This window comes from Carettochelys insculpta, chromosome 4 (assembly GCF_033958435.1).
Source record: "Carettochelys insculpta isolate YL-2023 chromosome 4, ASM3395843v1, whole genome shotgun sequence".
NCBI lineage: Eukaryota > Metazoa > Chordata > Testudines > Carettochelyidae > Carettochelys > Carettochelys insculpta.
The window spans coordinates 29,258,947-29,835,445 of record NC_134140.1 but is presented as its reverse complement, the minus strand read 5'-3'; the positions used below and the strand labels follow the sequence as shown (position 1 = coordinate 29,835,445).

General features: G+C 42.8%; 7 protein-coding genes and 2 long non-coding RNA genes across 24 annotated transcripts; 6 read left to right on the top strand and 3 right to left on the bottom strand.

Moving 5' to 3' along the window:
- Nucleotides 1–59,396: 59,396 nt before the first annotated feature.
- PROM1 (prominin 1) lies at nucleotides 59,397–137,219 on the top strand. Of its 5 annotated transcripts, XM_074991742.1 has the most exons (28): nucleotides 59,397–59,421; nucleotides 69,889–70,305; nucleotides 89,807–89,865; nucleotides 97,183–97,388; nucleotides 104,420–104,540; nucleotides 107,198–107,261; nucleotides 109,731–109,820; nucleotides 111,467–111,684; nucleotides 112,173–112,247; nucleotides 114,092–114,155; nucleotides 115,553–115,712; nucleotides 116,716–116,868; nucleotides 118,194–118,317; nucleotides 119,196–119,299; nucleotides 119,716–119,800; nucleotides 121,666–121,812; nucleotides 122,114–122,185; nucleotides 127,054–127,146; nucleotides 128,523–128,576; nucleotides 130,680–130,781; nucleotides 131,140–131,220; nucleotides 131,318–131,386; nucleotides 131,926–132,018; nucleotides 133,522–133,637; nucleotides 134,277–134,300; nucleotides 134,644–134,712; nucleotides 135,572–135,611; nucleotides 135,883–137,219. In XM_074991742.1, the coding sequence occupies exons 2-27, from the start codon at nucleotides 70,089–70,091 to the stop codon at nucleotides 135,588–135,590; spliced, it is 2,679 nt and encodes an 892-aa protein (XP_074847843.1). In that variant the 5' UTR covers nucleotides 59,397–59,421; nucleotides 69,889–70,088; the 3' UTR covers nucleotides 135,591–135,611; nucleotides 135,883–137,219. The 5 variants fall into 5 exon arrangements, with proteins under 5 accessions (XP_074847843.1, XP_074847845.1, XP_074847844.1 ...); XM_074991744.1 differs by lacking the exon at nucleotides 130,680–130,781; XM_074991743.1 differs by lacking the exons at nucleotides 134,277–134,300; nucleotides 134,644–134,712.
- A 571-nt stretch (nucleotides 137,220–137,790) lies between these two features.
- On the top strand, nucleotides 137,791–139,716 carry FGFBP2 (fibroblast growth factor binding protein 2). Its single transcript, XM_074991741.1, has 2 exons — nucleotides 137,791–138,830; nucleotides 139,672–139,716. Exon 1 carries the CDS (start codon nucleotides 138,153–138,155, stop codon nucleotides 138,816–138,818), a length of 666 nt encoding a protein of 221 aa, XP_074847842.1. The 5' UTR covers nucleotides 137,791–138,152; the 3' UTR covers nucleotides 138,819–138,830; nucleotides 139,672–139,716.
- Nucleotides 139,717–158,776: 19,060 nt separating this feature from the next.
- Nucleotides 158,777–159,833, top strand: FGFBP1 (fibroblast growth factor binding protein 1). The gene has a single exon (XM_074991740.1). It carries the CDS (start codon nucleotides 158,777–158,779, stop codon nucleotides 159,491–159,493), a length of 717 nt encoding a protein of 238 aa, XP_074847841.1. The 3' UTR covers nucleotides 159,494–159,833.
- Nucleotides 159,834–182,874: 23,041 nt separating this feature from the next.
- LOC142011987 (ADP-ribosyl cyclase/cyclic ADP-ribose hydrolase 1-like) lies at nucleotides 182,875–224,363 on the bottom strand. 2 transcript variants are annotated; one of them, XM_074991737.1, is made up of 10 exons: nucleotides 222,250–222,289; nucleotides 220,195–220,279; nucleotides 216,211–216,426; nucleotides 195,950–196,079; nucleotides 195,119–195,254; nucleotides 194,479–194,561; nucleotides 191,788–191,861; nucleotides 191,012–191,104; nucleotides 187,926–188,012; nucleotides 182,875–184,790 (listed from the first exon to the last, which is right to left on the bottom strand). In XM_074991737.1, exons 2-10 carry the CDS (start codon nucleotides 220,215–220,217, stop codon nucleotides 184,715–184,717), a joined length of 918 nt encoding a protein of 305 aa, XP_074847838.1. In that variant the 5' UTR covers nucleotides 220,218–220,279; nucleotides 222,250–222,289; the 3' UTR covers nucleotides 182,875–184,714. The 2 variants fall into 2 exon arrangements, with proteins under 2 accessions (XP_074847838.1, XP_074847839.1); XM_074991738.1 differs by lacking the exons at nucleotides 220,195–220,279; nucleotides 222,250–222,289 and adding an exon at nucleotides 224,281–224,363.
- A 22,610-nt stretch (nucleotides 224,364–246,973) lies between these two features.
- FBXL5 (F-box and leucine rich repeat protein 5) lies at nucleotides 246,974–303,472 on the top strand. Of its 2 annotated transcripts, XM_074992515.1 has the most exons (11): nucleotides 246,974–247,132; nucleotides 260,198–260,413; nucleotides 266,001–266,096; nucleotides 267,958–268,123; nucleotides 271,002–271,184; nucleotides 272,545–272,670; nucleotides 278,033–278,181; nucleotides 278,979–279,061; nucleotides 290,625–291,344; nucleotides 295,299–295,447; nucleotides 302,607–303,472. In XM_074992515.1, the coding sequence occupies exons 1-11, from the start codon at nucleotides 247,049–247,051 to the stop codon at nucleotides 302,681–302,683; spliced, it is 2,049 nt and encodes a 682-aa protein (XP_074848616.1). In that variant the 5' UTR covers nucleotides 246,974–247,048; the 3' UTR covers nucleotides 302,684–303,472. The 2 variants fall into 2 exon arrangements, with proteins under 2 accessions (XP_074848616.1, XP_074848617.1); XM_074992516.1 differs by lacking the exon at nucleotides 271,002–271,184.
- A 1,945-nt stretch (nucleotides 303,473–305,417) lies between these two features.
- Nucleotides 305,418–445,477, bottom strand: CC2D2A (coiled-coil and C2 domain containing 2A). 5 transcript variants are annotated; one of them, XM_074992510.1, is made up of 37 exons: nucleotides 445,322–445,457; nucleotides 443,450–443,510; nucleotides 441,747–441,812; nucleotides 441,360–441,435; nucleotides 427,966–428,054; nucleotides 427,403–427,504; nucleotides 422,285–422,386; nucleotides 421,085–421,264; nucleotides 419,067–419,220; nucleotides 417,271–417,407; nucleotides 415,246–415,377; nucleotides 413,852–414,061; nucleotides 412,089–412,192; nucleotides 404,683–404,823; nucleotides 403,339–403,495; nucleotides 398,809–399,044; nucleotides 395,850–396,027; nucleotides 394,447–394,603; nucleotides 393,018–393,165; nucleotides 384,515–384,653; nucleotides 371,290–371,493; nucleotides 368,260–368,352; nucleotides 366,738–366,829; nucleotides 363,299–363,466; nucleotides 355,009–355,114; nucleotides 349,146–349,255; nucleotides 348,899–348,995; nucleotides 345,109–345,207; nucleotides 333,968–334,144; nucleotides 321,519–321,722; nucleotides 318,379–318,468; nucleotides 312,050–312,163; nucleotides 309,790–309,924; nucleotides 308,273–308,395; nucleotides 307,310–307,368; nucleotides 306,644–306,821; nucleotides 305,418–305,747 (listed from the first exon to the last, which is right to left on the bottom strand). In XM_074992510.1, the coding sequence occupies exons 2-37, from the start codon at nucleotides 443,486–443,488 to the stop codon at nucleotides 305,559–305,561; spliced, it is 4,785 nt and encodes a 1,594-aa protein (XP_074848611.1). In that variant the 5' UTR covers nucleotides 443,489–443,510; nucleotides 445,322–445,457; the 3' UTR covers nucleotides 305,418–305,558. The 5 variants fall into 5 exon arrangements, with proteins under 5 accessions (XP_074848611.1, XP_074848612.1, XP_074848613.1 ...); XM_074992513.1 differs by lacking the exons at nucleotides 305,418–305,747; nucleotides 307,310–307,368 and having other exon boundaries at nucleotides 306,704–306,821; nucleotides 445,322–445,477; XM_074992511.1 differs by lacking the exons at nucleotides 441,360–441,435; nucleotides 441,747–441,812; nucleotides 443,450–443,510; nucleotides 445,322–445,457 and adding an exon at nucleotides 434,207–434,224.
- LOC142012411 (uncharacterized) lies at nucleotides 340,080–343,512 on the top strand. The gene is made up of 3 exons (XR_012645341.1): nucleotides 340,080–340,097; nucleotides 341,311–341,520; nucleotides 343,429–343,512. It is a non-coding gene; the product is annotated as an uncharacterized LOC142012411 (long non-coding RNA).
- Nucleotides 350,522–366,060, top strand: LOC142012410 (uncharacterized). The gene is made up of 4 exons (XR_012645340.1): nucleotides 350,522–354,212; nucleotides 354,340–354,518; nucleotides 365,305–365,465; nucleotides 366,032–366,060. It is a non-coding gene; the product is annotated as an uncharacterized LOC142012410 (long non-coding RNA).
- Nucleotides 445,478–453,990: 8,513 nt separating the features above from the next.
- On the bottom strand, nucleotides 453,991–534,795 carry C1QTNF7 (C1q and TNF related 7). Of its 6 annotated transcripts, none has more exons than XM_074992519.1 (4): nucleotides 534,658–534,745; nucleotides 475,616–475,798; nucleotides 457,732–457,977; nucleotides 453,991–455,003 (listed from the first exon to the last, which is right to left on the bottom strand). In XM_074992519.1, exons 3-4 carry the CDS (start codon nucleotides 457,967–457,969, stop codon nucleotides 454,372–454,374), a joined length of 870 nt encoding a protein of 289 aa, XP_074848620.1. In that variant the 5' UTR covers nucleotides 457,970–457,977; nucleotides 475,616–475,798; nucleotides 534,658–534,745; the 3' UTR covers nucleotides 453,991–454,371. The 6 variants fall into 6 exon arrangements, with proteins under 6 accessions (XP_074848620.1, XP_074848622.1, XP_074848621.1 ...); XM_074992521.1 differs by lacking the exon at nucleotides 534,658–534,745 and adding an exon at nucleotides 488,899–489,102; XM_074992520.1 differs by lacking the exon at nucleotides 534,658–534,745 and adding an exon at nucleotides 486,604–486,624.
- Nucleotides 534,796–576,499: the final 41,704 nt, after the last annotated feature.

The window sequence follows — 576,499 nt, the reverse complement described above, 5'->3', positions numbered from 1 at the left end:
AGTTTTATTCTTGTCATCCTAGTTTGCACTGAACATTGTCTGTCCACATTAAACTTTTTATAGAGGTGTCTGCTAATTAGGACGAGTGCAAATGCAAATCTGGTTAATGGGAACTGGGCAATCCAGACTTTGACTGACTGGGGTAGGCTGCGAGCTCGTGCTCAAACTATACATTTATGTCAGACTTCATCCCACAACAGGGTTGCTGCATTTCTGTTCTCCCACAGGTTGGGCTTTCCCTATCCCTTTCAAGCATTAAAGAAACCTAGAAAACTAGTGAACAGAAAACATCGTTGCAGAGACTTCAGGTTGCCACACATAACACTTAACAAATCTCCACACAAAAGCAAGGAAACGAAAAGTAAATATTCATGCCTACCTGAGCAGAGCCTCTATTCTATCTGCTGCAGCACACATCACTATCACTGTACACTTCAGACCAAGTACTGCAAATTTCACAGCCCGCTACAACCAGCAGCCTTCCCTCACCCAGCTAACTGCCCTTCTGTTCACAATTCTTTATTAGATTAACATCTTCAGCCATGAATGACTACTGCATCAAACTTTGTTAGTGTTGGGGAATATATAATATGTCAAAGTAGCATGTACAAAAGGGTGAAGAAGGGGGCAGTTAAAGTTGTAATGTGCAGTCTGTGGGCCTTACTTGGTTTTAACATTGCTTTAATTCTGAATATGCCTGTCCATGTTGGATTTAAAGCAGTTTGGCCAAGCTGTACTACAGTGTAGACATGCAGCTGGTGAGGGAGAGATGACGCGTCTTTGTAGCTACCTAGCAAATATTTTCCTTTAAGCAAAGCTGAGAAGGTCTTTAAGGGTACACAGCAAAGCTTCTTCAAAATAACGGACGCTATTTTGAAATAACTTTGAGCGTGTACACAAAGCAGTAGCAGTTGGTTTATTTCAAAATAGATAAACCTTATTCCACAAGAAATAGCTTCTATTTTAAAATAGGTATGTTGAAATGGGGGCTGTGTAGACAGGGCAAAGTGGCTATTTCAAAATAAACTATTCTGAAGTAACTTATTTTGAAATAAATCTGCTGTATAGACCTATTATTTTGGATTAGATCCCTTGGAAGCAGTACTCTAAGTCCAAAATAGGCTCTATTATATATGGACACTATTTCAGACTAAGTTTTGCTTATTTTGGGACTTTCCTGTCACGTAGATTGATTAATTCTGGAATAGTTTTTTGGAATAACAACTCCAGAATAAGCTATTCCAGAATGACTGTAGTGTAGACATACCCTAATAGAGTTCTGAGCCATAATACTTCATGGGCATCTGTTATAGAACAATGAACCAATCAGTTGTTTTAGTGGATGCCAACATCTCCATTTTGTCAGAAGTTTTTTGTTCTTGTAGTTTTTACAGCATTAAGGGCGAGTCTACACTTGGAGCTAACTTTGCAGTTAGGCAGTGCTTCGAAGTAGCCAGCAGAGTCTAAAGACATTTTCCCTTATTTCAAAATAGGGATCCCAACTTTGAAGTCCTTACTCCATTCCCGGGAATGGAGTAGTGCCCTACTTCGAGTAGTGTAGAGACAGCCTAAGTGTTCTAATGGGCACCTGGTTACCTTCTGAAATGTAGCATCTGCCATTGCATGACTTGAGAGAGAGAATGAACGAGACATTATTTAAATAGAACAGTATGAAGTAGTTACAGAATTATTACAAAGCACACACAGATGCCTTATAATACATTGAATGTCTTCCTGCCTAGTTGTTGGTGGTAGTCAGAGTACTGTTTGTGCATTTCTAAGATGTACTCAGTACTCATGGAACTTCATACCATTTACGAGGTGAGCAGGAAACTATGTAGATCAGCTTGAGCTTATAAAATGAAGTGCCTGTATCTCCTTAACTTGCGTACAACTGAACAATGTTAGCAGATGATACATGAAATTTGTGTCCAAATGTGACTACCAAAAATGGATAGTCATGGCCATCTCTTTATTGATGCAGGTGCGTGTTTGTGACCTGCTTAACATAATCAGTAACATGAATCTGATGTATTAAAAAGAACCCTTTGTTCCTGTGAAGCTTTATTACAAAGGGGAATAAATTAAGATAACCCTGTAAATAGTAACTGAGAGCATATATACCAAACAAAGATTGGAAATGAGCAAGAACTTGTAAACTCATTACAAATATAGGCTTACCCTATGGCTAATCTATTAGTCAGATTTTATTTAGCTGAATTATATCTTTGGGTATGAATTTTAGTTTTCAATAAGCTAGCACCTCTAAACTGTCTCATTAGCTACCTTTGGAAACAAGGGTTTTACAAGGTTGCCATCTTGTACGTATTGTATTAGAAATAAGTAAAATGTTAGAGGGGTAATATTTTAACTCAGCTTCTACAAGCTAATATCTGTAGATTTTGAGAGAAATTAAAAGGTAATTAGCAGTTTGGCTTCAGCAATAGTAAAATCTGATTCTTTTTTTAAAGCTGGGGTGAGGGAGTGGGATGTTACAAAAGTCTGCAGTGTGAATGCAAGTCAGATAACTGGTGACAGTGACAGGAACTATCAAAAGATGCTTACCTGACCTTCAGTGCAGCAAAGTAGTAAATTGTGTATGATTTCAGCATATGAGAAATCAAATTACTTCAGTGGGACTACTCACTCATTCAGGCTTTGTGTGCACTTGCCACATTAAAGCCCTCTGTTGGCAGCACTTTAACAGGACATTGTGGTCACGCCACCATGCTGGGAGAGAGCTGTCCCGGCACTCTAGGAAAACCGTCTCCATGAGGAGGAGCCTGTCTGCGCTGGCAAGTTACTGCACTGAAACTTTTTCAAGCCCTCAGTTACAAACATGATTAAGTGCTTTGCTGCATCAGAATGTTGCAAAGGTGTGTTTGAGAAAGGGTTGGTAGTCAAAGGGTAATTGTATGCATGAAAACTTTTCATTGGACTGTTTGAATATCTGGCATTCTAGGCACCCAATTGGGATGCAAAGTACATTGTTTCCAATTGCATCAAGCTCTCTTAAATTGATAGTTCACTGGCTGCACACTTAATATTGATTCTCTGCGTATTTAGTCTGCACCTTGAAGGTGCAGCCTTTGTAACCTTTGTCTGGTTACCATCTGCCATCTTTTGTATGTAAAACCTCAAAAGTAATTTGCTGAAGTCAAGAGAAGCAAAGTGGCAAATGCATACGAGGCCCAACTATACACCATGTATCACCATTCGTTTACATTTTTGTGGATTTCATTCTCTTTGCTTGCAAATTTCAGTCATCCTAACTTTATTTCAGGTGATTGAGAACTGAATCTAAAGAATGAATAAATGTGGAATCCATGTATCCCCCAAAATAATTGAAACCAGATTTTTCACAATGCCAGATGAATTTTTAAAGCACACACAGAAAACTAATAGTGCATGCACACAAGATGCATTTTGTTAGGCTTTAACTAGCAACCTATTCCCATAAGAATATTTTATTAAGCGCTGGAAGGTTTATGCAGCCAATCAAATGTTCATCAGACAAGCAGGATTTCCCCTCGAGCCAAAGTGGTTTTATAATCATGAGTGTTCTGGTAGTGTATTTAATTCAATCCTAATTTAAAGCTTACGTATTGTGTAAATTTCTCATTTTCAGTGATTTGGTTTTGTTAAGTTTGCTTTATTGTACATATGTATATTTTTTCTGTTTAGTTTCAATAAAGCAGCTTTGTTTTTGTTAGCCAGTAAATCCCATCTTCATGAAATAAGTACTCACTTTATTACCGCAAACTTCAAATGTTAATTCACAACTGTTCAGTCTTATAAATAGGAAATTTGAATTTATTTGCGGGCGGGAGTAGGGAATAGAAGTTATATAGATGTCTTTCATAACTAATGCACCTCAGCGTATCACACATCTAAAAATTACAGTAAAAGCATTTTTGTCTGGCATATAAGAGAATGGAGGATGCTGGTAAGTGGAAAAATTGCAGTTAAAATGGAGGGTGTTTGAATGCAGAGTTGGAGGTTGGAGCGTAGAAGGGATATGGTGTGCAGGCTCTGGGAGGGAGGTTGGCTGTGGGAGGCTAAAATGAGGCACAGGAGGGGTTTCAGGTAAGATTGTCAACTTCCTAATCACGCGCAACTGAATACCTCTGCCCCAGCCCTTCTCCAAAGCCCCAACCCCTGTTCAGTATATTCCCTCATCACCTTCTGTTGCTCACTCTTCCCCAGCCTCAGATTTACCACCCTGGGGTAGTGGTTGGGGTGTGAGAGGAAGTATGGACTCTGGGCTGGGAATGAAGGCCCCTACTGAGGCCAAACCTGAGGGGGTTAAGGATGCAGGTGTGGGCTTCATTTTGGGGCAGAGGATGGTTGTGGGGAGCACTTCAGCTGGCAGTGCAGGCTTGGGTGGGGCCAGGGTGAGAAGCTTGGGGTGCAGGAGTGCGGTGTGGAAAGCAAAGCCAGAGCTCAGGGCAGGGTGGGTGGGACCAGTGCACAGTGTAGTAAGATGCAGGCCAAAGCCTGTGCAGCACAGGCCTGGTTTGAGGCCTGAGGACTAGCTAACAATGGACAAAACATGGCTCAAAGTTAAACTGTGAGCAAGGGGCTGGGCTCTACTAACGGATCTTGGAACAGACAGGGCTGAGAGTACAAAAGACTAATTGGTAACTGGTCCAGAGACAGAATGATAATGGGTACGGGTCATAAGTGGAAATCACAAGGTCACCAGCTCATTAAAAATGGCCTTGGTACCTACTCACAGATACAAACTCAGGGTCAGGAAAGGGTTTTTACAAAGACAGCATGATGGGTAAGAAATGACCTAACCAAACTACAAGGTACAGGGAGATGGGTGGCAACCTGATATGTCAGCAGTGAAGTTTGCTTTGTTTGTACCTGTATATAACATCATATCTTGGGGACTGTCTTTGTCTGACCTAAGGGGGCAGTGGAATTTCCACTGGCTGTCAGTCCATCACTGCAGGTACACCAGTGCAATGTATCAGTACAGTATATTATACTTGCTAACAGTCATTTGTACCTTGCTTGGTCATAAACCCTGGCAAGGCGCCTTCATCCTTATCCAATCTGTGGTCTTTGGGGAACTTCGCAGGGTCTGCTGAGATTAATGGCCCTATATAATTGAACATGCATGCAAGCAGACTTCTGGTTATCATCAATGGAGCCAGAGACCCCAGAGCAGACAACTGCAGTAAATCTGATCAACTACACTGGTGACCCCAAACTGGTAAGCAAGCAAGCCATCCTCTGTAGGATTCCTGATCTGACATGACTGAAGCCAGGAGCTGAGGAACCCTCTCCCTTCAAATCCCCACAGAGTTTGATGAAACATGGACCCACTGGATTACCAATAAAGGAGGTCCATTTGAATTTGAAAAGAAAGTGGGGAAGCGAACTGGTATTTGTAATGCCATGATGGAAAATGAAGCTTTAAAGAACAGTAGCAAAAGCAAAAAATCCAGAACTTTGCAAGTAATGGCAATGGCTGTAAGATGGCACTCACATATGGGAGAAAGATAGAGAAACAGAAGAGGTAACACCAGTCACTTGAACGCTGGAAGGCCCAAGCCCAGCTAGCAGGGTAACAAACAGTCCAGACGCATGATATGGTTGAGCAGTTAAAAGAGGAAAATAAAAGATTGGAAACAGCAATTGAAAAACTGCAAAACAAAAAACGTACTGTGCCCGGTTAGTGAGAAAAAAACTTCAGGTGCTTTTTTAGTGCCTGAAGGATGGGGACAGAAAAGGAAACAGGTGCCCTTAACCAAACAAAAAGATGGAATATGGGACATGTGGAATGGATGCTGCACTGGGGACGTATTGAATGACCCAGATGTACCATCCTCTGTAAACCCATGGTCATGGACTACTGCTCCAAAACCACCACCCTTACGCTGAGTACCAGGTTTCGAAAACATCTTTGCCAAAACCTAGATCAATTCCTGTTAAAATTGCGAAGTACACCTGCAGAAGGAGGGAGGCAGCACGCTGGCCAAGAGGAACCTGACTCCTCCCAATTACCATCCCACCTCACTCCTGCTGTCTTCCCCATAAATAGACTGTTAAATGATGTACAACATAGAGCCCAGGAGAAAGGGGATGTCTTTAAAGAGCCTTGGTTAAAAGGGGGAAATATAGCAACAGTGTGTAGGAAATAAGCCAAGGGCACTTTGAGCCAGGGTTGACAGGCAGCCTCAATGCTTTTAAAAATTAATGAATTAACAGATTTAGTGGGGTGGGGGCATTAGTTCTCCTCCCTCTGAGAATTTTAATGAGTTTTTGGCATGGTTGCATAAGTGTGCACAACTATGAGAGGCAGTAGGAATTAATATTGCCCACAAACCAGTGTTACTACAAACTATTGGGACCATTAAGCAACCATACTCTGGCTTTGTCTACACTTCCTCCCTACTTCGAAGGGAGGATGGTAAGTAGGATGTGGGGAGTTTATTAATGAAGTGCTGTGCTGCATATGCAGCACTTCAGTAAGCTAATTCCCCAACCCCTGCAGCAACTTGGAAGTTTTAAACTTTGAAGTGCTGGCTCGCGTCTAGCCGCGGCTCACCCGCCAGTACTTCGAAGTGCCCAGGGTACTTCCAAAGTCCCTTTACTCATCAAAATTTTGCCACTGGAGTTCAAGTGGATATGTTGACCTCTGGATTGAATGATCCTGCTGTGAGTGATCCAGTGACATAGGACAACCCACTCCATAGCTTAGAGGGCATTTTCCAACAAATAGATGTCTGGGGATGGCCTCGTTTGAGCATCCGGAGCAGGGATGAGCTTATAGATTTTTTTTTTTTTATTGGACGACACAAGGGGTGGAATCTCTATAGTAAAAGATACATTTGATGCTTATACAGTTGCAGATTCTGTACAAATACAGGGCATATCAGGAAATAAACAAATCGATGATGTTAAAATGCTGCTCCTCCAGCTTGGTGCATGCACCATTCAGAAGTGTGCTGTTGCAGGGAAAGAAAACTTCATCGGAGCAGAAACTATAAAATGATTGGGAATAATTTTTGATTTTCCAGATGTGTATTAGACAAAGTCTTACTGCAACAGAGGAAATTGATGTGAGACTGATCCCATGGGACTTGCTACTCAGACTGTAAAAGCAATAAACTGAAACAACCACCTCCTGCACCAGATGTCTGGGAGGATTGGTGGATTGAGGTACATACTATCTGAGCAGTAGATTCCCTAGATACAGGAAAGGTGCAGACCTCGGTAACATTTGGTGGGGGTTATACCCCATATATTAAACAACACCCCATGCCCCAGGAACCTAAAGAGTCATTGAGACAAGTCATTGAGGAATTGAAAAAGCGAGTGGTAACAAAGTAAGTTCCCCTTGGATCCAGCACTTGAGCCTGGTGTGAGCACAAAAATGTAGCTCTGCATCTAATCCACTTCCACCCTCCAAGCCACAATCTGGATTTTACTTCCACACAACATCTGGAGGGGGAGGGAACTCAGACCAGTGAGGAGGGGACAGCAGGAAATCAGGGAGTGGAGGTAGGTAATAGGCAGCAGGGACCAGGACTCCACAGGTCTGTGCTCAGCAGGTGCAGGGAGGGCAAATCCAGTACTCGTCCCCTCCTTCAGGGAGATTTAGGATGCAACTTCTTGTGGCCTTTCTCCTCTGGCAGTGCAGGGGGCTTCCCTGGTGCCCCTTCCCCACTTTGTGGGTGAAGCAGATAGTGGAGCAGATACCTGTGTAGGGCTACCTGTGGATGTGGATATCCACAAATATGAAGCGGATAGCTGTGGATATGCAGGGCTTTATCTGGCACCCAGAAATCCCTCCTGTGCCCCAGCCCACTGACCCAAGCCTCCTCTGATCTCCAAACTCCCTTCCACAGCTCACTCCCCACTCCCAACCCACACCTCCCACACCCTGAACCCCTTGTGGCCATTCCTCCATGTGGGAGCAGCAGGGACAGGTTGCCACTTCTGGGGAGCCGTGCAGAGCCAGCCAGTGTGCCCACTGGCATTGAAAGTGGGTTTATAGAGCTTTCCAGTTGGCACAGGGCCAGATAACAGCTTTTACCGCATAACTGAAATTTTTCTGCCTCATGAATATTACTAAAATTGAGTATGCCAGCATGACTTACTTCTGTCCTGTACACCAGGACACACACCAATTTAAGTGAACAAACTCCTTTCAAGTACACTATTAATCAGGTGACAAAATTCTGCCTTTGTGTTGGAATTGTCTTTTCCCCAGATACTGAATGGACTGCTCTTCCCTCTACTGTAATGTCCTTTTAAATAGCTGCTGTTTGTCTAGTAGAGAGCTGGACTCTGCTCAATCTATTGACTTCAAGAAACAAATTACCTCATGTGACGTCTAAGCAGCCATCTGAAATCTACCTTCACTGCAAGAACCCTAAGTGGTAACTCTGCATATTAGAATCTGATTCAAAGCTGGGCCATGGAAAAGTAAAGCAGTTTGTCACATGCAAATGGTGAGGAGATTCCCTAATGATGCTAAAGGGATTGTTTCTATTTATCTCTATCATAGCAACACACTTATCCACCTTATAAATTTGAGCTTGTTAATTCTTTGTTTCTTGGTAACGTTATGTTTTCCCCATCACAAACCACAGGGTCTGCAGCGGGAGAGGAGCTAAACTTGAGTTGCTTGAATACGTAAGAGGAAACTGAAGAGCTTTCAGGTTGATAAACTTGGGCCAGGTCTAATGATGGAGATACTGGTAAACCCAAAGATGGTAAGAGCTGGGTTGGTAGGGTTCAACAGTGGGCTCATTTTCATTTTTGTAACAATGTGAAAAATCAATTCCTAAGTTGTTTGGGCTTTGGTTTCCAGCCACTGCACACCTCTAGAACAGTCCGTCAACTTGATGCCCACTAGGTCATCTCTGTCATTTAGTATCACTTTTGATGGTGGGACTGTTGCTGCTGACTAAAATAGGTATATCTATACTGCTTTTTAAAACCTGCCACAGCTTGTCTGAGAGACCAGGTCTACAGACTCAGGTTCCTGGGGCTTGCACTAAGGTGCTTAGCAGGGTAACTGGTGTGACTCAAGCTAGAGATTGAGCTCTGAAGCCCAGATCCCTCCTGGCTATTTTTAGTGCTGTAGCATGTGCGAGAGTCTGTCGACTTGGGCTTTGAGACCAGATGTCATGGGGTTTTGAAATGCAGTGTAAACATACTTAAGGCCAGGGTTCCACTTCAAGTTCATTTTATTCATCTCCATACAAAGGAAAGCTCTGTTAAATAATTTCCAATACTCTGCTGACCTTCTGGTCCCCCAGGGCAGTTCATCTGTGTTTTGTTCATTTGAGCCCATGAGATACTGAGCACTGAAGGAAGTTGAAGACAAAACTTGCAGGGCTGACGTCTAAGACATCCTGTGTCGGCAGGATTCCACGGAGACACAGAGATTTGATGTGCAGGACTGACCCCTTAGATGGTAAATTCTGTTAGAGATGAGGAAGTAAAGCACCAAGCCAAAAGCGCAAAAGAGAAAATTAATCCCTACGTTTGTACAGGCCAACTTACCTTGTGGCATTACCTTATATCAACCACAAGCCTTAAATCTGCATATGCTATGACTGGCACATTTTTAAACAACAAACAATTATTGTCCAACTGTCTCGGACCAACTATGCTCGGATCATATGGCAGGACCTGGGATGGCAAGGTGTATCTTGCATCAAAGGAATTTACTAAACAAAGATTTTCTTTTTTGAAATGAAGCTATTTTGTTGCTCAGGAAAGGAGACACTACACAACTTCCGACAACTCAAGCCCTAATCCTGCCCATTTCTTTTCTTCCATGGCCATGGGATCTCCTGTGGTAGGAGCTAAAGTTGAAGTTTGAAAAATATCCTCCTTGCAAGGGCTCAAAATTTTACATCCATCCATGGGTGGTGGTGAAGTTCCTCAACTATGCTTACATTGGGCACCACTGAAGCCAGCTGTGAGTGTAATGACTAGATCCTGTGAGCTCCTCTGTGTCCTCAGTTCCCAGTGACCTTCCATGGGAGTTGAGGTGGCTCAACAAAATACAGAACTCTCTTTCCTAAGCACTCGGGTCGTGTTTAGAGACTGAATGGCTTTCTCCTCCACAGAAGTGGGACCTTCAGCTCACTGCTGAGAGGCCTTGGTGGGAGGGTAACATCAGGAACTTTATACAGCTCTTCTGTCCCAGCCCCATTACTGCAGCTGAATATTCATATCTGAAAATCAGACCATGCAGCTTCTGAGAGTTGGTGGCCAGGCACTAGAGGCAACTAGTACAAATAGGAATCCCACAGCTGAGGGCTAGACTGTTTGTTGTCCCACATCTGACTGAGCTGAAACTTCTCCAGGGACCTTTATCTGAACACAGCAACTCTAGTGACATAGCCAATAGGGGACTTCCCTGTGGCTTGAGCAGCAGGAGCTGAGCTATGCTTGTTTCTCATGAAAACTTCTCTCTGAATATCACTTCCAGACTTTCTCACCTCTAAGCAATGGACCTCTTGCCCAGGTGAGTTAACATCTTCCACCCTCTTGAACTCCCAAAACCAGCTGCTGAAATGAGACAAGGAGTTTTGCACTGGGACCTAATCTTGTATCTAGTTGATGCTGCAAATTTATTCTGAAAGCACAGGACCTGACTACTACCATGAGGCTGATCCACAACAACCTTCTGAGCTCTCCTTAGTCTCCAGAGTCAACAGTGTTTCATGTTGGCAAATTTGTCTTGGCACCTCATCTTAAACTGCATGGCAGAATTAGCAAGATAGGCCACTTCAATATAGGTATATTCTCTGCTTGTCTGGCATGTGTCTGATGCCACAAATCTATTGTGCCTGCCTGCACCAGGCTGCACATGGCAGGTGACAGAAAGTTCTTAGTGTTAATCCTCAGGCTTTCAAAATGGCCCAGCTCTTTCCAGCTGCAATGAAACTTAGAAATATTTCTAACAGGCAATTTCTTACAGTAGGTAACTGTGTCCAGCTGTACTTGCCTTTATTGGACTCTAAGTATACTATTTTACTGTCTTCCCCAATCCCAAAGGTTGTGCAGGGTAATTTCATCAAGAATTAAACCACCAGTATGTTTACTAAGCAGTCTGGGATTTGCAATAACGGGGTCATTTACCTCACTGTTAGGAGACAATAATGATTTAATTATCTCCTGTACAATAAAACCAAATATCATTAGGCTCCCCCAAAAAATTATTTACTAGCAAAAATAAACTTAGTTTGATAGCTGCAGAAAATAAGATATCACTGGTATGAAAAGAAGAGTCTGCAAACGTACAGCTTCATACACTGAATAGGGTAATATGTGTAGCCCGAATAAGGAGAAGCATTTCCAAAGAAAGACAGAGACACTGCATTGTTTAATCTGGTGGTAGTACTATGTAAAAGGAAACCTGTTTTGTTTTCATTCTGGGCACACACATATGAACTAGATATTGTGTCACTTGTCTCCTTTTAAACAATGGCCTGTACTGTTTTTGCACTGAAGTCGGTGGAGTTATGCCAGCAGAAAACTCAGCTGAATATCTGTTACTACATAAGAGTATCGGACAGCAGTAATGCAGTGTGTGTGACACTGATTTTTTTTACCAGCATTGCTTTAGGAAAGAGACCCCTTAATTGTCATTTGGAGAGCAGAGGAGGGCAGGACTATATTCAGTACATAATCTGGTAAGAAGAAACAAGTCCTACTATAGTCATCCCCTTCTGACTACTCAGCATCTTTTCATTGGCCTCTTTCCCCTCACCACAAGAAGATCCAAAATTAGGGCCATAAAATACATAGGAAAAGCCCATGCAGGGTCTAGGAAAATCTGTGAGTTTTCACATCATTGAAAGAGAAAGTGGGCTTTACTCCTGTTCCTTCGTGGAATGGGTAGGAGGTTAGGCCCCATGAGTAGAAGTGGAAAAGAACCCAAAAAGTTACTGGAATAAATTGCAGGGGTGTACTTCAGTATAAGTCACCAGTGTCCCTCTGGAAAAACTACTTGAGTAAAAGTACAGACAGGCATGCGCACGCACATGCATACACATCACACCTTGATTGTACGCAAGCATCCAGAAGTGAAAGCAGCTCCACTTTTACTCAAGTAACTTTTGAAGTACTTTTTCCACCTCTGCCCATTAGCGAAGGTACATCCCAACATTTGCAGAGTCAGCTGCCTCTACACAGGTGATCAATCACACCCCACTTTGGAAATGCTGCTCTATGGGCTACCTCACCCCCACAACGGAATAACAGCACCAACACATCAGATTGAATAGAAGTTAGCGCTGCTCGCAACGGCAGTTATTTCCTGTGACACTGGAACTCTTTGGTGCCAACTAGCAGAAGGTTCTTCACAAGAAACTTTTGTGCAAGACCTGACAAATTCTCTACATCTAATACACTGCTTTCATGGTATTCATGGGTGGCATGTGAGGGTTCTGCTGACAACTTGTAGCTTACTGATATTTATAGTCATGTGCCTGAGTATGATGTAAGGAACAAAGTGATTATGTTGAAAATTACGCCATTCTGGTCTTGAAGGGAAACCATGTCACTATGGGAAAAATAGGTCTCAGTAATGGCCAATTCAAGTGGGAGAGAACTGTCACCCTTCCCTGGCCTAGAGGATTAGATGTATTGCTCACTTGTCTACCTTTGCACCAGCCCAGCAATGTCAGTGGAAAACCAGAAAAGGCAAATATCAAAATTACTTGGAAGGAAAAGGAATGCTATGACGGTGAGGAGATCAACCTGGCTGGGACTGAAGACTGATTCAGTATATCATAGGGTGGAGAAAGACATTCTGAATCTATTAATTGAGGAACCTTGATGACTCTGGAACATGGATGACAGCTTCCTGAAGGGATCCTACCGATACAGTCTTTCGAGGCCAGCACATGCTGCAAAAGACTGAACTTTGGGGGGCAGACTCATCTTTATGGGACAGGAAGAGTACCAAGTGTAGGCCATAGTTCACACTTTATGATACCATTTTACAAGCAGCCATTTGTTTCCATCATTCACACTGTTTGTTTTACTCTCTAGGCTTCCTTAAATACATGTCCTGTTCTACCACAGCTGACCCCCAAGTATCATGTGATAGAATAATAGAACTGGAAGGAACACTGACAGATCATCAAGTCCAGTCTCCTGCATGCATGACAAGGACAAGCACCATCTAGACCAGTGTTTCCCAAAGTGTGGTATGTGTATCACTGATGCTATGTGAAAGGATTTCAAGGGGTATGAGGCAGAAAATGAATTACTAAAAGTCAGGAGATAAGCACCGGGATGGCCCTGGGAGAGGAGATATGCCAATAAGGCTGAAGTCCCACAAGGTATGCAAATGTTTTAAGTTTGGGAAGCACCTTCCTGGATGGGTTCTTGGCTAACTTGGTCTTAAAAATTTCTAATGATAGAAATTCCACAACCCTCATAGGCAATTTATTCCAGTGCTTAACATTCTGATAGTTAGGAAGTTTTTCCTAATGTTCAACTTAAACCTTTATTGCTGCAATTTAAGCCCATTGCTTATTGTTTTGACATCAGAAGTTAAGACTAATTTTCCCTTCCTTCTTGTATAACCATTTAGATACTTGAAAGCTGTTATCAGGACTCCATGAGTATTCTGCTTTGCATTTCATCAGGCCCTAACGACTTGATGACATCTGTGTCGTCTAAGTAATATTTAACTTGTTTTTTCCTATTTTAACTTCTGAACCTACCTTATTTTCACTGGCATTCACTATGTTGGACATCCAATCACCACTGACCTTCTTGGTGATAACTGAAACAAAGAATTCATTAAGCACTTCTGCCATTTCCACATTTTCTTTTGTTTTTCCCTCTTCCTGGAATAACAGGCTTCCTTGAGTAATACAGGGGCAGTGGGCTTAAGATAAAACTGGAAAATTCAATCTTTCTTTGAGAATGGCGGTGCAAAGGGGCATTGAATGGACTGAGGAGTGAGGTACATCTGTTATTAACTGGTAGCCACAGGAATAGTGCTTGAGTGGCTGATTGATTGGTGGTTGTGTTGGGGCCCTAACACTCAGTGCCCACAGACAAGACTCCCTCACTCTGAAGCTAGGTAGCAACAAGATGGCTTCTGCCATCCTTGATCCATGCAGACCTCTCAGATGGTGTGTACCTGTGAGGAAGATTTCTTATGACTGAGCTCATATGGAGCAGCCGATGATCCTCACTCACTCCCAGTCCCTATTTCACCTCTTAGCTGATTTTGGCTTGGTTTAGTTTCCCTCCGCTCATGAACATCAGGGTGAGAAATGGCCCCAAATAAACAGGAACGAACTCTAAATGTAGATTGGGCACAGAGCAGCAAACAGAAAGTGGCCGCCCTCAAAATGCTTTTTGTAATTATAAATAATGAACCTTTGTATTCTAGCACAAAAGTGTCCTATTCACTTGCTCTTGTGTTGTGCAAAATAAGAGGTCCAGTTACATCCAGAGACTCATGTCAGAGAATGTTCCATCATGTCTCATGCCAGTGAGTGAAAGTCCTGCTCATTTCCTGTGATAACGATGCTTTTTGATGACAGGAAAAGAAAGAAGCTAGTCTCAGATATTCCACTGATTCTTTTTTGAATGGGATGGAGTGTGGGAAACTTCTATACAAAACTATGAGCTACTGAAGAACTGCACTGCTCTAAGTCCCATTATAAAACCAAATATTGAGGTTTTTCAAGATTTTCCTACAAGTAAGCAAACCTTTAACCCTTGCACCACTGGAGCTTTCTGGACTACCTGGCTAATGAATAGAGATGACATAAAGTAAGTGCATAGGTCATATCCCCAGCACAGCTCATCTTTGTTTCTTGGCTGGCGACAGAACTGCAACTTGAGGAACATAGTGTGATAGAGAGGCCGGCTCTGTAGCTGCGGCCACAGAAACAGTGAAGAAAATTTGGCTCTTAAGTATGTCTGTGTGTATTTTTTAAAACAACAGATTAAATCCACTTCTAAACTGTACTGATGTAGAAATGAATCACTTTCCATTCAGCCTGGGTTGGCATGTACTAATCGCTGCTAGATAAACAATGGGGTAATAGGTTTTAGCTGAGCTCAGCCACAATCCTACCTGGTTGAATTCTTCTACTGCCCAGTCAGTGAGGGAAGACCCCAGAACTGGAGCTTGTGTCAGGGTATAGGGTGGTTTAATTCCATCCCCGCGAAACCATGGATGAGATCCATTAGTCATGTCTCATCATGCAGTCGGTAAATATATAATTTTGTCGTGCAATGAGGAGGTAAGTGAAAAGAGCATTTAAACAAGAATAATTCCCTAGGGCTGATTCTGGACATTCAAGATTGGGAAATGGACAAATGTGTCCATTACAGTACAAATGTCTGTAACAGGAAGATAGAGGTTCTAAGACTTAAAAGGTACATGGGGTATGTGAAATGGAAGCAGCAAGAGTAGGCTACACTAAAGGTTCACAACTATTTTGGGTAACTGTGGCAGTTTGTAAACTCTGTCTCAGCTGTAGGGTCAGTGTCTGATGTGTCACATTTAGGTACGTATCCTAACCACAATGGAACGGTATATAGTCTGGGCCAAATTTTTAAGGGTATTTAGGTTAATTCCAAATTATTTGAATGGGAGACAGACACCTAAAAAAAAATCTTTGACAGCCCCATAATACAGAGTGCCAAATTTTCAGTTTTCCTTTAAGATCATAGCCAGAAATGTAACTTAATTGTTCTGTTTTGATACACTTAGATCTTTTCTATAGACAACTCCCCTTTGCTGGATGAGATCTGGAACATGCAATTAAAATGCAATAGCGACTCCACTCCCAATCTTACAATCTTGATGCTGTGAAAGAGAAAAGGAAGCTACACACTTTGCCTGCTATACTTTTCCCTTGACGCTTTATGCATTTTAATTTCCAGCTATATAGGAGTTTTATCCCCAGATGGAAGTGAAAATGAAATACTTCAGGCACCAGCTGTGAAACCATGGGTGCTCATTCACAGGCAGCAGGAAATGGAACCATCCCTTTGCTCCAACAACCATATGAAATTAGCTGCTACAATGAGAAGCAAAGAACATGTTTATGAATTGGTCTACTGTGGGTGCCCGTCCCTCTGATTATTGGCTCCTTAAGAAAAGTACCACATCAGTATGTCCTAGTGAGAGAACCATAAGGCTATCTGCTTTTTTAGCCTTCTTGCCCTGTACCTCCTTTTCAAGTAAAACAATAGATTTCCAGAGTAAAATATTTCACAAGATCCTTTCATTGTTACATGGCTTAAAACAATTCTTCAGGTCAAGAGGATTCCTCCTGAGTAAAACAAATTCAATTACCAATGCCCAGGAGAAGGTAGGCAAAGTAATACATTTTACTGGATCAGGTCCTGTTGGGGAGAGAAGAAGCTTTTGAGCAAAAAAGAGCTCATCTTCAGATATTTTTCAAGAGCTCCATGTAAGGCCAGGTTCGTGCTATATATTTACAGCGGTATAAATATATTGTGTAAGGCTGTGACAAAAATCCACACCCCCGAGTAATGCATTTATATGGACCTACCCCCTATATTGACAGCACCGTGTGGATGGGAGGGCTTCTCCCATTAGCTACTGCCTATCATGGAGGTTAACAGCTGTGCTGACAGAAGCAGCTCTTCTGTTTGTATGGGAGCATCTTCACTTAGGTGCCAAGTGGTGCACTGATGCAGTGTTGTAAGTGTGCACCTGTTCTAAACTCAAACACTTGCTCTCACCACCAGAACTGGCACAGTAAAAGATATGATCTTATCCACCTTGTCTCTGTGGTAGCCTGGGACTAATATGACTACAGCAACAGTTCAATGCCATGGTATTGTGGATGTTAAGTTGAAAGCACCAGTATAGTCTGCCTTCCTTACAGTAAAGATCCCTTGAATCTGAGGTAATTAATTATGCAGTATACCATAGCTCCCTCCAGGCAATTCCCCTAGCAAACTATTGGCACTAATTAAAAGTCTGTATCTCTCTTCATAAGCAATATTCATAACAGACAATAAAATGCATGCATCAAAATCCGTAATTGCTTTCACTTAAGTCACAATAATTTCTGCCCTTTGGTGCATGAATACAATCCAGGCACTAAAACAATACTATGCATTCATCAGAGCACCTTTCAGGCAGCAATCTCAAAGCAATTTAGAAACCTCAGTTAAATTTCACAAGAACCCCGGCTCCCACAGCAGAGTATACACGACTATTTCCTTGTAACACATTGATGTACTGAAGCACAGAAAATCTAATTCACTTGCTCAGAAATCAGCCAGTAGGTCAGTCCCATAGTAGGGGAATAAGACCAGTAGGACTGTATTATCAGGTTCTGCTTCTACTTGAGAAGCAACATCCACCCTTGGTCTTTCTGGGCACAGAGGAATAAATAACGTTGATTCATGCATTTATCATCTTTGTGCTGGATTTTGAATATTTTGTGGCTGTTCTGTGTGTCTCTAGACTTGAGGCATGAACAAGAAGTTTGGTGCACACTTATTTACATTACCGCCAGCGTCCAATGCCATGACTTTAGAAGCTGTGAATCAGCCCCCACCCCCCGCCAATAAATATGTCATGAGACTGAGTTAAAAAACATGAATTTTTTTTAAAGATACACTTTGGGTTCTGTTTATTTGTCTTCTGGTGTTTGTCTTTGGATTGCACATTTTCACGCTGCTCTAAATATGAAAGCTACAACTAATTTTTATTTTTCAGTAGGAACAAAAGTTCTCATGTGACCAAAGGCCTCCAGTAACTGAGCCCTTACAAACCGGGTGAGCGTTGATAAAAATGTTCTGATCAAAAAGTCAATTTGCCCCGCCCCACCCAGTGCCATCTACCCATGGAGTGAAATCCACTATAGAACAGAGGGCTCAGGTAAGAGTTTACTGATATAAAATACTATACAATTGCGAAAGTTAATTAAGACCAGTCATGATACTGTAACTGAAGAACTCTTGGGTCCCAACCCTGTAGGTGGTATACTAGTGAATGTCACCTGTAGCACAGATGTACACTTTCATTTCAAATGCACAATTTAGTAGTACAAATGTTTGAGCAAGTGCATCTTATTTAATTTTACAAAGCATGTAGAATAGATTTGTTTTTCCATTAAAATTTATCTAAACTTTTTACACGTGAAAAACATTCCACAAATGCATGGGAATTTGTGGAAAATGCATGGTGGGGCTTTTTCATAAATCTGGCAATGTGTTGGTCCAGCTGTACTGTAATGAAATTTCATGTACTCAGTGACAATCTTTCTTTTTATTTAAAAAATGCTCTTTCCTTCCCAGTTTGATGCTTACCATGAAGAAACCTCTGGCCACTGCACTAGCAAGGAATGCAGAAAAAAACAAAACTTGTCAATACATCTGCAAATGCCGGATGGCAGTGCAAAAACTATAAGCAACGCAGCACTTGGAATGCAAAATGGTAGAAAGTGACCAAGCAGTGCAAGTGTAATGCCCATCTATAGGTGGAATCAAACCTGGAACTTAGTACACAAGCTAAAAGCCACCTGCTTGGGGTAGCTAAGGCTGTAGAGCAGACTCATTATTCTCTGTGTGGTCCCGATGCCACTTGTGATAGTAGACCTCACCCAGAAGGCATACGGGTTGCACAAGCATCACATTAGCTGCTTTTGTACTTTATCATTTTCAGTGATTCTACCCATCCTAATGACCTCAGCGTTATAAGACAGCATCTGAAACCTTCCTTGATATTAAGTATCGGAGGGGTAGCCGTGTTAGTCTGGATCTATAACAGCAACGAAGGGTCCTGTGGCAAGAGTGGGGATAACAAGGTTAGCTCAGTCAGCAAGGTTGAGGCTTACTACCAGCAGTTGATCTGGAGGTGTACAAACTGGACAGTCTCTATGTAAAAGAATAAACGCACACAAATCAGATATCAGAAATGGCAATATACAAAAACCCGTAGGCGAGCACTTCAATCTCCCAGGCCACACAGTAGCAGACTTAAAAGTAGCTATCCTACAGCAAAGAAATTTCAGGACCAGACTCCAAAGAGAAATTTCTGAGCTACAATTCATCTGCAAATTCTGTGCCCTCAGCTCAGGCTTAAACAAAGACTGAGAATGGCTGGCTAAATACAGAAGCAGCTTCCCCTCCCTTGGTGTTCACACCTCCAGATCAACTGCTGGTAGTAAGCCTCACCCTTGCTGACTGAGCTAACCTTGTTATCCCCACCCTTGCTCTGGCTTATTTATACCTGGCCCTGCAGATTTCCAAGACCAGCATCTGATGAAGTGAGTCTGTGCTCACGAAAGCTCATGCTCAAAACTTTTCTGTTAGTCTATAAGGTGCCACAGGACCCTTCATTGCTGCTTCCTTGATATTGTCACTGGCAGGCCCTTCTCAAGTGTACGTCTGAGAGACTGGCTATGGTTATTTTGAGCAAGTACAAATTTGCAAATTATTATGTGTTCTGTTCTGTAATTGAAATTAATACTTTTGAAAATGTAAAAAAATCCAAAAATATTTACAATAAATGTCAATGTATTTGTTATTGCTTAACAGTGTGATTAAAACCACAGTTAACAACAATTAATATTTAATCAAGTTATTTTGTTAGGATGAAAAGGATGAGCTTGGATCACTGGCGCTTGATTAAATACATCATAGAGCACTCAAGGGGTACAACTACACTAGGAAACAACTTCAAAGTTAACTTTGAAGTTAGGCAGTACATCAAAGTAGCCAGCAGAGTCTACACACGTTTTCCCTTACTTCAAAGTAAGGAGCCCAGCTTCAAAGTCCTTACTCCATTCCTGGGAGTGGAGTAGTGTCCTACTTTGAAATTTAACTTCAAAGTAAAGTGTGTGTAGATGCTCTACTTCAAAGTTGCTTACTTGGAAGTTGTACTTCGAAGTAAGCAACCTCAAAGTTATTTTTGTAGTAAGGACACAGCCAAGGATGTGATTAAGGAGATATGAGAGTTTCCTGACTGGCTTGAAAAAGTCATGGAAGATGGGAGAGAGAGTCCAGAGTACTGGAAAAAGACAAATATTATGCCAATCTAAAAAAGAAAATAAGGACAACATGGGGAATTACAGATCAGTCAGCTTAACTTCAGCACCTGGAAAGATAATGAAGCAAATCATTAAGCAGTCAATTTGTCGAGGAAAAATAATGCCGCCTATGGCCATCTTATAAACAACAGGGAAATAAAATCTAGATGGATCTACTATAAGGCAGGTGCATAACTGATTGGCTAACCATTCCTGGCGTGTCATTATCAAAAGTTTAGAGCCAGACTGAAGGACATAGCACGTGGGGTCCCACAGGCATCAGTTCTGGGCTTGGTTCTGTTCAATATCTTCAACAATGATTTAGAGTGACATAAAGAGTACACTTATCAAGTCTGTATACTCTACTAATCTTGGAGGGGCTGCAAGTGCTTTGGAGGATAGAATTAAAACTCAAAATGATGTGAACAAACTGGAGAAATGGTGGAAGTAAAAAGGACAAAAATTCAATAACGTCAAATGCAAAATACTTCACTTAGGAAGGACCAATCAGTTTCCATCATACAAAGTGGGAAATTACTTCCTCTGAAGGAGGATTTCAGAAATGGACCTGGGGTCATAATGGATCACAAGCTAAATGTGAGTCAAAGGGATAACAGTTGCATAAAAGGCAAGCATCAGTCTGGGATGTATTAACAGGAGTGTTGTATGCAGGACATGAGAAGAAATTCTTCTGTTCTACATTGTACTGATTATACCTCAGCTCCAGTACTGTGTCCAATTTCATGTGCCCCTTTTCAGGAAAGATGTGGACAAATTAGAGAGTCCCCAAAGAGCAACAAATTATTAAGGATCTGGAAAACATAATCCATGAGGGAAGACTGGGAGCTAAAAAAAAAAGGTTTGTTTAGTCCAGAAGAGAGAAGACTAGAAGGAGCATGATAACAATTTTCAAGCATATCAAAGATTGTTACAAAGTGGAGGTAGAAAAATGGTTCTCTTTAGCCTTTGAGGGTAAGAAAAATAGGCTTAAGTTGCAGCAAGGATGGTTTATGTTGTCTCCTGTTGGGATGGTTAAGCAGTGGAAAAAATTGCCCAGGGAGGTTGTGGAATCTCCATCATCAGAGATTTTTAAGAGCAGGTTCAACAGACACCTGCAGGGATGGTCTAGCTAATACTTACTCCTGCGGTGAGTGCAGGGCCTGCACTAGCTGGCTTCTCAAGGTCCCTTCCAGTCCTCTGATTTCTATGACCTTGATTAATGATATAATAGCTTTGTATTTGAACTCAATCAGTGTACTTCTTATGTTTATCTTTTCACTAGTGCTCTGTGTGGGATGTGTTTTGTCACAACTGGTGAAAGGTAGTATTTTGTGGAAGTGTCAGAATTAAGGTTATGGTGAAATATGCATTTCATTACAACTGAAGATAATATTGCCATACTCCAAATTAAAATCCCATTGAGATTGACAGATGTGAATTCACCCATCTTTTAACATATCTGTATCCTAAACCCTCATTTAAGGCCAAAGTTGTGTGTGATCCTTGTGACCATGAGCTTTTGTGTGACACTGGGGTTGTGGGGGGGGTTGGCAGAAGAAAGAGAGAGAACACAGAAACAAAATAGACAGGAAAACAGAGAGAGGGCAGGGGCAAAAAGACAGAAAGCCAAGCAGTAGCCTAAGAACATGGTCTACCTCTGTAAAAAGCCAGAAAGAACACTTTTGGATATCTTGACTGAAGAGGCATGAGGCTGTAAGCAAAGAAAATTCTGTTTTGTTCATGATTCCTCTTGCATTTGTGAATGGAGGACTTTGTACAGTCTTTGTAAATAACATTGTGTTAAAGAAAATGCCAGTTTCCATTTCTGATTCTCAGCTGGAACATCCTCAGGTCCTTGAAAACTCACTATCCTCTCTGGTCAAAAAGGAACAAAAATGTGACCAGCAAGCACAATGCTGTCGCATAGCCACTTTAGCAAGGTTTAGAAATGAAGGTTTTTGTGTTTGAACTAACAAAATCACAGTCATTTCTAAAGGTGAAGAACTAGAGTCAGAAGCTGGTTTTTGTAATACACTAGTAGTAGTAGTAGTAGGCATCCTTCAGTCTGCATAGACTATGGATCACGCCCTTTAAAGTTTCAGTTGAGGACTTCATCTATAGCGTCTGTTGTGACTATGAAGACCCACACGAGAGTGACAGTCCTTGCTGCATCTCTTGCAGATGTAGTGGGTGTCTGGCAAGTCCTTATTGTGCTTTCTGTGCGCTCGCTTCTCCTCTGCTAGCTGTCAGATCCTCATCTCGCCCTTCTGAAGGCCCTTGTGTAACCCCTGCCTCCATCTGCTGCGGTCGTCTGCTAGTTCTTCCCAGTTGTCCAGCTCAATGTCTACCTCTCTGAGGTCTCTCTTGCAGACATCTTTGTAATGCAACTGGGGGCGTCCGGGAGGTCTTTTGCCAGAGGCTAGCTCACCATACAGGATGTCTTTTGGAATCCTTCCATCATTCATCCTGTGGACGTGGCCAAGCCAGCAGAGTTGACGCTGCCTGAGGAGGGTGTGCATGGTTGGGATTCCAGCTTGCTCGAGGACGGCGGTGTTGGTCACTCTGTCCTTCCATGATATTCCAAGGATGCGCCTGAGGCAGCACAAGTGGAAGACGTTCAGCCTCTTTTCCTGGCAGGCATACAGGGTCCAAGTCTCGCTGCCATAAAGGAGGGTGCTGAGGATGCAGGCTCTGTAGACTTGCATAGTGGTGTGAGTGTACAGCTTGTTGTTATTCCACACTCTCTTGCTGAGTCTGGACAGAGTTGTGGCCGCTTTTCCAATCCTCCTATTTAGCTAAGTGTCCAACGACAGCGTGTCAGTGATGGTGGACCCTAAGTAAACGAACTCGTGGACAACCTCTAACGTATAGTTGTCAATGCTGATTGATGGGGATCGACACCCACGCTCGAAGCACTGGCATCAACTAGATGTGGTCATCACTAGGCGTAATAACCTCAAAAACGTCCTTCTGACACACAGCTATCATAGTGCTGACTGTAATACAGATCACTCGCTAGTTTGCTCCAAGCTCAAGCTGAGACCCAAGAAGCTGTACCGCTCTAAACCTGCTGGAAGGCCCTGCATTGACGCCAGAAAGACGGCAAACTCGGAGAAAGCTGAAAAGTTCAGAGAGACCCTCCAGGAAAATCTGCGCAGTGGCCCTGGGGGGCGTCGATGCAACATCCAAATGGCAACATCTGAGGGATACAGTTTACAACACGGCCTTGTCGGTGTTTGGAAGAACAGCTAGAAACACGAATGACTGGTTCGAAGCTAACTCTGATGAGATGATTCCAGTCATTGAAAAGAAGCGCGCTGCACTCCTGGAGTACAAACGCTCACCGAGCCAGAGTACCCAGCAAGCACTTAGAGAGGCCAGAAGAACAATACAGCAGACAGCCAGGCACTGTGCCAACAACCACTGGCTCCAGCTATGCAGCAGCATTCAGACCTGTGCCGACTTTTGTAATCTCAGAGGAATGTATGAGGGTATGAAGAAGGTATTAGGACCCACCCAGAACAAGATGGCACCTCTGAAATCCAAATCTGGTGAAGTCATCGCTGACAAAGCCAAACAGATGGAGCGCTGGGTTGAGCACTACTCCGAGCTGTACTCACGCGAGAATGTTGTGGTTGACGCAGCCCTCGATGCCGTCGAGCTCCTACCAGTAATGGACGAACTGGACCAAGAGCCGACTGTGGATGAACTGAATACACTAGTACTGCCTGAAAAGAACCTCTTCACATTTTCTTTAAATGACTTCATTCTTTGTCTTTCTGTCTTCCTTCCTGTCTTTGTCTTTGTTGTACTACACTGAGAGGTGAGATGACATTTCTACCCCCAGGTCCCACTTCTGCTTCCCTTGTACCAGATGGAGTGTTACGCTTTGGCTGCTCTGCACCTCTCAGTGGTGTGCATCGGCAGAGCATACCCACGTACACCAGGAATCTCACTGACGTGAGGGGAAGACCTTCACTAGTGCGCATGTCGATAAGCATGGCAAAACCAGGTCAGTAATCCTTCTTTTCACTGTTACAATCACGTCAAATCATCTGAGCTGATATTTCTCATGTTCAGCCATAGCCCAGAGGAGCCAGTACTCAGCCATCTCCTTACCCCTGCCCCTTCAGCCAATCCTGTGGCTGGGGCTGCTGAGGTGCCAGTACTCACTACTAGCTTGTGGTGAAGCTTCACACAGTAGCCCTCAACTGTGCCACCTCCTCCTAATCTACAACCCCTTCCCACTGGCAGTCATTAAATTTAACATTGCATTCCTTGTCTTAAGGCCCCAGGGACTATGTGGTGAATATGTTTCACTTACCCCGTGGCTCACTCTGTGGGCACTGTATGGCCGTTTCTAATAAACGGTCAGAAATATGCTAATGAGGCATGGATGCAAATTCCCCGGGCAAATTCCTCATGCCTCATTAACATAAGGTCTTGTGATTTGGAGCCTGGAAGATGTTCTTCTGTACTCCAAAACGCCATTTAGAAGTGCGGCCCCTGGTGGGGGTCTTCCGGAAGGAAGTCCTTCTTCCGGAGGCCCCTTTTTCCTGAAAATTTTTGGGAAGAAGGGGCGTCTGGAAGAATGACTTCCTTCCGGAAGACCACCCCCCCAAAGGGCTGCACTTCTAAATGGCATTTTGAAGTCTGGAAGAACGTCTGCCAGACTCCAAATCATGTGATCTTATGCTAATGAGGCACTGGGAATTTGTATCTGTGCCTCATTAGCATATTTCGGGCCATTTAAGTGGCATGTGCAGAAACGTCCTATGAGACGCTCAATCTGTTGGCTAGTGCACAAGTATAGGTGGGCTATATTTCCAAAGCAAACTACCATATCACTGATAAGGGTGAAGAGGTGCACCCAGAGGCTGAGCCAGATGCAGACATGACGCAAGCAGGATCACTGAATGTCTCCAATGCCCCATCACATAGACCCCTTTTTCCAGAATACCTGATTTCACTAATACAAATAATCCCTCCCTTTTCAGTCTTTCTGGGTTTCGTTACTAATTTCCCCTGCACATAGCTAGTGCTAATGGCGTGTGCGCTTTTATGGCTACCATATGTCAAAAACTTGAGTTCTGCTGGGAAGACCAGTGAAAAGTGCACAAGCTGCTGCGGAGTGATGCCAGCTGCTGGACTTTTGCCAAAGAAAGAGATTTGGAGCCAAACCTGGTGTTTTCCTAGATTTGTTTCCTTGGTCAATCTTTAAGCTGATACGTATCTGAGACAGATGGCAGTTGTTTGAGAACACATGCAAGACAGGAGGTCACGTAGTCCCCAGGGACAATCACCAGCTAGGAGAAAAATGGCATTGGAAGCAGTTCAGAAAAGGGCAACAAAAATGATCAGGGGTTTGAAACGGGTGCCATATGAAGAGGTATTAAAAAGACTGGGACATTTCAGGCTTTAGAAAAGAGGAGGCTGGCAGTGTGGGGGAGGAAAGTATGACAGAGGTCTATAAAATCATGACTAGTGTGGAGAAAGTAAATAAAGAAAAAGTTATTTACTTGTTCCTATAATACAAAAATAAAGAGGGCACCAAATCAAATTAATAGGTAGGCGATTTGAAATAGACAAAAGGAAGTATTTCTTCATGCAACACACAGTCAACCCATGGAACTCCTTGCTGGAGGATGTTGTGAAGGACATCACTTAGACAGTGTTAAAAAAAATCTAGATAATTTCATGGAGAATAAGCTCCATAGGAGCTCAGCAGGGGTGATTTTGTTACGTGGGGGTTTATGAGGCTTGTGCACCTGCCCACAGGGTCTGGTGGGGGGCAGTGGCTCCCTCTCTTCCTTCCTTCTCCAGTTGGCCACTCAGTCTCCTAGGCTATATCTATACTACAGAGATCTTTTGAAAGATGCCCTTCCGGAAGATCTCTTCTGAAAGACTGCAACCAACAGGGGAGGGATCACTCGGTGGTGTGGGTGTTGGCTTGCTAAGCCCAGGCTTGTGAGTTCAATCCTTGAGGGGGCCTTTTAGAGATCTGGGGCAAATAGATTTAAAAAAACCACAGTCAGGGATGGTGCTTCCAGTTCTGTGAGATAGGTACATCTACATCTTAGCAGCTATTAGCCAGGGCAAACAGGAATGGTGTCCCTAGCCTGTGTTTGTCAGAAGCTGGGAAAGGGCAAAAGCAGATGGATCACCTATTGTGTTCATTACCGCTGGGGCCACTTGGCATTGGCCCCTGTCAGATGACAGGATACTGTGTTAGATGGATCTTTGGTCTGACCCAGTAAGGTTGTTCTTATGTAAATGGAGACCAACTATCCATATGGAATTCCTGAGATAAATCTTCAGTCATTATGTGCTGTTCTATCAAGCTGTTGTTCAAAGCCCTCCTGAGGAGTAAGGATAAATAGCTTCTGCCAGCACAAGCCCTTTTTGATATTCTCTGAAAGTTATTTCTGGCAGAAACATTATTTTCTCCAAGGTTTTTGCTAACAATAGTCAGGCAAATGCCAACAACCCAGGAAATATTCGAACATGAAGTGACCCGAAGGCCACCAGGTTCCAAATTACTCTTCAAAATCCCTCCCTAATTTAAAGCCTTAGTGAATCCATTGTCCTGAGCAATTCGGATGCCATTTGGTCAGGCAGTGCGGACAGGATTAGGTCCTGGGTAGGACAAGTTTAAATTACATCATGTAGCCTGCATCTGTAGAATACTACTGTCAGGTGGTCAGGAGACTTTCTTCCTGAATGCCTATGAAACATTGAATGGTGAAAACCTGAACTACTACGTGTGTGTAATGGAGATGTAAGACAACGACCTAGCCTAGAGGTCTGCAACTTGTAGCTCCTGAGCTGCATGCAGCTCTTTAAGGACTCCTTTGTGATGCCTGATGCTATAATTGCAAAATAAAAAAAACCTTCCTGATTATTTTTGATAAATGATGACTGTCTAAAAGCCCAGAAGTGAACAACTCATATCTAAATAGCAAACGCTATGTGATCTCGAAATGTTGGCATCCTCCAGAAGGAAGAAGGTTCAGGAGTGAAAGTCAGGAAGAGTTTGCTTACAAACACACACGTAAAGTGTGAGGTAATAGAATATGCAAAAAGTTTGTGAACGTCCTGCAGTAAACTTGTATCACATTACAAATCGTTGTATGTGGGCTGGTCTTAAAATAGGAGTTACAAAAAGTATGTTTGACTTTATTTATTAAGGACAGTCTTGTAGTCACACGCACTGCAGCTCTTGAATTACTGAGTGTTTTTATTGAACCGGAAAAAATGGCTCTTGTTATTTTGGTTGCTGGCCCCTGACCTATACTCTGCAGAAGTACTTAAATCTTTAAAGTATTTGTTGGTTATCAATGTCTTTCTGGTAAGCATGCCTTATGATCTACTATATCTTTTAAAGACTTAATCTAGAAGCCCTTCCTCAAATGGACTGTGCCCTTCTTGCACAATGTGTAATCAGCTTTAATGTAGTCCATTTGGTCAGTGGGACGTCCAGCTATTAAGAGTTCCCCCCAGTGTGATTTACCAGACATTTCTTTATCTGGCACAAAGGATCTTGCCTGCCATGATGCAGGAAGCTGGCAGCTTGTGTCCTAGGCAAAGATATTCATAAGGTTCTTTTATCTTTTAGGTAAATTGCCTTTCCTGTAGTCACTCAGCCTCTCTTCCGAGCAGAGAGAGAGTCAACAAGAAGTGGAGTGGCCCAAATCAGCACGTAAATCGGAGGAGAGTCCTTCCCTCAGGGACAGAGGCCGCCCTAGAGCACGGTGGGAATGGAAACACACACTGATGGTTAGGCCACTTATCAAACTGCAGAATACTTAGCACCTCGACTTTTCTAGAAATCCCTCACTGGAGGGAGGAGGTTAAAACCCATGCTGGCTTGTTAGCCTCCACAGATGGAGCCCTTGAGAACAGGTTACAGAGGTGTTTTAGCAATCTGTTTCACTAGCGGGTACAACAAGGCCTTTCCTTTCATTTCCTGGCTGACCCTTGCAACTGACTACAACAAACCTCAGGTAACATGACTAGCTTGTTACTAAAGAACAGCAGCCAATGAGAGGAGGACATGACACCTGGCAACTAAAGCAACGTGGCAATTGCCGTGTTCCTTGCTGGTGGTTTACCTTACCAGAGAGACACTCCATGCTCTTTCAGCCTGCCTCCATGGTGCAGCTTGTGCAAAGGGGGCTCCGGGGGTGGTGGGGAGGTAAGGAAGATGACAACAGCCCTGTCTCCATCTGAACCGGCCCATGGTGGGCTGGGTGCAGTAAGCAGAAATGACAGCACTACACTTAAATCATGACCTAGTTTATGCGCTGCCCTTGTATAGTAGGGAGCTTAAAGAGGGATTAAGCCTCATTTTCTGAGCTCCCCTGTGGCGGGGAAGACCTCACATTGTGCTCTATGCGGGACGGTACCTGAAAGGCATGATCTAGCCCTGTTCCTTCTTTTTAGCTATGACCATGCTCTTTTCCCCTTCAGTTGTTTCACATTAGGAATTATGTCCATTTGAAACTGAGTCCTATTAAAATTGCATAATGCATGAAATATGCCTAATGAATAATATATATTTGCAGGGTGAGCTAGATGTAAATTACTAAATGAAAAGAGAATTTCTGTGTTGGAGACCTCTGCACAATGAGTGGATTTGATTTGTAGGAAGAGCTATGTAGTATACAGAAATTTAGTTTGCTAGAGAGTGCCCAGAATGTTGGTGGTTTCTATGAGCAGACGATGGAAATTAAACAGAATTTGTATGTAAACAATGCACAAACATTTAATGACTTTTACTCATTACTTCTAGACAGAAGAGAACATGACCGCAAGAACAGTCTCATGGTGCCATTTCAAAATAAGTCTCTAAGCTGCCTGACTGTAGCTACTTCTTGGCTTTCATTAAAAAGAAAGACAAACTAGGATTCTTATTTTGAAAGACAACGATTTCCCCCCCCTCACCCTTCATGAATTTTTAGGTGGCTGCATGGATGGGAGCTTCTGATGCATGAATTTTTTATGTATTGAACCTCAAGGGGTAGCTGCATAAAGTAGAAACTGTGCTTTGTTGTGTGTGTACAAATGAAAATAAGTGTGTACACATTCTAATTTGTGTATAAAAATCTCTGAAAAACAGGCATCTTCTACGTATGAATCTAAAAAAACAGCTGGCTAAAATAGCATCCTGCATGTTGGAAGTGCTAATTAACTTTTTTCTGAAGGCTATATCTCATTTTCTAATTCACCCCAGGACTAGAAAGAGGAAGAAAGAAATTCACAGCAAGGATAGCAGAGATTGTAGGCTGATGAAGTCTCCCCTAGAAAACACCATAAATGTACACTGATCAGTTCCTCTGTTTTAGTGTTTATAAATGTCACTTTGCAGCAGATCAAAATATTTGTATTTGGGGAAAAATATTTCAGTCACAAGTAGAAAAACAAAGAATTATGCCCCATTCAAGTTATTGTTTTTTCCTTTCACAGATACACTCCGTTAAAGTCAAAATCTGATGTTTTACTCCGAGTTCTTCCATTGATTTCCAGGAGGTTACCAGTATAGGAGGCTATTCACTGGAACTACCACCATGAGGAAGAATCCGGCCTTTACAGAGCACAGAGTAAAATCCTGCAATCCTTTCTCAGGCTCCCACCTGTGAAAATGAGAATAGAAATCCCCTGAATGAATCATTTCAGAGAAGCAGATGTGTTCTCCTGCCTGCCACCTTGACCTCCACTGATCAAATGAAGCATTCTACTCCAAGCACGTTCAGATTCTCCAGGCTGCAGTAAGCTACCTCGGGAGCTTCTTGATGTGCTGTGTCACCCCTCCCCACTCCCACCACTGGGTGCCAACCAGAACTGGGGTACAGCTGAACCCTCTGTCTTAACCATCTGGGTTCCCTCTTGCACGTTGACATTGTGGACAAACTGCGGAGCCCTCCAAGCTTGTAGTCACACCAACCTCCACACGCAAGGACTGCACCTGGCTATGTTCATGAATGCTGTGGCCAGTCACTCCATCACCCATCAAAAGAGAGACTTCAGCCAAAATACTGCCCCTGCTCCTTAGTCTAGAAGCCCAGATCTGTACCACCCAGCCTTGGTCACAAGCCCACCTGTAATGATTAGTACAAGTATCTACTTCACCCCTCCTTTGAAATGAAGAATATTCACAAAATCTTTGTGAGCCTTTTTTATATACAAAAACTTCATTCAAATCCCATTCGTTTAGGTAAACAAAACCTAATAATAATTAATTTAATCTAACAATATCTAATAAGGGGTCAGCAACCTTTCCAAGGCAGTGTCAAAATTTGACCTTTTGACTTTTATGTACGGTCAGAGTGCAAAGATACTTTTTGAAGTCACTAATATTCCTAATTACAGCAGCTTCATTAATAAATAAACTAAGCTGCACAGTTTTAACAGTTAGGTGGTGGTTGATAGCTTCCACCTCACATGCCAATGAAAACTGGCTCACTTGCCACTCATGGCACCTATCCTGGGAGTTGCTGACACTGATCTAACAGATTTAGTAACTACAGAAAAATAGATTTCAAGTGATTATAGCCGTGTCTACACGTGCACGCTACTTCGAAGTAGCGGCACTAACTTCGAAATAGCACCCGTCATGGCTACACGTGTTGGGCGCTATTTCGATGTTAACATCAACGTTAGGTGGCGAGACGTCGAAGCCGCTAACCCCATGAGGGGATGGGAATAGTGCCCTACTTCGAAGTTGAACATCGAAGTAGGGCACATGTAGCCGATCCGCGTCCCGCAACATCGAAATAGCGGGGTCCGCCATGGCGGCCATCAGCTGAGGGGTTGAGAAACGCTCTCTCTCCAGCCCCTGTGGGGCTCTATGGTCTCCATGTGCAGCAGCCCTTAGCCCAGGGCTTCTGGCTGCTGCTGCTGCAGCTGGGGATCCATGCTGCATGCACAGGGTCTGCAACCAGTTGTCGGCTCTGTGGATCTTGTGCTGTTTAGTGCAAGTGTGTCTGGAAGGGGCCCTTTAAGGGAGCGGCTTGCTGTTGGGTCCGCCCTGTAACCCTGTCTGCAGCTGTGCCTGGCACCCTTATTTCGATGTGTGCTACTTTGGCGTGTAGACGTTCCCTCGCAGTGCCTATTTTGATGTGGTGCTGCGCAACGTCGATGTTGAACGTCGACGTTGCCAGCCCTGGAGGACGTGTAGATGTTATGCATCGAAATAGCCTATTTTGATGTCGCTACATCGAAATAAGCTACTTCGATGTAGGCTTCACGTGTAGACGTAGCCTATAAGTGATAGCAAACAGATCAAAGCTGAGAACATAAAAACTAAACAAAAATGCAAGCTAAGCCTAATATACACAGGATTTTAATCAAGCTGTGACCTCTGTGCTTTATATATTGAGTCTGTTCTGGTATGGCTATGATCTGAAGAAGTGGGTCTGTCCCACGAAGGCTCATCACCTAATAAATTATTTTGTTAGTCTTTCAAGTGCTACATGACTGCTTTTTTGTCTCATCCTTTTATAGTATAAGCATCCTGTAGATGTTTCATACACAGGCAGAGTTTCTTTCTTTCCTGCATGAGACCAACACTTTCCCCATTCATAGTCTTTGTTTTTCCAGAGGTATTTCCAGGTGCTGAGTTGTAGTGAATGAGACCACTGATGATGTCCTTTTCCCCTTCCATAGATTCTTCACACGATCCTTTTTTTTCAAGCCAAGTTCCCAGCCTATCCTCTGGGGAGAATACAGGTACCTAAATGTAGTTCATTATCTTGTGATCAAGTCACAGACACCCCTACACACACACACACACACACATACACACACACACACACCCCTTGCCTGCTTTCATGAGTGAAGACGACCATTATCCACAGGCTGACTGAATCATTCACAAGAAGGCCCATGAGATGAGGATAAGGATTTTCACGTGGCACATTGTTTTAGCTGATGAGCTATTTGCACTGTCTGGCTCCTTCACTGCTGCATGGGAGAAGCTAGCTGCGGATGTTGTCAGCTTCACCTCCAGTAATACACACACACTTAAGAAAACTTCCATAACACCTCATAGAATGACAGCACGTACACTCCCACAGCTAGGAAAGTTCAATAGATCAAGACACCTCACAAGGCATACAAAACAGAACTATACAATAGTGGTGAATATGGGGGTGTGAGGTGTGAATGTGGGATACAGAGTGTCACAGTTGGGTCTGCCTATCTGCATGCCACTGTCCCCAGCAGAGCAAGACTGTTGCCGTGTTGCCAAAGTCTCCCCTAACTACTGGTTACCCCCTGGAATCGCTCTTACTGGGATGGTGCATTCCAAACCAGAGTGTGCAGTGACACACGCAGCTATAATTTATCTTGCCTCAGGGTTCTGTAGAAAGAAAATATGGCAAAGCTCTTTTCCCTTATACTCTTCAAGCTGACGCTCAAGGATCTCAAGTAGGTTTTCTTCCCACAAACTATCTTATATGGGAGCAATATATACAGACATCTTTTCACATCACTGCAATCAAAGCTCTGCCCCTCTCTGAAGATCTGTATAATGTACCAACCGCCGCTACCAAAATGAGTTCTCACATCTGTGTAAGAAGCCAGAAGTGTAGTGCATAGGAAACGGCAATCTGTCATGTCTCCACTGCATTCAGGCTGGATTCAGTAGCTGTCAAATACAGCTTTAATAGAGCAAATAAGAGTACATAGGAGACCAAATAAAGACCAACGTGTATGTATTATTTACAGCTGTACAATAACATACCGATCATCTATGACATCATAGCTGCCAATTATATTTTAAATATAACAGCCCTGTTTCTACAGAAAGGAAGACTCATGAGCCTGTGGAGACTTCAACCCTGAGCATGTATGGATGCAAACTGAAGTTGGATCATTATCCAGGAGGGATATTGGCCTCGATTTGTAGCTAAGGTACTGCTACTTCATGATCCTTTACCAAACTTTTCCTGCATCCAGGGGAAAATGTAGCTAAAAGTGTAAAACAGTAGCACTGTACACATTTGCTTTCTTTTGACTGACATCAGTAAGATAGTCTCAGGGGGCAGCATTGTTAAACTGTATCTTTGCAAAACAAAGCAAGCAGTCCTGTAGTACCTTAAAGACTAGCAATATTATTTATTAGGTAATGAGCTTTCATGGCAAAGACCAACATCAGTTCTGCTCCAGAATCTGAAGAAATGGATCTTTCCCACAAAAGCTCATTATCTAATAAATAACATTATTAGTCTTTGAGGTGCTACAGTCCTGCTTGATCGGTAAGATAGTTCTACTCGAGACAGCGCCTGGCTGGAAATACACTGTCTCTAAAAGATTACAAGAAGTAAAAGGTCCCAAGAACAGTGATGTTTTTAATAATTTCTAATGTGTATTCTAGCTTCTGAAACAAAAGTTTGCAGCTGCATATTGCCCTAAAATGATACAGATGGGGCAGCTTATGATTATCATAAACAAGCATCCAGGAACTGCTCAGTCCTTGCAAGCAGCTCTCTCAAGCGATTACCTTCCTTGGTACCTCACCGTCAGCACTGTAAGTGCAAGACTCGCTGATCTAGGTTTAGTCATGCATGCCTGAGTCACAGTCTGGTGTTGCTTAACTTAGTGTTATCCATGAAGTATTTTTACCTCTGTATTACCGTCAGGACAGGAAAACTAATCAAGTGATACTTAGGGAGTCTTTACACACCAAAGGACTCTGAGCTAATCATTTACAATTAAACTTTCATATAACTTGTGACTGTGGAAATGCTTAGGGGTCAAATTTTGCCCTTGGATACACATGCACAATTGTTACTGTCTTCAGCTGTGTAACAGTGAGCATGATTGTGGGCATATAGCCAAAAGCAATATTTGGTCTTAAAACTGTGTTTACGCAGATGCTGGTCTTTTAAAGGTAAGGTAGAGATCATCTGCATGAGAGCCAGAGCAGTTCGGCAGAAACCTTTGAATCTACAACCCTGTCTGAACTGGGAATATTAGTACACAAATGTAACAAAGCCCTATGGAGATTACACTGATGTAAAACAGGGCTTATCCCAATGTGGATACCCTGCATTATACATGTTGCAGAGATTGCTGGATGGAGCTCTGCCATGTAGCTATTCTGGTACAACTATCCCTGCTATAGACAAACACTAAAAATAAAATACAGCAAAATCATTCATTTAAAAATGTTCATCTATTTACCCTCCTTACTATTCATACCGTTAACCATGGTCAGAACAAAATAAATTGATGCCACTTAAATATTTATCAGATGCCTCATTGCATCTTTAAATAGCAAACAAACAGCCAGACACAAACATCAACATTTGTTACCATCATTTCTTTTGGGGTGGCTCTTTAGGTCTTCAGTTTTCCCTTTCCATCAGTCTCAAAGGCACAACACCACCACGATTCTCAGCTAAGCCTAGTGGAAGATGCATGGTACTGCGGCTTCTGACAGGCTAAGCAGAAGAGATCCCTGTGGGGGTGGAATACACCATTGCAGCAGTGAGCCCTGGTCTCTGCCAGTAAGGGAAGCTGGATCAGAACTCGGGGTCAAAATGCAAATCACCTGGGTAGCAGCATGTTGTGCTTTCACCTGTCTGCTGGGCTGGCCCTCATTAAAGCCATTTCAAACTGTTATCAGCTTATTTTCAAAAGGCTGAAGCAAGTATTTCAGCCACACTTTCATTTTGAAGAGACGTTTTCCTCTACAAAGCAAAATCTAGCTATCCCTGAAAAACATTATAATATTATAGCCTTTTAACTATAAATAGCTTTAAAAGAATTTGACTTTCCCAGGGAAGTTAAAAGAAAACAAATGGAGACAACAGCTATTTTGGTGTGACTTGAGTAAACTCTGCAAAAACCATTAGCAAGTACCCAACCTACTGCCAGAAGGGCAGGGGACTGTACTCTATGCCCTCCAGAGGTCCCTTCCAGTTCTATGAGAGGTGTATTTCCATGTGTATCTCTATTCCCATTGTATAGAGACAACTGGATTACGCCAGTGTGCTTCCATGATGAGGAGAATAATTCTTTGTTTCTATCAGTCCCTGCCACATTGCCGGAAACGTGGAATCACAAAATACAACTAAAACAAAAGACACATGAAGCTACAGACAATAAAATACAGGAGAAGATTCTGATCTCGGCCAAATTGCTATAAATCTGCAATGATTCAACTGAATTGCATGGAATTACTTTGCATTTAAATTAGTGTAAATGATACCTTTGCAATAACTGCCTCTGTTGGGATCATATATGAGGTGACCATCTGTCCCATATTGAGTGGGACAGTACCATATTGCGGGTGCTGAAAAGGCATCCCTACTTATTTTTAAAAAGCGGCTAATTGTTCCATTCTCTGCACACCCCCGTCTCGCCAGCTGACCTTTTCCCTCACCAGCTGCGCAGGTGCAGCTGCTAGAAGGAGAGCACGTACTGTACATGAATATGTGCGCTCCAACCATGCATACAGTACGTCCTCTCCAGCCATAGGAAGAGAGGGCCAGCAGGGGGCCCTAGGAAAATTGGAGCTCTTTCTCACCTCCCAGAGGCTCGGGGAAGCTGGCAGGAGCCTGGGCATCGCGGCCACCTCCTTCCCAGCTCCATGAGGTGCGGGGAGCAGGGAGCCCACCCGTGTGGTGGCCGCCCAGTTCCTGGCTTCCCACACCTTGGGGGGAGCTGGGAGGAGCACAGGCACTGCTGCTGCTTCCTTCCTGGCTCTTCGAGGCATGGGGCAGCTGGAGAGCTCAGCCAGGGCAGTCCTTGGCAGCCACAGCCAGGGAACCTTGGCCCCCTCCCATCTCCCTGACCTGTATTTAGGATAGGGAGATATGGTCACCTTAATCATCTGTATCCCACCCAAGAGGCTGTTCTGGTGAAATCAGATAAAGATTCAGACTGGCTTGTTCAGCGATGAACTCCCTTAAGAAAGTATGGGGAAACCGTGGCATCTCAAACTGTGCAAAGGTGCAGCTGATGAAATGATGAACTTGTTCCATAGGGATTTATGGGTGAAAAAGAAAATGGAAGCTTTTAAGCTATAGTGCTGGTGAAACTCTTGTGTACCTCCTCGACATGCAGTTGTTGTCTCCTCTAGATTAGAAGTATTACTGAAGTGAACAGAAATCAACAGACTCAACTTTCTGTGTGCTTTGGTCACACTGCGCATAGTAATGGAAACAGCCCTGAGAAAGCAATCACAGTGAAAGGTTCATTCTTGCAGGGGATGATCAGCAAAGAGATGGATAGCTGATGTGCACAAAATCACTAGGTGGGTCAGCTTCTGTTGGCTTAAAGTTAGTGATGGATCAAGCAGCCTTCTGAAAATCTGCTATGATGTCACCATTATTCAGACCTAAACAAATGGCTTTATTAATAACCTGTGTGATACCAGGAGCAGACCTACCTTCCCTCCTTGCTTATGTTAGTGGCATCAGTATGGCCCTGTTTAGTAGGTTAGCCTCATTATCCCTATTTTGTAGAGGAGGTAACTGAGGCACCAAGACTTAATTTACACAAGTCTCACAGGAAGTTTATGGCAAACAAGAATAAAATCCACATCATTCCACACCATGTGCCGTAACCGCAAAACCATTTATCCTCCCTTCTTGTTACCCAATAAAGGAGAATTCTTAAAATTCTGTGAGCATCTTTATCTAATGTATTACAGGAGTCTCAGTTCCAACATCATAAAACCCTGACACAATAAAATAATCTTTTCTGACTGGCACTTCCTCTCTGGTTCAGCATTCAGTCATGAAGAGTGAGTTTTGCTCAACTACTGAAGTGACTTAGTTGATGACCCATAAATTGCTCCTGAGAAATTATTTTTTGGTCACAAATTCGCTCAAACTTACTGTATAACACCATGATCAAAGCATAGTTAAATCTGGAATACGCTCTTTTCTGCCCAATGAGAAAGACTGACATTCTGCAAACGTGACATACACCAACTGAAGCAGCCTGGATAGAAAGGTTAACCTAGACAGATTAATATGAGCTCCCATAAACCTCTTAACGCTGTGCCAAATGCTAATAGTGAGTGACATTACAGGGTTTCCTGAAACTGATTTAGGAAGATGAGACAGACTTGCAGGAAAAATGCTCTTTAGCTAATATGAAAAGCAAAGAGTCCTTCCTCCATTTGCAGCCAATGTAGTTGCTTTTATAATTTCCTTCATTAAACATATATTTCCCACACAGTGCATATGCATAGTGCAGCTTCCAAGTATGATAACATCTGTTTTTCTGAGTTGTAGGAAGGATAGAGGAGCATTGGGGGGGGGTCAGCGGAAGCGATAAAAGGACATGCTGAAGGCACACATGAAAAAGTGCAACATCAGTGTTGACACTTTGGAGAGCCTTGCACAAAACCATCCCCAGCGGATAACTGTAATCCACGAGAGGGTGACGCAATGTGAGAGCTCCCACCCCAGTGCAGATGAGGAGAGGCGAAAAAGAAGAAACGAGCATCAGAAACTGCCCCATGCCCCTCCAACAGCTCCCAACATCTGCCACTTCTCTGGTAAGATCTGCAGCTCCAGAATCGGGCTGATCAGCCATCAATGGACTCACAAATAGGAAGGTGATATGAAGACGTCCTATTCGTTATTAAGTGACCACTATGAGTGTGTATTTTAGAGCACTTTTCAGATAAGGATCTGTAAAAGCACATCACAAATTTTAAATTGTGTTCACAAACACACTATAGGTGGGCATATATAGATTAGCAAACTGCATCATAGAAAGTAAATTGCTTTTCCCAGGATTGTCCAGAGAGACAGAAGCAGAGCAAGGTTTAGATTTATGGGCTACGACTCTCAGTGCTGTACAAGCTATCAGAGACAGTCATTGGCTAAGTGGTGGGTGTTACATACATGTATTGAGATGACACAAGGCCTCATCCAGTTTCTCTTTCTGCTTCATGAAATACCTGTATATGAGATTGTCACATATTTGGCAAAAGGGCCCAAGACTTTTAAGAGCCTTAGGGAGCTGAGCTGTTTTGATGAGAGTAATATTAGCTTGCAATGATAACGGCAATCCCTGGTAGTATTTCACAGCTCACTTTGACAGCAGAAATGTGGTAGGGGATTCTTCTCTCTTTAATGAGGCTATAACAGTGGTGAAAAAATACAGATTTAAAACTTGTAAGCACTCATTTATACAAATGTTCTCTGACTCTCTCCTCCTGACTCCATCCGCCCCAAGGGAGCTTCAGTATAAGCTAAGATTAGGTTTCACAGTCAAAACTTAGTAGATGAAACATTTTGCCCATGTGTGCTGTGTTTCAGACACCAGACTTGAGCAACTGAAAATAAGTATGTACTCAACTAGTTCTGACATGCGAAATTGAGCACTGAAAACTTGGATAGAAGGTCATAAAATGTATGCTATTAACTATGATATAAATGATGAACTATCAACATTTTCAGCACATGAGAAGCCAGATTTGGTGCTCAGATATATAGGTATCTCCTGCTGATTTCAACATGAACTGCATGTCCTAGGACTGACAACATTCCCTAGTGTTTGGTGACTTTCAAAGGTTTCTTTTGGGAATGGATTTTTTTGTCACACATTTTCCCCTCTCTTAGTCCTTACATGGAACTGATTTGCATGGCTTTTCATTATGTTTTGTCAGTTTTTCTGATGTATGGAGATATTCTGCAAGCTGTGGAACCCCAGTTATAAAACAGATCACAACGGGTACCTTTGGTAATATGAAATATATTTCAAATATATTGCAAGGCTTTTTAAAAAAATACGTACTTTATCATGGGATGCTTTCATTTTATCTGCCTTTACAATAATACACAGGAGCACGCTATCACATATCACTGCTGTTTACAGTGGAGGATATTTTGTGGGAAATTAGCTGTATGCTTAAGGTCTGATATATGAATTTATATTTCACTACTTTCCAGAGAAAATTGCAGGGTGTAAATAGTAAGGTGCAACAGGAACTTCTTATTGCACTAAAAGGCATATAATAGTAACAGGATTAAACTGAAACACTGAGCACTATTAATCTATAGAACAGTCTCTGAAAAACAGGGTTAAACCCCCATCATTTGGGTATTTAAAATTAGAATAGAAAAAACACTAAAAGATACATTATCAGAAATAATCCTGCTAGCTGATAAATAGATGTGTGACCTGATAGCTTTTTTCCCATCTCTGACTCCTATGATTATTTTTACAGCTAGCTAAAGTGCAGGCAAACAGGAATTACATAGATTGCCCGAGGACCCATAGGGAGTCAGTGGCAGAATCTGGGACTCACCTCCCCCACCCCCAGCAATTTTGGCTCTCTCCTTTAAACTACACAATTTCTGTAGTTCAGCCCACTCATAATTAAAGAGCAAAAGGGTTGCCCAGATTAGAATTTAAGGAACAAACTACAGGAATAAGAAAATAAACAATAGCTTTAAGAACATCTCTCCTTTGTCAACACAAGAGAAAGGCACAAGACTTGCAGATTTCACATGCTGAATAGCATTCAGTGACTAATATTTTAGTTAGAATTCTTATAGCACATTAATAACAATACTCTCTTTCCACCAACCTTTCTGTCTTGTCTGTAAACTCTTTAAAGCAGAGGTTGCCTCTGAGTTTGGCATGTGTTTGTACAGTGCTTTACAAAGAGGCCCCAATATCAGTTGGGCTTCTAGGTGCTACTGAAACACAATACACACACAATGACAATTATGCTATTGGCCACTGATACATATTCTTCCTTATCCAAGAGGATTAATAACAGAGCACCACTTGTCATCACCTCTAGCCCTCAACTCAAACCCCTCCAGCACATTATTGACAATCAACAGCCTATACTGGAACATGATCCTTCACTCTCACAGGCTCTAGGTGACAGGCCTGTTCTTTCCTACAACCACCTAACCTCAAGAAAATTCTCACTAGCAGCTACATGCCACACCACGGAAAAAACAACTCTGGAGCCTTTCCTTGCAACAAACCCCGTTGCCAGCTCTGTCTACACATTTACACTGGAGACACCATCACTAGATCTAACCACATCAGTCTCACGATGCAGGGCTCATATTCCTGCACTTCCACTAATGTGATATCTGCCATTATGTGTCAGCAATGCCCCTCTGCCATGTGCATTGAACAAACTGGACAATCCCTTCACCAAAGAGTGAATGGACACAAATCAGACGTTAGGAATCTTACGCATAAATCAGCACTTTAACTTGGCAGGGCACACTATTGACAACTTAATGGTCTGTGTATTAAAAGAAAGAGATTTTAACATCAGATTACAAAGGGAGACATCTGAATTGGAATTCATTTTCAAGTTTGATCTGTAACAACATGGATTCAACAAAGGTCTCCTTATCTTATGCATTCCAAGGACAATATCCACATCTTTGATATTCGCAGTGATAGCAGCCATCCCACTTAATGACACTTCAGAGAGGGTTTTTTTTCTCTTCCTGCCCCACATTTAGCTGATTCATTGGGGGGGCGGGGTTCCTCTTTTTCTTTTCCTCTCAGTATTTTTTTTCACTTAGTTCTTTTTCTCTCAGTAATTCTCCAGAGCTTCAGAAGTTGGTCTTGCCCAGCAAAGCTCATCACGGAGGGTATGTCTACACTTACTAAAAACTTCAAAATGGCTGTGTTAATGGCCAAATCGAAGAATACTAATGAGGTGCTGAAACGCATATTCAGCGCCTCATTAGCATGCCGCCAGCCACGGCACTTTCATGGTTCGCTCACCCACGGCTCGTCTACATGGGGGTCCTTTTCAAAAGGACCCCGCCAACATCCAAATCCCCTTACTCCTATGAGCTCATTTCGACGTTGGTGGAGTCCTGTAGAAAAGGACCCCAGTGTAGACAAGCCACGGGCGAGCAAAATGCAGCACTTTCAAAGTGCCACAGCCAGCGGCATGCTAATGAGGCGCTGAATATGCATGTCAGTTCCTCATTAGTATTCTTCGATTTGGCCATTAGTATGGCCATTTTGAAGTTTTTCGTAAGTGTAGACATGGCCCTAATGAATAATACTGTGTCTTTAAGGTGCTACAGGGCTGCTTTCTTTCCTTACCTCTGTTAAGGAGGTAATTTTAACGTGTTAGAGTAACATGCCTTTCTCAAAAAAGAAAGGAAGGGATGGCTATTTTCTGAGTATGAGGTTCCTCTGCAAGGACAGTCTTACAGTCTAGCTTCAGTATGTTAAAGGAAAAGATTTTGGAGTCCTGGCAGATAACCAGTTGAATATGAGTTCCCAGAGTGATGCTATAGCTAAGAGGACATACACATTTTTTGGATGCATAAGTAGAGGAATATCAGGTAGAAGCAGAGAGGTGGTATTACAGCTGTAGAAGACATTAGTGAGACCATTAATGGAATATTGTGTCCAGTTATGCTGTCCGCAGTACAACAAGAATGCTGACAAATCAGGAAGATTTGAGATTTGGAAAACATGTATCATAATAAAAGATGTAAGGTGCAGAATCTATTTAGTTTATCCAACAGAATGTTAACAGTTGATGATTATAGCCTGAACATACTTATATGGAGAAAACAAAGCAAGCAGTTCTGTAGCACCTTAAAGACCAGCAGTCTTATTTATTAGGTAATGAGCTTCTGTGGGAAAGATTTCTGAGAGGATACAGCTCTTCAGTATAGAAGGAAAAAGATAAATCAAGTGCTCATGGTTGGAAGCTGGACAAACTGATTCAAAGTAAGGTGCAAATATTTAAGAGTAAATACAGTTAACCACTTAGACAACTAACATAAGGATGTGTTTGACAGTATGCAGACCTGTAGCACTGCTATGACAGAGCCACCAAGTTGAAAAGCAGTCAGAATTAGGACAGGTACAGATGCATAGTTAAGGACTGAATTCTGTGTGCTTTGCACACTGTTACTGTGGAGGTTTTCCCAATTCTTAATCTCCGTATTCTAACAGTGTTGGAGTTCAAATGCAGAAAATAATTAAGAGTCTGTTTCTTAAAAGAAATCATTGGACAATGCCTGGCTAGTCCAGCCCATAACTCATTGGTAATTTACCTGCCCTTCTCAGGAAAAAGTGTTGCTGTTATTTGTCATTAAGAATGCTGAAAGGAAAATGTAGTTCAAAGTTGGAAGCACTTTCCCATCCTCACCGGAACTTTTTCTTGTTCGGTAGGCATCATGCACATTCCTGTGCTGAACCTGACAAGAGGAAGGAGAGAGCTGTGAGGCAGCAGAGCAGATAAACTGTGCTTCTGCTTTGTACCTCTGAAGCTTACTGCTTCTTTGCAGATTTCCTTTACCTCAGCACATGAGGGTGCAGAAATCCATTGCTTATAGTAATGTAACACAGGGAGAAACAGTGAGAGGGGAATTCAAAGTCTAAACCACAATGCAGACATTTTGCAGTAGCGATGATACCCTGCTCATTCCCAGGTATTAGAACTTCAGCAGTCAGGGTCCCCAGTGGGAGAGCAAGTGGAGGGAACATGTTTTGTGAGGAGTGTTTCAGAACCCAGCTCTCCTGTGCTCGCCTAGACTGCAAATTTTCAGCTAGCTGCATTCTGATCTGTATTACACATAAGCATCTCTCCTGCAGCAGCTCATTTGGGGAGAATGAGACGGCTCTTACAGTTAATCATAGAAACTGGAGCAGAGGGGGCCTGTCAGGTTAATCCCATGATGAGTGGGGGGGGTGTGCTCCCTATGGAATTTTCACAGGTGGCACTATCATTCTCCCTGAAAATACACCAAAAGAATTAATCTCATTGCTTGTTTTGCTGAATATTGTCCATATCCATATTTTAAAAAAAAACTCCCATCTGACTCTGTCATCTTTATTCACATGAGGCATAATTCACTGTAAGGCAGACAGCGAACTGAAGGTCTTTGTGACTGTTAATCCTATAAAGTAGGATGAGATTGCGTGTAGGGCATAGGATGGTCACTCTAAATCTGAGTGAATTTCACGTACGGTAAGCAAGAGGCTAAGATCACAAACAGTGATAGGAATTGACCCCTTTTCCCAAAGAGATGGTTGGCAATGCAAGGCTCTGAATAGCCTCTGTACTAGCTTCTTGCATGTGGCTGCCCAGGCATTTGATTTGAATGGGTCTTCCCTGTTTTGTATGTTTTTAAAAGTATTTTACCCTTCATTTTTATTATTTGATGTTTAGGTACCCTGTTAAATGAATTAAGGATGTAAAATGCATGATAGAGTCTCTCCTCAGGGTGTTGCATTATAACTCACTTTCTGAAGTGCTAAATCAATTGGAGGGTAGTTAAAACATTAATTGTCAACAGATATTTAGTGGTGATGAGCATATTAGCCCTAATCCACAGGTGTACCCAGGGATGGGCAATAAATGGCCAACGGGCCAGATGTGGTTTGCCAGGATTAGCCCCTGGTGGGCTGCCAGACGCTCCCAGCTCCTGTCGGCCATGGTTCGCTTTTCCTGACCAATGGGAGCTGCAGGAAGGGGTCGCCTGGCCACACTTTTGCCTCAACTAATTCAGTAGCCTGAAGGGGCAGGACTAGTTTAATGGACATCTGAACTTTATCAAAGGGTTGAGAGCTCATGCATGGGGGGTGGGAGAGATGTGGCTGCAGATGGGTATGGGGACCTAGTCCTTAATATCAGAGCAGACAAGGAGGTGAGAAAGACCAGGGAAAGCCAATCTGGGGGACTCCTGTTTCACACCAGAGCAGGAAAAAGACTGACAAAGCATATCACTGGGGATCAGAAACAGGGCCTATCCAGCAGGTAAAGGAAAGGGCAGAGGATTCTTATTGTTTGAGATTTTTTTCCAGCTGGGCTCAAGTCTATGGCTTCTGCCACCCTAGAAGGTTTTGAGTTTATCGATTAGCTAGATGGTTAAGCCCATCTCCAAAATAGATGGGTGCATTGAAAGCCAAGGAGATCAGTCCTTGGAGGGATATTGCCACGTACAGAGGAAACAGTCACTTGCCAGCAACAACCTCTAAGGTCTTGAAAGCTGTTACTAGGTCCCCGCTCAGTCTTCCCTTTTCCAGACTAAACGATCCTAAGTCTTTCAATCTTCCCTCGTAGGTATGTTTTCTAGCCCTTGAATCATTTTTGTTGCTCTTCTCTGGATTTTCTCCAATTTGTCCCCACCTTTTCTGAATTGTGGAGCCCAGAACTGGACACAATATTCCAGGTGAGACACAATCAGTGAAAGGTAGAGAAGAATTACTTCTTATGTCTTGCTTATGACACATCTGTTAATCCATCCCAGACTGATGTTTGCCTTTTTCTTAACAAAGTCACACTGTTGATTCAGTTAGCATTCATATGGCCCTTTTTTGCCCCCCACCCAGTCTTGGGATTGGATGAAAGCTAATTTCGGGTGCTGGTGTAATTTACAGGAGCTTTTAAGGCTTTTCTAGATTATGCTGGCTGGTATTAGTCCCCTAGAAGCTCTAGCCATGCTCTATTGATCCCTGAATGCTCTCTAATTTTTGTCCCTAGCTCTGCACCACTAAGAGATTCACCTATATTGTGCCTACTCCAGAATAGCTTGCCAGCCACTTTCTGTTGTCAGAATGGCAGAAAGGGAATAAGTGCTGCGATCTGGTTTAATATGAACTCATCACCATTATTCCTGTCTCCCACCAAATCCAATCACAACTGATGGAAGAAACTCACTCTCCTCCCATTTTGATGCCAAAGTATATGATCTTGCTGTTTTAATTTCTACATGCTTAATGTCCTAATTTGCTAGAATCTCGCATGTTGCATGCTACCTCTTCCTGTAGCTCCCATGGGCCATCTCACATCTGCTTGGGGGCAGATGTAACACAAAGATTACAGAAAATATTATGGGAGAGATCACTAGGAAAACTACTAGCACAGAGTGTGTGCCTCATGTAATCCCTTGTCATTTTGCATGTTGGTTAGCTGTGAAATCTCCTGTACAAACTAGTAGTAGCTTTCTCAGATAAAAGAAGATGAATGTCATTGTAAGTTTCCTTGATGAGTTGACACGTAGATTTATCACAGCTGTGACAGAGGCACAGTTCAGTATACCAGCAAGACATGTAGATGACAAAAAAGTCTCCCTGAAAAAACTAAGTGATCTGTAGCTGAATAAATCCTAAATTCAAACAAAGGCAATCCTTACTGAACTGATGCTGTAATCTGGCACAAATCAGTTGTTTACAGCTAAACATCATGATAGTTTCTAAATCTGGGGAATGAGTGGAAATAAAATCATCCCCTCTATGATAGCTTGTCATTTTTCTCCTCGGGGTAAGGCAGTAACTAGTCATTCCCAGAGCAGTCATTGTATGATAATACATTGCACTGTATAGCATACAATGACCACACTTGAAATTCTGTACCGTTTTGAAAGCTCCTACCACTTCTGTCAGAATTCCCCATCATAGGTATAGAGAATATAGCTGGAAATTGTAGGTTTCCAAATAACAGAATATTTTGAATGTGCCACTCTATTTCTGTTAATACGTGTTTAGCTCCAGTTACTGGTGAGAGCTACTTAAAAATCAATGGCTCAGTATGACCATTTTAGTCTAAATTACATCTATCATAATACTCTGATTTTCTTTTGGAATAAAACAGAAACATTGATATATGTCTAAATTTTCAAGCGCTGAGCACCAACAAGTGGGGACAGATCCTCAACTGTGCACTTCATCAAGCAGATCCTATTATTGTAATGCTTATCAACAGATTTCAAAAGAACACACATCAATTTTTTGAGGTTTTTTGTTTGTTTGTTTGTTTGTTTTAAAGTTCAGCCATTTGTTTAGGTGCATAAATGGGATTTTAGCTGCTGTTTTGAAAATGTTGCCCAAATGAGGGAGCTGAGCTCTTTTGAAAATTCTGGCCATGGCATTTATAAACTGTTGCCTGTGCTTAGCTTATAGTATATGATTTTGGTAGATATTAAGAAGCCACGATAGTATAGCTAACTAGGCCTAAAAGGATCTATACTTGTTTTCTTTCCTGTCAACAGAAACACAAGGGGCCTGCCCAGTAAGTAGGGCATGAGGGGCGAAAAGCATGGGCAAATTATCTTTCCATAATTAGGAAAGGTTAGTAATGGTGTGCCATTTCAGTCTGTGCCATCTAAAATATGTCTCAAATATTAAAATACGCCCAAATCTTTTCTCACTTACGGGAAAGAACAAAAGGTCATCCGATATATTCAGGTAAAAGGGCTAAGTCGGGAATTTCCCTTTAAGGTCTTTTTCGAGAAAAACACTCGATGAATAGAACTAGATCATCATACACACAGGGGTCTCCATAGGTATTCAAGATTCGATTAGGTCAGACCCTAATTTAGTCAACATGAGGGAAAAGGATATAAAATAAACCTTTGGGAGAACAGAAGGGTGCGTAACGAACACCCAACACGACACGTGTGAAGCTGTGCCAGATGGATCCGCACCAATGGGGTACCTGTCACCCCAACTCTATCTCTTTCTCTCTCTCTCTTCTTGTTATATTCTACTCTTGTTATTTCTTAGAACTTTTAGTTAACTTCCCCTTTTTCTGAACCACTGCAATAACTCTCTTTGACAGGTGGAAGCGAGCTGGTCTCTGCTTCTAAAGAGTTCAAAGAAGTCAGTGAGTATCGCATCCTGTTTGCTAAACATAGGATAAAACCATAAGAGTAATCAGTAAAACAACAGGTATTGCTTAGTAACATTGTTAAGTAAGATCTCTTATTGTAATCGAAGCGCTAACCGCGATACATTTCTATTGTAGTATCTTGGCTAAGTGCTGCTTATGTATCATTGTATTATTAAATAAAGCATAGGTATTGTTAAGATCATTGTCTGTGTTCTGACTGGGAATCCTGAAACTCACCTCCGGCTTTGGCCTGAGGCTTTGCCTCAGATTTCACCGTTAAGTCAGGGGAGGTGCGAACCTATAATCTTCAACTTTAAGTCAGCTTGGCGAGCTTTCCCAAATTTATACACCTACATATCTTGCTACCTTTTGCCCAGGTCAACAAAACATAATATTTGTTTTGATTGATTTAAGTCAGATTGAACCAAAAGCCCCAACTAATACAAGATTGTGTGATCACTGGAGAACATGTTCTGATTTTTATGACCCTGTTAATATTCCTTTCATAATAACTGAAGAACTTGTTCATTTTTAGTAACATCGCTCATGCTGGTCTAAAACCAGATCAGCTAGAGCAGCATGCAAAAGACGGAACAGGCTGGCGTGCTGTTGTACGACACACGTATGACAACTTTGAAGAGCAGCAACACACATGCTGCATTGATGCTCATGAGAGGAAGAAAGCAACAGCAGCAACTGCACCAACAAAGCCAGGACAATTCCCTTGCCCCCACTGTGGACGCCCATGCCTTTCAAAGCTTGGACTCCTCAGCTGCATGCGAGTCCACAACCAATGAGCCTGTGCAAGCTCAAGACATCATCGTCAGACATGACAGATTACCTACAAAAAAAAATGTGGTTGCACTTATTTTTGTGCACGCAAATCACATGATTATGCGATTATGCTTGCAATATACAATCTACATGCCCAAATGTTGCATAGGCAAATGTACGAACAGTAACAAAGAGGCAGCCATATTAGTCTGTATCCTAACAAAACAAAAAAGCAGTCATGTTGCACTTTAAAGCCTAACAAGCTAATTTATTAGGTGATGAGCTTTCGTAGGGCAGACCCACTTCTTCAGAGTTGAGGATAGTGCTTAAGAATTGGTCTACCCCACAAAAGCTCATCACCTAATAAATTATTTTGTTAGTTTTTAAAGAGCTACATGACTGCTTTTTTGTTGTGTTAGGCAAGTGTATGTTTATGCACACGCATTTTGGATGGCCCATCCACTAAAACAATTACTGTTTGCTTTTCAGTCATAGTAAGGAAGATATCCACATAAAACACAAGGGCCATGTCTACACTAGCCCCAAACTTCGAAATGGCCATATAAATGGCCATTTCAAAGTTTACTAATGAAGCGCTGAAATACATATTCAGTGCCTCATTTGCATGTGGGTGGCCGTGGCACTTCGAAATTGACGTGGCTCGTCCAGACGGGGCTCCTTTTCGAAAGGACCCTGCCTACTTTGAAGTCCCCTTACTCCCATCTGCTCATAGGAATAAGGGGACTTTGAAGTAGGTGGGGTCCTTTCCAAAAGGAGCCCCATTGGGACAAGCTGTGCGGCGGCGAGCCACGTCAATTTCAAAATGCCGCAGCCACCCGCATGCTAATGAGGCGCTGAATATGTATTTCAGTGCTTCATTAGTAAACTTCGAAATGGCCATTTACATGGCCATTTCGAAGTTTGGGGCTAGTGTAGACATAGCCAAAGAATGCAAGCTACAGAGCAATCAGTTCATTCACCTCGTCTTTATAATGTGCATTTTACAACATATCACAGAACTTCTGTCCCCTAATATCAGCCTTTATCTTGAATGTAAAGATGTGCTTTGTGTATGGAATGGTACAACAGAGATTTCCGATAGAACATTGCTCCTTCTGGGAATATTACAGCCACCTTGTTCACCATGGAACACTTTTCAATGCCTTGTATTGTGGCTTAGTTTGAAGATTAGTTCATCTGACTTAGTCAAACATTAGCTGCATTTGATATGTGAGGGTTGTCAACTGACTTTTGGTTTATTTCAGTGACATTCATTAACAACAGGTGAGAAAGGTTGGGGGCCCATAACAAAGGTCAGCAGGTTTTGTATTTTTTTTTTCCACATAGAAAAGTGACTATCTATAATGACTCCTCCTCACTGATCACAATTGCTCCTTGTTGGTTCCCTGTCTTATGTGCTGGCTTTAGTGGCAAAAATAAGTAGTGACTGTTCTTACTCTTGTTAGCTCTACAGAGCCAATATTCCTGAGAGGGTGGATGGGTATAAGCAACAGGAGTGACTGGAACTTAGCAAACATTTACATTGGAATAAGCCTCTTGAAGACAATCTGCTTGCACAAGTGTCATTGCGGGCATAATCTGAAGAATATGGAGTTCCACTTGTGTAAACTGAATTTGAAATTGATCTTTGGTTGCTGGTGGCGATGTACAAGATGGAAATAACCAAAATGGCTGTCAGAGGCCAGGCTAAGTTCACAAAACCAGTAGGAAAAAATACCGTTACTTGCAAAGTGACCACACTGGAGAATGAAAATAAATATGGAACCTCACAACGCTAGGGTTGCAAAGTCATTTTTCAGACCGGATCAGCACTTCAAAACCTGAACAAATATTTCAAATAAGTGAAGAAATAACGTTTATTGAAGTATTGGTAGTGTGTGGAGCACTGGAAAATGTTATTTAAGCCATCAGCCTGAGAACACTTTATGAAGATGCGTGGATGCCATTATCTTGGCTTTTAATTGTACGAACAGGAACAGAGAGACTAAGTGAATTGCCCAAGGTCGCAAAAAATGCCTGTGGCAAAGATAAGAATAGCACTGATGATTTTCTGACTCCTAGTAACATGTCCTAATCATCTAATCTTGATTATCTGATAGAGGTGGAGCTTGCAGTGACCTGTAGCATTAAGGCTGACTGACACTTTCTATAATAAGTCCCTGTGTGGTGTTTATAATTTTGCTGTGTTGGAGTTTTTCATGCCAAGTGTCTGCCTCAGGGTGATTTTTTATTAACTTTGAACAAAAAATGCTTCATACGTGGCACAGACCAAGGGTAAAGGGAAATGCATATTTTTTTTCAAAGTTAAAAATCTTACCTCTTTGTTTTGAAGGACAGCTTGAAATTTGTCAGGGGAGTCTGAGACCTGCCTTCTTCTTATCCTTGTTATAACTCTTTCAAATTTCTTGGCTCTGTAAGCCTCTGAAAATCATCACTTGCGTGTTCTCAGAGCCGGTTTGCTAGACACAGGCAACAAATGTCAGCAAAAATTCCATCAGCCCTGATGCACTTCAGCTCCGCTCTAAGAACCTTCCCTGAGATTTTCCTTCTGGTTTGCTGGGGGCCAATGTGGAACTGGAACACAGGTAGCGTGGACAATGAGAAAATCACTTGACTTGAACCCAATTACAAGAAGAATCAAACAGGGTCAGTCAGGAGCATAGGCGACTCATGCCAGTGGAAATGGGAACATTCTAGATAGGGGATGTGCAGCAGGGTCTGTAACCAATCAACCTCACCCTCACCACAACTTGGAATAGACTAATATGAGCCAGAATATTCCTCTGTGGTGTAGCAAATAGCTGTGAAGCCCACTGGGAATGTATATGTTTAATCCCTGTCTACTAGGTGGTAGCTTTCTACGGCTTCTAGTGACTGTTTTATACTGGGAAGCTTTTTTTAAAAAATTAAGAAATTATTTCCTAATAAACACATTAGGTCTCTGAGAGAATGAAAAAACTAGTTATCAGAGAATTATAGTGTGAATCAGGGTTAATTCGAAAGACATGATGATGGAACAAGACAGAGAGGTCAAAGCCTAACTTCACCTGGCTTGAAGATTAATAGTGGTATTCAAGAGAGAACTAGGCACCCAGGCATCAACCTGAGCCAACAGTGCGCATATACAGAGACAGGCACAGGCCTGGTCTTTGGTCCAGTGATATGGGGGCCAAAAGGGGAAGCTGCCCAGGGGCCTGGTTATTTAGAAGGGCATAGGGCTTCCAGCCACCTCTGCCACTACCACAAGAGGCATAGTGCTTGATTAGACAGCCACAGGTCAACTTGCGTATAGTGCCGACACTGTGTTCTGAGGTATCCCACTGTGCTCTGAGGTGACCCTGCACTTTCAATTAAGCCAAGTACACAGGAAACAGCCACCTGTCTGTTAAAACCCTGCCCTGACTCCTGCATCCCTCCACACACACCTAAACCTGCTGCCCTGAGCCGTTCACATACCCTTACCCTGACTCCTGTACCCCCCACAGCCCACTCCCTGCTCTAAGACCCCAACCCCCTGCCCTGAGCACCCCACATTTCCCCAACCCACGTTTCTTACAGATACTTTCCTACTGCAAACTCCCCAACTCTCTGCCCTGAGGCCCCACCCAAGGGAGGAATGTCATACGACAGTACCTGTAAGAAATTTTAGTTACTTTCACCCCTGCCTCACCAAGATTGCGCAGAGCACAGGGGAGAAGTGCTAGACCAGGGACACCCAACGGTGCCACATGAAAATAAAGGAGCTTTGGCAAGCACACCAGAAGAAAACGGAGGTGAACCTTTGTTCTGGTTCTGTCCACCACACATGCCGCTTTTAGAGGAGCTGCATCCAGTTCTCGGTATTGACCCCATCACCACCCCAAAATGCTCCGTGGAGACCAGTGAGGAGCCTCAGGCTGTCTCAAGCAGCAACAAGGAGGACGTTGTTGATGAGGAAGAGAGAAAGTGAGACAGGCAAGTGGAGGATCCATTCTTCCTATCAGCCATGAACAGTTATTAATACTGGACACATCCCTTCACAGGGACAGTTGGCGGCAGAGCAAGATGCTGAAGAAGGAACCTCTGGTGAGTACATATTTCCAATCAAACTGTAGGGGTTACTTGGCATTCTTTTATATGTTTCATGTGAGCAGAAAAGAGTAGGCATAGTGGGTATTGGTAGCCATTCCACTGACATGGAGCGTGTTCTCAGAAAAAAGACTGCTAATGTGCAAGGAGATGGCCTATGAACTACCCATGGAGATCTTTCAGCAGCTCTCATGGAGGTACTCTACAATCCTTTACAGAAGCATTACAAAAAGGGCTGCCTTATTTCATTTGTAGGACACTTTCCTAGGTCCCTGTAGTGTTAATTCTGCCAGCATCATTGCAGCACACAGCACTGCAGCATAAGGACCAGCTCTGCACCCAGACGCTTGCAGCATCAGTTTCCTTGCCATGTCTGTTATCCTCAGGAGGGTGATATTACATGAGGTCTTTAGGAGAAATGGAGGGTGAGTTTTCAATGCTAATCCTTAAACCACAAACAATCTGGGTCATAAAAGCATATTTTCCCCAAGCATAGCATGGTTATGATTGGAAGGAATCACCTTGTATTGCAAACAACATTGAAAAAGAAAGGAGGGAGGGAGCTCCTCTTTGCCTTCCTGCCTCCTTCAACGTAGTGCCACCTTTTTTTTTTTTTAAACAAATCAGCTGTTCTGGGAAGCTAGACACTAGTGCCTGTCCTCAAGCACCATCCAGATTGCCAGGGGAAAGGGGCTTTCTCATGGGCGGTGGGTATCATAGACAAGGGAAGGCATTGCCTTCCTAAAATTGCCTACAATCCCCACCTCACAAGGCTGGGGCCATGGTATGGCTGCCTGGCTCCCCAGCTGCTAGGGAAAGCTTGGGCTGTGGTATGGCAGTCCCAGTCTTCCAGGTGGCCAATAATGATTGGGCTGGAATGAGGGTTACGTGGCTCAATGGGGGCAGGGCCTCAGAGGTGGAAGAGGTGGGGCCTTGTGTGGAAGGGGTGGGGTTGGGATTGCCATCCCCAGCTGGGCAGTTTCTTCCTGCCTGTAGGCATCCTCAAGTTCCAACCTATGATCCCGAGGATGTCTTCTGAAAAACAGTGGCACAAGACCACTCCCACCCTGCCTTATGGCCTTACTCACCATGGCTGGAGCATGAAATTGATTCTTGCAATAGTTAGTGGGTGTGATTACATAGTGATTACATTGTGGCTTGCAGTGAAGTGTATTGAAGGGTGATTGTTTCTAGTGTAAGGTTAATTTTTTTAATACAAACAATGAGTGCACTGTTAATGCTTCCTTATGCTTAGCATTCCTTGGAGCTGAAAACTTGTCCATCAGCACATCCTCCACTTTCAGACAAAGACTCGAGATGATGCGTTCAGTAAGTTAACCCATGCCTCCAAAAGAGACAAGATGGAGCTCAGATCATGGAGAATCATACTATGGCTACATCTACACTAGGGAAAAACTTCGAAATGGCCATGCTTATGGCCAAATCGGAGAATACTAAAAAGGCACTGAAGTTAATATTCAGTGCTTCGTTGGCATGCTACTGGTCATGGCACTTTGAAAGTGCCAAGTTTTGTTCGCACACAGCTCATCTACATGGGGTTCCTTTTTGATAAGAATAAGGGGATTTTGATGGTTGCGGGGTCCTTTCAAAAAGGAACCACAAGTAGATGAGCCATGCGCGAGCGAAACGCGGCACTTTTGAAGTGCCACAGCCAGCAGCATGCTGATGAGGCACTGAATATTCATTTCAGCACCTCATTAGTATTCTCTGATTTGGCCATTAGCATGGCCATTTCAAAGTTTTCCCCAAATGTAGACATAGCCTATCTGAGAACCTAGACATGGACAGGGAGGACACGAATGAATACGTGGAACAAGAGCATGTCATGCGGGAAGATATGCTGTGGCTTACGAAGGAACAAACAGATATGTTGAGGTGTCTGGCTGAGGTTCAAAAAAGGCAGCTGGATGCTATGCAGATTGTGCTGAACCTGCTGCTATCATCACCCAGTTCTAAATCTTCCTGCCCTCCAAATGTCCAAAGAGGTGGTGGGGTGGGTATGGAGTTCTGTGTCCCTTGCAGTCAAGACCAGGGAGAGTTCCAGGACCAGCAGGTGCCATGCCCACATCTTTGATTGTTAGTGCAGTGCATCTGTAAGTAAACTTTCTTTTTTCTCTCCCACAGTGTTATCAGTCCTTTTATCCCAGGTTATTTTGCCTCTTTTTACTGTCTCTGTTTGTGTGCATAATAAAACTTACTGGCTTGTGAAAAAAACTATCTTTATTCACTCAACACACAGTGATTGGTGGATTTGGAGTTCACAGGGAAACAAATGCAGTGGAGGAGACAGTCTGGTAAGGAACAACACAGAAAAGTGTCTTATTACTCTGGCTTATTGCTGCAACTGGTTATCAGAGCCACAGCGATGCAGAGTCCCTTGATGGTCTCTTCTTATTGCCCTTGTCTGGCTGCTCAAAAACAGCTGCCAGACAATCTGCATCAACCCTCTCACCCTGGCAGAAACTTTTCTTAGTTGCACAGATGCTATGGAGCACTCACCAGGCAGCAATAACAATGGAGATATTGCTTTCACTAATGTCTAACCTAGTAAGCAAGCAATGCCAGTATCCTCTTAAGTGTCCAAAGGCACACTCCCACCATCATTCTGTATTTGCTTGGCCTATGGTTGAACTGATCTTTACTGCTGCGTCCGGCTTCATGAGCTATGGGAGCAAGAGGTAGGCTGTCTCCCAGGATCACAACTGGCATTTCAAAATCACCAATGTTTATTGTTTAGTCTGGAAAGAAAGTCCCTGCTTGCAGCTTTCTGAAGACTGATGTTCCTAAAGAGGTGTCTGTCATGCGCCTTTCTCAGCCATTCCACACTGATGTTGGTGAAACAGCCCTTGTGATCCACCAGTACTTGCAACACTACTGAGAAGTACTCCTGGTGGTTTATGTACTTCTTGGCAATGTGGTCTGGTGCCAAGATGAGGATATGCATTCTGCAGTTAGGGAACCCCACCATGGCAAAATGATGTCCTGCATGTTGCACAGATCATTACACTTAGCAGAAATCTGTTAAAGGCCCTGCAAAGGTGGATCACAACAGCTCCTGTGGTACATTTATGCACACTAGATTGATGCTCCCCTGACTAATATCAGTCTGGCATTGCAAGCTTCTACAGAGCTATCACCCCACACTTCTCCACTGTCAGAGCAACTCTCGTTTTAGTATTGCTGAGCTTCAGGAATGGGAAGGCTCTTCACACAATTCCTGGAAAGTGGCCTTACTAATCTGAAAGCATTGCACCCAGTGCTCTCATCCCATAGCAGTACAACAGTGAAGTCCCACCAGTCATTGCTTGTTTCCTGGGACCAGAAAAAGCACTCAGCCACTGTATGGTAATTCATGACTATCACCAGCAACTGGAAATTGCACTGAACTTTCTTCCAGAAGCGCTACTTGCATGGCATCACTTTGATCCATGCAGCAGCTCCTGTTTCAGCTTTGTAAGTGCTGTATGCTAAGTCACGAGGTGTTTGTAATGCTCAAAACACGAGTGAACAGCTGTACGAGCTCCATGCTTACTGCGCTATAGCATCCAAGCGGACAACTGAAGCTTATGAAAGGGCATGAAAAAGTTTTAGTTTATTATCTATTTAGGGAGGGAGATAAGTGCATTTTAAGGGCTAACACTATGTTCCCATAACTAGTACATCAATATTTTGGTCCCATTAGGCCTTTCAAGCCCAACCCAACATTCTACTTGGCTATGTGCACTGTTGGGTAGCTACTCACAGTGCAGTGCTCCTTGTGTCCAAACAAGCCTTGCTGGTGAGGATGCACTCCACCAACACAATGACTAGTGTGGACACACAAGATTGACTTGTTTAAATCAGAGGCTCAGTGTCAACTTTCAAAAAGTCAACAAATTTGTAGTGTAGACATGGCCATATGGGCGCTGTGGCCTAAGGAATTTAGTGAATTTTTAGGTGCTGAAGGACTTTAGGTGCCTCCAGAGTTGGGTAGCAGTGGAGCAGCAGTTCTGAGGATTGCAGTGCTGCCTTCATATTGGGATTAGGTGCCTAACACAGGCAGTCCTTTTCTGGATCTGGGCCTTGACGAACATTTTCTGCTGCAATAATGGTCGCTCTTGTCTTTTAGTTCCCAGCTTTCTTCTCTTTTCTCCTCTGTTCTGGGTTGCACTTGTGGAGTTCTAGGACAAAGAGCCATCACTTGCTACTTGTTTCTGTAGGCTCAGGTAGAACCAATGGAGCTCCCATCCTGCTATCCCTCATCCAACGGGAACAGAACAATCAAAATTGTTTTCTTCTCCCTCCCCTGAGGTGCAGCGGCAATCAGTAGGGAAACTGCAGAGCAGCTGTAGCAGGGAGAGGTCAGCAGTTGTTCAGAGTGCACTTGGATCACAACAGAGCTTCTGCTGGAGTTGCTGGGAAAGCAGTAGGAGGTAGGTGGTGAGGTCAGGGCCCCATCTATCATCTCACGGTGATAAGGCTAATACAAAACATTTCCATTTGAAATCAGTGGGTCACTCAGCAAGCACATTTTCAATCTATAGTCCATTATAAATTATCTTAACAATCGGTTTCAAGTGGCTCCCAGCTGGACACCTGTAGTATAAGGAAACTCAAACATAACTGAAAAGTTGTACCTTTCATTTACCACCCTATACATGAAAAGTTTGGAAAGATATTATGCATTACTCATTTTGAACAGACAACATAGACTTGTCAAACACCAGCAAAATAGTTTCATTAACAAATTTCTTTTTGCAAGAACAAACTTTTGGGAAAATAAACTTATTTTATAATTCCATTTAACTAGCTCAGAAAAAGCCCACCCTCAGAGATACGCAAACTACTGTTGTTTTTCACAGAACGGTATAGTGGTAGCTCACCATTGATGGGCCAAATGAAAACCTGAATTTCTTCCAGCAAAGCAGAGCTAGATTTACTTCTATATCAGAATACTCGTGTCACCCTTTTTATACATAACCTCTTCCAAATTTTTGACTGCTCTCCTAGCCATCCCTCCAGTTATTCATCTCTGTAGCTGTAAATTACTTAGTTCTGTAGCCTCTAGGCAGACAAAGTGATACTCAGATTTTGCCTTTCCATTTTATATTTATAGGGGGCAAAGGCATCAAATTCAGCAAGTAGTTTGAAGAAAAGCTTTGGCTGCTCATGATCTGCATCTGCTATTTGGAACCAATTTTTACGCAATCATCTGTCCCTATTTTAGATGATGATCTATTGACTCTGAATTCCTCATTCCCTAGTTCATTCTTCAGTGCTCCCAATTTGGCTGCTACACCTTTGTTTTCCCTGAGGTTCTTTTACAGCTGTAGGTCATGTCCTTTGAGATTAGCTGCCATAGCAGAGTCCTTCATTTCTTTCCATCTCTGTCAGTTATTTCTATTTGCAAGCAGGGTAAAAGAGAAATAAAAATCTTATACATGTCAGTGTTTTAGTGATATCTAGGGCAGCATCCTGATCTCATTTCAACAGTGTAAATGCTTACTGTGCCTAGGGTGGTCATATTAAAGGGAAAATGGGACAGTCCACCGGGCTAGCCCACGTGCCTTCCCATTCCCTGCTGTCTGCCTCCTATCCAAGCAGGCCACCCCAAGGCACCACACTCTTCTTCTCATGTGTGAGACCCCCCGCACGCTGCTTGACAACCTGTGGGGCCAGCCTGCGGTTCCTCCACCACCTATCTGCAGGGCTGCCCCAGTCCCAGCTGTTCTCCCAAGCCCTCTATACCCTGCAAGGCTGGCATCGCCCCTCGTCCCCGTTCCCCTTCTGCACATTGCTCCACATCCCACATGGTTGACAAAACTGTGTGTGTTTCTTCCATTTGCACTTGCCAACTAATGATCAGTTTGTGAGAGCAACAGGGAAAAAATGCCGAGCTTTGCCAAAAAAAAAGTCAGGGTGGCTGGGACAGGGCTTTAAAAAAGGGAGGGTCCTAGCCAAAACCTTACGCTTGGTCACCATAAATGTGCCATGAGTAGTAGCACAGAAAAGTGAGACTGACTCTATGGGAAGTGCACAAGAATGATTCCTACCAGTTACATTTTGATATTCCAGTCAGGAAAACCCATTTAGAGGAGGGTTATTTACCCCCTTCACATAGACTGTGAGTCAACTGATGAAATGAATAGGCAAAAGATTTAACAGAAACATAAGGACTACGTCTATACTTAGGAAAAACTTTGAAATGGCCATGCTAATGGACAAATCAAAGAATACTAATGGTGCATTGAAATGAATATTCAGCACCTCATTAGCATGCACATGGCCAAAACGAAGAATACTAATGAGGCATTGAAATGAATATTCAGTGCCTCATTAGCATGCTGCCAGCCATGGCACTTCGAAAATGCTGCATTTTGCTCACGCACAGCTCATCTACATGGGGATCTTTTTCGATAGCTGATAGGAATAAAGGGATTTCTATGTTTGCAGGGTCCTTTCGAAAAGCATCCTTGTGTAGGCAAGCTGCACATGAGCGAAACGTGGCACTTTCGAAGCGCCATGGCTGGCAGCATGCTAATGAGGTGCTGAATATTCATTTCAATGCCACATTAGTATTCTTCATTTTGCCCAGTAGTATAGCCATTTCAAAGTTTTTCCTACGTGTAGACACAGCCAAGAAAGTACTTGTTTACACAGTTCAGAGTCAGCCTGTGGAACTCATTGCCATGTGCTGTCAAGGCCCAAAATATAACCAAGCTCAAAAAAGGAATCAGATACATTTCTGTAAGAGAGGTCCATCAATGGCTATCAGCCAAGATGATTGGAGATGCAACTCTGATGCACAAGGGTGTCCCAGAACAGCCAACTGCCAGAAAGCTGGAACTGGACAACATGATAAATCAGTAGATAAATGCCCTGTTCTGTTCATTCCCTCTGAACATCCAGCAGCAGCCACTTTTAGCAGTACCCAAATACTGGACTACTACTGGTGTGACTTGGATTCAAGACAAGGTTGCCACAGCCACACTGCAGAGGACAAACCACTGTATGATCACAGCAAGCTATAGGAGGCCTGGCAGCAGGCTTTTCTGGAAGACAAAATGTTGGGCTAAGCGGCCCATTAATCTGCTCTAGTATGGCCATTCTTTTGTTCTGGACACCAAGCTGAAATCTCGAAGATGGGAATCAAACAATACATAGTGCAACAAGAAATGCCCACATGCAGTCCCTGAGACTGGCTCTCTGTCCTACTGATAAATTCCTGATCTCATTCAGAAGGCAAAGGAGCCATTTAGAAACAGGGCCAGGAGTCTTGGGAGTTTAAAAGTACAATCTGGTCAGGAAATCGGGGCAACCTCAGAAAGATTAAATAAGACATTGTTCCAAATGCTAAAGATAGAAGCAGCTTTTAATCGTGTAATTTAGCGGAGAAGCAGAGCTGGGACTGCTGAGGCGCACTGAGTGCAGCTGTCTGAGTCCCGGGAACGGGCCAGGGCAGAAGCACAGTCCCCGATCCCGGGTGGAACACGAGAACCCGGCAGCAGCTGGCAGAGCTCGAGGCTCGTTTCCCCAGGGATTTCGGAGGCGTTCAGAGGTCGGGGCCAGCTCCGAGCCTGAGCGCTTTTGCGCCCCTGCGTGTAGACAGACGCGACGACCTGTGACCGGTGGGGCCGGGTTAACCCCAGCTGGGAAGGGCTAGGAAGTCTCGCGCTCGGCGGGGGGAGGGTCCGAGCCGATCTCGGGATCTGCTCTCTTTCCCCCAACTCCCGCCCGGCGCCGCGAGGGCTGAGCGTGGCGCCGTCCGCCACAACTTCAGCCTCGCGCGCCCGGCTAGCCGCCCCAGCTGCGACGCCTTCCCAGGCGGGGCGTGGGGCGCCGCTGATTGGTGCGAGCGGCGGGGGTGGGGCCAGGCGGCGGCTCAGTCTGCACGCGGAGCTGCGGGAGGAAGACGGAGCTGGGGCGCTCGAGGTGAGTGCTCGGCTGGCTGGGGGTGGTTCCGAGGGGCCCCGCGCTGCCCTGGTGGGTTGTACGTAGGCTGCCGTGCAGAGTGCTCGGGTCTTGCCCCTGCCCCGCGCGGGGGACGCCCCGGGAGCATCCGTTATCTGGGGTAGCAGAGTCGTGGCTGCGGTGAGGCAAATTCCGGGGCGCGCGGAGAGAGAGAGAACCATTCCGGCCAGCCCTGTAGCGCGGACACTGGCTCGCCGTGCAAAGGGTTGCCGCAAAGGCAGGGCTAGCCCGGGGTGGGGGCGCCCGGATCTCTCGCCCACCCCCCCCAAATACTAATTGCGTTCTTTGCACAAACCCCAGACCGTGCCAGTCTGCTGCGTATTCGTGCACGTGCTAAAAAGCCCGCGTTCCATCCTCTGAGATCTGCACTGAGAGCAGTACTGAATCGGCCCCCTGGGGGCTCCGTGGGGCCCTGATTGATCAGTCTGCTCGTGCCCCATTTGTTGTTTGGGGGGGTGAGAGTAGAGATTTTCTGTCATGGAAGGGAATGGGACCTTACCGCAGAAAACAGCGGAGGGGGGGTGCAGAAGGACACCCCTCCCATAGCAAACATTGAGGGGAGTGAGGATCCTTCTGTAGAGCACATGATGAAGGGTGAGATGCATGTGTGTGAGGGAGGGACAGCCTCTCTGTTACAGAAAGCACTGTAGATACCATTCCTTTTGCGCTGCAGCTGCGTTGACCCAGTAAGGTTGAGTTGGTATGAATTTTGCTGGGAAGGGTGGGTAATGTGCATTGGAGTCCTTGGTCCTTCCAAAGGAAGTGGAGTCAAGACCTGATCTCTGTGTGAAGGTTTGGATGTGAGACAAGCACAAGTATTGTGGGAGGAAAAATGATGACAAGGAGCTGCAGGGAGATTAACTAATATATATGCTGACCAGGAGCCAACATGTGTATGGGCCAATGTCAAAGTTGCTGTATTCTTTGTAACTAACTAGCTGGAGATGATGGGGCTGTTATACAAATCACTTCATATAACGGGTTCCAGAAGTACTGTTGTAATAAGTAAAATGATGCTGCTGTATCTGCAGTCAACTCTTTGAGTCCAACCTTGAAGCTATACCCACCTCATGGAGTTGTATATGTTACAAAGTTTTATTGGGCTCGAACATGTGTGAAGAGCAAGTAAGGCAACTGGTCTGATGAAATGGGTCTGTCCCCCAAAAGCTGATCACCAAACAAATTATTTTGTTGCTTTTTAAAGTGCTACATTTCTGCTGTTTTGCTTCATGAGTGTGAAGAGTTGTTAGCCTAACAAATACTGACCCCTAGTTTGTGTGATTCAGGACAAATCCAATCAAGAGGTCAAGAATGATTACGTTCTGGTCCCAGCAGGGCAAACTCAATTAAGACAATTAAGGTGTTTGTTTTGTGGGATGGGTGGGAGGAGTTGTAGTTAATATCACGGGCTGTCTGATTCCCAGGGAGGAATTTAAGAAAGAAGCCATAAAATCAGTTCTGTAAATCCAACAAAGGCAGAGTTTAACTATAAACTTGTGATCTGTTATTTTTAGGAATAGGATTGATTGATTGGTGGGTGTCAAGGGAAGAAATTCTCAGCAGTTCAGTCATAATTGGAAAGAAGGGGTGAGGATCTTCTCCAGTTGGATGATTGAGATATTGTGCATGCAATTATCTATTTTCTTCTGTTTAAGATTAGACCCTTCTCAGCACACCCCACCAGTCCTGAAATGTCAGACTTGCTTTTTATGGGCTGGTTTCACAATGTTTAATGTTTGTTATTGGTCGATAGTGTCCTCAGGGCATGCTTTATAAATATTATCAGAGCAAGCTAATTTTTTTTCCCCATTCCACTTAAGGAAACTATAAGCATTTGGTCAGCTGGCTAAAAGATAAACCAGTTGCCAACTCTTTATTTCTTGGGGAATGGAAACTGCCTCCCTTGGAATTAATTGTAAGACCATTATTAAGAATATCACCATCTGATATCGGGTTTTAATGAAACACAACCCAATTTTTTAAATTTCCTTTTTTGTAAATCTTTGATTTCTGAATGAAAATGCCACGCTCTGTTTAGCGTATCTAGTTGCTTTGATCCAGCATTTTCCCCATTTTATTCTGTTTTGAATTCACAATGTATGTTTGATGGAAATTGACTATCCAGTATTTTGTTGGTTTTCCTAGTGTATTCTGGAGTTGCTGATATTTAGAAAGCTTGCATGCTCCCTGCTCCTCCTATGGCAACAAGTTTCAGTCATAAATTACAGGCCTACGAGAAGTATTGTAACCAAAAATTGCTCTTTTTGTGACTTCCTCTTGACTAATATGGCTATCATTTTATGTAATCTAAATGTGAAGATCTGTAGTTTGCGTGTGGACTAAAAAGTTGTTATGCAGTGGGACTACATCTACACTAGAGAGATGTGTTAACGAAAGTGGGGTTTTGTCAACAAAACTCAGGGAGCATCTAAACACAATGTGTCTTGTTGACAGAAACTGCCAACAAAGTAGCTGTGTAGGTGCCCTGGGGACCCTTTTGTTGACAGAGCAGATCAATAAAAAGATCAGTCTGCTTCTAAATGTAGAGAGGATCTGTTGATAGAAGTTTTGTCTCTTCAAACAGTAACTTCCATAGACAGATGCTTCTAGTGTAGACAAAGCCTGTAGGTAACTGTCAGTTGTGGGAGTGACCTCATGATTTTCATTGCCCTTGTAGTTTCAGTGGAATCTTGCAAGGAAATTTATAAACTGACTTTTCAAATGGTTAATTTAAGTATATAATAATGCATGTAGTGGAGTCCTTGATCTGTGTCCAACATGGACATGTGCCCCAGTTTCCTTCCTTGCCAGATTGCTCCCATGTCCTGCTCTATGAGTTTGGTTGCTGATTGATTGGATCTGAGTACACAATAAATTGAAGTCACATCACTGGATTGCAATATTATGTTTGCATGAATTGCAGTCTTAAAGGGAAGTAGTGCAGATTAATTGTTAAAATAGAAAACTAGAAGTTGGAGAGCCTGTGTGGTGTTTTTGTTGGGGGGGGGTGGGGAGCATGAGCTGGAGTCATATGGGGGGGGGCGGGTTTGAGCCTGGTGGGGAAAGAGGGCTGCTGGGGGGATAAAACCCTTCTCCCTACCTTGCCAACAGTGGCACCACTCTGGATTGAAAACAGTGCTGCTCTGGGAAGTGGGTTTTAGCCTGACTGGCTGCCCACAGCAGTAGACAGCTAGGTGAGCTAAAAGCCTTCCCACTACCTTCCCAGAGGGGTGCCTAGGCACTTTTGGGAAGGCATGGGGAAGGGGATCTTAGCCTGCCTAGCTGCCCGTTGCAGGCTAACAGCCCAGCAGCTTGACATTGTGTGAAACTCACATTAAAGTGAGTTTTGCACACTGTGAAGACATGTAAAGTGGGGGTTGACTGTATATGTGAAATTAGTATTAAAGCATACTTTGTACAAAAGTTTGGTATGCTCTAGAGCAATGTTTCTTAAACTCTTTGAGACATGGAACACCAAACAATGATGTTTTTATGGGACCACTTAAGAAAATTTTCTTCACCCCAAAGCAAACAGCAACCTATCCAGCAAAAACAAAAGGAAGTAATTTAGTCAGGTATCATAGCAATGAAGAAGTAACATTGTACTGGGTTTTAATAAGACCTATAACATCAGTGTATGATATCAAGAAAGTGTCAGATGCTCGTGGCATACTTGCAAGTTGTTTATGGAGCACCAGTGTTCTGAGGAACACAGTTGAAGAAACATTGCTTTACTGGGTTGGATGTGTAGTTTTCTATACACAGAAAAGTATGAGAAGGGCTTTAAGGTATGGGGGAGCCAAAATGTAGTGTGTGTGTGTGTGTGGTGTGTCTTTTTTTTTTTTTAAGATGAAAGTTAATACCATTGCAACTTAGAGCAACAAATCAACTAACTTTTATGCTGAACATAAGGTTTTCATTGAAAAACAAGTACATTAAAATGAATGTCTGGTAAACTTGCAAGTTAGTTAAAATATTTCAAAATATTACACAATTCTTTTTTTTTTTTTTTCCCCTCCCCCCCCCACTCCTTTGTACCGAATATGAAGAATCCGTGTTATGGGCTGTGCAGGTAGCTCACAAGTTGCAAGGATGGAGTGTAATGTACTTTGTTTCTCATGATACAAAGGTCTCACGTTATGGTGTTAGGTGCCATAGAAATAAGCTTTGGTATATGTTGCAGCATTTTTGTCACTCTTGCATTTTTGCTTTGAGGATTGGTAATTCAGGTTGAACATCTCTAGTCTGGCGCTTTCATACCAGATTATGGATGTTGCTGGATGAGATTTTAGTTAGCTGGATGTCCACTTGTCATAGATGTGGTCAAGTTTTCCATGGTCCCATAACATTTACCTGTCCTGGCCCTCAGTGTTCTACTGCGTACTGGACTGTTAGAGCTAAATAGTAGTACAGAAGTGGTGATAATGCTGCTCAACAATATTGATCTGCTGTGGTCTGACAAATTCTCTCATCTGGCATTGGTCAAGTCCCCAGGTTGCTGGACTAGATAGGTTCAACCTGTATTTTTATTGATTGGTATCTCTTTCCAGTGCTGTCAATCTAATGTGAGTTATCCAAAAACTTCAGCAAACTTTTTCTTTTGCATAGCAAAGTAAGGAAAATGGAAGGATCCTGTTCATAGTCCACATGCCTTTTGAGTAGGGCATTGTTTCCTGCATAGTGTTCTGGGGAACCCTGGGGTTCCCCAAAGTGAAAGTAGGGTTTCAGTGAGAGAATTTCTCTGCAGCTCCCTACTGCCACTGAAACACTAAACTAAATTTGGTTGATTTAATGCCAACAGGGAAGTGGGAGGAATTCGGCTGCTAAACCAACTAAATTTAGTTCAGTTATTTCAGTGGTGGCAGGGAGCCACAGAGAGCCCCTAACTCACTCTGCTACCTGAGTGGCTCGGCTCATCCTCACCAGCAGAACACCTGTACACCAGTCTGCCTTCCACTGGGCACAGGTGGCCACCCGGTGTCAGCTTCCCAGCCAGCACCACAGATGGGTTATTCCTGGGGGCCGGTTTGGGGCTGAGGTGCATTAATCCTGAGGATGCAGGAGCAGGTTTGGGCCTGAGGGTGTTAACTTTGGGGATGGGGAGGTGGGCTTGGGGACTGGGGAGACGAGGGGTAGAGCCTGGGGAAGGGGTTCTGCAAAATTCTTTTGAGTTTAAAAGTATTTCTTGGCCAAATAAAATTGGGAAACACTGAAGTAAGGGAACTGTCTTTCAACAAATTTAATTTCAGATATGTTGGCATTTTGAGCCATAGGATTGGTAACATTTCTGCAAGCTCCTGGTTCTTGTTATTGAAGTAGCACCCATAGGCCATGTCTACACTAGCCAAAAACTTCAGAATGGCCATGCAATTGGCCATTTTGAAGTTTACTAATGAAGCGCTGACATACATATTCAGCGCCTCATTAGCATGCGGGCGGCTGCGGCACTTCGAAATTGACGCGGCTCGTCCAGACGGGGCTCCTTTTCGGAAGGACCCCGGCTACTTCGAAGTCCCCTTATTCCCATCTGGCCATGGGAATAAGGGGACTTCGAAGTAGCCGGGGTCCTTCCGAAAAGGAGCCCCGTCTGGACGAGCCGAGTCACTTTCGAAGTGCTGCAGCCGCCCGCATGCTAATGAGGCGCTGAATATGTATGTCAGCGCTTCATTAGTAAACTTCAGAATGGCCATTTGCATGGCAACTTCAAAGTCTTTGGCTAGTGTAGACATAGCCATAATGAGCTGGTGTTTATACACAGCATTGGTGGTATTTCTTCTCTTTTTTTAAAAAAAAGAGAGAGTGTAAATTCTCTTCAAGGCCAATCAGAGGTAGGATGCAGGCCCCAGTGAGGATTTGGGGATTTGTTCGATTCCTGAGATGCCAGGGGAGCAAAAGATACTGTTTCTAAAATAAGGTTAGAAATTTTTTTAAAATGGCACTTGGAAACTTCATTGGCCTCTGTAGAATTGAGGAACATTTATGTTCATAGCCTCATGGCAGGGTGCCATTCATGTCCTGGAATTGGATCTTGCTTTTTCAATAAGATTCTTCTGTTTTGTCTTCAAATCTTTTGAAGTTGTTAGGCATGACCTAATATTTTTATTAGTCACACCGATAATAGTTATTTTCCTCCATCAAGAAGGCGCCTTCGTTGTGCTTTACTGCTTTAAGCACGATCTGTTGATATTACACGTACTAAAGTTTGAGAATTGAGGGCTCAAATTATCACCCATTGAAGTTGATTGGACACTTTCATTGACTTCACAAACCATTGAATTGGAGCTTAATTTGTTAGAACTCAGAAACTAAATTGATGGACTTGAAAATATCAGATTCATATTTCACTGTGTTCAAAATTTTCTGCACCTGTACTGTTTCATACAAAACAGAGATTGAACTCCTGCATTGTGTGAAATAGAAACTAATCTTAACTATACTAAGATTACCATTCCATAATTATAGGCACTCTAAGCAATTTACAGCACATGCTGCCTGTTGCATTTAATCATAGGGTAATATACAAAGGGATGAAATGTCAATCCATGATGAAAAATCTTGAAGACAAAGTGAAATAAACAAGCTGAGGGAAAATACCCAGTGGGCCTATATCTGTTGCAAAGCATATGCTATGAATCAAAACAATCAGATATTGCTGGGAAAACATTAAAATAATTGAATTTTATATGTGTAGCTTTTAGACTGCTGCACTGAGCATCATGCTTCAGGGTAGCTGGAAAGACCACCTTTTTGAATAAGACATAGGTGGTTGTTATTTAGAGTACTGTTTAGTTGCTCTTTCTCTAGAAAAGATAAGCCAGTTATTTAGAGGAAATAAAGCTGAACACCATGAACGGGAGGAATAGACCAGGTGTGTCCAACCCATGGGCTGCATGCGGCCCTGGACAGCTAGTAATGCGGCCCCACAAGATTGTAAACTTTTAGCATTATTATGTGATTTATATACATTAACTATATTGAATATTTTATATGCGGCCCAAGACAATTCCTCTTCACTCAATGCGGCCCAGGCAAGCTAAAAGGTTGGACACCCATGGAATAGACTTTGTTCAAGGTTCTGGTGTTGGATTCTTTTTTCTCATAGCACTCCTAGCTTTTGACTGGTATTTTGAATAAAGCCCATTTTGCACCGTTTGCAAGAATTAATAGACCATCTGTGGAGTAGTTCCATGTAGTCCACACTGATAAACTGCATTTCTCCTTAGGATAGTTGCTCAGTGGAGTTTAGCTGGGGCTTTGAAGGATGAGAGAGTTCTTCGATTTCTCCATAGCTGTGACGTACTCCTGAAAGCTTGTCACCACCGCCATGTAGTTTCTTGTCTTTGTGGTTCATCAGACTCAGATGCACCATGGAGATCTGGTAGCAGCTGGGGGGTTGTTTGATACTAAAGCATGTGCAGCATTTGTATTTCTTCACCATTTGTTCTGCAAGTGTATGGCTCTCTTCTTCCAGGGCATTCTAGAAACTCTCTTGGTTCAGGATGAGCTAATCTGGGTAGTTCACCTCTTGCTTGGTAAAGTTGTGAACTCTGCTGGGAGAAAGTACTGTTATACCATGAAAGCAGTCAATGATTTTATGCCTTATTTCCACTCATAGGCTAAAGTTCAGCCTAGCATATAGGTTCAGGCTAAATTAAGAAGAAATTCGTGGTTGCCATGCATGATGAGGTATCTGTTATAGGTGTACTGATGTTCTGAAGGGCAAGGATTTTACAGTAGTCCAGAAGAGTGCTAGACTACCTTGGATGGCCTCTCTAAGAAGTTTATCGTCTCAGCTGAGGCCTGTATGCCAGCGGGAGTCCTGGAGCTTGGCTGTGTTTGGATTTGCCTAACAGATGGATGCACTTGAAGGATTTAGCCTTTAAGACAGCATTTTTTGGTATGTGAAGTCAAAGGGGACCAGAACTGCTGCTTCTGCCCTCTTTTGTGGTGTCTTTCTACTTATGTTGTATGAAATAAGCAATACAAGCCAAGTGGCCTAGGACTGACTTGGTGGAGTTGTGTAACTAGGTCTCAGTGACAGAGGCAAATTCACGTGTTTCATTTGAAATGAACAGCTCTGGCTTTTTCACCATAAACTTCTGCAGAAACATGAGTGAAATTGATGTGACTCGGGTTGTTTACTGCAGCTCACAGGTTTCTTTATGAAAGTGACCAAAGTCTTGCTAATTTCACTCTGTTTTGACAAGCTACAACCAGCTGCAAAATCATTAGTTGATCGCACTTCTTCAAGAAGGCTGAGCTGCATTAATCTTATGTTTACATTCAAAAAACACAGATGAGGCACAGATTGTGGGTAAAATGAAATGGAGATGGTATCAACCAGCAGATTTGCTGAGACCTTTGTTTTTTGTAGCTCTCATAAGAAAGAGTTCTGAAAAGGTATTGAGTTGGTTTAGTAAAGTTTATGGAGGACTACTCTCAACCATAGTGTGGCAGATCAAACAATTGCCACTGTTCTAACATTTTAATGTGATGGAGGATGATGTGGGCCTATTGTGTGTGAGAGTGAACTTTTCAGTGCTGAATGAGAGCTGATAGGTAGCATGGCCATTAGTCAATAAGAAAAGTGCTGTTTGACATGATAGAAGTGAGCCATTGATGGATGCAAAGAGATGATGTGGCCACAGCAATGGATTAGGAAAGCATTGAAGCAGTACTCTGAATGGATATCAGTGGGTGATGGTTCAGTTTAAGGCCAGGGGGAGAGAGGTTGGAGTACTTGTGATATGAGAACCTAGCTGAGGACCAAAGGAGAGGTCCCAACTGAAGAGGACATTGAGGTCACAGGCCTGAGTAATAGGTAGGATAGGTGATGGTTTCCACAGTGATTGAGTATTTGTCAGGTGAGAGGGCTGAGGAGCTTGTTTGTGATGTTGAGCTTGTGGAGATAGCCAGATGTCCATAAAAAGGTGTCTGAGACACGCCATGTTTTTAGTTTGGACTGGAGACAGGCCTTTAGGAAACAGGTAGATCTGAGAGCGGCACACAGATGGCAATTGAATTTGTGTTTGTAGGTGAGAACTCTTTTTACAAAGAGGAGAGAGAAATCAAGGAGAGAGTCCTGTGGAAAGCCATGAAGTTGGTGGAAATTTGTCTGATTCATTCATGCTTTACAGGGAAAGCGTCCTATCTACTGGCAGCAGATGTGTTTCTTGAATCTAGGACATCAATGTCAGTGAAACGATTTAGCTTTCTTTTGGTTACAAATGGAAGGCAAAAGATAACTTTACATTACATTTATTTTCTCTGAAAGGGGCATATAATACTAAACGTGGGTGGATTGTTTGGGAGATGTTTTTGAGGGAATGAAGTATTACTATTTAGTAATAGAAAATACATGCAGTTAATGTTTTTTGATCCTTATTTTCTTATTAAAGTCCACATATTCTGTGTGATCTTAGTGTTTTGTTCCAGAAAAAATTATTTTCCCTTGGCCATATATTATTGACACAGTAAAATGAACTGGAAGCTTAAATCCTCCTTTGAACATATGTCTCCTCAGTTAACAAATAATGCCACAAGAGTAATATACCACTTTTAAGCTGTAAGAAAAGTTGCATCTTTGTGTATTTAAATTCATAGGCTGTCTACGCTACAGCGATCTGTAGACAGAAGTTATTGTAGGAAGGTACCTTCTGACGATGACTTCTGCTGACTGATTACAGCCAGACAGAAAAGCAAATTGAAAAAGTAATACACTGTGAGAGAGCAGCTGGACTGGCTGGCCGCGTTCTCGACAGAGCGGCCAGTTGGAAGCACAGTACACAGGGCTGCCCGGTGACCTGGAAGCCCTGTCTGTCAATGGAGCCGCTGCCGCAACCCCAACCTCAACCCCAAGTGCTTTTTTTGATTGGGGGATTCTGTCGAGAAGGGTGTTCTGCCTCATTCAGGAGAGGCAGAAGGATGTGACAAGTCAACTAAATGTATCTTTTAGCATGGGCGCTCCACAAGTTTTGTCAACAAAACTCTTGAGTGTAGCGGTCGTTATTATATATATCAGTCTTTGTATGGCTGTCTATAGGCATTTAGATTTGCATGTTAAAACATTAATAAAACGGATTCTGATTATTTTTGACTAAATACAATAACTTAGTTACAACTCTTAGTTACAAAGATGTTCCTTTTATTTCATTTGCTCATTATGCTGAAGTCCTTCCACTAAGATTTTTGTTTTGTTTTAAAGGCTCAGTCAAAACTGCTTAATCATAGTAGTTGTGAATCATTTTCCTAACACATGGGAACACGTTGGTCTGTTCTGTCATATTTAGCTTGCTGGTCCAATCGTGTTTGCGTTGATCATTTTCCATGTATAATCACTTTCCACAGGAGATTGCTGGCTTCTCACATTTTCGTATCCTTATGGAGTGAGGGTACTCATTAAGCAGCTGTTTTCTGTCTTTGCCACAGATGGTGCACTGCCTCAGCTCTTCAAAGAGCTTCCACGCTATTCTGAAGTTGGTGTACATTGTCCGAGACTAAACAAAGCACTGAACACCTCAGCTTTTTCCTGGTGACCCATTGCCTCTAATGAAGAGCTTTATAATGTGTTGAAGATTTTTGTGCGGGGAAGAAAAAAAATCTCTTCCTCCCTTTTTTTGTGAATAGCCATGGCTGTGGAACTTTTACTCCTGCTGTTGCTTTGTGGAAGTACTGTTTCAGAGGTGCAGCCTTCACACAAATCATCTCCTGGAACTTTGGATTTTGGGTTTGTGCCTGCAAAGGCATATGATACGTATGCATATCATGAACCTGGAGCAATTGGAATTGTATTTAAACTAGTCCATGGTTTCCTTTATTTAGTGCAACCAAATTCTTTTCCACAAGGTACGTATTTTAAAATTATAGCCCATTCTAATTACCTATTCACTTTCATAATAAATAGTGATACCACTGCTTAAACATAGATATGTATATGTTCTTTACCAGCAAGCAGTGGAGTTATGGATCTGTAAAAATCACTGGTGCTTGTGAGTGTTTTGAAATCTGGCAATGCAATTTTTTGGTATATAATTTCATTCTTTGGGTATTTGAATTTATTTTTTTTCATCTGAAATTTGTTCCCAACTCCCCTGTCAGACATGGTGGATTGAGAGAAGTATAAACTGCCTTAGGTTTTAATTTGGGATAAAAAATTATTCTCATTGGCACTGTTTGTCAGAATCTGACTACTTTTTTTTTTTTTTTTTTAAAAAAAACTATAATTACAAAGTTTTGTCTTACAGATTTTTCTGCAAAAGGAATGTCAGTAGCAAAATAAATTCCTTTTTTTAATATATGCTGCTTTATTGAACTCAGTCAGTTGCATTGTATAGGTACAGCTAACTTGTGACTTTTTTTATTAAACTCTCTCTCACCCACCCACCCACCCACCCACCCACCACCTTTTATTTACCCCATTTTGATTCCAAAATCTGGTAAAGAAAATACACAAGAGAATTGTATGTTCAGGATTCCGTCATTGTTCATGAAAGACTCTTAGAGCTAGTTTTCTTCCTGCTTGGTTTTTTAAGTCATATTTGCACCCTCCAGGTCAGGTGTTAACAGAATGTTAATAGTGTTTATATAAACTTGGTATTAAAACTCACAACAGACTGAAATTTTAGTCTATAAAATCTGAGCAATACTTTTATTTTGTATGCTTAGATTTTTCACAAAATTACTGCTTTTTAGCTATAGGTGGTGCAAATACAGACCTTTACTAATTTTAAATACTACGTGGATTGTATTTAAGAAACTCTTCAGTTCAAATAATTGGGGTTTTGAAAGATATTTAGTTTATATATCAGTCCAAAATGCACTTCTCAGTATAATGCAGTACAGCTTTCATAATTGGCTACTACTGTGTATAGTTTTTTCCATAATTTCTAGCTTCTGTATACAAATATAAAGCTGACACCGACATCAGTAGCTATGGAAAGAAAAGGTCAGAACAAATGTGAATGAGTCTGTTATATTCATACCAAAACTTAAATATGCTAATTCTTCATTCTACTACTTTTATTACAAGTTAACATAAATACTGTACTGGATCTTGCCAGCCTTTCTCATCTTAATTATTCAGTTAAATTTAGTAAAATTACTCTTGTGAATAAGGGTAACAAGAGTGGGTCCTGTAAACATAGAGGCAAACTTTAATTTTATGGGGCTCAAGCACTCAGTTTATTACAACTTTGGTAATCATATGGGTCTGCTTACAGTAGAAACATTCTACACCTAGTAGCAGGTGTTTACAAGTTAAGGTCCATGGGGAGCAAGTGGATACCTAAACACAAGTTGTTTTGTTCTAATTTTAACACATGCTTTCCACTCCCACCAACACTTTTAAAAATGCAGTGCAAACATTAGAAACTGAGGGGCTTTTTTTTCCTCCCACATGTACTTCTCAATATTTAGAACTGAAGGATGATGTACATTTGAGTCATTGTATAATTGGTTTAATCCTGTAATCTGTTGTACCATATGCTGTTCCATTTCATATCTAATGTATTAACTATGTGGTTGCTCTTTAACTGTTTGTATTCAACTCTGGATTGGACTAAACTCTACTATGTCCTTTTTGAAACAGGTCACTTTTAGGTTTGCATAAGCCTTTATACAACCACTTCCAGAATGTTTAACTGAAAACTTAGTTTCTAATTAGACAGAGGCTTCAGAAGAGTTTAATCTTAATTTGTGTTTAGCCTAGATTTCCCTTAACCCTTCATGTTAATGTCTTGTTGCTTGATAGCCCTGAATCAGAGGATAAAGGCAATTTAATAATGGTACTGATAATTAAGATTGCAAAGAGAGTGACTGTTCAAATGGAGCTGAGAAAGAGGAATTGCTAAAATGGACTCTACGTCTACCTTTAACCTTTCTTTGTTCACCTGTAGTGCCTGGCCTGCTAATTTTCCTTGTAAGAGCTAGGTTGTGGGTTCTTCAAAGGTACTGTTTTAAGGCATGTCATCTTAATGTGTAAATTACATGCATATATTCTTATTGTGCTTAAGCCATTTGTTCTAGAAATATTCATATAAAGTGGAATGTTTCAAGGCTAGCCCATCCAGATGTAACATGCTTTCAAGTAACAGTAAACAGTTAATAAGGAAATTACTGTTCATGGCAAATGGTGCAGTTCAGTGTTGATATGTTTAGTCCTAGGTAATACAGTATTTTTTTTAGTTGGGCTAATATGTTGGTGATAGACAAAAGCTTTTGAGTCTACAAAGAGCCTTTCTTTCAGCCTATGAAGTAAACTGGCTTCCTATGGATGCTCGGTTGGAGAAAATTTTTAAAGGTAATGCAAACATTAGAAGTTACAGATTTTGCATTCCAGATAATGGTGAGTTTAAAGTGGGGAGAGAATGACAAACAATCATTTTGATTTCCAGAAAAAAAAACTAATACATATTTTAAAAACCTGATGTGTTTAATGAAAGTTACTGTAGTTGAGATCAGAATAAAAATAGAAAAGAGAAATCATAGTTTAGGTTGCTGTGAAAAGGTGGGTAAGATATGTGCAGCAAAGTACTGAGTAAATTGTTTTGTGTGGGTGTATGGCAGTACTCCAGTCACTTTTGCATCGGTTTTGAGCAGTTCAGTGTAATTGACCTGTAGCATAAGTGAAGGAGTTTGTCTCTGAGTAAAGAATATCAGAATGATGTGTGTAAGTAATAAAAATAATGTTCCAAGTGGTAACCTCAAAATATGGATGCAATCATGTCAAATATCTGTTCTGTTCACTCCTTCTGGGGCATCTTGCATTGGTCACTGTTGGAAGACAGGATACTGGGCCTGATGGACCTTTGGGTTATGGGCATTCTCATTGTTATCACTAGTTCTCAAAATTTTGCTCAATTTGTATTGCAAATGTAAATGTTACCTTCATTTATTTTAAATTACTGCATAGTTTATTTTCAGTTACCACTTAGTTTCATGGCCATAAATCTAACTTTTAAAACCATAAGTTTATATAATAGGAAACTAACTATGTGACATCATGAATGCCTTAATTCTTATACACACTGACAGAATTAGGACAGGGAATTGTAGCATCTCTCAGGACACCAACAGGCTAAGTTGCTGGTTTTTAAAAGGGTGAAGTTAATTTGGCAACACAGAGAAATTAGTCCTCATTTTATAAAAATTGTGCGTTTTGGTATTTGATAGGACTGTAGCAAGTATAAATAATTGAGAGCTATTGTCTATTTTCAGTCCCACACACTTAATCCTGTTGACTTCAATGAGTGCAGAATTTGTCCTTAAGCACAATACCATCTCCTCACAGACTATTTTGTGTGGCCTACTGTAGTGTTTCCCAATTTTATTTGGCCATGGAACCCTTTTAAACTCAAGAATTTTGTGGAAACCCTGTTAAGTCTTACATGTGGCTTCTCGGCCCCAAAGCTTCCTGACACCCCGCCCCGCAGGATTAACCTGCCTCAACTTGAACCAGTCCCTGGGACTAACCTATCCACCCAAAGAGGCCCCAAGTTTAACCCCGCCTAAAACTCGGCTCAAGTAGCTCCTTCTGTGACCTCATCCAACATGGTGCATGACCCTACCTGAGCCACAGCTTCTCAGACTGTAGTCCTGTGGGACCAATATTTTTTTCATTGGTCACCCTAGGGCAATGCGAAAGGCCAGTTGTAGGAACTGCAAGACCCCTCTGGCTCCCCTTCCAGATGGCCATTGGCTCCCCCATTGTGCACATGCTGGCAACTTCACAAGTGAGTGGCACTCTGGGGATTCCTTCCCTTCTACCACTGAAATAATCAAACTAAATTTCGGTTGGTTTAATGGCTAGATCCTTCCTGATTCTGTGTTGGCCGTTAAACCAATTAAATTTAGTTCTACTGTTTCCTCTATGGCTTCCTGCCCTGCCCATCACTGAGTTGGCAGTGGCAATGCCTGGAGCTGCAAATGACTCCTTCATTTGCATAATCTTGCCCAATCACCTTTTTGGAAGAAATTTCTAAAAGAATAGGCAGTGTAGACAGGGTGTTCTGGGGGGAAGGGGAGTCCCTTTTTCAAAAGAACCTTTATTCCTGGAAAAAATGAGGTTTACAGGGTTCTTTTGGAAGGCTTCCCCCCCACCCCCCAAAAAACCCTGTCTACACTTTTTTTTTTTTTTTTTGGGGGGGGGGGGGAACAGCTCTTCCAAAAAGGCGATTGGGTGAGATTATGCAAATGAATTGTGAGATTTGTAAATTGGCACTTCATTTGCATTTTTGACTTTCTTCATTTACATTTCTCTTTGGAAAGAAGAATATAGTATAGACATAGCCAATGAGTATTAGCTCTGTTGTCTAGTAGTGTGAGCTCAAGGCTGATATCTGAGCTTGTGAATTTCAGTGCTAGCTCTGTCATTCAGTCCCCTTGTAATGTTGGGTAGGACCGTTCTGACCTGATTTTTTTTCAAGTCATTGGGAGTTGCAAGTGGCAGTGCTCACCCTTGTAACCTTTCTGCTAGATTTTCTCCATTTGTGAAACTTCCATCTCTCTAAGATGATACATTGATTAAATACATCTAACATCTTTTGATAATTGCTACATTAGTAGAATTTACTGTTACTGAATAGCACTTACTGTATCAATTGTAAGCAGGCTAATAAAGCCTAGATACAATGTACTGAACCTATTAGTGGAGGGTGACAAATTATATCAATTATTTGATTCTGAAAACTGCAACCCTGTAAGTTCAAAAGGCATTTGATGTGGTATTAGGTGTATGGCATTAGAACAGAATCTCTTTTCCGGTCTTAACTCAAATATTTAAGGTGAATCAATATAATAGACTAAAATGATAACTTTTATGGACCTGCAACATTAATTTCTTTGCTTCCCTTGTTGAGTTAACCAGCTAACAGAGCAAAATTCCATTAATTGGAAATGGACAACTAGACCTACTCTGTAGGAAGGCAAGTCTGTGTAAGAATGACTATATCAGGTCAATTTAGTGGTTCATCTAACACAGTATCTTGTTGTCCAAGAGTGGCCAATGCTTCAAAGGGCATGACTACAACAGGGAAATTACCAAGTGATAGATGCTAGTATTGGATGACAGGGGAATCGGGCAGTCAGAACCTTAAACATCCACAGCATAAGGCTGCATCCCTGATCATGTTGGCTAATAGCCACTGATAACCCTATCCTCCTGGAAGCTACCTGATTCTGCCACAAAACTGGATGTTTGAGCAACAAAATGGCAGATAGCATTCATTGTTGGGTGTAAAGTAATACATGTTGAGAAAATTGGTTTTCCTGGTGCTGAAGTTAGGCTTACTGGCCTGTAATTTCCAGGATCACCCCGGAGCCTTCTTAGCTAATGTAACATCCATTCTTATTTCACAGTCATCTGATACAGGGGCTGATTTGAACAATAGGTTACAAATCATGGGAAAGTAGTAGGAATTCTAATCCTGTATGGTCATTGAGTTTGTGCATACCAGATACGCATTTCTTTGTGCCAAAGTATGGGCAAAGATGTTGATCTTTACAAATAAGGAGAGCTTATTAAACTACAGACATTCCAGTGATATCCAAGGAGATGAGTGACTGGTGGAAAAGTATAAGCCAGTTGAATAGATCTGAAAACTTGTTTTTTGCCTTAGACTTGAAATGTCTGTGGCTCATTTCCACAGAAAACTTAGACCCGTGGAGTTGGTCAATGACTGACTGTTCCATTTATTTTGTCTCAGTTCAGATCAAAGAAACTGTCTGTAAATTGTCACAGACAGGTGCATAAACTCCACAACCCCTTTAAGTACACCATATGATCTGTCTTCATCTTCTCCAGTATTGTGGATGGAATTATGATGTAAATCCTGATTAGTGTCTTATTTTACCCTCCTAACTCCATCTAGATTGCTGAGAATTGTTGGCAGAAGATATACAAATGCTTTGTGCAATTTACGTATCTCCTGCTGATGCTTCTGTTGGGAGAGGCTTTCCTGACATTCGGCCCATCCACATAGGGCCAAATATCAGGAAAACCTGCCCTGCCAACACCCTCACTTCTTCCTTGTGGAATAAACATGACCGGGCTGTTTGGTAGAAGGCTTGCAGAGCAGCAGACTTCAGCCAGGAGACCTGTGGGCTCCCAACAGAAGCCTGCAGTCTAGACATAGCTTCAGAGATTCTCATACTAAGTGTTCCTGCATTTGTATTTCAGGAGCTGATCTGTTCTGGTTTTACTACTGTTAAATATAGCAGCTTGTTCCAAAACTTCGCCTATTGACACCTCGGTCTTGGACAGTTTCTCAGATTCTTCAGCTGAGAAGGATGACTCCAGTGTTGAATCTTTCCAATCCTCTGCAGTGAAGACAAATGCAAGAAATTAATTTAACTACCTCCAGAATGATCCTTTCTTCCTTGGTGTTTCTTTAGCACCTCAGTCACGTACTGGGCCTTTCGCGCACTCATCCTGCTGAATGTTTGGCCAGCTTCCTGCTTCTAATATATTTTTTGTCTCTTGCCAATTGCTCTCGAAATTCTTTTTTGGCCTGCCTAATTATATTTGACTTGTCTGAGCTTACGCTCCTTTCTATTTTCCTCAATAGGATTTCCCTTCCAATATTTAGACTGTCATGTACTTCACAATCCTTTTAGCTATTCAGGTCCAAATCAGAAAATGCTACAATATTCCTAACATTTAATAAAATGAGTGTTTTAACGAGCATGGCAATATCCCTGACACAGACGTAACTTTCTACATTTTGTGCTTTCCCTGATAGGCAACAATAATCACTGTTCTTCGTTTGCCTTATCACTGAGAGAACTTTTGGAAAGTAGTAGTTCACTATTTGTAATGGGGGGGATAAATCAAATATTCCCCACTTCATCTGCTCTTGAACTCAAATATTTAAAATAGGTCCCACATTGTGGAAGAATAAGTGCGTGCCATAAATAACTTCCAGGGATAGTTTGAAGATGTAGCCATTTGTAAGTTGCTCCCATTTACCCGTTTGTGTGGTTTAATTGGAATCAGCACTGGTAAAACTACAATGTATTCACTTCAATTTCTCTTCATTCACTGCTTACATTTAGCAGGATTCTTGAAAGTAATATAGTTTTCTTACTGGTGCTATAGTATTGGTAGGGGGAAGCCAAGTTCAGGACCAAGCTTGATGTGGTGGGGGATTGTGGAGTGTGGGAGGGCTCAGGGTTGCTTTGTTGTAGAGGGAGCTCAAGACTGGGAGTGCAGCCGTCATGCTGCCCCACTGCAGGAGCCTCGGGCCTGAAGCCTGGGTGTGCTCTGGCCACACAGACCAGGGTGCCGGCAGCATCCAAAGCCTCACCCCTAGCTGGCCAGTCTTACTGGAGCATCACATAATAACGGAGAGGTGTCTGTGCTCCAACAAACAAAGCAGCAGAAATGTAGCACTTTAAGACTAACAATGATTGATTCGGTGATGAGCTTTCATGGAACAGACCCACTTCTGATCTGTTTTGTTGGTGCATCACACTAAGGCTTACCAGCTTATTTCCACCTTTGTATGTAAGCAGGCAGCGATGCATATTTCAGCAAACAGAGGTAGTCAAAACTCAGTTCCTTCAGGTAAACAGTTCTGGATTTCACAGCATTTGGTGCTATCTTAGAATGAGAGAGGGGGCAGGTTTTAAATGGTTAAAATTCGAAGTGTCAAAAATAGCTATTGGCTTTCCTTTGCAGTAATGTTTCTATGGCCCCATCAAAGCTGGTGGGCTAGCAAAACAGCCAACATTCTCTAGCATAGAACTCCAGGAAACTCCAACAATCTCTGATTAACATAAGTCGAATCCAGTTAATCATTCCTACTTCACCCTGTAACAGGAATCCTGGGGGGAAAAAAATTATGCTGGAGGGGTTTTCCTTTTCTTTTAAAAGTCTCAGCTAAGCCTCTTGTAAACCTCCCTGACTTTCAAACTTTACTGCCATAATTATCTGTTGCAGATTGATCTGTACCTCATTAAACAAGTTATACTGAAACATCTCCCCACTTGCTTCTGTACATTCTTCAGATTGCAAAAGAAAAAAGAGGATGTCGCTCTTAATTGGGTTTGGAGCAGGGGATGCAGGAAGAAGGTACAGGATAGTTGAGGTGGTAGTTAAAAATCTTAAACAGATTTCACTTGTGCTCAGTCTGGGATGTATACTACTTTCACAACCATGCCATTATTTCTGAATTAAGGTTTGTATTGAGCGTAATGTCCTTTGCAGAGAGAGAACACATACAGAAAGGGAGTTATGAGATCATAAAGTGTGTGTCTAAAAGCCAGTTGAAGTAATTAAAAACTAAGAACATAAGAATGGCCATACTGGGTCAGACCAAAGGTCCATCGAGCCCAGCATCCCATCTGCCGACGGTGGCCAATGCCAGGTGCCCCAGAGAAGGAGAACAGAAGACAATGATCAAGTGATTTATCTCCTGCCATCCATCTCCTGCCCTTGTTCTGAAGGCTAGGGCACTATACTTTATCCCTGGCTAATAGCCATTTATGGACCTAACCTGCAAAAATTTATCAAGCTCTTTTTTAAACCCTAATAGAGTCCTGGCCTTCACAGCCTCCTCGGGCAAGGAGTTCCACAGGTTGACTGTGCGCTGTGTGAAGAAAAATTTCCTTTTATTAGTTTTGAACCTACTACCCATCAATTTCATTTGGTGTCCCCTAGTTCTTGTATTATGGGAAAAGGTAAATAATTTTTCTATATTCACTTTCTCCACACCATTCATGATTTTATACCTCTATCATATCGCCCCTCAATCGCCTTTTTTCCAAACTGAAAAGTCCCAGTCTCTCTAGCCTCTCCCCATATGGGACCCTTTCCAAGCCCCTAATCATCTTAGTCGCCCTTTTCTGAACCTTTTCTAATGCCAATATATCTTTTTTGAGGTGAGGAGACCACATCTGCATGCAGTACTCGAGATGTGGGCGTACCATAGTTTTATATAGGGGAAGTATGATATCTTTTGTCTTATTATCGATCCCTTTTTTAATAATTCCTAACATCCTATTAGCCTTACTAACTGCCGCTGCACACTGCGTGGATGTCTTCAGAGAACTATCCACTATAACTCCAAGATCCCTTTCCTGATCTGTCGTAGCTAAATTTGATCCCATCATGTAGTACGCGTAATTTGGGTTATTTTTTCCAACATGCATTACCTTACACTTACCCACATTAAATTTCATTTGCCATTTTGCTGCCCAATCACTCAGTTTGCTGAGATCTTTTTGTAGTTCTTCACAATCCCTTTTGCTTTTGACTGTCCTGAACAACTTGGTGTCATCTGCAAACTTTGCCACCTCACTGCTTACCTCATTTTCTAGATCATTGATGAACAAGTTGAACAGGATCGGTCCCAGGACTGACCCCTGGGGAACACCACTAGTTACCCTCCTCCATTGTGAAAATGTACCATTTATTCCCACCCTTTGTTTTCTGTCTTTTAACCAATTCCCGATCCATGAAAGGACCTTTCCTCCTATCCCATGACCACCTAATTTACATAAAAGCCTTTGGTGTGGGACCGTGTCAAAAGCTTTCTGGAAATCTAGGTATATTATGTCCACTGGGTGCCCCTTGTCCGCATGTTTATTAACCCCTTCAAAGAATTCTAATAGATTAGTTAGACACGACTTCCCTCTGCAGAAACCATGCTGACTTTTGCCCAACAATTCATGCTCTTCTATGTGCCTTGCAATTTTACTCTTTACTAGTGTTTCTACTAATTTGCCTGGTACTGATGTTAAACTTATCGGTCTATAATTGCCAGGATGTCCTCTAGAGCCTTTTTTAAATATTGGTGTTATATTGGCCGTCTTCCAGTCATTTGGTACCAAAGTGGATTTAAAGGATAGGTTACAAACCACTGTTAATAACTCCGCAATTTCACATTTGAGTTCTTTCAGAACCCTTGGGTGAATGCCGTCTGGTCCTGGAGACTTGTTACTATTCAGCTTATCAATTAATTCCAAAACCTCCTCTAATGTCACTTCTTCAATCTGAGTGAGTTCCTCAGATTTGTCACCTAAAAAGGCTGGCTCAGATTTAGGAACCTCTGTAACATCTTCAGCCGTGAAGACTGAAGCAAAGAAATCATTTAATCGCTCCGCAATGGCACTGTCTTCCTTGATCACTCCTTTTATATCTTTATCATCCATGGGCCCCACTGCTTTTTTAGCAGGCTTCCTGCTTCTAATGTGTTTAAAAAACATTTTACTATCGTTTTTTGAATTTTTGGCTAGCTGTTCCTCAAACTCTTTTTTGGCTTTTCTTACTACATTATGACACTTAATTTGGGAGTGTTTATGTTCCTTTCTATTATCCTCACTAGGATTTGACTTCCACTTTTTAAAAGCTGCCCTTTTCTCTCTCACTGCCTTTTTAACATGGCTGTTTAGCCATGGTGGTTCTTTGTTAGGTCTCTTACTGTGTTTTTTTTATTTGGGGTATACATTTAAGTTGGGCCTCTAGTATGGTGTCTTTAAACTGTTTCCATGCAGCTTCCAGGGATTTTAGTTTAATTACTCTACCTTTTAGTTTCCGTTTAACTAGCTTCCTCATTTTAGTGTAATTCCCCTTTTTGAAATTAAATGCCAGAGTGTTTGACCGCTGCGGTGTTCTTCCCAACACAGGAATATTAAAAGTTATTATATTGTGGTCACTATTTCCAAGCGGTCCAGTAACAGTTACCTCTTGGACCAGCTCCTGCGTTCCAGTCAAGACTAGATCTAGAACTAATATCGGTAGGGCTCTGCTGTGTCACTTCCAATTATCTGCATTCAGGTTGCCATAGTACAAGTTGGAGTGGGAAGAAAAAACAGAATTCTCTCCTATTCAGTTTTAATTTACAATGTTCTGGAACATTTCTGAGAGAAGAGGGAATGGGCTGGTAATCTGAACATTAAGGTAAAACAGCCTTTGTTGGATAACTGTTTTAAAACAACCTTCTTGGATGTTTTAAAGCCCACTCCAGTGCACCTAGGACGTGTGAACTACAAAATACCTACATGATGATCAGTGTCTGCAGGGGGTTAAAACCGGCAATCCTTACCACACCTTGAGCCAAACCCTTGCCCTTAATCTATGATAAATCCTTAACAGATGGTGGCCTAAAGAGCTTCATATAACCACTACAGACACAATATATGTTGGGTAATTCTAGTGCTATAAACAATGTGGTTTGTTTTAAAATTCTTACTAAAAATGACTGAATATAAGTTCTGCATGGAATACTCTTTCTAGTTCGTCCCATTTGACATTGTTTGTATTATGTATGCAGATTTCTGAGCAAAGATTTTTCTGAAGTCAATTTCTTTTGGTTCTTGTTGCAAGTTTGCAACAAATTCTGTGTATCTGTAAAATCATGTCCCTCAGAAGGCTATTTTTGAAGTGCAAAACCTATTCTGTCTTGACAATCAACAGCTTAACTTCCATTTTTTTTCTCTGTTTGAATTACTTGCTTTCTGGCTATATCTTTTTTAAAAAAAAAAAAAATAAATTGTGGATTACTGTGTATAATGCAAGTGTGAGAGGGGAGTATGCCTTAGGCTTGGCAGAAGTCAGACTTAACACCTTTTGAGGGAGAATCCATGTTTAAATTGCTTAGTTCTGCTTTTGGGTTAATAACAGACTTTGAGGCCATTCTGTTAATACAGTAAACTTTTGTATCTGGTGGACTTGGGACCAGGAGGTTGCCAGATGCTCAAATATTCTGGATAATAGAGAGCAATACCTAGCAATGCATAATACCAAAGAAAAATGTCAGAGAGGTAGTCGAGTTAGTCTGCATCTTCAAAAACAGCAAGAAGTCCTGTTAGTGTCTAAGGTGCCACAGGACTGAAAAAAAAAAAAAAAAAAGATTAGGTGTTAAAGTACTGTGCATACACTTTTGTTTGTATTTTTTTTTTTATTCACCCACCTCAGTAGTATTTGCTGTATTTATTTGCATTGACTTCCACTTTACTGTACTTATGGAAAACATAAGTAACACTTACTTAAGGTTAAAATTCTTGTTGAAAGGTCGGCTGATAAAACAGCAGATATGAAAGTTTACTGTTAACACCATGCTTCCATCTATGGCTTGTGAAAATAAGGGGCCCTCATGCAAGAGTTAAATGTTCATTGAACAGTAGGTCTTTTGACTAATTTATTTTTTCAGGGGCACAGTGGGATTTGCTACAGAGAAGATGGGCATATTAAATTTGGATGTCTCCATCATTGCTTCCCGTTCACCAAGTTACTTTTTGCAGTCTCACACCTCAACATTCCTATGAATTGTGTTGCTGCTTGTATCAAAAGTGTGTAGCACACATCTGGAGTCCGATAGTTCTCCCACTGAATAGCATTCACACAGTTCGCGGTCTCTCACTCACATGCTGTTCTTCTTATCTCCTGTTCCACACTGCATGTCAACCCCATTTCCCTGCAATCCCAGCTGTGATTGTTTTAGAGCATGGCTTTCCAAACTGGGGGACATGAAAAAATTCTGGGGGGTGGGGTGACTCAGCCCCCTCATTCCCCCACACCCAAAGAAAGACCTAGCTTTGAGCTGCATATGGAAACAAGGCAGGCAGAGAGCTTGGCTGAAAATGACACTGGACCAGAGCCCAAATACAGCTGCTTGGTGGGCTGTATTTTGCCTGCCCCACTTTAACTGACAACAGGCTGAATTTCCGTGATCTCTTCTAAGCAATCACACCTTTTTGGTATGTCCAGTGATAAGCATGAAACATGCTGTGCCTTGACTAACTTGACAGTTTGTGTTAAAACACAGGGCAGCCCCTCACAAGTCCATGTTTTAAAGAAAAAAAGTTTGAAGTAGCAATAATACCTAACTTCACAACTCTTAAAAAATGTACCCATTAGCCTGAAATGAATGTATTTTGACATTAGGTATATGCGCATGGACACCAGTCCAGAAAGGCATGTAAGCAGGTGACTAACTTTGAGTTATACCGTGCCACGCCAAGACATGTTGAGTGAGAGTATGGACATTATTGAAGTGGTGAACAACTTTATCATGATGTAGTTTTACTTCATTATTTTAGGCCCAGAAAAGCTGCTTACACATTTAAGTAGTCCTAGTGAAGTCCTAGGAGCTGCCTGCTTAAAATAAAGGCATGTGCTTAATTAATTTTCAGAATCAGAGCCTAATATGCCATATTAAGCACAACAGGGCTTTACTGAAGGTCTGAATTTGGCCCAAAGGAAGTAATTATTTAAAAAGTAGTGTGTGTTGTTTGTGTTTGTTTTTTTTTTTGTAATTCTAAGATCAAAAATAGTTATGGAGCCACCAAATTTGCTGATGTGAAAATTGTCCTAGATTATGAGGTAGGGTCCCCCACCTGAAATCTGGTCTCTGGGCAGCCAGCCCTGAAAGCATAGCAGAGAGGTGGTAATCTATCAACCTCACAAGGAAGCTTGCACAAACTCAGACATCATCTTTCGCTCCAAATGCAAACGAATGGACATCATACCAAATGGACTAAAGGTGAAAAATCCTTTGCAATCTACATACTGCACAGATTACAGTGAGAGAAGATGCCATATGCTCTAAGAAACTGAGGAACCACCTAATCAGCATCCTCTACAACAAACAGGAGAACATCAAAAAAGAGCTCTCAAATCTGGAGTCTTTCATAAAAAAACAACCTTCAACACAAACTTCCACACCGCTGAACTTTACTAAAATAAGACAGGAAATTTACATTAGACACTTCACTACTCTACAGAGGAAAAAGGATGGCAAGCTGTCTAAACTCCTGCCTGCCACACAGAACCACAGCAGTGGTACCACTAATTCAGCCAGCAATATCATCAGTCTGTCCGGCTACACGCTCAGCAGAAGTCTGCTCTTTCTCGGGGACTCTTTTTTTTTTTTTTTCTCCCATCATCTGCACAAACATAATACAGTTCTGCGGTGATCTGGAAGCCTACTTTCACTATCTCAGACTCAAAGAATACTTTCAACACAACACTGACCAGCACACCGTGACACAGACACCCTCCCAGCAGCACAAGAAGAACAACTCCATGTGGACCCCTCCTGAGGGTAACAGCCTGGACCTATACATAGAATGCGTCCACCGACACGCACAGGCAGAAATTGTGGAGAAACAGCATCGTTTGCCTCACAACCTCAGTCGTGTGGAACGCAATGCCATCCACAGCCTCAGAAACAACTCTGACATTATAATCAAAGAGGCAGATAAAGGAGGAGCTACTTTCATGATGAACAGGTCTGAGTACCAGAAGGAGGCTTGCAGACAACTTTCCAATACCAGATTTTACAGGTGCTTTCCTCAAATCCCACTGAGGAATACACTAAGAAAATGCACCATCTGCTCAGGACACTACCTGCACAAGAACAGATTTATACCAACACACCTCTAGAGCCCTGTCCAGGGCTATTCTGCCTACTACGCAAGATCCACAAACCTGGAAATCCTGGACGCCCCATCTCAGGCATTGGCACTCTCACTGAAGGACAGTCTGGTTATGTGGACTCTCTCTCCTCAGACCCTATGCCACCAGCACTCCCAGCTATCTCCGAGACACCACTGACTTCCTGAGAACTGCAGTACATCAATGACCTACCAGAAAACACTATCCTAGCCACCATGGATGTAGAGGCTCTCTATCAGCATCCCACACAAAGATGGAATAAATGCTGTGAGGAACAGTATCCCTGATGATGCTACAGCACATCTGATGGCTGAGCTCTAACTTTATCCTCACGCACAACTATTTCAGATTTGGCGACTATATATAGCTTCAAATCCAGCGGCACAGCTATGGTACCTGCATGGCCCCTCCAATATGCCAATATTTTCATGGCTGACCTGGAACAGCGCTTCCTTAGCTCTCGTCCATTAACACCCTCTCTCTCCTTATGCTACATTGATGACATCTTCATCTGGACCCATGGGAAGGAGACTCTGGAGGAATTCCACCGGGACTTCAACAACTTTCACCCCAATATCAACTTCAGCCTGGAACGGTCTACACAGGAGATCCTGGACACCACGGTGCTAATACACGATGGCGACATCGATACCACCCTGTACCGTAAACCCACTGCACATACCTTCATGCCTCCAGCTTCCATCCCAGACACACCACACGATCCATTATCTACAGCCAATCACTAAGATATAACCGCATTTGCTCCAACCCCTCTGACAGAGACAAGCACCTACAGGATCTCTACCAAGCATTCTTGAAACTGCAATACCCACCTGAGGAGGTGAAAAAACAGATCAACAGAGCCACACGTGTGCCACAAAGCCTCTTACTACAGGACAAGCCCAAGAGAGAAACCAACAGAACGCCACTAGCCATCACCTACAGTCCTCAGCTAAAACCTCTACAGTGCATCATCAGAGATTTACAACCCCTCCTGGACAACGATCCCCCACTTTCACAGGCCTTGGGAGGCAGACCAGTCCTTGCCCACAGACAACCTGCCAACCTGAAGCAAATCCTAACCAGCAACAAGACACCGCACCACAGTCACTCTAACTCAGGGACCCATCCATGCAACAAACCTCATTGCCAGCTCTGCCCACATATCTACACCAGCAGCACCATTACAGGACCTAACCAGATCAGCCCTACCATCGTGGGTTCATTCAGCTGCACATCTACCAATATAATTTGTCATGTGCCAGCAATGCCCCTCTGCTATATACATCGGACAAACTGGATAGTCTCTATGGAAAAGAATAACCGCACACAAATCGGATATCAGAAATGGCAATATACAAAAACCCGTAGGAGAGCACTTCAATCTCCTAGGCCACACAGTAGCAGACTTAAAAGTAGCTATCCTCCAGCAAATAAATTTCAGGACCAGACTCCAAAGAGAAATTGCTGAGTTTCAATTCACCTGCAAATTCGACACCCTCAGCTCAGGCTTAAACAAAGACTGCAAATGTCTGGCTAAATACAAAAGCAGCTTCCCCTGCTTTGGTGTTCACACCTCCAGATCAACTGCTGGTAGTAAGCCTCACCCCTCCTGACTGAGCTAACCTTGTTTTCCCCACCCTTGCTCTGGCTTATTTATACCTGGCCCTGCAGACTTCCATGACCAGCATCTGATGAAGTGAGTCTGTGCTCACGAAAGCTCATGCTCAAAACTTTTCTGTTAGTCTGTAAGGTGCCACAGGACCCTTCGTTGCTGTTAGAGTGGCAGTTGTTTGACACACCCTTATTTCTGTTCTGTAGTATTGCCAACCTTCCTTCTGTGCTGCTGCTCCTGATGACAACACTGCCTGTATAGCTGGGCATCTGGGCAGCAGCCACTGCTCTTCTGACACCTAGATTTTATGCAGTGACATTGACAGCAGCAGAGAAGAAAATGTGGCAATATGTGATCTAAGAAGCTTGAGGACCCCTTTTTTTGGCCAGGGGCTCATAGCTTGAGAAATGCTGCAGAGAATTTGCACGCTTTTTCCATGGGTTGCTCACAGCATAAATACCAAACTTCACATACATGAAACTTGTGCTCTGACCAAGCTGAGGGGGTGGGGGAAAAAAAAGATTTCTCTGATTTTCAAATAGACCTGTCTCCCCACCAACTATATTGTCCTGACTGTTGTGTTTTTTCTGTAATTTCATCCTGTAAAACTTCCCTTGGTGTGGGAATTGTTCCAGTTTGTTTTAGCATTAGACAGTTATCGTGACACATAATAATGTGTCTATTTTCTTTCTGTTTTTAGTGCCAAGAAATGAGCTTTATGATGTGAGTGTTTTAACACCTGAATAGATTCGAGGTACAACACTTAGAATAAATGCATAAGAGTACTTGTATGAAGCATTTTGCAAGAAGTTGCTGCTATCAGCTGGTGGTATAATAAGTCAATTCAGTCTATTAGGGCAGATGGTGTCTTGTTTGTGCACGGGAAGCAGGAAGGGGACTGAGTAAAGCATTAACATAATTAGTATTGTAAGTGAGCCTTATAAAGTAAAGCTCTTTAACCTCATTGATAAAATGTATTCTGTGTTAAAGACTTGGATTACTGGTCATATGAAACAATGCATACATCTGCTCACTCATACTTAAAAGCTAATGCAGTTAATTTGCTTTTCACAAAGCCTTCCTCAATTTTTTTAAATAAGAATTGGACTCCATGCATGTGTTCAAATTGTGGCATCCTCCTTTATTTTTTTTTTTTCCTTCCCCCCCCCCCCCCCCCCCCATGGAGTAGCGTAACCTGTAAGGATAAGATTTGTCCCCTGAAAGGAGACAGACGTACGTTGTCAAACTTGAACCACTGATGCTATTACGTATGAATCCATGTAAAATGTGGAAAGCCATTAAACATTTTATTAAATCTCCATTGAGTTCATTATGACTGTTACTAAAGTTGGTATCAAAGAACATCTAAAATGTTGTTGATGGTTTTGTTGATTATTGTGGTTATGTTGGGCACATAATATTAATGACACAAGGGGGTTGAGGTAAAGTCTTCTGTTGGACCAATTTTTATTGGTGGAAGAAAAGGTTTTGAGATATGAAGAGCTGTCTGTAGCTCGAAACCTTGTCTCCGTCATCAGCAGAAATTTGGTCCAATAGAGGATATTTTCTTACCCTCTCAGAAAAATTTCCCACCATAAATCAGATCGGTAAAAATTTCTCTGCCTTTAGATGTTCTTATTTTTTAAAGCCAGTAAAGGTTTGGGTTTCTGTCCTTCTCCGCCTCCTTCCACCTCCCCCAGTATCATGCGCATCGCATGACCTTTGTGTGTGTTTGTGTGTTTTTTTTGTTGAAAAGTGCTGGATTAAGTGTTCTGGAAACTGCAGCCCTCAGAACTCTTAATCCTCTGAATAGAGGCAACACAGACAATGCACGCTTGCTTTTATATCTGCCAGTGAGATATCTATTACCTGGAGGGATCAACAGTAAGGGTGAGAATGAGTTTCCAAAAACCCTTGGTATTCCAAATGTGCCACAATCAATATACTGCCATGTGTTCACTAGGAAGTGGATTGACTCTTCCCACTGCAGACCCCCCTCTTCAAATCCTCCCCCTCCCACTCATGCATCTGATGAAGTGGGTCTTTGCCCACAAAAGCTTATGCTCTAAAATATCTTGGTCTGTAAGGTGCCACAGGACTTCTTGTTTTTCATCCAGCTCTGTTGCACATAAATTATTAAATGGCCATCAGTTAACTATAATTAGCCATTGCCATCTGCCCAGATTTAAATTGTTAGTTTAGGGAGGCAAGGGCTTTTTTACAGACATAGTATCTTGGGCTGCCTTGACTTTCTTTTTAATAGAGGAAAAAATTAACAAATTGTGGTGTAACGCTAAAAATTCCATTATTGTTTTATTTGGATTGAAACAGTACCTAGAAGACTCCACATGGTGGGATTTATATGGACACATAACAGAAGGGTACCTGTCCTGAAGAGCTTACAGCTGAAGTAATATTTTACAGAATATCAGTTTAAAATTAAATTGTCAGCATCTGTTGAGTGAAAATATAGTGTGGTGAACTTCTGTTTTATTTTTTGGCTGTTGCTGTATAATGGATATCTCAAATTCAACTGGAAATGAACATGTTGGCCTAAGTTAGTATTATGGCACAACATGGGCACTGTGGTAATACAGGTAGTAAGCAATGAAACTTAGTGGATGATGAGTCTGAGAATCCCAGTTAATCTTTGACTCCAGAAGTTAGGAAAGTTCCAGAGTCAATTCTGGTATGCCATCTGATGGCTTCAGATGGGGCCTGGTTTGCCTGAGATGTGGAGATCTTGCAGCAAAATTGCAAGTGCAGTACAGTAGTTCCTTGCCTATGCCATATCCTTGCCTCCCCTGCGCCCGCCCCCCCCCCCCCCCCAAAAAAAAAAAAAAAGCTACATTAGCTATTCACACAGGTATATCTGAACAAAGATTTACATAGTTCTATTGTGAGGGGGGGTAATCCTTACAGGTTTTATAGGATTGTGAAACTTAATTTCTGCATAGGTGGTTTTTTCAAGCAAAGATATGGTTGACCTGGCATAAACGAGGTGCATTAAAATAACCCAAATCAATATACTTGGATAGTAGCTAACCTAGTATCCAGTATCACTTTATTGGCCTCTACAGTGCATAGGATCAATTTTAAATTAAAAAAACAAACTTACTGCTTCTCAGTATGAGCTCATTAACCTGTTCATATTTTATCATATCCTAAAATGCATAGGTGGCTTTGAAAATGTAGTCTGCTGTCATAATTAGAGAAACTTGGCTATGGTTGTCTGTCATCTTTGACTTGCTTTTTAGTTTTAGCCCACCTAACTGCAATGTAATTTACTAACATTTTCTACTTATCTAAAACTCTGGAATGTTCTTGCTTATTTTCAGATCTCGTCAAAAAGCTAGCACAGCAGAAGTTTGGAAATGTGCAGGGTGATTATCAAAAGGTAATTTGTCTACACATAGTAATGGAATTATGTGTATTCCTAATAGAGTTGAAACATTAAGACTCTAAACAGAGAATAGTTTAAACTCAAGTGGACATATGACTGACATACTATTTTCATGTGTTCAAATAGATTACCATTTAAAAAGATTTTTTTACAAGGTTATTGTAAGAAAGTATTCAGGAAATTGATCAAGTCTTTCATGCAGAACTAATATTTAAAGCCCAAAGGGCTAGAAACAATAAGACTGTTTTTGGTTTTTATTTACTGGATACAAACAAGGAATTCCTGCTGGTCTTCAGTGCTAAAATCATTAAAACCCTCTAATATTTAAGTTTTCACAGTGAATACATGTAAATATTTATTGTAAAATTCATGTTTTGTCTTTATTATATTTTTGATGTCATGGAAGGTCCAAAATCTCTCTCTGAAAAATTTTCTTTAAAATAGAATTACTCAGGCAATATCAGCAGGGGTTGTCACTAGCATTCCAGCTATAAAAATGTTTGTATCTGTCACACACAAACTAACTCCATTTTTTGCATTAAGCAAAAATATTTGCTTTTATCCAAAAGTGTCTAAACATGGGGGAAAAAAACATAATTGTTCAGTTCTTAGGTTGGTTCCAGTTACTGTCTCGGACGAGTTTCCACATTCCACTGATAAAATAGTTTTAAACTGATTATAGAAACATGTTTTTCCGTGTCTCCGTATGTCATGGTTTACCCTAGAGTAGTGTACACTTCCAAGATACTCAACAATAGGGAATACAATCCAATTTGGGCATGCTGTTCTTTTCATTTCCTTGAGCCATATTGAAACACAGTGGCCATGTCTCAAGCAGTGTGGTGGGTTGAACTCCTGCAGTAAGGACCTTAACTGGGCCCAAATTGGTGGTGTGATACTTTGTACCATCTGCTAAGTTATAAATTCCTGGAGTATGCTGTGGGATGTACTATATGTATGCAAGAAGGTGAATTAGTCTGTTTACCTGAGGCCTTTCTGGGAAGCCTTGCTCTTATTGAGTCCCTTTGCATAATATCCAGATGTTTGGAACTTATCCTAAGATAGGGTTTTGCTTCATGGCCATGCCAACTACTTTGCATGCCTATAAGGAAGCTTGCAGGTTGGGTTTTGTGACCTGATTGTGACCCTTTGAACAAAGCCTTTAGATTGTCAGGGACATCCTTTTATATCCTGCTACTTCAGAAACTGGGGTAGAATTCACAGTAAACTGGAAACCACCATCAGCTGTGATCCTGCATACTTAGCCTGCCTAACCAACTCATTTTTAAAGTTAGTCATCTGAGTCATTGGGCCAGCACTGTCTGTGGTTACCTCAGGTATTTAAGAATATAAACCACCCCTGCCAGGAGAAACCAAAAATTGGCTGGAACCATACTGATGTCTCCACAGATACACAACTGATCATGCTGCCATGGTTGTAGGAGTTCTGGTGAGACAGGTGAACTTGCTTTTGATTGTCTAAATCAGAAATTGTTGATATTCATTTACAAGGGAGAATATCATTTGTTTTTATGAGAAATATAGCCAATGTCATTACCAGCTTAGATACATTTAGCTAAATTTGATATTTCCAATAACAGTACATGGAGTTTCTGGAGGTACATAAAATTAATATCCATCTCTGTTGGGATAGATGGGTGTCTCGGTGTCCTGGTGAGAAACAGGTTTCTCATCCCATAAAGCTTCTTGAAATTTTGAAAATTTTCCTGTTCAACAGTGGGACAAAACTGAGATGACTGCAGTTTTTTCCATGAAAACCAGAGAGAGACTTGCCGAAAGGGTGAATATAAATTGATTAGGGAGCTCAGGTCAGATGTAGGAGAATGTCAAGGTAGGGATGAGGACAGGCAGGTGATTTTTAAAAAAGTGATTGATCATGTTGCTAAAAAAATAAACTTATTTTTAGCTTTTTCTACACTTTCAAATATATTCAGTTACACAATACCAAAAGCTTTTCAGTTCACCTAATACAAGTACAGTAGTGCAGTATTTTTATCATGAAAGTTAATATTACAAATATGGTATTATGTACCAAAACCCCTGCATTTGAAAAACAAAACGATGTAAAACTTCAGCGCCTACATTCAGTCCTATTTCATGTGCATCCAAGCTTTAGGACAAGCCAGTTTGTTTAGATTTGCAGGGGATAGTGCTGCCTGCTTCTTGTTTGTCATCTGAAAGCGAGAACTGGTATTCACATGGTACTCTTGTAGCTGCTGTGGCGATGTATATCAGATACACTAGGGATTCTTGTGTCCCTTCATGCTTCAACCATCATTTGAGAGGGCATACATCCATATTGTTCACAGGTTCTGCTTGATAGTGATCCTGAACAGTGCAGATCAGTGCATATTAATTTTCATCATCTGAGACACCACCAGCCAAAGGTTGATTTTCCTTTTTTTGGTGATTTGGGCTGTGTGGTTTCCACAGGTCTGTTGCTCTTTTAAGATGTCTGACTGCATGTTCCACACCTCCTCCCCCTCAGATTTTGAAAGGCATTTCAGATGCTTAAGACGCTTGAGAAGCTCATCCTTGAAGCCCTTTTTGCTGATGACTGTGTGCACTTACAGCACACAAGGAATCTGATCTCCAGCTCATCAAGTTTACTGACGCTGCTTGCCTCTTTGGTTTGACTATCAGCCTAGGAAAGACCAAGGTACTGTTCTCCCCGCTTCAATCTTTATTAAAGGAACAGAGTTAAAAACAGTAGAGGAGTTAAAGTACGTTGGCAGCGTGATAGCCAATGATGGCTCCCTTCACAAAGAAATCAATGCCAGAATCTGCCAGGCCAGATGGGCAACAGGATGTCTGAAACACAAGTGTTGAATCTGCACACTGACAGTCCACTAAACTGACAGTGTGCAAGGCTGTAGTCCTGACCAGTCTCCTGTATGGCTGTGAAACCTGGACCTTGTACAGAAAACATATGAAACTGCTGGAGCACTTCCACACACACACATCCTGAGGTCAATACTGCACATTCGAGGGCAGGACAGAGTTACAAACCTGGAAGTCCTGGACTGAGCAGGAACCATGAGTACTGAAGCCATGATTCTGAAATCCCAGCTTCGTGGGACAGGGCATGTCAAGAATCTCTAAGTGACTCCTCTATGGTGAACTCTCCCAGGGCAAAAGGAATCAAGGTAGACCTCGCAACAGATATAAAGACTGCATGAAGGCCAACATTGCTCATGCTGGTTTAAAACCACATCAGCTAGAGCAGCATGCAAAAGACGGAACAGGCTGGTGTGCTCTCATACGACACACGTATGACAACTTTGAAGAGCAGTGACGCGTATGCCTCATTGATGCTCCTGAAAGGAAGAAAGCAACAACAGGAGCCAGGACAATTTCCTTGCTCCCACTGTGAATGCCCATGCTGTTCAAAGCGTGGACGACTCAGCCACATGCAAGTCGTCAACCAGTGAGCCTGTGCAAGCTCAAGACGTCATCATCGCACACGACGGACTACCTACAGGTGCTTAAGGCTTGGGTTGGAAGCCGTTTTTAGAAATCTCACGTGGGTGTTAAATCTGCAGTGAGAGTGTTAATGAACAACTCTGGCTGGGTCAATTCTCCCTACAGGACTACAGTCACGTTTAGTTGCCCTTTTTTTAATGGGCATTATCAGCATGGAGGCAAGTCCTTTGAAATGGTGATAGGAGTGTGAAGGAGCATATGATTTAACATATCTGGCATGTACATAGTTTGCGATGCCTACTGCAAAAGTGCTTATTTTAATAGCTGGATGAACAAGAAGGGGGACTGAATGAATGTGCAAGCTCTATTATTTTACATTGATTTGTTTTTGAGTGCAATTATGTTAAACTGTTTGTTTGCAAATTGCACTCCCAGTAAGAGATTTCACCTCATAAAAAGTATTACAGTGCATAGAGAAGTACCATTTATCACTTTCACAGCACAACTTTGTAATAAAAAAGTACAAAGTGAGCACTGTATTGAGTGAGTAACTGTATTGTTACTGAAATCAGTCCATTTAAAAATACACGAACATACTAAAATATTTTATAAATTTCGGTTGGTATTCTATTGAACAGTATGATCAAAACTGTGATTAATTGCACTTTTGAATTTATTTTGTGAGTTAATCAACTTCAACAGATAGCCCTCATAGGAATTCGATCTGGGGTCTTCCACATCTGTGTGCCCTAAACATTCATTTGTTGCATTCTGGGGTAGGTGTGTGTCTCACCCTGAGAAATCTGTCATCAAATCTCAGCCACTCTGCATTGTTTGTTTCAATTAATTGGCATTTCAAAGCGCTCGGTTTGGAGGTGTTTTCAGTAACTTTTGCGCTTTCTGTATTGCAACTTGCAATCTTATTTCGTAACATGGGTGTTTCCACTTATCTGGTATAAATTGCCATATGAAGATGAAGAAAAAACAATTGAGAAATTTTTGTTTAATCTGTACAGAAAAGAGGGAAGAGTTGCTTTTAAACACTTGACTGATTTTTCTCCTTTCCCCCCCCCCTCACCCGTTTCACACAACCCCCTCCCCAAAAAAAAAGGCAAAAGGGGGAAACAGAAATGCTTATGACCTTACTAAATTAAATTTTCCCCCTCCACCTCTTACTTTTTTGCACTCTCTTGTTGGCTTTTAGTTTCCTACAAACTTTTAAATTGAAGATGAATTTCCTGAATAATGTGCCAAGGCACAAAAACTTCTTCTGGAACTGCTTCTCCTAATGCCAAAACAATTAGGAACTTCAGAGTGCGAAAGTTTAAAGGAACACCTCCGACAGCTGCAATTCTTTGAGAAATTGCAAACTAATAGTCTCGGAAGGGCAGCTGTGTTACTCTGTAGCTTTACAAATAACAGGCAGTCCTCTGGCACCTTAGAAACTAACACATTTATTAGCTCATGAGCTTTTGTGGGTGGAACCCACTTTACCCACAAAAACTCATGAGCTAATAAATGTGCTAGTTTCTAAGGTGCCAGAGGACTGCTGCTTGTTTGTCAGACTAATAAAATATCTGACCCTCCTCTTCTCTGAAATGTTTAGGAAATGTAACCATTGATCCATTCAAAAATAACTGGTCAGTTTTCACTTTAAGACTGAGAGCTGTTTATGGTGGATTAAGAAAACTTGACTTATTTTAACTTACCAAGGCAATCAGAAATAATATATTTTCTTTAAATAATTAATTTGACTTAATTATTCAGTGGCTCTATGCATTTTTAGTTTGGTGGCTTATTTTTTGTTAATTATTCATTCCTCACATGATTTGTTTTTGTGCATGCTGCCTGTGCATTGTACACATTCTCCATCTGCTTTGACTTCCACAGCCAGAAAATGTTGTCCTGACTCTTCAGGTAATAATGCCTTCCATTCTATTTGGTAGATGTGTTCAATGTCTTCCTTTTTAATTGAAAGGAAGGGAGGGGGAAAAAAAAAAACCTAGCAGTGATGCCATTCACTACTCCTGTCAAAACATGCGTTACTCTTTTTGTCATTTCATTCTGACTGGAGACATTGGTGTCTTGTTTTTTTGTTTAAACCAATTTTGATATGGCTGTGTTGCGGGTTCAGGTAATCTACTAAAACATATTTGTTCGTTTTTAGTTACTTTGTAATCTTTAACAAACTTTGGCTTGTAAAATCAACCAAATTTATCCTTTCACAAAACAAGGGTAGCAATTCTGAACCATCACTGATCTCCTAGAGTTTATTCTATGATTGGAAATTAGGTCAGAGATTACAACCTTGTTATGAGTAATGGATTACTGTTGTCACACTGCATTTAGAGGTTTTTTCCCCTGTCTCTCCAAGGATAGATAGTGAACAGTTCTGACTTATAACTTGTATTGGGTGAAAACACCTGAACATGTATTCCATTTTGTTAATGACAAGGTATTCCTTACAAATTATATAGACAGAGGTTTAGCCTGAGTAGTAAGTATAATAATGATAGTGCTCCTAAAGTTAACATAGATTTTAATAGGGCAGGGCTTCTCAGCCCATGGGTCAGGAAACTCAATGGTGGGTTGCCAGAATATTTCATAGGTCATGCGGTAGCTTGTGTCTCTCCAGGCTCTCTGGGCTTCCCTTTCTACTCTAAGCCTCATGAACTCGGGAGGTGGGGGAGGACTTTCAGCACCCATTGAGTCTGGGTAGGCCAAATGTGAGTGGCACTGCAATGCCATGAGCCAGGTCACAATTCCACGCTCAAAAATTTGGTCCGGGCAGCGCTTAACCCAAGTGGCTCTTCCACCTTGATGGTTCCAACTCCCAAGACAGAGAACCAAGTCCGACAAGCCTCACAGTACAGGAGCTGTTGCTGTGTGGTGAATGGCGGGCAGGAACTGACCAAAACCACCCCAGAGCCTTTACCTCCAAACTATTTATGGGTTTGCAACAGGCTATAAATATTTACAAATAGATCTTGAACCCCAAAAGGTTAAAAATCACTGTTTAGGGCATGACTGTGCAGCATAGAAAAACCTGCAGAGGGTCCCACGAACAAGCCTGTGTCCCAGTAGTCTGCACAAGAATGGAAGAATCTGAGGAGACTGGCATGAGCCGGCTGCAGATTTTCCTTTGCTGTGTAGATATATCTTCAGCTGGCAGCTTACAAAGAACAGTTAACATTTCACTTTGCTAAGCGGTTGCATTCCTAGCAGTGCATTCTGTGCTTTTGGAAAAAAAACTCCTCTTCTGTAGTGTGTTTATTACCAACTGAGCATAGCAGTGTACATGACAAACAGATTGAGTCTCCGTCCCACAGAGCATAAAATCTATCCCTGGATATATTTTGCCTGTTAGTTTTCCATTTTGTTTTGATGAAGGTTCTGTCCTTCATAATTCAGAATTTCTCTTCAGATTTCCTAAACAGGCCTTCCGGTCATAACAAATCTGTTTTTTTAGGAAGGAAAAACAAATTTCCCACTGTACTGTGTATTGGTATTTTTAGAGTTTCTGATAATCTCAACTAGGTTTTTGAAACAGATGAGAGATGGCCAATCAAATTGTGGGCCTAGCAGTTGTGTGCCCGTTTTAATCTATTATAAAGCAAGTCACATCAATAATTGCAGACTTTTTTGTTTAAAAACACAGTTTATACTACTACTTGATAAGTTAGTTGTCAATATATATGTTATCTGCTTGAGCAAGGCATTTTGTATGATATATATATATTGATGATTTAGAGAATGTTAGTCCAAAGGGAGTGGCTCTTGTGGCTTTAGTTTAGTTTTTAACTGGTGGTTGTGTATGAATCTTAACTATGTAATATCTGCTGTGAGTTATTTTTATCTGAATTGCAGGCAATCTACTATGAAATCGGCTTTATAGTGGCTGCCGCTTTGGGATTGCTGTTTGTTTTGTTACTGCCTCTTGTGGGACTGTTCTTCTGTATGTGTCGTTGCTGTGACAACTGTGGAGGGGAAATGCATCAAAGACAAAAGAAAAATGCTGACTGTCGGAGGGGCTGCTTTGCAACATTTCTTTTTGTTGCTTCTTTAATAATCAGGCAAGTATAATAAAGAGCACGATACTAATTTTTATACAGCACTAATCTTGCATTGTTCAGTAAGGAATATTAAGTCGCTCATCTATAGAAATGGAAACTATTTTATTAGGCTGAAAATATCTCCTTTTTTTTCCCCTCAGATGTTTTACAGCTGCATCACAGTAGTGCTAATACGTGTATTGTCAGTGTTAGTGAGCCCACTTGAATGGTTTAAGGTGTCAAGCACCATTATGTTAGACTTGACTTCTGAAACTCTTTCTTGAGATCCCTTTTTTGTTTTTGTAACATTATGGAAATGACCATTTAAAACATGTCTTATGCTCAGATGCCATCATGTGGAGAAGGTGTTAGGGTGCAACACATTTTAATAGTGAAGTGATGGTCAGATGTTTGTCCTTCAAATTTTCTTAAGTCAAAACAAGAATTTTTTTTCCATGTCCACCTGTAGTTTCCCGCTAGCTTTTTGATATTCCAGATTCATCCATAAACCTTCTTTTATGAACTAATCACAGTTAAATGGAAAGATTTTATGGAAAGCTAAATGTGCAAAGCTTCAAAAAGAAGAAAAAATCTACAGATGTAAGAATATACCACACTTTACAACTACCTCCTCAACAAGGTAGCTGTGTCTACACGAGCCCCTTCATTTTCAGAAGGGGCATGTTACTGAGTGAATTCAGAATATGCTAATGAATATGCAGCACCTCATTAGCATAATGGTGGCTGCAGCGATTCAAAAGTGCAGCTTTAGAATCGCATGCTGCCCATGGAGACGAGGACCTTTCGAAAGGATGCCCACAGTCTTCGAAAGCCCTTCTTTCTATGTGGTGTTCAGAAGAAGGGGCTTTCAAAGACTGGGGGGTTCTTTCAAAAGGTCCCCATCTCCATGGGCGGCACGTGATTCAAAAGCCGAACTTTCAAATCGCCACAGCTGCTATTATGCTAATGAGGCACTGCCATTGCTAATGAGGTGCTGCGTATTCATGGCAGTGCCTTATTAGCATCTTTCAAACTTGCTTATTAACATGCCCCTTCCAAAAGGCAGGGGCTCACGTAGACACAGCAGGTGTCTGCAGTGTTTCACACAAATATGCTTTTACTCAGGTTAATAATTTTCACATTAGTCTCTTGGGGACATACTGGATTTTTCTAGTACATATGAAATATTTTGTATTTTGAAAATGGTGGGAGAAAATATAAAAAGCCAGAAATGTCCTTCTACATTACTGTTTGGGCATGGGGGATGTTCACCCAAAACACATTTGAAGATCCATGGATTCTTTACATCACTGTGACATGGGGTATGTTTCCTACAATCCATTAAATGCCCTTGTAACAACTATGTGGGTGAACCCAGTCCATCACTAAGCTCCCAAGTGAATGATGACAGGAAAATAAGATGCAGCTTCTCAGCTTTGTGCAACCACTTTTTCACAAAGTGATGATGGTATCTGACCTATAAGTTCTTATTCTCCAAAGGTAACTTACACAGCACTTTCAAAGACAAGCCTGGGAACTTAAATTCATTATTCTGCTAGAAACAAAAAATCATGGACTGAACAGAGATGGGATTTATGGTTTATTATAACAATCTGTAAACGACTAACCTGCTCTCTTACAACAGCAGAGGTGTTAACAGACCCGCCTACTGTGAGTGGTCCCTTAAGAGTCATCCTGTCCATAGGATGGACTGGAGCAACTGCCAAGGCCTGGTGCTTTGGTGGCCCCGTGCTCTAGGGGGATGTAGCTGGCCTTACTCCACCCTGCTCTGCTCTGCTTTGCTGGCTCCTAGAGAGGGGGAATGAAAGCCAGAAAGGGGCACAGAGCAGAGAGTTGGTAGAATGGGGTTGGAGGTTGGGAAGAGGCAGGGTGGGGGTAAGGTCTGGGGTGGAGGGAGTATTATCCTGGGCCCCACACTTCCCTGGGATGATATGGGGTCACTTGCAGTTAATGTAACTATGCTAAACAATCTGTTCCACCTTGCGTTTTTCTGTGATGCTGGAAGTACCTTTTCCAAACATCAAGGAAAGCTTCACCTTCTCTCACCAACAGAGGTTGGTCCAATAAAATCTCTCTTCAGCCTCCCTGTGTATCTGGCTGTATTTTTACTAGCTACAAGTTGGGGTGCGTGAATATTATGGTTATGGACCAGGACCTATTGTTAATATGTGGATGTACCTTTTGAATATGAGCATATTTTCTTAATCTTTCTGCTATGTATCAGATATTAGCTGCGTATGTGGAGTTTTTTAATGCTTATACTAAAATTAATTCTATTTACAAAAAGGTCTTCCCATTTTTTTGTGGGGAAAACCACGACTGTTTTTGTTTGTTTTGTTTTTTTTTGTCATGTGTTTAAATGGTGGATGTTATTACTAAGTCCTATTCAGAAATGTAGGTACTAAAGTGTATCAGCTATATGAATTGTGTGGCTAAATGCCTTATTGAAGGAGCAGCAGTTTCTGTCTTCATGTAATTGGAAATGCATGTTCAACATTAGTCGGAAGAATTGGCAGATTCATAAAGTAAACTGATACATTTTTGTTTTTCTATTAATGGGAGGATAATTTTTTCCTTAATCTATTTAATGTTAGCGTTGTGCTTGCAAAAAGGTTCAGATCACACAAAACTAGGAAATATTGCCCTGCCCCAACTGGACTGTGTTTACATCAGTTCTATGAAACCTCACAGGAAATTGGAATTAAAACATCTGCCTATCACTGTTTAACTCGTCTCTTCCAGTCTGTTGTGGGAAGGGCAAGTCTTGCGTCATCTCTTGGTGGTTGACAGGAGAAGCTCACCAATTGACTTCCCTTGTACTTCTCATTCTGGTGGAGTACTGGAGTCAACAGGCACGTGATCAGTGGTTGATTTTTAACCACGTTGTTACTGGACAGCTAAATTGACATGCTCCCTCCATGCTCTGGGGTAACTTCCGCTCTGCTATATCTTCATTAGTTCACTGTTGTCAGCATTAACTACATTAGCTAGAATGGCTGTGCTTACCCCACACTAAAATTACACCTCAGCCTTCAGTGTAGGCTCACTTGCCATCCGTGTCTCTCTTGAGAAGGCTGGATTCTAGCCTCTTTTAAAGAAGCAATTCTTAAATTTTGGATTAAGAAATTCTTGACGTTGAACTAGCCAGTTTTCATCCTGTCCCAAACCCTTCTTTGTGTGGTGGTGAATATTAGTGATGCAATTATAATAGAAAAACTGTAGCGGCATGTAGCGTATTTACGTCTTGTGATACAGTAATAAACATCTCCAAAATCTGACCTCTTCTCAGTGCCCATGCAGATAATATTCTTATCCATTACTACTTATTCTTACGTTCAAACACTGTCCCAATTTACCCCTGCTCTGTTACGTTCACCACAAGGTTGACTCCTATATTCAACAGCACCGGCCTTAATTCTCTAATTCTTCACATCTCTTGACAAGCAACTTGCAGATTTTTCCCTTGCCATGCCTTCTATAGGGGAGAGAACCTATCGTTAAATTACATAAAGCTGCTGTCCAATCAAGAGTGCTGGAACAGTTTTTTTTTATAGTAGGGGTGCTGAGAGCCTTTGAATCCATCTGGAAACTACCCCCGTACCTCTAGTTACAGCACCTACATGTTCAGTACACCCTCTGTCTTCCAAAGTGAACTCAGATGGAGCAAATACAGAAAACTGCAACTTCATAATGGCAATTGGGGTAAGTTGTGTTCCTGATTTTGCTAGTACAACATGCACAATTCTTATTTTGTTACCCTTTGGCCCCACCAGATGTGCTTGTCTCATCCCCTGGATGTATCATGTCTTCCCTAAGTCTTGATTTCTGGAGTCAGAAGAACTTATTTACCATGCACCTAACACAACATGGGCTTCAACATGACCAGTTCCTATTATTATTATTATTATTATTATTCCTACAGTAGTTCCTAGGCACTACTGTAAAATAAATGTTAAATAATACAATGTGCTCAGGACACTTGGACCCCAGTTGAAGGTTTTGATGTAACACAGAGCCAGTATCATTTGTGGAAGTGATCTCCTAGCATGGTGATCCCATTCCATGGTACTCTTCTTATATTTTTCAGCTCCCTTTTATGTTGCTATTCTTGAGCTGGTTTATTGCAATGTGCATGAGGGTCCAAGCACGTCAAACTCAAAGCCTACTGAGGGTGGCACAAATGAAGTGATAGCTCTGGACCACTATAGAAAATGTACCTCTAACAGTCATAATTATTATGATTGTTTTAGATGTAACTTTTCAGATCTTGTTTGAATATAATGTAATTTTAATTAACCACTTTTATTAACAGTTCATAAAATTTGATGCGCACAATTATTTGTGCATATAATTTATATAAATTTAAGGTACGGTCTAATTATTTTTGATGTATAACTTGTTTTGTTGAAATAAAAACAATTAAATAGTGATTAATCAAAAAGAACAGGCTTCTCTGAAAATTTGTTGTACTTGTAAGGTTGAGATTTTTCATAAACATAATTGTCACAAAACAAAAAAGCAGTCCTGTAGCATGTTAAAGACGAGCAAAATAATGTATTAGGTGATGAGCTTTCATGTGACAGACCCACTTCAGATCTGGAAAATTCTGGACTATTCCAGATTTGAAGAAGTGGGTCTGTCACATGAAAGCTCATCACCTGATACATTATTTTGTTTGTCTTTAACATGCTAGAGGACTGCTTTTTGTATTGTGAAGATTAACATGGCTCTCTGGCTATATAATTATTCGTGTGCTTGCAAAAAAGGACATTTATTGGTGTTTTTTTTTTTTTTTTTTTAATTTGGGAATGCACAAAATAAATCGTTATTTTATTCAGCATTGAGAAACAAACACAACAGTAGCATAGGAATAAAATATGAAAATTTCAAAATAAAACCTGCAGCACTTCAGTCCCAAATATTCTTTCCAGAGCTGCAAGTGGCCATTCCTAGCCGGAGTCACTTTTGTGATACAGGTTGCGCTTCCCTTACCCAGTATGCTTGGGACTTGACTGGTCCCAGGCAAGAGAATTTGCTGGATGAGGAAAGGTGTAGGGCTTCTGCAGGCAGAAAACACTGTGAGCAGGGGCTGCCACAGAGCAGAAGGGGCACAGTAGGCAGGGTCACTCTGCACCTGCTATACCTGCTCGACATCCGACGCGGTGTCTCAAGGGGAGGGCACTTTGCTGAAGCACCAGCTCCCCTGTGGGGGAGGTAGGGTCTGAACTCAGGCTAGGAATGGCTACGTGGGGCCTGGCACGGCTGGGTGGAAGGGGATCGTGCTGGCACCACAAAGATGCAGCTGCTCAGACACTGCTGTGGGCAGCCCGGGTGCGTCAGCCACGGAGCCAAGCCCCCACCAGGAGCATCTGAGGGAGGTGTGGGCAGGTGACTGTGCAAGTCACCATGCTGCAGCAGCACCACCCACTGTCCCTGTCTCCGCATGGAACTGGTTGCCTCCTCGTGGCTCAGCCATCACCCACTGCCACCAGCATGGCCTGAATCCTCACAAGAACCAACTGGTCTTCACTGCTCTTGTGAGAGCCAATTAGCACTTACCTGCAGAGTACAGTGACTGACACCATCAGCCTACAGCTGGTGTGCGGGACCTGACTGGGGGATAGTTGTGGCAGCAAGACAAACGGGTGAGCGTCTGGGAAGGTGTGGACAGGCTAAGCCCTGCTATGCCCCACCCCCACCAGGAGGAGTTGTGGGGGCTGCTCGAGGCTGTCAATCTGTGGTGCTGGGCATGGACTCCACACCCGTATTCCGCCTGGGTAGGGGCTGTACTGAGTGGTGCAAGTGTCACCAGCCTGGGGTCCAGTGACCAGGTAGTTGCAAGCCACGAAAAAAATAAGATCAGGCTGCTTGCAGCCCACTGCATGTTCGACATGCTTGGGTTGCACCTTAAGACCATCCAGAAACTGCAGGCAGGGCTGAAGGTAACTGCCTACCTACTTAAGCAATGTTTCCTATAGGGAGGTATGTTACACCTGTGATTTGATCATGGTCAGATGTCAGATGGTGACATCTGTCCTGAAGTTTGGGGTTTTAATTTTTAACTTGCAAAGTGGGTTTGTTTCCCCGCCTGCTATAGAGATGGTCTCTTGACACCACTGTGTTCCCTTGTGCATTGGAGTGTGGCTCCTAGCCTAAAAGAGCAGCAATCCAGTCTTAAGAGGAGCAGAATAGGGGTTAAATAATTACAGGGATTTTTTAAGTTTCACTTTGGCAACTGGTAAACCTAGTTAATGAAAAATTGAATATTTTTATAATCTGAGAACTCATAAGCTTGTTGTGGACTTCTAGTTACCATATTTTACAATATTTACAGATTCATGTGGTTGAAATTAGAGTTGTGTAATCATAATGGCCAAACTGTGATTTGAAACTCTCCTGCCACCCATCTTTCATATTTTTATAGTTTTTTCCCTATGGCCCAAGGTCTGCAAACTCTGTGGGCATCCTTTTAATTTTAAGCACATGACTAACTCCATTGCAGTTAGTTAGAATTTTTGCTGTCAAGTATATGTAACTATTTGGAAGATTGCAACTATAGTGGAAAAATTAGTGTTAAGTAATTCTAATTTAAAACCATGTTTCATGTATAATTCCTTGTAGTAGTTTTTCCAACTGTGTTCTTGTAGATGTCAGGACTAATGTTTAATATTGAAAATGTTAGCCTTCATAAATATTAGGTTTTTTGAAAATATACTAAAACCTATTGTTGGCTATATTGTATAAATTGTGTGGGTCTTTTTAACAACTGCAGTGCTGTAAATATATCTTTTGAAGACTTCTGGGTTCATGTTGTTTCTGTATTAAACATAGAAAATTAGTAGTGTATCAAATCTTAGTTAATTCCCCACTGCCACCTAGTGATTGAAAAAGAGAATTTATATTAAAAGGAAATATTTGTCTGCAGGAATTCCCCTGTCCAGCTAAATGTTTCTTTTTTCCCCCCTCACTTAATTGGCTGGTTTTTGGTAGTTGCAATAGGAAAGTAATATCTCTTACCTTTCTGTTTATAGTGTTGGTGTCCTTTGTGCTTATGGTGCAAACCAGCATTTGACAAGTCAAGTCCGGGGAGCAAAGAAGCTGGTGCACAGTAATTTTAAAGACCTAAGAATTTTCCTCAATGACACTCCAGGGGTAAAGAGATTCTTTCTTTTTCTTTCTTTATATAGGGGGTTGTATGTGTAAGACAAGTATTCTGAAAGTGTTTCTTCTTATTTGGTATTTAATGAAGCATGCAACAAACCATATTTCCCTTATGGGTGCCCATCATTGCTCTGGTTCGCAATTGCACAAAATATAGTGCACCAGACAAGATAAAGGATTTATCGTACGTTAATAAATATCTAGCAGTTAGTGTTGTGAATCAACCTTTGAACAAATAAGGTGCCGTATAGTAATGTGAAACTCCTTTTGCCTTTTTTCTGTTGCTGCATTGTGTGTTGCCAAGGAGAGAATTTTTTTTTTTTTTTTTTTAAGGGAAATATCCTGCTTTTTGGCAATTCTTATAAAGGTATGCATGGGCAACTGTGCCATACATACATCACTTTTTTTCTATATCCCATTATCCTCTAATGACCTGTAGTCTTTTTTTTTTTGTTGAACACCTTTTATTGAGTATATGGAGGCATACCAAACATGAATTTATAGTATCCATAATGGCATCACAGTTCCTTGGCAAGTTAAACAGAGTCCTCCAAATGCTTCTCTGTATGACTTTCTCTGAGAGATGACTTCCTGTTAGAGAACTTGATATGGTAGCTTTTCCCTTGTGTGGAGCCTGATTCATTGCAAGTTGAAAAATCAATTTTTGTTTTAAAAAACAAACAAACAAAGCCATGTGGAAAGCAAACAGATATCCCACTTCTTACAGGTAGCTAACGTTTTGACAGAGCCAGTCAAGATAACACTGTCTTACATAACACTATCTCAGCTGTGGCTGAAGTGACCACCTTCAGGATTGGTCATAGAGCATGAACTGCTTTTCTGTTGACTGAGAGCTTTGTGGTAAGGTGAGAGATTGGAGATTCAGGAAAACACCTCCAACATTCCAGCCTTGTCCTGGACTATGTGGTGTGAATGGAAATCTCCATCTACCACTTAATTCGTTCCATACCTGGGTATGTTATTCACTTTTTGCCCCTAAAATGTATGTATGTAAGTACAATGTTGTGCCAGAGCACTTGGGGTAGATACAGGAAAGGAAAGATGAGGTTGAATAGTGAAACTTTGGTTTATGCCATGGAGTTACTTTCCAAAGCCTACCATAATTTTGAGTTGAAACTGACATAGGTGTCTGTGACCTTGTTACACCTAGAACTCTTCCACTTCCCACTTTCATCCATCACAATTGGCTGGGTGCTCACTGGAGGAAATCAGAGTATAAAATCTGTCCTGTTTCCTAAGGTGTACGTGAAATATCTACACAATTAATGACAGCTAAAGTACTGTTTCACTAAATATTAATGGCAGAATGCTCATGAAAGCTGCAGAAATTCCTCAAAGCTTCAGTTGCATGTGTTTTACCTAATATTTAGTTTCCTCTGCATAACTAAATGCTATCCATTGTCTTTTCGAGACTTTTCTTAATATGTTGCTTTGTAGTGCCAGACACCTTTTACATCCTAACCCTACCCTTACCGACTGCTAATCCCAGAAATTGTTTAGTATAATAGTAAGACTCTCGAGTGTGTTGCCAGTAATATAGAATCCATTTGATTGCAGACTTGAGATTGTATATAACTTAACATGTCCAATCAGCAGTAAGTGCATAGCATATAGAATATTTGATAAAGATGTCAAGTCCTCAGATGTTGTCATAAATGGTTTGCAGACAATATAATTATTGCACTGTCAACATCCCATTTCAGTGCAGCTAACATTTTGTCTGCTAATGACATCAACTCATACCCTTATCCCCTAGAATATTTTATACTTGTTTTGCTAGTCATATAAATGCCACTTTGGCTTGTGATGTTTTGGAATCCATAGCTTTCCTGTCAAGGGCTGTTTAAATTAGCCTCTTCTGCAGACTTCAGAGCCTAGAAAACCAGGGTATGTTGTTAAAAGAGGAAGAACCATAATCTTGAGCAGGCACAAATCATTTCATGTATTGCATGTTGATTTTGGCCAGTTAGTCACTACTACTTTTGTGACATATTTACCATACTGAATATTTGAAGGTATAAGCCAAGAGAGATGCAAACAACAACAAAAAGAAATGTAAAAAGACCTTATCAGAATAACGCTGCTGTCTGGGGTAACGCAGAACCCAAATTGTCACTGGGCAGAACCATGTAATTGGTGAAGAGCACAGTCTGTGATTGGAAGAGGGCAGCCACTTCCCTTCCAATGGACAACAATAGAAGTGCTTGCAAATAGTGTAGCATGTGAAGGACAAGCAGTGTTTGAAGCCGTTCATACACATTGTGCCTATATCACAGTGAAGGAAGTAGGAAACATTTAGATAACCAAAAGGGTAGAACTAGCATGAAAAAGAGATGCACAAGACCCTGGATATACTAAATTATTTGAAGGAATTCTGAGGAAGCAGTAATTGCTGCTTTTAATTATCATTGAGGTTTAAATCTGCTCCCTAGGAGACTTCCCAATTAAGCATCACGCTATTAAAGAGAATTGTACTTTAGAAGGATTAAATATATTTGGTTAGCAGCTTAAAATATTTATGGCAGGATTTAAGAGTTTTGGGGTATTACAGCTAAATATGTATGTATGTATGTATGTGGATGGTCACTGTTTGTTTGTTCACTAAAAATATTTTTTTAACCTTTCAGCAAATTGACTATTTGGTGAGCCAGTACAACACTACCAAGAACAAAGCACTCTCTGACCTTAATAGTAAGCACTACCATTTTTATTAGCTAAGTCTGTTATGTATTTGGCATAGAGTTCACTGAACAGCTCACAAATGGCTTTTAACACAAAAGTCATGTTGTTTTTAACCAGAATCCCAGATTAATAAGACTAAAATATTCTTCAGGAAGAATGTCATAGGTGTGGTATGACATTCATTTTTCTAAACAGTAAAGTACATTATTTATTAAATAACTTTCATTTTAAGTCAGAATGCTGACCTCAAAGGCAAAAATTATTAATTACTAATACTGGATGGTTTCAGAGAGAGCTTTTCTTTAGGATAAGGTGCCAAGCAACATGGCTCCAGGCTGCAGTTCAGGTTATGTTGGCGCTTAGTCAAGTCAGGTTCTATGTTCAGTGTTCTTGGCATTCTAATAGTACCCATCATATAGACACGGTGAGAGATACTTATTGACATTTTATAAAACTTTCTGATATTTGTTGGAGCAAGAGAATTAGTTTATAACTGTTGCTTGAAAAGCACAGATCATGAAACTTAAAAGTAGTGGCTGTTTTCCCTTTTTCTTTGCAATACAGTTGTCACCTGGTGACCTTTCTGTACCTTTTAATTGAAAAAATATGGCTTTTTATTCAAGCCTTTTACTTCAGTGCCTCCAATTAAAGAGAGGCTAGCTATGTGCAGTACAAAAGAGCAGTCCTGTAGCACTTTAAAGACCTAACAAAATAATTTATTAGGTGATGAGCTTTATGGGACAGGCCCACTTCTTCAGAGCTGAAAAATTGTGATTTAAATAATAACCAAGAAAGAGAGGATTTAACAGAAATATTTAAAAAAAAAAAAACTAATGAATCAGCAAGATGAGGGGAGGAAAGAAAAATACTTAGTGTTTTTCTCCCCCCACCATCCCCTGCTTCTGTCCTATCTAGCTGATTCATCAGTTTTTCCACATTTTTCTTACTGTTAAATCCTCTTCATCTCAGTCATTTATCAGAATTTTCCAGATCTGAAGTGGGTCTGTCCCACGAAAGCTCATCCTCTAATAAATTTTGTGAATCTTTAAAGTGCTAAAGGACTGCTGTTTTGTTTTGTGAAGAAACACACAGCTACCTTTCTGTAAATAGCTACATACAGATCTTCTCTAGTGACAGAATGATAGTGTTAGAGGTGGTTGTACATGGGAAGATATCTTTTGGAAGATAATTTAAAAGTGCTGTCTGCATGTTCAGCACTCATCTATGGCTTTCTGTGCTCTTGAGGTTGCAGAGACTAAACTGAGTGTCTACTTCCATTGTGAGTTTAAGGCCCAGGTCTTTATTTTCAGAAAAGTCAGCAGGTCAGGCTCCAGTTACGTAAGAGACCACATCTCCATCTGCAAGCCACCAAGAAAGTTGTACTTCTCTTGGGCAATGGTGAAAAGCCAGAACAAAGTGTGTGGGGAGCTGCTGATGAGGACCACAGTGGTGGAATGACATTTCAGAGGACTGTAGACAAATCCAGCTTCTGACTGCTTTCAGGAAACAGTGAAAACTTAATGAAGCCTTTCAACCTTAAAATTGACATGGTTAACTAACTTGGATATGCCCATGCCATATACCCCTGACATGGCCTGCCAAACCTACCCCCCACCTCCAAAGGAAAAAAAGAAAACCTTCCCTCAGAGCTTTCTATCTCCAGGATATGGAGAAAAGCCAGACTCCATGAAGTTCACTAGGGACATCACTAGAGCCCATCTATTTTTTGTGGAAAATAGTTACTGCAATGATCAGCAGAAGTACAAAATCTAAGATTGAGCGAAAATTTGAAAAATCTTTGGGAATCATAGAGTCATGGGGCTGGACTAGATGACCTCCTGAGGTCCCTTCCAGCCCTTGCTTCAAGCAGGATCAACCACAACTAAGCCATCCCAGCTGGGATTTGTCAAGCTGGGAATGTCTTCTAAGAACACAGGTGGAGCTTTTGGGGGAAAGGAGGGAGAGAAGGATCCAAAGAATCAATTTCCCTATTTCTCAGTCACTATGAAATTTAGTTCCTAGTAAAGGTTGTCCCATATTCACTGTGAAATGCTGGACTTTTCTTAGTGTGTTCTGATTTTTTTAACTAAAGTTAAGTGGCTGTGATAACAAAAAGCAATACTGGAGCATGCATTTCTGGCTTATTGTTGCATTGCTAGAGTGCCTTCACTTTCCCACATCAGGCACTAATAAGTAGACCTCATTCCCTTTTTGATATATTTCTTAATCCCGTAAGTCCTAGAGGTAAGTGTTGCCTAAGATGATGTGAGCAGTGGGGTCCTCTTGCACTGAACTTTGATTTTTTTTTTTGTTTTTTTTTGTTTTGCGTGCGAATTTTATTGTAATTGGTAAAAAAAAAAAAAAAAACAACAACAACAAAAAAAAAACAAAAAAAAAAAAACCGATACAAGATACTTGTTCCCATAGGCAGTGATACATGAGTGCATTACTATGTTTTTTCACTTTCTTGTACCACAGACGTTGGGCCATTGCTTGGCAGCAGAGTTCATGAGCGGTTTGGGAAAGAAGTGCGTCCTGCACTCGATTCAGTTCTAACAATGGCAGGAGGTAAATGCATATCTCTGCTTTTATTTGTTAACCTGCTATTTCATTGTTCAGACAGATGCCCTCTCCCCATTTCACAAGTTTATATATTTTTGTAATCAGTCTACAGGTGGAGTTCTTTTCTGGGCAGTGACTCTTATCAAGTGAACTGAGAGTTTTTTGTGCATGCCTGGGGGCGGGAGGGAAAGGCGTGGTCCCATTACAGAAGAAAGAGCACTATTCTGCTGGCAGCAGCTGTCATTCTTTTTCTCAGAATATGCATCCTAGTACCTTTCTGTTTTATAAAGAGATTTATCTGTGAACTTTCACACTGAAGGATGCAAAACCTTCTGGGTATTTATAAGCCTCTTTGAATCCTAGTTTTTGCTAGGTAAAGTCCTATCTTTACCTCTTTTAGTAGTACCAGTGGTTTATGGAAGTTAGTGGTAGTGAGTTCAGACAGCAGAGTTAGACAGTGGATTGATCCATTGTATGCAAGGTTTTGAGCTTATTCAGCTGGCTCTTTGCAATGAATTTCTCATCATTTGAAAATGTATTTTGTTGCCAGATGTACTCTTCTTGTGGGAAAAGTCTGATTAGGAAACATACAAATGTGTTGTGAATTGTAACTGAGTAGTAGTTTCTGGTTCTCAGACAGGTCATACTCTGTTCCTTTGTCGTAGATGCGTGGCTGCTCTTTGCATGGACTAGCATCATTAAGTTAAAATATTTGCCTAGGGTATTGTCAAGATGGCAGCAACTAACATTTCTTGATTTACATATGCTTTGGGAATTAGTAACACTTGATTCGGTGACTTGTCCATTATAAGGATGATTTGAACAGTTTTTGTTCTGTGCAGGATTGCTAATTCAGGACTTTAAGTGGTGCAGTTGTACATACAAAAGTAAAAATGAACTTCATCACTTTATTTTTTTTTACTCTACCATGCACATGAAACTGTTTGCACACATCACCGGACCCCTTTCTCATCACCCATTATCATTCTCCTTTCTTTGCTTTATTTTTCTGTTTGGCTTGAAGTCAAAGTGGAAAGGGCTATCAAAGGTAAAAGACTTGACAAAATCTTGTGTGTTGTGTGAAGTGTGGTTCATTCTGTGCACTTTCGTGTGCATTTTTAGCTGTATCTGTTTGTCTATTACTCTTCTGTTCAGCACTTCATTGGTATGGAATGACTGGGCTGAGATCTAGAAGCAGAAAATGTTGAACCAGCACTAGTATTGGCTGATACAACATGTTCTGTTTGTTTGAAACTCCTAGTTCAGTGATGTGCCGCAGGTGTATGGTAGTAATAGAAATTCAGAACATAGCGTACTAAACTTGCAAAAAAAGGGGTCTGCGTTTTTTGCTAACGATTTGACCTACTTGTACTGGCATATGATGTTGAAACAGTGGTCTTGTATTTCGTTGTGTTGCAATCCACCAAAACTAGTGAACGAAACAGAGCACAAGGGATATATTTTGGGTGGGTGGAATCCTGGTAAAAATTACGTACTTTTGGCCTGTGCTAGAACAATATGCCATACTTTTATTTGCAGTATGTCTTCTGGTGCAATAGATTTGGTTTTTATAGTTAAACATATGAATCTTGCGAAGTAACTAGACTGTCTTCTAAATAAAACTTGCTTTTAAAATCTTTGTATTATGACAGCAATCAAAGAAACAAAGGAGGCATTGGAAAATGTGAGTGTCTCTCTGGAGATTTTGCAGGAAGGTACTGAGAGGCTGCATGCTAACCTGACTGATGTTAAAATACACCTGACCAACACACTCAATGACTCTGCATGCTCTGCTGCTCAAGCTGCTTCAACTTGCAATGTTATCAGAAATTCGTTACATCAATTGAATATCAATGCAAACTTCAGTGGGGTAAGGAAATATTTTTCAATGTTTTGTAGTGTAATTTATTGGATTAGCTCAACTAATAATCTTCTGATTCAGCTCAATTTGTGGAAAAAATTGTGTGGCAAAATGTGTCTATTTCTGCATTGCTTCATCGACACAGTTTCAATCGCTGCTTTCAAGTTGCATGCATTAGAAAGGAAGGTAGAGACGTCAGACGGGGGTGAAATTTCCTAAGTGGGGGCACAGCATGATCAGCTGTTTGGGTCTCAGGCTCTTCCATCTCATTAAAAATGTTACTGTTGTGTATTTACATTTATATACTGATTAAGTGTTTACATTCAGCATACTTTCTTACAAGTGCTAAAAGGGTGTCTTTTTCATCTGAACATAACCAATGTATCAGTCAGTTTTGTATTATATTAGGATTTGGATTGTATGTTATGTAAGAAGTTTGCTCATCCCTTGTCAGTATATGTGGTGGTCTAATTCAACTCATATTTTTTCCATCCTAGTTGCCAGGTGTGAGCACACAGCTTGCCAGAGTCAATGACGTCCTTAAAATAGACCTTTCCAGTCTGGTTCAAAAGGTACATTTCTTGGCACATTCAGTGGTAGGATAGGGTGATGGAACATGACCTTTGTCCTTGGCTTTCCCAAGCAGGAATATCTCTGTCTTACCATTTCTTGGCAGGTTTCTCTCTTAGCTGTCCCAGTATTGGGTCACATTTTAATATTTATGTGTAATACTTACTTAATTAAGGCTTTACATCTTCAGAACACTGTGCATCCATAATTAACGTCATCTACTAAAAAGTATTCTCTAAAAACAGAGACAGAAACCTGGTCAGCTGACATGTTATAGCTTTTCAAATGTTAAAGCCTAGGAACCTTTGCATCAGGGCTCCTGATACAAAATAGAAAAAGCAGTTCTCCAGTCTCATTGAATGAGAGTTAATCCAGACTCCTGCTTGTGACATGGATGGTCAGAGTGAGGAGGAGCAGAGTGAAAGGTGCTTTTCCCTTCCCATCTGGTTAAAATGCTTCAAAGTTCACTGAAAATTGGCACCAACTATTTTGAGCAACTTTGGGGAGCAGAGGGTTTGTAATCCTTTGTTACCCTAACATAAAGGCCTGAGGGAAAAGTACTGAAATTCTAGCATAAGTGTCAGTGTTGTTTCTCTTTCTTGGCTGGTGGTTCTGCTCACCAGTCTCAACACTTTGCCGGGGAGTGTTCTGAGAGGGAGTAGACTCTGCAGGTGTTCAGCATTTCAGCATTGTTTACTGACAATATATGCTTGCGTCCTAAAGGCATGTCTACGCTACAAAATTAGGTCAATTTTCTTTAATTTGACTTTTGAGCATCTGATTTAATGTGCAATTTTTTTTCTTTTTTAATATATACCCACTAGGTGACTGCTCAACAGAGCATGCCCTCACTGCCAAGGGTTGCATTGACTCAGTGATATGTTATGGGTAGCTGTCCCTGCAGCAGATTGAAATTCTGGGCTACAGTCCCAATGCCTCATGGGATTAAAACATTGTTGTGGGTGGTTATGGGCGTGTGTTGTCAGCCTCAAGTCTGTGGTTTAGAACCAGCCTTGTCCAGTGATACACTTGTCTAAGCTCTCTTTTCACATGGCATTGCTGTGTCTCCCTAGTGTAGCCCTTATTCACCACTGTGTGATTTTGTTCATAGGTACCAGTGTTTCTTTTGCTACTTTGGATCTTTGCCTACACACCCCCAGACACTGCCCTCCAAGCAGCAATCAGATCCACTGTCTCCTCTATGCTCCATGCTGGAGGAGTTTGTGACCTGGACATGCATGCTAAGCTTAGCTGGTGAGCTCTCCACGCCGCTCCAGTGCACGTCAGAAGTTCCCCAGGGCTTTTCCTGCTCACTTGGCTGAAGTATATTGGAGTTCAGAGTGCTTGCCAGAGCATTCACAGTGGTAAACCCTGGATCATCACCTGGAGGCCAGTAAATGAAAATTATAATCCAGTGTTTACTCTGCCCTTAATCTGAGGTAACAGAGAGGCAGCTGCATTAGTCTGTACTCCAGCAAAACAAAGCAGCAGAAATGTGGCACTTTAAAGACTAACAAAATGATCTATTCGGTGATGAGCTTTCATGGGACAGACCTACTTCTTCAGATCAATTTCATTTCCAATACAGACTTAATTTGAAGTGTGACTGTCACCTCAGGCTTTACTCCACTCATTCAGGTGGAGTACTTGGATTGATTTTAAAAGCCTTTCAGGTAGATACACTCATTCAGCTTTCCTGTAGTATTTTGCTCTTTCAATGAGCGACACACTTGTTTGACCTACCAGATGAGATGTGATGTGTATAATATTAGCTCTTTTATCCTAGGAAAAACAGATGTGAGCAATTCGGCTTTGAGATTCTTTTAACACTTGGCATTTATTTTAGGGTTATGGCGCCTTTAATGATACTCCAGATTTGGTGGTGAACCAAACCAAGAACATCCTATCAGGTAGAACTGATATATTTTCTATTTTGTTTGTCTTCTAGAGCATAACATTAATATCGCTCCTTTCCTAGTGTTACATTTTTGTATCCTATTTATTGGTGATGTCTCAGAAAATGCTATCAAAGTTTAACTATAAAATTAGTTCACATTTCTATAGACAGACTACCGTTGGCAGTGGTATTGGCTCATAATTAAATCTAAGAATAAAACATGTAATGTGTGCATTGTTTCATAGACAACTACTGGCTTGCAAGTGAAATCTTGACATTTAAATGGCACATGGGGTATTCTAATCTAGATGAAATCTTAGTGGGTAAACACATGCCTTACATATATTTTAACACTATCTTTTTAAGTACCCAAACTCTGAAGTTAAATTGACTTACATTTTAAAGAGTAACGTGTAGTACATTTATTATATGAATGTGTATACTAATCCTATTTTAATTTTTGTTCTTGCACTGGGGACCTGTTCTGCCAATATTAACAGCTGTTCCTTGTAAGTTTGTCAATCAAGACACAGTATGTATTTAAACTTGGCATACTGTGTGACCCATGTCTAAAAAGAGTCAAAGTTTTCTAAGATTTTTTTCATTGAGGAACTCTAAATGCAAAAATACCCCTTTGGAGAAGTTGTGAATTTGCATAAAACCAGGGAGTCTTTCGTTATTTTAGTGGGTTGGTGTTTCTTAGGATAACTGAGTAAAAGGGTACAAATCAAGCTAAAATAGAGGCGAAAAATTGTAATAGAATAACACATTTTAGGATCTTTGTGCGTCTAAATATAATTGTTTAAATTAGGCCTACAGAGTGGCATGTTCCCTCATAAATTGAGAAGACCAAAATACTATTTCATTAAACACTTTTTTTTGAAGAATGCTGCTGATTAATTGGACGGGCTTTATATCTAACACACATATTTCCTAAAGATGGGGATTCTAACTTTTAGCTCTGCCTGTTTGTAATTTTTCACCTTGTTTGTCAGAGGAAACAATGTTTAAACAGTATCTTAAACTTCTTACTAATCATCATTCATAAATGTAGGATCCAATTGCCTTATTTGCTATATTACCAAAAATCGGAAGATTTATGCTAGTTGAATTTTAAAAAGACACAATCATTCTAAAATGAATCAGCAGAGAAAACTTTGACTTCAACATCCTTCATTGTTTTATGTTGAATGTTAAAACTATGGTATGTGTTTCTTAAAATGCCATTATCTTCTGTTGAGAGCTAATAGTCCTTGTGGTTTGCCTGTCCTGCTCAAGCAAGCCATGAAGACAAGTATTCTTCCATGCACATTCTGGCTGAAATGAATGAGCATTTTAACTTGGTGTGTGTAGAATGTAACTTTCTCTTTTTCTGGATTTGATGTATTCCCACGATGCTTCCTTTTCCAGATATCAAAAATTTGTTGGAATACATCGGTTCCAATATCACTAGCTTCACTAAAATGCTTCCTGTACAGAAGGTCCTATCTGATTTTACAATATATCTTACTGAGAGTGAGACCTATGTTCAGGATTATTTCCCAATAGTGGAACAGTATGATTTCTACAGGTAAGTACATATTACTTAAGGTAGGAGGGGGAAACCTTTCTAGGAGTGTTTTGAAATAATTTTTTTTTTTTTTTGTTTTTTGTTTTGGTGTCAGGACTGTGAAAGTGTGATGATTGAGCTATGGCATAGCCTTGATGCTATTGTGAAGTTGTAATTTTTTTTATTTGGTGGTGGGGACTCTGCTGTGATTGTGTTGGGCATTCCAAGACCGCAACTTTGTCTGTAAAGAGATTAGTCTATTTAGACAAGACAAAGGGTGGGAACAAGGAATGTAACACGCAAGCAGATTGATGGTTTGCAAATATGTTAATTCAACAGTGTTCTTTTGGTTAGCTGTGGAGTTTTGTTTTTAGAATATTTTGTGTTTCATATGCCTTCTAGGGCGAGAGAGAGAAGGGGAGATGAGAGGGAATTAACTGAAGGGGAGGGTGAGAGGAGAGCTAATTAGGAGTAAATGAAAGGAAGGCTGGAGAGTGGCATGAATAGTATTGTTGGGGAGTTGTGTTGGATAAATTCTACATATGTTTGAGCAGAGCTCTTCTGTGAGTAGAAAGGAAAGAATACTGCCTACCAAAGATGAACTAATCTTGCATGCTTCTGATTATATGCCATTAACTGTTATCTCTTGTAATTCCAGCAGTACAAAGTACAAACTGTGCATTCATTCCGTTCCTTCCCCAAAAATCTAAACAATCATTCTACAACATTCAGATATGTAATGAAATGAAATAACGTGTATTTTCAGACAAGTACACATTACAAGAGCAATTGGAAACACTATAACAAATCCATGTTCACAAATTTTCTGAAAAGCTATTAACACGTTAAAGATGGATCTCTTCTGAATTATTGCCCACCCACACATAATATTTTCACCCTCTTTGATATTTCTTCTGTAATACATGTGATTGGATTTTTTTTTTTTTTTTTTTTTTTTTTTTTTTTTTTTTTTTTGGGATTGTGATGTGCCATATTCTTGTAACTGCCTCTAATGATTCTTTAGATGGTTGGCTTGTCTAATTCTCTGCTGCATGGTGATTCTGATCCTGGTATTCTACTATCTTGGACTATTATGTGGTACCTGTGGTTACGATAAACATGCTTCTCCAACAACCAGAGGCTGTATTTCAAACACTGGAGGCAATTTCCTCATGGCGTGAGTGTGTTTTTTTTTTTTTTTTTTTATTTTTACCCAATATGAGTAAAATATTATGTAAACATTTCTTGCAGTTATATATTGTAATGTAGAAAGTTTATTTTCAAGAGCGGTGCCTTTGTTACCTTGGTAAATATATACGGTGGTCAACTGAGGAGAGAAATTTATTTAAAGATAAAAATACAGGTTAAATGTTTGAAAATTAAGTGCCTGACTGTAAGTAAGTTCTGGCTTTGGGATACTTTTAAAAGATGAATTAGGTTGGCATTGATATACAGCAGTTTCTTTTGCTAGAGGATCACGTGGGAAGATCAAAACATGTTAAGCTGTTTTGAGAGCATCATAGCTAACAAACATCCATTTACACCAACTTGGGAATTGCAAAACTGGGACAAAGGTGAAGGTATTTAGACTACAAAGGGAATCTGTAGTTTTCCTCTAAAAATATGTATTGAGAGAGATTAGATTTTTATCAGAAGAATAGGGGAATGTGGACTCTTTCTATCTGATCTCTGTGGGTGGTAATTATCCTGACGAATCCTAATACTGTACTGGGTTTAATCCATCCTTCTTGATGAGGACAGCTGGAACTTGCACAGCTGTTCTTGAAGATCAGAGGCTTTGTTCAATTAATAAAAAAGGCAGTGCATTAACTCTTCAGAGGCAATGTGCTGTACTTCCAACCTAAGTAATGAGAGAGCCTGCTTGTGACCTCCAGGCTTTATTCTACTCCCATTTCAAAGTGGGTAAAATAAAATATGCACTTAGCAGAGACCACCCAGTAGCACTATAGTCCCCAAGCTAGTAGATTACACACACACACACACACACACACACACACACACACACACACACACACACACACACACACACAGAGCATGCTACAGACTAACTGTCCAGATTGGCAGTTTAGTGGTCTCTAAACATTTAAGGGTAATAACCCTACTTACCGCTTTCTATGCCCTTCCCAAACTGTTCCCTTGGGGCTGAGGCCAGGGCCAGGAGAAGGGGCATATGGAATGGGGCAAGAGGGCATAGGGTGGGTCTGGGAGCCTGGCCAGGAGTGTAGCTGTGGCCAGGAAGGTGGGTGAGGTAGAGCCAGGGGGATTTGGGGCAGGGTGATGCCCTTCCTGGCCCTCCACTGGAGGTTAGCTAGGATGCCACACTGTGCCTGCTGAACATTTCTTCATGCATCTCATAAGTTAGCTGGATTCAGCACTACTGGGAACAGTCTTTGCATCACCTTGCTGCAGTTACTGAATTTTGGCTTAGCTATTGCCTGCATGTCAATGTTGTTAAACTCACTAGACATTTTTCTTTTTCAGGGGAGTGGGATTCAGTTTCCTTTTCTCCTGGGTGCTGATGATCGTAGTGGTTATCACCTTTATTACAGGTGGAAATGTAGAAAAACTGGTCTGTGAACCCTTTGAAGACAGGACTTTGTTCAAGGTGAAGTTGTTTGCTAAAAATATTAAACAAAACATCCAACCAAAAAACAACCCAAACCTACACCAAACTCTCAGGTCTTTAGGTGGTTTGTAATTTTTGTGCTGATACGGCATTCTCCCCCCCCCCCCCCCCCCCACACACACACACACACACACACACACACACACACACACACACACACACACACACACACACACACACACACACACACACACACACACACACACACACACACACACACACACACACACACACACACACACACACCCCAGTAATGATGTGAGCTTCCTGGTGCTTATTCAGGCAGAGGCTGGTCATCTTCCTGGTTGAATCTGCAGTTGAGGCTTGATCTGCACTAATGTGGAAAGTTGATTTCTGATATGCAGCTCCTAGTTGTGCCATTAGCATAGCTAGAATTGACTTTTTTTATCCCTAGTGTAGATTGGAGCTCATCAGGCTCGCACCAATGTCTTCTCTCTTCCCCACCCCCCCCCACCGAGTCAAAGGCCAAGCCCACAGAGATCGATTTTTGCAGCATCTTAATATAAGCAGCAATGTCGAACTTGGTGAGCTCAACCGCAGCACGGTCGATAGTCAGGTATGTGTAGGTCCATCCTGAGAATGGCAATGCAAATACAGTCTGCCTGCCCTTAAGATAAATCTGCCCACAGCACAGCAGCTTCTGATAACATGTTGTTGTAATTTCTGCTCCTAAGAGATCATTGGGTCTTGTGTGTCTGCTTCTTTCTCCAGCCAGCAGATGATGATAAACTGAGGGCAAGGTGTTCATGTATATGGAAGGCTTGTATAAACAAATGCATGTCAGAATTTAGAAGTGTAGAATTATGATAAATAATTCCAATGCACTTTTGTTCTAGGTGTTGGATACTCCCTACTTACTGAATCAGCAGTGGCGAAACTACCTTTCTGGCATCGTGCTTAAAAATCCAGATATTAATTTAACCTTTGAGAAAGTTTACAGGTATTTTAAAAACAAAAAAAAAAATTGGCCAGGATTTAGTGCTGTCGGCATGCATTCCTTTTTGTGATTCCTGGTGTGTTCCTTACCTATAAGGCAATCCCCAATGTACTAGTGAATCACTAGCAAATGTGAAATGAACCACATTAAGCCAGTTGTTGCAGGTACTTAATGCAATACAATTTGAAGAAAGGCAGCTGTGCTAGTGACAATCTGTTTTGTGTATTTTGCAGTGTCAAGAATCTTGAAAACTAATGAGTATTATCAAATACTGCTCTTCCTATTTCGTGACATCCAAAAGATACAGCTAGGAATTTTTAAAAATTGACCAGCCTAAAATGTGTTGGCATTGTTAATCATTTAAAAACTAGCACCAACAGTGGCTTTAAAACTGATATAGGCATCATCTATTTTCACAGTGACTGCAAAGAAAACAAAGGAATTTATACCACACTTCACCTAGAAAATCTCTTCAATATCAGTGAGTTTCTGAACATTAGCATGGTAAGTAAAGGAAGCTTGTGATTGTGATCCTAATTTTGGAGAGAGTGGAGGGAGATTCTAAAAAATTAGCTGACAGCTGCAGTGTCCTGAATGCAAAACAGTACTTGAGATGTGTTGGGAAAGAGGGAGGAGTTGACCCTTCCTGTGAAATCTAACATTCAACCCTGGTTAATATGAAGAAAGCATCTTATTTTTATAAGTACCTTGGTAGAACTCTTCCATTCAGGGTTATGGAGAGCTCTGTCTTTATTTATAACATAACATTGCTGGAGGTGGGCTGTAGCAGGGGATGTGTTCGTGGCTTGTGAGATATGGATGCAGGATTAGATGATCTGATAGTCCCCCTCTGGCCTTAAGATCTGACACTCTATTTTATTTTACATACAAGCAGACCTCGAAGTTTATCATTCTCCAGGAGATGCTGAGAACTCTCTTAAGAGTTACAGACAACATGCCATCTCACTCATCATATTGCAAGCCCCTATCCTGACATAGTTCAGTTTGATAGGAAACCAGACTTGAAGCTGACTAAAGAGACAAATTGCTGTTCTATATGGTCCCCACAAACTGTCAGAACATATATAATTTGAGAAGGAAAAGATGAGTTCTTTCAACTTGTTTTTTGGAAGTGGCCAAAGCTAGTTAGATGACAGTACTTGTAATCAGCAGTACTTATTTGTATTGCAATAGCTTCTAGAAGCCCTGGCTAATGGATTAATGCTCCATTATGATAGGCATTGTGCCTACACATAGCAAGAGGCCATCCCCTGGTGTCTTCATTGCCAGCAGTTTCCATATGCTAGATTTCTAGTACCCAAACTTTCATATATACTGTGTGAGGTGACCCCCAGAATCCTAGTGAACCACTAGCAAAAGTGAGAACCACACACAAACCAGTTGTCATATGTAGTCTTTAAGTGTCTATCATACAATTGAACAAAGACAGCTGCACTTGGGCAAAGCTGCACTGTATATTTTACAACATCAGAGTATCTACAACTAAGCAGCATTGTCAAATACTGTCCGTCCTATTGCCTGTCATCCAAAAGATATGGCTAGGTCTCTTTAAAATTGACTAACCTAAAATACGTCTAGAAAGATCATATGAGCAATACATGAGGCAGAGGGGAAATGAAGACATAAAAACCTGAAATGACTGGCCCAAGGTCTCATGTCAATCCAGGGGCAAACTTGGAAGAGAACTCCTGATTTCCTGAATCGCAATTCAGTGCCCCATCTGCCCGTTAGCACAAATCTGTTTAGTGGTTGTCTTTTGTTGTGTAACAGGCTGGGGCCTTTCTGTTACATTTTAAAATGTGGTACAGGACTTTTTCAGGTCAATTGGTGATCCCTTTGCATTTGGCCAATTATGATACAGAATTTGTCAGGGCAGATGATAAAAATTTTAGAGCTCTGTGCTCTCTAGATCTGTCATATGGTCCATGGCATAGCCTGTCCATTTTAAGACCACTGTATCTGAAAAATCTTTTATTTCCTGTATTTAATCCCTGTGTCTGTGCTGGATAGAAATTGGACCCTCCTGAGGAAAGCACTTTTTTTAAATAAGTCATGGAAATGGAGTAATCTATAGAGGAGCCAAAAGGATGCAGACACAGGTTAGGATATTGCCAGGTGGAAGTGTGGGGTTGTGCAGGGAAAGGAGGAATCAAGCCCTACTATCTGTCCCATTAATTGGGCCCCACAGTGGTATATCTGGGAACAGAATTAAGCCACTAAATTTTTTGTGTTTTTTAAATATGTACATCAACAGGAGCCAAGTGCTTTCAAGTAGAAAATGCCTTATCACAGGAAGAATATGGACTTGGTGTGAACCAATTGTCTTTTTTTATATTCCTCTGTACCAGTATACAGAAGATGTATCACTGAAAATTGAACACATTAATGTAAATCTTAGCAGTGTAGTTTTGCTGGATGACATTGGAAAGCAGAGCCTTCTGAATTTCAGTTCATCAGGAATAGATGGAATAAACTTTGCAGCGTATTTGACAGAGGTAAGAATGGAAACTTCAGATCTGGGAGGTCTCGGTGATCTGTTTGTTTTACTGGGCAAATTAGATGAAAGGGTGGTTCCATACATGTGGGCTTTTAAAGAGCCCAATATATTGAACAAAAACATTTGGATTAGGTCTATAAGTAACTCATTATTTAGTTATAGTTACAAAACACGGCTCAGTCTCTGTTAATGTTCATTATTTAGGGAAAGAGTTAAGTTTCTGTAATAGTGCCATTATTTTAAAGTAAATGGAAATACAGTAGTAATGAAAATAAAAATGTTCCTTGTGCCTTGTTTAGGTTAACAAAGGTGTTACCAAAGTGGATCTCTTGTCATTTGCTAATGATTTGGAAGCAAAAGCAGACCAGCTGGTGAGTTTTATTTGAGCTAGGCATTCTAGGGCATGTTGCAGTAATTTCCATACACTTTTTTTTTTTGTTTAGTTTAATCAGCATTTTGTCACTGTAAATATTCACCTGACTAAACTTTGTATGTGAACAAAGTCTTTACTACACTTACACAGACATGCACATATCCCGCAGTGAGGTATGCGGAGGTACAGATGCAATTTTCATGAAGTGTTTCATGCTACCCCTTTAATATTACTCAGTCTTTCCTCTGTGTTGCAACATACGCATCATTTCTGCCTCTGTTGCATTGGATTTTCATTACTTTTGGGGGTGGGGGTGTGTGTGAGAGAGAGAAAGAGAGACATTGGCATGTTCTGCAAACTCCATTATAGTGTCTCAGATAAGCACTGCTTATATTTTTGTCATCTCAACTTTAATGAGAACAGATTCAAATCACGATGAGGTAAGGTTAGTTGAATTCATTGTCCAGTTATGTAGTCAGTGGTGTGCTTAGTCTGAATAAATTGCATTAACATCTAAAAGCCCTATCTGGGGCTGAAAGTGGGTTGTGCTAAACACTGTAGAAATACACACAAGAGATGGTAACCCTTGCTAAAGATGCTGGGCCCAGTTCAGGCATACCGGTAGATCTCAGGTTGGGTTTATATGGTGCAGATTTCCTGGCAGATCCATGCTAATGAGCCACCTCAGAATTGCAAGTGGCTGCTCATTAGCATGGTCCTGCAGCTCCTTAGCATAGCAGCGCAAGAGCTTGGCCTCAGCAGAGGGGAGTGCTGGCAGTAAAGAGGCCGTGTGGATGTGCCCCTGCTGGCAAAAAGCCCCTCTGAATTTTTTTCAGGCAATGAGGGTCTGGCAACATAGGGACTTTTTGCCAGTTAGGGGCACATCCACATGGCCTCTTTACTGCCAGCACTCCCCTCTGCTGAGACCCAGCTCTTGTGCAGCTATGCTAATGAGCCATGGAACCATGCTAATGAGCGGCCATTTGCAATTTTGAGGCTGCTCATTAGCATGGACCTGCCAGGAAAGCTGTGCCATGCTGACCCAGCTTCAGTGTCTGCTTACACGCCAGGGTGCTGGGTGTTGGAGTTAACACCCTATTAAGATGCATAGTGCAGGTCAAACCTTTCATAGCCATTGATTCAGGCTGTCTGCCAACTCAGGCAGATAGCAGTAGTCTGTTTTTCAGCTTTTCTTTGTAATCGGGCGATCAAGAGACCTTGTTAAATGAAAGCAGGGATTCGTCTGTTATTGCATGACTTCAGGAACTAGTGCCATATACACAAGTCTGTATTGCCTTATGCAGCCCTGGTACCAGTTAAGATTTATTTTGTGTTTTGGTCATGGCGTGATCAAGTTAGAACAAGAGAGAGCACAAGTTCAAGAGTTGATGGGAATGGCTTCACGATGAGCGTGAACTTACAGACTCTGATTACTTGACAGTAATGTGATTCTTCATCGTACTCTTGATTGTTCATTGACTTAAGTGACCTTTTAGCTCTCATTGTTACTTTTTATTTGCTTTCTCTTTAAAATGATGTTGCCTTAATGGAACCTTTTTTATGCAGAATTTAGGAAATTAATTTCCCCAGAGGACTTTGCATAGAAACAACTAAAATATGTTGTCTCCGTTTGTAGAGCTTCTGTAAGCATAAGGCCACTGAATTTATCTTCATTGAGTCTATGACAGTGCATTCGCTATCCATTTAAGTTCCAAAGAATTGCATTCTAACCAAAAAACTAGAGTTTTCTGTGAGCTGAAATGGGACCTCTTCAAGTTCCAGCATACTCTCAAGTCCTCTTTGAAAGCCTTCAAAGACACGTGATAAGGAGTTGCTAAAGATAACTCTTTAATGGTAGATTCTGCTACATCCATAAAATGAGATGGGGGGGAAAAGGTCAATAATTTAAAGTGTGCCATAATTAATTGTCTGTCTTATTGAAAAGTGTTTTTCCTCTCTGTGTATTTAGTATTTCTTGGTAATGCTGATCAGTATAATGGATGAGATCCTTAATGGAACAGCACGATATGTTAGAGTCAATGCAGGGATGCTAGATTGCTTTGAGATTGACACACTCTTGTCTCACGATGTTGTGTATGATCTCATACTGTTTCAGATAGCTCTGGATATCTGGGTGAAGTTTAGAAGAAGGCAAGCAACACAGTTTTGTAGATTTTATGTATGGGGACTTATCTGGGCAACTATATACAGGCACTGAACAAGCTACATTTGCTAAGGTCTCTAAATTGCCAACCGAAGTTTGCAAATTAATCTTAAGACTACAGAATGCTTTCTGGCTGCTTGGCAGAACAGATGGAGCAGGAGTGGGCTGACACCACAGCAATTTAGTCTCTGTTATTGCATGGTCTTCTGTTTCTTCACCTCCCTATGCCACCTTCCCCAGAATGGTTGGGTTGGTTTTACATGCGTCTGGGGATTCACTCTGTCCACAGTTAGCTATCCCACCGGGGATCCTGGAGTGTCTCACCCAGTTTAGCTGAGATCTAGGAGTATTGACAGGTCTGGCTTCTGGTATTTCTGCTGAATATCTTGTTCTCTACCACAGTCAGGAATCTTTGACTGTTGCTTTTCCTTATGTCCCTAGGTAGCCCAGATTCTGGAGATGTCTATTAAAAAAAGAGTAGCTGCCAGTGGGTATCAGCTGAATTGGCACCACACAGTTTTCTTGTCTATGCTTCATTGTTCATGTTCGGCACTGCTTTTGCTTCACGTATTGTGAACATCTGTTTTCAACAATGGTTCTTGTCCGTGATGTGGACAACATTTTAGATGCACAGGAAGTGGATTTGTGTACGTGTGAGAGGAAAGCAAGCTTTTGTTGTAGTCGTCTTCATTCTAATAGAAGGACTGAGGTTTGGTTGGGCCAGAAAGGGAGACTTACTGAATTTAGTTTTACTCTGATAAAACACCCATGGCATCAAATCTCAGGGTGTGAGGCTATGAAATTTCAATGTAGGTGTTCGTGCACGTGATTAAACCTAGTCTGAGAGCCACATGATATTATGACTGGCCAGAGTTCTGCTTAGTTCCAAGAAAAATTACTTGAATAGGAGCTACATAATTTTTCCAGTTTTCTAGAATGAGATTGACAGTTAATAAGCTAGTGCCCCTCTTATTGGTGCTGCCCTAGACACTGAAATAGTTAAGGTGAGTCATACCACCATTTCATTTAAGTGGGCAGGCCTTAATGAATAAAACATCCAGAACATTTTGTTGACCTTAAGATAAGTGAGGGTAAATATTTGAAGTGACACTGTTACACTGGAAAATGCCCCATGATGGGTGTTAGTATGCAGTATTGGGGAACACCTGCGGATATCCTTCATATCAGTGGGCTTTGTAATTGTGGCAAGTAACTCTACAGTTGTACTAATCACGTTGGTTTGGAAAACTAGGATCTTGGCTAGGCAGTAGGGGAAAAGATATGTATTAAATATAAGCTTTAGTTAAGACTTAACAAAGGATTTCGTAGCTTCACAAAGGGAAGCATTGGGAACAAAGGCATGTGTAGGTGTGACAGAAGCCTGCTGTGGATTGAAGAGTCTGTTCTGAACATATTTAACATCATAAGCACAAAAGGGGCTGTGTAGGTATAAAATTGCAAAGTAATCATGTTTGTGAGAAGTTAAAAAAGGGATGGATAAACTGGAAACCACTGGTTTGACCTTAAACTAAACCGTACAGACAAGGGAGGAGAGTTCTCATGCAAATGAGAAGCTAACACATTAGGTATGGGAGGGGGGAGGACCAAAAGTTACAAGTTTCTGAAATAAATGGAGGTTAAAGTTTCAATGTCTAGTGCTGGAGATAACTCTGACAATAGTTTTAACCTTCCCTCTTGTAAGTAATTCATTATTACTTGCTTTAGTGTTTTGCCTTAATAAATAGTTAATAGGTCCATCTGTTTAAGTGAACCTTAATCTAACTCCCTCTTGCTTTATCTGAGTCTGGCCTATACTATTTTATAGCACTGCAGCCCAGCAAGCTGACCTAGGCCAGCTGCAATTGTTCTGTGGGTCTCTTATGAAAAGAAATTAACTGGGAGAAAAAAATCTTTTTTTTTTTTTTTCCTGATTTCCCACCCCCTGCCCTGACATAGAGGAGCCACAAAACACACAAAGCACAGGTGCAAATGTACCTTTCTCATACTAATATCACTCAAAGATGGTAATACTTCTGAATAGAAATACCTGAAATTGACTCTTTGAAGTTGTACATAGTTCAAAAGACTAGATGGACCAATCCTGCATCTTGATATTTTGTTTTATTTTATATAGGAAAATTGTAATCCCAGTGGAGGGCGCCATTGCACCTTGAGACACGATAATCTAAGTGATCCTGCGGCACTTTCTAGATTGACAGTTTGGAGCATAAGCTTTCATGGGGTGTCACAGGTCGTCCTTGTTCTCGAAGATAGACTAACATAGCTACCTCTCTGATACAATCTAAGTGCTGCATTTCCTCAATAAAGTCAGTCATTCTGAGCCTGGTTTAAAAAAAAAAAAATAAAATAAAAAGTGCGATTATCCTGTGTTTGATATAGAGGAGAAAATGTGCATGAGGCAAAAATTCATTCTGTTGAATTTGTATAGGTGTTCTAATATTTCTTACTCTATTAGAACTGCATATTTAAATTACTGAGATTTCTGCTGTTTTCTAGGGTGTCTTCCTTGTGTTGTAGCATGTCTAATGCAATATGTTGCTTATTTAGTTTTGCTTTGGAAACTGAGCAGAATGTGCACATTGTCATTGATTGCCAATGCACATTTCCTTATTTTGTTTGAAAGAGTCTTGATGCTTTTGAAAAATTACAAATCAGCAAACCAAATTGTTTTCTATTTGCAGCCCAAAGGAGCTCTGGAAAATGCATTAAAAGGACATGCAAACAGTATTCGGATGATTCATAACCAACAAGTTGTTCCACTGGAGCAATCCATGGTAAAAGGGTTATATTATGAAAATAGTTATGTTAGAAATATAGGTATTTTACAAATACTAGTGATCAGAAAATCAGCAATTAACTGTGCAGCTAAGAACTTTTCTTTTGTGCAAATTCCATATATTAAGTATTATTTTTCCAAAATATCCATTGCATTATATATGTAAATGAGGCTTATTTTTAAAAATATATAAAAATTAATATAAAAAATAAAAGCATAGTTAGATACATTTTAAACACGCGAATTTCATTAGTACAATGGTATTGCATAATATTATGAAAACCAAACTTTTCTTTATCCTTTTATTTTCTAGATATACATATGAGTTTTTATTAAAATGAGTAGGATAGGCAGAACTAAAAATCCACATTCTAACATCCATATTTTCGTTTTTCGCATTTCATTCATGCTGGGCAAAGAAAACAGTTGTAATTTTCACATTTATTTAATTGTTTTACTTTCTGGGTTTGGTACTATTAGAAATCCTGCAGTACATTTTATAGCTAAAAAAGAATCTTCCTGATCTTTCAGAATATGAGCCTGTTTCCTCTAACAGGCTTTGCTAGGCACTTTTTTTATTTTAAAGAATAGCAAGCTCAAACCACATCTCTTCCAGTTTTTCTCTGTATAAGTTTTTCAGCTTGTATTATTTTAGCCTCTAAGGACCCAGTTCTGTTAGGTGGTGATCATTTCCTGGAAAGCCCTGAGAAACTGTCTGAAATCACTGGCAAATGGGGAGCTCAACATCTTCCAAGGGGCTTTCAGTACCTCCCAGGACTGGGCCTTAATTTAGCAATTCATACATGTTCTGTATAGATATGTATTTCTATCCCTGTTTTCCTCTGGTAGAGAATTCTTGGGTCCTATGTTGGTCTGCTGATCCTTCACTTTTATCTCTTCTAATTAATCCTTAATTATTTTCATCTTTTCTCTTTTTCCAAAACTGACTGTCAAGAAATATGTAAAAGCTAGAGTAAGTGATTTTTCCTTTACAAAATTATAAAATATACTGTGCACAATGAACTTTAATTTTACCTGTTCTCCCTTATCCCCAGATAAGATACCCAGCCTTATTGCTACAAACATTAGTTGTATTTCAAGTCATCTAGCACACCTGTGCAGCTGTTCTGTACTTTAAGAAAAATATTGATTCCTTCCAAGAGTCTCTATTACACGTACTGGCTGCTATGTCCATTGGTTAGGCAATCATTTCTTAGCAAGTGCAAGTAATAAATCTATTAATATTATGCATATTAAGTGTTGTTGGTTCTGATTATCTAGATTTGTTCTTCTAGAAATACATTTTAGTAAAGCAAGAAGATTCTGACTAGTATCTTTTTTTTTTTTTTTTTTTTTTTTTTTTTTTTAAACCAGAGCACTTTAAATCAGAGCATTAGATTACTTCAGAGGACATCCTCTAACTTGACAGTAAGTTATAGTTTCTGGCAGTAAGTACATATTTTACTGTTGACTTTAAATCAACCCTGTCACAAGCATACAGGATATAACTTTGCAACATTTCTATTCTGACAGCTTTTCGGGGCAGGAAGACTGTGTAATACTTGGGAGTCCATCCCTAGTCCCTATCTAAGTCCCATTTTTTTAGGCAGCACTGTGATCTCTCAAACTGCTAGATCGTTGATGCCCAGCCCTGTAGCGACTTAAACTCATAGCCCCCAGATCTTTACCTCTGGGCATGTTCAGTGAAGCCTCACTGCAGGTATGGGGGTGCGTATCTCCCACTTAAGCCTCAGAGCAGCTCTCAGGCCTGGAAAAAATAGGCATTAGGCTGCCTATGTTATGTGTAAGGCCCAATCAGTTAAGTAGGCTTAGAGGTCCCTCTGGTGAATACACGCAAAACAATGCTGGGGAGGAGAGACGTTGTTACTGGAGTAGGTGTAGAAGCTTGTGGGAAGGATGGTCAGGTCTGGGTTGAGCAGGTGGATCAAGCATCCCACAGCTAGACAGGAACTCTGTGCCTGTTTGGAGAAAAAGGGGAGAACCACCCACACAACATTTAACACAGTGGTTAGGGAACTCCCTGGAGTATGGGAGATCCCCATGTTGTTTAAAGTCTTCTCCCCCCACCCCCTTCTCAAAGGGGAGAAGGAATGTGAACTGAGATCTTCCGTATCTCAGGGAGTGCCCTCCTCACTGGTCTGTTTGTATGGTGCAGCTCCCACAGTCTCTCCGATTAAAGTTGTTCTGCTTTTTCATTAAACAACCGAATAATTAAATCTTACTAGAGCAGTAAAGAAGCTGTTTTTGTTTTGGGTCCCACATACAACTTCGGCACCAAAACACTTATATTCCTGTTTCACTGGGTGCCAGCAGAGAGATGTACTGAGCTTAGGACTCGTCCCACTGAAGGCTAGCTTAGTTAATATCCCTACTAAGTGCATTTACTTTGTGGATCACAGTCTAATGCACCCCTGCCTCTCTATTCGTTGTTAGGGAGCCAAGGGATCTAACTCGGGGCAGGTATATACAAGGGGAGAAAATCTAAGATACACAACTCCAGCTGTTCCCACCACCCCCAGCAGGAGACTGACAGGAGAAACTCTCTGATTGACTTTCCTTACTCCTTGTGATAGCGAGGAGAGCCAGGGTCCACAGGTATGCCCCAAAACTTTGACACTCAGAAGCTCTAAATAGATTGGACTCTGGAAGATTGAGCGAAGCAGCTGACAAACCCTCAGGCTTTGTGTGTTACCAGTGTTCTTGTGAATTTTTTTCTCTAGGCACCCAAGTGTTGGACATTGCAAATGTGAGCATTACAATGCCCAAGTCCTTTTGCAGGTCTGAGCCAAAGAATCTCACAGCCTTGAACTCTAGTCTAGAGAGTACTAGATGCCTTTGTTTCCCCACTTCTTTGATTTCCCTCTGTAAAACGCTTGATGTGCAAAGTTTCATTGTTTTATTGGCAAGCAAGGTAGTTGGTGCCCAGGAGGCAGCTACAAAGCAAAAGATACTTGCGTGGCTGTTTTTAAACATGCAACTGCAGAGTTTTAATTCTCACTTATGAAAACCACATCATGTAAAATTGTTCTGAAATTATTTTGCTGTTACTCTGCTTTTGCTCTTAGTCATTGAGGTAGGGTTGCCTGCCTTCTCTATACATCAAAGATAAAACAAAATTAGCCCATTCATGTGCTTAATAAAAGATCTGCTGTCTTGTTATGCTGGACACCTCTTCCCCTGGCACAAGTGCACCTAACTTATCCACTTCCTCTTGCAATCTCTGCCAAACTGCAGGAAGCTTGAGCTTGACAGGGCTTCCCTAAAGCAGCCCACCTGCTTCCCTTCTCCATAGCCACTGGTAGTTGACAGCCCAGGGAGCAGCTGCCTTTGTGCTCTGCTAATCTCACAAGAATCAGAAAAAGGGGTAGAGAGTGTCCTCCTGGGAGGCATTTTACCACCAACCTGACATGGCTCCTGTGGTGACAGTCCAACCCCAGCCATGCTGGAGCAGTTATGTAGCCCTGATTGTTTATCTGCTTTTCTCACCATTTTCACACCCGTGCACAGCAGCTGAGCAGCTGCACAAAATTCATTCAGAACTTGAAAGTCCTGGACCTGGATGGACAGGGAAGAGAAGCTGGTGATTGTGAGGTTGTGGGGAAGAGACAGAAGGTTAGAAGCTCTTCTTAAATTCACCTATAGTGTAAGGCTGAGAGGACATCCTCCTTTTTGCATGTTGGGGATCTGTCAGGTTTTTTGTTATGAAAAGCTGTGTGGCTTTATAAAGCAAAAGAAGCGATGGGGTAGGGAGGAATGTGGGAAGGAACCAAAATGTTTTAATATTAACCAGTCTACAGGAGTAGTCCACGGCTGAGATACTGTTTGGCCCTGTTCTCCTTTTCACATCAGCTGTCAGTCTTCCGGGTGAGTATAGACACAGCCTATGAACTAGGGTACAAGAAAGACAATGGTAGCAGTATTATAACTACTTTGAAAGGGCTTAGCTATCTTGTGGACATTCTTTTTGCAGGTAAAAGTAAAAAATGTGATAAGTGCTGTTGATGCTGCTCAGCTTCTCATAAACAACGATGCTTCACTGGTTATTGTCCAGGTAAATGTTCTTACATTCTGACAGGTTGAATGAATGAATGGTGTAGTGAAGGCTCTATATGAGGGGGGTTGTTTATTTTATCTATTTGTTTTTTTAGGAAACTAAAAAGTACATGGATATGATAATAGGCTACTTCGAACAGTATGTTGAATGGATCAAGGAGTCGGTAAGGTGCATTTACTACTTTAAGAGAACTGTGGCAAAGCATGTAAAAAATCTAAAATTGAAAGATGTACTCTGTTTTAAAGTTTGTCTTTTACCATTTGTGTTCAGAATTGGGGGCGGGGGAGTACAAATTATTACTGTATTTACAATAATTGGAGTTTCACTATAATTGCAGTAGAATGGAAGCAGTTCCTTGTTTTTGTGCATTGCCGTGTGCAAAATGCAGCTGTAATTAGTGATGGTTTTCTAGGGGGCAAGAGGAAGAGATCCTGTTTGTACGTTTTATCTCACTGAAATATTTCATGTTTTTGTTCCCCTTTTGAGGAAAGAAAAAAAATGCACAATTCTACCGTGCACAGAAAGTTAATTCTTCAAGGCATGACTTGTGCTCTGGGGATGGAATATATTTCAGGAATTTGCTTAAGGAGGCGGGGGTGGGGGCAGGCATGCCTTCAGTAAATGACACACACAGCTTGTTCCAGGTGTGGCAGGGTTTTTCATAATGAATTACTTGAACATGGTATTTTCAATCTGTTGTAGATTACCATGGATGTAGCAGCATGCAAGCCTATTGCCAACGTGATAGACACTGCAGTAGATATCTTTTTATGCAGCTATGTAATTGATTCTGTGGTAAGAAATATTTCCCATTCTTCAGAACCAGGGCCTTTAAATGTGCAATTCTTGCTTGTATTTACAGCAGACTGTGACCGTAAACCTCCGTATTTCATGCTTTGACTAAATTGTTCTGATGAGGGAGCTTCTCAGAATCTGAGATTAGCCAAGGAGGAGGTGTTTTGAGCTGGATTAAATTTAGTTTCAGGTCTAATCTGAGTCTGAAACCACTCCAAGGCTGGAGTTTTAATACATTCCCATGAAACTTGTCACAATAGCAGAAATCCTGCAAAATCCGCTGTTCTTGGGGAAACTCGAATATGGCAAGATCAGAGTTCTCATTCTGGCAGTGAACTTGAATTAAAACTGTTTTGGGAGGACATCCTGCTTTGGGGACTTGAATCTGAACTCCTTTGAAATTCAGAGAGGGTTGGATCTGACCCATTCCATCTTTGACCCATCTCCACTCTGAAAATATAAGAGTAAGGAAAGTATTGAAGAAAAAGATTTCCACAAACATCTTAGCTGAAATCTTGAAAATGTGAGTGAGGAAACGGAGCTCTTTTCAGAAAGCCTGTAGAAAATAAGTCTTGATTCATTCATGTATGTGGGTATGTCTGAGGTGGTTTTTTTTTTTTTTCCTCATCTCCCAGAGGAGAGGATGTGTATGGTAAAGGAAACCACACATCTGTATACTGCCTAAAAGTTCTCCCCACCAATTCTTTTTTCCCCTCAACCCGTCTGAAGCAAGAAGCTGTATATAAGAACCACATCTACTTTTTTGAAGTAGCCAGAAGTGCTCTAATTCTGCTAATGTTAAACTCTGGACCTTGCTGTCCTCCCAGAACCAAATCTGAATCACTTACTGACGTGCACAAACTGCAGAGCTTTCTTCTGTCTTGCAGAAACCAAGTAGGGAAAAAATCCCTCACTAAATCAGTTAACTGTGGAGGAGTCAATCTTTCATGATGAAAGATCCCAGCTGGACCCACATACAAGTCAAAGCAGCCTCCAGTTCATAGGAATTGGGTTTAATACATCATTTTTAATGGCTGGGGCCAGACTCATTTTTGAATTGAGGCAGTCAAGTCAAACCTAATGTGCTGAAAACTCAGCTTGCCATGGGGAACATGAATAAGGCCACTACTGTTAAATATCCAAGCAGGGAAAAAACCAGGACTGGTGGGTTTCTCTCTAGGGACTCAAAATGTCTCCAGAGTTGGTTGGTTGAGTAATACTGTTCTGCAGATGGCCCAACAAATGATACTTCATGACAGCCTCTCATTATAGGGTCCAGCCATGGACCATGCTAATGACTTCTGCTGTATGCTTCAAGAAACCACGTAATTGGCAATCAAAAAGTAATAAGGGTGGTAATTTTAGCTGCTAAATAAAAGCTAAGTTAGTTAGAGATTGTACAAGGTGGGTGAGTCCTAAAAAAAAAAATGCGTGTGGGCTGGGGGAACAATCAGTGGCTTATAAAGTGTTTTATTGGGTGGTTTGTTTTTTGTCATCTTCTAGAATGCCTTCTGGTTTGGTTTGGGAGGCTGTTCAATATTTTTAATTCCTGCCATAATTTGTGCTGTAAAACTATCCAAATACTATCGTAGAATGGATACAGAGGATGTGTATGATGAGTAAGTATATGACATTAATACTTTCCTGCAAATCATAGTATTGTATGTAAAATAAGTGAAGCAGTATTTAAGCCTTCCCTTTTGACACAATGAGCACCACAGCGTTTTCTGAAAGATATGAGCTCTCATCCTGCAGTGTGATCAACACAAGCGGACGTTGATTCAGTAAGGGCCCTGTATGGCTATGGCAGGATCTGCCTGTGCAAAGTTCATTGTGGGTTCAGGGTTTCACACCTTATTTAAAAATATTCCCAGATCATCTTTGCTCAGCTGTAGCATTTAGGTAACTTATACCTGCTTTCTAGTTTCCTTGTGTTGAATTTTCTTTTTTTGCTCAAAATCCTGATTGTCCCTAACCAGTATTTCCTTTTCACTTGCAGTTCTTCTGTCTCAGGGACTTGGCATTTCACTTTATGATAACTGTTTTTACTTATTTTCACTTTACTATTTATCCTGTTCTTTATTTTAGCTATTGTTCAGTAAATCTCTACTCTTCATTTTTTTCAGATCATTTTATTTCACATTGCTCAATTTACATTGTACATTCACTACTGAATACAGCAGCAAGATATGCACTGCTATTGCAAATAATCACATGCTAGTATGTTGAAGTTGATTTCTCATTTTTTTTTTTTTTAGTGTTGACACTATACCCATGAAAAAGTAAGACACTTTTTTACTGGTATTTGTTTAAAATTATTTTACTAAGGTGTGAGGGTTAATATTCAGAATGTATTTCTTCATTATAAAAAGTAGCTTCTTTTGGTTGATTGTTTTGTAATATTGGGATACAACTGAACATAATTATCTCCATTAAATTCAACATTTAGAACATGCATTTTATCGCATTATTTGATATTTAGTACCAGTAAGGTTGCAAATTAAAGACTGTCTAGTGAACAAACAACATATTTTTACTACATTAGTCATTCATTTACATGTCTTTGTAGCCATTTTGTGCATACTGCATTTTATAGTTTTTTTGGTGTATTTATTTTTGTTACAGTATGGAAAATGGTAATAACAGTTATCATAAAGAACATTTATATGGTATACACAACCCTGTTATGACAAGGTAAACCAAGTCTGGGATCTGCATGCCTTCATGTTTCCTTGCTTTGCGTACTTTGCTAATGAGCTGTCCAGTTTTCTGCATGCTTTAAAGTGACTTTCATTTTGTTTGTGGTTGGGTTTTTTGTTTTTTTTGTTTGCATGGTACTTACTATAACAAGTGGTGATGCTGAATTCTTTGAATATGCCTACATAGCATAGATATTGTAATAGTATCCAGTCATTTAACTATTGAGCTCCTAAGTTTAAAGGACCCAAAATACTTCTATGACATGGTGGCCCTGAAACGGTAGTTATTAAAATACTCTGTATAGAAATTAAAAGGCTGTGGGGTACAAGTTCACTTTTTCCTTCTTTTTTTCATACCCAAGTCTGTAGGTCTGACTATAAATTGATGCCCAGTACATGTCACTATCATGTGAGATGTTAATAAATTATTCCTTTTTAATTTCTTGAGGTTTTAGATCTTTTTCATATGTATAGAAGTAGGCTAAGTAGAACAAGCTGGACTAGAGAATTGCAAGATGAAGAGGAAATGCTTGTGTGAGGGGAAAAACAGAAGGGTGGGGTTAAGACGTTCTCCCTAAGTCAGATCTATAGTGTTGAACTGATTTATCTTAGTATTTCCTTTTACCCCAAAACAAGCCTTTAGAATAAGACTGCGCTATAATGAAACTAAACCCATTTTCTCTAATTTAAAAACTTCACTAAGTACTTCTTTGTAGAGCACATGTATGTTTCAGACATGGGCATGATTGGTGGTCATACTAATGACAGCTGACAGTATCATGACAGTCATTCTGAAGACAGTATGTTTAGTCCTTTTGTTAGAACAGAAAAATATATTTCTGTGTTCTCTTTAGCTCGGTGGAACAGTGGTAGCAGTTATCGGGAACACCAGGAGTAAGTAATGAACCTTTTAAAAATTTATTTCAACATCTGTCCAGCGCTTCCTCCATTTTTAAAAAAAAAAAAAAAAAAAAAAGAAAAAGCTCCTACACTTATAGCAGCATGATTATTGGTAGGGTAAAAAAGTTTATCTGACATATCTGTGACCCTTAAAAGCCATGTATGTATATAGCATTATATCTGAATTATATTGTAATGCTACCTCAATGTATTTTTTACTGATTTTTTTTTTTTTTTTTTTTTTTCTTGCGACTTTTATTTTCAGCCTATAAATGAGGCATAAGAGTCTTCAAGAAGAAAGCACGAAATTCTTGCAGCCATACTGGGAGCTGACTTCACCATCCAAATCCCACGCTACTTGTTCTGTGTGGCTTGTACAGGAAATCAGTCTTGAATCAAGAAAACCATATTTCATGTTATGCCATTAACGATGTACAAAATGCCCAAGCGCTTCCTCTTGTTTGTTACTGTTCAAGACTTGAACTAAAGTGGTTTGGTTTTTTACTTTTTACACTGGGATTTCTATTGCACATCACTGTAGATATGTTAATGTGACTTACATAAATTTTGCTTAAAGTTAACCACCCTACCATGATTACTCAAGTACTTAATTTACCATTTTGTTGGGGATTTGTTAAATACAGTATATACACATTTGCATAAAACACATTTTGTATAATCTTTTGTATATACATTTTCTTAAAATTGTTTTAGCTAAATTTTTGATATTGTATAATGTACCTCACAGATGAAATTATCAGCATGATCATTGTTGACTTCTGGTGCTCTTGGACAACTACTTTGGAATGAACTTAAATGTCTGGGATATGCATTCTCTCCTGTCTCTGAAAATTAATTTATTTGCAGCTTTTTCTCCCTCTGAGTTATTTAATGTGATGACTTTTAAATAGAGCTAAAAGGGCATTTGCAGAGAGACTCATTTAAAACTACAATTTTTTTGTGTATGGAACTGCTTCGAGTTTGAGTAATACTCTAATTAGAGCATAAGAGATGCCATAAAGTTGGTAATATTTAGAATGCTTCATTTCCAACTCAAGTTGCAAATAAGCAGACAGCAATCTTATTTTTGCTAACTTTAAATTTAAACTTTCTGCATAGGAATTTGCACACTTCTAGGAGATTGTTTGTTTTTATATCTCAGTAGTTCAGAGCATTGCCTTGAATTTAGACATGGGACTAGTGTTGCTCGGTTATATGACACAAATCCACTTAAACGGCTGTAAATGTCTACCCTACAAAAATAAAGCACGGGGATATAAAAGATGGAAGAACTGGTTATCTTGAACTGAAGAGCAAACTGATTATATTACAATATTCTTAATTATGTTTCCAGAAAAGTTAATTCCCTAAAAATCAGGGAGATCCCCAAGAACATAAAACTGATATCATTTAGTTCTGTTTTTATCTGGAATAACTTAGTTTTTTCACTCTTTGGTCAGAGATGGAAATATTTCTATGTGAATATGTAGTGTGTACACGCAGAGACAGATACATAAATGTATATGTTCAGAATTGTAGAATTTAAAAAGTTTATTTTTAATTTGAGAGAGTATTCCAAATCCACTTAAATAAAAAGAACTTGTTTAACTAATGTGTGGTTCATATATAACTATTTTAGTCTGAGCATGTTTGAGGACTGTTGGAAGTGTTAAGATGAGGCTGAGATCACACTGGGCCGCACATTTGTGGGGAAGTCATTAAACTTGCCCCATGTCATACTGAGCATGTCTAAACAACAAAGAAAAACGTATGGCTCGCCTATGCCAGGTGACTCTGGCATGGGCTGCAGGACTGCTTCATTGCTCTGCAGGCTTCTGGGCTCAGGCTGAAGCACGGGCTCTGGGATCCTGCAGGGTGAGAGGGACCCAGAACTCTGGTTACAACCACGTTCCAGAAGTTGCCACAGCAAGGAAGTAACCTGAATCCCATGAGCCAGAGTGTCCTAAACACTTTCCTTTGTTAAGGAACGTGCAGTTGATTTTCCACAGAATTTCTGTTTTCAGTATTGGCACAATCAAGTACAAAAGCCACATACCTGCCAGTGCTAATTCCATTTTAAAAAAAAAAAATCGGGGTGTACCAAAAATCCATTTTAGTAACTGAATAACGTTTAATCTTTGGGACTAAACCTCATGGACTTGATTTGCTTGAGCTTCTGGCTTTTTGTGGCCCAAACATATAGCTGTAAAATAGCTGGAGAGTGGAAAATATCTAACATGAAATGTGACGTGTGCATTTTGGGTAGGAATGTGCTTTTCAGTTATACAACTGTCTTGCTCTGTATAGCTGCAGGATGTCTTGCTACCTTCTTGGGAGTTCACAGGTTATTTGGCATTCCCTTAAGCTATAAATTATGGGCATGTGCTTACACTAGGGTGGTTTCTTAAAAAAAATACAGCCCACCTTAAGAGAGACTTCTTTGTGTATCAAACCTTTAAATTGTGAGCAGACAGTTACTTGTTTCTTTTGCTTTTTTGAACTGGGCTGCATCCAGATCTTAGTCTGTGATTCACCATGAAGACTGTCAGTCTTCTTCTCATGATGTTTTGTTGCATGGGAGGATTGGGACAGAAACAGGCACAAAAGAAAAGGAACAACGGTGAAGAAATCCATTTTCAGACTAAAGTCAAAGATGCTTGCACAATGAATATGAGTGGTAATGGGGAAACGAAACTCAGAATTGAATGCAAAAACCAAGGCAAGTCTTACTGGTGTGAATATACTGGCAAACCGTCTATTTGTCGTCCTTTCAATAACAATCCAAAGGTTTACTGGAACCAGATTGTCCTTGAACTTAGAAAACTCCCAAATGCTTGCCAGTCTGCCCTAGTGCTGAAACCCACCATGTGCCAAAAAGCATCCACTGATGCTCACATGAAACAAGTAGCTACCAGCCTGAAGCCAAACCAGAATCCTAACTGGCAAACAGATACAGCCAAGCAGAGGAAATCAGCCCAGAAACCCTTCACTTCTCAGAAGCAAGTCAAAGAGATCCAAGCAGGGAAAAGCTCTGCCAAAAAAGCAGGGAGACCTAAACCATCCATGCCACCTCTTGTGAAGCCAACACAGCAGGGACAAGGCTCTGAAAATGACACAGAATCAATGAAGCTGGCACGAGAACATTGCTGGGAATCGCTGCATACTTTCTGCTCCTACATCATCAGCATCTTCAGAGGTTAAGAATTGCTTCAGGTAAAGCTCACTCTTCTATACCATACAACCATAACAATCTCTCCCAAGTAGTTTTTCTTAATTTAAGCTCAGGCTCTTTATAGGATATGAATAGGGATAGTATGCTGCGTAATGAGTTCAGAAACTCTATCTTATAGGAAGAATTTATTCACATTGTAGAGTTAAGCTTTTTTACTGTTAGGTGACCTAGGGCCTGATTTCAGGTGTTGAAAAGCATAATATCCCATTTGCAGTCAGCAGGAGTTGTGGGTCCCTCAAGGCTTAAAATGAGTGCCTGCTCTAAGTTATTTCCTAATACACAACTCTGTGATACAATTCTTAACCAGCAACCTTAACCTAGCAAACTAGGTTTCCCCCAAAGGCAAGATGCTTTGATTTTAAAGTAATGAATTGGCATAATTTTTCTATATATTGCATGTATCTAAAAGCACAACTTACAGGACATTCAGGTTCTGAGAACATAAGGGCTGTTTACTGAAACTACTTAATATTTAACTTTTTTAATCAATTTTATGGAGTTTAGAATAGTTACTTTAACAACACACAAACCAAAACTGATGGCAATTGAATATTTCTTGTGGAAATAAGAAATCACTTGCTAAACCTTTGCTGTTCTTAGTTTCGGCTTAAAGACAAAACTTTCCCAGAAGCAACTGGAGTTGTGCCCCCTTATGTTTTACCTCACACTATCAACAACTGGCTAAAAACCTGCCAGTTTCCACAAAAGGAAACTTACAGCATGAGCTAGAATATTAGTTAATTTTAGGTATGTTTTAGACTGAAGATCCTAAATGCGCTTAAGGCAAATTGCTATGTGACTAATTTTTATTTTCTTTTGCAGAGCAAATTTCTTACAGCTGAAGAGTGTTTTCTCCCACTGGAGTTTGATGCTATTTTTTACGTTAAGTTTTTGTTTCAAAATGGGACCATTGCTACAAATCTTGTAGCTACTTTTTTTTCCTTTGCACTTTTGAAATTGAATGGTTTTTGACGAGTTTAAGACAATCGCCAAAAATGTTTTTAAATTGGGAGGATTGTGCTAAAAGTATTAAACTCTTCTGTGTAAATTCTTTGATTCTTCTAGTTATTAATTCTATTGCTAGGAACATGACTCCATATGTATTCTGAGATTCCAGGTCGATTTTTGAAGCGCTTTACTTTGCTACTTCATACTGTTGGTACAACTTGATTTTAATGAGCATTTATAAATATGAAAGCTGTAAATAATGCTCCAGTTTGTGCAACCAATAAAAAAAACGATTTTTGAAGATATCTTTGTGTTCTGCTGCAGTCTTAGAAGGATCTGTGTCTAAACAGTTAATGACGTAGAGCTATTTTCTTCGGGACTGGGGTAGCATGTCAGGCGAGGAGGGAAACCACAGATCTCTGAGGTGGCAAGCACTTGCTTAGGCTGAGTCTTCAATTTCAAAAAACTGAATGGAGAAATTAAAGTATAAATATGCAGTCTTAAATAGAGTATAAAACAGGCAGCTCACAGAATGATGCTTTTTAAAAAAAAAAAAAAAAAAAAAAAGAGAGAAAAAAAAAACCACTGTCATGAACATGAAGTGAATAATCTTCATTTGTTCTTGACTCCAAATGCTGGCTTTGCAGAAAGGATTTGGAAAGGGATAACAGAACATTCAGATACTCACAAATCTCCATATCTGTGCACTTGTAAAATTACACATGATTTCCACACAGTCATCAGTGTCAGAAGCCCCAGCAAATTCTTAATAGATTACCTGTCTTTGATTTACTTCATAAAATACTTTTCCTACAAGCTGCATTTATTTTAATGCCAGGCTTGTTAATTCTTTATATGCTGAATCTGCAAATATTTAGTCCTGTCTGCAACTTTCCTCTCAAGCACTTCCACAGAAGTTTCTTATACTACAATGCCACCTAGTATTTGAGGACTTTAGAAGAATGAAATTAAGTGGGTGAATAACAAGCAATAAAATCTGACACTATTGTCAATAGTACAAGATTAGTACAGTAGCAATATGGAGAAGGGAGGGAAATGTTTGCCAAATAGTTGAGTCTAAACTCTGATCAAACAGGTGATCGAGGAAGCCTAAATTTCATGTCAGGTATAAAAGTAACATTGTAACTATTCATCTGTGGAAATATGGTTTTATGTCCAGTTCTTAAAACTGTTATGCCTATTACTGCGGTGTTTGCACACTTTGCAGAGCAATCTCTTAGGGGATGGGGTTTAAAATATTTAAGTGGGCTCGGGTGAGAGACAGATTTTTGTGTTTAAAGAATTGGGCTGGAGGATGTCTGGTGGTGTTTATCATATATTAAAATCTCTCTTTGGAGATTGTACATGGTAACTAGAAGGCAAGAATTATCTATGCGTTCTTGAATACCTTCAGTTTCTTCAAGTCATGGCAGAACTAGTCCAGGAATATTTGACTCTTCCAATAAGCAAATTGTTTGACATGAGTGATTCTATACATGAATTTTTGCAAATACAATACAAGGGGGCGTGGAAAGATTGAGGCCCAGGAGGAAGAACAGAAGAACCTGAATGAAGTGGAAGTTGTCTGTTCTAAATAGGGGGATGTCAAGAAACCATTGCGCTGAAACGAATGGCAGTCTGGGAACACTCACGCTTTCCGTAAGTGGTTTTTCAAAATGCGTGCATATGTATGTATTTTATTGCTTTGCAACACGAATTATGCCCCTCTGTCCTCAAGTTCTTGCTACCTGCAAAATAAACTTCAGTGTGTTTTCTTTGGCAAGGCAGGCATCCTTTTTGTGCAGAGTAAAACTTCACTGGAGTTTGTAGACTTAGTGGCCTCGGGCACATTACACAGAAAGAAAGCGTTTGGAGAAATATGACACTAACCAACTACAGAGCTGAAGTGTTCATATGCAGGCCAATAAAGATGGGTGGCTGTCTAGCTCAAAAAAGAGCATTGGCCGCTATCCTGAGCAGGTCAGCTGAGCAAGCACGTCTTGGCAGAGGCTTAGATGCCATCATGATGCTTACATGTGAGTTAAGGGAAATAGGAAGAGGGAAATTGTGGTTTCATATCCCAGTCAGCCAAAATAGGGAAGACCCTATATCACTGAATGATAGAAGAGTCCAAATAAAAATTGAGCTTTGAAATCAATTAAAAAAAGGAAAAACAAGAACTGGCAGCACCATGCAACTTCAGTGTGGGGCTAGAATTACAATTTTTGACAGAGTATGAAACCTGTGGCTTCCTAAAATTTTCCCCGTTGCTCCCATGATGGAGATGATCACCTGAAGCTTCAAATCAGCAGTGGAATAGAGCTGTGATCCAGCTACTTCCAAGTTCAGGCTGCTACCACCTAAAGCTGCAGGACACTCTCTATTAGCTGCTGTAGAATAGAATTTGTGTTACTCCTGTGGAGCTTTCCAGACAACTGTATTAAAACCACCAACTTCTAACAATCAATGAAGCAAATTAACATGACAGGACCCATCTACTGAAAAATGTTTTGTAGTAACTCCCCTTCCCACAAACATCAAGAAGTCTGTGCAAAACCAAATGAGTGTTCAAAGGGTGTCTTGAAGGTCAACAAACCTAGCTTCTGTTGAAGTAAAGAGGCAAAATGAGCTCAGGAGCCCTTTGCAAAGAATGCACCATTGCCAGCGTGCTCCCAATTAAGTAAGGAGGCTGGTGGCTGGAATACCTCTGTTTAGTCTAGCTCCTCTGCCATCATGCTCTGAGGGCCTGCTTGGAAGTGCCAAGGAACTTCAACAGCTTTTGGATCTGAGCTTGGGAGTTGGGGCAGTCCTTCAAGGAGCTAGGAGACCGAACTACATAGCTCTTGATAGGTCAAACCAAACTGCATCCAGAAACCAGTTCACAGCCAGTGCAGCTCATAAGTGTGTTTTGCTTGTGTGGGAAATGCTGCTTATTAAGCAGCCTGGCAAATGCCATGCTGCCTGCAGTTTCCAGTTGGCCTGAAGATATAACCACATGTAGGTCACACTGCAGCCATCTAGCCTTCAAGAGTGGGACACAAATAGAGCTCTAGGTCCTTGCGGTGGCAAACCTTGCAATGCAATTTGTTCTGGCAAGTACAGATGACTAAGGACTTTTGGGAATTGTAGCTACCCTCTAATTCAGGAGGTGGATGCCTCTGAGGCTGCAAGCCTTGTAAGGAGATGCAGAAGAAAAAAATTTTGGGGGTACAGGCACGTTTTTTTTCTTGCTCTCTCCTTATAGGCAATATCTCCAGCACTTTTGGGTGGCATGTTAGCCAGGCAGACTTCATTCAACCTCCTAATGTTCATGAAAACATTCCATTACTCAGGTTAGGAAGAGAGTTAACCATCAGCAGCTTACCGAAGAAGACATCAGTGTTAAGCCTTCTTGCCCTCTATGTACATTGAACAGGAGGAAGACAAGATAGGCCCCTACCAATGTTCTGTGAGATGTAAACAGCACAGGGCCTGTGACACATTGAACGCCTTACTCTGAAAAGCAGAGGGAATTGTGGTATCAGTGGTAGACACCTTCAATTTGGTGGTTGCATTAGACAATAATGCATGTAAACAGCAGTCAATTACTGTAATCTTGCTTTCGAACATTATAAAAAGTTGGTCATGTTCCATTCTATTATAATAGCACAATTGTATCAGTTAAATTTCTATTTAATTACTTGTGCTTAAAACTGCAAATGCACAGTTTTGAAACAACCTACCATTTTGGTACAAAAGTGCCATTCATTCATGAAAGGAGCAATTCAGAACCATTCACTATAAATTCAGTGCAGCTTGCAAGTACTCTGACTGAATGAACCCTCTTCTGCTTTAGGTAACCTGCTGGTCCCCACACTACACAGAGAAATCTACACATATGGAGACATAGTGTCTCTGCTTTTGGATAAAGAACAGAAGTCCATGCTGGGAACCAGGAAGACCTGCATTTCAGACCTAGCTTTGCCACTGGCTGAGTTGTCAAGCAAGCCATGTGACCTTTGTATGTATCTTTCTGTAAAATAAGGTTGAAAGGGTAAAACAATCCACAAAAGCCAAGTATTTTAAAAAATGCACAATAAAATACTCCAAAAGGATATGTGCATTACACCCCTAGTGGAAAGTGAAGAGGAAATATGAATGTTTAATGATTCCACTTACTAAATATTGAATTTCTCTGTCGATCTGTATATATTCAGAAAGAGCTGCTGTTAAATCAGCTGTTTTATCCTGAATAGAGTATGGGAGAGATTTGCCTCAATTTCACTTCTTGGGGATTCCTTGCTGTTCAGTTCTATGGACTCACTCATGTAATCGCTGATGTTTTAATACCTGTTTACAAAAGTCTCCTACTTTTGGATGCTTCCACTTTTGGTACCTCCTTTGACACAACCAGGGCCTAATATTAAGAGGTACTGAGCACTCTCACATCCTAGTGAAGTCAGCAGGACTTTCAGGGTGCTGAGCACCTCCTGAAATCAGGTCTTGGACCATTAAATTGGGCACTCAAAAAACCAAGGCAATCTGCTTACGAACTAGGGCTTCATACTAAAATGTAGCTCAAGTGTATGTCTAGATAACCTGTGATTGCTTCAAGATGCTGTTTCATTAAGAAGCCGTTAAATTAGTTTGTCTGTGCAATAGAGCACTGGTGACTTTTCCAAAGGATGTTTATGTTCTCTGTCATGGCCGTTTTCTGCTGATTAGGTTACAAGCTTGTCTTGTATTTCTAATTTTTTTCAGCTGATGATGTTTCCTTTTTTCCCAGACACAAAACATCAAACCAAGTGTGAGAAGTGTGTTGGGCAAGGTGTTCCTGTCTGTCTCTAGTTACTGCTGCTCTATTTTCTTTACCATTGGTCTAGACTGGCCTACACAGGCTGTGTCACTAGTTTAGTATAGTTAGGTACAGTGGCCAGTATAGATGCAATGTTTACGCAAACCTAAGGAGTCTTTCTGCTTGTATAGTAGCACTATCTCGCTGAATAATAGCCATGCTAACAATGCTTCTGTGAGCAGGGCTGCACCTACGCTGGAAGTTTTGCTGCTATAGCTAAGTAAGCTAATGAATGCGGGGAGGGTGGAATTCATACCCTGATGAACTTAGATATAATAAGTTGATTTTTTTTCACTTATCTTTGCATTTGGTAGGATATTGTCTGAGACATTTTAACTCCCTTCTATTATTTATTACCCCACCCCATAATGCATATAGATCAGTTCTTTTTCAGACATCAATACATTTTCACAGTGGTACTTGCATACTGTGTGTGCTGAATTACTCATGGTGCTAGGGACAAGGCAGAGATGAGTCAATAGGTATCATGAAACAGCTCCCTTGTCTAGTGAACAGGTATTTGTTGTGCTGAGAGTATAGTTTCAAACTTTTTGCCCCTTGCACCTACGAAGTTTATTGGGTATTAGGCAGGAGTCTAGTTACAGACTTCGGATCAGTTATCCTACTATATATTTAAAGCAGCTCGGAAATGGGGCTGATGCTTGAATTACGAAACCAAGAGATTTTTGTCAAAATATAGTATAAAACAGTGTGCTTAAAAACTGCTCGCAATATGTAGTCAAGCTATAGTAAGTTTCCAGTTCCTTTAGAACTACAATGATTATAGTCAAGAAAAAGAACAAAGAAGCCTTTTGGGGACCAGCTGCCTTGCAGACTAAGCTAGTCAACTCCGTTATGATTTTGAAGGCTGCATGAAAATTCCTGTGACTGCTGCTCCAAGTAAATCTTAACATGTAAATTGTCTTGCTTTATGCATGTAATAATATTGGAGTAAAGTGACCATCCATCCTATATTAGGTGGGATGGCCTCATATTTGGGATGCCAATAAGGCATCCCAACTTATTTTTTCAAAAGGGACTAATTGTCCCATATTTGGGCCCTCCGCCCCCCCACTGACCTTTTTCTCCAACAGCTGCTGACCAGAGAGCATGTAGGTCACTTCCCTGAGCCACAGGGGAGCATGGGCAGCTCCTGCATCCCTTCTGCTTCCCTGGGGCTCCCAGGGAGGTCCAGCAGCTGCTGCTTGCTCTGGGGGAGGGACAGTGGCTGCCACCTCCTTCCCAGCTCCCTGATGGAGCTGGGAGGAACTGCCTTTCTCTCCATACTTGGGACAGGGAGATATGGTCACCCTATATTGGAGTTGTCTCTATGCTGTTGCACACGGATCCCTTCTTTTGTCTTATCTTAAACCCATCTTCCTTATTCAGATGTGATCTTTTATGTTCATTCCCACCTATGAATCAAGAGACACCAGGATGGCCAGAGTGACAGATGAGGTTTAACATCCAGATGCTGCCATAAATGGGTTTCCTGGTTGTGTGCACAGAAGACTGTCCATGGACAAAATAGCATAGGATTGCTCTTCTGAACTTGGAACCATTTCCAACATGAGATACAAAGCACTGTGGTGGTATCTTCTGGAGCTACAGTCTCTCTTTGAGTGAAACAGAAAGCCCATCTCTAAAGGAGAATCCTCTCCTCACAGTTCAGCCATAAATTTCTGCCTGTGCATGAGGCGTTCACTTGAAATATCCCGGTGCTCAGGGAAATAAGGTCAAGGTTAGAGAGGCTTCAGAACATTTGTTTCCAAAAGAGAAAATTGGTCATGCTAAGACTTCCAGGCTTGTATGGAAGGAAGTGCATCATGGCATGACTCAAACATGCAACATACCTATAGAGGCACAAAAAGCTGACATGTAAATCCTGGAAGTGATATACAACTTCTGTTTCCCAGAGTAGCCTGTCTCCACAGGGCAACCAACATAAGTGACACTTCGTACGTACCCAGTGTGGTCTGTCAATCTATTTCTGAAGCAAGAAGTTTCCAGCTGGTAATCAGTGACCTGGATTACTTCCAAGCAGATCTGTTCACAGCCTCTCAACATGTGAAAACGTTACTTCTGTAGCAGGGAAGCAGACCCAGAAATCAATGGGAATGGATGCTCTGGCTCAGAGAGGGGTCAAAATAGCCTCTCCAGGTTTTCTTCTCTGTTCTGTTACTCTGCAGAGCGATTTCAGAAGGTCAAAAAGGAGGAAGACGCGATCATTCTTGTCAGCCACAGCCATTTTCATTTAGGGTGTCAGAGCTGCCAGAGTCCTCCAGTTCATCTTCCCATCTGGCAAAATGCTTCAGCATTCCAACCCTGTATATTATCTGGATCTGATAGTTTGGCTAGTGTCAAGTCCAAAGATATGGGCTACTTCTCCAAAGTCAGATTCCTTTATCTTCCTGTGGTTCTAAAAGTATTCGCAGAGAGACCAAACATTTAATAATGGGATTTTCAGCCTTGCGGAGAAGGGTACAACATGATCTAATGGCTGGAAGCTGTAGCTAGTCAAATTCAGGTTGGAAATAAGGCATACATTTTTGACACAGAATAATTTACCATTGGAACAGGTCATGGTGGGGTCTCTATTACCAACCATTTTAAAATCAAGATTGGATATTTTTCTAAAAGAGCTAATCTAAGAATTATTTTGGGGAACATCCCTGACAGGAAGGGGGCCAGGACTACAGGATCTGGGCAGGAGGGAGGGTGCAGGAGCAGACTGGGAATTGGCTGGTGTGGGTGGGAGGAAGGGTGCAGGAGCAGGCTGGAGGCATGTGATCTGAGCTGGAGGGAGGTGCAGGAATGAGCTTGTGAGGGGGGTGGATCTGGATGGGAGGGGAGCGTAGGATGGGTGGTGGGATATGAGGGCTGGGGTGTGGAGTCTTGGGGGGGATGGGCAGGGGGAGTATGAGGGCTGGGGTATGGGTATGGGTCTGGGAGGGAGGAAGGGTTTGGGGTGCCAAGTCCGGCAGGGAAGGATCACGGGGGGTTGGTGGGACTGGGAAGGAGGGAGGGGGCAGAAGCAAGGTGTGGGTGGGGGGGGGGGGGAGGGAGCAGAAAGGAGGTGGGAGTGAGGATCTGGATGGAAGGGGCACAGGAGCAGTCTAGAGGAATTCTGGCTGATCAGAGCAGCGGAATGAAGCCTCTGGGTAGCACTGCCAAGGCTGCTGCCACTTCCCTGCACCATCACCCAGCTGGGGGAGCAGCAGTAGCAGCACTGTGCCAAGCTGCTTCCTGCTTTCCCCTCCTCTGGTAGAGCCTGCGGTCGGGATCTGGCTTGCGAGGCTCAGGACTCTGCTTCCCCCCGCCCCACACACACACACACACTGCAGGCTGGTGCCATGGAGAGGGGAGCCCTGAGCCTCCGGGGTCTGGACATAGACCAGCCACAGTCCAGATTCAGACCACGGGCCAGGGGTTCCCCACCTCTGAGGGTAATAATCAATGGATTGTGCAGCTTAGAAAGACGAGAGGAATTCTGCACTGTAAGCTCTGTTTTTCTTCAGCTCCTGCTGCCTATAAATTTTTTTTAAAGTGTAAGCATGGGTTCATCTGTATGCAGTTCTCTCTCTCTCCCTCTCTCTTCCCATCTCATTAGAGCTTTCTTCCTCTAGTAAATCTGTCATGGTGCAGAGCAAAGCCGGATATATACAGTATGCCAAATGAATACAAACTCCTCTGTGTTCTAGCATGGAGATTACTGGAATTCATGTACCTGAAAGCAACAGTGTTTTCTTAGGTTAATAGTGTATATACTTAAACTATTTACCTTTTGAGCCTGATCTTCTAGTCTCCTTCATTACTTTAGATGGGTTGCCATATAAAAGCAATCTGATAAGGCTTGGATATAAGTAATATAACTGAAGACCTACTTTGAGTTTTATACTTTCAAGCCGTTGTACAAACAGTGAGGAGTTAGTACGTCTGGGGTGGTTAGAGAAGCAACACATTCATCAGCTGACAGAATAGAGCTGTGAGGAGTTCTGAGAAACAATACTTGATTGGATAACATGCACCTAAATGGACACGATGATGTCAGGAGCAGGATCAACGGGTTAAATCTCTTACCCTCCACAGTATTTCTTGTTTGTATCAAGAACATTTCAGACAAAAGAGTATTTAGAAATATTTCGAGACACCACTAAGTAATTTGCTGATCTTTAGAACCCTTTTTACTTCTCCAAGCCTGGGACATGTCTGGGCATTAGTGTGATCTCTGGAGTAAATTAGAGCAATCACAAGGGCATTGTTGGACTGTGAGATGTTCCAGCTACACCTCACCACATGACTAGAGCAGTGGGGGAGATGTAGAATCAGTAATTGCTGCAGTCGTCCAGTGGCCAGCTCCTCTGATTTAGACTCTTAGCATAATGGAAAAGCGGCAAAACACACAAGGATTAGGATCTGCACCCAGGGAACTCATCATCTGTCCTTTGAAGTTCCAAAATACTAGTTTAGAAAAAAACAAACTTGGAAAAACTTGAAGACACATGGAAGCAAGATGGGAGCAGGAAGAATTAATTTGGTCACTGTCCATAGGTGTGCTGAGTTCTGGCTCAAGTAGATGTGCATGCAGTGGAAGGAAGAGGGAACCTTTGGAAATTTCTTAAGAGGTAAGGAGTAGTCGCCCCATCAGCACTTAGCTTCATATGTATCCTTTCCTATCAGCAGGTAGGTGTAAACTATTACACGATTCTTGACATTCTACTGATATCTCATACACAAGCAGATTAGCCTTTTTTAATTAAGACACTAATAGTGCCTCCACATATTATAATGGTGCCCATATTGTAAGGACAGTGTTTTTTGTGTGCCTCAAATAGAAGTTAGATTTATTTACTTAAGAAAAAATCTTGACCTTAACATTAGACAGCTGCTTAATGTAATTCCTTCAGGCAGTCCAACACATTTTAAAGACACGCTAAGATTCATTGTACAGTTCTGAATGTCATGCCTTCATCTGGTCACTCAACAAATTTTAGGACACTCCAGGATTTATTGTATATTTTAAAGTGATGTGTTGGAGATACTTGTATATGTGCATTTCCATTTTCTCTTAACAAGATTTGGGTACGTAACTCCTGTGCATTACTGTAAAATATATCAACTCAGGTGCCAACGCCTTCAAGTAAACCTAATACAAACTGTTAAACTAAAAGGGAAGCATTGTAGTAGACAGACTGTTTCCAAAGCTGCCCCTGGGGCCCTGTTGGAGTAAAAACTTCCTTTTACATCCTTGAAACAGATACCTTCTGTGGTGACTAACTCTTACACAGACCATATTGTGCCATCATTAGAGCTACTCAAAAGCTGCAAGACTGTATTTGTGGATATTCATTTAAATTCCAAACAGCTGTTCTGTTCATTCATGTTTGTGTCCTTTTTAATGTGCTTTTTCTGAACATTTGCATGAATGGAAAAGCAGGTTCAACATAAATGATTGGTGAATAGCTGTTGCTGATATAAATATTTGCATGTGATAAAAGGAATTGATAATTCTAAAACAAAATCATCACTCATTTTCTATTCCTTATTTTTTGTTCTCATGATTAAAAACTTACACATTTGTGAGCAGGAACAATGTCACATCAGGTAGGTTACCCCACATGTAATTAAGAAATAATCAAAGTGCATAGTTTGCTGACAACCCGTAAGATTCAATTAAAAAATTTCAAATAATGAATACTTAAGCCTTTTTCATTGCTCGCATACGATCTTCATATACTTGTTTTTGCTAATCATATAAACTGTCACAGATCAGAAAAAATCCCAAATTAAAAAAATCTGAGTGTTTATTCAAAAATAAAAAAAAAAATTGCTAACTAAATTATTTTAATTCTAATGGCAATAAAATAATTCATTGGATTTCACAAATTTGTCAAAAAAGGCAACAGGAAGACTGCTGGACCTAGATTATGAGGCCAAGATAATCATGGGAACATGGTCATGAGTTTTAACAATTTGAATAGCTGTTGTATGTTGACTTCTTCCAAAGTTTAATTTTAAAAATTAACATGCCTATGCATGGGAAAGGAAAAAATATAAATTAATTGGAGTTAGTCTGTAACAAGTTTACATTTACCAGCATGTGCTAATTATATCTATTTAGTAAATAAAGATACTGATCTTGGTATAATCTCAGAGTATAATCCTGCTATAATGAAGAAAAAATAATCAATATGACTGATCAGATTCACAGGCTAGTTGCAGCAAAAGCAAAGTTGTTGTGTACAAGGACAGGCACTGTTTGTAGGATAAACAAAGAACAGGCTCTAGTCATCTTTAAACAAAAAACATAATTTGGGGGAAAGTAGTATTAGGACAATGAAATCAGAAACCAGCAGGCAATCCAAGGACTCAAGTTCAGAGTGCCAAATGTATCTGGGCACCTAAAGTGCCTACAAAAGCTTATGCTCCAAAATATGTTAGTCTATAAGGTGCAACAGGACTTCTTGTTCTCGAAGCTACAGACTAACACAGCTACCTCTCTGATATTAGGCACCAGTGATCTCATCAGAGCACAGCAGCAGATCAGTTGCCTCACTCCCATTAATTTCAAACACATCCCACGAAATGCCTACCCGCAGCTATGTTTGAAAATCTAGCCCTGAATAACTAACTAAGGTAAATGGCTACGCTCTGACTAGCTCCAAGTGGTAATGCGATACTATGAATCCTGGGTGATGAATCTCTTCATCTCAAAAAGCCTGGTCTACCCCAGATTTTGTACAGTAAACTATTTCAGGTAGGGTGTGGACACGCAAGAAGATGAATAAGCTATTCAGCAACACTACACTCCCATATTTCATGGAAATATGTTTGAATGTGCATAACTCAAATGTTTTGTGCAAAATGTGGCATGTAACCTCTTGTTGAAAAGCTTGTAAGATGCTGAAGTGTATATTCTAATTGTGTGCATGTAGCATTTTTGTGTTTGCAGTTAGAAAAATAAAGTGAAAACCCGTAATCTGGGTCTTCTAGTGAAAGCCATTAGTACTTGAATCAGAGCGCAAGTAGCTGAAACTTAATGGCCTGACATTCAAGACAGTGATTTGTTAGAGTCCAACAAAAACATGCCGCCTTTGGTGGTTTTCCACTGGGATTGGGAGACTGGAATAAACACTTCCTTAAGGAAATTCTGTTTAAGGAAGGGAAAGCAAAAATTGCCTTCAGGTTTCAGAGACAGGGACACGTGAAGAGACCTGGAAGCTAAGAAACCTAATGGGGAGGGGAGAGAGAAGCAGCTGGGTCCAGGTCTGAAAGATCATCAGCTCTGGCCTGAAGGACTTTACCTGAAATAAGAACTAGGGTGAGAAATTGATATATGAATTTTTCTCTCAGGTGTACACTTCTGCTGTCCTCAAGTATGCAATGCAGTTGTCAGCTTCAGTTTAATGTTTGCAATGGTACACTTCAATACATCTTAAAATAAAGAATGGGTAAGCATTCTGGCCCAGCCAGAGACTTAGGGGTAGGGGGTGGTAAAAAGGTGTACTGGGAAGGAGTCAGTGGCTGGTGGGGAAGGGGAATAAGACAAAGGGAAGGAGTCAGTGACTGGGCAGAAGGAAGGGGGCATGCAGACCTGTGCCATTCATTGGATGAATTGGGGCAACTGCTGTAGCCCTGCATTTTGGAGGCCCCACACTTTAGGGGGCTTTGAGATGCAGGGTGGCCTGTGCAGTTTGTGGGCCTGATACTGACAGCAGCGAGTGACCAGGCCCCAGCCCTCCCTATACCACCCGACTGGCTTCCAGTGTTGCTCAGGGTAAGGTAGGAAGCTAGAAAGGGGTGGAATGAAAGGTGGGTGGAGAACAGAAGCTAAGGGGGAAGGATGGAGTGGGAGTGGGGTAGAGCAGGAGTGGGGATTTGGGGAAAGTTTTTGGAATGGGGACAGGGTCTGCAATGGTCGGGGCGGGGTGTATTGTCCAAGAAATTATGTTCAGCTATGTATCTGATCATTCTATTCTTTACTATCATTTCAACCAATTGACCTTGCACTAAAGTGGGCTTTCTGGTGTATAATTGCCAGGATCGCCTGTGGACCCTTTTTTAAAAATTGGTTACATATTTGTAGACCTCAATCATCTGGTATGGAATCTGCTTGACATGTTGGATTACAATGATAAGTTACAAAGAGTAGCTCAGCGATTTCATATTTGAGGTCCTTTAGAGTCCTTGAGTAAGCATCCTTTGTTACTGCAGATTTACTCATGTTTAATTTCTCAGTTTATTCAAAGATCATCTCTACTGACACTTCAGTCTGGAACTTTTCCTTAGATCTTTCACCTTAAAAGGAACAGTTTTAATTTCAGAATCTCCTTCACATTCTCCTTAGTGAAGATCAATGCTAAGAATTCATTAAGCTTCTCCTCAACGTCCTTAACTTCTTTGAGTGCTCCTTTTAGTACATTCACCATCCAGTGGTGCCACTGATTCACTGGCAGAGTTTTAAATAAAAAACTGAGTTCTTGAGTCTTCTGCTAGTTGCTCTTCAGATTGGTTTTTGGCCAGTCTAATTATACTTTACACTTGACTTTCCAGAATTTATGCTGATTTTCATTTTCCTCAGTAGGGTTAGCTTCTATTTCTAAAATGATGTCCTTTTGCCTCTAACTGCCTTTACTTTGTTTAGCTGTGGTGGTATATTTTTGGTCCTCTTATGGCTTATTTTTAATTTGAGCCTGTATTGTGCTGTTTTTAAACAAGTGTTCTTGCTGCCAGCAAACATCTTTTAATTTCAGTTTAACTAACTTCATTTTTGTATAGTCCCCTTTTATGAAGTTAAATGCTACTGTAATGGGCTTCTTTGGTATTTTACTTTTTTACACACACACACGCGCACGCGCGCGTGCACATGCGCACACACACGTGTTACATTTAATTACATCATAGCCACTCTTACCAAGTGGTTCAGCAACATTCATCATTTGCACTGGACCCTGTGATTCTTGCCTCTTCTCTTTGGAGTTCCAAGATTAGCTGCTCCAGAAAGCAGTTATCTGGACTAAAAGCACAAGCCTAATAGTCATGAGGTAGAACCAAGTATAAAAATGTGGGAGAACCCACAAAAGGCACAGTGTGTGGAAGGAAAAGGGCTTGCCAGAGTGAACCTCCATGAAGATTTGAATAAATAGACTCCTATCCTCTGTGAACGCATCCTTATATACCAATGCAGAATAAGGATCTCGGAGTTGAGATGATTTTTAGTGTGCACTTAAGTAACAGCTGTTGCTTGTATTAGAATTGTGGCCAAGGGTCTGACTCCAGATCAGGGGGCTGTTAGGAAGATGGTACAATCCCCACTCTAAGAAGCTCCTAATTGTAATGATTTCCCAGCTGGAGACCAGGTTCTTGTGCTCTGGTCCAAGCACAGTGACTAATGATTTTGCAAGTGAAAGTTGTCAAAATCAGCAAAGTGTTTGGGGGCTTCCTGTACAATCTGAATAACTCTTTACAAACCCCACTAATGAATCATCACTGCACATCTATGAGCAAAGTGGTGGTGTCTTCATTTTACAGATGAAAGAAATGTGCCTGAGGGCCTAAATTATTTGAGGAATGTCACAGAGGAAATTAGTGTCAGGGACAGGATTCAAATGCAGAATCTTTTGTTTTTAGTCCTGTGCTTAGCCCACTAGACTAGATCATGATGCTACATGTGTATCATTGAATTAGGGATACATGTGAATGTGTCCATAGCGATTGCAGGCCTTAAAGGTCAACTCTAGCAATGAGCTTAGTGTAAGACTATGGAGAATGACTGTTTTGAAAGGGTTCATATCTGCTGTGGAGATACGTATCTCAGAGCTGGAAGGGACCTCGGGAGGTCATCGAGTCCAGTCTCCTGCCTTCTTGGTAGGACCAAGTACCATCCCTTTTTTTAATCTATTTGCCCCAGATCCCTAAATGGCCCTCTCACAGATTATATAGCTTCTTTTATTGAGAAGTAGGTCAAATAAAATTCCCAAATAAAGCCTTGTGATTGCTTCTAATCTCTCATTTTAATGTTCTTCTGATTCCCAGCCTGATTTTACAATCTGAACTGTTTTGTGGTCTCTGCACTGCTTAACTTCACCTCATTTCATTAGCTGTTGGAGGGATTTCATCACTAACCACAAACATTTTGGATTACTTCATTTTCAGGGAAGCTAACCATAGCACTTACCTATTGCTTCATCAAACTCATAGGTGCAATGTGCAGCTGTGAAAGCTGAATGATGCCATTGAGGGCCAGTAGGGTGCTGGAACATTTCCTTCCCCTTGTCTTTTTTTTTTTTTTATGAGCTACGAAAAAATAAATTGAAGTCTCATGTGTCTTCCTTTTTCATGTCTCTGCCTTGGCTTTCTTGCTTTTTCATACAAAGTTCAAACATCTCCTTATCTTCAAAACCACTTTAGAGCTGCCTCTACTGATATCTGTCTTTTTCTCCTATTTCCCATTCCATTTGCACATGAAGGTGAGGAAGGAAAGCAGTCTTTTCCCAGTTCATCCCTTTACCCATGCTGCTTCTTGCCCTTGCAAATACCTGCCAACCACTGTATGTCAAAAACCCTTCTTGTACCCCTTCAGAAATAGCTCCCATGAAGCTTTCCAGCAATAGTGAACACTATCCACTTTCTGTTCTTTAGGATACAGTTGGGGTACCATTCCTAACTCTTAATTTACTTGTGCATTTGTCAGATACTCACAACTTTTATTTTCTTATTCTTTTGCAGATGAATGTAAATGGGAGATGTGGCCCATGCTGAAACTCCATATCAAACCAACAAAGATTTAGGTGAAAGTTTAGACTTGGACTTGGTAACTTCTTGCTGTCTGTCAAATAGGCTAATCCAAAGTCCCAGATTCATAATCTCTTGAATTTTAGAAGGCTGCTTGGATCTGGTTCTGAACTTTTTGACTTGGGACTATCTCAAAGATAGAGGATAATATCTACTCATTGTGTTGAAACATTTTCCTTTTATTTAATGTCTCTTGTAAACCATTGGTTTATAGATAAGAAAAGCTGTAACAAATAGTGTAGCAAACTGTCTACAATCACTTCAGCGTAGATGCAGCTATCTTTCCAAAGAAATTCTTCTGGAGGATCTCTTCTGAAAAATCTTCTTTCAAAGAGTATGTCCACACACAAAAAAAAGGATTGAAAAATCAATCCACTCTTTTAATAGAGAGCATCCACACAGCCCCCGCTCTTTCAAAAGAACGGGCCAGGGATTGAAAAATTGACTGCCATGAGGACTCCTCTTTCCTGTCCCCCCCGCCCCCCCCCCCCCAAAAAAGGGAACCTTGGAGGTCATGCTTTCTACACATGCTTTCTAAAGGCAGCTCTCTTTCTGATCCAGGAGCAGAAGAGGGCTTTTGAAAGAAGAGTCACGTTCTTTCAATTTCAGATTGAAAAAGCACATGTTGTGTGTGCAGACACTGTGTGTGCTTCTGAAAAAGGGCTGGATTTTCCGAAAGAACTGGCTAGTGTACATGTGGCTGGTAGGTTTGATCCTAAAGTGTGCTGAACACCCAGCTTCCATTGAACTCAGTAGCTGCGTCTACACGTGCACGCTACTTCGAAGTAGCGGCACCAACTTCGAAATAGCGCCCGTCGCGTCTACACGCGTCGGGCGCTATTTTGAAGTAGCGGCACCAACTTCGACGTTAGGCGGCGAGACGTCGAAGTCGCTAACCTCATGAGGAGATAGGAATAGCGCCCTACTTCGACGTTCAACGTCGAAGTAGGGACCGTGTAGACGATCCGCGTCCCACAACGTCGAAATTGCTGGGTCCTCCATGGCGGCCATCAGCTGGGGGGTTGAGAGATGCTCTCTCTCCAGCCCCTGCGGGGCTCTATGGTCACCGTGGGCAGCAGCCCTTAGCCCAGGGCTTCTGGCTGCTTCTGCGGCAGCTGGGGATCTATGCTGCAGGCACAGGGTCTGCAACCAGTTGTCAGCTCTGTGTATCTTGTGTTGTTTAGTGCAACTGTGTCTGGGAGGGGCCCTTTAAGGGAGCGGCTTGCTGTTGAGTCCGCCCTGTGACCCTGTCTGCAGCTGTGCCTGGCATCCCTATTTCGATGTGTGCTACTTTGACGTGTAGACATTCCCTCACTGCGCCTATTTCGATGTTGGGCTGAGCAACGTCGAAGTTGAACATCGACGTTGCCGGCCCTGGAGGACGTGTAGACGTTATTCATCGAAATAGACTATTTCGATGTTGGCTGCACGTGTAGACGTAGCCAGTGAGAGTTAAGTGTACTTATCCCATTGCAAGATCCCCCTCTTGCTGGTTAGGAAAAAGTTATTTAAAAGAATCCATGACTTAACAAAACTCTTATTACCATAACAGCAATGAAGGGTCCTGTGGCACCTTAGAGACAAACAGAAAAGTTTTGAGCATTAGCTTTCGTGAGCACAGACTCACTTCATCAGATGCTGGTCTTATTACCAAAACAAAAAGCAGTCAAGTAGCACTTTAAAGACTAGCAAAATAGTTTATTAGGTGAGCTTTCGTGGGACAGACCCCCAGAAGTGGGTCTGTCCCATGAAAGTTCACCTAATAAACTATTTTGCTAGTCTTTAAAGTGCTACTTGACTGCTTTTTGTTTTGATAGTGTATAGACTAGCACGGCTTCCTCTCTGTTACTGGCCTTATTACCATGTGAGAGAGGAGAAGAACTTGGCCAAGGTAACAGCTTCTTTACTCAACCACGCCTCTGTCACCCCACTGCAACTGATTTTTTTTTTTTTTTTTTTTTGTATAAGCGGTCACTGGCATCCTTTCAAGAAGGCGTGTTGAGTAAATGAATAAGTACCTGAAGCATTCAATTGTGTTGTAATAGCCTTGTTGGAAGGATGAAGGTGTGTCTCTAGCTTTATAAATAGCGTACTGCTTTACAACTTGGCATGACACATTTGAAAGAGCTGATATTCCACTTGAATTGCAATTGGCTAAATCTAACCACTGGGCAAGGTATGTTTTCTACTAATCTTACACTTTAACATTCTACTGCACATGTAATAGTGAATATCACATTATTTATACATGAGCTTTTTGGCTTTCAGTTCATTTTATTTACTTGTTAAGGAGTATTACAGCTGCGTTACTGTCCAATGTCTGCTATGGAGCTCTAGACACAGGTTTTCAAACCATGCTAAAAATAATTGTTATCTAGGCATGGGACAAAGAAAATATGTGCAAAAGTTTGGTTTTTTTTTTCCTCTCATAGTCTGGGGTCTTCACATTCAGGTGATTAAATCTACAGGATTAAATTTAAGTATTTACAGGTAAGTAAAGGATGAACTACCTTGCAGGATTGTCTTCCCAAAAATACATGGCTTGCTCACATGGTAACTTAGATGTTGGAGGGGGGTCTTCTACAACTCTATGGACTGTGCACCTAGGAATTTCATCCCCTGAAGACCAGATTATAAATTATCTATGCTAACTGTAAATTCCCTTTTTTCATTAGGTCCTGACCCAGCAAGCAGCTTAATATAGCTGGACCTCATTGAAATGAAAGTGCAGATACCAGGATTCCACTATACACAGCAGTTTGCAGGATATGGGTTTTCATTTTTAAATTGTTTGGCCCATCTTTAGCTGGCTGGACATATACATTTTAAAATTGAAGTTATGGATAATTTATATGTTCTAGATTTGCGTAATTCTAGATAGACTCCGTATACTGCAAACATCTTGAAAAGTGAAACAAGATCTATTTTTTATTCCAAAGTAAAGACCCAATGATTCAGTACATTCATGTGAGTTACCCTTACTCTGGTAATCTCACTGAAGTAAATAGGACTACTCCTTTGAGTATGAATTACAGGATGAGACTCTAATTTTCCAAGAAAGAATTTAAGGGTTTTTATGTGTAGCCCCATAAGAGAAATATAATTAAATGGTGTGAATGGGTACATCCCATACATAGTTCATAATGTATTTGAAAAAATAAGCTAACTTTGAGATTTCCATACAATTTTGTAGGTTTTAACAGTAATGTCATTTTACACCAGTCAATGAGCAATATGCTATCATTCCTAAAATAAAATTCTAAAAATGCAGCAACTGAATGAATTCTGACATAGCATGTGGATTTTTATTAATTGTTATTTTCAAAACAGGTTACCAGAAGAGCTGAAATCATGAAAATCAGAAGTTTTGCACTTTTTTGTATATTGATTCTGGTTTCTCAGATGCTACTAGTTGACAGTGAAGCACAGAAGGAAAGAAAAAAAGAGAGACAAAATGGTGGAAAAGGTAGAAAAAAACAAACTGGAACTAATCAAGAGAATGAGAAGGGACAGAAACCCAAGGGAGGTAAATCTTCCCTTAAAGGCAAGTTTACAACCAAAGATAATTTTGAGTGCACCTGGGCAGTGACTGAAGTAGACATTGTTACCCTAAAAGTAGAATGCAAGAAAGGTGAAAGCAGCTTCTGGTGTGATTTTTCAGGAAATCCTTCCACTTGTCCTCAGTTTGCTGCAAACCAGAAACCATACTGGAAACAAATCTCACGATCCCTAAAGAAACAGAAGAATATCTGTCAAGCCCCAAAAGGTACCCTAAAATCTAGAGTATGTAAGAAGGGGCCCCAAAGTGCCCATCTCGTCATGACCAGCTCAAGCCTGGTAACAACCCAAGACTCCATAAAAGATGAGACTGCTCACCATAGAAAAGAGAACTCTCAAACTTCAGCACCTGCTGTTACACCTGAAAATCAACCAGGGAAGAGTTCAAGTGACTGTGTTGAAGATACAGATTATGTCGATCAGTATAAGGTGGCTGAAGAATACTGTTCAGAAACATGGAGATCTTGGTGCAACTTTTTTATCTCAATGATACAGGATAAAAAATGCTGATAAGATAATAGAATTCTAAAGGATTGGTAAAATTCTTAGCTACTGTAAGTTTGGTCCTACCTATTTGTTCCATTCTACCATTCTACATTTGCCTCTGATGTTATATGGTGTATAGAACAGCAAAAGAGTATAACTATGCATTTGAAGATCTTTTCTAACTTGTATTTCATAGAACACTCTGTGTGTAGCTGGCCATGTTGTAACCCTTATTTGCATATAGATTGCTCTGCAAATGTTACCAATGGATGTTACATACTCTGTACAGTTGTATATAAAGCAGTCCTTTCATTGTTTCTCTTTGAGCTGTGTTAGCCAAAGTGGTGATTTCAGTGCTATGCACTTTTTCATAGAGTACAGTACTTTGAACTTTCAAATTGAAGATAATAAACTTCAAAATAGACTAAAAATTTGTTTTGTTTTTCTGTGTGTAAGAAAATTTCTCTTGAACTTTAGAAATAATTTATAGTAACAAAACTTGGTTTCTAGACAGTAGTTTTAATACTACTTTTGTAGCTTTGCAAAAATTGCACTTGTGCTCACAGCCAGTATAAACATTCTTAATGGGCAAGTAAGGTGACAAATCTGAGGAACTCACTCAGATTGAAGTGACATTAGAGGAGGTTTTGGAGTTAATTGATAAGCTGAATAGTAACAAGTCTCCAGGACCAGACGGTATTCACCCAAGGGTTCTGAAAGAACTCAAATGTGAAATTGCGGAGTTATTAACAGTGGTTTGTAACCTATCCTTTAAATCCACTTTGGTACCAAATGACTGGAAGACGGCCAATATAACGCCAATATTTAAAAAAGGCTCTAGAGGAGACCCTGGCAATTATAGACCGATAAGTTTAATATCAGTACCAGGCAAATTAGTAGAAACACTAGTAAAGAATAAAATTGCAAGGCACGTAGAAGAGCACGAATTGTTGGGCAAAAGTCAGCATGGTTTCTGCAGAGGGAAGTCGTGTCTAACTAATCTATTAGAATTCTTTGAAGGGGTTAATAAACATGCGGACAAGGGACACCCAGTGGACATAATATACCTAGATTTCCAGAAAGCCTTTGACACGGTCCCACACCAAAGGCTTTTATGTAAATTAGGTGGTCATGGGATAGGAGGAAAGATCCTTTCATGGATCGGGAATTGGTTAAAAGACAGAAAACCACAAAGGGTGGGAATAAATGGTAAATTTTCACAATGGAGGAGGGTAACTAGTGGTGTTCCCCAGGGGTCAGTCCTGGGACCGATCCTGTTCGACTTGTTCATCAATGATCTAGAAAATGAGGTAAGCCGTGAGGTGGCAAAGTTTGCAGATGACACCAAGTTGTTCAGGACAGTCAAAACCAAAACAGATTGTGAAGAACTACAAAAAGATCTCAGCAAACTGAATGATTGGGCAGCAAAATGGCAAATGAAATTTAATGTGGGTAAGTGTAAGGTAATGCATGTAGGAAAAAATAACCCAAATTACACGTACTACATGATGGGGTCAAATTTAGCTACGACAGATCAGGAAAGGGATCTTGGAGTTATAGTGGATAGTTCTCTGAAGACATCCACGCAGTGTGAAGCGGCAGTTAGTAAGGCTAATAGGATGTTAGGAATTATTAAAAAAGGGATCGATAATAAGACAAAAGATATCATACTTCCTCTATATAAAACTATGGTACGCCCACATCTTGAGTACTGTGTGCAGATGTGGTCTCCTCACCTCAAAAAAGATATATTGGCATTAGAAAAGGTTCAGAAAAGGGCGACTAAGATGATTAGGGGCTTGGAATGGGTCCCATATGGGGAGAGGCTAGAGAGACTGGGACTTTTCAGTTTGGAAAAGAGGCGATTGAGGGGCGATATGATAGAGGTATATAAAATCATGAATGGTGCGGAGAAAGTGAATATAGAAAAATTATTTACCTTTTCCCATAATACAAGAACTAGGGGACACCAAATGAAATTGATGGGTAGTAGGTTCAAAACTAATAAAAGGAAATTTTTCTTCACACAGCGCACAGTCAACCTGTGGAACTCCTTGCCCGAGGAGGCTGTGAAGGCCAGGACTCTATTAGGGTTTAAAAAAGAGCTTGATAAATTTTTGCAGGTTAGATCCATAAATGGCTATTAGCCAGGGATAAAGTATGGTGCCCTAGCCTTCAGAACAAGGGCAGGAGATGGATGGCAGGAGATAAATCACTTGATCATTGTCTTCTGTTCTCCTTCTCTGGGGCACCTGGCATTGGCCACTGTCGGCAGATGGGATGCTGGGCTGGATGGACCTTTGGTCTGACCCAGTATGGCCATTCTTATGTTCTTATGTTAAGATATTGTTTGTTCATGTTCCTCAAAGCAACAGGCGATGAAAATTTCATGCCTAGGCTGATACATTTTCATGGCAATTTTGCAAAGCTTTGCATTGTACTTTCATCCAAGGATCACGGAGCTAGTGCACATGTCAATATTATATGCATTTTTGATGGGTAAACTGCGATGGTGTCTTATCCAAGCTCACATAGTAAGTTAGTAGCAGAGCAAGAAATAGGCCCCAAGAGTTGAGAACTCATCTCCAGCTCTAGCAACAAGACCATTTATTCTGCAAATTGATTATATGTTCTTTCTGGACTTTAACAAAGTGTAGATGCCTTATCTATAACTATTCTATTTTGGCAAAAAATTAAGAAGTTCAATAAAGTGTGCATCACTTTCATTTCAGCTGGGTCTTACAGGTTTTATCTCTACTTTTTGACACTGTAGCCAAACTGTGGGAGAGCAGAACTCTTAGAAATTAACATTAAATTAATAATCATAATGACATAGTTATTGATACCCTTGGGGGGTAAAGAATCAACTAAATGTATGAATCACACATTTTCTGTGGGTTTTGGGTGGGAAGAATGCACCTGTAGCTGATTTCAGCTGTGCAATATGGGTATACTTGGAAACAGATGAGCATTTTAACAACCAGAGCTGCATTGAACATTTTTGGGTGGGTTGCAAGCCAGTTATGTCTACTTCTCTCTAAAACATAAGCAGTTCCCCTCCATTATAACCATAATGGCAGGCCTGTACACTGAGGCAGTTTGAGGAGTTCATTTACACACACACACACCCATGGGCCACTATGCCCTTTCCTTCCTCTGCCCACACCCTAACCCTTGGCCTCCTCCCTGACTAGCCTGGCTAGGGATTACCAGGGAAAGGGATGGGCAGACAGCAGCAGGGAATTGCCTCCCTTGCCCCTCTCCCTGCACTCACCATAATGCTGGGGAGTGGGGAGGCCCCATGTAATCCGGACCCTGCCCCCACATAATCCTTCCTTCCCAGGCTGAATGGGGGTGGGGTGTTTAAGGTCAGGGGGACTCTATGTGGGCCAAGAGGGGGATGTTGAGGCCTTGCTGGGGGTCAGTCTGAGCAGTGGAGGGGTGGTCCTTGGGCCAGTCTGAGGGGGACAGACCAGAGGTGGGTGGAGGGGAGTGTAGAGGGAGAAGTCAGCTGGAGAGATGGGGGTGGAGGAGAAGGGCAGAGCCTGCTGAGGGCAGGGTGTGGTGGTCCACATTTACAAAAAAGCTCGCACCCATACCCAACAAATTCCTGTGTATGTGCCTGAATGCTATCCTCAGGGCCAACCTAAAGATCTTTGGGGATGATCAGTTAGCTGATAAGTTAACTATTCCCCACAGTCAGCTGGGCATAGGGATCTCAACGTTCCCCCATGGTGTTTCTGCAACAGCAGAGCCCGGTGGCTTGTGCTTTTCAGCCTGTTATAACATCAGTTTTCATTTACATTAAAAATGACCAGATACGTTTCGTTCACTCCCCTCACCACCACTACCATGTTTTTCATATAAATGTCCTCAGTAAGATGATGTTTGGGAGAAAGACTAAATTATTTCCAAACAGCTTGTTTCCAAAGTTTGCTCTTTAAAGGCGACCACACTGGTTGAGACTTGGATGCGTTGTATCACGCTGGGCTGAGTTGCTTTTGGCAGAGCCTAGCAGAAAAGGAATGTGCTTCAACAGTCCCCAGATTTTTTTGGGTGGGGAAGTTATTTGTTGCCTTTACTCTGAGAGCTCACACGCAGATATGGTTTTGCATCTAATTCTATTCTATGCCACTTCTTATATCACTGCAGGCAAATGGATTCTTTATATAACAGAGGGACAAGGTATGATGTCACTAATGCAGTACAGTGTGCATGCAGGCATATGCACACACATGCTCTTACTATTTTATTTAATGGATGCAACGTTACTTACAAAGTCCATCTGACAAGAGAAGGCTTATCCTTAAGTATACTGCATTTGCCCTTGACCCTCATACCCAATGCAAAGCATCACTCTAGGCATTGGTGGGGCTCTGGATACTCTAGAGAAGAGAAGACTCTGCAAGAGAAGGCTGAGGGTACTTATACATTTTTTTTGAAAAAGGGGTACTTCTTTAAAAAAAAAAAAAAAAAAAGTTTAAGTACCCCTTTTTCAAAAAATGTATAATTACCCTCAGCCTTCTCTTGCAGACCCCCTCAGAGTACACACACCACTGGTGGAGAAATGTGGTCCTAAGGTAATCTGAGTTCTTGAAATAAGTGCCATTCAACCTTTCCATATTGTTGTACCCTTTTCAGAAGTCAGATTTGTTTTGCATATCACCAAGTTACACCTCACTTAAAAACTTACTTACAAAAACATGCAAAACTATCACAAGACTGCTGCTGAAAATTTACTGACTTTCTACATCATATTATCAGATAAATGAATTAGAATAGAAATACTGTACAGTAGTGTCTCAATATTCACAAACCTAATGTTCACAAATTCAATTATTTGTGAGCAGCTGGAGCGGCTGCTTCTCCTGGGCACAGAGTGCCAGCAGATGTTGCTTCCCCCAGGATCCTGGGCAGGGAGCACCAGCAGCCGCTGCTTCCCAACACAGAGCCCTTGTGAATGGTGAGACTCTACTGTACTTTATTTCCCAGCGTAAGGCATATGAAGCAGAGAAAACAAGTCATTGTCTGAATGAACTTTTAAACTGTACTGACTTTACTAGTGTTTTTATGTAGCCTGTTGTAAAACTAGGCAAATAGCTAGATGAGTTGATATAGCCCGTGGAAGAACTTGGTGTAACCACAAGGTTAAGAAACACTGCTCTACAGGCTGAGGAGACAGTACTTCTGGCTCCTTAGAAAATGGGGGAAGACTAATAATTAGTAATTAATTAGCCCAATCTCATGTGTAAAGATCTAAGATACATGCTATATCCTCACCCCTGGGTTTGGATTCTAGCGGTTAAACCCTTTTTTTTGCCAAAGACTACCTGCTATTAGGAGAAGAAAAGAAATCAAAAGCAAAGATAGTTTTAGCATTAGCATTTGGCTCAGGAAATCTTATCGGGATAACTAGAGTAGCCACAAGGTGAGCGAAATATCTTATTAGACCAACTTCTGTTGATGGGAGAGATGAGTTTTTTAACTACAAAAGCAGTGTAATCTGTCAGACTTGGAAAATTCATTCTAGTCTTAGAGATAGTAAAGGTTTGGGGATTGCCTTAAAATGGGAAACAATCACAGAACTGGTAGCCAGTCTGGCACATCAAAGAACTTCTTAACTATGCCCATTGTCTATTAAATGAAAAAAATAAGCAAACACCCACAACTAAGAACTCTCAAAGCTTTGTACAGGCTGAACCACTCTAATCCAGAACTCTCTCACCCAGCAATATCTGTAATCTGGCATGATTTTAGTTAGCCAGATGACCACTTATGAGTATGGCCAACTTTCCTGTGGTCCTATAAAGTTTGTTTGCAGCCACCAGTCCTGGCTGTCAGTAGTCTGTGCTGTTATTTAGCTGTAATTTACCCCTAAATGTCTCCTACAAGCCCACTAAGCAGTGAAAGTGTTGGTAATGTGCTAGACGATATTGACCTGTTCTCTGGCAAATTCCCTTGTTCAGCACCAAGGTCCCAAGGGTGCCGGATGAGAGAGGTTTGACCTGTAGTGAAATATAAAGTGGAATCAGTGCTTCATCCCATCCAATAATGTTGCATTGTTTAAAATGATTTCTATTCATTCTGACATACATCCTGATTTTAAGGGAGATTTTGGGACTGATTTTCAAAAACAGCCTCCAATTTTATGAAAAACACTTTTCACAATTTTCCACTTGCAATTCATACTGTGGCGTCAGATACTAGGCATCAAGGCACTGTGTCCACCAAGTTGTATTATGGGTGCCTGAATTCACTGTGGTACCGCATTGTAGGCCAGCGCTAAGGCTCCTCGAAATGTGAAGCCCTTTTAGCTTTAGTTCCTTTCTAGTTTATTTGTTTCAATGGGTTTTTTTTCACTCACTTTCACTACAGGCCGCCTTTTCTTTAATGCATTTCAATGCCTTTCATGGCCAACTTTACTCATTGCTCTATTTGGCAGCAGTACCAGTTATACACCTAATCTCTGAACACGTTGCCTAATTGCCCTCAAGAGAATAGAATGTGACTCATGCATCCTGCTGCCAACTCAACTCACCCTTCCCCTTGCCCAGAGGGAACCAATGAGTCCCTACCACCTGATATCAGCTCACCGGCATCCAGCCAGTCAGCAAGGCGAATCAAACTTCAGTCATGACACATTTTACACCGTTGCTGTCAGTTCATGTGGACATGACAGATCAGATAACGAACTCTCCCTTTTCTGTCTCTCCCTTCTGCTGACGCCCTAGATGGAGCAGCTCCATATTTGCTAGGGGCTGCTGTACCGCTCATGTTCTTGGCATTCTTTCCAGTCCATTGTCATACACTGTTTTCTTTGTTTCCTCCAGGCTATTTCCCAGGGTGGTAGTAATTTGGTTAGGAACTGAGGACCAGCTCAAACTCTGTATGAAAATGTTCCACTTCAAAAGGAGAGGAAACACCTCAAGCTTTAGCTCGCCGTCTCCTTGCAATCATAATATTGGGGTGGTGTCATTTTATTCACACCCTCCCATGGAGCATACTTGGGCCTTTGACCTTCACCTCCATGAATGGGCCAAGGAATCCTGTGGGTCTCGAGGCCCCAGCAGGGAGCCAGAGGTTCTGTGCAGAGGTCTACTGAGCCTGCATGGCTCCCTATGCTATTTCAGAATAGATTCCTGAGGAGCCAGGGGGACACTTCAACCCTACCTGCTACCCTCAGCCCCCAAAGGCGAAAGTAGAGTAGGAGAATTCTGAGGTCAGTGCTATCCTGCACTGGAAAATCCTTATGAGTTCAAGCAGGAATGATGCTGCAGAACGGCCAAGGCCCTTAGTATGCTCCCTCCAATGTCATGACTCTGTAGACTTGGGCGCTCAGGCTTCTGCTAATGTTAAGAAGTAACAAGAGGCCATAGCCCTCACCCCATCTGAGTTCTGTCCTGCTTAGCAAGCCACTGCAAGTGGGAAGAGAAGGGAGAATTGGAGCTCAATGTATTTAATTAACAAGGCTGCATATGCCATTGGTTTCTTTGGAAAGCTGCACTTGCCCTCCGTGAGAGATTTATTGGGCTTCTGTAGCTACTAGTATGCTTTCTCTAGTTTGCTTCCAAGCTTGCTTACCGAAGGCCATAGAAACAGCTAGTTATCAAGATAGAGAGGTGTTAAAGAGGTGGGGCAGATATGTGGGAAGACAGTCCAGAAAGTTGCTGCCACGTGGTTGGTTTTTAACCTGATCAGCCCTTGATCTTCTCTGTCACTGTGCAGTCATGATACATGTCATTAGTCTTGCATTCCCAGGCCACCAGGGAAATCACAAAGTGACTTACAGTTAGTGGACACCTCAGATAGACTAGGCTGCATACTGAGAAGCTGAAACATGCCAGCCTGTATGTTTGTATCACAATTCTGTGCTTGGTTTGTGAGAGTCAGGCTGGAAAAGATTTGCACCAGATATTAAATTAAAACCCAGAAATTTTCGATCAATTATCTTTTTCAAGCTGAGAGATTCCGTACTGCTATGGAATGCCAACAGCATGGGGCTAAAAGGAGATTATATTGAAAAACTAAGACCAGGGACTAAAGTACTTGAGGGCTTTTAAGGTAAAGTCAATGTATAAATTTTTTTTCTGCCTGGTCAGGCCCCCTGACAGGGTGAGGGGGAACAAAGGACAGGGCAGTTGCCCCCAGCCTTTCAAAGTAGCAGCGGTGACAGCTATAGCTCCAGGCCCCTTTGCATTTACATGGCAGTACAGCTCTGGCTGAGTGGGAGTGTCCGCAATGCAATCCCAGCAGCACTGAGAGCCAAATGCCATAGGCTATGCCCCTTCTGCCATTGGCTGGGCCCTCCTCCCACCTTGCCCCAGGGCCTGTGGTTGGTCTCAGCAGCACTGTGAGTGTGTGGTGCACCTGTAAATGTGAAAGGGCGAGGGAACACCATGATGTGAATCAAGAGGAAGGCTTTAACAGGCTACTTTCTTGTCATGGGGTATTCTGGTTGTTTTGGTCTTTGCTGTTTTTTGGTTCCATCTTCTCCCCTGCTCCTTGATCTTCAGTAATCTACCTGTATGGACAATCACATTTTGGCTGAGAATCTCTGCTTTGTCTCCAGGAGGGGCAGCCCAGGAGAGGAAAGGTACCTTTGTGCCTTTCCATCTGGCTTGCTACAAGGGTGGCATGCTCCTGGACAAGCCTAGGAATGCCTTTGGACTATTCTGCAGGGGCTGAGAATATCCACAGTTGCAGATGCTATTGGAAGTTCCTTCCTGCTCCCTGTCCAAAGACATTTGAGATGTCATCCTGTGCACATCCTGCACTGGAGTAGTCCTCTCTTTATAAGCTAAGAGATTTTGTATCGCTGCAGCAGTGTGAAATGGCTGCTGCAGGAGGGAGAATCCCATCCAACCTTTTTGCATGGAAAATACAGCAGTACACTCATTCCTCGCTATACAAGCACAATTGGTTCCCAAATTTCTTCTCATTGACAAAAACTCACAAGAGGGACACTAAATTCCCATTAAAATACATGTAAAAGTCTCTGATTCGTTCCAAGTACTTGTAAATCAGTGAGGGAGCGGCAGCAAGTGGTGCTGCTTTTGAAAGGTAAGTGAACCTTGGGTTTGGGGGGTGTGTTGGGGAGGGTTAAAGTCTGGGGACAGTTTGGGGCCATGAGCGGGAGGGAGGATTAAAACCTGGTGGTGGGTTGGGTCTGTGGGGAGGGGATGTTAAGGCTGCAGCAGGTTGGGTCTGAGGGTCTGGCAGGGTTTCAGGCTGTGGCAGGTTGGGTCTGCGGGGAGGGGGTAAGGCTCATGTTAGCAGGGGCAGTTCACTCATCTAGTGAACAAAGGTAGGTATATGTGTCCTTCGGTTTAGTGAGTACTCGTAAGTAAAGTACTCATTTAATGAGGGATGAGTGTATTAACCTACTGTACTGAGCTTTGAATTCACAGACTTTGCATTTAAACCCTGCACAAATGACACAGAAGTAAAATGACGACGACAAGGCCACTTCTGGCCAGGGGAACCAGAAGGCTGGCATTAGAATGTTGGACTCTGTTTTATATCAGAAGGAATGGTCTATTTTGAGCTGATACTGAAACAATTCTCTATCGTAGTGTTAGGTTGTGTCATACTGTGACCATAAATAAAGATGTGTCTTGTCGATGGAGTCTTTTAGATAATGACATATAAAAGCAAGTTTTTGATTAAACTGTGGTCATCAGATGCCTCATGTTGCTAGCTTTATAAATATAAAGAATTTATCTTATGATTTCCTGGCCAAAATCCAACTGAGAAATTGCATCCTGCTAACTAAATGCCCCTCAATGTTTCAGTTGCATTCTTCACTGCCTGTCCTGTTTTGTAGTGATGTTGTGCTCTGACTGGCATGTTTAGGCTCAGGTTAGGGTAATTTACATGGCCTCTAAAGCTGAGGGAAGGCCGCCTATTTAGAAAGAATGGAAGAAAACAATAAAAGAAAGATAGGTGCAAAAAGGACTAAAAGGAAAGGAAAAAAAAAAAACATGCGTTTACAAGACTAAATATGTGAGCTAACAATACTGTCAACTTTCTATTTGCTCTCAAGTCTTGTGATCTGTGGTGTTTCTCTAGAAGGCCCTACTTCTGCAGTGCACTGATGATGGGAGAATTTCCAAATTCAGTAAAATAAAATGAGATTTTAGCTTTTATGTTTTCAGAGAAAAGCTGGAAAAGGTGGCCAAATGCACCTTCTTCATTCAAAACCCAGAAGACAAATGAAAAAAAGCCCAAATCTATTAAATGGCTTAAAAATCATGCCATTTTACAAAAAATCTCTGGACACGTGGAATATGTCTGCACAACATGCTTATAGCTGCAACTCTCAAAAACTGACCATTTCAAAATTACCAGGTGAGGACTGCCTTTATCAGAGCCATACACAGCTTCAATGTCAGCTATGTATCCATGGCTCATGCTCCTCCCTGCTCTCCAAAGTTCAGGCCCTGGAGGCACTGCCAAGCTAGCAACTCAAGTATTGCCATCTCAGACTTCTCCAGAAGTGATTTGTTTCAAGTAGGAGGGAACGTATAGGGCAGAACCAGTGTCCTCCAGTACTAACAGGCTGCACGGTATTTTTAAGGTAAAGACACTTGTACAAATTAATGGACTGACCTAAAAAGCCATAGTGGACTCGGGTTGTGGTAAAAGAAGGCCTGTGAAAGAGGATGGGGGCAAGGGGGAGTTCCAAGATAAAACAATGACTTCTGTTTCTGGACAGTGGAGTGGAGAGATTTCTCTTAAAGTGACACTTCTTTAGCATCCAGTTCAGGTTGCAGTGAAGCAATAGCCCTCATGCTGGGACTGCTGGTTTATCACAGGCAGAAGCAGAGTTTCTTGTTTGTATCAGTATTCGGTTTGTTTCCACTAGACATGCCTAAACCAGTCTAAATACATAATTTTGGGATGGCAAACAGCAAGCAATTTTGTCCAATTGCAAGCTTTCACTGACCTGTTACAGTCACCTCACATTTCAGCCGCCAATTGCAGGAGCTCAAAAGAGAACAGTTTAATCTCCTGATTTTTAGAAACACCTTGTGACTGCAGTACTTGTTTGATGTATTGTTGCTCATATGTTTGGGGTGACATCCAATTCTATCATTGGAAAAAAGTGCTTTTATATTTTTATAGAGCCTGATTCAAAGTGCACATTGATGTCAATGAGCCTTTGAATCAGGCTGCTAGTGACTATAATGTTTAATGAGTTTCTGTAAAAACCTGATTCTTGAGCTCTCCGAGAGCCACATAAAAACTAAAGGGTATCCTTCTACAAGCCAGCGGATTTGATCTTGAACCCCCTGTTGGCGTAGAGTCGTCGTTTGAGTTCTGCCATTGTCTCTGAGAAAACTAGCAGTTCTTTGGAGCAAAGATATTCTACCTTGCAAGGTTTTACAGCACTAACCACACTGTTGGTGCTCAATGAACAAGAAATAGTGGGAAGCTTTTGAAAAGTGGGGTTTTGCACGCACAAAGCAGGAGGTTTCAGTGCTCAAGCTGGCAGTGTGAAAAATCAGTGCAGGCAGGTTATCCCTACACCACACTGGGAAAAATCTTACTAACACTTCCTCTCCAAGGTGCATTATTGCAATCAGGGTTCAAATTCAGAAAAGGGCATACGGAGCAGAGCTCTGGAAAATATTTTCAAACCCTTGGGAGTCCCAGCATGCCCCACAAAGCTGGAGTTCTGGGGCTCAGGGAAATATTTGGTGAGACTTTAAGCCTTGATTGCAAGCCTGATGCACCCCCTGTTGCCCACCTCCCACTCGTAGAGAAGGGAGGCACAGCAAGCTAGGAGCATGATGTGGGGCACAGCAGGCTGCCACTCCTGCCGCCCACATGGGGAGTGTAGGCGGGAGGGGTAACAATCATTCTTTCCTCTGCTGCCTAGCTCTCAGCCCCAGGTAGCACTCCATCCTTCCCATTCACAGGATGATTGGGGAGGCTGCTGCAGGGCCCCCCCAGAAGCCCAGGGTCTGGGGCGGCAGCTCCAGTTCATCCTATGGCTGGGATGTGGGATGGCTCTGGTAGTGGGAGTGTCCCCACTATCATGCTTTCAAGTTGTTCACAGATTGCTGCTGCCGCAACAGAGAGGATATGGTTGGCCTGGGTTCAGCTCTAAGACTATCAGACATAGCACAGTTCATGCGCTACTGAAAAACTTCTAATCAGAACCAATGGTGACAATAATGTGGTATCTGTTTCCTGTCTTGCACTTTTAGTGGCAGCCACTGTAAGCAGAAGTTGGTCTGATTAAGAATTCAACATCTAAACACCCAGCACTTTGGGGGAAGTTTCAATTCAAAGTCTTAAAATTGCAAATCTAGCTCATCTCAAATGACAAGGCAATGGTTTCTTTATAATTATTTATTATTTGTGGTATTGTACTGCTGAAGAGCCCTATTCCTGGACCAGAATCCTCAGCACAGTACAAATAGGTAGGTGCTGTAGTCTGAAGTTGGGATATACAAGGATGCATGGCAAACATACAGTGCACTGACATATTTATAGTCTCATCAGAATGCAGTGACTCAAATTCTCATCTAGTTCACGCCACTCACAGTTTGAATGAATGCTATTCTACAGTATGTTTGTCTGGGTGGAGTTTGTCTTCGTGCGTGTAGATATGAGAATGAAAAGTCCCAATTCCATTGTGTGACACACCCGTGAGAGACCAACGGAAGGGCTAGTCCAAAACACACATATTCTTTTGGCTTTATTGCTGATTTTATAGCCAGAAACACCCCAAGGAAGAACAATTTGTTTGATTTCTGTTGCTAGTGCAGACTGATGTTTCTTTTGCTAAGTGTGATGGCATTGCACCTATTACAGTGAAATAACATGGCCATAATAATGTAAGAGTTGTACATGCTTGCCAAGGAAGGATGCTGTTAAAACTAAGTCTTCTGCTAGTTGACTTCATTAAGGCACTCAAGTCAGATTTATCTTCTAGTATTTCACAAATATCTCCAAGAAGGTAAGAAATGCCAAACTGTTCCAAAACCACCAACCCCTGCTGATTTTATTGAATACAGCATAATCATTCATAACTGTGTTATTTCCAAGGCATGAGAGAGAGGGAAGCTGACTGGAGTAATATCTTTCACTGGACCAGCTTCTGCTGGTGAGAGAGACAAGCTGTGGTGCTGGGAACACCTTTCCCAGACCTCACACAGAGTTCTGTGTGCTTTGAATGTTTCGCTCTCTCACCATAGCAATTGGTCCTATAAAACATGTTAGTGCACTTATCTTGTCTCTCTACAGGCTTTGTTGGCAGTTTTGCCTAGGAAAGTTGTACATAACAAAGCTCTGCAAAGATTGTGCACATATAAACACGTTCTAATGCTGTGTGGATGACCTTACCTAGGCCCTCTAGGTCTTTATGGATATTGCCATTCCTAGTTTCCTACAATGGTATATAAAAATATATCAAAAGAAGGCTCAAAAGCCTGGTACAGATTGAATGAGAAAAATACAGTGCTGCTGCGTGTTATTCATTCACTGTTAATGTTGTAAACCACAACAGAGCACTTACGCTCTTCGCTGCTGGAAAATAAGGGCCAGATCCTCAGCTATGTTGCTGCACTATAGGAACCTTGTGCGGCCCATGGAGGAGTTCTCTGGCAAATCCAGGGTAGATCCTATTTTGTCTCGTCTCATTCCCTGGAGAATAGCACAGGTGCTGTAACCAGAGAAAAAGGGGTGTGATGAAAACTCTATTTCACCTGCTCTTGGTGCCAGCATTGCTGCTTGGAGTTGGCAGGGAGCATAAATTAGAACACACCAGGGACTAGACTGGTGCTTGGGAAGACCCCAGATTAAGGGCTCCAACATCTTGTCAGAGCTGTTCTAAGTGTGGTTTGGTCTAAGCTAAGAGTTTGGGCAGCGCAAAGGTGCTGCACCTGGCCTAGTAGCTGTAAGATGGTATACACCAATAGATCCAATATCCAAATTCATTTCACTATAGTTTGTTTATGTGTGTACTGCCTCAAGGCAAATTTATTATGGCCATGTCCTGCCCAAACAGCGGAGTATTGCTGGCTGCTCTCCTTGTCTCCTTCTTGATGCACTAGCACAGGTGAATGGGGTCCCTAGGGTGATGTCACAGGCATGAGCTCAGTAACAGCAGAACAGGCTGGAAAAGGGAACAGAGGCAGCTTGCCTCCTGATGCTGGTGACTCGGTAAATGTTTCCATTGCCCATGGCCAGGAAGCACCATTTCCCTACCCTTCCTCTCAGGTTACTTCTTCCGTCAGGGGTCTTCCAAAGCCATAGCCCTTTAAGGACTATCTGAGAACATGTGTCACGCACACAGCCATCATGGCATCTCAGTTACACTATCGCTTTGGCTGGAGCTCAGCCACAGCCATTTTGAGACAGCCAATATAGGATTTCTACTGTTACAAGTGTCATAGGACTTCATATCTGCCTTAGAAGCCTGAGACAAGAAGATGGCTTGTATGGCTGGATAACTGAACAGGGATATCTGAAGGCCTCTCAAGAGACACATGTAAATACTGGAGTGTTGGCACATGGACTTACCTAACATACTTGTATGTGGTGAGAGAACAGGCTAAGAAAGTAGCTGAAGAAATACCTGGATGATCTTTAACTTGCTTTAAGTAATATTCATTAAAACGTTTTCATTTGTAGCTAGAGAGATACATTGCTGCATGCGCTAATGTGAAACTATTGAGTTCATTCACCAACAAGCATTTCTGTTGTCAGCAATGAGTGATTATAATCATCATCATCTCCTGGGAAAGCAAGAACATTTTTTGTCATCATGCTGAGGTCACACTATAAGCAAACAAGAAACTTGCCTAGGGTGGCAGATTTCTGGGCAGCTGTCTCCTGGGTGGAAGTTTTGGCCCACCTGCCCTGCATCAGGTCAGAGTGGTGGCTGGGCCAAATTTCAGTGGCTTTATGACCCAGTACCCACCAGGTTCTAACACCATTCACTCATGATACCAGGGCAACCTGCCTAGGTCTCTGAGGGTAGGGAGGAAAGGGCAACACACTAAGATTTTCCCTTAGGTAGCAGACTGTTCTGAGCAGCTCTGTCTTCATGCTTCCACCTGCTTGAAATTTCATTGCAAATCATCAGCAGGTGAAAATGTTAATATTCTTAAAGATAAGTCATTTCTCCCATTTCTGACTCGCTGACTTAACATGACAGTGCAAAGACACATCCAGCTTTGCCTAAACTAGTTGCACATAATGCCAATTTTAAGAATGCAGTTTTCCTGATGCAGTGAGTAGCAATTAGAAACACTTACCTTGCAGACTTGACACATTTTGCAATGCTGTCCATCAGGGAATCAAATTCAACTAGCACCACTCAAAATAAAATGGCCATTAACTTTAAGTTAAGGTTGTTAGACTCCGTATGCCACATAAACCTGAAGAATAAAAAAGCTTGGGACTAAGTAATAAAATCCCCATCCACACTCCACTGATCCACTCAACAGCTCAATCTCAACTGCTTTTCACTACCCTCAGCTCACCCTAACACTACCCTGCCTGACCAATCTGATTAGCTTCTATGACGAGGTAACAAGCTCTGTGGACATGGGGAAGTCAGTGGATGTGATATACCTTGACTTCAGCAAGGCTTTTGATATGGTCTCCCACAACATTCTTGTCCATAAGTTAAGGAAATATGGATTGGATCCTTGGACTATAAGATGGATAGAAAGCCAGGTTGATGGTCGGGCCCAATGGGTAGTGGTCAATGGCTCAATATCTGGATGATGGTTTGTTTCAAGCGGTGTGCCACAAGGCTCGGTTCTGGGGCCAGTGTTATTCAACACCTTTATTAATGACCTGGATGAGGGACTGGATTGCACCCTCAGCAAGTTTGCAGATGACACAAAACTAGGAGGAGAGATAGATTCATTGGAAGGTAGAGAGAGAATCCAGAGGGACCTGGATAAATTGGAGGACTGGGCCAAAAGAAATCTGATGCGGTTCAACAAGGAGAAGAGTAGAGTCCTGCACCTGGGGAGGAAGAATCCCAAGCATTGTTACAGGCTAGGGACCGACTGGCTCAGCAGCAGTATGATGGAAAGGGATCTAGGGGTTATGGTGGATGAAAGGCTGGATATGAGTAAACAGTGTGCCCTTGTAGCCAAGAAGGCTAACGGCATACTAGAGTGTATTAAGAGGAGTATTTCGAGCAGATCTAGAGAAGTAGTTATTCCTCTTATTTGGCACTGGTGAGGCCACATCTGGAATGTTGTGTCCAGTTTTGGGCCCCCCAGTATAAAAAGGATATGGATTTGCTGGAGCAGGTTCAGTGAAGGGCAACAAAAATGATTAAGGGGCTGGAGCACAAGACCTACGAGGACAGGCTGAGGGATTTGGGCTTGTTTAGTTTACAGAAGAGAAGACTTAGAGGTGATTTAATAGCAGCCTTCAACTTCCTGAAGGGGAGTCTAAAAAGGAGAGTGAGAAACTGTTCTCAGTGGCATCAGATGGCAGAACAAGGAGTAATGGTCTGACGTTTAAGAGGAAGAGGTGTAGGTTAGATATTAGGAAAAACTACTTCACCAGGCGGGTGGTGAAGCATTGGAATGCGTTGCCTAGAGAGGTGGTGGATTCTCCATCCCTTGAGGTTTTCAAGTACTGGCTGGACAAGGTCCTGGCTGGGATGACTTAGTGGGAGTTGATCCTGCTTGAAGCAGGGAGCTGGACTAGATGACCTCCTGTGGTCCCTTCCAGCTCTGTGATTCTGTGATTATCTGCACTCCCACTTGGAACCCTTGATTGCCACACTTTGGGAGAGGGGAAACAGGATTGTGGTGGAAACAGGCAGAGTAACTGAGGCAAACTCCTCAGGCCATGTTCTGCCCTCTCTTACACCTTTGACATTCCTGTGAAATAAATATGACTGTGTAACTATTGCAACAAAAACCTCCCAAGCTGAAGCATGAGTCTCTAGAGATGGAGATAAAAGATTAAACTCCATATGCGATAGCTTTAGCAGAGTCTAAGCGGCTGAAGATCAGCAGCTTAGCAAAGGAAGCCTAGTACACACTGAACAATGGATTATAGTTACTGTGGTGAAACCAGTCTGGCCTCCTCTTCAGAGCTAAATTCTGTGATGGATGTATGTTATACAGGTGATGTGAATTGGCCAGAAAACAGGTGAACAGACCTGATGCTGATCCCATGGAAGACAAATACATATCCAGTTCAGTGTGAGGCTGTGTATGTATTGACAGAGTAAGAAGCCAGTGAGAGAGAGCTGCCAAAGGTTGGAGACAGAAGTGAATCACCAAAAGGACAGAATACTGTTAGGGAAAATCCTGATTTCTGTCTTGTCATGAAGTTTCTGCCACTTTGCAATTTATTACCAAAGATATGGACTTTTGATGGGCCCGGGACTGGGCTCTATCATAAATGCTGTAAGTGATAAAACAGACTAACTTGCCCCACTTTATAATATGAGGGAGGTAAAGAGCACTGCTAGAACATTCTGTCAATAAACTAACCATGTTACTCCTGGAGAATAGCTGTGCTCCAGGAGGTAGAGCAGAGTGTGCAGTCAGGAGCCCTGGGTGCTGTTGCCAGCTCTGTCACTGACTTGCAGCTGGGCCTTGGGCAAGGCATTTAATCACCTTGCTGCAGATTTCCTGTCTGCCAAACAGGATGCTCACCCTAAATGCTTACCAGAATTAGCAACGAGATTTGACAGGGTCTGCAGATGCAGAGTGTAATACAAACATAGCCCATCATCATTTGGAAGGTGTAAGAAGCAGGTTCCATGATAACCAGAATGGTAGTAGGTACACAGCTGTGTAGGAGACCTGGCCTGAAAGACCTCCAATTCACTGAAACAGCAGTGTGTAGAGACACATTTGGGTAACAGAGCCTCACTGTGCAGAGACATTAAGCTGCTCCAGCTTTGGTGCTTCAGCTTACCGGCACACAGAAACAGCAGGCAAATCAAGGGCTTCCTATGTAACTGCTGTGTGGATGCACAGGGAGCTAGGCCAACGGTGCTGTGGAGTGCTTGATTCATAAGTCCTCCCCTAACCCATGTCACCCACATGGTTTTGTTCCATCCTCTCTACAAAGCCCAATTGTCTACACATGCCTCATCCTGCACCAGTCTCCTCCTCATCGCCACAGAACTGTGGAACTCTACAACAGTGTATAACAATGCTCAGACAATGTAATAAGAAAGGACTCTCTGGCAGTACATTTAATCTGTATCCTAAAGCTGAAACCACCTTGTCATTAAGAAATGGCTTCTGAGTGTGGCATGATTTCATCCTCTCTTTGGCACAGTTTCCAGCAAAGATGGGGCTTGCTAATCTATCTTCTTACTCCCTCTGCTGGCCTTTTTTTGTTTTGAAAGGAAAATAAACTTCCTAGACCATTTTAATCCCCCCATTATCAGTTGGTCATCACTATCTGAAAATCTCATTTTGGGAAAGAAAGTATCTATATCTGGTCTCAGCCCAGTGGTGAATTCTTCTGAGTAACAGCTAGTAGTCAGTCATTAGCTGAATATAGATTATATATGTGTCATGGTCAGCCAGGCTTCATGAAAATGGGCTTATGAATTGAATGTACATAACTTGAAGATGCTATTAACACAATTCCTCCTTTAACATATCAATTTTAAAGTTGCAATCTGCTAAATGTTGTGGCAGACCACAGCCAACAGGCTGCAAAAGCCTGGAGGAAGGGAGGTATTCTGGGGACTGGATTAATGCCTTCCTGTTTCCCAACTAGATTTTCAGAGTGCAGCCCATCAGCTAGCTGAGGCAACTGTGGCTTGTTAAGGACTAGCCTGCAGGGAAGAGCCAGCTGAACACCTGTTGTGAGGGAAAGAGCTGTTGGCTGACTATATAAAGGCTTCCCCACAAGCCCCCACACCTAAGGTGGTACAGTAGATAGTTCTAAAGCATGGTTTCCCAAATTGGGGTGTGAAGAAATTCCAGGAATGTGTCTCTCACACCCTAACGAAAAGTAATCCCTTGTTGCCAGCTCTCAGCTCCTGCTATTTCGTGTGGCTGACCAGCTGTGGGGGCTATAAAAAGCAGGTAGTTAGTGAAGGCCTGCATGGAGCTAGCTACCTCCTGCAAAGGTGAGTGAGTGGGGTTGTGGGAAAGGAAGAAGATGGAGTTAAATGAGAGGCTCGTAATGCCTGGCTTTGGGGCTTGGCTTGGCTCAGGCAGGCAGCTGGGGTGGCTGGACTGTTGTAAAAGAGTGTGGGGGGCATGAGGGTTTCTCAAAAATCAAAAGGGGGTGTAATGCCAAAAAGTCTGGGAACCACTGTTCTAGGAGGAAATGGTGTGTGAAGTAGCCCAGGGAAAGATTGCTGTGTGGGGTAGGGGCAAAAACCCCTCTGGCTGCCTCTGTTCCAGTCCTTGGGCTGGAACCTATAGGAGTGGGTGGGTCTGGGCTCCAGCCACTCTTCCCCGGAGGGCTGTCCTACTAGACAGCTGAGAGCAACCTAAGGGCTGCTGAAGGGAGGTTGTTTGTTCCTTGCATAGAACTTGCCTGTGGTGAGCATAGCTTGGTGAGTTGGGGGTCCTTGTCTGTGGAAAGCCCCAAGGCAACAGAGGGGCCACTGTGAGTTTCTGAGGCACCCACAAGACTGCCAAGCAGGGCAGAAGCCTGTGGGGGGAGTGATAGCGACTGTGTCACAATTGCAGATTCTTGTGTGTGAAGTTAGAGATATGAAATAGAGGACTGTAGTTCTAAATGTGCTAATGAGGGCCATTACTGATGCTCTGGAAACTTAATATCTTGGTGATCAATCCAACAGCCTGTGAATGCTTTATTCTTGCTAAAAGCCCAAGCTGTGATTGGTCCTAGAAAGGCAAGTATCCAGGCCACCTGATGCTGAAACCTTTTTTTGAACTCCAAGGTGAGAGAAGCTTGAATAAGCACAAAGAATTCCTGCCTTGCGTATAAGAGGGGAATACCTACAATAGGGGTAGTTGCTAGATGCCAGGAGACACCCCCTCCCATTACCTAGTACTAAGATGCCTGTTGGAAGCCTCTAAGACTGAATGGGGGAAAAGGCTTGGGCCCAAGTGAAGAGGCTGCTTAGCTTGTGAAAGAGATGTTTAGGGTAACTGTCTGCATGAAATATTTCCTTGTGGATTAGGATTAGATGGTGTGTTCTCGTTTTTATTTTAGTAATTTGCTTTGAGCTGACTCACTTGCAACCACGCAAATCCAACTACCTATACTCTTATTATCAAGCCCTGTGTAAGTAATTGTTCCCTGAGTGTGGGGGGGTAACTGGTGGGGCAACCACTGTGCATCTCCTTCATTGATAGAGGGCAAACATGACTTGAGCAGCCTTCTCTGTGTAAAACAAACTTTACACTGGGTAAGAAGGATTTACTTAGGCTTTTTGCCTCTTTTGGGGCAGAGGGGGGTGGGTTGGTTACCTGGTTGCTGAGACCTTATAACGGATCCCTCCCAGAACTGAACTGGTTCAGTGATGTGTTGATCTGAGGAGGGGCAGTAATGCCAGCTCTGTGGCATGGCTGAGGGAAACCAGAGCTTCTGGCTGTGCAGGAGAAGGTGATGGGGAGCCCCAGTGGGCAGGAAGGAGGGCATCAGTGGTTTGATTAGTGCACTGTGAGACCATGCCAAGGAGACTTCTGTGATTTAACCTGTCATATGTATATGTACATTTTAATCAACTTCCCTATAAGTTTCTGCTTGTGTTAACTCAAAATAGGTGAGCTCTGACATGCCTGCTCTGTGCTTCAGCCTGCCTAGTTTTTTACCCTGTTGCCTTGGCAACACAGGTGTCATTGTAAATATCAGATGAGACATAAGTGACTAAACCAAAGCTCACTGTGCTTGATTTCCTTAGCTGCAAAACAGGGATAACAGCACTTCTGATTAGCTCAGGGGTTCTTGTGAGGACAAATACATTAGAGAAGAGATACTGAGTTACTTCAAAACAAAAGAGCAGTCCACTAGCACTCTAAAGACCTAACAAAATAACTTATTAGGTGAGCTTTCATGGGACAGATCCACTTCTTCAGACTACAGCCATAGCAGAACAGGCTCCCTATTTAAGGCATAGAGCACCAAAAACAGTAATCAAAGTTGACAAATGAGCAGGGGAAAAAAATTATCAAGGTGAGCAAATCAGAGAGCAGAGGGGTTGGGGGGGATGTCAAGAATTAAATTAAGCCAAGTATGCCAAAGAGCCCTTTTAATGTCCCAGATAACTTGCATCCTGGTTCAAACCACATGTTAATGTGTTGCATTTGAATATGAAAGTTCAGCAGCTTCTCTTTCTAAAGCAGACTGAAAATTCTTCATCAATAAGATGCAAACTCTTAAGTCATTAATGGAGTGGGCCATTCTGTTAAAATGTAGACTAACTGGTTTGTGGCTCAGGAATGTTTTGATGTCTGTTTTGTGCCCATTAACTCTGTCTGAGAGAGCTTGAAGTTGGTCCAATATACAAAGTATCTGGGCATTCATTGTTGACGTGTGATGGCATATATGATAATTGAGGAACATGAGAATGTGCCTGTGACTCTGTGAATAACCTGGTTAGGTCCAGTGATGGTATTGCCAGAATAGATATGTGGACAAAGCTGGCAGCAGGCTTTGTTGTAACTTTGAGTTACTTCAGTGTTAGGGGGGCTATATAAGTAGCCTTGATAGATTATATAGGCACCTGGAGGCTCAGGATGTATTATCTCTCAACTGCATGATCCTCATAGGGTTTTTGAGCAATGCCCCTATGGAAAAACTCTCCATGTGTTTTGTCTGAAACTTCCTGCCACAATCATTCTTTAATATAATCTGTCCACATTTATAGAAAGTAAGTTTCAATGCAAATTAAATGTGACTTACCTGCTCTGTTTGTTACAACAATTCATACATTCCATCCCACTTTTGAAATAAAATACCCTCAAAGAAACATTAATATAGTTCACCATGTACAAGAGATACTCCATTTTAATCAGCAAGATAAAATTCCTGAAATGTCTGCCAAGACTATAAACAAAAAATATTGCTGCTGGCACAATGTAATGTTCAACGGCTTTCATTAAAGTACAGTTGTCCATTTAATTGTTCAGTGTTGCCTTGAAATGTGTGTTTCCTGATGAGACCAAAACCAGTATGTGTTTAACAGGTTTTATTGTATAATCAGTGATAACCAGCGTAAATCTAAAAGCTAACTATTTAGTCAACATTGCTCAGGTGCCATTAAGGTTGGATCTCCACAATGCGCTTCATGTGGCTATGTCTACACTGAAGAGTTTGGTAGAGAAAACTGGGGTTTTGTTGACAACTTGCAGAGCATCTAAATGCAATGCATTTTGTTGACAGACTGTCTACAAAAAATCCTGTAGGTGCTCTGGAGGGCCCCTTTGTTAACAGAGAAGATCAAGAGATTGATCTGCTTTTATGTGTAGATGTAAGAGATGTTCTGACAAAACATCAACAGACCACAACAGTAACTCCTGTAGATGTACAACAGGAAGTCCTGTGGCACCTTATAGACTAACCAATAATGTAGATGTACACTCTGAGAACCAAGTGGCTGAGGCAGTGCATGCAACAGGTACAGAACTTAGCAGTAGGAGAGTTGTGGCCTATCCTCTAAATGCTTTTGTGTGTATAACTCTTAATATTTTGAGGTTGAGTGTTTCAGCACATTTAGTGCCGGAATGAGATGCCAGACAGATGGTGTTCAGGAATGGAATCCTCTGTCTCCAGAACAGGTATGTGGAAGTAACTTACCTGCACCCTCACCACTGACTCAACCATGTTTTAGAAGGCCCTATCCATAGGGTTAAGAAGGTAGTTCACTGTTTATGGCCCAATCAGTCCCTGGTTTCTTCATTGACACCGGTGAGTGCTGTATGTTAAAACAGCTCTTGTTCAAAAGTTCATTGGGTTAAAAACTCTTGACAGTGAAGTGAAATAATGGTGTTAAAAAAAAAAAAAAAAAAAAAAAGCCTTAACAGTCTATTATTGCTACCTTTTTGGAAATTCCTGTTCTTTAAAACGCTTATCTAGGATAAGTTATTCCAGTGGGAGGAATGTTACTCTAATTTAGTACAGTAGAATAGTACAGTAAAGATAGAAACTTGAGGGCCAAATTTCACTTAAAGGGGCAGCTACTAGGAAAGGTGACATGGTACAGAATGCTTCAGCCCCATAGAGACTCCTGGGGCTATGCCCTAGATTATGTAGCAGTGTGCAGGCAAAACTAAACAAACCGAAATCTGTTTGGAGTGGGGGGGATGCAGTTCTTGTCTCCTGATTTTTTTTTCCTTCGTCTTATTCTCATAATGCAAGTACACTTTCACAGAAAAATGCTTCTGAAATTATTCCACTCTTCTGACTATTCTAATCCATATGAAAATTTCTTAATCATGGACCACAACTAAAAATCAGCCATTTATTAACCAGTCAGTACAGAATTAGAAACATTTATAATCAGTAACTTTTACATGGATTTTACAGTCAGCATTTGCTGTTGTGAGAAGTACAAAAGCCCATATTAAATTCTCCAACTCTCTTGGCAGAAATAAATGACACTTGTTATCCAAGTATCAGTTAATGGCAGTAGCAAGAGGTCAGAGTGACTTTTAAAATTCTACTTAATGTAAACATGCCCAGCCTCAGAGCTGGCTGGGAATCACCAGCAGGTGCCATGAACTCCCTGTGCTTAAATAAGCAGCAATTTGCTGCTTATACTGGTGTTATACTATCTGTGGATCTGCATAAGTTGGGAAAGTCCCAGCTTTTGTATGGCAGCAGAGTAGTGCAAAGGGAATAGAGCCCAGGCCAGATCCTGGCTCTAAGTCTTTATTTTCATATAAATAGTGCAAAAAAGACTCTGGTACCAAAACCACAAGAGATGTGTGTTTGGAATTTGCATGCTACAAAAGTTCACCTTCCACCTCAGAAGCTAAGGTCAGCAAACTACTTAATTTGGCATCTCTGTCTACCTGGTTCAATGGTGTTCAAGCTGTGGCTTGGGCCAGCTGATAAACTTAGTGTTTGCTAGGAAGAAAACATATTTAATTTATTTGACTGAAAAATGTGAATTCCTGACCTGTGCTTGGTGATTGTTTGAAAGGAAAAGGTGGAATCAGTACTGCTGCCTTGGGAGTAGGTCCCATGTGGTCAGGAAGGCTTCTGGGGGCCTGCAGGAACTGCTATGCAGCTTCCCTTCTAGCCACCTACTAGGCTGGGTAGGGAACTGCAAATAGTTCAGACTTCTCACTTCTGGGCTTTGTTGCTTGACTCGAGCTCCTCTCTCTGGAGCTTTCACTGGCAGTGACAAAGCATAAGAGTGCCCAGAAAAGAGAGGCTGCCTTGCCCTCCCCTCCTTGCCCAACTAGACAAGACCACCTGAGAAGCAGAAAGCTGATAACTGCTGCTGACTAGGGTTTTCATTTTCTATTCCTACCCTGGTACAGTTCAGAGTAGCTTGTGGGCTGCTGGAACTTGCACCATTTGGCAATAGCCTTCTAAGGGTCTGGCTACACTAGCCCAGAAGATCAACCTGCTCAGGGTCTATCTTCCAGGGTTTGATTTCACTTGTCTAGTGGGGACATATGAAATCAACCTCTTGGAGGTCACAGTCAACCACTGCACTCCTCACGAGACACAAGGAGTAAAGGAGGCTGATGCAAGAGTCTGCTGTTGACCTTCCTCAGTAGGGACAAGCAAGTAAGCATGAGTGCAGATACATTGATTCTAGCTATGGCATCTGCAGTTGACTGACTTTGCCTTGTGTAGACATAGCCTAAGAACCACGTTTCTCCCTTGGGATAGCCAGAGCACAGCTGTCCCAGACCCTTCCCCTTTCTTCCTCCCACACTCCCCTATGTGCCAGGAAGGAAGGGAAGAAGTGGCTATGACACTTCCCTGTGTGTTCCCTACACCTGCGAATCCCCAGCAGGGACTCTTCCAGGTGGCTTCTGCTCCCTTTGCCCCACCTGTGCTGGGTAAAGAGTGGAGCAGGGCTCAGTCTTATCTGAAATAATGATTGTGGCTCTCTTGACCATTCTGAAACTATATGCTTGGCCTCCCAGGCTGAAGAGATTGGAAGTCAGTGTCAGCAGTAACTGTACCAAAAATAGCATTTTTCATTCATCTATTAATGCCACAATTTTTCTGGTAGTATAAATGTGTATAAAAGCATTGTTATCTAGTACTCTATACTATGTACATGTGCTCTTGTTGAGTAGCCTATGCAGTTGACGAATAATTTTAGCAACATGCAGGAGCATTTCACTGGATGCTGTTGGTGCAAAGTCTGCAGTCTGCATGATCAGGATCACTTGCACACTGAAGCAGCTGCACAGGCCTGTGACAAGACAAAGCAAACCCAAACATTAGTGGCTGTTTTGGCTGTTCAGTATCATACCACTGATCATAAAAAAGCCATTATCAAGCACCACGTGGAAGTCAAAGTACATGTTACATAGTCCTGAGTTCTTAAGACCATAAAAATTACTCCAGACACAGCTGGGAGGTGTGCTTTTCTTCAATCTTACACCAGTGGTGAGTTTTCTTCCAAACCCACAAGCCCATTTGAAAGGCATGCAGATGCATTACTAAAATTTCTTCACTGACTCAGTTTTGAGTTCTTACCAGACCATCACGTTGACTGCCTGACAAAAATAGGAAGCATCTATCCATTCTATAAGTTATGAAAAAGCCAAATGTACAGCTGACATAAATCAGCTGAGCTCAATTTACATTGGTTTCAGTGGAGCAATGCTACTTGCTGGCAGCTGAAGATCTGGCCTGAAGCATTTCGTAGTAAGTTGAAAATGCTGCTTGTCCCCATTTCATTTAAGTGGTGGGGGTTGAGTGTCAGCATGTTGCTTTTGAAAGCTTATTGTTGACTGAGTTTGTCTAAAATCCTCAACCAGTGTCTTCCACCCTGGGGTGCTCAATGGGGTACCACCCACCACCAAATGTTACAGATGCTCCTCTCCAAGGGCTATGAGTTGTGACAGATCCTTAGCCCTTCAGCTCCCTGCTTTATAGTTTCAGTCCCTAGTGTTGGCCAGGGTTACATTTGAGAACAAAGTGGATGCAAAAGACAAAGCCTGATCTGGCAGTATGATGCATCACATGAGTATAAATGACTCGACAAGGTGCAGGGTGCTCACAAATCTGGCCCAGTAAGGCATATTACAAAGAGGAAGAAATGGCTTTGCCTTCCAGAAGGCAAAATCTTAATATCAATGTTGCATTTGTCCAGTCATCCTCCTTTGCAAGCCAATTTGTCACTCAATTAAGTGACTAAAAGTTAATGTACAGGCTGAACCTCTCTTAGTTGGCAACATCTGTAATCAGGAATGAGTTTTAGCTTGCTGGATGATCACTTATGGGTGTGATCAAATTTCCTGTGGCCCCATAAAGCTTGTTCACAGCCACCAACCAGCTCTGGCTCATGTTTTGTGCTGTTTAGCTGTTTGGTAATGCTGCTAGACAATAGGTACCTCCTGGGATCTGGCAAATTCTCTTTGGTACTGGTCAGGTTCCCAGGTGCCAGAATAGAGATGTTTAACTCTTTATATGCTCAGGAAATATTCCTATCAGCATACCTTTCTATAAGGAAAGCTGTTCTCAATAAATATTCTTATTGATGGTTAACAACTTCAGTGACAGGACAGCAAAATCACTACCAAAACTAACTTCCTCCATTTAGATAACTCTTGGTCAGTGTTCCTTGTAAGACAAGTACTTGCAGGGTTGCCCTAGGGAGAGTCACTTGCCACCCAGCTCATTAGCAGAGCCCCATGCTGCTCATAGCCAGCAGCATTTTTCTATTGGTGGTACACCATGCCTTTGTGTGCATAACAAATTTCATTCTGCCTGTGGATGGAAAACGTTAGAGAACACTGCTCTGGATCACTGAAGTCTTATTCTCTTTGCCCCTCCATTGCCATGAGCCCTTGAAGATGATACCAGATCACATCTTGGCAACTGGAAACAATGCCCTATAAATACCACTCCTTGTCAGTAGCTGTGGTTGAGTCTTGCAAAAATTGCCTACAATTCTTCCTCAAACTCCTGACAGGCATGGGCCTGAGGTAGGTTTGCTAGCTGTCCAGAATTGCTCTGGCTTTTCCAGAAATATGATCTCAAATGTGAGAGTAATCTTATGATGCAGTGAAACCTCCAGGACTATGTCTAACCACAACTGGCAACTCTAATTGAAGAAGCCAAGTACAAGGAAGAAGAGAACTATAGGACCTCAAATGATTCCTAACCTAATATGCACACACTCCAACCATATGGTTTCCTGCAAGGGAACAGCTGTTCCTTGAAAATCTTCCCTGGCTTCCCTCAATACTTTCATATCATTGTTTGTGAGCACTACAATGTTCAGACAACAGCTGCTCTGAAGGCCAAATCTGAAGTACTGCCCTTGCACCCTCAGGATAGAAAGTATGTGGATGCACTGGAGAGGATCCAGTGGAGGGCAATTAAAATGGTTGGGGAGCACATCAGCCTTTCCTAGAGAGGTGGGGGATTTGGGCTTATTTAGTTTGCAGAAGAGTGAGGGGTGAGTTGATAGCAGCTTTCAACTTCTTGAAGCAGGGCTCTAAAGACAGAAAGAGCCTGTTATCAGTAATGATGGATGTCAGAGCAAGGGTCTAAAATTACAGTGGAGGAGGTCTAGGTTGGATATTAGGAAAAAAAATTCACTAGAAGAGTAGTGAAGCACTGGAATGCATTACCTAGGGAGGCGGTAGAATCTCTGTCAAGCCAGAACTTAAAAACCCTCTAGGAGCAAAGTCCTGGGTGGGATGATTGAGTTAGGGTTGATCCTGCTTTAGGCAGGTAATGGGACTTGATCTTCTGAGGTCCCTTCCAGCCCTAGAGTCTGCCCTCCCCTTTCACTTACTGAGAAGGCTGCTGCATGATGGAAGTGGGGAATCAATTATAGTTGAAAGTGCCAAGTACTATTACTACTACTATTTCTCAAGCAAGCCCTCACCCAATAGATCCCTGGCCCACCCAACAGAGATGGGCAGAACAGCAGATCTAGATGGTCAACCAGCAGTAAGGAAGCAAATTCCAGTGTGGGAGGCTAGCCATAGAAAATTTAGTGCCCACAGGTCCAGGCGCTATGACCTGTGGAAACACAGCTCTTGTTCTTGGCTGCCAGGGCAGAACAGTAGGATAGGGGCTGACTTTAGTGGCAAGGATTGAACTGCAGAGGACTTGAAAGATGAATACTAGCAACTTCAACTCTCCTAGAGGTAAACAGCAAACTAGGGCAGCCTTTGGAGCAGTGGTGTAATATTATGACATTGACCTTACACTACTGCTGTCCTTTTCACACTGGCCACTGATATGTAAGCATAATAAAACATGATCTGTTTCTTTCAAAAAAAAAAAAAAAAAATTCTGGCTGGAGAGAAACAGCCTCATTTTTATCTAAGTAAAGCTCTGCTTTAAACCCAAAGCAAATAATTACCTATAATTGTCCTCACAGGAGACACTCAAGTTTCGTTCCTCTAAGATGGTTTTTAAGCTTGTTATGGAGCGACCTGTGCAGGACTCCCTGAACAGAAAAAAAGTAGGTTAAGTCCTGCATGTATGTGAAGCTCACAATGGGCAGGTATGTAGGTTTTTTAACACTGTTGCCTTATGCTGCCTGACAACACATAGGGCTTGTCTACACTACCTCCCTACTTCGAAGGGAGGATGGTAAGTAGGGTGTTCATTAAGCAACCCCCGCCCCGCAGCAACTCTGAAGTGCTGCATATATACCACAGCACTCCATTAATAAACTCCCAACACCCTACTTACCATCCTCCCTTCGAAGTAGGGAGGTGGTACAGACAAGCACATAATGTTAAATGTACATGAAGGACAAAGACATGGTTCTCACACCTGCTGGCAAATCCATGCCAAGGCACCTAATGTCTCTGCACAGTTCAGTGGTTTCTAGGAACACAGAGTGGTGTTGGGGTCTGACTACATAGGCTGCAGCATTACTAAGTAGAATTCTAGGCTGGGGCATCACTCTGTCCTGAAAAGTTTTGCTGTGGGAGGGCTATCTGGGTTGTAAGATATAATTCAGTCTCTGATGCACCAGCAAGGCATGGAGATGGCAGAACTTTCCTGCCCCAGCTGCTTTCCAGACCATGTACCCTATGGCTTTGGGGGGCCTGATCTGAGGCTCCCTGAAGTCAATGGAAAGCAACTTGATCAGGTCTTTTGTGTGTACAGGGATGAAGGGAGACTGACAACATACTCATGCATGTAAGTCCCTAGCCTACAGTCCTCTCTGCGGTTGGCCATTCCATCTGCAGTTCCCCCTGTGTATCCCTCCAAAGAGCTTAAGTCAGGGGAAGGAGCTGGTGTTTGGTCCTCCCCCCCCTCAAGGGTTGTTTCTAACATAGGCCCCTTTCTTCAAAAGTGGCATGGTAATACATGGCCTGAAATATGCTAATGAGGTGCAGATGCAAACTCCCCATGCCTCATTAGCATGCAGTCACATGATTTGGAGTCAGAAGACCATTCTTTGGGACTCCAAAATCTCATTTAGAAGAGCAGCCCCCTTGGGGGGGGGGGGTGTGTCTCCCAGAAGGAAGTCCTTCTTCCAGAGGCCCCTTCCCAAAAATTTTCCAGAAGGGGCCTCCAGAAGGACTCCCTTCCGGAAGACACCCTCCCCCCAGGGGCCGCTCTTCTACATGGCGTTTGAGTCCAGAAGAATGGTCTTCTGGACTCCAAATCATGTGACCATATACTAATGAGGCACAGGGAATTTCCATCCTTGCCTCATTAGCATATTTCAGGCTGTGTATTACCATGCCACTTCCAAAGAAAGTGGCCTGTGTGGAAAGGGCCCAGGTGAATTGATCAGGACAAGTTCAAATTCCTAATGTGATGTATTCTGCACACATTAGTGCACATAACACAAGGCCAAACTGAAACAAAAGATAGGAGTTGGCCCACAAAATTAGGGTGACCATATTTTTTTCCCTATGTCAAATATGGGACACCTGGTAAAACTGCTCAGACTTCCATGAGGTCACTGGAAATCACTGTGCGGTACAGACACTCAAAGTAAAGTTGTTTGTTTGAGCACCCATTAAAAAGACTTCTAGTAGGTTAAAAAGTATACAAGTAAATGGTTAGTGCTCCTTAGGATGGCCTGTCTCATCTTCATCTTGCTGGCCTATGGCATGTGCTGCTTCTTGTAGACTGTACGTTACTGACCTGTTGTAATCCCTGTGTGCGTGCACCTCAGGTGGTGCAGTGCCTGGGGAAACTATCTAGATAGTGATGGGAATTTGGGGTATGACTCACTCACTGAGGCTGCCCCAGCATCCTCCCATGTAGCCACTAACTGATGTCCCATGCCCTTTCTAATCTGAGCAGGGAGGTGTGACACCTATTGGCCAGGAAAGGGAACAAATAGAGAGCAGCTTGTTTGGAGGCAGGGGGCAGGAAGGAACTCGACAAGGGTGGCTACTGAGCATGTGGGTCAGTACGGGGAGGGACCTAGCCCTGAGGGGGGCCCCCCTTGCTCTAAGGTGGATTGTATTGACTGTCCTTGAAGACCTGTCAGCCCAGGAACCTTTATGTTGTACCCTTGTCCAGAAATAAAACTTTCTGTTCTTTCTACTGGCTGAGAATCGCAGCTGACTGTGTGGATGGGTATGCAGGGCCCCATGCTGCCCTACACTCTGTGACGGTGTGAGTGGGGTTGAAGTGGGAGGAAGGGAACCTGTGTGTGAAATCACAGACCCCAGAGCGGGTGTGAGAGCAGCAGCAGATGTGGCTCAGTCCTGTACCATGCTCCATTTGCACACCCCCCCCCCAAAGGCTTACATAAACATTTGGGTTCCAGGCCCCTAGGAGGTTAATCTAGTTCTGACTCTCTGCCCCATGGGCTCCAGAGGCTTCTCCTCCACAGGGAGCATATGGGGAATGCAGGATTACACCCTGCCATTCCCAGCTGTTGCCCTGCAGTTGGGCACTAGACTGGGGGCTCCTGCCTTGCAGCAGTGGTCCTAGACATAGTGGCTGCAACTTCCTACAGGGGGCTGCAGACCCCAGGGATGAAGGGTTCAGCCTGTGGGGGCAGGGAGGTCCTCCCTGGCTGAGGGGTACAGGGGGAGAGCAGGTGCTACTGGCCATTAAACCAATTATATCCTGAAACAATAATTTAATCAAAATAGTCACATTTGTAACAATGAAAGCAACAGAACAAAAGAAAAAATGGCTAATGGTCAAACCCTGGAACACAGTTTGAATGTCTCAGTTGTCTGATGTGAATTCCTTCCAAAGCCTTAGGAATTAGGCCTCAAATGAAACTTGAAAGGCCATTTGCCACTTGTTGTGAGCTCAATCCTTGAGGGGGCCATTTAGGGGTCTGAGGCAAATAGATTTAAAAAAAAGGAGGGGGATGGTGCTTGGCCCTGCTAAGGGCAGGGGACTGGACTCAGCAACTTGCCAACGTCCCTTCCTGTTCTGTGAGATGTGTAAGTGCTATTTTATAGCTCCAGAAAATTGCAGTTTAAAATATAGAAATAAAGGGTCACATGTTACCTTTGAGGTCCACCGATGTTATACATCAGCCAAATGCGTACTGAAGAAACTTTGTGCGGGTTTAAGTTAAAGATCTCAACACTTCCAAACATGCTGTAAGAATAGGAGCATGAAAAAGCAACACACATCTTAGTGTTAAAAGGAGATGAACAAAGGATGTTTTCCAGTCACTACAACATATTAACATGAGTTATTTCCAGTGGCGAGAGCATGAACATCCCACAGGGAAAATTATATGGACTACTTAAGCAATTTGTGCTAAAAGACTTTCTCCCCATTTTCATTCAGCTATATTGAGAACCTTTAGAACTATTTATGCAATGAAACAGTATGAGGTTCTTTCATTCCTAATGACTTTTGGATCACTCATTTGGATTACCAGTGCCTGCTGCTACTAAAGAGGGTGAAAAATCTGCTTGTGCTAATCACTAGTTTTGTCATTCCTCAGAGTTAGAGGCAGAACCTCCTGTCAGGAGTCCATTTTGGCCTTGCTGCAAGAAATTCTGTGGATTATGGCAACTTTGAGGGGGGAAAAAAATCCAAATCAAATCAGAAAGTGCTAAGACTCCAGCTCTTGTATGCCAAAAGCAAGTATGAATGAGCATAGCTATATAGACATCAACACTAATTTAGCAAAGCTGAAAATCAAGCTCTCTATGGTGTGCTTTTCTAACCAAATAAAGCCCCAGTCTTGCACTGGGATTTATCATATCTTTCTGCACCAGTTAAATTAGTAGTAAAATAGATCCACAGGAGGTGATGGAGTAAATAGATACCTGTTATTGTTGAATGCTCCATCTATTGATCCATTGAGCATCACTTGAACTGTACCACATGCTGCTTCTGCAAACTAAACAAAGCAAACACACATTGTACTTTTGCATTACACACGCCTGGGTTGCTTAGCTAGAGTAAATAGGTATAATTATTTTTTCTTCAGTAATGCTGCACCACTTTTTACCAGCTCAGGATCTGGGTCCACTATTTTACCATATTAAATTTCATATAGTCTCTTACAGATGCAAAGTTATCCTAAAGCTACATTGACCTGCCACAAGTGAATAACCCCATGGAAGGTGTTGCTGTGATGGTGCAAATGTGGCTTAATAGCTTCTGTGCCACAGATCTCCTGGATGCTGGTGTAGACAAGGTGACCACCTGTCCCATATTTGGTGGGATGGTCTAGTATTTGGGACACCAAAAAACATTCCTACTTTTTTTTAAAAAGGACTAATTGCCCCATAATTGGGCCCTCTTGGGACTCTGGGGGAGAGTACTGGTGGCCGCCACTCCCTCAGGGCTTGGTGGAGCTGGGAGGAGCCAACCCTACCCTGCTGCCCTCTCTCTCCGTCCCGTATTTGGGACAAGGAGATATGGTCACCCTAGGTGTAAATGACATTACTGTGGCCTTCCTGTCTGCTGGTTCTACTGGCAGCACATGAAAGTTAAACAGCTTTCAGGCTGCTTTATTTATGCTGGGGTACTAGAAGTGACCCTAAGAGCCCCGAATGCCAAAGGGTTCAGTGATCTGTGGCAGCAACTTTTATCAGGCCTGACAGACTGACCTACACCCAACATGCTGCGTTTGTGATATTTATCCACAAAAGGTTGTGTGAGGTACCTAATAAAAGCTTATGTCCTACTGAACCACGTAACTGGAGAGATGTGTATATATGGATGTGTATGCAGTAGTGTATATGTACTGCACATATCTTTAGAGTCTGACAATTGGGTTTTGCTACACACCTGTCTGCTTAGATTCCCTAAGCTTATGCTCCAAAATATCTGTTAGCCTATAAGGTGCCACAGGACTACTTATTGTTTATGTAGAATAAGCAGTGTAAGTCAACACAATAGAAGCCTACTTTGCATATGGAGTCAATATTATAGAATTCTAGGGCTGGAAGTGAACTTAAGAGGTCATCTATTCCAGCCTCCTGCCTAAGGCAGGATCAACTCTAATGAATGTGCGAGGCCAACTTGGAGCCAGCATGCTAGGGAAGGAAGCATGGCGGCTCATTCTGACTCTGGCTAGGATCTGCCTTTCACAAATGCACATGGAACTACCCTTCTTGATCCCTCAAGGATACCAGTCTCCTTATATTTTCCTAATCTGCTTATTTGTCCCCAATGTTCTTGCTCGTCTTTTCCACCTGTGTGCGGAATAAGCCTTTGTGTACTGAAACGTGCAAGCGTGCATCACCAGTAGAAACAAAGAAACTAGCTGTGAGTGCTCTGCATTTGAATCTCTCCTGCGTGGCTGCACAACACTGATCTCAGCCATCTTAATTGGGGATGTTAGGTGATAGCCTATTCAGGATTGTTTCTTGCTGAAGGCAAAAATCCTTGTTTAATGTATTGTCCCTAAGAAGCATGCTATTCCTTTTTGTTTTATGCTCAGTCACTTCCATTTCCATTATCCTTTCTCAGTATCTCTCTTAAATCTTCAGTTTTGATAACAAATTTAAATTACCTTTTGATTTAGCCAGAAGAACCCTAACAGAAGAGTTAAATCAGCATTCTGTAAGGCCCTGATTCAGCAAGGTAATGAAGCACATACATAACTTTCACTTCAGTGAGACTTTATATGCTTAATAGGGTTACTCGTGGCCTTAAGTTAGGCACCTACCAGTATACGGTACAATTCCTTTAATCCACCCTCTGATGGTCCAGAAATCCTGATGGTCTGGCATCTTGCAAAAATAGTCCCATTTATGGAGATAATTGGACAAAATGTGATGGTCCAGCACACAAGTCCCCTGAGATACTCATACCTCTAAATTCACATAAGTTAGGGGCTTGGGTGGTGGGTTGGGGCTGTGGGAGGGGAGAAGGGGACTAAGCCTGGGGTGGGGTGGGTTGGGGCTGGAGGGTGGAGTTGAGCTGGGGTATATGGAGAGGAGGGTGAAACTGCAGAGAAGCATGGTGCTGAAGAAGCTGTGGACATGCTGGGTAGAGAAAGCTGGGGACGTGCAGGACTAGTGAACCGCAGCTGGATGTAGGGGTGGTAAGATGTGAGGTGGGGGGTGTTGAACTAGGGTGTGGGAGTTTTGGTGACATCCAATAGTCTGGAAAATGAAAATATTGTTTCAGGAGGTAATTGGTCATAATATAGGGAAAAAGTTTACTGGCCATTAACGTAAGGAGTTCAAGTTAAGGCCCTGATCTTGCAATAGGATCTGTGCAGGTAGACTTCTATGCCTGCTCAGAGTCCCATGAAGGCAATGAATCTTAAAGGCTTTGACCCCATAACCCTGCATTTTCTAGCCAATGGAACAGACATACCAAATTTGGATGTTCAGCATTGTTGCCTCAGGTTTTCATGGTCTGGCTGAAACCCTGTCCCCAGTTAGGTCCATGGGAGTTTTGCAATTGACTTGCCAGGTGCTAAGATTTTTCTCCTCTTTCAACATCTCCAAAGGGTACATTTCCAGCTCTGATCCTAACAGTTGCTATATAATCCTTACCATCTTGGATGCCATTTTCCAGTACACAGTATTAGGGTTGTTCTCACATTCACTCCACTTTGGACAAGATTCATAGTTAATGCCTAAAATAAATGAGGTAGAATAAAAAAGGTTAGAGAAGAATTTTAACTGCCTCAAGAGCTGAATAGAACAGCAAAAAGAAACACTGCAACTCATCAGCAACAGATTCAAGAGAGAAGTGTTTTAAGGAAGAATTTAACTTCAAGGTGTTTCAGGAAGGCGTTTATGGTCCCCTTACACAAATGATTGCACAACCATTATTTATGGTCCAGCTGAGCAGGGAGAATGTTTATTTGAGATGCTTACTGTTTGTTTCTTCACAGATGCTCACTTAGCAGTCTCAGAAGTGACTCTTCCCACCTAATTTTTAAATTTTGTTTTCTGTAAGTTTCCCTCAGATATGTGGACAGATTGTTGACATCTCTACTTATTCTTAAGCCCTAAACCTATGTAAGCAACCCCCTTATCTACATGTACATTTCTTACTTTTTCCATAATTCTGGCTGAGCACAAAGGATCAAGAGTTGGTTTGGGCTAGAAGTATAATTTCTGAATTTTTTTTTTGTAAATTTAGTGAGTGAAGGAAAACCTGGAGTTAGTGTTAAATTGAAATTCTTACCTGGACTAAAACGGCTCCCACACCATGAAACCCCATCAGCCACATAGCCCAGCAAGGTGTCCTCCAGAGTGAGGAAATTGTGATTAGTTTTTGTATAACGATGAACAAGGTCATTTGTCTTGCTCCAAAATAAAGACTGTTGGGGGGGGAAAAGGATGGCATGTAAGAAATGGCTTTGATATCAGAGCTGGTCAGGAAATGTGCGGGGTTTTTTATTTATATTGCTTAGCTTTTTGTCAGAAGCCCCAAGAGAAATTCCAGTATCTTTTTTAATGAAACACAAAAATATTCAGGGGGAAAAAAATCATTGGTTTGTTTGAAAAACATTTCCATGGGGGGGAGGGGACCTGAAGGAATCTTTTTAACCAGCTCTAATTGCTGTTACTCCTCCATTTCTGCATGCATTTCAACCACACATGGCCTAATAACAAGCTATAAATGCATGATTGCTCTTTTAAATACTAATGGAGGCCAAAACAATTTTCCCAGCATGGCCCAAAATATTGGCCCCAAAAGCAATGCCCTGTGTAACGATCTTCATTACTGATCTGTAATGAACAGAATTCCCAGGAGTCTCCTGTTCTAAAAGAAACAGCTCTGGGTGCATTGCTATCTCAAGTCTGAAGTGAGAGTTTCTGTAGGTATTCAGGGTCACTCATGTTTTCCATAGTCATCTTAATTGTTACCATAGTCCCCAGGAGCTTCATTTTGGACCAGACCCATTGCGCTAGGCACTTTACAAACAGAACAAAAACAGAGGCTCCACTGTGTTAGGCTTGTACAGACAAGGAGTCTCTACCCAGGTAGCTCATCACACACAAACATTGTTACCTTGTTACAGGGAACAGGATGACTCGCCAAATCCAGTAACGGCTGATAATCTTCTGTTGTAATATTACATGGGTTCTTGTAAACGAATGCGTTTTGCATTGTTGCCCATATTTTTTGGCAATCCTTGTCTCTGTCAAAAGATTAAAATATAGTTGGTGGGAGATAAACCGTTTAAGAAACAGGTAATCTCCAAAATTGCACTTCTGTTTCTCTGAGATGCTGACTGTGTTGTTACAAGGAGAAAATTAGTAGTGGGGTGGGGACTTATGAAAGGTTCCCTACCCTTGGTGCTGAATTTAGGCACTGTAGGCCAGGTTTTTCAAAGCTAGGGTGACTATATTTCCCAAGCCCAAATACAAGGCACCTGAGGGGTGAGGGTAAGGAGCCAACTTCCTGGCTGCCTGGCACCTCAGGGCCCCTGGAATGGAACTGCCACCCTTGCAGGGGCCTCCCCAGCTACCCCACACCTCAGGGCACCAGGACTGGGATGGCAGTGCACTCAACAACTCCCCATGGGGAGTTGTTGGAACCAGGCATCAGCCATGCTGGTGTGCTTCCAGCTCTCCCAAGGCATGGAGAGCTGGGAACTGAATGGCAGCCATGCCCTCTGCCCCAACATATCCCTGTGGCAGGGCTCCCTGATGGCTCCCTCTCTGGCCAGCAGCTGTGCCTGCATTTGTCAGGGGAGAAAGTCAGCTCAGCAGGGGCCTGGATATGGGACACTTAGCCCCTTTGTTAACGTATTGGGAAGCCTTCCTGACACCAAGATACAGAGCTGTCCTGGTCAAAACGGGATGGATGGTCACCCTAGCCAAAGCACTTAGCTCTTATTTAGGCCCCAAAATAAGTAGCCAGATTTTCAACAGTGAGAAGCGCCTTGGCATGTTGAGCATATACTGGCTGAGTAAACTGAAAATCAGACCTTTCTGTTTTGTGAGGGACTGTAGTGTAAAATCCTCAGTTACCAAGCACCTTCCTCGTTGAGGTGCCTCGGAGGGAGCAGACTGCTTTTGGAAATCTGGCCCCTTAGGTGCTGCACATGTCAACATTTGGTCCTGAGCTCTTTTGACTCCACACAGAGGGCAAGATTCTCCCCTCTTCACTCAGAATGCTGCTGTGTCCCCCACACTGTGGCCAGTTGGACTGGTCACAGTCAGTTACTGCTCCTCAAGAGCAGCAAGGGTGGCAGAATCTCGCCCAGAGATTCTACAGTTTGCAATAGGCAGGAAGTTGAATGGTATCAGCAGTGATGGTGTCGGGGGATAGCTCAGTGGTTTGAGCATGGGCCTGCAAAGCCCAGCGTTGAGCTCAATCCTTGAGGGGGGCCTTTTAGGGATCTGGGGCAAATAGATTTTTTTTTTTAAATGTGTTAGGGATGGTGATAGGTCCTGCTGCAAGTGCAGGCGACTGGACTCGATGACCTCTGAAGGTCCCTTCCAGCTCCAGGAGATAGGTATATCTCCATATATTCCTGTCCTGTCTCCATGCCCTCCCTTACCAGTAATGGGATCTGTCCACACTTCCCACCCATGTTTACTGCACAGTTGCCTCAGCAGAGGCTGTTAGGCTGAAGGTGAATCTGGGGCAGATGTGGGGATGGTGGAAGAGCTGCAGCTAGGGGCAGAGCTGCTATACAGCGGTGGGTTAATGGGGGCAGAGTGGAGCAAGGGGTGAGCACCATTGAACCAGACTGTTAACCCTGTATGTAATGGAAACCACTTTAAGCCAGGAAATGCAGCAGCACCCCACACACCGGTAGTTCCAGCACCTATGAGCAAAGCTGCAACTGGGGCTGAAGCAGAGGTGGGTGACACTCAGTCTCCATCCCCTAGGGGAGGTGACCTGGACCATGCCACAGGCCCCTTGCAAATGCTTCCCAGGCCTCCCAGATTGGGGAACAATGAGAGATGTAGATCTGCTGGTAATCTGAAAATTAGCCTGTGCTCCTTGACAAGAGGAGACTTCATAGCAGTAATTTTATCCAAAACAACAAAGATGAAACTGTATAAGTATTTAGAGCCTGATTCTGATAACACACCAGTTTTATGCCTATTGGCTTCAATGGAGTTACTTGATATCCAGCTTTTCAGTGTACTCCCACCTGCAGTACAGGGGTTCCTTGCTACTAAGTCATTTGGCATAAAAGTCGTTAATTCGGGAAAGCAGATTTATGTCATTTAGGGGCCAAGGGACCAAAAGCCAGGACTATAGATGAGCTTTGTGTGGCTGGGCAGCAGGCACTATAGTGCTGGGGCCCTGGAAGTGAGCCCTGAAGTCATGGGGGACCAGCAGGGAGCTGGGAGGAGTCAGGGTGGAGCTGACAGATCACTGGCTCCCCACAGCTTCCCCAGCTGGGAACTGGTGGGGGATGTGCAGGGAGCTGACAAGCTGCAGGGGACTGGTGGGAAGCAAGTAAGCTGTGAGGCGCCAGCAGGGAATTGCGGGGAGCTGGCTTATCTCTATCTAGTCCTCTATTTATTATTTTTGTTTTTTGTGGGTTATATGAACTACACACTTGTGAACGCTATGTGCTGGGAATATATCTCAAGCTAATTACATTATCCTAATGGATATTAATTCCCCTTTATAAGTTATTTCACCAGAAGTTGCATTATTTAGAAATGTAACCTGGACTCAGCACAAGGGGTCCTCTTTATGATCCTAGCCTCCATCGTTTGCACAGAAGTCACAAGTAATTTCACAGAAGTGAATGGAATTACACTGGTGGAAAACTGATGCAGGCAGGAGTGAGCACAGCCAAGTGATGTGTGTCTAATTTTTGTTATTTAAGGTGTCAACTGATCAGTTAAATCTTCAGTAGTGGAAAGACAGCAAGTGAGTGCTGACAAGTACTGACTTCATCCTGTATTGCTCAATGGAAACTTCTTGCACTGTGACACTGAAGTCACTTTTCAACCTGTAGGCTTGTAGTGAAACTTCTGAGACTTTTGCCAAGATCCAGTGAAATGCCCCATTTCTAAATCTCCACCATGTGAATCTTGTGGACGTTTTTGAGACTAGCTGACACCATCTGTTCTATTGTGTTTTGAGGTAAAGAATTAAGCTAACACTTGTGTACAAATATCAACTCACAATTGTCATCCACCTACTGGATAGACCTCCCTCTTCCTCTGCTCTGCCAAAACACCAGCCTCTTGTCATTTAAATGTCTTAAACTCACGTCATATGTTGTTCATAAATTAGTCAGTAATAGTCACAATGCTGTGGCCTTATGTTCTTTCGTTTTCTGCAAATTAAAGAACAGCAGAATTGACTTACCCTGAGGTGAGCATGTCTAAACTGAGCACCTGCATAACTGGAATGCTGTGAGCTTTCATTCTTGACTCATCCATATCTCAATAATTCCTCACCATCACCAGTGTGTCCCATGGAAAAACCCTTTGAAGAAGGAACTGAGTTTTTGAGATTTCTCCTTTGAAGTTGCTGATACTCCTTTAGGCAGTATAAAATAACGCCTGGTTAACTGGAACGGGTGGCATTTAGTTGCAGGAACTTGCACCACAGGCAGTTCTATGGCATTGTTACCAGAGGATATTGTGGGAACTATACAGTTTGATATTTGGTCATGGTGTGATTTGTTATACATCATCCTAAGTGGCCTAAGGAATATATTGCTATGATAATATTTTACACTTTCCATCCAAGGATTTCAAGTCACTTTACACACACAATTAAGCTAAAAAAGCAGTCCAGTAGGACTTTAAAGACTAACAAAATGTCTTATTGTGTTCATTTTTAAAGTCCTACTGGACTGCTTTTTCTCTGTTTTGATAGTATATAGACTAGCATGGCTTTCTCTGTTAATAGCTGCGTGATGTAGGGAAGTATTATCGCTCTCTGGGGTTTTTATGTGCTGGGCAAATGGAGATATGCAGTACTGATTTAATCAAAGACACACTACCTTCATTTCTGTGCTTTTTAGACAGCATGGTCTCCATACCATTGGAAAAATCAGTGTATAGTCTGTGTGTAGTAAATTGCACAATTCGGGGGGTAAAAACTATGGCCAACAAGAAGAGGTGAGAAATATACAATTCCATCCAAAGCCAATGATATTTTGGGAAAAATGCACTACAAGTTGAACCACTCTCATCTGGCACCCTAAGGATCTGACCAGTGCCAAATAAGAGAATTTGCTGGACCACAGGAGGCCAGTATTGTTTATAGCAGAGGTTCCCAAACTTTTCAGTGTCATGCGCCCCTTTTGATTTTTTGATTGAGAAACCCTCATGCCCCCTACCTGTTCTTTACCATCATCCACCCCCCCTTAACAAAAAAATCAATTTTTAATTTTAAAATAAAAACAAACTTTATTTAAAAATAAGCACAAACAGGTTTTTCTTCCCCTTTTGTGGATGCCCGGTGCAGCTCCTGCTGCCTGAGCCCCATGCCAGCCTCCTGCCCGCCTGAGACCTGTGCTGCCCGAGCCCTGCATTGCTGGGGCTGACCACCTGCCTGCTACTGCTAGGGCCAGCCACCCGCTGGCTGCCTGAGCTTCATGCTGCCAGGACCCACCCACCCACCAACTGCCCACCTCACCTGTGGGCCAGCTGCCTGAACTGCCCTCCCAAGCCCCACGATGCCAGAACCAACTGTATGTCCACCATCCTGAGCTGCCTGAGCCCAGCACTTCTGGGGCCAGCTGCCTGCCTAAACCCCATGCTGCTGGGGCCAGCCACCAGCCCAAGCTGCCTGATCCCCGCAATACTGGGGCCAGCCCCCCAAGCTCTGCAAGTCCTGCAACCTGGCTGGCTGCCTGAGACCTGTGAGCTGCCCACCCAAGCCCCTCCACTCCCACAAAGCCAGGCACCCCCAGCCCCCCCATCTAACCCCATCCTCCTCCAAGCCACACTCGCTCACCTTTGCAGGAGGCAGCTAACACCACATGGGTCTTTGCTAGCTGCCTGCTTTTTATAGCAGCTGCGCTGGGTTGCCCACAAAATGTCGGGCTGAGACACAGAAGCAGAGGACGGCTCTTTCTTCAGGTGGGGAGAATGATGGCGGGGGGGCGGGTTTGGATTGTTTCATGCCTTTGCTGGAATTTCTTCACATCCCCTCCCACAAGGGGACACCCCCCCGCCCCTCCATTTGGAAAACCATGGTCCTAGGAGCATTACCAACACTTCCACTGCTTGCTGGGCTCTTAGAAGGCCTTGAGGAGTAAATCAAAACTGAATAACATCACAGAACACTTCAGCCAGAATAGGTAGCTAATTATAAGTGGTCCTCCAGATAACTAAAATCATGATGGATGTTGCTAGACAAGAGTTCTGGATTAGAGAAGCTCACCCAGGAGTAAATTTTGGGAAAAGCACCAATAATTTTAAAATTTGCAGACTTCCACATGCTATACACTCTGCAGCAACCTTAGGAGAATACATTTCCCCCCATGTAAGCCACTTATGTTTCTCCACCTACAAAATCAAGATAATGCTTAGATACCTATCTCCAGATACTGCCTACCAGTTGTCCATCAATATAAAGTAAACCTGATGCAGAAATCAGATGGTTGTAGTATTGTAGCCATGCTGTTCTCTGGATATGAATGAGACGAGGTAGGTGAGAGGATCTCCTTGACTAGACCAATTGTGGTTGGTGGAAAGTGCAGGCTTTTGAGCTTCACAGGGTTGAAAGAAGAGATCTCAAACTCAAAAGCTGGCACATTGCACCCAGTTATTACTTCATCCTTTGTCTCTTCAGAGGAATTCATATTGAAATTGCTTCAAAGCTTGTATAACTGGAGGGTAACAACCTAAACAGTTTCCAGTTATGACTTTTTTCTGTGCGGAAGTGACCTTGTCTTTGTGAGCATGCAATGGTTTTCCCAAACAGAAAGGCATTCTGTTAAACATACCAGAAGAGAAAATCAGATGATTGTCTAAGTCAAGACCCTATTGGAAACTTGGCATGTTGCACAATCCATCATTGCAAATGCTGTTAACTAGACACCCCTGTTTTTGGCAAACAGCCACAAAGGCTAAGCCTTTTACTATTGCATTGTGGGAAAGATTAAGCTTTCTCCACACAGGACTGAGTGTTGCTCTCCAGTGGAGGGTCTAAGTGTGTTTGGACAAAGGATTTGTTCCTGATCTCTGAGAATTCAGTGGCAAATCTCACACTAACATTACACATGCTGAAATTTAATGAAGGCAGGGCAGATGTCCTATGCGAGGCCTTTTTCACTGCAAGCCGATAGAGTGCAAGGAGAACTTTCTTCCTCATTGCCAAAAGACGAGTTTGAGGCATGTTCTGAATAAGAAATTCATTCAGAAGACTTCACTGATTTTTGTCAGACTGAATAATACTGCATTTAAACACTGGGAGCATTAGCTGAGACTGCTGCACATCAAACTGCCACAAATAAGCTTTCCTCTTTTGAAGGAATAGGTGAAACCAGTTGCTCAGCATCGGAATGAGTTCTGACAACCATATGTCACATGGCAGCTGTCAGGAGCATGCAGGCCAGAGAAAATTGCCACTGGACTGGAGTGTTTCCAGTTACAGTAAACTCTCATATCCAGCAGCCCTGGGACCAGGAAGTTGCCAGATATTCAAATATTCTGGATAATAGAGAGGCATACCTAGCAATGCATAACACTAAAGAAAAAACAAGATGGCTTTGGCCACACTTGGCCAAAACTTCAAAATGGCCATGCAAATGGCCATTTCAAAGATTACTAATGAAGTGCTGAGTTGACTATTCAGCACCTCATTAGGATGCTTCCAGCCACGGCACTTCGAAAGCACTACTTTCGAAAGCACACGGCTTGGTGCGGCTACACGGGGGTCCTTTTCGAAAGGACCCTGCTCCTTTCGAAATCCCCTTATTCCTCTCAGTGGAGGGGAGTAAGAGGATTTCAAAAGGAGTGGGGTCCTTTCGAAAAGGACCCCCTTGTAGCCATGCCAAGCCGCACACTTTCGAAAGCAGTGCTTTTGAAGTGCTGTGGCTGGAAGCGTCCTAATGCTAATGAGGTGCTGAATGTTCATTTCAGTGCTTCATTAGTAATATTTGAAATGGCCATTTTGAAGTTTTGGCCAAGTGTGGCAACAGCCTATTCGATATTAAGAAACAAAAATGTGTATGCAGAGTGCTTTATTTGCCAACAGTACTACTGTATGCTGTAAATCTAGATGCTACATCTACACTATAGTTTTGTAGACAGAACTAGGAGTTTGTCTACAAAACTTGTGGAGCATCTACACATAGTTTGTTTTGTCAACAGAAACTGTCCACTAAAATGCTGTGTTGATGCTCCAGGGGGCCCTTTTCTTGACAGAGGATTGAAAGATCGACCTGCTTTTATGTGTGGATGCAATCTGCTGACAGAAGTTTTGTGGAAACTTCTCTTCAGACAACATCTGTAGACCGATGCTTCTAGTGTAGATATAACCATACTATATTTGCTGTACAGTAAGGGTGTGAAATGCTCAAACTATAAAACGCATTTTAATGTACCATTAGTCTTGCTACTTAGTGATAGATTTCAGGGTAGTTACATTCCACTCATGAACGTTTATACCCTAATAAAATCTTTAGCCTTAAAGGTGCCATCTTGTGGTCATATAGGGTCTTGTCTACGCAGTTACTACAGCTTTTTTGTATGCATTTTTAAATTTTTAATTTTCTTTCATCAAGCCTTCCCCCTTCAAACCTGTTCTGCCCTGCTATTACTCCAGAGCAGTCTCAAAACCCATCCTTGCTAGGTGTCTTTCCCATTTCAAAGGTTTAGCAATATTTAAAGCTGAATTTAAGGTGGACACTGCCACCTTGTGGGAGAAGTGAGAGAGCAGAAGGGCAGTGAAGTACAGAGACAATAAAGCTCTACTTGTGTGTGGGATGTCTTATCATCAGCGTCACTGAACCAGAAAAGTGCATAAAAGTACACACTCATTCATTCATTCTGCATGTGTCTAATGGTACCACCTAGAGGCCTCAATCAGGAGACGGATGTCCCTCCGCTAGGCCATCCAAATAGGTATGGAGAGCGGCCTGCTGATACTTTTATCACTGAATATACAAGGAAGTTTATAGCCTAGAAGGCAAGGGTTGGAAAAGACCTCAGAGGGTCATCTAGTCCAATCCCCTCCTTAAAAGCAGGACCAACCTTAACTAAATCATTTCAGCCAGGGCTTTATCAGTCCTAGCATTAAACCTGTAAGGATGGAGGTTCCACCACCTCCCTAGGTAACCTGTTCCAGTGCTTCACCCCCCATCTCGCCCAGGAATGGCCAGACTTTTACATTGGACCCTGCTTTTTGTCCCTGCAATTAGCAGGACCCAACCTGTTTATGTAATTCAAACAATGGAAATTTTGGTTAAGGTCACAAAAAAAAAAAAACAACAAGCCCTTGTCGGCATGTGTAAGAAAAGTCTGTAGAACATAAAAACTTCCTTAATTGGTATATAAATGTGAATACACAGACCTAAAACACTAACAATATCACAACATTTTTTTAGATGGATGAGCCTGAGACCAAGCAGCTGATCATTTCACCCATCCCTCCCACTTTGCACACCCCTGCTCTGGTGAAGTAGCTAATACCAGATGGATAGCACCCCCACAGCAACTTGAGACCATTGCTCCTTGTTCTGTCATCAGCTGCGAACTGAGAACAGCCTGGCTCCATTCTGCTAGGAACTCTTCCTTCAGGTAGTTGAAGGCTACTGTCAAATCCCCTCTCCTCTTGCCTTCTGCAGATTATGTAAGCCCAGTTACCTCAGCCTCTCCTCATAAATTGTGGGGCTGACACTGGAGCAAGGTGGGAGTGGAGGCCCAGTTCCATGCCTAGGGCAGTCAGCTTCTCACGCTGCTTAAATCCTAGTGCTGGGCCCTACTGCTTCCTGGACAGCTGAGCGGAGCAATGCAGCTGTGGCACTTCGAAGGGGCCAAGCAGTCTAGCCATTGGCACCTGACCCCTGCAGCCTGCACCTGCCCCAGCCCTCACAGGGTTACCATATTTAGCCTTTCAAAAATGAGGACATCCCTGAGAGGATAAAGGAGTAAAGGCACTTTGAAGTACCCGCACACATGCTGGCACTTTGAAGTTTGACACTTTGATGTTGTTGTGGGGGAGAATTAGCCTAATGAAGTGCTGCCTATTCACAGCAGCACTTCATTAGCAATCTCCCATCACCCTGGTTACCATTGCCCCCTTCGAATTTGGGGGCAAGTGCCGACAAGCCCTGAGAGAGTTTACCGTAGACTGATTTTTTTTCTTTTTTAAATGACTGACTGGAACTTGGACACAGTAGTTTGTGTAATAAATGGAGAGAGTTCATTGACACCTGAGGAGTAGGCCAGAGATCAGACTGTATGTCTACAATAGTTATGAACTAACTCCCTGGTTTTACTTGCAACATTGCAGTAAAAAGCAGAGACTGTGTGTGGTATCTGGCTGTTAATTCCTTGGAACAGTGGTTCCCAGTCTGGGGTCTGTAAGGTTATTGTAGGAGGTCCATGGAAAAAAACAAAACTTAAAAAGATCATAGAAAATAAATTGCAAAGTTACAATCCATATTTATTTTTAAATTAAATATCTTCCACTATGTTGTCTGAAAATCTGTGTTGTGGTTTCCTTGTTCATTCAATGAAGTGTGCATAATCGGTACAATTGGCTTTGATGGGGACCCAAGAACAGTTTGGGAAGGTACTGGGGGTGGGGTCCATGAATGGTTTTGGGGGCATAATTGGGGTTCTATACTTGTGAAAAGGCTGGAGACCACAGCGAGTAATATAGTATTGTGTTCTACTTCTTCAATATAGAAAGAGCAAACAATAACCAAACCACCCCCTCTTAGTGAAAGGGAACTGATCAAAGTTTTTAACAGAATTCTTGGATTTTTTCCCCCCACCCATCAGAGAGCTGAACAAGTGGCTACACCTAGCTGCCTACATACCCCATGAGCTATCACTGATATGCTTCTGATGCACTGTGACACCAGTTATTCCTCCCTGAATACTAATACTTAGGCTTTGGTCTACAGTCATGAATCTCTGGAGACGGAAACTAGCCAAACTTAAACCAGTAAGGGAGAGCAGCAAAACAATGAAACAAACACACCTACCATGAAGTATAGCAGAATGACTGGGAAAGAACACTGGTAAATTTCTGTGTCATACTGCAGTGGAAAGTAGTTATGTTGGGAGGCGTTTGGTGAAAGTAATGACAGCTGGGACATCTAATACATTTATAGTAGATTCACACACATGGAAGGTATGTCTACAATACACAGCTACTAGTGATGCTGGTCAACTAAGTTTGTTTCTATTGGTGGTACACATTTGCATAGGCCCTGGTGCCAATAAATTTTTTTCTGCATGTGACGTGCATCCCCCTACAAGTAGTAACTAGCACTTACAATGGCAATACTTTTGCTATTGGAGATGGCTGGGGGGTTAAGCACTCCTGAACAGCAAAAATGTTGTCTCTTATTTGCCAGTGTAGATAAATCCTGAGTGATCATCCCTCTGGTACCTAGGCTGATATGGAGCTGGAAGAGGGATTTAAATGATCATACAAGGATCTGGATAAATCCTTGAACTGTGGTACAGAGGGTAACGGAAGCATTAAAAATAACACAGTAAAAGCCAGATTATCCAGAATTTGGATAACTGGCAAGCTCGATTAACAGCAGGTGCCAGGTGCTACAGGACCAGAGCAGCCAGCTGCATGGCCACATCCTGTGGCTGCAGGGCCAGCTATTCAGCTGGCAGTAGCGGCTGGCTGCCCAGCAATGGCCACAGGGCTGCCTTTCTGGCCAGTGACTGGTCCCTCCAATATCTGGCACTTTTGATTATCCAGAATCCTGAGTTGCCCGGGGCTGCCAGATAATACAGCTTCTAGTGTACTTTGAATTTCTATAATGTGTCATCAGAGACTATCGAGGCATTTACCCAATTAACTTTCACCACCCTACCTTGAGAGAAGAGATTATTATACCCATTAGATAACTGAGGAATAAAATGGGTGCCAAAAAGTGAGGGCTAGATTCATTCTTCTTCAATCTCCATTCATGTCTGTGGGAGCTTCTCCATCAGTATTCCCTGTAAGCTGAGCGCGTGGGTGGCCACCCAGTTGATTAGCAGAGCACTCGCAGCTGGCAGCATGTGTTTCTACTGGTAGTGCAGTGTACACATGCCTTGATGCACATAAAATTTATTCCACACATTGATGGAAAAAATTAAAGGTGACATTGCCCTCAATTGAATTTTTGGGCTAGGGATCCTGGCTTTTATTTGTAAATTGGAATGGGGGATAAACTTAATCAAATATGCTCATGGTCCGTAGTTTGCCCACCCCTAATGACAACAAATATAAAACAGTCCAACAGAACATGCCTCCTAATAACGGTCTGCAAGCATAAGAACATCCCTTCTCAGTAAAGCTCAATAGTCCTACTTCCAAATCCTGTAGTACAGCAGTCAGTGTCAGTGTATTACAATCATCATTGTAACACTTCAATTACAGTAGTGCATATTTTCAGCAAAAAACAAAAGTGCAAAGGAAGAATATATAGATTTTTCTAAGCTTTGGGTTATAAAGTTTTCTTAGCTCACACACTCATTAACCAATCCAGAGCTGTCAGTCATTGCTCCGCACTTCCTTCAAACTGCATTGCAAGATTTGGCCTATGATTCTCTTCTTTACAAATATATATAAAAAAGTATAACTTTAAAAAAAAAGTCCTCTAAACACCCCAAATGATTTCAGTGGAGCTTGAATAAAGTTTTACATGACAGCAACTCTGGCCTTTTTTGGATTTGATGAAGTTGTGGGGAAGTCATGAAGCACAGAACTTAGTTATAACATGATGGGTCACTCGGCCACACTGTGCATGTGATCTTTACTAATCTTGTTTTTCATATTTAGCTTAATACTCTACTGCATGTCTGATTCACCCTGCTTCCTTTGAACTCAGTGATGAAACTCCTAGTTTCCTTGAATGAAGCAGCCGTCTCAGTGTGGGTATGGACTAGACTGGGACTTAGGAAACCCGGATTAAATTCCTGTGTCTGCCACTGCTTTGTATCTGTGGGCAAGTCCCATCCCTCCTCGTCTCCATATGTAGATTGCAGATGATATTGACCGCTTAAGTAAAGCACCTTGAAAACAATGGATGAAAAACACTAGATAAAAGCCATGCAATATTGCTAAACAGAAAGGTGATAATGCCATAAACTGAATTCACACAATAAATTAAACAGGATGTACCCACTAAATGCAACAGGACTGGCACCATGGTGTATAACATCATACATTGTAACGGAGAGGAAGCCGTGCTAATCTATACACTATCAAAACAAAAAGCAGTCAAGTAGCACTTTAAAGACTAGCAAAATAGTTTATTGGGTGACTTTTCGTGGAACAGACCCACTTCTTCAGACCATCTGTTCTGGTCTGGTTATGGTCTGAAGAAGTGGGTCTGTCCCACGAAAGCTCACCTGATAAACTATTTTGCTAGTCTTTAAAGTGCTACTTGACTGCTTTTTGTTCTGATCGTACATTGTGTGCATGTTGGATTTATTTCAGGAGCAACTGATGATGGTATTGAAGCACTGTGGTGATTTTGCTCTGCTGAAGCACAAATGGGTGATATGCAGTGCTCCAGAAAATAACTGAAGAGATGACTAATCGCAGCAAAGGTCAGCAGAAAGTCTCACAATACTCCAAGTCTGCCAAATGTCATACAACAAAGCAGACATAGGAGGACAAAGGGTTATTAGTCAAGAAGTTTTGACTCAAATTTCTGATTTTTGAGGTAAATGTGGACACTGAGAAAAATGAAGTCTTTTCAAAAAGGCTACATCTACACTACAGAGATCTTTCAAAAGATGCTCTTCCGAAACATCTCTTCCAAAGGAACTTCTTTCAAAAGAGTGCATCCACAAACAAAAAAGCAGATCAAAAGAGTGATCTGCTCTCTCAAAAGAGAGCGTCCACACAGCCCCCACTCTTTCAAAAGAACAGGCCAGGGATAAAAAATGAGGACTTTTCTTCCTAAAGAAGGGCCCTGCAGAGCATCTGCATGTGTTTTCTTTTGAAAGAAGCTTCGGAAGAGGGCCCTCTTCCTGAAACAGGAAAGGAAGAGCGATTTCAAAAGAAGCGCCACATTCTTTCGATTTACTTTTGAAAGAATGCTTTTTGTGTGTAGATCCTCCATGGGCTCTTTCGAAAGAGCCCCCTTCTTTTGAAAGATTTTTCCGAAGAACTTGCTAGTGTAGATGCAGCCAAACTGTGAGAACTTCACCTCAGGAACAGGAAGCTGTGGCTTAGCCAAGAGGCAAATGTTGAGATAAACAGAAGGATGTGTGAGAGAGGGTGCAAATATGTAGGGTTGGATATGGTTTGCAGAGAAGTTATGTCTGATTTAAAATGTTAATGATACCTAAAGAAGTCCTTTGATATTTGGAGTGCTCAGTAATAGAGATGGAAAGTCTGCATTATGTATGAAAGAACAATGTTTTAAGATATGATTCTACACAGTGAGACATGAGCTTTGTGATCAAAATGCTCAAAACCAATAGTGTGTGAGCACTTGTATTACAAACTACACTATCTGGTAGGATCAAGAGAAAATCCAGAATAAAAGATAAGAACAAATAGCTAATGCTCTTTGCCATCTTCTGCATCATCATTACAAACGTAGGCAGGTTAGTTGGTTCCTGCTTACCCCTCCCCCAATAATGTCCAGTATTTCAAATAGAAATTTCCCGTTCAAGGGTTTTAAAAAGGCTAATTGTTTAAGTTTTTTTCTTGATTTACCTGAAAATTCTTTTGTTAATAAGTAAGGGGTTTTTGTTTTTTTATAAACTTTTTTGAAAATCTAAGACTATCAGCATGACTTTAAAAAAATTGAAACATAAAATTCCTGATCAGATATTTGCATTACAGTAAACCCTCAATTTAATGGACTAATTGGGGAAGGGATGTCCGTTAATGCCGAAAGTCCATTAAATCTGAATGGTTGGTTTATATGGTGTTACGATGCACTGACTTTCTCAGCCCATCACTCACTCCTGTGTACAGCTGTACGCCAGAGAGACCGTAGTTACTGAGAGAGCCCTGAATGCCATCGAGCCTCTGCCCACCATGACTGAACTCGATGCTGAGCCCACCTTCGAAGAACTCAGTGACGCGCTAAAAGCCCTCTCTTCTGGAAAAGCCCCAGGGAAAGACGGTATTCCCTCAGAAATCCTCAAATGCGCCAACGGTACCCTAGTTTCAAAGCTGCATGGAATACTTTGCCAATGCTGGAGAAAAGGCAGCATACCACAAGATATGAGGGATGCTAACATCATTACTGTCTACAAGAACAAGGCTGACAAAAGTGATTGTAACAACTGTCACGGCATCTCCCTTCTCAGTACCGTGGGGAAGCTATTTGCACGTGCTCTGAAGAGGCTCAATGCTCTTGCGGAGAGAGTCTACCCTGAGTCTCAGTGTGGGTTCAGAGCTGAATATTCCACCATAGACATGGTGTTCTCTGTTAGGCAACTACCAGAAAAGTGCAGGGAGCAGAACAAACCTCTGCATATTACTTTCATTGACCTGACCAAGGCATTTGACCTCGTCAGCAGAAAAGGTCTGTTTGTGATTCTGGCTAAGATCGGCTGTCCCCCAGCTCTGCTCAGCATTATTAGGGCCTTCCATGAAGGCATGAAGGGAACCGTCGTATACGACAGATCCACATCCGAACCCTTTGAGATTCTCAGCGGAGTGAAGCAGGGGCGTTTGCTGGCTCCAACACCGTTTGGCATCTTCTTTGCAGTTTTGCTCAAATATGCCTTTGGAACTGCTACAGAGGGCATCTCTCTCCGCACAAGAATGGACAGCAACCTCTTCAAACTGTCGAGGCTTAGAGTGAAGACCAGGGTGCTTACGAAGAGTCTAAGGGAGTTCCTTTTTGCTGACGATGCAGCTATTGCTGCTCACACTCAGCAGGAACTGCAGTCACTCATAACTCGCTTTGCGGATGCATGTATGGAATTTGGCCTCACAATCAGCTTAAAGAAGACCCAGGTGATGGGCCAAAACGTGAGTAATGAGCCATCTATCAATGTGCTAGACTACGAACTGGAAGTCGTCCATGAGTTCGTGTACCTAGGCTTGGCGATCTCGGACAACTTGTCACTTGATAGCGAGATCAACAAGCGCATTGGAAAAGCCGCCACAACGTTCTCCACGCTGATGGAGAGTATGGGCTAACAATAAACTCACTGTACACACCAAGGTGCAGGTCTACACAGCCTGTGTTTTGAGCACACTGCTGTACGCCAGTGAAACATGGACTTTGCACTCAAAACAAGAGCAGCGGCTCAACACATTCCACATGCGCTGCCTTAGGCACATACTCGGTATCTCATGGCAGGACAAGGTCCTCAATAGCGCAGTGCTTGAGAGGGCAGGCACCGCCTCCATGTTCACCCTTCTCAAAAAAAGGTGTATGCGCTGGCTGGGCCATGTCTCATGCCTGATGGATGGCCGAATACCGAAGGACCTCCTCTTCGGCGAACTGGCGTCTGGAAAGAGGCCAAAAGGGTGACCTAAATTGTGCTACAAGGACACGTGCAAGCATGACCTCAGTGCTCTCTCTATCAGCGTGAACACCTGGCATTCACTCACCTCAGACAGGCATGCCTGGAAACAGGGAGTGAAAGAAGCTCTTGTTATGTATGAAACTACCTTGGTGAAGGAAGCGGAAGACAGGAGAGCCCTCAGGAAGATCTGTGCCCGTGACACCAGAGCGACATCTGCCTACTGCTGCTCGCAGTGCAGAAAGGACTGCCACTCCCGCATTGGATTGCACAGCCATAGAAGACGCTGCTCGAATCAGTCCAACTGGGGCGCAAACCCATGATCCCTCGGGATCAAAGGATGCCTACTACTACTCACTCCTGTCTTCTGCTCCCCTGTTCCCTTCTGCCCCATTCTTCCTCTCACACTTACATCTCCCAATAACTGGAAGAGAAGCTGCATGCCGGCCTAGCTCCTTCTACCTCATGCAGCTTTTGGTGCACTCAGTACTGCATCTCCTCCTGCCGTGACTGCCCCAGCCATGGTGGTGGCACCTGCTGCCCTGGTGGCCCCAGCTACAGCATTAGCTCCAGTCACAGCAGCTCCAGCAGCCCCCGTGGCTCTGGTGAGTCGCTGGCATTTACTTAGCGGGAGGGGGCTGGTGGAAAGTGTCCTTTTTTTCTGAAGCCCTTTAGATCAGGGTCTGTTAAATTGCGGGTTTACTGTATTGGTCTAGTGCAGTGGTTCTTAACCTGAGGTGCACGCACCCCCTGGGGGTGCGTGATGCCCTTTTTGGAGGTGCAAGACATGCCAGATTTTTTTTAGAAAGAAAGATCATTGAAAACACACAGTAAGCACAGGCACATAAGTATAACTACTTTGTTTCATCAAACCGATGTATGTATTAATATTATGTTTTTCAACAATTACTATAATACAAACGAAAACTTTTCAAGGTTTTAAGCTAATTGTAGTGAAATTCTTGCTACAAAATACAGCATACCACCACATTGTGGGGTATTTCTTGATGCATGTGTAGTACCCACAGGCACTGAGACCTCATCTGGGGTGAGTGAAGTCTCTGCTCTACAGCCTCACCTGAGAGCTGGCTGGCCTTTAGCTCATGTGGTAGAGTGCAGGGCTTTAGACCCTATGCTCACAGGTTCTATCTCTGGGGCTGGCAACCTGGGTCTGTCAGTGTTACCCATGTATGCATGATGATGTGGCAGCACCACAGCTTTGTTTGAATTCGGTTAGCTGCTAATTGTTAGTGTGTTGGTTACCATTTACTTCTACATCAAAACTGCCCAACATATCTGGGTAATACTTGTGGTTTTTTTGTATGCATACTGTATTATTTGTGGACAGTTAACAAAACTGTTTTACATATATTTAATATACATTTAAAAGTGTATAGGTTCCCACCATCTCCATTTTTGATTAGGGATGCAAGAACTTATTTTGGAACCAAAGGGGTGCAGGCTACAGTAAAGGTTAAGAACCACTAGTCTAGTGCATAAGAACCTGTATGTGAATTTGATTTAGAAACTTACTGTAAAATATAAAGTGAAAATAACTTAAAAGGTAAGTAAATAACTCACACATTGAAAAGAAAGTTGTGTTTTAAAAGTTATTCCAGTTTAATAATTGAATATATATTTTAATGATATTGTCAAGGAAACTTTTTTTATTGATGTGTCCTGATCCTGCAAACACTTTTGCACAAGCTTAATTTTATGCACATGAAAAGCTCCATTGACTTCAGCAGCACTACTCACATGCCTAAAATTGAGCTCATGCTTAAATTTTCACAGGATCAAGGCCAAAAGTTGTTTTTTCTTCTTCTTTTTGTTATGACAGTTTCCCTCCAAACACTACAGATCTAGGTTGTTTATTTAGTAGTCTCTACACTGGATAGTATAAGGCAAGACTTGCTGATTGCTAGACTCTAACTGGAAACCACTAGTTAATATTTCAATACATTTATCTTAGGTCAGTGCCAAAATGTTGACTCGATGAGCATAGGAGTGGAATTATACAGGTTGAACCTCTCTAATCTGGAACTCTTTCATCCAGCAGCATCCCTAATCCTGCATTATTTTAGTTAGCCAGACAACCACTTAATATGGGTCTGGCCAAGTTTCCTTCGGTCCCATAAAGTTTGTTTACAGCCTCCAGGCCTTGGTCTCTGTGTTCCATGCTGCTATTTAGCTGTAATTTGCTCCTAATGTCTTCCAAGAGCCTAGTAAGCAGTGGAAGTGTTAATAATGCTACTAGATAATATTGATTTCCCATAGTTTGGCAAATTCTCTCGTCCAGTACCAATCTGGTCCCAAGGGTGCCAGCCGAGAGAAGCTCAACCTGTATTGTAAAGAGTGATTGTCATGCCTGAATTCCAAGTTTGGAGGTTAAGGGGAGGAGAAAAGGATTTTGTAGAGACTGGGAAAAGGGAAGATGATGCTTCTGTTGCCAGACCTCCTCTTCAATAATGAATCTCTTGGTTTTAAACTTCTGTCTCCAAGGAGGAAGAGAAGATGAATCAAGATGTCCCCTCTGCACAGTTCTGTCCTGACCTACAGTCTCTGCTTTCATGCTTTCCTGTTCCACCTGATGCTGCAACAGCTCTTCCCAGCTGCTTCTCTAAATGCCATGTCTATAGCTCCTCTTACTTTTGTTTGTGCCCCTGTGGTGTGAGCCCTTTACACTTGAAACACCCTCTCTCTCCAGCATGCTTTAAGTAACCTTCATTCAAATCATAAGATCCTTTGGATTAGAACTCTTTTGTCATTTAGATAAGGTACAGCACACCAAACACATAGATTAGAGTTCAGTAAATACACGGATAGGACAGACTCTGCAGGTCATTTCCCACAGTATCAGTATGACCCATTGTAATCAGTTTTTCACACCAGTCTGAAAGACCCATGTGTTTACCCTGACCATAGGCAAGCCCTCAGACTCACATACCACAGTATCTGCTTTGCATAGTCTACAGCAGGGGTGGCCAGCCTTTTTGCATAGGGGGCCACTTGGCAATTTTTCACATGTTCTGGGGGCCAAACACAAAATAGCCCCAAATCTGCCCCTACCCACCATCCCCAGGATTAACCTGGCTCAGACAGTAAGCTCACAGTGCTGCTGCTGCTGCCCCACTGTGGATACCACCTCCCCCCTTCTCAGCAGGGCTGTACAGCTCCAGCAGGCACAGACTCTGCCATGCCCCCCAGCTCTCCCGCTCACTTCCCCCAGCTGCAGTGCCTGCAGATCCCTACCCTGCTGTGCTGAAATAATGGAACTAAATTAATTGGTTTAACAGCTGGATCTCTCCTGCTGGCCATTAAACCAATTAAATTTCATTCCAGTTAGGGTTGCCAGAGGTCCCACAAGGTACAGGACAGTCCTGAATTTCCATGATTTCAAATGTCCTGCAGTGACATTTTTGCATAAATGCAGGACTTGTCATGAAAATTCCCAGACCCAGACAGGTTTCCTGCAGCTGGGGCTGCCAGTGGGGCTCTGTGTGCCAGCTGGCTCCCAGCCACAGGAACCCTGGTAGGTGTGGATGGGGGGAAGCCTGGCAGCCCTGTGGCTGAGGTGCAGAGCCCTGCCAGCAGCCTGAGCAGCAGGAAGCTCAGCTGTGAGGATGTGGGAGCACCAGAAGCCCTGTGGCTAGGAGCTGGCTGGGGTGTGGGGTGCCCTAGCCAATAGGTAGCTTCCCAGCTGCCGGTTTTCCTCTTCCCCCTTCCCCCCAGATTTTTGGGGAGGGTTTGCAGGACAGGCAGCCCCAGCTGGGGATCCCAGCAACAGCAGCCTCTCAACTGTAGGACTGCTGGTTTCTCACCCAGCCACACACAACCCCCCCCAGCCCCCGCTGGGGATCCTGCAGCTGGGGATGCCTGTCCTGCAAGCCCTCCCCAAATATCTGGGGACCCTAGTTCTGTTATTTCAGCAGTGGCAGGGCAGAGAGCCTCCAGAGCAGTCAGCGGCAGTAGCGCCTGGAGTGGCGGCTCTTTAAGGAGTCACTTTCAGGATGCCAATCCCTGCCCCAGCCTGACTACATCCATGCCCCACACTCACTTTGGCCAGTGTGGGTAAAATGGAGTCATTGCCATGGGAAAAGGCTTCACAGGCCGGATTCTGGCCTGTGGGCCAAGTGCTGGCCACCCCTGTTCTAAAGGAATTTCTCAGTAGTGTTCTCATCCTTCTTGTTCCCAGAAGGTGGGGGGGGAAACAGCTGGATAATAGAAGTATCTGTCTTAAAAATGACTTCCCAGCCCCCTGTTGTCTCTTTCACAAACACATATTTGGTTAAGTGGGTGAAATGTTATATGCTACATACTTGTTCAGTTTCTTTCCAATTAACCTTCACTGCTGTTGTCGCATCAACACATTAACACTTGCTGGACTCTGTCCCAGCATTTAGATATTTGGCTCTAAGATTTCTGAAGGAGCTGCACATTTATATCTGTGAGCAGAAGTTGGTCCTAAATTACCGTTGTTTCACTCGGTCGCTATGCTGTTTTGTGCACTCCCAGTCCTTTCCAAAAAATTCAACAGGCTGTGGCCAGTTTTCAATCTAATATTTTTATATGTTTTGCTCCAAAACACTTGTAAGTTCTAATTCCTTGTTCATCTGATAATGCAGGGTATTGTTTCAGTGGAGTTAGTACCAAAGCTCTTTACCATTACTTTATATCACACTATGCATGACAGTAATTACTCACCTCAGCTCAGGCTTCACTGTAGTGATGTAGTTATAACACCGCCCAAGGAAGACTTCTTGCAAATTTTTAGTGGTCCCTCTGCCTTTCCACTGTAGCAGCTGCATGCTAGTCTCTTTCCTTCCATAGGCCAGCACAGCAGCCAGCACAATGATGATTGTCACTATCAGGACCATGGTGCATGCTAAAAGGATTGTACGCTGCCGGGTCCTGGAGGACCTGTTTGGAAAGGGCATTGTAAGTGAAGTATGGGAACAGCTGCAGCCACTGCTCTCCCAAAAAGCAGCTTTCTTCTCCTAATGTGCCAAACTGCACCTCCCCTTTTTCCCCCTCTGCCTTCACATGCTGACTCACAGAGACGCTAATGGTGATCTGCTGCTTGCTCGGCTGTAAAATGTCAAATAGAACCAGGAACTGCAGTACTGATTCAGACTGGAGCACGAAATGTATGCAAACCAGTGGGAAAGTTTATGCATGTTTGCAATCTTACTAGCAGCAGCATCTGTGCAATTAAAGGGTGTTGCAGGGATAGTAGCAGAGAGCCACTGGAGTTTCCATGCCTAAATAGATGAATGACTTGCTTTATGAAAGGCCCCATCTGACAGTAGCCTATCCTTAATGTTCAGAGGCAGATCATTCACCTCCCATCCCTTCTCTGCAACCTCCCTGCTCCTCACCGTATATGTGGGTAGACTGGAGGGAAAAAGAAGTAGAAATGATTTTGTGCCTTGAAGCAGGAGGATTTGCCAGTCTTCTAACTTTTTATCCTAGGTATTACAAAGTGACTGCAGCTAATTTTGATCTTCAGTGCTTAACCCCCTCTGACTCTTTAACGTCCTGTGGCAGTAAATTCCACAAGTTAATTGTAGAGTACCATACCCTGAATCACTCACTTGGGTAAAGCTCACAAAGAGTAGAAATTTGTCGAGACACAAAGTGAGTAATAAATAAGGGGAGGGGAGGAGGGAAACCCACGCACTGTGGCTTTTTTTTTAATTTTGGACAATCACTTCCTCAGTTTGTGTCCCTCTTACTCATGCAAATGTAAGCATGAGCACTTGCGTCCCTCGTACTGAGCCAATGATTATTTTATTCAAATATGCTAATAAGCATCAATACAAACATTGGCTTTTAGACAATTTTAACCAAACGCAAGAATTCTCCCATAGTGAGAAAAACAGAACTGCAAAGCCCATTTTGCTTCTCTCTTGCCTCTCCATAAAACCTCAGATTGATCATAAGCCATTTCTAACCAAAGCCCTGTTAATTCTAAAGTGCTACACCTGTGCTAGAAAAGCTAATGTGTATAAACTAGTCTCTGCAGTTGACATTGGTTTTTTATTCAAAGGCAAAAGTTTTTAAATGTTTAAAGAAAAATCAGTGACTTCTATTTTTAGAAATTATACCAAAAGGTGATTGCATTTCATTGACATTAATATTCATAATTAACTTCATTGATAATTTATGTATGCAGTTTAGTTTGAGCCCTGTCAGCCTCAGGACATTACAGAGACAAGGTTGCTGAAGTAATATCTTTTATTGGATCAACTTCCATTGGTACTCGAGACAAATTTTCCAGCTATATGGAGCTCCTCTTCTTATCTGGGAAGGAGCTCCCAGAGTCACTGCAAAATGCAGGCTGAAAGACTTTTTAGCATAGGTATTTAGCATATATTGTAGAGGGGCATTCAAGATTAACACCTCTGCAGTCCAAGGATAAAAAGGAGGGGGTTACTGAGTTATAGATTGTTGTAATAAGCCATAAATCCAGTGTCTGTTCAGTCCATGACTGTATTAACAGAGTAATGAATTTAAGCTTCCAGACTCATCTTTTAAGTGTTTGTGCAGATTTCCTGGATAAGAGCCATAAAGTCAGATTGATCATCCTGAAAGTGCCTGATAGGATGTTTTTCCTACCATTTTCCTACATGAGTTCATTTGAGAGCAATTGTCTGGTTTTGCCCATGTTTTTTTGTCATAATTTTAGTGCACAATGTTCAAAAATGAACTGTACGTGCTAACCATTTATTCTAAATAACTTTTTCCAGCTTGTATTTTTTTTCTGTGAGTGCTCTTCCCAGAGGTGAAGCAGAGTTCTGTGTAGCTGGAAAGCTTCTCTGTAACTGGCAGGAGATGGTCCAGTAAAAGATATATGATCTGGTCTGAAGAAGTAGGTCTGTCCCACGAAAGCTCATCTAATAAATAATTTTTAGTCTTTAAAGTGCTACACAACCCTGCTTTTTTCTTTTAACTCCTTAATTTGTCACAAATTTATATAGACAGTTAAAGGTCTACAATTAGCAACAAAGCAGCTGAGTATCACTTTTGGCTACTGTACACTGTTTACTACCAAAGAAGAGGCAAAATATTTTCAAGTATCAGAGAGGTAGCCTTGGTAGTCTGTATCTTCAGAAACAGCAACAAGTCCTGTGGCACCTTGTAGACTAACAGATGTTTTGGAGCATAAGCTTCCGTGGGCAAAGACCCTCTTCGTCAGATCTTCCATCTGACGAAGCGGGTTTGTGCCCACGAAAGCTTATGCTCCAAAACATGTTAGTCTATAGAGTGCCATAGGACTTCTTGTTGGTTTTTGAAAATATTTTCAGAATTTTGCCCAGAAATGACGCCGCATCTGTGGGAGTGACCCAAGAGGTACGTTGCACAAAAAACTAGTCAAAAGCCTATTTCTCTTCTCAAGTAATTATTAAAACATAATTAATTATGCATCTACATTATCATACAATTCAACCACATTTATTTTGGTGAAATTTCTAAAGAATTAATTTTCTGTTGATAAATGTTTGGAATTTTTTTTTGGCCTTTCAAATAGGGAACTGGGGACAGTAAAGAAGGAATCATATTCAGCCTCAATGGTAACTGCTAAGAGGAGAAACAAGGGGGCCACCAGTCACAGGAGGGCCCTGCCTCTTCCTTCTCCTGCCCCACCCTCATTTCACAACTTCCTCCAGACCTCCTTCCCATGAGCAATTCAGCCTACTGGGGTGGTCTGGCACTGGCAGCAGGGGTCACCCCCCTGCACTCATCAGTAGCAGAAGGCAAACTGATGTGGCTAGGAGCTGAGAAAGCAGAGCAGACTAGGTCAAATCACTACTTTTTTTTTTCCCCTGCCACCAGCGGTGACAGTGTTTTTCCTACTCCCCTCTCAACAACTGGCTTATGCCCCAAAGAATGAAGATAAGTCCTTTATTTTTATTTGATATAATCTAATGATCTCATTTACAGATTCATGTCTAATCTATTTTGTCTTTTTAGATAAGTTCGTAGCCATAATGATACACTGAGTAAATTTTACTGTTTCTGATCGTTTGTGAGGAGTTTTGGTTTTTGAGTATTCTTTATCAGCTTAAAATTGCTACATTTCAGTTTCTGTAAGGATAAGTGAACAACTCACAGAAGGTCACTTCCTGCATTTTCAAGTTTTACAGGCTTCCAGGGCAGGCCCTAGACCAAAGGAGTTAGTCTTTGGCACTCCTTCCTCCATTTAACTGAACTTTTGAATGGTTTTTTTTAGTGTGTTTGTAGGCAATTTCATGGCTCCCCATGATTCATCCCTGTCATAAGATGATAAATTTGCGTACTAGGATCTGTAAGCATGTATATTTTCATGCAATGCATAAGCAAATAAAATTGCTTCATTTAAGCTTATGGAAAGTTTTTAGTTTTAAGAATGAGTGAAACGTACTAGCATTAAGAAATTGAACTGTCCACTAACATTGGGTTTATCAGTAGTAAATAACGTTACAGCAGATATGAGCCTTAAATGTTCATCCCGTCCTTTTAGTTCAAAAGGACAATTCTCACTGTGGGTCTAGTGAGCTGAAATACAGTGTCAGAGTCACAGTTTACAATCTTTATGTCCTAAGCCACAAGTACGATTTCATAATAAAAATAAAGTTCACAATACCACGCTGAACTCTCACTTCACTCAAGTTAATGCTTTCTTTTCACTGACTGGTGATGTCCCACCTCTGGCGTATCCGTGATGGCATAATTGATGATACTCTCAGAGGCTCCAGGAAAATGTTTGAAATTCTGGATGTTTCAGGAGAGCCTATAAAGGTCAAGAGCATGTAGGGTATTCACATATGGTAACCTGAACCATGTTAATTGAAATAGTTTATTTTCCTTCTTGTTACTAACAATAAAACCAGCAACCTGAGCCTAGGTGCTGAATAAGTCCAGTACCACAGATACCAAATCTGGCCCTGCAATTGTAACCCATAGCCTCTCATGCTGTCAACAAAATAGCAAACTTTTCCTGCATTAGATGTTGACTAAATTTGTCTCCATTATGCTTATGTCTCCAAAGAGATCAAGAATAAGAATATGTGAGGGAATGAACAAAACAGTAATTTTGAGTAATCCATCCACTGTTGGAAGCTTAGGGATGCTCACATCATGAGATCTGTAGACAAAAAGCTGGTCTGGACATTCTGGTGGCCCTCCTGTCAACAGAAAGGGCTTCTGACACACTGGTCAACCCTGTCTGCTGTGCTTCTGGTTATCCATTTTGCTGATAGAGCAGCCAGGCACTTCGGCTGCTCTGTAGTGGCAGAGCAGAATGCTCTTTCGATTCACTTTGGTGGTCTGGCCACAGTCTGTGGACCTTTTTTGTTGCAAAATATCTTCTGACCTTTGGCGACCTGTTTAGTCTGTCTTTCATGGACCCCTTAAACATAGTCCATGGTGTCTCAAGGGTTTGTGGACCACAGACTGAGTGACTGTTGTAAGGCCATATTTAATGGCTTGTATTAAGACTCTTTGACTACACTAGAGAGCTTACAGTGGCACAGTTTCATTTTAAGGTGGTGGGAGAGCTGTCTCGTTTGTTTAATTAATCCGGTTCCTGTGAGTTAGCTGGTGAGCTTCCACACTAGGCATAAGTCATACTTGTTTATCATAGAAGCATCTCTTATTTTTTTTAAACTTCAGACTGGAACTCATTTGTGTCTCTATATGTTTATCTATGTTAATTTTGTCAAGAACTTGGTTTCTTTTTCTTCTATAGTAAATCTTTAAATTACCTATAAGCATTATCTCTGGTGTGAGACTTAAAGTGTGATTGACCTGTGATATTCAGCAGCATGTTGTACAGATATGAGACGCTGGGTGATAATGAAAGACTCAGAACTCCTCTCAAATGTCAATAATATTATAGAAAGATCCTGAGAATAGGATGGCTGTAGAAGGTCACCAGTGAGGTATTATATAGGATGATACAACCAAAAGAAAGAAGATACAGCTACTGCAAAAAGTTATAGAATGGAAGTTACAGCTATTTGGGCATATTTTTGGAATGAATAACAAATGAAAAATCAAGACTCTGGTATTTGGCATAATGGACAGCTCAAATAGGAGAGGCAGACCCCACAGAGAATGGGTAGATGATATAGTAGATGGAAGGAAATAGTGAGAGAGGCATCAGACACCCATCTTTCCCTGTCCAGAGCAGAGTGGCTTAGCTTCTGTAGACTAGCTTGGCACCAATGGGTGCTGAGCCCTTGGTTGTTGACAACAAGGAAGTGACTAGAGTACCCTGAATCTTTGGAAGAGACCCCCTCTCACAAAAGCAGACTTGGCCAGAGTATGCAAGGGGACTATCTGAGTCTCTGTTAAAGATGTTACTGTGCCTAAGGAAAAACAAAAAGCAGTCAAGTAGCACTTTAAAGACTAGCAAAATAGTTCATTAGGTGAGCTTTCGTGGGACAGACCCACCTGGTCTGAAGAAGTGGGTCTGTCCCACAAAAGTTCACCTAATAAATTATTTTGCTAGTCTTTAAAGTGCTACTTGACTGCTTTTTGTTTTGATAGTGTATAGACTAGCACGGCTTCCTCTCTGTGCCTTAGGAGTTTATGTCTTAATAACAAGATACTGAAACTCACAACCAGTTAGGGGTTTGTGCCTCGTTTCCCAAGAGTCTGGCCTGAAGCTGGTACCCACACTCTTGAGCTGCTACAGGACAGCTTGATGGGGTTCACATTAGGCATGTTAAATGGTTAACTGGTGAGCATGAGGCTTACCAGCAAAATGACTCTTTCCAGTAAACTCCAACAGCAGCCAACTGAGCTGTGGAGGGGTGAGCAGCCCAGGCAGTGAGACCCCAAAGCGGGACCTAAATTAAAAGGGTTAATCAGTGAGGTGCTATCAGTTAAGTTTTAACATCCCTAGTACGCATTTACTCTGAACCTCCATTCTGGTGGTGGTTTTAAATAGTCTCCATGCAACTTGCAGGCATTTCACCCTCAACTGTTCCTTTCAATTGCCATTTAAACTACCTTCCTCATGTTGTGTAGTTCTTTTTGAAGCAATGGGTTTCTTTGGAATTTGCCCCCTACAAAGATGGCAAGTTTAATTACCTTGTAGTCACTATTACCAAGCAAAACAAAAAGCAGTCAAGTAGCACTTTAAAGACTAGCAAAATGGTTTATTAGGTGAGCTTTCGTGGGACAGACCCACTTCTTCAGACCATAGCCTGTCTGTTCTGGTCTGGCTATGGTCTGAAGAAGTGGGTCTGTCCCACGAAAGCTCACCTCATAAACTATTTTGCTAGTCTTTAAAGTGCTACTTGACTGCTTTTTGTTTTGATAGTGTATAGACTAGCACGGCTTCCTCTTTGTTACTATTACCAAGCAGTTCAGCTATATTTATCTCTTGATATGATGATCAGCATTTAGAACTAAATCAAAAAATGCCTCTCCCCTTATGGGTTCCTGGGCAAACCAGATCCAAGAAGTAGTGATTTATGGCATTTAGAAATTCTTTCTACATTCTTCCTATAGTGCTACATGCCCTGTTAGAATGAGCATAGTTGAAAGGTGCTATAATTATTGGGTTTTCTGCATTTGTATCCCCTCTAATCTACCTGATACAGGATACATTTGTATCCCAAAATAGAAACCCCATGGCAAAACACAGTGCTTGAAGTAGCAGGGCTATTTTGAGGGAGGTATTTCATTCCCACTACCCCTTGTTGTGAGAGGGGTAGCAGGAACTTCAAAATAAGTCCTTATTTTGAACTTGGGTGCGCTGTAGTAAGCACTGAGTTTGAAATTGCATAAGTTACTTTGAGAGAGGGCTGCACTGTAGTCCTAGCCTCATTGTATAAGTAGGGAACTTCTATTCATAGGGAATCTAAAACACAGTTTGATTTATTTAAGAATTTCACTTTACCTCTGTTTTCTTCCAAATACAGTGTCTCTTCCACTGCCAGTGTGACCTACTCTGCCATTACTATATTTTGTATCCTGTTATTATCAGGTCCCATTTGACTATTCTCTTTTCATTAAGCATTGTTCTATCAATATCCTCATTTGATGCTAGACACTCTCATTAATGCATCTTAATTTTTAGATATCTAGCATGATTTGTACTTCTTGTTAATATTCAGTTCTTTACCTTCATGTGTTATATTTAAATAGGCTTCATTTACATTTGACTAGTCCTCATTAGCTCAGACCTGTACTTTGCCAACTTCTTACGTATCATCTTAGCAAGGATGTAAAGTTCCACTCTAATTCATCTCTAAGGATGTGTTCACCTGAACCATGTGCTCCTCCACACCTATCAGCTTTTCCCCAGCCCTTAGTTTAAAATCTTCTGTACCATCTTTTAGTTTTAAATACAAGCAATGTGGGTACATATTGGTGTAGGTAGAGCCTGTCCTTCCTGTATAGGGTCTTTTCCAAAAGGTCCCCCAGTTCTTACTAAACTTAATACTCTCCTTTCTACACCATTGCCTCTACATGCAGAGAGACCCTGCAGTTCTGACTTCTGGGCCCAGCACATGGAACTGGGAGCATTTCAGAAAATGCTACCATAGAGCGTGTGGACTTTAATTTCTGACTAGCAGCCTAAATTTGGCCTCATGCTTCTTTTTGGGTGTTTCCTGTCTCCAGGTATAACAACCCCTGGCACCTCCAGCAGCGGATATAAGTCTGCCTAGATGTCTTGTGAGGTCTGCTGCCTTCATACCATCAGACAACTTAACACATGGGTTCTCCTGGTTATTACAAATCCAAATACCTTTTTAAAATAATCAAATCCCCCATTACCGTCATCTGTTTCTTCCAAATAACTGGGGTTCTCCTTCCCACCAGGGGTCTCTTCAGTGCAAGAGAATACCACGGCAACGTCTGAAAGGAGAATCCCAACCATGGGCTGTGGGTGACCCCAGGGACTAGGGAGGAAATCCCCTCAGCCCTGCCCCTTCTATGTTTGCCATAGTCACCTCCCACCCTACTCTGGCTGCTGCTGGCCCTTGCCCCAGCTGACTCTGAGGAGGACAGCCCGTGAGCAGCATGGATGAAGGATGGACCTCTGCCCAGGATTTCCTCCTCCCCACTCACAGCCAAGTCACTAGCTGCATTGGACAGGCAAGTGGCTCAGCGCAGCCCCCAGCCTGCCTGCCTCTGTCTCTGGCACAGCAACAGCAGGCTGAGGGAGAGGTCCTGGGGGACTCCACTGGCACATGGGGGAGGCCAGGTGAGACAGTTTGGGAAAGCAGTGCCTTCCCCCCTAGAGTATGATACCCATCGCCCATGGTCCCAGCACTGGGGCTATTTTCAGCTTGACTTCTGCTGGGAGGCCATCATTTTTCTTAAAAAACATATTGGGGGTGGGACCACTCTGTGTTCACAAAACTCTCCTTCATGTACCTGTCTTCCTTAGCTCCTCCAGTTCTACCATTCTAGCGTCAAGAACCTGTGTCATCTTATCTGAGAGCCATGAGTTGTTTGCATCATGTGCACATATTCTCCACCTGTCCACAAATCAGCTAATCATACATGCTGCGTTTGGTGAAACGAACTAAATAGCCCCACTTTGCAGACAGGAGTCCAGCAGCATAATCTGTACTCTTGCAGGGTTTGTTTTTGATGTATTTTTCCAAAGTCCGTGGCTCTCTCTCATCCATTCCATCCCCCGCTCCCAGCTCCATTGTTTCTTTTGGAGGGACTTTTCTGGTACGTAGATTATAGTCACTTGGCTGCCTTCTCCCCCTGTCACTGAACTCCCCGTGCAGCCAAAATCCCCTAACCTTGTTTGCTCACTGGATCGTGGAGCTCCATGACAAACTGAAAGAGTACATCTGCTCAACAACTGGACCTGGAAGTAACGCCTCTCTCAAGCTCTCTCTAACCTCCCCTGTTTGCTGCTACTGGTCACATAGGAACTGGATTTTTCATACCCAGTTCTCCTGTAGTTAGCCAGGCCTTGCGTCAAGGGACCCCAAAAGGATTATAGATCAAGTGTAGCAAACTTGAGACAAGGTGAATGAGGTTAAACACTACTTCACAGCAAGAAGTTGGTCAAGTAAAGGATATGAATTCACTTACCTTGCGTCTCCAGTATCTTGGGAACAACACTGCTACAGCTACACTGCAAACAGAGAGACTTGCCTCAGGGCTCATGCAGTCTCTCCTGACTCCTCCTCTACCTGGAGAAAGTCCTTTATAAAACTGCCCTTTGTGCCTGTTCACTGAGGGATACTGGGTAATTCTGCAGTGCCCAGCATTGTGCTAGGTGCTTTTCGAAACAATTGATAAGACTTCCGCCCCCAAGAGTTTACATTAGATGTGACATATGTGGAAAGATAACAAAAAGGGGTGGTGGCAGAGGGTGCTAGAAGTATCAAAGGCATTCTGTGTTTAAGAATGAGATGATTCTGTTCTTGATTTAATTCACAGAGAGATAGCTGTGTTAGTCTGTATCTTCACAAAACCAAACAAAAGCAGTCCTGTACCACTTAAGACTAGCACAATTTATTAGGTGATGAGCTTTCTTGGGATAGACCCACACCTTCAGATCTGAAAGTAGCTGCTCCATGAAAGCTCATCACCTAATAAATTTTGCTAGTCTTTAAATTGCCACAGGACTGCTTTTTTATTTATTTTATTAAATACTTTTACTCTCACCCCTGCTTAAATGTAAGTGCTCTGGCAAGTGGGAATTTTAGGAGGGAACTGAATAAGGGGAGGTAGTGATTTGGGAAGCAGGGACAAGGGAAGGTGTTTTCTGGGCAGAAAAACCATGGATGGAAGCGCAGAGGTGGGGGTGGGAGGAAAAATTATGAAGAGGGGTTATTTGTGAATTTCCAAGGCTTGCAGTTGCTAGAATAACTTGCAGATATGTACACATTCACCACCCCTTTTTTAAACAAAAAATAAATTACCGGATACAGTCAAACAATTCAAACACAAGAGTAGAGTGGTGTATTTATCAAATTTCCATTTCCTGATAATAAAAGTGTGTGTAGGGCCTCTGAGAAGCTCAGCTGGTAGGAACAGAAAGAAACAACTGTAGCATTTAGAGCCATGGGGCAGCAAGGAGCTGAGACCCAGCCTGAGTTACTTGCAGCCTTAGCACTGTACAGGAGAGAGCCCCGGGCTACAATAAGGTCAGGGAGCTCCTTCCCACCCTTCATGTGAGCACAAGGAAGAGAGAAACTGTTGGGAAGCATCATCTAGAAACTCAGCCCTGAGAGGCAGCTGCAGCATGGACTGGGTGTGTTATCAGTGCCCCAGGGTGTTCTTTCCTTTCAACTTGCTTTTCCCACTTCGCCGGTAGTCTCTCCTTGTCAGTATCACATCACCTGCCTTCCACGTACCATTTTTCCTTCTTCTTGTTCCTAATTCCTCTGTTTAGCAACTCCACTCCTCATAAATGGCCCCATCTGTATAAGTTAAATGAAACCTGTGAAAAACTGTCAGGAAAATTGTTTGCCAACCACCACATAGCTCTCTCAATTCATTGTTGTATCCTTTCTCCCTACCCTGTTGTTTGCCTTATCTAGGTAGGTCATATCTACACTGCAAACATATGTCAGTTCAAATTACATCAGCATACAGCTACTGCAGTTAGTATGCATGCATACTTGTCTCCTTGTGTCAGCAGTAGGTATACATAATAGAAGTTCTTGCACTGATTGCAGAGGGCAGTGTAACTTTGAGCTGTATCCCATTGTGCAACCTGTTGTCATCCACAAGCATCATATACAAGCAAGAGCCAAAATGAGTTGTGTGGGGTGACTAGGAGTGTGAGGATCAACATCTTATGTTATCTGGATCCCATAATTTTCACGCCTTTTTGCAAAAGCCCATAAACCTGCGTGACCATCCTTGGTGTCCTGCGTCTTTGACAGAAGCAGGGAGACAGCACCGCTCTGTACTATTGTCATGAGTGTTGCCAGCACAAGAGCACATAATGTTGGAGTATCTGCAGAGCCGCAGTGAGAACTGAATGGGTGGGGCACATTATCCTTGGAGAAGAGATCACAGTAGGACACAAATGAGAACCAAATTAAAACTTACAAAGAGGAAGCCGTGCTAGTCCATACACTATCAAAACAAAAAAACAGTCAAGTACGAATTGTTAGTGGCATTCATGGAGCTAGCCCAGATGGGAGCACCTTTACTGGACCCAGGAAACCAGCAATGACTGACGGAATTGCATTGTAGGCTTGGCTCTGTGGTGACATGGGGGTGGCTGAAGAGATGGGGCTGGGTCCGGCCTTCCCTAGCTCGGCCTTCACTCACTGCCCATGCCAACACCAGTGTGGGCTGGTCAAGGAAGGTGCATGACACTAAGTGGTGTCTTCAAGTATAGTTTGAAAGCTTGTCTCTTTCACCAGCAGAAATTTGGTCCAATAAGAATTATAACCTCACCCACTTGGTCTTTGTGTTTTCATGGGCATTTTCAAAGGTCATTTTATATGAATATCTGTTCTGAAATTCAGATCAGATGGGGATGTACATGGACTTTGGTGTTGGTTTATGGTAAGAAACTATACACAGGCACTCTGGTTCATCTCTTACTGGGGTTTCAGCACAGTTTATGGATGTCATGTGCACCTTTAGGAATACTGTTGCCCAGTTTTTCTTGTTCTTTGTTATATGTGCAGGTAAGGATTGTGCACTTGTTATGGACATTGCAGTGGTATTTTACATACAAGTACTGCGATGACAAATATAAACATGCATTAGCTGATCATTTTCCTGACTTCTTATTTGTGGGTGTAACAAAGGCTGCAGGGCATGTGGCTAGCCAAATCTGATTACTAGAGGTACACCTCATTTGTCCACTAATCTGGCATTGTAGTGTTTCATCACTTTATGCCAGTGTGGCCAACCCACAGCTCTTTGATCAATGAAATATGTTTCTTTGCTCGGAGCCACATGCTTGGACTCCTCACTACCACTCTGCATGTGTGCCCCAGCACCTTGAGGGAGAATTGTATGGTGGTGGCTCTGGTGAGTCCCAGGCATTAGGTTAGAGTGTGGGGGGGCTGGGGATGCCTGGTTCTGGAAGAGGGGGTGGAGGGTGCATTAGGTCAGAGTAGGAGGGCTGCGGGTGTCTGGTCCTGGAGAAGCAGGAGGATTGTGTTAGAGCAGGGAGGCTGGGGGTGGGCTATTGGGACGCTTCATGGGTTTTGTTGACAAAACACCAGTTTTGTCAACAAAACTCTCTAGTCTAGATGTAGCCTATCTGGTTGGCCACCCATACTTTATGCCTTTGCCAAGTAACTTGTTTTATTTTTAATTTTTGAAAAACACACACAAACACTTTCTTTTCGTTTGATTGTACGTAGAAGCTGTTTTGAGTAATTGTAAATCTGGCCTTGCTATTTTGCCATGATCTGAATACTAATAAATGACACTGTTGTTATTGGCAACCAGCACGACAAAACAGTATTTGCTAAATCACATGCCAGGAATAGAAATTCACTCTGCTTCCTTTGCAGCTGATGCTGTTGAAACTGTGCCTTTACCTTAGAAACTTGACTTCAGCTTTTATTATGCTCTTTGGAGAGTAACTTGTTTTGTGTCTGATTTATATCAAGTTAATTATTCACAAAACAGTAGCTGCTAAAGTAGTTCAGGCTTTGTGAATGTTTACATTCTGTTTCTGAGTCACACTTAACTTACCATAACCATTACATTTCAGATGGAGCAGGAGGGGGTTTGGCCTATTCTTTAGAGTGCCTTATTGTGTAAAGTTTTGCAAAATCAGTTCAGCTGCACTTTTGGAGTTAGAGGAGGGGGCAAAATACAGTTTCCCATTCAAAAAAAAAAAAAGAAAAATCTGGGCCAGCACTACAAATGAAAGAGTGAGACGATTAAGCTATAAGTTCTATCAGAAACTTGATAAAATACAAGGCACTGGGTCCCAGCCTTTGGTACATATATCATTAATCTCTGATAATTTAATGCAAACTGCTACAAACCCCAGTCTTGAGACAGATTTGTTAGAAGACACGTCAGTGGTAAGGCATGAACTTAGCTTAGGTCTTAGGCTGTTATCTACTCTGCACCAGTACAGCATCGCTATGTCTCTGTAAGCTCTTAAAGTAGACACAAGCTATGGTGATGGAAGGGACTGTCCACTGCTGTAGGAACGCCACTTCCCTGAGTGACAGTGTCTACACTTAAAGCATAGGTCTGCATAGCTATGAAACTCAGGGGAGTGGATTTTTACTTCCTTAGCTCCATAGCTGGGGGGAGGGATTTCTTGGTGGTTTGAGAATTAGCCTTGTAAACGCAGGGATGTGAGTTCAGTTCTTGAGGAGGCCATTTAGGAGTCTGGGGCAACTAGATTAATAAATAAATAAATAAAAACAATTATGAGGGATGGTGTTTGGTCCTACCAAGAGGGCAGGGGACTGGACTCAATGGCTGCTGGCAGTCCCTTCCAGCTCTATGAGACATGTATTTATATCTCTAATTATTTTGGTGCAAGTTTTAAACCAAGCCTTATTCTGTCAAAGTATGTTCAGTAGGCTGCAATCACCAGGGGGCTGTGTCTACACTAAGACAAAACTTTGAAATGGCCATATTGAAGAATATCAATGAGGTGCTGAATTGAATATTCACTGCCTCATTAGCATTAGGATGCTTCCGGCCACCGCTTTTGAATGCGCGTGGCTTGGCACGACTACATGGGGGTCCTTTTCAAAAGGACCCTGCACATTTTTAAATCCCCTTATTCCATTCAGGTAAGTGGAATAAGGGGATTTTGAAATCTGCAGGTTCCTTTGAAAAATGACCCCCGTGTAGCCACGCATGTTCGAAAGCGGTGCTTTCAAAGCGCCACAGCTGGAAGCGCCTTAATGCTAATAAGCCGGTGAATATTCAGTTCAGCACCTCATTAGTATTCTTCAATATGGCCATTAGCATGGCCATTTCAAAGTTTTTTGTCTTAGTGTAGACACAGCTCCGATGTCTCAAATATAATATATTAAATTATCATCAAATAGTATATTAATTAAATATTTTTGGAATAAAGTCTGGATACTGTATGTGAAGCAACAAAGGTTTATTACAACCAGCTGGCAGAATGATTCTGAACTTTGAGTTTGAATGCACAAGCATCAAGTTATGAGTGGTTATATAGAGAGCTGATAGGCAGAGGAAAGAATAGAAGCAGACAGTAAGGAAATGAGCAATCCAGATGAATTAATGAACAACCTGGGAGTTACAAAGAGTTTCTGTGAGCAGTTTACAGAACATTTTATCTATAAACAAGTCCTTTTGAAGAGTGCAGTCCTCAACACCGATGTGTAAAGCAGCAATATCTCATCTGTAATACACTGACGTCTTGTCTGGCATCTTCACACAGATGTGACCATTTGTGTTATCTCTACAGAATCAGAGCAAGCAGGCAATGCAGGATCAAAGCAGAAGGTAGTCAAAGTATTTTGTCAATCGCCCTTAACTATAGTCCAATTCTCCTCCCCACAGGGTCCCTTCCTGGCATGTGGCTGCCTAGGGACTTATTTACACCAGCTGGGATGCCTTCCCCAGATGGCTGGGGTTGTGGGGGGCTTACCAGACTCCATTTTGGAACAGTACTTCTTCGCAAATATCATAGTCTACTTCAGAATTTTATCCTATAAATATAGTATAAAATGGCAGTGCAAACACATTATTTGCACTTCCCACAGTAATATAATATAATCCCATAATATTCTCCTCTAAGATATTTACACATTTTTCCCATTCATCCTGGTTCTTTCTGAGAAGCTTGACCCTCGATTTGAAAGCTGTACCTTCTAATTAGCACCCTGCTAGTGTTTTAGACAGAGTAGGTGGTTACAGAATGAAGACAAGCAAGAAGCCTGCCTCTTTTCAGTAAAATATTTTTTATGCATTCCGCTACATTGCAGGGAAAAGCTTGAAAGGAGACGAGAAAACTGATGCTATTTTCCCCTTTATGATGGCAGTGCCCTTTTCATTGTCCTGTATATATTCTTAGATGGGGAGAGTTGGGGCAGGGGGAGGGAGAAGAGAACCTAACCTAACTTCTTTCCTTAGCAAAACAAAAAGCAGTCAAGTAGCACTTTAAAGACTAGCAAAATAGTTTATTAGGTGAGCTTTCGTGGGACAGACCCACTTCTTCAGACCATAGCCAGACCAGAACAGACTCAATGGTATGAAGAAGTGGGTCTGTCCCACAAAAGCTCACCTAATAAACTATTTTGCTGGTCTTTAAAGTGCTGCTTGACTGCTTTTTGTTTTGATAGTGTGTAGACTAGCATGGCTTCCTCTCTGTTACTGTTCTTTCCTTAGAAGTGTCATGTAGGTGAACAAATGATTGAGAAAAGTAATCTGGATAAAGTCAATTAAAAAGAACAATGCTTCCATTGTGTAAAAAAATGCCAGCCATGAGTGTCCTGGGGGGCCTGGCTCTGTTTTCAGTATTGTTAGTTTTATACATTGGCTTTGAGGAAGCTACTCCTGAGTTACACGGATGCTTCCGAGAGCAGAATCTGCTCCTGAGGGTTTTTACATTCACAGTGTTTTTTGAATGTGTAATTGTTTGGAAAGGAAGATATTTTAAAATCTAAAAAAAAATTGTGTATGGACAAGAGAGCGGTGTATTAGAGAGTGGTGTATTTTTGCATTGCATATGGTACTATTACTATAATCCTTAGTCTGCCAAGAACACTCAGATGACCTTCTCAGGGTAAAAATGGGGAAAAGTCGGGACTTTTTAAGGGAAAGAAAAGTGTTTGTTGGATGAAGCTTGTCAGGAGAAAAGCAGAGTTTGGAATTATAGACAATGCAGTTCCACTAATGCAAGTTGTCTTCTATTCTATTGTCCAGTCTTCATTTCTGTGTACTCCGTTAGCAGCTTATGAAAGGAAAGGTCACTCCAAGTGATGTAATTAATTTGTACTGTTGTAGAGATCACTTTTATGCCAGTAAGGGGTTTTACCATTGTTTATCCTGTAATCTTGGATATCTTAATGCTAGGCTGTTGTGTTTCAAGTCTGTACACAAGAAACCAGCCTACATGCGGAAGGGTGTCACCCTGGTTACCATCAGCCTAGTTAATCCCTAGACTCCTAGAGGATGGCTGCCACTATTCTTCTGGTCCTGAGCCTCCCACACATACAGCTACTCTACGTTCTTAAATAACAGTCCAGAACTGGACACAATACTCTAGTTTTGCCTAATCAGCGTGGAGAGGAAGAATTACTTCTCGTATCTTGTGATGACACTCCTGTGAATGCATCCCAGAATATTTGCTTTTTCTCAACAGTGCTACACACTGTTGACTCGTATTTAGCTTTTGATCTGCTATGATCCTCAGATAATGTGGGCCAGATCCTCAGCCATTGTAACGTCACTGGAGCTATGCCAGTTTACAGTAGGGTTGTGGGGTGTCCAGTTTTTGACTGGAAACTTTGGTCTAAAAGTGACCCTGGTGACTCCAGTTGCTAGTGCTAGATGGTGGGGTTACATCTGAGACCCGCCATGAGGCTCCCAGAAGAGATGACATGTCTCTCTCTCTCTCCCCACCCCACCAAGGCAACAGCTGTGGGAGCTCCATGGGGTCCCTGTCCTGAGTACTGGCTCTGCGGCTATGATTAGCCAGGAACTGGGGGCAATAGGAGCTGCAGAAGTGGTCTGCAAGTGGAGGCAGTTTGCACTGTGCACAGCTACCTGGTTCTGCCTGAGTCTAGACACCAAGAGACACATTGCTACTTTTGGGGAGCCGCATGAGGTCACCTCCTCTCAGACCCTGCAGCCCACATTACTGCCCCACCCGAGCCCCATCGCACATCTAAATGCCTCCTGGAGCATGCCCTGCCCCACACAACCTCAAACACCTTCCTCCAGCTCAGACCTCATGCCTGCACTGTCCCACACACTTGCTAACCCAGAGCCCCCTCCTGAACCCTGAATCTCTCAGTTCTGGCCCTGCCCCATACCTCAACCCTCTGTCCAGCTGGATCACAGTGAGTGACTGAGGGTGAAGAAGAATGAGTGATGTGGGTGTGGTGGTGGAGTGAGTTGGGGGAAGTCTTCAGAGAAGGGGCAGGGCAAGAGTATTCAGTTACATGTGATTAGCAAGTTGGCAACTTTCTTTTATAGTAGATGAAATATAGTGGACAGAAGCAATACAAAAAGGATTTTCTTTAGTTATTTGTGCAGTGTTGTGAAGGATCCAAATTTTGGAATTCAGACGTTGTTTACTCAGGTGTTGCAGAACACAAAAGTAATTGCTCCTGTTGCAGTAGTCAAATGTTTTGGTTTATCAAAACAAAAAGCAGTCAAGTAGCACTCTAAAGACTAGCAAAATAGTTTATTAGGTGGTTCTGGAAAGGGAACCAGCCGAGCTGGCTTTTATATTCAAATTCGGCACATTAACACATGGTTTAAATCGTAATAGAGAGGAAGCCGTGCTAGTCTATACACTATCAAAACAAAAAGCAGTCAAGTAGCACTTTAAAGACTAGCAAAATAGTTTATTAGGTGAGCTTTCGTGGGAGAGACCAACTTCAAGAAGTGGGTCTGTCCCACGAAAGCTCACCTAATAAACTATTTTGCTAGTCTTTAAAGTGCTACTTGACTGCTTTTTGTTTTGATAGTGTATAGACTAGCATGGCTTCCTCTCTGTTTTGGTTTATGTGTGAAAATGCCTTCTCTTCTAACACAATCACAAGGGTGTGGTTTGGGTCTGGGGTACCTGTGAATGTGTGATAGGATTTTTAAGCAAATTCCTGGAGAAGCTTCTGAAGGTATGACTCAAGCACACAGGGTTGGAAATCTGACTACTTTGCCCTTAGGCATCTCATGGTGACATGGCTATAGAATTACAGCTTGTTGTCTGCTCCAAAGCAGTATTGTGTCTGGCAGAGATTTCTAAGGACATATCTCCAGAAGACTTCCATTCCCCAAAGGCTGTGGAAACACTGTTAGTAAAGAACAACTGGGAGATAGGTATCCACAGTATTTATTAAAAACACCAATCTCTATTTGACTATGATCATGCTGTCTGCACCATGATGCAAAGAACTGACACAGTTCTGGGCATGTTTTACAGGTCTGCAGGAAGCAAATTCAATTGTTACACATAGCCTACTCACTGGTGCTTAAATGACAATATAAGTGCCTCAGAGAGGTAACCATGTTTGTCTGCATCTCCACAAACAAAAAAGCAGTCCGGTAGCACCTTTAAAGACTAACAATATTGTTTATTACGTGATGAGCTTTCATGGGACAGACCTACCTCTTCAGATTTGGAGAATAACTCACCCCTGCAGCCCCAGCCATGGGAGGCAGGGAGCTGAGTAAGTAAGTACCAGCCCCTTTTTACAAAAAAGGCACTGCCTAGAGTGACCATCTGTCCCGTATGAGGTGGGATGGTCCTTTATTTAGGATGCCAAAAAGGCATCCCGACTTACTTTTTTTAAAAGGGACTCCTTGTTCCATATTTGCCTCTTTCCCCCTCCACCCCGGCTGACCTGTTCCACCAGCAGCTGGGCAGGTGCAGCTGCTGGCAGGACTCACTTCCCTGAGCCTCAGGGAAGAGGGGGGATGTGGGGGCTGCCATGTCCCTGCCACTTCCCCAAGAATTGGGGAGTGCCGGTGGCTGCAGCTTCCCCGGGGCTCCCAGCACACTTGGGGTTGGGGGCAGTGGCTGTTGCTGCTTTCCTGGGGCTCAGGGAGTGCTGACAGCTGTGGCTTCCCTGGAGCTGGGTAGGGGGCAGCAGGTGACGCTTCCCCAGGCCTCCTGGGGAGGGCCAGCGGCTTCCGCCACCTTCTCCTGTCCAGCTCCCCAAGGCTTGGTGAAGTCACCCCTCCCCCACATATCTCCCTGTCCTATATTTGAGACAAGGAGATATGGTCGTCCTAGCACTGCCTCATCCTATCCCTTCCACTGATTATTTCCTTTTCACCTATAATTTATACTCAACTTGGTCATTCTAAAAATAACTACAAATGCTTACATAAGTGCTTACATATCGTATATAAAATTCCAAGCAAGCTTATGCTCAGAGTACGCTGCTACTAAGCAACTGTTGCAAAACTATGTGCTTGGTCAACAGCTTTATGGCTGTGCCTGCTTTTGCTTATAAGTAAAAATTTACCAGTTCACGTCTGGTGCACCAAGCATGAGCATGCTGGACAATGCTCATGATGCGTGATTGTGCAACAGCATCCCTGCTTGGAGCCCGAGCCTTGCCTGCATGCCTATAGTGCATCAGGCTTAACACAGGCCTGAGTTTTGCTCTGTTAGAAAGCTGTATTTTGGTCAACACAGACATTATTATTGTGGTGATGTGAAGATGGGGTTGTCCAGACTCCTCTACAGCTAGGGCAACACAATTGGCAAATAGAGGCTCTGCATGCAAAGTCTGTTATTTAAATGCAGTATATTAAATATAACCTACTACCCGTTTTCCTTTCTGTAAAATTCCAGCTTTCACTAGGCTGCTGTAAATATGGAGGGAGGGATAGCTCAGTGGTTTGGGCATTGGTCTGCTAAACTCAGAGTTGTGAGTTCAATCCTTGAGGAGGCCAAATGGGGCAAAGAGGTATCAGGGATGGTGCTCGGCCCTGCCAAGAGGGCAGGGGACTGGCCTAGATGACCTTCTGAGGTCCCTTCCAGTCCTAGGAGATGTGTATCTCTAAGAATTGAGGCACTGGACAGACATTAATGGTATTACATCAGTGTAGAACTGATGTAAGAGGGGAAGCTGAATTGAGTGGGGTCTGTATTAAGGAACTGAGGAGGGTGGAATCTGACACGTCAGATTAGTCTGGTTGTTTGAAGAAAGGCCAGATTTAGGACTGAGAGTTTGTCTTAAAATGGGGCTGCACAAAAACTGGAATTAGGAAATACCTACAAACCAGAAACACTTGTGAACTGCTAGAATCACCCTGGAATCTGCCTACATGAAGATACAGAGCCCTTATTTCAGCTTGCACTATTTGTTACTATAGCAGAACAAATCTGAATTATTTTTGACAAGCCATCTCCATTAAAAATGGCTTTATTCAAACACTGCCTATCCTATCTCCTAGAGCTGGAAGGGAGCTTCAGAGGTCATTCAGTCCAGTCCCCTGCACTTGCAGCAGGACCAGATTTTTCTTTTTCTTAAATCCATTTGTCCCAGATCCTTAACTGAGCCCCCTCAAGGACTGAGCTCACAGCCTGGGGTTTAACAGGCCAGTGCTCAACGGTCAATAGCTCAAACCACTGAGCCATCCCTCCCTCCATCCTAGCCTTTCTCACTCAGCCAGGTCCACCAATGAGGTTGTGGAGGAGGGGTGGGGGCAAAGGGGGCAGTTGCCCCAGGGTCTGGCATTTCAATGGGCCTAGAGATCTGGCTGCTGCCACTGCCAAAATAGCAGTGGTAGCAGCTGGAGAGCTGGGCCCCTCTCATCGGCCAGGGCAGCGCTGTGCCACTGCTCTGCACAAAGCTCTGAGGGGGCAAGGAGGACTAACTACCCTAAGCACTGCTTCTTCTGCCCTTGGCTGGGCTCCTTCTGGGGTGGGCAGCCGGCCCCCTCCCACCTTGTCCGCAGGCTCATGGTGGCTGTTGGCCCCACTGGGCTCAGTTCAGCTGCAAGTTTCAGTGCGCTGGAAGTTGAGATGCTCCCATGTCACCTCCCTGACTATGTATCACTCCAAAGCCAGCATAACAAAAAGAAACTTCAGCTGCGTACACAGTGCAGGGAGCTTGACAAACTGTCCTTGCTTTTTGGCCCCCTTCTTGTGTGGTTTCCTCATCTCCTCAGTTAAACTTCACAAGAGACAGGAGTGTAAGTCATAGAAGAATCAGTTATGATTAAAGAGAGCAGAGTTCCACATTTGTTAAATCTGACAGTAGCAATTTTGTAACATATTAAATAGAAAAATATGTAGGATTAGGAGACAGGGAGACTGTATGTATTTCATTGTTAGAGATTAATATGGGGTGGAGATGGGAGACATGACAGAGCAGTGGGTATAACTAGAGAACTAAATCAACATCCTAGGGGAGCCCCCAGCTTATTCCTTGGATGACATTTCTGCTACAGGTTGAATCTCTCTCGTCTGGCACCCTCAGGACCTGAACAGTGCCAATGAGGGAATTTGCTGGACCATACAGGAGGTCAAAATTGTCTAGCTTAGCACAGTACCAACCCTTCCATTGCTCACTGGGCTCTTAGAAGACAGCTAAATAACAGCACAGGACACTGAGAACCAGGATTGGTGGCTGTAAACAAACTTTATGGGATCATGGGAAACTAAGAGCTCCGATATGAAGAGGAGGTATTAATAATGCTGCTAGACAATATTCAGAAGGGTAGCTATGTTAGTCTGTATCTCCAAAAACAACAAGTCCTGTGGCACCTTATAGACTAACAGATATTTTGGAGCATAAGCTTTTGTGGGCAAAGACCCACTTGTACGTATCTGACAAAGTGGGTTTTGCCCACAAAAACTTATGCTCCAAAATATCTGTTAATCTATAAGGTGCCACAGGACTTCTTATTGTTTCTAGACAATATTGACCTCCCGTGGTTCAGCACTGGTCAGCTCCAGAGGGTCCTGGACTAGAGAGGTTCAACCTGTAGTAAGAGACAGACCTTCATGCCCTTATTTTGGTCATCTGAGATGCGTCAAAGTTACACATGTGACTCTACTGGCTGTTGGTAGGGGGAGAGATGAGAGCAAGTGTGGGGAACCTAAAATCACAGCAGAGTAACAGGGAGACGTGGAGACGTATGCCCCGGGAAGCTGTGCATGTAAGCGACTCCCCATTGCCCTCACCCCGCTTTGTCCTGCCCAGATCTCCCACCTTCAGCCTGCTCCTGAAGTCTTTCCCTCCTAGATCCCTCGCTGCCACCTCTAAACCCCTCCTGTACCGTACTTCCTGCCCAGACCCAGCACTCCCACTCTCAGCCTGCTTCTGCACCCTCCTGTTCATACCTTGCAGCACCATTCTACTCCCCGATGCCCTCCTCCACCTGCCAAAGCCCTTATTTTGCCCCACCCCAGAGATGGGGGGGGCGGGCACAAAATCTACTAGCCCTGAAGAGTTAAACTGGCCTAGGGGAAGCCCTGAACTTCTGTCCTTCCTCCCCTCTCCCCAGGAGCTGGAGGAGGAGAGCATGGTATCTTGGTCAAGGAGATGGAGAAATCAGTGAGAACTGGGCTTTTTTTGTGTGTGAGATCCCCAACAGATTCTTCTGTGGGTCAGTGACCCCCAACCTCCCCAAAAAAAGGTTCCCCACCCTAGTTTACAGAAAAGCAACACAAATGAGAAGTGTGCAGTAGGTACATTTCAAAGGGCTAGCTAAGGTGGATGTGACAACCCAAATTTGCAAATGCGTGCATACATGCCTTTTACGGCTTACACTTTTGCAAGCACCTGAGTTACGTGCACAAAACCTTAATGCAGAAGCCCAAGCAAAGTATTTGAAAAATGAAGGCCGGCAAGGCTATAAATATTTGAAGTGTGTAAATACCAAGGCCTCTGATGGAATTGGCTTGATTACTACAAGAATCAAGATCAGAAAACTGAATTACAGTATAACAGGGCTTGCTATGGCATCACTCATGCACACCATACTGACAGAGTAGGAGAGTTAATATCAGAGTTGAAGGAAGGCAACTTCTTGCTAAGCTAAATGAGAATATAAACATTTCAATATCTCAGAATCATCTTCATTAATAAGAAGCATACATAGAAAGTAGTAGCGAATTTGCAAAAAAGATACTTGTGTAAAATTCTTTAGGGAAATATAAGTATTTTAATTGTCTTAGCTATATCCCTCATTGTACAACCTCAGACTGGAGAGTTCAAGGTTGGGAAAAGACAGACACTCAGAAGGTCTTCAGACTGTAGATGGAGCTGGCCTTAGCAGACAGTCAAGACCATCCTTGTTGTTTCCTCACTGAGTGAGAGTGGAAACAGCTCTCCTGTTCTGCAAATATTTTTGGTAATTGCAGAACAATTTCCCACCTCAAATTGGGACAAAATCCTCAAAATCTTGAAAATGTTAATTGAACAGAAGAGAAGAGGTTGGGATCAATTAAAGCATTACATTTAAATTTTGACCATTTTTATTTAATTTTTCCCTACACTCTTGCATTTCAAAACAAAATTAGTTTGAAATATAAAAATGGATGTTTTTCATGTCAGTTGAAAATGTCAAAACATTTAAACAACTTCCATTTTTTGCCAAAATATTTTCATGTGGAAAAATTTGTCAGAACTGACCATTTCCTTAAAAAACAAAATCAGTTTTGATGAGTCATTATTGTCTGATGAGAAAAGATTCACAAAGTTGCCAGCCAGTTTTACCTCTCACCCTGAATAGATTTCAAAGGAGCCTGAGTGAATCTTCCTAACCTGATAGGTGTGTGCCTCTGCAGGAGTTCAAGACAAGCTCTGCTAATGTGACAGGCCTTTGAGAGGTCAACAGCTGGTTGGTCATCCAAACAGCAGGAAGCAACTAGAGGGGAAACTCACAAATAGTGATGGCCGTACTGCTTGTGAAAACAATTAGCTCAATTCTCCATTGCCTTATTCCTTTTAATTTACGCATGTGCAAAGTGAGTTCAAAATGTTCCCTAGAACACTCACTCTCACAAGAGCTAGCAGTTTACATCCTCTCTGCACGCATTTTGCAGAGGTGCAGATGAGAGAACACAAGGTGCACAGCAGAGGAAAATGAGGCCCAAGAACATAAGGCAGAAGGAAGCCTTCTGAAAACAAGCAAGCCATTTTAAAATGACTCCAAGATATGTGAGGAGATAATGCAACAATATGTAAATAGGGGTGATATGGCTCTGCTGCTGAGATGTAAAGATAGGGGCTGTACCATTCATGGTGGGCTTCTGGAAAAATGGACTAGGTTGAAGCTATAGACATGGGAGTTACCCTAGTTAAGACAGAGAGCGGTAAAGACATGAATAAGGCTTCCAGGTGCAGAGAAATCAAAAGTAGTGTTACATAAATTGTAATAGGCAGACTTACAATGACAGGAATTAAGGGAGGAATTACATTCAGAGAAAGGATGTTGCCAGATTGGTATACAATAAAGGCAAATAGGACTGAATTATATAGGTGAATTTAGTGAGCTAACACATCTCAAAAACAAATGATACAAAAATTATATAAATGAGCCAGTTCCAACTGCTGCATATCTTGATATACAAGACCTCTGTGTTGAAGGTGAAGAGCTAAAGAAAAGAAAACAAACAGGACACCGAGTATAGATCCTTTGTAGCCAGAGATTAAGGCTGAAGTCAACTAATTAAGATAAAAATTCAGTTCCAGAAATCTTTTCACAGTGGCTCTTTAATATCACTTACAATGCTGTTCAGCTGTCAAGCTTTGACAAAAGGAATTCTGTGCACCAAATCCTGCAATAATTACACGTCCTTCTTTGCAGGCTGCATTGGGAATGTGTTCTGCTCACTTTGTATGCCATCTACTGGATATTCCCATCCTCTGCATGGTCTATTTAAATGCCAGGGTGTCACAGATAATGTGATTACAGGCCCGTGTCCCCACAAACCACACAGTTGAAGAGGAGTAAAAAGGACTGTATCCACTTTTGGGTTTCCAGGATCTGAGGTTCAGCATGCCCCCAACCCCCTAGTGTAAATTAGAATGGGGTGACACAGCAATCTCTGGTCACCGCCACTCCTGCTCTGACATAGCCACTTACCCTGGAATGCCGATATGACAGGGGTTAAAAGTGTAGAATAAAACCACCTACATGACTTTACCTGACCCATCCGCTGAGGTTGTTGCCTAGGCACCACTGTAAAAGAGGCTGCAATAGAGGCTGTAGAAAAGACCTGAATAGCTAATTACAATATTTATTCTTTAAGTGTAAAAATGTTAGTTGTGTTCTTGTCTGGAATGTATTTTTGACAGGGAAACAACAATTTCTGTAGAAGCTGTTTATCAATTAATTAAATCAGTGTTTTTCAACCACTTGTACTCTTGGGTATACACTGAGGTCTTCTGTAGGTTCATCAACTCATCTAGATATTTGCCTAGTTTTACAACAGGCTATATAACACTTAGTAAAGTCAGAACAATTTAAATGTTCATTCAGACAAGACTTGTTTCTATTGCTTCATATGCCTTATGCTAAAATGTAAGTACAGTATTTCTATTCCAATTCAAGTAGAACATCACCAAGTTTTCAGTAGTAGTCTTCTGTGACATTTTTGCATGTTTTTGTAAGTAAATAGTTAAGTAAGGTGATATACAAAACAACTCTGACCCTTGAAAAGGGTACAGTAATCTGGAAAGGTTGAATGACATTTGTTTCAAGACCTCAGATCACCTTAAGATCACATTTCTCAGCTGGTGGTAAAGGTATCTTTAGGGGTAAGTGAGAGAAGTCTGGAGATATTTTTTTTAAACTGCTACTTTATATAAGAAAAAGGTTGAGAAACACTGAATTAAATTATTAACATATTTAATGATTGGGATCCATACACAATACACCTCTTCTAAAAGGGGATAGTTGGGAGTTCACAGAGGGAAATGCAGACAGGGTCAGAATTTCAGGGTTTCTCTTAAAGAGCATCATCCCATGACTCCCACCTCTGTCCGCTAGACAGTCAACGAGAAGATTTGGTTGTATTCTCCTCTGCATATATCCTGACTTGTTTCAAATGGCAACCGGTGATCAACCTCCCTAAATACTTGTGAAACTAGTACTTGACCTTTCATGTGAGCATCTAATTGTAGACCTAGCTGGAAACTTGCCTTTTTTTTTTTTTTTTTTTTTTTTTTTTTAAAGAAAAGACAATAAAAGTACACTGATACTTTTCTCAGCTCTGAAGAAGAGCTCTGATTATTTAGCTCAGAACCTTGTATTTCAGCAGCAGAACTTGACCCAATAGAAGATGTTGCCTCAACCACTGCATTTATTTTTGTCTAAATTGAAATGTTTTAGAGCTGTAAAAGGACAAAGAACTTCTTCCCAAGGGATTGAGGGAAATGGGCCAAGCCATGTTGGTAATGTAGGGGTGAGGATAAGACCTGCTAGGTATTTTACTTTTTATTTCTTTTGTGCACATTTAACAAGTATAGATCTATGAACTAGAGTGCATGCTAGCTATTTGTAATCAAAGTATAAACCTTGTAACAATTGTAACCACAAGAGCTTAACTGGCTAGGTAACAAATAAAGCAACATTGTAACAGTAAGAGATTAACTTGTTAGGTAAATAAACAAAGTAATTGATTAAGTGGTAATCTGACTCCTCCTGTTACTGTGCTAACCCCAACACAAAAACATAAGAACCTAGCTGCTTTTCAGCGGCTCTTAGCCTGGTCACTGGTGAGCTCTGCTCTGGCAGTTAATATTTCATATTAATGCAAGGGCATAGTGGCATCTCACCTGACCATCGGCTAACAGCCACTTGCAGGGAGGCAGCTTTGCCTAAAGGTCTGAGCTCAAGATTAAGAGCCAGGAGCTAACAAGTTCAAAGTGCTGCTCTGACAGACTCCTCTCATGGCCCACATGGCATGGGGGCTGCAGAACAGCCCAGTCACTGGTCTACATTTGGCCCACCAGCCTGGAGCGATCAACTCCAGGATGCTTAAACATGGAGACCCCATGGTCCCACCGACAATGTTCCTGCAGAGCCCTGCCTTATTTCAGCCTCCATAATGGGACACCTTCCTGTGACAAGCCACCACTAAGTTGTATAGGGTCAGTGACCCACACAGCAGTGATGCTCATTACTCCGGGCTGCACTCAAGGCAGCAATTGCGCTGCAGGGGAGATGAATGTCGGGTGGGGAAACCTGCTGCAGAAAGGGAGTATGGCAGCGGAGGGAAACCCAGTGGCCCTCTCCCTGTCGAGCAGCATCTGCCGCTCACACACCTCTCTCCCAGCTCCCTCCCCTTCAGTGGGCATGGATAGGAGCCCTCTGTGGGGGATGCTGCAAGTGCTGGACCTGGGATGTGCAGGACTTGGGTGGAAGGTGAGGCCTGTCCTGGATGGCACATTCCCATGCCTACTCATACGCAGGCTGTGGATGTCCCAGTGCTCTCTGGGACATCCGTGTCCCTGCTGGACAGTGTCTAATATTTGAGTAACACATGGCCATGCTCGAAGCACATGAACAGCATTTGATGCAAGACCTTCATTGTTGGTTCAGGGATTGGGGCTGGGGGTCATTCATGGAGTCTCCCATGGTGACAGCCCTCATAACTTCTTTTCACAGCTGGACCAGCTACAAGTATGGTGTGTCCCTCATCTCCTACACCATCCATCTGCCTGTGTGGGATCCTCTGAAGAAAGTGCTACTGGGATGACTGCTTCTGGAGCATAGGGCCTGCCTTTGGACTGTCATGGAGGGCCTGGAGGAGGAACCGGCAGAGCTCCAAGTGGACCAAGCGCACTACAGGGCCACCTGGAACCACCTGATGTGGCAGCAGGACACCCTGGCTGTTACAGTGGAGTGCTTAGTCCTGGCCTTCTCCTAGTCTTCACGGGGGCCACTGGGGACCCAGAACACAGGACTGTGGGACCATACCCTCCAGACAGCCACAGCCTCCCTTGAGCCCCAATCCTGCATTCCAGGTTCCTGTCTGCTTCCCTCCTCTGGTGCATGTGCCCCTAATAAACACTCCAATTTGTTCCAGAAAGTGTCCTTTATTGTCTGTTCTGCAGGAGCAGGGAGGATGGTGGGAAGGGAGGGTAGGGGACTGGAGGGGTGGGAGATGAAAGGCACACATGAAAAAGTAACGGCTCCTTGAGGAGAGGCATATGGTGAGAGTCTCAGAAGTGGCCCTGCACAAAACTGTCATTCAAAGCCTCTCTGATGAGCACAGCCCCTTGATGTGCTCTGCATATGGAACTGGTGTCCAGCTGCTCAAAGATGCTGGCCAGACATTCTGCCTCAGTCCCCATGCTTGCAGGAAAGCCACCTCCTGGCTCTCTCACGAGTTGTGGAACACACGACAGGCGGCCATCACAAAGGGGATGTTGCATTCACTGTGGTTCAGGTAGTTGAGGAAACACAGGAACTTACCTTTGAGATGTCTGAAAGTGCATTCCACCAGCATGCAGCACCTGCTCACCCTGGCATTGAAGTCCTCCTTGCTGGTCCAGGCTGCCTATGTACGACTTCATGAACCAGGGGCGCAAGTGGTAGGCCATGTTGCCCAGAAGGACAATGGGTATGTCCACCTCCCTGACTCTGAGGGTGAGGTTGGGGAAGAAGGTTCCAGATAGCATCTTCCAAAAGAGGCAGGAGTTTTGGAAGATGCATGCATTGTGAGCATTTCCCACCCATCTATGTTTATATCTGTGAAGCAGCCCTTGTGGTCCATGAGGGCCTGCAGCACCAGGGAGAAGTAGCCCTTGTGGTTGACATAGTTTGTGTCTTGGAGGGCAGGGGCCAGCATAGCAATGTGTGTGCTATCTAGCCCCCTCCCTGCAAAGTTGGGGAAGCCTCTGGCAGCAGAGCCATCCGCAATGGTGTCCACATTTTCCAGAGTGACAAACGTGTGCAGCAGCAGTTGGTTGATGGCATGGACGACTTGCAGAAACACAACCCTGACAGTGGATTTCCTGATGGAGCAGTAGCTGGCTGGCATGGCCAGCTTCGACAGGGCAATGGTGACATGCTTCTGCCTGGGGATGGCAGGTCTCATACAGGTGTCCTGTCACCTGAGGGCAGGGTCAAGCAGCTAGCAGAGCCCTGGAAGGTGGCCGTTGTCATGTGGAAGTTCCGCAGCCATTGTTGATCATCCCTTTCCTTCAGGACAACGTGGTCCCACTACTCAGAGCTCATGCCGTGCCACCAAAAGTGGTACTCCACAGTATGCAGGGGATTGAGGGTAGTGTGCAGCAGCAGGAACACCAGGACCTGGGTGATGGGGTCCAGCTGGTCTTTGTAGTTGTCCTGTTGGAGGAACATGCGAGTGGCTTGGAGAAGGTGTACCATGAGATGCAGCACGAAGCCTGTGAGCCCAGCAGTGGTTTGCAGCCATTCCTTCTCCATGCTGTGAGTGCTGTGGTGTCTGTCACAGCAATCACAGCACAAGGCTGCCCATGCTGTGCGCCCCCTTTATGTCATGGGAGGCGGGGAGGCAGTGGTCGAGTGACTTGTGAGATGGCTGTTCCGAGCAGCTTCCCTGACCAAGTACCCCTGGGAAGTACCCACCCTGGTGCCCTCCCCAGAGTGACTCCAGGGCCTCTGATCTCAAATGAGCTGAATTGTGTGTGGATACGCTAATCTGGAGTAAGTTTTGCTTATTCTGGAGCTTCCCTTTAGCATGGATGGCTACGTTGTTCTGGAATAGCCGATTTTCAAATAATAACTGTGGAGTAAGCTATTATAGAATGACTTTGTAGTGTAGATATGCCCGTTATGTAGACGTGACCTATCCTTTTTAATTTCTCCACCATTCTTTGTGATGTTTAATTTTGCCAACAATTTTATATTTTTTCCGATTCATCAAATAAGATGATGACTAGGACTGGGACCCTACTTGCTGATGATTCCTGTTAGTTACTTTTTGAGATCTGCCAGATGCTTTCAATACATTTAATAAATGCTGCATTTATTTTGTGCAGTGTTATTTTTTAATTAATGCTGCAGATTACTACATCTTTATGGAAATCTACATCAACACAGTTCCTAAAGGATAAACTATTGCATCCGTATGTCTTCTCTTGGGTATTGAATAATATTCACCTTGCTTTGTCCAGTCTTATGTGGCACAGAAATACTGAAAAGCTGCCAAGTTGGGGATCTGCATCTGATCTTGCACTCCACTTTAGGAAAAAGAATTGTCACCTTCATCACACTAAGCACATACTCTCGTTTACATCAACCTCCTCTATACTTTACAAATTGGCAACCCTGTATCTACTCCAGCTGCAGGTTGAGTGAATTTTTAAATATTACACCTAATTCAGTAATGCAACTTCTAAGCTTTCAAGCAGTTGATGGACACTTTGCAGCATAAGGGCCTATCCCACTGATGAAAGAAGAGGCCTCAGACAGTATGAAAAGGAGAACTGGATTCTGCCAGGACCAGCTGCAACTCCCCCTGAGTAGGTCCCCCCCACTTCAGGCGTGAGCGTTTAATACGCTGGGCTCCTGCGCCTGATTCTGCCCAAAGTCAGGGGCGCATAAGCTCTGGACGGCAGCTGAGTTATCTGCGCTGCCCTCAAGGTCAGCCGCACCTATTAGCACACGCGGACTAGAGGGCCGGATGTTTCCCTTCGAAAGGCGCGCGGGGCCCTTCCCGGGCCTCGTGCACCGGCCGTGGGTCCAGGGCGGGCGACAGCCGCCGCAGCAAGGAGTGCGATGGAATGAAGACCAATGACGCGGGACCGCCTGCAACAAAATTGCAGGCGACAGATCGCGCATGCGCGTGGGCTGGACGGCGCTACCACCACCGTTGCGGCAAACCGCCGTTCAGTAGGCCCCTGTCACGTGACGGAGGGCAAGGGTTGCTCCCCGAGCGGCCTCGGCGGGTGGCGCGTGCGCAAAGCGGTTGTCGGTGGTGCGGAGCGCTCTGGGCACGGCGAGTCTCTATGGGGAGAACATGGCTCCCTTCCCCGACGAGGTGGATGTCTTCACGGCTCCGCACTGGCGGATGAAGCAGCTGGTCGGACTCTACTGCGACAAGGTAGCGGGCGGGATGAGCGGGAGCGGGGTGGGACCTACCCGCCCCCAGGGAAGGAATTACTGAGTGCGCAGTTGCCCCGCCCCTCCCCCCGGCACAGGGCAGGGACATGCGGCCCGCGCGGGCGGCCGAGCGTCTCGCTACGGCCCGGTGTTCGCACGGCAACTTCTGCTTGTCCCAGCCTAGAAGTAACTGCGTTTGTTTCCTGCCCGCCGTCCTTCTTCTCATGCCCCGGGCAGCCGGGGCGCCCGCGCACCGCCCCCCCCCCCCCAGCTCTCCTTCCTGGCAGCCAGGGCCGGGCCGTCCCGCCCACTGGAGGGCGGTGGCAGCAGCAGCAGCCGCCGCTTTCTCTCCCTAAAATAAAAACCGCAAGAAGTCCTGTGGCACCTTATAGACTAACAGATATTTTGGACCATAAGCTTTCGTAGGCAAAGACCCGAGGCCCACAAAAGCTTATGCTCCAAAATATTTGTTAGTCTATAAGGTGCCACAGGACTTCTTGTTTTTGCAGATACAGGCTAATACGGCTACTCCTCTGAGACGTCTCCCCAATACGCATCCCCTCCCGCCCCCCAAAACAGCAGTAGCAAAAATCTCCCGACAAGGCTCTGCTGATTTTTCCCAGCCAGGAAGAACATGCACTCTGATTTTATATGGTTGAAGCCGTATCCGTAGGTGGTTCCACTTTGGAATTGGAGCTGTATTGCCTCGGTGTGCTGTGCAGGTATTGATGTAGCATGCCGAAATCCCCAGCGGGATTGACATGTCTGTGAGGGGAATTTTATCAACATAAGAAGGCTCAATATTTACCTAGAAAAGCTTCCAGTTTAATAAATGCAAGGTCTGTGAACTTGTTCTGTCTGCCATGGCAGTGTGGTGGGTGGAGCAGCTGCTGACCTGGCTTGTGTCTGATGTTGACTTTACTCATTTGAAGTTGCAACACTGCATTGACGACTGCTTTACAAATAAGTTAAATAGTTTTAGTGTTACTTTTCTGTGTAAATAATTCCTGCAGTTTCCACAGCCATTTTATGTAGGCACAATTGATCTGCCTGTTGTGAGAGGCTAGATAGGGTGATCTGTACTGTTGCAGGTACAGGCAGTGTGGAGGGATCTGAAACAATCTATAATTGCTAAGAAAAAGTTTTAGAACTCTGTACTGTAAATCATAGGCTTTAATTACTGCTGTTTTTGGCATTAACACTTGTTTGTATTGGTCTTTGAATCCTCACACACTTTTATGGGTTTTTTTTAAGCATTTCCAGTTTTTGCCAAATTAGTCTGACAATCCTAAAGTAGGAGTTGCGAGATCGTGCTTGGGGTGGGAAGCAAAGCAAAGACTGTTGGCCCCCAGGCATGTGCAGTGCACAGAGATGTTAATGGCCCTAGCAGTCCGCTGCTTTGAGTGGTGTGTGGGTGGCGCAGCCAGGAGGGAGTGTGATCTTGGGGATCATAATGGCTCACAAGCTAAATGAGTCAATGTGATGTTGCATAAAAGCAAACATAATTCTGGGATGCATCAACAGGAGTATTCTAAGCAAGACACAAGATTTTTTTCCCATCTACTCTGCAGTAATTAGTTGGAGTACGGTTGCCAGTTCTGGGCACCACATTTCAGGAAGGCTGCGGAGAAATTGGAGAAAGTCCAGAGAAGAGCAACAAAAATGGTTTAAGGCCTAGAAAACATGACCTGTGAGGGATGATTTGAAAAACATGGGCTTGTTGAGTTTGGAAAAGAGAAGACTGAGAGGGGGCGTGATAACCTGATAGCTTTCAAGTATCTGACAGGGTATTAAAAAGAGGAGGGAGAGAAGTTGTTCTCTTAACCTTTGATGACAGGGACAAGAATCAATGGGCTTGAATTGCATCAACGGAGGTTGAGGCTGAACATTTGGAAAAACTTTGTAACTGTCAGGCCGTGTCTACACTAGCCCCAAACTTCGAAATGGCCATGCAAATGGCCATTTCCAAGTTTACTAATGAAGCGCTGACATATATATTCAGCGCCTCATTAGCATGCGGGCAGTCGTGGCACTTCGACATTGACGCGGCTCGCCGACGCGCAGCTCATCCAGACGGGGCTCCTTTTCGAAAGGACCCCACCTACTTCGAAGTCCCCTTATTCCTATGAGCAGATGGGAATAAGGGGACTTCGAAGTAGGCGGGATCCTTTCGAAAAGGAGCACCGTCTGGATGAGCCGCGCGTTGGCGAGCCCTGTCAATTTCGAAGTGCTGTGGCTGCCTGCATGCTAATGAGGCGCTGAATATGTATATCAGCACTTCATTAGTAAACTTGGAAATGGCCATTTGCATGGCCATTTCAAAGTTTGGGGCTAGTGTAGACATAGCCTCAGTGGTTTACTGCTGGAATAAATTGGCTAGGGAGATTGTGGAATCTCCATCATTGGAGCGATGTAAGAGCACATTAGATGGACATCTTTCAGGGAGGATCTGAAGGTGCTTGATCCTAGCTTGAGTGTGGGGAACTGGACTGGATAACCTTTTGAGATCTCTTCCAGTTCTAGTATTATATGACTGTCAGCATTGCCCTGACTCCAACTTGACCCCCACAACTGTAAAAATGCAGTTAGAAACAGGAAAAAGCTTAACTAAAGATTGTATAGAACTTACATAAAAATAATCAATATTAGAAAAAATAAAAATGAAGTTTGCTGAGACTAGTTTAAAATGCTATTCATAATTGCTTGTTAGTTGTATCCAATCTGTATCTGTCTATAATGACTATAATAAATGCTTACTGGTTTTGTTGAGCTTTTTTAAAATCATGCTAAGGTTTCTGAGCCAACAGACATAGCCAAAGCAGCTTAAAGCCATTCTTTCTCAATCATTGGCAATATAGTTATTTACTAAGGGTATGTCTACACTTTTCGGTGTTTATCGACAGGGCTGTGTCAGCACAGTTTTGTTGCTGAAAGTCAGTGTGTGAATTGTGTGAATGATGTTTGTTGGCACTTTTGTTGACAAATTACTTCCACCTCCAAGAAGGGGGTTTTGGTTTGACAGCAAAGCACTCCTGCGGACAGAGCAGCATTACACTTTCACATAAGCACCCATGAACAACAGCACTTTTGTTGCGCAAGTGCAAGTTTAGGTATACCCTCAGGCCATGTCTACATGAGCGGCTTTCCTGGCAAAACTGGACTTTTGTCGAAAAAACTCGTGGAATGTCTACACACAAAATGTGTGTTGTCAACAAAACCCAGTGCATCTACCCTTCAGGTATAACGGCTCTCTTGACAGTGTTGTGTTGACAAAACAGCCTTGTAGATGCTCTGGGGCCCTATTGCGGACAGACAGGGTTTCCAGTTCACTGGACAGCCATGTTTGCACAGTTTCCTGTCAGGCATTCTGTCAAGAGAGGGTGGTTCCGTCAAGAGAGGGCTGGGCACTCTGGCTGCTCTCTGTCGACACAGCAGGTTACTCGTTTCATCTGCTTTTGTGTGTAGACTCCCAATCTGTCAACCGAGGTCCTGTTGGGAAATCTCTTTCGACAGTGACATCTGTTGACAGAGGCTTCCTGTGTAGACGTAGCCTAAGGTTCAGTTACGGGGCTGGTCAGATGTACCAGTGCAAATCTACTGAGAGCAAATCTGTGGCACTCCATGAGTATTAATTGGGGCATAATTTGGTCTATTGATAGCTTTAAGATGGCATGTGAAAAGGAAGGAACCCAAACCTAAATTTCAAGTTCCAGGATGTTTGTGTATCATCTGGTTAGTTCAGATGCAAAAAGATTTTTCTTCTTAAAACTGCTTCATATGAAAATTAAGATTTAAAAAAAAAAAAAGAGTGTTTTTGTGATGCAATCTTTAGTCACTTTTCACAATTCAGCTTCAGTTCACAATTCTTTTCAGGAAAAAAAAAACTTATAGAAGAAATAAAGTAATCCCCTTTATACTGCCCCACTCTGTATTTTTACTGTTTTACCTCCTGAACTGATCAAATAAGTATCAGCAGATCACCTGTCTGTGCTCAGCACATTTATCACCTGATGGCCTGCTTCAGCACTCGTTATAATTTCATGGCACACCTAATATATGTAACCCGATATATATACCCTCCTCATCATTGAGGGTAAGTCCTGGAGAAACAGGCTTCCGGTAGTGCAGGGATGAGCAAACTTTTAACGTCTGGCCCCACTTTTTGTCCTTGCAAATAGCAGGGCCCCTCCAACTGTCTAACATGATCCAAACCGACTGAAATTTTGGTTATGTTCTTATGCAATAAAACCCATTATCCCTTTCAGGTATGTAGGATGTAGAATGTAAAAATATTAATTATTAATATAGCCACCACGCCTTTTGAGCACTTGAAAGGCTAAAGGTGTGCAATTTACAACAGTCCTAGCAAGATCAATAATTAGAATATATATAGAATATTACGTGTCAAGACAGTACAATTAAGAAAATAATTCTAATAGGATCTCTTGAAAAGTTACCATCTGGGACCGTGCTTGAAGCCACACAGCGTTAATTATTATTAATCGGTATATAAATGTGAGTGCAGACATAAAAACAGTAATATATTTCAACATTTTTAACAAGATGGATGAGCCTGAGACCCAGCAGCCAATCATGCTGCGCCACCCTTACGAAATTCCCCTCTCCCCGAAAGGGCTCACCCACCACTTTGCGCACCCATGTAGAAGTTGCTTATGTTATCTGATCTGACCTCTGTCTGTACATGTGAAAGGTCAGGTATTACGTGTAATTCCATCTTTGAAAAAAAAAATGGATATTTATTTGGCCTCCATCACTGTATCTGAATGCCTAGTAGATACTTACGTGGTCCTCATTATTCTCGTATCTTATTATATTCATTACCAGCTATAATGCTGTAGTGTCCAGTACGCTTCCCATTTGCCACATGTAGCGAATAGGAAACTGAAGTGTGGTGAATGGAGCGCCCTCCACCTGCTCCACGTTCTTGGTGGGACAAGCATGTGGCAGCACTGATGGAGGCAGCTCCTGTGGCTCGCTTCATGGCTCCAGGCACGGCCCCAGGTGGCAACTTTTCTTGAGATCCTGTTAGGATTATTTTCTTAATTATATTGTCTTGACATGTAACGTTCTATATATAGTCTCATTCTTGATCTTGCTAGGACTGTTTGTAAATTGCACCCCTTTCAAGTGCTAAAAAGGTGCAGTGGCTGTATCATAAGGAGAAACATATCAGTTTTCTTACAAAAGAAAGTTTGTGTGCAAAGGGTTTTCTTTTCTTCTGATTTTTAGTGTTTGGATTTTGCCTGTCTTTTTCCAACCTTATCCTGAGATTTTTGTCTTTGATATCTACATGAAGTAGATCTCTTTCTGTTGACTGGTCTGAAGAAACACAAAGTTTTCATAGGGGTTTTGTTTCTGTTGTGTATTATGTTTCTGAACTGAATAAACTGGGGGTATGTCCTAAATTCCCCCTCTGGAGCATGGCTGCATAGAAGGCCGATGAGCGCTGCACATCCTCCCATAGTGCCTCTGCCCCATTCCAGCTCCAGCCTGGACCTGTTGAAGCTGTGGAAGAAGTGCACCTCCCATGGCTCTAACCTGGCCTTGGCCCAGGCCTGCTGTGGCTATGGGAGATGCTCTCTGGACCTGCCAAGACCGTGGGAGAGGTGCCTCTCCCAAGACCAGCTGCTCTGTGAGGGGAGAGATTGCTGGGGGAAGTCTTCTCTTGTTGTTGCAGTCCCAGGGCAGTCTGCAGCCCAAGCCCCTCCTCCTGGCCCTGTCATAGAATCATAGGGCTGGAAGGGACCTCAGGAGGTCATCTAGTCCAGCCCCCTGCTTCAAGCAGGATCAACCCCCACTAAGTCATCCCAGCCAAGACAGAGAGGATCACTGGTGCGCGCGCGCGCGCGCACACACACACACACACACACACACACACACACACACACACACACACACACACACACACACACACACACACACACACACACACACACACACACACACACAAAAAACCCCACCCCAGTGAAAACACACATCTAAAGGACTAAAACTTAATCTAGCAAGATCCACGCTGTGCTCTTACGCATATCTCCTTCCCAGCTTTATTTCCCAAACCTTTGCCTCAGCCCTGAGCCCCCTTCCATATTGTGAACCCCTTGGCCTAACCCCCACCTCAAAAATTAATTCTGCACAATTAATTCATTTTTCCCCATTTTCTATGGGGAAAATTAGAGGGAGCATAGGCATAAGTTTACCAGCCAGGTAAATGGACTCATATGAGTGGACATGGAGGACCCTAAAAAATAGCAGTGTGAGGGTTGGGGCTGGAATCCAGGGACTCTGAGGCTCGGTGCTCTGAAGTCTTTGCAAAGGGCAAAAAGTAATATTGTATGTCTACCTCATGGCCATAGTAAAAAGTTCTGAGACTACCCTGGATTGAAATAAATACTGAAAGGGAAGGGGAGATGGATCCCTCTGTTTCCTAATCTCAGAATCATTCTAAAGAGAAGGGATTTTTAGGAGCTCACATCTCAGTTGTATTTGTATTTGGGGAGCCACCATGTAATAATATAGAATAAATTTGCATGTCTGTGGTATACGTATTTGTCCATAATGGGTGCATCTAAATTCTGCCTTTTAAAATGGTTAGGAGAAGAAGTTCAGTTTTATCATGTTGACTATTTCTGTTGAAGTTAGGTAAGCTTCTAGTAAGTGACAGAATTATTGCACTAATTTGGATAGTACAGCTTGTAACATATGGTAGGCTAGGCTGACCTGGAGTGGCATAACTGCTTAGTAGCAACTCAGTGTGTTTGCCAAGAAAGTGACGGTATGGCACAAAAACATAAGAATGGCCATACTGGGTCAGAACAAAGGTCCACTAGCCCAAAATCCTGTCACCTGACAGTGCCCATTGCCAGATGCCCCAGAGGGAGTGACCAGAACAGGTAATTATCAAGTGACAGAGGCTAGGGTCACCATTCCTGCCCATGCTGGCTAATAGCCACCGATGGGCCTATCTTCCATTAATGTACCTAGTTCTTTTTTGAGCCCTGTAAAGTCCTGGTGTTTACATCCTCTGTCAAGAAGTTCCACAGGCGTAGTATGTACCGTGTGAAGAAAAACTTCCTTTTGTTAGTTTTAAACCATTAATTTCATTTGGTGACCCCTAGTTCTTATGTTAAGGGAACTAATAAATAACTTTTCCTTCTTCACTTTTTTCACACGTCATGATTTTATAGATCTCTATCATCTCCCCCCTTAGTCTGCTCTTTTCTAAATTGAAAAGTCCTAGTCTCTTTAATCTCTCTTCATATGGCACCCATTCCAAACCCCTAATCATTTTTGTTGCTAACTCATATACCACTTTTATAGAATTTGAGTTGCCTTGTACATTAGGAAGATTGCATACATAAATAACTTAGTTTAGATATAGCAGTATCATTGTTGTTGTTATATGTGTAGGCTCACCTATTTCCATTTCTCATGATTAAGTAAATTAAAATATTTCTCCTTCCAAGTCTTGATCTGGCTCACGAGGCCTGGGGTTCCCCACCCACTGCTCTGAGTCTGCAGATCCAGACCTGGACATGGGGATTCTCCATCCCTGTCTTACGTGCTTCAGTTCCTTCCCTTTTCTCACGTACTAACTACTCAAGGCAGTAGCAGTTCTTTCTGAAGTAGGTTCAGAAGATGAGGCTGATGAATACTCATCAGTGAGATCTGGGACAAATGTTAGGTGAAAGGCATAGATGGGCTTCCTGGCTGATGGGTAAGAGAAGTGTGTACAGTAAGTATTTCTGCCAGAAATGCTAGCCCAGAGTCCTGGATTACATCATATATTGGCTTCTGGCTAATAGATGACTAATGTCCACACTAGCTATTTGAAGGCAAAAGAATTTTTGCGTATTTGTACACTTGCAAGTTTTTTTTTTTTTGGGCAAAAGTTATATCAGTTTTATTATAATGCTTCAACTGAGTGGTGTTGTGTGTCTGCACTAGTTTCTTGTGTTGCTGGAGCACATGCATACTAGCAACTCCTGCAATGATTAAGAGCAGAGCACTGTGGTAGTTATCCCACTATGCAACTGGCTGCAGGGCGCTTTGGGAAGCGCTTGCAATGCCTCATGGGGCAGGTAAAGTGTAGCATGATTCAGGTTTCTGAATTCCATTGAAAGCTACTTTTTGACTAAAGTGTGTGTGGGGAAGGTGCGATAGCAAGTGTTGCAGCGGGTGGGGAGACTGTGTTGTGGGAGACTAAGTGTGTGGGTATGTTGTCTTGTAAATTCAGAGAGTCCAGTAAGCAACCAGTCCTGAGATGAAAACAAAAAAGCAGTTCAGTAGTGCTACTTGACTGCTTTTTTGTTTTGATAGTATATAGACTAACACGGCTCTCTCTTTGTTACTAGTCCTGAGATGTAATGGAGGATCCCAACCTTAACCCTGCCCTCCCTCCCTGGCACTGTTGAGCAACCTCTTTTGCTATCGAGTGCGTATATCCACCCCCCACATCCCAGTCTGCCTGCTTCTGTTCTTATTGTGGGAGACAACAGGAACATTCCACATTCAATGATTTGTTTTGTGAAGGGAACTAAGTAGCACAGCATGTTTCCCGCTGTCAGAATGGCCCTTTGAAAGGACAGGGACACATGCCTGCGGGGCTAAGTCCAAAACAATTAGCAGAGTGGTTGCTGTCTCCAGACCTTGGGAGACACCTCCAGAGGCCGGTTACAGCAGGGGTGAGCAAACTTTTTGTCAGGCCCCACTTTTCATCCCTGCAATTAGCAGTACCTTCAACCTGTCTAATGTGATGAAAACCAACAAATCCCCACCCTTGCTCTGGCTTATTTATACCTGGCCCTGCAGATTTCCAAGACCAGCATCTGATGAAGTGAGTCTGTGCTCACGAAAGCTCATGCTCAGAACTTTTCTGTTAATCTATAAGGTGCCACAGGACCCTTCATTGCTGCAACAAAATTTCAGTTATGTTCATATGGAGGAGAAAACCCTTTCAGCATATGTAAGTAGGTATGCATGCATGCATCTGACGAAGCAGGTTTTTGCCGACGAAAGCTTATGCTCCAAATATCTGTTAGTCTATAAGATGCCACAGTACGACCTGTTGTTTATGTAGAATTTAAAAACATCATTAATAAGTATATAAATGTGAATACACATACATAAAACAGTAATATATTTTAACATTTTTAATGAGATGGATGAGCCTGTGACCCAGCAGCTGATAGTGCTGTGCCTCCATTATGAAATTTTATACCCCTCACTTTGCATATGCCTGAGTTACAGTGGTAAAAACCATTAAGGTGACTCTTGTAGGGGTGGTTTTATTATGGAATTGCAACAAGGAGTTTTGGCACATAGAGTTTGACTTTTCATTGTGAGTGATGACTCTGCGGTTTCATCAATAGAAATTGACTTTTGGTGAAAAAAAACTTGCCTGTGTTGTCTTCAGTTGCTTCAAGCGGTAGGTGGGCTTAGATACTCCTAGTCTTTCTTATGTCCTCCTGGCTGGTGGGCAGATCTACCCATTTGTCAGCTTTTATGTTTCTATGTGGAAAGTATCTCCCTTGAATAACGACATTGTCTCTGGAACTATTTGTAGTTTTTATTGGAAAGAGCACTGTGTGTGCATTGACAGTTTTTGTTGCTTCCTATGAGATTTTGAATAGTAGCAGTGATACAAGCCAGTCATGTAGTTTCACTGTGCAGTTGGGCAAAATTGAAAAAAACTTTTACAACATTTTACACTATTTTTTAAAACTAGAACATGCAGTTTTATTAAATGAAAACTTAAACTGAAAAAAGATGGATTAGTTTCCACAGTTTACTAGGGAAAGCTTTCTACTCACCACTGTCCTCCTCAGCTCCTCTCCTTTTTCTTATTTAGGATAACAGTTGTCTAAAAGAAATAAATGTATTTCTTGCATCCAGGATCTGGTGACATTAAACGTTAAAATAAAAATGAAAATGTCCTGAATTCTTTATAGTACCACTTTCATTAGAAGTAACAGAGAGATAGCCATGTTAGTCTATATACTATCAAAACAAAAAAGCAGTCCAGTAGCACTTTAAAGACTAAAAAATAATTTATTAGGTGATGAGCTTTCGTGGGACAGACCCACTTCTTTAAAGACTAACAAAATAATTTATTAGGTGACACTTCAAAGTGCTACTAGACTGTGGTTTTTTTTACATTAGAAGGTCTTTGTCAAAATTAGGAAGACTGTAAATGTTCATTTCCAGATTACACAGGATTTGTACTTTTTATTTTTCTTATTAAATATAATTTTGAATTTACTAGCTTTCTCTTTTGTTAAAACTAAAAATGGTTGGTTCAAGGGGATTTATCTATATTTATACTTATTCATATAAACAATTTTAAGGTGTTGAGGTAGAAATCTGAATTACTTAATATTGCATAATAAGAGTGCAGTGTGTGTGTGTGTCTGTCACAACATTAGATGCTTGCTTTCAGGCTGAGTACTCCTCATATTATTTCTGCAATATTAGTAGTTTAGTTTAATAATACAGCTTGTCATCAGAGGTTTGTAACCTTTCTAAATATGGGTTTAGATCGGGGTGGGGATCCTCCGGCCCATCACTTAATTTCAGTCAGCCTGCAGCCAGTTGTACTATGGGCTGAAAGCCCCTTCGTGTCCTTATAGGCCCTAGAACAGGGGAGATCCAGGAAGCTCACTGTGCTGCCCTGGTTTCCAGCGATGCCTTAGCAGCCTTCATTGGCTGGGAATTGTAGCCATTATTGGGAGCTGCAGGGTTGAAGTCTGTTGGTACAGGCAGAGCCACTTGGTCCCTCCATCTAGGGGCTGGAGATGGTGGCTGCTCCCAGGAGCAGCATTGGGCCAGGGCAGGTAGGGAGCCTGCCTTGGCCCTGCTGTATTGGTGGGCGCTACTTCAGGTAATTGCTACCTGGTTGGGGTGAAACTTCCACCCCAACCTTCTGCCCTGGTTGGAACCCTTTCCTACACCCCCCTCCCTCTTTTGACCCCATTCCTGTATTCCAAACACTTTGGCCCTATCCTGGAACCACCATTTGAGCCCTCACCCCCTCATGCACTCTAGTGCACCCTGAAACTTTCCTTTCTGACCCTATCCTGAGCCTTTCTCCCTCCTTGGCAGGGAGGAGGGCACAGAACAGGGTGGGCTTGGAGAAGGGTACACACACACCCCACTCCCCATAGGCTGCAGGGACTTGCATGCCGGACGCCATTCATGGGTGAGGGATTGTGGAAGTGCTTGGTCTGTAAATGGCCCAAGGACCTCAAGTTTGAAACACCAATCGTAAATTGAAGGTAAATGTAATAAACTTCCATAAGCGGCAGACCAGAGACCAGGAGGTTGCAGGATATTGAACTATTCTGGTGAATAAATAGGTATACCTAACAATGCATAAAACTAAAGAAAAACAAAATTAGATCATAAGAAACAAACAAATGTATGCAGAATACTTTATTTACCAGCAAAGGTAGTATTGTACACTGTAAATGCACACTGTATTTGCTGTTTTTAGTTGTATGTACTCTCACTATACTGTACTTATGGAAAATATAATTAACATTTACTTATGGTTAAAATTCTGGTTATTTGAGAGTTCTGGATAATAGAATGCCAGTTATGAAAGCGTTCACTGTATAGCAGTTAGCTAAGCTTTAAGATGTATCTGTTCTAAAATATAGTACCATATCAAGAACTCTATGTACAGTAAAATTCTTTTAAACTGGCATGTCCGGGACCAGACAAGAGCTGGATTACAAAATTTTCTGGATTATTGGATGTCACCACCCTGTGCTCCTGCAGCTTCACCACCCCCGAGCCCAGCTGCAGCTCACCACGTCCGCGCTGTTCCCACTTCGTAAAGTGACCAGCTGTCTCATATTGGGCAGGACAATCCTGTATTTGGGACGCCAAAAAGGCATCCCTGCTTATTTTTTAAAAGGGACGAATTGCCCCATATTTAGGCCCTCGGGCTGGAGCTCTGAATTGGGAGTGCCCATGGCTGCTGCTCCACTGGGGCTCCCGTGCGGGCATGTCTGCAGCTGTTGCTTTCCCAGAGCCTGGAGTGCCTGCTGCCGCCACCCCACCATCCCCCTGAAGCCCACTCACCCCAACCCGCCACCCAATCCCACCCCTGACTTACTTGGGTTTGGAGCCCTGTGCAGTGCTCCAGGTACCGGGAGCTGGAGCCCCACGTGTGTGTTGAAGCCAGAGCCCTGCATGTGGACGGGGGTTTGTGGGGGGAGTGAGCTGGGCCCATGGGGGGGGTGTTCAGCTGGGTAGGGGAGGGGTTGGATCCCCACATAGGCTGAGCCAGCTGCGAGGCAAGGGGTGAGCTGGGGCCACTTGGGGGTTGGGTCTGGGTCCACAGGGGTTGGGACTGAGGCATGCAGGAGGGGTTCGGGTGTGGGGCTTGGAGGGGAGCCCGAGGCATGCTCTGGGAAGCTGGGGGAAGGGCCTCTTGGCCTGCCTAACTGCTCACAGCTGGCAGGCTGACAGCCCAGCAGCTTCACATTGTGCGAAACTTGTGTTAAGGTGAGTGTTGCACAACGTGAAGTCATGTAAAGCGGGGGATCGCTGTATGCCTGACCTTTGCTGGATTATCTCTCTAAGTGGGACTATTTTTGCCAGATGCTGGACCATCAGGATTTCTGGATCATTGGTGACTGGTTTAAAGGAATTTAACTGTAATTGTTTCATAAATGCTTATCTTGAATCTGTGATTTACAAGTTGAGATTGAAGGATGGCATTTTCAGAAATGCTCAGCTTTGGCTTAACTTTGTTCTTATTGAATTCAGTAGTTGACTTCAGTGAAAGGAGATTTAGGCCAATAATGAGTGTTTTTGGTAATCCCAGACTTTTCTATGGAAAAAGGACTATGGTTCAGCTTCTTTAATTTAGGTGTATCGGTATCATATTATGTAATTGGTTATTTTCCCATTGAATTTAGAAAGACAGACTACATGAACGAGAAATGGGAGGCGTATACACTTGCTTTTGGATGTAACTTGACTTGAAAGAATTAAAAAAAAAAAAAATCCAGAGGGAAATTTTAGCCTTTTTTTCTTCTAGCTTTCCAAGACCAACTTCTCCAACAACAATGATTTTCGGGCTCTTCTGCAATCGCTGTATGCCACGTTCAAGGAATTTAAAATGCATGAGCAGATTGAAAATGAATACATCATTGGCTTACTTCAGCAGCGCAGTCGGACTGTGTATAATGTGCACTCAGACAACAAGCTCTCAGAGATGCTTAGTCTCTTTGAGAAAGGACTGAAGAATGTGAAGGTACGTTGTCCAAAAAAAAGGCTAAAAGGTACTTTTCTAGCCTTTAGTTGTGTAATAAGGGAAGCTTGCCAAAATTAGTCATAAGTCTACTTCTGCTTTTTCTTCATTTATTTGATGAGAAACTTCAAAAAAAAGGATTGGATTATACTTGGGCTGCCTTAGCATGTTACTGCAGGTTGAACCTCTCTAGTCCAGTACCCTCAGGATCTGACTGGTGCTGAGCGAGAGAATTTGACGGGTGACGGGACGTCCATATGGTCTAGCAGCATTACTAGCACTTTTAATGCTTACTGGGCTCTTAGAAGACATTTGGGAGCTAAATAACAGGACAGACCACTGAGAACCAAGCCTGGTGGCTGTTAATAGATTTTATGGGACCATAGGAAACTTAGTCACGCCTGTGATAAATGGTCGTCCGGCTAACTAAAATCATGCTGGACCCTGGAGGTTGCCAAACGAGAGTGCCAGTCCAGAGAGGTTCAACTTGTACAACAACTTCTTAGTCTCAGTAAGCAGAAGCTTCAGTGAAACTCTTATCATTAGCATACCTTGTAAATGAATCTTTTCTTTGTCTGTCTCTCTCTGATTTTTTCTGTCTATAACTTGAATATAAATTGTGAAGATTGTTAGAATTATAGAAGAAGATATCTATGTTTTAGAGAGAGAAGAGATTAAAATGCTACAAAGCAAAAAAAACTGCTATTGACACAATATTTTTATCAAGAGAGTAGTTATTCCAGCGGAAAGCCTAGAATAATCTCCAGCCTTTTTTAAGCATAAAATGACTTTTTGAATTTAAGTTCAATCTAGGATCTACCTCAGACTCAAATATTTTTGCCCCACTTCTTTTGCCCCTTCCCTGAATCCACACCCCCTGTTCCACCTCTTCTCTGAGGCTTCGTCCTGCTCACTCCACTCTCTCCCCACCCCTCTATCCTTATTCACTTTCACTAGGAGCAGGGTTTGAGGTGCACAGGGATAGGCTCTGATCTTGGGCTGTGTATTTTGGAGTGTGGGAGGGGGCTCTGTGATTATCTTGGAATATTGGGTTGGGATGTAGGATTGGTTCAGGCTGTGGGAGGGAGTTTGGATGCCAGGTGGCTCAGGGCTTGGGCAAGAGGCTGGGGTATATGATGGAGTTCAGGGGTGAGGAGAGTGGCTCAGGTTGTGGGCTCTAGCTGGGCAGTGCTTAACATCACACGGCTCCCGGATGGTGTCACAGTGGGTCTAAGGCAGGCACACTCTCACCCTGGCCCTGCACCACTCCTAAAAGTGGCCAGCATGTCTGGCAGCGGCTCCTGTCCAGGAGAGGCAGATGGCTCTGCACCCTGTCCCGAGTCCGCTGGCACCACCCCTACACCTCCCATTGGCTGTGGTTCCTTGTTCCCAGACAATGGGAACTGTGGTATTGGTGGCTATGAACAAGGGCAGCATGTGTGCACACTCTGACGCTGCCCCTGATGCCCCAAGAGCCAGAGGGACCTGCCAGCTGCTTGCAGGAGTTGTGCAGGACCAGGGAAGGGGCTTAGTTGGCCTTAGCCCTGTTGTGCTCCTAGACTGTTTCCCTCTGATTTCCTAATGAGGCTGCAGAAATCAAGCCCTATTCCAGGAGACTCCTAATCAGTGTTCCACACATGGATGAAAGGGATGGATTTTGTTCTGTGGACCAATATCTACATGATGTGCAGATGTACACTACCAGTGGAAACCAAGAACCCAGATATATTTATTTTTCAAAAACTACCAAAGGGGTAATTACTCCAACCACAATAGGTATGCATTTTAGAACTTATTACCCAAATAATTAAATTTAAGCAGAAGACTGAAATAAAAATTATGAAATGCTTAGGCCAGTCAAAAACCTAAAATAATGCACTTGAAAGAAGTAGCAACAGCAACCCAACTGTGTGTTGGGTTGGGAGGTTAATGTGAAAGGCAGCTCATGTGATGACAGAGACCCCCAGTGCGCGAGAATGACAGATGCTCATTGCCCTTTAAATGTACTGAACACGGTCAGACAGAGGAGCAGCTACCAGCAGGGGGTCTCAATTCTGGGCCCTGTGATGTGTCCCCCATCTCCCCCCACTGCCTTTTCTGGAGATCATGAAAAGGGGACACCCTGACATCAGCATTTCCTTCTCTCCTTCCCAGTCTGTTGGTTGGTGACTGCTGGCCTAGAAGATTGTTAGTAATTACATAGGGGATGTTTTGGAGACTTTCTTTCTAATCACACAAAATTTAAAACTGTGCATCTAAAATAAATAAATCTTAAGTTTTATATTAGATATATACTTATACACTTCAGTTTTTGCTTACTCAGGCCATAATTTTTTTCACAGTATGCCCCAAAAGCCTGAATAATCTTGTTTTTCAAGATATACACGCTTCTTGTACAGAGGTATTTACATTTGTTATGGTCTTTTATTTCATGGGCTTGGCCCTCTAATCCATTTTTCCCAGAACTGCTACTGACATCCTAGTGCTGAGTAGCTGTGCATGATTGCCATCTTTTTGGTTTGTTTTCAGATCGACTTTTGACAAAATATATATATATTTTTACCCCAAATATGATATTTACTCTCTTATGCCCTTCCCATTCTTCTCCTTCACCCTACCTCCCTCCCTTTTTTTGGAATGAAAACTTTTGTCTCCCTGGATCATTTGAAATCCTGTCTGAAACTTGCCAGAGGAGATACACTGAAGTTATGTAAGAAATGTTAACTTAGCAGTTCTATCATGGTTACTAAATGTGGGTCTGGAAAACTTGGGCTCAGCAAAAGAAGTCAAGTAGACTACATTTTCCTCTCCTTTTATGTTTTTGTTGCTGCAGTGTCAAATAGGTGAGACCTCTGGAAATCTAAACAGTATTTCTAAGAGTCTCATACTGGGGGAACTTCTTGTCTGGTCCACTTCACATTTTGTAGAAATGGTTTCCTTTGGCCCAGCATGTAACCTGCCAGTTAGAAGGCCAGTATGAAGCCAGGATTGGGGAGAGTAGAACTGAGCTGACAACGGAAACGTAGAGCAGCCTGTCCTAAGCAACCCTTGTTGCTTGATAACGCTGTTGAAACCTTGTTTAATTTAAGGCTGGATTATCTCTAACTTCTGAGCTTTGGCCAGATAGGAAGTTGTATCGAGACATATGTAACCAAGGTGTTTCATATTAATGACTAGAACGGGGTGGTGGTGGGAAAATTTATTTATTTGGATTACTGGCAGGGGTCAAACTGACAGGTAAAATTATTTCAGATGAACCCAAACTGACTTTTTTGAATTTTCAATTCATCAAAAAGTGGGAAGACTTAATTTTAATGTAAAACAAAATATTTCATCTAAAATGAAATATTTTGTTTAAATTTTGAGTTATTTTTGTCCATTTTTTGTAAAAGCAAATATAATGAATGGGTAGATTCAGAAAGCAGAAAGGGAACTAGCCTCATTAAATTCAGGAACCTGGTGGTTATGGCACTTATGTGGATGTGGGAGCAGTATGTTTGAAACCCTGCTCTGAGGTAAAGAACTAGAACCCAGGTCTTTCACATTTCAGGTGAATTCTCTATGCATCAGGCTATTTGCTTTTCTGTAGTCAGTTTCTCTTGTGAAAGCAGTTCCACTTCATATCAATAAGTATTCATGATTTAGTCCAGAAAAAGAGAGAGAGCGGAAAAAAGACTGTGTAACCTGGTGGTTAGGACACTCCTCCAGAAGGAGGGTGGGCGACACCCAGATTTCAGTCCCTGCAACAGTGAATGTTTGTTTGTACAGAGTGCAATGGTTTCAACAGGGGATATTGAGAGAGGCATATTCAGACTATACTGGTGGTAGCGTGGGATCTTACTCACCTGGTATCTTATAAACATGGCTTCAAGTCCCCGGTAAAGGAAGGGAATTAAATCTGGGTCTCCCACATCCCAGACACATGACTTGACCATTTGGTGCAAGAGCACCACCACAGTTCTGTGAATCTAGTCTGACGTTTCTGAAACAGTTTTCTGAAATTGATGTTGTAAAGGAAAATAACCATTTAATAACCAATCCCTATCTTCTTGCTTCTTGGATAATGCCGTCAGTTTTTACTGGCTTGTCATGTAGAAAGCTAAACTAAAAGGTATTGTTAACTTGAATAGCTACATTTTTTGTAGATATTTGTTTTTTAAAAAAGTATAAAAATTAAAATTTGAGCATGTTTACACTCCTGCATTAGGTGGTTGTGTTTTTTGCTCTCTTCCCTCCCCCACCCGGTATATGGCTCCATGGCTACATTACTGGTATGGGCTATAATACACAGTACTGGAAATTTCTGAGTCCAGTTATTGGGCAGTGTAGTTCGACAGAGCAAGTATATTAGTATTGAAGATTTCATTTTCAATAGAGGAACAAAACTCACCCAGCTGACAGGAAAAAAAAAAAAGTCTTGGTGATGCAAGGTTGGCTTACTGTTCCTTTCTTGTACTATTGCAAAATTCACTGTCAAGAATTTCCTTCTGTCAGAATCTGGACAGAATCCAGGGCCAGATTTTTGTTACTGGAATACAGGAAGAGTAACAACATTCATAGGTGAGAGAGGTCAGTTAGCAAATAAGCCACAGTGTTGACAGTAAAGTGATGTTTCAAAATAAGCTTATTCCACATGGAACATTTTGTAATAAATTACGGTACAACCTTAGTGTTCTGGCCTCCCAGGGGAATGGAGATTGCTGGATAATCACATCTTCTGATATGTTGAGCTCTGGCCCCACTGATGCCAGTAGGGCGGCTGGGATGCTGGCTCCGTTGCTTCTGGGAGGGCAGCCCTCCTTCAGCCACCAGCCAAGCGACCCCATGGGCCATGGTGCTGGATAACAGAACTTGCTGGTTAGCCAAGTGCTGAATAACACTGCTTTTACTATATTAAGTTGTGATTTAACTGGGCCATTAGGTTAATTCATGTAGAATTTATATAATTAAAATGTAGAGCTAAGCTAGTATAATTTGTACAGAATTTCCCATTGAACACTCATTTTTTCAATTCAATTTAATTTTTGATTACTTTGTACTTTTTGATGTAGCTGTTGTAGATTGATGCCTACAGATTAGTGTTAATACTCATGTAAGGCTTGACATTATAGTAGAAGTCAGATAAATCATATATGGTAAACTAATTTATAATTGCAATGTCATGTTAATTTGACAGAATGTGCTTCATAATGTTGACTAATATAGTTTGTTTTATTTGTGCTGCTTTGTAGTATAAAGTACTATGGTGTTTTTTTTTAAAGTAAAGGTCTTGTTAATGAGAATATACAGAATTTCAGAGAAATATTACAGGATCCCTTCTTTGGGGTTTGTATGTTTGTAATTAGCTAGGCTCTGCTGTTTCTGATTAATGATACAATCTAAAATATGCGAACAGAAAAAATACATTAAAAATGTTCTAGTGCAAAAAGTGTCTGCTATGGTAAGAAATATGCAGTTTTGTATGTTATAAAAATTAACTCAGCTATTCCAAAAGTGACTGTATGTTGAGAACCATGGGAGACATTGATATACATTTCAATTCTTAAACTGTATAGAGAGCTTTCTTGGTTAAATCCCATTTTCTTTTCAGAATGAATATGAACAGCTAAACTATGCTAAGCAGCTGAAAGAGAGGTTGGAAGCCTTCACCAGGGATTTCCTTCCTCATATGAAAGAGGAGGAGGAGGTGGGTAGAAGTGTCTCTTAAAGCTAAAACAGGTTTCATATCTGAGTGTTTGGAACTTCAAGAGGTCTGTGTAAGCTTGAAAGCTTGTCTTTTTTTACCCATAGAAGTTGGTCCGATAAAGATTATTACCTCACTAATTTTGCCTCTTTACTGTTCATTAAATAATTTAATATTCCAAGTATGGCAAAAGTCAAGTGGTTTTTGCATGAATAACCTTTTGATAAGAGGTACAAGTTGAACCTCTGTAGTCTGACATGCTCTCATGCAGCAAAATCCATAATCGGGCATGAATTTGTTAGTTAGCTGAATGACCACTTATCATGGGCGTGGCCAAGTTTCCTGTGGTCCCATAAAGTTTGTTTACAGCCACCCATCCTGGCTCTCAGTGTTCTGTGCTTCTGTTTTGCTTTAATTTCCCCCTAAACGTCTTCTAAGAGCCCAGTAAGCATTGGCATTTTGATAACACTGCTAGAAAACATTGACCTCCTGTGATCTGGCAAATTCTCTCATTCGGCACCAACCAGGTCCCAAGGGTACTGAACTAGAGCAATTCAACCTGTATTTATAGTAAGTGAATTGTACAGGATTTCACCCTAATTTTGAATCAGAAATAAAGAATACATAGTATTTACTATGGAAGCTCAAGGCACACTTTTTAATTACGGTTGTTTTAATGTACTGTACGCCTCTTAGCCTCATTAGTAAATGGAGCATGGAATTTTAATAACATTTGAATGTTTTTTTTCTATAATGTTAACCTGGTGTATAAAATTATGAGAATAGTGAGCAAAGTACACTATGGGTCATTTAAATTTGACAGTTTTGCTAGGTAATTCATAGTATAACTTTTATACTATTCTATAATCTTAGGAGTGCAGTTTTTCTGTATAGCTACTATTTTTTAAGGAATACCTCAAACATAATAAGAATATGATTTCACACAAAGTGTATTTTTTCTTAAATTGAAAATATACTGTCCCTTTATTTTACAATAGCTTTTCTAAAAGAAGATCCAGTAAAATTGTTCAAAGATCTATGAACATCTAAAAGCAAAACCAAAAATGTTTTATGCTATAAACCAGCGACCCATGAATTAAATCGCTTCTCACAAACTGCCACATACATATATTTGACACTTACAGACTGGTATTGCCAGTCTGATTCTGTTTTATGTGTATCCAGAATTGGGAAACATCCTTTGGAGAGAGTAAAGCATCCTAAGAGTGCTCAAGAGAGAAGACCTTCTATGTATTATTAGTAATAATACTTTAGTGTCCTCTGTGTTAGGATTTGAATAATAACTTCTGAGTTAAACATGTCTTTCTAGGTCCATTTAAAGGACAGGGAGATTGAAGAAGCAGGGTGGATCTACCATAGAAATTTAGGCCAACCCATCTGTGTCACTCAGGAATGTGAAAAGCCCACACTCTTGAGCAACGTAGTTAAGCCAACCTGAGTTCCCATGTAGACAACAAAAGGTCCACAGAAGAATTCTTCTATCAAGCTAGCTACTGCCTCTTGGGGAGGTAGATTATTTGCGCTGATGGGAGAGCTTCTGCTATGGAAGTAGGTGGTTGTCTACACTGAAGTGCTGCAGTGGCGCCAGTGTAGCATTTTAAAGGTAGACAAGGACGTAGTGATTTTACTTGCCCAAGACCATGCAACCATTTGTTTTCAGATTTAGGATTCAAATTTGGGAATTTCACATTCCCCACCTGGTATTCATTCCTATGCATCATGTTGCTCCTTTTGTAACTTAGGTTGTAAACATTGTTAGAAAAGTTGTATGTATCATTTTAAAAACCTTGGGGCAGCAGGGTTGTTTTGTTCGATTGTGGATAACTGCCACATATTGGTTTAGGTTTTTCAGCCCATGTTGATGGAATATTTTACTTATGAAGAATTGAAGGATATTAAGAAGAAGGTTATTGATCAGCACTGCTCACAGAAAGAAACTGAAGAACTTGTTAGAGGTCTTAGTCTTTGGAATCAGCTGAAGAGCTCTGTGGATGAGAAAACAGATCAAGGTGAACCATTTTTAATTAAACTGAAAGTAATTTTAACTTTGCATGTGTAATCCATTAAAATCACTCCAGTGAAGTGTAGTCACTGTGTATTTCTGGTTGTTGTGTTAGAAAATGGCATCTTTCTTCACTATCGCAGTGATATGTTGAGAAGAATATTGCTACTGTAGATTTTTAAAAGTTTTAAAGTGAGTATGTACTTGTGTATATCTCGTTCTTCCCTCTGTAGTGCTTTGTCTAAGTCATAGCAAATATGCACAGTCTGGTCCTTAACTTTTTTTAATTTCATGCTTCAATTTCAGATTATATTTCTGTTTCCATACCCGTCCTTCAGTGCAGGGTTGAAGGCGCGGTGTGGAGGTTTCTCAGTTGATATCCTCAACAGAGCAGAAGAATAAGTCAGCAGACATTGTCCCAAGTAACAGAACTCCCCCTTAGCCTTCTTTCTCCAAGGAGCCAGCTGGGAAGGAAAAGTGGGGAAGGAAAGGGTCAGAAAAATGTTTCTGCATGAAGAATGATTGAATAAAGTGAAATTTCATCCACTCTTTTAGGATGAAACACCCCAAAGAAAAACACATTCATTCTTGATCTGTATTGCATGAAATATATTCAAATAGTTGCTAAATGTTTGTAAGCCAACATCATGAATTGAGGGTACTATTTCTGTGCTTGCTTAATTAGAAATCTGGATGACAACCTGAGACTAAGCCTGCATCTGGTCTCTAGAAACAAGCCATCAACTGCTGGAAAAATCAGTTTGACATTTTCTTGTGTAACAAACTAGTTGTCTGTGTACCCATTATGGTAAGGTAGTTGAACTGTTTTTTAAACCTGGTCTATGAGAATTCACTCTCTTTACATTCTGGAAGCACTCATGCAAAAATGGACTCCATTATAACACATTTACCTTCAGAGAAAAATCTTATTATTTTGATGCAATGGGAGATAATAGCATGGCCTCTGTGAGGCTCGTGTCTGAAAGACCTGTTTAAGGTGAGTTATCAACTTCCCTTTCTGGCTGGAGCTAATGCTCTTAGGCTTGAGTAGAAGAAAATGAATAGACTAGAATATTTAGTTTTCGATCATCTGTATCACTTCTTGTGGTTTTTCTTTCTTTAAATGTTGATTTTTAAAATCTGATTCCTTACTGACTGAATTTTTCACAACACTTCTTTAAAAAAAATTCCACAGACCTTACCCAATAGAAATTATAGGTTGAACCTTTCTAGTCTGGCACAGTCTCGTCTGGCAACTTCCGTAATCTGGCATGATTTTAGTTAGCTGGACAATTTATCATGGGTGTGGCCAAGATTCCCGTGGTCCCATAAAGTTTGTTTACAGCCATATCTTCTGGTTTTCAGTGTTCTGTGATGTTGTTTAGCTCTGATTTACCACTAAATGTCTTTTAAGAGCCCAGTAAGCAGTGGAAGTATTGGTAGCGTTGCCAGACCAATATTCACTTCCTGTGGTCTGACAAATTCGTTCTTTGGACATTGGTCTGATCCCAACGATGCTAGAAAATATTGGACCCAAGGACCCAGATGAGAGAGTTTCAACCTGTATTTTTCTGTATGTTATTTTGTAACAGCTAATGGTCATCTACATGGTATTTTAAGCAATACTTTACATAGTCACCCATATGAGGTGTATTAAAGCTATTGCTTGTTTGCAGGACTAAAGGAATCTAAACCTGAAACATACCTAAGCTTCAGAGCAGTTTGTATGATACTTGCTTCGTTTTGTTAGTCCTGACCATTCAAAAGTTAAAAAGGTATTACCTACACTAGCAAATTACACCCAGAAGAGAGTGAGGAGCAAGTGCGAAGACCTGAGGCTTGAAGCATAGATGAGGTGCCCCAGTCAGGAAGGGTGAGTGGAAGGAGGTAACAAAAACATGATCCTTACTGAACAGGACTAGTTGCAGCTCCTTTGCAAACTGTGGACGAGAAAAGGCCCTGTGGCTTAGTACAAGGTTCTGAGGCTCCAAACTTTGGCTATTCTCAAATTTTGGCAGAGGCATACATACATTTTGGCAAAAGATGCAAATGCTGCTTCTGCACTTTTTTTGATAAGTTTTTTTGGTTCTTGGAAGTATTGCTTTCCATTCCACTAGGCTTGAGTAGCGTTCAGACCCTTTTTGTGGTTTTGTCAGGCTTTGGAAAGAAAATTAGTCTGTATAATCTGTAAAGGAAATGGTAAGTGTTAAACTGAGTTATTGTGATCTAATGATGCTTAAAAAATAAGATATCCCTCCATAGTTAGAACCCTGTGCACATACAAGTGTCTGTCCCTGGATGTGGCTATTTGTGTGTAGCCATCAGTATGCGCTTATCCATAGGGCTCCACTCTTAGGAGGTGCTGCACACAAAAGAGATGAGCTGGGTACCACCGCTCACAGGAGCCAGCTCCCTGTGCTGGCAGATTCTCTCAGCCATGTGCGTGTTCTGCTGCCAGCCTCACCCATACCTCCTGTCTGGGGAGGTGCAACCCAGCTGGCAGTGGGGTTGGGGGCAGTGCAGCCACACAGCTGGGAGGAGATGATAGGGTGGTGTGCTGTCTCCCGGAAGTGATGGCACCATGCTCGTCTCTGTTGACCATAGTGCCTCATGGAAGTGCAGCCCTGTGGATCAGCATATACTGATGTCTGTCCAGGGATAGCCACATCCGCGGGTAGATGTTTTAATTGACCAAGGCTCTATCCACAGTCGTTTCTGAACATTTCTGTGGAAGTATTTTTTCATCTCTTCTGTTACCAAACAAATTGAATGTTTTCTTGTCAGCTTTAATGCATTTTACCATTGCATCTCCTTAGGCCATTGTTACTTAACTGAAGAGTTATACACTTGTACCCCTTTATTAAAACACATGTATTATGTTTCAGAAACTGAAGTGACAGGGCATACTACAAATATTACCCATCTTCCTCCTGAAGTAATGCTGACCATCTTCAGTTACCTTAACCCTCAGGAGTTGTGTCAGTGTAGTCAAGTAAGCACTAAGTGGTCTCAGCTGGTTAAAACTGGATCTCTTTGGAAGCATCTTTACCCTGTTCATTGGGCCAGAGGTAGGTGATTGAATTTTTCATCTGTTTTCAAAAACATTTCAAGGGTCTGATTTTGGAGGTTGCAAAATATAATGCATTAGTATTTTGTTTAATTAATCAAAATTAACTGTGTGTAGGTGCTCCATTTGGTGATAGTGGCATTACACATCTTAATTTGACATGATAGGAATTGGTTTTGATAGAGCAACTATAAACTTAGCTTAATGTTTTATTTTTGTTGTTGTTCATGAAGAAACAGTATATGCAAAAATGGACTCAAGTCCAGTGAAACATGCTAATATGTGTGTTTACCCCATGCTAACCCTCAGATTTAATAGTTAATCTAACAGTTAATTGGCAATATGTATTAACGTCTGAACCCCTCTTGTACGGCACCCATGGGATCTGAGTTTGCTGGACCACAGGAGGTCAATATTGTCTGTGACTTGACCAACATTTCTACTGCTAACTGGCCTCTTAGAAGATGCTTAGGTGTAAATAACAGCACAGGCCACTGATAGCCAGGATTGATGGCTGTAAACAGATTTTATGGGGCTACAGGAAACTTGGTCACACCCATGATAAGCGATCGTCTGTCTAACTAAAATTGTGCCAGATTATGGATAGTGCCAGACAACAGAGTTCCGGATTAGAAGGGTTCAACCTGTAATAATTAGAAGTAAGGATAATATATAGGGGTCTCTCTCCCTTTGTTCTAAATGATACTGTATTTGCATGAATAGTCTTATTGCAATGAATTCAGAGATTGTGAAATATTTTACTTCCACTACATGTTTTTGTTTTGATGCAAGCTTGTCTGACACAGACTAAGCCTTAAGGACACTTTTTTCGTATTATAAGAAATCAATAAAGGGTACAAGCCACAGTGGCAACGAAACCCCTGTTCCTTTGCAGATAGCTAGTTGGCATTTCACTGCTTCCCCACAAGTTGCAAGAGACACCCCTTCCCCCATTAGTTTGTTAAATAGAGGGTTTACTGTATGCTTATTTTGTTACAGGAAATCAAAAGCACAGTTATTTCAGTCTTTTGCATTTCCATATCAGATCCTAGTGTGGAAATGTGGTAAAATAGAGTCCTTAGTGTGAATTATTAACAATAGTTAACAAAAATCAAGATATTGAAATTGTCTCAGAATTCTAAAAGCTTCTCAACGGTAATTTTTAGTATGTTGTAAACATCAGGAAGTGTGTATGAAATGGCTCATCCAACTTCTATTGAAGGAAATAGCCAGTTGGAAGGAAGTGGCCAATGCCATTGGATGAGACCCCAGTGTATACCAAATAATTATTAGTTTTCAGTTATAAAACTAAATGTTTCCTACAGTGTGTTTTCATTTATTTCCTTTTTTTGGCTGAGTAGGTGATTGGTACAATGGTCCTGCAGCTGACCTTGATACTGAACCTGATGAAGAGTGGGTGAAAAATAGAAAAGATGAAAGTCGTGCTTTTCAGGAATGGGATGAAGATGCTGACATTGATGAATCTGGTAGGCAAAATCTGATATAAAGTAAATTGTTAAGTGAAGTTCTTGTTCGGCTTTTCCTGATGATGATGCAACCCCAACCCTAGTAGATGTAATCATATAGCTATAATTTTGTAGCAGGAAATGTAGATAACTTCTTTTTAAAAACAGCTTTTTCGTAACTGAATGTAGTACATACATTACCAATAAGAATAAAGGAAGAATATTTTAATCTGGAATGTGCACTTTTACCGTGAGCTAACAGAAAATATTTTGAATCTGGGCCGTTTTTCAGCTAACACTGGTGTAGTGGCTCTTGAGATGTTACTTAATGTCATCTATGTACTACATGGACAGAAGATGTTTCCAAACATATTTTTTTGTGTTAGGCAACTACACATGCTTTTACTAAAGCAAAATATTGGCAAGCAGTCACCCTAAGCAATGTCTCATAATATTCAATTTCTGCGAAGTATACAAAACACAGCATACACAAACTTTCTTTGTCTGCCATTTAATGACAGCTGCATCACATTACCTTATTTGTTTTACTCAGGCTTAGATGAATTACGCTCCTGTTTCTGTTTGGCTGTCCACTTTCCAGTTCAGTGTTTGGTTCAGCTTCAGCTGAACACTGAAAAGGAGCAAGACCGTGACCTTTTTTTCCTAAATATCTGGTCTGTTTTTCAGAACTTCTCCATCTCAAAGATGTAATCAGTGCAGTGTATCTAATTGGTATGCAAGTTCCAAGATAAAACTGACTTTAGAGTATGTTGCAATTTCTGTTTTTTAATTTCCAAATTCTGCTAGATCTGAAGGTACTCTTCAATGCCCAGCTGATTTCAGTGAGACACAGTAATTCTTTTTTCTGCTGTTGGCCCAGTCAGCAAATTTATCTTTTTGAACATCTATGATTCTTGCCTTTGTAATTTGTAGCTGTTTTAGTCCAACATTTTTCTACACAGAATTACTAATGGAAAAAGTAATTGGATGCTTCAGCTAGTACAGAATGCTGTGTTGTTCAGTCCAAGTAAGACTCAGTATTTTGCATTTCACCAGTTTGTGTATGTGTACATTTTAGAGTTTTGGTATTGACCTGTAAAACCCTAATACTGCAGAATCTGAAAGTAACGTTGTTCTTTCCAAGAATTGTTTTGATAGCTTTCTGCTGAGTTGGTTCCTCTTGTTAGTTCCTGGGATTGATCTCTGTAGGACAGCTAGCAAGACAGACAAATAGAAAACCACACCTGGAACCTTTTTCCCAGGGTTTATTAAATTTTAAAGTGTACCTTTGAACATGTGTTTTGTTAAACTTTTCTCTTACCCCTCTGTATTTTTAGGTACAATATTTGTAAATGTTTAAAATGTTTGTTGTTCTTTGAGTAGTGTTCCTCTGGGTGCATCACTGCAGGAGTACTGTGTTCCTGTGCTGCTGATCAGAGAACTTCATAGTAGTGTCCTTTGGGCTTGCACTTGCACTTTCCCTTCTCATATTGCGTCACAAGGACAGCCAGCTTGTGTGAGCTAACTATATTCAGTTCTTTCTCAACTGCTCTGGCTAGAGATGAAGTTACCAGTCTATTAGATCTATAGTTCTTCTGTTTGCAGTTTGCATTTAGTTTTCCCCTACTCTAGTTATTTCTTTGTTCATTCTTCCTGCTGTTCAAAAAGCTAAAAATAAAACTCCCCAATTCCTGTTGTGTTTTTTTTCCTGCCTTTTTTCCTTCTTCAGGACTCTTCCCCTTTGCAGGGTAGGCCCTTCTTCCAGAGCCTCCGGAAGTATCACATTTGCAATGAGGTGATCCTGGTTGCAGCTAAGTGCAGTGTGTGCATTTGCTACCTTGGTGAAGACCGCACACAATAAAGCTCACCTTCAGCCAGCAGCTCTGTCTGAAATCTCCCAAGGACAGAGAGCTCCACCAGAAAATTATCTTAATGTTGACTCCTCTTTAACCTCAGTTTCCTAGTGGGCAAGAGGTTTCCCCAGAGACTTTGACTGCTAAGGAAGTGGTTTGAAAGGTACAAACTTGGCATTCCTCTTGTAAGTCTTGTTGCCTGACACTTGTACGCGTCCCACCACCAGTGGGAAGAGCGTGTTGCAGCTCCAGTGGCCATAGCATCTCTTCCAGGTGGCAGTTGTGGACCCTTGCTGCCACCTGCAGGAGGGCCATCAGCCACGGTGGCAGCCTTGCCACGTGCAGCGGGTCCCTCAGCAGGGGCGCGGCTTTTGTTTCTGTGCATAGCGGGACCCTTGCTGCCTCGCACAGTAGGGTCCCCAGCCGCAGCATGTCTTTTGATGCTGTGCACAGCAGGACCCTTGCTGCTTTGCACCGTGGGACCCCAAGCCACGGCATGGCTTTTGCTGCTGCACATGGTGGGATCCTTGCTGCTGCGCGACGCACAGCCCCCAGCCATGGCGGCACCCCCAGCAGCAGCACAGCTTTTGCTGCCACATGTGGCGGGGCCCCAGCAGCAGTGGTGGACTTGGGCAGTTCATCCTGTGGCGGTGAGTAGTGGGCATTTTTGGGGGTGGTGGTGGTGGGGCTGGTGGAGCCTCATGGGAGTGGGTCATAGTAAACCATCTGATTTAACAGACATCTGGGTTTAACAGACATCCCGTCCCCCATTAGTTTGTTAAATTGAGGGTTTACTGTATTGTGGCATTGAGCCTTTACCAGGCACAGGAGATATGCCTTCAGCCGTGCCATGCCCCTCCACTCTCTGGCCGCTGTCCAAATCTTTGCTAGATAAGGCGGTCCTGTTGTATTTCTTCCTAGCTCCTGATGAGAGATGCTGGCAGCAAGATCTGAGAATGTATCCGCAGATGGCTCTGCAACCTTCACCATCTTGGTAAGGCCATCCATGTGTTCCCCCACCAAGCAGTGTGCCGCAATGACCGAATTAGAACCCTTTAGTGGCACATTGATAGCCTGCCTCGCAAAAGAGGTTCAAGCCCTATCTCGGAACCCTCCAGGCATGCTCCCTCAGCAGCAGTATCCTGGGTCTCTAAACCACCTCAGGAGATGGAGGAGACATGAAAGACCACATCCACTTCTTCCATGGACCACGCCATCCCTTGCCCTCATCATCTATGGCAGATGACTTCTGCCTATTTCAGGAGCTGGTGAAGAGGATAGTGGACACCTTCCACTTACTGGAGGAGAGCAAGGACTACCATCATCAGCCCCTCAATATCCCCCTCTTCCTCCTCAAAGTTTGTCCTCCCAATTGTCAGTGCCATTTTAGACCTGTCCAAAACTGTGTGCCACACGCCGGCTTTAATGGCTCCAACTTGCAGGTGGATGGACAAAAAGTATTTTAATCGCTGCAAAGGAATCAAAGTTCCCTTTTTCCCCACTTACCACCAAATTCCATGTCCAGTATGCCTCCTGTTTGCCACACGTTTGAACAGGACATTGTATTGTGGCGAATGGAGTGCCCTCCACTCCACACATGTGCCCCACCACTTTGTGGGAGAAGTACGTGGTGGCGGCAGTGGCTGGTGCTGCTCTAGCAGTGTCCCAGAGCAGCTAGTGCCACTCCAGCTGCGGGGCTGGCAGCTCGGTGGGGAGGGGGATTGGCACAGTCTCCAGCTGTGGAGCCCAGCAGTTGAGGGGGAAGGGCGGCAGCAGCACGTGTGTCTGGCTGCAGAGGCTCTGGTTAGTCACCAGCAGTTGTGGCGGGGGCGGGGCTGGTACCTGGCTCGGCGGCGGGTGGGGAGGAAGGAGGCTGGTGCTGGGTTGTTTGGCAATCGAGAGGAATCCTATTGGATAACAAAGTCACTTTGTCTATGGTTTACCTCCTGGGCATGCAGAACATGATGCTGCACAGCCTCAGTTGCAAATTGCCACACAATCAGAAGTGGGAGATGTACCCATCAGCACTCCATGACTTGTACAATGTAGAACATCATCCACATACCTGTTCAGAACTTACCAGAATAAGAAGTGTTCTGCTACTCTAGGGCAGGGATGGAAAAGCACTCTGAGTGGTGATGTTTTCCCCCAGGACAAAAAATACTTCTTTACACCTTTTCTCTGTTTCCTCTTTCACTGAAGGAGCTGTTAAAAATAAAATTGAGAGGATCTCATGTCATCCTGATAGCTCCTACTTGACCAGGACAGACATGGTGCGTGACATGCCCGCTTATCTATCCTCGGATCATTTCACACTTCCTTTCATGGTCTGAAGGATGTGCTCTACATCACGATATGAGGATTCTCTGCCTCAAACCATGGTTTCTGCTTAGTTAGAAAGTTCGCAGTCAAGGTACAGGAGATTCAATTACATAGTTAAAAAGCCCCCTTCGTGACATATCTGCAGAAATAATTCAGGTTTCAGATATGGTGCACGACCCGTCAAATCTCTCAGACCTCCGCAGCTCTTCCAGGTGTTCTAGAATATGCTCTTATCCTTAAAATCTCAGGATTTTCTCTGAACTCTCTTTTGGGTCCATCTAGCAGTTATTACAGCATTATATCCAAAGAGGATAACCAGTATTATTGCACCCAACCACCAAAAGATTACTGAAGAGTATAATCAACATCTTCCCTCAACCTTGACTCCCCACAACTATGTGGGACCTAAACCTGGCCCTGAAAGGACTGACAAGGTCCTCCGTTGAACCTGTGGACACCTGGTTGCTAATATGCCTATTAGCGAAAACAGGTTTCCTGATATCAAGTATCTCAGCAAAAAGGATTGGAGAGAGAGCAGCTGAGATGGTGCTTCCCTCCTACACAGTGCTATCAAATTCATAAGGCGATTCACTCATTCCCAGAGACTTGATCTGTACACATTTCACAGGATATGTCTTCTCATCTGCCACCTTCTTCAAGAATTGCCCCATCTCAGAATTTTGCAGAGTGGTGGTGTGAGTGCTAGTCTATATTTTGCAGAATACTATGTAATCATTAGAGATTTGTCTTCAGTGCCATCCTTGGCTCCACCATATTATCATTTACAGGTGACTAGACTCTTTGATGTCCCAGCTCTCCATAGAGGGTACTACTTGGGAGTCAGCTACAGTACAGTACTATAGGGATCCTACTTGAAGAAGGAGGTATTTTGTGCAATAAAAATGGTTCTTCGGGATATTTGTCTTTGTGGCTGTACACAACCCACCCTCTTTCCCCTTACGGTGGAATTCTCATTTTACGACTCTGTAGCAGAGAAGGAACTGTGGGCAGTTTCCCCGCACATTATGGCTAGCCTTGTGGCACAGCATGAGTAGAAACAGTGCATATGCAGGCATAATGGTACTGAACAAAAATCTGCAATCAGCACAGGGATACAAACACACCTGGAGTGGTGCACCTATAGTGAGAGACATCTGGAAGAATTGTTATGGGGAGGCGAACTCTTAAATCTTTGGTTTATTTTACAGAAGACGCTGCAGAAGAATCCCTTGCAATTAACATAGCACAGATGGAGAAGCATCTACTCCACGGCTTAATTCATAATGTTCTCCCACATGTAGGCACTTCAGTGAAAACACTAGTATTAGCCTACAGCTCTGCAGTTTCTAACAAGATGGTATGTATTGTCAGTATTAATATGTTAACTATACATGTGTAGGCTATAATTAATAATCTACTAGATGTTTGATAGAGTCTGTTTGTATGGTCAAGAACTCCTCCTAAATGGCAAGAGCTAGGCAAACCAACTTCAGTATGTAGCGTCCTCCTATCATAACTTAAATCAGGTAGGGGTTTGGTTATGTCATGAAATTGGCTGTTTCTGGAATGTGATGGCTTCACACAAAACTGTGCAGAAAAGAGACAATCAACAGGCAGCTAAAAGGGGCTGCCTGCTCATCCCAAACTGTCCCCACCCCAATCCTCCCATCCCATAGGTGCCATGAAGCCATCTCTCATCCCTGATTCATATGGGAACATTGCTTGCTGTTCTCTTTTGGCAGGTAGTAAGGGGAAATTGCACAATTTGCTGCATTCCTTTGACTGAGGTGAATAGGAGGCATATGAATCTGGACCTGCCTCAGCTGATGGACATGTACCCCTCCCCCAGCCGTGCCGGCTGGAGCTTCAGCAGCCATGAGGAGCAGCGTCTCACCTGGCCCTAAGCTGCTGCAGTGACAGAGGACTGGGGTAGTACTCTCTCCACAGGGCAGCCTGTATACTAAATCTCTCAGCCCGGTCCCACCCCAAAGCAATGCTTTAAATAAAAAAAGAAATAAAAATTGATTTAAGGACTCAAGCAGTGCTGGGTAAATCTTCTAGTATAACACATAAATGGAGTGTGTCCATCTGTATTATCAGTGAAGTTGCTGTGAGACTTTTTAATTCTTAAGTTCTTTACATTTTCTTTACTAGGTTAGACAGTTTTTGGAACTTTGTCCTAACTTGGAACATCTGGATCTCACTCAAACTGATATTTCAGACTCTGCATTTGAAAGGTTAGTTTCGATCTGTAGATTTTTTTTTTTTTAGTAAAAAGCAAACCCAAATCCACAGCAATACAAAGACTAGCATGGTAATTATAGTTAGAATGTGCATTCAGCTGAGGCCAACAATCAAACTAAAGCAACATTTAATATTTTGCATATTATGGCAGGCGAAGCTTATACCTGAGGAGTCGTACATTTTGAAAAGGCTTAAAATGTTTTAATATAGCTCATCACGTCAGTGAGTTCCAATCTTTGCATGATTTTATAGCTGTAACATTAACAATAAGGCTGTCAAACCGTTAAAAAACAGCAATTTAATCGTAATGAATGGTAGTTTCTAATAGAACAGCATTTAAATATATTTGTATGTTTTCTGTGTTTCGGTTCCCACACTGTAAAGTGCTCACTTTTTGTTTTTGATTATAAATGCTTGCATTGTAAAAACCAAAGAGAGGATATTTCAGTGCACCTAAAACAAGGACTGTAGTGCAATCTCTCTCATGAATGTTCAACTTTCAAATGTAGAATTATGTACAAAAATTGCATTCAAAAGTAAAATAGTGTAAAACTATGGCACCTACAAGTCCATTCATTCATACATCTCCACTCAGGCAAAAGTCTGTTTATATTTGCAGGAGCTAATGCTGCTCGCTTCTTGTTTACATGGTCACCTTAAAGTGAAAACAGGCATTCACATGGCATTCTTGCAGCCAGCGCTGCAAAGTATTTAAGTGCCAGATGTATTAAGGATTCATGTGTCCTTACGTTACTGTACATGTTTCATGTTCTGCTCAGGAATGGTCCAGAGCAGAACAGACCCATACAAATTCATTTTCGTCATCTGTGTCAGATGCCACCCGCAGAAGGTCAAATTTTATGGTGGTAGAGGTTGTATAGTTTCCATATCAGTGTGTTGCTTCTGAGAGCATGTTCCCTCAGATTTTGGAAGGCACTTCAGATTCTTACACTTTGGATCAAGCGCTGTAGCTGTCTTTGGAAGTGTCATATTGGTACCACCTTTGAATTTTGTCAAATTTACAGTGAAAGTGTTCTTAGAATGAAAACCATGTGTCAGGTCATCATTCAAGACTTCTATAACATGAAATTTATGGCAGAATGCAGATAAGACACGGAGGAGATGTACAGTTCTCTCTCCTCCCTCCCCCACCGCCCCACAGAGCGTGGAAACATGTTCTCTGAAATGGTGGCCAAACCATAAAGGGGCATGCAAATGTTTGGCTTATCCGACAAGTAAATGCCTTTTAGTGCCTGCTACAAAAGTGTCATGGGGGGCATCTGTTCTCACTTTCAGGTGACATTGTAAATAAGAAGCAGGCAACCTTATCTCCCACACATATAAACAAGCTTATTTCTCTTAGCTATTGGCTGGACAAGAAATAGAACTGAGTGAACTTGTGGGTTTTAAGTTCTACATTGTTTGTTTCTGAGTACAGTTATGTAACAATCTACATTTGTAAGTTGCACTTTCATAATAAAGAGATCAGACTGAGCTAAATTGAGAAATACTCTTTTTAAAATCATTTTATAGTATAAATATTTGTGTAAAAAAAAAAAAAAAAAATACCGGTTGTACCTCCATAGTTTGGTACCCTTGGGGCCAGACCAGTCCTGGACCAAGGAAGGTCAGTACCAACCCCTCTGCTGCCACTGGCTGTAGGGCTTCACTCTGGCAGCAGCAGAAGGGGCCAGCACTGACCGAGGCAACACTGGGAGCAGTGAGCTCCGGGTAGGAGGTGGGGTGGCTGCAGAGCCACACAACCAAGGGCCAGGAGAGCAGCCCCAAAGGAGTGTCCCTGGCCCCATTGCCACTGGGGTGTGTTCCTGGCCTGTGCCACTGGCCATGGGTCACGACTCCTGGTCCGTGACTATGGGGCTCTGCAGCCACCCTGTTTCTTTCCCCAAGTGGTAGGAGACACTCTGCAGAGAAGTGTTTCCGCCTACAGAGTGATAAGCACAATTCTTCTTCGAGTGGTCCCCGTGGGTGCTCCACAATAGATGTCGGGCTTGCCCAGTGCCGCAGATCGGAAATCTTCCAGCAGTTTCTCCTGGATCGCGCATGCGTCGGCACGCGCCGCTTCCCTGTGCGTCCCCGGCCACGTGCGCGATCCGGTCCCCAACAGTTCCTTTTCAACCGCCATCGGCTGCAGATGGAATCCGCTCAGGCTACGGCCAGAGTCAGATTAGGTAGTGTGTTCTACGTGTAAATTGTTGTTTTTTTCCGGTTAAAAAAAAAAGAGGACAAAGAGAATATTAAAAATATATATAATACAATGAGAGAGAGGAGTGGAGAAGAGGAGTGGACGTAAGGCCAGTAGGCCGCCCGCTGCCCCGCAGGCCGGTGACCGCGATTCGGGTAAACGGGCACGGGCTAAGTGCTAAGTACCCTATTAACAGTAAAAGACTCACCGCGATGGCCTCTTCAGGTTTTAAAAAGTGTGAGTCCTGCCGTGAAGCTATGCCAGCCTCTGATGGACATAGTGAATGTATCCGATGCCTGGGGGAATCACATGTTACCCAGAAGTGTTCTCACTGTGCTAAGCTCACAGCCAGGGCCAGGAAAGACGGAGAAATGCGTCTTAAAATGCCCTTGTTTGACAAGGCCCTCCAGCCGGATTTGCCGGAGAGGCCTCACCCAGAAGGGCCCTCTGGGTTACACAAGAGGAAGGCAGCTTCTCTGACTCCCTCGGTGCAGAAACGGAGGAAACTCTCCCCAGCTCGATCCTTGCTGGTGGTTTCAGCGAGCGGGATGGGCGGAACACACAGCCCCCAGCCGCATACTCAGGCAAGCGGCAGCGCACGTGGCAGAGGCTGAGCCTCCGGTTACACAACAGCCGGCATGCGTGGCGCCTGGAGCGTCAGCCAGGCAAGCGCTGGAACAGGCGGCACCAACCCCCGTGGCACCAACAGTGCAGGGCCGTGAGGCACGGAGCCTGCAGGCACCTGAGGAAGTTACCCGCGCGGCACCGCAGCTGAGCGGGCCAAGCGCGGCGCCGACAGCGGGGCCGAGATCCCCGGCGTGGGAGGAGGTGGTGGCAGCCCCGCAAGGGAGGGGCAAGGCAAAATCAAAGGCCCGGCACCGCAGCCCTTCTCTGGACAGGGCTGCGCTGCTACTGGCAACAAGCCCTCCCCCTGTGCTACACACGCCGCCCAGAAGGCCTGAGCCTCTACCGGCCTATCCAGAACCACCTCCTCTGTTCCTCCAACCAATGTCACCATGGCTCGGGCCACCTTCACCTTTTCTGGGATTGGATCCCCTGGAGTACTATCACAAGCCAGTTTCACCGCTATCTGTGTCGTCGCGGAGGTCTCGCTCTCCCAGACATCGGGGGTATGCACCCCGGGAGTGGTCTAGGTCTCCATCCCCGGACCCTTGCCCGTGCTGCCATGGTCGTTCTTATCATGCTGGACACAGACACCCCAGGCCTACGCCCAGGGGCAGGTCCCCCTCGGCTGTTCAGTACCCCCGTGGACACTCCTGATCGGGGATGGAAACACAGTTATCTCAGGGGGAGTTAATTTTAGAACCCCGAGACTTTCCTTCACAATCCTCCAGCGAGCAAGTGTATCATCGGCCACAGGAGCCTGAGAGTTCGAGGGAGATTTACCCTAGTGGTTCCTCCTCATCCTCCCCAGATGAGGCCATGGCCCCCGGGGATGTCGCTCCCCCGGATGACCTTAAACAGTTTCAGGAGCTGTTTAAAAGGGTGGCTTTCACACAAGGCATTCAAACGGCAGAAGTGCAGGAGAAACATCACAAACTCCTGAAAAATTTGAGACCCCCGGCTTCATCCAAAATTGCTATTCCGCTGGACGAAGCCATTCTGGAGTCAGCCACTACCATATGGCAGACTCTGGCCTCCGTTCCGCCTATGAACAAGAGAGTGGATAAGAAGTACTTCGTCCCGGCAAAGGGCATGGAGTTCCTCTTCAGTCACCCACGACCAAACTCGTTGGTAGTCGAATCGTCCCAGCAGAGGTCAAAGACTTCTCAGTACAAATCAGGGGGATCGGATAAAGATGCCAAGAAGCTTGAGCTGTTTGGCAGGAAGGTATATTCCTCTTCTACCCTGCTATTGAGAATGGCGAATTATGCGGCACACCTAGCGAACCATAATTTTGATAATTACTCCAGGCTTACTTCTCTCATGGATTCACTTCTGGAAGATAAGCCAGTGTTAAAGGCAATTGTGCAAGAGGGCTACGCAGCATTGCGGACGGGAGTCCAGATTGCCCTGGATGTGGCAGATACGGCGGCACGCTCAACGGCTACAGCAGTGATCATGCGTAGAGAATCCTGGCTCCAGACATCGGGTATCCCGAGGGACCTACAGGCGAAGATCGTGGATCTTCCCTTTGACACGCAAAGGTTGTTTGCAGACTCAACCGACTCGGTCCTCCACTCCAGTAAGGACTCGAGAGCAACACTTAGAACCTTGCGTATTTATGCTCCTCCATATAGGAAGAAAAAATATTATCCTCAGCAAAGACGCTACCCGTACCAACCACAGCGTGCTCAGTATCAACGGGGCTACGAACAAGGGCGCCATCAACAGCAGCAACAGTACAGAACTCCCAGGCGACGTTCTCAGCAAAGCCGTACGCCCTCAGGACAGGCCCAAAGGCAGCAAGTTTGACGGGCATGTCGAGGGCTGCACTATCACTACCATCGCTCAATGCCACTCTCATTCCATGTTCCATCATCGCCTCAGACCGTTTCACCCCCAATGGCAAAAGATCACCAAAGACAAATGGATGCTGGAGATCATAGCCATGGGTTACGCGATCCCCTTCCAGTCGCTCCCACCGACGAAGCCTCCCTCCAGGCCTCACCTCAGGGACGCTGCCCACGAGGCAAGGCTCAAGCAGGAGGTGGACCACCTTATGTTCATAGGGGCGGTGGAAAGAGTGCCGGAACAATTCCAGGGGAAAGGTTTTTATTCACGCTACTTCCTCACAGAGAAGAAAACAGGAGGCTGGAGGCCTATCTTAGATCTTCGGGGCCTCAATCGCTACTTGCGCAAGCAACGTTTTCGGATGATTACAGTCGCCTTCATACTCACGGCACTGGACGATGGAGATTGGTTTGCAGCCCTCGACTTACAAGATGCTTACTTTCATATAACTATCCACCCGGCACACAGACGCTTCCTCCGCTTCACGGTTGGCGAGGAGCACTTCCAGTACAGGGTTCTTCCGTTCGGCCTTTCCTCGGCCCCCAGAGTCTTTACCAAAACCCTGGCAGTGGTGTCAGCCTACCTGCACAGACAGGGGGTGTTTATTTTCCCATACCTGGATGACTGCCTGCTGAAAGGGGCCTCGAAGGCAGAGGTCCTACGCATGATACGCGTCACAGCGGACACGTTTTCTTCGCTGGGCCTAGTCATCAACCTCGCGAAGTCAAAGGCCGATCCCACACAAGACATAGAGTTCATAGGGGCACGTATAAACTCTATCATAGCAAGGGTGTACCTACCCGACGCCCGCGTCTGTGCCATCAGTTCGCTGGTGCAGGTCATCACATACAGCCCCACGGTGCTGGTCTTAACGTGCTTACAGCTGCTGGGCCACATGGCAGCACCAACGTTTGTGGTACAGAATGCCAGATTGCACATGCGAAGTCTGTAGCATTGGCTGGCGAGCGTCTACAAACCGGCATCCCATAGTGTCCAGAGGGTGGTGTCGCCCACGACAGAGGTGCGCAGATCCCTGGCATGGTGGGAAAACCCCAAGAACCTGCTACCAGGGGTGCCCTTTCACCAACCACAAATTTCTATCTTTCTTACTACCGACGCCTCCCACATAGGATGGGGAGCGCACAGCGGCGACAAAGTGACGCAAGAGCTATGGTCCCCTGCGGAACAGGCACTGCACATAAACATACTGGAGCTCAGAGCAGTGTTCAATGCCTGCAAACATTTTCGAGACCACATACAAGGCAAAGTAGTTGGGATCAATACCGACAATACCTCCACTATGTTTTACATAAATCGACAAGGAGGAGCCCGATCCCATGCCCTATGTGCGGAAGCAGTCCGACTGTGGAACTGGTGCATCGCCAACAATATAACGTTGAAAGCCTCGTACTTGCCGGGCGCTCACAATGTGAAAGCAGATCAGCTGAGCAGGCGCTTCGCACTCACGCACGAATGGCAGATCCGCTCCGCTCTGCTACGGCCCATTTTTCATGCATGGGGGTTTCCCCAGATCGATCTGTTTGCCACCCAGCACAACAAGAAGTATCCCCAGTACTGCTCCAGGGCAGGAGTGGGGCAGGGGTTCCTGGGGGACGCATTCAAGATTTCATGGAGGGGCCTCCTACTTTATGCGTTCCCCCCCACAGCGCTCATCCACAAGGTCTTGCAGAAAGCCAGAAGGGAGAGAGCCTGCATGATACTCGTAGTGCCAACGTGGGATCAGCAGCAATGGTTTCCCTTGCTTCTGCGCATGTCAGACCACCCACCGCTCCCTCTACCAGTGGCGCCAGACCTACTCACGCAGGCTTAGGGGTCCATAGTGCACCCACACCCTCAGGGTCTGCGCCTACAAGCATGGCTAATCCATGGCTCAGCTCCTTAGAGAGCACATGTACGGAGGGAGTACAACAAGTCCTGGAATGTAGCCGAAGGACCTCCACCAGGAAGACTTACAAGCAGAAATGGACTCGATTCACAGCCTGGTGTTCTGCCAAGCAGTTAGCTCCCTTTGACGTTCCTATACCAATAATACTAGAATACTTATTGGACCTTAAGAGGGGTGGGCTTTCTTTATCCTCGCTAAAAGGCCACCTCACTGCTATATCAGCCTTTCGGCATACAGAGGAAGGGCCCACGGTATTCGCCCATCCTATCATTACCAGGTTCTTGAAGGGGCTGGTAAACCTGTACCCCCCTCGGAAACCGCTTCCACCATCGTGGAACTTGGACTTGGTGCTCAGCACGCTAACAGGTCCACCTTTTGAACCATTAGCCACAGTTCCCCTACGTCTCCTTACGATAAAAACAACCTTCCTCCTTGCAATTACATCAGCTCGCAGGGTGAGTGAGCTCGCAGCAGTGATGGCAACGCCGCCCTGCACAGTATTCTCAAAGGAGGCGGTAACGTTAAGGCTGCACCCAGCCTTTGTTCCAAAAGTTGCTTCAGATTTCCATCTTAACGAACCAATAGTTTTACCCTCGTTTTACCCAAAGCCTCACAGCTCCAGGAAGGAGGCACGCCTGCATCTCCGGGATGTGAGGAGGGCGTTGGCCTTCTACATAGACAGAACTAAGTCCTTCCGGAAAACGGACAGGCTTCTAGTGTCTCTTGCTCCCAGGTCAAAAGGGGAAGGCCTCTCTTCACAGAGAATTTCAAAGCACATTGTGTCCTGTATAAAAATGTGCTACGAGCTTCGAAAGACTCCTTTGCTGGCCCCGCCTAGGGCTCACTCCACCAGGGCGGTGGCGGCGTCAACAGCTTTCTTCAAGGGCATCGCGTTGAAAGACATTTGTAGAGCGGCGACCTGGTCATCCTATGACACCTTCGCCAAGCATTATGCCCTACATCGGGTATTGCAAGAGGATACCCATCTGTCGACAGCAGTCCTCTCGGGGGCAAGCTGCACATAAACCAATTACCCACCTCCTTTCTTGGGTTACTGCTGGGTAGTCACCTATTGTGGAGCACCCACGGGGACACTCGAAGAAGAAAGAGAAGTTACTCACCGTAGTAACGTTGGTTCTTCGAGATGTGTCCGTGTGGGTGCTCCACCACCCGCCCATCCTCCGCGCTTCGGATCTCTGTCTAGTGTTTTTCAGGAGCATTCGAGGCGGTTAGTCAAGGAACTGGTGGGGACCGGATCGCGCACGTGGCCGGGGATGTGTAGGGGGGTGGCGCACGCCAGCGCATGCGCGATCCAGGAGAAACTGCTGGACGATTTCCGATCTGCAGCGCCGGGCGAGCCCGACACCTATTGTGGAGCACCCACGGGGACACATCTCGAAGAACCACTGTTACTACGGTGAGTAACTTCTCTTTTAAAATCCTGAGGCATCAGTAATCCATGTAATCCTGGAGATTAGAAAAGAACAAATGCAAAGTATTACAGTAAATTTTCATATCCAGCAGCCCTGGGACTGGGAGGTTGCCGGATATTCAAATATTCTGGATAATAAAGAGGTATACCTAGCAATGCATAACACTAAAGAAAAACAAGATTAGGTATTAAGAAACTAACAAAAATGTGTGCAGAGTACTTTATTTACCAACAACAGTAATATTGAACACTAAATTTATATACTCTATTTGCTGTATTTTAATTGTATTCACTTTTACTTTACTGTACTTATTGAAAAATGTATCTAAAATTTATTTATGGTTAAAATGCTCATGATTTTAGAGTTCTGGATAATAGAATGCTGTACATGTAGGTAGGAATGGTCATTTCCCCACAAATGCAAAATATGAAATGTCTGTTTAAGAGTATTGTAGAAAAGGACCCAGGGAAGTGGGTTTAGATTATAGTGGATCACAAGCTAAAGATGGGTCAATGATACTTTTGCAAAAAAAAAAAAAAATCTTTCTGGGGTCTTTTATCAGGAATGTTGTAGCAGGAAAGGAGTCTTCAAGTATGTAACAAGTTGGTCTAAAGGGAGGTGATAAGTTCTTAATTACTGAGGACAAGGCAAGAAGTAGTGGCTTTTGCAGCAGGGAGAGATTTAGGTTAGAGATTAGTAATTACACACTGGAGCAAATTTACCTACGGAGGTTGTAAAGTCTGTCAGTGGAGGTCTTTAAGATCAGTTAGACAAACATCTGTTGTGGATTGGACAGTACTTAGTCCTACCTCAGTGCATATTACTGGTCTGGATGATGCATCAAGGCCCCTCCTAATCCTACATTTCTATGATGGTCACCACCTTGATGGTGATTACCTTTCCTGGAATAAGTGAGTTTGGAGCCATTCTGCTTAATCCTTTATGTATCGGCTTTCATAGAAATAAAGTATCTTTGAGGCTGCATCCCAAGTTCATCCCTTAATCACCTTTTGAATTTCTCCTCATTTTCTAGTGTTCTTATTCCAAGCTGCTACAAAGCACAGGTAACAGATCATTTCATACATTGGATAAATGCAGGATTCTAACCTTATCTTTGAATGGGACAAGACCCTTTCTGAAACCTCCAAGATAGTTCATCACTTTGATGAAAGAATTAAAGAACTTTTCTTTTACCCCAATATCTTCTAAGTAGATTTCAACCTTCAACCTCCTTTCTTACAGTTCTGTGGAAATTTTTCAACTTTAGATAGTCAAGAGCCACTCAGTTAAACCACATGTGGCTTTGATGGCTTCTCTACAGGGATTTAGTCTGTGGAAATATATAGAGTGGAATTATAACAGAGAAGAAACTGTGCTTGTCTATACAGTATGAAAACAAAAAGCAGTCAAGTAGCTCTTTAAAGTTTTTGAGAGTAGAATTAGTCTGGAGAAGGTTTCCAGTCACACTTATACCAAACATTATGCTCTTATTTAAGCTTTGGCTGAAAATATTTCCTTTGGTTCACTGATCCTGCAGTCTGTTGTGCACAATATTTCCTGCAACTGTCTTCCTCAAGGAGCACGTCTTGGGAATCACCCACAATGAAATCCATTGGCCCGAGCACAGAAGAAGGAAAGTTACAATATCTGGAGATGTGTGTTCCCTATTGATATTCATAACCTGCCCCTCCTTCCTTTCTGTGCTAATAGACCCTGCTACAGCAGAGGTGGGGGCACCTTTTTGTGTCAGTGGCCCCTGACCCACAGAAGAATCAGTCTGGGGCCACATGCAAGTGAGAAACAAAAAAGAGGCCTCATGGATGTAGTCCCCAGCTGATAAAACGGAGAAAAAGATGCTTACCTTATTCATGCAACTCTGGGCACCTGGTTTCCCCTCACATTCTAGCCCTGGGGAGGAGCAGGGGTGCCGAAACACGGAGCTTCCCCCAAGGCTGGATTAACTGTTCTGGGAGCCTAGGTTTGGTAGCTAGGCTCTTGGGTGGGCCCAAAATTTAGGGTGAGAGAGGGCTGCCAGCACGGGATGGACGTGTGGAGTGTGGCTAGGAGGTGGCAGAGGATTGGGACACTTACCTGTTGTGGCTCCCCAGGGAGCTACAAGTAGTTCTGTCTCTCTTGTTCTCCCATTTCCTGCGATTCCGGGATTGATGGACAGGATGTGTTGTGAAGCTAATGAAGGTAACAAGCTCTGAGAGTTATGCTGAGGGTTCATGTGACCTCTGAGCAAAAGATTCCTTAGCAAATTTAAAGACTCCTTCAATGTTGAGCTGGTGGCAGTTCTCTGTCACATGCTAAAAAATGTCATTGCTTCTTCAAGAGTCTATAGAGCTTCCATGAGAGATGCTGCTCCTCTGGAAGTTATGCACTTGCAGAGCTTTTAAGTCCTGTGAAATTTTGTCTGTCATCTGAGAAAAGTTACAATCCAAGTTACCAAGCAAGGTACTTGGAAGGTTTCAACTACCGTAACATTTTTTACCTTTCCTGATTTTTAATTAGTAAACTATATTTGGACCAGTCCTAAATTTGGTTTAATACTTCTAAATCAATTTGAGCTTTCATGGCAATTGTTTTTAATTATGGGTGGGCAAAAAAGGCATCTTTACTTCAAAAATGAAAAAAAAATTTTTTTAAAAGTCCATAATTTAAATATGACTTAGTCCATTAAAGTGAAAAACAAAGTCTCTTCCTTAAGACTAAATATGAGAAATTTCAAGCTAAAAGGCATGGGATTTTTTGTTTTCACGGTCAACAGACCAAATAATTTCCAGTACAAACAGTAAGCTTTTTAACCTCAGTTATGGAGTCATATTTGTGATACTAATATACTCCTATAATGTGTCAAATCCATTTGAATTGAAATGGAACAAGAGGGAGTTCAGAGGATAGACATTTAAGTACACTAATGCAAACAGCATCCTCACTTAAAAACTATTACAACGACTTAAAAGCAAGGACCAAATCTCATATTTTTGATGTCAGGGTGTATTTTCCAAGTTTGCTAGCTTGCGCGATCCTGGTGTCATCTTACAGCATTGATAATTTCCAGTATACTAAGCTAGCTCCTCTGGCAAGTATATATGTACAGTCAACAAGAAATACTTTTGAGAACTGGTCATCCATGCATTTCCAGTAGCTTCACTTTATCTGACAAATCATTTTGGAAATTATTAAACAGAAATTGTGGGATTCTGGTGGTTGAAATGTTTGTAGTATTGCCACCTGTAGTTAGTGTTTTCAATAATATTACTGAGCATGGTTTATTTAATATTTCTTTAGATATTCTTATTCATTTTAGGTGTTTATAAAGTACTTCTCACTATTGTATGAGCGCCAAATCATATTTTTAAATTTATTTTTGTCTTTTGTCTCTTCAGAGGTGAGGCACATGTAAACACTTACTGAATTTATATTTAATTTCCCTATGCAAGTCAGTAAATGACTTATTTTCTATGTTTGTTCATTAAGAGTCTTTGCAAACTTACATAGAACTGTATGTTCAGTTTATCCTTTTCTGATTTCAGTTGGTCGTGGGTTGGTTGTTGTCAGAGTCTTCGCCATCTTGATCTGTCGGGCTGTGAAAAAATCACAGATGTGGCCATGGAGAAGATTTCCAGAGCTTTGGGAATCCTGTCAGCTCACAACAACAAGAAAGTTCTGAAAGGTTGCAGAAACAGAAATGCAAAGACTGTGTGGAGAAATGAAGACACTAGCGTACAGTCCAATAGGAAGTACAGTTTGCATGATATAGCTAATGAAACTCTTATCAAGGAAGATAGAAATGAGCATTATTGGACTAAACCTGTCAGCTTGGAAAGCTTCACCTCTTCCTATGTCTGGATGCTAGATGCAGATGATCTGGCTGATATTGAAGATGCTGCGGGGCGACGCAGAAACATTGAGGGACTTTGTGTTGTGGAACCAGCACCCAGTCTTAGTTGTTCAGCATCCTGTTACAATAAAGACATTGTCGGACTAAGGACTAGCGTATGCTGGCAGCAGCATTGTGCATCTACTGCCTTTACTTACTGCAGTCACTCATTTTGTTGTGCTGGGACAGCACTAAGAACTATACAAGCACTTCCAGAGTCCTCTGCACTGTGTCAAAAAGCAACAAGGACTAGACAGTCAGAGGGAGAAGACTTTGCATACTCTGGGAGTGAAAAGTCAGACCAAGAGACTGCACGAGTTCTTCAGTTCCTCAGTCTGTCTGGATGTTATCAGATCACAGACCATGGTCTCAGGTAGGTAGTCATGTTTGAGGTGGTATAGTCACTACAGAGAAATTCCTAGCTTTTTTTCTTCCTTTGAAAACTATCAAATGTGTTGAGGAAGAGCCCTGTTTTACAAGATCGGGCTTGCCAGATGAGATCTTATGATTTTCTTGTTAACGTAAGAAACATTATGAAATGCGCTAAAGCAAAGTGCTCCCTGTTCAGCGAATTATAGTGATAGTTATGCGATGACTGAATTTTAATATCCTGACCTACATAATATTTTGCTGATTAGTGGTTGTGGGAGCGGTTTAAAGCTTGGCTTTTATATAGTTACTTTTTAGGTTTTATGGCTTAATATAATTAGGGCTTTGTGTCACATGAGCTAAACATTTGCTGCAGTAGTTTTTACCTACAAGAAAGAAATTTTGAATCTCCCAAAAAATAGGTAGCTTTACCTATTCTAAGGTGTAACATTTTATGGACAGCAGTTTTAAGTGGCTTTTGGAGTAAAGCCTTAGAATTACATACATCTTCAGCAGAAGATTTGACTGACTGGCTCTGTGCTATTGATGTTGATTTTTAAAATCTTAGTTTTTTTCCCTTGTGTATGTTCAAGTCTCAGCTGTAGCTGAGATGTCAGCAAGATCTGCATCTGTTGGTGGCTGTGGGACAGACGTGCCAGTTGGTCAGCAAAGTCCACGTCATCCACCTTGGTCCAGAGCATCCACTTTTTTTCTCTGCTGTTGTTATCTTCATGACCCAGTTGAACACCTGGAGAAAGAGGAATGGTGACAAGCAGCCTTGTCAGACTGTGATCTTCACTTCAAAGCTCCTTGTGAATTGTTCCCCATGGTAAACTTTGCAGGTCATTCCTTCATAAGAGTTCTTAAATGAGGCTGACTAACTTGGATGATGGGCTGTAATGCCGGAGCTAGTCATACTTGGCAGTAGGGTGCTGGAAGAAGCTGAGGTCTTCAAATACCAGGGCAGCATCACTGGTAAAGAGAGGGGCACAGATTCTGATGTGAGAGCATGGATTTGGAAAGCAAGAACAGCCTTTCTTCCCATGAAAAAAATCTGAAATTCTAAGCAGATCAGAACGCAGACTAAGATCAGTTTATTCAATTCCAGTGTCAAATCATTCTTACTGTATGGAGCAGAAACTTGAGAACAACAAAAAGGACTGTTAAAAAAACAAAAAACAAAAAAACAAACAAAAAACCCTAGACATTAATAACTGGCTCCGTAAAATCCTCCAGATCCACTGGCCATACGCCATCAATAACTAAGATCTGTGGCAACTGACTCACCAACTTCCTGAAGAAGAAATCAGGAAGAGAAGATGGTGATGGACTGGACATACCCTCAGAAAACCAATCACCATCACTACAAGGCAAGCCTTAAGTTGGAAACCACAGGAAAAAGGAAAATAGGGCACCCAAGAAGCACCTGGCATAGAGACTTTTAGGCAGATGTTAAAAAGATGGGATACACCTGATCAGAAATGGAAAAAATCTCCAAGGACAGGGGATGCTGATGAATGATTGTCAGTCGTCTGTGCTTCAAGATGTAGGAGAGGAAGAGGCTTTTACTGCTACTACTCAGTAGAACATTCATAGCTAGCTTTGGCTTACTGCATGAAAACCTGAAAAGCTAGAGTAGTGTCGCTTTAAAAACTGACCAGGTACAATATTGGGGCATAATTCTGTGTGCACACGAGCAGATTATGTGTGAGATGATACATATAGTGCAAATGAAACTTGATACGGGCATTAAGAACCTTGTGCCCATGGAATAGGCAAGATTTTAAAAATATTTTTGAGATTGTAGCATAGGAGTCTCCTAAGACTTCCAGTCAAAGAAGGCTTCCTCTGTGTGGCGGCATCACAATGTGTATTTCTAGATGCTTGAGCTGTTGCTGTCTCTGAGTAGAGGACAGAGCTCCTTTCCTTACTCTTTTCTGTTTTCATGAGGAACATCAGAACACGTAATAGAACTATTTAAACAATACAAACACTCATTGCTTTGAGAAGACAGAAGGCCAATGGTGTGGCTGAAGAGAGTAGATCAGTAGCATTGGTATAAGTTTTTTCTGCTGTTTTTAAGTCTGTCGCAATCATACTGCTCATTTAGAGATTTAATTTAAAGACGTGACTACAGATGCTATGATACAAACTCACCCATGTTTGAAAATTTTCCCATTGACCTGATTTTTCAGAATTGTGACCAACACATTTCTCTCACTGGCTTCAATTAATTTCCATATCCTTAAATACAGGCTTAGGAATCTAAATTTTAAAATTGGCCTTTAAAATTTACAGGCGCACATTAAGAAAATGATTAAACAGCATATCCTGAATGACTGTAGCATTAAGAATGCACAGTTTAACTTGTGTGACAGTTGGGGTTGCAATAACCATTTTAATTTAGTTTTTCCTATGTGCAGTTTTTTCTATTCTTGTTTAAACAGAAGTGTAAAATTGAAGTTTTTACCCAATTAAATTAAAAGGAGTGTCTGTCATTTGCTCTATCTACCTTTGCTCAGATTTTACCATAAATGTGTGTGTATTGAATGAAATATTTATAGGTGACACTGAATCGAAACTCTTGATCTCCATTGTACCTGGATTTAGGACAAGTTCAAATCTGGCCGTGAACTTTACAGTGTGGAATTAGTATCTGCTTTGTGCAGAAATTAGGTGACTGAATAGACAACGGCTGGTTTTGTGGTCCTTATTTTGGCAAGACATCCATTGAGTTCACTTTTTAAATGCCTGTCATTCATTAGCAAAATATAAAATAGCACAAAGATCAACTTTGTTATAAAATGTGGAATCACCTGTTCTTAAATGCAGAAGGTGTGTTTATCAGGGAGTACTGCCACACAGTGCAGTAAAAGCCGTGTTATCCAGCACCTGGATAACTGGCACATTCTATTAATGGGCCCTTGGGGCTGGTTGCTCTTCTTGGCTGGCTGCTGCAGGCCTGACTTCCTGGCTGAGGCCAGTAGAGTAGGGCTGGCTGCCACAGGGCACCCCGCTTTCTCTCCCTTCCCGGCCAGCAACAGCTGTCGCAGGGGGCCGGTGGCAGAGCAGAGATGGCTGTGCCACCATTTCTGGTGGCAGCAGGGTGCACCCGCAGCCCTTGGGAGCAGAGCTGCCCCTTCACCTTCCTCTTGCCAGGAGCCCTGCTCAAGTAACCAGAAAATTTGATTATCTGGCAACCCCTGTTCCCCAGGGATGCTTTATAATCAAGCCTTTGCTGTAGTATTAAAAACTGTACTTGAGTTCAGCTCAGGCTTGTGGCTTTAAAGTTGTATCTGTCTGTTTAAACTGAGAGACTACACCAATGGTAAATGAAGGTTCCATGTGCAATTCAGGGGTTCTGTAGAACTGCACCTTTCTCTTGTGCACCTAGAGGACCTGTCCAACTTAAACTTGTGGAGGTTTTCTGTAGATGAGTTGGGAACAATTCCACAAGTTGGAAAATTAAGCATCTCTGGCTTAAGTAATGTGTTTGGAGGCCATTATTTGTTACTGGGTTTGCTGGAAAAACTAAGATTATGGGACTCCTGCTAAGGCTCCAGCTGGGCAATTGAACACTTACTTTCTGGATTTCTGGTTGCTTTAAATAATTTTGCCTGAGCATATCTGCAGTAGGCATGCCTTGTAGTAAGTAGGGGAAAGCTCAGTTACTAATTTATTCATATGAATACTTAAGTAAAGTCTCCTAATTATTTAAAAAAAGAAAAACTGGCAAGTTCAAGGCTGACCACTGCATTAAGGGCTTGTTTTGTTGTTTTTATATAAAAAAAAAAATACTTGTGTTGACATAGGGCATCACTTTTCTTTGTGTCTGTGCTGGTGCTGCTTGATATTAGAAAATCCATGAACTTGGCAGCAGAGCTGAAGAATCTGCATTGACTACAACCCTGTTCTTTATTCTGTTTTAACATGTTTGATTTTTTTTCTTTGATGATAGGGCGTTGACTCTGGGAGGAGGACTGCCGCATTTGGAGCACCTTAATCTCTCTGGTTGTCTTACTATAACTGGTGCAGGCCTGCACGATTTGGTTGCTGCATGCCCTTCGCTAAACGATGAACACTTTTACTACTGTGACAACATTAACGGTAACGTCTTTTTATAAAGTACATGATACATTCGGGGGCTCAAAGTTTGATGTTTGGGAGTTTTTAAACTTTTTTGTAGTATATCAGGTTAGCTTTCACCTCAGTTTCTTCTGAATTTTGCACCAGATTTTTTTAAAATTTCAAATGATCATTTCTGTATTGACAAATGTTGCTTAAGGAAATCTGTTTATGAACGCTTGTGTCTTGCATCTAAATTTAGGTAGCAAAGGATGGAAACATTTCAGGTTTATCAGTTATCCTCACCCAATGAACAGGCCTCAGGGTTATTCCTTTCTTACGTTGATGGTTGTAGTCATGTGAGCCCATGAGGCTGAGGCTAAGTTCCAGTAGCAGAGAGGAGAGAGATCATGTTGATCAATGGGCAGAACAGTCCATGTTACTAGAGCACTGGCATATGCATGGTCACACTGGGCATCGCCTTCCCTTGTTGTCAGTGCTAAGGTTGCTGATGTTAAGATGTTTTTTATGTCTCACTTCCTCCTTTGTGGAGAATGTAGCAGTTGATTTGTGTTGGTTTTGCCCCTTACTAGCTCACAGTGGAGTCAAGAAAGAGAATTAGGCGTTGTACAAGAATTAGGTTCCAGTCTTACTTCAGAGAAACTTGTTGGCTGGTTTGTAAAAGTTTGAGTTTCTCTGAGGGGAATGTTTGACTTCCCCTTTTTTTGCTTTAGTTATCTTCCTTGCTTTTTCTTGGCACTGACTCCTCTCCACTGACTTCGGCACACTTTATGCTAACGAGGAGGCAAAGAAGGCACATTGCCTAGATGTAGGCTACCTTCAGTGACCCTGTATGTCTGCTTGAGTAGCATTGAGAGGTGCAGAGCCTAGGATGGGAGTGGGGAAGATTTTTCTGGGCTGAGAGCTGCTGACACACAGAACAGTCTTATTGGGAGCCACATAAAAGTGAGAAACGCAAAAAAAGCCCCCTCATTGATGTGGCCCCTGGCTGAGACACTTCACTCCCCTCACACTCCAGTCCCATAGGCAGTGGGTTAGAGAGGGGGGACTGAGGTTCAGGGCTTCCCCCAGGCCAGATTGTCTTCTGGGGATCTGAGGCAGGGCCAAAAATGAGGGGTTCATTGTGCAGGAGGGGGCTTCTAGGGAGCAGGCTGAGGGTGTGGGGTCTGGACAGGAGGAAAGGTACAAGAGTGGGCTGGAGGTTGGGTGAGTGGGGGTTGAGTGGGAAGGAACGAGCAGAAACAGGCTGAAGGTTGGCGGGTATGGGTGTTGAGCAAGGTGTAGGAATGGCCTGGGGATGCAGGGTAGGGGGTGGTCTGGAAAAGGTGGTACGTGTAGGAGCAGGCTGGAGATAGGGGATCTGGGCAGGAGAGAGGAATGGTGTGAGGGTGATGGGGGGCTCTTAACTGGCTCAGCTCTATGGGATCACATGTGGCTCTGCACCCCCTACCCCACCGTGTCACTCCCAGGCACCATCACCCACTCCTCCCATTGGCCATGATTGACTGATGTGAGTAGCAGGGGAAAAGCACTATCATTTCCCTGCTGGGAGAGGGGAACTTGCAGCACATGCAGTGCTTCCTCCTCCTCCAGCCAGGCAGCACCTGTGGGCCGGATCAGGCCCTGTGTTGCCTGGCTCTGGACCACAGTGCTTGGGACTGCAGCTGCTAAAATGATCTTCCTTGTCAGTTGATCTGATCATATCAGCCTTTCCCTTTTAAATTCAAGTGCTTTCCTGTTCAACACAAGGCCTTTTTCAAAGGCAAACCTGCCTATCCTACTACTCTGAGCGAGTTGCTTATGCCATTCCTCCATTCTGCCAGTGATGCCAGCCTCAAGGACCTGTTCATGTGCTTACCTATCATTGTTTCCATGTCTCCTTCCCCCCACACCTCCTAATGCATGAAACACCTTCTCAAATTTAGTCTATCAAGAAAGTCTCTTGAACTCCTGCTAACACATTAAATCTTTTGGATTTGTTTTTTTCATGAAACACATAATAGATGAGTCTTATTAAAACCAGACAAGCCCTCCAAAACCAGAAAGCAGTTCTGACTGTGGCACAGAGATGTACATGCTCAAACTTGAGTAGTTTTGCAATCCTGCTGCTCTAATGCTGGTCCTTACCCTCATTTATTGCATCATGTCTTAAATCAGATTATAAGATATTTAGGGCAGAGACTGACCTGTTTGCTCTGTGAAGCATGTTTTTGGATGCTGTGTAAAAAATGACTACATCATTTAGGGAGACAGTGTCATTTCTTCAGTTGCTCTTAGGAGAGATCTCAGATCCCTTTCTGGAGTCTGATTTGTTTTGTGTAAGATTCACTTAATTTAAAAACTGCTTGGCTTCGAAGTCCAATATTAGTGTACATGTTACAGCACTTTATTACTGAAAAAATTGTCTACTTTTTAATGTTTACCATATAATTATAAAATAAATGAATTTGAATGTAAATATTGCGTTCACATATATTATAAACAGGTAATTGTGTGAAATTTTAAATTGTATTGAGTTCGCTAGTGCTTTTCATGTAGCCTGTTGTAAAACTAGGCAAATATCTAGCTCAGTTGATGTACCCTGTTGAAGACCAGTGCATACGCTCAAGGCGTGCGTATTATCTCTGGTTGAGAACCACAGTCCTAAATGAGCATAATGAAGACCATAACCTTTTTACCCACTATAAGAGCTCATGACCATGATATCTTGGCAGCTTTCTTATTTGGGTAATACATCCTCTTTAATTAAATCTGGTAGGCAGTTTCAGTTAGATATTGTATTCAGTGCATATAGAAAACTGGTTAGCGGTGTTGCAGTGTATTATCCACTCCAAAGGGAGCTGCATTCTGTGATTGCATATCACTGTTTCCTCGAATAATTGTTGGAAAATTAATAATTGGCAATAAACTAAGCTGTTTAACGTCCCATCTGAATCATTTTAAATTTGTTTTAATTTAGTAATACTTTATGAATATGTAGTACTGTGTTTCTGAGTACTGCACAAAGATTAAATAAGATCTTTACATGTCTATGGCTGGTTAAATTATGAAATAATTGACCTATTGATCGTTGATCAGGGCTTTTGTGGGGGGGGAATGTGTTCTGGAATGATATTAGGAAAAATCCTCATTTTCTATCTATTTAACACAAAAATGGACCCTGAAGTGTGGTATTTAGCAAAGTGTGAATGATGCAGACTTCTCTTTGTCATTTGTGGCATTCAAAGGGCTTTACTTTCAACCACAACCTTTTCTCAGATCTTTTCAAAATTATTCTGCTTGTCCGCTGCAGGAGACTTCCACTCATTTCATCGGTGGCTCATTGTAAAGAGCTCAGTGGATCAGTTCTGTAGACATTTCTGGAGTTTCCAGATTCTCACTTTAAGGCCTGGTTCATGCACAAACTGTATATAGGTATATTTGCATCCATGCTTGCCCTGTGTGTTTATATCACTTAAGTTATACCGAGGGGGAGACGACGTGTGTGTTCAAGTGGCAAGATCTGAAACACTATTTAAGCTAAACAGAGAAAATGGAAATCCAGCCAAAATGAAGCCAATAGAAAGGAACATAAACTATGACAGATAAAATGTAAGATTGAAATTAGGAAGGTAAAGAGGGAATCTGAGCAAATAGCACATATAAACGGTACTCTGATACAGTAAATTTAGTAAAAGAAACAAACAACAAATTCTTTTAAGTATCTGAGAGCCAGGAAGGCCAGTATCTGTGGGTTTGCTGCTTATCAGGGGGCAAGAGAGTAAAGGGTTTTATTCATGAGCCTGTAAATTTGGACCCTCCTCTGGAACCCCAACTCATGCGTCTAATGAAGTGGGTCTTTGCCCATGAAAGCTTATGCTCCAAAATATCTGTTAGTCTATAAGGTGCCACAGAACTTCTTGTTGCTCTTGAAGATACAGACTAACTTGGCTACGCCTCTGATACTTGTGGAGAAGCTAGGTGACTGATTTGCACAAGGGCACTGGGGAGATTAAAGCAGCATTGAATTGTAGAACTTCTCTTCGTTTTACTGAAATTGAGCATGTCAACAAATATTCAGTGCAAGAGGGCCAGGTAAATGTAACTTAATTGCAATTTCAACTTGTTTCACTTTGTCAGAGTCCTTCAATAAGGTATGAAGTACTTCTAGTGTGAGAGGGAAAATGCTGTCATGGTTAGAAAATGGCTAAGCAATGGGACAAGAAAAAAATGTTAATTTAGAGCTTGCCCTAAGGTTAATATGGCACATCAAAGACCAGAGGCAGATTACTGTTTTTGGAGGTGCTGGGCCAAAACAAGGAGGGGCCCCTCACCATTTCTGCCTGCAGTCCGCCCCAGCGATCCTACCAGGCAAATGGGTGGGGTTTGGCCCATCTCTGACTGCTCTGCACCCCTGCCAGGGAGTGAGGGCTTTCTCTTTTACTTGGCAGGAGCTCTGGGTGGTATGCACGTTTTTCCGAGGGCTCTTAGGCACAGGCCCCATTGCCCCAAGGGCACATCTGCCACTCATGGTGCTAGTCTTGTTTTTACTATAGTTGCTCATGACTTGGAAGATACTGAGGTAGCAGAATTTTCAGATGACACAATTTAGGTTAGTTAAGGAGGAGGTTGTAAGGCACTTCAGAGGGACCTGGAAAAATTAGGAGAGTGAGGAGAGTTTAATGCCAGATGAAATAGTACGGACAAGAGAAAAACAATGTAGTTTGGAAAAAAAACATTTGAAATTACTCATATATTTGCTGGGTTGTAAATTAACTGTAACCACTCTGGGAACAAAGGCAAGCAATGTTAACATGCATGAAGGATAGGCTGGAAAACTATGTTGAAAGCATACTAATGGTGTTTTATAAACAAGAGCATGGTCTCATCTGGAATCCTGTGGTTCTACTCACATTGTCTCAAGAGCCAGCCGTAATGGAGGTGTTCAGAGATCCTCTAAAACAGTGGTGTCCAAGAGAAATTTAGCCAATTGCCACAAACCACCACCCCTGGCACCACCTCCCATCATGTGGTAGGGTGCGTGTGTGGAGCAGCTGGAGGGGTGCCCCACATGTGCAGCTCTCTAGAGCTGCATTTTGCCACGCTATGCTGCCCCATTCACCACATGTGGCAAACAGGGAGCATATTGGACACTGCAGATCTAAAATAAGCATGGCTTTGGAGTGGCCATAGTTTTTGTCTCAGGACAATGGGCAATACAGCAGTGTGTATGTATGTTAAAGGCATTGCTGCCCAGAGCATGTTGTCTTGTTCTGATGAATGGTGTCCAATGACACTGTTTCCCTCCTTCATTGCTAGAAAGTCCATTCAGTGGTTAAGACTCAAAGGTTGAAGTCTGGGACTCTATTATAAAGTTGATCAGCAACATTGCTGTAAAATGACACTTTGTCATTTTACCTTTTCAAGTCAATGTCTTTTTCCTCAGTGATTCCTGTTGCTTGATGAATACCAGTTTTTGTTTTCAGCACCGTGGAGCCGGTATCCTTCAGACATGACAGGTGTATTTTAATTCTGCTTTATGCATGAGCTAAGTTCTCTGTTCTAGATTTTTGCTTATTTATGGAGCAGAAAACAGATTTCCAAACACCTGGTATTGTTTTCAGTGCTGGACTCTACAGAAATCATTTTGCTTGGAAGCTCATTACTTTTGGTTTACATGATTGCTTGAGAACAAATGGGGCCAGACACACTCAAATGGAGTTATCAGTGCATAACTTTTCTGATTGTAATGACATTCTAAAATGCATTAAAAATACATCTTCATGTTTTCATTTGTATTTTCAGTGTACTGAGGGGAAGAGGTGGGTTGTTCTGATGAGCTTTTCACAATCTCTCACTATTTAAACTTAATGTGTGTAGTTATGTTGGAAGCCAGACTTAAGTGAATCTGAATGGAAAAAAAAGCATTGGTGGAGATCTTAAAATCCATTAAGATTCATGATATACCTGGTTGCGTTTTTTATTTTTTTAAAGTCTATGTTTTTTTTGTCTGACTTCATATGTTAGTTCAGTGGTTCCCAAACTTTTTCCGGTCATGGAACACTTGGATATCACGGCGCTGTCTGCGGAACACTTCATCTTTTTTACATCATACTAACTATAAGGAACATTACTAGTGGATAAAATTTCATAATATTAATTATAATTATTGTACGGTAAACATAACTCACCAAATAATAATAAAACCTAACATTAACAAAACAAATACAGCAGGGACAAGAGATAAAACATTGAGGTGGGGACAGGGGGTTAACCTGTGGGTGCATGGGGCTGGGAAGTTTGAGCTGGTGCCTGGGGGAACAGGGGGGGTTGAACCATGGCCATGTGGGGCCAGGGTGGGGGAAGGCTTGGGATTAAGCCTGGGGCTGGGGGGGTGTGCGGGGCGGGGGATGTTGAGCCAGGGCTGGAGAGGTTGAACTAGGGCGGGGCAGGGGAGGGAGAGAATGGGTTTGAACCACAGCTGCGCAAGGCCAGGGGGAGTGTGTGGCTGAACCAATGGAGTGGGAGGTTGAGCCACAGTTTACTGTAGATCTAAGTCAGTGGTTAGCAACACTATAAAATTAAGCAAATTGCATCCCAAAATTTAGTTTTTTTCCCTGAGAATGGGGAAGAGACTGCCAGTTTCCCTGGCAGAACACTTTGCAGTAGCTCACAGAACACCAGTGTTCTGCCAGAACATAGTTTGGGAACTGTGTTAGCTGAAAGGTGGTTTTACTTTCAAAATTTGGTGATTGTTACATATCAAGGTTTTTAAGTTGTTGAAGTTGACTACAGATACATTATCAATTTATTTTTGCATTTTAACAGCATCCTAGTTTTTTCTTTGATTGAAAAATGGGAGGTTAAATGTGCATTATGAAAATACCCCACTTCTATTTTCTTTTTTTTTGGCAGAATGGATATTATTAAATTTGCTGATCTGAAAATAATATACATTTCAGCTTGCAGTTTGTGAGCGCTGAATGTGGTGTTTGGGTTGGGACTATGGCACTAGCCAAATTATGGTGGAAAATCTTCACAAAATAAAAAACTTAAGTAATCAGCGAGTTGCATTTATATATATACCTACATTCCTTGATGCAAAATTAGCTAACTTGTATAAATAACTAGGTTGCCAGGACAGTCCTAATGATGACCAAAACTGTTTTCCTCTTTTCACATGTGTTCTGTTTTTATGCAGGTCCTCATGCTGAAACTGCCAGCGGATGCCAGAACTTGCAGTGTGGTTTTCGGGCCTGCTGCCGCTCTGGTGAATGACCCTTCTTCTGATCTTTCAGTTTACTTCATTTAGCTGAGCAGGCTTCCTTTCATGCACTTTACTTACAGTCCACATATTGTGTTAATGATCCTTTTTGGAGTGTGGTTTACTATACTAGCCCCACCCTCACCCCACAATTTAAAATCTTAATTCTGAGTAAACTGTACAGTGTTGTAACAATCTTTCAAGTTTCATTTCAGGTTAAAAGGTGTTGGGTTTTATTTTACTTAATGTATTGGGAATGGGGAAACGGTCAACAGAAATTTTTTCCACAATGCCACTTTTAATCAAAGTTTGGCACTTATATATCGTTCCTTGGATTATTTTGTGTTGAATGGGAGTTTTACTGTTATTTTTAAATCCACAAGTACAATATAAAGCTTTGCAAATAATTTGAAATGTTTTTTTTGTTTTGTTTTGCTGATATACACCTTTAGAAGTGTTGTTTCTCTTCCCATTTCCCAAAATCCTTCCTTTGTATTGCAAAAATAGCATTGTTTTTGTATCTGGGTTTGAAAAATATATTCAAATAAGACATTCCCATTGACACCACAATTTTACTTAGCATTTAAAATGTAATGACAATGTACGGTGTCAGGCCAATTAGCACTGCCTGCTTTGTGCAGTGGGCTCCACAAATCATTTGTATATGTACTGTATTTACAGAGCAGCCTCATCGTCCATTAGAAAACCTGCTAAAATGCTGAATTTTGAAAGGGATTTTCAAAAAAAAATTTAAAATTTTAATCATATGAACAAATATAAAATAAACAGAGCTTGGAGCACCTTGACAGTGATGAGCAATCTACTTTGATTGGAATGAAAGGAGTCCAGTTGCTGGCAAGTGTATATTGGAGTCAGGGTAGTAACCAAATCTTCTATTAAAAAGAAGATCTATACGTTTTTATTAGTGTATTACAGGAAAAGATAAAGAATTTAATAAATGCACTATGTTCTGTATTTACTTACTGTGTGTTACTAGTATCTAAGGCTTCAAGGAACTTGTCTTTCCATGGCGCCCTCCCCTATTCCAGCAACAAAGGTTGCTTTGTTTTTTCATTACAGCTGTATGTTAATTGTAGGTGGGTGGAATGATTTAAATGCCTTGGTGTTGGCAGGCAGTAATTCTAAAGGAGTTAGTGTGGTCTAGTGGTTTGAGCAATCATGTGATGCTCTGTATTGTGCAGCTGACTTAGGGTGGATTTGAGTAATTTATGGGCTCCCCATGTCTCCCCACCTGTTACTATAGGAGAAAGTTATCTACCTTTATAAAGGGCTATGGAAGCCTTTCATAAAGATCCTCAATAAGTTGAAATGTCCACCAGAATTTATCATTGCCAGATGATAAGGTTGGGGGAAGGGGGCTAGACCTGGGCAGAAGTCTTGTTCAGTTGCACTGATTATGAATGAATGAGGTTTTGAAGTCTTCTGCACACCTCTAACAACCAAAGAGGATTATTTGACTACATCATAGCATGCCCTTGTCTGGTGAAGGCTAACAGTGAGGCATTGGGTGCATTGTTGATTAAGATTTTCAGTATTTTCCGATAAGGGAGGGAAGCACAGGTTATACTGCAAAGTATTTGTTCTGTAAACCTACTCTAGACTGATACTTCTCTAATTATATTGTTTGTAACCCCTTGGATGGCCAAGCTGCAGATCCTTTGGGTGCTTTGGCACTGCAGACTGGTGTCTCCTTTTCACAGTCTGTGAAACTGGGGCAGGTGCTGTAGCATCCTGCACTGCCAAAGGTAGTGCTTAAAGTTCTTCACTTCTGCGCCATCTGCTACTGCCTCTGGGACCAACGGAGGAATGCTCTGTGCCATGGTTACCATTTCCAGAATTGGCACCACTTCCTCGTTTTGGGCAGTGGGTTAGCTCTACTGCTCACTTGCACCTGTTAGGCCTGGCTCCACCTTTATTCCCAGAAACTCAAGACTCCTTGATGCTAAGGTAGGGATTTTCTTTCTCCTGGCCCACATCTAGGACAATTCATGGAACACCATGCATCCAAGATTTGTACTTGTCTTGGGGTCTGGATGGGTGCTTCTGAACCAGTGCCTGCTGGCTACCAGTGCTCAATCCATATGCCCAGAATTAGTTTCTTCAGTTACTATTTTATATGGAAGTTGAAGTACAATAATATGGCGGCTACTCAGCAAATATTTCCCGTAATTCTACGGTTAGCTGCAGCATCTAACTACTACTAGAACATGGCAGTTTGCTAGTTTGAGATGATTCTTTGTGTGCCAAAATGTCCTGCTTCCTTCATAAACTGTGAATAAGTCCATTAAGTCAACGGAGTCATGGAAGAGTAAGGAGAAACGCAAGTCCAAAATGTTCACTATTCTCTTAACTGAAGTAATTTTGCTGGACAGAGTTTCAGAACCATCCCCATAGGATGCATACAGGTTAGTGTCAGCTGAAAGTGGGAGGCAGTTTCTCCTCTACTTCTTGTCTTAGCCAAGCTTGAGGCCTTGCCTGGATGGGAGGGAGGGGTGAAACTATGCCTACAGTTAACATTCCTAGGGGAAGTCTCCCACCCTAACAGCAGCTCTGAAAGTACCAGTGGTAGGCAGCCAAGAAGGTACAAGGCTGCCCTTGTCTACTGGTTTTACTCTCATAGCTGTGTACAAGCTGGAGAACTGCTCTGCCCACTATGTAATGTTTGAGTATACAGAGGCAGACACAAATGAAGGACAGAAATACTCAGCATAGCTATAAAACCAACAGCCAGAATACTCCTATGCTTTATTTCATTTTCATTGTTGGGGGTATGACCAATAGTCAATACAAACCCTTCACATACAATTGAATGTGATTTCTCTGACAGCAAGTTGCTGTCTCATTGAGTGCATTTATTCCAATATAGACTTATCTATTACGTACAAGTGAAGCAATGTAAATCCACACAGAGAGAACATTGCTAGGATAAGCATGGACATACACTGCTAGAGCAAATTCTGCATTTGAAACATCGATGTTATGGACTCCAGTACTATGTACAGCTTCTATCAAAGGTTTCACTTCAGAAAATGGCATATGAATAGGAAATCCAGAGACCTGGAGACAAGGGAAAACAATCATTAGCTAGCAGGGGTGGGAAATGACTGTTTTTCTTTCTTTGAGATACTGTATCAGACTACAAAGAGCATTATACCAGGTAGGGAAACTAAAAAAGGTACAGCAATTATCGCTACTATATGTAATTTCACTGTGGATGCAAATTCAGCTTTTCTTGGAAGAGCACTTATTACTGGATTGAGGCAGGATTATTACCTGCTGAATAACATGGCTACTTCACACACCCAGGCCCACATACAGACGCACAGACCCAGCCCCTCCCTGGTGAGTCTCAAGGCTGGTGAGAGGGTAGGAAGGAAGGAAGGCAGGGCCAGTTGGCAGGAAAGCACTGCTACTGACAGGAGCCACTTCCTGCTGCCTGACCTGAGGGTGGAAGGAGGCAGTAGCATCAGCTGAGTTTGGCTCTCAGTAGCACTTTCCAATGGCTTGGTGACAGTAGCAGCTCCCAGCTCTTCCCCTCACCCTTGGCCAGAAGCAGCCCTGCTCTTTCCTGACTTCCTTGACACCCATAGCAACCTCCCTGAAGTCTGCCCAGGTGGTAGACAGAGGCATTGGCGTGATGACATCATTTCTCCCCCTGGGGAGGGATTTTTTTTAATTTAGAAATTTTCCAGTGCAGTGGAGATGACTCCAGCTCAAGGAGTACAGACTTGCCCAAGTTCATTAGTGCTGATTGCTTTCTTTATTTTGCCTTGTAAACTATTCTATGTTGGCTGCTGGCCTTCTATCAAAGGCATAACCCCCTCTGATAGTTCTGATATTAAGTGACATTCAGTTAATAAGTAAATCAAATCTGAAGTTTAATGTCCTCACAGTCCCGTATTAGATCGACTATTTTCATTAGCCAAATACCACATATGAGTTCATGATCATACCCTGTAGTCTCCTAGCTGTTTTTGCAGTTCTGCCTGGTGGTCCTCTTCTATAGCTTTTCCTTGGAACTGTTCCAGGAGAGGCAGGAAATGACGAAGTGTGGAGGTGCAGTATCTGTTCCAACGAGTTAAATGCCTGGGCCTCCATTCCATAATCTTTTCTTTCAGTATCTTTTCAATCCTGCAGTGAAATAATAGTTATAATTGTCTTACTAGTTCCAGGTGTGATTCTGCTGGTTTCACAATTTTGGATGAGACCGAGAAAAGAGAACTCAACTTTATTTTTCTAGACATGCTACCCAGCTTGTAGAAATATTGAGGCTCTTAAAGTAGCTCAAAGATAAACACAACAGCAATAATGGCACAGTGTTCTGGTTTACAAGAAACCCTCGGAGGTCACATGCTGGAGGACTGACTTGTAAGATCTTGGTGTTGTATTTACTCTTAGTATTGAAACAATACATAGATTAAGCACCGGAAGAGACCATTTTGACTACAGGGATCAAAAAGCCACTGAGCATGCTTCAGAATAGTTAATTGCAGCTCTTTACAGTCCATACTGGCTGAGAGAAGTCACTGAATGTTGTATTCTTTGGTAGTGAAGCAGGCTCTATAGCTGCTGCTCATAGTGTTTAATGGGCGTTAACAGATTTATGGAGGCAAAGTTACCTGCCCTGCAGTTCTAATGCAGCAGCCTTGTCTGGATGCTGGTAAATTAATTCTTCAGGCTAATAAAAAATAAAGAATTGATTAAATTATCACTTGTAATGTAAGACTTCTTATGACAGCTGAAAACAGGACCTCATTTTCTTCGCATGTGGGTCGCACCAGTGTTGTTCTACTGGAGTTACACCTGCTTAACAAACGTATGAATGAGGGAAAAATCGTGCTCATACTGTTGCACCATACAGTACATGAGGTCAGAAAAACAAATTCCCGAAAAACAACATTTAGACTTTAACAAGCAGTCCTGGAGCACCTTAAAGACTAACATTTATTAGGTCGTGCGCTTTCATGGGTAAGACCCACTTCCTCAGATGAATGGCATAGAAACCTAGTTAAGCATATTATACACAAAACTTATTCTGTCCCTTTTGGCAGCAGGTTGTATGCTTGATTATCTAAAAGGTGAGCAGCTGGTGTCAGACATGAAGGGAACTTGTCATCGTCACATTTTAAAGGAAGGATTCAGCAGCTGAGCCCGGTACAGGGTATGAGCCACAGGCTGGGACAGCCACAGCCCAGTGATTTAACTCTCTGATGGCTGTTCCAGGTGCCTGAGAACACACATCCACCCTGAGGGGAGAGTGGTGTGTGATTTCTTGTAGCTTCCCTTTGCTTCCTCATAAAAAGTCAATTCTCTGTAAGAAAGCTAAGGGGGACCTGAATTCTGCATGTGCAAAATGGCCCAGCTTTGCCCCAGAGGTAAGTAGTTACTACAAAGGTGTGGTTAGCCTGCTGAACTAAACTCACAATGAGTTTAAAGTGCAAGATAAAGATGCTTTAAATGAGGGGGGGGGGGAAACCCGTGGCATGTAGCGAATGAAGATCTTTTGTCACATCTTTCGTCCCTTAAAATAGTCCAGTAATTGTTTTAAGCTACAAACACGTCTAAATAGGTACAATTAATACCTGAACACTGGAGAGGGCAGGATATGGCAAGCTTCGTGAAAAGAAAGGTTTCCATAATTTGGGTTTGCTGATGTCAAAATTTATCCTTACTGGGGACTCATACCGTTGGATATTAAACCAGATCTAAGAGAGAAGAACTTGGTTAAAAGCAAGAGCCATGCAATATATAGCACAGCTTTTCAATGCGAATGGGATTGACACAGGTAATAACTATATTCCAAAGCTCCAGTAGGAGTAACTCATAGCAATTAATATGAAATGAGAACCTTCCTGGATATGCATTCTCTCCTCAAGTCTCTGCATGGAGGTGGGTATTCTGTAGTACTCTCCTTTCCTTCTTTGCCCCATATTCCTGCACCTATGGCCACAGACAGCTCCTGGACAGTGGCCCAGTGAGGCTATGGCAGGCTCTCTGCCTGCCCCGGCCCCTGTGCCACTCCAGGAAGTGACCAACACACCCCTATGGCTGTGGGGGACACATGGCTGTGTGCTGCCCTTCTCTGACAGCACCACCCACTTCAGCTCCCATTAGCCATAGTTCCCAATGGGAACTGCAGAGAGGGGCAGCCATGGATTCTTATTTTTTGTTTGACCACAGCTGCACAACAAGCAGAGGTTTTCACTGTACTGGTCACGACAATGCCAAGCACCATGTAACCACTGCAGTTATTCCATCCAACCTGCACTACCTCACACATGTCAACACTGAATTTAATCAGCCAAACTGCAGCACAATGACCTACCTTAGCTAGGTCTTTCTGAAGTTCCTCAGCTTTCATCAGTCCTGACTAATTAAATCATTTTGTCTCCTTTGCCAATTTTGCCACCTCAGTGTTTGTGTTGACAAAAACCCCATGACTATGTTAAAGATTCCTATATAGAACCATTGCAGCCCATTGTTAACTTTCTGCACTGTTGAAGATTGACTAATTCTATTCTTTGTCAATATCTCAGCCAATTTAGTGATGAGGTAAAAGGGAAGAGCTGTAGTAGTCTCGCCAATAACTGTTAGTCACAGACTTTGTCAAAAGCTTTCTGAAGTTCAAATAAATTGATATTCTGTTGTTCATTATTTTGTTAAAATGTTTAATAGTTTCATAGCTTACGATTCATAATTTTGCTTTCCGAGTACACTGCTTATGCATTTAGCATACGCTACTCTTCCTGCCGTTTGACACAAAGCTAAGCAAATACAATCCGCAAGAGTAAGTAGAATAAATACTACAAAGCACAGCTGGTTGGATATTTTGCTTGTGTGTGCTATATATAGTCATTTTATAATTTATGAGCTATTTAAATTAGTAAAAATCTGTTTTAAGGAACAGTTAAAGCAGAACTTAAATAGCTTGAAACCTAATGGTAGAAAAGCATAAATTACTATTAGATAATATGACCCATTAATATAAAGTGTATTGGCACTGATACAGGCGAGGTTAAAGGAGGGGATGACAAAATGTGACACCATTTTCTATGTGTATGACAGGATGAGAAAGAAAGAGAAGATGGGAAATACATACATTATCAAAGCCAATCAAACAGCCCACACACTGCAATGGACAGAAAGTATCGAACTGTCCATAACAAAGTCCACTACTAGGATTCCAAATCACATACTGATTTTGCTCCCAACTTAATACGTATGCTGTTGGCCCCTAGGAAGAAAAAGATGATAAACTTTTACAAAAAATGCTTTTCAAAAGTAACATATTTTACAAGCTACTGTCCACTTTGCAGACAAACTGCACAACTGAACTATATTTCATTAGAGCAGTTTTCTTCCACCAGCAGTTCATCCATTTCAGTCCCCACAACCCATGCTCAAATAAATTGTAAGCCTCTGAAGTGGTGTTTAGTTTTCTTTTAGCTTACATCAGGATTGATTGGACAAATAACCTCTCATCTCCAGCACTTTAAAAATTAATTTTAAAAAAGACAGTTTCCTATAAATTTAGATGTAAATTAAGTATTGATTAAAATTGTCTTACTGAGAGTATAACAAACTGAATGGTGGGTTCTCAATTTATCCACACCAAAGGCATAGTTTTCCACACTGCCTAGTCAGTGGGGCTGATCCCTGTGCTGGATGTCTGAGACTGAGAAACTAATTAAGTCTTCATATCCACCTCAAGCTTCAATGTCCTTTCTAAGTTTAATTATTTCCCTAGCAATGGTTCTGAGACCACCAACTGATTCCACAAGGTTACTCATCAGCCTTCACATAGGTAATGTTTTTGGTAACTAGCAAGCTGGTTCCCATTGACTGAGTTTTACACAAACATACAGTGAAGTGCAGAGTTCAGACTCAAATTAGACTTTATAACACATATATACCCTCAGCACAACACAGTAATTTATCAGAGAGGGTCTGGCATTATTTTTAACAGACTGCTTGTAGTCCCTTTACAGAAAGTTTCAGGTAAGGATCAGTAAGCATCTTTCTATCATTTATGTGAAGAAAAATTGTTTCTCCAATATGTAAAAAAGTAGGTCTGTAAGAAAGACTAATGAACAGGGCAGCTATGCTGCATATAGCATGACACACATCTCTTCCTTGAGCCCTACTGGAAATGCATGCATTGCAGTGGAATTAAAGGGAATTATTTGTAAGACATCCACAGCCCCTCCCAGCAGGAGTGGAGGCCTTTTTATCTCTTCTTGCCCTGCTTCTGCTGGATCCAAGCCTGATGAACAGTTAGTGAGAATGGGAGGGGGTGCTGACAGCATCAACAAGATAAAGAGAAAGGGATGACAGGGTGAGAGCACTGGCATTACCAGTACCAGGTGCCCCCCTGCTTTACCACAAATCCCTTCTCCAGACATACACACACATCCATAGACAGCTGCTCAGACATGCCTCTCATATATACCAGCACCCACCTCTCTCTCATCACACAGCTTCCTGAAATAGCTTTTACTTACCCCAACAGCAATCCCTGATACACAGCTCCCTACCCAAGGCATTCTTTCACCTTCCCAAAGACCCACTACTTGGATTTTCTGCGGTTCAGGCCTTTTCCCTGGTAACTTGGGCAAAATGTCCTTTTGGGGCTGTCATCAACTTTTGACAAGATAAAATGTATTCTGAGTATTAGGATCTCTGCTTAATATTGCTATGTTTGCAAACAATCTCAAGGAGTGAAAGTCTGGGAATAGTATTCCCCAAGCTCAGTTTTGTGGCTTTACTTATGTTGAGGACCCATGTGCCTGAGGGTATAATGCCTGTAATACTCTTTCAGGGTGTCCTCTAGGGCAGTTACAGTTTGGCCAGGGGCCTGGAAACCTTTCAGAAGCCTGAAGGTCATGTGGGTTGCTTACAAATCTGAGCACTTCAGGGGGAGAAACGTGACCCATGCTACTAAAGGAATTTAACTGCTTTAGCATGATCAGGCCTGATTCTCAATGGCTTTAACCTCCTGTATTCATTTATGCCTCTACCAAGTGACCACTAGGAGGGATTTACAGATGGCACACAATGGAGAGTAAGGACTATCGTTCCAACTACTTACACATGGAAACATGAATCCAGGAGAGGGGGAAATCTCTTAAATTTATACTGAGCTAATAGAGAAATAAGATGGTAGAATGCCTGATACCAGAATAGGCTTCCAGCGGGACCAATTTTTGAACCCACACCATCATTACTTAAAAAATTACAGCAGTAGGAGAAATTTCAGTCCATCTCTTGGAACACAATCAGCTTTGTTTGTTTATGCTGTGTTAATGTGTGTATTTGAATACTATGTTCACATTCAAATAAAACAAAAACTACTGTCTTACCTCAGGAATAGCATTTCCAATTATAAGCCAAGCTTTTTTGCCCATAGCAAGAAAGTAATTACACAAAAGAACAGCATGCTCCTCCTCATCACCAGCCAGAAGATCAAGAAATTGCTGATTGAAAAACAAAAAATTGTAACTCTTTAAAATAAAATGGACACAGTCAGCAGTTCCTAGCCTGAAACACTTAAGAAGATTTACTAATACGCTGCAGCCAAAATTCTCCACTCAGATCACCATTGCTTCATATGCAAATAAGAGAAGACTGTATTGCAGAGATCTGCAATGTAGTTTAGGGAATTTCATTGTGAGCGTTAAAGTCTGTCACTGCAGCTTTCCAGAAAACATTCTGAGATACTCTCAATATACTGCATTACTAATCTATGAGTCCCCAGTATTCTATCCCTTCCACATCCATGTCTGTCTGTTATAGTGACTGCCCAATAGCAGTCAGGTTGGTTTTTAAAAAAATGGGTATTTGTGTAAAAGCTTCAGTCCTCTTTAATACTCTGATAATGTGCATCTTGAATATAAATTATTCTGGCCTTGAGACTTGCAATTACTCAGATGTATAGCCAGTAGGGAGTAGTCTATGTACATCTGTTAGTTAAAACCATCCATGGACACCACACAATGATAATACACATTTTCTGGAGAATTCTGGGTTCCTAAACCAATGAAGGTATTATGGTGACCAACCCATTTTCAACTGTTACAAACCTAATCATCCTCTAATAATTGTCATGCTAGTCCAAGGAAAAATAACCGTTGCTTTATATCCCAATGTGCAAGTCTGAATGATGTATGGGTGGATAGGCGTGGGCGTGTTTATAAACTATATCTAAACACTTTTTAAGGGTGAAGTTTATAATTAAACATGACTTTTAATAACAAGAGGACAATGGAACGTTTTACATTTCAAAGTTGCAATGTACCTGCCAGATATCCCCTCTCCCCTGCTCAACATTATGGGGTTGGGCTACTTGGAACGACAGGCAGTGCACCCAACAGGCCGCCTGTGTTACCATGCTGGGGTCCAGCCCTATGTTGCACATGGATGTGGAATGGTTGTTGGGACAGGAACCACCGTGTTATTCTTGTGTTCCTGTCCTTGTTGATGTATCCATTGCAGGAGCGCACGGTCTCTAATGGCAGCAAATAGTTGCCCAAGAAGGTAATATTCAGGTTCACCATGGCTCACTTCACCGCAAGCACTCTTTCTCCATGATGGAAGAAGCAAAGTGGGGGGTAAACCTCTAATAGTACCTCACTAGTCCCAGGAACACCTGAACCTGTTTTTTTCAGACTGGCCAAGGCCAATTCTGTACTGATGCCACCTTATTCAGCTGGGGCCTTACTATGCCGCCTCCCATGATATACCCCAAGTATTTGACTTGTGCAGGGTTTGCAGTGAGGCCAATTTTCTTCAAGATGTCCAATATTCCTCCACCTTTCTAGGCGTGTCCCCCAGTCTGGACTATGTATGATATCATCATTGAGATAAGCAGCTGCTTACACCAAGTGTGGCTGCATTAGCTTATCCATGAGCTGCCTGAATGTTGCTGGGGCTCCATGCAGCCTGAAAAGGAGGATATTGTACTGATACAAGCCCTCCAGTGTGAAAAGGCAGTCTTTTATCTGGCATCCCTGGCCAAGGGAATCTGCCAGTAGCCCTTGGTCAGGTTGGGGGTAGGTAGAAACAGTTTCTCCCAACAGATCAATCAGTTCATCTATTTGGGACATGGGATATGTATCAAACTTGGACACCTTGTTCACTTCTTGAAATCATTGCAGAATCGGATGCTACCATCGGGCTTAGGCACCAGGACGACTGGGCTGGACCATTGGCTGTGAGATTCTTCAATGACACCCAGCTCCAGCATTTCTCTCATTTCTTTTAGAAACTACTCCCATTGTGCTTTCAGAATCTGGTAGGGCCTCACATTCACCTTTACTTCAGGGTTCGTGATGTGATGTTCGACCTTGGTGGTCCTGCCGAGTTTTGTCAAGAACACATAAGAGTATCAGTCCATCATGTTAAAAACTTCCACTCGCTGGGCTGCACTGAATTTCATGCAGATTCCCACTTGCTTTTGTCAGATTTCTTTTGGTGTTGCCATCCTCAGGACTACCAGCTGCACTTCCTGGTCCTGCCAGGGTTTCAACAGATTAATGTGGCAGACTTGTTCTGGCTTCCTGCAGCCCAGTTGTCATACCTGATAATCTACCTCTCCTAAGACCTTGAAACCTCACCCTCCTAACCTGACAAGAAACTTATTTTCTGTTGTTGGGACCAACACCATCAACCAATCTCCCACTTGCAACATCCAGACCCTCGCCAAATGGTTGTAGTAGGTCTGCTGGGCTCCTTGCACCTCTTCCAGGTGCTCCCATAAGATGGAGTTAACCCGGGCGATTCAGTCCTTCATCTGAAGGACAAGTTCAATGATACTGTGTATGTCGTTCAGCTGCTCCTCCCAGGCTTCCTTGGTGAGTTCCAGGATGCCCCGAGGGTTACGCCTGTACAACAGTTCAAACAAGGAAAACCCAGTGGAGGCTTAAGGAACTTCTCGGATGACGAACAGCAAGTATGGTAGTAGGGTATGCTAGTCTTTCCTTTCCCGACCTCACCACATTCTGGATCATGTTCTTGAGGGTGCGGCTGAACCTCGCAATGAGACCATCCATCTGTGGATGGTAGATGGATGTCCTCAGGGCCTGTATGTGGAGCAGTACGTACAGGTCTTTAATCAGCTTTGAGAAAAAAGGGAGTACCTTGATCTGTTCAAATCCCTTGGGTATCCTCACCCTTGAAAAGATCTGGATTAACTTTCATACTATGGTCTTTGAGTGGGTGTTCCATAGGGGCGGCACCTCTGGGTATTGGGTGACATAATCCAGGACTACTAATATGCTCTGGTGATTCTAAGTTGGTTTCTCCAGTGGGCCAATCAAGTCCATAGCAAACTGCTCAAAGAGAAGCTCAGTGATAGGCAAGGCATCAGTGGGCTCTCGGATGCGGTTGAGGCCCATGTAGCTGGCACCTGGGGCAGGAGGTGCAATATCACCATAATTCCATGTACACCCCCAGGCCAATAGAACCTTCATAAGACTTGGTCCAGGGTCTTATCAACCCCTTGGTGGCCCCCAAACAAATGGCTGTGGGCCAGGTACTTCACGGTTCTCTGATGTTTCTATGGCACCAAGAGTTGTTCTACTACCTGGTCCTGGACTCTCCACACCCCACTACCAGCCAGCTCAGCCTCCCCGCAACAGCCAGGGTCTGTCTTAAGTTCTGGGCCAGTCGCTTGGTTGCCCTCCTCTCATGCCTGGACTTCTGGGGCTTCCCAGGCTCAGAGAACAGGTCCTGGTCAAGTTTATGGAAGACTGGGGGTAGCCTTTCTACTGTCACTCTGTCCATAGGGAGTAGATCACTAAACCTGGGGAAGTTCTGCCTGATCATGACCAGGTATGGGAGCCTCAGGACCACCCCCACTGCCACCCTTGCAACACTTCCCTGGATCTCTGCCTGTAGGGGGACAACAAGGTAGTACCTTATATCTCCATACACACAGGAGGTCCCTGTGCGCTTAGCATGGGAAAGCTGATCTTGCCCCATCAGCTGCTCTGAGACCACCAGTGCTGTGGTCTCTGTGCCATTCATCTTAACCGGTCAAGCACAGTGGGGTGGGGAAGGGAACTTCACTAAACCTTTGCAGATCCACGAGGTCACACTGCATGGGCTCTTCCACACTGGGGCACTGTGCTGCTATGTGTCTTACCTCCCTACAGGCATAGCACTAATATCCCACATGGGGCATCCCCCTATTCCTTGGCTACTGGGTCTTACCCCCATTCCTTCCCCAGTCCCCAAGTCCCTTCACGGCCTTTGACCGCTCTTCCATCTCCTTTCTCTCATGCCAAGCCCTGTCTGAGGGCTTAGGGATGTGGGCCCTTGGAAGCGGGGCAGGCCTCTTACCTTGCCAAACTTCTTACTCAAAAAGTTGAGAGAGACCCTTAGCAATTAACTGTCCCTCTAGAAGGGACACTATATTGTCGTATGTAGAGGGGTCATTCTGGCTCACTAACCCTCACAGGTCAGGCATATACTGGTCCAGGACAATGATTTCCATTATCTTCTCTGGACTTCAAGTCACAGGCTGAAGCCATTTTGGGGCCAGGTAGATCGGGTCAAATAGTTGGGACCATGGTGCTTTGCCTTCACCTCATGGAACTGCTGGGCTCTGATGGTGGTTGTTACTCCACACCTGGCTAGGATCTCTGCCTTCTGTTGGTAGTACTCAGTAGCTACCTCCTGAGGCATGTTGAAATAGGCCTTTTGGGTCTCACTGAACACAAACAAGGCCAGGATGCTGACCTATTGGGCTTAGGGGCAGCTTTCCTGTAGGGCTATCCTCTCAAAGGCCAGAAGGTATTCCTCCGTGTCATCTTCCCGTCATCTTCTGGAGGTAACTGCTGCCTTGCAGAAGTTGAGTCCCATCTTGGCTGTGCACCTGTGTGGTCAGAGCCTTCATCTGCATTATGATGTCCTGCAAGATGGCTCAGTCCTCAGTAGCCTGGCTTATCAGCTGGTTAGTTCCCTGATGTAGCTGCATGGACTTCTGCTGGGCAACCATCTGAACCCTGGTAGTTTCCTGCTGCACTGAGGTGGCCTGTACAAGCCTTCACAATGTCCTCCATCTTGTTTTTCCTCCTTCTTACAGAGGTGGCTTAATCTGCCTTAGGTGGGTCCACTGTGGTGCATTTCACAGTAACAGAAGATCCTGCTCCTAACACCATGTATGGCACGGTCAGTATCATTCCTGGGCCCCAGACCTGTGTTTGGTCTGCAGTCTCACCAAAGATTTGGCTTCAGCTTGTCCTTGCCAGGGTTCAGGCTTCTGTCCCTTGGCTTGAAGAGCAGCAGTAGGAGCCCTCTGGTCTGACTGGGCTGAGTAACCAGTCCTTCCCAGCCTCCAGCTGAACTCTGAGGTTACCAGGGGAAGAGAGCCCAAACACACTCTGTGCAAACTTCCCACCTCCCCGGTTGTCTCCGATACTGCTTGTGTTTTGCTTCGCTACTTCCCAGTTCTCTAACTCCTTATCTCTCTCCAACCTCCTCTTCCACCCTCTTTCTCCTCTTCTCCCTCCTGGGGGAAGGCTTTTTAAAAAGGGCCCATGACAGCCTCAAGTGGGATTAGCTGGCCCTAACTAATTTATAGCAGCCTCTTTGCTGCTCCACTCTGCCTAAGATAACACCTGATTTGCCTGTGCCATTTCTGCTTCTTGGAGCTGTCTCCCTCCCCTTGTAAGCTAACCCTCTGGCCTGACCCTGTCACAGTAAGTACTGGAATACATTTTCACAGTGCTTTTTTCCTAAAATTAAAGGTGCTGGTACTCACCCCTGGCCAGGGTATGGGGGAGGGCCCGCAGCCCCACAGCTAAAAGCTGGCACAAGAGCCTTGCCAGAAGCCCCAAGCCATGGGAACCCCAGCTGGGGAAACATTCACACAGAGGTGCTGGTATGCAATACCAGCACACACTGCCAGAAAAAAAAGCCCTGAATTTTTGAGAGAGATTGTGAAATCCCTGTCACTGGTACAGGTTTTAAAGGACAATTTAGAAAACAACATCTGTCATGGAGGTCAAGATATATTTGGTCCTGTCTCTGTGCAAAGGGCTGGGCTAGATGACCTCTCAAAGTCTCTTTCAGTTGTATACTTCTATGATATTAATGAATGGGTGTCAGCTAGCTTGTTGAATTGGATACTTTACTATAAAATATTGAGTAGGTAAGAGTGAAATTGTCACACAAAATTAAGAAAAGGTAATATTTGTAAATCAATTTTTTTTCTCTCCCAACACATTAGGAGAAGGTGTTTGAGTCTGAGTGTATAGCGGACATTATAGGTGAGGCCTTCTTCCACATTCAAGAATTCTAATGATCCCGCTGACGTACATGGAGATTGTTAAGAGGAGGATAGGTACACGTCATAGAAATGGTCTAGAAGGCACTTGGTCCTGTCAAGAGTGCACAAGACTTTCATCTTCCCCACCCCTAAATATGATATTTTCTTTCCTTAATCTCAGTGATCACTTTAGTGCCTTCTGAATGGAGAAACAGGAACTACTTATGGTGTTCTTAGGTCCAACAGCTGGCAGTCTACCAAGGTTAGAAACGCTTTGGCTGATAAACACAAATTATTTCAGAAGTTATTTTTTTAAACACTTCTCTTTAGATCCTTGACAAAGAAATATTTCATTATCTGACACCACTGAAAATGCTAATGACTAGAAAGAAGAACAAAAAATTCTAGGCCTGTACTTACATCTGATGTACTCCATAAGTCACAGATTCCAGAAAATGATACACTATCTGGCAAGAAAGGAATCAAAGCAACATATCGAGCCACCAATTCCTGCGAACAAAAATAAAGAGCACAGTCAGATTCTCATTTAATATAAGGGATGATGAAGAAGGTATCATTCTTATTAGTCCTAAGTACATTTGAAACTTCTTGCTGTTCCCACTCACGTCAATGGTAAAATACTCATTGACTTCTATGTAACAGGAGCAGATCCTTTTTGCAACTGTTATAAAGGCCTGAGATGACTTTTTGACTAGGGGTGCATCTACACTAGCCGGCTACTTCGAAGTAGCTGGCATAACGTCGAAATAGTACGTGTCATATCTACACACACCATGTGCTATTTTGACGTTGAAATCGACGTTAGGCGGCGAGACGTCAAAATTGCTATTCCTATCCAAAGATGGGAATCGCGCCCTACTTCGACGTTCAACATCGAAGTAGGGCATGTGTAGACAATCCGTGTCTTGCTACATCGAAATAGCGGGGTCCTCCATGGCGGCCATCAGCTGAAGGGTTGAGAGACACTCTGTCCAACCCCTGCGGGGCTCTATGGTCGCTGTGTGCAGCAGCCGTTAGCCCAGGGCTTCTGGCTGCTGCAGCTGGGGGTCCATGCTGCATGCACAGGGTCTGCAACCGGTTGTCGGCTCTGTGGATCTTGTGCTGTGCAGGCCGAGTGTGTCTGGGAGGGGCCCTTTAAGGGAGCAGCTTGGGGCTTTGCTGGCCCCTTATTTTGACGGGGAGCGCTTGTGTGTGTGTGGATGCTCCGCACTTCCTTCCGGGACGGCTCCTTTCGACATTCTCCATCGCTACTTCGACGTTGAACATCGATGGCACCAGCCCTGGAGGACGTGTAGACAATACGCGTCGAAGTAGCCTATTTCGATGTTCTTATGTTGGAATAGGCTACTTCGACATAGTGTGCTAGTGTAGACGTAGTCTAGGAGTCAGATGAAAATCATAAACCATATGCAAAAGATTTTTGTTTCCTTAAAGTGCAATGTCCATTTAAGTTTACCTAATAATTATTTGGATAACAAGCTAGTGAGCATTTAATAATTAGGTATGCTGACAGCAGTTCTTCTGAGGAATGAGCTACATTTACAGAGATCTAATAGCTGTTTATTATTTTGTAGTTACACCCTCTGTTGTCATTCATATTAATAGTTGCTGTTACACACTCAGTCACACATTCAAGGTTTCTAACACTGTAAACAACAATTTTGAAAAAACTGTTCTCTCAAGTTCCATGTCCACTATAGAATATGGATGTTATTAACACATTGGCTAACGTGTGAAAAGTACATCTTTTGACATAAGTTGCCACAGAGCTTAAATATGAAGCAGTCAGGCATTTGGCTCACTTTTGGCTGGCTCTACACGTGCCCCTTCCTTTCAAAAGGGGCATGTTAATGAGCGGGTTCGAAGATGCTAATGAGGTGCTGCAATGAATATGCAGCACCTCATTAGCATACCAGCAGCTGTGGTGATTTGAAAGGGCAGCTTTTCGAATTGTGTGCCACCCATGGAGAAGGGATGTTCTGAAAGGACCCCCCCCCCTCCCGTTTTTGAAAGCCCTTCTTCCTATCTGGTGATCGGAAGAAGGGCTTTCGAAAACTGGGGGGTCCTTTCAGAAGGTCCCATCTCCACGGGTGGTGCACGATTCGAAAAGCTGCACTTTTGAATTGCTGTGGCCGCCATTATGCTGCATATTCATTGCAGCACCTCATTACCATCTTTCGAACCTGCTCATTAACATGCCCCTTTTGAAAGGAAGGGGCATGTGTAGACACAGGGTTCATGATTAATAAAAATGTAAAGTTCCTGGAAGAGTACTAAATGCCAAGTCTTATTAAAATTCAAAAATAAAATAAAAGCCAAAGTTGTAATTTAATTCAGGCTATATTGGGCCTTGGTATTTAAGACTTTCACCACTATTTTAACTCAAGTTTGTAACTGAAGTATATTTGGCACCACCCCCAATACTAGACTGATTTCAGATTAATTTAAGAGTAAACGGTTACTTTTTCATAGAAATGGAAGGAATCTTGAGAGGTTATCACATCCAGTCCCTTGAACTCATGGTGGGACCAAGGACTATAATATCTGACTTAACAACTCCCCAGGTTTGCTAATGTCTGCCTTCTTGAAATCCATTGTTTATTTTTCTTTTCTCCCTCCTACCATTCCTTAGAATCATGAATTCTATTATTTCAAGATCATTTTCCCCACAAGATGCCTTCCACTTTCAAATTTTCAACCTGTTCCTCCCTAACTGTCAAAATTCTCTGGTTTCGAATAGTGTGGCTAATAATACATGTTTTTTGATTTAATCATTATGATGTCTTATTTATATCTATAGCACAGACTGTCACAGAGTTTTATAGTATATATCAAATACAACTGGACACATTGGATTAAGGAAATCTGGAATATACATATTTTGGAAAGATTAACAACTCAAAAGATCTTTGCTCTTCCCTTAAGCCAAAACAAAGTAATGAGTTCTATAGGACTTCTGACATTGTTAATGTTAAACACATGCTTAAGGACTATGCCAAATCACCACCTTAAACAAATGGCAAATTTATACGTCTATTACCTATTTCCCCCTTGTTACTAATATTGTTCAGTTTTTTCATCTGTCTGCTGACTTACTTTCCTATTCTTTGCAGAATTCTCACTGTTTAACTGTACATCCTCACTAATTCATCTATATTATACATGTAATATTTCTACTACAACTTTCTTACATGTTGTGTTTGTTAAAGATTGTGCTTTATTGGCCTCTTGTGGCTTTTCATACATTTTATTTTGCTTTTTTGCCTTTTAACTGTATTCAGTTTTTACACGCAAATTTACATCTGCCAGATTATGAAATAAGTTTTTATTTTCTCCTTTTTTCTAAGAGCTGCTGTTCAATATCTAATCATTTGTTCACTCTGTGCCATTCATATTCAATATTTCTTTACTTTGTATCCCCACATTTCTTCTCTTGCAGTCTAAGTTTTTGTACAAACATAAAAAACCATACATATACATAAAGTCTCTTAAGTTTATATCTTGAGAACTGAATTGCTTTTTCTAAATAAAGTACTTACTGCTGCTGCCTTAGAATTATTAGGGTGATCATTAAGAAGCTCCTGTGGTGGATTCAGAGGTTTGATATATCTGGTAATAAAAACTGTTTTCCCATTGATGTCAACCACAGTTGTCAGACATTGACGTCTTGGAAACTTTAGTGCACATTCAGCCTGATACTTCTCTGCTGCATGGAGCAACTTCTCATCTTCTTGGGTATCAAACTTCAAAAGATAATACAACTTGTGTAAAAATACTGTTTGAACCAGGTAGGTTGAACTTTTTTCTATACTACTTTGTAACCTATGCCGCTTATGTACACCTACACACAATGAATGCAAAGATGACATAAAATTCTGATCTTATATCATTTGAAAATCTTACCTCACACACTCTTTATATAGGTGTAAATTTAGTTGTAAGGTAGAGGAGAACCAGGCTTTTTGGGTTTACTTACAAATGCACTCACATACACATATATGTGGTACATACTAAGCATGGTTGTACCATCTTTATTGAGGAACTGAAAGTTAGTGAAAGTTTTGCTGTAGAAAGGATTGTTGGAATGGATACTTATCACCTAAGCATTCAAATGTGAGTACCTATGATCAGACACTTCAAATAACTAAATCTTATTTATGTTCACAAAGCAATAACTGCATTAGAACAAAAATAGGGGAAATTCTCAAAATGTCATATTTAAGATGTGCAACTCTCACTGACGCTACATGGGAGTCATATAGCTAAACCACTGTGCAGTGCTGATAACGGATACACAAATGGTCTAAGGCATATTTATAAAAACAATTTATCCTTATAATTTAGGCTTGTCTGGCAATGAAAGATCATAGGCGGCATTTTCAAAAGCCCAAACTGAAAGTTAATGGAACATGTGCTCCTAAATCCTTTTGGTAGTTTTGAAAAAATTCTACTCTTCATCTGCAACTGAAAATTATTGATTTTGTAGGGTTTTTGTAGGTACATAGAGTTTTTGGATATTTCCTGACTTTTTAAAACTAAAGCCATTTTACCCCACTCTGGCAGTGTAAAAGGGCCTTAAAGTGTGTATAAATATTTTACATTTTTAAGGCACCTGAATGTTCCTGAGAAATCAGACCATTAACTGAAAATAATATACAGTTTAAAAACATCCCCTTTGCTGTGTTATCCTGTTTCTGAACTCGCCTGAATTGGAATTGCCATGCACTGCTCAGTAACGAGCCATCCAAGCCAAGAAAGAAATCATCTTATATAATGATCCTTCTCAACCAGAAATGATGACGACAGTATGGAATTTGTGTAGTTATCTTTATAGTTTCAATTTAAAATGATAAAATACGCATTTCTTACAAAATATTATTACTTAAATGATATAATCAAATTATAAAACAACTTGCATGCTTTGTACAGTACATATATGGTTAAACACTGAGGAAGAACTAGTGCCATTAAAGGTAGTGGAAAAAGTTGCAGAGCAAAACCAAAATAAGTCCCAAATAGTAAACAACGTTATTTGATAACTAATTTTAAAAATTACATATATTGTACCTTCTTAAGCATTTCATTCATCTATAGAGAGATTTAGGAAGGCCAAAAAGAAAGAAAAAGATAATAAATAAAGTGGGAAAATGTATTTAAAAAATCAAATTGAGACTCAAAGCAATCTAATAGACATTTCAAGCAATTTAGCTATAGCAGGTAAGCTTAGAAGCATTAACAAAGGAGTGGAAATATTCAAGTACTTTTTCATTTTACATTGAAAAATGTCTACATTTAAAAAGTATGAAATAAACAAATGAGATGGAGATTTTTTACATCCAAATTTGTGTATTCCCAGAGCAGCTTTTATATAGCCACTGCTGAAAAAGGTAGGAAAGGAAATATGCATAGCGCTTCAGCTTAGAACTGAGGAGATTAAGGCAGCAATATGATAGATGCCTATAAAATCATGATCAGTATGAAGAAAGCAAATAAAGAAATTATTTACTTGTTCTCATAACACAAAAGAAATTAATAGGTAGCAAGCTGAAAACAAATAAAAGGAACTTTTCCTTCACATGGCACACAGTCAACCTGTGGAACTCCTTGCCAGAGGATGTTGTGAAGACCAGGACTTTCATTGGGGTTCATAAAAAGAACTAGATTAATTCATGGAGGTTAGGTTAATCAATAGTTATTAGCAAGGATGGTTAGAAATGGTGTCCCTAATCTCTGTTTGTCAGAGGCTTGAAATGGATAACAGGAGAGGAACCATTCAGTGTTTACCTGTTCTGTTCACTCCCTTTGGAGCATCTGGCATTGGCCACTGAAGGAAGACAGGACACTGGTCAAGATGGACCTTTGATCTGATGCAGAATCTAGCTGTTCTTATGTTCACTTTTGTAGAAGCAGATTATTTTCTTATACACTGTATTAGGTTTAATTTCCATAAAGCAATTTAGTATTTATGAGAAAAGTGTTGGCAACTAAGTCCTGAAGACTGACATCCCCCAAGTGATCCGCAAAAAAAAAAAAAAAAAAAAAATGGGAACAGCACAGGTTTCACAGCAAGTTTTCCCACACTGGCCCATGAATGAGTCTCATCTATGACCTGGAGGACCTTCTAAAGACTATTTTAGACTGGACCCTTCAATCTTTGCTCTTTCTGCTAAGATTTACAACTATGTTGTTGAAATGTGATGTTCACAAAGAACAGGACTCCATGTAATTAATACAGATCACCAAACAATTATTGGTATTTTTTTCCCCACCAGTGCTGAACTGAGCTGGACTTGTTATAATAGTTTCTAGAAGAGGACCCTATATCCACCAAAATCAATGAGCACTGTGGTCAGGTCCTGTACCACTTTTGCAATACTTTGAGCTATCTAGCCCTCCTAGATGCATATTCTGTGCATTAAACATTTGAAATGTAGAAATTACCCTACATTTTTGGAAGTCACTTTCAATATAAAATTCAATTGTAATTCTTTGATTTGGTTGAGAACACTAGAAGACCAAACTCATGAAAATTTATGAACCTGGCATATTGTTATACATAAAATTTAATATCAAAGGCTGTTTCTACACAGGCCACTTTCTTCAAAAATGGCATGATAATACATGGCCTGAAATATGCTAATGAGGCATGGATGCAAATTCCCTGTGCCTCATTAGCATACAGTCACATGATTTGGAGTCTGGAAGACCATTCTTCCGGACTCCAAAATGATGTTTAGAAGCACGGTCCCCGTGGGGTGTGTGTGTGTGTTCTGGAAGGAAGTCCTTCTGGAGGCCCCTTCTTCCCAAAAATTTTCAGGAAGAAGGGGCCTCCAGAAGAAGGACTTCCTTCCGGAAGACCCCCCGGGGCCGCGCTTCTACACGGCGTTTTGCAGTCTGGAAGAATAGTCTTCCGGACTCCAAATCACATGACTGTATGCTAATGAGGTGTGGGGAATTTGCATCCATGCCTCATTAGCATATTTTGGGCCATGTATTACCATGACACTTTCAAAGAAAGTGGCCTACGTAGAAATGGCCAAAATGTGCACTGCATGCTATAGCATAATCTAATCTTTAATTTGTTCCTTTCCTCCTGAGCCTCTTCCAACACTGTAGATTATTTTATTGTTTTCCATTTACTATCCCTCTCTTTTAAAATTGGATTATATGAAGCCACACAATTGTTTGTTACAGAATAGTCTATTTTGACTCAGTCTATGTTAAATAACAATGGAAATATAAAAGCCTTTGTTCACTACCTACTAATTAGAATATTTTAATGGTCTTAGATATTTAAATAGACTCAAAGGCAGATGCAGCTGGTTAACGTCTGGCCCTGCTGAAGTCAATGGTAAAACTCCTACTGACTTCAGTAAGGCCAGAACTTTACCTCATATACACAAGAAAAATCCTGGTGCAAGAAATTACTAAATCCCATTTGTCACAAATGTCCTCTGTTCTTCTGTTCTACTCAAGTCCTCAAATATTAGCAAATAGAAAATCTACACTGATAGTTTCCTTACCTCTGTAACACTTCTCTCTTCTAGTATTAGTTATAATACACTTTAGTGGTACTAAGAAATTATGCTACAATTCAGTTCTGACAACTACCAGTCTCTGACACTGACAAAAGGATTCTCACATTCTATCTTTGTCTATCTATTCGTTTCGCCTGACAAGGTCTTTGCTGCATCTTCACAGTGGATGATATTTCATTTCTTTTCTTGCTCTGACATCTGGAATTTTGACAAAGGCCAACTAGCTAAAACTATCTCTGGAATCAAAGAAAACAAATTAAGTCAGTGAGACCTAAAGGACTTATCAAATATGTAAACTTTTCTATTACATAAAATATGCAGTTTGGTCTGTTACAATGTTCTAAATATCGGGCCAACATTTCAGAATTTCATACATTACTATTACACTAATATGTAAAATTTTGGTAATTGGGCATGTAAATTAATATGCACACACATTTATAAAAATTGTCCATAATTTCTTTTAATAACAGAAATATCAACATTCATAATTATATAGTTTGTGATATTTAACAATGAACTCTGAATTTCATTTAGGAATATATTCAAGAAATATTTGTAGATAGAAATGCATTTGAATTGTAACAATTTTTCATTCTAAAAAAATTGGTGACAGGTCTTTTATATGTAAAATAAAAGGTCCATTTCCTTTTTTAAAGCTTACCACATTTCTCTCTGAATTTAATTATTGTACACAGAAGAGAACTGGGGAAGTGACCTGGTATATTAAGGCTCTTGTATAAATTTTTACAACTTTGGATAGTGTTCATCTGCCATCTTAGTAGGCTAATTAACCTTAAACTTACTCATGAAAGAACAAATTTACAAATCATGGTTTTCTCCTTTGTCTTCCATCATGCTATATTTCAACAATCCTTATAGCACACTGGACCAGTACTGGACTATGACCAGTACTGAACAAACAATGGCTACATCTACACTAAAGATTTATGACGACAAAACTGGGATTTTGTTGACAAAACTCACAGAGCATCTACACACAAAATATATTTTATTGGCAGTCTGTCAGCAAAACCCAGCACTTCTGACAGTGTTATGCCTTTCTATGATGAGGAAAGAGAAGTTACTCACCTGTAGTAATGATGGTTCTTCGAGATGTGTCCCCGTGGGTGCTCCACAATAGGTGTCGGGCTCGCCCGGCGCCACAGAGCGGAAATCTTCCAGCAGTTTCTCCTGGATTGCGCATGCGCCGGCGCGCGCCGCCCCCCTGCGTGCCCCCGGCCGCGTGCACGATCTGGTCCCCGCCAGTTCCTTGACCAACCGCCTCGGATGCTCCTGAAAAACACTAGACAGAGATCCGAAGCGGGGAGGATGGGCGGGTGGTAGAGCACCCATGGGGACACATCTTGAAGAACCATCGTTACTACAGGTGAGTAACTTCTCTTTCTTCTTCGAGTGGTCCCCGTGGGTGCTTCACAAAAGGTGACTACCCAGCAGTAACCCAAGTAAGGAGGTGGGTAATCGGTTTATGTGCAGCTTGCCCCCGAGAGGACTGCTGTCAACAGACGGGTATCCTCTTAGACTACCCGAGGCAGGGCATAATGCTTGGCGAAGGTGTCATAGGATGACCAGGTCGCCACTCTACAGATGTCTGTTAATGCAATGCCCTTGAAGAAGGCTGTTGACGCCGCCACCGCCCTGGTGGAGTGAGCCCTGGGCGGGGCCAGCAAAGGAGTCTTTCGAAGTTCGAAGCACATTTTTATACAGGACACTATGTGCTTTGAGATTCTCCGGGAAGAGAGACCTCCTCCTTTTGACCCGGGAGCAAGAGAGACTAGAAGCCTGTCCGTTTTCCAGAAGGACTTAGTTCTGTCTGTGTAGAAGGCCAACGCCCTCCTCACATCTAGGAGATGCAGGCATGCCTCCTTGCCGGAGCTGTGAGGCTTCGGGTAAAACGAGGGTAAAACTATTGGCTCGTTAAGATTGGACTCCAAAGAGACTTTTGGAACAAAGGCTGGCACAGCCTTAAGGTTACCTCCTCCTTTGAGGATACTGTGCAGTGCGGCGTTGCCATCACTGCCGTGAGCTCACTCACCCTGCAGGCTGACGTAGTTGCAAGGAGGAAGGTTGTTTTTATCATAAGGAGACGTATGGGAACTGTGGCTAATGGTTCAAAAGGTGGACCCGATAGCGTGCTGAGCACCAAGTCCAAATTCCACGATAGTGGAAGCGGTCTCCAAGGGGGGGTACAGGTTTACCAGCCCCTTCAAGAACCTGGTAACGATAGGATGGGTGAATACCGTGGGCCCTTCCTCTGTATGCCGAAAGGCTGATATAGCGGCGAGGTGGACCTTTAGCGAGGATAGAGAAAGCCCACCTCTCTTGAGGTCCAATAAGTATTCTAGTATTACAGGTATAGGAACGCCAAGGGGAGCTAACTGCTTGGCGGAACACCAGGCTGTGAACGGAGTCCATTTCTGCTTGCAAGTCCTCCTGGTGGAGGTCCTTCGGCTACATTCCAGGACTTGCTGTGCTCCCTCCGTGCATGCGCTCTTTAAGGAGCTGAGCCCTGGATTAGCCATGCTTGTAGGTGCAGACCCTGAGGGTGTGGGTGCACTATGGACCCTTGAGCCCGCATGAGTAAGTCCGGCGCCACCGGTAGAGGGAGCAGTGGGCGGTCCGACATGTGCAGAAGCAAGGGAAACCATTGCTGCTGATCCCAAGCGGGACTATGAGTATCATGCGAGCTCTCTCCCTTCTGGCTTTGTGCAAGACCTTGCGGATAAGCGCTGCAGGGGAAATGCGTAAAGTAGGGAGCCCTTCCATGAAAACATGAATGCGTCCCCCAGGGACTCCCGCCCCACTCCTGCCCTGGAGCAGTACTGGGGACACTTTTTTTTTTTTGTTGCACTGGGTGGCAAACAGATCAATCTGGGGAAAACCCCCATGTACGAAAAATGCGCTGTAGCAGATCGGAGCGGATCTGCCATTCGTGCGTGACTGCAAAGCGCCTGCTCAGCTGATCTGCATTCACGTTGTGAGTGCCCGGCAAGTACGAGGCTTTCAACGTTGTTGGCGATGCACCGATTCCACGATCGGAGTGCTTCTGCAGATAGGGCACGGGACCATGCTCCCCCTTGTTGATTGATGTAGAAACATAGTGGAGGTATTGTCGGTATTGAATCCCGACTACTTTGCCATGTAGGTAATCTCGAAAATGTTTGCAGGCGTTGAACACTGCTCTGAGCTCCAGTATGGATATGTGCAGTGTCTGTTCCGCAGGGGACCACAGCCCTTACGTTACCTTGTCGCCGATGTGCGCTCCCCATCCCATGTGGGAGGCGTCGGTAGTAAGAAAAATAGAAATTTGTGGTTGGTGAAAAGGCACCCCCACCAGCAGATTCTCAGGGTTTTCCCACCACGCCAGGGATCTGCGCACCTCTGTTGTGGGCAACACCCCCCTGTGGACAGTGTTGGATGCCAGTTTGTAAACGCTCGCCAGCCAATGCTACAGGCTTGACATGTGTGACCTGGCATTCTGTACCACAAACGTCGCTGCCGCCATGTGGCAGCTGTAGGCACATTAAAGACCAGCACCGTGGGGCTCTATGTAATGACTTGTACCAGCAAACTGATTGTGCGGAAGCGGGCGTCGGGTAGGTACACCCTTGCTGTGATAGAGTTTATGCGTGCCCCTATGAACTCTATATGTTGTGCGGGTTCCGACTTTGACTTTGCGAGGTTGATGACTAGGCCCCGCGAAGAAACGAGTCCGCTGTGACGCGTATCATGCGTGAGACCTCTGCCTTCGAGGTCCCTTTTAGCAGGCAGTCACTCAGATATGGGAAAAATAAACACCCCGTCTGTGCAGGTAGGCAGACACCACTGCCAGGGTTTTGGTAAAGACTCTGGGGGCCGAGGAGAGGCCAAACGGAAGAACCCTGTGCTGGAAGCGCTCCTGGCCGACCGTGAAGCGGAAGAAGCATCTGTGTGCTGGGTGGATTGTTATATGAAAGTAAGCATCTCGTAAGTTGAGTGCTGCAACCCAGTCTCCATCGTCCAGTGCCGTGAGTATCAAGGCAACTGTGATCATCTGAGACCGTTGCTTGCACAAGTAACGGTTGAGGCCCCGAGATCCAAGATGGGCCTCCAGTGTCCTGTTTTCTTCCCTGGTAGGAAGTAGCGTGAATAAAAACCTTCCCCTGGAATTATTCCGGCACTCTTTCCACCGCCCTTATGAACATAAGGTGAGTCACCTTCTGCTTGAGCCTCGCCTCATGGCAGCGTCCCTGAGGTGAGGCCTGGTGGGAGGCTTCGTCGGTGGAAGCGACTGGGAGGGGATCGCGTAACCCGTGGCTATGATCTCCAGCACCCATATGTCTGTGGTGATCTTTTGCCATTGGGAGTGGAACGGTCTGAGGCAATGATGGAACATGAGATGAGAGTGGCATTGAGCGAGGGTATTGATAGTGCAGCCCCCGACATACCCATCAAACTTGTTGCCTTTTGGGCCTGACCCGAGGGCGTACGGCTTTGTTGAGCACGTCGCCTAGGAGTTCTGTACTGTTGCCGCTATTGATAGCGCCCTTGGCCGTAGCCCCGTTGATATTGAGCACGCTGTGGTTGTAAGCATAGCGTCCTTGCTGAGGATAAAATTTTTCCCTCCTGTATGGGGGAGTATAAATGCCCGAGGTTCTAAGTGTAGCTCTTGAGTCCTTACTGGAGTGAGGGACCGAGTCGGTTGAGTCTGCAAACAGCTTTTGTGTATCAAAGGGAAGGTCCACGATCTTCGCCTGTAGGTCCCTCGAGATACCCGACGTCTGGGGCCAGGATTCTCTTCGCATGACCACTGCTGTAGCCGTTGAACGTGCCGCCATGTCCGCCACGTCCAGGGCAATCTGGACTCCCGTCCGCGATGCTGCGTAGCCCTCTTGAACAATTGCCTTTAACACTGGCTTTTTGTCTTCCGGAAGTGGATCCATGAGGGGAGTAAGCCTGGAGTAATTATCAAAATTATGGTTTGCTAGGTGTGCCCATAATTTGCCATTCTCAATAGCAGGATAGGAGAGGAATATACCTTCCTGCCAAACAGCTCTAGCTTCTTAGCATCTTTGTCCAATCCCCCGATTTGTACTGAGAAGCCTTTGACCTCTGCTGGGATGACCCAACCACCAAAGAATTTGGTTGTGGGTGACTGAAGAGGAACTCCATGCCCTTTGCTGGGACGAAATATTTCTTATCCGCTCTCTTGTTCATAGGCGGAACGGAGGCCGGAGTCTGCCATATGGTAGTGGCTGACTCCAGAATGGCTCCGTCCAGCGGAATAGCCATTTTGGATGAAGCCGGGGGTCTCAAATTTTTCAGGAGTTTGCGATGTTTCTCCTGCACCTCTGCCGTTTGAATGTCTTGCATGAAAGCCACCCTTTTAAACAGCTCCTGAAACTGTTTAAGGTCATCCGGGGGAGCGACATCCCCGTGGGCCATGGCCTCATCTGGGGAGGATGAGGAGGAACCACTAAGATAAACCTCCCTCGAACCCTCGGGTTCCTGCGGTCGATGATACACTTGCTCACTGGAGGATTGTGAAGGAAAGTGTCGGGGTTCTAAAATTAACTCCCCTTGAGACAGCTGTGTTTCTGTCCCCGACTGGGAGTGCCCATGGGGGTATTGAATGGTCGGGGGGGGAACTGCCCCTGGGTGTAGGCCTGTGGTTTGTCTGTGTCCAGCATGATAAGGACGACCATGGCAGCATGGGTGAAGGTGGCCCAAGCCATGGTGACATTGGTTGGAGGAACGGAGAAGGAGGTTTTTCTTTCTTTTTTTTTTTTTGCTGATATTCTCTTTGTCTTTGCTTTCTCTCTGTCTTTTTTGTGTGTGTGTGTGTGTGTGTGTGTGTGTGTGTGTGTGTGTGTGTGTGTGTGTGTGTGTGTGTGTGTGTGTGTGTGTGTGTGTGTGTGTGTGTGTGTGTGTGTGTATAATAACCGAAAACAACAAATTACATGTGGGAAAAAAAACCCACTAAGTAATCTGACTCTGGCCTTAGCCTGAGTGGATTCCGTCTGCAGCCGATGGTGGTTGAGAAGGAACTGGCGGGGACCGGATCATGCACGCGGCCGGGGGTGCGCAGGGGGGCGGCGCGCGCCGGCGCATGCGCGATCCAGGAGAAACTGCTGGAAGATTTCCGATCTGCGGCGCTGGGCGAGCCCGACACCTATTGTGGAGCACCCACGGGGACCACTCGAAGAAGAACAAACACCTTTGTCAACAGTTTCTGTGAACAAAAATGCCGTGTAGATGCTCTAGGGGCTCTCTATCAACAGACAGGGCTTCCGGTTCACCAGGCAGACCTGTTTGCTGAGCTTTCAGTTGACCATTCTCTCGAGAGCACGGCCAAGCAGTCTGTCAACAGAGCGGACTGCTCTTTCAATCCACTTTGGAGTGTGGATGGGATCTGTCAACAGAAGTTTTAATAGAAGATCTCTTCCAAGGATACCTTATGTTGACAGATCACCGTAGTGTAGATATAACCAGAACAAAATTATAAGTTACAAGACTATAATTACATCACAGGGAGAGCAAAGACGCTTTAGTTATTTATGCAATTATTGATGACCTAAAAAGATTAATTATATTTCCTGAGTTCAAATTTTACTGATTTCTAATTTTGCATAATAGAGAGATATGATTTTCTCTCTCCAACTCCTCTTTGTTTTCAAATAAATGGCTACTTGGGCAGTTAAGTCCAACGCAAAATATAAGCAGCAGCTGTTTGTGCAGAAGCAACATGGGTAAGTCCCAACTGACTGTATTCCAGACTATGGCTACATAGGAAAAGCTGTGCACAAAATAGTATACCAAAACTCGGTCCAATCCAGCTAATGTGCTTATAAGTACATTAAGTATGTAGTCACTCTGACGCTTGTCTATGCTTTCCTGACTGCTATTTTTATCCACACAAGCTGGATTTAAGTAACCTGAATATGTCTGGAGATGCTTTTGCTACGTAGACATACCCTCAGAATTTATTGCATAAGGGCAAAAGAGGTGACAAGAGATTTTATGGGAGGGGTTCCTCTTTTGAACACAAACTCTTTGTTGTAGCACAATCATGTCCTTTTAGTTTGGTGAACTCCTACTTTATAGCTCTTACTTAGAAATATTATCTTCAAGAGATTTACAGGATAAGAAATTACTTTAAGTACTGCATGCAAATAGCACAATATAACTAGTGAACAGTGAAAAATGCAAAACAAAAATTCCAACAATATTCATTCCAGGTTTTGAATTAATTGAATTAATTAATTTTGCATTCCTTTTGTACTCATTTTCCACAAATGCTTGTATGATCAAATTTTACTTTCAAGAATCCTTGTAGGAAACAAATGTTAAGCATGTTCAAATACTTATGGAACATTCAAATTCAACTTATTTTTAATGAGCATTCTAGTCAGAAACCTAGTAAGCATCATGCTTATCCAGATGAGGAAAACATACAAAAGCATCTGAATTATATGGTCAATCTTAAGAAAGCAAAGCAGCTCAAACTGTGATTAAGAAGCCAGATATTTTTTGCAACTGTAATAATGTAATTTAGTTATGAATAACAAATACATTTGTTAAACAGATGCTTGCAGTCTGTGAAGAGAAAAGAGCTTACATTTATTAAACAAATTATACATCTCACATTAGTTGCTCAGATCTGCTGAATAATACATCACCAAAATTTGTCTGTTTAAATATCCATTTAAAAACCATATTCTGTAAAATACAAATCAAACAGCAAAGATTTCATTCCAATTTAAAAACAAAATTATTTTAGCATTACTATTAAAATATAAAACTCACATGCAAGTGCTCAGAAACACTGTTTGGTGCTAGTCAATTAAAAAAATTACCAAATCAAGTTTAATTCTAGTTAAGGAAATTTAGCTGGACAGTAAGGCCGTTTCTACACAGGCCACTTAACAGGTAGTGAAAGATGCTAATGAGGCACGCATGAAAATTCCGCGTGCCTCATTAGTATAACGTCATGTGATTTGGAGTCTGGAAGATGTTCTTCCGGACTCCAAAATGCCATTTAGAAGCGCGGCCCTGAGGGGGCTTCTGGAAAGAAGTCTTCCTTCCGGAAGCCCCTTCTTCCCAAAAATTTTCGAGAAGAAGGGGCCTCTGGAAGAAGGACTTCCTTCCGGAAGTCCCCCCGGTGGCTACATTTCTACACAGTGTTTTGGAGTCCAGAAGAATGTCTTCCGGACTCCAAATCACGTGACGTTATGCTAATGAGGCACAGGGAATTTGCATCCGCACCTCATTAGCATCTTTCGCTCCCTGTATTAGCATGCCACTTCCAAAGGAAGTGGCCTGTGTAGAAACGGCTTATAAGTGAAAAAGTCAGGATTCATACCTATAGTATACACCATATTAACATTATTTGTTTACACTCACATCAAGAATCGTGCCACCAAAAGCAAAATTTCAAAGGTGTTAGTTACCTTTTCTCGAACTGGATCTCCAGGAATCAGTTGTGGTTCAATAGTAATAAACAGTGTTATATAGGAACCCTCACTCAGAATTCGGACAGAATCATAACCTCTCTCATTTCCTAGGTTCTTTTCTTTACTGTAGCCAAGAAGTACTGGAGGAATATCTACCTTAAAGGTACCATCAATCTATGAAACAGAGAAATATTAATCCATTGACATCAATCATTCACGACTAAAAATAATAATTTGCAAAATAAAAAACCCACAATGCTTCCTCAAGTTTTAGTAGTCGGGAAGGTCATGTCATCCATGCCAACACTGCTCCTGGCTCCTCCACCTGCATCCAGAGAGAGAACCCTACTTTGGATCCAAGATCCTGGTGTGGAGTGGTAGAAACTCTGCATTTCTCGGTTACAGAAAATAGAGACATGGAAACCACCCAGGGTGAAAGTTGCCTACTGGCAGAATCTCTCAGGAGCAGGGAAAGCTACAGGAGGAGGCTGTACCACGCACAGGGAAGATTTAGTTTAAAAAAATGTTTATAAGCACCGTTACGTTTGCAGGGGGGAAAATCTAGCTGGAAAGAACTGAGCTAGCATTTCCAGGAGAAGAATACACTGCTCCTTCAGAGGGAGGAAACTGGCTGCTTCTAATCCACAGTGGAGAGAGATACCAGTTTGTTGCCCTGGCAATAAGGCATGAGAAATCTTTCCCAAAAGGTGGAAGAAGAGAAGTCAGGAACCCCTAAGGCTGGAAGAATCACAGCCACCAATCTCAAGTAGAAGAATGGGGTGATGGTTGGTGATTCTCTTCTAACGGGTACGAAGGTACCCATCCTCCAGGTCTGACGTGGTATTCTGGGCAATGTGAAGCCTAACAGAAGCCAGTTATCCAAGACACTATAGAAGGACTGATGAGGATCATTTGCCCTCTACTCTGCGCTACTCCTCCATGTGGGCAACAGTGATGCTGCAAGGCATGATCTTGAACAGATGAAAAGTAGCTACAGGACTCTGGAAAAGTGAAGGAGTTTGGGACTCAGGTGGTAAAGAATAGGGCGCTGGCTGACAGATACATCCTGGAGGTAAATACATGGCTGAGTTAATTTTGTCACCATAAGGACATCAGCATGGGATCTTGATCCAAAAAGGACTGCTGAGTAGAGAAGGGCCCTGCCTATCACTGAAGGGGAAGCGTGTTGCACAGACTGTCTAACCTGTTGAAAGTCTTTGGGTAAGGATAAAAGGGGTGATGTATTTTGGGGGAGGACTTCTCTTTTCAACACAGACTCTTTTTGTTATTGTACAATCACGTCCTTCACTTTGATAAAGGAGATACAGTATGAAACCAGACCACAGACCACTTAACCAGAAAGAAGAAATGGATGAGGCTTCTTTAAACAACTAATAAAAACATTAAAAAAACCCAAAAACCAAACAAGATAGAGAAGTTACTCACCTGTGTAGTAACGATGGTTCTTCGAGATGTGTCCCCGTGGGTGCTCCACAGTAGGTGCTGGGCTCGCCCTGGCACCGCAGCTCAGAAATTCTTCAGCAGTCTCCGTTGGGTCGCACATGCACCAATGCGTGTCGGCTCTTCGCATGCTTATGTTCACATGCGCGATCCAGTCCCCGCCAGTTCCTGATCAACCGCTCCGGATGTCTCTGAAAAACACAAACAGAGCTCCGAAGTGGGGAGGAATGGGTGGGCAGTGGAGCACCCACGGGGACACATCTCGAAGAACCATCGTTACTACACAGGTGAGTAACTTCTCTTTCTTCTTCGAGTGGTCCCCGTGGGTGCTCCACAGTAGGTGACTACCCAGCAGTAACACCCCCCCCCCGAAATAGGAGGTGGGTACCCAATTTATGTGCAGCTTGCCCTTGAAAGGACTGCTGTCGACAGGCGTGTATCCTCATCAAGCATCCTGTGCATGGCATAGTGCTTGGCGAAGGTGTCATAGGAAGACCACGTCACCGCTCTGCAGATATCTCTCAGCGCGATTCCCTTGAAGAACGCCGTCGACACCGCCATCGCCCTAGTGGAGTGGGCCCTGGGCGGAACTGGCAGAGGAGTCTTGCAAAGCTCGTAACACAGTCTTATGCATGACACGATGTGATTTGAAATCCTCTGCAAAGATAGTGCTTCCCCTTTTGACCTGGATGCAATGGACACCAGGAGTCTGTCCATTATCCGGAAAGGCTTAGTTCTATCGATGTAGAAGGCCAGTGCCCTTCTTACGTCCAGTAAGTGCAACCGTGCCTCTTTGCTCGAGTTGTGAGGCTTAGGATAGAACGAGGGCAATACTATTGGTTCGTTGATATGAAAATCTGAAGAGACCTTTGGAACGAAGGCTGGGTGCAAACATAAGACCACCGCCTCCTTTGAGAATATCGTGCAGGGTGGTGTGGACATTATGGCTGCGAGCTCGCTCACCCTGCGAGCTGACATGATTGCCAGGCGGAAGGTCGTTTTAATGGTAAGTAGTCGAAGGGGAACCGTAGCCAATGGTTCAAAGGGCGGTCCCGAGAGCATGTGTAGAACTAAGTCTAAACTCCATGATGGCGGTATTGGTTTCCGAGGGGGGTACAGATTTACCAACCCCTTTAGGGAGCATGAGACAACAGGATGGGCAAATATGGTTGATCCATCCTCTTCATGCCGAAAAGCTGATATAGCCGCCACATGAACCTTTATAGAGGATAGAGTCCCTTTTGTTTGAGTTGTAGCAGGTAGTCCAGAATCATAGGTATAGTGGCGTCCCGGGGTGTCAGTTGCCTGGAAGAGCACCAATCGGAAAAACGCGACCATTTGTGTTGATAAGTCTTTCTGGTGGAAGTCCTCCGACTACGTTCAAGGACTTGCTGCACTCCCTCTGAGCATGTAGTCTCTAGGGCGCTGAGCCATGGATTAACCATGCTTGTAGCCGGCGTCTTTGCGGGTGCGGGTGCAGTATTGGCCCCCGAGCCTGTGTGAGAATGTCCGGCACTGTTGGTAGGGGAAACGGCCGATGCTGTGCCATGCATAGAAGCAATGGGAACCATTGTTGCCGGTCCCAGGTCAGGACTATGAGTATCATGCGTGCTCTCTCCCTTTTGGCTTTCTCCAAGACCATGTGTATGAGTGTTGTGGGAGGGAACGCATAAAGTAGAGGGCCCTTCCATGGGATCATGAAGGCGTCCCCCAAAGACCCCTGTCCCATGCCCGCACTGGAGCAGTATTGGGGACATTTCTTGTTGTCACAAGTGGTGAACAAGTTGATTTGGGGAAAACCCCATCTGCGGAACACTTGGTGAAGCAGGTCTGAACGGATCTGCCACTTGTGTGTGGGCGCAAAGTGTCTGCTGAGCTGGTCCGCCTTGACGTTGTGGACACCCGGTAATATGAAGGTTTTATGGTTATATTGTTGGCAATGCACCAGTTCCACAGTCGGACCGCCTCCGCACAGAGTGTATGAGACCTGGCCACCCCTGCCGGTTTATATAAAACATGGTGGTGGTGTTGTTGGTATTTACGCCAACTACTTTTCCGTGCAGATAATTCCGAAAATGCCTGCATGCATTCAACACTGCTCTGAGTTCTAATATGTTTATGTGCAGTGTCTTCTCTGCAGGGGACCATAAACCTTGAGTGGTTTTGTTGTCCATGTGTGCCCCCCATCCCGTGTGGGAGGCATCTCTTGTAATGAAAACAGTGATTTGTGGTTGGCGGAAGGGCACCCCTGTTAGTAGATTCTTGGGGTCTGCCCACCATGCTAGTGACCTTCGTGCCTCCGTTGTGAGTGACACCATCTTGTGAACAGTATGGATTGATGGTTTGTATATGGTTGCCAACCAATGCTGCAATCCTCGCATGTGCAGCCTGGCGTTTTGTACCGCAAACGTGGTGGTCGCCATATGCCCCAGTAGTTGTAAGCACATTAGGACTGAGACAGTGGGGCTGTATGTTATTAGTTGTACTAGAGACTCGATGGCGTGAAAACGGGCATTGGGCAAATATACCCTTGACATGACAGAGTCTATCCGAGCCCCTATAAATTCTATATTTTGCGTGGGGTCGGTCTTTGACTGTGAGAAGTTGATGATGAGGCCCAGTGAGGTAAATGTGTTTGTGGTGATGTGTATCCTCCGTAATACCTCTGCCTGGGAAGCTCCCTTTAGCACGCAATCGTCCAGGTATGGGAAGATGAAAATGCCCTGTCTGTGCAGGTATGCTGACACGACCGCTAGGGTCTTGGTGAAGACTCTGGGCGCTGAAGAGAGGCCAAATGGAAGGACTCTGTACTGAAAATTATCTGTGCTGACAATAAACCGGAGAAAGCGCCTGTGCACTGGATGAATTGCGATATGAAAATACGCATCCTGTAAGTTGAGGGCTGCAAACCAATCTCCGTCGTCTAGTGCCGTGATTATTGAAGCCATCGTAGTCATCTTGAAGCGCTGTTTGCGTAGATATTGGTTGAGTGCCCGTAGATCCAAAATGGGCCTTCACCCTCCTGTCTTCTTCTCTGTCAGGAAGTACCTGGAGTAGAAACCTTTGCCTTGAAATTGCTCTGGTACTCTCTCCACCGCCCCTATGAATAGGAGGTGGTCCACCTCCTGCCTTAATTCCGGTAGGCGAGAGGGGTCTCTGAGGAGGGGTGCGGTGGGAGGATTTGGTGGAGGTAATGACTGGAAGGGGATCGTGTATCCCGTGTTTACAATCTCCAATACCCACTTGTCCGAAGTGATGCTTTTCCATTGTGGGTAGAACGGCTTGAGTCGGTGATGGAACATGTACTGAGATTGGCACTGAGATACGGTCTTGGTTTCGCGACCCTCGACATGCCCGTCAAACCTGCTGTCTTATATTTTGCCCTGAGGAGGTGTTGCCTTGTTGAGGTCGACGTCTAGGGGCCTTGTAATGTAGTTGTTGATGACGTCCCTAATCATACCCCCGTTGAAAGTGGGTACGTTGCGGTTGGTAACCATAACGGCGTTGTTGAGGATAAAACTTTTTCCTTCTGTATGGTGGGGTGTATATCCCCAAAGTCCGAAGTGTCGCTCTGGAGTCTTTGCTAGAGTGTAAGACTGAGTCAGTTGATTCGGCAAATAATTTCATTTTGTCAAAGGGAACGTCTGCTATTTTTACTTGTAGCTCCTTGGGAATGCCGGAGGTGTGAAGTCACGACTCCCTGCGCATTACAACCGCAGTGGCTACGGCACGGGCCCCTGTGTCCGCTACATCTAATGCAATCTGGACGCCTGCTCGAGAAGCCGCATAGCCTTCTTGTACAATTGCCTTAAGGATCGGCTTCTTATCCTGCGGGAGGAAGTCCATGAGGGTGGTAAGTTTGGAGTAGTTGTTGAAATTGTGGTTCGACAAATGGGCAGCATAGTTAGCCATGCGAAGCAACAGGGTAGATGATGAGTAGGCCTTTCTACCGAGGAGATCCAGTTTCTTTATATCCTTGTCCAGTCCCCCAGATTTGTACTGGGATGTTTTGGATCTATGTTGAGAGGATTCGACTACTAGCGTATTTGGCTGTGGATGGCTAAACAAGAATTCCATACCTTTAGCAAGGACAAAATACTTTTTGTCTGCCCTTTTGTTGGTAGGAGGAGCGGAGGCCGGAGTTTGCCATATGTTAGTGGCTGCCTCCATAATTGCACCGTCCAATGGTATAGCTATTTTAGAAGACGACGGGGGCCTGAGGTTTTTAAGAAGCTTGTGGTGCTTCTCCTGTACTTCCGCCACCTGAATGTCCTGAGATTGAGCTACCCTTCTGAACAGCTCCTGGAATTGTTTTAGGTCATCTGGCGGGGGGGAAAATGTCCCCAGGAACCACTGCTTCGTCTGGAGAGGATGAGGAGGCATCACTGTGGTACCTCTCCTCCAGTTCCTTGGGATCCTGGCTGTATTGATATGGTTGCCCTTTTGAAGCTTCAAGGTGAGGCTCAAAATCTTTTGATCCAGCCTCTGATTGGGAAACTTGCGGTGTTCCCCCAGGTGGAAACTGTGCACTGTGGCGTTGACGAGGAGTTGACAGAGATCTATGATGAGATGCAGACCTCCTATGTTGATGTCCCGTATAATGGTGGTGGTCATAGCAACAGGGACAGGGGCCCAGTGATGGGGACCTGGACCACGACCCAAAGATGTAAGGGTGATGCAGAGAATGCCATGACCGTCGTGATGACACCGACATATGGGGAGAGCCTCTGTGAGAATACTCATAGGGGTCTCTGCTAGATGATGGTGAGAAGCGTGCAACTTCATGAGATGGACTTTGGAGAAAGGCAGATGGACGTCTGTGGCAGGCTGAAGGTCTTGCTGCTCGTTGAATCTCCGGTGGGGATCGCGGCGATAATTGCAGCGCAGCGATAATGGCAGCGCAATTACCTCAGGGGAGGGACTGCGGTGCCGGGTCTTTGCTTTAGCTTTTGCTCTGTCAGGCATCACTGGTGGTCTTATCGGTGCCGGAGGGCTCGGCACCATAGCAGGTGCCGTGCTAGGTTCCGCTGCCCCTGGTGCCATCGTTCTCGGTGCCGCTCGGGGTGCTTCGCTCAGCCCTGTAGGGCTTCATGCCGAGTGTTACTCTGGTGCTGTCGGAGCCGAAACGTTCGGTGCCGCAGTAGCCGGTGCCGGTCTGTCCAGTGCCTGCACGGCCCTTGATGCCGTTTCCTTAGGAACTGTAGGCCCCTGCGCAGGTACACGCGCCGTGGCTTTCTCAGCAGAAGAAGCCAGCGTGCCCGGGCCCTTTGTTTCGCTCGTCCCGCTCCCAGAGGTAACGGGCAGGGATCGAGCTGGAGAAGCTTTTCTCTTCTTCTGCACAGAGGAGGTCAAAGAGGCAGCCTTCCTCTTGTGCAATCCTGAAGAGCCCTCCTTATGGGGCTTCTCTGATGAGGCAGGTTGAAGTGCTTTGTCAAAGAGCAGCATCTTCAACCTCATCTCTCTATCTTTCCTAGCTCTATTCGTTAATTTGGAACAATGGGAGCACTTCTAGGGAACGTGGGTCTCCCCTAGGCATCGGATGCATCTGCTGTGGCCATCCGAAGCAGGCATGGCCTCCCGGCAAGATTCACACTTCTTAAAACCGGGGGACGACATTGTTAGAATTTAACTCTCCGAGTCCTTAAGTGCTAACAGCACACTTAACAGTCTATTTGCCAAACAATAGCAACTGTTGGCCTTTGAAGGCTTGACAAAACTAGTGGGCCCGCCTGGAGGCGGCCGCTCCAATCCTTAAAACAGTCTTGTACTTCTAAAACGAACTATAAACAGGGTAAACTAATACTATAATAACTATATAACTATTAATATTATAACTATTAACACGAATAAAATGAGTTTATCTGTCTCGGGCGTTGGAGCCGGAGAGGATTCCGTCTGCAGCCATTGGCGGTTGAGAAGGAACTAGTGGGGACCGGATCGCGCACGTGACTGTAAGCGCGCGAAGAGCCGACGCGCATCGGCGTATGCGCGACCTGACGGAGACTGCTGAAGAATTTCCGAGCTGCAGCGCCGGGGCGAGCCCGACACCTACTGTGGAGCACCCACAGGGACCGCTCGAAGAAGAACTGGTGATTATGGGGACTTCAATTACCTACACATCTGTTAGTAAAATAATACAGTGGGGCATAGATTTTCCATCAAGTACATGGAATTCACTGGACACAACTTTTTTATTGAAGGTAGAGAAGGGACTAGCAGAGAGACTATTTTGTATTTGATTCTGAGAAAAAGAAACTAGTTGATAATCTGAAAGTGGAAGGCTGCTTGGGTAAAAGTGATCACAAAACGGTAGAGTTCATGTTTCTAAGAACCGTAGATGGGAAAAACAGCAGAATAAAGACTATGGAATTCAAGAAGGCACACTTTAGCAAATCAGAGTCCAGTAGTCCCTCAATCACACGAGGGTTGCGCTCCCACGAATTTTGCATAAGTCGGGGAGCAGCTTTTTTCCCTGGCAGAACACATGTTCTGCAGCCAGAAAAGCAGCAGGAGCACCTGGAGCTCCTTTTGCAAAGTAAGTCTTGGGAGTGGGTTGGGGCCATGGGAGGCAGGGTAGGGGGTTAAGCCTAGGGTGGGTTAGGGCTGGGGGAGGCAGGAGATGGAGTTGAGCTAGAGCTGTGCGCGGGGGTGGGGCTTGAACCAGACCCACGGGCAGGGTACTGAATTGGGACCACAGAGGGAGGGAGATGTTGAACTAGGGCCACAGGGGAGGAGTTTGAACCGGGGCTATGGGGAATGGGGGTTGAACTGGAGCCGCATGCAGGGGGTTTGGATGAACTGGAGCTACGTGCAGGGGGTCTGAATTAGAGTCATGTGTGGTGGGGTCTGAACTAGGGCCAGGGAGGGCGGGGGGCTGAGTTGGAGCAGTTTGCAGGCGTGGTGAGCCAGAGCTGGGCCACGGGGGGTTTGAACTGGGGGGGGAGGGTGTTGAACTAGAGCCACGCACACAGGTGGTGACGTGGGGGGGTTGACCCAGGGCTGGGCAGAGTGGGATTTTGAATTGTGCGTAACTCATGTTACTGCAAGTTAAGTGCAACTCGAAATCACACATTTCGAGGTTCTACTGTACTGGTCTGCAAAACCCCAAGGGATGAAAGTCTTTGGGAAAAGAGAATTTAAGAGAATTGGCAAGTTTTTCACAAGAGACATTATTAATGGTACACAAGAGCAAACTATACCAAATGCATAGGAAAGTTAGGAAGACTTTATAAGAGGGGATCCTATGAGATCTTCAGGTGATCTGCAATTCAAAACAAGAATCTCACAAAAAGTTGGAAGTATGTTAAGTTACACAGGATGAACATAAAAAAGTAATACAAAAACATATAGGGAAAATTAAAAAGGCCAAAGCACAACACAATATTAAACTAACTAGGGATGTAAAAGGACAAATACATGAGAATCTGGGAGATGACCATATACAGAGTAGCCCCATTATTCACTGAGGATGGAAAGACAACAAAAGAAAAGAGAACAATGTCCGAAATGTTACATGTTGCTGTTTTCAGAAGGAAAATTAGCAGCAACTGGATGACTAGCAAAGTGAACATGAATTTAAATGGAGTAAAACCTGAGGTTAAAGTAAGAAAAGAGCAAGTTAAGAACTACTTAGAAATACTGGATATGTTGAAGTTAACAGGGCCTTATGAAATACACTGTAGAATACTTAAGGAACTGGCTTAAGATATCTCAGCCATTAGAAATGATCTGAGTATTTGTAGAGGATGGAGGAGATACTTGAGAACTGTAAAAAACAAAACAAACAAAAACCCCGAATATAATACTTATCTATAAAAACAGGAATAAGAACAATGCAAGAAATTATAGACCAGTCATCTTAACTTCAAGCACCTAGAAAGGCAATGTAGCAAACCAACAGTCAGTTGGTAAGCATTTAAAAGAAAATAAGTAACAAGTCAACATTGATTTGTCAAGAACTAATCAGGTCAAACCAATTTAATATCTTTCTTTGACAGGGTCAAAGGACTTGTGAATGGGATGAAGTGGTAGATGTGACTTATCTTGACTTAAGTAAAGCTTTTGATATCGTAACATGACCATCTCATAAACAAATTAGAAAAATAGAGCCTATATGAACCTATTACAAGGTAAGTTCACAATTGGCCGGAAAACCAAACTCAGAGTAGTTACCAATAGTTCATAATCAAGCTGGAAGGACACACTGAATGGGGTTTTCCAAGAATCTGTCCTGGACTGGGTTCTAATCATTACCTTCAGAAATTATTGGGCTAATGTTTTATTTTGGAGAAGTAGTAAAACCGTACCAACTGTGTGAAATCTGACCTCCCAGTAGCTGAATGAGGTTAGGGGAAAAGGTGAATGATGAAGGTGAAAGTTTGAAACCATTTTAGATAAGAACTTGGGGTAAGGTCTGAGAATCACTTTATCTTTATTTATGGAACGAAATCTGAAGAAGTCCTGCAATCAACACTTGGATGTTCCAAGCAGAAACAACAACTAGCCAAAATTCTATTTCAATAGAAAGGCAGTATCAAGAGTAAATTGCTAAGGGCTCATATAGGAGCTCCATTATAGACAGCAGGATGATGTTAATATCCATAACTGGGTATGACTGTTGAAAGAATGTAGTTATTGTTGGGTGAGAAAATATGGTGGTGAACCTCAACTAGTGAGTGGTAGGTTGAGATTATAATCAAGTGGACCTTAAGAACTGATTGAGTATCTTGACTTCTTCAAAGTTAATAGACAGTACAGAATATTAGCAACACAGGTCTCTGGTAATAAGTCATGTTGAGCAGCCCAGATAAAATATGTTTTTTACTTGGATCTATATGTCAACCTTGTAGAAGGCCTTCCTGATTTAAAACCAGCATGTCCTACACTTCAGAGAAACTACTTCTGTCCATAATGCTCAACCAGCTAACATCCAGGCTGTCTGATGTGGGGATGAATGATCTGTGTGAAGAACCTAATCCTGCTGCTGAGAAACAAAGGTTTGGAAGCGTGATTGGAGGCCGTGTTGATAGGCATATCAGCTCCAGGTACCAAAACTGTGAAACCCATGCTGCTGCTATCAGTATAAGTAAGGTTTGCTATCATCCCACTTTTTGAGGGCTCTGGGGAGTCGTGGAATCATTGGAATGTATATATCAGGTCCCTCTTCCAAGGATTCAGGATTGCATTCAGAAGGAAACCCAGAATCATGCCTCCAATGAATCAAAACAATTGGTCCTTCTTGTTCATATTGGTAGCAGAGAGATCTGCAGTGGGAAATCCCACTTGAGTAAAACGGTTCAAAGACAGAATCACTGAGAGCTCATAAGTGATTGACAGTGTACTTCCTGCTAAGACAGTCTGCTGGGTTTTTCTGAATGCTTGAGTAAGTGTAGTGCTACAGAGTAACCTGAGGCTCTATATAAAAATCTCACAGATGAACTGCATCCTGACAGAGGGGATGCTCCTGCTTTACCTTATTTGTTGATATAGGCTTGACACAGCTGTAGTATTGTTATATCAAGATCTACACAATAAATCCATGGAGATATTCAAAGCAAGAATCCTATATAACAGGTATAATAAAGAGGTAATGACAACGGTGTCATCAAAAACATAGATGTTCCACAACAGACATTTTAGCAAGCCTAGGATTCATAGTCCAGTTTACTGATGCTTACCTTTGTTTGAAAGTATATGGTAGAAAATGGAATCCGAACACATCCCAGCCAATTTCTCTCAACACGTGTGTGGAAACCACTTCCTCTTTCACGATCATCCTAGAAAAAAGTAGCAAAACAGATACTATACTAACAATACAGTACATACAGCTTACAAGCAGACTTCATTCCCTTTAACTGATGTAAATTGGCACAATCGCATAATAAAGTTATTAAAATTTCTAATTATCAGTGGATTTTTATTAACTTTATTACAAATACTGGCAAAAGTATTAATTTATTAATAATGATTATTAATAAGTATTAATAAAATAATTTATGAAGTATTCAAATGCACTAGCTACTGTGCAAACACAAAAAAGGAATGGCCATTGTCACAATGAGCTTATATTTGAAGTCTATAGACTTGTAATTAGTTGTGCGCAAGAGGACCCTTGTGCCTGCCCAGAAATCTATTAACTTCAGGGGTTTACTGAAGCAAAGCCCATTAAGCCCAGTGTCCAGTAATAAAAAAAAGATACAGTTAGTGTCAAAGAACTTTCTGGACTGATTAGTTGATAAGAGATTTGAATTGAGAAAAAGCAAAATGATAAAGGAGACAAGAGATGTTGCTTTGTGCAACTACATGCTCATGTTTCCTTATGTGTAAAATCCCAGATTTACACTTGTCTAAACAGACAAATAACTAGCCTGTGTGTGCCCATAGAAGACTTGCAATGGGTAACAGATGGATAGCAGGAGGTATACATCTTTGTGTACACACACACACACACACACACACACCCCCGCGTTTGCAAAGTGTGCATATTAATGCAGCTTTAGCAGGTGTTCAGGGGCTCGTCAAAACGCACAGAAATGAAGGGTAGCAATCCTGAAGGGTGCTAACTTGCAACAAAACTCACTCAAATTTCACCCAACCTCCCCGTTAATGGTTGGGCCAAACCTGGGTGGCATTGTAACCTTGTGTGCCAGGTCACAATACCTGCAGCAAGCAGCCTGGCCCAGCTCTGCAAGACAGAAGCTGCCAGTCTGGTGTGAGTGAAGGTGACTGGTGCACTCTGACTAAAATTGAAAATCGTGCGCAGAGAGCTTACTGTACTGCATCTTTTGAATCAGGAGGTACATCTATCTCAAGTGCATGAATACTTTTTAGCTGAAGATTAAGCATGTTAATTTTGGCCTTGATTTCCAAATTCTATGGAAAAACACATATTTGCTTGTACAAAACCAGGCACAAGTACTGTATATTAAATAAAGATGTATAATCAGCTATGTCCATGCACCCAGTTCATAAGTGCGCATCCACTGATGCAGACATTTAAATGCCCAAGCTTACTTCAAAGGCGAAAATCCAGTTGTGATGGCATATATAAACCCCACATTGGGTTCGAAGGGATTAAAGAACAGTACTAGGCCCAAGCAGCCCTTTCCCTCCTACCCTGAAGAGCATGCTCTTACTATTTAAAAAAAAAAAAAAAAAAAAAGGTTTGATAAGGAAGGAACCCATATCAGAAGGGCACTAGAGAAGTCCTCCGAGGCATCTGTGACTACATGCTGAGCCTGGCTGGCACCAATGATATGGCAACCTTTCATTTTTTTTCCCTTATCATATCTAGGTCTGAAAGCTAGAAGACAAAAGCAGAGGTACAAAATGATAAAGGGGGAGTAAATGAGAGGGCTTCTTTCAAGGCCAGAGACTATTAACTCTCCTAGGGCCCCTGGGTTGAAGCCTGGTGGAATGGGTGGGCCAAGGGTCCCCTACCAGCATCTTCACTACATGAGGGACTCAAGCCATTTCTACTCCTAACTATGTTTCTGAGTAAAGAACCAGGACTGAAAAACTCAGTGTGCGTTTAGTGCACAAAACACTAGACCACGTAACCTACCAAGGGCACTGTTACACTCGTTCTTAATAAACACCTATTGAGCTAACATATGAGCTCATGCTGTCATTTAATGATTTCCATATCTAACAAGATGATTATACAAGAAAAAAATATTTTCTTCCATCTGCAATACAAGTTTCACTGACCAAATTCTTCCCTCTGTGACAATTATTCATTTATTATTTTTTGCCTTGAGATTTTCAGAAGTGCTAAGCACCGGTTTCATTCTATTCCTACTGAATTCAATAGTACAACTCTCACTGATTTTCTTAGATGCAGAGTTCAGCTACTGCTGAGAACTTCTGAAAATTCCACTTTAACTACTATTTGTAATTATTTACCTAGTGCCTTAAAATGACTAGCACAATGCAAAACAAATAGAAAAAACCTACATCTTGCTTCCAAAGAACTTGAAATATAGCATCAGACAAAACACAAAACAAACAACAGAGTAACAGATGTTGGGAATTCATTGCCTTTCACAGGTCTGCACAAATATTACTTGAAATTAGACTTTAACAAACAATTCTGATAATGAATGACTGGGATTATGATCCGAGTTTATTTATCATTAGCTATGTTGACTCTATATTGATGCCAGGATTAAAAAGTAGTAAAATCTGGAATGCTGCAATCTGCGGTTACCCATTTTGTGCTGGTATTAGAACCTGTGAATGTGGAGACATCCACAGCTCACCGTTGTACATACAAATGCAAATGCTGATATAACTTTTGCATCTAAAACCCTGGAAATTTAGAGATATCTGTTTTACACCCATGGGCAGTGTCTACACTTGGGCAAAACTTAGAAATGGTCATACTAATAGCCAAATTGTAGAATACTTATGAGGGGCTGAAGTGAATATTCAGAGCCTCATTAGCATGCTGCCAGGCACAGCACTTTGAAAGTGCTGCATTTTGGTCACATGCGGCTTGTCTACATGGAGATCGTTTTTGAAAGGACCCCCATGTAGATGAGCTGCGTGCGAGCGAAACGTGGCACATTTAAAGTGCCATGGCCAGCGACATGCTAATGAGGGGCTGAATATTCATTTCAGCCCCTCATTAGTATTCTATGATTTGGCCATTAGCACAGCCATTTCAAGGTTTTGCCCAAGTGTAGACGTAGCCATGGGGTATCCGCACCTGTGGATGTGGATCCAAATATCAGCAGATCATTTTTGCAGTTTCGGATGTGGACACAAATTTTATATCCACACAGGGCTCTGGTAAACTCTATGTTTTCACTGAAGTCAGCACATATGATTGATTGTGCACGCAAGCTCAAAGCACAGACAGCAGAAAACATCCTGAGTGCCTGGGCTGTACACAGCCCTGCTTTGTGCAGGTGTGGGGAGGACAGTACAATGGAACAAGAATTTTACAGTTTAGACCGGATTTAATAGAGGCAGGAATGACAATGGGAAAAGGAAAGAAGAGTGGAAAGATGGAACAGTGAAAATCCCCCTATTCTATGAACGAACTGGGAGGAGGAGTTCATAAAAATCAAGAAGTTCATACAACTCATCATTCCAATATGTACAGTGCGCAAGTTGCAGCATGTTGCTTTCTTCTCATCCTTCAAACCACTTCAAAGCCATTTCAAATACACCGAAGACGTCAGAATGTGAATGAATGCCAATTTGCTTCTTCATCAACCTCCCTCTGGTCATCAGCTCTTTTTCCCTTTCCCATCAGGAAAAAATGTTTCCAATAACTTGTCAGTCACAAAACTCACATTCATTAAACCAAAATTCTACTGTAATTTACATATGTATCTTTGTTGGTTATTCTTGTGATTATATTCCCATACTCAGGAGAACCAGCCATAATATTCACTGATGCTCTTAATATCAAAGATACTGAGATGGAGGTCAAAATGGATCTTCAAACTCAAATCTTACCTCTAAGACATCATAGAGTACTTCATCAAAAATATTAATGAACACTTCATCCTTTACTGATTGCAAACTTGTGGTGCTATAGTCACCATTAGGAGCTCTAGCAAAATAAAACATTAGTGATTTATAAAGAATACAACAAAACAATACTAAATTTAACTTTACATTCATTCACACATTCAAAGAAGAATCTTACTCCCGGACACATTATGAAGTTCAAAACCAATAACTTGTTTTCATTTAATCATACCTAAAAGGAAGTTCAAGTTCTTCATTCCAGTTGGGGTTTGGGCCCTCTGCTGTTGTTGTCCTGCAAACTGATCGCTGAAAAGAAACTTCTACAAAAGGACAAACTAAAACCTTTAAATACAATTAAAATGAAAATAAAAACAATTTGTCAGCACTTTTTTAATTGTCATTTTTCAAAACATGCAATAAAATGAAAATAATATGTGAAGGATGTGTTAGTTTGGTGACTTCCTTGACAGACTCAACCTTAATTTTGCATTTGATGGGCTTCTTATGTTTTAGAGGATTGATTTTGTTGTAACTCTAACTTTAGAAATAGTCAATCCATTGATATATGTCTACAGTCTTAATTTTATCTTAAGTTTCTTGTGTAGGATGGAAATCTCTGAGGTAGGTTATGGTATTCTGCTAAAGACCCCCTATTTGAATCCTAAAGTCTGGAGCAGGCCTATAATCCTATGGCTCAGAAACCCAGTTAGCATGAGTGGAAAGATATTTCGCTGCCCCTCCCCCACACTGACCAGACCCAGGGAAGGTTGTCCCAGCTCGGCCAGGACCTTGGAGTCTGAAGGGAGGACTAGTTGCCTCAGCAACCACAGTCCAAACAGAGGCCCTGCATATGAGAATCTAATTATGGTGTTTTCTCCTCTGCCATCCCAGACTGGTACTCAAAACAAATACAGTTTTGCTTTATGCTGTTAATGTCTTTTGCTTCAACCCTTTTGATAAGCACCCCTGAATGTGCCAGTATGGAGATCCCATCATTACCGTTGTAGACACATCATCTATCCTATCTGACATAAATATGTTATTGTCTATCTGTTTTGCTCTAACAACTTGTTAGGAAAAACACCTGCATTAGAGATAAGATGTTCTATAAACTATGGGTGGGGATACTCTGTAACCTTTTTCAGATTATTGGCTTATTGTGCTCATTTCGTCTTGCTGCCAGGACCTATCCAGGCTTGGGTGACATCCATGCAGTAGCTTTCCCCCTGTCCATCAATAATCTATATAATCACTTGTAACCTACTGTCTGGCAGTGCTCCACTGAGTCCTGATGGGCGAAGTGGCACTCCACCAGCCCTGTGTGTAATAAACCCTGCTGTTTGCTTCATGTAGTGTGTCCAGATTTTGTTCTAACAAGGATTAAGCCTGAATTAACAACGTCTACCAGACAGTTTCAAATTTAGCAACAGGCAAAGGGAAGGTTACTTAGCTAGTGCAGTAACCGAAATTCTTTCAGATGAGCGTCCCTAAGGGTGCTCCACCTGTAGTCCGGCTGCTGCCCCAGCTCCTTTGATTGGAGATTTGTCCAGCAGTCTAATGTGGGCCATGCATGCGCATTCCATTGCTATATGCCGTGGAAGTTGGAATTGTGTGTCCCATGCCCTTTAGTTCCTTCTGTACCCAGAGTCTGAAGTCCCCAAAGCAAAGGGGAGGAGGATGGGTCGTGGAGCGTCTGCTGGGAAACTTGTCTCAAAGAACTCCAATTACTTAACCAAATGAGTAACCTCTCTCTTTGAGACAGATGTCCCTACAGGTGCTCCACCTCTGGTGACAAAAGAGCAGTAGCATTCAGGCCATAGAGGCTTCCGAGTGCCTGATGGTTGAGTACAGAACTGCTCTGCCGACTTGCATAAGTGCTACAGAGCCATGCATAATAGTTCATGAACATGCAGCATGATTCTTAGGGAGCACACGAGTAAAAGCCTTTTGTCCTGTGTTGTTCAAGAACAGGTTCTATTGCCTCAATTCTCAAATGATGTTGTACTTCTTGACATCATAAAACCTTGTGAGAGGAGTCCCTGAGAAGGGACAAGGCATGGGGGTGGGTAGGAGGTTTGGTTAAAAGGGGGATGATGTAACCATTTTGTATGATATTTAGAACCCATTTGTCTGATGTAACGGGTTATCATTTGCTGAGGAAGGATTAAGAGATGATTCATAAAGGTAAGTGGAATGTTCATAGTTGCAGCTGGGGAAAGGGCCTGCAGGCCCTCAACCACACCTTCAAATTGCTTGTTAGATAGTGGTACACGTGGCTCTGAGTTAGAGGGCTGCCTGTGACATTGCTGCCTTTGTCTTTGTCTCGAATGGTTGGGATTGTCAAAGTTTCTCCTTGTGTACTGGGGTATCGTGGCCCCTCATACGACTCGTAATGGTATTTTCTCCATCTGGTGGCTGGCGTGTGTATTCTGCAGCATGTTTCTGGAATCCTTCAATGTGTGCAAGATCTCATTTGTTTTGACTGCAAACAGCGTCCTGCTTGAAGAGGAGGTCTTCAGTGGTGGACTGGATCTCTCCTGGAAAAGCTGTGGAGAAGAACCAGGATGTTCTGCACATACAGCATGCTGCAGTATCAGCAATGTCCAGCGCTGCCTGAGGAGCTATACAGGAGATACTTTGTCCCTCTGCCATGATTGCTTTGAATAGTGGTCCCTTCACCTCAGGAATATCCTGTACAAAGTACAGGAGTTTGGTATAATTTTTAAGATCATACTTTACCAAGACTGATAATTTGATACACTAAATCAGGCATATCAAACTCAAAACCTACTGAGGACCACACAAACAAAAAATTATACACTTCAGGGCACCAAAGGAAATTTACTTCTATTGGAAAGTTACAATTACTTATTATTACAAATTATGTTTTATGTATATTTTAAAACATTTTTTCAGGTCGTTTTAATATAATATAATAATTTTCATTGAGAATTTAATACTGAATATGAATGTTACTTTTTTAAAAATTCGATTGGGCTACATGGTTGACATGCTTGCATAATTCCAAGATCTCTTCACTGAACCATATAGTTAATTTAGATCCCCTCATTTTGTACATATAGTTGAGATTACATTACTTTGGTTTTACCAACAATGAATATTAGTGGCCATATTCTTGCCACATCTCCTAGTTTTGTGATCAGTTGGCACGTTAACTTTGTATTTCCTTGTCAAAAGTTTGACGTTTGCTGAACTTGATGTTGTTGAAGGCGCCTGATACTGCCAGCATCCTTAAAGCTGCATTAATGAATTTTTACCTCAAAGAATTACAGAATATGGATTTATGAACCAGTTTGGAGGAACGGATTTAACAGAACATTGGACTGATACATGTAAATGCATCTGAGCAAGAGTGTCGAGGTTGTAACTTTGTTAACCCAGGATATGTTGCCTGTTCTCACTTATGTTTAGGAAAGCTGCCCAGGGGGCCAGTTTGTCAAGTGAACAGATTGCCTTTTTTATTGTGTTTTGTGTAGTAGCTAGCCCAAGGGAAACTTAGTCTAGGCCTGGGCTCCTAGGTGCTCTGTGAGGCAAAGTGAGCTAGGGCAGAGGAAGTGTTGATCTCTGAGGCTTCTGCCACTGGCTTGGCTTGGCTGGGCTCCCCTAGGGAATTTCACAAAAAGCCCCTTGATGCAGAAAAAATAATTGATTGGGCTGCATGACTGACATGCTTGCCCTGAACTGAAGGGTTGTGGAGGAATACACTTCTCTGCTAAACAAGTCAAGTCTTTTGTTTTCCTTGTCCACAGGGATCAAGAGGAAATGTTGCAGTCTGTTGCTTTGATGAACTGCATCAACAAGTGAATCTGGGGATGGATGTGTCAATAGGCACTCAGATCCTTTTGGTGAATGTAGTATTTTCTATGTGCTCTCTTACAGGTTAGCGGTATGGTTACTGATGTCTGACATGCTGTCTGTTTTGCTGGATCAAGAATACTGGGAGCAATTGACAGGGCAATCTTAGATATAAGTTGGTGTTTGCAAAATGTCAGTTAATTCATGTTGAGGTTCTGAGACCTCCTCCAGAGCTATTTCAGCTCTGCTGAACCCTGTGCAATAGGTCTTGAAAGTGTGATGTGTCATCCACAGTAGTTGGTGGTGGTGGCGGCATAATGGCCTCCTCTGATAATGATGAGGAATTGGTGGGAGGTAACACATCTGGAGGTATCTCCTTAATCAGGTTAGGTTCTAACACTGTAGATGGATGAGGTGGATTGTCTTCCCTAAGAGTAGGTGAAGTATCATGCCAGGGGGATTAAACAGAGTGCCTTTTTGAGCTACAATAATAGCTTGAGTATGGGTTGTGGGATCCCCACAGACTCCAATATGGCCATTGTGGGGAGCACAGCATTAGTGCTAGTAACCAGGGATGCCCATATCAAGGTGGCATATCGTATTGGTGTGGTGCTCTTGATGATGATCATGGCACTGGGGACCACAGAGGACGTGGGGAACTGTGGTATGGGGAGAAGACCCCATGGATGTTCTCCTTGTCATTGCTCAAAAAGTGGTATAGTGCTGAGGACATAAGGTTTGGTGCTGAGTGATGTGGGGAAATGTTGGTGATGAAGATCAAAGACAGACAAGAAGGAAATCACTGAATCTCTGTGCATATGGAAAGGCATTGATGCTGATGGCGAAGGTGGCACCACAGAATGCACTGATAATCTTGTTGGCATGTCTCCTGGTGGTGGGATGAAAAGCAATGCAGCCATGGGAAACAGATCTGCTGTCAGTGCTGAGAAGGAAGTGCACTGCGGTGTAGCTATGGGTGTTGTGCCACAGATGCAGTCAGTGCTGCTGGTGCCAGAGGTTTCTGGTGCAAGGACAGCACAGGGGGCAGCTTTGATTGTTTTGTGCCTTTTTGCTTGGTAACAAGATGATGGGTGCTTGATTTCAATGCCGAATTGCTGGTCCCTGTATGTACTTATATGAGAGGCCACATGCACTGAGGAAGAGCCTCAAACAGGTGAGCGTTTCTTGGTACCATGGTCTGCCTGAGGTACCAAGGAGCTCTCCTCTTTTTGGGGGGCTGCTTTAGCTTTTGAAGAGCAAGGAGTAGAAGCCAGTGTTGGTTGCTTGTCTGGGTCTGAAGAGGGTCTCAGAGACTTTTCAAGTGGGATGAGTTTTAATTTTAAGTCTCTGTCTCTTCTAGCCCTGGCCTGAAGTTTGGAACAGTGGAGGCTTTTTGGGGTACATGGGATTCCCCCAAACAGCAGACACATTGAGAGTGTCCATCAGCCACAGGCATAGCATCTCTAGAAGTAGAACAATCCTGGTGAGCCCTGCATTTTAACAGAAGACAAACAATTTTTTTGAACTGTAACTAACTATAACTATGCTAGTCTATGGTAAAACACAAACTATAAAACTGTTCTTGCTTTCACTGATTTGTGTGTTTGCAGAGGACTGTGGAGCTCTGTCACAGATTGGGGGCAGTTGAGAAGCAACTGGAGGGCACAGAACATATACATGTGGTTACAACTGCCACGGCGCATGGCAACAGCACTGCACACGCATGGCCTGCATTGGACAGCTGGACAAATCTCCAACTGAAGGCACCAGGACAGCACCCAGACCAGAGGTAGAGCACCTTCCAGGACATGTGACCAAACTGGCCAGTTTAAAGATGTATACTTCTGTCTAAATGCCTGGAATCAGAGAACAAAACTTGTGGATAATATTACACTTCTCCCTGCATCTGGCCCTTCTATCTGTTTGTTAAATGAATTTTGAATTAGAAGTAACAAAACCCTATTATTTTAATTATGTCCAAAAGGGAAATTTCTCTAATGTTGAAAAGCATGATAGACACAGCATAAAACATTAAAAAATTCAGGACAGGATAATGTTTCCTAAAAAGGGCAATAAATATAAAATCAATACAAAAACAGTGGGTCTCCATCCTCTCCCTTCAGGATGTCAAATTTGGCTCCTATTTGCCATTAAAAATTTTGCCCCAATTTTAACTTTACTGACCATGCTAACCAGTCAATGGGACTGCATAGAAGAAAGGAAAATGCAACCCCATATGACCAAATTACTATTCAATATAGGTCAATATTATACAGTACCTGGTTGAAAGCCCAATCAACACTGTGGATTGGACTCTGAAGTGATGGAGATGCTGCAAACATCTCATTAAAGGACCTTGAAGATCTGGACGGCTGTTGTAGTTTGCTAAGAAGGAAAATACATAACTGTGACAGAGAATGTGCAAGAGAGAGTTGTTTACTTTAATTGGCAGTTATTTAAGATGTGTGATCCTTATATGAATTCTATTACGGGTCTGCACTGGCTCTATGGACCCATACAATTCTTGAAAGCAGTTCCTTCTCTGGAACTGGAGAAGCTTTTGGGGACAGTCTTTTCATTAAGTGCCCAGATAGAGAACTGTTTCTGTATGGTTAAATAGTATTTTGCAGCAGAATCTTTACTACAATTAGTAAGGATGCTTTACATAGCTTTAGATGTTGAACATTCTAGAGGTGATGCCCATTCAAACACACACCCTAAAATGGAATACTTCGGGGTGTAGAGACTTGATTCTGCCATTCCTCCTGGGTCAGGAGATTTGAAAACAACTGAATGCTAATCAACTGCTGAGATGACATACATGGGAAACATGAGAATCAAAACTGTCTGGGCCAGTGGTGGGCTGGGGTGGGGAGAATGACTCATGGCTTGTCCTGATGAATTTTTGGTTCAGAGCACTGATGTGCATTCTGGTCTCTCAGAATGTCCAAGAGTCCTGGGCTGTGTAGCTGTTCATGTCAGCTCACCAGCATAAAAGGAAGGTATCTCTAATTATCATCCTATCTGGCATTGGGAAAAGGAAGTGAATGCTCATGCATACCTGGCAAAGTATTCTTTCACCATATCAGGATGATGTTATTTTGGAAGCAACAGTTACTGTGCAATTCACAGATAGTTTGATGGCATGGTTGCAGACAGATGGAGTCTGGCAAACGGCATGACAAGTATGTGAAGACACACATTTCAGGAAAGAAAAAAAAATCTATTTGGTTTGAGGGTTGTTCATGACCTGATCTGTGAGGTAATTTATCACTTAGAACCTTGTCAATCAGCAGATAATCTGTTGTCGTGACTGAATTTTAGGGACACTTGGATGTAATCTAAAGACTGCCCTGGAACAAGGACAGACTTTTCAGAGTTTTCACTGACCCCTAGGCAGGGGTGCCAGGTTTGCAAAAATTTTGGTGGTTCCCACAATGCCCACTCCCTCCCCCACTCCCTGCCTAAAACTCTGGGAGGGAGTTTGCGTGCAGACTCTGGACTGCAGCAGGGGACTGGGAGATATGAGGGAGAGCATGTTCTGGTAAGGAGTTTGGATGCAGGTCTAGGAGGGGTGAGAGGTAGAGCTCTGGCTGGCTTGGGTACAGACTCTGGGAGAGAGTTTGGGGATTGGGGTGCAGGCTCCAGGAAGAACTCTGGGTACAGGTGAGGGTCTGGGACAGTAGTCCCTCTAAGATGTGTGCTTTTGCAGCTGCACTGATTCCATATTCATCAGCATTACAGATGGTTATGCTTGAGGGAAGCCCTGGCTAGAAAACGGAATGGGAGACAGATGACTGCTCCCACAAGATGCATCTCTTGGTGGAACCAGGGCCCCTCTCATGAGTGAAGGAACTAATTTTGATGGACATTGAGGATCCAGGACAGCCAAAATATCATCAGGTGGAGACTAAGCCTTTGCCTTCCCTGGAGTGCAATGGATCCTGTCTGCCTAAACTTACAGAGCCAGAGCAATTACAGTTTACACCACAATTGGGTGAGGCAGAGCCATACTGTTGGTGGTTGAGGTGGTCTATAATTGCCTTTTATCACCTCCACCAATTCCCATTAAAGCTTAGCTGGCATTAGAGGCATGATTGCTCAAGCGTGGTAACAACGGAATCCTGGATTTGGAGATATCTAAATTCTTTGATGTTTATGGGAAGGCTCCCTGTCTTCCTGAAAAGACCCCTATGCTGGTTCTGAGGTTCTCTCTGTCCTAAGTTAGATCCCACAGCAGAAGGACCACTCCATGTTAAGGACAGCATGGTCCCATGTCCTGGGTAGGACTGAGGCTTTCTCCACTGAATGCTTGTTAAGGCAAAATTCCCATCCCTCATCAGTATGACTGGGGAAAGAGTGGCAAATACTGCACTTTGCCACAAAGTAAGCTTCCATAAGGCAGTACAGTCAGCACCGATCATCATCACTGACTGCGAAGGAGCATTTGTAAGAAGCACAGATTTTGACAACAAATATCCTGAGCACAATCCAGTATCTGGGATGGGGGAAGGAGGAGAGCCAGTGAATTCCCTCGGATGGATTATCTAATCATCGAATTAGAACATTTAGCTGAACACTATAGGATAAAACCCTAAAATATTTGCCAAAATAATCTTCATATGTATTTAAAGATTGTAGAATAAAGAAAGACAAAGCTCCAGGAACTAGAGGTTCTGACCCAGGCCATGAGGTCATAACAAGGAAATGGAAAAGCAGATGGTTGTTCAGCTCTTTATCTCCTCAGTTGAGAATGCAAGGCCAGCAAAGGCACATGCATGGACCAATGGACACTTCTTTCAAGAACTCTGGTGATTCCAGGATCACAAAGCACATGCATACCCAGAGCAGAATAAAGATATGGATCAGGGCTTGAAGAACTACTGAATATTAATCATCATGTCATTAAATATGTAGTTAACTGTACAGAAGTCATTTTTACTCTAAAATAGTTTTGACATTTTCATGTTATGTCTCTACAGCATGTCTACAGTTATTCAGTAAAAAGTACCAGAAAAGAAAGCTATAAGAATATTAAACCTGTAAAAATTGTAAGCGCCACAGTGGAAGAGACAGTCCTGCCTAGAAGCATTCTTTTCTGAAGCATTTATGTATGTCATGGAATGTCAAGGCCAAGTTTTCTCACTTCTCTGCAGAGTTTATACAGCATGTAGGCCGCTCAGTTTAAGATCTATCCCCATAGAGTTTCTAAATTGTACAGATTCTTTAGTTTATAGCCAACTGCTCTTTGGGGAAAACACAAAAGTCAATAAACAGACAGCAATGTAATGTGTGGAATGAACAAAGGCAAATATACTTACCACAAAAAGTTATGTAGAAACACCAAACAAGTAAATGTAACAATAATACAAAAATTGAATAAATATAAATAATTCAAGATCAGAAGAATATAATATCACAGCCCTTAAAAAAAATCTAGGGGTTTAGGGGTAAGCTATATGCCACATCTACACTGGGATGGTACACCAAAATAGCTTATTGCGATGTAACGAAATCGAAATAAGCTATTTCGACGAGTACCGTCTACACATCCTCCAGGGCTGGTGCCGTCGACATTCAACGTCGACATAGGACAGCACTACATCAAAATAGGCGCTGCAGGGGAGCGTCTACACACCAAAGCGGCCCAAATCGAAATAAGGGTGCCAGAAACACCTGCAGACAGGGTCACAGGGCGGACTAGCACTTCCAGGGCAACAGCAAGCCGCTCACTTAAAGGGCCCCTCCCAGACACACACAGCCTGCACAGCACGCAGTCTGCAGAGCCACGAGCACACACACCCCGTGTAAGCAGCACGGACCCCCAGCAGCAGCAGCAGCAGCCAGAGTCCCACACACCCGCCCCTGGAGCAGCGGCCACCCTGCTCAGTGCTATGGAGGAGGCAGCTCAGCATCTTTTATTTGAGGAAGATGAAGCTGTCCCCGGGGGATGAAGAAGCAGCCCCAGACCTTGCTGCCTTCCCAGCCTCCCCCCCCGCTGGACACACCGCCGGCTATGGAGGTACCCCACTAGCATGGACTGGTGGGAGCAGCTGGTGCTTGGCGAGTGGGACAATGACCGCTGGCTCCGGAATTTCCAGATGAGCCGGCAGACATTCCTCAAGCTCTGCCAGTGGCTCACCCCCGCCTTATGGCAGCAGGACACCCCCATGAGATGTGCCCTCACCGTTGAGAAACGGGTCGGCATCGCTGTCTGGAAGCTGGCCACTCCAGACAGCTACCGATCCGTAGGGCAGCAGTTCGGCATGGGCAAGGCCACCGTCGGGGCTGTCGTCATGGAGGTAAGAGGACCCAGGGGAACAGGGGAGCCCGGGGGGGAGTGGGTGCCCGGGGAGGAGAGGGAGCTCGGGGAAGATGGGGAGCCCGGGGGAGGGAGCCCTGCGGGGAAGGGGAGCCCGGGGAGAGGGCCAGACACATCCTGTACACCCCTCATGGGTGCTCTCTCATGTCCTTCCCCTGCAGGTGGTCTGCGCAATCAATGCCCTGCTCCTCCACAGGCTCGTGCACCTTGGGGACCCAGATGTTGCCATTGCGGGGTTTGCCAGCCTGGGCTTCCCTAATTGCTTTGGGGCTCTAGATGGGACCCATATCCCCATCCGTGCCCCGGAGCACAGCAGAGGACGCTTCCTGAATAGGAAGGGCTACCATTCCGTGGTCCTCCAGGCCTTGGTGGAAAGCCGGGGCCGCTTCTTGGACATTTATGTTGGCTGGCCTGGCAGCACCCACGACGCCCGGGTGTTCAGAAATTCGGGCCTGTGCCGCCGGCTGGAGGCGGGGACCTACATCCCCCAGCGGGAGATCCTGTTGGGGGACACCACCATGCCCCTCTGCCTCGTCGCAGACGCGACGTACCCCCTCTGGCCCTGGCTCATGCGCCCCTACACGGGCCATGTCACAGCTAGCCAGGAGCGGTTCAACACGCGCTTGAACCATGCGCGTCAGGTGGTTGAGCGCACTTTCAGCCGCCTCAAAGGGTGCTGGAGGTGTCTCCTCACCCGCCCAGATGCAGGGCTCACCAACATCCCCCAGGTTGTGGGCACGTGCAGCACACTCCACAACCTGGTGGAGAGCAAGGGAGAGGCATTCTTCCAGGGCTTGGCTGTGGAGGCTGGCAGGGCTGACGCCCAGCCACCTGCTGCCTCCAGTCGCCAGATCGACCCTGAGGGGATCCAGGTCTGGGAGGCCCTGCGGGCCCATTTTGAGCAGGCTGCGGGGTGAACGCTGGCAATGCCAGCTGCTGGTGAGCCACCCACCGCCCCCCCACATCTCCCACAGCACTACCTGCCCCCACGCCCACACCACTGAGCACCAGAGAGCACACACCACCCACACACTTCTTTTGTAAATAAACCAACACCTTTTTTTTTTTTTAAACAAAACAATAAACTCAACATTAAAGAAGGGGGGAACAATGTACATGGGGAGGCAGCTACTAAACAGGGGGTGGAACCAATAAACTATTTACAAAGATGGGGAGAATATGTACAAAGTAGGGGGGGTAATCCTTGGCCCTTCACCCCTACTGTCCAGCGCCTGGCGTGGGGGGGCGCAACCCATGTCTGGGCCGGAGGCCCCGTCGAGGCTGGGTGGGGGCCAGGAGAACCGGCAGATACAGTCGGGCTGGGTCCTGAGGCCCGCAGTTCCCCTCAGTGGCAGGCTCCAGGACAGTTGCTGGTGGAGGGCAGCTTGGAGGGACAGCAGGCGGAGTGACGGGTGGGGCCAAGTGCTCCGCGAGCCGCTCAAAGGTCCGCATGAAAGCCCCCCAGGCCTCCTGGCACCAGGCCAGCGCTCGCTCCTGCAGGTGGAGCTGCTTCTCCTCCACCTGCAGGCGGCACTCAGACACCTCCAGCTGACGCCGGAGGGTGGTGAGGAGCTGGGGGTCAGCGGACGCCCGGGGATGGCTCCGGCACTGTCGGGCTTGTCCTGGGGCCGGTCCGGGCTCCGCTGCTGGGCTGGCCTACTGCGATGGCCCCGGTGGGCTGTCCGGCACAACAGACACAGTGCCCGTGCTCTCAGGGCCCTCAGATGGTGCAGCTGTGGAACAGAGGGGGGAAGAGTGGAGACAGCCGTTAGTCTGGGCCCTGACCCGTGGCCCATGTCCCACCACCCCTCTGCTGCTGGTTCCCCATCCCCATCCCCCAGAGATGCTGCTGCTGCTGCTGACTGTGCTATCCCCACCCAGGTGGGACCTCTAGGTTCTGTTCTCCCCATCCCCAGGGATGGGGCATGGTGCTGTCCTGCTGGGGGGCAGGGGCTCATGGACTCTTCTGAGGGACATGCCACTGTTGTCCTCGGGGCCATGGCCATCTGGGCGTGTGCAGGGCCCTGGTCATGTCCCTTGTCCCCACCCCTTAACCCCCGGGGGTGTGCACTGGGGTACATACCTGACGGTCCACTCCCATGGTCGGGGGACACCCATCGGGCAGACACCCTGCTGGAGCTGCGGGAGGGGAGGTCTATGAGCAGCCCCCCGTCGCTGGAGGCCTCCTCCTCCTGCTGCTGTGCTGCCCCAGGGGTGGGCTCCTGTGGGGGCCCCAGGGGTTCAGGGCTGGCCTCTCGGCCAGACTCCGTCTCCGGGGCCTGCTGGGGCTCGTCGGCCGAGGTGTCAAGGGCGGCCGGGGGGAGGTGGTGTACCGGGGACCCAGGATTTCTGTGAGCTCCCTGTAAAAAGGGGCAAGCGGCAGGGGCGGCCCCAGATCAGCTGGCAGTGTCCCCGGCCCGGGCGTAACCCTGCCGCAGCTCCTTCACCTTACTCCTGACATGGTCAGGAGTGCGGACAGGGTGACCCCGGGTGGCCAGGCCCTCGGCCAGCCGAGCCAACGCATCTGCATTCCGCCACTTGCTCCCCATTACCTGGAGCACCTCCTCCTCTCCCCAGAGCCCCAGCCAGGTCCCGGATCTCAGCCTCCAATCAGGAGGGGCCCCGCTGCCTCTTCCCCCGCTGGCTGGGAGCCCAGGGTCCCCTTAGGAGGGGTGCCCTGTGGGCACATGGGGGGCTGGCTGTATGCCATGGGTGCTGGGCTGGGGCTGGTGAGAACGTGCAGGCTGGGCACGTGTTTGTGCTGCTTCCTGCACAGGAAATAAGGGGGCAGGGAGCTTTAAGGGGCTGCTGCACGCAGCAACCATAGAGCTCAGGGGCTGGACAGAGCGTCTCTCAACCCCTCAGCTGGTGGCCACCACGGACGACCCCGCTATTTCAATGTTGCGGGACACGGATCGTCTACACGTGCCCTACTTCGACGTTCAACATCGGAGTAGGGCGCTATTCCCATCTCCTGATGAAGATGGCAACTTCAACGTCTCACTGCCTTACGTCGATTTCAACTTCGAAATAGCGCTCAGCACGTATAGACGTGACAGGCGCTATTTCGAAGTTGGCCCAGCTACTTCGAAATAGCCGGCTAGTGTAGACGCAGCTATAATGTCACTTTAATATACATTCAACGCTCATTAAAACAGATAATTAGCTTAAAACAACACTCTCTATTCCTTCTAATCAAAAACCTTCCCAAACTTTTATATCATAATCAGAAAGATACATTTTACACTTATTCCTCCAAGTGAATTTATTTAGACCAATAAAATAGAGAAACTACAGTAAGTAGATAGAGTACCACTGGGGCTCAATTCTGCATGTTCAGTAATTGACAAATAACTCTTGGTGCAGTTCAAAAGTTTAGTCTTACTTGGAAATTGCACATCTTTATAAGAGAGCGTTTTCAAGTTTTGAAGCACAATCTAAGGTTTGCTATTCAGTCAGGTTTTTGAGTGAGTTTTATTTTGCTTTAGTTTTATGTTCAGATTAGCTGCATTGGTTACCTTAAACGTACAATTATTATGAAGGAAACAAAACATGGTTTATAAGCTGGTTTTGAATTGTGTACGTTTTCACTAATTAGTTAGTACGGAAAGGTATGTTTGTTATAAAATGCTTCAAAATAAAACAAATAAATAAATGCAATGCCCTCTTACAAGATCTGAGGTGATATTGAAGTGCATCTGAAGGTAGGATTGAGCTTCAAAATTATCACTGAAAGTAATTAAAAGGCATTATAATTCTTTTAGAGAGAGCATGTCTGAAATCCCCTGGCTTATATATTCTCAGAATCATAAATTATCTTCCAATTTTTTTTTCAAATAGCCTTATATTCACAATAAACCAGTTTTTCTTGATCTTGGCAGGCACTGCTTGCTACATGACAATGTGATTCTAAGGAGCTTGCAATACCTGTACCATTAAACATCATCATCAATGTAAATGTATCTCTGTGTTATCATGAGGAAAAGAACGACCATTTCATTTAATATATAAAGTCAAATCTTCAGAACTGGCCACCTGGAGTAAAAAAAAATTTACCGACATGTCTATACTCACAAAACAGCAATTTAAATACAAAGCTTCTGCATGCAAATTTCACAAAGGCAGTTTATTCAGGCGGTTTTAAAAACGTAGCCTCCAGTATGTAAAGATTTTTTTTAAAGAGAACGAAATAGGCACTAGAAGGGGAAAGACCATTTACAACTAGAAGGTGTTTAAAAGTTTCATACCTTAAAACCGGTTTTCTCACTGGAATATCATAAGCTCTAATGATGTTTACTAAAAGATTTATGTCTCCATCTGAGAGATTCTGTGCTGTAACTTTCTTTCTCTCCTTTCTTCGTGGCTTTAGTGGTCGCTTTGGCTCTGCCAGTTTAAAAAGACTGAGTCCTAAAATACTAGAAATCATAAAATAGAGTTTTAAGTCTTTTCTATATAGAATCTATATGGAGTCCGGAGTTCTAATTATCTCTTGACACGCAAAACTATGCACTTCCAGAAAAGAGAAATATGTAGTCTTGGCACCATTTATTGTGAAATATGTTTAATTGTTTATTGGCATAGAGGTGGCATTTTTAGTTCACACATTTAAAATCATATATACCAATATCATAACTGAGAAGATGAAAAAAAATAATTGTAAAACTTCAGTCTGGACCTAATTTATTATAATTATATAAAAGGGGCTTATTAGAGAATATCACCCAATGTATGTAATACAACAAAAAAAAAAATCTAAGTCCAGAACTAGCTATCTATGACAAGCAGAAGGCTACAAAGCGGAAACAGAAATTAATGTGCCATGACATACCCTGGGCCATCAGACCTTATAACACAAGGCAAAGCAGAACAAAAAGAAAAACATGAAAAGAGTAAAAACAGATGTGGGCAAAAGCATGTATTAAGCATATATTTATGATGCTAACTGTACAAACATATTTTAATTATAGAAAGCACTCCAGAACCAAATATAAAACCAACTGCTAGTCAAGGTCAAACTCCTTATAATATACATCCAAATTCATTATTCTTGTAAAAAATAGTATAAAAATGAATTATTTTAAAAAATTAAGAAAGTTCACTCAACATATTTAACAGGGTCCTCATGTGCCAGAGTACTGTGCATGTTTTAAATATATTAATAATATAATCTGATTAGCAAACAATGTTCCCTACTAAACAGTATTAATCATGTGGAAATTGGCGGAAGTCAAGTGAATTTCACTTTAACAAACTGCAAAAATTGTTGAGTCTAATTCTGCAATTCAGTATGAAAATACTGAAAGAAAAAGAAATGTACCTCTGTTCAAGGGTAGCAAGTCTCTGTATTGCCAGTAGATGGGACTGTTTAGGTTTATACTGCTGAATCAAAAGTTAAAATCCTATCAAAAGGGCACAATGCTTCAGTAAACTAAGTTTTCTAGTAGCTACAAAAAGCCGTTTTCATTCATTACCTATCTGCTTAAAAAGATTATAAACAAACGCTTGTTATTGTCATTTATGTGGTGAGGCAGAGAAAGATCTGAGATACAGGAGATAATCTAACCTGCCCCAGAACCCTAAAAAGCCCACCCTCAAGGGCTGAACTCACAACCCAGTGTTTATAAGGCCAATGATCTATCCCTCTCCTCATTTAAGATTTATAGAAATTTTGGAGATGCTCTGAATGGGTCTTATTCCCTTCCCCCCCACCCCCCCGCCTAAGGGTCTGGGTGGGAGTTTGGATGTGAAAGAGGATTTTGGATGCAAACTCTTGGACAGAGTTTGGGTTGTGGGTGCAGTTTCTGGACTGAGGCAGGGGATAGGGAGTGCAGTGGGGGGGGGGGGGGCTTGGGGGGTGAGGGGTACAGGATCTGGGAGTGAGTTTGGGGGCAGGAAGGAGTGCGGTGCTTACTTCGGACACTCCACTCTGGAGGAGGGGCTGAGAGGGTCATTGGTTGCAGGGGCACTTGGGGCAGGTGCCATGTGTGGAGAAACAACCTCCACTCTGAGGGTGTAGAGACCCACTAATGGTGGTGGTGGTGGTGGCGGCAGCAGGGACCTCAGACCCTTTTAAATAACCTGTGGATAGCCCAAAAGCATATCATGTAAATTAAACATGAAAGAACATGCGAGGGTCATAACTGAGTTAAAGTGCGCTTAAGTAAAAAAAAAAATCATATGGGGGACAATGCTAAAATGGTGTAGCATTTATTAATTTCTTTTTTGTTACCTTTCCCTCTCATATGTCTTGTAGATATGAAGACTGAAGTGCATTTTTGGGAGAGAAATAAAGATGATGAGGAAGATTGCATGGAACAGGCTTGTGTAGGGCATTCCAAGCACTGGGATCAAGACAAAGTGTTAGATGATTTTAGGGAAGGAGACAAAAGGAGCATCAAGACTGGAGTGGACAAGGTAGTGAGAAGTGCATAGTGTATTCTGGGAGGCCATTAAAGGAATAACAAACATATATCAGAGAGGTAGCCGAGTTAGTCTGTATCTTCAAAAACAACAAGAAGTCCTGTGGCACCTTATAGACTAACAGATAACTGCATATATATATATATATATATATATATATATATATATATATATATATATATCACACACACCTACATACACATGATGAAGCGGGTCTTTGCCCACAAAAGCTTATGCTCCAAAATATCTGCAAAATTATATAGATATATTATGCACATGCAGTTATCCCCCATACACACTTAGATACACATTTTACAAATGTTCCCCCAGACACAAATACACACACACATAGTATAGGAACTATTTCATCAATCAGTGCAGTAAGGTTACATCTGGATGAAACCTGGCAGCTGTTCAATACTTCATCCACTGCTGTACAGTTTTGTCATGATAGGAAGTAAAGAACATATTATCCAGCAGAAACTACACTGGGATTGAAAACGTCTGCTCTGCACAACCTTAAGGATTCTGTTTTTTTGTATTTATAACTTTCCTATTAGGAACAAAGACAAGGGATTACGAACACACACCCCACCCACTCATGTAGAGGGGTGCAAGCTGAAGCAAACCATGCCTCCTTTGGACTTCCAAGAGCCGAGGAAGAGAATTCCTCATGAGATCATCTATGGAAAATTACGTGAATCTAATTTATTGGATTTAGCAATTAGAAACTATTTTGATGATAATCAATTCCTGTGATATAAACAGAATGAGGTTTCATCCGGAACAATAACTCAAAACCCGCACCAACACCGTGCTGAGATGTATAGTCAGCACTGATTTAGTGGAAAGAATGCTTCCTATTAAAGCACTAAAGTCACCAACCTAGGATCTTATATGGACACTGTCATTAAAGTACATGCTAGGCTGGCCTCTCCTCAAGCTTATGAGGTCAGATGTGATCAGAGATGGAAGTAACATGGTAACATACAAATAAGGGTTACTTTGAATAAATACTTCTACTGAAAATAGCATATTACTTTATACACTTATGCTGCAGTTATTTAAACACTTGTATATTTTGGCACAGATGAGCCTGATGCTTACAGAATAATATAGCGTTATGCTAAATTTAAATGATTAATAACCAGGAAATATAAAACTAAAATTCTGTGGGAAAGAAATAATTATGAGCTAGGAAACAAGGATAGTTTAAAATTATTTATTTTAATTATTTTAGATACCATAAAAACTTTTTTTCCTTACCCAAGACTAGGAACCTCCTCTTCATTTACCAGGTCAGAAAGAAGAAAGTGGTGCTTTGCTATTAAGAACCGGTTTATCACTGATTCTCTAACCTGGAAACAATACCAATGTTATGTATTATCTGAAAATACACAAGGTTAATTTTATTAAACAGAAAAGTTATTTTTTCTTAATCCCCCACCATAAAAAGAAGGGGAATAGTATGGACTCTTGGTTTCCTTTCCATGGATACGTCCTCAGCACAAAATACTACGCCATTCTAGCAGAAGTTGACTCTTCTAGAAGCAATTTCAGAAGTTATCCCAGACTAATGAGCCTGGATCAGCAAAGATACCAACTTTGTGGGTGCTCCAGAGCTCAAGCATCCATGAAAAAAATATGGGTTGCTCAGCATGCACCAGCCATTGTGGTTCTGGACTCTAGGTCTGGCTGTTGATCAACTCTTCAGCAGTTCCAGATGCCGCCAAAAGAGCAGCTGGCAGGAGACCCTCGGGGGAGGCAGAGAGGACAAGTGTTATGCACACAGAGGTGCGGGGCGGGACCTCTGAAGGAAGGTGGAGGAAAGAGATAGCATGAATGTGGGGCCTTGGGGGGGAAGAGGTAGAGTGAGTGTGGCACACCCACTGGGGGAAAAAGTCAGTGCCTCTGTGGATCAGAACATGAGGGGAAATGGCAAAATAAGAGGTCTTATGTTCAGAAATTTTTTCTCCCTATCCTGATTCTAATGGAGGAGAGCCCACAAAAGCAACATAACTGACACTAATTGACAATTTTTTGGGTATCTTAATAAAGATTCAAAGTTGGTGTTAAAACACATGGATGAAATCATGTGAAGAAGCTTCCATTCCTCCGATCTATATTATATCAATTCTCTGACTAAATAGAGCACATGGGATTCCAGGGCTGTTGGTAATACCCTTTTTCAAGCACTATTATTAACAGAAAATATACACTTTAAAACTCCTTACTTATTTCATTTACCAGTGAAACAAATGGTCCTGTGCTAACGGAGGAAAGCAGAAGAATAGAAGGTGTTTTTTGGGGGTACACACACAGACACACACACACACACACACACACACACACTTTACACAGTAGAATTTGTAGCTTAAAAATTACCTCAATAATTATTAATTTGAAGTAGACTGCAATATTGAGTCTTACTACTTTCTTACCAAAATTTTACAGCTAATTCCTTCCTGATAATTTCCTCGTACCTGTTTATTATAGGAACTGGTTTATAGTATTAATATAATAATAGTTTTATATAACATCTCCTATTTCTACTATTTTCAAAAATTTTGAATTAAGCCATAAAAACTCTCTCTCTTTGTGGAAACTATACCAAAGGACTCTGCTCTAGATCAGTTTTTCAAACATAATTTGTAATTACATCTGCATCTTTTGACTGATATAAATGAAGTAAAAATGTGGTGTTTGGACTTCACTGGAAAAATACTTAACTAGAGCAGCAGTAACTAGTCCCAAAGATCAATACTGACTGACTCTCTTCATTTCTCACCTGCTGGAGATATTTGGCAACTAATGCTCTGTGTGCATCAAGGTGATCCTTGTTGTCAATTACATCCCTCTCACGGAGCCTCTTTTCATAGTTCTAAGGGTAAATACAAAAATTAAGTTTGTGATTTGATGTCCCTTCTAATGTATTATGTCACATAAGGAAAGGGTAACTTTTTCATTAATAGAAACACCCAGGATCAAAGTAAACCAACTCAAATGTTAGAAGGTACATTTTTAAGGCGGTATGTAGCAATTCAGTTGTACATCCCAGTAATACAGATAGCAATCACGTGGCTTCATCCACAAAAATAGCTTTGAAAATTTCCTTTTATCCTTTTCATCACAGAGCTGAACTTTGATTTGTTGGCATAAACTAAAATCCTATCTAAAATGGAAAAAATGTAGTTGTGGATTGGCCTATATTGTCAGGTTTGGCAGCCACAGTACGAAAGGCCCTGGATCATCATGCAGGAATAGAGCAAGGATGGGGGTTCAGGAGAAGATGGAGGGTGACACACCCACTGGGAAAAAAAAATCAGCACCTTGGAGGGTTAGACATTCTTGGGAAGAAGCAGCAGGAACCAAACATATTCAAAGTTTTATTATGCATTTCAGTCAAAGATATTTCAGTAAATCCCACCAATAGAAAGTACCATTAGTGGTTGCAATTTTTTTTTAAGATAGTTATTTAGATATTTTATTCTGTTTTTGAAAAATCAAACATAGTAACAGAGAAAGAAAGAGAAATACCCAGAAAGGCACTAAGGCCTAAAAACCATGTGTGATATATGGAATCAGGGAAATGTGGAACTAGACTCTAACTAACACTCCTGGGGATGTGCTGACAGAGCACCTACAAGAGCAGACTGTTTCATTGCAGTGCCTGTCAGAGCATTCTGACACCCTCCCTCACACTCTTCCTGCACGTTCCACAAACAAGGGTATAAAGCAGGGCATGGTGCTCCAGCTGCCTCAGTTCCTTGCACAGCATCCTTAGATCCGAAATTGTGATCAGCCCTCTGAGGAGGATGGGAAGGTGGGCAGGGAATGAGAGTCCTTCTCAAAGAATACCAGCTACCAGTAAGTAACCTTCATTTCTTCTTCAAGTGGCCTCTGAACTTCCCATTCAGGGGACAGCATCGCTGTCACCTGATGAGGATGGGACATGGAGTCCTAATTTACCCAGCCAGAATGCTAGATATAGTGCATAATGTTTTACAAATGCATGAACAGAGCTCCATTTAACAGCTCTGTACATTTCTACAATGGGAATATAGATCCCCTGTAATACGTAAGTGTTTATTCTCCACTCGTGGTCCTGAGAGAATTTGCTTCTCAGTGCATTTACAGAGGTGTTTTGGCATTCTGGTAAGAAGGAGGCTGAAACACCAATACTGTGGGGGATGCATCAGTTTCATAATCACATCGCTTCTGAACATAGGGAGTATGACCTTTCTTCTCAATCCCACTTTGCCAGCATACGTAAAACATATTGTAAAGTTGTCCATGAATACTTCTGTGGTAGTTTCCTGATGACAGGCAGAAGGCATGAACATTTATTGAGGATGGCTTCTAGTTCTAGTAGGTTTATGTGCGTTGCGGATCTGAAAGGGACCACCTGCCCTAGATTGCATGGCTGTGGAAGTGCACCTCCCAACTTAGCACAGAAATGTCCATTGTAAGTGTTACTAACAGATGGGAGTGTGAGATGGGAAATCCTGCACAAACGTTGCACGTGGGAGTCCACCAGTATAGAGAGTTTTTTTTTTACTTTGGCATCATAAGGCACTTGTTTATATAGTACCTGTGTGGAATACAAAATCCTGAGTGAGTCCTGAAGGCAGCACACGTGTAGCCTGGCATGCTTCATAACCAATGTGGTTGCTGATATATGGCCTAATAGTTGGAGGTAGGTCCTGGTTGATGTGTGTGGTCTATTTTGATCAAACTCACAAGTCAGGAGGGTCAGGGAGAAGCTGTGGCCTCCAATAAATCAAGGTACGCCCCAACGAATTATAGTCTCTGTACAGGTGTGAGTGTTGATTTTTTTCTCGTTTTACTTGTATGCCCAGCTGTATGAAGAGAGCTATAGTCTCTTGGGTAATTCCTAAGGCTTCTTCTCAAGTGGAGTTGTAAGAAAGCAATCATCGAGAAAGGGAAATATTGTGATCCCTTTTCTGCAGAAGTGAGTCACTGCCACCCCAAGAACTTTTGAGAACATCTGTGGAGCCACAGACAGGCCAAAATGGACAATTTGCACTGGTAATGATTTTGTCCAAGAACAAACCAGAAAAACCACATGGGTGAATAGTGCATTGCAAATTGAATATATTCGCCTGGGAGGTTGAGGGCCAAGAACTGGCCCTCTTGGTTTAGTGTTGGGGCTACCACTGCTGCTACAAATCGTTCCACTGTCAGTCACACAATCAGTGCATCCCAGGAGCGGGAAAGCACAGAAATCATCTGACAAATTTTTCATGATTTGAGAGACGAAGCATCACAGAAGGATGGTTTAAAAAAAAAACCATGAAAAATAATATACAATCAACCTGATTGTTCGCACAGTATTTGCTTCAATTCAGTAGCATGGTTTTTCTTAAGTCTCTGGAAAGTTGGACAAAAATTAATAAAGCCAGGGCCTCAATTAACTTTGCACAATCTCTCTTGATCCTCTAGGTTCAGAATTCTCTTTAACAAGAGGATTCCAAGTAGACTGATGGATATGGGAGATTTTTGCAGTGCAGCTCCACTTAAATCTTCCTCCAGAGTCTGTTCCAGCTGCTATTTCTTTGGAAGGAGATAATCAAATTCCAGATTGAGGTTCAATGCGATACATGTAAAGTGAAATACTTTTTGACTTACACTCCATATAATCCTTTGAAGTTAATGTGGTTGAAGTCAGGGTAGAATTTGGCCACCAAGGGGATGAGAAACTGACTTTATCAAGCCAAATATTACTGAGGATAAAACCATGCAACATTTTAAAGACTGTTAGAGACCATAATTTAAATAATTTCAGATAAGTTCCTACCTCAAAAAGTTTTTCAGTTACCTCCCTTTCATATAAAGGGACCTGCTTATAATTGCGGAATTCTGCCACCTCTCTCTGTCTGAGTTGTAGGAGTCGGAATCTTTTTGATCTGTTAAGTTCCTCATCTGAAACAAAATTAAATTCTTGCTGCAACTGCTCCAGTCTGAAGAAACCAGGAACACACCTATCTCCACTAGTGGCAACCTAAAAGACAAAATATTAAAAAGTTCAGCTCAGAGTGAAATATGTCCATAAAATAATTTTTCAATGCATTAACTAATTCCATTGGTCTCACAGATATACTACCAAGATCCTCAGTGTAACCCAAGCCTTCCAGAATATACCAAAATGTAACCAAAACATTTAATATTTTAAAAGAGGTTTTTAATAATTCTTAGTTTCAGTAACATGATACAGGAATTTAATTCACTCATAATTTACATGTAAAATAAATTATTGTAACAGTTGTTAGAGAGAGAACTGAAGCTATACATATACCAACATATAAAGGAGAAGTATGGTACAGTATAATAATTTAAGACACTGCTGTTCTTCGAGATGTGTTGCTCATATCCATTCAAGTTATGTTGTGTGCACACTGCATGCATGACTGTTGGAAAGCTTCACCCTAGCTGCTACCTGTCAGGCTGGCTGTGGAGGCCCCAGGAGTGGTGCTGGTACAAAGCTCTATATGCAACCCTGCCAACCTGACCACCCCTTAGTTCCTTCTTGCCAAGGAAGGAGGGTGGGTGTCAAATAGGTATGAGCAACACATCAAGGAGAACAATGGTTAAAAAGATGAGAAACCAGTTTTTCTTCTCTGAGTGCTTACTCACATCTATTTGAGTTAGGTGATTCACAAGTCATACCCAGGAGGAGGGGTCAGAGTCAACGAATGGCTGACTCAAGGACAGGGGCTCCAAAGGCTGTGTCCCATGTAGACCACTGCACAATAGCACACTGTGACATAGAAGTATGTATAGAGAACTACATCACAGCCCTTCAGATCTGGAAAGGAACACGAGCCAGGAAGACAGTTGAAGAGGCCTGAACTCATGTGGAATGTACTGTAATACGGGCTGGGTAACCTTAGCAAGGTCATAGCACGTACATATACAAGATGTGATCCAGGAAGAAATGTACTGCAATAAAACAGGGAGCCTCTTATACAATCAGAAATAGCCAGAAAGAGCTGTGAAGTCTTGTGGAAGGCCTTGGTTCTGTCAATACAGAAGGCAAGCACCCACTTCACATTAAGAGGGTGTAGTTGCTGCTTGTGTGGAGTGCTGTGAAGTTTAGAATAGAAAACAGGAAGGAAAAATTCCTGGCCGGTATGAAACCACTTTCGACAAAGTTTATCCTTATGGAACATCATGTACAGGGGCTCCAACGTGAAGGACCAGAGCTGAGACACCCTTCCACCAGAGGCAATAGCCACCAGGAAGGCCATTTTCTAAGAGAGGTGAAGGAGAGAGCACATGGCCAAGGATTCAAATGGAGGGAGGGGCCATGAGCACCCAGAGTACAAAGTTAAGGTTCCAGACTGGAAGGAGCCAGAGGGTAAAGGCAGTCCATGCCCTTGAGAAAGTGCCCAACCACAGGGTTTGTGAAAACAGAATGCCTGCCCACCCACAGATGAAAGGCTGTGATGGCCACCAGGTGGACTATGAGGGAAGAAGAAACAAGACCCCGCTGTTTCTGAGAAAGAAAGTAATCCAACACCTGTGGGATAGAGGAGAACAGAAGCATGCAGTCGTGCTGACAACACTATTAGGAGAAGCATGAACACTTAGCTAAATATGACCACCCTGTGGATGGCTTATGGCTGCTGAGAAGCACATGCCGCACTTGTTATGACCATGACTGTTCAGAGGGATTAAACCATGAAGCCACCATGCCAGGATCAAAGGTCCAGGTGGTGGAGACAGCCATGGTCCTTCATGATGAGGTCTGGAATCAGTGAAGTACAATGGGAGGAAGCACTGAGAGCTCCATCAGCATGAAGTACCAATGCTGATGAGCCCAAGCTGGGACTACCAGGGTGATATCTGCAAATCTTGAGGAGCACTTTGTTCACGAGAAGGAATCGGGGAAAGACATAGAGCAGCCCCAACTCTCTCAGAATCAGGAACCCATTTGCTAGGTAGCTGGGACTGAGGCAGCCTTGGAAGCCACAAAATACCTCTTATCGGCCCTCTTCTTGGAGGGAGAAATGGATGCTGGTGTCTGCCAGATGACATCCATGGAGTCCATTATTGCTTTCAGCAAGAGAGAGCACGAAGCTCCACCTGCAGCCAAGGACAGTAGAGAAGGAACTGAGTGGTCTGTGTCACGCATGTGCCAGATTGCATGAGGAGGGACTACTGAGCATGCATGGCACGGGAAACTATGGCTATAGAAGAATCTCCAAGTGTCAGCAAGAGGATGCACTGACACCCAGAGTTGAGCACCCACGGGGACACTATTCAAAAGAAGAACTTTCACATTATAAAACTGATGTTGCAGCTTGAAACAAAACATGTATTTCTGGTACCAGCCAGTTCACAGAGTTTGGAGCAGGCTATTCTTATTACTGTGTGGGCTATCCTGAGGGTCATCCAAGGAAAGCAGGAGTTGTCGTTGCAATCAGGACACCACTAGTCTCCTGGCTTGAACCCCAGCTACATGCCATCAGTCCTTGCCTTATGACTGCAAAGCTTAGACTGAGGCAGGGACAATGCCTTGTACTTGTTGGTGCATATGCACCCACTTTGACTGCTGCAGACAGTGAAAAAGAGGGTTTCTGCGCTATTCTTAATTCTGTGATCTTTTCCATACCTTTTAAATCCTAGCTATACATACTCGGTGATTTTAATGCTAGAGGTGGCCAGGACTGCACCACATGGCCAAAAATGCTTGGACATCACAGTGTTGGAAGTGAGAACTCAAATAGCACTCTTCTTCTTCAAACTTCTGCACAGCATGAACTTGCCATTGCAAGCACATTCTTCCAACAGGCAAACAAATACAAAGCAACTTGGCTGCATCCTCGGTCTAAGCATTGGCATACGATTGACTACGTCATCACAAAACAAAGAGATCTTTCTGATGTCAAATTGACTTGTACAATGCATGGCATTGGCTCCTGGTCTGACCATTATGCAGTACGCAATGTCATCTCCTTGAAACTTTGTCCACCAAAACATCATCATTCTGCTGTATGCCAAAAATAGCTGGACGTAGGTAAACTTGAAATACCTGAAACACAAGCATATTTTCAACACAGTCTTGACACATCCTTAGTCATCAGCAATGAATGTCCAGAATAGTCACCTACTATGGAGGATGATTAGGTTAACAGCACAGAAACAACTTACAGAATTGCTGTCAAGCTTCTTGGTTTCCAAAAACATGGGCACAAGGACCGGTCTGATGACAAGGACAGAGATGCCCAAGCTCTTTTTGATAAGATGCATGTGACACAGCTGACTTGGATCAATGATAAAGAGAATTCCTCCAGGAAACCAGCACATGTTTGAGCTAAGCAAGAGGCACAAGTCAAATTACAGCAAATGAAAGAAAACTGGTGGAAATATCATGCAATTAAACTCCAAGATGTGGCTCATAGATGTGATTTTAAACCATTCTATAATGGTTTAAAGGCAGTCTATGGGCCACGCATTGCTGGCTCTACACCAGTGCACTCTGCTGATGGCCTCACTTTGATCACAGATAGAGCTAAAGTCCTTGGCCACTGGGCTAAACATTTTCACAAAGTATTAAACCAGCCCTCAACTTTTGACAGTGTTCTTGAAGAGATTCCTCAATGGGTTAATGATGTACTGCTGGTCATACCACCAACTCTTGATGAGGTACAGAAAGCTGTTAAACAGATGAAATCTGGAAAGTCACCTGGCAGTGATGTAATTCCATCAGAAATTTATAAAGCTGCTGGTGGCCAGCTGATGTACAGTATCATCTGTTTATTTAGGGCCATTTGGGAGAAGGAGCTACTCCCCCAGGACTTCAAAGATGCTCTGACTGTACACATGCACAAGAGAAAAGGTGACCATGCATGTTGTGGTGTCTCTGCTCTCGATAACTGGTAAGCTCCCAGCCCACATCCTTTACCACCAGCTTTCACTTCATGTGTTCAAAAAAGGCATTATTCCTCAGCCTGTTTGGAAAGAGGTCAGCACTATAGTGATGACTTCTGCTGGTATACTTAAGGCAGTGGACAAGTTCTGCTACCTCAGAAGTGTCCTCTAGCGTAACCATAGATCATGACGTATCTGCTCGATTAGCCAAAGTCTTTGGAAAATTGACCAAATGCCTATGGAATGAATATGGTGTTAAAGTGCTACCTTTGTATGGCATTTATCAGGCAGTTGTCCTGAATATCCCTGCTATATGGATCAAAGTAACGGACAATATATTGCCGCTATGTTTTGAAACTCAATCAGTGCCATATGTGCTGTCTAAAGAAGATTGCCAACATGAACTGGTGGGACAAAATTCCTAACACAGGTTCTTAAGATGTGTGGTGTCATGGGCATAGAAGCAATGCTTATGAACAAACAATTTTCCTGGATTGGTCATGTTATGAGGGTGGATGATACACAGATACCAAAGGTGGTCTTCTATGGCCAGCTAACTCATGGAAAGTGCTCTACTTGGAGGTCAGTATAATGGCTATAGACATCTTAAAGATCAACATGAAGTCATGTGCCTTATCTCCCAATGATCTGGAAACTCTAGTTCAGGACAGATTGTCTTGGCATCAAACTATTGCACAGGATTTTAACTGCTGTAAGAGTTAAGGTATCCAGGCATTACAGGAAAAGTGTAGGATTCAAAAATAATGTAAAATGCCCACAGTTGGCAGGTTTTTTATATGACATCTGCAGTTGTCTCTGTCGATCAAGGATTGGTTTAGTCACTCACCAACAGCGTCACAGAAGATGAGATCTGTTGATTGATGGCTCAGTCCAAGAAGAGAAGGCTCATGATGATCAACTGGTTAGCAACCCTGAGAACAGCCCCTCCCTCACCCTGTAGAGCTGGCCCTGTCGCTCCTTCTCATTAACATCCTCCACCATCACAGAGCAAGGAGGAGGAGCAGTGTAAAGACATTCATACACTTTGAAATGAATAAAGTATTTATTTTTCACTCCCCAAGGAGTGAGTGGAATGGAACTGGAGTTTGCCAAATGCTGGTGGCAGAGGACAGAATGGTCTTACTGACTACATCTACACTAGCCAAAAACTTCAAAATGGCCATGCAAATGGCCATTTCGAAGTTTACTAATGAAGCGCTGAAATACATATTCAGCGCCTCATTAGCATGTGGGCAGCCACGGCACTTTGAAACTGCCGCAGCTCGTCCAGACGGGGCTCCTTTTCGAAAGGATCCCGCCTACTTTGAAGTCCCCTTATTCCCATCTGCTCATAGGAACAAGGGGACTTTGAAGTAGGCGGGGTCCTTTCGAAAAGGAGCCCCGTCTGGATGAGCCGCACGGCGGCGAGCCGCGTCAATTTCGAAGTGTCGCAGCCGGCCGCATGCTAATGAGGCACTGAATATGTATTTCAGCACTTCATTAGTAAACTTCGAAATGGTCATTTGCATGGCAATTTTGAAGTTTTGGGCTAGTGCAGACATAGCCCCTGAAAGGGAGGGTCACATAGGAAGGACCCGCCAAAGTTAAAATGTCCACAATAGTGTCATCTGATTCAGCAACCTCTTCCATGAGGAGGCTGAGACTGGTAGCCACCCAGTGGAGGAGGTCCTAAAGGGCTCAGAAATCTATTTGGGCGAGGACCTGAGATGGAAGTGCCTACCCCTGCATCATCTGGAAAGGAGCTGGACGAGCCAACAGGGTGCTGCCTCTGGCGCATGCCCAGGTTCTTCAGGAAGTGGGGCATCAGGAGCCTCCTCAGGGGAAGTCAAGACTGGCTGAAGGCCTGCAAGTGGGTGACTAATGGTAGCCTCAGGTGCCACAGGAGGACAGAGTTAAGGCTGAGAAGGAGGCATAATACCCTGCACCTGATGGTAAACCCAAGCCATACATAACTGCCAAGGGGGGAGGAGGGGGTATTATTGAAGAGTTCCCATGTCTCTCTGCATATGAGGGTCAGCTGGTGCTGATTGGTCGGAAAGGACCGAGGACTCTAGGAAGAAAGCAGATGAGATCACATGAGAATGCCATGGTGGTGCCACCCAACCAGAAGCCACAGAAGGAGGGCGGTGGTAAGCTGAGCCCTGCCAGGACCATGAACACCAACAAGAGTGGCATGGAGAATGAGACCAATGAGATGAGCAAGAGGAGCTAGGAGAGTGGGACCGGCATGGAGATCAGGACCTCCAAGCCAAGTGGAAACAAAACTGAGGTGTGCTCGTGCATTCTGCAGAATGGGGCTAAGACCACTGCCCAGCAGGACCAGTACTCTTCCAGTGGATTAGTCCAAACTGGGGTGGTGCCAGGAAGGGTGTTATCCTAAAATGACCTGATGCCAAGTATCAATGCAGTGGGCAGAGCATGTTGAAAATTCTGACACAGAGCTGGAGCCACACTCCACAGTAGCCCTCAAATGTGAGTGGTGTACATGGAGTGGGATGGAGAATGGTGCTGCGAGTGTGACCAATATCACAATTCAGATCCAGGATACCATGAGCGGCTGCAGGGAGTGGTCCTGGGACTCCAAGCACACAGACACTTTGCCTTGATGGGTCTGCTCATTCTTGGATAACTTGCCTCTGGAGATGTGTCAAGAGACAGAAGCCTCAGTCTGCACCGGGAAATGTCCCTGCACCAGCTGGGATGTCCATGTCTGGCATGGAAGAAGATTTGACCAGCACTGGGTCCCTCTTGGGGAGCTGAGGAGAATCAGGCTCACTCAGGAGCTTTTCAGTGTTGTCTGAATCAAACACACTGAAGTCAACAGTATCTGTGCTGACTACTTAGCTGTCTTTGGGGCCCATGCCAGCAAGCAAGAGCAGCGCTGGGCCAGATGCTTCAGGGACCACCACTGCTGAGAGGAGTCTTTCTTTAGCACTGGGCCCGAGGTTGAAGAGAGCGTGTTTAGCACTGAAGAACCCAGTGCATGCTCTTGCAGCAGAAGTTGAAGCACTGATTCCACAAGGAGCTGACAGAGATTAAAGCCACGCTCATTCTGGGTTTGAGGCTTACAAGTCTTGCAGATTTGGCACTGATCAGCTTGAAGAGCTGCCCCCAAACAACGAAGGCAGGAGTTGTGGGCATCACTCATTGGCACAGATTTCAAGCAGGAGCTATACTGCTTGAACCTTGGAATGTTTTCATGCCCCAATCCCCACAGTGGACATGGGGAGAAAAGGGAGATGCTTCTCCACAGACTGACTGCATAACACTAACTGACTACAACAATCAACTACTCTTAAAAGAACTTTTTATAGCTATTTACATAACAAAGAGCCAGAAGTTGTGCGGTAGCAACAGAGTACTCAGCCACAGTTCCCATAGCCTACACTGGCAGTTAGAATAGTAACAGACAGATAGCTATGTTAGTCTTATTCTATCAAAATAAAACAGCAGTCATGTAGCACTGGACGCCCTATTGTTTCAGGTATTGGCACCCTTACCACCGGACTATCCAGTTACGTGGACTCCCTCCTCAAACTCTATGCCACCAATGCTCCCAGCTATATCCGAGATACCACTGACTTCCTGAGGAAATTACAAAACATTGGAAAAGTTCCTGATAATGCCATCCTTGCCACAATGGATGTAGAGGCTCTGTACACTAATATTCCACATAAAGACGGATTACGAGCAATCAGGAATACCATCCCTGATGCCATCACAGCCAATCTGGTGTCTGACCTCTGTAACTTTGTTTTCACACACAGTCATTTCCGTTTTGGGGACAATTTATACCTCCAGATTAGTGGAACTCCTATGGGCACCCGCATGGCCCCACAATATGCTAATATATTTATGGCTGACCTGGAACAATGATTCCTCAGCTCTCGTCCCCTATTACCACACCTCTACTTAAGATACATTGATGACATATTTATGATTTGGACCCGTGGTACAGAGGCTCTAGAAGAATTCCACAGAGACTTTAACAATCTACACCCCACCATCAACTTATGCCTCAATTACAACATGCAAGAGATACATTTCCTGGACACTACAGTACTAATCAAGGATGGCCTGATCGGTACCACACTGTACCGAAAACCTACTGATCGCTATACTTACCTACACCCTTCTAGTTTCCATCCTGCACACAACTAGATCCATTGTTTACAGTCAAGCTCTTAGATACAATTGCATTTGCTCTGATCCAACTGACAGAGACCAAAAATTACAAGAACTTTACGAAATATTCATCAACCTGAATTACCCACCAGGAGAAGTAAAAAAACAAAATCAACAGGGCCAGATGAATACCCAGAGACCAGCTACTCCAAGATCAGCCCAAAAAAGCCAAGAACAGAACACCACTGGTCACCACCTACAGCCCCCAACTCAGACCACTGCAACGAATTATTAAAGACCTACAACCTATCCTTAATCAGGATGCTACACTCCAGAAGGCCCTGGGTGACATGCCTGTTCTCTCCTACAGATAACCTCCCAACCTCATGAGAATCCTCACTAACAGCCACAGTTTCTACCCCAGGAACACCAGTCCTGGAACCTTTCCCTGCAACAAAGCCCACTGCCAGCTTTGTCCACATATCTTCTCTGGAAATACCATCACTGGACTTAACCAGGTTACTCACAGAATCACGGGCACTCTCTCATGCTCCTCTACTAACATCATATATGCCATCATGTGCCAACAATGCCCAGATGCTTTGTATATTGGACAGACTTCTAACTCCCTTAGACAAAAGGTCAACAGGCACAAAACAGACATCAGAACACTCCAGATCCACAAATCAGTTAGTCAACATTTTAATGGAGTGGGGCATTCTGTCAATGACCTAAAGGTACGTGTGTTACTGAAGAAGAATTATAGCACTGTTCTGGAAAGAGAAGCAGCCGAGCTGGCTTTTACATTCAAATTTGGCACATTAACACATAGTTTAAATCGCGATGGGAACTTTGAGTCACTATAGGGGCTCGTCTGCATACTTGGCTCAGTCTAATTCTTGATCTTCCCCCCCACCGCTCCACGATCTGATTTGCTCACCTTGATTATCTTTTTCTGATTTGTCCTCCTTGCTTACTGTTTTTGGTTCTCTGTGCCTTAAATATTGTGTGTTCTGGTCTGGCTATGGTCTGAAGAAGTGGGTCTGTCCCACGAAAGCTCACCTAATAAACTATTTTGCTAGTCTTTAAAGTGCTACTTGACTGCTTTTTGTTTTAACAAAATAATGTATTAAGTGATGAGCTTTCATGGGACAGACCCACTTCTTCAGATCTATAGTTTTACCAGAACAGACTCAATATATAAAGCACAGAGGTCCAAAAATTGTTATCAAGGTTGACAAATCAGATAGAAGAGCAGATAGAGGAGGGTGAGGGAAGCTAAGGGTTTGGTCAAACAGCAAAGTACGTGAAAGAGTCCTTATAATGGGTCAGGTAATTGCTGTCCCTGTTCAAACCATGTGTTAATGTGTCGAATTTGAATATGAATGTTAGTTCCAAACATTCTCTCTGTAGAAGGTTGTTAAAGTCTCTTTTCTCCAGAACACAGACACTCAGTTCTTTAATAGAATGGCCCGCTCCATTAAAGTGCTGGCTCACAGGTTTGTGTATTTGAAGATTTTTGATGTCTGCTCTGTGTCCATTCATTCTTTGGCAAAGAGTGTTTGCAGTTTGCCCCATACACATAGTGCATGAGCATTACTGGCACATGATGGCATACATAACATTAGTTGAGGAACAGGATTAGTTCCCTGATTCTGTAATTACCATGGTTAGGTCCAGTGACGGTATCTCCAGAACAGATATGCGGACAAAGTTGGCAATGGGGCTTGTTGCAAGCAAAAGTTCCAGGACTAGTATTATTGTGGTATAACCTGTGGTTGCTAGTGAGAATCCTCATAAGGTTTGGAGACTGTCTATAGCAGAGAACAGATCTGCCCCCGGGGCCTTCTGGAGTGTGGCATCATGATTTAGGATAGGTTGTAGGTATTTAATGATGTGTTGCAGTGGTTTCCATTGGGGGCTGTACGTAATAATGAGCGATGTTCCGTTATTGGCTTTTTAGGGCCTATCTTGGAGTAGCTGGTTTCTGGGTATTCGTCTGGCCCTGTCAATTTGTTTTCTCACTTCTCCCAGTGGGTGATGAAGGTTTATGAATGTTTGGTAGAGATCTTGTAGTTTTTGGTCTCTGTCAATAGGATAAGAGCACATGAAATTGTAAACGATGGATCATGTTGTGTGTGCAGGATGGAAAGTAGAAGCATGTGGGTAAGTACAGCGATCAGTATGTTTCTGGTAGAGAGTGGTATTGATCTGGCCATCACTGATTTGTACTGTAGTGTCTAATAAATGTATCTCTCGCATGAAGCGGTCAAAGTTGAAGTTGATGGTGGGGTGCAAATTGTTACAGTCTCTGCGAAATTCTTCCAAGAGTCTCTTTAGCATGGGTCCAAATGATAAAGATGCCACAGATGTAAAGGAAGGGTAATAGGGGATGAGAGTTGAGGAATCATTGTTCTAAGTCAGCCATAAATATATGTTGCATATTGTGGGGCCATGCAGGTGCCCATAGCAGTGCCACTAATCTGGAGGTATAAATTGTCCACAAATTGGAAATAATTGTGGTTGAGAACAAAGTTACAAAGGTCAGACACCAGATCAGTAAGAAGCAATGGCGAAGGGGTTGGGTCGGCAGGGTCATATAAAGGGCTCTTCACCAGCACCACCCCAGGGGGCTCTGCAGCCAACCTGACAGGTAGCAGCTAGCGTGAAGCTTTCCAACAGTCATGCATGCAGCATATGCACACCCTAACTTGAATAGATATGAACAAGAACTCAAAGAAGAACAACGGGTTACATCATCCAAAACTAGATTAACATTTCAAAATCAGTAACGGAGAAATCTGCAACACTCCAGAAGACTCGAGTGTTCTCGTTGTCTGTTCTCTCCTACAGACAACCTCCCAACCTTATGAGGATTCTCACCAACAACCACAGTCTATACTGCAGGAACACCAGTCCTGGGACTTTTCCTTGCAACAAAGCCCGCTGCCAGCTCTCTCCACATATCTAACTGGAGATACTATTACTGGACCTAACCAGGTTAGTCACAGAATCATGGGCACATTCTCATGTTCCTCAACTAACATCATATATGCCATCATGTGCCAACAATGCTCAGATGCTTTGTATATTGGACAGACTTCAAACTCTCTCAGACAAAGAGTTAATGGGCACAAAACAGACATCAAAACACTCCTGACCCACAAACCAGTTAGTCTACATATTAGTGGAGTGGGTCATTCTGTGAATGACTTAAGAGTTTGCATCTTATTGAAGAGGAATTTTCAGTCTGCTTTGGAAAGAGAAACTGCTGAACTCTCTTTCATATTCAAATTGAACACATTAGCACGTGGTTTGAACCGGGATGCAAATTTTCTGAGACACTATAGGGGCTCTTTTGCATACTTGGCTTAATTTAATTCTTGACTCCCCCCTCCGGCCCTCTGCTCTCTGATTTGTTCACCCTGATAATTTTTTTCTAATTTGTGAACCTTGATTACTGTTTTTGGTTTTCTATGCCTTAAATATTGAGTCTGTCCTGGTATGGCTATGGTCTGAAGACGTGGGTCTGTCCCACGAAAGCTCACCTCTTAAATTATTTTGTTAGTGTTTGAGGTGCTACTTACTGCTTTTTTATTTCAAAATCAAGTACCCAATATTAAATTAATAATTGTATTATGTATTAGAAATAACATGTTTCATTTTCTCTGTTCTTGTGAATGGTTCTGTTTTATCTTTTCATCAGAGTTGCAATTCTAATGATATTTCCAGGAAAAAGGCCAATCTGGCCATGTATTGAGACACAGAAAATGCATCTCAACATATGAATTAATTTCAAAATTGTGATGAGGTAAATTTCTTGATTTTTTAAAAAAAAATAACATTACTTTTAACCTAACTTCATCAATTTTGTTTTTAAAAAAAAATAAAGGTAAATTGTGTCAATTTTAAGTATCTGATCTATTTAAAATCACACAACTGCATGTACATTGTGTATTGTGCCTGACTTAAAAAAATCAGTGCCTAAAAAAACCCAATTTCAAACTATGTCATCAGGTTTTCAGATTATGATTTAATGTTTGATGATGATCTGTTCTGGGAAAACAATCCGTACACCAAGTCTTACTGAAAAAAGAAAATTAATTCCCCTGCACAGGTAAACTCAACTAACTCAGTATTTCCATAACACAGACTGTGAAAACCCTATACCATAATTTGATGAACCTTCCACCAGAAGATGGGATGTAAAAACTAACCACACATCCAGTGCAAAGGTTTGATTCTCTTCTCTTCATCCCAGTGATATAGAACCATCCAGACTGGCTTGAACTCTACAAATTTAATGCTTAAACTCCTTTCAGGTGACCGGGGCTCCAGATGTACATGGATACTTCCTAAAGTGATAGATGTGTAATGTTTGTCTCTTTTATCAATGAACAAAAATAGTCAATTGGGAGCAAAGATCAAGAGGAGAAACTGAAACAAAGCTAAAAAGAGCCAAAAAAAAAAAAATACTTTCACTCTGGTTTCAGTTATGACCCTGTTGACCTCATGCCACTAAACTAACACAAGAATATGTTTTTATGATCACTTGGAACCCAATTCTTGTTTTTAAAGTGAGTGGCAAAATTTTCCTTGACTTCAGTAAGACATGACTTTCAGTGAGACCAATACAATTATATTAAGCTTACAGCATATGCTAAGGATACAGTTAGCAGGAAAGAATCATACAAATTGAAGTTACTGAATCCAATCTATCTTTAAATGTTTAGGAAACAAAAAAGATTTTTTAACAATATTAAGGATTCTAAAACCAACGAACTTAGTGACTGATGCTAAATTTATGGAAACAGAAAGTTAGGAATATCCAATGTGTCATGTTAAACATAAGAAACAGAACCGCAAATCACCTACATATAGATTTCGACTCTTACTTTTTGTATTCAAAACAAGATTATTTTCTTCACTTCTTTTAAATTAAAGTCATAAAAAATTTGCAAAACCCAGATATCAACAAAATGGTTTTGTTAAAGCCTTCTTACCATTATCATCTGCATCAGATCTGCATTTTTGGGGTCATTTGGATCCAACCTTGTTTCTGCTGCCCATTTGGCTAATTTCTTCATGTCAGTTAATCCTGAAGTCCCAATAGATGCAATGGCATCAATATTTTTTAAAGCACTGAAATGACAGAGTTGATACCAAAGGATTCTGGTTTATACAAACAAGTGTAGTTTTAGTCAATGCAATACAATAAACAAAGAATAATCTTTTGGAAAAAAAAAAAAACATTTGGACTGCTAATTCTACCTCTGGAAATAGGAAATTTAATCGCAGACTTGCAATAAGAAAGCAAATAAAGCTTTTGTATTTTTCTCTTCAGGTTCTGATGTGTCTTTTAATACAAATATTTATGATCTACAAAATCACAGGCAATGTTTTCTTTTGCGAAAAGGATAGTAAAATTAATTACCACAACAATTCCATGAAGGCTTTTTTATTACACAATTAATCAAACTTTTGAATTTTCAGAATGGAGGCTTGATAAAGTGTTAGGAAATAAATATATTTACCTCTCAAAATGACAGAGCCTCTGTGCAACAAGATGCAAACAAAGGTAACTTTCATCAGCACTAAGGAAAGTTGTAGTTGTGTATAGACATCTTCTCAGTGTATCCTGAATATAACTGGGTGGTTTGCCCTTATAGGCTGGTGGGCCTAAGGGCCAGTAAGCCCTGATTATGAAGGAGCTACAGCTGGCTCCTCTATAAAATAGTAGCTAGAAGCTGCAAGCAAAGAAAGAGAAAGAGAAGCTGCAATAAAGGAAGTTGTGAGAGTTGCTGAGACTGCCAAAGATAGGAGACTTGCCAGTAAGCTAAAGAAGAGAATCCCCTGAGAGCAGAATTCAAGACTGGCAAGGTAAAGAAAAGTTACTCACCGTAGTAACGGTGGTTCTTCGAGATGTGTCCCCGTGGGTGCTCCACAATAGGTGTTGGGCTTGCCCGGCGCCGCAGATTGGATCTTCCAAGCAGTTTCTGCCGGACCGCGCATGCGCCGGCGCGCGCCGCTCCCTTGCGCGCTCCTGGCCATGTGCGTGATCCGGTCCCCGCCAGTTCCTCGACCAACCGCCTCGGGTGCCCCTGCAAAACACTAACAGAGATCCGAAGCGGGGAGGATGGGCGGGTAGTGGAGCACCCACGGGGACACATCTCGAAGAACCACCGTTACTACGGTGAGTAACTTTTCTTTCTTCTTCGAGTGTCCCCGTGGGTGCTCCACAATAGGTGACTACCCAGCAGTAACCCAAGATAGGAGGTGGGTAATTGGATTATGTGCAGCTTGTCCCCGAGAGGACCGCTGCAGAGAGACGGGTATCCTCTTGGAATACCCTGTGAAGGGCGTAATGTTTGGCGAAGGTGTCGTAGGATGACCAGGTTGCCGCTCTGCAAATGTCTTTTAACGCAACGCCCTTGAAAAAGGCTGTTGATGCCGCCACCGCCCTAGTGGAATGAGCCCTGGGAGTGGCCGATAAAGGAGTCTTTTTGAGCTCGTAGCACATTTTTATGCAGGATACAATGTGCTTTGAGATTCTTTGCGAGGAGAGACCTTCTCCTTTCGATTTGGGAGCGAGGGAGACTAGGAGTCTATCCGTTTTCCGGAAGGACTTGGTCCTGTCTACGTAGAAGGCTAGCGCCCTCCTCACGTCCAGGAGGTATAGGCGCGCCTCTTCGTTGGAGTTATGAGGCTTTGGATAAAACGAGGGTAGAACAATAGGTTCGTTAATGTGAAACTCGGAAGAAACTTTGGGAACAAAGGCTGGATGCAGCCGTATGGTTACCGCCTCCTTGGAAAAAACAGTGCAGGGTGGCATTGCCATGACTGCCGCGAGCTCGCTCACCCTACGAGCTGACGTAATTGCAAGAAGAAAGGTCGTCTTTATTGTAAGGAGGCGGAGGGGAACCGTGGCCAAGGGCTCGAACGGTGGTCCCATTAGCGTGGTAAGCACCAGGTCCAAGTTCCACGAAGGTGGAATCGGTTTCCAAGGGGGGTATAGGTTTACCAACCCTTTGAGGAACCTGGTAACCATAGGGTGGGCGAACACCGTGTGCCCTTCCTCCTCATGTCTGAACGCCGAGATGGTGGCAAGGTGGACCTTCAACGAGGATAGCGAGAGTCCTCCTCTCTTGAGGTCCAGTAAATACTCTAGTATTGTAGGTATAGGCACCAAAAGGGGGGCCAGCTGTTTGGTAGAACACCAAGCCGTGAAGCGAGTCCATTTTTGCTTGTAGGTCTTCCTGGTGGAAGTCCTCCTGCTACTTTCTAGGACTTGCTGTACTTCCACTGTGCATGTGCTCTCTAGGGAGCTGAGCCATGGATTAACCACGCTTGCAGTCGCAGGCTTTGGGGGTGCGGGTGCACTATGGACCCCTGGGCTTGCGTGAGCAGATCCGGCACCACCGGACGAGGCATCGGTGGACGGTCCGACATGCGCAGGAGTAGGGGGAACCATTGATGTCGATCCCACATTGGGACTATCAGGATCATCCGGGCCCTTTCCCTCCTGGCTTTCTGCAAGACTTTGTGGATCAGCACTGTGGGAGGAAACGCATAAAGCAGGGGGCCCCTCCACGGGATCGCGAACGCGTCCCCCAGGGACCCCCATCCCAGTCCTGCCCTGGAGCAGAATCGTGGGCACTTCTTGTTGTGCTGAGTGGCAAACAGGTCTATTTGGGGAAAACCCCAAGCGTGGAAAATCGGCCGTAGCAGATCGGGACGGATCTGCCACTCGTGTGTGAGTGCAAAACGCCTGCTCAGCTGGTCTGCCTTCACATTGTGCGCACCCGGCAAGTATGAGGCTTTCAAGATTATATTGTTGGCGATGCACCAGTTCCATAAGCGGATTGCTTCCGCGCATAAGGCACGGGATCGAGCTCCTCCTTGCCTGTTTATATAAAACATGGTGGAGGTATTGTCTGTACTGATCCCAACGACTTTGCCTTGTATGTGGTCTCGAAAGTGTCTGCAGGCGTTGAACACTGCTCTGAGCTCCAGTACATTGATGTGTAGTGACTGTTCCCTGGGTGACCACAGTCCCTGAGTCACCTCTTCGCCCATGTGCGCTCCCCACCCTACGAGGGAGGCATCTGTAGTGAGAAAAACCGATATTTGCGGCTGGTGGAAGGGTACCCCTGTTAGCAGGTTCCTGGGGTTTACCCACCATTGTAGGGATTTGCGCACCCCAGCTGTGGGCAACACCACCCTGTGAACGGTGTGTACTGCCGGTTTGTATACACTCGCCAGCCAGTGCTGCATGCTGCGCATGTGTAACCTGGCGTTCTGTACTACGAACGTCGCCGCTGCCATGTGGCCCAGCAGCTGCAAGCACGACAAGACCGGCACCGTAGGGCTGAAGGTGATGACCTGCATGAGGGAACCGATGGCCCGAAAGCGAGCCTCTGGTAGATATACTCTCGCTGTAACCGAGTTTATGCGAGACCCTATGAACTCTATGTCCTGTGTGGGGTCTATTTTTGATTTTGCCAGATTGATAACCAGGCCGAGTGAAGAGAACGTGTTTGCTGTGACGCGTATCATGCGCGGAACCTCCCCCTTCGAGGCCCCTTTGAGCAGGCAGTCGTCCAGATATGGGAAAATAAATACCCCCTGTCTGTGCAGGTAGGCTGACACCACTGCCAAGGTCTTGGTGAAGACTCTGGGGGCCGAGGAGAGGTCAAACGGTAGGACCTTGTATTGGAAGTGTTCGTTGCCTACCATGAACCGGAAGAATTGCCGGTGAGCCGGATGGATAGTTATGTGGAAGTACGCATCTTGTAAATCGAGGGCTGCGAACCAGTCTCCATCGTCCAGTGCTGTAAGGATGGAGGCGATTGTGGTCATCCGAAAACGTTGCTTGCGCAGGTACCTGTTGAGGCCACGAAGGTCTAAGATGGGCCTCCAGCCTCCTGTCTTTTTCTCCGTGAGGAAGTACCTGGAGTAGAACCCTTTCCCTTGCAGTTGCTCCAGCACTCTTTCCACTGCCCCGATGAGCATGAGATGGTCCACCTCCTGCCTGAGCCTCGCTACATGGGAGGCCTGCTGGAGGTGGGGCTTGGGTGGAGGTCGTGACGGTGGGAGCGACTGGAAGGGGATGGCGTACCCCGTGGCTATGATCTCCAGCACCCATTTGTCTGTGGTGATCCTTTGCCACTGGTCGTAGAATGGTCGGAGGCGATGGTGGAATAGTCGCTTTGGATGACCTTGTGCGATGGTAGTGATGGCGCAGCCCTGGATCTGTATGTCAAACTTGTGGCCTTTGGCCCCGCCCCAAGGACGCACGGCTCTGTTGTGAACGTCGCCTGGGAGTTCTGTACTGCTGGTGCTGTTGATGTCGCCCTTGCTCCTAACCCCTGTGGTACTGGAGGCGCTGTTGCTGGTACTGGTACCGTCTTTGTTGAGGGTAGTACCTTTTCTTTGTGTATGGAGGGGTGTAAATCCCCAGGGTCCTGAGTGTGGCTCTTGAATCTTTACTGGAATGAAGGACCGAGTCAGTTGATTCAGCAAACAGCTTCTGCGAGTCGAAGGGAAGGTCAACTATCTTCGCCTGCAGATCCCTCGGTATACCCGAAGTCTGGAGCCAGGACTCCCTTCGCATCACCACTGCCGTTGCTGTGGAACGTGCTGCTGTGTCCGCAACGTCCAGGGCGATCTGAACTCCCGTCCTCGAGGCCGCGTAGCCTTCTTGCACTATGGCCTTGAGCACCGGCTTTTTGTCCCCTGGAAGTGAGTCCATGAGGGAGGTTAACCTGGAATAGTTGTCGAAATTATGGTTCGTTAAGTGCGCTGCGTAATTTGCCATTCGCAACGTTAAGGTGGAGGAGGAGTAGACCTTTCTGCCGAACAGCTCTAGCTTCTTGGCATCTTTGTCTATTCCCCCTGTCCTGAATTGAGATGTCTTTGATCTTTGTTGCGATGACTCCACCACCAAGGAATTTGGCTGTGGGTGGCTGAACAGGAACTCCATGCCCTTCGCCGGCACGAAGTATTTCTTATCCGCTCTCTTTTGGACAGGCGGAATAGTCGCAGGGGTCTGCCATATCGTAGTGGCGGACTCTAAGATCGCTTCATCAAGCGGTATTGCTACTCTGGAGGAGGCCGGAGGTCTCAAATTTTTGAGGAGCTTATGGTGTTTCTCTTGCACCTCTGCTGTCTGGATGCCTTGCGTGAAGGCCACCCTCTTAAACAGCTCTTGAAACTGTTTGAGATCGTCCGGAGGATGGACGTCCCCCGGGGCCGTAGCCTCGTCCGGGGAGGAGAGCGAGGAACCGCTGGGGTACGTCTCTCTGGACCCTTCCGGTTCCTGCTGGTGATGGTACACCCTCTTGCTAGAGGTTTGCGAGGGAAAATCTCGGGGTTCCATAACCAGGCCCCCCTGAGAAGCTTGAGTCTCTGTCCCCGGTCGCAATTGCCCTCGGGGGTACGAGATCGTCTGTGGGGATCTTTCCCTAGTAGATTGCCGATTGTGTCTATGCCCCGCGTGGTAGGGGCGACCATGGCAGTATAGGCACTGTTCTTGGGAAGGTGACCTAGACCACTCCCTTGGTGCATACCCTCTGCGTCTGGGGGAGGGAGATCGTCGAGACACTGGAGAGAGCGATTTTGCATAATAGTCCAGCGGTTCAAACCCCAGGAAGGGTGAAGGTGGTCCCAGCCAGGGTGAGGCTGGTTGCAAAAATGGAGAAGGGGGCTCCGGGTAGGCTAGGGGGGACCCCTGCCTTCTGGTTGGAGTCTGCAACATAAGTGGAGGGCTGTGAGAAAGCAACTCCACAGCCCTGTCCGGAGAGGGGCTGCAATGCCTCCTCTTGTGTGCAGCCTTCCCCCTCCCTGGAGGAGGTAACTCTGCCCCCTGACGCACAGGGGATCCCGGCCCCGTCCGCACCGTGCTAGGCACGCTCGAAGGCGGTGCCGCACGTGCGGTGTCCTTTGGTGCCTGCAGGCTGCGTGCCTGCACGCTCTGCACCGCCGGTTCCCCGGGGGTCGGTGCCGCTGCCTGCGGTGCCGCTGGTACCGGCGCTTGTTTAGCCGCCGCCCTGCCTGCGGTGCGGGGTGGCTGGCTGATTATCCGAGGCTGAGCCGCTTCCACGTGGCTCTCCGTGCCGCCGCCGATCAGCTGTTGCTGCGGCTGGGGGCTGCTCGCTCCTCCCGTCCCGCTCGCTGTTGCTGCCGGCAGGGATCGGGCTGGGGAGGCTTTCCTCCGTTTTTGCGCTGATGGGGTGAGGGAGGCAGCTTTCCTTTTATGGGCCCCGGAGGGTCCCTCCTGCTGCGGCCGCTCCGGCACGTCTGGCTGGAGGGCCTTATCAAAAAGGCAGCATTTTAAGCCGCATCTCCCTGTCTCTCCTTGCTCTGGCTGTTAATTTAGCACAGAAGGAGCATTTCTGTGCAACATGGGACTCCCCAAGCCACCTTATGCATAGACTGTGCCCATCGGACGCTGGCATCGCCTCTCGGCAGGACTCACATTTTTTAAATCCTGAAGAGGACATTGTTGGTGAGTCTTTCAGTTGTTAAACGGGTACTTAGCACCTTCTCTGTGCTGTTTTCCCCTTCCGATGGCCTGCTGCAGCAGGAGGGCTGATGGCCCTATGCTCCTGGCCTCCGGCGCTTGTTACTGGGACTGGATTGAAGCTGTCCCGCTTGTAGTTTGTTTGTTGCTTTTGTTTTTTTTTTGCAAAAATAACAACCGGCTAACTTGCAGTAGCCTAAGTACTTGAAAAACTTTAAAGAAAAACAGTTAAAGTCATTGAATACGCTACTTGGCCTTAGCCTAGTTCGGATTCCGTCTGCAGCCGACGGCGGTTAAGAGGAACTGGCGGGGACCGGATCGAGCACATGGCCAGGAGCGCGCAAGGGAGCGGCGCGCACCGGCGCATGCGCGGTCCGGCAGAAACTGCTTGGAAGATCCGATCTGCGGCGCCGGGCAAGCCCGACACCTATTGTGGAGCACCCACGGGGACACTCGAAGAAGCAGCATTATATTGTTTTAAGGTGACCATCCGTCCCGTATTAGCTGGGATGGTCCCGTATTTGGGACGCCAAAAAGGCTTCACTACTTATTTTTTAAAAGGGGCTAACTGTCCTGTATTTGGGCCCTCACTGACCTTTCCCGCTAGCAGCTGTGCAGGCACAGTTGTCAGTGACAGTCACTTCCCCGAGCCTCGGGGAAGCAGGGGGAGCATGGGCGGCTGCCGTGTTCCTGCCCCCACATATCTCTCTGTCCTGTATTTGGGACAGGGACATATGGTCACCCTATATTGCTTTGGGGTTTGATTTATGTACTAGGAAAAGGAATAAAAGCCTGGCCAAAAGGCTTGGTGACTGAAGCCTGATCGGAAGATCTGTGAGGCTGCTTGTTTCACGGGAATATAACGGGACAGCCTGAAGAGGGGAGAAACCGTTAGAAGGGTACTGCAGAGACACCCCTTGGCCACATGTATCTTACCTGTACTAAGCAGAAGAAGGAAAGGATTTCATCCGATGCAGCACTGTTCATGAGAATTGCATTTATTCATATTTTAAAAAGCTCTGCTGTACAAGTGTACAGAAATAATGGCAATCATATAAATGAGCCCTTGTCTCATGCTCCTAATGATCTTTCAACCTCCCACTATACGGCAAAATTGAATTAATCTCATAACTTTCTTTCTTTGCTGCAGTTTGGGTCAAAGCGAGTACTGGATGGATTACCATGGGTGGCGGGTGGGAGGGAAAGAACTATTTCCCATGTTAAAATGACAGGAAAACTCAACATGCTCAGTTAATTCACCTAACAGAACTTCCTAGGTGAACTTATCCATGATGAACTACATTCAGTTTATTGGAATAACACAGAAGCGACCAAAGTTGCCACTACTACAAAGGGCCAATCCATAATGCCTAGTTTGCAGCCTCAGGACAGGAGAGGTTTTCTTACACAACCAGGGATCAGTTTCTGTACCTTAACAGACTTCCAGGGCTCATGTGGACCAGTAGCTGGGAAGTAAATTTAGTAGGTATTGAAGTCACATTTATTTTCAACCAATTAAATTAAGAACAGTGACAATATTCTTGTGCTATCCTCTTTATTATTCCTGCGGTTCTGTTTCTGTCAACCCATGATAAGAATGGCATTTTAAATAGACTGAGTGCATGAGCCGAGGCTTAGTGCTGCATTTACCAATAATATTCTCTTCACACTCTAACATAAGGGACAAGAAACAAAAAATGGACTGACCCTAGTTGGTTGTCTGGGCATTATAATAATGATGGCATCAGCTGCCATGTCTTGCATTAGAAGATGTCTATCAACCAACTGTTAAAAGGTTGACATAAAATATTTACCTAAAATGTTATATCTATATCTTTTTCATTGGGATGCACTGCATAGGAGAAAAAAAACATTGCTGTATTTTAAAAAGCCATATGACAATTGTTGCTTGATTATTAAGTCGCTTCCTTTCTCAATATTTTTATGTATATTACATTTGCACACATGACCCTGTACCATATTACCTTGGAAGTCCTGTGCTTTGCTGGGATACGACAGGAATTAAGGGTACTCCATTCTCCCCCACTGCCCAGGAAACACAATTGGACACTTTGCCAGAGGTCATTAAAGTAATCTTATTACTGCCATCAGCTTCAAATGAAAATGGCACACCTACATCCAGGAGAAAAAAACAACATTTACAATAAACTTTCCTGTGGGTTTCAAAATTAGTGTGCTATTATGATTTATGAAACACCAATTCAGCATTTGTGAAAGGAACATGCTTATTAACACCTACTAACTCTAACAACTATCCTTGGAAAAAATTGTTTTCCTAACTGCACACTGATTCACTACTAGAAGGCTCTCCGTTTTCCAAAAAGCAGTTTCACTCCTGAATAGTAATCAAATGACATATAGTGGAAAAGTGAGCCCCCAGAGAACAATGACTGTACAGTATCATGTACAACCAGCATAATCAGTGCTCTCTCTTCAACCCACTCAATCTCCTCTGCTCACCACTTACATATTTCACCTTGCCGTTCACTGACTTTCACTCCTGTGCAGGATCATTCCTGATTTCTTACCTTACTGCAGTCTCTGCTGTAAAATACTGAAACTTGAGTCCCTGACTTCACAATGCAACTTGCAATATTATTTTTATTTTTACCTTTTTTCTTTCTTTTTCTACTGCTCCCTTTAGCTTATTTTTATGTGCTACATTTGTCTAATTTAAGAATGGAAATTCCTTGGGCACAGTTAAAAGTTATTTTTAATTCCTAAAGAATCTGTAAAACAGTGCAAAAAGTTATATTACAATATAAATGTTTATTTCTAAAATAAAAAATAATAAAGTAGTCTAATATGGAGTACAGTAACTTTGGGAGTGCAGCTGACAAAGTTATTAGGTATTTAATGTTGTTGAAAGTCAACAAAGTTGGTAAAGAATTTTTACAATGTGTAAGAGAACCAGTTAGGAAGAATAAAAACTAGCACACAAGAATTTATTACACAGGGCCAGGTTCTCAGCTGTCGTAAATCAATGATATCAGGGGAGCTAAGCTGATTTATACCAGCTGACAATGCCTCACTATATAGTCAAAACTTTAGAGGATCACATTTTTAAATAATGGAAAGTAACAAATAGAACTCCTCTTTAAATCATATAATTTGTATTACATAAAAACCAAGCATTTGACAAAGTCGGCCAAAGAAAAAGCACATCACAAATTTAGCTAATGTGAACTAGGTCAGTTTTATATAACAGAGTCTCACAGTTCTAAATGCTGTTGATTGAATTATGCTTGCTGTCCAAGACTAGCAGAAAATTCTTAACAGAAAGAAATACATTTTATTTAATTGGCTAAAATAATGTAAAAGTAATATGTTGGGATCAATCTAGCAGTGTAACTTTCTAAGTAAGCACCACTGAGAGTAAGCAGGAATCCATACCACTCCCAACTCCTTCGTGGTCCAACATCACACGCTGGTTGCTGCTAAACTCTATTTCTTCTGTACGGGCTCTACCAGTGAGAACTGTAGTCTCGGGGATAGGTATAAACACTTCTGCTAACATATGAGTGCTGCTGAGTCCCATTGTTTCATATATCTGAAATAAGCAATGACATAAGTAGTAAAATACTACTTTCATTTCTGGGCGCCTTATTATCATAATGTACAAGTAACTTGGAGAGTGTTCGGGGGAAAAAAAAGTAGTAACACGATTAAGCAGTAAAGGAACAGAGTAGGTAAAGATTTAAATATCTACACATATATAGTATTTAAATCAATGGTTAAGCAGTGAATAATGTAACTTTCTAAGGGAATACCCAGGAGGAACTCATATCAAGCCTGTTTTTTCTCCTTTGGTTGTTGGGTGTCCCTTCCACATTTAATATGCTTGATGGCATTTAGGGCAATATCTAACCTTTTAGTTAAAATCCCTCAATACACATTATGCAACTACTTATTACCTTGGTGGTGGCAGACACTTCAAACCAGGGAAGCTAGCAGAGGGACCCTGGCTCCAAAGCTACAAGCCTTTGCTGAGCTACGTGCAAATGAGGACATGCACAATATATATCAGCCCATAGAACAGTGCAGCCTATTTCCCTCAATGTTCCTGGCCAGCTTCACCGGACCACATGCCATTCTCCTATCACCCTTGGTCCCCTTTAGAGTGGTTTGCCGCAAAATAGGTCCTAGAATGGGTTCGTTTCAGCACCACACTGAATACAGGGATTGCAGCTGTATCTGGTCCCTATGCAAGCGGGTGGGTAGCACATGGAAGAAAGGAAGCTACTGTATACCTTTAACTGTACCAGCAAAAGATAGCCTGGATGATAGATGTTGCATTAGGCACCCCTAAGACATAGCATTTTAACAATGGGTTATGTTAAAAGTGTGCTATTTTCTGTCTCATTACATTACTGCAATACGCTTTCCTGAGTAAATGAAGCAGTTTTCAGAATTCAGAGAATGCCCCCTTCCCTATAATTCAAGTTAACAACTTGATCAAGAGTACTATATTTATACAATTGTACAGTTATTTTACTGTACAAACAATATGTTTCCAAAGTTGAACAGACCAGGGCTGCTGCTGAGGGGCAGGAGGGAACGGAAGGGGGAGCAAAAGGGGCAAGTGTACTCAATCCAACTATTTAAAAGTGCTGGAGGCTCCTGGCTAACATCACTGCTACTGTGGGAGTGGCTGGAGTCCCATGCAGTGGGATAATTCAGGCCCTGCTTGACTTACACTTTACAACCTTTTCTTGATACAAAAAACAGAGTAAAAGCAAGTAATTTTTTTTTTCATATTTGTTACATAGTAAAGTCCTTGCAAAAGAATTATATACCTGAAGTTTCAAACTTTCTGGCCAATTGAATATTTTCAAATTGAAAATTTGCCCAAAGTGAACTCTGAAGTCTGAGCTTATTTGCCTGGTGACAGTCCTTGACACTTCTTTATTGTTGAAAAGGACTTTCAAAAATATGGAACGTTTCTTTACATCTTCTCGTCTTAAAACTTCTGCCCTGTGAACATATTAAACATAAATTGTGGCAACGAAGATTTTGTGCAAAATATTTCCTTGAGATCCTGCATAGTAGTCTAATTACAGTAAAGAAGGCAAGAGACAAAACCAAAAGGATTCCAGTTAATCACTCTACAGAAATATGACGACACAGGAAATGACTTGGGAATTCTACAATTACCTTGATTTCTCATGCATGGAATAAGATTTTTATAATGACTAGACCATTATACAACATTAAGAAGAAAAATCTACCTAGTGAAAATTCTTTTCCCCACAGAATATAAACTATATAAAAAAAAAAACAAAACACTGAGGGTTCCAAAATCTCTTGACAGTGTGAAAGCCAAGCAGCATCAGGAATGGCTTATGTTAAAGCTATTTTCCACATAGGTTTGGTGGAGAACAGTTTTAAGAAACTGAAAGCCGCTAAAAATCTTCTGTCAAACTTAAAATATCGACAAAGTTTGTAGATTTCTTATCTATTGTCATATAACGTCCAAGCAAATTTCACATAACATTGATAGTGACAGTGAGGTCTCTAGAGGATTTCATGGAACTTTTGACTCTTCTCCCTTTTCAATGTAAAACATCTGCGTGTTTTATATTTTTTATATTTAGATTTAAATTTTTAGAGGTTGGTTGTGGGAGTGTTGTGTGCCATTCCTAGGGTGGAAAGGCCTTTCCAAAATTGCCTGCAAACCTGCAGAGGAATGTGGGGTCATATGTGATATATTCATGGTGGCCTTAGCCAAAGGTGTGCAAAGTGGGGGGTGGGCCCCCTCCATGCGGGGCATGAAATTTTGATTGGCTGCTGGGTCTCAAGTTCATCCATCACATTAAAAATGTTGAAATATGTTACTGTTTTATGTCTTTGTATTCACATTTGTATACTAATATTATTTTACATTCTACAGACTTATAATCTTACACATTCCAAAAGGTTTTGGGTTTTTTTTTTTGTATGAACATAACAAATTTCTGTTGGCTTGGATTACATTAGACAGGTTGGGGGGGTGGGAGGAGGCTGCTAATTGCAGGGACCAAAAGTGGCACTTGAAGTAAAAAGTTAGCTCATTCCTGGCCGAAACCATAGAGAAGACAAGTAACCTTAGCTGAACATTTATAAACTGCAAAAATTGCTGTTTATACACATAACCGATACAGGAAAAAACTGTTACATTTGGTGAAAGTCTTTAACCTCCTCCAAGGTCGTGGAAGTCCTTGAATTGCAGATTAAGTAGTGCAACTCCATTATAGGAGTGAGGCTGAAAAGAGGAGTGCATAAAGGTAGTGAGTGTTGTGGGCAGGTAGGGGAATAAGGGCTGTTACCAGCAAATATATACTGACCACAAAAGTCAACTGTAGTGACTGCAGAAGCTAACATAGTCATTGGTCAATGGCTACATTACAGTTGCACAGCTGCCCACGTTGCCTTTTGTTTGTTTATCTACCACCAACAACCGCAAATCTCCCACAAAGCCCTGGAACTGGGCTGTAATAGGAACAGGAAAATAAAGGGGAAGAAACTGGAGACAACCAGAGAGTCAACAATCTGTGAAGAGCGTCAGTCTACATACACACTTCACATGGGAGGGCTATACTGGCATCTACAACATTCCATGAGTTATAGTTGTGGAGGCATCTTGCCCTTTAATTTAAGATAGTGAAAATGATTCTGTCCCAAAGTATCTAGTCCACAACCTGAGACAAAAGGACTTTGTATACATTTTGAGTGGGGCACTGTGAAATTATTCATGTGCCACTAGGCTAACAGATATTACAACAGCTCATAGCCCACTGTCTGTCCTCCTCTAAAGGACTCATGGCCAGTGGATCTGTGCAGTTTACAAATCCCCTGGACCCACCACATTTCCCTGATACTCTCTCAGTGCATCTACAGATAGACATCCTCACTCCCACAGGGAGCTGTCACAGAACTTGACTCTGTGCTACATAAAGGGCTGCCGACGTTTCAGTGAATGGCCTTGTACCTTTTTTTTTTTTTTCTAATGATAGTGGTACTGCAATTCTTCCGCTGCATGTACAATCCTCCTTGGCCATGGAGAAGCCTGAAGGATTTTGCCCAATGTTAAAATACATGAAGACTCTTCAATGTGATCTATAAAGGACTTAATTAAATTGTATCTTCTGTAGAAAGAAGATGCTGAACATTCCAAGAGCTGGGCTAACTATGGCATTTAGGATGTTTTTCTAAATGTGAATTAATTTAAGTTAAATATAAATAATATTCAAACTAAAATATAACATAAGCTTGATAATGACAAAATAATAAGCACTTTGCAGTGCAGCTATGTTAGTCCTAGGATATGAGAGATGAATAACAAGCAGTCCTGTAGCACCTTAAAGACTAAGTAATTTACTTATTAGGTAATGATCTTTTGTGGTTAAGACCCACTTCCCAGAATCTGAGCAAGTGGGACTTACCCACAATAGCTCATTACTTAATAAATAAATGTATTAGTCTTTCAGGCGCTACAGGACTGCTTGTTATTTGTGAAGCTACAGACTAACATGGCTATCCCTCTGAGTCTATTAACCATGGAAGGTGGATGTAGTAAGATATTTTGTTGGGCCAGATTCTGCTGGTGCAAGAAACAAGTTTTTAAGCTTCAAAATCTGGAAGAGCTCTGTAAAGCATGAAAGTCTGTCCCTTCCACCAAAAGAAGCTGGACCAATAAAATACATTACCTTACCTACCTAAAATGATAAATTACAAAATTGTATGTATAAAACCATAAATGTCTCAGAGCAAACTTACCTGGGACACATATCATTAGGTGTTACACTTCCTGTTAGGCCCAACTCAGGAATTAAAATAGGTTCTCCAGGTTTCCTCCTGATGGTGGTGGCTTTTTCTCTAACTTGTTGCTCAACCTCCAGCCTATCAGCCATCTTAGGAGAGATGGGTTTTGCCGGTTCCTCACCATACTCTGACTCCTCTGCCTCTTCCTCTTGGTCTTGACTTTGTTTTATTTTCTTTTTCTTCTTGGTCTTCTGCATGTAAAAAAATACAGAGTTTTCCTCAAAAGTGTTCTACTTGTAATTGTTTTGATCAAAATAAAGACTATGTTTAGCTATTTCTGACTGTTCTACTTTGCTTCCTCATAGCAAATGGTTACTTGGAAAAGTTATACTTCTTTAAGAATAATAAAGAGTTGAAGTTCTTACACTCTCAGGCCCTACTTTGTTTATTCTGCTGCTAGTTTGTTTGTTTGTTTATTCTCTGCATTCACATAGTAAACAGGTTTAGCTTGACAATTTCAAAGAAAACACCTGCAAATTCTGAATTTGCTTGGTCAGTGTGACACTTTCAGTTTTCTCTTTAGCCTGAGGCACCAAGTTTGCTTTCTATTAGATTTGACAGCCATTCCCAAAATCTTACTTGACTCTTTAACTGACAATAGGTAAAGACTGACTTAATTACTACTGCAATTTTTCTGGTCTCCAATGATCCAAAGTTCAAGAAACAGAACCCAGATCTCCCACATTATGACAGCAATTTTTTCTATTTTAAAAGTGATTATTATTATTGTCTATCATGTACAGAATGGATTGCTCTTCAGTTCTCCTCTGCTAGTAAGTGCCATCATATTTCAGCTTTGGTCTTACTGACTGCCCAGATGCTCCACTGTCCCTGCTGCTATCGGAAGCATTTAGATTTACAAGATGGGGAACTTATCCTGGGAAGAAGTAATCTGAAAAAGATGGCCATCCTGGGTAATCAGTTGAACACGAGCGTCCAGTCCAAAGGGGCTAATGCAATACTTTGATGCATGAACAAGAGAATCTGGAGGTGAACTAGAGAGGTTACTTTACCTCTGTGTTCGGTACTGGTGCTGGAATACTGTGTCTAGTTTTGATGTCCCAATTCAAGATGAATGTTGATAAATTGTAGACTGTTCAGAAAGTAGCCACAAGAATTATTAAAGGATTAGACAATAGGTCTTATAGTGAAAGACTCAAGAAGCTCAACTCTATTTAGCTTACAAAGGAAGTTAAGGAATGACTAGATTATAGTTTAAATATCTACATGGGGAACAAATGTTTAATTAAAAAATGGTTACCTGCCTTTCAAAACTATTCTCTGAGATGTGTTGCTCACCTCCATTACAACAGGGGAGTACACGCTCTGCATGCGCAGCCAGAGAAAGGCTGTTCTCTAGAAGTACTGATCAGTTCAGCTGTGGAGCCTCCTGGAGTGGCACCATTATGGCAGTGTATATAGATCCCTACCAACCCACCACTTGCTCAGTTCCTTCTTGATGGACTATTCCGACAGAGGGGAAATGAGAACACCATCCCTGGTGGTTCTGTCCTAAAATGCGAAGACCAGTCCCAGGATCTCAAAAGGTACTAGCTGCATTGTGACACAGATGACTCCACAGACTCCTAAAAGAATTCCAAGCCCAACCAGAGAGAAACAGATCCCAATGGCAGCAGACAGCACTAGCAAGGTGATGGGGAATAATGCCACATCATAGTGGGCTTGCCCCAGTGCCTGATGGGAGGCAGAGCCACCATCAGTGCCATAGTTGGTGCCACTGACAGTGCAGCAGTTTGGGTGCATGCCCACTGCAGTTGACCCAGTACTTGGGAATAAGCGACTGCGAACTGTGCCATTATGGTGAATAAGTCCCATGTGGCTTCAAAGATATACGATGTGGAGGGGACACCAAGTCTTCCTCTACCACCTCCCTGACTGGAGAGTTTACTGATACTCAATTTGATGGACCTACCCTCAAGGCTGAAGTCAATGGTGCCAGGACCAACATGCCAGACTCTGGTGTGCCAACACAGGACGCACTATGCTGGAGTCCTAACTGGTCTTCTTTGCCCAGGGGCCAACCTAATGGGTTCTGCTAGGGAAATATATTCTCATGACTGCGCGCAAACCATCTGTTGGCCTGGACATGAGCAAACGTTCAAAGAATGGGCTCTTCTGTGTAGCAGAGAAAGGTATAGCATGATCCAATGGCTGGACATGGAAATGGGACACATTCAGACTCAAAATAAGACAAACATTTAAGTCAGGGGAACTATCCATCAAGGTTCATCATAGAGTTTTTGTAACTGGCTGTTTTAAAATCAAACATGAATGTTCTTCTAAAATATATGCTCAAGGAATTACTTTGGGGAAGTTCTGTGGCTTCTATTATATGGGAAGTGAGTCTACATGATTACAATAGTCCCTTCTGACACTGGAATATATAAACTTACAACTGAACAAAAGAATGGAGCAGAATAATTCTTACCTATTGGTAGACTTTACCTGCCATTCAGTGCCCTGCTCATCTCTCTAATTAATACTACAGTAACCACTTATATTTATATAGAAATACTGAAATATAAATATGCCCAAAAATCTATTTTTGTAAAAGCAGGCTTGACAATAATTAAATGAGACCTGATAAAATCGGAGACCATTTAGAGGTAAACTGCGACCATTTAGAGGCAAATTGAAAATAAATTAGGACACAACCTTGGTCATGCTGTAAACATATTTTGGTCCTAACTGGTTTTTATGAGTGTTTTAGACAAAGTGTTATTGTTCTGGAAAATGGAGTCTATATTGATAGTTACTGGTATGAAATTATTGCAGATGTTAACTAAATTGACGGTGTTAAGGAGTTAATGAGAAAGTAAAATATTTAATTATAAATAAAAAATAAACTTAATATTAATTAAAGGGTATTATTATCATTGATCCTAAAAAAGGTAGCACACTAATTTTAGTTAGGCATTCCCCTCCACCTTCAAGGTACTAGTAGCAAAATGACTATACACTTTCACATCAATTATGGATTAATTTCCCCTAAATGAAATACTTCATCTAAGAATGAGAGTGTAAACACAGTGTATGCTTATACTGCAATGCCTTATTGCTTAAAAAGTTTATATTAAAACAAAGGTTTTAATTTTGCCACTCCATCATACACTGTCCTCCACTACGTTAAATTAACTGCAGATAAACTGGAGCAGAGGTCAGCAACCACTTGCATGTGTGCCAACAGTGGCACATGAGCCTGATTTTCACCAGCAGACAAAGCGAGAGCTCAGCCTCATCCCTCCTCCCCCATGCAGCCAGGAGCTTGTTCAAAGCCATGCCATCTGTGGATTAACAAGAGATCAGCTAATGCTACCAACCCCCACCTAAACAGTAAAGCTCTGCATCTTAATTTATTTATTAACAAGCTGTTAAGTAGGACTATTAGCAACTTTAAAATATATCACCTGCACTTGGACCACACAGAGATCAAAACGTCAAATTTCAGCACTCTGCTTCAGAAAGCTTGCTGATCCTTGCTCTGGAGGTTCAAATCTTAAAGAATTCACTTTATTTTTTTTTTTCCATATTTTTCACTACTAATTGAGAACACATAAATCAAAGGTTAGAGTTCCCACAAGGAGGTGTTTTTCTCCTCTTCTTTGTAGGAGCTTTTGGAATGGGTGAAGAACTTTCTGGCTTGTAGCTCCAACCACAACATCCACCTTTCTGCATCTATTCATTGATACATCTTCTCTACTTCATCAAACACAAATTATTTGAATTCTCTTTTAACGTTCTTTCTGGCTTAGTCTCACCTTGCCAATTATCTCCTACCTCTGTTTGCCCACAGACACATTTCCCCTCAATACCTACATGTCTCCTCCAATTACAATCTTTATGCATAGGAGGAGTTGTCCCAAAAATCTCCACAGCCACTTCCAAATCTTCCTTCAAATCTCTCCTTAGCCACTCAACTCTATGATATATACAAAACGATAGTTAACAGCTCATCTGCCTCTGCACTCCCCAACCAGACTGAGGAACACAGTGAACTGTGCACTTTAACCTAACGTACAAAGGAGAACAGTTAGCAACGTTCCTGTACAAACTGGGGTGTAGTTTCAGCCTTCCTCCCCTCCTGAAAGGATGTCTGGGGTGGAAGGCTCCTGGATGGGTATCCCCAGGTGGGGCAGGGATGCACCCCAGCAAGCCCCTTTCACTTGGTGATTCTGTCTCTTTTCAGTATGGTTTTATGAGAAGCAATCCCATTACAGGCACATCCCATTTTCTTGGCACAACAAAACCCTTAATATTGTTTTAAGTTATGATATGAAAAGGACAAAGACAAATTATCTCAAATATATAGTAGATTTAGTAACAATCCTAATTTAAATAATTTTCCCAGCTGGAGTCCACTGAACTTAACAATTTGTGACAGCTATACTGATCTTTAAGTTATTTATCCCATAAAAAGAGGCATATTAATAATGTAATTTTATAGGTTGTGTTGATTATACAAACCTGTGCCTTTTTCCAGGATTTCCACTCTTGTAGCTCAGCTTTGTATTCTTCCATTTTCTTTTCATAGTCTTCCTTATATTCTTCCAACAGTTCATTTATTTCAGCCTCTATTTCTGATTCATAGCTTTTTTTATCTGATCTCTGGTCAACCTCTTCCCTTCAAAACAATTCATTATAATTTACAAATACACTGTACACTAATGTTGGCTGCTTTCATTATAGCAAAAGTGTATTCTGGTGATAAATACATTCACATTTAACATATGCTTTCAGGTACAGGTAACAAGCAGTCTTATAGCACCTTAAATACTAAAAATTTTATTTATTTATTTGGTAATGAGTTTTCATGGTAAGACCCTCATCATCAGATCTGAAGCAGATAAGAATCCAGGGTTTATTTAGAGGGGTCGGGGAGGGATGAAGGAGGAGGAAGGAAAAAAAAAAAAGGGGGGACACTTGTCCTTAATTGAACTTTTGAAAGAAGTAACCCTAACCCCCCTTTTCTCTCTTCTTCCTTTCCTTTCTCCCTCCCCTCCTATATAAATGCTGGATTCTTACTATCTGATGAAGCTGTTCTTATCCACAAAAGCTCATTACCTATTACATAAAATAGTTAGTCTTTAAGCTGCTACAAGACTGTTTGTTTTTTGTGAAGCTATAGAGTAACACAGCTACCCATTTGAGACTAGGTACAGGTAAGCTTTTTCAAGCAATTTTCAACATTCAGATTACAGCAACATGACTAAGTAATTTTTTTTCATAGTTTCTGAAGCTATAAACACAAAGCAGGCCTGTATTACAAAGTAACAAATCCTACAAGGTCCTGGGCTACGCAAGGGCTCCTAAGTGCTACAATAATACAAATAAGTTATAGTAATAATATTAATAAATTAAGAACATAAAATTATTTCTTATGGCAATTTTTAATGGTCAGTAGTAGTTAGCAATTCTTTTTCCTTTGCCTTGCATGTTATTAATGAATTTGTATTGAACACACAGCTAGAGATATCCACGAGTGGATAAAATGTGTGAGATATTCTAAGAACAATAATTTACAACTAAGACTTCAGAATGGTGTGAGGAATGAGGTTAGTTAAGATTTGTGATAGATGCTAAATTACAACACACAGTAACTAACCAAACAATTCTCATCTCTGATTTTGGACATCATTCTCTAGCAATTTGTTATTCTAATTACTTATTGTTTAAAAAAATCGTAGCAGGTTCTGGTATCACCTAAAAGTTTATCATTGTGCCTTTTTCATGTTGCTTGTGAACTCTTAAATATAGCAATAAAATCCCATCACTGGCACATGAAGTAACAAAAATGTTATCAAAACATACTTTCTCAAATAAAGTTTCATGGGTGTGTTAGTAAACTTCTGAAAATCACGCAGGGATTTAATTTCTTTCCAAACTTTTATAATAGTCTTCAGCAAAGTTCGATCCTTTTCTTCTTCAGCGTCACGAAGTCTTCTGGTTTGCCTAAAAATATATGTACAAACTTTGCTTATATAACTCGATAGAATAATACATCAAGTACTTATAGTACAAAAACGAAAACAAACAAAAAAAAAAAACCATGGTGTGGTTTTCAATCTAATTGATGATTTTGCTGCAATCCCAGACCATATATAACAAACTCAAACTCGAAGATGACAGGATGTGGCTTTTTTTTAAACTCTGTATTCTGTTCTGCTGAACTCTGAACAATCTGACTTTAATTACAGTTAATTCTCTTGAGCTCTTCATCTCTTATAAAAGGCTTATTAAAGCGACACATTATTAAAAACATTTTAAAAATCAGTGTGTGTAAATGGTAACCCAGGAGAATTATCCTTCTGCTATGAAGTAATGTAAATCAATTCCTGGCCCAGGAGGATTCAAAATTAACACACTTATTCTGACTTTTGGAACCATTTCCTGACTTTCCTTAAGCACTTACATATATAGTTATGTACTTCTTGAAGACCACACTAAACCCTTCCTATGTATATGGCTATTGAGGGTGATCATAATCTTTTCTCACTATTGTTTTGGCTGTAAAAATTGTCTTTTAAAAATGATATATCCTATGTGGTACTCAAAACTCTAAGTTAAGACTTGATATTCAGAAGCTTATATCCGTTATTCGTACTAACTCTGTTTTTGCTTTAAAACAATTTTATAGATATTAAATACAGACCTTCCAAGGCAACCATACTCTTCAACCTGTGTTGGCAAGTATGATTCAATGTCTTACACAGGAGACCCATCAATTTACTACTATGGCACATGAGATCACTAAGACTGGAACTGCTGATCATACTCTACTGATCTCTCCCAGTTTTGCTGGAAGACCTTGGTATGCTTCCAACCAAGAACCAAAATGTATCTTCCATTCTAGTTTATTACAGTAGGTTTGGTTTTGAATTTGTTTTGCTCCATCTATTAGATTTTTTGGGGTAGTTTCTTGTGTAACTTATATTGTTTTTAATATATGTGTTAACATACCCAAGTGGAAACTTCTACACGGCTTTTTAATAGCCATATAGCTTGAATCCTGAGATCTGAAGTCAGTTGATGCAGGAACTGAGACTCTCTACCATGGGGCTTTTGTGCTTTGCAGATATACCTAAGTTTCTTTTCAATATCTGCAATAAAATGTTTAATTATAAAACTGATTCAATAAAGTTAATCCGAGCCCAATCAGAGTCTCTGCATTGTTCTCTTCATACGGGCACATGTAAAAGCTAAATATGATTCAGCACTTAAAAGCAGAGTACCCTGTGAAATAAAGTAAAGTAATCATTTCTCATTGAAGTGTAGTTTTATTCTTTATAACTCTAACAAAACGTCAATCAAAACATACTCAGAGTCCACTGCCATAAACCAAAATGCAAAAGGTTCTCAGAATTTAACTGATAACATTACAGCTATTAATTAGCTCTCAACAGTGAGAAAGACAAAGTGCACTTTTCATCTAAAAGTAAGTCCTCTCTTCTATCCGTCAGTGAAGCATATCACTGACTACTTGAAGTAAAGAAACAACATGCTTCTAAGTAAGCATGAGCATCCAAGGGATAAACTGGAGTTCACAATACAATTAATTTGTTTCATTTCTGTGGTTAGCAAGGACCAGTATTTGCAGTGATGCTGGCATGTGAAGCAATGCATAGGGACTGGAGTCATTTAAAAATGCCTTAAAGCACATTTATTTTTCCACAGAAGATAAAAATACAGATTGGATCTGTAACATATTTGTTCATAATAAATGAAGTCTAATGCGGCACTGAAACCACATGAAATCTTGAATTTATCAGTTCTACAGCCAGGATGACTGAGAGAGGTCAAGTCATTTTCCACACACTCTCTCATTTAGTGAGCACCCTAACAGGAAATCAGTTTTAACTCACAACTCTTCTGATTCCTAGCTGTAATTAGAGCACAGTAGTCCACTTAAAAAGTCAGCACTTACCCACATTCTGATATCTACAATCATCAAGTCTTAATTATTAAAAAGTAGACGGAAATACTATAAATTTATTTTATAATAGTATTTTAACTGTTGGCAAATGTTAACTATTAAATGGTGAGCATAGTACTCCCTCTACTTCTGTTTATGTGTTGAACAGGTTCAGAAATCACTAGGAGTCTTTTATTATGAGCTAAACATTAGGCAATTAAATTTACAGGGTTAAATATTTTAATTAAAGGAGTGTAATTTAAGAAACTTTAGCATCAAAACTAGATCTGAGGATCACTCAACCACATTACTCTATGTTTTCCCTTATAAAGTCAGCAGGCATTTTTTTCTACCTGCAGAACAGTCACTAAGGATTAATTCTGCAATTCACTGCATGCAAGTGCATCTCTGAGCTCAGAGGTCGCTACAATGACTTTAAGAAAATGCAGAGCGAGCAGAGGGATGAACTCTTAAAACAGATTAGGGCCTGAGATTTGATCTGGCCGTGAGCTCCATGCAGGCAGACTGTGACATCTGCCTACAGTGTCAATGATTCAAAAATAAGAAATGTATATAAATTTTTAAGGCCCAGAAATTCTACCTGAGAAGGGAGGGCTCAATAGGGCTTTTATTTAGCAATGGCTCCAACAATGTAAGATCTAATCTCCCTTTTGAACTGAATTAAAATCAACCTTGACACAATTAGGCCCAAGGGGAAGGAATAACAGCTGTTCCCAACTGATGACAGATACTGCTCAGATGCTGACAATTCTGTCAGTAAAACAAAAATTCCAAAACTTTCTCCAGAAATACATTGTTCCTTTAGGAGCAATAAAACATTAACAGACTTGACTAACACATTTTAAAAAATCTCTCTTTGGAACAAGAAGAAAACCATTTAACTTTGTACCATCACAAATTGAATAAAAATTATGTAGATTTTTGCTTGTAAGAAATTGGATACTGAAACCAATTACATATATAATTAAACTAAGTCCCCATAAAAGTGTACACTCTAAAGAAAAAAAAAATCAGTTTAGTACATATGAAAAGTGCTAGCCTATATGACTCCACATGGAAAATGCTAAATTGACAGAGCTGTAGACTGATGTTCTCTTTTTATCAGCTAAGCACTAGTGACATCAGTGAAAGTTTCCCTCATGCTTACAAATTCACCACATAAAGGCAACTGAGAGTAAACATTACAAGAATTTACGTAGTTTAGTTTATGCCTACAAGACCTGTATGATGTAGTACAAACTAATCTCTGACTCAGGCTCAGGCTCATAGAAACCTCACAATTCCCAATGAGCTTTACCCCAATGGGATATAATGTACTCACTACATGTAACCCCAGACTCTGGTTGGCTGGAATCAGACTTGATCTTGCTTGTAATTAAATTGCTGTCTAGTAGTTGGCCTACCAAGAAGAAAAACCCTTAGAATAAAACTCCCACTAAATCCAATGGAGTCAAGATTTCATCCTTACTACTATCAAATGTGATTCTCCACAAGTGGAAAAAGAGGAGGAGATTACTCATCTGTGCAGTGACTGACGTTCCTTTCAGATGAGCATCGATGTGGGTGCTCCACAGTAGGGTTTGGTGCATCCCTCTGGGCCATCCAGGCATGGTGCCCAGCCTGCATGCCCTTGATGCCTTGGCATTACGTGTGCATGTTCTCCCCACCCGCTAAGTTTCTCCTCTACAACAGAAACCACATGAATCAACTCCAAAGTAGAGATGATGATGGGTAATGGAGCATGCACAGGGACGTACATCTTGAAGAACATCAGTTGCTGCACAGGTGAGTAACCTACTCTTCTTTGACAAATGCTCCACAGTAGGTGACTGTAGAGCTGTATGCATGAAAGCGGTAGGGACCTTGAATCCATTGAGAAAGGATAAGATGGCTTTAGCCATGTTCATGACCGAGAGCAGACCTCTAGTGAGTGCATAGTGTTTCAAGAAAGTATGTTCATAAGCCCATATGGAAGCTTTACATATGTCTGTAAGTCAGGACTTCCCACAGAAATGCTATGGATGTGGGTACTGCTTCTGTGGACATTCTTAGAGATGAGCATCCCTGTAGGTGTCGGAGCCTGGAGAGAGGTAGGAGCGATCATGTTGGTGTGCTGATAGCACAACCTGATGCAATCCCACATCTAGCGTGAAAGCTCTCAGAAGAAATGACTTTGCTCTTATTATGATCTTCTATTGATGTGAAGAGTTTGAGGGGATCTGAAAGGTTTAGTCCTATGAAGATAAAAGTACAGGGCTCTGCACATGTTGAATGTGTGCATTGTGGATTCAAATGCCTTGGTGTGTGGTTTTGAAAAGAAGATCAGAAAATGGATCGTTTGGTTAATGTGGAAGGAGGAAGAAATTTTTGGGAGGAAAAGAGTATGGTGCTTCCACCATGAATGTTGCAGTTTGTCCCACATGTCTGGTGGATGTAATAATTACTAAGAATGCTGTTTTCACTGAGAGGTGCAATAAAAAATATGTTGCCATTGGTCTGAATGGTTGGCACATTAAAGAACTTAGGATGAGATTAAGGTCCCAGGGTTCAGGCTGTGGTTTAATATCTGGTTAGAGGGCTTGGAGACCTTGAGGAATCTCAGACTGGATGAGCAAATGTACAGGTGTCATCTATTTTCAGGTGGAGCACTGTAACAGCTGAGAGCGGCATCTTTAGGGAACTTAGGGAGAGACCAATGTTCCTTGTAAACCGAGTCTTGGGCAGCTGTGCAGGACAGATTCAGGGGCCACCCAGCTGATTAGCAGAGCTCCCAGAATGAGCAGAATGTGTTTCTCCTGGTGGGGAACATCCACAGCTGCCTTGGTGCACATAGCAAAATTTACTATGCCCATGGATGGAAAAAGTTAGAGGGAATACTGAGAGAGACCAGATGTGAAAGGTAATTAAAGATTATTGGAAAGTATGCTGAGGTTGGTGGGATGCATCTGTTAGTGCTCCAGTGAGAGACTCTTTTCCATTTCTGTATATAGATTTTGCAAGTGCTCTTAGCTCTGCTATGTAATAACACTGTGCATTTTGAACGACCACACTGTATGTGGCCATGTGGCCGAGTACTTGGAGACACTCATGAGCCCTAATGTGCAGGACTGTCCTGTAGTTTGTGTATTAATGTTTTTATGCTGTTGTATCTCTTACATGGTAGACAAATGGTCACAGTTGTGTCAAGGTGAGCTCCTGTATCTTTCATCTCTTGGGTAGGAGTGAGTATTGATTTTGTTTTGTTTATTCGTAGACTGAGGGCCTGGGAACATCGGATGGCGATGAGTGTGGTTTGTTGCATGGACTGTGATTTCAGAAGCTAGCTGTCCAGATAAGGAAAAAATGATCATTCCCTTCATTCTGAAGCGTGTAGTCTCTACCGCCAGGATTCAGGAAAAGATTGATAGTGCCACGGAGAGACCAAAAGGTAAAACTTTGTACTGGGTAGTGATTTTGACTTAGGACAAACCAGAGAACAGGTATATGAGCTGGGTGTATGGAAACATGGAAATATGCATCCTGAAGGTCAAAGGGTGAAAAACAGTCTCCCTGCTCCAGCCCTGAAATAATCTGTTGAATGCTCTATAGTCAAGAATTGGGTGCCAGCCCCCATTTTTCTTTTCTATAAGAAATGAGAATAGAACCCCTTCCCTTTGTATCAGGTAAGCACTGATTCTTTGGCTCCCAGTTGGAAGAGATGTTGGACCTCCTGCTGGAGTAATAGGTCACAAGAGTGGTCCCTGCAGAGGGACAAATTAGGTGGGAAGGATGGGGGTACTGAAGTAAAGGGAATGGTATAAACTAATTGGATGGTTTGCAACACTCATTTATCTGTGGCAATGACATGCCAATTTTTGTAGAAAGGGAAGAGCTGGTGACCACATAATTTGAGAGATTTAGGTGGAGCTGGAGACTGAATGGTCTTCCAAACCCTCGACTAATTCCTCAAATATGTTCATTAGATTGGGGATGCTGGGGAGCAGTGTTGGTTGTTGGGTACTGACAGAGAGACCTGTGCTCTCGGTAGATGTGGAGTTATTGTGATCTGGGACATGGTTGTTATCATCTGTACTGTTGTCATCTAGGTGCTGGTGTGTGAATAACAAGGGAGTGGAGCATGGCCCTAAAGTCTTTCATAATGCGTAGGACCTCGTTGTTGTTTGCTGAGAAGAACTTTGTTACGTCAAAGGGAAGGTCCTCCACTGTGGATTGTATCTTTTTTGGGAAGGAGAAAGTAGTAAGCCACAACACTGGACTCATTACTACTGCTATCATGGTGGATCCTGAAGCTGTGTCAGTGGCATCAAGAGCAGCTTGAAGAACAATGCAGGAGATTGTATGGCTCTCCACTACTGTGGCTTTGAACTGTTGTTTCTTTGCATTGGAAATGCCTTTAATAAAACTGTTGAATTTTGACCACTCTAAATTGTAGGGTAGTGGAAGCATAAACTTTCTGGCCAAATAAGCCAATCTCTTACTGTCCCAGTCTGAAGGAAGAGAGCTGTAGACTTTCTGCTTGCTCTTTTGTTGAACAAATTCCACAACTAGGGAATTTGGGGCTGCTTGTATGAATAGAAAATCCTAACATGTGGATGTAATGTAATATTTCCAATCTGCTCTTTTGCAGGTAGGTATAGTAGTGGCTGGTGTCTGCCAGATAGTTTTAGCTGGGTCCATAATTGCTAGATTAATTGCCCACTGATAATCAGAGCAGGAACACACTGACACCTACTGTGGAGCACCCACAGGGACATCTCTCATAGAAGAAACTTAAATTATGCATACTGCATAGTGTAGCATAACAACTCTAGTGTGGCTGTTAATATTTTTACAAGAGCACTGTGAAGTCAACAGTGGAAAAAACAGCAGAATAATAATTTCACTGCTTGGGTTTCCAGACCTACTTTTCAGTAAGACAGTGGAATACTGGGAAGTAGGGCATGTGCACACCACACACATCATGCACATTAAATTTGCATCACTTTAAAAGTTTATATACACTTATTAATCAAGTTAAATGTATATGACACTTCAATGCCCTATATAAATGTATGGTTATCCAACCAAAAACATCAAAATTAAAATATTTGGAATGTAATGTGGAACACTGCACAATCTGATCTTGTATACATATGTGTTAGTAGTTTGTGCTGTTAGTGCATGTGAAGTAATATTTCACCATAAAATGTCAACTTTGGCATGGGTTATAAGTCAGTACATATGCAGAAGTAAAGAAAAAAGGAATAAAATTCTGAAAAACATCATGTAATGAACCTCTACCTACCTGATTTCAAACTTATATTCAATTACACTCTGTTGTGCAACAGACTGGATGTTGATTCCACTGATGTCCAAATTACTCTGTACAGCATTCCTCAGAGCATGCAGCTTAAACAAAAAAGAAACCAGCAGTTCATAGATGGTTTCCAAATTTTGTATTGCAGTTGTATGATAGGAAACTGCTACTCCAAAAAGGTAAGTGGAAAAAGATTAAGGCTGTAGTTTCTGTATCCACTTTGTATCTCTCAAAATGATGATTGCAGAACTTCATGAGTAGAACCAAAAACTACATAAAATTTCACAAACCACAATTCATGGTTCAAGACTCATGACAATGGAGTGAACTTGAAACAATCAAATACAGAAAAGGATCACTTTTACCTCGCTGTAAATAATGAAATATTCACTTAACTGCTTGTAAACAATTTGCTTATTGCACATTGCCTGATGGACAAAAGTTCTGTTTGCTACTCAATTGATAACAAAGGCTGCACGTTAAATAGAAGAGGCTAAATATATCAAGATGGTAAATAAACACACCAAATGAAAAATCAGTTCAAGGTTCAAATCTGATCAAATATACTCAACAGAAATTCAAGTGGCAGCTCACCTTCCCCCGTCATGCTGATATATAAGCACCTCACAAAAAAAATCATGAATTTTTCTTCACAGGTCTCACAGAGGATAGGGAATTATTCTTATCAATATTTTCCAGATAGCAAACTGAGGCACGGTGAGACTGAATGCCTTGTTCAATGTCATTCAGGTTTTGGCAAGCTAAACTAAATCTGAGTCCCCATCTAAGTGCCTTAACTACAAAATTGTTATTCTTCTCAAATAAATTAATTCTTGTCTTGTGTTTTCTTTCACTCTAATCTTGATAATGGGTGAAACAGTGAAGTTACATTAAGCATCAGTTTGATAATTTCAGATACAAACACTTAAGTAGAGGACAAGCAACTCCTGTTTGCAGTTGATTGTAACTTTCTTAGATCATTACCTTGTGTCTTAAATTTTCCAGGCTTGATTTTTACATTTTCTCATTTTCTTGTCTTCATTTATTATACCACCAAGTTTTGGTGCTAATATATTAAGTATGACAGTATATAAATAAAACAAGAACGTTTAGCACACATATAAAACTGGAATTTTATTTTTATGGAACCAAGTCCTTATAAATACGACTGTTTTCCTTGAAAATATCAAGATAAGGAACTTTTGTCAATACAGTGGAAACACAGAATAATTGTATTCCTTTTATACCTAGAACTGAGACTTTACTCACCTTTCTCCATCTTTATATGCTGTTTTTTCCCTTTTCTGCCTGAATGAGTCACTGTACGTAACTTGGCAAAGCCATATCTTTAATCTAGCATTCACTGAAAAACATTTTTGATACTCTATATAAAAGATGCTATGCAAATGCTCCTTTATTATAACAATTAAACTAACTTGTATATCAGATTCCTTTAGTGATCCTATTTTAAATAAATAGCCTTAAACAGATGGATCTGCACTGAACATTAGGTAATGTTCACTATGCCAGTTGGACATATACTAATCAGCTTCCTGTTGACATTAATTTGATCTGATGTTAAAGAACCAATATTGGGAGAGGATTAAAATTGTCTAGAAAAATAGGATTATTTTCAATAAATATATTATTTATGTCACAAACCTAGAAATTAAATTGAAGACTGAAATTCAGTTTTAAGCTTGAACTAGCTAACGAGTATCTCAGCAAGCTAGAGTATACAATGAAAATACCTTATCTGTAAGGAGTTTGGTAAGGTTTTGCTGTCTTCTTGCTAGGTATTTATCATACAATTGAGCCAGTCTGGATGCCAGAACATGTTCACGGCTAAAACAGGGATGATGGGTAAATATTAACCCAGAAATATCAATGTCAAGTTGAAACTGTTCCTGAGGGTCTCCAGATCCAACAATATACTGGTTGGTACGCATAGGTTTTATTGCCTGAAATGAAGAAAAGAGTAAAACATATGAAGTAAGGTTATTTTTGACATGTCCATCAGCCCTGTAAGGATGGTCATGTGATAAGCAATAATCCACTTGTCTATACATAAATCATAATGTGCCTGGATCTGAGTTTTTCAACAAGAAAATATATCTTGCTGAATTTAAAAAAATCCTTTATTAAAGAATTCAGATTCACAGACCTACTAACAGACCTATTGCCCTATTGTTCTGTTAATCAGCAGCAGTTAGGGATAACCAAACCGTCCTTAAAAATCCTATGCAATAATGTCAGTTACCCTTGAATAAAAGTTACATGATAAATATTCTAGGAAAACCATATGCATCAATGCTAACAAACATATAGAAGATAAAGTCGGCACAGCCAATCTAGTTAAATATAACCATATAAATAAACTTCAACAGCATCCCAAATCACAAAATAGACATAATCTGCAGACCTGGATTATTGAAAAAAAGGAACCTTTCAGCAAGCAAGAAAATTCTCCTATTCTTAATGCTCTACTTAAACTTGTAATACTGCAGATTCCACAATATTAAGCTTTCACCACTATTTTGACATGGGAGTCCCATTGGGCACAAGATTGACAGTTGGAACACTATGTTCCCTCTACAACAAGAAGTCCTGTGGCACCTTATGTTCCCATTGTTGGCCCCAGCACCCACTTCTCGGCACTGGGCGGCCAACAGAGGAAAACGCCCACTCTCAGACCTGGGTTGCTGACAGTGGGAACCTCTGGTATCAGCCTTATGTTCCTGCTGTCAGTCCTGGGTCCCCCCAGCGTCAGCCCTAGGCACTCAACAGCAGGAGCCCCACCAGTAGAAAATCATGTGCTTATTTGAGTCTGTCTACACTAGCTTACTTTTTTTTAGCACAAGTGCAGTACACCAATGCAGCACCATTGTGCAAACTCCTAGGCTAGAAATACTACATCCCTGTAAAAAGATACTTGAACTGCTATCGTTTCACATAGTGAAAGTCACTTTTTACATGAGGGTATCACATTTAGGGGTTTAGGCTGGTGGAGACACAACAATGTAAAAACACCCATTGTAGACAAACCTGTGAATTAGTCATTAAATTTCATAGATAAGGATTCCTGAATGTATAGTAAACGATACTAAATGGGTCACAATCCCAACATATACAAAATGCAACCTACCTTTCTATAAAATGTTTCAAGTTCTGGTTCTATGCCTTCCTCCAAGGAAAATATAGGAGGTCTTGTAGAAGATTGTTTAATTGGACTAGGCAATGCTAAGAGTTTACCATCATCTCCAAACCACATTTTCCCCTATGAATAAAAGTGAGATAATAGTTTTTGTAACTTACATATGAGAATGACTTGCAAAATTGCTAATATGATCCCACATTTCAGTAAACATTTAGCTTTTAATTATATTTCTTTAAGCAAGCAAATAAGCAAAACAACTTAAGCATAAGTAACCTGTAACTGGCATCTCCAATACTGCCTGAATCCTGCGTATGCTACCATTTGTCTTAATCTTCCAATCCTACACATTTTAAGAAAAATGCCAATGAAGAAAAGGCATAGGATGTAAACTGCATGCTCGTTGATATCACTAAGGTACGTCTACACTAGCCAAAAACCTCGAAATGGCCATGCAAATGGCCATTTCGAAGTTTATTAATGAAGCGCTGAAATACATGTTCAGCGCCTCATCAGCATGCGAGCAACGGCGGCACTTCGAAATTGACACGGATCGGCACCGCATGGCTAGTCCAGACGGGGCTCCTTTTCGAAAGGACCCTGGCAACTTCGAAGTCCCCTTATTCCTATGAGCAGATGGGAATAAGGGGACTTTGAAGTAGGCAGGGTCCTTTCGAAAAGGAGCCCCGTTTGGACGAGCTGCGCGGCAGCGAGCTGCATCAATTTCAAAGTGCTGCGGCCACCCGCATGCCACTTGCATGGCAATTTTGAAGTTTTTGGCTAGTGTAGACACGGCCTAAAACATTTAATGGATAGGGCTATTAACAATTATTCACCAAGACGGTCAAAGATCCAACCATGTCCTTTGGGAGGCCCTAGGTTTTGAGTGCCAGAAGCTGGGAGAGGATGACAGGGGATGTATTAGTACAATTACCTGTTCTAATCACTTTCTCTGAAGCACCTGGCATTGGCCACTCTCAGAAGACAGGATACGGGGCTAGATGGACCATTGGTCTCACTCACTATGGCTGTTCTTATATTCTTAATCTGTCTAACCAAGATGAAATGCAAATCTTAAATTAGGTATTTTACACTGCTCACTATTGACATATTTCACTTGTCTAATAAATAATAACCATTACAGCTCTCATATGAAATGATTCACCAGACAATAGCACAGCACTTTATAAAAGAGAGTTCATTAATTCCACTGAGGAAACTGAGGCACAGAACAGCGAAGTGACTTCCTCAGGGTCACCCAGCAGGTTATTAGTAGAAGCTAGGAATAGAACCTTAGTCTTCTGAATCTCCGGCCAGTACTCTATCTAACAGAACACATTTCCTAACAATAATTTTTTTATAATAATAATAATAATAATAATAATAATTTTTTTTATTAAAAATTTTTGCATATAACCAGTTGCACTATTACCTTAAGACTATTGCTGGACACAAAGAACACACCATTTTATTCTCTGTTGAAAGATACAATTTGACTACGCTGTATCTGGCCCGGTGTCTGTAGTTTCCAATTCCCCAAAAGGGAGCTTATTTTTTCATAAGAAACTTCCAAAAATTTTGATATTACTCTCAGACTGTTTTTTAAATATATGTGGCCTATATGGTAGCCTGATTATTGCTTTCCTTGAAGGGTAATAAAAATAATAATCATAAGGAAACAACAAGCAATCCTGTAGTGCCAAAGAGACTAATAAATTGATCAGGTCACAAGCTCTCGTGAGTTAAGACCCACTTCCTCAGATGATACCAATCATTTTGCATAAAACATGCCAATCATCTGAGGAAGTGAGTCTAACTCACAAACACTCATGACCTAATAAATTTGTTAGTCTGTAAGCTGCTACAGAACTGCTTATTATTTGTGAAGCTACACTCTAGCATAGCTACCCCTCTGAGACTATCATGAGGGAAGTGCCTGAATTTTGAATATTTCTGTTTGTGATACAAAAAGGTATCCAACCTGAAACAGACATGAACAATGTCATGATGACTTACCTGCTCCTCTTTCAATATTCTGTTTTCTAGAATATTTTGATTGGATAATGATACAACAGGCCTTTCTCCTATGTAAATACCCTCATCTTCTAGGTATCGTGGCTGCATGTTTTCAGGCACCTTCTGAGACGTAGGCACTAAAGAGCAAAGAAATATTCAAATATGTAAGACATTTTATAATTGGAGATACAATTCATCAGCTAAGGACCTGTACTGCTTTTTTTAAGAACTATCTTGATATTTTGCTGCTGTAAAGAGAATATACTAAAAAACTGCCTGTGAAATTGCCTCATGGCAACACCTAATATTGCTTATGTATGTAACCAAAGCAGTTCTTATTTCCATAATAACAGCTCTACAGTATAAACTTATTAACACATTCAACATATTTTCTACCTATTCAATCCTAAAGATTTAATTACATATGTACTTAATGAAACCTATAACCGATTCCTGGACTCGAGGGCACAGAACTCAAAACTTTCTAGATACCAGCACTCACTGGAGCTGCACATGCACACTACCTATTGTCCTCACATCTCACCTTTCTATTCAGTGGAAGATAAATAAGGATCACCAGTCCAATTATCACTCTGTTTTCTCAACTAAATTATGAATATAGGCACAAACACTGAGGCAACTGGAAGCTGACACAGTCTGATGCAAAAGCATACAGCACAGGAAACTTGAGAATACCAGCATCAAATATGTTCACACTGAGAAAGATCCAGACACCAACGCTAGCACACACTCATAACAAGTTTGAGAAGAGCTGAGAGACTGACAACTGTCTTCTTCCTCCTACTTTACAGGAGGCTGAGAAGTAAAAGCTTCTGAGGATTTAGCGGGTGCAGTGAGTGAATTTGGCACGGACTTCTGCTTCCACACTGTATTTTGGGAAATATGATCATTACATTAGTGAACTCCAAAAAACTGCTTAATACGACTCTCAGCAGGTCTAAGGAGAAAACAGTTTAAAAGAACTGGTAGTTTTTAAAAGAGAAATTATTAAAGGCACAAGAACATACTATCTCGTGGCACAGAGAAGATAAATATGGCAAGAGACTACCATGGACTTAAAAAGAGACCTACAAAAAGTGTAAACTTGATAAAATACATAATGACAAAATAAAATTAAACTAGCTAGAGACATATGAAGTAACAACAAAACGTTGTATATATGAGAATCAAGAAGAAGATGAAAGACAGGACAGACCTGTTACTCAGTGAAGGGGGAAAAACAGTTGCATAGAATGTAGAAATGGTAGAAGTGTAGAACGACTGGTTTTGTTTCAGTTTTCACCAAAAAAGTTTAGCAGTTGTTGGATATGTAACATAGTGAATGCCAGTGAAAATGAGGTAGGATAAGAGTCTAAAATAAAGAAAAAGCTTAGACTATGTTATATTACAGTTAGAAGCACAGAATACTAGAACAGGAAGGGACTGAAGAGGTCATCAAGTCCAGTCCTGCATGCTTATGGCAGGACCACACACCACCTCTAGATCATCACTGACAGATGTTTATCTATGCCAGTCTTAAAAATCTTCAAGGATGGAGATTTTACAACCTCCTTAGACTATTTATTCCAGTGCTTACCCACCCTGACAGTTAGGAAGCTTTTCTTAATGTCCATCCTAAACCTCCTTGCTGCAATTGATGCCCATTGCTTCTTGTCCTATCATCAGAGGTCGAAGAGAATAATTTTTCTCTCTCTTCCTTGTTACAACCTTTTAGATACTTGAAAGAATAAATTACTTAAAATGTAGATACTTGAAAGAAAAAAAACAACGCATACCTGTTTGACTGCTTGGAATGAACAAAATTTCTCTCTCTTTCTGTAGTCGCGCAGAGTAGCTTTCATAATCTGCTGGTTTTACTAATAGAAAATCATGAGTCATTTGATCGATAATGAATAAATCTTTATCGTTAAAAAGGCAGTCCTCTTCATCCTATATTTTACATATAAAATAATTAGTTTTTTTTGTTAATATGATATTCGGGCCTGAAGACAATTTCACAATTTTGCATGCAAAAATAAAAATGTGCTTTATTTAAATTATGCTGTACAGTACATGCTTGTTCTAATGGACCCCTCAGGATCCAATTGTTTTTGTTTTTTTTTTGTTTTTGTTTTTTTTAAATAGATGTGGGGTTTGTTACAGATAAAAAAGACCCACCATAATGGATGCAGTGGCGACAGCTACTCCATTCCCTGGGCTGTGGTAGGGATTGGAGGATCTGTCAGTGCCAGCCACAGCGGCGGAGCACAAGGTGGGATCCATTTTAACCAAAGGTTTACTGTTCTGAAGAGTGTTAAAGCAAGGATATACTGTATTTCATAAAGCTAGTTATACATATTCATACACGGGAATGATCAAAATCAGTATCATCATAATTTGATGGAGATGTTAGCATGTTACTATATGTTAGAGTTTTAGAAACAGAAACTCCATGTCATTTTAACAAAATGTACAGTTTACTAATAAATGTGTTCTTTGGGACAGATTCTAACACCCTTACTGACATTGGCTGCGGCCACACTTGACCAAAACTTCAAAATGGCCATGCAAATTGCCATTTTGAAGATTACTAATGAGGCACTGAATTGAATATTTAGTGCGTCATTAACATTAGGATGCTTCCAGCCATGGCACTTCAAAAGCTCCGCTTTCGAATGCGTGCGGCTTGGCACGGCTACATGGGGATCCGCACATTTCAAAATCCCCTTATTCCTCTCAGCGGAGGAGAATAAGGGGATTTCGAAATGTGTGGGGTTCTTTTGAAAAGGACCCCCGTGTAGCCGCGTCGAGCTGCACACATTCAAAAGTGGCGCTTTTGAAGTGCCACGACCGGAAGCATCCTAATGCTAATGAGGCGCTGAATATTCAATTCAGTGCCTCATTAGTAATCTTCGAAATGGCCATTTGCATGGCCATTTCAAAGTTTTGGCCAAGTGTTGCCATAGCCATTGAGTAGTACACTAGTCTGGGACAATTTTTGGAGATACTGCTCAATGCGAGGAAGTGTGAAAGAATCAGGCCTGTGGTTATCACCGTGGACTATCAGCTATAATCACTCTACCTTTATATCTTGTTCTCCTGCTGTCATAGTATCCTGAAAAGATAGTCTATCAAATTTTTCCTCTCTTCTCTTTAATGAACATACAATCTTAGCTAGAGGTAAAATTGACACATTGTCTACAGATTTCTTCAGTTTTCTATGAAACTCTATTTTCTCATATATAGCTATGCAGCCTTACTAGATTTACTTGGCATTGCTCAGATCCTTCATGGCAGAGGTGCAGGGAGGTATGGTGGGGGCAGCCACCTCAAGGGGGGGGGCTGCTTCCCAGGGCTGGGGTACTTCCTGCCCCCTGTGGTCATTCAGGATTATCATTATCATTGTTTATCATTGATTATCATTGTTCCTGTTATTACAGCCCTCCCTTTCTGTTTGATGAGAAACAATCGAATTCCATGCATATCCCCTTCTCCTGGCACAACCAAACCTTGACCTTGCTTTAAGTTGTGATAAGAAGAAGATGATAAGATAAACAGACTCAGAGATGGACTGATGGAAGTAAACAGATGCACAAACTTTCTCAAATATATAGTAGATATAATTGTTAAGCAAGAAGCTCTTCATTACTAAAGAAAAGAAAGCAACTTCTACCTTGGGTCACTGTTTTGAAAATGTAATCTCAGCACTTGTTTTTAAATTATAAAATGAGTCAGTTTTTATTAAACAGATAAGCAAAAGGTAGCATAAAAAGTCTGAACAAAAACATGAAAAAAGTGTTTCTATGATTTGTACCATTTCATCCTCTGTTTGTTCTTGCTGATGGCTTCCTGTGGATTCCTGTTCTTCCCCTTCCTCTTCCTCCTGATTTGATTCATTCTTCTTCGTGTTATCCTTTATATTCTCTGGTTCAGGATCAAAATTGAAAGTAAAGAAATTATATGCTTCTTCAGCAGAAGGAAAATCAGTCTGGACCTAGCAGGAGAAGACATCATTTATGTAAGATCATGTTTACAATGTTTTTAGTAAAAATAAAACAACTAAAATTACCCTTTCATTGGTAACAGCAAAAATGTTCATGAATCATTAAAAAAACCCACAAAAACCAAAACACCGAAATCTAGCATCTGTTAAATAGTTCATATATCAAACTTCCTTATCATTAATATATTTACTACTTAATAAAACATGTATAGTAAGGTTTTTAAATATCAACTTCTTTAGTTTTAATGTGCTCATCTTTTTAAATACAAATTTACTTGGAAAATTATCAGAGACCTGGATTACACGGTGATCATGAAATCTAAAGTCTTGCAGGGGATGGTGGGGTAGAGTGACATTGCACAAAGAGAAGTTTCTAGAGGTATTTTGGACACAGAAACCAAAGGCAGGAACAATGCCCTTGAGGGAGTTCAGAGGACCTCAACGGTAAATGACTTCTACTCCTGCTGAAGGTCCCAGAGTCTGCCAGACAGTACTGAAAGACCAGAGACATTGTCCAGGCCTCGCCCCCACAGCACAGCTAGCAACAACAGGATGCCTTGTATGCCTGCGCTCAAGGGCACAAGTTGTGAAACTCTCCTGCACACAGAGTCAAAATCTGTCCCTACCACAGAGAACTAACCTTTATAATTTATACCTAGTGGCCCAATTAACAGCAGTATTTTGTTGCCACACATATACTAAGTAGGAACATTATGACTATGATAATGTCTAACAAGAGGTGGGAACGCCAACGGGCCCCCGTCTCTGTGCCCACACGGCTCTCATTTCACATTTCAAATTTTCTTGTGTGGTTATTTTTAACATTTGCTGTGGGTATTTACGAAAATGATCATATTTTAATGGTTTATTAAGTTCCTAAGTACCCCGACAATGGGGTGGGAATTTTGTATTGGGACTAGCCAGCTGTTGCACTCAGTGAAAATCCTGCAGCCACACAGAGTCCCACTGAAATCAGTAAAGTTTACCATAATTAAGTGAAATTATTCTTACGTGCGACTTTTGCTTGAGTTTCTTGACAGAATTATGAAACTTGACTCTAGAAGATATCTGGGACCGATCCTCTTGCATATGTTTTGCCTCATCTTCATCAGACTGCATAAAAATATCTTTTAAATTATCATACAAGTTATTTATACACCCATCAAAATGAAGGTGACGTGAGCAGCCAAGCATGCAGACTAGCTGTTGAATGTTCTCAGTAATATTTTATTCTGACCAAATGTTTATTAGACAGTGGGTGCATTTGCTAGTAGCAGTTTTCTTCTAAATCATAGCAAGGGTACTCAAACCATTTAATAAAAAAATTATGAAAGGAGGGACAGAAACAACATTTTATGAAACTGGAAGTAGATACTACAGTCAAAGTTTCCATATTTAATAAAGGAATGGTCCACTTTGGGATATAAGGTAGAAAACCTTATATTTTTCCACCATCTTGGACTTTTTGTACTTGTTTATACTGATGTAAAGAGGGTGAAAAATTATATCAAATCAGAATGGCAGCATCATGTACTCTCTTTGACAAGTGTTTCCAGAGGACCAAATCCTGAGGTGGGACAAACTGATCTCGGTCCCCTGACTATGCCTAGGCTGACTTCTAAGGATCTGGTCTATATCATGCAGAGAATCAGACCCTGAATACTTTTGAGTTACATAGTTAAAAGCTACACTCAAGCAGAAAATTTACAAAAAAGAAACTAAGGGCCTCATTCACCACTATACTACCCAAGTTATTAATCAATGGAATTACACCAGTGTAAGCCTGCAGTAACAGTGCTGGATCAGATGCGGAGCATTAAGGCACAGATTATTTCATCCTGACGTTTTTTTTATCACCAGGATGGTGGAAATTATTTTTAACTCATGTTCATTGCAATAACCACATGCTTTTATTAAAAGCTGTTGTTTTTGTATAGTAGTTTGAAAACCACAACTACTAAAAGCTTCATATTTTTCCTCAGCTGACAATTTCCACAATAAGGAAAAACGAATGAAACATATCCATGAGAACATGAAGGGTAAATTTTTGACTCCACGGAAGCCAGTAACAAGACTCTCACTGACTTTACTGGAGCCAGGATTTATTTTAACCCGAAGTCTCAATAAGTGTAAACTGCAGAGTATTATCACATTAGAGTCAGTCCAAAAAAAAAAAAAAAAAGAAAAGAGAAGTATAGCTTGACCCTTTCAAGTCCAGTACCCTTGGGATCTGACTGCTGCTGAGCAAAAAAATTTGTTGAACCATGGGAGGTCAATATTGTGTAGCAGCATCGCCAACACTTCCACTGCTTACTGGTCTCTTAGGCTACAACTACCCTAACAAAATAAAGTTGTATTTATTAAAGTCAACTTTGTAATACTGTGTTTTTATAAAGTTGAATATCTGCACTTCCCCACAAAGTTGCCAAAGTTCAACTGTTGCATCAGTGCATTGTGGGAACACATCCAACAGCTCCTTCAGCTCTATAGCATTCTGTTTTTTTTTTGCTGGTGCATTACAGGACAAAATGCCCTGCAAGTGTTGTGGGTGTGTGATGTCATTTTCCCACAGTGCATTGCCCTCATTCCTCTCACTTTGAAAACAAACTGCCATTTTTGAGCAGTCTTTTTCCCTAATGAGAGATATTGAGTCGCCTGCATTACCGACCTTTTAACCAAATGTGTCCTGAGAGCACCCACTGTCATCTTCCCAGACTGCATTGCCCTCATTCCCTTTCCGTTGAAAGCTACTGGCCATTTTTCAGAAGGAAAGAAGAAAATTAGGGAATCCCAGGGAAAGAAAACTACGAGTGAACCATGTCAATGGGTTGTGCAACTAGTCTTCCCCAGCCAAATAACAGCAAACACTGGAAGAATCTGGATCCATGTGAACAGGGAAAGACTCAATATTATTCACAGAGAAGGAACATAGGTAATGCCAAGGGAAAGAAAGCCAAACAGGTGGTGGGCTTCAAAACCTGAAGTACTTTGAAAATATGCTCTCAGCTGTGTGCTCCTACTGTGTCACGTCAACGGCTACTCCAGTGTTCCCCTGGTGAAAGAACACCTTTCACAAGGCAGGGAACCTTCAATCCCGCATGTTTACAATAACTATGGATTAAAACCAGCTCACATGCAGAAAGGGAATCATGTCAGATACCTCAGTTTTGTCCCAGCAAAAATGCAGCAAATGGGCCACTGCTGAGACTGTTGCTCCCCAAGCCACATGCTTTGGGAGGGGAAGATTACTGGAGCAGTGTGCCTGGTGATGGGCAGGGACATCCCTGAAAACAGGTGCAGCTGGGGGCCAGCCCCCTAACTAAGCCCAGCTGGCAGGGGTGACCTGAGTCTCCTGTAGACATGGTGCGGTCACCTGGTTTCTTATTAGCCACCCCCCACCTCGATGCTTATTGCCTTACAGGGGTCAACCAGCCCCCAAAATCCTTGCTGCGAGAGGAGCCATCCCCCTCCAGTAAGAGCCCCCCCAAAATATTTCCCACCGGGACAGCCATCCCCCACAGTGTGTGTTGCCTTACTGGGGCCAGCCAACACATGAAAATCTTTGGCATGGGAGGAGCCAATCCCCCAGCACCAGCCCATGAAAATATTTCCCACCAGGGGGAGCCATCCCGTGCCCCCCTGGGTGAGTGTTGCCTTACAGGGCCAAGTAGCCCACAAAAATCTGTGCCATGGGATGAATCAGCCCCCTGGCACTTGATGAGCCCCTGAAAAATGCATCTGAGAAAGCGGGTCTTTGCCCATGAAGGCTTATGCTCCAAAATATCTGTTAGTCTATGAGGTGCCACAGGACTTCTTGTTTTTTGAAAAATGTAAAGCACAGAAGCCTTCACCCAGCGCAAGCCGGGACATGCTGCTGTCCGGAAGCATGGTACGCACTGCACAGCCATCATGTGGTGTGGTGGGGCAGGGGCTAGCCACATGGTGTGGTGGGACGGGGGCTAGCCTGCCAGCTGCATGGCACCTGTGGGGAACAGGGACTGTCCTGTATAAACGTGAAGTGCAGAAAAGAAGTTCTTTGGGTTCTCCTACAAGCACAACCCCCACTGCCCAGCCACCAGGTAGTGTGGTGAGGTGGGAGCTGGCCCACCAGCCACATGGCACCTGGGAGAGCAGCTATGTGGTGCAGTGGGAGCTAGACCCCTGACTGCATGATGCCTGAGGGCGTGTCCCACACAACTGTGAAGCTCAGAAGAGAAGTTTCTCAGCCTCTCTGGCTACATCCTGTGCAGGGAAGAAGCCTTCACCCCACACAGGGCAGGACATGCCGCCTCTGTCTGAGGTACTGACGCCTGGTCTCAACAGCCAAGCCAAGCCCACCCCATGATGTGGTGGGGCAGGGACTAGTTCGCCAGCTGAACTAGGACCCTGGCTCTCCTGATGGCTCAGTGCTGGCATTCTCTTTCACAGCTAGATACAGTCACCACGCTGATCATAAAATAACCAAAAATGCCTGGCTTCCTGCCTCCTACATCCTGCACACCTGGAGAGCAGGGGAGGTGAAAGCAGACAGAACATACACCTGTGGGGCACCTCTGGAAGCCAATAAAAATCTATTTAAAGTAATGCTGTTTCCACACTAGCATTAATCTGACTGTTTAAATTCAAACTTGGCATTATGCCACATCGGATGATCGGCACAAGAATGATGATCCTAGAGCTCCTTAAATTTCCACTAATGGTATCTGCAGTGAAGACAGTCACATTGTAAAACCAAGCTGACTTAAAATTGACTCTACGCTGTAGTGTAGACATAGCCTTAGAAGATGTTTAGGAGTAAATTACAGCTAAAATAACAGCACAGAACACTGACAGCCAAGACTGGTGGCTGTAAATGAACTTTATGGCACCGCAGGAAACTTGGGCACACCCATGAGAAGCGACTGTCTGGTTAACTAAAATCATGTTGGATTATGAAGCACACAGCAAGCAAGCAAGTATACATATGGACAAACTTACCGCGAGGAGCATGTAGTGTTGTCTCCCCTCCCTCACCTGGAGAATTGCCTCGCAAAATTCCCAATTGCTGCTCCTGCTTGCTAGCTCTGGTGGTGTTTTAGGGCTTTTAAAACCCTATTCTGCCTTCATTAGCCCTACTTCAATAGCAACCTAAAGGTGTTAAGAATTAAAGGATGCAAAATGCTAACAAAGAAATGTCTAAAGTGTGCTGGAATCTTTAGCTGTTCTAGTTGTGTACCTTTGTATAAAGCTACAGCATTTTTAACATTCACAGTTGCTGGCATTTTGTTTTTACTATTGGAAATAGTTCAGAAAAGGACTGCCATTTGAGGAGAGATTAAAAAGTGTGGGACTTTTCAGCATGGAAAAGAGATGACCAAGGTGGGAGATACGATAGTCTATAAAATCATGACTGTTGTGGAAAAAGTGAATACAGAAAAGAGTTGTTTATTCCTCAGAACACAAGAACTAAGGGTCACCAAATGAAATTCACAGGTACCAAGTTTAAAACAAATAAAAGGAAGTACTTCTTCAAACAACAGTCAACCAGTGAAACTCCTGGCCACAGAATGTTGTGAAGGCCAAGACTATAACAGGGTTCAAACAAAAATTAAATAAATTCATGGAGGATAGGTCCGTAAAAGGCTATTAGCCAGGATGGGCAGGGATGGGATCCCTAGCCTCTGTCAGAAGCTGAGAAAGGGCAACAGAGGATAGATCATTTTATGATTACTTTAACCAGATAATCTTTAACCAGAAATAAACTATAAAAGCACACTATTTACAGATAAAATGCTCCTTTGGGTTCAAGTACAGCATTTATGTATATTAAAACATGGTAAATAACAGGAGCACAGACTTTGGAAGGGCTGATCTCTAGTTGATAGAAGCTTCACTTGAAGTCCATGGTATAAAGAAAGGAAATGTAATATTGCACAAACAGAATGTACACGAAATGCACTAATTGTAAAATCTCCTGTTTGCTATTTCTTTAAAAATCAGTGATCACTGTCTGCATAACGAACAATATCAAAAAGCAATAAAAATTGTCTTATATGATGGCTTTCAAACAACTAACAGGTCTATTACCTACACCTTCTTGTTAAAATGACAACATATGGAGCATGCACACATGCACATTTTCTCTCTCACCTCTTTATCCCATCTGATTTCTGATTCCCTCTGTCTGAGGCTTTTTAAGCGCTGTGGTGGTGGACTGGGGACTTCTTGCAATAAAGCGCTTTCTGCTTTAGACTGAGAAAAACAAACAGAAATTTTGATCATATATGAGTATAACAATACCTGGAAATTCAAGATCTTGCTACATGTAATCTTAATGAAAGAGAATTTAATCACTTAATCATCAATTGCCAGCTTCTGTTTCCCTTTATTATACTATATAGTAATTTTACTCCGTAAGTAGCATGGAAATAGTTATTACTCAAATACGAAAGTGGCAGGATCTGACCCATAGTTAAAATGGTAACATTTTTCTAAACATTAGTGTTTATATTACAAAAAAGAATCAAATTAACTTGTTTAGAAAACAACATCAAAATCAGCTACTAGGAACTAATATATATAAAGAATATTATAGTAACAGAATTATAAAGGCAAATTTAATTCATTCAGTTAAATGCAACACAAAACAAAGATGATAGAATTTATGAGAATGTAATCAAATAAAGTAAAATCCTTTATAAATGCATTCTCACCCTTGCAGCTTTTAATTTTGTTCTCATCCGTTCCCTAATGGAAAATTCTGCAAAGCTTGCTCTTGAGGTAGAAGGGACAGGGGGCAAGCCTGAAAAAGGAAAATCACAGTAAATCTAGAATAAGTTTTTGGTGGCAGAATCTAAAATTGTTATAAAGGCTTGCTATTCAAAATATTTACAGGATGTGAAACTTTTAGTTTCCAGCAGAAGGAATTCTAACTGAGAAAACGTTATAATAAATGCATATTTGATTTTGACAACAGAAAATAAGCCTTGGTTTCCATGTTTCAAACCTGACAGGCTAGCAATTGAACTGCTTTAGCCCAGCTAGATCTACTTCAAAATTAAATCAAAATTCATTAGACTTGACCCACCCAAAGTACAATATATCAACATTTCTTTCCATTAAATACCTGTTAAGTAATCGTTTGGTGTGCTCTATGTTGTATTTGATCTGAGTTTGTCACTTTTTGTTTATTAACACCATATAAAACTACCCTCTCAGGACAATTCCAAAATAAACACTAAAACAAGATACCCATTGCATCTGTGTTAGTTTTTGTTCAAAGCTATTATATATGACCCCAAAATCTTCATTGTTAGAGGGTAGCTGGCCTTCTGAAATCAGCAGCTCAACCCAACTCTGACAGACTTCATAAAGGGCTTGCCTACACTACCACCCCCAAAATCTTCATTGTTAGAGGGTAGCTGGCCTTCTGAAATCAGCAGCTCAACCCAACTCTGACAGACTTCATAAAGGGCTTGCCTACACTACCACCTTCCTTTGAAGGAAGGATGGTAATTAGAGTGTTGGGATTTTACTAATGAAGGGCTGTCGTGCATAGACAGCACTTCATTAAGCGAATTTTCCCCCGAGCAGCTCTGAAGTTTTAAACTTCGAAGTATTGGCATACGTCTAGCCACGGCTCACCCACCGGTGCTGCAAAGTGCCGGGGCAACTTCGAAGTCCCAGCGGCTGAGCCACGGTATTGACATGTGCCAGTATTTCAAAGTTTAAAACTTCGAAGTTGCTGCAGGGGGGAATTTGCTTAATGAAGTGCTGCCTATGCACGGAAGCACTTCAATAGTAAACTCCCAACACCCTAATTACCATCCTTCCTTTGAAAGAAAGTGGTAGTGTACACAAGCCCAAAGGGGAATTAGGCAATTCAGGTTCATCTGGTACTAATTATCTCACTCGTGCAGTTAATTAAGCAGTGAAACACCTGGGCATGATAAAAGACAGTTACTCCCAGAAAAAGGTCAGGAACAGAAGCTTCTAGGGAGACTGCTCCCCAGAATGAGAAAGATCTCAAAGTGGTGGGGCTCACCAGGAAAGGAAAATAAGGAAGAATGCTCTTAAGTCAGAGAGGTTCTAAAAGCAAAGAGCTGTAAGTGCAAAGTCATAGCAGAACCTGAATGGTAGAAGGACGGTAGAAGGATTTCACCAGATAGCAAGAGATGTCCCAGAGTCAAAAAAATTATATGGACAAATCACTACAATTTGACCTCTGTGGGGGACCTTAACTCAAGTGGAGAAATCCTTCCCTAAGTGAGGGAAAGAGGCTCTGGCTCCAAAAACAGGGTTCCATGTCAAAAGGTGATTGTGTGGGTAATAGACCTACATGTGAGTGGGGTTGATGGACTAAGGTTAATTTAGCCCCATCCCCCTTTGCTAAAGATGCTGAGTGGATGCCTTTTTTGTATAATGTGCAACTTTTGGGTAAAATAAATTAGACTTTTGAAAGTGTACTCATAAGTATCACTGGACTTTTTAAAGCCCTCTGTGGAAAACGGAGGCAGAGTCATAACTGCAATGCTACAACTGACCTTTGGGGGTGCTCCAGGGGTAAGGTCTAACAGGATACATGTTGAACCTGTCCAGTCGGGCACCCTCAGGACCTGATTTGCACTGGATGAGAGAATTTGCTGGACTACAGGTCCATATTGTTTAGCACTTTACCAACACCAAAAAAACATGCCAAACCAACTTAATTTTCTTCTTTGATAGGATTATTGATCTAGCTGATTGGGAGGAAGCAAAAGACATAATACACCTTGTTTTTTAATAAGGCATTTGAAACTATTTCACATTACATTCTCATGAGCAGGCTAGGGAAATATGGTTTAGATGAAATTTCTAGAAGGTGTAACAGAATACATCTTTGCGTCCATACCCTATGCATTGCTGGAATAACTTCTGTCCAAAATATGTCTGGTAAAGTATCATTTGAAACAAGCTCAAAATTTGCTGGCCAATATTGTCCTGATAAAACATGAGGCAATACTGAAAAGATTTCCCTTTAGCACGTTATTAACACGCCCCACATGTGAAACTGGTGGCAGCCAGAGTATAACCCAGTGTAGCTGCAGGCCGCAGCTGCAGACTCTCAGGATATGACATATTCTGGAAGGCTGTCTGTGACTAGCCCAGGCAGAAAGCACTTCAGCAAAGCACTTTCAGACACCCCAGGTTGCAGGGCAGCAATGACACAACAACTCATTAGCTTGTATTACACCTGGTATGTCAAATAGTGACAGAGAGAAAGCCATGCTAGTCTATATACTATCAAATCAAAAAAGCAGTCCAGTAGCACTTTAAAGACTAACAAAATTATTTATTAGGTGATGAGCTTTCATGGGACAGATCCACTGCAGATCATAGCCATACCAGCACAGACTCAATATTTAAGGCACAGAGAACCAAAGAGAGTAATTAAGGTTCACAAATCAGAAAATTATTATTAAGATGAGCAAATCAGAGAGTAGAGGGGCAGAAGTGCGGGGAGAGTTCAGCAGCCTCTCTTTCCAGACTGTTGTGAAAATTCCTCTTCAGTAAGATGCAAACTTTCAGGTCATTAACAGAATGGCCCACTCCATTAAAGTGGTGGCTGACTGGTTTGTGGATCAGGAGTGTTTTTATGTCTGTTTTATGCCCATTAATTCTTTGTCTAAGAGAGTTTGAAGTCTGTCCAATATATAAAGCATCTGGGCATTGTTGGCACATGATGGTATATATGATGTTAATTGAGGAACATGAGAATGTGCTCATGATTCTGTGAATAACCTGGTTTGGTCCAGTAATGGTATCTCCAGAATAGATATGTGGACAAAGTTGGCAACGGGCCTTGTTGCAAGGAAAAGTTCCAGGACTGGTGTTCCTTCAGTAGAGACTGTGGTTGTGGGTGAGAATCCTCATAAGGGTAGGAGGATGTCTGTAGGAGAGAACAGTCCTGTCACCTAGGGCCTTCTGAAGTGTGGCATCCTGATTAAGGATAGGTTGTACGTCTTTAATAATGTGTTGCAGTGGTTTGAGTTGGGGGCTGTAGGTAATGACCAGTGGTGTTCTGTTCTTGGCTTTTTTGCACCTATCTTGGAGTATCTGGGTATTCGTCTGGCCCTGTCAATTTGGTTTTTATTTCTCCTGGTGGATAATTCAGGTTTATGAATACCCAGTAAAGATCCTGTAGTTTTCGGTCTCTGTCAGTAGGGTGACAGCAAATGCAATTGTACCTAAGAGCTTGACTGTAGACAATGGATCTAGTTGTGTGTGCAGGATGGAAGCGAGAAACATGCAGGTAAGTATAGCGATCAGTGGATTTCCGGTAGAGTGTGGTACCGATCAGGCCATCCTTGATGTGCACCGTAGTGTCCAGGAAATGTCTCTCTCATATGGAGTAGTCGAGGCATAAGTTGATGGTGGGGTGCAGCTTGTTAAAGTCTCTGTGGAATTGTTCTAGAGTCTCTATATCATGGGTCCAAATTACAAAGATGTTATCAATGTATCTTAAGTAGAGGAGGGGTAATAGGGGACGAGAGCTGAGGAATCGTTGTTCCAGGTCAGCCATAAATATATTAGCATATTGTGGGGCTATGTGGGTGCCCATTACAGTTCCACTAATCTGGAGGTATAAATTGTCCCCAAATCAGAAATAATTGTGGGTGAGAACAAAGTTACAGAGTTGAGACACCAGATTGGCTGTGGTGACATCAGGGATGGTATTCCTGATCGCTTGTAATCTGTCTTGGTGTGGAATATTAGTGTACAGAGCCTGTACTTCCATAGTGTCAAGGATGGTATTGTCAGGAACTTTTTTGATGTTTTGTAATTTCCTCAGGAAGTCGGTGGCATCTCAGATAGCTGGGAGTGTTGGTGGCATAGGGTTTGAGGAGGGAGTCCACATAACTGGATAGTCCGGTGGTAAGGATACCAATACCCGAAATGATAGGGCGTCCAGGGTTTCCAGGTTTGTGGATTTTGGGAAGTAAATAGAATAATCCAGGGTGGGGCTCAGATGGTGTGTCTGAGTGAATAAGGTCCCAAGTAGCAGCAGGGAGCTCCTTAAGTAGTAGTTGTAATTTCTTTTGGAATTCCAAAGTGGGATCAGAGGAGAGAAGTCTGGCAAATGTGATGTTGGAGAGTTGTCTGGCTGCCTCCTGTTCATAGTCTGACTTATTCATGACGACAACAGCATCCCCTTTGTCAGCTAGTTTGATTATCATGTCTGGGTTATTTTTCAGACTCTGGACAGCACGGCATTCAGCATAGTGGAGATTGTCTGTCATTTGGTATTGTTTGCATATTCTTTGTGTTGTTTACCATCATGTGCCAACAATGCCCAGACGCTTTGTATATTGGACAGACTTCAAACTCTCTTAGACAAAGAATTAATGGGCATAAAACAGACATAAAAACACTCCTGATCCACAAACCAGTCAGACACCACTTTAATGGAATGGGCCATTCTGTTAATGACCTGAAAGTTTGCATCTTACTGAAGAGGAATTTTCACAACATTCTGGAAAGAGAGGCTGCTGAATTTTCTTTTACATTCAAATTTGACACATTAACATGTGCTTTGAATGGGGATGGGAATTTTTTAGGTCATTATGCTCTTTTGCATACTTGGCTTAATCTAATTCTTGAACCCCTCCCCCACCCAGCTTCTGCCCCTCTACTCTCCGATTTGCTCACCGTGATAATATTTTTCTGATTTGTGAACCTTGATTACTATTTTTGGTTCTCTGTGCCTTAAATATTGAGTCTGTTCTGGTATGGCTACGGTCTGAAGAAGTGGGTCTTGTCCCACGAAAGCTCATCGCCTAATAAATTATTTTGTTAGTCTTTAAAGTGCTACTGGATTGCTTTTTTGTTTTGCTGGTATATCAAAGTATATGAAAACTAGCTGAAAGTCTGTACTCAGAGTTATCAATGGTCTGCTGTTCACTTGGGAGGGCATATCTAGTGGGGTTCTGCATGGACTCAGTCCTGGGTCCAATACTATTCAATATTTTCATTAATGACTTGGTTAATGAAGTAAGGAATATGCTTATAAAAGCTGGAGAGATCACCAAACTGGGAGTGATTGGAAACACTTTGCAGGACAAATTCAAAATGGTCATGACAAATTGGAGACTGTCTGAAGCCAACAAAATGAAGTCTGATAAAGACGTGCACAATACGTCACTTCAGAAGTAAAAAAATTAAATGTATTACTATGGGAAATAATTGTCACAGTGGAAATACCACTGAAAAGGCTGTGAGGATTATAATGCAGCATAAACTGAAAATAAGTCATCGATGTGTTGCAGCTGCAAAAAATGCTCTGATCTTTTGGTTTATTAATAGAAGGATAGCATGCAAGACAAGTGGGGTAACTGCCCCACTCTTCTCAGCAGTGCTGAGATCCCAGCTTGAGTAATGTATCCAATTTAGGTATTTTCAGTCCCTTTTTTTTTTTTTTCTGCAAAAGAGGAGTCATTACTTATCTGGCTCCCAGCCCCCACTCCTGGTACTCAGCAGCAGCAAATACCAGCACAAAAAAAGGCACTGGGTATGATGCAGACAAACTCGAAAGACTCCAGAGGACAGTAACAAAAATGGCAAAAGGTTTTGCAAACCTGACCTAGGAGGAAAGCTTTAAAAAACTGAGCATGTTTAATCTTGAGAAAACAAGACTGATGGGGACATGATCACAGTCTTCCAATATGTTATAATCTATTGTAAAGAAGATGGTGGTCAACTGTTCTACACGTCTGCCAAAGGTAGGACCAGAAGTAATGGAATTACTCTACACACAGGAAATTTCCGTTAGATATTAGGAAAAACTATAAAACCATCATGTTAAATATATATATCATAAAGGTCTGTTGAATTTTATAACAGAAAATATGTTTATATACCTAATAGCCCAGCTTTTTAAAAAGAGTATTTTCCTTTTTGTGGTCTCTTATTACCTACCTAATTATGGATCAGGACTTTAATGACAATGTTCTCCACATCATCCGAAATCCCCTCATTTTCATTACAGTTCCTGAGTTTCCCTGATGAGCCCCAGATATTGATGTCTTACTGCTTTTTTTTTCCCTGTTTGAAGCAGCAAGGGTTTGTTTGTTTTGTTCTTCCTCCATGTGAATTAATTATATTTTCTCTTCCTGTTCTTTGAGAAGTGGCTGAATTGTCCTTTATGTCCCACATATCATAATCCGTGTTTTCTACTGGAAAAGTAAACATTTTGTAAAAATGACCGGCTGACAAAAGATGTGGCCTCTTTGGCTGATATTTTTTGGAGCATGGGGCTTTTTTCTTTGAACAGCTGTTACTGACATTTTAAGTAAATGTTTTTTCTAGATGTCTCCCATCATACGCTTCAAAACACAGGCAATTTTTTTAGCCAAACATTACTCTAGTCTGTCATTTTGGTGGGTGGGGGGGAAGAAACCTTCTTTGCCAAGACCTGAGTAAAGGGTGATTTCATATTTATACACGGAATTAAATTCATAAAAAGGTTGTAAAAACTGAAAAGGCCAAGAGGATTGGGAGAAGTGTTGCTACACAACTTACTAATGTAACAGGAAGGGTGACAATTAATCAATACCCTGATACATGAATATCAGTGATAGAATATTCAATCAAAGCCATGTATAAATTACATATTAACACTATACTCAAAGTGTAGATTACCTTCTAGTATTAAGCTAGCCCCACTCGTCATTTAAACAGGAAAATGATGTTGTGATTAGGCCACGCTGGTACTGATTCTACTCTCCTTAAAGGACAGTTTAAGGCTTTGTGCCTTTTAAACTGAGACTACTTAGGTCAATAATGCGTGAGGATGTGGGTGCATATTTACCTTTAGAAATATATAACATAGCATGATTATTGGCTTTGAAACCTATTATTTTCCAAAAGTGTGCTCTGATTTATTTGACCAAAGACACTTGCAACATCACATCAATTCCTCTACTTTGGTTAAATGCCAATGAGAAAACTGATGCACACAAATGTAGTTTAGAACATCTACAATACTGAAACATTACTTTTAAGCGTGGACCCAGACAAACTAGGTTAGAGTGAACAGTTCTGTAATATCAGTAAAGAAACCATTTCCAATGCATTCCTCTTTCCCCATCAAAGAAATAGCCAACAAGTAAAGACACTCTCAGTTTGCCTTCCATAATAAAAAGCTATAATTATTGGATTCAATGAAAGATCCTTCATCTCTGAAATGTTTGGATTCTAATAGGGTGGAGTATTGAACAACTGTACATCCTTTCTGGATAACCCAAAGAGAGATCTGGGAAGTTGGCAATTTAGCAGAGATGTAATATTTGGCATTATATACCGTGACTCACTTACACAAATATTTTACCAGCTTCAATCCCTCAATAACTCTCATTTCCTTTCTTAACTAATAAACCGACAATTAACTAAATATAGAATTGGCTACAAGCATTGTTTTAGAATATCAATTGATGCAGGGTAAGTGACTAGTCTCTTGGGCCTGGGAACAACCTGAATGTGATGTGATTTTTGGTATAAAACCTCCAAGCGGGCTAGCAGGGACCTCCCTGGCAGGGCTCTGGAGGGTGTGGTATCCCTCTTTCCCATCCCCCGCATCTGCCAGCCTGTGCACTCTCTCCCACTCCAGTGCATCCCCCAGTCTCGCTTCTTGCTCCCAGGTCTATTTAGACCCCACCCCTTCATGGAGGCACTGGGAGTCATAAAAAACACCATCAGTAGTGCAACACGGTTAGAGCAGCTTCCGGGCACCAGCTCTGCACCACTGCTAGAACATCCCTGTGGCCCAAGGGAGGTGTGTGCAACTCCACAGACTATCTTCTGATTGTAGAAGATAACACCACTTAAGGCTAGCTGTCACTTCTTCTGACAGTCTGCACTGAAGTAAGTACCCATAAACAAGAATCACTCCAGACAGCATGACATCACCCACTCTTGGTGACTAGTCTCCGACTCTAAGTGGAACCAACTAACCCAGCTCTACCAGGTCCAGTGAAGACATGTGATAAGATTAAGGATGAGCTAGCTTCTGAAGACCTTCACCGACCTTCTCATACATATTGACAGTAGGCTCATATTTATAAAGAATGTTCAACAAACAAGTTACTACTGGAAAACTGCATTTTAAACCTGGAATAATCTCTGCACTAAATGAACTATTAGCAGTGTCAACCAGCTGTTACAAACACAATTTACCTGGGAGCCAGTTCCAAACCTCAAATCCTCATAGTTGATCACCAGACACCCCTCTGTGGCAGGCTTGGGGTTGTGTGTGGTCTCCACGTGTTTCCCTCCTCCTTGCCCCTACATCGCCTAGCCTGCACTCTCCCCTCCCAGCCCAGTACATCTCCCGGCCTCACCTGCCACCCTCAGGGCAATTTAACTCCTCACCCCTTCCTTGGAGTCCCTGGCACCACTATTAGTAATACAGCAGGTCTAGATTACCTTCCGGGTGCTAGCTCTATATCACTGTCAGCACACCCCTGTGGTCCGGGGCAGGTGTGTGCAGAGGATGGTTTGGCACAACCACCTTACACTCAGTGCTTTGCGTGGCCCTTTGATGGCCACCCCAACAATCTTATGTTTATAGTCCCCCATAATCAGGTTAAAGTTAGCATACGTGTGTCTGGGATCTTTCACTCAGATAAAGCCAGTGTGCATATATTCAGGATCTTTCACTTAGACAAAGCAACCTTCAGTGACATAGGACCTTCCAAGAATACTCTTAGACTTAGCAGGTACAGCATTACTTTGAAAAACAAAATGGTTAAGATCACACCAAATAACTGGGTAGCACAGAAATAATGAATATGATACTGTCACAAATGAATGCCTTTAAAGGATTAAACCCAAAGACAATGGGTTTCTGTGTGGCAAGCAGCCAGGTGAGCCAATGAAGAGAGAGAGAAGGATTTTCTGCTGAGAGTCCTTTGTGTGGTTAGAGGAGAGACACAAACATGGATTGTCTGAAACAGGCTTGGAATTTTCAGTAATATTCAAGCAAACTGATATATAAGTAGAAACAAAATGTTTCATCAGGGAGGATCAGAATAATTTTTTGTTTTGGGTTTAATGTGAGAATTCCCAGGCTAGTTGATATATACCCCCTGTACACTGTAATTTTTAAAATGAACCCCAAGGTAGTAATTCTGTTTTTAGTCTACCTTTTGAGTTGTTCTACCATCTGCAAAAAGTATGCTTCATCAAGTATATATTTGTTTTTATTAACAAATCACCTTTTTAAAAAGACAGTGATTTGATTCCTGTGTCCTAGAGAAGGTGTGTGTAAGTGCCTAAGACTGAAAGGTCATCTAGCAGAGATTGCTATTTATTTTCCTCTCTCCTTAGGGAGGGTAAAGAGCTTGGGGTTACCCCACATCACAATTGTGTCTTCCTGGGTTCTAAGAAGGGTTTTCTCACTTTCTCCTTCTCCCAAGGCCAAGGAATCTGTCACCTTGGGAAACTTAAGCTGAAACCTACAGAGAAGATATTTTTAAGGTCTCTTGTAAGCCCCCACCTTCTGCACTCAGAGTGGGTAACAGCCTTGACAGACACAACCACAAAAAGCCATTGTAACAAACTGAGGTGTGTTATTGTAAGTTGAGATCAATGATAACTGACCTATAGGAAAAAGACACTTCACCATGAGCAAAATGAGAAGACACAAATGAGAAACGGAAAGGTTCCCTACTGATTATGTATCAAATATAACATCAGTGTAACATATCATAAAAGTGGAATCCCAACCAATGGGCTATAGAAGGAAACAGTTCTTGGGAGGTGCCCGAAAGATGACGATTGGTGATGTGGAAGGCTATGGTGATGAGGAAGATGATGGCTAACATTTCAGTTTGTTCTAGAAGGAATGGAGTATTTGGAAATATAGATGTACTTTACGTATCTTGTGGTGTTGCAGTGTTTGTCACTATGACAAATGTATTAATAAACTATGTTTGTAAATATACAAGAGTTCCCATAGTGAGTGTTGCAACTGTGAACATCAGGATTCCTGTTAACCCCTGTCAACCCCAAAGGTGATAAATGGAAATTCGTAAGTAATCTACAGAATTATATACAACCTAAACCTCAAGCAACAGCATACCTACCAGATCACAATCTGAACAAAACTTAGATGGCTAACCACCTGTCTTTTTCTGGTTTGTGAGTCACTTTGGGATGCAAGTGGGACACAGGCACCCACATGCCTAGACAGAAAGCAATGTGCATGTCCAGAAGCAGAGTCTTAGATACCTAGGGAACTTTCACCCTGAAAATTTTAGACATAAAAAGCACCTAAGCAGCAGTTCTGAAAATTGCAATGGAGCCAAACCTGGGATTTGAGTGCCAAAGTATATTCCTGGATTCCACCCTCAGTTCAAGTCACTTAAGAATCTTCAAAAATTTACCCTCTCATTTGTTGAAAACAGATTATTTTATTGCCTTAAAATTAGTTATATAAACAAATATCACACAAAAAGCTTTTAAAGACACTAAACGGCTGCAGCATGATGCAAAGTACTGTGAGAGATCAAAAACTTGCTTTAAAAGGACCGGTAGGAATAAATGTTTTCATTATAAATGACTGATGAACAGCAGGGGCTGAAAAGATCCAGATTACAGGGGAAGGATAGCTTAGTGACTTAAGCATTGGCCTGCTAAACCCAGGATTGTGAACTCAATCCTTGAGGGAGCCATTGAGGGATCTGGGGCAAACAGATTATTTAAAAAAAAAAAAAAAAGATGCAAGGGATAGTCATAGGTCCTTCTGTGAATGCAGGGAACTGGACTCAATGACCTCTCAAGGTCCCTTCCAGTGTTAGGAGATCAATATTTATTAATGATCTGGAAGTGTGCGCATGGACAGTGCAGCTGCAGAATTCGTAAATGGCAAAGTTATTTAACTTAGTCAAGTGCAGAAGGGACTGTGAAGAAATTCAGAGGTATCCAAGCAAGCACAGTGGGTGGACTGCACAATAACACATGGTTTAAATTCTGATGGGAACTTTCTGAGTCACTATAGGGGCTCGTCTGCATACTTGGCTCAGTCTAATTCTTGATCTTCCCCCCCACCGCTCCACACTCTGATTTGCTCACCTTGATTATCTTTTTCTGATTTGTCCTCCTTGCTTACTGTTTTTGGTTCTCTGTGCCTTAAATATTGAGTCTGCTCTGGTCTGGCTATGGTCTGAAGAAGTGGGTCTGTCCCACGAAAGCTCACCTAATAAACTATTTTGCTAGTCTTTAAAGTACTACTTGACTGCTTTTTGTTTTAGTAGCAAATTAAGTTCAATGCCAATAAATGGAAAGCATATTAGAGAAACTTATTTAAACAATATATAAACTTTACAGGGTTCTAAGTTAATTGTAGCAACATGGAAAAGGGACCTGGTCATCATCAGGTGAATCTTCTGGATTACAGTAAGCCCCTGGTATGCGCAATATCAATTTGCGCTCAAATTGCATTAATGCAAGTTAAGTGCAAATCGAAAGTGCTCCAGCCCCTGGCTCCCTCAGCCAGGGGAAGTCGGGGAGAAAACACACAGCAGCAGCTGTCTGCCTGTGGGGCTCCCCCAGCTGGGAGAGCCACATATGTCTGCCTGCCCAGTTCCCCTGCAGGGAGAAGCAGGGCAGGCAGATAGTCACACCACTGTGGCTGTCTGTCCCCTGGCTTGCCCCTGCTGGGGAGAAGCTGCACCCGGCTCCCAGAGTGGCAGGGAACTGGGAACAAGGCATCTGGTCCCCAACTCCCTGGAACCAGGAAACTGACCAGTGCTGGTGTCCTCAGTTTCCTAGCTGCCCCCTTATATGGGAAATTTGACTTATGCAGAAGTTGCAAGAATGCAACAGCCACATAAGTCAGGGGTCTACTGTCATTGCCTTTTCATGCTGTCGTCCTGCTGATCTGGCCACTGTAGTGAAATGACCTGCATTTAAAAACTACAGCTGGGTGGAAAATGGATTTCTGAGTCTGCATATTTATTTTTAGTTACAATTTTTTTTTGCTACACCAAAAGGAGACAAAGTCAATTTCTGCAACTTAAAATAACCAAACCTTCTGATAATTCTGTATTGATTTCAAACTTTTTTTTAGCGTTTTCAAAAGAATTAGCTTGGTATTTCAAAACAAAGAGTTGCTTCAAACAATTTTTTTCTTCAGAAAATACTGAAACAGAATTTCACGTATTAAGAGTTTGCAAGAAACACTGTTCTACCAACAAAATTCATTTGTTATAAAATGAAATATACTGAGTACTTAAATTAGAAAATTTCCATTTTGATCCCCCTCATTTTCTTATCTGTGCACTCTGTGAAATAACCTCAGAATAAAACAGACAGTACAGTAAACCCTTGATTTTACAGATCAAGATTTAGCAGACTGTGGGAATGGACAACTCCATTGCTCCTGGTGTCCTCTGGGGTCCATACAATTCTAACACCCCCCCCCCAAAAAAAAAGAGTGGCTGCTGCTGGCTGGAGGAACCACCATCACGAGAGTCGCCACACGCTCTTTTTAGCAGGGTTGGGGCGCTCATGCTCTGCTCGCAGTGGCTCTCCAACCATGCGCCGCGGGGCGCATCCTGCCCTGTGCAGGGAGATTCCTGACTTTTTTTGTGGGCAGGGCTGGGGGAGCCTAGCACAGGTGGGTGGGTAGTAAACTGTACCGACAAAATTCAGTTGCTAATCAGCGCCTGCGCTGCACCTTCCAGAACAGTAACTTCGCTTTGTGCGGATTATTGTTTCATACACACAGCTGCACTCATTACCGAGCGCTGCTGCACCAGCTGCGCGCAAGAGAGGTAACAGCAGCACGTGCCAGTCCCGCTCTCGGGCAGAAGGAGCGTTTGTCCCGCCCTGCCTGCCCAGCCACCGCTCCGCTAGCCGCTCTGCCCCCGCTGCCGGGGCAGCCAGGCAGGACGCTCGGGCGGGGAGGACGCACGCTCTGCACGGCGCCGCCCCACTCACAGATGCTGTCCCGACCCACTCCGGGGCTCGGGCTATGAGCGAGGCGCGGCCACCGACGCTCACGCCCGAGATGCGGGGTGGGGGCTGCGGCCTGGCAGGATCCGCCCCCCCGCGTCAGTCAGACACTCACTGCGCGACGCCGCCATCCCGGCCGGGTCTTCTTCCCCCTCCTCCAGCAGCGCAGCAGGACCAACAGCCTCCGGCAGCTGGGAAAGAGGGGGAAGGAACCGCACGTCAGGAACAGCGCGAAACCCCCCCGCCTCACGTAACTCGGACGTATTCTGCCCCCACCCGCCTGCGTTTTAAAGGCGCATGCGCAGCGTCCCGAACGACACCCCCCCGTATGTCTAGCCACCAGGGCCGTGACTCCCCCTGTGCGCATGCGCGCTAGTTCTGCTCCCTATCCGTTCGAGGGCCTTCCGGGAGGCACCCACTGAAAGGAAGGGCGCTAACTTCCAGGTCCCCCCACGGCGGCTCCGCGCTGGCAGCAGCTTTACCTGCCCGTCCATGTACTCACGGGCTGCTTTCGGCTCCGCCTCCGTGCTGCCAGCGCCCGCTTCAGCCGCTCCTCGGCCGCCGGCTCCTGCCCGGGAGAAGCGTTCAGGGGTTAAGCCGAACCGGCGGCGGCTCCCTGCAGGGCCGGCCTGAGCTGTGCTTTGTACAGCTCCGATCCGCGCTCAGCCTGACCCCGAGTAACTCCTCTTTAGCAGCGTGTTTGCTCGTGGGTGGCATTGACGCGGTGGGCTGCTCTGCTCCTGTAAAGGTACCGACTCGTGCAGGTACTGGCGCATGGACAGCCCCTGGAAAACCCACAACGTTCCTGGGAAAGTAAACGAGCCGCGTACCACCACAAAGGGATGGGTGGTTGTGTAGAGGCTACAGACTATCAGGGAACAACAAGAAGTCCTGAGGCACCCTGTAGAGCAGTGGTTCCCAAACTTTTCAGCATCACACCCCCCTTTTGATTTTTGAGAAACGCTCATGTCCCCCACCTCTTTTTTACCACAGGCCAAACACCCCAGCTGCCTGCCTCAGTGCCTCCCCTCTTCCAAAGCCAGGCACAGCCAGCCCCTCATCTAACCCCATCCTCTTCCCCCCCCAAACGCATACTGACTCACCTTTGCAGGAGGCAGCTAGCTCCACGTGGGCCTTTGCCCACAGCCTGCTTTTTATACCAGCTGTGGCAGGTCACGCATGTGAAACAGCGGGGGCTGAGAACCGGAAGAAAGGGACGGCTTTTTCTCTGGGTAGGGGGAATGATGGGGGGGCACTGGGTTGGCTCATGCCCCCTCTGGAATGTGTTCACACCTCCCTGTCCCTGCAGTTTGGGAAACCGTGTTGTAGATGAACAGATATTTTGGAGCATAAGCTTTGGTAGGCAAAGGCCCAAGGAAGGTCTTTGCCCACGAAAGCTTAAAAATATCTGTTCAGCTATAAGGTGCTTCAGGACTTCTTGTTCCCTGATTGCACAGTCCACCACGTAAATGCCATTCACAGTGAAGCAGGTCTTTGCTCACGAAAGCATATGCTTCTTGTTTTCTGAGACACATCTACTCCTCTGAGACTTCTCAGGCCTAACTCTCATATGATACTGCAAAGTATTACCCATAATAAAAGTCATTTAGCACTTCAAAAAGTTTTAAAAAACTGAGTAATTGCCAGGTTTTGTAACCAAATCACATGATCATCATAATGGACATGCACATTTAATATTTTCCTATAGTAATCAAGTTGACTTGCATATAATGTGCGTATTGTTATTCCAGGTCTCTCTTCCCTAACCTTTTTATAGTAATTGTCATTAGATTGTGAGTGCTTCAGAGCCAAGACTGTCCTTTCCAAGTGTTTAGAAAATACCTAATACATAGCAGGCATTGCAGTAATTAATAATGTAATATAAAAAGCAAAAGCAACTTACAATCAGAAATTTAGCAACAAAATAAAAAACATGTTTAATGGTGCATTGTATTATGTTGATAATTTATTTGCACAAAAATATTTTTTCTCTTAATAGCCACATAAAACTTCTATCAGTTAGAATGAGTTACTTGTGTTTACCCAGAGACAATTAACTCTTGTATTAGGATACCTTTATATTATTATTTGGATAATTGACTAAATTGGAATATGAACAAAACTGTATAATAATCTGTAAAGAAATACATGCTCCGTAATCCATTTTTGCCTTAACAACCTATTATTGTCTTTAATTAAACTAACCTTCATAGCCATCATCTGGGATTCTTCACTGAAATTCATGTTTGCAGAAGTCAATACCTGGCTGTCACAAGTAATACAGTAAATATTAATTGTAGTCAGATATGCACATTAATGTATATGCACTGGTCATGCAACAAACTCCACAAAGGCACACCTCTGCTGTCATATGGGCCCTATTTAACATAAAGTGACATCTTAAAATTTTTAACATGTTAAAAAGTTTTACAGTTTTGAAAACTGAACTGTTTTATGCTATTTGTAGCCAATTCACATGATCTTCAAAATATATCTTCAAGTTTATTAAATAATTCCCTATAGAAGTGAATCAAGCTGACAAGTACAAATTGTATACGAGTTGCCTATTATTGCAAATCATATACACATTGTCCACTGTTATTCCATATAGAGTCTATTGCAAGATTGGTGTTCCTTCTTTAATATGAAGATATGCATATCTCATGGAGCTGAAAGGAACCTTGAGAGGTCATCAAGTCCAGTCCCCTGCCCTCATGGCAGGTTCTGTCACCACCCCTGACAGTTTTTTTTTTAAATAAATCTGTTTGCCCCAAATCCCTAAATGGCCCCCTTAAGTGCACCCTACTACTATATTTGTGTAAGAGCTCTTAATATCTGTTTACAGTAAGCTCTTTCATGTCTGTCATTCTATCATCCAGAACTCTCAAATAATCCCCATTTTAACCATGAAAGTAAATACAGCAATCCCTTAGAATAAGGTTCTGATGAAACCACGACTGGTTTTGTTCTTATCAGAACTCATCAGACATGCATAAACTGCTGTCTATAGCATGATTCAAACCCAGGACGCCTTCATCATAGTCAAGGACAATACCATATCTCTACAGGTTCACAGCATCAGTTGTGGGAAAGGAGTATATGTGGATCAGTTGGATTGATCGCTTTCCCAGACAATTGGACCAACAACTGTTGGCCACGTGTGCTACATTCACAAACGAGTGAACTGTAAGCATACCCCAATCGGGGTTGACTATATTTATTAGAATAAGAATAGAATATTCTTGTAGAATAGAATAGTCTTAGAATATTCTAATAAATATAGTCAACCCCAGTTGGGGCATGCTTACAGTTCACTCATTTGTGGCCAACAGTTGTTGGTCCAATTATCTGGGAAAGTGATCAATCCAACTAATCTACAGCAATCCCTCTAGATATGCACATTTGAAATATGTGTGTCTCATGTTTATGGGGGCAGGGCAGGGAGAACCACGGCCCCATGGCTGGAAGCCAGCTGGGCAGCACCCAGCTGGCAGAGCCAACTGCAGGGTCCAGGAATAAATTTCAGATAAATCTGTTTAAGGCATTCTTAAACCCAAAAAAGAGCACGGGTTACGTGGTTGCAAGCAGTATGTACCCTGCTCCATCTCTGCATAAACCTGAACTCCAGACAAGGGATGAATTCCCTCCATAGTAGCTCAGAGCACACAACTGCTAAGCATAAGGACATCACTGAACACCACGGCTTCATTTTGCACCACTCATGTCAAATAATATTTCAAGGGCTACTAATATTACATTGAAAAGTTATAGCTTTTTATATATAGCACAAATTTTAATATATACTGCTTTAGAAAACAACATTAAAATAGTTTAGTGTGTAGGTGAACGTGACTGGAAATATACAAAAAGGTCCTTACCATAACAGTTTCTGGTAGCTCATGAAATTAAGTGCCATAGCAGAAGTCATTAAAGATTACAATGCATAACTGAATGCTTTTATCGATACTAAAATACAAGAGATTTAAAATTGTTTAATAGAATAAACAAACCCCATCTCTAGACAATTTAAAACTGAAAACAGATCCACTGGAGTATCACTAATTGTACATAAATTACCTTGAGAATCCTTTATAAAAGTCACTTTGAGGATTTCTGTTTCTGAAATTTCTCTCTATAATGAAAAATGGAGAATGATCCAAAAAGATCCAAAAGGGAAGCAATTGACCCGGTTTTCTTAGGTAGTACTTCACAAGTTGCAATCAACAATATTGCACAACAAAAATTCCCCTCTTAGCAACAAGGTTGCTAAGGAAGGTCACTGATTTGTTTTTAAAGGGACAGAGTCAGGAAATCAGTCCTGGCTCTTAGTATTCTGTGCTGTTATTTAGCTCTAATTTACCGCTAATGTCTTCTAAGGGCCCAGTAAGCAGTGAAAATGTTGGTGATGCTGCTATATTGATATCCCATGGTTCAGCACTGGTCAGGTCTTGAGGATGGCAGACTAGAGAGGTTCAAGCTGTAATATGGCTTGAGTTTCTGTAATAGTTCTTGTTAAACAACTTGTTTATTAAGAGGTTTATCTCACAACTGTCAGAAACAGTCATGCAAACAATTAAAAGTGATGGACAAAATGAACAGTATTATATAGGGTACATTACTTCAGTGCCGAGCACCATGAAAAAGCACTGAGAGATGGGTCCTTGACAGAATGGGAAACTGTTTAGAAAATATTAGTGTGAGAATACTAGTCACTGGTAGAACACACCATCCAAGCAGAATAAAATTCTTAAAGCTGAGAACAATATCCCTCAGCATGAGAAAAACAACAGCAAAGCCAGTATCATCTGATTATTTTGGATTGCATATTAAAAACTCCTTTACTGAAAAAGGAAGATGTGAGGAGTTCCAGTTTGCAACCAGTAATCTTATCATTCAGTTCAACACAAGCCAATGTGTCACTGGTCATGGCAGTGCACATGAATGTCTCCCTGTCTCCAAAGACTGAGTTAGACTAGTTTGCAGACAACAAACAAGGCGGAATAGAGTTTATCTTCTGATTTTTTTCATGATAATTTATTATCTTGGAAAAGCATTGGTGGATATTTCCTCTAAAAACCAACCAACAAAACTCTATAGTGAATAAAGTGCTCACAAACTTAATTGAAGCAGTCAAGTAATAACTATCCTCCCAGATAGAAAAAAAATCATGTTAGGCATTAGGCTAGTAGCCCCAGAGAAGATGTTGAACTGAGCTGCCCTGCTTGAATCCACATATAGTGTCATATAGTGAATCATGCCCTCCAAAGGGCAAGATTCATGAGAAGACAATATGGGGTGTTACCCTAAGACCAGGCCAGGTTCTTTCTGCTGATGGAGGTATATAATTAGGTATGCCAGGCTCCTGTGTGCTCCTGTGCCCCACACAGGAAAAGAACAGGGAGTATTAGACCTCCTAGCTAACCTAAAGAAGCATTCCAGGAGCAGACATTTTGGGAACCACCACAATCTGGCCTTCCAGCAGCTGGGAAGAGTGGGAACCAGCAACAGCCAATCAAGGCCCAGCAAGCTGAAACAAAAGGAAGTGTCTGCTGCTTGCAAGGAAGTTCCTGGTTGGAGCTAGAGGAGTAGGAGTAAGCTCCCTACAGCACTGCCAAAGGAACCAGGCTAAGGAGGACCTGTTTCTGTCCATGGTCAAGAGCAGGAACGTGGGGGGAACCCAGCTGATTTACTATGGAAATTTTTGAATGAGAAAGCAGATAAGGACATAGAGCTGAATGGTAATTGGGGTAGAATACAACATTGATATAAAAAAGGTAAATGGGGCCAAGCCAACCTAATCTTCTTTTAGAGAAGACAACTGATTTTTTTAGACATAGCAAATGCAGTAGATCTAAGCTACCTGGATTTCAGTAAGGTGCACATTACAGCTCCAGGTGTGAAATTATTAAACTGGAGAAGATGGGGGTTACTATGAGAACTGAAAGGCGCATAATGAACTGGTTAAAGGAGACTACAATGGGTCATATTGAAAGGTGAACTGACCAGCTAGAGGGTGGTTACTAGTGGACTTTCTCAGGAGTTGGTCTTGGGATCAATTTTATTTAAAACTTTTACTACTGACTTGGCATAAAAAGTGAGAGTTTGCTAATAAAATCTGTGGACAACACCAAGTTGGGAGGTTTTACCAATATGGAGGAGGACTGGAATATCATACAAGGAGATCCAGATGAGATGACCTTGTAAACTGGAGTAACAGAAAAGGGATGACATTTAACAGTGCAAACTGCAAAATTATGCACTTCAGGATTAACAACAAGAATTTTTGAGATAACCTGGAGATTTATTAGTTGGAAATGACAAAGGAGGAAAAAGACCTGGGCATATTTGTTATACAGGATAGTCACAATAATCACAGGACAGCTATGAGCCATCCATGTGGTATGTGCAAGAGAAAGGATAATCAAGTCCTATGATGCACCAAACAAGGTATTTCTAGTAGAGACAGCGAAGAGTTAGTAGCATTATACAAGGCACCAGAGAGACATCATCTAGAATACTATGTGCAATTCTGGTTTCCTGAGTTTAATAAAGAAGGATTCAAACTGAACCAGGTGCAAAGAAGGTCTAGGAGGATGACCTCAGTAATGGAGAACTGAGACTCTGAGGAGACCCAAAGAGCTTGGCTTGTTTAGTCTAACCAAAAGCATAAGAATTGCTATATTGGGTCATCTAGCACAGTAGTCTGTCTTCCAACAGCTGCCAATGCCTGGTGCCCCTGAAGGAATGTGTAGAACAGGTAATCATAAAGTGATCCACCCACCCCCTGTTGCTTATTCCCAGCTTCTGACAGAGGCTACAGGCATCATCTTTGCTCATCCTGACTAATAGCCTTTGATGGACTGATCCTCCATGAATTTATCTAGCTCTTTTTTGTATCCTGTTAAAATCCTGGCCTTCACAACATCCTCTGGCATGGAGTTGCACAGGTAGACTTCCATTAAGGGATCTATTTTCAACCTGCAATCACCTTTATTCTAATCTTGGAGCAACAAATCATTAAGATTAGCTAGAGTCAGTTGTGTTTTTGATCCCAAATTCTCCTCTCGGAGGTCTTTCTCTGTTAACTCCTAAGAGTGAGAGCCCAGCAGGTTGGCTACTTCATGAGACTCCATGTCACTGAACCTTTCACACCACAATGCTTTGTAGCTGCCACAGGTTTGTTTTCTTTTTTTTTTTTTAAATTTTGTCCTCAACTCCTGAAAAACCAGTCAGATCATTCACAGCCTCTTTCCAAAGTTTCTGCCATTAAAGGTTCCAGCATTAAGGGCGGACTGTTTTATTTTATCCAGGGACTCTTATCATGGTTATTATGGCTGCCATGGTATATCTGTTCCTTGCATCTTTCACTGTAAGCTAGGGATTACTTTCAATGACCTCTTCAGTGTGGTCAAACATGCATCTAATGTAATAACCCTTGAACATTTTTATTACATCTTGATCCATGGTTTGAAGGAGTGAGGTGATGTTGCAGGGAGCAAGCTGACATGAACATTAGGGTGAGCCAACTGTTATGAGCCCAGGTGACTGGGTGCATTGTCCAGAATCAGCAACACTTTAAATGCAAGATTTCTTTTTTGGTTAGGTAACATTCCACTTCATGAATAAAGTAATTGTGAAACCAGTCCAAAAACTGTATAGCAGCTACACACGCTCTTCTTCTCGCTTGCCAGAAAACAGGAAGATGGTTTTTATTTTTGCCCTTCAGAGCACGTTGGTTAAGGGTGGGGTGTAGAAGCATAGGTTTTATCATGTAGTCACCTGTTGTATTAAATTAAGAGAGGTAACCTGTCTTTGCTTCCTTAAAGCCTGGAGCCGATCTCTCTTTCTTTGAAAGAAATGCGTGTGTGGGAATATGCTTCCAAAACAGGCTGATCTCATCTGTGTTGAAAACTTATTCAGGCAAATAGCCCACCTTCTCGATTGGTTTCCGGATGTTCAATGCCTTTTTCATTTTTTCCATGAGCAGATCGTGTAGCATTCAAGATACTTTTAAAAGATGTATGGCACTCACAACACTGGACATACTAGTGTCCTCCTTTATCTTTACTGTATAAATCAGAGATTCATTAAACACCAGATAAATGCCCAAAAGCACAATTGCTTTCACCTGAGGCAAGATTTTCAAGAACTTTAAATGTATCTTCCAAAGACATCACACTTCTTGCCCTCTTGGCAATAGTGGAAGCGTTTTCACTGCTCACATGCTTGTAGCTATTTTAAAAATTGTTATTTACTCTATTATTTACTTAATTATTCGTTTACTGCATTTATCACCGAAATGCATACAAAATGATATGTAAAATACAGGATGCATAAATAATATGAAAAGCACAAAGAAAGAGGTTATTTTAGGACTCAACACCACAGCAGCCAAGCCAAGAAGGGACAGCGAAGCGGCTTCTCACCTCTAGGTACAGCAACCATTCTCATAAGAGCCTGCAAGACAAAGTGGAAGGAGCTAACCATGTGAACTTGCAAAGTTTGAGTGTTTGAACTGTGAAGGCTCATGATGACTGGCACATAATCAAAGCAGTTGCCTTGCATTTGCAGAATGGGTATACAAAAGAAAAAGTGTGTGTATTTAAATCATGTGTTTGAGGAACTCGCAGTTGGAGAGAGATTACTATATCTCCAAGACAAATACAATACTGACTAATTGCACAGAGTACATGATACTACTTGTGCCAATACAATATGAAGTAGAATCATTTCTCTTAAAAATTCATAGATACTGCCACACAGCTACAGCCTGGAATGCTGGTTTAAAGTAACTGAATCCTAGATGCATGGATGATATGAAAATAAACACACTGCTTGGTGAATTTTAACTGGTTTATACTGAAAATGCTATGCTAAGCAGCCGAAAAAATGTATTACATATAGGAAAAAGTATTCCTATTAAATGAGATAGTGCAGATCAAGTTCAATAAGTGATAACACCTATTGATTCTGATATATTTCTTTCTCAGCCACATTTATCACCTACTGATTCACATATATTACTTACTGAGCTAGATACATCTGAAACAGATTTGTAAAAGTGAACTTGATGCATCCACATTAAACTGAAGTTACCACTTATCAAGTCAAGCAGTCACATTTTATATACACCACATATATCAACTGTTAAATTATGTACGAGTATGTATATTCTCCTGTATATATTAACTAACTAAACTCAATAGCTGCGTCTACACGTGCACGCTACTTCGAAGTAGCGGCAGTAACTTCGAAATAGCGCCCGTCACGTCTACACGTGTTGGGCGCTATTTCGAAGTTGAAATCGATGTTAGGCGGCGAGACGTCGAAGTCGCTAACCCCATGAGGGGATGGGAATAGCGCCCTACTTCGACGTTCAACATCGAAGTAGGGACGTGTAGACGATCTGCGTCCCGCAACATCGAAATAGCGGGGTCCTCCATGGCGGCCATCAGCTGGGGGGTTGAGAGATACTCTCTCTCCAGCCCTTGCGGGGCTCTGTGGTCACCGTGGGCAGCAGCCCTTAGCCCAGGGCTTCTGGCTGCTGCTGCTGCAGCTGGGGGTCCGTGCTGCATATACAGGGTCTGCAACTAGTTGTTGGCTCTGTGTATCTTGCACTGTTTAATGAAAGTGTGTCTGGGAGGGGCCCTTTAAGGGAGCGACTTGCTGTTGAGTCCGCCCCGTGACCCTGTCTGCAGCTGTGCCTGGCTCCCTTATTTCGATGTGTGCTACTTTGGCGTGTAGACGTTCCCTCGCTGTGCCTATTTCGATGTTGGGCTGAGCAACGTCGATGTTGAACATCGACGTTGCCAGCCCTGGAGGACGTGTAGACGTTATTCATCGAAATAGCCTATTTCGATGTCGCAACATCGAAATAAGCTATTTCGAAGTTGGGTGCACGTGTAGACGTAGCCAATATGACTTATGGAATATAAATACAAATAAAATGCTGTACAAATAGTCACTCTAGCTATTAAAACATATATAATAAGGGCATGGCACATTGGTTCTCTTCAAGATTTTTTTACTATGTAATTTAGGGCCTTATATTGATACCTATCTAAGTGCTTAAGATAGTTTTAAAAGTGAAGAATTTATGTAGTCTTTTGCACTGTGTATTCATTATAAGCTTTTTCCATCTACACTGGGGAATGTTAGCGCAGTGGTTTTCAACCTGCACATCTACCAAAGTGACATATGCGATCATGTGCCAGCCATGCCCCACCGCTCTGTATATTGGACAAACCATACTGACTCTATGCAACAGAACTGATGGATGCAAATCATACATCAATAATGCTAATATACAAAAATCAGGGCAAGACCATTTTACCCTCCCTGGACACACAATTACAGACTTGAAAGTTGCGATCCTCAAGCAAAAAACACTCATCTTTGATTTTATAAATTCTAGTGGTAAAAATTCGACTTCAGTAAATTCAACTTTATTTCATAGTGTAGGCATTGCCTTTTTGTGAATATGACCGTATGTGACTTGTAACCTATGCTGTGCTGTGTGGAAATGTGAGATGTGTCTAATAACCATCCTTTCTTCTTTCAGCTATCATACAGTTTTATCTTTCTTTCAACCACAGTATTTTAGTGTAGCATCAAACTGTTCAAATGACAGCTCTGTTTATGAATCTCAGTATTCTTGCTCTTCATTACCATCAATCCCACAAATTTATTCTATTTTGATTTTTATGTAGATTTCCAATAAAGGCCCTGCCCTGCTTAACTTTTGAAAATTTTTAGATAATATCAAGTATGCTAGGACCAAGACAGCTAATCTTCTTCAAGTATCCAGCCATTGGCTGTCTACTTGCAATATACCAAGACATCCATGATCTATTACAATTCATTCAGAATCATCTAAAACTCAAAGAAAAGCATGTCAGATACAAAGCATCCTTAAACTAATACCAGTGTGCGAGTAAAGTTGAAAAGTTGAAAGAAAAAAGATGCTTTAGGAAAAGTTACACTGGTTAACAAGTCTACACTTTAGCAGTTACATATACATTTGTTGTATGATGGCTAGAAAGGTCTTGCCATCCTTACACAGTCATATAGTGTGGTTTGAGGCTAAAAGAATGTTCATAGAAAAATATGAGTTTATGAATATTCATATCTGAATCTATAAGTACACCAAACATCATACTTTGGTGTGTGGTGAAATCAGTAAAGAACATTACATTCAGACCTATCTTCGTTGATTTAAAATAAAGCCAATGTTGTGGTACCTTGTTGTAAAGCTCCAACTGAATTTTTTACAGAATAACTGAAACTCCAGATTTTTTGTTCACATTCGGAAAACTCAACATTTTCTTCAGTTTCCATAATCATAATCATCTCTGGGCTTAGGTAAAGAGTGAAACGTTTCAGACTCAAAAGAATTTTTTGGAGAAAATTATATAAGTAGCTGACAGAGGGACTTAAAAATGAAAATGACACCACTGAACCTTAACTACAGAGTTGTTACCATGATACTGTCAACTCTCTTCAACTATTTATTTGTAATCATAGAATCATAGAAGAGTAGGACTGGAAGGGACTTCGAGAGGCCATCGAGTCCAGCCCCCTGCCCTCATGGCAGGACCAAGCACTTTCTAGACCATCCCTGAAAGCCATCTATCTAACCTCTTCTTAAATATCTCCAGTGATGGAGATTCTATCACCTCCCTTGGCAATTCGTTCCAGTGTTTGATCACCCTGACAGTTAGGAACTTTTTCCTAACGTCCAACCTGAACCTCCCCTGCTGCAATTTAAGTCCATTGCCTCTTGTTCTATCCTCAGAGGCAAGGAAGAACAAGTTCCCTCCCTCTGCCTTATGACACCCTTTTAGATACCTGAAAACTGCTATCATGTCCCCCCTCAATCTTCTGTTTTCCAAACTAAACAAGCCCAATTCTTTCAGCCTTTCTTCATAGGTCATGTTCTCTAGACCTTTGATCATTCTCGTTGCTCTTCTCTGGACCCTCTCCAATTTCTCCACATCCTTCCTGAACTGCGGTGCCCAGAACTGGACACAATACTCCAGCTGAGGCCTAACCAGCGCAGAGTACAGCAGGAGAATGACTTCTCGTGTTTTGTTCACAACACACCTGTTAATGCATCCTAGAATCATGTTTGCTTTTTTTGCAACAGCATCACACTGTTGACTCATATTTAGCTTGTGGTCCACTATAACCCCTAGATCCCTTTCTGCTGTACTCATTCCTAGGCAGTCCTTTCCCATTCTGTATGTGTGACACTGATTGTTCCTTCCTAAGTGGAGCACTTTGCATTTGTCCTTATTACACGTCATCCTGTTTACCTCAGCCCATTTCTCCAGTTTATCCAGATCCTTTTGAATTATGACCCTATCCTCTAAAGAAGTTGCAACCCCTCCCAGCTTGGTATCATCTGCAATAAATAATTATAATAATAATAATAATAAACCCAGTTTAACTATTGATTCCTATACATGTAATTAGATCTGATCAGAAAATGAATACAGTAAAAGCCTGGTTATCTGGCATTTGGATAACTGGCATATTTAGTTAGCCAGCATGCCCAGCTGGGGCTGGTGTCTTGGCTGGGGCCACCTGCTGCAGGGCTGGTATCTTTAAATCATACCTGTATCTTATTCTAGAGCCCTTATTCTGTGTGCAGAACAATTCCATTCCACTGTCTAAATTTCTTATCACATGTATCTTTCACATATTTACCTCCGTAAAATGACCAAGGCTGTTAGTCAAGTCAGGTGTTCAATTTTCCTTTAATAACAACCACAAAGTATCCAGAAGTTTAAAAAGGTCACTCTATCAGTCATTTCGCAACTCAATATATTTTATATAAAAGTTGTTGTACATTATTATAAATTTGTTTAAATATTATTATACATATAACCTTTAAGAGGATTCAGGTCAGGAGTGTCACAGTCATTCGTTAGTATACTATTCATTCTGTTTTCACTGCTCTTTGGTTAAAGCATTGAGCATAGATGCTGGACACATTCTTCCACATATGATTTGTGGTCCCATCAAAAGAAAAATAAAATTCCAGCTCATATCATTAATATACACTCCAAATCAAATCCTGTGTCAGATTGTCAAGTTTGTTCAGAGATGTTTGGATATCTCCCATATCACAGTTCATCATCATCAGATAAAGCATCAAGATAATCTGTATCAACATATAAGAGAAATCCAGAAAACAAACTGTCTGCCCAAGTGGGATCAGCAAAGAGACCATTTTGGTCATTGTAGAAGATCTCAAGCCACACTTCATCTTCTGGCTGAAGATAGATCACTGTGGATCCAGAAGCTACATCATGGTTTCCTGTGTTAGCGTCAAATGTCTTTATTCGGTATTTTCCATTATGAACCAGCCCAATCGCAAGATGCTTATTTGCTAAGGTGATATCATAAGAGAAGTAGTATATCCCTGGAATGGCACATATAAATTTTCCTGTGGAAGGATTGTAATGCTCACCTTCATTGAAAAGGACTTTATTGAAAATGATTGGTAATCTTTCCTCTGGGTAGCTTGTGGTGATGCCAACAGAAAAGGCAGATTTCAGCACTATCCTTCCACACTTACAGATCCCTGGTACACCTGGTTCTCCTCGGTCTCCTTTATCTCCCTTGGGTCCAGGTGGTCCAACTGGACCCACTTCACCTTTGACACCAACAAATCCCATAGGTCCTTTTTTACCAGTCTGTCCTGGGTCTCCTTTTTCTCCAGTAGCTCCTAAAGGTCCAGTCTTGCCCCTTAAACCTTGAAAAACAGTTGGTATTGGGTTAATTGTTACAGACACAATTTCTTCTGTAGATGGCAAAGCAAACCATTGCATGGGCTACTGGATATGTTTGAACAAAATCAAATACTTAATGAAACTGGCTGGTGTTACCCTTGTCAGATTTTCAAACACACCCACACTTTGTAAAATGGAATTTGAGATTTTAAAAAACATAGGTATGTTTTTTGTATGTGTGCACTGAAAATTCCTAAAATTCATCAAATGCCAAACAAGGATAAAATGTTATATTAATAATATGGACTTCAGTCTGGCATTTATTTACATAAGCACAGGTGGGTAAACCACAGTTTGCAGACCAAATCCGGCCCATCAGTGCTTTAACTCTGGTCTAAGGGATTACCAGTCCAGCATTGCAATGGGGCTAAGGTGGGACCCCTGCCTGCCCCAGCCCCATGTCGGTCCCAGAAACAGCCAGCACATCCCTCCTGACGACAGAGTAAGGTCAGAGGTCTCCCATGCTGCACCTGCCAGCAGGCACTGCCACCCGCCGCTCCCATGGGCCAGAAACAGGGAAGCACAGCCAATGGGAACTGTGGGGCAGTGCCTGTGCATGGTGGCAGTCTGGGGAGCTAGTTGCACCCCCAGAAGCTGCTATCGAAGATTCCATCCACTTCTAGGATACATGTGGAGCCAGGGCAGGCTGGGATCCTGCCTTAGTCCCACTGTGCTGCCACCACAGAGCTGCCCAAGTTACGACAGGCTGGAGGCTGCACCTCAACCCCTTGCCCTGAGCTCTCTCCTGAACCTCACCTTTTGCCCCAGCCCTACACTTATGGCCCATTCTACAATTTACCTACCCAGATATGTGGCCCTCAAGCCAAAAAGTTTGGCAGTCCCTGATTTAAAGGTAAATATCAATTACTCCCATTCTGTGTGTAGTACAGTGACAGGATGTAGCCATAAGAGCTTTTAAATACTATCAGTAAATGACATCACTTTTGACAGGAAACAGCATATATTTTTGGCAGAAATTCTTTAAATCTTCCAGTTGCTGCATGGCAGAGGTCCCCAAAACATGGGGTGCATGCCCACAGGGGGAATGCAGGGGTGGCCCAGCCCAGCCCAGCCCAGCCCCACCCTTTCCCCACAACAGAGGCAGAGGGAGGGAACACTACCTAACCCCTCTCTGCCCCCAGTTCTACTGTGGTCCTGGCTGCAGGCACAACTGCTGGTCCCCACTGCAACCAGACAGTAACTTCACTTTTGCCCTCACCTCAGCGTTGGCACTTGGCTGCACCCCTGTTTCCAAACCTCAAATTGACTCCCATCTGCAGCCCGAGCCTCAGCTCCATTACTGCTGCCAGCATCTGCTCTGCCCAAGCTGTAGCCCTGCTCCCATTTCCAGGACAGGGGCACAGACAGACAGAGGTCGGGGTGGTGGTGGTGGGGTGGTGGACATAGACATTTGAAAACCAGGAATTAAATAGCATATTTCAACTAAACTTGATCTATTAAACTGTACTTTTAATGTCTATTATACTGTAGGCATTATGCTGTAATAGTTACCTATGCTTTCAAAGATGCATTTATTTCCAAGACCAGAAGGGACCACTGCAATCGTCTATCCTGGTCCCCTGTATAGCATAGTATAAAATTTCCCCACAACAATTCCTAAAGCTGATTGTTTAGTAAAACATCAAATTTTGATTTAAAAATGGTTGGTGCTGTGAATCCACCGCAACTCTTGGTAAATTGTTCCAGTAGTTAATTACTCTCACAGTTAAAATTTTATGTCTTATTTCCAGTCTGAACTTATCTAGCTTCAACTTCCCGGCTAGTTTGAGGACCTCACTATCAAATATTTGGTTTCCAGGTAGGTACTTTAACTATAATCAAGGCATCCTGTAATCTTATTTTAAGCTAAAAAGATTGCTCTAGGCATTTTTTAAACCTTCTGGTAACACTTCTTTGCACCTTCTATAATTTCTGAGCATCCTTCTTGAATTGTGGGCACCAGAACTGGACACAGTATTCCAACAGCAGTCACATCAGTGCCATATATAGAAGTAAATTAATCTCTCTACTCCTACGATTCTCCTCTTTATATATTCCAACATCACATTCGCCCTTTTGGCCACAGAACCACACTGATAGTTCACGTTCAACCAATTATCCACCAGGACTCCCTCATCTTTTTCAGAGTCATTGTTTCCCAGAGTTGCCCATCCTGGAAGTATGGTCTGCATTCCTTGTTACTACATTTAGCCATATTAAAAATACTATTTACTTGCACCCAGTAGGGATGTAAAATCCCACTTAATTAGTTAATTGGTTAAATGTTAATTAACTTGTTCACTGATTAAATGGGAGACGAGAAGTGAGGACCATGGTGCGTGGGAGGCTGCTCCATCTCCTACCTGTTAACTGTAACCAGTAAGTCTCATCTGTAATATTTTAGCTTTAAGTTACTCTCAACCTTAACTCCACATTAACACAGATTTTATCTGGGAAAAAATAAAACTAAATAAATAATTTTGATCCTGGAGACTCAATATTCTCGTTTTATGGGTTTAAATCTGATGTAATTTGCCATTTTTGTTTCATACATAATAGTATATTACATTTACATTGGCTAGTACTTTAGTCTCAGGAAGACATTTTAAAAATAAAATAAATTTGAACACAAGATCCTGGGTTGTTGTTTTGTTTTGTTTTTTTTCATTAGTTAGCACAAATAGTCAATACCTGCATTCCCTTTTTCACCCCTTTCTCCTTTCCTGCCATCTCTACCATCTCTTCCTGGAAGACCAATACGCCCATGAGGCCCTGGTGGTCCATTAGCTCCAGGAGGACCTGCAGGACCCGGCAAGCCTGGAATGCTACAAATATATCTTGTGTAGTAATTTTCTCCTTTGAGCTGGTTTGGAAGAGGTTGTCCGCTTGTATAGATGGCAAAACTTGTAACGTAAAGCAATGCAAACATCCTTGGCTCTGGAAAAAATACATATGTACAGACCATGAATGCATATCTTGTCATTAAAGTCTTCAGATTGTTTTGATTTAGATTATAGGCATATATAATTCATGCTTTTAAAATCCTAAACATACTACGGATTGAGCCAACACAAAGCTGCACACTGAATTAGCAGTGCTGTAGTGGCTCCGTGATTTTCTGTAAAATTTAAAATTTCATTTTATTTACAATCCTTCTTTATGTAATGAAAATCTTCCAAATCTGAATTGATGCAGAGTTGTCACACAGAGATTACAAACCAAAAAACCCCCCAATATCCTTAAGAGAGGAGTGAAGTCAGTTAAAAGAATAGCAATCTAATTCTGAATCCTCACCTTTGTAGCACAGTTAACCATTTCATTGTGGTCGTTTAGTAAAAAATAAGCCAGCTACTCTTGGGCTGTGAGTCAAGTCTGAATAGATTGTTAAAACTTTTTCCCAGTCTGGTTCACTGAATAAGTGTGGGCTTTCTTTTATGTCTGAGAGTAGCTGGATAAAAGGGGACAACTCTGCTTGTCCAGTTCCCAGAGGTACACGATCAATGTACTCTCAGCACATATAATTAAAGAAGCCAATGAGATGGTGGAAGAATGCCTTTGGGAGTTATGTGCAGCAACTGGAGGGCACGGAGGTTAAAAAGAACAGTTACAGAATGGTAAATGAGTATTTGGGAAAAGTACAAAGGATCACATGTGCAATGAATTGGCTAGTATGTATGATAACTGCCCTCTACTGGATGGAATCAAAATTGATGAACTATGCTTTAGTCCAACAAAACAGAAACAGCAGAAATGTAGCAATTTAAAGATTAACGAAATGATTTATTCGGGGATATAAACCTCAGATTCTGTTTTTCCATTCCATTTCCATCTCACGAAGTGGAAAGTTCATGACCTAATTAATTAGTTAGTTCATAAGGTGCTACCGGACTTCTTATTATTTGTGAAGTTACAGACTAGCACAGCTACCTCTCCAAGACTTCTTACCCGTAAATGTCTTCTAAGAGCCTAGTAAGCAGTGGAAGTGTTGGTAATACTGCTAGACAATACTGACCTCCTATGAGGTCCCAAGGGTGCCAGACTAGAGAGCTTCAATGTGTATTAGAACATAGAGACTTCCAAAGAGTTATTTTTGCATTTGTCTTTGGAAAGCACTAAATTGGGAGTAAGGGCACTTTGAAGTTGCCGGGTACTTCGAAGTGCCCATGGCTGCACAGCTTGCCTGCGCTGCGAAGTTATCAACTTCAAAGTTCGTGTGGCGAAAATTATCCTAATGAGGTGCTGCATATGCATCACAGCACCTCATTGCTATTCCCCGCTTAGGCTGATTACCATACTCCCTTTGAAGGAGAGGTATAGTGTAACAAGGAAGAGGTGACCTGAAACTGTTTGGACAGATTTGCTTCCCACCCAAATAATGCCCACTATGCTCAAGATCTCTGCCTCATGGTAAGCATAATAGTGCATGTTTCCGGGAAAGTGATCCGTAATGGCATAGTTAACAATACTGACATTTCAACTGTTATTACATACCTCACTAAACTTCAAAAAAAATAAAAAAAAAGAAAGAAAAGGAGGTGTATCCTACAGCCAAATTCCATGACTGGAGAATGATCCTGTATCCACTTCCATGACTATGGATACATGTAAAACATGGGTCATAAAATCATTTGCCCAGGGGTTCACTGTTCATGGCTTGAGGAGTATCAAGGTAGGATTCATTTTAGTTTTCAGTCTATGGCTCCAAACTTAATCTGGCTCTTCCTGGTCCCAGCTGTTTTGCTAAAAGCTGCTCTACAAGCGGTTCTGGAAGCGGCTGAGAGCAAGGCCGACTCTCTATGTTGGCTTGGACAGACACTGTGTGTTTGTAATGTTTGGGCTGGTGCAGTTGGACAAATATTCTACTGCCAAAACATACAAAAATTAAATCATGCTGTAGATGTTATCATGTTGTGCTTTTGTTTCTGACAAAATGCTCAGAATCTCGAACAGTTGCTCATATAATTTGCAGCAGCCTATACATGGGACACCACCACAGGATTTAACCACGTCAACTACACCACAAGGGGCTCATACACCTGCACATCTACTAATGTGGTATATTCCATCAAGCGCCAGCAATGCCCATCTACCATGTATATTGGCCAAACCAGACAGTCTCTGAGCCAAAAGATAAATGGACATAAATCTGACATCAGGAATGGTTACAAACGAAAATCTGTAAGTGATCATTTTAACCTCCCTGCACATTCAGTAATTGTTTTAAAAGTAGCCATTCTTCTACAAAACATTTTTACCACTCGGTTTCAGAGGGTGACATCTGAATTGGAATTCATTTACAAATTTAACATCTTTAACCCTGGCCTCAATGGAGATCTTAACTGGCTTACACATTACAAGGGCAATTTCCCCACCTTTGATATTCACAGGATCCAGCTTAATTTTGTTCATCAAATGGTCCTACTAGTGACAGATTATTCCTTTCCCCCTGCCCTCCCCAGCCCTACCCCCATCCCACTCCCTGCTGTATAAACTTGGATTCTGTTTTTCCATTCCATTTCCATCTGATGAAGTGGACAGTTCATGACCTAATTAATTTGTTAGTTTATCAGGTGCCACAGGACTTCATATTATTTGTGAAGTTACAGACTAACACAGCTACCTCTCTGAGACGTTTTACCCCCAAACGTCTTCTAAGAGTCCAGTAAGCGGTGGAACTGTTGGTAAGGCTGCTAGACAATACTGACCTTCTGTGAGGTCCCAAGGGTGCCGGATGAGAGAACTTCAATGTATATTAGAATCTAGAGACTTCCAAAGAGTTATTTTTCCATTTGTCTTTGGAAGGCACTAATTTGTACCAAATACCAACATTTAAAAATAAATATACCAGGAAAGGATACTCCCAGTCTCCATAGAAGGGATTTAGCCTTCCCCTTGCAAATTATTCTGTTTTGAAGGCTAATCAAATGGTATAACCCAGGCCACAATATATGTGCTAAAAAAATCCCTCAACATGAACATCAAGCCAGTGATCTAAGCCCTCACTTCAGGCTCAGCAAAGACAGAAGAGGGAAGGAAACCATTCCCATGAAGTATGCTGATAAATAGGAGAGGGTTCAGAGATGACTCACAACAATGATTAGAAAACATGTTTTATTGTGACAGACCCAAGGAGCTCAATCTACTTAGTTCATGGAAGAGAAGGTTAAAAGAGAACTCGATCAGTCTGTAAGTGTTTATATGGGGACAAATATTTGATAATGAGCTATTCAATCTAGCAGAGAAGGGTATAACACAAACCAGGGTCTGGAACCTGAAATAAATAAATAAAAATGGGAAATAAGATATTAATTTCTAACGGTGAGAGTAGTTAACCATCAGAAGAATTTACCAAGGAGGAGTCTCCATCACTGACAAATTTTAAATCAAAATAGGATGGCTTTTCTACGAGATCTACTCTAGGAATTATTTTGGGGGAGTTCTATGATCCATATGATATAGGCGTTAGACTAGATGGTTCCAGCACTCCCTTCTGGCCTTCAAATGTATAAATCTATGATTAAACTGCTAAGTGCTTGACTGAGGAAGGGATCATTCCCAGGTTCAAGAACTTTGAGAATTATTGGTCTAGTGAACTCAGCATGAGGCCAAGAGGCAGACACCACTACTGACTGGCACTTTACCCACTGATGCTCTCTGATCCACAGTAGTGCTTAGTCTACAATAGAATGGATTTCCTAGTATAGCTATGGTACACACCCTCCTATTGGAGGCACAGCTTAAACGAGCAAAAGAGTTCTTTTGCTACTATAGTTTACACCAGTTCCTCCAGCAAACAAATCTACACAAAATAACTTTTTTTGCTGGTATTATTAGTAGAACACCAAGGCTTTTGCTGGCATGGTTATGTCAGCTAGGAGTGTGGGTTTTTTCACAAATGTACCAGACACAGCTATGCCACCAACATTTTTTAAAGTGCAGACCAGCCTGAGGGACTGCTTCTGTGGGATCACAAAAGAGCTGTGAAGCTGACTGAAAGGGAGAGCTGGAGATTATTCCGCATTTGTAAACTTTCCTCTAGCACCGAGTTGGCACAGCTGACCCTTGAAGGTAAGCATGCACTCCAATTAAAAACCCATGGCTGGCCTGTGCCTGCTGATTTGAGCCAAGGGGCTATTTAATTTTGGTGTAGATGTTTGAGCACAGGTTGGAGACCAGGTTCTGGGCCCCTTTGGCCTGAGTCCAAGAGCCCTGGCTCAGTCCAAACTTGAACATCTACACTGCAATTCAAAAGGCATCCTTACCTTGAGCCCCACAAACACAAGTCAGCTGACATTGGCCATCAGGTATCTAATTGCAACATAGACATGCTCCTAGTTCAGGGGAAGGTACAGCAAATAGGTACAGCTCACGCCCAGGCAGACTGGGAATGCAAAGGCAGTGGACAGCCACCTTTACCTTTGATTTATTCAGCTGCACCCAGTGAACATATAAACACAGTTGAGGATCTAGTCCTATATGTCTTAATTTCCATAGCTATAAAATTAGAATGTATATTTGTGTAACCCACAATGCTGTTGTAGGTTAACTCATTAATATTCGTGTAACATTTTGAAGATATAAAACACTCCACTACCACTAATACTCTTACTTACTAATCAGATGGTACCATCTTAAACCAAGTTTGATTTTTTGTTTTCCTTTCCCTTGGGTTGCCATTTTATGTCAGAACTGAATGGCAGGAATTTTTAAAAGTGCCTGATACTGTCCTTACGTATGTTTCCAAGGATGGCAAAATTCCCTTTCTCATCAGTGGGAAGAGAGATCAGTATCGAGGACTTTTGAAATACGACTGTAAGAAAAGGCTATCCAATAATTTCTCAAACTCGCAGAACTTTGTATGAGAACTCTTACTATGTGCACTGCAAAATGCATGACAATGCATTTCAGGACAGACAGCTGGCAAAGAAAATGGGTGTTTTGAAAAGAAAAGATTTCTGGGTAAAAACAGGAAATGTTTTGTTATTAAAAGCTGTGGCTAAAATTTTCTTAAGAACTCAGAGAGCGCCTACGTCCCATTTTCAAACATGATTTCAACACCTCAAAGCCTAAGTTGTATTGCAAGTCTTGAGTGCCAAAGTCACTTCTGAAACTGGGACTTGGGCTGAAATCTTGATGGCAGATATCCCCATCATGTTTCAGTTAAAGATCAAGTGCTAGATTCTGATCTCATTTAGATTAATATAACTGCTATTAACTTAAGTACTATTTCTCTGAATTTGCGGCTGTGTAACTGTGATAAAAATGTAGCCCCAAAGTTCTGTGTATAGTTTCCAGACTGTATTTAGTGGACATTCTGGTCCAAATTATAGCTACTGTTAAACAGCAATGTAAGTCTGGGGTAACTCCATTTAGATCAGTAGAATCACCCAGATTTATACTTGTATAATAGAGTACAAAATCTGGTCTGGTACCATGCTGCATGTAATTGCTATGGCTTATGTCAGATTCTTAAGGTTACAGCTGGAAAGATATAAAAATAGAATTAAATCTACGTAATGTCTGTTTTTATAACAGCAGAGTTTTTAAAATATGTCAACTTTGACAAGCTCCTTAAATAATGCGTCTTTCTGAATGAAATCATATTTTTTGAATTACATAATGACTTTCAATGAGGCTGACCCCTGTGTTTATTAAAATGAAGTGGAAAAACACTCGCATTAGAGAAAGATCTAGTGACCATTTGGACTCAAACCACAATTTAAATGTTGGGGAAGGGAAAGGAGAGGAAATAATTTTACTCAAATGAAAGACTTGAGTTTCCGCATGAAAGTCAAAAGGACCATATCTCTGCTTTTATCACACATCATAGAAAATCCAGCTCCACCCACGCCTATCCTCAATCACATCCATTTGTAGTAGAGTTTGGGCCATGTTCCAGCAGCACCGAAAATAAGCACTGAGCAGAGTGTGTTAGCAGGCACAAAGGAATAGTCCCTCTTTTTTAGGAAACCTGTCCACAAAGCCCTAGCGGGTCTTTCCCCAGCAGTCTCTGAATTATTATACATTCTCTGACATGTTTCTTAATATTAAGTAAATACATTAATTTGTAATAAACACTAATTTGTGGGTGTATCTAGGTTGTGGGGCTGATTTTCAACTGCCTCATACTTTGCGGAGATGTTTACACTTGTACAAAGTGGGAGTAAAACTGTACCACCCTGATGGGAATGCTTTACCTCCATTTTACAGTGGTGGAAATAACTATATAAAATACCAGGTAGAGGAAAATCTGCTCTATTCTAGCTAGGTTCTTATTCTGCTCTCATCACTACAGTACAGGGGTTGCCAGCCCACCACTCTCTTGCTACTTGCTTCTTTGATGAAGCCTAGCGAGTGTTCTTGGACACTGTAGTGGTTATGTGGCTGTCCCTCCCAATCAGGCTCAGAGGGAGGCTGCCCAGTCTCGCTCAGTTTTGCATGTAAGTGCAATGCTAAACAGAGACATTGGCAGTCTAGAGGCTCTGGCAGGGCAGAGGATCTGAATCTACAGCCCAGCTCTCTAGCAGACAAATGAAGGTCATCCAGCCTAAGGCAGATTGGGTGCCACCACAGGGGTAGGGCTGGCAGCAGAGGGTAGGAGGATCCAGATCCAACCTGCTCCACAAGGACTCAGACCAGGGCCCTGGCAGTGGCAAAGTGTTCTGCCACTAGGTTGGCGGTGGGTCCCATCGAAATATTCTGACCTAAGCAATACAACCAGAGTGATGACCAAGGGCTTCTTCCCATTACCCCTTCTGACTTTACCTCCATCTCCTGGGGTTCCTCCATCTCCCCAGGGTACACAACTAGTGGCAGTTCCAGTAGCTCCTTTGGGTCCTTGATAGCATAGAGCTCACTCTCTGGTGCAGAACTTGTTAGTAGACAAGGGATGTCCACGCCATTCCTTTGCTTTCACACAACTGAGCTGTAGGACCTGCCTTTTAAACCTCCTGTCCTACTCCTCTGCTTCTGGCACAGCGTGGCTTGCCTGGCAAAGCATGGCTTGCCTTGCTTCACCTAGCGGGCTGGAGAGATGTCCCCTCCTGTGTGGTTCAGAGGGTGGTCACTATGCCTCACTGTTAGTACACACTTTTAAACTTAAAAGTCAGTTTAAAGGAAATCTTCATTTGTTCAAGCACTAAAACCATAGTTCATCTTTTTGGTGTATGTTTATTATGTACAGAATCAAACAGAAAATAGCATTTCAAACCAACAGATTTAGATCTCAGACAAATAGAAGTCCAGTAAAAACAAGAAAAGCTGTATCTTGCTTACATAATTATTTCTTTTGTTTTCTCACAAAAGTTAGAAGAGAAGAAAAACTGCACTGCTACATACAGCTCCTAGGAGTCTGTAAATCAAATTGGCCATCTCCTGTGTTGCAAGATGTTCTAAAAATCCTTCACAATTCAAAGTCTGATTGTGGAAGATTAGAAAGCTGATGAAGCTGTACTGAGAAGCATGATAGTTGGTATCGCTATAGCATAACACTTAATTTTGGAGGTATAATTACTATTGCATATTAGGCCTGATCCTGCGTTCATTGAAGTCTTGTGCAAAGCTCACACTGACTTCAGTGTTTCAGGACAAGGCATATTCAGAGCAAAAGATAGTCCTGCAGTTAAAACACAGCAGTTACCATCCAGGACTATGGCTGGGTTAACACTTGCACCCAACTTCGAAGGGAACATGGTAATCAGGGTGATGGGAGATAACTAATGAAGTGCTGCGGTGAATATGCAGCACTTCATTGGGCTACTTCTCCCATGCATGCTGGCACTTTGAAGTTTGACACTTTGAAGTTGCCACGGGGGAGAATTAGCCTAATGAAATGCTGCATATTCACTGTAGCATTTCACTAGTAATCTCCCATCAGCCTGATTACCATGCCCACTTCGAAGTTGGGGGCAAGTATAGACCCAGTCTTTGGCTGTTGCCACACTAGCCCCTCCTTTTGGAAGGGCTATGGTAATGTGGAACTTTGGAATATGCTAATGAGGCACTACCATGAATATGCAGTGCCTCATTAGCATAATGCTGGTAGCATGGGCTTTGAAACTGCTGTGTAGCCCCTGGATTTCCCATCTGGGTTTGGGAAGAAGGGGTTTTTGAAATCAGGGGGCTGCCTCCTGCCACTGCATTGAGCGTGGGGTGTGTGACTGCTGTTGCCACCCACTCAAGGCCCCTCCCCAGAGATAATCCCGACTTGCGTTGCTCAGGGGGCCAAGAGGAAAGAGGTGTAGTGGGGCGTGGGCAGAGCAAAGTTGGGGCTTGGGGGAAAGGGTGGAGTCCAGGGGTGGAGCAGAGGAAGGGCAGGGTGGAGCAGGGTAAGGGACTAGGGTCTGTGGCAGGGGGTTGCTCTGGACCCCGCATGTGGTGTGTTTGGGGAGGAGCAGTTGCCCCAGGCCTTGCATCCCCCTAGGGACAGCCCTGGCTCTGTGTTTGTCTTGGAGGTTGCAGAAGCCATCAAGTTTGTAACCTCTATGACTTCTGCAGTGGTCCAAGAGAGAGCCTTACTGGGCATTGCTGGAGCAACTCTGCTGCCAGCTGTAACTGCCACTGCTGGAGCCGTCCCATCCCTGTGGTTAGCCATATTGGCTGCTGCTCTAGAAACCCCAGGCAGCCTGGCCACAGGGTCTGCATGAGCAGCAATCAGGGGGTGGCAATAGTCACCACAACTTGGTGATTCCCAGCAGCAGTCCTGGGGCAGCCAAAGCACCATCTGGAATAGCCACTGACCTCCTAGGACTCCCCAACATTGGCCGCACACCTCCTGGGACTCAACCCCTGCAGCTGGTGCTTCAGGAGCCCCCGGGCTTCTCCCTGATAGATGGTGCCACAGGCTCCCCTATCCACCTCCAGTGGGCAGGAGCACCCTCCAATAAGATTCAGTCGAGGTATATATGGTGTAAGTCATGGACAGGTAAATGGACTGTGATGTTTTGTTTCTTGCGTGTGCCCTATCCATGATGATTACTAAAAATACCCGTGATTGAATCATAGCCTTACCTATACATAAAGCATGAAAGGTCATGTGGTAACAGCTGACAGATTTTGACCTTCTAATGGCATCACTTCTACTAGATTACTTTGCTGAGAGCCATAGGTAGTCCTACTGCAAGTGGGTACAGCATCACTGAAATTAAGTGACATGCATTTGCTTACACTCCAACTGAATTTCACCTTGGAAAGGGTTTAGCCGACATGATAGTAATACTATTGTCATTTATCATGCCACCCAACTTGCATGTGTATCTGGCTATGATTGGCTGTGCCAGTTTTCCAATGTTTCTTTGTATAGATGGATTCTCTGTCCAGAGCCTTCAAGTGGTTTTTCCTTGGCTCCATAAGCATGAAGAAAACTGTGGTATTCACTCAAGGTATACCTCAGTTGACCCAATGTCATTCTGGATAACAGCCCATTAGATGCGGTTCCACAATTCTGTTACCTTGGATCTACTGTCACCACAAACCTACCCATGGATGAAGAACTGAAAATCAGAATTGGGAAGGCAGCTACTACTTTCAGCAGACTTTCAAAACTAGCATGGAAAAATCCTAAGCTGACAGTGAAAACAAAGATACTAAACTACCACACGTGTATTGAGTATCCTGCTCAATGGCTCTGAGACATTGATCACCTACTCAAACTAGGAGAAAAAACTGAACACCTTCCATCTTTGCTGCCTGCACAGAATTAGGAATATCAACTGGCAAGGTAAGGTTTCAAATGCAAATGTCCTGTCAAGATCTGGTATACCCAGCCTTATAGCGATCCTCAACAGAAGAAAACTATGATGGCTTGGTGACATGAGGCGAATGGGTGACGAACGTCTTTCCAAAGAAATCCTCTTTGGTGAACTGTCATGTAGGACAAGAACAAGAGGAAGACCAAAGCTAAGATTCAAGGATACATGCAAAAATGCCGTGAAAAAAAATCAACATCGATCCACAATTCTGGGAATCTACATCACCAGATTGAAATACCTGGTGACAATTGCTATGACAGGGCACATCAATCTTCGATAGCATATGTGCAAGCAACACAGAAGAACTTCGTCTTAGAAGAAAAAACTCTCAGACTCAAGAATTCGGAAATAGACTGATGTGATTATTGCAATCAGCCGTGCAAATCCAATATTTGACAGATAAGCCATGAGAGAAGCTGCAGACTCAAGCACTCCCCAGAGATCTTCAACACCGCTGCTAACCACCATCTCTCAAGACAAAAAGGGGCCATAGCTGTACAGAGCATCAATAACTGGTACAGATGATTTAACAGTTTTCAATAGTAGTGTTCTGGCCCTTAAGCAGACTGAGGAAGAGGGACTGCTGTGCACTTGATGATTTAGGTTGGTTTGCAGTAAAGCCATCCTGTCAGAATAACTGTGTAGTGTCTGGAAGTCGAGCTATGTCAAAGTATAGAAAGTTCCTTTGAGGAAACAGGGATCTATACATAAACCTCCATACATTCCACCAATGGTCAATTTGACTGTCACATGGTAGATTATTGTAGTATTTTGAATATCTACGGCATTAATCCACAGTATTGACAAAGTCTGTGTTGTTCTAAAAAAGGGAATCAATGCCAACTGACTGCCATTGTCTTTTTTTTTTTAGACGAAATGCAATAGGGGATGTAATATTTTTTTATTAGACCAACTTCTGTTGATGAGATAGACAACTTTTCAGACTTACATAACACTCTTCTTCAGTTCTAGAAAATTAGTTCTCCAGACTTGATGAAGAGGTCTTTATCAGCTTGAAAGTTTGTCTGTGTCACTCGCAGAAATTCAATAATAGATATTACCTAACCCACCTCCTCTTTTTCATGCCCTGGGACTAACACAGCTACAACACTGCATACAACCAAGGTCTTTTTATGCATTTCAAGCAGTGTCCTTGATCCTTTTGTATTTCCTATACCTCTCCAGGCACTCTAGATAGCTTGAAACAAGTGCCACATAATAGAGTATATCAAAAGCATTTCATATGAGCTAGCCCTTAGAAGTTTCTTTGCACCATTGAACATTCAGCTAAGGCATGAAAAGAAAGGAATCATACCAAGTTCAAGGCACATACACCTCAATATTGCAATCTGAGAAAAGATTTTTGCATTTTCCACTTTGATGAAAATCTACAGTGAGTGAAAAATGTATGGACTTGCAAATGAGGCAGAAAATATTTAAAGCACTAAACTTTCCATTGCCTTTGTTAAAAACATCCTTTCCAGTTATAAACCTGAAGTTATAAAAAGATGAATCAAATACATAAACCTGGAAAAAGTGAATTTCTTTACATTTGAATTCTTTTAAACCTGCCCAAGCAACTATCCCCTACCCCCAAGTATATAATTTTGCCTGGAAATATTAAATTTTATGTATATTTCCAGACAAAATACATATTTTTTCACCAAGTCACAATTTTTTTTGATTCTCACATAGCACTTCTTCAAAACCCTGAAGCTCATTTGGATATGTTTTCCATCAACGGTATTATTAAAGATTCTAAGGTTATGACTTTGAATAATGGAGTTAATTTGCAATATTTATTCTCTGATGGCCAAATAAACTATTTACTTGGGTGTGTTCTCTAACTGATTAGCTTTTTTAAAAAAACTTTTCCCCAGACATTTCCACGTAATACTGCAAAATATGGTATCATTTGTGGTTTTATTACTTTAAATACAGATTATGTACTGAATGGGATCATTACATTTACTGATGGAGAATTCTCCCTTACTGAAACCTAATAGAGACTTACTATTATCCTATATATCTGTCGTGCTTAGAAGTCTCATTTTTTCAGTAAGATGCTGTGGTTTATTATGTGAATTCTATTTTCTCTTCTTTGGGAAAATTTAAAGCTGACATATAACTAAATTGTATGTAAACTAAAAAGTAAAATTATAAAGTTTTATAGACCCACACACAGGTATCTTGTGTATGTGTGGGGTGGGTGACCCTTAAAACAACATCCTATTAGGAGACAATTAATTTTATTCCAAATCTTTCATGTATTTTCCCTACTCTGTTTCTTTCCTTAATGGAATATTTGCGTGAAAATAAGTACTAGTTCATCTATTCTTGTTGCCCATTCCTCTTCTAAATCCATCAGTTCCTTTTACATCATAATTGGGATGGTTACAATGCCACAAACAAAATAATGCCATCAAATAAAACATTAGTTCTACTTTGCTTCATTTTTATATTAATCTTCCTTGCTTGAAAAAAGCATTTATCTTCTGAAAAAGGCCAGTGCAGGTTCTAGGCCATTAGCACAAGTATTTCCACATCAGATGTACTCAAAATCACAATAAAAATATTTTTTTCTAAATACTTCAAGGTCAACCCTAATTGCAAGCGTCAGCTGTGCTCTTTCCACCATCAGAATCATTACCAATAATGAAGGTTCTGAAGATCTGTGTAGCCCCATTGTCTTCAGGCTACATGGTAAGTTACACCTCTACAAACCCATTGGCTTCAGTTAGAATGCACAAGTATAGCCGATTAGGATTCTGTTGACGTGTGAGATGGAGTAAATCCAGATTCCTCAATCGTGTTTATTCTGCAGTGTTAGCATGAGTGATAGGCAGGGGAAACACATTTTTATTGCTGAAACTGATGGCTGGCGCTTAGCATTAGCTCCCTTGCTCTCACTGTAAGTGCTGTGCCGCTTCAAGGGATGGGGAGGGACTGCCCCACACTCACCAGAAACAACACAGCACTTCCATGGGAAGAGACGGGCAAGGGCCGAGCAGGGAGAGGGGCAAAGCAGGGTGGGGAAGGGGCGTGAGTAGGGAGGGTGCCTACCCCTACAATCCTGGCACGGTTCCCCTGGCCGGTTCCCACCTGGAATCCCTGCACTGGTTGCCTCTGCCATATTTGATTAAGTCCTGAAATCACTGTTCAAAATTAATTTCAAATTTTTCACACCAAAAAGGCCAAAGATTCATCCTTCAGTCAGGCTAAATAGCCAGCCAAACCCAGTTGTGTTACTGGGATATGAGGGCCTTCCTGGTCTCACCACCCTCCCACTCCTGCTCCACCACATACATTACCGCTCAGTACAGTACTGTGCAGGATCTCTGGGAGCACTGAGAGTGAACAGTGGTATCTGCTACACTCTTTAACCGGGTGCAGTGTGCAACTCCTCCATTCTCTATCTATTCAGTCCCTGCTCCCGATGCACACCCCTCCTATGCTGCAACCCTCCAGCATGCTTGTCCTTCAACATCCTGTGCCTTAGTTTTTAAGTACCAGAAACACAACAGCAAAGTTTTATCCTGATCAGGCATAGGAAAAAGGTTGGGAAGGAACCTGCCACCCACCCTCTCTTGTGCACATGTATGTTTAGGCACAAACTAGCACTGTGTCACAGGAGTAGATGTCTTTCTGACTAACAATTATACATCATATGCACTGATCATGCACAGGCAGTTCTAGAATGACTGACTGAGTTGAAGGACCACTTCCAAAAGCCTGGAAATGGAAAAGTCTCATGTGGAAGCAGGGCCGGCCTTAGGGCAGGGTCACCCAGGTCATGGAACTATTTTTATAATACAATGTGGCTTACTGTAAAAAAAAAAAAACCACACACTGTGACAAGCCCTCCATTTGGCATCCATTCAGACTCCACAATACGTATGCAATATGCCCGCAGCTGAAACAACTAAAAAAGTCAATGAAAAGCTGCTAATATAAAATGGAACAAAACTACCATGTGCATACTCTGTCCTCTCTGACAGCTAACCTGTAAGTGCCTATTCCTCTGTTGTAGACCAAACATGAAGTAAAGATTTTGCACTTGTACAGTCCTAATTTCAGCCAAAACGATCTCCTTTTCGGAGCCCCCAGCAATGGAGAAAGGATTGAGTATCCAATAATGACTCACAAGGTAAAAGCAAGTGTAGTGGTTTTTGGCAAAAACCCCAAGCCCATTATGTAAAGAGATTGTTATATCACATATTTTCATCTGCAAGCTGCAGAATTTTTTACCTTTCTCTCCACCTTGGCTCTGTGGCCCATCCTCAAATCAGGGCACAGCCAGGCTAATACTGTAAAACTTTTCTTCTTTAATGACTACCACAAATGCTCAGAGGCTGCTAAGCTGGTTGAAACTCAGAGCCTACAAAGAGGACACATAAGGAATGCAGCTGTCACACGTGTAAAAGCCACAAACTGACTGACAAATAAGTCAGTACTTGTGTATGTGTATTTGCAGGTAGGATGGGTTGTCTGTTTGGTATTTCTGAGAAAAGAAAGAGCTCCCCCTTGTCCCTCTGTACCACTATAGTTAAAAGAGCACAACTTTTATGTATAGACAAGTCCCGAGAAGCTAGACTGATAAAACTATCATTTATAGCTTATGAACGAGGCATGTGTTAGTAAACTTTTTTCTGCTTTAACAAGTATTTCCACATCTGAGAGAGAGTGTTTGCTATTGGCCAACTAAACACTCCCGCAAAAGTTGAGAGAATCAGGAGATCCAAGTTCTAGTCCTGAATCCAAAACTAACTTGCTTTATGACCTTGCTCAGCTGCTAGGGGAAAAAAATTGTTCTGTGCCTCGGTTTCCCCACCTATAAAATGAACACACTTACCATTGAAGAATATTGTAAAGTACAAAGTGGTATGCACTACTCTGCTCCAGTCTACATCTCCAGCCGTGGCTCACACTGTATTTCCTGTCTCTTCCCCTCTGCTAATGATGTCAGGCAGGATTCCTCTCTCCTTTTTTCAAGTCAGTCTCCACACCTTTTGCCACACAGCCTCCTACACATGAATCCTCTCCCCTGGACAGTCTACCAAACCATTCCTCTCGCCCTATTCAAGTCCTGGCTAAAATCTCACTCTTTCAGGGTGTGCAAGAGAGGACCCTACAAAAATAACTTCCAACCCCCAAATTATTTCTTGGTCCTGGGTTTGTGGTGCCAGCTTCCTAAAGGGTAAACTGGTTAGAGATGGTCTTCATTTTGTGTTTTGTACTGTGTAAAGTACATTGTTGGAACTCGAGTACATTCCATACTAGGAATCTGTACATATGTGGAACGTATATGTGAGTTTTAATATTATATAGCATAGTTTTTGGTAGCATCAACAATATCTGAGGCACTTACCAAAACAGTAAAAAGAATATTTACATATGTGGAGAAAACATCTCTTAACAGCCTCACATTTTGATTGCCTTTCAGAACACCTTTATCAACTCTTTCCAACATGTAACAGCACAATCAGCAATTACCAGAGTAAAGGGAAAATTTCAGCAAAGCCAAGTCAAAAGAAAGGAAGCCACGAACAGGTCACTTGGGATCAAATCAGGAATCAGCAGATCAACGGTCTATTTGCTATTTGTACTCTCTTTTGAGCACTAGATGGCATCACATAAGCCGTTGTGTGCATCACTTTGCTTCTGAAAATTTATGCACTGTTGGAATTACACAGTTGAAAGTGTACTTCTAACATTTCTTTTGTTCAAATGGATGGGGAGAGTGGATAGCTCACAAACCATTTGAGAAGGTTCTCTCTACTGTTGGAAAGCATCAATACTATGCATTCCTGCTGGTCAGAGATAAGCCTAAAATACCAATTTAGGATTCAGAATCAAATGTTCCTGAAGACTAGTGGCATTCTGATCCTCCTTACAAATTGCACCCATCTCTTCTACTGGAGAGGAAACAGATGTAGGCTGTGTTAGTCAGAGTAGATGAATAGAAACTAAGAAATCATAATCTGGAATCCTGATTTTGACATGATTCACTCTGTTGTTTTGAGAAAATTATGTTGGCCTGTGTCTTGGTTTGTACATTCAGGATACAGTAAACTCTTTCATTTTCTGCATTCTATCATCTGGAACTCTCAAATAACTGGCATTTTAACCATAAATAAATTTTTATTACTTTTTAAATAACTACAGTATAGTGAAAGAAAATACAAATAGATACACCAAATACAGTATATGTTCACAGTGTACAATACTACTGTTCTTGGTAAATAAAGTACTCTGCATACATTTTTGCTTGTTTTTTAATATCTAATCTTATTTTTCTTTAGTGTTATGCATTGCTAGCTATACCTCTCTACTATCCAGAATATTTGAATATCTGGCAACCTCTCAGACCCAGGGCTGACAGATATGAAAGGGCTTACTGTAATACTTCCCTCTTTTTAAGGGCTGCTGGAACAGTTCAGAATTGTAAATCTCCCTGCAGAGATGAAAAGCACTATCAACGTACTAGAGAGGCAGCTGTGTTAGTCTGTATCTTCAAGAACAACAAGAAGTCCTGTGGCACCTTATAGACTAACTGATATTTTGGAGCATAAGCTTTTGTGGGCAAAGACCCGCTTCATCAGATGCTAGTGGGCTTTTGCCCATGAAAGCTTATGCTCCAAAATATCTGTTAGTCTACAAGGTGCCACAGGACTTCTTGTTGTTCTCTACAAAAATACTAGACAGCACTGACAGACGAAAGCTGTAGGCCAATGCTGGGCAATCTGCAGACCGTGGGTAGCCCACCAGGGTAATCTGATTGTGGGCCACAAGACCTTTTGTTGACGTTGACCATTCACCATTCCCGGCCAATGAGAGCTGCAGGAAGTGGCGGTCAGCATGCCCCTGCCAACACTTCATCTGCAGGTGGTATCCCTACAACTGCTATTGGTTGGAAAAAGAGAACCATGGCCACTGGGAGCTACAGGGCACAGTGTCTACAGATGGTCAACATCAACAATTGTCTCATGGCCCGAAATCGGATTACTCTGATGGCCCATATGCAGCCCATAGACAGCGTGTTGTTCATCACTGATTTGAGTTTTATCAGCAGTGCTTTTATCATCTGCTGAAAATGGACTACATCAAAACCCAAAAGTCACAGATAAAAACCACCACTGACCGTTTATTTAAGAAAATGGAGGAAAATATTTGTAATAAAAGAAACTCAAGTGTCATAATCTGAATGCCAAAAAGATTTCCAGCTTCTCACAAAAATATCAACCTTGTTTTTCCAGTAATAAATTCAGTTTTTCCCTTGTCCTCATTGCACATTTCAGTGATGATACTGGAGACTTTTCAATTTCTGTTTAAGATTCCAAAAAACAAATAAGAAATTCTTGGCTGCCTCTGGAAAGCAAACAACTAAGAAGATATTCTGGTAGAGAAAATGGCTTGGTTGAACATCGGTTTAAGAGACACAGCTAAGCCAATGAGAGTACTTTTGGGGGTACACGTGGCAAACAGCTGAAAAGCATAAGGATGATCTTTGTTTTTACCACAAAGGATATTAGTATCTTTTCTGAAGCTTAGGATATACACGACACCTTATTTAGCACACTTCTGCGGGCTTTTGGCCACTGGACTCAAGCATAATTCCTGCAGAGATCTGGCAATAGTGTATGTTAGAAAGCTAATATAATATTCATGGGCTACCACACAGAAATTAAGGTGCAAAACTGAACAGATTTTCAATCCAGGCTGCAAAACCTACTCACTGTACGACCTGTAATTTATCATGTGTTCCCCTCCTGCTCTCCCATGCTAGATAAGAAAATATAAGTAATGCTTGGAAAGGCCATCTTTACCTCCTGGTTAAAGCATTGTAAATATTGAATTCCACCTGCTCAGGAGTACCATAGGGCTCAATCCTGTAATATTCATTCCAGTGTGCAGAAATACTCATCCCAATGTAGTCAAGGCTGAAGTCAATCAGTGTCCTACCACTGAGTGCAGTAACGGAACACAATTATTTTTCTTTCTGAGGTATCCTAAAAAGCACAGATAGTATACAAATGAGCCTGATCAACACACCAACCCAGGGCTTTTACCCACATGAAAATGTTACGTGAACTGTTGCTATACAGCTGATTTTTAATTTATTTAACAAAATTTAACTCTCCCCATCCACATATTTGCTGTAACTCCTTCAGTTTGATTGTTATCACCCACATGTCAGAATGGTTGATACATTATTACTGCACCAGCAGATCAAAGTTTTGTGCATCAGTCTTGTAAGGGAGATAGACTGGCTCATTTTTGGCTCTAAACTGATTCTTGCTAATCATGAAACTGTGGCACCTTGCGGAGTATTTTTTCAAAATTTCTATTCAAAATATTTCTGTCCACAAAGCTTTTTTTTTTAAAATGACAAAATTAACAAAATCAGAAAACAATTAAAAAACCTTCAGCCCCAACCACAAGTTTTGACACCGAAAAAGGTGAAGTGCCAGAGAATCTATGAGGACCACTAGGGACTTGTCTGCAGCCATAGAATTTACGTGGAGGTGCTCAGATGCAATGGTGTTGGGCAGTGGATCAAATTCTGTTCTGATGTAAATCCAGACTGCTACAGAATTATTCTAGATATAGACTGGTGTAATAGTACTTGGCCCAATGTTTTTAAAACTCCCTCTTCCACCCAGATTCATTTGTAGGAAGTGTTCGTAAATAAATCCAAGAAGATATCAGGTTGACTGTATCTGTGTCTGCGTCTAAAGTCCCCTGTTTGTCAATAGGATAAACGGTGCCTTGGGGAGTAGCAGTGCAAAATTTCCCCACCAATGTGTTTCAGATCTGCCCTCTGAGATACGAGCTCTTAGGATGGGATGAAAATAAAATAGTGGTGGGCCACATGCAGCCTGAAGGCCACATGAGGCCCATCAGGGTTCTATGTGCAGCCCACAAGACATTTTGTTTACCATTGCTCACGCACAGGGTTCCCAGATTACATCCATGCCATTTTTTTCATACAGGTATTACTAATGTGACACAGATATATAGCTCATGTACATGAAGTGAAGCGCAACATTGACTGTAAAAGCTGTGTGCTCCCTCTGCATCCAATCCAAGCACTGCTACACTTCAACTTTGCAAATCCTCAATAAGGAAGCAGAGTTAGCAAAGCCACCCAGTCCCAGGAGACCATCTTGGTTACAACAGTTTGGCAGCCTACTGAGAGGAAGGAGGGCCACTCACATAGCCCATTCACTAGCATAGGTTGCCCATTTGTCAGTAAAGCACTAACTGTGAATTCTATGCTGTACAAGACATAAATAAAGAAATGTTCTCTGCCCAGAGGAAACTTACAGTCTAAAGAAAGAAAGAAAGCAAAAGCACTGGTAAAAATAAATAATGTTACGAGTTAGTGTCTGCGGGCCATGTGCTGTGAATAAAAGTAAATATACTAGGCTGCCTAGTGCACTTGGAGGCCACCCTAACCACAGTGGGTGAAACAGAAGATGACACAAATATGAGCGTGAGAGAAGAAAATGAGTACAACAGTGAGAAGAAATGGGAGAGATAGGTGATGAAAAACAAGGCTGACATTGCCATTAACTCTAAGATTTCACATGAGTCTGAAAAAAGATTTCAGTGACAGAAGATTTGTGCTACTTGAAATTATTATTGTCAGGGGGACCAACAGCCACTGCAGGCCCCCGGGAAAGATGTGTGGGGATCTCTGTGCCCCCTGAAGGGGCAGGGCCTTGGTTGGAAAGGACAGGGTATCGGGCTGGATCTCAATGGCACCTAGAATACAGGGCACCTGCCCCTGCCCAGCCCTCAGAGCCAAGAAGAGTGCCCAGTGCAGCACTACAGCAGCAATTTAAAGGGCCAATGGTTCCAGCCACCATCACTGCTGCAGTAGTGGTGAGTGGGAGCCCTGGCCCCTTTCAGTCGCTGGGCCCCAGGACAATTGTCCCCTTTGCTCCTCCCTGTTGGTGGGCCTGATTATTCTTCAGTACTATGAACCCCAGAGGCACAGAGACCACTGACAAGGGAGAGTGAAGTCTGTGCTTTGCTGCCCTAGCTGAGAGCCGGCTGGCTTTTAGTTCACATGGTAGAGCACATGGCTCTAGCTCCTAAGCGGGTGGGCAGAGGGGAAGCATGTTACAATTACAAAAGGCCAACTCCTGCCCTTGGGGGAACAGAGCTATTTATCACCTTGACGAATCCTGTTTGCAGGGGAGAGATTTCTCAAAGATACTAAGGCAAGGGATTGAACCACATACATACACTCTTTTAAAACAAAAAAGCAGTAAAGTAGCACTTTAAAGACTAATAAAATAATTTATTAGGTGAGCTTTCATGGGACAGACCCCCTTCTTCAGACCATACCAGACCAGACTCAATATTTAAGGCATAAAGAATCAAAAATAGTAATCAAGGTTGACAAATCAGAAAAAAAAATTATCAAGGTAAGCAAACCAGAGAGTAGAGGGGCGGGGGGGTGGAGTGGGGGGAGTCAAGAATCAGGTTAAGCCAAGTATGCAAAAGGGCCATTCTGTTAATGACTTAAGAGTCTGCGTCTTGGTGAAGAGGAATTTTCACACTACTTTGGAAAGAGAGGCTGCTGAACTCTCTTATATTCAAATTTGACACATGAACACATGGTTTGAACTGGGATGTGAATTTTCTGGGACATTATGGCTATGTCTACACGTGAAGCCTACATCGAAGTAGCCTATTTCGATGAATAACGTCTACACGTCCTCCAGGGCTGGCAACGTCGATGTTCAACATCGACGTTGCGCAGCACCACATCGAAATAGGCGCTGCGAGGGAACGTCTACACGCCACAGTAGCACACATCGAAATAAGGGTGCCAGGCACAGCTGCAGACAGGGTCACAGGGCGGACTCAACAGCCAGCCGCTCCCTTAAAGGGCCCCTCCCAGACACACTTGCACTAAACAGCACAAGATACACAGAGCCGACAACGAGTTGCAGACCCTGTGCATGCAGCATGAATCCCCCGCTGCAGCAGCAGCAGCCAGAAGCCCTGGGCTAAGGGCTGCTGCACACGGTGACCATAGAGCCCTGCAGGGGCTGGAGAGACAGCGTCTCTCAACCCCCCAGCTGATGGCTGCCATGGAGGACCCCACAATTTCGACGTTGCGGGACGCGGATCGTCTACACGGTCCCTACTTCGACGTTGAACGTCGAAGTAGGGCGCTATTCCGATCCCCTCATGAGGTTAGCGACTTTGACGTCTCGCCGCCTAACGTCGAAGTTAACTTCGAAATAGCGCCCGACGCGTGTAGCCGTGACGGGCGCTATTTCGAAGTTAGTGCTGCTACTTCGAAGTAGCGTGCACGTGTAGACACAGCTTATAGGGGCTTTTTTGCATACTTGGCTTAATTTAATTCTTGGACCCCCCCACCACTCTGCTCTCTGATTTGCTCACCTTGATAATTTTTTTTTTCTCATTTGTCAACCTTGATTACTATTTTTGGTTCTCTGTGCCTTAAATATTGAGTCCGTTCTGGTATGGCTATGGTCTGAATAAGTGGGTCTGTCCCACGAAAGCTCACCTAATAAATTAGTTAGTCTTTAAAGTGCTACTTTACTGCTTTTTTGCTTTGATAGTATATAGACCAGCACGGCCCCCTCTCTGTTAATATTCTTGTTTGTGCCTCATTCTTGTAAGGAGTGATCACTTCATGATTACCTGTTCTGTTCATTCCCTCTGAGGCACCTCTCAGAAGACCGGATACTGGGCTTGACGGACCTATGGTTTGACCCAGTATGGCTGTTCTTACATTCGTAAGGAGTGTATATGCTAGCTGGGCTGGAGACCTAGGCACACTTCCTAACCTACATCCCTTTTTTTCCAGATCTGTTGTGCGGGCTGGTGTATTTCCTGGCTACACATCCCAGCGCACACCCGTGCTCCATGGCCTTGATTCACTGGTGTCTTGCTTCTAGTCATTTACACCTGGGTGTGGCATGTGAGACTAGTAGCATTTTGCATTCCCTTTGCACAAAGATAAGTGACAACACAGAGTACAAAGGCAGTGATGAATGAGGCCTTATATGGAGGTGTCTTGCTTGACTATTGCTGCAGATTAAGAGGCTCCCTCACCTTTTCACTTATACACCCATTCTGTAAGACAGAAAATTCATGCGAATAAGAATCTGACCTGATTGTTTTACTTTCTTTTATTGCTTCATCAAAGAGCAAATTTCCTCCTGCTCACAAACTTGCTGAAGGATTATTTTACTGGCTCTATTAAAGTTATTCCAAAAGGGTTAATACTTTCATTCCTAGTGTAATGGCAATACATGATATCCATTGCCAGTGCACTGACTTTTTGTCATTTGTTTTATGTCCCAGTAAACAAAACAGCCATTTCCTCCATGCCCCTAGGCTTGTCAGTGCAGTTCCTTTGGGTGCTCCCTGAAATATTGCTCCACCTGTGTCTGAATATTCCGCTTATTTATCAGCAATTCTTTATTCTCACTCCCTCAGTCTGTTCATTGGTTTCTTCCAGTCAGCCCCTTTGCTTGTCTATTTGCGATTTGGAAATGTATCAACAGGTGACCTGGAAGTAAGCGTCTTCTCTGCTGGATGACTTAGATTCAAGCACTTGATTATTTATTCATATCTTCTGGATGGATTATCTGTCCTTATGCCAAGAACCTTTCACAAGCAGTCAACACATTCAGTCTGATCTCCTGGGCGCAGTTTACCAAGGCATGTCACTAAAAAAGGCAGAGGAGCTAGGACTTCAGCACTAATTTCAAAGCAATCCAAGACCCGAGTATCATGTCTTGAGTGATCATTCACACCTCAGTGAATTAGGCTAATTGAGTTTAAAGCAAATCCAGTCTGAAGCAAAAGCTGACTTATTGACAAATGCAGCAAATGGCTTAATATGTCGGCAAATACAAGTAATCTAGCCAATCGCAAAGACAATTCTTATTCCCCTCCTCTTTCCAGTTGCAGAAGACAGTGTAATTCCACTGTGAAATCTAGGAGGCAGGATGTGGGGCCCACACTTAACATTGAGAAGCACAGCTGACTGGGAGGTCAGACAGCTAAATCCACTGCTGCACAGACACACTGGCCATTGCCTCCCAAGTTGCTGGAGCTGTTGCAACCTCTACTGTCCAGCAGCAGTTGTACAGTGGCTGCAAGGTCTGACATGGGGCATTGCATCTCTCTAACCCCTGCATTTCAAAACAGTATGGTGCACACCTCAGTCATTTGGAATGTGCAATTGGAGAAGCATTTGCTCAAGAACAAACAAGACAAAAACCTAGTTTCAAAACTTAGTAGCAGGGCTGAACAATTAATAAAAATACTAGAACAGGGTAAAACCTAAGAATAGTAACACTTCAGCTAATGATTAGTCATTCCATGTTGGAAGAACCCAGAGAAATCCTAAACATTAGCAGAATCAGGCCTTTGTTTTGGTTTTTTTGCTGTTACTTGCTTTATGGTGATTATCCAAACATCTGCTCTTCTTCTACTGCTTTAGTTGTCTACTGCTGAGTGAACTGAGAGCTTGTGGTTTAAGTCTGGTTTTTCCACAGCCAGAAGCACCACATTTTTTCTTAAAGAATAAAAGCTGAAATCATCAGATATCCACTTGACACCAGGAGATAGGACTTTAAGGAAAACGATAATTATCATTAGACTCATGATAAAATTGTGGGAGTTGGCAACACTGACAGTGCTATCTTGAATAACTTCATACTGGAATGGTGAACATGGATGGAGGGAAGGTGACACTTGGAGAAAGTCAGTGACAAGAACTGGCTGGAATGAGCATAGTGAAAAAACAATGTTCTATATTACAACACTCCAGCCTAACTGAGCTGCTTGGTGCAAACACTATGAGTCCATCTAACAATTTACAAGACAAATCCTTGTAAATGGGAGAAAAGTCAGCTATGAAACACAAATCAAATGACTAACATTGGAAACGCATCTAATTCATTTAAGAGCCAAGATACCAAAGTACTTTTACCCCTGCTAGTTTCCAATTTAATAGAGTTGCTGTGCTGTGAGGTTACATTAGTACATTATACCTTCTATCTGTTTATGCATGTTTGGACAAGAGTATAAGTCTGGCTTTTTGCTTATTTTGAATGACTGCAGCCTGCTTACTTTACATTTAAATTCTTCTTCCTTCTTCTTATTGCTTCAGTTGGGAACAAGGTCTACTGACCCCTGCCACATACTACCACTTGTTTTCAATGTTCTTTCTTTCTTTTCTTCAGTTATAGTAAATGCTATAATTAGGTGTAGAAAAAATAGGGACAAAAGAGTGACAGAAATTGGAGACAAACCACATTTTCAGTGAGTGAACTGGTTGAGCAAGAAACAATCTCCCTTCCCCCTAGCATCTGAACAACACATGGCTGCTTTCCATGGTTTGTTTCAGTTTGGAAACCAAAGATGGAGCCGTTAGACGCATCTGGTGTCCCTGTGGAGGTCATAGAAAACACTGGCAGCAATGTAGACGAGATGGTAGAAGCCATGTAAAGCAAAAATTAGCCAAGCATGAAGTTTGTGTTACTATGCTAAAGACCAGCACGAAATATCAATTCTCAAAGGTAGGGGGAAATGATGCATTGCTATAATATGCAGTATAAGGACACTCTGAGGAAAAGATACTAATAATCTAGTAAATACTCCAGCATCCCAAGAAGGAAGTAGTTAAAAATCTAGCTACAACAGAGGGCAGCAGGCTAATCTCAAGATGAAACTTCATTAAAACAAGTTTTCGGTGGGATGTACGTAGTAGCTTTGACTACACAAATGAAGTTCCTTAAAAGTTGGAAGAGTTCAGATGGCTAAATCCTATACAGAAAAACTCCTTAATGCTCACTAGAGGATCATTTTGTCCCTCCCATGGGAAGGGCCACACAGTGAACAGATTCATGGGGCTTTTTGTAGACCTGGTGGGAATGGGTTGTCTTTCATACCAGCTTGCAAACCAAAAGGGGATTTATTTCAAAGTAATGCAAAATGAAACTTCAAATTTTGTTTAAGAGCCCTCAGTTGAATTAAGAGCACTACTGGGAAGCATTGGACTGGAGTGAGCACAGGACAAATCCTGTCAGAGCAATGGTTAATCAGTGAGCCACACCCTACATGGATGAGGCTTACCAGTTACCCTTAAAGGGTGGGGGGATGGAGCAGCCCTTGTCCATGGTGGGCCCAGCCCAGGATTACTTCAGGCAGGGGCACTCCAGCCCCCGTCGTAGGTGGGGAGGACTGGTCCTGCCCCGCTGCAGCATGCAGGGCAGGTGGAGAAGCTGTAGCAGCCCCTTCCCCCTCTCTTCCCCACCCTACCCATTTGATCGGTTAATTGATTAAACTTAACATTTAAGCAGTTAACTAATTAAACAGGATTTTACATCCCTAGTGTGAAGAAAATCACAGGAACATCCATCATTCAGCCTAGCACAGTGGTCCTACTAATCACATTGCTTTCCAGCTGCTGTGGTGCCATGTTTGGTCTCCACACTCCACCTGACAGCTTCTTCATGGGCCAAGAATTTCCAAAGACACTTAGATTCTGGGAGAGAATAATTTGTACTATAACAATATTCACCATAGCAGAGGATGCTGCATAGGTTTTCCTTATGGAGGTAGATTGATTTATGTCAACCCAAGGTCTGATGCAGTGTTTCAGCCTCCTGACAATGGTTGCAGCCAAGTTCTAAATCAGAGGGCTGATAATGAAAAAGCTGATGAGTTTTTATCTGTTATGGTGCAATTAAAGCACCAATTTAATCAACAATGTTGGGTATGCACACATTCTAGTCATGCCAGTATCCTTGATCTCATTTGTTAGAATGTAGACTGACATGAAAGAAGCTTGGCACATCCCCAAAAGTAGGTTAACACAATGTGTTTAAAAGAACCTTTCTGCAGACTATGTCACTGTCATGCAGCAGAATACCATCTGGAATTTTTAGTGTATTAGCATGTTTCCAGCTTTTAAACAGTCACAATTTAAAAGAGAAAAGCATCCCAACAGTCCCAAATTTCAGCCAACTCTCTTCTACTTGGTACACGAATTCCTAACCTTTGTGTCATCAAGTAATAATAGTCACTGTGGGCCATCAGGATGCAACCCACTTAGACCTGTTTTTATTTACATTTTTTCTCTATGGTGAGAGACACAAAATAGATCTTAATACCTCAAAAATAAAAACACGGGAATTGTCACACAGAGTAAAACCAACAGTCTGTCTAGGCTCATATATTTCTGAGACAATGCTCAGTCCCAGCTGTTCAACAAAAAGATGCAAAAACCCCTACAGGAAGCAATTCTCAGCAATAGACGGTATCATCTTTCTATTGTACAAAATTCTGGTGGCATTTGTAGTTGAAAAATTCCAAACCATTAATCAGAACAAGATACTTATGTGCCAGTAGATCAATATTCGTGTCTTTTTTGAATATTAAATACATGTTGGTGACAATTCTCATGTTATTTTAAATTTAAAAATGTATTTTACATATGCAATAATCTGCCCCTTAAATCAACTAATTCAGTTTTAAACAATATTCTCACACTACAAGTTGTCTGCAGAATTCCATTAAAAAAAACCCTGTATCACTGAAAGTGGGGGAAGGGTCAGAAGGAGAATGCAGGATTTCAGCAGGGCCAGGACCTCACCTCCCATTTTGCAATGTTTCAAAATCAATTACTAGGGCAAGATTCTACATTCTCACATTACTCACAGAATATTTTATAGATATTGCAGCTCTGGAAAGTAAGGTTTTAGAATATAAATGCAATCATGTCTTCGGTATTGCCACAGGCACTGTTATTTTATCTAAAAAATTCTGCAGTAATAAAATTTCAGCCTTTCTACGACATATACATTGGAGTTAAAATTCAGCGTGCAGTTATACTGATTCCTCACATTGGTTGCTTGCATTGTCTAAGCTTGCACTAGAGTTGTGCATCTGAAACCAGAATCTGGTACTCAGTTTCTATCTTGAACGTTACATACGTTGAAAAATGGGGCAAAAATAGACCATGTATGCAGGAAGGATGCAAGGGTGTGAGCGCACCTCCCACAACGGGCTGTTGGCCCTGTGTACCCGCTGGCTGATGGCCCCACCCCTGGCCTGTTTCACTGGCCTGGCACCCTCCATGTCCCCAACCAGCTTGGCCGGGGTTTTACAGTATTGGGGAGCCACGGGGATCAGGTGGCACTCTGCCGGCCCTCCTGGCTGGCTGAGCCCTGCTTCTCTGTGGGCAGCCCCAGAGCTCAACAGGGTGATGAGTACTGGAGAGGCTGCGTGGGCAACCCCCTGTAGCTGGCTGCCACCTCCTGTCTGCACCTCCCACCCCGTGGTAAAATCTGTAATCCTGCCTCTCCTGGACGAAGTGGGGGCAGGGGTGTTTGGGCCAAGCAGGGAGTGGGGTTGGGGGGAGGTGGAGCTTCAAGATGGGTGGAAGGTGAGGGGGAGCTTCAGGCCAAGTGGGGATGGGTTGGTCCTTGGACCAATCAGGGGGTGGGATGTTTGGCCTGAGCAGCAGGGGAGTAGGTGGGGTGGATCTTCAGGCTGCGCTGTGGAAGGGAAATCTTCAGGCTGGGCGTGCGTGTGTGTGTGTTCAGGCTAAGCAGGGGCAGTGTTTGGGCTGTGGGGTGTTTGGGTCGAAGGGGGGACATGGGACATTGTGGGGTGGGGTTCAGTCTGAGCAGGGTTGGGGTGGGAGATTCATGGGCCATTTGGGGGCTGGGGGAGATCTTCTGAACTAATGGGGAGGGTTGTGCCTCTGGGGCTCCAGCAGCTGCAGCCCCAGCAATCAAAGTAAGATAACCTGGCCCCAGGGTTGGCTCCCCATTCTCCACATGCACACTGTACCCTACCACCCACTTCCAGCCCCCCAACATTGCTTCCTGTATTTCCCCCCGCCAACGCCTTTGCCTGGGCCCCTCATGAACCCTGATGCCTTGTGCTGGCCCCCCTCATGTCCCAATCCTGCCCTAACTTCTGTGCTGCTCACATTGCAATCCTTGCCCTGAGCCCCTCGTGCACCCCATCTCCGATTCCTGCACCTCCACATCTCTAGCACCCTGCCCTAACTTCTGCATGCCCTACACACGCCAATCCCGTACCCTGAGCAACTCCTGAATCCTGTATCCCCAGCCCACTGTCACTCCCACACACCTTCCCCTAATTTTTGGAGTATTTCTAATTGAATAGTGGATTTGTTTAGCATCCTAAATCTGAGATGTCTGTGGGTAATATGCATTTTGGTGTGTTCACTAGCCTGAGTTGTTAGAAAGGATGATAACATAGGTACTCCAAAAGTAGTGTTCATTTTATTTGGTTTCATATTAAATAAACATCATAAGTATTTTTCCTTGTTAATTATTCCTTATTTTAATATATTTTCTTCCACACCTATGGACTGTTTACAACATGTAGGTATTTTGTATGTACTGGGGGTGCACATCCAAACACTACCTCGGTATTAGTGTTGTGCATAAGAAATTTTAACCTGCCCAAAAGAAAATTCAGCCTGTCCAAGGATGGAAACACATAGATAGAACACTGGTCCCCTGCAGTGCACACTGTCAGGAGAGCCCTGGAGGAGCAGCATCCAGGACCCTAGCATGCAGGATAGGTAGGAGGGGGAGAGGGAGGGCAACAGGGACTCTGGTGCACACAGGCATGGCTGCCAACAGCAGGGATGCTGGGGGAGAGGGGCAGGGGCAGGCTGGCTGGAGGGGAAGTGGGGAGTGGAGGGCACAGAGCCATCTGGAGAGATGGGGGCGGAGGGAGTGGTCCACATTTACAAAAAAAGCACTACCCAGAAATTCCTGCGTACGGGCCTGCATGCGGCTTATGAGTCAGTGGGCAATGAAATTATGTACCCAGACATATATGTTCTTCATCGACTGTATCAGTTTTGTACGATGAGACTCCATACGCTCCTGTTCATAGAAAAAACATAACACAGCAGACTATTTGAACATGTTAAAAAAATCCAGAACTATAACCATCTGCTTATCATAGACGTCTGCTGCATCAAAGCAATATAAAAGCTTCAGAAAGCTTTTCTGCTTGGAAGATGTATTTGCTGCCAAGAGGCTAATAAAATACATGCACACAAATTCTGAAAATACAACTGGTTATGTTCTTAATGCAGTAATGCTTTTAGAATAGGAATGAGTTGCACATGAACTGAGCAAGAAAGGGAAATAAAAGAATCATCTCCTGGCTGAATGTGCACCTTTGTTTCCAAAGGGTCTGGGTTTGAAAAATTCTCCACTAACTCCCCACATGGCTGAAACTTCTCCCTTTCCTGTGAATCTTCTATCATCCCCACTTCTCTGTAATAACTCCTTATCACTATAATCCTCTAATACGCTAATTTGTCTACCCTGCAAGCTTTCTCACATTTAAGTACATCTGATGGCACTGAAGTAAGAGAGTTCTACCTGCAACTTCAATTCTCCTCAGCTTTACCTTCAACTTCAGCTCTCCAGTAGACCCATCTATACAGCTGGGTCCCTCAGTGAAGTCAGAAATTCTTTCCATTGACCTCAGTATTCTTTGGGTCAGGTCCTTATATCTCCTTCACACCCATACTTTTCCGTCTATAGAGGCAAAAAAAGTTATAGGGGAGAAAAAGGAAACTCAGGTTTATGGAAGAGCTCAGTATGGGAACAGACTCTTTGAAGCAGGGACAATCTCTTTCTATCTTCAGAGCACCTGCCACAATGAGTCACAATGGTGATATAAATGATAATGATAACCAATATTGCCAGACGGGGAGGTGACAGATTCCAGGGTCTTGTGCCTTTCAGAATGTTGCAGAAGTGGAAGGAGGGGTCTGTCTGAGGGTACTATCAATGGGCCCTGGGGACGGAAGGAGAGAAAGAAGTCAGAGGGACAGGGCGCACTTCAGCAAAGCTGTAGGGAGTTGAGAGTCTCTCTGACTGAGAGGAGACATTGTGAAGTTTGGACAGGCTTCCAGTGAACCACTGAACTTTTAACTTCAATGTAGCTACTTAATAAAGACATTTAGTATTGGGAACCTTTGGCTAAAACAATGGTTCATCATTTACACTTCATACTGTCTGCAGGTCTGACATCAGTACAAGAGTAAGCCAGACCCCACATTTCACACTCAGGTATATTGATGTCAACAGGATTTTGCCCCAAGTTAAGCATGTGGAGGAATTGTGGGGTCTGGCTCGATATTAATAATAAAATATGTGACTATACTAGGCTGAAGCTGGAAGCGCATCAAAAAACATACACTTCAAATGACCCACAACGACAGTTTCAGAATTTAAATACAAAACAAGAAAAATGAGATAAGCTTTTATCAAGCATCTAAAAATGTCTGATGCACATTTGCATTTTCTTTTTAACTGAACAGTCAGTGCCATCTCAAACCTAATGGCTATAATATTGAGTCACACCAGTAAACCACAAGCAGTGGGTTCATACAATGCTACTGGACTCTAACATTTCTGTGAACCCTTATTTTCTACTAATCACTCTTACTTACAAAAGTTTTACACTTTGCTGTCAGCTTTGCATGGTCCTTGAAAACATGGTACAAAATTGTGCAAATCACAAATAGAGAATAGATCTCTGAGTGAACTTAAAAGCAAAGAGAGACTGATCAGCCTATAAACACTATTCCTATCACAGTTCACACACAATTCATTCCTAGTAACACAGAGGAAACCATGCTAGTCTATACATTATCAAAACAAAAAGCAGTCGAGTAGCACTTTAAAGACTAGCAAAATAGTTTATTAGGTGAGCTTTCGTGGGACAGACCCACTTCTTCAGACCATAGCCAGTCTGGCTATGGTCTGAAGAAGTGGGTCTGTCCCACGAAAGCTCACCTAATAAACTATTTTGCTAGTCTTTAAAGTGCTACTCGACTGCTTTTTGTTTTGATTCATTCCTAGAATAGGCAAGTTATTATGCCAACAAGCATGCATTATTCAGTGCAACACTGCCTGATAAAAATAGTCCTAGCCCAGCGTAACTAAACCCATTAGAAAATTGGTTTGTTTGAGCATCTTTATGAGGCAAGAGAATAAAGAAAGTTTGCTTCGGAGAAATAAAACCCTTTACTTACATGACTTGGAAGAGCTTCCAGCAGCTGGAGTCTCTGAATTATAGTGCATGCAGATGTTGAGCTAAAACCCCCACTAACTTTGGCACCAAAGACTACTCATAACTTTCTGGTGCTTCAGACTGATAAGTAATTTCCTGATTTCCCTTTAAAAATATTCTCACTTTTTTTTTTTTTATCAGCAGCACACACTGAAAACAGAATGCAAAGCAGACGGTGTATCAGTTGTTACTGAGGAAAGAGTTCCCTGCTAGCCGAATAAAAGGGTGAAAATCCTTGACCTTGGCAACCAGAATAAATCTATTATATCTGTTGGCCCTCTCCTCAGTGCATATTTGAGCAGTAACATAAGAATGAACAATTTTAGCATAGGAGCTGTGGCATGATATTTTAAACATTTTAAAGTTATATGAATGCTGCTTCCTGCAGAGACATGTTGTGCATATTTTCAGCTTTTACTTTTATATCCCTCCAACCATGCGGAGTCAGCAACAGCCAGAGTCATGTTCAAATACTTAGGGGTTCCTGCTCAACCATATAACTGAGAACCAGCTTGAGCCTCCATCTAGTAACCTGGGAAAATTACAAACCATCCCTGGATATGTCTGCGAGGCAGTATGCCCCAACTCATAAGCACAGAGTCTAAGTGTAGACAAAAGACCTTTAATGGAAGGAGTCATCTGATATTAATTGGGGAAGATGCCACATGAAGGATTTATAATCATAAAATTGTGAGCAGGACACCCATCTATAAGTGTACGGCTTGTTTAATGCTTCAGGTTCTTAAGTCCAACACCAAAGTTCCAGTACTGTGCTCCCCGCTGGACACCCCACTCACGGTTGTTGTCCCGAGACAGTGCAGACCCACAGTTCAGAGGGGCATCATGTGTGAATTCTCCTTGTGTATTGAAGAAGGAGTAAAAGCCACCTTGCCTGTTCTGTTGTCCAGCCTCCTGCTGGTCACTTGCTCACTGTTTCCATCAGCCACCTGATCGCCAGTCCCACCCTCTGCTTCTACTAGTCACCTGCCTGCTCCTCCAACTGGCCACAGTTGCCAACCACCTGTTCACCTGCCTCTCTGCTGTGCCTTCTGCAAGTCAGTCTCTTTATAATTTTCAGCTCTTAGCAGACTGCAGAGAAACACAGTCCCACAACAAGTGATTTCAGCTCTCAGTGATGTTCAGTTTATAGCAGCTGGGGAGAAACATAGTCCCACCATAATTGATTTTAGCTCTGATCCAGCATTGAAAGTATCAGAGGCTCCTCATGAAGCCTATTTCACTGTTTCTTTAAATATGGGAAGAAAAAGGTTAACCCACAGGGCGAAAGTCCATAACTCCTAGCCAGGATACCTGTCCTCTTACTTTTCTTTTGCAGGGATCTGTCATTTAAATCTCCAGCTCAACGAGGAACTTTCAGTTGCAGGTGACTCCTCATTTGGGTTAAGCACAGTCCCGCCTCCCTTCATTCAGACATTATGACAACAACATCAATAACCACATTTTACTATATCTACAGTCAGTACTAAAGTGATTTGTAACTCAGCACTGGCCAAAGTTGGTTATTTTGAACACCATCACTCTATCTGCTGCATATCTGAGCAGAGTAGGTGTCTTCATGTAAATACAGTTTGATCCTGAATTAATTCTCACCCACTCCCAGCTAGCTGTTGGTGAGAATTAATTCAGTTCACTTAGACCCTGTTTAAATCTTGTTCACAAATGCAACAACTTTCCTTCTTTGATTTCACCAATATCCATACAGTAAGGTTTCCAGACTCCTCTCCTTCTGTTTATTCTCATTAATATTCCTAAACAGGTTAATGCTGGTTTTTTATTACAAAGTTGAATTCTCTAAGAGTTTCAATATCTTAACCAGTAAATGTACCTCACTATTAAATTTGGAATTCTTGATAACATACATCACCAAGGAGCAAACAGCCATTTAGAGATTTCTCCCTTCTTCAAAACTGAGGGTTTCCCCCCATTTTTCTGTTTCTTTTTGTTTGTTTGCCATTTCAAAAATAGCTATAGCTTTTGAAAAATAATGAGCATTTGGACAAGTGCCCATGGAGCAAACACAAAATAATAATACAGACCAAAATATTCATCTATAAGTTAGTGTAGAAGGAAGATCCATGCTCTCTGAGGAAAGAGATAACAAAAATAAAAAAATAAAAAAATGAAAAGAAATGGGCAAATGGTATTAAAATATCCCAGGTCAGCTTCTCATTCTAAATCTTACTCTTTCAATTGCCTGCTCAGTGAGATTTGCCTTCCAGTCTACAAAGTAAATAACGGAGTAAGTAAAACACCATTTCTGTAATAGCATTCCAACCCTCCCTTTCTACTGTCACTGTCCATTAATTCCTTTGGTGCTAAATAACACACCAGTTTTAGCCATAATTTTAAAACCCCAATTCATATAAAGAATTCCTATGGGTGAAATCTGCCATTGTGCAAAAGGCCAAAACGCCATAGACAGTACTTCTGAAACCACTTACGTTCTGTTTTCAAGTCTTAGGACAGATGTATGTAGTCCATATGCCTGCAGCTGCTCCCTGAACACCATCCTCATTGCCTTTTACAGCATGCAGACTGTATAAAATCCTGTTCCCATTAAATTCAATGAGAATTCTGCCACTAAGTTCAGTGGGGCCAGGATTTGGCCCAGCATACATTTCAAGTCATACTTGAATAGCTGTGGAACAATCTACAGACCAAAGAATTTATTTTCTTTTCGAAGAATGCATTCAGTTCCTTTGTCATTATCCACAGGATCAATTCTATTCCCCAGCTTTGAAACAGTCTTCGGGCAGAACCCCGGAGGTCCATCTAGCAAGTCCAAATAAGCCAGCCTCACAGTAGAGAGGCCTGTACATTCTATAGGATTAATGCACTTCAGCAAATATTTGCGATGACACTCATGGTGTCAAAACAGAAGGTATATTTACCAACCGGAACACAGCACAGAAAATCCTTGGGCTAGAATAGAGAAACGAAAGACGAAGCATAGTCCATGCTGGTTAGCCTGAGCCCACACCAAGTGGTCTTCTTCTTTAGCAATTAGCCAGATAGTTGGCGGTAGCAGTCATTCACCATTTGGTTCTTTCCTGCACATTCACAAAGGCTTAACTGTCTGAGAGTCCATCATCGGCAGACTCTGGTACAAGAGACTTAATGACAGAACACGTCGGTTTGGTCGACAGCCATACCCTCTTCACCATGGAGAAGCCCGCCTTTGTGGACAGAGTTCTGTCAACAAAATGCAGGTCTGGACATTCCGGGGAGCCTTCTGTCCACAGAAAAGGTCTCCAGGGCGCTATGCAGCTGCCCCAGGGGACACATTTTTCACAGCAATCAGCTCTCTATGTTTCCTGCCTCCAGACCTTCTTAAAACTGCAGGGAGGTCAGGAAACCCTGTGGCAGGAAGCTGAAAGTGTGCGAACAGCAGAGCAACGCACAGCTGTGTCCTGCGTCCTAGCAGTCACTCCTTACCAGCCAGTGGTCCTGATGGCAGACCAGCAGGGAGCCTGCAACCCCCCAGGCCCTCAAGGGACAAGCCCGAGGGGTCCCAGGAGCCACCCCCGGGCAACAAGAGGTGGCCCCCTCCTGGACAAGGGACCAAGGTCCAGGCCCTCTTGGACCTGTGGGTGAAGGAGGAAACCCTCCAAGACTGCAAAGAGAAGCACCGCAATACCGCCATATATACCTAGATGGCCACTGCCTTGGCTGAATGGGGCCACTCTCCTGCCCCTGACCCATGGAGCAGGTCCAGGCAAAGGTAAAAGAACTGCACCAGGGCTATGTCCAGGCCCAAGACACTGCCTGATGCTCCAAGGTAGGATCAGTGACCTGCCCCTATGACTGGGGGCAGCACAACATCCTGGGGGTGGGGGGACACATCCCCACCATGCAGCCGCATAGACACAGCACTCGAGGCCCCCCGCCCACAATGGCAGGAGGCCCTGGAGGAGGAGACCTCTTATCCTCAATCCCTGCTGGAGCCAGAGCCAGAGCCAGAGCTAGAGCCAGAAGTAACCAGCAGCCTCGGCATTGTGCTGGACCCAGTCTCCAGCAGCCAGGCCACCTCCCAGACTTTGCTGGAGCTGGGCGAAGGTCCCTGCGGCGAGCTCCCCACATATCACACACCCCGGGGTCGGGGAGGTGGGCACAGATGGGTTGTGCTGTGAGTGTCACCTGGCTGGCTCAGGCAGGACTTTGCTCTGTGGTCCTGGCACATGGAACCATGTGCAAAGTTGTGTGCACCATGTGGACCCAGCAGACAGGCCCTGGCCATGGCAGCCTGCTGCCAGCCTCACAGGAGGCAGGACAGGCCCCAGGCAGCCCTCCCAACACCTGCCACGGCTGGAAGCAGGCCAGCCACAAGAGCGCTGGTCTGACCCCAGACACGCCAAGGGGTGCAGCACTTAGCATGCGGGCATATCCGCAAGGGACAGGCAGTACTAGCTCCTGCGGGCAGTGCTGTGAGCTGCAGGTATGTGAATGAGCCATGAGGTGGGCCAGGCTGTGCCCAGCTCACCCGCCACCCAGGAGGGGCCCCTCTGTAGCTGGACAGCCCCCTTGGCCACTAGCCCATGTGGGGGGGGCACAGCGGTCAGCATGGTCCCGCAGGCACCACAGAGCCCCTGTGCAGCAGGGCTTGCTGTGCAGGCCACACATGGCTGTGCTCCCAGGACATCCCCCTCCCGTGGCTCGGGGGGTGTTCGTCGGTGCTCACAGTTGGGGGCACAGCCTCAGGGGCTGCATTGCATGAAAGATTCACTCTCTCCTCCTTCTCTTCTTTACAGCCGGACCCACGCAGTCTGAGGGCCAAGCCACTCCCCCCTTGCCACTAGGGAGTGCCCCCAGCTGGAGGGGCTGTTAGCGCATTTATGAGGACCTCCACCTTGATTACAATGTCACCCTCTGGATGATGATGTGCATCATGGAGCGGTGGCTGCAGGCGGACATATAGTGACAGTTGCAGGCTTGGGACCAATTCATGTCCCGCTTTGACTCAACCACCAGCATCTGGTGGGATATTATAGCCCAGCTGCCCTTGCTGCCCCCCTGCTCTCCAGGCCCCCTCTACTCCCCCTGTCCACTCAGACTCTGGTACAGCCCCACCTAACTTCCCCTGGTCCTAGCCCCACCCCAGCCCCAACAGGGGCCCTGAACCCATGGCAGGAGGGGATCTGGAGGCTGATACCACTCGGTGTCCCGCTCCCCTGAGGTTCATGATCCCCCTCGCCCTGTCCATGTTTTGAGACTCCCCCAACCCTATCCCAAGCCCTCCCCCATCACTGTAACTAGTTCACTGCACTCTGGTTTGTTATATATAGTTTTGAATTGCACTGTTTATTTTTTTGAACAAGTTGTTTTGTTTTGTTTTCTTTTCTTTTTTGTTGAGTAAAAGCCACTTCATTGTTCACCACACCCATGTCCTTCTTCATTGTGCAGGGGTCAGGGAAGGGTGAGGGGTGAAAGGAGGGGTCTTGCTGAGGATGAGATAAGGTTGTGAGCCCACGGGCTGCCCTGGGGAGAATTACTGGGGGCTGTGGAAGAAGCTTTCCATCAGGGCCTAACATATCCGCAGCCCCATCCTGATGGGCCTGGTGGATGGCAGCTGTACCCAGCTGCTCATATGCACACCCCTCGTGGCTAGCGGCTGCCCCCCACCCTGGGAGGATGGTCTCCCCCTTCTCCTCCACAACGCTGTCCAGGCAGGTGAGCAGATACCTAAAGTGTGCCTTGAGGTGGCCAAAGGCACACACAGCCTGCATCCTGGCCCAGTTTAGGCGGGCACTGAACAGTTCCCGGCTGGGGTCCAGCTGGCTGATATAGGGTTTCATAAGCCAAGGCATGAGGAGATAAGCCACATCCCCCATGATGCACAGTGGCATCAGTACATACCCAACCACCAGCTCACGGTGGGAGATGTATTTGTCTGCCTCCAGTCTCTGGCACAGGCTGGAGTGACAGAACATATGGGTGTCATATGCCCAGCCTGACCACCCAATGTAAATGTCTATGAACTGTCCAAGGTGGTCGACCAGTGACTGCGCCACCTTCGAAAAGAAGCCCTTGCAGTTGATATACCTGGCTGTGCTATGCTCTGGGGCACGGATCGGGATGTGGGACCCACTGATAGCCCCAATGCAGTTCAGGAACCCCAGCGAATCTGTCAACGACTGTGTCCACATCTCCCATATGGACGACCCTCTGCAGCAGGATGATGTTGATGGCTGTCAACCTGCAGAGGGAGGGGACCGAACACACACATTGGGACTGAGGAAGGAGTCCCTAGGCTTCTGGGGGGGTCCCCATCCCCCTCACACCCTCCAAGTTCTCCAGGAGTCCCCACCGTGAGGTCACTCCTCCAGCAGCAGGGCTGTGCAAGGGTGGGATGGCACAGTCCCCCAGAGATGGGCTTCTTCCCACTCCATCCACACTCCTTGCACCCTCAACCTCACTTCCCAAGCATCCTCCTTGGGTGGGACACCCCCTCCCCGTACAGAGACTGCAGCCCGAGAGTGCCTTATCTCCATGAGGAGCACCCCAGCAGTGAACTTCCCCACACCAAACTGGTTCCCCACCAAGCGGCAGCTGTCAGGGTGGCAAGCTTCCAGAGGAGGACTCCGACCCACTTCTCCATGGTGATGGCAGACTGCAGCTAGGATGGGGATGAGCCAGGCACAGAGCTCCAGGAAGGTGGCTGTCTGCATTTGGAAGTTCTGGAGCCACTGGTGGTCATCCCACTGCAGTGCCTCCAGTTCTGCCTGTGCACCTGGGGGCAGGTGCACGTATGACCATCTTGCAGCCACAGCGAGGTCCTCGCAGGTGGTCTTGGGCTCACCCTCCATGAGGAAGAAGGGGATCACCATTAGAAGGTCCAACAGCTGCTGAAGCACCTCTGCGTGGCGCTAGCACAAACCCAGAGGCCTCTGGCACCATGGCTCCCTGGTACGAGCTGTGTCTCCCGGAAGATGTGAAGCCATGCTCTAGCTGTGCTGTCCCTTGAGGAGGTAAGCATGCCTGTAGCATAGGCAGGGAATGGGTGTCTGGGGAGGTGCCCTTTAAGGATGCATCTCACTGGGGCTCCCAGAAGGAAATGATGACCTGTGACCCTATCTGCTGTGGTTCCAGGTGGCTGTTTTGCTGGTAGTGAGGCCAGGCAGTATGGCCACTCTCTGTTGACAAAGCAGATCGCTCTTTCAGTCTGCTCTGTGCTCTGGATGACATCTGCCAACAGAAGTTTTGTCGCAAGGTATCTTGTGACACAAACTTCAGCTGACAAATCCCTGTAATCCAGACATAGCCTATGAGAAAGATACAGCTTGAATAAATCCTTAAATTGGTTGTTGCGCTACGATGATGCTAATTCCAAATCCATTGTAAATGGCCTATGACAGATGATGTGATGCCATTCCAGTGGAGAACCTCTATGTTCTTGAGGACTGGATAAGTCCTGGTCCTGGAGGACCTGATAAGTATTGAACCCATAGAGCAAAAGCTGGAAAATGATTTGGTGGTTTCATTGCCCAGAGAGATTAGAGTTGCAGGTGATCCTGGCTCTAGATTTTGCAGTTTTGTCATTGATCGTGAAACATGGAGACTTTACTAACTCCTGTTCCATGTGCTAGAGTACCTGTTGGGGCTCTGTAGCCAAAGAACAATGTCATCAATGTAGTTAAAGTCTGTCAGCAAAAGCTCACTGATCTCAATGTCTGTGGACCTGACAAAATACTTCACTTTGAAATCCACCAGCCAACAAAGAATAGCAGGGGCCAGAAAGCATTCCTGCCTAACACCAGGTGCAGTTTTAAAAGGTGCTGACATCCAGTCAAGCTGTGGCATACTCCATTTTCAGGCTCTCAGTTTCCCCGATCTCATTCTTTGGTCAGTTTCCAGGTGAATACTCCAAGTTCCTTTCAGAGTCACAAGTTCCCCACCTCACATCTTCCAGTACTTTGTTCTCTAGCTGGGGCCTCTGCTCCACTTCCCTGCTGAAAGTATCAATCCATAAGTCAATGGAGCCTCCATTTTCTCCTGGGAATCTTTGTTGATCAGGTCAATTCCAGCAAGTTCGGTAAGGATTCTATGAATTCCACCCACAAAGGAAGATGTCACATGCATACCTGGGTCTTTTAATCTGCCTTAAGAGCAAATGACTCTTCTTCCTACACTGTGTAACCATACAAAATACAGGGGGAAACAGAAGCAAACAGCCACTTCATAAAAATATTACAGAAAATTCTTACTTCACCATATCCTACTAAAATTGAAAATGACTAGAAGGTTGACAAGACAATGGGTGACATTCTGGCCCAATTTACATTGTGCAAAGCTCTCATTGCCCTAAACAGAGCCAGAATTTCACCCAACATATAACAAACTGAAGCTGTTCTTGTACCCCATTTTCATTCACTACCATTGGTATTTATATATATATTTGCGGGCGGGGAAAGAGGATCGTGGAATCAGATCAGTATCTTTATTCATTATTGACATTAGAGACATCTTCCCCTACAAACTGACAGTGTCTCTTTATGTTAGCAGTCTGATATCTTGTTTCACATAACTACCACACTGGTATATGATACTAAAGCAAGGAAGCCTACAGGGTAAATATATTTGATTCTAATATACCTGGTACATTCTGATGCTGTATAAATTACAAGATTAATATAAAATTATTATATATGACATTTATCTTTTTTAGGGTTTGTCATCTGAAAGTAGAAGACAGAGCTTCTGCCACCACTGTACTAGAGAGCAGATCAAAAAAGAAAAAAAACCCTACAAAGCCTTTACAAAGGTTAATGGAACTTTTCCAAATGTTGAAATATTTAAGTTTTGGTTTTTGGTGCTTTGTCGTGGTATCAGTGAATACAAATGAATGAATGATACTCCAGGGTTTTTCCTCCACTTTTTCTCCCCCCTTTTGCTGCTTTGTAGCTTTTCCAAAGTTGAGGAAGTTTTGATAAACTTGAGAATAGCAAAAGAAAATAAATGGAAAAAGAAAGCACAGCTGGCCCTCATTTATTCTAGTCAGTGGCAAAAAGGACAGAAAAGTAGAAAAACAAAACATCAACATTTCAAAACTTCTAGTTTAGATGGAAAAAAACAGTTTAAAAAACCTGGACACCTTTAATGAATACTTTCGCTTTCAGAAAAAGATGTTTTGTTGAAAAATAAGAAAAGGGGGAAAATTAGAAGGAGCTCAGTTCTCCAGTACCTGACTTCACTTACATGTCAAAAGGTCTCCACAATCTTCTAAACATTTTAAATTTGTATTGCCGAGATCTTTGAAGTTCAGTCATGGTCTAATTTATATTTGTAAATTTTTACTGATGACATTAAAACACAGGGACAACTTCAAAGCCAGGTTTATTTGTAACTGAGATGCCTTTTCCAGTTGTAACTGGCAACTGAACAATGATATAAAGCCGTGTCTACACTTGGCCAAAACTCTGAAATGGCTAAATCAGAGAATACTAATGAGGCACTGAAATGAATATTCAGCACCTCATTAGCATGCTGCCAGCTGCGGTACATCTAAAGGCTACGTCTACACGTGCAGCCAACATCGAAATAGCTTATTTCGATATTGCGACATCGAAATAGGCTATTTCGATGAATAACGTCTACACGTCCTCCAGGGCCGGCAACGTCGATGTTCAACTTCGACGTTGCTCAGCCCAACATCGAAATAGGCACAGCGAGGGAACGTCTACACGTTAAAGTAGCACACATCGAAATAGGGATGCCAGGCACAGCTGCAGACAGGGTCACAGGGCGGACTCAACAGCAAGCCGCTCCCTTAAAGGGCCCCTCCCAGACACAGTTGCACTAAACAACACAAGATACACAGAGCTGACAACTGGTTGCAGACCCTGTGCCTGCAGCATAGATCCCCAGCTGCCGCAGAAGCAGCCAGAAGCCCTGGGCTAAGGGCTGCTGCCCACAGTGACCATAGAGCCCCGCAGGGGCTGGAGAGAGAGCATCTCTCAACCCCCCAGCTGATGGCCGCCATGGAGGACCCAGCAATTTCGACGTTGCGGGACGCGGATCGTCTACACTGTCCCTACTTCGACGTTGAACGTCGAAGTAGGGCGCTATTCCTGGCTGCGTCTACACGTGCACGCTACTTCGAAGTAGCGGCAGTAACTTCGAAATAGCGCCCGTCACGTCTACACGTGTTGGGCGCTATTTCGAAGTTGAAATCGACGTTAGGCGGCGAGACGTCGAAGTCGCTAACCCCATGAGCGGATGGGAATAGCGCCCTACTTCGACGTTCAACATCGAAGTAGGGACGTGTAGACGATCCGCGTCCCGCAACATCGAAATAGTGGGGTCCTCCATGGCGGCCATCAGCTGGGGGGTTGAGAGATACTCTCTCTCCAGCCCTTGCGGGGCTCTGTGGTCACCGTGGGCAGCAGCCCTTAGCCCAGGGCTTCTGGCTGCTGCTGCTGCAGCTGGGGGTCCGTGCTGCATATACAGGGTCTGCAACTAGTTGTTGGCTCTGTGTATCTTGCACTGTTTAATGAAAGTGTGTCTGGGAGGGGCCCTTTAAGGGAGCGGCTTGCTGTTGAGTCCGCCCCGTGACCCTGTCTGCAGCTGTGCCTGGCTCCCTTATTTCGATGTGTGCTACTTTGCCGTGTAGACGTTCCCTCGCTGTGCCTATTTCGATGTTGGGCTGAGCAACGTCGAAGTTGAACATCGACGTTGCCAGCCCTGGAGGACGTGTAGACGTTATTCATCGAAATAGCCTATTTCGATGTCGCAACATCGAAATAAGCTATTTCGAAGTTGGGTGCACGTGTAGACGTAGCCCCTATCTCCTCATGAGGTTAGCGGCTTCGACGTCTCGCCGCCTAACGTCGAAGTTAACTTCGAAATAGCGCCCGACGCGTGTAGACGTGACGGGCGCTATTTCGAAGTTGGTGCCGCTACTTCGAAGTAGCGTGCACGTGTAGACGCAGCCAAAGTGTTGCGTTTTGCTCGCACATGGCTCATCTACATAAGGATCCTTTCAGGAATAAGGGGATTTCGACATTTGTGGGGTCCTTGGAAAAGGATCCCCAAGTAGATGAGCCATGCACAAGCGAAATGTGTCATTTTCAAAGTGCCACAGCTGGCAGCATGCTAATGAGGTGCTGAATATTCATTTCAGTGCCTCATTAGTATTCTCCGATTTGGCCATTAACATGGCCATTTGAAGTTTTGGCCAAGTGTAGATGTAGCCAGAGAGTTGAATGAGAGAAGAGTTCTTCCTTCCCAATATTGTTTCCATTTATATCCACTTCTTCGCTTAAATTCTTAAAACCCAAAATTTACAGTCTCCCCATTTCAGCCCTTATCCTTTCACCTCCTTCAACTGCTTCTTTCTTTCTATCCCTTCCTCTCTCCTTTTGAGACTATGCTAACACAAGACCCTTACCCGGCAGCCTAGGTAGTGTTGAAACTTAAGTGCTACAGTGGCACAACGTCAGTCCTGTAGCTGTCTTGCTGTAGTGTTTCAAGCACACACAGACCCTCAGTCATTGGCAAATGCTTCTTTTCTACCCTGTTTGTACATTTTAATTTAATTGTGCTTTTTATTTTTCATTCAGCTCCATAGCTGTATTTTTATTTTTTCGGCATGTAGCATGTTTGACATGTAGTTTGAATAATGTTAAACAATACAGGACTGCTCATGAATTCAGGTTTCAGGAACTGGCTCTAACACTGCAGTGTTCTGGATTCAAGATCCGGTGAAGTTTGTGTGCTAGTACAAAATGCCAACTACTTGTTTATATAGTCACTGCACTAGCACTTATCCCATACTTTGTAAAGCGCTTTGAGAGTCTCAGAAGATACAAAGAACTATTGAAAACCAAATCCAATTCTGTTCCGCAATTACATTTTCAGTACAAATATCTGGAACATGCAACCAGTTTGTGACACAGACCTTTTCCGTGGCTCAGGGTCCCCGATACAGGGTACAACTTGGCTTTCCAGCTGAGTAGAATTTTGACACTTCTATTGCAATCTGGTCGTATGTAAGCTCAGAATTGTATCTGCAGCAGTACTTGAACCAGGCAGCATGGCCACAGCACCAGTGCTGGAAGAAATGTCTCCCAGTGCTCCAGGTACACCATCTCCATGACGGGACTAGCTAACAGTTCCGGGAGCTTGTGTGCACTGATGTTTTGCACCACTGTAACTTGCTGGGGGGTGGTGGTGGTAATTTTTTCACACCCCCAAGTGAGAAAGTTCCAGAACAGTAACTTCCCTGTGTAGACAACCCTAGTATCTAACATTAATAGATGAAAACCAAACAAAACCTTTGTTAATCTTTCTAATTAATGTTAGTCATTTGAATAAACAAAGTATCAAACATACTCAGGTGACAAGAAGCTGCATCTTTTCAATTGGCCTCTATTTCTAAGCTCGGGTCTCACCACGAATTTATGATGTCATAACTTCATTGCTCAAGGCGTTTCAGAGCCAGCTAATTAGCTGCGAGTGTGCTTCTATTGCTAATCCAAGAATTCTGCTTTTAGTAAAGAGAAACAATTCACTGTGCAGTGCACCTTGAGCATGTGTGCACATGCTGTTCGTCTGTTCCCAGCACTCAAGTCCTCATCAGCCATAACACAGCTGTATAATCTGGAAAAGGCATTCTGTGTGCTATGTATTGCTTGGTCACAGAGAAGTAGCCGTGTGAGTCTGTATCTTCACAAAACAAAACAGCAGTCATGGAGCACTTTAAAGACTAACAAAATAATTTATTAGGTGATCAGCTTTCGTGGAGCAGACCCACTTCTTCAGATCTGGAATTAGCTCATCATCTGAAAAATTATTTTGTTAGTCTTTCAAGTGCTCCATGACTGCTGTTTTGTTTTGTTTTGTATGATGATTGTCCATGACTGCGTCACTGTAGGAGCAGCATGAAGTGTTGCTGGTCTCAACATATTACAGAGACAAAGTAGGTGAGGTAATACATTTTGTTGGACCAACGTCTGTGGGTGAGGCAGACAAGCTTTCCAGCTTACACAGAGCTCTTTTTCAAGTCTGGGTAGGAGCACTAGACAGTGGTCTGCCTCTTACTGCTAGGTTTAAAGTGGCATATGTTTCACCAAGTACTATATGTGCATTCACAAATACGTCAGGGTTGCAGGTGGGCTCTTATAGCTACAATATTTTTGATTGTCCTCTGCTAATATCATGATGGCTCCAAAGACCCTATTGCCCAAATACTGAGAAATGAAACAAAGTCTGAAAGGAAGGCAAACGAACTGAAGTACAGCAGGGTTGAGAAAAGCATCGTCAGTCACAGAATGTGGTTGTGACATCTTACCCTGCACTGCCAGGCTTCTACAGGGTACCAGTTATGATGCCTTGACATCCTCTACAATAATTTTTGACCCATGTGTTTCCACTCTGAAAACCTACTTGCTATGCCACTAACAACTTCTCAGACTGTGGGTCAAGACCTGTAGCTAGACATGAACCCCCCATTTGGTCTTTTCTTCCTCTCCCCCCCACTGGGAGAGACAGAGAGAGCAACAAGCAGGGGAGACAGGTAGCCTTTGATGTCCTGGGAACGCAGGTGTGCTGTCTCGACCAGCCTCTCTACTGTAGACAAAAAACAGACAGAGAATGGGCTAGCTAATGGCTGCCCTTCTGGCTGATCTCGGTGATTGACACGCCTGATCACTTCCTCAGGAAGAACGGGGAACCCCCGACCATCACCTCCAAAGGTGCCCAATTGTCCACAATTCACAGGTGCAAACTGAGCCTTTCACCTTCCCTGGGAAACCTGGGTTCAAAAACATTCCTCCCGATTGGCCACTTGAGACCAGGAAGAAGCCTCCGTGACAAAAGGGGTATAAAGGGGCTTGGCAGCCCTCCCCCACCCCCCTTTGAGTTTCAATCACCTACACCTGCTGGCCAGGTCTGGAATTAACTCCCGAGACTGGGGACGCTTGTTTCGTATCTACTTCTTCCTGAGGGACTGAGAGAGAGATTCTGGGTCACACCGTATCTAGGAGGCAGGGGTAAGAATTACACCTGTATTACACTTCTTTCCTATAGGAATTGAGGGAAAGACTCTGGTTCCACCAGGTCTAAGAGGCAGGGGTGAAAATCACACCTGCAACTTGCCTTTCTTGTGTACACATTAATTGTATTAGTTTAAGCTAGCTAGTTTGTCTAAAACTTTTCTTAAGTTAAATTGTGTTGTTGCCCCTTTAAAAACCATGAGTACTAACTTGTACTTTAATCATTTGTCTTAGTTAAATTGTTTCCATCTTTGTACAAATAAAAAGTAACTGTTAAAGCCTCTCTAAGGGTAATTTTCCTCTTGCTGCTGTACCTGAACTAAACACAAACCAAAGAACCCAGCCTGCCCTGGCTGCTTAGCATAGCTGCTGGTGTGGCATCACCCCCTTTGCCCCACCAGACCCTTAGCTGGCACCTGGGCATCGGCTCACAAGACCCTAGAATGACCCCATTTTAATGGGGTTGCCAAGGCCAGCATGAGGCATGCCAGTACTCAGGGCTGAAGTCCAAGCTCCAACCCTGTCTGGGGTTGCAGGGCTTTGACTCCTGCCCCTTCTCTTCTTGCCCAAGATATTAGGGTTAGACTCTGGTCCTCTTTGCCCCTCACCTGAGGTGCCTGGGGTCACGCAGTAATTTTGTAGTCAGAAGGAGGTGGTCGTACAATGAAGTCCTAATGTGCCCTCTTTCCATCATGATGCAGTGCAGAGTTGTGACACAGACCTTTTCCGTGGCTCAGGGTCCCCGATACAGGGTACAACTTGGCTTTCCAGCTGAGTAGAATTTTGACACTTCTATTGCAATCTGGTCGTATGTAAGCTCAGAATTGTATCTGCAGCAGTACTTGAACCAGGCAGCATGGCCACAGCACCAGTGCTGGAAGAAATGTCTCCCAGTGCTCCAGGTACACCATCTCCATGACGGGACTAGCTAACAGTTCCGGGAGCTTGTGTGCACTGATGTTTTGCACCACTGTAACTTGCTGGGGGGTGGTGGTGGTAATTTTTTCACACCCCCAAGTGAGAAAGTTCCAGAACAGTAACTTCCCTGTGTAGACAACCCTAGTATCTAACATTAATAGATGAAAACCAAACAAAACCTTTGTTAATCTTTCTAATTAATGTTAGTCATTTGAATAAACAAAGTATCAAACATACTCAGGTGACAAGAAGCTGCATCTTTTCAATTGGCCTCTATTTCTAAGCTCGGGTCTCACCACGAATTTATGATGTCATAACTTCATTGCTCAAGGCGTGACTTTTCCATACCCCTCAGCAACACTGTTATACCAGCCTAACTGCTGGTGTAGACAGTGATATGTCAACAGGAGGGCCTCTCCTATCAGGGTAGCTGCCACCTCTTGGGTAGGTGGATTACTTATGCTGACTGGAAAAGCAATCCCGTTGGTATAAGTACATCTCCAATAATCCCTGCAGCTGCGCTGCAGCAACACTTCCATTGTAGAAAAGCCCTGAGAAGTAATGAGGCTTGCACACAGGTTTCTCTAACAACCCAGAGCTCTTATGCCTTTTATTTCTTTTTAGAATATATTTTTGTTCAGAGAAACATAAGAAGTTTCACTTGGTTGAACGGGTAGCATAAGATTTGTGCTGGCTGCTATTGTCTTGACACAATTCCCTAACTGCAATGTTAAATGTTGATGAAATGTTAAAGTAAACACTTGAGATGACAGTTTTAGTGACTGACTCATTTATCATAGCGAAAACACACTTATCTTCCAGTAGCAACAATTTATTATCAAATTAGAAGCTGGAACATCATGTTTCGTGGTGCAAATAGAATACTTCAGAGATGAACTGGCCCTTACAGAAAGATACAAACAGTTGCCTTAGAGGAAGAATTTGGGCACTCTATCAAGCTCCAGTTAGTCACACATAGAACTCCAGTGGACTTTGTAGGACTTTAGGCATCCCAGAAATGTAGGATCAAGATCTATGAGATTAATATGCAACCAGATACCCACAGGCAAAGCCATCTCCTCCATAGAATGAGATGGGGCAGCCGCCACAGCCATCCTCTGGACGGGAGGGGGATGACTACTTGAGGAAGGGCACAGGTGGTGGGGCAGGCAGCAGCATTGGAGGTGGGAGGGCTGCCTCCTTCCCTCGCACTCACCGAATAGCGTGAGCGGTAGCCTGCTCTGCTCCACCATGGCCTCCCAACCTGCTGAGTCCTGCTTCTTGGTGGCCGCGGGAAGTGGCCTCTGCTCCCTGCTTGCCGCAGAGAAGCGGGGCTCTGCGGGCTGGGAGCGGGTGGAAAAGTGGAGCAGGCTGCTGTTTCCGCCTCATAGTGAGTGGGAGGGGCACTGGAGGTGACCCCTTGCTGCTGCCCTCAGCTGCCCTCAGCTGCCCTCTTCCCCAGGTAATCCTTGGCCAAGCTGGACAGGGAGGAGGTAAGAGGATAGGGTGGGGGAGGAGCGGGGAAGGGGCAGGGCCAACAGCTTCTGGTGGGTGTGTTGCAGTATGGGGCTTGCAGCATGGTGTGGAAGGCCTTGCTCACATGAACCACACTACAAATACTGTACTCAGGGCAGACTGCATAGGGCCGGCAATCCCAGAACTGATGGGTTATTCTATGATTGGATCCACCAAGCCGGTAACAAAAGAGCCTTTGTAGTACCACTCTGATTAACAAGACACCAAACCCTGTCTGCTTTACCCACTCCAACTTTTACCTCCGATCTAAGCAAACAAATCTAATAGTGAGAGGTTACTGAAAAACTCCATGTTTAAATCACCATGTTTGTGTTTCACCAGTCTCACAGAACCAGACACTTATCCCCAGATCAATATGAATCTCAGATCTTATCCAAACATATTGTCAGTCACTCATTAATAACTAAGTCTAACAAAGGTAGCCATGTTAGTCTGTATTCTAACAAAACAAGCCGGCAGTCTCGTAGCACTTTCATAGATTATTAAGGTTTATTAGCAACAGGAAATAGAAGAGAGCTATAAATGGATAAAAGATCAATATACATATGACTGCGTGTAAAGTCCTTAGGTCAGTTTCACAGCAGAGATGGTGAAGTTGCTGATTTGTAAAAGTCTTCTGAAGTAAATTCAAAGGGGTACAGGCAATTCAGGTGTAGATTCTGTTAGATTTCTTCTTCTGGAAATTCCTGGGTATCTAGATATGTACCTGGAAATCTCAGTCCTATGGCTTAGACTTTGCAGTGAAAGTTTATGCAGATGTGAGATGAAAGGATCAGGCCTGACGCTTCTCTTTTAGGGTATGTCTATAGTTATGGGGAGTTTGATGCACTGCAATCAATCTTCTGGAGATCAATTTTGCCGCATCAGTGTAGACATGGCAAAATCAATTACTCTGGGCTTGGCCATTGACCCTGGTACTCCACGCTATCGCATGGAGTAAGGGACATCAGAACGAGCCCAACAAGTCCCAGTCTGCACCTGGGAACAAAGTCGATCCTGATAGATTGATTCTAGATACTCTAATAGCATGGCTAGACTTGCGTATCTGGGATCAACTTTGATCCCTAGTGTAGACCAGACCTTATAAGTCTTCCACAAGGCTGACAAGCCTCTTCACACAAATTATCTCAGCATGGCTTTCCTCTGAGGAAGAACAGGCCACACACGACTTATAGACCATTACTTTGAAGTTAATTTTCTATTTCCTATGCATGAACAGGTAAACTGGTTACAATTATTTACAGAAGACAATTTACTGGTCCTCCATTATACTGGAGGCAGTTACACTGGAAACAACTATTAGTTTCCAGCAGTTTCTTCTATCTTTGAGTTTAAGATTAACTGGAAATGGACACATGCATAATATAGGGCACTTAAGAGATGAAAGGGAATTCGCATCTAAAAGCTAACTGGGTTACAGTGCAAAAAAAAGCAGTCCTGTAACACTTTAGAGACTAACTATATTATGTATTAGGTGATGAGCTTTCCTGGGACAGACCCACTTCTGTTACAGTGGAAATCTTTCAACAAGATACAGGTGAGCACAGACAACTGACCAGTAGCAACTACTGTTTGAGTCTTATCACTACAAAGTGAATGAGCTGGGGATTGCTAACCTAATTAACATTTCTTTGAAACCTACTTCATATGTGGATTATCTTGATTACAACTGTAAGGCCTCTTGTTAAATTGTTATAGGTCATACATAGTTTGGCTGGCTTTTCAGTGTTGCAGCTACATATAACTTTTATCCTAAAACCTACTATGGTTGCTATTTCTGATAATAGTATAGTATTGAAATAGTATAGTATTGAGAATAAAAGTTATTGGCTGTGTCTACACTAGCACAAATCTTCAAAATGGCCATGCAAATGGCCATTTTGAAGATTACTAATGAGGCGCTGAAATGCATATTCAGCACCTCCTTAGCATGCCACAAACTGCGGCTCTTCAAAATTGCAGTGGCTCGCTGCCACGTGGCTCGTCCAAACAGGGGTCCCTTTTGAAAGGACCCTGGGAACTTTGAAATTTTGAAGTTGGTGGGGTCCTTTTGAAAAGGAGCCCCATCTGGACAAGCCACGCAGCAGCGAAATGTGGCAATTTCAAAGAGCCGCGGCCAGCGGCATGCTAATAAGGCGCTGAATATGCATTTCAGCACCTCATTAGTAATCTTTGAAATGGCCATTTATGTCTGTGAAACGATGTGTGAGGCTAAACATGATGCAGAGGTCAAATCTACATTTATAGAGGCCAAATATCATGCAAGCTAGAAAAAGTTTGGGATCAGAAGGAAAACAACAACTAGAAGTAGAATTTTCCAAAGCAATCCGTCAGGACTACCCACAGAGGCGTGTAGCCAATCTGCAACTGCTAGTTGCAAATATTATCAACAGTTGGAATGGGACACAAGATAGGGATGGGGATGGGGATGAGTTGCTACAGAGAATACTTTGTGAGGTGTCTGGGATTTGGACTTTGCCAACATAATGCAGGTCCAACTGATTGCCATATCTGGGGTCTCGAAGGAATCTTCCCCTGTATCAGAATGGCACAGCCTCTGGGGGAGGGGGAATCTTGCCTTCTTCTGCAACATGGAGCAAAGTTTAAACTAAAACAAAAGGTGGATTCTCTGTAACTTCAAGTCTTTTGGTCGTGATTTCAGGATGTTTGTAATTCAGCTAGTGGCAGGAGTATGTGGGTGAGGGTCTGTGGCCTGCATGTGCAAGAAGTCAGACTAGATGATCACAATGGCCCCTTCTGGCACTAGATTCTAGAAGTCCCAGACACTATTGAAAATCCCATCCTATAGTTTTTCTTTAATGACACAACTACAACAGTTTGGTAGACTAAGGTAGAAACAATAGAAACCGTGAGGTACGTTTTCATTGTCACATGTGACAAATGAGACAGCAATGCTGACACATTTATTCCTGTGGATATAAGAATACATGGCAGAGAAGCATCATTTCAAAAATATATTTCTTAATATTATACAGTTGTTACTTTCACAAAAAAATGTGGCCTGTTGTCCTGTTTTACAGATGAGGAAAGGAGGAATAAAGAGAGACTAAACCACTTATCTAAGAAGACACAGGCAGGCAGTCTGTGGCAGAGCAAGAAACTGAATCCAGATCTTGAAAGTTTCAGGCTATTACCCCACCCGCTGAGGTGACCTTCATCCTCTAGATGCAGCAGTGTACTTGCCATACTGACAGAAAGATTGCAAGTTACCTTACTTCTATAATTCATGTCTGAGGAGAAAAATAGCTATTCATAAGATGCTAGCATTGGAATGAGTTCCAGACGTGAAACCTGAAACGCAAATAAGGAAGATACTTGCAGCATCCACTCAGATTGCATTATATGTTGCTAATTATGGGGCCACTGTACACATGCCAGGCAGCTGGGTTACGGCTCACTCAGTGAATGATTTTCTTTAAAATACTGCCTTTTCAACCAACTGAAAAAGCACTTAATAAAAACCAGTGGAGGAAACCATGAATGATCGCCATCGCATCTGACAGTGAGAATCAATGTTATAATTACCCCACAATTGCATTAAGGCCACTAGCTAGTTTAGCTTGTGGTTCTGGAATAGGGAACACAAAACATCTGGAATCTACTGTTGTTTTCAAATTCAAATTGTAACTGACAAGTAGATCCTATGAAGCAATGAAGGACAAAGACAAGACAGTCTACTGAGCTAAAATTGGAGCCCTCTAATACACAGAGTGCCTTCGATGTATGACTGGTTTAGAAGATGTTTAGCTTCTACTGAGCAACAATATCTTGCTGATGTGCTAGCCAAGATTAACAGATGAGGTAGAACAAAGTAATCATTTAATTGGGGGCAAAAATACAGAGGGAAAGAAGAAAAATTACCAACCCTACTTCCAGGACCAGCCATGGCTCACTTTGCCTCACATGACACTCGTTTGGTTTTCTTTTTTTACATCCTTGTAAAAGGCCAGAAAGATATGGTGAAAATATGTTGCTGTGCCAGAACATGTCCTCTCGGGTGTGCCAGGCCGACACTGTGCCTCACCGTATTTTATTGACATTTTGTTCAAATGCTCTGATTTAATTGGTGAATTAGTGACTAATGGGCAGGGTATATATGGCCTCGCATTCATAGAGATGCTTGAAAAATTATACTTCAGTGTGAAAGAATTTCCTTCTGAATAAAGCCAGAAAACATCGCTCTTTTAAAATGGAGTCTCTTCAGCGTGAAAGAATTTTCTTCCTAATAAAGGCAGAAAACATGGCTCTTTTAAAATGGATAGTACAGAATGAACTGTCTCTTCAATTTCCCACCCTCTAAAATCAAAGGCCAGATCTTTAGTTGGCAAAAATTGGCACAGCTCTGTTGACTGTGGAGTTATGCTGATTTACATCAGCTGAGTATGTGGCCCACAGTGTACTATGGCAATTACATTCTCAATTTTATCATATATGCACCATCAAAATACTGCCCACACTTTAATGATGCGACTACAACAGTTTGATACACTACAAGGTAGAAACACAGTTACATATCCACCTCAAAGACAATATTTAATGTTCTATATCATGGCAACATGTGCTTTTAATATTTGATTTTAAATTATTCATTGCACAGAACAATTTAACAACACCCACGTGTACTAATAAAACTAATCTTAAAAACTAAAACTATGTACCAATAAAACATGTATGAATGGGCTGATCCTGTTGTTTGAAAAGCGGTCAGGGCTTCCTACCATAAGCTAGGACAGAGTGCACAAAGGGGGGCAGGTCCCCTGAGGGTGGCCTGAAATTTCATAAGGGGAATGCAGCACAATTGCCTGCTGTGTCTCAGACTCATCCGTCTAATTAGAAGCGTTGAAACATGGTACCGTTTTTATGTGTGTGTATTCAAATTTATATGCCCATTAATAAAGTTTATATATTCTACATACTTATTTACTTACACGTGCTGAAAGGGTTTTTTTTCATATAAACACAACCAACATTTCCAATCGTTTGGGTTACATTATACAGGTTGCGGGGGGTGGGGGTAGTAAGTGCAGGGATGAAAAGTGGGGCCTGACAGTAAAAAGTTTGCTCACCCCGAGCTAGGAAACGCATCTAAGGTAAGAATTCCTAGTGTTTTGAACGTTAAAATACTCACATGGATTAACCATGAGCAGGCTTTAAGCACGGACAGCTGATCATATCCCCCAGTATGGGCTATTTTCCCCTCTCAGTACCAGACTCAGTTTTCAGTTACTACTCAGCAAGGCTGTACAGGCTCCTTAGGATCTGAAGAATGAGCCCCTTTTACCTTGCTAATCTCCATGTGTTATTGAATAACTACTGCCACCAGGCCCACTGATGGGGCAGGACAATGGGGGCAACTGTCCCGGGACCTGGCAATTCAAAGAGCCCTGGGGCTCCTGGCCACTGCCCCTGCTACTGAGGCAGTGGTGGCTGCCAGAGCCCCAGGTCCCCTTGAAATGTTGCTGGACGGCTGCACTGGGCATTTCAAACCTCAGTGAGGGGTGGGGAGAGGGGTAGATCAATGAGAGCTGGCTGGACCTGGCCCAGCCCCTTCTGCCTGAGGTCCCGCCCCAGACCACCACCCCACACACATCCCTTCCCCTGGGACCCACAGTGGCTGAGTTCATCTGGAGCATCAACCTCAACACATCATCTTCATATTCCTAGATAGATAGGTAAGCACCTCCTCCAGGTTCTAGGCAACTTTCCCCAAGATTACAAATTCAATCACAGAGAAGATAAAATCAGCAACCCTCTCTTCATCAGCAGCACTGAAAGGTAACCACATAGAAATAAAACATAATCAATGCAAATAATACTCAGCTCATGCACAAACACCAGTCTCACAGGATCAGCACACATCTCAGCTTTTAAACAGCTCTTTGAGGAAGCTTTTTTACTGTTCAGGGTCCCGAGAGATGTGAATCTTCCTTCAAAATAGGCCAATCTACAGCTTTAGATCTCCTACATTACACTGTGCACTCTGCCCAGCAAATCCAACTAAGACAGACTCCTACTCAGGGGTATGGACATTCTTCAGGGTCTAATGCACGTCAGCAAGGATGCACAATGACACGTGGAAGCGTTTTCAAAACAGCAGGGTTAATTAGCCAAGTGGAAGACAGCAATTGAAGTCCTTAGGTTAGCACAGAGAAATAAAGGTTAAGCCATAGCCCAACTGGTTAAGCCATAGCAATCCATCAGCCAAGCTGCTGCGAACCCCTTTTCTGGCTCTGTCTTTCTCTCCTTTGTCAGTCCCATGTGCAGGCAGCCAGATTCTTCTGGAAGCCAACTCTTCGTCCACTACTCATCACCTTTGGTCCTTTCATCTTCAGTTGGTGTCTGCTCGCCTGCCTTGTTGAGAGGTGGTGGCGGTGGTAATGGGGAAACTCCTTCCTCAGAGGGGTTTCCTTTGTTCTTTGGGATGCTTCATTGATATGGATTATTTCAGCAGGTTCCAACCAGTTCCTTTATGACCCATTGTATACAACTCTATCTGTCTGGTTCTGATCAACCTATCTCAAAAAATGTATTTGAAATGGAAATAATACAGAAAAAAACAACTACAATAATTAGGGGCATGGAACAACCTCCTTATGAGAAGAGATTAGAAAGACTAGGACTGCTCAGCTCAGGCAAGAGACAAATAAGGAGAGGCTATAATAGAGGACTATAAAATCAGGAATGGTGTGGAGAAGGTGAATAGAGCAGTGTTATTTACCCCTTTGTATAACACAGCAAGAGAAGGTTATTTGCCCTGTGCAGTAATTGAGGTTATCTGAGATGTGTGCCCCACCCCCGCACCACCATTGGCGCTCTGTTGTAAGTGTTGCAGTGCTCACTGTGCCAGAGACTGGAGATTTTCACCAGCCATGCCCACTGGACTGCATATTTCCCTGCCTTGTGTGATGAGCAGGATGTATATGTCGCATTGTGTGTGATCCAACTGCCTCCCAGTTCCTTCCCTGCTGCAGAGCTTATGCTTTTGCTGTGAAGCAGATGGGATGAGGGCAGATAGTGGAGCACTTGTAGGCCGTGTCTACACTAGCCAAAAACTTCAAAATGGCCATGCAAATGGCCATTTCGAAGTTTACTAATGAACCGCTGAAATGCATATTCAGCGCCTCATTAGCATGCGAGCAGCCGTGGCACTTCGAAATTGACGCGGCTCATCCAGATGGGGCTCCTCTTCGAAAGGACCCCGCCTACTTCAAAGTCCCCTTATTCCCATGAATAAGGGGACTTCAAAGTAGGTGGGGTCCTTTCGAAAAGGAGCCCTGTCTGGATAAGCCACGCGGCGGCGAGCCGCATCAATTTCGAAGTGCTGTGGCCGCCTGCATGCTTATGAGGCGCTGAATATGTATTTCAGCACTTCATTAGTAAACTTCGAAATGGCAATTTGCATGGCCATTTCGAAGTTTTTGGCTAGTGTAGACATAGCCGTAGTGACACATATATATATCAAAGAACCTCAGTTACTGCACATGCTGACTATGTCTAGATTACAGGGACCTGAGGATATCTTCCGACAAAACTTCTGTCCGCAGATGGCGGCCAAACTGCCAAGAGGATGGCAAGAGCGATCTGCGCTGTTGACAGAGAGTGGCCAGACTGCCTGGTCGCTCTATTGGCAAAATGGACAATCAGAAACACAGCAGACAGCCTCTCGCTGTTCCAGAGCCTGGGTTTGCTGTCTTGAGTGCCTGCGTTTTCTTCAAAACAATTTTTGAGAGAGAAGTGCTGGTTTATCAGCCATCTCACAGCATTGATTACGCTGCATTGTGAGGCTTTATATTCCATACCCTCCATAAAAAGCTGAATACCAAATAGTTTATTACAACTTATAAATAGCATAAGTAATCCTAAAGGGCCATTTTTTTCAAAATGTTCTGCCTAAATTGTAGCTGTAATCTTACCACACACACTCACTATATACGCAGAATAGGTATTTAGAAAAACTCACGTTCCTAGCTTCCCCCCACCTATGCAGGCTGGCTCTTCGTGTAACAACGATAAATAAATAAATGTTTTAAAACAGCTCTTAACTTATTACACCAAATTCTGACTCAGATTTCAGCAGAGCATAATGGCTACAAATGAGGAGAGAGCTTGCTCCTCCTCCCTCACAAACTGCTCAGGGCCCTTGTTTCTCTGTTTGCCCCCAGGGTGTAATGCTGTCTTCAGATGTAAGAAAGGCTGCATTTTGGCACGACTCCAAAAGCAGTTTTCATTGCCAATGATCCGTATCACTATTACTAGGTGTAAACAATTTTCTGAAGTAAAATATATCTATTACTGCCTCTGATTAAACAAAGCACCAGCAGACACTTTTGGCCATCAGAGCAGGGTAATGTTATCTCAGATTTACAGACTAGACTTTTAGCTATTCCAAAAGATTTACAGAAATGGTAGGAAGGAAGCAGCTGGTGACAGTATCTAACATGCCATTTATTTTCTTTTTCATTGACAAATTTACATAAATTACCCAATTTGTAATTTAGTTTTGAGAGGAGGTCCCCAACACTGCATACTTGGGGGATTAAGTTGTGTTTAAATGATAAACTAGGAACATGTGTGTCTGCTGACTCAGTGGAGAAAACACACAGAGCACAAACCCCCGGCGAGTTTCTTAATTGTTCGTAATGGGTCTGGCACTGCAATCGTTAACACAGTCTTGCTGAATTCCAAAACTGATGATTAGGAGGACTGGGCCACTGTTTTGTGCGTGACAACCAGTGGAGGAACTCAAGCTGCAGTTAGACTGATTTTTGAAGAAGGTCAGAATAGTAACGAACGTTTTGAATAGCATTCATTAGGCAGTTCCTTCCTTTTAAGGGCATCTTGGCAGTTCTTCTGTCTAAACAAAACTCTTTCACTTATGGGATCATCTAGCTTTCATTTCAAAGAATCCACAGCTTGTTCCAGAGTAACCACAGAGGTCACTTCAACATGGGAAATGACATTTATTCTTGTTTGCTAAAGGAGCAGTCCAGATAATTGTTCCTGTGAAAAAAACACAGCTAATCTTGGGAAATTAATGTAACTTGCCATGTGACTTTGAGCAGCTCTGCTGGAAGGTGGAAACATAGTTCCTGGATGCTGACATAAAGTGAAAGTGTCCTACAGATGCTATGTCTCAAATTCATTTCACATCTATTGGCACATTCACCATCACCTCATGCAGAAGGTATGAAAACCTCTGTGCGTCAAGGCAATATTTGCAAAAGTGGAAACATGCCAGACATAGTGATCTAAATGTATGCCTGACTTCAATGGAGTTACACTAAAGATAAAATTGGCCAATTATTGTCACCTTGGGTGAAATCCAGATTCCGATGATGTCAATGGCAAAACTCCTCTGGGGCCCCTTGTTTCACCCCTACCGCTTTAATGTGCTTTGCTACAGTGTCTTGGAATATACTAAGGGTTAGTCTACCCAGGGAAGCAGTCCAGAGTAGCTGGTATGCACTGGCTACTTTGTACCAACCCTCCCAGTGTTGACTCTTACAGAGCACTAAAGACTTGTCTATGTGGCCACGCAGTCTGGACTTCAGGGTTGTGAACTGCAATACATGACAGAGGGCTGCGCTATAAACACACCACTCCTCATATCAGCACTGCAGGCACAGCAAACAGTTTCTGAATTTGTGTTTACTTAGGCCAGGTCTACACTAGACCTGAAAGTCAATTTCAGGCATAGCTAGAATTGATGTATTAGAAATCGACTTGCGGGACTGTCTTCACTAAGGAAGGTCAATGGAAGTACAGGAGTACAGGGGTCGACTGCCAAGCCTAGACAGATCGATTTTGTGCTTCTTTACCAGACAGATGAAAATGAACTCCGGAAAGTTGACTCTGACCAGGTTGATCTTCCCAGAAGTGTAGACAAGTCTTTAGTTTTGTTTGAAGGAGGACCACATTAATCTAGATAATCTTTTAGCTTTCACCTGCAGCATCTCCATGGGAGAGTTACAGCAGAGCATGCTAGCGCGTGCTGCTGTTCCCACTTCCATAGTCCATACTGCATGACTGTGTAGACATAACCTAACAGTCCCCTCCAGCAGTTAGGATAATACATTTCCAAAATATGTTAAGCTAATGCACACAAAGACTCTCTTACTGCACATTAAGACTGTCCATGGAAGGAGTTGCTGGATACCAGTGACTGCAGGCTTCTTTCCTTGTGTACAAAAACTTTTGATTTATATTTTCCAATGGTTCTCACATGTGGCCCACCGGTGACAAGGAAAGAACATGTTTGGTGAAGATGAGGCTTGGGCTGCCGAATCACTGGTGAGCTGGATGGAAATTGAGTCTGCCTCTTAATGGACACAGTGATCCAGATGTATCCCTGACTTCAGCTTTTGAACTCCTTTGTAAAGAAGAATCTGTCTTCACTTAAAGATTAAAGCTCGTCTCCAGCCCTTCTTCTTGAAAATGGAGCCCTGAATACCATACACTGATGTAAACAAATTGTGAAGGCTAAAATGAATATACAGCTGGCCTCCATTCCTGAAGCTGGAGGCTGAGGGGGCCTAAAGAAAAGTTCCCTCCCTTCCATACTGTTCATACAAACGCACACATTCACAACGTAGAATAAATCCATTAAGTTTTGGGTATATCTCCAAGAATCAACTCCCCAGCACTCTCCCCAGGAAGAGACAGGCACAGGGCCTGCGGTGGGGATGTTGCCTCAGGCCCCACACCACCGTACAGATGGCACTGGTAACAGGAAAGAGTATTTTACTTCGAGATTATTGCTCATATCACTGACCATGGCCAAACATTTGAAGGAGCCCATAATTCACTTTTGGCACCATATCACTGTGCAGAGCGAGGGTTGGAGACAAACCCTGAAGAACCAAATGTTCTGTAACAGAACACTGACGCTGTTTATATATCACAGAAACACAGAGTAAATAATGGACTTGATAAATATAGACTTTCTTTTTTTAGTCACAAGAGGGACACACCCACTCATCTGTCTCAATGGAGTAAAAAATGTGAGAAAAATTATATGGAACATACCATTGTTTGTCATGACATGCAGATATTCTGTCTACACATGACTAAGGGTGTTAACCAACTCTCACTGAAGTAAATGGAAGCCTTTGCAAACCTGCCATATGCAGGGTGCCCATTAATTTCCAGTTTAAAGGACCATTCCACAGCTTTGTTAGAGGACAAAAAGGATGCTCTGGTGTGTTAAGCATATTGCAATTCTGGCAAGAGTGGTATAAAATCAAGTGTTCATAGTTTGATGAAAAAGTAAAGGATTTTTTGTTCTTGTTTCTAATTATTGTTGAGAACAAGAGAGGCACATTCAGAGGAAAAAATATATTTCTCTTCAATAAATTCCATCCATGATCAAAGTCACACCAATTGCATATTTCCCAAAAGCATGACAGGAATAGCAGATGTCTGCTGTGAACAGTTTATAGCCTGATCCTCTGACCCTGCAGCAAGCTCAGCATGGGAAGACTCTCCACCTCTTCAAAGACCAAGTGAAGGTGTTGGTGCAGAGGTCTTCCCAGGATTTGAGACCGAAGCTAAGCTATAGCTGATCAAAAACTGACAGCACCGGAGGCGGGGAGCTGAAGAGAGATATAAAGAGCAAGAAGTGGAGAGAGCTGCCCTAGAAATCGCCCACCAAAGATCACTGGTGCTAGAAGACAAAGAGTGATGTCTGAGAAGTAAAAGCCCTAGGAAAAGAGACAGGCAGCACACCCTGATCATATCAAGCCTACAAAAACTGATTCCTTAGCACACTGGTAACACTCACCAGGGATCATATAGTGGGCCCAAATTACAGAGAGAATAATTCTGTTAAAGACGATCCAACCATCTGTGAAAGAATATGCATTATGCAAAAATCCCTGATGAACAGAGAATGACTTTTCTGCTCCCTAAACTGACTAGTGAATCTTTACAAGTATTTAATGCTGTGGATGCTGGTGAGGCTACGAAATATGTTCAGTTCAAGGAGTCTGCGTTAAAAAAGGTTTCCAATTACTCTAGAAGTATATCGCCTCAAATTCAAAAACCTCAAAAAGGTTGGTAAATAAAATCAAAAGGAATATATAAGATGGTGCATTATTAGAGAAAATGGATGAAAAATAAAGTGGACAGAAGCCCATGAAAAGTTGGGCAACCTGAGGAAGTACAAGCCACTTTATTGGAGAAAACTCCAACATCAGTGGAAGCAGCTACAGAAGTGAGTGACTTCTGCACACAGGCAAGACTATTCAGGGTATACAATTCCAATAAAAAAGGCAAAAACCTGGCATAAAAGTGGATTCACAGTTTGCCCTTGGAAATAAAGGAGTGAAGTCCACACCACCCCGTGCTGGTCTTCTCCTTATAGCCCCAACGATTGGGCCCTCGCCCAAGAAGGAGGATGCAAAAGTGTTACTCTTGTGGGTCTCTTGATCACATGAATAACACCCAAAGTATTGGGGATCCAAATACACTTGCCAGTCTGTTCAAGCTATTGCAGCTAACTTCAATCAGATTTCATTGGTGGTATAGGGAGCCCTGGTCAACTTTTTGAGGTCTGACCTCCTAAAGGTAGACAAAGAATTTATAAAAATAACCACAATAAATGGTAGTGTGTGGCACAGATGGTGAGAAACTGGTGCTCCACTGGTGCTGAATAGGTTCCATTGTTTGAGAACAAATAACTGTTCTTAACTAATTTTGGGGTGCTGAGTTCAAAAATTATATCCATTTTTGCCCATGATGTATAGATTTTCTGAAAATTGGAGTCTACTTTTTCAAAAAATGCTATTATAATGTGTTATACATTATATGCTGTGACTTATTTTCAAAAACAAAACTATTTGTAGTGACGTATTTTCAAGAACTTGCATTCAAAAATACCTCAAATTGATTGAATTTGTCAAAATGAATGCTATCTATCTTAATTTTGTTGAAGAGGATTGCCAAATTGTTATATTATATATTATAGGAGTAACAAAACAGAATGGTTTCCTTGTTTTATGTTCTGAATGAAATTTATGACTGTATTTTCTGAATTTTTCAGGCAATCCCCTAACATGGCATCTCAAGGTTACACTTGTATCAGTTTTGTTCCAAAGAGGCAAAGACAGAACATAACAGATTTTGTTAGAAATGTATATCACACCTAGGCTGTGTCTACATGTGCCCCAAACTTCGAAATGGCCATGCAAATGGCCATTTCGAAGTTTACTAATGAAGCACTGAAATGCATATTCAGCGCTTCATTAGCATGCGGGCGGCAGCCGCGCTTCGAAATTGACGCGCCTTGCCGCCGTGCGGCGCGTCCAGACGGGGCTCCTTTTCGAAAGGACGCCGCCTACTTCGAAGTCCCCTTATTCCAATGAGCTCATGGGAATAAGGGGACTTCAAAGTAGGCGGCATCCTTTCGAAAAGGAGCCCCGTCTGGACGCGCCGCGCGGTGGCAAGGAGCGTCAATTTCGAAGCGCGGCTGCCGCCCGCATGCTAATGAAGCGCTGAATATGCATTTCAGCGCTTCATTAGTAAACTTCGAAATGGCCATTTGCATGGCCATTTCGAAGTTTGGGGCACGTGTAGACATAGCCCTACTTTCGCATAAAACTTGGGGATCAAGACAAGTTTTGGGCCCCTCATAAGCTGTGTCAATCATATATGGAGTCTTTGAGACAATGGAGTCAAGAAAAAAAGAAGTGTATGGCATTTGGAATTCCCATGGTTTGGCGTGAGCCCAAGAGTCACAGGGACAACTGTTATTTCTGTTTATATAATGTAGGAAGGTATAACATTCGAAACAAGCATTGTATTTCTAACTCAGACCTTCCTCCTGCAATACGGCCGATACCATAGGGATCCCTACCCCGCCAATTTGTCTTGAAAATTTCATGTCGTCTTCTGACACCGATGCTGATAATGTTGGAGGCGATACTGAGTATGGATCAGAACATGCTGGTAATGAGCCACACCTTTTCACCCAAAGTGAATTGAATGACTCGGTGAGAGACCTGTATCTGCCTGAAGATTCCGCTGAGGTTTTGGGATCCAGACTTCAAGTGAAGGATTTGCTTTCCCCTGGGACAAGTTTTGCTTGGTACAGGAACCGCGAGAAAGAGTTTGTTCCATATTTTCCTATGGATAGTTTGTTGGTATACTGCAGTAACACTGCCAGATTGATAGAAAGCTTGAGGACAGCTTACCAACCAGCTGATTGGAGACTGTTTATTGACTCGTCTAAGACAAACCTAAAAGGTGTTCTACATCATAATGGCAATCAATATGCCTCTGTGCCTATTGCCCATTCTGTTCACTTAAGAGAAACCTATGAAAATCTTGAGCTTCTCCTTGAAAAGGTGCCTTACCCAGTGCATGAACTGACTGTATGTGGAGATCTGAAGGTGCTACGCATGCTGCTTGGTCAGCAGGCTGATTACACAAAAATGCCATACTTTTTATGTGAATGGGATAGCAGAGCATGTCTTCATTGCATAAGAAAACAGTGGCCACCAAGGGAGAGTCTGACTCCCAGCTCCGAGAATATAATTAATGAAAAACGGATTGAGCCCAACAAGGTACTGCTACCTCTACTCCACATCAAGCTGAGTTTGACAAAATAATTTGTGAAAGCATTAAACAAGAACAGTGACTGATTCAAGTACATTTGCAACAAGTTCCCAGCTTTGAGTTACCAAAAAGTTAAGTAACAGCAACGAAGGGTCCTGTGGCACCTTATAGACTAACAGAAAAGTTTTGAGCATGAGCTTTCGTGAGCACAGACTCACTTCATCAGATGCTGGAGTGAGTCTGTGCTCATGAAAGCTCATGCTCAAAACTCTTCTGTTAGTCTATAAGGTGCCACAGGACCCTTCGTTGCTGTTACAGATCCAGACTAACACAGCTACCCCTCCGATACAAAAAGTTAAGGAGGGTGATTTTGTGGGTCCTCAGATCAGGAAACAGATTCTTGACACTAGCTTTGAAGAAACCATGAATGCACCCAGAAAGACGCTTGGGTGGCCTTCAGAAATGTCATACAAAAAAGTTCTTAGGAAATAACAAAGATCCTGATTATTAAAAACATTGTTATCAACATGCTAAACAAATTTGAAAGACTTGGATGTAACATGAACTTAAAAGTTCATTTTTTTGCACTCCCAACTGGGTTATTTTCTGAAAATCTTGGAAGTGTCAGTGAACAGCAAGGGGAAAGATTTCATCAGGATATCAAGATGATGGAAAAGAGATATTAAGGATGCTGGGATGTCAACATGATGGCTGATACTGCTGGCCCCCGAAAAGAGAGACTGATGGTGAAATGCATAAAAAGTTGTCAAAAAATATCAACTCAGTCACATCTAATTATTTAAAATTACTCAGTTGTTAAATTTCACACTTTGTTCCTTTGTTCTTTAAACAAGGACTTACAACAGACCTTCTAAAAGAACCATAACTTACTATTTACCAAGTTTTAATGCATAAGGTGGAATAAAAAGCATGAAAAATGTTCATTTTCTCTTTTACATTTGTGAAAAATCCTTACACGATAGAGAAAAATGGATGCCATTTTTGAAATCAACATAGCAAAATTAGGTAAAGTCATCAATTTTTATCAAACAACTGAAACTTTGTTTCAATTTGCAGATCAGTTTTTCCCTTGTCTAACAGGATGTGTTTCAGGCGAACTCTATACTTTCTGGGGAGAAGTTAACTAGAAGCTTGAAGATCATGTTAAAACCATGGCACCTTTGTTCTGCATTAGGCTATGTCTAGACTACATGGAAGAATCACCTGGTCAGGGCCAACCTTCCAGAGTTCCATTTGCACATCTGGAAGGGGCACATGAAATAGGACTATCTGAGGTCGGCAATCAACCCCTGTATTCCTCATTAATGCGAGGTGTAAGGGAAGTTAACTAGAGAGTTTCTCTCATTGTCCTCCCTGTGGAAAGACAGCCAGATAAGTCGATTCTAGCTACACAATTGCTGTAGTTAGAATGGTGTATCTATAATCAACTTACCTGCCTAATGAAGAACAAGAGTCAGTTAGAACAGGAAGGCTCAAGGGGTACTTTGAAAGTGGGAATTCTTAAGAAGTTATCAGCTGACGATCTGGTTAGGAGCGATGATACCACTGCCCAAGGTTGTTAATATGGTGACCTTCAACAAAGTGAAATATAGCACTGATTCACAGAGGTAATCTCCAAAAAAGGAAAAGCAGCTGGGGAAAGCGAGACGGCACAAGCCTCTGCACCCTTGTCAGCAAGAGAGATGCAATGCATCTCAAGGAGAGAACGTAGTGGCTTCGCCACTGCCAGACAAGCAGAAGGCAAATGGAGTTTGTTGCAGAACAGAGTACAGATCTGGAAAGCTTCAAGGCGGCTATCAGCGCTGTGAGTGCATCTACCCATTACAAATAATCACATCATGGAGTTCATGGTTCTATTTCTACCTCTACAAGCTGAGCACTTGTTTTTTTCTTCTGCGCTGGTCCCAGCCACTGTTCTGCCACACCGTGTGGCACCTAGGCTTTTTGGGGGGTTGTGCATGAAAGAGAGGCTGAGAAACTTCTTTTCTGTTGTTTACATTGTAAAGCACCTCCTCCATCCCCCACAGGTGCCATGCAGTTGGGGTCTTTCCCATGCCTAGCCACATCATGTGGCTAGCCCCCGACCCAATAAACGGATATATCTGTTGTTCAGTGTAGACCATGCTTCCAGGCAGCACCATGTCCTGGCTTGTGCACAGTGAGGGCTACAAGGGTGGGAAAGTTTTTTGGGTGCTGACTGTCTCCCAGGGAAGTGTCCCCCAGTGGCTAAGATTTTTGGGGGCTTGCTGCTGACAGGGGACCATTTCAACTGGCTCTGCAGCCCCAGATCCCATATCTTCTCAGCGAAAAATATTTTCAGGGGCTTGCTGTCACCAAGGGGGGAAGTCTCCCCTGTGGCTAAGGCTTGCAGGGGGCTTGCTGCTGCCCCGGGGCACTGCTTCAACTGGCCCGCCACTCCCACAAAAAATATAGGGGAAGCTTAAACTCAAAAAGGATGAGCATAAGAGCTGGAAACTTGGACAGATGAGTAAGGAGGAGTATAAATATACGGCTGGAGAATGCTGGCGGGGGTGAGGGTGGTAATCAGGAAAGCAAAAGCACAATTGGAACTGCAGCTAGCAAGGAACATGAAGGGCACAAGAAGGGCTTCTACACATATGTTAACAATAAGAGGGTTACCAGGGGGGGTGTGGGGCCATTACTGGATGAGAGACGTAACATGGTGTCAGATGATGCGGGAAAGGCTGAAGTATTCAAGGTTTTTTACAGACAACATCAGCTCCCCGACTATGGCACTGGGCAATGCAGTATAGAAAGGAGGTAGGCAGCCCTCAGTGGGGAAAGAACAGATTAAGAGCTATTTAGAAAAGCTAGATGCACACAAATCCATGGGCCCAGATTTAATGCATCCAAGGGTACTGAGGGAATTGGCAGATATCATTGCAGAGCCTTTTACTATTATCTTTGAAAACTCGTGGAGATTGGGAGAGGTCCTAGATGATTGGGAAAAGGCAAATGTAGTGCCCATCTCTAAAAAAGGAAAGATCAACAATCCAGGGAACTATAGACCAGTCAGCCTTACCTCGGTCCCCTGAAAAATCACGGAGGGAATCCTCAAGGAACCCATTTTGGAGCACTTGGAAGAGGGGAAAGTGATCAAGAGTAGTCAACATGGATTCACCAAGGGCAAGTCATGCTTGACCAATCTGATTAGCTTCTATGATGAGGTAACAGCCTGTGTGGGCATGTGGAAGTCAATGGATGTGACACACCTTGACTTTAGCAAAGATTTTGATACAGTGTCCCACAATATTCTTGCCCATAAATTAAGGAAGTATGGATTGGATACATGGGCTGTAAAATGGATAGAAAAAATGGCTTGACAGAGGGGACCAACGGGTAGCGGTCAATGGCTCAGTGTCAGGTTGTCAGTCTGTTTCAAGTGGATTGCTCCAAGGATCAGTTCTAGGGCCAGTACTGTTCAACATCTTTATTAATGACCTGGATGAGGGGATGGATTGCACCCTCTGCAAATTTGCAGATGACACTAAGGTAGGCAGTCAGGTAGATACACTGGAGGGTAGGGATAGGGTCCAGAGAGACCTTGACGAATTGGAGGATTAGGCCAAAAGAAATTTGATGAGGTTCAACAAGGACAAGTGCAGAGTCCTGCACTTGGGACAGAATAATCCCAAGCACTGTTGCAGGCTGGGGACTGAATGGCTAAGTAGCAGTGCAGCAGAAAGGAACCTGTGGAGTACATTGGATGAGAGGCTGGATATGAGTCAAAAGTGTGCCCTTGTAGCCAAGAAGGCTAATGGCATAATGGTGTGCATTAAGAGAAGCATTTCCAGCAAATCTAGAGAATTTATTATTCCCTTCTACTTGACTCAGGTGAGGACTCATCTGGAGTACTGCGTCCAGTTCTGGGCCCTCCAATATAGAAAGGATGTAGCTGCATTGGAGAGGGTTCAGCGGAGGGAAATGAAAATGATTAGTGGTCTGTTCAAACTGCTCCACAAGATAGCCTGTCCTCCACGGTTACTCAAGATGATCCAGTCGTTCCACAAAGACATGAGAGGAACCATCCAATATGATGGCGCATTATCGGATGCTTTCAGAATCAGGAGCGGCATCAAACAAGGATGCGTGCTTGCTCCGACATTGTTCAGGATCTTCTTCGCACTCCTCCTGAAGCATGCCTTTGGATCTTCAACAGAGGGCATCTTGCTGCACACAGGATCTGATGGGAAACTGTTTAACCTTGCAAGGCTGAAAGCTAAGTCTAAGGTGCGAGAAGTCCTCATCAGAGACATGCTGTTCGCAGACGATGCTGCTGTAGTGTCTCACACAGAAGACCAGCTTCAAAAACTGCCGGATTAGTTCTCCAAAGCGTGCAAGGACTTTGGGCTTACCATCAGCCTAAAGAAGACAAATGTACTCGGTCAGGATGTTGCTGAATCCCCATCAATCAGCAATGACAACTATACGTTAGAGGTCGTCCACGAGTTCGTTTACCTCGGATCCACCATCACTGACACCCTGTCGTTGGACACTGAGCTAAATAGGAGGATCGGAAAAGCGGCCACAACTCTGCCCAGACTCAGCAAGAGAGTGTGGAATAACGACAAGCTGTACACTCACACCAAAATGCAAGTCTACAGAGCCTGCATCCTCAGCACCCTCCCTTATGGCAGCGAGACTTGGACCCTGTATGCCCGCCAGGAAAAGAGGCTGAACGTCTTCCACTTGCGCTGCCTCAGGCGCATCCTTGGAATATCATGGAAGGACAGAGTGACCAACACCGCCGTCCTCGAGCAAGCTGGAATCCCAACCATGCACACCCTCCTCAGGCAGCGTCGACTCCATTGGCTTGGCCACGTCCACAGGATGAATGATGGAAGGATTCCAAAAGACATCCTGTATGGTGAGCTAGCCTCTCGCAAAAGACCTCCCGGACGCCCCCAGTTGCGTTACAAAGATGTCTGCAAGAGAGACCTCAGAGAGATAGACATCGAGCTGGACAACTGGGAAGAACTAGCAGATGACTGCAGCAGATGGAGGCAGGGGTTACACAAGGGCCTTCAGAAGGGCGAGATGAGGATCAGACAGCTAGCAGAGGAGAAGCGAGCGCACAAAAAGCACAATAAGGACTTGCCAGACACCCACTACATCTGCAAGAGATGCAGCAAGGACTGTCACTCTCGTGTGGGTCTTCATAGTCACAATAGATGCTGTAAATGAAGTCCTCAATTGAAACTTTAAAGGGCGTGATCCATAGTCTATGCAGACTGAAGGATGCCTACTACACTAAAGTGGTCTGGAGCACATGACCTATGGGGGAGGCTGAGAGATTTGGGCTTATTTAGTTTGCAGAAGAGAAGACTGAAGGGGAATTTCATAGTAGTCTTCAACTTTCTGAAATGGGGGTTCTAAAGGGGATGGAGAGAGACTGTTCTCAATGGTGACAGATGACAGGTGACAGAACAAGGATCAATGGTCTGAAGTTACAGAGGGAGTGGTGTAGGTTGCATATTAGGAAAAATTATTTCACCAGGAGGGTGGTGAAGGAGTGGAATGTGTTACCAAGAGAGGTGGTGGAATCTCCATCCCTAGAGGTTTTTAAGTCCTGGCTTGACATAGGGATAATTTAGATGGGGTTGATCCTGCTTTAGACAGGGAGGCTGAATTAGATGACCTCCTGAGGTCCCTTCCAGCCTTAGAATTCTATGATTCTATGATTCATACCCACAACCACTTGCAAAGCATTTTTTTCCTATGCTGCACTAGCAAAAATACCCAGAATGCTACAGGGCTGGGGGAACTGTGGGATAGGATCACACAATGCATCACTGCAGCAGTAGATGTTTGATGATTGAGTGTGGCAGCAGTAAATCAACTGTGGGGAACCTGTGCAGAGGTGAGGATACTCCAATTCAAATTTATAAAACACAGCATTACAAAGTCGATTTTAATAAATTTGAATGTATCTTGTAGTGAAGATGTAGCCTAAGTCAGGCAAAATACCTGAACATGATAGACCTAACTAACAGGTATTGGAAGATCTCTAGACTGTGAAGAGTCAAGGAAAATCCACCTTTATTACTGGTTTTGGATGTTCTGGGTTCAAAGCATTCCCTTTCATATTAATTAATGCAGGAGACACATTACACGGGCTTTACAAGTATTGCATTACATTACAGGCATTAACTGGATTGAAGGATGTTCACTGACCCACACTGATGATATTACAATTTTCAGAAATTCCTAGTCAGACCATGAAAATCACTTGGGAATTGTGCTCATCAGACTCAAAGATACAGGACTCACAGTAAAAGTCTCCAAGTGTAAAACAGGCAGTAAGAGTTCCTTATCTGGCTCATTAGGTAAGAAGAGGTCAGATTACCCCAGATCCTTTAAAGGCAGAATCCATTGTTAACTGGCTGGTATTCCAAACCAAAAAAAAAAAAACCTGAAGTCCAGTCTTTTATAGACTTTGTAAGCTATTTCTACCAGTTTTAAAGTAGTTTCTGTAACATTTTACCTACTATTAGATTTATGCAAAAAAGACAAACCCATTAAAGTAGTGTGAATGGCTGCTTGTAAGAAAGGCCCCGATAAAGCTAAGGAAATTCTATAAAGAAAGTATGTTCTGCTCAGTCTACATTTTGACAAGATGTTTTAACTGGGCACTGGTGCACTAGACACAGGTTTAAGAGCACTGCTGATACTTTCACCTATTTGCAAGAAATATACCACTGCTTTCTGACACCCAGAAAATAGAACTATTATCACAGAAAAATGTAACCAACAGTTAAGACCTATTTAGCAGGAACTCATTGTCCTATATAGGACTAAAGGGACTAAATAGAAAAACTCCTGCACTGGAGCATCATTCTCCGCAAGTCCATCACCAAAAATTCCATGAATTATTTCACCAAAAATGAAATGTCTACAAGCTTCATGGAAGCTTTCTTAAAACACCATAATAGAGGCTGAAATTAAATTATAAACTGAAATTACATAGTAAGAGGATCAAAACAGTGCCATCGTAGCTAAAGAGCAAAATACCAAAAGTAGCTAGAGGTGAAAGAGCACTCTTTAATAACTAGAAATTAAATCCTATTGAGGAAAACAGAAAAAGGACATAAATTCTGGCAAGCCACGTGTAAAAGTGTAATTAGGCAGGCTATATTGTTATTATTATTGTTATTATTATTAGTAGTAGTAGTATTAATTATTATTATTATTATTATTATTATTATTATTATTACTATTATTAATTTTGTAGAGCAACTAGTCAAAGACTTAGAAAGAAAAAGCAAAAAAAAAAATTAAGTGCATCAGAATCAGGAAGCCCTCAGCTAAACAATTTGTGGGGCCACTGGATGATCAAGGTTCTAAAGGAGAACTCAAAGACAGTAAGTCCATTGTAGAAAATCAAATGAATTCTCTGAATCAATCTTCTCTGAAGAAGTTTGAGGACGATTCTTTTTGCATGGCACCCAAGGAACTGTCCCACTGTGAGGTGTCAGTAGAGGAGTTTTGAAACAAATTGATAAACTAAACAAATAAATCAACAAAACCAGATTGCATTCACCCAAGACTTCTGAAGGAATTAAAATGTGAAATTGTAACACTGTAACTGTGATATATAACCTATAATTTATATCAGCTTCGGTACTGATGAATGGAGGATACCTAATGGGAGACCATTTTTTAAAAAAAGGCTCCAGATGTGATCCTGACAGCCACAGGCTGGTAAATCTACCTTCAGTACCAGGCAAACTTGCTGAAACTCCATTAAAAAACAAAAGTTTTAGACACACAGCTGAATATGATTTTGGAGGACTCTTGTGAAAGGAAATCTATTATTCTTTTATGGGTCAAAACACGTGGACAAGGGTGTGATCTAATGGATACAGCGTACTTAGACTTTCAGCAAACTTCTGACAAGTTCTCCTGCCAAAGGCACTTTTGCAAAGTAATCAATCATGGGATAAGGAGGACAGTCCTCTCATGAACCAGTAACTAGTTAAAGATAGGAAACAAAGAGTAGGAATGAATGCTAAATTTCCATCGTGGCCTGATGTAAAAAGTGATGTCTGCCAGGGGTCTGTACTGGGACTAGTGCTGTTCAACATATGCATAAGTTACCTGGAAAAAGAATAGACAGGGAGGTAGGAAATTTACAGAGGATACAAAATTACTCAAAATAGCTAAGTCCAAAGCAGACTATGAAGAGCTATGAAAGGATCTCACAAAATGGCTGATGAAATTTAATGCTGATAACTCCAAAATAAAGCACTTAGGAAACCTAATTCCAATTATATATACAAAATGATGGGGTCTAAATTACCTGTCATCATCCAGTGATTTTGATGTCACTGTGGGTAGTTCTCTGAAAGCACCAACTCAATCTGCAGTGGCAATCGAAAAAAGCTAATGGTAGGAATGATGTTAGGAACAAATGCAGGTCAGGCTACGCCTGCTAAAGTAATGAGAGTAGATGTTATTGCCTGTGGTGCAAATCCACTGCTTTGTGGGTAACCTAAGAGGGTGTAAGGCTAAGGGACCCTGACAGAAAAGCCTCTCTGTCTTATGGGTGAAACTGGGAAATGCAAGGCTATGCTAGTAAACTGCCACCTAACTCAGGAGGCAAAAACAGTCTTCATGGAATTCCGCAATTTTATTATGGCTCCAAATGCAACAGTTGCAGAATTCCAACAGAGTAAACAAACAAAAGACCCCCCAACAGAGTACTACTGCTGATAAGAGATTTGTCATACTATGGTTTGTCACAGGATTTGGGCAAAAAAAAAAAATCAATTTCAAAACACTATTCGAAAACAGCACTTTCCGTACATTGTAAAAGGCATCACTTCCTAGACTGTCTCCTGTATCTGCTCTATCAGGCTGGTTTAATGCAATGCCCTGTGAAAGGACCATTTATAGGTCAGAGATCCTTTGGCCTGTTACTGTTTTTGTTTCTGTATCTGTAATTTACAAAAAAGTAAGAGGTAAGTAATTGAAGACAGAAATACACTCTTTCAGCATTGCAGTAAAAGAGGATATACCCTGCAGCATGTATTAAAGGAATTTCCACTATCCGGGAGGGTGGAATTGGACTCTGAACATCTGAAGGTTTGAACAACATTCACAATAACCAGTAAGAATACAGAACACACAGTGCTTACCTCACAGGACAGTATTGCTATAATTGTATAATTTAACAACTTGTATATTAGTTAAAAATTAAAAAACAATAACAAAACATACAAATGAGCAAAAACCATACCAGGAGTATACATTTTGGACTTGGACATACATTATCTGCTGTGAAACAGTCTTTACAGAAGCAATAATTTGATTAGACAAATCAACATTGCAGCTGTTGATTTCCTCCTTCTTCAAAAATTATCTTAGAAATTAATTTGTAAGGAAGTTACTACTGTGCTAACCCATACATTCCAGCTTTAACAACATTACACATCTGCAACGCCTGACTCAGAATCAGCAAACAAACAAACAAACAAAACCTTTCTCTCTCACAAACACATGGTATATATAAAACCAACGGAATTCCATCATATGTTTTAAAAACATTAATTAAAGGCTAGATTGTCCCATAGACATATCCAAATAGGGGTTGTGACCAAGGAGAAGTACAATTGCTTCCTCAGTTCATCAACATCACTTTGTATTGTCCAACCTGATCCCACGGTCCCACATCCCCCACACCTTTTGGGACAAGGCCCATCCCACAGACACATGAAGAAAGCAGCTCACCCCTCTGCACCCAAGTGTAGGGCCTGTGACTGTCTCTGTCCTTTGGAGAGGGAACTGTCCTTGACAGTGCACCCCCTTTTAAGAGATATATGCAGAATGGATGACCTTACAGGCCAATAAGCAGGAACTTCTGAGAAAGGGGTGCTTTTATGGAAATGTGGCCCACCTTTCCCCATAGCAGGCCCTGTCTTTCTTCCCCAACCCTGGGCTCTCCAGCAGGCCTTGCCTCGCCTTGCCAGCCCCCCTCCCACTGGCCCTGTCCTCCCCACACCATCTCCAGCAACCTGGCCCTGCCCCTCTCCCCCAGCATCCCTACTGCTAGTGGCCATTCCCATGCACACCGGGGTCCCTACTGCCCTAGCCCCCCCTAGTCCCCCGACCTGCCCTGTATGACAGGGTCTTGGCTTCTGCTCACCTAGGACTCTCCTAGCTGTCTCCAGCCCCATGCATGCACCAGGGCTCTCCTGATGGCATGCAGGGCAGGGAAGCAGTATTCCCTCGAAAATGCTTCCCTCCTTGGATGGACTGAACTTTCTTCTGGGCAGGTTAAAATTTCTTATGTGCAATATCAATACTGAGGGAGTGTGTGGACATGCACCACCAGTACGAGTAAAAAATCTACATATAAATCAATATTTTAAACAGTCCATAGGTGTGGAAGAAAATATATTAAAATAAGGGATAATTAACCAGGAACAATGCGTACAATGTTTAATATGAAATCAGATAAAAAGAAAACGAACACTACTTTTAGAGTACCTGTATTATCATCCTTTCTAACAACTCAGGCTAGTGAACACACCAAAATGCATATTCTCTACACACAGCTCAGCTCTAAGATGCTAAACAAAGCTAATCGTCAATCAGGAATACTCCAAAAATTATGAGATGGAGTGTGGGAGTCTCAGAGCAGTGGGCTGAGGTATGGGGATGAAGGAGTCAGGGTTGAAGTATATGAGGTGCTCAGGATGCAAGACTGAAGTGTGTACGGGATACAGAAATTACGGCAAGATGCTGAGGATATGGAGGTGCAGAAATCAGGGTTGGGGTGCATGAGGGATGCACTGCAGGGGCCTGCAATCTGTGGGGGTGCAGAAGTTAGGTTACTATGCTCGTGATACCAGGGGTTCAGGCGTAAAAGATGGGGTATGTGGGGGTCCCAGAGCAAGGCACCAGTATTCATGAGGGGCTCAGACAAAGGCACTGGGGTGGTGGTGGGTGTACCGGATGCAGGACAGGGGGCTTGGAGTTCGGGTTAGGATAAAGTGTGTCTGTTAGGATGACCTTGAGGCTGGGCTATTTTATTTGGCTGCTGATTTTAGATCAGGGTGGTCTTTTGAATAATTTATTTAAAAAACTCACTGAAGGTCCAAGCATTTAAGGCTATAATTGAATACTCAGATTGTGCATCTCAGTAGCTATGAAAGGATTTTTAGAGATTTGATTTTAGAAGCTTCAGACAGAAACTAATGAAATATTTAAAGCAAATTTTAAACTAAAGTCCTGTGGACATAATACACAAACATTTTTGTCAGTAAATTCAGGGTTGGCATATGCCTGTTAAATGCTTTTAATTACCACTTAATGTCTCTTCCACAAGTTCTGTGCTATGCTAATTGGTCTGACAGGCTGGCAGGGTTTTCACTTTCAAGTTAACAGAGACATTTTCAAGGGAAGAGTCATGGATCTGCAGGCTGTTGTGAGCCTTCGGAACTGTCAGAATAAGGACAGGGAGAAAGGAGAGATTGAGCACTAAGACCCAGGAGAGGCATAGCCTCCCATTGCCTCTCATGCCTGCTGCTCATGCCTGGGGGAGGGAGGGGGTGTGTTTGTACCCCACCACATACATACAGACATGTGCCAACATGCCTTATGTTAAGCATTAACCCTAAAATATGAGGGCAGTATGATGTGCAGAAGGAAGAGTGCTATATCTGAATGGCATCAGATGGCAAAATGGAAACCAATGGGTAAGAAAATTCAGCAGGTCGTTCACCCATGCCCCCCCATGCCCAGTAGTAGGTGCCTGGTTCTTGGCCTGCACTCCAACGTAGGCTCTGCACTGTCACAAGAAGACTGCATCTTATTGAACCCCTCAGCCCTCTGGCCAGTCCTGGCTCACCAGGGACACCACTTCAGATTTTTTTTTAAGGGGGAACAATTTTAAATGTGATTCCAAATGCTACTCAGGCACCTGAAAACAATAGAGTTTGGGTTTATTTATTTATTTATTTTTAGATAATAATTTATACGTTAACTGTTGATTTCCCCTTACACACACACCCCCACAAAAATATTTCCTTCAATCATAATTGAAATTTGCAGATAGGGAAAGACAGGAAAATGTTGCTTGAGAACTTGTTAGAGCCAAAAATCCAGTGATTTACACTTCTGAATTACACTTGTTAAAATGGACTAGTGAACAAATAGTTAAATCAACAAATCACTTCTGGGTTTAAGAATATGTATTTTGTATATCTTGACACAGGATATTGAAGCTTTGGGTACATCTTCACTACCGGGACAATGGTCGACCATCCTTGAGTTCAGTTTAGCACACCTAGTAGAGACACACTAAATTGAACCAACAGGAAACCTGCACTGGCACCTGTATTCCTGTCTCCCATTATGAGTTAGGGAAGCGTGCACTCCAGGAAGCCTCCTTTAGTGAAGATGGCGCGGAAGCCCCAATTAAAGAACTTCGACTCCAGCCAAATAATTACCATTGCTGGAATTGCTTACCTTAATGAGACCTTCCACTTAGTATTGTTGTGATCATGCTGGCCTCAGGATATGAAAGCCACAATGTCCCAGGCCCACCTAACTTGCCAAGAGCCAGCTGGATTCACAGATGCAGCCAGGCAGGTGAGCAGATCCAGACGTGCTGCACTGGAGAGGGTGAACAGACCCAAACTGCAGAGGGTTATGGGCAGCTGGACAAGACAGGTAATTCCTCCAAAGCAGAGAATTCTTTCCCACATGTCTGGCTGGTGGGCTTTGTTAAACCACTAAGGCATTCTGTTTGGGGTCAGGAAAGAATTTTCCCCCAAGTCAGATTGTCAGAGATCTTGGGGTCTTTATGCTTTCCTACACAGGGACACAGGTCACTTGCAGGTTTAAACTAGTGTGAATGGTGGATTCCCTGTAGCTTGAAGTCTTCCAACTATGATTTGAGGGATTCAGTAACAGCCACAGGTCAGGGTCCTGTTACAGCAGTGGCTGGGGAAGGATCTGTGGCTTACAACGTGCAGGTCAGACTAGATGATTATGATGATCCTTTCAGGTACTGTAAGGTACATCAAAACACTGAATACCCTCTATATAGTACAGGCTGTATAGCCCCAGTGGTATGGTTAGGGTATGTGTGTGTGTGAAGAGAATCAGAAGAATTGAATATACAGTCACTGAGCCTTAAAATTCCATGTGCCCTGAGGGATCAATTTCACAGAACTGCGCTCAACTCCTGTTAAAAAGACAGCCCCTTCCTGCAGGACAGGTAGCGCTCTTAGGCCTGAGGGCTGCAGGGATTAGTGTAGTGCCGGAGGAGGCTGGAGGAGGAGAACCTAACTTATATGAGCTCCACTCTCTCTGGACAGCTCTGCCATGCTGGCTGCCATGCAGCCGTGAAGAGGAGGTATAGTTTTGTGGTTTATGGAGCAGGTTGTTGTTTCTCCAATCTGCTGCAGAGTCTATATCCACAAACATCCACAACTTGCACAGCTCAGAGGGCTGCTGACTGTGCTCGATTGACACACATTTTCACAGAACATTCACTCAAAAAGCTAGAATCAAACGCATCACCACAAGTGGGAGAACTGTAGAATCTATACACTGCAGAAGTGAAAGTGAGGGGTGCACTCTGGTGTGCCACTCCAGTAAAAGCTGTCCAGGTATCCCCGTTTTAAGAGCCAGCCGGGGCAGCACCTTTTTAAGAGCCAGATGGGGAAGCACCATTTACAGGGGGCCAGGATAACATTTAAAGGGGAGCAGGATCAGACAGTACCTGTAAAAAACTTAAGTTATTTTCACCCCGATACACTGCCATGAATGTTTTGTTTTGTGTACTTGGCAGGCAGACAAATATTGCCTCGGACATCCATACAATAGTAACTGGAGACTTAGAGGAAAGAAAGCATCAGCTCATTGTTCACTCATTTGCTCTCTCACCTACTTAGAACAGGTCTGTATGCTACAACTGACATCAAACACTTATTCTACAATATGCAGTCTCTTCCCAGATTGTATACAGTACACTGCCCACACACCAAGACAACACAGTAGGTTAGTGACTTTGATTTCTCTTTAAAAAAGGCTATCATGTCAGCTAGTAATAAATGACTTCTTTTTGCCAGAAAACATTAGGAATGTCCTTAACTTTGCAAGGGTGTGACCCTGAAGCAAGAAGATCTAGTATTTACAGAGGCTTTTGCAAAACCTATTTGCAGGAAACCACAGCAAAGGTTAAACGAATTTATGAAATGATGTTGGAATCTTTCATGAGAAAAAAATCCCCTCTGTTTCTGCTCTGGGCTGACGGAATGAAAGACTGAAACTAAATACGTAGAACTATGTCTAGAGATGAAAGACAATTAAATTAGTGCCCAAACCTGATAAAAATAGACTTTTTAAAAACAATTTTGGTCAGATATTTGTGTCTTGGATTTTAAAAAAACCTTTCAGTAAGCTTTCTAAGAGCAATGCTAAGTTCATAAATGTCATGGAGCCTTATTCTTGTGTTACAAGGCAGAACATATAAACAGATCTAGCAGCAGCCCCATAGCAATGGATTTTTAATGCAATTATATGTAATCTAAACCAAAAATATCTACATTTTTCAAACTCTGTATTTTGTTCTGTTGATTAAACGCTTTCAAATAAGTCTGAACAGCAAAACAGAACCCGTTACAGCTTACCTTACTTTGGAGCAGATTACATCAAATTTTCCACAACAGCAATATGCTTCCTTTGGGTTGTCCCAGAAATTTTGCAACTTCAAACAAACAGATACAGGTTGGTAATTCAGAGTCCTTCAGAGACAAAAATAAAATTCCTTGATGACAGGTAACATGCTTTTTGAACATGAAAACTTATCGAAAGCTTGATTCTCTTGCATTAAGTCTTGCAACTATCTGTCTCAGCTAAGCAAACTCCCACCCCTTTTCTCGGACACTTGCCAACTCCTCTAATTTAAAGCGACTGTCAGGCTTGCTATAAAACTCCCATTGAAAAGAGCTCAGTATATACTATGGTTGAATGATCAAGTGCTAACTCCAGGCTGAAGCACCATCACGTATAGTTCTACTAGCCGGTATCTCTGTTGGTGGTCACTCAATAATGAATAGGACATCTTCATGACACCCTCCTATTTGCGAATCTGTTGATGGCTGATCAGCCTGATTCTGGAGCCACTGGTATTATCACAAAAGAGGGAGGTGTTGGTAGTTGTTGGATGGGTGTGGAGCGGTTTGTTCCACTCTTTTCTTCCTTCCCACTTCTCCTCGTCTGCACTTTGGCAGGACCTCTCAAATCGTGGCATACCCCCATGGATTACTGCTCTTTACTGGGGACAGTCCTGGGCAAAGTTCTCCAAAGTGTCAACACGGATGCTGCACTTTTTCATGTGTGCCTTTAGCACATCCTTATATTACTTTATCTGGCCTCGACTGATCCTCTGTCCTTCCTTCAGCTCAGAAAACAGAATCTGCTTTAAGAGGCGCTGATCAGACATCTGAACAAAGTGACCACTCCAATGGAGTTGTGGGTGAACGATAATGGGTTCAATGCTGCTCATGTTCAACTCTTCCAGGACACTAGTGTTGTAGGCCTATCCTCCCAAGAGATATTTAAGATTCTCCTGAGGCAGTGTTGATGATATTGTTCAAGTGCCTTCAAATGACACTTGTATGTTCTCCAGGTTTCGCATGTGTCCAGCAGTGTTGAAATAACCACAGCGTGGTATACAAGCAGTTTTGTCTTGGCATAGATGTCCTGGGCTTTGAAAACGTTTTGTCTCAGGTGGGCAAAAGCAGAGCTTGCACACCTCAGATGATGCTGGATTTCTGCGTCAATGTCAGCTCTAGCAGAAAAATGATTTCCAAGGTATAGGAAATGCTCCACATTTTCCAGCAGTTCTCTGTTGACTTCAATAGAACGTACATGAGATTGTCCTGTTGATAAGGGCTGGTGGAACACCTTGGTCTTTTTGGCATTCATTGGGAGGCTGAGATTATCATATGCTTTGCTGAAGGCAATTAAGACGGTAGGAAGGGCTCCAGGAGAAAGAGCAGCAAGCAAGCTGTCATCTGCATACTGGAGCTCCATGATCAAGGATGTGGAAGTCTGGCTTTTAGCCTTCATTCTCCTGAGTTTGAAAAGCTTCCTGTTCATTCTATAGACAATCTTCACACCATCTGGAAGCTTGCCGTCAATGAGGTGAAGGGGTCATGGTGATGAAGATGCTGAACAGTGATGGGACGATGACTCAGCCTTGTTTGACTCCCGTTTTGACCTTAAAGGGGTCGCTTTGGGGTCAGTTGTCACTCAATACTGTGGCAGTCACGTCATGAAGCAGTCTCATGACGCTAATGAATTTTTTGGGGCAGCTGATGTTTAAGAGGATGGTCCACAGCGCGCTATGATTAACTGAGTCAAATGTTTTGGTCAAGTCAATGAAACTCATGTATAAGGTTGGTTTTGTTTACAACATTTTTCTTGCAGTTGTCGGGTGGTGAAGATCATATCCGTTGTTCCTTGGAATATCAGAAGCCACACTGGGATTCTGGGAGAATTTCTTCTGAGAGTGGCAGGAGTTGGTTTGCCAGGATTCGAGCAAAGATTTTCCTTGCCATTGCCAAGAGGGAGATGCCACAATAGTTTCCACGGTCCAACTTGTCACCCTTCTTGAACAGACTGATGAACAGTGGGCTTCTGAACTGTCATGGCACCTGCTCCCTACCACAGATCTTGAGAAGGAGGTGGAGTTGTTTGTGGAACTTTGACCTGCCTTCTTTAAAGACGTCAGCAGGGATTCTATTGAGTCCAGTTGCCTTGTTGCACCTCATCACTTTGATGGCAGCTTGAACCTGACTCAGGGTAGAAGGTGTTGCAAGATTGTTGCTGCTGAGGGATTTCGTCAAGGGATTTGAGGACCACAGTGGAGGGGTAGTTCAAGAGCTCATTATAGTGATCCCTCTAGTGAGAAGCAATTGTTTCATTGTCTTGCAAGAGCTGGGTACCATCCTTTGATCTCAGGGGAATGATTCCATGGTTTCTTGGTCCATAAATAGCTTTAGTGGCATTGAAAAAGCCTCTTGTATTGTTGGTGTCTGCGAGATGCTGGAGTTCTTGCACCTTGTCAGTCCACCATTGGTTTTTCAGATTCCTTGTTTTATGCTGAACTTCTGCCTCAGCCTTAGTGTGCACTTCTCTCTTCATTGTGCAGTTGATGTCACTTTGCCAGGCACTAAAGGCTTTCCTTTTCCACCTCAATCAGGCGTTCAAATTTCCACATTGTTTTCATCAAACCAGTCCTGATGCTTCCTGGACTGGTAGCCAGTGGTTTCTCCACAAGCTCCAATGATGGCATTTTTCAATTGACACCAGTGTTCTTCTACATCTTGAGGGTGTACCATCAACAGCTTCCTTTTGGAGCTCTCTGGAAGTCACTTCACCTCATGCGGTCCTTCAAGCCTTGTATGTTGACCTTTCATCAGATCAGTTTCCCCTGAGTTCTTTATTTGGTAACAATCCTAATTGCCATCATAGATTGAATAAGGTGCTGATTGGTCCAGCATTATCATCAGCACTAGTCACTGCATGTGTGATAAGGACAACATGCCAATCTCGAGCATGGATGGCAATGTAGTCTATGAGGTGCCAGTGCTTTGATTGAGAATGTTGCCATAAAGTCATAAATTCATTTTTCTGGTGGAAAAGGATGTTTATGATGACATGCTCATGTTCCGCACATTTCATAAGGAGGAGCACTCCATTGGGGTTGCTGTTGCCAACTCCTTTCCCAAATGTAGTCTGTCAGAGGTCTGCATCTCTTCTGATCCTGACATTGAAATCTCCCAAGAGAAAAATCTTGTCTTGTTTGGGAATGTCTTTCGAGACTGTTTCCAATTGGGTGTAGAACTTCTCCTTCATGTCATCTCCAGTGTTTACAGTTGGTGCATGTTCCAACGTTTATCATTTGGTTTCGACCACAAAGACATGAACCCACTGGACATGGCTATCCAGTCAGGGGGGTTGAAGTGGATTATGTTTAGGGCACCTTTTCTAGCCCCCTCCCCTTATGGGGTGAGCAGAGCGGATCCTAACAAGAGCTGTTGAGTTGTGGTCACAGCAGTCAGACCATTCTACCCCCAAAGTCCTCGAAACAGAACCATTGATACATACATCCACCACTTACATGCTGGTGCGTGACTAAAAGCTTCCAGATTTCACAGTCCTGCTTCCACTGCCATTCGCTAGTTGCTGTACGGCGTAAGTTTAAGAGAGTAATATGCAGAGGAAGATGCCTGTGCGTGAATTCTTTTAACATGGGGAGACTGTTGCACTGCAGCCACCACACGATGTTTGACAGATAGAAGGCCCATGTCCACTGGCATGGGATCCATGATGACTGGGAATCTCCCATTCACTGCAGCCTCCATCTGCCTTCACAGTCATTGTAGGATTACCCTTGCAATCCTCCACCTGTTCAGCTATTGAGGAATTTTAGGATGATTCTTTGTCTAGACCCCCTGCCCTCCCTGATCTTGCCCCCAAGGGAGACCCTGTCAGGAGTACGAGGCTCCCTACGGCATCACTCTCGGGTTCATTGGAACACACAAGCCCACTCACCACGTCAAGGTGACAATCCAGGGGTATAGATTCTCCAGGGTAACATGATATAATATTTGGAAAAACATTTAGGGCCAACTTGTGCCCTTCTATACAAAGACACGGGGAAGGGAATAGATTCAAAGTGTTCCTAACACACTCTCTCTTTAATATGTAACTTGGGAGAAGTACTGGCCTCAGAGTGAAGGGAGAGAGCATGGCCTTGAATAAACACTGACTGCAAGGATCCTCGCTAGTGTCCTAATCCAAAGCCCACTGAGGAAAATCAAAAAATTTCCATTGACTTCAGGGGCTTTGGAGCAGGCCACAAACCCTTGTCCTTGCCATGCAGATCTCAGAATATCTACTGTCTGTAGATTTCCTAATCCTCTATGCTTTCCTTCTGGGCTTATTTCATGGCTCGCTTATTGATTGTATTGATGATCTAGTGTTATGGACTCCCCTTCTCAGAAAGGGGGAAGGTACAAGACCTGAGTTGGATTTGTCTGAATGCTGCTCTGCAGGAATATTTATGGTTTCAATAGGGAACCAACTGCACTCATTACAGGTGTCTTTGCCCTCTGAGATCCTGCAGATCCCTGACCACAAAAGCCAAGATTTTCAAAAGCATCCACTAACCTGGGGTGCCTCCATTCTTGTTTGCTCAAATTAAGACACCCTAAAAATAGAGGTACCCAGAATTATTGGACTTTTGAACAACTTCGGCCACAGTGTTCATGCAGAAAGGACCACACAGACTCGGATGGAAAGATAAGTAATTTCCAGGCACTCTTCCTCATGCCTGGAAACTGCATTTGAGCAGTTTTGGGGAATTAACGTGTATTTTTCTCCATTGCATAGGCCAGGAATGAGCAAAGCTTTTATTTCGGGCCCCACTTTTTGTCCTTGCAATTTGCAACCCCTCCCTGCCCCACCTGTCTAATGTATTATTTTGGTTATGTTCACATGAAACAAAAACCCTTTTGGCACATGTACGAAAGTAAGTCTGTAGAATGTAAAAACTTTATTAATTGGTATAGAAATGTGAATACACCAACATTTGTTGTTTTGGGTTTTAAGAAGGGGCTTTCTGAGTCCAGGGGTCCTTTCGAAAGGCTCCTGTCTACATGGCTGGCAAGCAGTTTGAAAGCAGCACTTTCAAATCACGCACAACTGCCATCACGCTAATGAGACACTGCATATTCATGGCAGTACCTCATTAGCATCTTCCAAACTTGCCCATTACCATGCCCCTTCCGAAAGGAAGGAGCTAGTGTAGACGTAGCCCTAGTGACAGATGATGTAGAAAAAGCTGAAGGACTCAATGCTTTTTTGCCTTAGTCTTCACAGCTAAGGTCAGCTCCCAGACCTCTGCGCTAAGCAGCTCAGTATAGGAGAGGAGGTGAGCAGCCTCCAGTGGTGAAGGAACAGCCTAAGGATGATTTAGAAAATCTAGACATGCACAAGTCCATGGGGCCAGAATGAATGAATCCAAAGGTGTTGAGAGAGTGAGCTGACGTGACTGCAGAGCTATTGGCCATTAACTTTGAAAACTCACGGTGATTGGGAGGAAGGTTCCATACGATTGGAAAACGGCAAATATAGTGGCCATCTCCAACAAAAGGGAAGAAAGAGAATTACAGAAACTACTGATCAGTCAGACTCATTTTATTCTGTAGAAAAATAGAGCAGGTTCTCTAGGAATCCATTTTGAAGCATTTGGAGGAGAGGAAGCTGGTCAGGGACAGTGAACATGGATTTACCAAGGGCATCTCATGTGTGGCTAACCTGATTACCTTCTTTGATGAGCTAATTGGCTCTGTGGATATGGGAAAAGGGGTAAACATGATATACCTTGACTTTAGCAAAGCTTTTGATACTGTCTACCACAGTATTCTTGCCAGCAGGTTAAAGAAGTATGGCTTGGGTGAATGGACTATAAGGTGGATGGAAAACTGTCTTAACAGCAGGGCTCAACGAGTACTGGTCCATGGCTCAGTATCCAACTGGCAGGCAGTTTCAAGTGCAGTGCCCCAGGGGTTTATCCTGGGGCCAATACTGTTCAGCATCTTCATTAATAACCTAGATGATGGGTCAGATTTCACCCTCAGCAAGTTTGCAGGTGACACTAAGATGGGGGGAGAGGTAAATATGTTGGAGATCAGACATAACATCCACAGTAATCTAGACAAATTGCGAGACTGGGGCAAAAGAAATCTGATGAAATTTAACAAGAAGAGGTGCAGAGTTCTGCATTTAGGATGGAAGAATTCAGAGAGGATGGAGCTAGGCTGTTCTCGGTGGTGGCAGATGAGAGAACAATAAGCAATGGTCTCAAGTTGTAGTGTGGGAAGTCTAGGCTGAATATTAGGAAAAACTACTTCACTGTGAGGACAGTGAAGCACTTGAATGGCTTACCAGTGGTAGAATCTCCATCCTTATAGGTTTTTAAGGCCTTGAGTGTAAATCCCTGGCTTGGATAATTTAGTGGCGGTAAGTCCTGAGACAAGCAGGAGGTTGGATTAGATGACCTCCTGAGGTCTCTTCCAGTCCTAGAACTCTATGATTCTGTGACTGATTGATTAAAAACAGAATTGGCCCAAATCTTCAAATAGGTTTGCCAATTTGTAATTCCAATGTTTGTTTTTATCCTTTTAAAGTTAGAGGCATCTGTTTCCTTTGTTAGCACTCCATTAAAAGACTATGAGTTTCCTCTCTTTTGATTTTGCCAAGACTAAAATGTGGTGACTTAATGTAACTGCTACCTAAAGCCCTTATTAAACAATGGCCGTGTCTACACGAGCCCCAAACTTTGAAATGGCCACGCAAATGGCCATTTCAAAGTTTACTAATGAAGCACTGAAATGCATATTCAGCGCTTCATTAGCATGCGGGCGGCCGCGGCACTTCGAAATTGACACGCCTCGCTGCCGCGCGTCTCGTCCCGACGGGGCTCCTTTTCGAAAGGACCCCGCCTACTTCAAAGTCCCCTTATTCCCATGAGCTGAAGTAGTAGTAGGCGGGGTCCTTTCGAAAAGGAGCCCCATCGGGACGAGATGCACGGCGGCGAGGCGCGTCAATTTTGAAGTGCCGCAGCCGCCCACATGCTAATGAAGCGCTGAATATGCATTTCAGCGCTTCATTAGTAAGCTTCGAAATGGCCATTTGCGTGGCCATTTCGAAGTTTGGGGCTAGTGTAGATGTAGCCAATAAGTGGTATTTTGTAGGAATCCCTTCTTCATGCAGTCATAATGCACCACTTCAAAACAATGGGACAATTCACTCCACTTGAAAAAAACACAATAACAAAAAATTAACATGTCTTAGTTTCACAACTCTGAGGCTCCCAGTGTTTGTCTTCCTGTAGTTTTTAAGGTGTTTAAATATACCTAGTGCAATAACAAAATAAAACCATGCAACAGAAACACAAGAGCATTGTGGAGTGTATGCATTATGGATTCCAAGCTATCACCATGCTTTTGACAAAGAGTAATTATTAAATCCACTCATATGGCAAAGAGCTGAGGAGTTTTTGGAGATGAACTTAATCCCTCTCTCTGTCCAAAGAGTTTGAGATTCAGCAGGTTCTGACAGTCACCATGGGTGTTACTTCTCACACACACGGCTATGCTGGAAATCAAGCTACCATCTTTCATGTGCAGATAATCTCTAAGCACGTTCCTTTGCTGAGGCGATGGAATTAGACTCTGTGTCATAAAATATGGATACTCTTTAATGATGGGATCTGGGATTTTCCAGTACTAGAGCTGAACCCATTTACGTCTAGAAGATGTCAACTCAGTTCTCAACAGGTTAAGGCAACCGCTCAGGTTAGGCCTTAATTTCATGCTGAAGGAATCTGGGTCTCAGTAGAAAACTGTGGATCCCTGAAGACTACCATATGTACTGTACTTGAGGCTGATAGTGGTGTAAGTCTGGGATAACTTCACTGAGGTCAGTGGAATTACACTGATATAAATGAAAAGAAAATCAAGTTCCAGATCCCAAGATGATGTCAAAATCTGGGAGGCAGAATTCCTCAGGACGATTCCCTTGGTCAGAAAAAAAAGGCAAGCTCAGAAATGACACCTGTCAAACCAGAGTGCAGGGAAGCAGCAGTCCTTTCAGGGGGAGTGTTCTCCAAGGATATCCAAAAATAGTTACTGTTCACTCTGCAAAACACTTATGATTATATTAGACAGGGTTGCAAGAGGTGTAAGCAACAGCTAAGGCAGAGATAGGTGTCAGAACTATGGCAGGTGTAGACTTCCACTCACAGGGAAGGACGGACAGTGGGTGGCTGTTCTGTTTAAGAGATGGTGCTACGTCATCATCCGTAGCTGGTGCGCACATCTGGAGATGCCCAAAAAGCTAATGGCTCAGAAAGGAAGTCTCTCAATAAGGAACGGGTTGTATACTGGTGACTGAGCAGCTGCAACAGACTCCGACTTTGGGCAGGGATCTGAGTACCAAAGATTAACTCCACATGTAGTCTCTTATCTAGAACAGATGTAAAGTTTGGTTTCAAGGGAACATCTGACCTTCCAAAAATTGACTCCAAGTCTAAATATGCTTGAAAGGAAAACAGCATCAATTATTTAAAGCCCATTTGTTCAAGTACATTATCTAACCAAAGTCACCCTTCCCCCACCCCTGCTTTAAGGAACATAATAGTATGGAAACAGAAACAAATCTGGGTACTTTATGACTGGAACTAGACAAGGACAACTCTGCCATGTTTTCCCTTTTAAAAATGAGTATGTAACAATTAAATAACTTTAAACCACTCCAACTCTAAGTAATATTTCTTCACCTTCTGGTATACGTGTTCATTCAATGCAAGGAGGAGGATCAGGAGATGTGGCTCGTGTAAAGCAGTGCATTTCCACTGATTTCACTTGAACTATGCAGATTTACATTACCTGAAGACCTGGGCCTCACAACTTTACTATTATTTCACTAAAGTTTCACTTGATCTGGCCCACTCCTCCCCACATCAAAGGGGTCTGATACTGCTGCATTTCTCAGGTCCCCCAAATGATCACTGATGTTAATAGGAGTCCCAAGGCACCTGATTTCAAAGGATTGTCAGTGCTTAGAGACAAAAATAGGTGCTTTTGTAAACCCCAATATGCGTCTTTGGCTATGTCTACAACAGGCAAAGTAAGTTGACTGTAGATATGCAATTCTAGCTACAGCAATTGCATAGCTAGAATCAATGTATCTGAACTCAGCTTACTTGGCCATCCCTACTGAACAAGGTCGACAGGAGAGTTTCTCCCATCAACGTCCCTACAGGGGTTGACTGTGACACCTGAGAGTTCAATTTTGTGTGCCCCTACTAAATACGCAAAATCAAACCTCAGAAGATTGACCCTGAGCGAGGCCAGGCAAAGACAGGTGGATCCTGGAAGTGAACACCTGGCTATGAAGATGGTCAATCTTCCAAGCTAGTGTACATGTAGCCTTGGTGAGGTGGGGGACTAACTCCCATTTTACTGTCTATGGGAATTAGGTGCCAAACTGCTTAGGTGCTTTTGCAAATCTCACAGGCATCTATAGGTGCTGAAATGCCTTTGTAAATTAGACCTACGTCGGCAGGCTCCCAGTGCTCTGTGCCCACAGATACATTATATTTTAATTATTTTCAACCTCACTTTTGGACAAAGCTTTTTGGACACATTTGTTGCTTTAGGCCTCGAGGGATTGCAAACTTAAGGCAGAGCATGTGGGAAGATATGTCTGGCATTTTGAGCCTGAGGTGGTCTAATGCTACTTTAGAATAAAGCTCTCCTAAAAATAACTACTTTCTGGCTCCACAAACCAACACATTATGTAATCAAATCATGCCGGGCTTCCAATAAAAAATGCTTTCTCAGTTCTCCCTGCCTGCCCCCCTTCCTCCCTCTTCTCCCCTCCCCAACATCAAGGCTTTTTCCTTCCATAAACAGGACATCAATGATGAGGCCAATTTTCCAAATACTTAAGAACAAATATTTGCTTCAGGAATCTGTTGTTTGAAGTCTACTCATCTTGAGCACAACCCCATAAGTATAATGGACAACTACCACAGGCCTCGCTCAGAACTCTGTGCTGCTTCTCTCTATAGAAAAGACGAGTAAAAGATTTTTTTTTAAAACAGGGCTATAATCTTCATATATTTAGTCCACATAAGAGCTGTGTAGGTTAAAGCACACCATGCCATCCAGTCATGAGACATAAATACCTGCCATAACTGGCAGAAGGGGCCAGTCTACTCGCTGAGGAGATAAACATCTGAAAGTACCTGGCTCATACAGAGTACTACATTCCTCCTCCTCAAATCTTTCCATTTAAATGAATGGAAATACTTAAGGGGCAAGGTATTACTCTACACGCACAAGGGACTCCCAATGTAGCTCACAGTGTTTTTAGAAGAAGTTGCATAGCACAGCACTTCTACACGACAGCATTCCTGGTAAGGGGAGGCTGCAAATAGATATGTGCGGTGAATACACTCAATTCCCATAGTGTCTGAGATAAAAACCCCTTTCTGACACCTTTTACAATCATCTCTCGCATGCAGAGCCAACCATGAAAACATTTTATATCTGACCACCATTGAACACTCAGCATTTATCCAAAGTTACCACATACAGGCATCGTGGATACCCCATTATTATCTGCAATTGTAAAAAAGAGTAAGAATATGAGGAAGGTCAGAAGAAATAAACATACCTTGAACTTCTATTGCACCTTTTGACCAGCAGAGGGCTGCAAACAGGAGAGTTTGAGATGTGATCCCTCCACTGAACAAACCAGGTGAGAGTACTATGTTTTGGGCGAATGAGTTTGCTGCTTTACTTGTTTGACCTTTTTCTGCTTCAGGGAATTTCAGTTACCGTGGCAGTTAGTGTGTGCGGGGCTACGTCTCAATTACAAGCCTCTGTCAGGAGACCACAGAAGTCTGCTGCGCCAGGAGTCTTCTGCCAACATCGCGGTCTTCCTTGTCCCACAAGGAAGAAGGGATGTATCGGCAGAGGGTTTTTTTCCGACATTTGGCCCTGGGTGGATGGGCCAAATGTTGGGAAAGCCTCTCCTGACAAAACTATTGCCAGGAGATATGCACATTCATTGTGAAATTTATGTATTTTTTTGTTGACAAATCTTGGAAATCTAGACAGAGCCTGGGAGTGTTTGAGCTCCCAGGCCCCGTGACTCACCAGAGGGTATAGAGACCAAGGAGAGAAGGTTTTAAAAGCCAGGCTACAACTACACTACAGAGTTATTTCAAAATAACAGCCATTATTACAAAATAACTTTGCGAGCATCCATACTACATACATGCTATTTTGAAATAATATTGGTACAGCAGGTGCATCATTTTGAAATTGGTTAGCCTCAATGCAGGATGAGAAATGCATATTTTGAAATAGATGTTATTAAGACATGGAATAGTGCTATTTTGAGATAAACCATAATGGGCTACAATGGCACTATTTCAAAATAGCGCTATATGTCCAGAAATAGTATTTTGAAGTAGCTTGGTGCTTTTTCGAAACACATTTTGGCCGTGTCTACGCTAGCAAGTATTTTCGAAAGAAATTTTGAAAGTGGAAGCCCTTTCAAAATGTCCCGTGGAATATCTACAAACAAAATGTGTTTGTTCAAAAGGAATTTTGAAAGAACACGGCCCACCTTTAGAATTCGCTCTTCCATTCCCATATCAGGAAGAGCTCCCTCTTGTGAAAGGCTCTTTCAAAACAGAACATGTGTATATGCTCTGTGGGTCGCTCTTTCAAAAGAGGGGGTCCTCCATGGCACCAGAGACGGAGATGTCCCTGCCAGCACACGTGAGGCTCTAAGGTCTCTGTGCCTGGCTCGTTTTAAGACACAGGGACCCACAAACTCCATGACAGGAAGCTGAGAGTGTTCTGGCCACAGGGAAAGCATGAGGCTGCAACAGTCCACTCTCCAGCCTGTCCTGCAGCCACCTGAGGCACCTGATCCCTCCAAATGTCCAGCAGCCAAGACCCCCGTACCCTTCAGGGCTCACTGCCCCTGCCACTGAGCAGGCAGAAGGACCCCAGGAGCCCAGCCAAGGTCCCCAAAAAAGGGCCCCCTTGTGGATGGAGGCTGAGATCACGGACCTCCTCAGACTGTGGGGCGATGAGGAAGTCCTCCTGCACACAGCAGACCTGTCCACTGGCCTTATGTCCTGGGGGCATCCCAGCTGCAGGGCTGACCAGGTACACTCCAAGGTTAAGGAGCTAAGGCAATCAGACTGCTGGGCCAGGGATATGGACAGCTCCTCGGGGGCAGAGGCCACCACCTGTCCCCTCTTTGAAGAGTTAGACCACCTCCTCTGCCCGAAGCAGGTGACTGTCCTCTCCCTCCCCTCCTAAACACAGCTGAGGCAGAGCTGGAACTGGAGCAGAAGCCACTGGTAGAGGACCACATATCCCTCTGGGGCTATGTGTGAGGGAGTTTGGAGCACAGGTGGTGTTCTCTTCAGTCTTTCTGGTCAGAGGCAGGGGACCCAGGCAGAGACAGGCTCATCCTGGCGGTAAACGCCTGGCTGTGAAGACGGTGTCACTAGGTGGGCTTTGACTTACTTCACCATAGGACACAGTTCCAGGAAGGACTGATAAGAAGAGATGGGGTACACCTATCTAGGAAGGATAAGAGAGTACTTGTATACAGACTGGATAACCCAGTGAGGAGGGCTTTAAACTAGGTTTGATGTGGGGGCGGGTGACCAAAACCCAACAGTGAGTGAAAACCATTGGAGACCTGGGAGATAAGTCAGAAATTGGAGGGCGCATAGTCTATAATAATAGAGAAAAAGGAGGGATGAGCAGAATGTGCTTGAACCCTGCTGCTTCCCCAACAGGCACCGCGCAGCTGGGGTCTTTCCTATGCTCAGCCCCATCACGTGGGTAGCCCCCAACCCAATGAAAGGATGTGTTTGCCATTCGTTACTGACCATGCTGCCAGGCAGCACAATGTCCGGGCTTGCATGCAGTTAGGGCTCCAAAGGCCAGAAAGATTTCTGGGGGCTTGCTGCCACCAGGGGATAGTCTCCCTGCCACTGGAGTTGGAGTGCCAGTTGAGATTCCTATTTCTGTTATAAGTTCAGTGTATGAGATTTCACTGCCTTCTCCTGTGTTGGCAATGTCTGTGTAGTGAAGAGGGAAGACAAATATCTTTTTTCCTAGCCTTTTCTATCTTCTTTCTTCTAACTTTGTGAATACTGTCTGTCCCTGTGTTATTTTCAGGGATTGGATGCAATCACGGGAAGGGGGACAGTCAGTGGACGGCCAGTTGAGAACACAGCCTGTGCACAGGAGCGTTATAGTGCACTGCAAAGCCCAAGACTGTCCTCTCAGCAACTCTCTTTTTTCAAAAACTTTCCTATCATCTCTTTCCTCAAACTTTTCAGGGTCCCTATATTATTTTCAGGGATTGGATGCAATCACAGGAGGGGACGCAGTCAGGAGATGGCCAATTGTGAATTCATTTCCAGAAGGAAGAGATTTCTGTTAACTTTTTGCCATATGTGTGGATGTCCAACTTTTCCTTCCGACAGGAAAAATGGATGTTTGCTTAACACGGGAGTGGAATGAGGAAAATGCAATTTGGAAAGATGATGTCAGAGACCAGTGAGCATACCCAGAATGCTGCAGGGATGAGGGAACTATGGAATAGGTTCCCAAAATGCTCTACTGCAACAGTTGATGTTTGCCAATTGAGTATGGCAATAAGTTGACTTTGTGAGGTGCATGTGGGGAGGTGAGGATAGTCAAAATCGAATTTATAAATTCTAGAGTTAAAAATCAATATTAATAAATTCAATTTTATCTCGTAGTGTAGGCACAACCACAAAGACTTGGTGGGATAATACACAAATGGAATATTGCACAGAAGGGTACAGTTTCATCAGGAAGGATAGAAAGGGAAAACGGGAGGAGGTATTGCCTTATATATTAAAAACATATACACATGGACTAAGGTTGAGATGGACATAGAAGAGAGACTTGTTGAGAATCTGGGTTAGGTTTAAAGGGGTAAAAAGCAAAGGTCATGTCATGATAAGGGTCTATTACAGCCTACCTAACCATGAAGAAGAGGTAGATGAGACTTTTTTCAACAATGAACAAAATCATCCAAAGTACAGAACATGGTGGTGATAGGGAACTTCAACTATTCAGACATCTGTTGGGAAAAGAATGCGGAAAGGCACAGATTATCCAACAAGTTCTTGGAATGCACTGGAGACAGTTTTTTTATTTCAGAAGGTGGGGAAAGCCACTGGAGGGAGCTATTCTAGATTTGATTTTAACAAATAGGGAGGCACTGACTTAGAATTTGAAAACGGAAGGCAGATTGGGTGAAAGTGATCATGAAATGATAGAGTTCATAATTCTAAGTCATGGTAGAAAGGAGAACAGCAAAATAAAGACAATGGATTTCAGGAAGACAGACTTCAGTAAAATCAGAGAACTGGTAGATAAGATCCAACAGAAAGCAAAACTACAAGGAGAAACAGTTTAAGACAGTTGGCAATTTTTCAACTAAGGGCACAAGAGCAAACCATTCATCTGCATAGGAAAGATAGGAAGTGTGGCAAGAGACCAGTTTGGCTTAACCAGGAGATCTTGAATGATCTGAAAAAAGAATTGTACAAAAAATGAAAAATAGGGTCAAAGTACAAAGGAGGAACACAAATAAAATAGCAATGTAGGGGCAAAATTAGAAAGGCGAAAGCACAAAATGAGCTCAATCCAGCTCAAGACAAACGGAAACAAGAAAACATTCTACAAGTATAGCAGAAGCAAGAGGAAGACCAAGGACAGGGTGGCCAGTTGCTCAGTGAAGAGGGAGAAACAAGAACAGAAAACATGGAAATGGCAAAGGTACTTAATGATTTCTTTGTTTCAGTTTTCACCAAAAAGGTTGATGGAGTCTAACATAGTGAATGCTAGTGGAAATGAGGTAGGTCAAGAAATTAAACTAGGGAAAGAAAAAGTTAAAAATTACTTTGAAAATATAGATGTCTTCAAGTCACCAGGGCCTCATGAAATGCATCCTAGAATACTCCAGGAGCCGATAGAGGAGGTATCCAGACCACTACCTGTCATCTTTGAAAAGTCATGGAAGTCAGGTGAGATTCCAGAAGACTGGAAAAGGACAAATATAGTACCCTCCCCCCGATTAAAAAGGGAAATAAGGACAACCCAGGAAATTACAGACCAGTCATCTTAACTTCAGTGCCAGTAAAGATAATGGAGCAAATAATTAACGAATCCATTTTCAAACACCTGGAAGATAATGTGATCGGTAACAGTGAACATGGATTTGTCAAGAACAAGTTATGTCAAACCAGTCTGCCAGCATTTTTTGCTAGGATATCAAGCCTTGTGGATAAAGGGAAAGCAGTGGATATGGTATACCTGGACTTTAGTAAACCATTTGATACAGTATCACATGACCTTATTAGTAAACTAGAGAAATGCAGACTAGATGGGGCTGCTATTATGTGGGTGAATAACTGGTCGGATAACCATTCACAGAGAGTAATTCTTAATGGTTCAGTCATGCTGGAAGGTGACAACAAGTGGAGTTACACAGAAGTCAGTTTTGGGGCCAGTTTTGTTCAACATCTTCATCAATGATTTAGATAATGGCATACTGAGTAGGTTATCAAGTTTGCAGATGATACCAAGCTGGAATGGGTTGCAAGTGCTTTGGAGGACAGGGTCAGAATTCAAAATGATCTGGACAAACTGGAAAAACTGGTCCGATACAAACAGGATGAAGTTCCATCAGGAAAAATGCAAAGTTCTTCACATAGGTAGGAACAATCAGTTTCACTGATACAAAATGAGAAGTGACTGCCTAGGAAGGAGCACTGCAGAAAGTGATCTGGGGTCATAGCGGACCACAAACTGAGTGTGAGTCAACAGTGTGACGCTGTCGCAAAAAAAGCAAACATGATTCTGGGATGCATTTACAGGAACATGACATGAGAAGTAATTCTTGTGCTCTACTCTGCATTGATTAGGCCTCACTTGGAATACTGTGCCCATTTCTGGGTACCACATTTCAGGAAAAATGTGGAGAAACTGAAGGGGGTCAAGAGAAGAGCAACTAAAGTGATTAAAAGTCTAGAAAATATGACCTATGAGAGAAGATTAAAAGAACTGGGTTTGTTTAATTTGGAAGAGAGAAGACAGAGGGGACAGGATCACATCTTTCACGTACCTAAAAGGGTGACGCAAGGAAGATGGAGAAAAATTATTCTCCTTAGCCTCTGATGATAAGCCAAGAAGCAATGGACTTACACTGCAGCAAGGGAGGTTTAAGTTGGACATCAGGAAAAATTTCTTAACTGCCAAGGTGGCTAAACTCTGGAATAAATTGCTGAGGGTGGTTGTAGAATCTCAATTATTGGAGATATTTAAGAACAGCTTGCATAAATATCTAACAGGGATAATAAAGATGGTGTTTGGTCCTGCCATGAGAGCTGGGGACTGTACTTGATGACCTCTTGAGGTCACTTCCAATTCTAATATTCTATGATTCTACCAGAATGCTTTAGAAAATCTAATTTAGCTTTATAACTCATTTGTGAAGTACTTCAGGGGTCATTTCTGTTTTACGGATATGTAGTACCCAGAGGCACTGAGACCTCGTACTAGAGTGAGTGAAGTCTCTGCTCTACAGCTTTGGCTGAAAGCCAGCTGGCCTTTAGCTCATGTGGTAGAGCACAGGGCTTTATCCCCTATGATGGCAGGTGCAATCCCTGGTGCCTGCAACCTGCGTCTGTCAACATTACAGACAGATAAACTGAGGCCCAGATCAGTTGTGACTTTTCCAAAGGTGCACTAAAATGTGTGATGCAGCCAGAAATAAAACCTAGATTTTCTGAATTCTGCTTTCTTGCTTTACCACAGAAAGATTATCTAAATGCTGCACATGGCTTGTTTTTCCAGGTTTACATTTCACCCAAGGAGTCAGATATCCCAGCTTCATGTCTCTGTCCTTCATATTCGGAATCATAAACTGTATCTTCTGTTTATTTTCTGTTTCACCAATCTGAATACACCCAAACATATCTGATTTCAGAACACTAATGAAAATGAGTTACATTTCAATATCCCTATTCCACATAATCAGCTTGGACCATTTTCTATTTCCATTCATCATTTTGTACTAAGAATAACTTATATTTATAATGCTTCATTTATTTCTGGGAATGGAGTATCATATACAAGCTGAGTAATTTAACCTTTTGAGTATTTTGTAATTGGATTGCTTCACCATTTATCTTCACCTGTTGAAAGTATTACTTAGCACAAAATGGCCAACAGCAAACCCAGAGTGAAACAGGTGGTACTGAGGGAAATCAAGTAAGAATGGAATATATTTCATTGTATTTCCTGTAATATATTAGATACTGTTGATTATACGTAATTTGCGAAGCAACACAGGGAACATGTACTTCATTAGTGCTGATAAATGACAGGAATTTTGCAATCAGTATGAAAGTTTACCACTAGTTTTTGAAAAATCCCTCACAAGATTCTCACAATAAATGAAAGGCCTGGAAAAAAGCCTCTCAGATCATCTATGCCAGACCTGCACAGAGCAGTTAGCTTTTCTATTCCCATAGTAAATCATGTTCCACTGCCAAATCTCACCTCATCTCTGAAATTTCTTTCTGAATGTCCCTCCAGCAAAGTGGATAAAAATTAATGAATTTTGAAAAAATCCTGGACGTGTTATTTAAATTAGATTTGATTTTATTTAAGTTATAGTAAGTTATTTTTTAAAACAAACTTGTCTAAAATGAAATCTGAAAATTTAATACAAAATATGTTAAAATTACAATTTAGTTGTAAATGTGAAAAATATTTTGAATAAGAGAAACTTATATATCCAAAACGTTTAAGTTGTTTTGTTCAATAAAAGTAAATTTTATATATTTGTGTGCTTAATTAAAATCCATTTACCAACCAAATACAACTAGAAACAAATCAGGAGCAAAATGTTAATTATCTAGTAAATTATACCTATTCACCAATTTCTAAAATACTAAGAATATACTATTAATAAGAATCTGAAAATTTCTAAATAGGCCTCTATATGGACTTATGTGTAATGCTATAGAGAGGCAGACGGTCAGGGCACCTATAGTTATCAGTGCTATAGGAAAAGGTAGGAGAGAAGTTCCTGAAGCCAAATTCAGGATGGTAGGTAAGTACGGACCTCCAGAGTAGCATTTTCCCAAATGCTTTCAATTCCAGTTGGGGTATGTGTACAATAAAACAACACTAAAACTTTATTCTAGACACTATCTATGCCAGTGGCAGGAACTCTCCCACCAGTGTGTGTAATCCATGACTCTAGAGGCAGCAGTGAGGTTGATGGAAGAATTATTTTGTCAACAAAGCACTGTCTATAGCTATTGCACTGTTGGTATAGCTATGTCATGCCACTTGGTGGGGAGAGGATTTTTCACACTCCAGAGAGATGAAGCTATGCCAATGTAAGTTTCCAGTGCAAACCAAGGCTTAGGCAGAACTGCAGAATCTTGATGCAAGGATAAAATGATAATATTTGGAGAAGGGATTTATTAGGAACTGGGGAACCTTTTGGGAAAGGAGGAGCCCATGCAGGGAGGATGGGCTCTAGCTAAACTAACATGCTACCAGACTGTTGGCCTGTAAAATTAAAAAGGTAACAGGGACATTTTTAACTGAGGGCTGGAGGAAAGCTGTCAGATGTAAAGGAGCTCATGGTTCTGACAGACCTCCCTTAGGGAAAGATTTACTAAAAGAGATTTGCTATATGCTACACTCCTAATGAAAAGGAGGATAGAAGTTGATTAAATACAAGTAAAACCTGAAGAAAAACAGTGATGTGAAACTGTCTCTCTTTCTCACATGAAAGCAGGGAACTAAACTTGGACAAATTTATAAGTGGTTATATGCAAATGGCAGAAGTCTGTGATGGAGTGTCCACCCACACAAGTCAGAGCAGTTAAGTGAAGTCAATTAATCTGATTGGCTGTACCTGAGTGACAGCTAAGGACTGGAAGGCTAACAAGGCACTCAGACCAGCTGAGAAAGAACAGGCACGGTTGGTAGAAAGCCAGGACATCAGCTCCAGAAAGGGGCAGGAGTGTAAAAGACTGAAGTCTCTGTCCGGCTTAGAGAGGGAAAGTTGGAAATCAGGGGAGAACAGAAGCCCCAGACTTGAAGGAAGGATGTACACAGAGGAGGGTGGATAAGGATCCTGAAACAGGTGAAGTAGGAAGCAGCCCAATTAAACTGCAGACAGGTGAGAGATAATGCAGACGTTAGCTGCTGGTTGTAGAGTCCTTGGGCTGGGACTGGGAGTAGAGGGCAGGCCTGGGTTCCACCACCAGCTGTTGGGAAAGTGAACAGGATCTGGCCTTGGACTGGCAGACTGTCTGGAGTACAAAAAGTCAGCTGATGCAGCAATACTTAGATCAGTGGTGTCCAACAGAAATTCAAAGATTGCCAAACTTTTGATTGTTTTGGTTGCTGTCCTTCCATATTCCCCACATTGAGGGCATGTCTACACTAGTCCCCTCCTTCCCAAAACATTCTGGGAGTAAGGGAACTTCAAAGTTGCATTGTGCAGCACCTCATTGCTATTCTCTGGTCAGGCTGATTAGCATGCCCCCTTTGAAGGAGGGGGTTCGTGTAGACGAGCTGTATATTAGTAAATAAATAATTATCTAAATAATCTCCCAGCCTCTCGTCCATAGGATAGTTGGTGTGGCCACCGCAGGGTCCCCAAAAACGCATGACCTGAGCAGCTGCCCCAATTAATCCTGTGGATGACACTGCTCTTCTGCCTGTGAGTCTTTGACAGGGAGAGGGGTTGTGGTGTGAGCAACTAATCAAAGCAGGGCTTCAGACTGAATGGAGATAATCCCACAACACAGCCATGAGGAGGTGGGCCAATAGTGAATGTGTCTTATTGCAAAGTCTTACTAAGGTAGGTAAACTTAAATACCTGATGTTAAATAAGGTGTTGGTACAATCCAGGTTGAACCTCTCTTGTCTGGCACCCTCAGGACCTGACCGCTGTCAGATGAGAGAATTTGCCAGATCACAGGAGGTCAATATTTTCTAGCACATTACCAAGACTTCTACTCATTAGTGGGCTTTTAGAAGACATTTAGGGGTAAATTACAGCTAAATAACAGCACAGAACACAGAACACTGAACACTGACAGTCAGGAATGGTGACTTCAAACAAACTTTATGGGACATTATCAGAGAGGTACCCATGTTAGTCTGTCGCTTTGAGAACAACAAGATGTCTTGTGGTACCTCATAGACTAACAGATATTTTGGAGCGTAAGCTTTCGTGAGCAAAGACCTGCTTCATCTAATGAAGCAGGTCTTTGGCTATGAAAGCTTATGCTCCAAAATATCTGTTAGTCTATAAGGTGCCACAAGACTTCTTGTTGTTCTTTATGGGACATGGGAAACTTGGCCACATTCATTATAAGTGGTCATCTGGCTAACCAAAATCATGCTGGATTACAGAGTCTGCTGTATGAGAGAGTTCCAGATTAGAAAGGTTTAACATATAGTATCAAAAAAACATGGTGGAATTTTAATACACTATGGGAATAAAACCCAGAAGAATGACAGAGCAGGTGACTCTACTGAAGGAGTTATACTATATGTGAAAGTAGGCATAGGCAACAAAATGGCAGTTGAAATTCAACGGTGGTATGAAGTAATACACATTCTAAAACATAATCCAAACCATAAGTACAAAATGATGAAAGTCTAATTTAACTGTCACCACTCAAGAAAGATATTTTGGTCAGCATGGATTGTTCTCTGAAAACATCTGCTCAATGTGCAGGAGCAGTCGGAAAAGCTAACTATGTTAGAAACCATCACAATAGGGTTGGGGATAGATAAAAAGACACTAATGTCAAAATGTTCCTATAAAAATCCATGGTAGGGACTTAATGCAGTTCTGATTGCTCCATCTCAAAAAAGATATATTGGAAAAGGTACAGATATGGGAAACAAAAATGATTGGGGATATGGAACAACATCCACATGAGGAGAGATTAAAAAGACCTCTGTGGTTCAACAAAGAAGAGAAATAAGTAAGAGGAGAGATATGACAAATGTCTATAAAATCATACAAGGCATGGAAAAAATTAATAAGGAAGTGTTATTCCTTCATGTAACATAAGAACCAAGAATCAGAGGGGTAGCCATGTTAGTCTGTAGCCACAAAAACAACAAGAAATCCCGTGGCACCTTATAGACTAATACATTTATTGGAGTATAAGCTTTCGTGGGCAAAAACCCACTTCATCAGATGTATGTGAACCAACAGCTGCCCAATGAAATTAGCAGGTCTGAAACAAATATAAGTAAGCATTCCTTCACAAAATGCAGCCAACCTGTGCAACTTGTTGCTGGGGATATTGTGAAGGTCCAAAGCATAACTGCATTAAAAATTTAGGTAAGTTTATGAGTCTATCAATGGCTATTAGCCAACATGGGTTCCAACAAAGGTCCATCAGTGGTTATCAGACACAGTCAGACATGCAACCTCATGCTCTGGGTTTCCCTAAACCTCTAATTGCCAAAAGTTTGGAGAGAACAACAAGGTAAGGATCACTTGATTGCTCAGTTCGTTTATTCCCTCTGAATGTCTGACAACGCTGGAAGACAGGATACGGAGCTGGATGGACCACTTGTCTGGCCCAGTATGGCCATTCTTATGTTCTCAAACAACATAATTGCTTAAATAAATGTATATATTTAGAGTACCCTGCTAAACAGCAAAAACGTGTACCAATGCCTTTGTAAAGGTTCTAACTAGTTGTAAATAAACCTGTTTTAACAGTTATATCAACCAACAACAATTCACCTTTCTTTAGAAAGAAAGAAAGAAAGAAAGTGGAAAAGCTGATTAAAATTGATGTGAAAACATGGGTTTTGACTTGGTGATTTAAATTGCTGCTTTAAACAGTCTTGATTTAAATCAATTCTCCCTGCCTACCAGCTACTTCAACTTAATGTGGTTAAAACAGAACTCCATATGTTCCATATAGAGTCATTTCTATTTTCCCCTAATCTGTTATATTTAACAACTCATCCCCCCATTGCCCAGAGACACAGAGAGACAAAGTGACTTGTCCAAGGTCATCCAGAGGAGAAAGCCAGTCAATGAGCAATGGTATCTGTAAATCAGAAAGATCCATGGAGGAGATACGCATTCTACAATCTGCATGGAAAGCTTCAAATTGAATGCTATGTCTGTTAAAAGCACAACAAAATTTGTGGACAGTATCTTTAGCCTCCGGAAATTTGCGCAGCAAATGATGTACTGTAAATAACAAACATATGGGATTCAGGGTTTTGACTTTTTTTGTGTGTGTGGAATTGAGCTCTTCAAGACAGCCAGTATATAATTGAATCCACAGCCTGGCTTCTTTGCAAACTGTAACCAACAAAGCTAAGGAATTCACTTTATAGGCTCATATGGGTTAAGCATCAAATATTCAAGTATTCTAATTTAGCCTTAACATGCTAGGAAATAGAATGTAAAATCATATCACTTTTAAGCCTGACAAAGTAAATGAAAAAAGCCATTAATTTAAAAATTCACTTTTGCCAAGCTCATGACCCTTTTGCTTTTAGTTTAAACAAATATTTGAACAATTAGTTTTACTCAAAATGCTCCCTGTGGGTAGAATTCAGAGGATCAGTACATGTCCTAGGCACTAAAGTGTTTCAGAATAGAGCTTATGTAAGTGTTTCCTAAGTCCTGTACTGGCTCCTTGCATACAGGAGAATCACAATCTAAAAGAAATTGAAATATGAGTAGCCAAGAAAACCAAATTTTAAATTTGCACCCTTGAGTATTTTTGCAAAAATTCTTTCTTCCTTTTATAAGCAGGAAACAGAAATAATATCTTGTGATTTTTATAACCAATCATAGCACACATGTTGGGTATTATAAACTCAATGAATTATTAGTGTTCAGTCCATAGAGTAAGAGAATCTTGGCAAGAAAAGTGCAATTCAAATATCTACTAAATTTGAGTAAATTAAGATCATTTTCCACATATTACATTAGTAGAAAGTGACTATATTTAACAGAGTAATTCTGTATTTGCCACATGGCTTGAATGAGTATCTTATCTGTGTATGATAAGTCACTACATATTAAGCACACATAGGCATTTTGCCATGTATTTGTAAGAGGAGGAGGCGATTGGATCATCCATCCAGTAAGGCGTTGGCCCTTATTGTTTGTGCCAAAGGCTTAGTAATTAAGACAAAAAGAAGCAGAGCTATCAGGCAGTGCTGAATAATGTCTGTCCTCAATACAAGAAGAGCACACAGAAATTCCTTTATCTGTAACCCTATATAAATCAACCTTGGATATTAGACCACACATGACTTTTTATAACTGTCTATGCAATTCACAGAGGTTTGAGTAAGGGAGCATGTGGCATCCACCAGTGCATGATTCAAAAATCAAACCAGTAAAAACAAAGGCACTTTATAAAGTGTACCAAGCTGCACAGACACACACGCTTGTGGTTCTCCCTCCAGCGGTTTGCTGTTAAGCAGGCTGCTAAAGTTTTAATGCTATCATGGGGAGAAGGCAGTTCAGTAATGTTTGATTCTGGGGACTTCTTACAATATTTAATGATACTGTCTTCTGAAATTAAGAAAAAACAAATGCAGGATGGACTGAACTGCCATTGATCACAGATGGCTCCATTGTCCAGTAGCAGAATACTTAAACAAATTGAAGACTTGATATTAAGAATGACCTCTGGAGTTTGGTATCTAAGCCAGGAATGACTGGAGTGAACCATTAAGGTCAACTGTTGATCATAAAAGTGTACTGTCCTTGTGTGCTTCTCCAAGTGAAGGGTGTTGGCTAAGTTACACTAAACATATTTTATATCTTATATAATTGCTATGACATTGGAGGTGAGAAAATAAAGCTGATAACTCACTGAAATAAAATATCTGATCTGGAATCAGAACAGTTGAGCTACTTCCAGCACAAACAAAACAGTTATTTAAAACAAAAAAGCAGTAAAGTAGCACTTTAAAGACTAACAAAATAATTTATTAGGTGAGTTCTTGTGGGACAGACCCACTTCTTCAGACCATAGCCATACCAGAACAGACTCTATATTTAAGGCACAGAGAACCAAAAATAGTAATCAAGGTTGACAAATCAGAAAAAAAAATCAAGGTGAACAAATGAGAGAGTAGAGGGGCAGGGGGGGAGTCAAGAATTAGATTAAGCCAAGTATGCAAAAGAGCATACTTGCATACTTGGCTTAATAAGTAACAGAGAGGAAGGCGTGCTAGTCTATACACTATCAAAACAAAAAGCAGTCAAGTAGCACTTTAAAGACTAGCAAAACAGTTTATTAGGTGAGCTTTCATGGGACAGACCCACTTCTTGAGACCATAGCCAGACCAGAACAGACTCAAGTTGCTAGCTTTGTCCACGTATCTTCTCTGGAAATACCATCACTGGACCTAACCAGGTTATTCACAGAATCACAGGCACTTTCTCATGCTCCTCTACTAACATCATATATGCCGTCATGTGCCAACAATGCCCAGATGCTTTGTATATTGGACAGACTTCTAACTCCCTTAGACAAAGGGTCAATGGGCACAAAACAGACATCAAAACACTCCAGATCCACAAACCAGTTAGTCAACATTTTAATGGAATGGGGCATTCTGTCGATGACCTAAAGGTATGTGTGTTACTGAAGAATTATTGCACCGTTCTGGAAAGGGAAGCGGCTGAGCTGGCTTTTATATTCAAATTTGGCACATTAACACATGGTTTAAATTGCGATGGGAACTTTCTGAGTCACTATAGGGGCTCGTCTGCATACTTGGCTCAATCTAATTCTTGACCTTCCCCCCAACCCTCCACTCTCTGATTTGCTCACCTTGATTATCTTTTTCTGATTTGTCCTCCTTGCTTACTGTTTTTGGTTCTCTGTGCCTTAAATATTGAATCTGTTCTGGTCTGGCTATGGTCTGAAGAAGTGGGTCTGTCCCACGAAAGCTCACCTAATAAACTATTTTGCTAGTCTTTAAAGTGCTACTTGACTGCTTTTTGTTTTGACTTGGGTTAATCTAATTCTTGACTCCCTCCCCCACTCCTCTGTTTTCTGATTTGCTCACCTCGATAATTTTTTTTCTGATTTGTCAACCTTTATTATTTTTGGTTCTCTGTGCCTTAAATATTGAATCTGTTCTGGTATGGCTACGGTCTGAAGAAGTGGGCCTGTCCCACGAAAGCTCACTACTTAATAAATTATTTTGTTAGTCTGTAAAATGCTACTCTACTGCTTTTTTGTTTTGATAGTATATAGACTAGCACGGCTCCCGCTCTGTTACTAATCAACAGTTATTTAAAAGTAACTTAGGTGTGGTACTACTGATGGGCGCTCTTGGGATTAGCTCTGTGTGGTCAACCCCTCTTTCTGAAGTTGCAGGTTGCCTGTGTGTCTGTCTCTCATGGTCTGCAGCCTCTCTCTCACTCAAGGCTCTGCTGCTGCCTCTTTGTGACTCAACCCTCCAGCCCAGGTCATTCACCATTTCCAACCCCCCACCCATTCTGTTGCAGAGTCTTTCAAAGTCTCTTCTCTTCAAGCAGCATTTACCAGTCCTCACACCCAACACACTGACCATGTCACTCTTGCAGGGACACAGGTAATCTTCTGGTTCACTGCCCTGTCAGTGCCATTCCTCAGTGGCAGACAAGGGAACCTGCACCTGCTCTCTACCCCAGGTTCAGGGCCAGGGACCCTGCAACATGCAGTCAAGGTCTGTTCCATCCCCAGACTTGCTGGGGTTCTTCCCAGTTCAGTCCCCAATTCCCTTGGCTGCTTCCTACACTGCATCCCACATGGTCCTTCACCTTGCTCCTTCATGGTACACCCTTCCCACAGGGCCAGGCAACCACAGTCCTACTTGTTCCTTGGGTTCTCTCCTTCCTTCTCTGCTAAACACAGGGATGACCACAAACTTTCTCCCAGAAGGCTTTCCCACCACCAGCTTCCTGGGATATTAACCGAGCCCACCTCTGCTCAGATAAGATTACTACTAATTAGAGCTTTTCTCTCACCCTTCGTTCTCCCACCTTGCAGTCTAATTGGCTGATTGAGCCTGCCTAGGCCAACTCAGCCCCTGAAAACCAGCACGGAAAGCACATGCCATCACAGGTGCCTGCCCACGAATTCACAGAAGCCTGTTATCTTAAGTAGTAGAACTGCTTGCTGGCATTTGTGTAATGGCTTCCTTTGGTCTGCCAAGGATGACCCAGCTGATCTAGCTCTTTAGAGAGATAGTGGCTTGGAATGATGCAAATGCCTGGAGGCCAGGTCAAACAATATACGTGGAGGGGAGGGAGGGAGAAAACCAGATACAGATACACATCAAGACCTGGAGTACAAGATGTTTTATGGGAGCGCACAAGAAGCTACTGCTGGCTGAAGACCCACCTAGAGTTTGAAAGTTGAATTACCTAGATGAAACATTGTTGCCACCATCTTTGCTAAAAAGCTAGTGTTAATATTCATGAATAAAAAGGTCAAATTTTCAAAGGTGTTTTAAGGGACTGTAGCGGTCTGTGATCGAGGTTCACCCCTCAGGGGTGGGGGGAGAGTCACAACACTTCATTAAAGTCTCCATGCTGCTCAGTTCAGGCAGGGAGGTGATTGCTATAAGGCTTGGAGGCTTCAGCCAGACCAAGCAAATAACCCAACAGTTCTCAGGCCCCTTGCCCTGGGCAGGGTGGGGAAGCAGTTAAAGAGGCTCAGTGCCTTGCAGCAGGACTGAGGAAACTGAGGAAGTAACCGTGGGCAGGTCTGGAAACTCAGGCACGTCCATGTCATTGGGGTAGGTGATGGGTGGCAGGACCGTAGGCTTGGGCAGGTCCTGGACCCCTGGGCAGGGAGCTAGCAGCAAGCCAGAGGGCCCAGGTAGATCCAGGAACTCTGGGTAGAGGGCCAGTGGCAGGCCTGGCTGCACCTCTGGGGTTCACCAAGAGGGTTAGCTGACCAGTCTGGCCAATCTGGCACAGGCTCTTCGGCTCCTGATTGCAGGAGCCTGGCCAGCATCCTCCAAGAAGTTCAGAGGCCCTGGGCCCTACTACTGACACTGCCTGCTCCAGGAGTCACTGTCTGCGGGGCAGGGCACAGGTGCTCTGGACCTGCCCACTGAGGCTTCTGGGAGGCTCCTCTGCCTCTGGGTAAGAGGAAGGCCACTGCACTTCATTATAGGGACGTAACAGCTTAAGCCCAATTTTCAAAAGAAGACTTAGATTCTTAGGAGCCTAAATCAATAGTGAACTACACAATGCTATTTGTATTGGAATACAGAGCTATAGAACTTGAAACAGTTCTAACAAGCACCTACTTTTGAGAATTGCAAGGTGCTAGAGCTTCCATGCTGCTAACTAGCAGCCATGACTTATTTGTGTGCATTACCACATAAGCCCTGTGGCAGCAGTGCTGAAACAGTTCAACAGCAGGATTGCTGAAGGAGGAAACCATGCTAGGGTTTTTATTACTGCTTCAAGATTGGGAAAGCAGCAACATCTCTAGTTCCAGTACATATGCTGTTGGCGGCACCACATTACAGAAAAATCTCCTCTGGAGGTCAGACTGGAGGCTTTCTTCAGGACTGCTTATTGGTCCAGAGCAGGCATCACTGTTCCCTCCAATCTTTTCCATCCAGGTGCAGAATATTTTTATATGCACTGAGGCATGTGGGAGAGTGCACCACCATTAGGAATAATACCTAGCTATGGGTGCTCTGCTACTCAGCCGGGCAGCCTTTGATTTTCTCCTAAGCAGCTGCAGAAGTGCACAGCTTACAGAAAACACTGATGGGCAGCCTATTTGAACATAGGAGACATTCCAGCAAGTTTCCATGCAGCAAGGTGGGCTCCCAGTTCCAGTTGTTGGATGGACTTCTCTCTCAGCTTGCTCTTGGACTGACTTCTCACTCTGATAATTGCCTCTACATGTGCCTTTGACCCTAGGTTCTGACTCCTTGTTCCTGACATTTGGCTCTGACTTTGTGCTCTTCCTGGCCTCTGACCACTACTGCTCAGACCACTCAGTCTGACTACCAAGCTCCACTCATGACAGAAACTTGCAAAGAAGCTAGACTGGTCAATGAGACAAGACTGATCCTACGCTCCCTGTGACCACTCTAGCCAACTGCACATGTATTGACATTCTGTAGTCCAGCAATGACACCCACTCTCAGGCTTCCAGCTGGTCAGCCAATGTCTTTCTTGGGTGGAGTCATGTGTCTCACTCCCTTCTAACCAGTTTCACAGTTCCATGCTACTGCTGTGTTATTCCTAGTAAAAACACACTTCCCAAGTACGCCTTCTTGGTTTCTCTTCAGAGACTATTAACGAATCATAGAATCAAAGAACACTAGAACTGGAAGGGACTTGGAGAGGTCATCAAGTCCAGTTCCCTGCCCTCTCGGCAGAACTGAGCACCATTTAGATCATCCCCGTCTAGACATTACAGTGTGATTGCCCCATTATAGATAACACACCAATCTTTTTTATGCAACCCCATTGTAGGCTTAATGTAAACGCGCCACAGAGAAAGCATTAAAAAAAAACCAGAAGAAACCAGACACCTGAGAATAAGCTTACCGATCATGGGCTTTAGCAGGAATAGTCTTTCAAAACTTCAAATGGGTCTCCTCTATGGTCAGAAGTTCATCATAGCCTCAGCTCAGAGCTAGCATCCACTCTAACAGAGCTCAGCAGACCCAGTCCTTCTAACTGCTTACAAAGGGTTGGAGCTCTCCATGGACCAGGGCCCTGCCCATTTGCTGGATCAGGAAGAATGCTCAGAACCAGTTAAAAACCAGGCTGTTTATTCAAAAATCTTTTCTTTCTCTTGGTGACTGGTGAATACAGGTTGAACTAGTATATTGTAACTACTACAGGAAGCAACAAGAAGTCCTGTGGCACCTTATAAACTAACAGATAATTTGGAGCATAAGCTTTCATGGGCAAAGACCCGCTTTGTCAGATGCATGAGTTTCAGAGGAGGGTTTAAAGAGGGAGTCTCAGTCAAGGGGAGGGCCACAGTTGACAAGGTCTGTTCAGTCATGGAGGATGTGGCCCATTATCAGCAGTTAACGTGGAGTTGTGAACATCAAGAGTGGAGAAACTGCTTTTGTAATGGGCCAACCATTCCCAGCAGTTTCTCTGCTCTTGATGTTCACAACTCCACATGAACTGCTGATAATGGGCCACATACTCTGTGACTGAACTGATCTTATCAACTCTGGCCCTCCCCATGACTGAGATTCCCTCTTTAAACCCTCCTCTGAAACCCCTCCACTCATGCATCTGACAAAGCCGGTCTTTGCCCATGAAAGCTTATGCTCCACATTATCGGTTAGTCTACAAGGTGCCACAGGAGTTCTTGTTGTTTTTGAAGCTACCGACTAACTGGGCTACCCCTCAGATACTTGCTACAGGAAGGTGGCTTCAAAGGCCAGATAACAGAGGAATTACATCAACAGCCCTCTCCTGTTGCAGAAGAGCATAAAATTCCACAATAACACACAGTTGCAATTTTAATACAATGCTCACCAAAGGTATTAACTTAATTCAATAAGGTTAAACTTTGTTCAATAATTTTTTCTTAATTCCATAAGGCATGTCTAAGACATTACAAGCTATTATCAGTCTGTTACACTTCCTTCTAATGCACTCAACAATTCAAGTTTCAGATATGCTCACAACCAATACGGAAGCTTTCAGCTTAAAGTATTTGTGTCTCTAACCCCTTCATTTTTAAAATTACCCAATACAGTTTGAAATATCCATTACTTTTTCAGATGAGCATTTCTGTACTGATTACTAGAGTATTCTAATCTATATAAAATAAACAAGCCATAGTTCTGAAATCTGGGTTTAATTACCGTTGTTTCTTTTTTCATAATGATAAATTATATCCTGATTTTTTTGTTCCGTGTGCATGACTTGCTTGCTATAAGTTTCCTATTTTTTAAAAAAACAGAGGTTGGTTTTTTTTTCCCCTCCTGGTTCCAGAATTTTTCCTCCCCCATATTTTCTGGTAACTATTTCAGTGCCACAGTGACACGTCACATGTGAAAGACAAAAACATGCACACGATGCATATATTTATCCTGGCAATAGAATCATAGGGCTGGAAGGGATCTCAGGAGGTCTAGTCCAGCCCCCTGCTTCGAGCAGGATCAACCCCCACTAAGTCATCCCAGCCAGGACCTTGTCCAGCCGGGACTTAAAAACCTCGAGGGATGGAGAATTCACCACTTCTCTAGGCAACGCATTCCAATGCTTCACCACCCTCCTGGTGAAGTAGTTTTTCCTAATATCCAACCTACACCTCTCCCTCTTCAACTTCAGACCATTGCTCCTTGTTCTGCCATCTGACACTACTGAGAACAGTTTCTCACCCTCCTCTTTAGAGCTCCCCTTCAGAAAGTTGAAGGCTGCTATTAAATCACCTCTTAGTCTTCTCTTCTGTAAACTAAACAAGCCCATATCCCTCAGCCTATCCTCATAGGTCTTCTCCTCCAGCCCTTTAGTCATTTTTGGTGCCCTCCGCTGAACCTGCTCCAGCAAATCCACATCCTTTTTATACTGGGGGGCCCAAAACTGGACACAATATTCAAGATGTGGCCTCACCAGTGCTGAATAGAGAGGAATAACTATTTCTCTAGATCTGTTCAAAATGCTCCTCCTAATGCACCCTAGTATGCCATTAGCCTTCTTGGCTACAAGGGCACACTGTTTACTCATATCCAGCCTTTCATCCACCATAACCCCTAGGTCCCTTTCCATAGTATTGCTGCTGAGCCAGTCAGTTCCCATCCTGTAACAACGCTTGGGATTCTTCTGCCCCAGGTGCAGGACTCTACAGCCGTGTCTACACGTGCCCCAAACTTCGAAATGGCCACGCAAATGGCCATTTCGAAGTTTACTAATGAAGTGCTGAAATGCATATTCAGCGCTTCATTAGCATGTGGGCGGCAGCAGCACTTCGAAATTGACACGGTTCGCCACCACGCGGCTCGTCAAGACGGGGCTCCTTTTCGAAAGGACCCCGCCTACTTCGAAGTCCCCTTATTCCCGGGGATAAGGGGACTTCGAAGTGGGCGGGGTCCTTTCGAAAAGGAGCCCCGTCTGGATGAGCCGCACGGCTTGCAAGCCACGTCAATTTCGAAGTGCTGCTGCCGCCCGCATGCTAATGAAGTGCTGAATATGCATTGCAGCGCTTCATTAATAAACTTCGAAATGGCCATTTGCGTGGCCATTTCGAAGTTTGAAGCATGTGTAGACGTAGCCTACACTTCTCGCTGAACTGCATCAAATTTCTTTTGGCCCAGTCCTCCAATTTATCCAGGTCACTCTAGATTCTCTCTCTACCCTCCAATGTATCTACCTCTCCCCCTAGTTTTGCGTCATCCGCAAACTTGCTGAGGGTGCAATCCAGTCCCTCATCCAGGTCATTAATAAAGATGTTGAATAACACTGGCCCCAGAACTGAGCCTTGTGGCACTCCGCTTGAAACCGACCACCATCCAGATATTGAGCCATTGACCACTACCCGTTGGGCCCGACCATCAAGCCAGCTTTCTATCCATCTTATAGTCCAAGGATCCAATCCATACTTCCTTAACTTATGGATAAGAATGTTGTGGGAGACTGCATCAAAAGCCTTGATGAAGTCAAGGTATATCACATCCACTGACTTCTCCATGCCCACAGAGCTTGTTACCTCATCCTAGAAGCTAATCAGATTGGTCAGGCAGGATTTGCCCCTGGTGAATCCATGTTGGCTACTTTTGATCACTTTCCCCTCTTCCAAGTGCTCCAAAATGGATTCCCTGAGGATTCCCTCCATTATTTCCCCAAGGATTGAGGTAACGCTGATGGGTCTACAGTTCCCTGGATTGTCCTTCTTTCCTTTTTTAAAGATGGGCACTATGTTTGCCTTTCCAGTCATCCAGTATCTCCCCCAATCTCCAAGAGTCTTCAAGGATAATGGCCAAAGGTTCAGCAATGACCTCTGCCAATTTCCTCAGTACCCTCAGGTGGATTAAATCCAGACCCATGGACTTGTGCACATCTAGTTTTTCTAGACAGCTCAGAACTTGTTTCTTCCCCACAGATGGCTGCCCTCCACCTTCCCATACTGCATGGTCGAGGACCGTCATGTGGAATTTGACTTTGTTCATGCAGACTGAGGCAAAAGAAAGCACTGAGTGCTTCAGCTTTTCCTACATCATCTGTCACTACGTTACCTCCCTCATCCAGTAACGGCCCCACACTTTCTCTGATAACCCATTTATTGTTAACATGTGTAGAACCCCGTCTTGTTACTTTTCACATCCCTTGCCAGCTGCAGTTCCACTTGTGCTTTCGCTTCACTGCCCAGCACTCTCCAGCTGTATGTTTGTACTCCTCCTTAGTCAACTGTCCATGTTTCCATTTCTTATATTTATCCTTTTTTAATTTAAGCTGACTAAGGATTTCCCCGTTCAGCCAAGCTGGTTGCCTACCATGTTTGCATTTCTTACTATGTAGCGGGATGGTTTGTTCCTATGCCTTCAGTAAGACTTCTGTAAAATACTGCCAGTTCTCCTGAACTCTTTTCCCCTTCATCTTCATTCCCCAAGGGATCCTGCTCATCCGTACTGGCATGTCTGAATGAGATTTGTAATTGCTACATCCCTGTGTTTTCCAAAGAAGTTGCATGCAGCTTCTCAACTCCAACCAAACAATCAATGAAAAATAATATAGAAAATCTAGAAAATCATATTGTTAGGAATTATCTAAGGTCCCTTTATGCTATTCTGGCAGTGTAAAGCGGCTACGGGGAGGGTTCCACCAATTCAGCATTACCAGAAAAGGCCAACCTTAACTTCACTCCCAGTACACTGGGGCAGGTCTAACTTAAGCCTGAGGCAGGACTACTCTCATTTCTGAATGGACCCAGAATACTGGGAGAACAAATATGGCTTAAAGCTTTGTCCCCACCTCTATTCCCGCACTCAGCACAGTGGCAGAACAACTGAGAACTGGGCCATTTTTCTAAATACTTTACTATTGCTAAGTGAACATTTTTCTTAATCCATAGGGAGCCTTCCAAATTATTCCTCCCAAGCAGTGTGGTTACAAATAATTTTAAAATTACACCTTCACGTTCTGTGATTGAAAATACAGAATTCAAAGATCTCCATTGACCCCATGATGCCTGAAGTGTGTCCTCCCCACTCATGCTCCATGCATGTCTGGGAGAGAGAGAAACATAGGGCTTGTCTATACTTACCAGGAGATTGACCCATTCAAGGTCAATCTTCTGGAGTTTGATTTTGTGCATCTGGTAAAGATGCACAAAATTGATCTTTCTGGGGTCAGCAATTGACCCCCTGTACTCTTCCTATTGCAAGGAGTAAGGAAGGTTTATGGGAGAAATGCTCCCATCAACCTCCCTCGGTAAGGACAGGCTTTATAGTCGACTGAAGTTAGGTCGATTCTAGCTGTCCACTTGCCATAGCTACAATTGTGTATCTGCAGTCAACTGTAAGGTCTCGTGTAGACAAGCCATAAAGGAGATGCTGGATACTCTTACTTTAAAAGAAAGCTTCCATTAGATTTTAGGGGTGGTACATGGCATGGAAGAGGAGATCCATGAACCAGAACCATCCTCTAATGCCCACTTCTGCCCAGGCTACCCTCCACAAATAAATGGAACAAGTACCTCAAAAGTCTGTGGAATGTCAGCAGGAAAAGACTTGTCTACGGGGTGCTCTACAAGCATCTGAAAATGTAGAGGATGCAGGCTCCTGGTGAAGGGCCACAGGCAAAATATGCAGCCCAGTGCAGCTAGGCTCCTTGTTGCTCTTTATCATTATATAAGTTCTTTCCTCTTTATTTTGGGCTACCAGCAACTGGCACATAAAACAAATTGAGTTTGCAACCATTCTTCTGGATTTTGTCTTCAATCATGAAAGGGTATCTTGTCTGCAAACCTGAGGAATGACATTGTTAGGCCACATGTTATTTCATGGACCTTTTACCAGGACTTTGTTTCTGTCCAGAAGCAGGGAGTTAACCCTGTCTGGGAATCTGAGCACCTTGTGTACAACTGCAGAGAAAGAGGACAAGATTCTCCAGTCAGATTCACAACTGTGATATTCTTCCTTCCGTGCCAAGTGTCAGGAACGGCAGATCAGTGCACACAAGTGTAAACAGAGTCTAGGATCCACCAGGCATACTTTATACAAGAACTTGCTCTATAAAATCACATTTGGGTGGCAGGGTCGGGGGGAGGGGTATTGCTACAGATTTAGGACTCACCCCTATTTTCACTGACACACAGACTAAAGATCAGAGAGAAAAATTTTCTTTAGCATTGATAACCAAGAGCTGTCCCTGCAGAGATACTAGGCTGCCGTGCAACTAAATATTTCAATGCACATGATGCTATCACACAAATCACATGGCTTTAAACAGGATGATAGAACAAAGCAGCTTAAGGAACCAGAACTGGATCCAAGTGCTGTGAATCCTCTCTCGTACAACAAAACCCTTGAGATGAAAACACAAAACAAGGAACAAACATAAGAGGCAAATTTTGCTTGGACAAGATGTTCTCTTTGGCCCTGAGCCATCTCCCATTAAAGTAATGGAAGAGACTCCCAATGAAATCAGTGGGAATTGGAATGGGCCTTTTACAAACAAGGAGAGAAAAGGATATCACTAACATACAACATCAACTAAGCAGAAACATGCATAATGGTTATTGTTTCAGACAACGTTAAGCATGATGCCCCCTAGTGTTACAGCTTTATTTAAGAGTTACTTTCGCCTTCACAACTTTGAGAGCATACAGACAAGCCCGCTCCCCCATCCCCGATGAAGACTAACTACACCAGTGCTTCCCAATTTTATTTGGCCACAGAAGCCTTTTAAACTCAAAAGAATTTTGTGGAACCCCATTCACAGGGTCTACCCTTCTTGACCTGCAAACCCATACGCCTCATCCCCAGGCTTAATCGCTCTCAGCTTCAACCTCCCCGCACCCCCAGGTTAACTCCTCTCAGCCCCAAATCTGCCCCATCATCTGCCTCATCATCCCCAGGATTAACTCACTTCAGCACCCAACCAGCCCCCGGGACTAACCCATGCATGGTGCTGACTGAGGAGCCTATGCCAGGCAGCCATGTGTGCCCCGTGGAAGGAAGGCTGGCTTGGAGGGGTTGCGCTGGCAGGCATGAGCCGAGTCACTAGGATAGCAGGGTGACAGAGGGGCTCTCTGCTGCAGGGAATCAGCTATTTTAATGGAATTTTCTCATGGAACTCTTATTTTCACTTCACGGAACACCATTTGGGAAACACTGAACTACACGATTGTTCATTATGGGCTTTGCCACTCCAAGATCCTACTGATGTCAGTGTTACTGCAATACCAAATAGAGAGCATGAATGACATTTTAACAGAGATGGACAAATGATTTATTACACTATATTTCTTTTCTTTGCCTGCACATGCAGACAACCTTTCCTATGCAGAGATCCTCTGTATTGTAAACTGCAGAATTCCTCTTCACATCCTGAGCTAAGGCCTGGTTATTGCCTGCTGTTTTTACTGCAGCACTTGCTGAATTTCCATGGCATGTCTGAGGTAGATCAAATTTCAAGAGTCCCTAAACTAGTTTAGCTACTAATTTTGATTCTTTGAAATAAAAAATGCCCTATTAATTCAACAATTATTTATCATTATGTTTGAATTCCATGGGAAGATTCTGTAACCTATTTCTGGCTCCTGGGAGTTCTAGAATAGCAACTCTCAAACTTGCCAGAGGCTGTACCTCTTTCAGGAGTCTGATTTGTCTTGCATAGCTCCAAATTTCACTTCACCTAAAAGCTTCTTGCTTACAAAATCAGACATAAAAATACATGTGTAACAGGACACAGTTACTGTTAAATGGCTTTCTCACCGTAACCATACAATTATAAACTAAGCTGCTGGAATATAAATATTGTACTTGTATAATATATAAAGCAGTATAAATAATTCACTGTCTTCATGGAATTCTCATTTGTCCTAATTTTTCAAGTGCTTTTCACACAGCTTGATGTAAAACTAAACAAATTTGAGTTGATGTACCCCTTGGAAGACCTCTGCTTTCTAGAAGCAGAAAGCGGATGAAAAGTAGCCACAACTGGCCGTCAGAGGTGAACCCTCTGTTGGTGCAGATGTGTCAAACTCAGCCATGAACTTCTGAACAGAGAGATGTGTCGGGGTGATTCTCTGTGGCAATTCTGCATTATGTCACAGCTGAGTGAGGCCTGAGAAGCAAGGATTCAGCTCCTTTCACAAACTTACCCTCCCGGGGATCTAACAATACAAACTGTCCTCTGAAACAAGTGAAGCGTCTATGTGGTTTTAAAAGCTAGTTACTCTGGGCAGCTCAATAGGCTGCCCAGTGTGTGATGGGTTTGGGAAGGTGCCTGGGCTTCCATTCCGGAAGAAAATGATTGAACAGTCTTTGGAAGTAAATTTGCCATCCACAGCTCTATTTACTAAACCAGTTATTTTAGTGGGTTCTCAAAGGAGACCCAGTTGAAGTATGAGTGCAATGAGGGTGTCGTGCTGCCACAGCGACTGGTGCACTATATCTGTTCTGCAACTGGCTGATGTAGTTGACAGCAGCACATTCATGCCAGGCAAAAAACACTTGCAGCCCCAAAACAAAGACACGTGCTGAAAGCAGAGATGAACTACAAATGATAGCTTTGCATTCTCAGGTAGTGTGAAGAAGCCTGTACTGCTACAGGAGAAAAATCAAGTGATAATAATTTGGTTTAAAAGAGGGTAACAGAGGTCCTGTCATTACACTAAAATGAGACACAAGAAAAAGCAAACACCAACAGACATCACTTCAGCATCAAGTGAGATCTGTTTTCTGCACATTACTACCCCCTTGTGGCACTTCTGAAAACACCACCTTCACTTCCATTTACAATCACAACAGACTGATAGAACGATTTCCCCAAATTTTATCCCCATGGCTATTTTTATTCTTGTTCACTTTTCATATGTGTGGCCATGTGTCCAGCTTTACCAGCACCAGGGCAGACTGTGGTCAGAGGTTAGGTCTAACTATGCAGGAGACAGGTCTCTGTCCTGGGTAAAGCTGTTGGAAAAGCTATGACTATTTATTAGAACTTTTATTTAACTTTTACCATCATAACCTTTTAGTACTCCCAGTCTGGAAGCTCTGAATATGAGTAACTGGAAAGAGAAAGACCTAATGTGCTCTCTTGCATGCCAGGATTATAAATGCTCTTCTAGTTCACAGCTGTCTCCAGCAGCACTGGAGTCTGAGCTTGTACATGTGCTTTTCCACTGTGTACCTTGTAAGGGAGTACTTAAAGACCTCCTCCTTCGGCCCTATACCATTTTTGTTTGGCTGTTTTTGAAATGTTGAGTTTTCCTTTGTGGCGGAGTCTCTGCATGGTCCCCTCTGGGAGTCATGTGATTAGCCACACGGCTATATTTTTGAGCAATGGAGAAGATGCATCCTTCATCTCAACAATCCAAAGCATGTCCTCTCTCTTCCTGTCTGCCCACCTACCAAAGCAGTCACAAAACCTGCCCCTCCCTTTCCCTCTGATAATAATTCCCTAATGCTTAATAGGTATAGCAGATCTACAGGTCTATCACGTGGCCCCTCAGGAGACTGGGGCTTTCCTTCAGGACAGGCCAACAGCAGAGGTCCAGGAGGTTGTGGGTCATGGAAACAACTGATTCAAAGATTTGGCTGATACCCTGGAAATGTTAGTTCTTCTGGGGTAGATCCTCAACCAGTATGAATCAGCACTGTTCCATTGACGTTAACAAGGCTATTTAGTATACACAGCTGAGGATGTGGTCCTCAAATTCTTACAAGCCCTATAATTTAGCGTTCAAATACAATGACACATGCTGAAAAAGCCCTGTGTGGGTAGGCCTGGGGTAGGGTAACACAGGAATGTTTCTGAAAGTATTTGCCAATTTGTTGATTTCCAAACAGCAAAAAAGTTTGCCCTTCAAACATAGCCCGATGAAACTAGGATAAAAGTTAACCAGTGACTGCATCACATGAATTGGGAAAAGGCTTCTGTCTCCACTAGAACAGATTCTCAGCTGGGGGAGAGGGTAGGATTGGCAAAAAGCTGTCAGGAAACCACAGCCACCCCACCATCACCATGCCACAGAGAGTGGGTTAGATGGGAAGATGGTTTTGGTATGGAAAAGGGAGTACCAGATATGGAAATTAATAAGTACCATTGTACCAGCAGCACAGAAATCCACCCTGGCCCCTTCATCCCCATTTTCTTTCAAACACTGCTTGCACACATGTTTGCAATAGGCAATTTGCATTGCTCCTTGCCAGATAAGGAAGTTCAACTATTCAGATGAAACAGGGCAGAAACGCTACTGACCCCACAATTTGTCCAACTGACAGTTGTTTATCTATGATGTGTTATGTAAACAGAGTGAAAAATGTCTGGTACTTAATAAGTTACAAGAGAAAATGTCTTATTTATACATCACCTAAGATTCTGTACTGTGGAGGGTCCTGGAAGAAAGCTATACTGGTTCCTGGGCAAAAGCTATACTGGTTCATGGGTGAAGGATGAAGGTGGGAGAGCTGCCGAAGCAATTGACTGGCAGCTAAGCTGAAAGACGTAGCATAGGTCTGAAGGTGGGAACACTGGGAGTGCCGGGGGAGGGTGGGGGTGAGAGATGCTCCCTGGTGAGGGTAATCCCCCAGCAGAGAGACAGTGGGGCTGGAGAGGTTGCCCTGTCAGAGGGGCAGAAAAGGGCTGACATGGAGCATCAATGTGGCAGAAGACACTGGTGTATGGTATGGAAGCACTCCCACTTCTGAGCCTCATGGGTTTGCCTGCTAGGATGAGAGGTTTTAAAAACCTATATCCACTGGGTGTGGGAAATGGACTGTGCTGAGGCCTTTTTGCGGAGGATTAATCAATCTGTTCTCGTACTAAATCAAGCCCCAAGGAGAAGAATTATTATGGCAAAAGAGTCATCATGTAGTTACTGGAATCTTTGATTGGGGAAACAGAGGCTGGTGTGCTGGTTCTGCTGCAAGAAGACCCACACTATGACAACCTCAATATTTCATAAGGCTACTGAATGCTGGGATACTCATTCATGGGGCAGCCTCGTGTAACAGGGATGGTGCAGTTTGCAGGTAGCGATGACAAACAACCGATTGCAGAGGAACTTTTGGTGGTGTAGGTTGCTGCTTAGTGTATGTAAGAATATCAGAATTTGGTCCAGAGAACCACACGTATGCATGGAGTTTTACAAGTAGATAAAAAGACGGGGCTTTTATCCTTTCGCACTCCCAATTACGAGTCTTTTCTGATGCACTGTAGAATCAGGCTCAAAGTGTGAAACTTGGAAATTTTATCCTGTATTCTTTTTTAAGACCAGGGATGGGGCAGAGGGGGAGGGAGAGAGGGTGGCACCATATCCCCAGCCAGTTCTCAAAACCTACCAGTTTAAACGAATGCATTCTTTCCCAATTCTCTTGATACGCCTGACTTAGTTTTTGGAGATCTGAAATTTTAATCCCCCTTGGTATTTTCAATAGCAGCAATGTGGCACACCTCTCTCCTGCTGATGAAGGCTAACATTCAGTTTGGCTTGTCTTTTTACTCCAAGAATGGTCCTAGTGTCTCAGAGTTCTTTGCTATTGTTGGTTATACAGTATGTGAATTCAGTGCTGTTCAAGATCCCTGCCTGCATCTAAGTCTCTTGAGTAGGATCAAATACACATTTTACTTAATTAGGACCAAGGTCTTGAGGTTCTGTAGCAGTTTCTTCTCATACACATTCAAATTAGTAATATAATACAGAGAATCAATAGTAAGTCTGTTTTTGAAAATGTAATTTAACATTCCTATTACAGCTAATCACAGAAAAGCAACAATTTGACTTCAAAGTACATAATTAAAAACTCTAAATGCAGGACAGTGCTGTTATCTGTATCGAACTAGAAAGACTCTAAAATGGCTTTTCAGTTAGTGTATTTCAATCCAGTAACAGGCTCCAAGCCAAGAAGAGATAGCCAAAATGCATTTCAAACTGCAGCACCAGGGAGTCACAACAATTTTTTCTGCGTAATATAACTGGTTGATAGGTGCCTTTTCAAACTATTTACACTTAGATATGGAGTAGAGGTAGGTTGGGTGATGGGGTACAGGAACAGAACTGCACTGGACAGGAGAACCCGAGTAAAGGAAAGAGGTAAGAATGAGAGAAAACAGATTTGTTTAAACCGGTGCAATAGTTAAGGGATCCATTTTAAGGCACTGGAGATTATTGGTTTAGGTACTTACAGGGCTCCTGAACTGTAGCATCTGAGCACCTCATAATCTTTAATGTATCTATCCACATTATGCCCAGTGATGGAATGCTAAATTGTGCAGTAAAAGCTTAATTCTCCAGCATCCCTAAGGAGCAAGGATTGCTGGTTAATCAAATTTGTGGCTTAGGTGAGTGAAGCCACTGGCCCCAGGCTCCTGGTGGGAGGGACGCACTGCTTCCAAGGGCTGTGGAGGGGGCTGCCCACCCTGCTGCCTATGCTGGCAGCACAACCGGCTCCATTGAACTGGCTCCAGCTGGGGGAGATGCCCTGCGGCAGTTGGCCCAGGCTGGGAAGCTGGCCTTGCAGCAGCTGGCCCCAGATGGAGGAGCTGCCCCATGGCAGCTGATCCCAGCAGGGCAGCTGGCCCCAGAGCAGCTGCCCCAAGTGCCAGTTAACAAAATGTGCTTGTTATACAAGTTCTGAGTAACGTGACTTTTACTGCATTACACAGTACAGCCCTAGGCAATGCTGTACATAAAATAGCTGAGATCAGGGATGGGCAACAATATATAGACTCAACAACGAAGGGTCCTGTGGCACCTTGTAGACTAACTGAAAAGTTTTGAGCATGAGCTTTCGTGAGCAAAGTCTCATTTCATCAGACGCTGGTCTTGGAAATCTGCAGGGCCAGGTATAAATAAGCCAGAGCAAGGGTGGGGATAACAAGGTTAGCTCAGTCAGCAAGGGTGAGGCTTACTACCAGCAGTTGATCTGGAGGTGTGAACACCAAGGGAGGGGAAGCTGCTTCTGTATTTAGCCAGCCATTCGCAGTCTTTGTTTAAGCCAGAGCTGAGGGCATCGAATTTGCAGATGAATTGTAGCTCAGAAATTTCTCTTTGGAGTCTGGTCCTGAAATTTCTTTGCTGTAGGATAGCTACTTTTAAGTCTGCTACTGTGTAGCCTGGGAGATTGAAGTGCTCTCCTATGGGTTTTTGTATATTGCCATTTCTGATGTCTGATTTGTGTGCGTTTATTCTTTTACGTAGAGACTGTCCAGTTTGTCCGATGTATATAGCAGAGGGGCATTGCTGGCACATAATGGCATAAATTATATTGGTAGATGTGCAGCTGAATGAACCCACGATGGTGTGCTCCAACTCATCCGACAGAGACAAACACCTACAGGATCTCTACCAAGCATTCTTGAAACTGCAATACCCACCTAAGGAAGTGATAAAACAGATCAACAGAGCCACACGTGTGCCACGAAGCCTCCTACTACAGGACAAGCCCAAGAGAGAAACCAACAGAACACCACTAGCCATCACCTACAGTCCTCAGCTAAAACCTCTACAGCGCATCATCAGGGATTTACAACCCATCCTGGACAATGATCCCCCACTTTCACAGGCCTTGGGAGGCAGACCAGTCCTTGCCCACAGACAAC

Excerpts from the sequence above, each read along its gene's own strand:
- CC2D2A (XM_074992510.1), bottom strand. The coding sequence starts at position 443,488 with ATGAATTTCAGTGAAGAATCCCAGATGATGGCTATGAAG. Across the intron at positions 404,824-412,088 it reads GAATATAAGTTTGAAATCAG|GCAAACCAGAAGACTTCGTG; the intron begins GTAGGTAGAGGT and ends ATATATTTTTAG. Across the intron at positions 393,166-394,446 it reads CCACGAAGGAGTTGGGAGTG|GTGTGCCATTTTCATTTGAA; the intron begins GTATGGATTCCT and ends TCCTGGATGTAG.
- FBXL5 (XM_074992515.1), top strand. The coding sequence starts at position 247,049 with ATGGCTCCCTTCCCCGACGAGGTGGATGTCTTCACGGCTCCGCACTGG. Across the intron at positions 271,185-272,544 it reads CCCTGTTCATTGGGCCAGAG|GTGATTGGTACAATGGTCCT; the intron begins GTAGGTGATTGA and ends TTGGCTGAGTAG. Across the intron at positions 279,062-290,624 it reads TCAGACTCTGCATTTGAAAG|TTGGTCGTGGGTTGGTTGTT; the intron begins GTTAGTTTCGAT and ends TTCTGATTTCAG.
- C1QTNF7 (XM_074992517.1), bottom strand. The coding sequence starts at position 457,969 with ATGTTTGCATTGCTTTACGTTACAAGTTTTGCCATCTATACAAGCGGA. Across the intron at positions 455,004-457,731 it reads GGGTGAAAAAGGGAATGCAG|GTTTAAGGGGCAAGACTGGA; the intron begins GTATTGACTATT and ends CTGTTTTTCAAG.
- FGFBP1 (XM_074991740.1), top strand. The coding sequence starts at position 158,777 with ATGAAAATCAGAAGTTTTGCACTTTTTTGTATATTGATTCTGGTTTCT.
- FGFBP2 (XM_074991741.1), top strand. The coding sequence starts at position 138,153 with ATGAAGACTGTCAGTCTTCTTCTCATGATGTTTTGTTGCATGGGAGGA.
- PROM1 (XM_074991742.1), top strand. The coding sequence starts at position 70,089 with ATGGCTGTGGAACTTTTACTCCTGCTGTTGCTTTGTGGAAGTACTGTT. Across the intron at positions 114,156-115,552 it reads AACCAAGAACATCCTATCAG|ATATCAAAAATTTGTTGGAA; the intron begins GTAGAACTGATA and ends TTCCTTTTCCAG. Across the intron at positions 130,782-131,139 it reads TTGTGGGGAAGAGACAGAAG|GTAAAAGTAAAAAATGTGAT; the intron begins GTTAGAAGCTCT and ends TTCTTTTTGCAG.
- LOC142011987 (XM_074991737.1), bottom strand. The coding sequence starts at position 220,217 with ATGCCATCACGGATACGCCAGAG. Across the intron at positions 216,427-220,194 it reads CCATCACGGATACGCCAGAG|GTCCTCCAGGACCCGGCAGC; the intron begins GTGGGACATCAC and ends CTTTCCAAACAG. Across the intron at positions 196,080-216,210 it reads ACAGTGAAGCCTGAGCTGAG|AGACAAGGATTGCCAAAAAA; the intron begins GTGAGTAATTAC and ends ATCTTTTGACAG.